The 576,716-nt window shown below is 39.9% G+C and overlaps 2 protein-coding genes across 3 annotated transcripts; both read left to right on the top strand.

Annotated features, from left to right (window-relative positions):
• The first annotated feature begins 92,325 nt into the window (after positions 1-92,325).
• On the top strand, positions 92,326-253,164 carry LOC126299610 (myotubularin-related protein 2). 2 transcript variants are annotated; one of them, XM_049991643.1, is made up of 13 exons: positions 92,326-92,565; positions 94,911-95,126; positions 95,235-95,336; positions 133,829-134,038; positions 143,861-143,968; positions 153,292-153,444; positions 157,870-158,186; positions 162,154-162,284; positions 188,496-188,671; positions 199,130-199,237; positions 222,421-222,605; positions 231,505-231,709; positions 252,312-253,164. In XM_049991643.1, the coding sequence occupies exons 2-13, from the start codon at positions 94,983-94,985 to the stop codon at positions 252,456-252,458; spliced, it is 1,986 nt and encodes a 661-aa protein (XP_049847600.1). In that variant the 5' UTR covers positions 92,326-92,565; positions 94,911-94,982; the 3' UTR covers positions 252,459-253,164. The 2 variants fall into 2 exon arrangements, with proteins under 2 accessions (XP_049847600.1, XP_049847601.1); XM_049991644.1 differs by lacking the exon at positions 95,235-95,336 and having other exon boundaries at positions 92,384-92,565.
• A 34,033-nt stretch (positions 253,165-287,197) lies between these two features.
• LOC126299609 (sarcosine dehydrogenase, mitochondrial) lies at positions 287,198-562,119 on the top strand. Its single transcript, XM_049991642.1, has 17 exons — positions 287,198-287,304; positions 291,278-291,338; positions 352,930-353,065; positions 382,325-382,578; positions 394,456-394,668; positions 394,755-394,878; positions 399,634-399,839; positions 405,247-405,409; positions 434,795-434,939; positions 436,112-436,253; positions 437,548-437,745; positions 476,254-476,502; positions 479,633-479,781; positions 507,044-507,300; positions 525,841-526,003; positions 543,399-543,506; positions 559,797-562,119. Exons 2-17 carry the CDS (start codon positions 291,315-291,317, stop codon positions 559,972-559,974), a joined length of 2,709 nt encoding a protein of 902 aa, XP_049847599.1. The 5' UTR covers positions 287,198-287,304; positions 291,278-291,314; the 3' UTR covers positions 559,975-562,119.
• Positions 562,120-576,716: the final 14,597 nt, after the last annotated feature.

Genomic DNA, 576,716 nt, shown 5'->3' with positions numbered 1-576,716 from the left:
TTGTCCCAGGAAGGGGAAACTTTATTGACACAGTCCTGGGGTCAGATACATCACATGATCACACTGACAGAACCACAGGCACATAGACACAGGCAACAGAGCACGCATAATGTCGGCACTAGTACAGTGTATATCCACCTTTCGCAGCAATGCAGACTGCTATTCTCCCATGGAGACGATCGTAGAGATGCTGGATGTAGTCCTGTGGAACGGCTTGCCATGCCATTTCCACCTGGCGCCTCAGTTGGACCAGAGTTCGTGCTGGACGTGCAGACCGCGTGAGACGACGCTTCATCCATTCCCAAACATGCTCAATGGGAGACAGATCCGGAGATCTTGCTGGCCAGGGTTGTTGACTTACACCTTCTAGAGCACGTTGGGTGGCACGGGATACATGCGGACGTGCATTGTCCTGTCGGAACAGCAAGTTCCCTTGCCGGTCTAGGAATGGTAGAACGATGGGTTCGATGACGGTTTGGATGTATCGTGCACTATTCAGTGTACCCTCGACGATCACCAGAGGTGTACGGCCAGTGTAGGAGATCGCTCCCCACACCATGATGCCGGGTGTTGGCCCTGTGTGCCTCGGTCATATGCAGTCCTGATTGTGGCGCTTACCTGCACGGAGCCAAAAACGCATACGACCATCATTGGCACCAAGGCAGACGACACGTCTCCATTCGTCCCTCCATTCATGCCTGTCGCGACACCATTGGAGGCCGGCTGCACGATGTTGGGGCATGAGCGGAAGACGGCCTAACGGTGTGCGGGACCGTAGCCCAGCTTCATGGAGACGGTTTCGAATGGTCCTCGCCGATACCCCAGGAGCAACAGTGTCCCTAATTTGCTGGGAAGTGGCGGTGCGGTCCCCTACGGCACTGCGTAGGATCCTACGGTCTTGGCGTGCATCCGTGCGTCGCTGCGGTCCGGCCCCAGGTCGACGGCCACGTGCACCTTCCGCCGACCACTGGCGACAACATCGATGTACTGTGGAGACCTCACGCCCCACGTGTTGAGCAATTCGGCGGTACGTCCACCCGGCCTCCCGCATGCCCACTATACGCCCTCGCTCAAAGTCCGTCAACTGCACATACGGTTCACGTCCACGCTGTCGCGGCATGCTACCAGTGTTAAAGACTGCGATGGAGCTCCGTATGCCACGGCAAACTGGCTGACACTGGAGGCGGCGGTGCACAAATGCTGCGCAGCTAGGGCCATTCGACGGCCAACACCGCGGTTCCTGGTGTGTCCGCTGTGCCGTGCGTGTGATCATTGCTTGTACAGCCCTCTCGCAGTGTCCGGAGCAAGTATGGTGGGTCTGACACACCGGTGTCAATGTGTTCTTTTTTCCATTTCCAGGAGTGTATTTATTTTTCCGTGGGACCAAATTAAGGAGAATTCTCCATGGTCATGGAACAAGTCAATACATGAAATTATAACACGATATTAGAAACAGATGAAATGAAATATAAAAAACATATTTAGGTGACAAGTAAGTTTAAATAAAGAAAATCAACAATGTAACACAGGAATTTGCTTACTTTTCTTAGATCTTTCAGGAGCTCCTCGACAGAATAGAAGGAGTGAGCCATGAGGAAACTCTTCAGTTTAGACTTAAAAGAGTTTGGGCTACTGCTAAGATTTTTGAGTTCTTGTGGTAGCTTATTGAAAATGGATGCAGCAGAATACTGCACTCCTTTCTGCACAAGAGTCAAGGAAGTGCACTCCATATGCAGATTGCATTTCTGCCTAGTATTAACTGAGTGAAAGCTGCAAACTCTTGGGAATAGGCTAATATTGCAAACAAGAAACGACATTAAAGAAAATATATACTGTGAAGGCAATGTCAGAATTCCCAGACTATTGAATAGGGGTCGACAAGAGGATCTTGAACTTATACCACATATAGCTCGAACAGCCCGTTTTTGAGCCAAAAATACCCTTTTTGCATCAGAAGAATTACCCCAAAAAATAATACCATACGACATAAGCGTATGAAAATATGCGAAGTAGACTACTTTTCGTGTTGAAGTGTCACTTATTTCAGATACTGTTCTAATGGTAAATAAAGCAGCATTTAGTTTCTGAACAAGATCCTGGACATGGGCTTTCCAAAACAGCTTACTATCTATCCGAACGCCTAGGAACTTGAACTGTTCCGTCTCGCTTATAATATGCCCATTCTGTCTGATCAAAGTAACGGTTCTTGTTGAATTGTGAGGTAGAAACTGTAAAAACTGAGTCTTACTGTGATTTAACATCAAATTATTTTCCACAAGCCACGAACTTATTTCATGAACTACATTATTTGATACTGTTTCAATATTACACACAAGATCCTTCACTACCAAGCTGGTGCCATCAGCAAACAGAAATGTTTTTGACTCACCTCTAATACTAGAAGGCATATCATTTATATAAATAATAAACAGCAGTGGCCCCAGCACCGACCCTTGGGGAACACCCCACTTAACAGTGCCCCATTGGGACTGAACATCACTACCACTGTCAATATTGCGGAGAATTACCTTCTGCTTTCTGTTCTTAAAAGTAAGAGGCGAACCAATTGTACGCTACTGCCCTTACTCCATAATGGTCCAACTTCTGCAGTAATATTTTGTGGTCAACACAGTCAAAAGCCTTCGTTAAATCAAAGAAAACTCCTAGCGTTCGCAACCTTTTATTTAATCCATCCAAAACCTCGCAGAGAAAAGAGAATATAGCATTTTCAGTTGTTAAACCATTTCTAAAACCAAACTGAACATCTGACAGCAAATTATGTGAATTTAAATGCTCCAGTAACCTTGTATATACAACCTTCTCGATAACTTTAGCAAACACCGATGGCATAGAAATAGGTCTATAATTGTCAATATTATCCCTGTCTCCCTTTTTATAAAGTGGCTTCATTACCGAGTACTTTAATCGGTCAGGAAATCGACCACTCCTACAGGAAAAGTTACAGATATGGCTAAGTACTGGGCTAACATACATAGAACAATGCTTCAGTATTCTGCTAGATACCCCGTCATATCCATGAGAGTTCTTGGTCTTTAGTGATTTAATTATTAACTCAATCTCCCTATTATCAGTATCATGGGGGGGGGGGGGCATTCCAGGTAACAGTCTCGGAACACTCTTTTCTAAGAGCGCTAAATGATTCCCTGTTGGGACTAGGTTTCTATTTAGTTCACCTGCTATATTCAGAAAGTGATTATTAAATATTGTACATATATGCAACTTATCAGTAACACGGACATTCCCACTACGCACTGATTCTATATCCTCGACCTGTCTCTGCAGACCAGCCACTTCCTTTACGACTGACCATATGGTTTTAATTTTATCCTGAGACTTAGTTATTCTATCTGCATACCACATACTTTTTGCCTTCCTAATAACATTTTTAAGCACCTTACAATACCGTTTGAAATGGGCTGCTGCATTTAGATTCTGACTGTTTCTAACGTATTGATATAATTGCCACTTTGTTCTACAATATACTCTTATCCCTCTAGTCAGCCACCCAGGCTGCTTGTTTGTGCTAGTACCCTGTTTTGAACGTTCTAACGGAAAGCAACTTTCAAAGAGCACGAGAAATGTCTTGAGATAAGCATTATTTTTATCGTCTACTGTATCAGCGCTATAAACATCTTGCCACTCTTGTTCCTTTATAAGGTTTACAAAGGTCTCTACAGCAACTGGATCAGCTTTCCTAAACAGCTGATGACTATATTTAACACGTGTTGCAGCACAAAAATCTTTTAGAGTTAAAATTTGTGCATCATGATCTGAAAGGCCATTCACCTTTTTGCTAACAGAATACCCTTCTAGTAATGAAGAAGGAACAAAAATGTTGTCTATGGTTGTTCTACTGTTCCCTTGCACTCTCGTTGGAAAGAATACGGTTTGCATAAGATTATATGAATTAAGGAGGTCTACCAGCATCCTCTTCCTTGCACAATCACTTATACAATTAATACTGAAGTCACCACATATAACTAACTTTTTGTATTTCCTATAAAGTGAACCAAGAACCTCATCTAGCCACCCAGGCTGCCTGTTTGTGCTAGTACCCTGTTTTGAACGTTCTAACGGAAAGCAACTTTCAAAGAGCACGAGAAATGTCTTGAGATAAGCATTATTTTTATCGTCTACTGTATCAGCGCTATAAACATCTTGCCACTCTTGTTCCTTTATAAGGTTTACAAAGGTCTCTACAGCAACTGGATCAGCTTTCCTAAACAGCTGATGACTATATTTAACACGTGTTGCAGCACAAAAATCTTTTAGAGTTAAAATTTGTGCATCATGATCTGAAAGGCCATTCACCTTTTTGCTAACAGAATACCCTTCTAGTAATGAAGAAGGAACAAAAATGTTGTCTATGGTTGTTCTACTGTTCCCTTGCACTCTCGTTGGAAAGAATACGGTTTGCATAAGATTATATGAATTAAGGAGGTCTACCAGCATCCTCTTCCTTGCACAATCACTTATACAATTAATACTGAAGTCACCACATATAACTAACTTTTTGTATTTCCTATAAAGTGAACCAAGAACCTCATCTAGCTTTAGAAAAATGTTGTGAAATCAGAGTCTGGGAATCTATAAATAACAACAGTTAGAAGATTAGCTCCATTAAATTTAACCACTCCTGCACAACATTCAAACACCTTTTAGTGCAGTACTTTGAAACATAAATTGACTCAAATGGGATTCCGTTTTTCACATACATGGCTACTCCCCCACACTGCAAAGAGCTCCTCGAAAAGCTGCCAGCCAAACTGTATCCTGGTAAAGGAAGCCTCTGATTTATCTCCTTATTTAAGAAGTGTTCAGATACACCAATAATTTCAGAGTCAACATCTATAAGCAATTCACTAAGTTTATCTCTAATACCTTGTATATTTTGATGAAATATACTAATTCCCTCATTACTCGGATACCTAAGCTTTGTCAAAAGTGGTTCCTTTGTTAGAGAGACTTCCCTTAAGCAGGAATACCTATCAGTTGACTTCAATCTAAAAAAGGTGCAACTCTAACACCCACTACTGCAGGAATTTTCCCATGAGTGATCCCACCAACCCCACGTATGCTGTCACCTATAAGCTTTGCTAACATTCCCTTCCCATACCTGTTGAGATGCAGGCCATGTTTACTACGTTTCATTGTTAAGAGTCTCAATTTTCCATATGCGTTCAAACCTGCCAGTGCGTTAGCACTTTGGCCGAGTGATATGACGAGAAGCACATAGATTTTTTTAATTTATTTACTAGCTTTCGATACCTGCCCATTCAGCCGTCTCAACAGTGGAATGTCAATTATGACGGTAAGAACGTATGGACAACACAACAGTCAGCCCCCCGAGCGGAGAATATCCCCAACCCGGTCGGGAGCTGAACCCAGGCTCCTTCGGTTAGCAATCCGCCGCGCTGACTGCGGGCCTACAGAGGCGGACTCACATGGAATTAGAAGCTTATTACCATACATTTCCTTATTAATGGCTGGTTCATTCTGCGGACTTTAAATACAGAGTGAAACGAAATTACTGTCTACAGTTGCTCACAAATAATAACAACCAGGAAACAACAAAGGCTAATAGGAACGAAATAAAATGCCTTCGTTCGTACTTCCGTCGAATACATGTTAAAGAAGAGAGGACCGAAACTGCTCTTGCTCCTTTATGAATCGCTTTCGTTCATAGTTTCCTTTCGACGAAAGCAAATAAAAACACTGAAATTGTGGTTATAATTGAAAGACGCGATTCCGTTGTTGTATGAGTGCTGCAGAACCATGTGTTTGCCGTCGATAGTCCCCCAAACAGTACTGGAAATTCCACCTCACTTCAAAATCTCGCGCGACATCTAGAGAATGGAGGCTGAAGGTAAGCTGAAAATTCTAATCAAACGCTTTTGGTAAAATTTGACACTGACGCGCGAGCGCACACACACACACACACACACACACACGCACGCACACGCATCAACGCCTATTGATTTGACTGACTTATACGTGGTTTCACATTTATCTTGACCACCCCAAAAGGCTTTTTGTCCAGAAGGACGTTAAAAATGTATCAAGCAAATATTGTTTAGCTATCAGGGTACCTAAGCTAGCATGAGTGGCTTTCTTATAACTTTGTTCGTAACGAAGATATGAACAGCAGTACCATCTTTTTAAATAGCACCCTACATATTTTATTCGGTAATCGCCTTCCTCTCCCCAAGACCTGTTCAAAGACATATCACAGAGTTCCATTCACGTAAAATGGCTCTATTAAAAGTAAAACTAACTTTGAATCTTCTGTACTAGAAAACAGGACAGGTAACTGGGGTAAAGTAACTCGCCCAGTTGCTGGCGTTGACAGTAAACAGATGGAAACATAAGGAAAATATACACCATTCATTCAGGCAACCGTATTCAGTTGAAGGCTTTTGTGAGTATAATATACACCGTCGAAGAGACAGTAAAGATGTTACTCATCAATCGAGTATTTAAGTATAAAGGTAAGTGCAATAACATTTTTTTATTTACAATATTGGTACATGCAGTACAGTACGACAGTACTTTTAAACTATATCTTGTGTACAGTAATGGGAGTGGTTGATTAAAAACTGCGTTATTATTATTTTTCTTTTATTGTGGCTGAAGGCAGGCGTGATGCTACTGAGGCGGAGGAACTGTACAGAGTGCGATACCCTGACAAGAACTCACGTTCCCGACCGATATTTCCTCGTCTTGTTGCGACGCTTCAGAAGCGGGAAATTTCAAGCCAAGGTAACGCAGTCGTCGTAGAACTCGCACAGATATAGCAGCCGAAATCACCGTTACCGCTTGTGTTGCAATGAATCCAAATAGCTCTGAGCACTATGCGACTTAACTTCTGAGGTCATCAGTCGCCTAGAACTTAGAACTAATTAAACCTAAGGGCATCACACACATACAAGCCCGAGGCAGAATTCGAACCTGCGACCGTAGCAGTCACGCGGTGACAGACTGAAGCGCCTAGAACCGCACGGCCACAACGGCCGGCGCAGTGAATCCACTAGTGAGCAGATGAACAGGAGACTGACATTCTTAACACCAGTGTACATTGCATTCTAATACGTCACCAGTTCCTCCCTGTCCCCTACACTCACACGAAAAATTTCACGTGAATGACTTCCAAGATAGTGTACAGTACTATCGTTAGGCACAGCAGCAAATCCTCGCCAACCAGAACTTCTTCTCCGATGTTCTTTTTACCGATGGATATTCCTTTCTATTCCTTTCCAAAACCCACGTTGGTTTCGACAAGTGGAACACCAGCGTCAATGGAGAGTTAATATCTGGTGTGGGATGCTTGCTGCTAAAAAAAAAAAAAAAAAAAAATCAAATAAAATAAAATAAAAGAAAGTTCAAATGGCTCTGAGCACTATGGGACTTAACATCTATGGTCATCAGTCCCCTAGAACTACTTAAACCTAACTAACCTAAGGACATCGCACAACACCCAGCAATCACGAGCGCAGAGAAAATCCCTGAACCCGTCGGGAATCGAACCCGGGTACCCGGGCGTGTGAAGCGAGAACGCTACAGCACGACCACAATTGAAAGATTATCATGCTAAAGTGGCTAAGCGTCAGTCTTGCATAAATTGTGATTTCTGCTATGTTAAGTTGTATGTAAACAGGGTTTTATGTACTAAATGGGCTGTCTCCAATGATGGCTGAATTAGGTGCTCAGAAGGCCAGTAGGTGGCATGACAGGTAACTCCTACGACTTGTTACTGCTAAATGGGGTAAATGCAGAATGTTTTACAGGAGCTGGTTGCACTGCATATGATATTATACACTTACGCTTGCCGCTTTGTAGCAACTCTCTTGCGTGTCTTCATTGGCGGTGCAATGGACAGTGAAGACAGGATGAATAATTCAACAAGAGGAAGTAACAGAAAAGCTGATAACTCTCAAAAGAAGCAAAGGTGAGGAAGCATTTTGTTACAGATGATCTAATGAACACCATAGCAACAGCTCGCAATAAGTAACTATTTAAAGTTTCTCAGATGAAATACAGTTATTTTATGGACTTCCAGCTGTCAGTTGATATGACCATTAACACAACTAAGGTTAACTTGAGTTCTGCCTTATGGATTAATATCACCATACCTGGAGTTATTCAGATAAAAAACATTTGGTGATGGGATGGGAAATGACAAGAGAGTTGAAAAAAGAGTGGCGACGTGTATATTTCAAAACGATCACTTTCAGTGAGTCAATGGTACAAAAGAATTATCTTCAGAGAAGAAAAGCGGCCTGAAAAGTATGATGGAATATCTACCTGTGCTGCACAAATAGTTTTACAGCGAACTATGCCAAGATTAAACAATAAAATGATTACTAGTGGTAGAAATGTTAGTGAACTTGTTTGGTGAACTTAACCCATTTACCATTTCAATGCAAATTTATTTAGAAAAGTCAGTGTTTTGATATTTTTGGATTATGCCAAGTGATAACTTACTTTCCTAAAGCCAGCGAGCAAGTGTTAATGTAGAGTTAATGAATATTTACGTTCACATTATTTGAATAAAATTACTTCTGAATATCCTAGAAAGTACATTTTGTTACTTAGCCCCTTTAGCATGACAACCCTTCAATTATAGTACATGAAATGTATTCGCAGTTGCAAATACAACCACGACAATGAAAATTTGTGCCCGATCGGGACTTGAGCCCGAATTTCCCGCTTATCGCGAGCAGTCGCCTTTCCATTGGCTGTCCGAGCACTACTCACGGCCAGACCCAAACTTCCATACGTCATCAACGATGCGCGCATGCATGTCCGAAGGAACATTGCATCGTAATTCGGAAAAACACCGGCACTGCAATATCCATAATTCATCAATGGCAACTTAAACGTCAGTGCATATGGCAGCTTTCTCATGCGAATTATTGCTAGGGTTCTGCATGACGCGGTGCTAGAAACGAGAATTGTTATATGGTACCAGCATGATAGATATCCAGCACACAAAACGTTGCGTGCACGACGTGTTCCGAACCGAAGGTACCCTGCCATAAAGACTGGTCATGAAGGACAGCCAGTTGACCTACTCCGTCTCCTGACTTAACTCTTCTGGACCCTTTTCTCTGGGTGCACATTAAAGACGTTGTCCATCGCGAAATTCCAACAACTGCTCAGAACGTAGCCGAAGATATTGCTCTTACTTGTAGCTCTTTTAGCAGGTAACACTAGAGGCAGCGATAAATTATTTCATTCAGCGAATGGACCAGTATCAGCGCTTTGAACACCTTTGGATGCTCTACACCTTTTTGTGCCGACAATGGATTGTGTTGTAGTACTACAGGATGACGTTAAAGATCCCTGTTTCTGTTCCTTATTAACCTGAATGTTGTATTTATGTAAATGAGTGATACGTTATTGAACAGGTCTTGTGGAAAGGAAATGGGCTACCGAATAAAAAAGAGGGGTGCGATTAAAACAAACACTCTCTTGTTCTTTTCTTCTTAATGAACAAACGTATACTTAAATAAATTGACTAGTAGCGGTACGGGGTACGCTCCGCTACGCGCGTAAATTCGATTGCAGAATGTCGATGTAAATGTAGAAGGTAGTCAAGCTGGTTAATGACCCCTGGTAGCTAAACAACATTTTCTTGATACTTTTTTTATTTGGGACTTTTTTTGTATTCAAGATAAATGGGACGGAAATGTGTCACCTTTTCAGCGCTTTCTTTCCATAAATCTCTACACAGTTACATGCTGAGAAATAAACACATATTCACTCATTCTTGGACTACTGACAGTAAATGTTAAGCATGAAATAAGTTGTTATCTGAAATTTTCAACAAATTATGACTGTGTGTAATGTCTGGTAGTCGATACACACAGTATCAAGTAATAGTTAAGTTAGTTAGTTGATTTGGGGGAGGGGACCAAACAGTGAGGTCATCGATCCCCTTGGATGAGGGAAGGATCGGGAAGGAATTCGGCCGTTCCCTTTCAAAGGAACCATCCCGGAATTTGCCTGAAGCTATTTTGGAAAATCAGGCAAAACCTAAATCAGGATGGCCGGACGCGGGTTTGAACTTTCGTCCTCCCGATTGCGAGTACAGTGTGCTAACCACTGCACTACCTCGGTCGGTGAATCAAGTAATACGTTTTATTGAGCTGAAGATGGTTCGCCAATGAGGTGACACTAGTTATCAACAAAGGATTTTTTTGCGATCTTCGCTTAGGATTTTTGACAACACATTTCGTGAAAAAAGTGTTTCGTTTTCCGGAGAAAGCAACGTTAAGTGATCATCAGCTTTGTTCTATGTTGTTTTCCAGTGATTTCACCGGAGGCTTAAAGTTTTCTGGGACGATGTTAAATTTTGTTGCAGTTGATACCTTGGACTGAAATTTCAAACTCAGGTAGCTGTCCCTAACAGAAAGAATTCGAAACTGCAACAAAATTAGCGATCTATTTTCTTCAGATGAATTTTTATGCAGAGAACCGTTCTGAGCGACGAGTTTTGGGGAAACTCTGAAAAGTTCCTTCCTCTTTGTCCACGGAGCTCTGGAGCATCGGGCGAAGTCCAACTGGCAGCCGTGACCGGAGTCCAAGCACTCACGCTGCCACACACGAGCGCTCCACTTGGCTCGAGTAAAATTGGCCTGAGTCCATTTATCCTAGGTCCATTCACAAACAGCCGCACCGCCCTTTCACAGTTTCCTGTGACCGTAAAATGTAAAGCTATTTCAATTAACGGCCCTGGCTGTGAACGAAGAGGAATTACTTAATGTAGTTGCCGCTGCTGTTTGCATTTATGTAGTGAAATGAAAATCGATAAGACATGGCAGAAAAGAAAATTTCAGCCGGAAGACAACTGACAAGAAGGGGCACGGACTCAGGAATATGGATAGGAAAATGCACTACTTGGTGATGTGAACTGACAAATATGTCGTCCAAAAGACAGATTCTCTGATGGGGCTTCGTTAGTCCTCAGAGTGTGGACGAGATGAGTTTATTATATCGCACCGCGGCAAGGACAATGACACAACTTGAAGATGCGCTACTTACCGGGCTGCAATATGTTAAAATGGCTTCAGATTTCGATAGAACTGAATGGCCAAGCACAATGGGCCTCAAGCTGTTACGCTGTGGGGGGTAGAATTTTTGTTTATATAAAGTTCAGTCCAAAAATTTGGACAAGTCACTTTCACCCATAACAATCTTGAACATATCATTCATAGCATTAACATAAATATCACATGTTAATACATGTGATACACAGACTTGCTTTAGGATAACATACACTAATATGCCTAAAGTCCGCAGCTCGTGGTCTCGCGGCAGCGTTGTCGCTTTTTTACGAGCACGGGGTCCCGAGTTCGATTCCCGGCGGGGTCAGTGATTTTCACCTGCCCCCAGATGACTGGATGTTGTTGTGTCGTCTTCATCATAATCATTCATCCCCATTACGGTCGGAAGAAGGCAACGGCAAACCACCTCCATTCCTTGCCTAGTACGGCGATACGGAGAACATACCTTCACCGAAGAGTCAAGCAGTATATTGCTCCCTCCTACGTATATCTCGCGAAGAGACCATGAGGATAAAAATCAGAGAGATTAGAGCCCACACAGAAGCATACCGACAATCCTTCTTTCCACGTACAATACGAGACTGGAATAGAAGGGAGAACCGATAGAGGTACTCAGGGTACCCTCCGCCACACACCGTCAGGTGGCTTGCGGAGTACGGATGTAGATGTAGATGTAGATACGGAGTCTCCCGCATCGTTCCCCGCCTCTGGGTGGCTCCATCTATTGTACAACATGCATACTTTTTGAATCTTAGACCCACAAATTCCACAATCAACAATCTATCCGCCTCCTCTTTCATTAAGCTCATAACCATCTTGTTGTGAGGAACAATATCTAAGGATTATCGGCCGCATATCCCGATGTGTCGAATTCATTACTGTGACATCTAATTACTTCATATGGATTGCATTTCTTCATCCAATAGATGGAGCTATCTGTATCCATATAAAGTAACTTTGGTTCCATAAAATGAGTTTTAGCAAACTCATAGTGGAAGTAGTACATGTGGAGTTTGGCTAAGTCCAATATACACATACCCAAACAGACTGGTTTCGTAAACTTTACTGAAAACCTTCGACATCTCCACAGCAACAAAGTAATCATTGCAAATAATGAACGGCTTAAAATTTCCGCTGGCAATGCACTTTCTTATACCGCAACGCTCCCCCTCCCTCCCCCCAGTCGACTATTGCGTTCATTTCTTACATTGCTCATGGTTTTACCGAAAACGAAATTATTCATCAACAGGAGAACGATTGAAGGACATAGCCCGAGTGATTTTGCCTAGCTCCCTCCCTAAGCTGAGATGCTGCTGGAGATTACGATAATGAATTACGTACCTCTGCTCGTGTCCAGCAGTGGTCATCGGCTAAGGGATGGTGCTTCCTCATGAAACTTATTGCAATGGAATTGTTTGATGCAAACTAACAGAGTGTATGAGGTCTGCCTCCACCACACACCCTACACCAGAATCAGCCGCCGGACCCACTATTTTTCCACCTAATGCTTCTAATTCGTTTTCAGGCACCCATTGAAACCTACTAACTGGCAGTGGCTGCATCATGGCGTGCCCATATAAGTTATTCACATCTAAATATAGAATATAACTTGGTGTCTGTGGACACACTGGCAAAGTCCTCCACGGATCCCACTCTCGAAAAAAAGACGCGTATCAGCATCAGTAAAAAGTTCGATGCTGCACCTCATTTTCTTGAGCATTGTGTCCCAGGACAGCCCAAGTGCCGTGTAATAAAATGTGGGATCCAGAGAGTATGTGGCCATGCATACACCCCGGAACGTTTCGAAAACATCCACAAGCAAGTGCATGCCAGTGTCCATGTAAAGTCTTGCATATTCACCCAAATTAGGAATTTTGAATTCCCGCCAGACATTCACAGCATGCTCATAATCTGCACTAGTTATGGCATCGCCTGTGAGGGTGCTGGTAAATGCAGACATGTCAGGCAGCCTGGTTTCCTAGAGTTCAGCCTTACTATCCAGATACTCATAAGGGAAAACTTCTTTCCTAATCACAAGATGAAATCTTTCCTCATCAGGGTATGCAGATCGAGTGATGCGCATATCCTCCTGAGGTAGAGTTTCAAGGAGTTTCTGGAGTGGCGCCTGCATAAAACGTAGCATATCAAGGAAGTGGAGCGTGGAGAACCGAAATTAACCAATTGCTCAACAAGAATTTGAGAGTCAAACCCACTGTAATTATGGAAGAACACAAGGATGTGTCATGGTAAGTGATACTTCAAATAGCAAGCATTGTGAGCTGCACTGCGTTACATCCCTGTAACATGAGAATGATCTCTACAGGGAATTTCAGCTTTTCTATGTAACGTCAGACTTCAAATATTAGAGTTAACTGCATCATTGTATAATTTTTTATCCTCCTACCATTCAGTCAAGGAGATGTTTGTGCTGTAAAATCTGTGAACATCCCATGAGAGTATTTCAAGCTCAGTGAGCAGCCAAACTACGGGATTATCACCAACATAAGATTCATAGCCGTTAAGAGTTGAATCATATGAACATGCAGTTTGGTAAACCTTCGCATATGGTACGTGTTTTTGTGTGAAGGTGGTATGTGAGGTTAAGGGGTTCCCTTCACAGCAGGTGATAGGGCAAGGAGACATTCAAAGTCTGCATATACAGCAGACATCGTTACTAGTGGAGAGCATTCCTGAATTTGATGAACTTTTTTCTTCTGTAGGCATAACATGTGCTGGTTCCTTGGATTCACAGTCCGTGATGTGTCTTTTTGAATATATTTCTTCCAAAAAGGTATTTAGACGCCAAAAGCAAATGTGTTTCTTAATGTTTCGACAGTTGGCTGTAAAGGAGGCGGGACGTGTCTTTGATCCAAATGTAGTGCTGATTATCACCTTCAGAGAAGAGCAGCATGTTTACATGAAAGTCTTTCTCACCTTCATATTTCAAAAAAATGGAGTGGTCCAACTACAGTATGCTTGTTCTAATAACCTGGCTTGCTTTTCTGCTTCTTCTTCAGGTCATAAACGTGAACCGATATTCCAGGATTTTGTGTCCCTGGTTTTGGTATGTCCTGAATCTTTTAGGGGAACTCGATACTGTCAAAGTTATAACATCCATGAATGTTATGGCCTATTCTGTATCGAGATATGAGCTCTAGATTCTGTATATTTGTTCTTTTACAAGCCAGGATTTCCATGCAAAACAAGCATTATCCTACTTTCTGGCAGATTAAAACTGTGTGCCCAACCGAGACTCGAACTCTGGACCTTTGCCTTTCGAGGGCAAGTGCTCTACCATCTGAGCTACCGAAGCACGACTCACGGCCGGTACTCACAGCTTTACTTCTGTCAGTATCTCGTCTCCTACCTTCCAAACTTTAAAGAAGCTCTCCTGCGAACGTTGCAGAACTAGCACTCCTGACAGAAAGGATATTGCGGAGACATGGCTTAGCCACAGCCTCGGGGAGGTTTCCAGAATGAGATTTTCACTCTGCAGCGGAGTGTGCGCTGATATAAAACTTCCTAAGTTTCATAGGCTAAGCCATGTCTCCGCAATATCCTTTCTTTCAGGAGTGCTAGTTCTGCAAGGTTCGCAGGAGAGCTTCTGTAAAGTTTGGAAGGTAGGAGACGAGATACTGGCAGAAGTAAAGCTGTGACTACCGGCCGTGAGTCGTGCTTCGGTAGTTCAGTTGGAGCAGTCTGCGTTCGGCAGGGCAGCAGTGCGCACCTCGCTCGGCCGTCCACGCCGTTGCGCGCGCGGAGTGTATTGTTTACTTCCTCGTCACAGCGCTTCTCAGTCGAACACGCTATAATGGCCAATTCTTACAGGAAGAACACTCTTAAGTGCACGTTGTCAAATTAATACGCACGACCCAAAGCACTGGCCGTCGAACGCTTCCTACGCGAAGACGTGAAGATCCCCCGTGACGAACTCATCGGCATACACCTATCGATCATTACCAGCGTCGTTTATGTTAAGATGACTTCCGACGCTGCCTGCAACGAGATTATTCAAAGGACGCGACATGGACTAAAATTTCGGCACTCCGACCGAAAAGTCGGGCCTATGGATGTCGACCATGCAGGACTTGGCGTTCGGACGTTCCGTGTATTCGAACTGCCTTTCGAGGTGAATGAAGATGAAGTCAAAAAAAAAAAGAGTTTCAAATGGTTCTGAGCACTATGGAACTTAACATCTGTGGTCATCAGTCCCCTAGAACTTAGAACTACTTAAGCCTAACTAACCTAAGGACATCACACACATCCATACCCGAGGCAGGATTCGAACCTGCGACCGTAGCAGTCGCGGGGTTCCGGACTGCGCGCCTAGAACCGCTAGACCACCGCGGCCGGCGAAGATGAAGTCATCGCGGCGCTAAGCCCGTTCGGAAAAGTCCAGAGCCACGTAGCCGAGACATGGGCACAGTTTACGACGTATCCGGTGCTTAATGGTGTGAGACAAGTCCGAATCGATTTCAAACGGCACGTTCCATCGTACATTTCTATCGACGGCTGCCGTGCGGTGGTCATTTACGACGGACAACCTCGAACATGTTCCGGTTGTGGCAAAGAAGGCCACGTCCGTAATGAATGCCTGCAACGCCGCATCACACAACTAAGGCCCGACGATAGGAACACCGACAGAACCACCCGGAGGCGTCCCAGCACCTTGACACCGGCGATGCCGCCCGTGAACATGTCCAACAACCGGACACACCCACGCTAGAAGATCACAAGGATACCAATGAGAGTGTTCTGGAGAATGACGACCGCATCATAGCACTCGCGGCTTTTGTACCGGAACGACGTGAATCTCTTCCTTCCTCAGACACAGAAACTAATTGCTGAAAGCAGAAGTCGCCCAAACGACGAAAAAAAAAACGCCGCAAGACATCAGAATCGACCATTGAGCCCCCTCCGCAGGACGAAGAGATGGCACATCACTCTGACGGAGAACACGATAACACTTTCTCCTCTGCCACGGAGACGCGTCATCCATAAGACGGTGAACCGTCCAACAGAGATCGTGCGCAAGCCCCCCACCAGACGCCATGGAACATAGCACGCCTGTTGTCACCGACGCAATTGAGCCGACTCGGCCGGCGCTGCCACCTCTCGCCGATGTGAAACCTGTCGGACATTTTTCATGGGCGGATGACACGGATTTCCCACCTCCATCTGATGCGGAAATGAGATCTGTTCCTCCGTTAGACCAACACTAAAATGGGGGAAGTTTCTACGGCGACTCATGCGACTTTTATGGACTTCCAGCATCCACCACAACAATCTTCACCAGCTACGAACCTCTCGGCAGCACGGATTTCCCATCAGGCGTACCGAATAGCTACTATCAATGCTAATAATATCGGCTCCCACGCTAAACTTCAACTGCTCCGTGACACGCTAAGAGCAACGAACATCGACATCGCCCTGTTAGGACAGCAACTTGGACTGGGTGTTATGGATATGAGACGTACGCCGCCCCTGCAGCTATGGAACACACAGGCGCGGCCATCCTCCTCCGATAAGGGATTGCAGTTTCCGATGTCGCGAGAGGTGGCCATAACAGTTGAAGGACTCAAAATCATAAATCTCTACGCCCCATCGGGCACTGATAAACGGAGAGATCGCTCCCAGTTCTACGCAGAAGATATCACGCCTTTATTCCTCGGCCAATACGATCATCTCATCGTAGGTGGAGATTTCAACTGTGTTCTCGAGCGCACAGAACAATACCCCCATTTCACCACATGTCCGGAACTTCGCTCCCTCCTCCGCCGCCTTCGTCTGCTCGACACTTGGCGAGTGGTACACGGCGACCGCCCAGGGTATACACACATCACGAACCACTCCGCCAGCCGACTTGATAGAATATACATCTCTAACGCTCTAATATCAGTTCTCCTCGACGCGGAACGTTGGCCGTCTGCCTTTTCGGATCATGACATCTACATCTGCACCATGAACCTACGTCGACAATCTATACGGCGCAGTGCAGGACCTTGGAAACACAATTTCGCGCTCCTGCGCAGGAGAGCTTCTGTAAAGTTTGGAAGGTAGGAGACGGATACTGGCAGAAGTAAAGCTGTGAGTAGCGGGCCTGAGTCGTGCTTCGGTAGCTCAGATGGTAGAGCACTTGCCAGCGAAAGGCAAAGGTCCCGAGTTCGAGTCTCGGTCGGGCACACAGTTTTAATCTGCCAGGAAGTTTCATATCAGCGCACACTCCGCTGCAGAGTGAAAATCTCATTCTGGAAGCATTATCCTGTTCATTTTGAACGTTAGTACATGCCTTCTTACCAGCTATGTCCTTAGGGAGTGTTATATAACTGTATCCTTCATTTAATGGGCCGTAGACATGAATATGGCTGTCAAGGTATAGTATTTGTCTGAGTGCTTTAGCTGACCCTCGTACTTCCGTCTCAGAAAACTGGACCAGAATAGCATCCAAGGTGGATTCACAATTCCACTCAGCGATTCATGTACTCTAAGATATAACGCCATTATCACCCCAGATGTAGTGCAGGCTTTTCTCCTCAGCAGCACCCTGCTATTTGTGGGGTTCAGTCAACTCGTAGCAGAGTACTGCATTACATTTAATTGCATTATATCTCGGATCACTTACGGCTTTGAGGAGCTCTGCTTTCAGCACCGGGAGGCACACTTCTAGAAACCTGACTGGGTCACGATACTCCACAGCCGGATTCTCAGTTCTAGTAAACGAGATACGCCTTCAAAGTCCGTAACAGCTGCTGAGTATTCAAGAGGGGTCATGACATCGCTAATCTGACGTCTTTCACTATCAGGACCGGATAGAGCAGTACCGCTAGCCACTGGTTTATTATCATTAAGACTACAACTAGGAGATGACTGCATCGAACTCGTGGATGAAATCGCTGTGAAGGAGGTATTCATTGAGGCACACATACCTTTCATTACCGGTGAGGGAGAACAGCCAGAGCCGGAGTAGGAGGAAGTGGTGACAGTGAGCTCATGTGGAAGCGCCCAGGCTGTGGAGAGAACGCTTGTTGATGCTGCTGCACATTGGAGCCTTCACCATCGCCAGCCTCAGGGGTGAGACATCGTTGCACTGACTGAACCATCCATGGACTCTAGAGTGTATGTGGTGTTACAAGCGCCGGCACTGCAGCAGCTGCAGCCACCTCTCATGCAGCAACAAGTGGCACTTTGCATAGCGGTGCACATTGCTCAGAGGAGTGTTTCATACCTACCTCTACAACCACCGCTCTAGGTGTACATCCCACAGAAAGCTGTTGTCGTGGTGGTGTTGGTGGCACCTCTGCAACATACGAATAACAGAAAAGATAAATTAAGTACAACGCTCAAGATTTTTTAAACATATGCTATAAACAAATGACATCAGTTAAGTGCATCAACATACAGAATAATAATTATATGCTGTAATGATGACGGTCACATTATAATCACCTTTTACACTCTGGGTCCCAGGATTGAGCAGTTCAGTCGATCTTTCTGGCAGTTCTTCCACCCAGTCAAATATCTTCAGCTCCTGTTCAAGAAGGGAGGGATCACAGTGCCTTTCAGCAGCCACCATCGCACACTCCCACTCCAGTATTCCACCCTCACCAAAATTGTTGTTGTGGAGCCACTGATCCATCTCACACAAGTCATCTACAACAAGTTATTGATTATAGGAAACAACACCAACAACAAAAATTTATGCTGAATTCGCCTACAGCGAGATATTGATTATATGTAACTATGAAAAAAATAAATAAATGAAAAGCTCATACCAGATGGAAGTGATGACTCCTGGTCATGGTTCTCGACATGTACTCCTACTAGAATCTCATCCTCCTCCTGATCTATAGCAACATCTACAACAATGAATAATATATGCCTCACACATCTATACAATGGAAAAGAGCCTAACGGCAATATATTACAAATGTACTTACGTCCTTGCTGCATTTCGGCCTCCAGCAGCAGTTCAATGTCCATCATCTGCTGCTCTAATGCTGCAACAGCGAGATCAAAAATTTTATAAACAGTTCCTACGTTCTGAATGCATCAAGAGCTGTTTTCTGAACATGTAAACTATCACACAGAATTTGGAGATGTACTGACGTGATGGTAGCACAAGCTCTTCCGCTCGATAGCGACTTTCAGTTTCCAACTACTGCTGCTCTAATACTTGAACAACAGCACAAATGTTATAAACACTTGTTACGATTTGAGTACTTTAAGAGATGTTTTCGGAACATGTAATCTAGCACACACAGAATTTTCTGGTGTATTTACCTGATGGTACCGCTATGTTTTTTCCATTTCCAGGTGTGTATTTTGCAGAGGACCAATAGGAACTTAGAATGCTATGCCAACAAGTTATAACTTGCTTTCTTTTTTCTTCAGGCAGGCTTAGTGCAGGTGTTTGAGGTCCAGATCGCATCTGTTGGGGAGAAAAACAAATTCTGAAACAAACATCCTTTACTCGCTGGTAAGTGGCTGGAAAAGTGGACACAGCTGCTAGCTTTAGAAAAACACTCTTTGTTCATTTTCAGACAAAATGATGGCTTGATACTTCTGGTGTCACCTGCATCAATCGTAATACATCAGGGTACTGCATAGGATGAGGACGCTAACCTCGCCTCTTCCTCTTCTTCATGCAGGCTTGGTGAGGGTGGCTGTGTGGGGGACGAAAAAATTCTGTGAAACAGACAGAGGCCTCTACTGAAAACGTCCTTTGATTGCTGGCAAGTGGATGGAAAATTGGATGCATTTGCTATCTGTAGAAAAACACCCTTTGTTCATTCTGAGACAGATAGATAGTCTGGCATGCCCAATTGCTGCTGCATCCCTCAAAAACATATGTTTTTGTTTTCGTTAGGACAGAGCTATGAGGGAAGACACTAACCTTTGAAGACAAATCTATTGTTTGTGGTAGACACCCCCCAAAAAAATGGTTTAAATGGCACTGGGCACTATGCGACTTAACTTATGAGGTCATTAGTCGCCTAGAACTTAGACCTAATTAAACCTAACTAACCTACGGACATCATACACATCCATGCCCGAGGCAGGATTCGAACTTGCGACCGTAGCGGTCGCTCGGTTCCAGACTGTAGCGCCTAGAACCGCACGGCCACTCCGGTCGGCAGACACCCAACAAAGCATGCCTTCAGAGCGGCATTGCACATGACAATCATCTGCCAATTTCCAACTGCTTGCTGCCGCCCCCTGCGGCGTGGTCACTGTGTAGATCGCTAGACACAGCCAAGCGCTGCACGTGATGTAGGTCGTGTAATCTAAGGCCTGCAGAGAGTTACAAACGCATGTGGCATGATGCCGTTTCATGTCAAAACCCCAGAGCAGAGTAGGGGGTGGTAGGCGGGTCTGGTCGGGTCCTGCGAGGCGAGGCAGCTACGTGCCCGTCATAATCCAGACTGAGCCCCCCACCCCAAAAGTCATGTGAGGGGGCTGATACCTGATGTGGGGAGGGGAGGGGGGTGGGCGGAGTGGAGCCAAGCACACTAACAGTGCACTCAAGCCCGGCAGAGCACCGCAGAGCGTCTCATGACTATGCAATCCCTGTATTCACCGACCAAGTGCAACAGGCATGGAACTCCATCCAGCAAACTGACGTCTGATACCTTTACAACACAATATATTCACGTTTGCGGGCTTGCGTGCTTACACCAGTTCTTAATGTACTAGCATTTCATATCTGCTATGGCTTATCTCTCACTTACATGAACCTTTGATCTTGCAGCTTTAATCACTTAAAGGGGGAAACCACCTTAGGAGGCTATTTGACACTGAAGTGATGAAGTGATCAGAAGTTAAACAAGGGTATCCCTGTCCTACAAAATGCAAATTATGTCCTTCCCTGAGCATAATTGACTGGTTTCCCATCCTCTGAATTTTTTTCGATTTCTACCACCGATTTCCGTTTTATAAACAATTTCCATCAACAACTTCCGTTAATATTATTTCCTCTGAATTTGGAATTGCCGCCATAATTCGAATTTTCCACCAATAGAGTAGGTGGGGAGAGGGAGGGGGAGGGGTGGGGAGGAAGGAGGAAGGGGGATTTTCTCAGATACAAAGATCTGGCAATTTAAGTTGCACTAATTTTTGATGACCAATAAACGCTGTAATTGTAAAAGTATGATCGCGATTTCTTCGTTTTTCGTTTTTCCTTGGTTGCCTCAGAATTCATGGTATGTTCTGTCTTTGTAACTAAATGAAAGGCAGTTTGTTTTTTGCTATAAATATCAAGGATCCGGTATATACCAGTTAGAATATCAAGAATGTGATTCATTGTATCTGGAAATGACAGGCACGAATTTCAAACCTAGGTTTAAAGAACATAGAAGAAGCTGGAAGTATGAAAATAGCCAGAGTATCTTTGCTGAACATTTGATAAAACATGGCCATGAACCATCCAACATGGAAAAGAACGTGAAAATTATTTTCAAATGGTTCAAATGGCTCTGAGCACTATGGGACTTAACATCTATGGTTATCAGTCCCCTAGAACTTAGAACTACTTAAACCTAACTAACCTAAGGACAGCACACAACACCCAGCCATCAAGAGGCAGAGAAAATACCTGACCCCGCCGGGAATCGAACCCGGGAAAACAATTAAAACAAAAAACTCCTGAAATTAGAGAAAAACTTCATACACAAAGAGTCCTTGTAATTAAAAACGAAGTAATGAACAAGTAAATAAATACAAGCAAGATTTCACTGATTATGTTAACCACTAAAACAAACAGAAATATATAACATAAACGCCGGCCGCTGTGACCGAACGGTTCTAGGCGCTTCAGTCTAGAACCGCGCTACTGCTACTGTCGCAGGTTTGAATCCTGCCTCGGGCACGGATGTGTGTGATGTCCTTATGTTAGTCAGGTTTAAGTACTTCTAAGTTGTAGGGGACTGATGACTTCAGATGTTAAGTCCTATAGTGCTTGGAGCCATTTGAATTTGTAAATCATAACCAGACCAATTAATTAATGCCTCTCTCTCTCTCTCTCTCTCTCTCTCTCTCTCTCTCTCTCTTTTACACACACACACACACACACACACACACACAGGCAGACACCCAACAAATGACGAAATATCAAAACACATACACAACACGAACAAGAGATGAAAGATAAACACACAGCGACAGTTGGCCGGAGTGGCCGAGTGGTTCTAGGCGCTACAGTCTGGAACCGCGCGAACGCTGCGATCGCAGGTTCGAATCCTCCCTCGGGCATAGATATGTGTGATGTCCTTAGGTTAGTTAGGTTTAAGTAGTTCTAAGTTCTAGGGGACTGATGACCTCAGAAGTTGAATCCCATAGTGCTCAGAGCCATTTTTGAACATTCAATACACAGTGAAAAGCGCAAGTGAAGAGTTGAAATAAATATGGTTGAAAAAACGACTAAGATCGGCCGTCTGGAGTATGGAGATACACATGGGCACACACATGGATGACCAACATCGGAAATCGCAAGAAACCACCATTTAACCTCAGGAAACTTGTGCCACAAAAGTTGTTTCTCACAAGAGAAAAAGTTATTATATACACACTTGGAAAACGAAAAACGAACACATTGACGCAAGTGAATAAGACCACCATACTTGCCCTGGACACTATGAGAGGGTGATGAATGAGAAATTCAGCCGACGCGGTAGCTCGGCGTGTTAGGTCAGAGGCCCGATTGTCCTCTGTAATAAAAAGAAACTGAGTGAAAGAATCAACGATCAACTTGAATGGATGTCATGTAACGTCCGACCAGACCAAACGAACCTAACAACAGCGAACAAAAAATGCCGGCACGGTAGCTAAGCGTGCTCGGTCGGAGAGTTAGCTACTACCCTCTGTAATAAAAACACTAAGTGAACGGATCAACGAAGAACCTGAACGGGTGTCATCGGACGTCCACCCCGAACAAATTCAACGAATAATGAGTAGCGTTATCGATTTCCATCATAATGTCTGACATTCCGAAATTTCGCGTCTCGCCACGTCTAAATTTTTTTCCTAACATTCGCGTAATAGATTATGATGCGTTATTATTAGTTTAATATAAGTATATACAATAGTATTTGATGTTTTGTAAATATGAGTTCACTTTTTTTTTTTTTTTTTGAGAAGTGAGTTTGTTCGATTGCCTTAATATACAGGACAGCTTGCGCTACTTCTATAACGATATTTTGCTCCTTTTTCTTTTACGTTTGGTAATTCCCATGTTGCAAAAATTGTGCTACTGGGAAGGAACAGTGATCAAGTAAGAATGACCTTAGGGTTTTAATAAAATGTGTGAATCGTGAAATAATGTTTATCTTATGTGGAGAACTACTGCAAATTTGTATTGCACTGTTTGTAATAGAACTTTCATTAGCCTGTGTCCTTACTTATTGGACATGGTACTTTCCTTTTCGTCTTAAAACATGTACATGGATATTGAAGCTTTTATTTTTGTATATTACATAAGGCACAATGGGCCAACCCCTGGCAACATGGTGTAGGGAGCAATATCGTACACTGACCGTGCTCCTCTGCTGATCGTCGACGGAACATTGAGCAGTGCATGGTACATTCAAACCATCGTCCAACACATCATGCCACCGTTCATGGACCGGCAAGGTGATGTGCTTTTCCAACAGGACAGTGCACGACCACATGTATCCTCTGCCACCCAACGTGCTTTTGAAGGTGTATGTCAACTACGCTGCCAGCATGATCCCCAGATCTAACCCCCATTGAGCACTATTGGGAGTGGATGAAACGTCATCTTACACGGTCTGCACGTGCTGCACTAGGTGGAAATTGCATGCAGGCCATTCCGCAAACTACATTTAGCACCTCTACTATCGTCTCTGTGGGAGATCTGCAGCCTGCTTCGCTGCAAAAAGAGGGTATACACGGTACTAGCGCTGACATTGTGCACGCTCTGTTGACTGTACTCACGTGCATATGGCTCTGTTGGTGTGATTGTGTGTTGTATACGTCCTCAAGAATGTGTCAATGAAATTTCCCCCTGCTGGGGCGACGAATTCATGATATTCGTTTTTTATTTTCCCGGAGTGTATATAAAACAAACATGTATTACAGACCTAGACCTCGGTGAGAACACACTGTTTGCCGCCATCATGGATAACTGTACCTGCGCCATCACTTGGTGTCACGGTGGCGTCCTCTGGCGGCGACGAGATGTACTAAGGCAGTTGGGTCTGGAGCTCGTCGTGAACGCACTAGGTGGCGCCATCTTATATTACGATACTTGCGTCATCACCTGATGCCACTACAGCGTCCTCTAGTGGCATCGATATGAACTAAGTCAGTTGTGCTATGGACTCAGTGGTAAATACACTTGGTGGTGGTACTGCCTCTAATTGTTTAAATAGAGACTGGTGAATGATTTCTACAGTTGACGATTAGCAAGCAGAGTCTTTTAGATGGATTATTATTATGACAATTTAGGAGTTGTTTGGATATCTGCACTTAAATGTATTGCATTATTTATGAGAGGTCCACATGTCTGTAGGTTGTGCAAAGTGTTATTTTTGACGGTTTACAATTAGCAAGAGTGTGTGTAGAGCCTTATACATGAGTTATGTAGGAGTAGTTTGCAGGTCTGTATGCTGTGGAGCATGTCAGTGAGTGTGTTCTGTGATACATATACTCCATCCCTAAATAAATTGATCACAAATAAATAAAGTACACTCCGTCCTCTCTCCATTAGCCTAGTGCGAGCTGACTGCTTTTACTATCAACCCCTAGGAAGAGGTTGCGCCCTGGAGGCTTAGGTTAGTGGCGGTGAGCTTTGTTTGCAATTTTCTTAGGTTGGTAGTGAAGGCCCAAGTGACCTTTATTTACTGCCAGAATTGAAACTCTGCGCCGGTTCCTGGGAAGAGATATTGGTGTGGACCTTGAAAAATAGTTGAAACTAGATAGTTGAAACTATAGTGAACACCTTTTCCTACCTGTATGAAGTTGAATCATGTGACTAATGCAGCAGCCAATAGGAGTGCAGCATTCTAGGGGTGGGGAGTGCTAGGTCATGAATGAACACCACGCTGATAGTGGGAAAATGTGGAACTTCTCATTTAATCATTGAATATTGAAATTGTAAATTGAATTATTGAATATGATTAAAATTAAAATGGAATTAAGTACTTAAGTAATTGATAGGTTAGATGCAAAAGTGGGCGTTACTTTAGTTCGCATATTTACAGAAGACTATGTCCGGTGCGTGTATGGAGGTGGCAGCCAAGGGTGTGTGACGTAAGCGTCGGACGCCCGCGGGCCGGTGGCGCGGTGTGTGTCCAGTTGTAATGCGCGAGCGTGCGCGCGCGCGCGAGAGAGAGAGAGAGAGAGAGAGAGCAGACGAACTTGTGCCATCACGCGACTTCACGGTAGCGCCCTCTGGTAGGCACGATATGAACTAAGTCAGTTGGGCTATGGAGCTCGCGGTGAACACAATGGGTGCCGTCATCTTGAATACCGGTACTTGCATCATGATCTGACATCAGGAGAGCACCCTCTGGTGGCACCGATATGAACCAAGCTAGTTGGGCTCTGGAGTGCGTGGTGAACACACTGGTTGCAGCCATCTTGAATTACGAGTACTTGCGTCATCAGATGACGTCAGGAGAGCGCCCTCTGGCGGCACCGATATGAACTAAGCCAGTTGGAGTCCAGACCCAGTGGCGAATACACATGTTTGAAACTGGTTAAATAAGTCCATTTTTCCCGCCTTTTTCCTAGGTGTGATGCATTATGATGTTGGAATTTGAAGTTGCCGCCATTTTCTGGATGGGGGGGGGGGTGTGGCAATTTCCCGCCAAAATTCAAACTTGCCGCCAAAATCCTCCATCTTGATTCACGTCATCGCCGCCATCTTGGATAACGGTACCTAGCGCTCGTGTCTACCTTGTCCCAATACTGACAACGGCTGCAAAAGTCATTGTGGAACTGAATGGGACACTCGTGAACTCTGTCAGCGCTACAACAACATGGAAGGAGCTCTATAAGTAAGAAACTGCAGGGTGAGCTGGAATTCCAAAACCACACGTCAACGATGCAGTTGCTGGTACAGGAAAATCTAATGTCGAAGACACAAAACCTCAACTACAGAACAACAGAAGAATGTCATTTCTTCGGATGAGCCTTATTTCACACCGTTTCCAACTTCTGGCTGTGTTTACGTGCCAAGAGGTAAACATGGTGAACGTTCAATGATTACATGCGCCGCTATGTCATGGTATTCCATGGGCCCCATGGAAGGTCGCAATATTGCCAAGGATTATGTGACCGTTTTAGCTGATCAGGTTCATCTCATTGCATAAATTTTGTTCCTCTACGGTGATGCTGCGTTTCAAGGCGACAGGGGCCCAGTTCACACAGCTCGCATCGTCCAGGAATTGTTTTGTGAGCTCGGGGATGAATTGTCGCATCTCCTCTGGCCACCACAGTCGCGTTTCGGTTGCCGCTGCTGGCTTAATTTCACGACAATTTCAATACATTGTGTTCTCTTTGCGAGGCCCTGCTTCTTATATGTTGATGGACTCTGAATCACGTTCCAAAAGAAGCTTTCCACGACTGTTTGGAAACGAGAAAACACCTCTGGGTCAAGTGTGAGTAGAGGAGGTAAGATAACAATTCCTTATCTACCTCCATCGTCGTCACCTGAACTGGCCACTATTTTGCAGGAAGTGTACTATAAGATTACCTTCAGAATCATACAGGACCTGTATTTATTCATTCCAAGATGCCTGGAAGCTTTCCAGAGGCCGGGCGTGCTGTGTTCACAATTGTTTGCTCTTCAGGTGAATACACTGACTGGACGGACGCTAATTCTTTTATCCCAGATCGTGTAAAATGATAGATTACCTCCATGAATTTGATAGGCTACTCGAAAAATCAACTGCTGCGCACGTTGGAAACGTTATTTCCTAAGATCTTGAACTCGTCAGGGGGCCACCCTTATCGCTTGTGGTTGGAGGATCTGGCCATTTTCAGTTGAATGATTTACTTTAATGGTTTCTGAATGAGAGAGTTTGATCTGGTAAACATAAGATTTATTGAAACAATAGGCAATCTATTCAAAACATATAATGTCGACGTTACAACAATCTGATAACGAATTTTACATTAATAAAATAAATCAGTGATCAGAAAAATGAATTCTTATTAGGGTCGCCACCAGCATGGTGCTCGACAATTACGGTTGAGGTGGTACCCACATACATAAAGAACAAATAATACGTTTTTAACCGTCATTGTAAAGTATTGCAATAATTAAAAACAGAGTATGAATCCGAACTGAGCTCACAACGGATCAGTAAATAAAGTAAGGAACAGAAAGTGTCATCGCCAGACGGGTGAACGCCAATGAATTAACTCAGTACCGAAACGAAAAATGAGTCTTTACGGAAAATATCCCTTTTGAACCAAACTTAGATTGCAGAGAACACGCGTACTAGTGCGTGAAGCGTAGGTCAAATTACGAGCCGCGCGGAGTGGTAGTGCGGTTAGAGGCGTCATGCCACGGATTGCGTGGCCCCTCCCGCCTGAGGATCCAGTCCTTCCTCGGGCATGGGTGCATGTGTTGTTCTTAGGGTAAGTTAGAGTTTAAGTAGCGTGAAAGTCTAGGGACCGATGACCTCAGTAGTTTGGTCCCTTAGGAATTCACACACATTTGAACATTTTCAAATTATGAACATTGAAAGTGGGAGAAACGGAAATGAACTCCTCTGCTATCATTATATGACGATCACCGAAGTTAGGAGTACGCATTGCCAATGCTGTTTTATCATGACTGCGGTTGAGATGACTACAGACGAGTCACCGTGCGTTGTGCCGCAGTGGCAGCTAACTGTTGTTGCCCTGGGGCGATGTGGCGTTCGCGAGTGGTGGATCTCATCACATTCCTGATTACCGATCGTGGAGACCAGTAAGTACAAGCGCGGAATCCGAAACCGAGTCAGAGACCAGAATCCGCATAAGAATCAGAAAACGAAATAGAATCAGACTCCGAATGAGACTGTCTCTCTAAATTTTCTAGCTTTCCTTCAGACCTCGGACGGGCACTCCCTTGACGTAGCTCACGCTCGTCGCCTCATTAATTCCCACTCAACCACTGTGCAAAATTTTCTACCCAACCTAGATTATGCATAATTGTCTTCTCCTACTGTTGTCATCGCGAACAACCTAATCTTTCAATAACATACTTTCATGTTCTCGTCTGCATTTGGAACAATACTTAAACAGGCGCAAATGTGTATCTGCATAATATCTACGACAGTAACAAAACTGAAGTGGTGCACTTATGACACCTATAAATAACTAAAGAAAAAGTGATTAGCGCGATCACTAGTACGACAAAAATTTGCATTCAGACAGTGAAAAGACAGGCAAGATTTGAAAAAAGTGACACTTTCGTATCGTTGATACACATCTCCGTCGTCACGTTGTTGCTCATTATTTCCTAATTTTCTTGCGATTGGTTCATCCTCGGATACCTCTAGGACTGATGACATGGCTTTGCTGCTGGCTTTCTTTCTACCGCCTATCATTATCTCCAGCAGCGTGGGGCTGCCTGCCCTCCTACAGCGAACTTCTAAAACAGAACTTCAAGCAAACATTTAACATAAGCGCTTCGTTGTGCTGTTAGCTATGTTATCACCCAACCATTATTATACCTTACGGCTAGGTGTTGTGGCTAATGTCTGATGCGATTCGTAGTAATGGACTCTCATCGTTTCTCCCATGCTGTAAGATTAGTCAGCCGCATAATTAACACCAAATTCCGCAATGGGTACTTAAATTTCTTAAAACTACTGGCTGTCCCAACGCACTGTGACGTGGACGGCACATACACATCAATCCTCACAAACATTAGAATGCATCAGGTGTACCTTGATGCGGAGAAAAAGTATCACTACCAATAACTCGAGTTGGTAGGTGGCTCCTTCTACACAGAATGGCACACACCCACAAAAAACGCTTCACACATCAACTACGACCTCCTTCCTCTGCGAAACGCTCTAGTTAACTTCATCCACTCCTCCTAATTCAGCTTGACGAAACCAACTTCTATTTTCATTCTATTACCACTTAACTGCGCAGGGCACACACGTCCTGCTACACTATTTGTAATGTGGGCGTATGTCATGAGCATACTGGCCGTAGAAATACTTCCATTCTCACTCTCCAGTTTACGAAAACAAAATGGTTCAAATGGCTCTGAGCACTATGGGACTTAACTTCTGAGGTCATCAGTCCCCTAGAACTTAGAACTACTTAAACCTAACTAACCTAAGGACATCACACACATCCATGCCCGAGGCAGGATTCGAACCTGCGACCATAGCGGTCTCGCGATTCCAGACTGTAGCGTCTAGAACCACTCGGTCACTCCGGCCGGCATTTACGAAAACTCGTGCATCTGTGCGTCGTCTCTAATGTTTCCTAACTCTTAAATTAAAACATTTCACCAGATTCATTTGCTCAACAGTGTGGCATGCAGGGCATGCATTCGCCTTTTTCAGATTGTTTCACAGACAAACTGCAAGACATCACAAAAAAAACACAAGTTATTACTCACACATTACAAAACCCAGAAAACATGTCATAAAACATATTACGTACGAATCACCCAAAATATTTCCCACCGAAAACTTGCTTATCTTCATATCTTCAGTGTTAGAAGCCGCCTATTCTAAACTATCTCATCCTCTTCTTGAGGGTTTTCTCTGCTGCCGTCTACCATGGGATTGTCTGTCAGATCCGTACCCATGGTAAGTTCCCGTTCTTGGCTGTTTGCACCGTTATGTGACTGATTGTGCCACGAGTAGTTGGGTGTTCTCACTTCCACAATCTATGCACCTTGACAGGGGAAACTGGTGGTATGGTCTCAAGAATGATAATAATTACAACTGGGGAGATGAAAGAGTACAGGGTAAATCCGTGAGAAGCAAGGTGCATAGATTGTGGTAGTGAGAACACCCAACTACTCGTGGCACAATCAGTCACATAACGGTGCAAACAGCCAAGAACGGGAACTTACCATGGGTACGGATCTGACAGACAATCCCATGGTAGACGGCAGCAGAGAAAACCCTCAAGAAGAGGATGAGATAGTTTAGAATAGGCGACTTCTAACACTGAAGATATGAAGATAAGCAAGTTTTCGGTGGGAAATATTTTGGGTGATTCGTACGTAATATGTTTTATGACATGTTTTCTGTTTTCAGGGTTTTGTAATGTGTATCTGGTCCATGAGAATGAGTAATAACTTGTGTTTTTTGTGACGTCTTGCAGTTTGTCTGTGAAACAATCTGAAAAAGGCGAATGCTGGGTGGAATATATGATGATGTTTTTTGGCATGTCCTGCATGCCACACTGTTGAGCAAATGAATCTAGTGAAATGTTTTAATTTAAGAGTTAGGAAACATTAGAGACGACGCACAGATGCACGAGTTTTCGTAAACTGCCAGCCGGAGTGACCGAGCGGTTCTAGACGCTACAGTCTGGAACCGCGAGACCGCTATGGTCGCAGGTTCGAATCCTGCCTCGGGCATGGATGTCTGTGATGTCCTTAGTTAGGTTTAAGTAGTTCTAAGTTCTAGGGCACTGATGACCTCAGAAGTTAAGTCCCATAGTGCTCAGAGCCATTTGAACCATTTTGGAACCTGTTATCTGTACGTTCGTTGTAGTTGCGGTGTGGTCTTGCAACATGTTCTTCATTGCTGTGACATGGATTGTCATTCCTGTTCTGACTATTAATGTATTCAAGCACTGGAAACAGAGTCTTGCATGTATTTTCATCTCCACAATGTCATACTACTGTCTGTTGATAAGAGTGTTACGACTTGCAGTAACAGAACCAGATTACATCGGCCGTTGAAAAAGGACTGTCAAGAAACCGACTCTTTTGACACATTGTCTCGAAAAATATAATCGGTCTTTGTATGCCTGAGTTTTCAAAATTTCTTCACGGCATGATCTCATCTTCAACACAAGCTTGAGCCTCCTGCAACCAATACAACCTGAGGACCTTCTCCCAAATCTCGCAGTAACATTAACACAGTTTGCATCTCTGTCGCAGTTACACCTTCTAGAAAATTGCACACATAGTTGAAAGCGAACATGCCATGATGGTTGGACTGAGTAATCAAACTGTTCTCCCCAAACTTTGGGATGGAGGTTGTGATATATCTGGCTATAGCAGCCACCATATCTAGTTCCGAGAGTCTTCCCTCAGAACGGCATAGGTTGCAGCATTAAACTTATGACATAATCAGTGGTGTGAGGTATCAGCAGCAGATAGTACCTTACTCATGGGAACGGCCACCAGAATTGCAGTCCGTCAATGTGATCGACTGATACCTTCGAAGGCTGCATGCCAAAATGCCAACTTTCTTTCATTAATATTTTAAAAATGGTGCATTAAAATTACTTTACATTCTGGAATAAGCATCTTTAAATAGCAATCTATGTCCTACTTATTTTAGAAGTTAGAATTACATGCAAAAGGAAAAAGCAAAAGCTGAACGAAAAGGCAGATGAAGCTCTTAGGGTGTCTTTGGATCTCTGCCTGCACTAGGCTCCGAAGCGAAGTAGCTCATCTGCCTAATCAGATCGGACGGGGCAGTGACAGGTTACAGACACGTTTTCTGGTGAAACAGTTATGTTACAATTTTTAGGTAAATTGAGTGAAGTGTTGACAAAAACAGAAGGGGCATTCATGGTGGACAGACATGTTGTTGTATGTGGACAACTGTATTTCAATTTTATGCAAACTCAGTAAAGCGTTTATCACATCAGAAGGGGCAATCATGATGAACAGAGGTATTGTCTGGTACGGTTGGTCAAATCTTATTTTATTATGGGAATAATGAACTAGAACATTTTAAGAATCCGCACCATGCAATGAATCACTGGTGTCGCAAGGTAAAGTTTGTAAATATATGAATAATGCATGACTTGTTCAAAAAACAGTGGATAAAGTTTGTAACTTGCAGTTTCTCATGTTCTGCTAAAACAAATACGAGTGGCGTCCCTAAATAAGGAACGAACCAGTTATTTATGTAACATCAATTCATCACTCACAGTTCATTACAGCCTCGACAAAATGGAACTATGACCTACGTGCTGCTGTCTGTGCAGGGGACATTTTTAGAAGACCGACAGTTGATGAAAATTAACAGAAGTCTATGTATTTCAGCATGGTGGTGGAAGCAACTAGGAACCTCGCGTGTAATCCATTCCCAGCACAAAGGGGATTATTAACACGTAGACTATGATAACACAGAGGAGGTTGGTGACATGATTCAGTAATTCCACTATTCATATTATTATTTTACGCCGTAAGGTCTGAATTATTTTCCCAAAACACTTGATATTTGCGAAGTTTCGCGGAGGAATTAAACTCGAAAGCTTTCCCTTCTGCCAGTCTCGCGGCCTCGTTGAACGTCAGGTGCGGCTCATAGCGTGCGCCACTCAGTGTTCGCGATGGCACTCTCCCGTTACCGGTGAGTGATCTATTTTGTTCACTACCTATCATAAAATCCAGTCTGATGGGGTGCTGTACTCGGTTGCGCTCGTGCCATCTTCTGCGCCTAACGTTTGCGATACTTTCAGTCGTAAATGTCCGAGTTCCTAGGTAATTATTTCCTCTCGCTACTTGAAGATCCTGTTGATGTTTTTCTCGAGTTTCCTTAAAGTTCAACAGTTCTCGTACTTCTGCTGTGTCGGAAATCAGTGCAGGGGAAGTTCTGTCGGGTTATATTTGTGCATTCTTCCCCACTTCCTTGACCTTGCGTTCTACTTCATTAATATTCTGTTCTGTTCTACTTACTGGAGTTCCATCATCTGCTCCGCAACAGCTGGCTGAGACAGTAGATATATATATATATATATATATATATAGTATAAACGGTATAAACATTTGTAAACGGTATAAGGCGCCAAAATTATACAGATGGCACATCTCGCAATGTTTGACAAAAAAGTCTAGTAACATGTTTGCGTATTTCCTACGGTTGTCCCAGAAAAAACAGTTCGTCTCAGGATAATGGTTTTGGAAAAGTAGATACGTGGCCGTGCACGTACGTAAGCAATCGGTTCCTGTTATTGCCGGCTTCGAGTATTGACATCGCGAGCGTAAATCGTAAACACATAGGCAACAGCGGCCTGAGTGGCTGCGTCATTGTAATACACGGAGCGACGACAGTAGGCGAGTAACCTGTGCAGATGTTATTGCAACTCTGTTAACTGTTAGGATGGAAAGGAGATTTACTATAGCTGAACTATGCGATATGCATTTAATTTATGGCGAGACAAAAGGTGTTGCGAGGGGGGCTGTACGAATTTATCGAGAACGCTTCTCACAACGACGACTTCCTTCACGAAAGACATTTGGTGCTGTGCACCAAAGGTTTCTGTCATTGTAATTCTCTACTTGTATGCGATTATTTTGCATTTACATCTTAATAAAGTACAATAGTTATCTACACCTTTGTAAATTTTCGTCGGTATGCAAAGCGTATCTTCTGTTCTGATATGTTTTCCGTTTTTGTTACATCATGACAGAATACAACTGACGAGTACGTATTTAATTTCCTTAGACCGAGAGATACTGGCTCTTTACTACCCCGCGCAGAAGACAGAGGCCCACAACTCGCCATTCGTACATTGGAAGCTCAGGAAAGAATTCTGGACCGCGACCAGGAGGATCCTTCTCAGAGTACTAGAAGCATCACTCGCCACGTGGGTATATCGCACACTGTCGTTCATCGCACTTTGCAAAAGGAGCGTCTGCGGCCTTACCACATTCAACGCGTACAAGCATTGGAGCCGGCCGCGGTGGTCGTGCGGTTCTAGGCGCTCCAGTCCGGAGCCGCGCTGCTGCTACGGTCGCAGGTTCGAATCCTGCCTCGGGCATGGATGTGTGTGATGTCTTTAGGTTAGTTAGGTTTAATTAGTTCTAAGTTCTAGGGGACTGATAACCACAGCAGTTGAGTCCCATAGTGCTCAGAGCCATTTGAACCATTTGAACAAGCATTGGAAGAACAAGATTTCCCTCCACGACGTGAATTCTCAGCGTGGTTTTTGTTACACAGTGCGCAGCATGATTTTGTCAACAAAATACTCGTCACAGATGAAGCGTGTTTCACTCGCGACGGAATAACTAATTTCCATAACATGCACAAGTGGAGTGTACACAATCCTCGCCACGTAGTGGCAACACATTTTCAGCGACGATTTTCCGTAAATGTGTGGGCGGGTATGTTCGATAATTACATTATTGGGCCCTATGTTTTACCTGCACGTTTGACTGGTAACTATTACCGAACATTTCTAGAGGAAACATTGTTAGTACGTTGTTGGAAGACATTCCGTTAGGCATACGTCATAATATGTGGTTCGTCCACGATGGTGCTCCACCCCAAATTGGTCACAGAGTACGCAGATTTTTGGATAGTCGATTTCCAGGACGATGGATCGGGCGTTCGGGTCCACGTCGATGGCCAGCACGCAGCCCTGATTTAAATCCACTGGATTTTTACTTTTGGGGCCATTTGAAGGAACTTGTTTATGCTGAGCCAGTAAATAATGTGGACTAATTGACGCAGAAGATTTTAGATGCTGCCAATACCATGAAGGCCAACGTGCATACGTGTGAACGAGTACGACGAAACTGGGTTCGCCGTAATGAAGCATGTGTAGAAGCGAATGATGGTCATTTCAAACATTTATTGTAGTATTGGTGTAAGAGGAAACGAAGTAATGGGTTTTCTTTTCGGCCGGCCGAAGTGGCCGTGCGGTTCTAGGCGCTGCAAACTGGAACCGCGAGACCGCTACGGTCCCAGGTTCGAATCCTGCCTTGGGCATGGATGTGTGTGATGTCCTTAGATTAGTTAGGTTTAACTAGTTATAAGTTCTAGGAGACTAATGACCTCAGAAGTTGAGTCCCATAGGGCAGTGCTCACAGCCATTTGAACCATTTTTTTTCCGTTACGATGTTGTTGTACAGAAGGAAAATAATGTGAATTTAGTATTCGTTATGGCATTGCCGTATAAAGGTGAAACAGTTGACTGTAATTAATGCACAACTATCTACTTGGTGATTGATTGAATTTCTTCTAATGGAAATCCGTTGTGTTCGATATTAGCTTGTCATTACTACTACTACGACCTTCGTTATTGACTTGTTGAGAAACAAACTGGTTGTATTCAATTCACGTAAAGTGAATTACACATTCTTGACAACCCAAAAACCGTTTACATTCCTTTTTTCGGTACCACCTGATTATCACATCACGTCGTTGTACACGTCTAATGATTTCAATCCCCTGGTCGTCTCGTTGCCTTTCTCTGGCCGCCCGTCATTGTAGGCAATAAGCTCGGCACCTCGTGTACTGTCGGTTGACTACGTAAACAGAAATGCGTATACTATCTATCCTACCCCCCCCCCCCCCCCCCCCCCCCCCATGAACCATGGACCTTGCCGTTGGTGGGGAGGCTTGCGTGCCTCAACGATACAGATAGCCGTACCGTAGGTGCAACCACAACGGAGGGGTATCTGTTGAGAGGCCAGACAAACGTGTGGTTCCTGAAGAGGGGCAGCAGCCTTTTCAGTAGTTGCAGGGGCAACAGTCTGGATGATTGACTGATCTGGCCTTGTAACACTAACCAAAACGGCCTTGCTGTGCTGGTACTGCGAACGGCTGAAAGCATGGGGAAACTACGGCCGTAATCTTTCCCGAGGGCATGCAGCTTTACTGTATGATTAAATGATGATGGCGTCCTCTTGGGTAAAATATTCCGGTGGTAAAATAGTCCCCCATTCGGATCTCCGGGCGGGGACTACTCAAGAGGATGCCGTTATCAGCAGAAAGAAAACTGGCGTTCTACTCATCGTAGCGTGGAATGTCAGATCCCTTAATCGGGCAGGTAGGTTAGAAAATTTAAAAAGGGAAATGGATAGGTTAAAGTTAGATATAGTGGGAATTAGTGAAGTTCGGTGGCAGGAGGAACAAGACTTCTGGTCAGGTGACTACAGGGTTATAAACACAAAATCAAATAGGGGTAATGCAGGAGTAGCTTTAATAATGAATAGGAAAATAGGAATGCGGGTAAGCTACTACAAACAGCATAGTGACCGCATTATTGTGGCAAAGATAGATACGAAGCCCACACCTACTACAGTAGTACAAGTTTATATGCCAACTAGCTCTGCAGATGACGAAGAAATTGAAGAAATGTACGATGAAATAAAAGAAATTATTCAGATAGTGAAGGGAGGCGAAAATTTAATGGTAATGGGTGACTGGAATTCGAGTGGAGGAAAAGGGAGAGAAGGAAACATAGTAGGTGAATATGGATTGGGGCTAAGAAATGAAAGAGGAGGCCGCCCAGTAGAATTTTGCACAGAGCACAACTTAATCATAGCTAACACTTGGTTCAAGAATCATAAAAGAAGGTTGTATACGTGGAAGAATCCCGGAGATACTAAAAGGTATCACATAGATTATATAATGGTAAGACAGAGATTTAGGAATCAGGTTTTAAATTGTAGGATATTTCCAGGGGCAGATGTGGACTCTGACCACAATCTATTGGTTATGAACTGTAGATTAAAACTGAAGAAACTGAAAAAAGGTGGGAATTTAAGGAGATGGGACCTGGATAAACTGACTAAACCAGAGGTTGTACAGAGTTTCAGGGAGAGCATAAGGGAACAATTGACAGGAATGGGGGAAAGAAATACAGTAGAAGAAGAATGGGTAGCTCTGTGGGATGAAGTTGTGAAGGTAGCAGAGGATCAAGTAGGTAAAAAGACGAGGGATGGTAGAAATCCTTGGGTAACAGAAGAAATATTGAATTTAATTGATGAAAGGAGAAAATATAAAAATGTAGTAAAAGAAGCAGGCAAAAAGGAATACAAACGTCTCAATATGAGATCGACAGGAAGTGCAAAATGGCTAAGCAGGCATGGCTAGAGGACAAATGTAAGGCTGTAGAGGCTTATCTCACTAGGGGTAAGATAGATACAGCCTACAGGAAAATTAAAGAGACATCTGGAGCTCAGATGGAAACCCAGTTCTAAGCAGAGAGGGGAAAGCAGAAAGGTGGAAGGAGTATATAGAGGGTCTATACGAGGGCGATGTACTTGAGGACAATATTATGGAAATGGAAGAGGATGTAGATGAAGATGAAATGGGAGATACGATACTGCGTGAAGTGTTTGACAGAGCACTGAAGGACCTGAGTCGAAACAAGGCCCCAGGAGTAGACAACATCCCATTAGAACTACTGACGGCCTTGGGAGAGCCACTCCTGACAAAACTCTACCGTCTGGTGAGCAAGATGTACGAGACAGGCGAAATACCTTCAGACTTCAAGAAGAATATAATACTTCCTGGCAGATTAAAACTCTGTGCCCGACCGAGACTCGAAGTCGGGACCTTTGACTTTCGCGGGCAAGTGCTTGGTAGAGCACTTGCCCGCGAAAGGCGAAGGTCCCGAGTTCGAGTCTCGGTCGGGCACACAGTTTTAATCTGCCAGGAAGTTTCATATCAGCGCACACTCCGCTGCAGAGTGAAAATCTCATTCTGGAAGAATATAATAATTCCAATCCCAAAGAAAGCAGGTGTTGACAGATGTGAAAATTACCGAACTATCAGTTTAATAAGCCACAGCTGCAAAATACTAAAGCGAATTATTTACAGACGAATAGAAAAACTGGTAGAAGCCGATCTTGGGGAAGATCAGTTTGGATTCCGTAGAAACACTGGAACACGTGAGGTAATACTGACCCTACGACTTATCTTAGAAGAAAGCTTAAGGAAAGGCAAACCTACGTTTCTAGCATTTGTTGACTTAGAGTAAGCTTTTGACAATGTTGACTGGAATACTTTTGACAATGTAGACTGGAATACTCTCTTTCAAATTTTAAAGGCGGCAGGGGTAAAATACAGGGAGCGAAAGGCTATTTACAATTTGTACAGAAACCAGATGGCAGTTATAAGAGTCGAGGGGCATGAAAGGGAAGCAGTGGTTGGGAAGGGAGTGAGACAGGGTTGTAGCCTCTCCCCGATGTTATTCAATCTGTATATTGAGCAAGCAGTAAAGGAAACAAAAGTAAAATTTGGAGTAGGTATTAAAATCGAGGGAGAAGAAATAAAAACTTTGAGGTTCGCCGATGACATTGTAATTCTGTCAGAGACGGCAAAGGACTTGGAAGAGCAGTTGAACGGAATGGACAGTGTCTTGAAAGGAGGTTATAAGATGAACATCAACAAAAGCAAAACGAGGATAATGGAATGTAGTCGAATTAAGTCGGGTGATGCTGACGGAATTAGATTAGGAAATGAGACCCTTAAAGTAGTAAAAGAGTTTTGCTATTTGGAGAGCAAAATAACTGATGATGGTCGTTGTAGAGAGGATATAAAATGTAGACTGGCAATGGCAAGGAAAGCGTTTCTGAAGAAGAAAAATTTGTTAACATCGAGTATAGATTTAAATGTCAGGAAGCCGTTTCTGAAAGTATTTGTATGGAGTGTAGCCATGTATGGAAGTGAAATATGGACAATAAATAGTTTGGACAAGAAGAGAATACAAGCTTTTGAAATGTGGTGCTACAGAAGAATGTTGAACATTAGGTGGGTAGATCTCGTAACTAATGAGGAGGTATTGAATAGGATTGGGGAGAAGAGAAGTTTGTGGCACAACTTGACTAGAAGAAGGGATCGGTTGGTAGGACATGTGCTGAGGCTTCAAGGGATCACAAATTTAGCATTGGAGGGCAGTGTGAAGGGTAAAAATCGTAGAGGGAGACCAAGAGATGAATACACTAAGAAGATTCAGAAGGATGTAGGACGCAGTAGGTACTGGGAGATGAAGGAGCTTGCACAGGATAGATTAGCATGGGGAGCTGCATCAAACCAGTCTCAGGACTGAAGACCACAACAACAACATCTATCCTACGAACATTAGGTTTTAATAATACAAAAATAAAGTACATGATACGAGAAAATGTCATTAGACTTTTTTGTCAAGCTCACCAAGATGTGCCAGCTGTATAATTTTGGCGCCTTATTCCTCCAAAGAGTCATCAGGCGCTTTTTTTCTGATGGTTCAGCATATATTAGCAATTTCGTTTTCGCAATTTGTTGCTGGAGACAGCCCAAGAAAATACTGCTCATCACGTCTTTCATGCTACTCTCATTATCGGTGGAAAGCGTCGGTTTGTTTCCCATTATAAACGAAATTATTTTTAACGCGAAATTTTACGTGCCCATTCAATAAGGCGCATCCAGATTAATCTAGTGTGCTATTAGTTTCATCGATATGTACTAACAGGCACAGTAAAACACGGACAATAACCAGTACTGCTGCTCTATCGCTGCTACAGTACTTGTTATTATTTCTTGTTTTACTGTCCCTGTTGACATACATCGACAAACTCCTACCCATTAATTCTGGGAACGTAAAATCCCGCATTAAAAATAATTATCTTTGAAACGGGAAAGTTACCGACGCTTGCCGTTGATTCTAGACGGAGTATGTAAGACGTAATAAGCAGTATTTGTGCGGACTGAGTACAGCTACATATTTCAGAAACAAAATTGCAAACATCTACCGAAACACCAGAGAAAAATTGCACGTGACGTCTCTCAGAAGGACATCCCGTACACACAGGGGTCCCACCTGACTCCGCTACCTCATACATTTCCGAAAGGAAACAAAGTGGCCAGGGAAGCACCCATGTCAATGGACAGGAGTGCATAATTCATAGAGGTCAACGAGCATCTGTTTCTACGCAAAGTTGCTTTTTATTTTAAAATGCCACACATGTTTTTTCTACAGAAATGAAAACTAGAGGTGCAGTTAGTGATGGCAGACTTGGTTTCACAGTTCTAAGCCTAATATATTCTGAAACATAAGACTTTAAAGGATGGCAACGTCGCAGCGATTTCTAGTGTAAGCGCGGAGTACGGGCTGCCTGCACTGTAAACAGATCGCTACCAGTCCGCACGTTCTACCCGCACTGTTCAGCCTACTGGTGCCTACTGCTCGGGTCTAATGTATTGCAGTCGGTGTTAAATAGGAAAATACGATGTAACGCGTTTCACGTACACCGACCAGCCAGAACATTATGATCACCTTCCTAATAGCCGGTATGTACACCTTTGGCACGGATAACAGCGGCGACGAGTCGTGAGATGGAAGCAATTAGGATTTGGTAGGTCGCTGGAGGGAGGTGGTACCATGTCCCACACACAGAAGTAAGCTAATTCCCATAAATTCCGAGGAGGAGGGCGATGAGCAATGACACCACGTTCAATCACATCCCAGATGCGTTCGATTGGGTTCAGATCTGGCGAACTGGGGGGCCAACACATCAATTGGAACTCGCCACTGTGTTCCTCGAACCACTGTGTCACATTCCCGGCCTTGTGAGATGGCGCATTATCTTGTTGAAAAATGCCACTGCCGTCAGGAAAAATGATCGTCATGAAGGGGTGTACGAGGTCTGCAACCAGTGTACGTGGTCTGCAACCAGTGAACGATATTCCTTGGCCTTCGTGGTGCTTTGCACGAGCATTACTGGACCCATGGGTTCCCACGTGACTGTTTCCTAGATGATAATGGAGCCTCCGTAAGCTTGTCTCTGTCCATCGGTACAGGTGTCAACTAGCTATTCCCCTGGAGGACCACGGATTCGCGTCCTCCCATCGGCCTGATGAAGAAGATATCGGGATTCATCAGACCATGAAACGTTCTGCCACTGCGCCAACGGCCTGTGCCGATGGTCATGTCCCCATTTCAGTCGTAGTTGCCGAAGTCGTGGTGTTAACATTGGCACATGCTTGGGTCGTCGGCTGCGGAAGCCCGTCGTTAGGGGTGTTCAGAGCACTGTGTGTTCAGACACACTTGTACTCTTCCCAGCATTAAATTTTGATGTTATTTCAGCCACAGTTCGCCGCCTGCCCTGTTTTACCAGTCTGCCCAGCCTACGACGTCCGACATCTGTAATGAGTGGTGGCGAGCCAACCAGGACAATTTCTGGACGTGGTTTCACCTTGGCTTCGCCACCTGTTGAAGACATTCACCACAGCAGTCCTCGAACACCCGACCAGACGTGCAGTTTCCAAAATGCTCGTGCCGGGCCTCCAGGCATTCGCAATTTGCCGTCGGTCAGACTCAGATAGATCGCGCGCCTTCTCCACTCTACACACGGACAGCACACTCACTGATACTACATACACCGTGCGTGTCCCTGACTAGCATTCATTCCTGACCAAGTGACGTTGCTATGGCCTGGGTGGATTTATACTGATAGTAGGTCGGTAGTAATATTATTCTGGATGATCAATGTATATTTCCGACAGTGCTTTCCCTGTTTTGGTGTGGCTTGTGACATATGCGATTATCTCGTCCATATGCCGGTCTTTAGTAATGATGTTAATTTATGATGACTGTCACACAAATGCAACCACAGCTGTAGCAGTGTACGCTAGAAGCAACCCAGAGTGACGGCATCATTCACGTCTTACCATTTCCATCTGCACAAGTCTCATGAAAACAGACAGCTGCACACCCAGAAACAGTCAACGTACAAACACAGGAACCGACAATACGAAATTTCTGTTCTCGCTGACGCAGTGCATCATCCTGAGGTGAGTGTACGAAAGACTGCAAGCGTTTCTGGGCGAAGCCACAGTAGTGTGTGGAGATTTTTGCTAAGATATACGTTTCATCTGTATCATATCTCACTACACTAAGAACTGTACGGAAATCATTTTGAATTCCGTACTGAATTCTGTCGTTTTATACTTCAACGGTTGCTAGTCATCCTATCTTCCTACGTGACACGTTGTTTACGAATGAAGAGCTTCATTCACAAAAATGGCTCTGAGCCCTATGGGACTTAACATCTGAGGTCATCAGTCCCCTAGAACTTAGAACTACTTAAAACTAACTAACCTAAGGACAGCACACACATCCATGCCCGAGGCAGGATTCGAACCTGCGACCGTAGTGGTCGCGCGTTTTCAGACTGAAGCGCCTAGAACCGCTCGGCCACACCTGCCGACATTCGTTCACAAATCATGGTCATGTGACTCTGCGGAACATGCACTACTAGTAGGTACAAAATCGTCACTGCCTTCGCACGATTACTCATCAACGACAGCGAGGTGTGAATGTTCGGTGCGGCAGGACTGGTAACCATATTGAAAAGTCCTACTTTTATCAGGGAACATTAACGGCGACATGCATCATTTCTGCAAGACACTCTACACCTTCTCATCGAGGATGTGGGATTGGGAACATGTCTGTCAGTGTGGTTCCAGCGTGATGGATGCCCCGCACACTACGCATGTGTTTCCAGGGAATTTGTGGATACAATGTCACCAAATAGGTGAAAATGATGGGAAAGGCCTGTGAGTTGGCCAACCTAGCCGCCGACGTCACTTCTTTCACTGGGGCACAGTCAAGGAGTGAGTGTACCACGAATCCCCAACAGCACCACAGGATATGTACAATACACACTTTTTCGCCGCCTCCACATGTATATTGAAGCAACCGGTGGGCACTTCGAACACCTGTTGAGGTGACGCAGGTTCATTGGCTGGCTGGCTCTGAGCACTATGGGACTTAACTGCTGTGGTCATCAGTCCCCTAGAACTTAGAAGTACTTAAACCTAACTAACCTAAGGACATCACACACATCCATGCCCGAGGCAGGATTCGAACCTGCGACCGTAGCAGTCGCGCGGTTACGGACTGAGCGCCTTAACCGCTAGACTACCGCGGCCGGCCAGGTTCATTGAACGTACGTTATGGGTTATTTGTGAGTGCATTTTCCGTGTTGTATATTATGCAAAAACTTGTAGTTTCTGTGGATTATTTGCCACTAATAATTGTGTTTACAACACTAGAACCACATCATGTCTCTAAACTGTACCTCTAGTTTTAAATTTTGTAGAAGAAACGTACATGCGTCATTTAAATAAACGTAAATTTTTGTTGAAAGTGCTGTTTTTTTTTTCATTTTTATGGATTGTGCATTACTGACCGTCGTGTATGCCCCTTTCTTTTCGGAAATATATAAGGTTGAACACCCTGTATAATACACTATGTGATCAAAAGTATCCGGACACCTGGCTGAAAATTACTTACAAGTTCGTGGCACCCTCCATCGGTAATGCTGGAATTCAGTATGGTGTTCACCCAACCTTAGCCTTGATGACAGCTTCCACTCTCGCAGGCATACGTTCAATCAGATGCTCGAAGGTTTCTTGGGGAATGACAGCCCATTCTTCACGGAGTGCTGCGCTAAGGAGAGGTCTCGATGTCGTTCTGTGAGGCCTGACACGAAGTAAGCGTTCCAAAACATCCCAAAGGTGTTCTATAGGCTTCAGGTCCGGACTCTGTTCAGGACAGTCCATTCCAGGGATGTTATTGTCGTGTAACCACTCTGCCTCAGGCCGTGCATCATGAACAGGTGCCAGGTGCTGGATAGTGCTGAAAGATACAATCGACATCCCCGAATTGCTCTTCAACAGTGTGAAGCAAGAAGGTGCTTAAAACATCAATGTAGGCCTGTGCTGTGATAGTGCCATGAGAAACACGACCACATCATAATACCACCGCCTCCGAATTTTACTGTCGGCACTACACACACTGACATTTGCCTTACCCATACCCTGCATCGGATCGCCACATTGTGTACCGTTATTCGTTGCACCACACAACGTTTTTCCACTGTTCAATCGTCCAATTTTTACGCTCCTTACACCAAGCGAGGCGTCGTTTGGCATTTACCGGCGTGATGAGTGACTTATGAGCACCCGCTCGACCATGAAATCCAAATTTTCTCACCTCCCGCCTAACTGTCATAGTACTTGCAGTGGATTCTTATGCAGTTTGGAATTCCTATGTGATAGTCTGGATAGATGTCCGCCTATTATACATTACGACCCTCTTCAGCTCTCAGCGGTCTCTGTCAGTCAACAGACGAGGTCGGCATGTACGCTTTTGTGCTGTACGTGTCCCTTCACGATTCCACATAACTATCACATCGGAAACGGTGGACCTAGGGATGTTTAGGAGGGTGGAAATCTCGCGTACAAACGTATGACACAAGTGACAGCCAGTTACCTGACCACGTTCGAAGTACGCGAGTCCCGCGGAGCGCACCATTCTGCTCTCTCTCGATGTCTAATGACTATTGAGGTCGCTGATATGGAGTACCTGGCAGTGAGTGGCAACACAGTGCACCTAATATGAAAAATCGTATGTTTTGGGGGGTGTCCTGATAGTTTTGATGACAAAGTGTACATATGGGAATGTGGGGTAAAGTAGTCACTCTAAGAGAAATTGGATTTTCACTAATGCATCGTTTCTGAAAGAAGTTGCCGCTTACTTGTTTTGAATCTAAATATTATAATTTATCATAATAAATATTTAACAGTAAAAAGGTAAATATCGAATAGGACCTATATACATTTTTCTGAAGCCGTACATAGTAGTTACTTTTCCCAACCCAACAGGGTAAAGTGGCCAGTACAGATATTGATATTCTAAAAGTGGACAACAACACTCTTTCGACTGAAGTAAGGCCACCAGCTTGGTGTCTTCCTTTAAGTGCAAAATTCCTTCTGTTCTTGGATTGAACCGTCAGTCTAAGACTTTTATTACCATAAATGAATGTAATCTAATTTATTTGTAGTATATGCATATTGTGTTACCAGTAACATCATTTCTGTTCTATTCAAGTAATGTATCCTTGATGCCAAACGAAATAATAAAAAAACCGTCAATGGTTTCATCTACATTAACAATTTGAAGAACAGGATGAAATTTTTTCTTACAATTTTTAAAGGTATCGAAGAACTTGTCTATATTTAACTTGTTAAAACCTGGCCCAATAGCTAGGGATAGAAGGAGATTCTCTTTGGTTTCGGGCGGCTAGCGGAAATGGTAAGGACTGCCAGTCTTGCTTGCGAGATTAAGGCGGAGCTCACCATCTGCAGCATCGTCGACAGAACCGACTGTGGTCCTTTGGTGCAGAGCCGAGTGGAGGGTCTGAATCAGAGGCTCAGGTGGTTCTGTGACCGTGTAGGCTGCAGATTCCTTGACTTGCGCCATCGGGTAGTGGGTTTCCGGGTTTCACTTAATAGGTCATGAGTCCATAACACACAAGAAGCGGCTACACGGGTAGCGGGGCTGTGTGGAAGAGACTGGGAGGTATTTTAGGTTAGAGAGTCTCAGGAAACCACAGAAAGGGCGTCTGTGTAAAATGGAGCAGGTAAAACACAGCTAAGGCAGTTGTAGAAACGATCGGTATTGTAGTTGTAAATTGTCGTAGCTGTGTTGGGAAGGGACCAGAGCTCCAAGTCCTAATAGAAAGCACAGAAGCTCAAATAGTTGTAGCTACAGAGAACTGGCTAAGGCCGGAAATAAGTTCAACCTAAATTATTTCAAACGATCTAACTGTGTTAAGAAAGGATAGATTAAATATAGTTCGTGGTGGAGTATTTATTGCTGTCAGAGGTAGTTTACCTTGTAGTGAAACTGTTCCTGCGAAATGGTATGGATAGAGGTTATACTTGACAATCGGACTAAACTATTACTTGGATCATTTTACCGACCCCTCGACTCCGAAGAAATAATTGCTGAGCAGTTCAAAGAAAGCTTGAGTCTCATTTCAAGTAGGTGCCTCACTCATACAATATAATCGGTGGTGACTGTGCTGGAAAAATTATACGTTTAAAGCCGGCGGCAGGCATAAAGCGTCATCCTAAATTGTACTGAATGCTTTCTCAGAAATTTTTTTTGAAAAATTAGTTCATGAGCCCACTCGAAGCGTAAATGGTTGTGAAAGCATACTTGACCTCTTATCAACAAATAATCCTAGACAAATAGGGAGTATCATGACGAATACAGGGATTAGCGACCTCACGGCAGTTGCTGCTAGGCTGGATACCGTAACACTCACAAACATCGAAAAGAAACGCAAAGTACATCTATTTAAAAAGGCTGATAAAAATGCTCTTAACGCCTTTTTAAGAGATAGTCTCCACTCCTTCCGATCTGATCACGTAAGCGTAGAAAAGACGTGGAATGATTTCAAAGAGATAGTATCGACGGTAATTGAGAGATATATACCATATAAATTATATAAGTGATAGTACTGATCTCCCATGGTATACAAAACGGGTCAGATCGCTGTTGCAGAAGCAACGAAAAAAGCATGCCAAATTTAAAAAAACGCAAAATCTCCTAGATTGGCAAAGTTTTGCAGAGGTCCGAAACAGCGTGTGCTTCAATGCCAGATGCTTTCAACAATTTCCGTAACGAAACTCTGTCTCGGAATCTGGCAGAAAACCCAAAGAGATTCTGGTCATACACAAAGCACACCAGTGGCAAGCCGCAATCAATACCTTCACTGCGCGATAACAACGGTTGAGTCACTGAAGCAGCGATATTAAACACGTTTTCCGAAACTCCTTCACCAAAGAAGACGAAGTAAATATTCCTGAATTCCAATCAAGAACAATTGCCAAGATGAGAAACATAGAAGTAGATATCCTCGGTGTAGCAAAGCAGCTTAAATCACTTAATAAAGTCAAGGCCTCCTGTCCAGATTGTATACCAGTCAGATTTCTTTCAGAGTGTGCTGATGCAATAGCTCCATATTTGGTAATTGTATACGACCTCTCGCTCGCAGAAAGATCCGTACCTAAAGACTGGAAAATTGCTCAAGTCACACCTATACCCAAAAAGGTATATAGGAGTAATTCGCTGAATTACAGGCCCATATCACTAACGTCGATTTGCAGTAGGATTTTGGAACATATACTGTGTTCGAACACTATGAATTACCACGAAGAAAATAATTTATTGAGACATTGTTAGCACGGACTCAGGAAACATCGTTATTGTGAAACACAACTAGCTCTTTATACCCATGAAGTAATGAATGCTATCGACAGGGGATGTCAAATTGATTCCATATTTTTAGATTTGCTGAAGGCTTTCGACACCGTTCCTCGCAAGCGTTTCCTAAGAAAATTGCGCGCCTATGGAATATCGCCTCAGTTGTGCGACTGGATTCGTGATTTCCTGTCAGACAGGTTGCAGTTCGTAGTAATAGACGGAAAGTCATCGAGTAAAACAGAAGTAATATCCGGTGTTCCCCAAAGAAGTGTTATAGGCCCTCTATTGTTCCTGATCTATCTTAACGACATGGGAGACAATCTGAGTAGCCCTCTTACATTATTTGCAGATCATGGTGTCATTTACCGTCTTGTAAAGTCATCAGATGACCAAAACGAATTGCAAAATGATTTAGATAGAATATCTGTGTGGTGCGAAAAGTGGTAACTGACCCTGAATAAAGAAATGTCTTAAGTTATTCACATGAATATTAAAAGAAATACGCTACATTTCGATTACGTAATAAGTCACACAAATCTGAAGGCTGCAAATTCAACTAAGTACTTAGGGATTACAATTGCAAATAACCTAAATTGGAACGATCACATAGATAATGTTGTGGGTCCAGTAAATCAAAGACTGCGATTCATTGGCAAAACACTTAGAAGGTGCAACAGATCTACTGAAGAGACTGCTTACACTACACTTGTCCGCCCTACTCTGGAGTATCGCTGTGCGGTGTGGGATCCGCATCAGGTGGGACTGATGTATGACATCGAAAAAGTTCAAAGAAGGACGGCTCGTTTTGTATAATGGTGAAATAGGGGAGTAGTGTCACAGACATGATATGTGAATTGCAGTGGCAATCATTAAAACAAAGGCGTTTTTCGTTGCGACGGGATTTTCTCATGAAATTTCAATCACCAGTTTTCTCCTCCCATTGCGAAAACATTCTGTTGGCATCCACCTGCATAGGGAGAAATGATCATCACGATAAAGTAAGAGAAATCAGGGCTCGCACAGAACAATTTAAGTGCTCATTTTCCCCCCGCGCCGTTCGAGAGTGGAACGGTAACGATACAGCTTGAGCGTGGTTCATTGATTCCTCTGCCAGACACTTAATTGTGAAAAGCAGAGTAATCACGTAGATGTAGATGTGGGGGTAGACTTCCTAAGACTGATATTAGAGTGGTGTCTTTAGCTACTACTATCTCGCATTGGTTTTTTTATTTTGTATTTTATTTTATTTTATTAACGATGCAGTATTTTGCTCCAGTCTGCCAACTGGAATGCTACTCTCCATTGATTGCTTTCTGTAATTCCATGAAATCGCTTAGTCATTTCAATAACTTAGTCAAGGATTTCTTGTTATTTATTGAGCGCACTCCATAAGCTTCCCACAATATTTTTACCAACTACTATATTTCTTTTTCCTTAGAAATCTTCTTTTCAGCATATTACGAAGACTATGAAATTGCTTTGCTGTTTAGAAGACGACATCTTATTATTCTTTACCTTCTCAGTCGCCATCGCGGCAGCACCCCATGTTCGTTGCTCTGATTTCTGCACATCTTTTATACGTATGTTCAAATGTATTGTGAATTGCTATGGGACCAAACTGCTTTGGTCATCGGTCCCTAGACTTACATACTGCTTAAACTAACTTATGCTAAGAACAACACACACAGCCATGCCCGACGGAGGGCTCGAACCTCAGGCGGGAGGGGCAGCGCAATCCGTGACAGGACGCTTAGGCGGCTGCAGACATTTTCTTTCGGATTTTTGTTATTAGGCAAAGTATAACAGAACTTAGATGGTTACAGAATATAGCGCTGTATGTAGAAGAATACAGAAATGAGCCTGTAGTATTATGTGTATATCTAAAAGTAAATAACAATTATCTGGTAAACAGATAAAAATGAACTGTTGGGAAAAGAGGCCACCTGGACCACGTTAACCGAGGAGTACAATCGCCGCTTTCCCCGATCGGACACATTCTCAGCATTAATGGTTCGCAGATGAAACCATCAAATCGAAAGAAGCTAAAACTATGATTTTGTAAAAAAGTGTTAATTTACTTTTAAGTGTGGTAACGATAATAATGTATATGGCATATTACATCAGATGACTGAAAATCACATAAGATTTTTTAAAAAAATGAAGAAGAAAACCTCCTTCTGTCAAACTCACTGACTTCCATGATGGTGTGTATTAGAACCAGTTTGACCACTTCTTGGGAGGCAGCAAGACTGTTCTGGGCAAGACATACGCGCTGGCCACTTTTCCCGCCCTGACCATTTCACTCCACTTTCCCCTATACAGGGTGAGTCAAAAAGGACTTTACAGCTTTGAAATAACCTACAGAAACGGTACATGTGTCATTTTGTTGCAAACAACATCAAGTTTCACATAAAAGTGTTGAGTGCTATTTTGCTTCGATGTGACTACCGATTGTGACGCGGCAAACATCCTGTCGGTAATACCGCACTCGTTGCAGAAAATTGGACGTAGCTTGTCCAACGACAGTGTAGTTTCTATTTTTCAGGTCGGCTAAATTGTTTACCAGGGGAGGAACATATCGACAGTTTTTAATGAAACCGCAGAGAAAGCAATCCAGTGGTGTCAAGTTTGGGGACCGAGACAGCCATGCGACTGGCCCCTCACGACCAACGTACCGATATGGAAGCGATTATTGAGGAAACCTCGAACTTCCATGAGGATATGAGATGGTGCACCGTCTTGCAGGCAATAAACCATCCCATCTCCATCATCTTAATTGATCTATGGAATTAAAAAGTTTTCGCCGGCCGCTGTGGCGGAGCTGTTATAGGGCTTCAGTCTGGAACTGCGCTATCGCTACGGTCGCAGGTTCGAATCCTGCCTTGGGCATGGACGTGTGTGATGTCCTTAGGTTAGTTAGGTTTAAGTCGTTCTAAGTTCTAGAGAACTGAAGACCTCAGATGTTAAGTCACATAGTGCTCAGAGCCATTTGAACCATTTGAAAAAGTTATCAAACGTAGAGATACACAATACCAGCGAAAGTAGACATTTTAACTGTGCACTACGCTGGCGATCCTGGTGACGGAACGGGGTATTGAAACGCTATGTGAATCAAACTTGAGAGGTTTGCTAGGAAATGACACATTTAGTATCTTGACATTATTAATTTGCAAGTCGGACGTTGTAGGCAGGGCGGACTTGTAAAAGGACAGGAGGCGAACTGTGGGTGAATTAACATCAGATTCAATTCTGTGCAGAGTATAAGTGTGTCTGAACACAAGGTGCACTGAACACTCCTAAGAATGGGCCTCTGCAGCCGACGACCCAAGCATATTCCAATATTAACACGGCGACATGGGCATCTACGACTGAAATGGGCACTTGAACATCGGTACTGGACGTTGGCACAGTGGCAGAGAGCTGCATAGTCTGATGACTCACGATATCTTCTTCATCATGCCGATGGGAGAGAGCGAATCCCTCGTCTTCCAGGGGAGCAGCTCGTTGACACCTGTACCGCCAGACGGAGACAATCTGATGGCGGCTCCATTACATACTGAGGACCATTCGCTTGAGCATCCATGGTTCCAGTAGAACTCGTGCAAGGTACCATGATGGCCAAGTAGTATCGTACACTAGTTGCAGGCCAAGTACACCCCTTCATGATGATCACGTTTCCTGATGCCAGTGTCATTTTTCAACAAGATAATGCACCTGTCTCAAGGCCAGGAGTGTGATGGAGGAACACAGTGGCGAACTCCAAGTGATGTGCTGTTCCCCAGCTCGCCAGATCTGAACCAGATCAAACGCATCTGACAAGGGGAGGCCGCCAATTGTGAAATTCAGATTCGACGCATACTGCGCATGATAAAAGCTCATGGCCAGAGGTGTAATGTGTCAAAGCACCAAGATGCACTTCTCAGCCGTTGTTGAGAAAATCGACAGTTAAAAGAAACCGTTGCGGTGAAATACTCTCTACGATTAACAATTTTTCTATGGCGTCGTGGCGCAGCGGTAAGCGCTGGGGTTCGTAATCCGAAGGTTGCCGGATCGAAACTCGCGCCATGCAACTTTTTTTTTATTATTTGTTTTTTGTAATTCAGATGTGTATACACACACACACACACACACACACACACACTCACTCTCTCTCTCTCTCTCTCTCTCTCTCTCTATATATATATATATATATATATATATATATATATATATATATATATATACTCCTGGAAATGGAAAAAAGAACACATTGACACCGGTGTGTCAGACCCACCATACTTGCTCCGGACACTGCGAGAGGGCTGTACAAGCAATGATCACACGCACGGCACAGCGGACACACCAGGAACCGCGGTGTTGGCCGTCGAATGGCGCTAGCTGCGCAGCATTTGTGCACCGCCGCCATCAGTGTCAGCCAGTTTGCCGTGGCATACGGAGCTCCATCCCAGTCTTTAACACTGGTAGCATGCCGCGACAGCGTGGACGTGAACCGTATGTGCAGTTGACGGACTTTGAGCGAGGGCGTATAGTGGGCATGAGGGAGGCAGGGTGGACGTACCGCCGAATTGCTCAACACGTGGGGCGTAAGGACTCCACAGTACATCGATGTTGTCGCCAGTGGTCGGCGGAAGGTGCACGTGTCCGTCGACCTGGGACCGGACAGCAGCGACGCACGGATGCACACCAAGACCGTAGGATCCTACGCAGTGCCGTAGGGGACCGCACCGCCACTTCCCAGCAAATTAGGGACACTGTTGCTCCTGGGGTATCGGCGAGGACCATTCGCAACCGTCTCCATGAAGCTGGGCTACGGTCCCGCACACCGTTAGGCCGTCTTCCGCTCACGCCCCAACATCGTGCAGCCCGCCTCCAGTGGTGTCGCGACAGGCGTGAATGGAGGGACGAATGAAGACGTGTCGTCTTCAGCGATGAGAGTCGCTTTTGCCTTGGTGCCAGTGATGGTCGTATGCGTGTTTGGCGCCGTGCAGGTGAGCGCCACAATCAGGACTGCATACGACCGAGGCACACAGGGCCAACACCCGGCATCATGGTGTGGGGAGCGATCTCCTACACTGGCCGTACACCTCTGGTGATCGTCGAGGGGACAGTGAATAGTGCACGGTACATCCAAACCGTCATCGAACCCATCGTTCTACCATTCCTAGACCGGCAAGGGAACTTGCTGTTCCAACAGGACAATGCACGTCCGCATGTATCCCGTGCCACCCAACGTGCTCTAGAAGGTGTAAGTCAACTACCCTGCCAGCAAGATCACCGGATCTGTCCCCCATTGAGCATGTTTGGGACTGGATGAAGCGTCGTCTCACGCGGTCTGCACATCCAGCACGAACGCTGGTCCAACTGAGGTGCCAGGTGGAAATGGCATGGCAAGCCGTTCCACAGGACTACATCCAGCATCTCTACGATCGTCTCCATGGGAGAATAGCAGCCTGCATTGCTGCGAAAGGTGGATATACACTGTACTAGTGCCGACATTGTGCATGCTCTGTTGCCTGTGTCTGTGCCTGTGGTTCTGTCAGTGTGATCATGTGATGTATCTGACCCCAGGAATGTGTCAGTAAAGTTTCCCCTTCCTGGGACAATGAATTCACGGTGTTCTTATTTCAATTTCCAGGAGTGTATTTCATACCTGCCACAGCAAATTTGTGTTCGTGGGGTCTCTATTCTAACTCGAACGTTTGACTTACACTATACGTATTCGTTTCGGAATATAGTTTCTACGTCTTCCGTTAACTATACGTGGTAAACGTTATGAAAACAATTAATAACATTTGTGAAATACAACTGTGTTTGCGGTAAACATAATGATGTACGAAGTCGCCAGTTTTTTCAATACAAACTACTTTGAACAACTTATTATATGCATAATTGTTTGCAACTGATTGCCGGGAATTTTATCTTAGCGCTGCGCCACGACGCTGTAGAAAATTATTAATCGTAGAGAGTATTTCACCGCAACGGTTTCTTTTAACTGTCGATTTTCTCGACAACGGCTGAGAAGTGCATCTTGGTCCTTTGCCACATTACACCTGTGGCCATGAGCTTTTATTATGCGCAGTATGCATCGAATCTGAATTTCACAATTGGCGGCCTCCCCTTGTGAGATGAGATTGAAGGTAGTGTCAGAGCTCATCACTCCCCCCTCCCCCATTCCCCAAAATTTACGAGAAGTAGGTGACTTATGTGTGTAGATGCGGTGCCAGCTCCCTTCAGCGATCTACCAAGCATCATTGCTTCCATGCCCCGGTGCGTCGCCACTGTTATCCATGCCAAAGGTGGACATACCGGCTATTAGGTAGGTGGTCATAATGTTCTGGCTGATCAGTGTATCTCATTACTCTAACAAATGGCGGAGACGCTAGTGCCTCATTGAAATAATAGTTTGGGAAAAGATGTGATTTAGTCAATAGCATCTTACAGGGTGTCCAGAAAAGGACTCCCTGATTTCAAAATTAAATATCTCGAAAACAAAGATCGATAGAGGAATGCAGGAAACGGTATGTTTATTGTGAAAGCTGCCAGAAGTTTATACAGCAGTTTGAAATAATAGTTACAAAAGCTGGTAACAGATGGCGCTGTACGCTGTACAGCTCATATCAGCATACATAAGTGAAATAATCGTATGAAAACAATCTTTGCAAACAATCACATCACAATGCTTTCAACATGTTCACCATTGGCACTACAGAGGTGGCGCAAACGAAGAATGAAATTCGCCATCACATTTCGTAATGTCTCATTACTGAAATGGATTCATATGTCACAGAGATCGCCGATTCAAGCTCGTCCAGCGTGGCGGGATGCTTCGGGAAGACCATGTCTTTCACTGTGCCCCACAAAAAAAAAAAATCACAGGGAGTCAAACCCGACGAATATGGTGGCCAATCTATGCCTGCACCAGTAAATTTGGGATATTCCAAAGCAATGACTCGATGCCCGAAGTATTCCTCAAGAAAGCGAAACACTTGTTCGGTCCGATGTGGTCCGGCTCCATCTTGCATAAATCATTCACTACCTGGTCGATCCTCTAACGCTTGCTGTGTGGCGACAAATTGTTCCAAAATTGCAACGTAACGTGCACCAGTGGCCGTTTCTCGAATGAAAAAAGGGCCAATAATGCGTCTGCAGTGTACTGCAGCCCACACAGTAACTTTAGGAGAATACAGGGGTTTCGCTTTACACCAATATGGCTTTTCGGAACCCCAAAATCGCCAGTTCTGCTTATTCACGTATCCATTCAGGTGGAAGTGTGCTTCATCAGTAAACCAGATGCAGCCAACATCAAATCCTTCACTATCAATCATTGTGAGCATCTGATTAGCAAAGGCAACCCTTTGTTGCACAGCTCATACGGGTATCGCCTGGTGCGTTTGAATTTTGAATGGAAACATATGTAGGCTCTTTCTCAGTATTTTCTGCGTGCTGGAACGCTTCAAACCAGTCTCAGATGCAATTCTACGGACGGATGACATTGGATTTCGCTGAATAATTCCAGAAACTGTGGCGATATTTCAGGCGTAACTTTGCGGTTTGCTTGCGGCCAACATGCCCCACTAGATCATCAGTTACGCTGCCTGTTCGTTGAAATTTTGCGAAGAGCGTACGAATGGTTTTCGCATCGGATCCTTTTGGAACATTAAATCGTGCTTGAAAACTTGGCCTTGTTGCCATAGGACACTCTTCTAACCTGTGGTGCTCTAGCACCAGAAAAACGCGTTGTTCAATGGAGTACATGGTTTTAATCTTTTCCTTAAGTTCGCTAACCTCCTTTCACGTTTCAGTAGTGGAACTGATCGCTCTGGGCTTCGGATCACTATTTATACTAGGCACTACGTATGGCGATCACAGCGGCATCTGTTAGCAGCTTTTGTAACTAGTATTTCAAACTGCTACATAAACTTCTTACAGCTTTCACAATAAACATGCCGTTTACTGCATTTCTCTATCGATCTTTGTTTTCAAGATTTTGAAATCAGGGAGTCCTTTTCTGGACGCCCTGTATGTACCTGCTAGAACACCATGTCTACACATGTTATTATTTTTTTAGTAGAAAAATGTCATTTATCTTTCTCCTTTTTACAACCAACGCAGTGGAGTTTAATGGGAGGAGGCCCATCAATCTGGCATCAAGCGTTCACTTCATAATGTTTTTTGCAGGGCTCATACATAGAAAGAAACACATTACGTTTAAGTACTTGAGGCTGTAAGTTAAATCTGTGCGAAATATATCATAACACAAGTGTAAGCTGTAAAGGAAACAAGTAATAGTCTACTGCATTAAAACAGCTGTATAATTTAGTATCATTTAGTAAGTTTCCTGTAAATGTCCAAAACACATAAATATTTCGTGATATCATCCAATTGAACACGGAACGCTGGATCACCATAACATGTTCTGGAGTATCCAGAAAGTCTGGATTAAGTCGTTTCTTGAATATACTGAAGTTGCGCAATCGCTATTCTTCCTAAACAGCGAGATAATGCTGGGCGCATCTCCAGACCTGACTTGTTGTATATTCTAACCACGCTCACTTATGTTTACGGTGAGCACAGTCGCTCCATTATTGATCACAGTCTTGTTCATTCTGACGACGAACTGGCAGTAGAAGCCAGCATATTCGGTTTTTAGACTATGATTTTTTAAAAGTTCCATCCACTGCTACAAATAGTGTATATAAACAGCGATTGATGAATAGTTCACTCAGTCATGAGAGAACCACCAAAGCAATAACATGGCGAGGTGCACAGCAGCAGATGAGGTGAAGAAGTAGCAGCCACATGACGTAATACTTATATTAGACACAGTATAAATAACACAGGGTGTAAACAAGTTAGTATTGGTATGGTATCGGCCTGGGAGTTCCATCTGGTGATTGTATTTGAAAATCCACGATCTTATGATGCTAAAGTTACATTAACCGCATGTGATACCTCAATGCGTATTTCTGTTTAGTTCCATGACAATGTTCACTTACTGTCAGTAGTTCCAGGAGACCGTACAGTCACAGCACGAGACTTACCTGAAACAGTTAAAATGTTAAACAGCACAGACTACAGATATTTAAGAATCTATGCTGTAGTCCGTCGACTAAGATGGTAGTCGAATGTCCATCAATTCTAAGAGACATTGTGGAGTAAACTATTGGAATCTGCTCGCCAAATTCTGTGCGGACATCAGAAGAAACCCTCACTCAACTGTATGATAGATGTTTGCCGGAATTAGAATAGAAATGTATGAGCCAAATGTGCTACACATAGGCATAGAACTGTAATCGTATTGAAGTCTGAAACTTCCTGGAAGATTAAAACTGCGTGCCGAACCGACACTCGAACTCGGTACACAGTCTCGGCTCGGCACACAGTTCTAATCTGCCAGAGTGAAAATCTGCAGAGTGAACATTTCATTCTGGTATTGAAGTCTGTTCACATAAACTGCAACGCGTTAGTGTTTATGAATAAAAAAGTTTTGGAGCCATTTGTGTATGTGTACGCCCCTGGTAGCTGAGTGGTTAGCGTGATAGTGTGTCATGCCTAACGGCCCTGGTTCGATTCCCGGCTGGGTCGGAGATTTTCTCCGCTAAGGGATTGAGTGTTGTGTTGTCCTTATCATCATCATTTCATCCCCATCGACAAGCAAGTCGCAGAAGTGGCGTCAACTCGAAAGACTTGCACCAGGCGAACAGTCTACCTGAGCGGAGGCCCTAGGCTCATGGCATTTCATTTACATGTGTATGTATTCTCTGTGAAATACCCAGTATGCCAATGTGAGCACATAGTCATCATCATGGCAGTGCGTATAAAACATCCCTGTCATATGAGATATGTAGTAACTGACTGGTCCTGCAATGATAATACTGGAAACCAGAAGAAGAAGAATGGACCATTATCTCCCAATAACATATTTGCTTTAATTATTGGATCTTTAGACTGCAGGAAGAGTAATCTTGTTGTAACATTGTCAGTGCATCGTGCTTCGAGCATGTATATATTTTTTGAAAAACACTCTTTTATTGAAAATATCAGTTATTGCAATAGATTTTGCATGGACCTGAGGGAGTAACACAAGACATTCAATGAAAGCAGCAGCATTCCACCATCTGAAAAATTAAAGCCTAATATCATATTCATATTTCATGGTGTCACAATAGAAAACCAGGCTGAAATCCTGAAATATTTTTGCTTTGGCCGCCATATGCAACTCGATGAATATCCAAGTCGGATATACTCAAGGATCCTGAAGCAGTTGGTCCAGGATAATGTGAACCTTATTATAGCTTTCAAACAGAAAAATTTGAATTTAAAGCATATTTACCAATACATAAAGGAAGTGATATGTTATTCAATGAATTTATCACCATGAAAGGGGATTAACGGAATAACTATCAGTATGGCTTTCTGATTATCGATAAAACTAGGAAATAGAATGAGGTCCGATATAGACGAAAATTCAACGAGAAGCCAGTGTACCAAAAGGTAAATGTGTTAGTAGATAGTAGGCTATGGATAAATTTGCACCTACACAATGTGCTCATCTCGATGGGATGAAGCACAAGCTAAAAATATGTTTACATGTCGATAGAAAAATCGAAACAATCAACGCAAGATTGACAGAACTGGATAGTGGTGTCAAGGCAGCAGCGGCCAAAGGTGAATACCAGCTGAATGACCAGCAAAGTCAGTAACCATTCAACGCATGGTTAACAGAACTGAATAGCATTATCAAGGCAGCAGTAACGAAAATCAGAGAAGTGAATGACAGAATCCAGTGATGTGAGGCACATGTAGAGGGAAAAATTGAAGCAGTCAATGGAAGTGTCAATACACGAACGGAACTGGGTGGGTTTATCAAGGGAATAACTATGGAAGTCAAGTTGTATGACCACTTGATGGAGGAGACGAATAAGTGAGTCCATCGGCATGAACCTGAGGTAGAAGAGTTAAGAAAGACAATGACCCATCACCACAACTAGCCCCAAGAGTATATAAAATGTGTAGTACCTTAAGGTGTGGTATGTATGCGACAGAGTGTCGACAAAATGCATATTCATAGCGATGTGGGAAGCCATTAGTCGTAAACTGCCACTCTTAAGACTGGAAGAGTAGGATCAATGACGGTCACCCTCTAAAATGCTTAGACCTGTAAATGAATTTATTGAAAAGCTCTCTCACACACTGACTGTAGGTGGCAGGAGAAGAGAAGAAGAAGAAGGGGAAGGAGAGGGCGAGAAAGGATGTACTATCAACGACTTCAGCAACCGACTCAGCGCTAATGAATTAGATATACTGGGTCAGTCGAGATCAGCTGTATATGCCGGGGAAGCTACCTATACACTTAAGGAAGGTCACCATACAGGTAGCTTGAGCAGACACCTGGTTTAGTGGAGCTAATATTCCTACAAACTTAGATTCCCCAAAAGTACTTGATGAAAGATAAGAGACCATATGCTGAAATATTTCGTAGACTAATGTACTGTACATAGATGAGACAACACTCCAATAGGACAATTAAAAAGCGCAAACAGAAGGAAATATATTAACATTACTAGACCACTGTTAAGCACTCAACATAGCGAAAGCCAAGGCATTGACCTTCATCATAAAAAGCTTAGAAAAACGAAACCATACAGTGATTATGACTATTGACAGCATCAGCCACCACAGGGTATACAGACATTCTAGAGCTTTCAGTGATGTGCATTATTGAATAATAACAATGGAGACATGGAACATGAACTTCACAGGAGTACTCACAAAACATTTCTGTGCAAACAAGTCATATTGCATTGTTTGGAAGTTTTGTGGCAGGCTGATCATGTGGATACGAGAGAATACTCTCCACTGAATAGGGAATTGAAATATGTATCTTACTGATCATAGGTACGTTTTCCAAATTTGCCTGTGAAGACAAATGTGGGAGGGACATTGTGCAGGTGTCTGAACAACAGCTGCAGACTGGGACGAATTTGAGTTCTGTCAACCTACAAACCAATGATAGAGATGAATTTCACAATAAGTATTTCAAATCAGCAGAGGAGTGATGTGAAACAAACAACTACTCAATATTCTCCCATACGAATAGAAGAAGCAGTACTGAAACGCCTAGAGTTCTGAAAATGCCTAAGACAACTGGTGGAATTATTCAGGTTTTACACTGAAACGCCAAAGAAACTGGTATAGGCATGCATATTCAAATACAGAGATACATAAACCGACAGAACATGATGGTGCGGTCGGCAACGCCTATATAAGACAACAAGTGTCCGGCGCAGTCGTTAGATCAGTTACAGCTGCTACAATGGCAGGTTATTAAGATTTAAGTGAGTTTGAAAGTGGTGTTATAGTTGCCGAACGAGCAATGGGACACAGTATTTCCGAGGTAGGGATGAAGTGGGGATTTTCACGAGTGTACGGTGAATATCAGGAATCCAGCAAAAGATCTAATCTCCGACATCACTGCGGCCAGAAGAACATCCTGCAAGAACAGGACGAACGACGACTGAAGAGAATAGTTCAACATGATAGAAGTGCAACCCTTCCGCAAAGTACTGCAGATTCCAATGCTGTTCCATCAACAAGTGTCAGCGTACGAACCATTCAACGAAACATCATCGATATGGCCTTTCGGAGAGGCCTTGATGACTGCACGACACAAAGTTTTACGACTCGCCTAGGCCCGTCAACACCGACATTGGACTGTTGATGACTAGAAAGATGTTGCCTGGTCGGACGAGTCTCGTTTGAAGTTGTATCGAGCAGGTGCACGTGTATGGGTATGGAGACAACCTCATGAATCTATGGACCCTGCATGTAAGCAGGGGACTGTTCAAGCTGCTGGAGGTTCTGTAATGGTGTGGGGGGGCCTGCAGATGGAGTGATATGGGACCCCTGATACGTCTAGATACGACTCTGACAGGTAACAGGAACGTAAGCATCCTGTATGGTCACCTGCATAAATTGATGTCCATTGTGCGTTCCGACGGACTTGGGCAACTCCAGTATGACAGTGCGGCACCCCATACGTCCATGATTGCTACAGAGTGGCTCCGGGAACACTCTTCCGAGATTAAACACTTCCACTGGCCACCAAACTCCCTAGATATGAACATTATTGAACATATTTGGGATGCCTTTCTAGATGCTGCTCAGAATAGATCTCCACCCCCTCATACTCTTACCGATTTATGGATAACCCTGCAGGTGTCATGGCATTAGTTTCCTCCAGCACTACTTCAGACATTAGTCGAGTCCATGCCACGTCGTGTTGGGGCACTTCTGTGCGCTCGCGGGGTCCCTACACGATATTAGGCAGGTGTACTAGTTTCTTTGGTTCTTCAGTGTAATTCCAGCGTTAGAGGGGCTATTGTCAGTTGGGTCATTGGTGGGTGGAGCTGCTGCGTGAGCCCTTACAGTGAAGGATGTACAAAATGTACAGGAGCAACTACAGGTACCTAAAAGGCATAATAACAAAACAGAGGCCATCACTGTCAGTAAAGGACTGCATTTAAAACCATAGAAGGAAAAATCTGGACCATTTATTTTTAAGAAAAGTCCCCTAACTATACTACCAGACTGATCACTCACCAATACTGGTCTGCTTCATTTCAAAATCCCAAGATTTTGTAGGGAGCTGATGTGAAATGCCTTGCCAAAGACGATTTTACAAGGCAAGAAACGTGTGATTGTAAATTTAGACTTCGCAGGAGCATCTGCTGCCCACTGGGATGGGTATGTTATAAGAAAACAGACTAACGATGGCTACTTAGGCTTGTATGGCGATTTACGCTCAGTAGAAGAATTGCTACAATTTTCGGAGTTACCAAGATATTGATTCATACCTCTGTAGTCTTTTCTGTCTAATGTTTCTCGTGACGAGTCCATAAAAAGAAAACACACATTACCACGTCTGTTGAGACATACTGTACAGGTCACATCTTACATTCTACCTGTACAAGAGCACTCATCACCACGAAGTGAAAATTACTTGTCCAAACAGACTGAAGCAAGGGTAAGTGGAGTATTGCATTGATCGATCTGGAAACTTATAGCAGCATCCCAAAAATCAAACATCACTGAAGCAAAAAATAAACTTCATCTAGGAAATGGCAATGTCATAGAGATACCTCTTGGCTTGTATGACACTGATGATCTAAATGCAGTTATAAAACGATCTGTAAAAAGATTTGACGTGTGTGCAAACGTTAACACATTTAAGAAACAGACAAAAACAACAAAACTTACAACACACTATAGTCAGGAAAACTCGACAGGGTCAACGTTCGCGGTTTCGAGGATTCAACTTTGGCTAGTAATACTGAGAAAATTTACGAGTCGCATCAACCAATGGATATCATACCCATTAGCGTGACCTACTTGATGTGTAATATCGCAACGAATTCATACATCAATGACCAATTACTACACGCCATCTACAGCTTTTAACTACAGTAGAACCAGGATACAAATTAGCTGAGCTGCCCAACAGTCTAATATAAGTGTCGCCTAGTAACTGTTCATACATTAGACAATCTCGAGTTGATCATCATCCAACAGATGGGAAAACTAGTTGATTTCCAAGAAGAGGAAATCGTGGTATGTCTTCATTTGAAGCAGCAGTAGCATCACTATGGGCACAAACCACAAAACCAGTGCACACACCAGACAGTACTTCAATCGGTAGCAGAAGCACAAAATGATAGCACAACAGAATTATGAGTTCCACAAGTCGATAAGATTGAAACCTCACAATGACATCATTCGAAATAACAGCTCCAATATGATGAACGAATCAGTCGTCAGGAATATGCCTCCCACAAACCTGATGAGATAAGAACACGGATTCAGATCAAAAATGGTTCAAATGGCTCTGAGCACTATGGGACTTAACATCTGAGGTCAGCAGTCCCCTAGAACTTAGAACTACTTAAACCTAACTAACCTAAGGACATCACACACACCCATGCCCGAGGCAGGATTCGAACCTGCGACCGTTGTGGTCGCGCGGTTCCAGACTGTAGCGCCTAGAATCGCTGGGCCACACCAGCCAGCCACTGGTTCAGTATTAGGAAGAGTTAACAATTCTAGGCAGCAATTTCCTTTACTTGGAAGGCACAATGTGCAGAATGATGGAAGTGCTCCAGCAGAAACGTCGCAACTTACACATAATGTGTTCACCTCTCTGTTTTAAGAAATAGAATCTGAACTTAACGGTGTCAAAATCGAAGACACAAGAAACACTGGAATCACATCAGTTTTCAAAACTTATGTATTAGAATCACAATTGGGCCTGAATGTTGTACAAAATGTAGGATGGTTCACTTACACATTGACAAGTAATCATTTTAGCATGTGTATGCTTATGGAATTCTTTAAAGATAATAAGCGAGTCATTATGAATACTAATCAGGAATTAATTATCATTTGAAGTGTTGTAGATACGAATACATACATTCAAGTAGTGGCAGCAGTGGAAAATAAAATAATTTTGTATAAATTAGTGTGGAAAGTACTGCATATAGCCGTATCAGATGAGGTCTGTCTGAAACGTTTACATGTGCTAAATTCTAGAGTTCAGCTGCCATTAAGTTTCACAGAAACGTACAAGTATCCAGTTCTACCAACAATTTAACACATTGTACCATGGAAACTAATTACCACACGAGTATCAGATTTGGTAGCTTTAATGTCCAAAGTATGGGCTGCATGATTTCCATGCATGAGAGTGCCACCATGTCGTTACAACTTAGGCCACCAAGTGCCGTGATTGGTCATTGTGATTAATAGTCTCACACAGCAGACCAGTCACAGTGCACTTGTTGACATATCAACGTGAGCTTGAACAAAAGGAGCTGGGATTATTGGTGAAGCTCTATCCAAAACAACAGTAATACTGCAGCTGCACTTCTAGATTATCATGGAAGTGTCCTCTTTCTTCACCTGCTGTGCTGAGCATGATGAAGAACTTTGAATCAACTGGAGAACTGGTCGTCAGTCCAGGAAGAGGCCCTTGACTGGTTGCACCACAGGTGGTTGATGAAAACGCTGTTGCTATAACAGACAATACTGCGTGCAGTTCCTGATCGCCAGCAATGGACGAGTTGTATCACGACAGTCGAACATCCCATGGTCCACTCTATGGAATGCACTTTGAACCATTCTCAAATGGTATTTGTACAAGATCCATATTCTATTGCAGCTTGCACCATAGGATGCATAACGACGTGTTGACTTCTCTCTCCACTTTCTCACAAGGACTGAAGTTGACAAGGTCTGCCCCTGGACCATCCTATGGAAAGAAGAAGCTCACTTTTCTCTGATGGGTGAGGTGAACATGCAGAATTGCCAAGTGGGTGGACCTTCATATCCAGTCACTCTGCATGAAGTTCCTCTATATGGTAAATATATCACTGTATGGCGTTGTTTCATGGCCATGTTCAACATCCTTTTTTTGAAAAGGCTGACACTCAAGGACCAAAGACATGCAGTGTGACAGGCCAGCATGTCAAACCTGCCCTACAGGAGATAGGAGCATTGAACTCAACACTTCTCATGAAAGATGGGACCCCACTGGACATAATTTGTAACATTCATCTGCTTCTCTGAAACACATTTGGAAATGATCGAATAATCAGCCAGTTGTTTCCAAATGCTTCGACAGTATAATCACCTGAGTAGTACATGGATGAGATTTCTGGAAAAAAGCATATTTTTCTAAAATTCACGAATTTAAAACCAAGATTTTTGTTTTCCTGTTTCCCCCATTTAAAAATTTATCTTTATCCATGAACGAAATTTTCATTTGACTAAAAACAAAATTTATTCAATTAAAATTTAATATTCAAATATTAAATTCAAAAAAAAAAATAAAAATTGTAAAATTTATTCAAATTCAGTCACATGAACCAAACGGTCTGTATTTTGTTTCTTACCTCAATAAATAAAATTTACTCCACATTTTTCTCTAATTTAACATCGACCTCTGAAAAGATCTTATTATAACGACCTGGAAGAGTAATTTTATATTTATCATCTAAAACTAATAAAACCATTTACCATATATAGTCGGAAAATTTCAGCTTATGAAATATTGTAAGATTCAGTTTTTTCAGTTCTCATAAATTAGCGAACACTTCCACACAACCATTACTATAATTGTTAAGTTCACTTATTGGATTTTAACACTATAATTCATGTTCATTTTATTGGTTTTTATTTATATAGAAAAAATTTAAATTTTCCAAGATTAAAGTGTTTTTCACTTTTATCTTCTCTGTCTTTATCAAAAAATTTCAAAAGGAAATATAAAATGAAGGAACTACTTCTATTGTTTATTCATTTACGTAATTAAAATTTAGAGTTAAAATTCTGTATTATGAATGATCAGATAAATTCCCAAAGGAAGCAGGTGTTGTCAGATGTGAAAATTACCGAACTACCAGTTTAATAAGTCACAGCTGCGAAATACTAACGTGAATTCTTAACAGACAAATGGAAAAACTGATAGAAGCCAACCTCAGGGAAGATCAGTTTGGATTCTGTATAAGTGTTGCAACACGTGAGGCAATACTGACCCTACGACTTATCTTAGAAGAAAGATTAAGGAAAGGCAAAGCTACGTTTCTAGCATTTGTAGACTTAGAGAAAGCTTTTGACAATGTTGACTGGAATACTCTCTTTCAAATTCTGAAGGTGGCAGGGGTAAACTACAGGAAGAAAAAGGCTATTTACAATTTATACAGAAACCAGATGGCTGTTAAAGAGTCGTGGGGTATGAAAGGGAAGCAGTGGTTGGGAAGGGAGTGAGACAGTGTTGTAGCCTATCCCCGATGTTATTCAATCTATATATTGAGCAAGCAATAAAGGAAACAAAAGAAAATTTGGAGTAGGTATTAAAATCCATAGAGAAGAAATAAAAACTTTGAGGTTCGCCGATGATATCGTAATTCTGTCAGAGACAGCAAAGGACTTGGAAGAGCAGTTGAACGGAATGGATAGTGTCTTGAAAGGAGGATATAAGATGAACATCAACAAAAGCAAAACAAGGATAATGGAATGTAGTCGAATTACATCAGGTGATGCTGAGGGAATTAGATTAGGAAATGAGACATTTAAAGTAGTAAAGGAGTTTTGCTATTTGGGGAGCAAAATAACTGACGATGGTCGAAGTAGAGAGGATATAAAATGAAGACTGGCAATGGCAAGAAAAACGTTTCTGAACAAGAGAAATTTATTAACATCAAGTGTAGATTTAAGTGTCAGGAAGTCATTTCTGAAAGTATTTGTATGGAGTGTAGCCATGTATGGAAGTGAAACATGGACGATAAATAGTTTAGACAAGAAGAGAATAGAAGCTTTCGAAATGTGGTGCTACAGAAGAATGCTGAAGATTAGATGGGTAGATCACATAATTAATGAGGAAGTATTGAATAGGATTGGGGAGAAGAGAAGTTTGTTGCACAACTTGGCCAGAAGAAGGGATCGGTTGGTAGGACATGTTCTGAGGCATCAAGGGATCACCAATTTAGTATTGGAGGGCAGCGTGGAGGCTAAAAATCGTAGAGGGAGACCGAGAGATGAATACACCAAGCAGATTCAGAAGGATGTAGGCTGCAGTAGGTACTGGGAGATGAAGAAGCTTGCACAGGATAGCGTAGCATGGAGAGCTGCATTAAACCAGTCTCAGGACTGAAGACCACAACAAGACAAATTCTTATAACCATACATAATTAAATATGCAACTGTGTCATTATATATGTTTTCATTAAAAAATGAACATAATTTTGAAAAAAATTGAATGGATTTACATTTACATAATTATTAAGTGTGTTATTCTTTCAAAGAATAGAAACTTCTTGATATTTTCTTGAACACATCTCCTTCCAAAATTATGTCTTTAAAACCCTTAAGAATCCACCAAATAATTGTAATGGCTAAAGTACTCAATTTTGTTTGGTTTTAATTTTACCATTGTTAAGAATATTTCACCAAGTGAGGTGCCTCATTGGTCAGTACACGGACTCACATTCGGGAGGACAACGCTTCAGTTCCACATCCAGCCATCCTGATTTAAGTCTGCCATGATTTCCCTAAATACCTTCAGGCAAGTGCCAGGGTAGTGCCTCTGAGAAAGGCACGACTGACTTCCATATCCTTTCCTAAATTGATGAGACTGATGACCTCACTGTTTTGTCTCCCAACCCAAGAATACGTCCTTCTAGAAATAATTCATTTGATAAAGATGAAGTTAATCTAATAAGAGTTGATGAGGAAATAAATGTATGTTCTACTAACTGTAATAACATTAAACAACTTTAACATGTAATTATCAATTAGTATAATATACAATTTAATGTCATATACCCAAAAATACATCCCATCTGAGTCAATAACATGAAATATCATATAAAGTTGTGAATAATTATAATGAATCTAATCATTGCTAATATTAAAGTTAATTTCTGTTTCTTTGTTTGGAAGATTTAAATTATTTTATGTTTTCTCATTTACTGTAAATGAGTAAAATTGATAAATAACGATTTTATTCATGATTTATTATGGAAATGTTCATTAATTTATTTTTAAAATTATTATCACACAAGCACCATTGAAATTATCATTTTCACCAGCAATAGTAATAATAAAATTTTGAATAGTATCAAAACTTGGAATAATTATAGGAAATTTGGTTCATAAGTTATTGGTGCTCCAAATTCATCATTTGATTTACATTTAGAAATAATATTAGTTTCCCTATGAAAATGATCATTTTGTTTAACAAAGATTCCATCAGCTAGATTAACACTAGAACTGCTTGATAATTCTTTTGTTTGTCACTCTTTTGTATTATTGCCTAGAGTGTTACATTTCTATGACTTTTATGAAATTAGGTAATTAGTGATTACACTTCATTTCACATTTTATGTTGAAAACATAAAAGAGAAATATGAAGATTCACCTAGAACTGCAGAAGGGTCAGTTCTGACCCGCCCGGTGGAGTCGCTATAACAATCGCATTTTTCATGTAGCTTCATGCCTATGGTTAGTGTGTGTTTGGTCAACAATAGCAAAACTCGTTTGTACTTCACTTCTGACTGACGTTCCAGTTTTCAGCAGCAGACGAGAGGGAGAGAGGTTCAAACAAGTCTGACCTTGTATGCAGATATTGCACACCCAGAGTTTTGTACCACGAAAATGGGTTCAGTAGTGCATTCTGTCTGTGTAGATAGTGCTTGTAACTTAGAAATATATTATGGCAACTTTCTATGCACAGAAGAGGACATTACAAATGCTCTAAATGAGATTCTAGATAATGAATCTGAGGGCGAACCGCTGGAGTCTTCATCTAAGGAAAAATTTCCATCGCCAATAGTTCCAGATTCTTTATCAGAAGACGATGTTACTCCTGAGAAGGTTCTACTGAATGCTGATAAGAGAGGAATGCTTGTTTATGTGATGGTTTTATAATAATTTTTGTTTATGTATATGTTGATAGACACTAATTTCAGTTGCAACACTTATGTTTATACTTTGTTTTCTGTTGAATTTTTACAAGTTATATATTAGATTTATGAAGGTGTTTTTTTGTTCTAATATTACGCAACACATTCAATATTAAATCGCGTTCTAATACATATAACTACTATTACAGGAACAGCTGCCACAAAGACTAAGTCAACTCGAGGAAGTGGACATCCTCAAGGTCGGCGTGGATTATCACTCAATTGAAACAATCTATTCGATTATATTAATAAAAAATTATGTAAATAAATGACAGACTGGGTACCAAAAATAAGAATTACTTAAATAAATTAAAAATAAACATGGTAAACTAGTACAAAATTCTATTCTGTGCTCAGTAATAGAACCAAGTGGTTATGGCAAAATGACAATAATGATTGATAATTATATTCTAGCACCAGGATCGTTCAATAGGAAAAATTAATCATTTGTACATTTATTCCTAATGTTTGGAGCAACCAAAATATCAAGAGTCTATAAAAGGAAATGAAAAAGTAGAAGATAAAATTAATAAAAATTACGACTTTTATTGAAAATAATGATGAAATTATCCCATTAGATACATTTGAAAATAATTCAGTCGGAGTTCTTGATGATTACATTCTTTAAAATCAAGATATGTTTAGAGAATATTTTAATAGAGGTAGATATAAAGGAACAGACAGTTTTTAATTAGTTGAAACTTATCCAAAAATACCACAACAATTAGTTACAGATAATCTTAATTATTCAAATATTTTAAGGCAAGATAATACTAATGTCAATCACATTTATTATGAACTTCTTTGTGGTGATTTAAAATTTGACGATTTTAAATAATTGTGTAATAAATGGTGGAATAAAGATGAATTTGGTTTTATAACAATAGATATTACAAAAACAACTAATAATGGTAAAAATAGTCAAATCTTAAGGATTTTTTAACTATTAAACATAAACAAAAACTTAAAAACGTTGAGCAAAATATTTCAAACGTTAAACATAAAAATGTTAAATGAAAACGTTACCCATAAAAACGTTAAATATAAAAACGTTGAATGTAAACATTTAAAATAAAAACGTTGAACAGAAATACATTCAACACAAAATAAAAAAAATAGTACTGTATCTTTACCCTAAATAATTTGTCAAAATATGGTTTGGAGGTTGTTAAAAAACGAAATAGAAGAGGAAAAGAACAATTTAAAGAAAAGTTTCGAAAATATAACAACAACTATGCACAGAATATAAAAAACTTAAGAAACAAGATCAACTAGTTATTGATGGAATTGAATAATGTAAACAAGGAATTGTAGGTTTAGTTGACAATCTATTAAAAGCAAGATTATATGATTTATGAATCAGAAACACACATTTTGTTGAATAAACATGAAGAAGCCTTAAAAACAGGAAAAATCAAAAGGCAAAGATGTTTAAAAATAAATATAAGTGAAAGAATGTTAAAATTAATCAATCATAGCGAAGATAGTGTTTTTGGATTAAGACCTGTTGGTACTTTTAAATATATTGCAAATTTCCATTTGAATTCAATGGAGATAAACGAAAAACTGGTGAAAACGAATATCAATATCTGACAGGTTAATGAATCTTTCAAATAAAAAACGAATTTCTATAGATGATTTAGGTAAAGAATTTGATTCTCATTATTTACAAAATTATGATAGAATTTTAAGCGATTCGAAGGCTGTATACTCTGATCATAATACAAATAAATTAAGTCAAGTAAAGGTAATAAATATAATTATTTGATAAAAGCGACTATTGAAGATAGTTTTCATACTTTTTCACCAAGAAATGTTAATTATATTTTTTTTCCAACTGTTTGTGAAGGTAAAGTAAGAAATATTAAGAAAACTAGGTCAGTATATATGGATGAGTGATGTTAGTCAGCTAACTGATAGATGAGCAGCAATCCATAGTGAAGAATTATTTGGAATTAAATATGTTATAATGAAAAAATTGGAATATCGAAAATGTTTATTAATAAATTTATTTATTTCATAATTAAGAATGCACAAGGAATTCCATATTTTATAAGAAGTTTCAATAACTTACCAGACACATTTTGGAAAAGTGAATATGGAACAGCTTAGTTAATGGCACAATTAAAAATTTACCATCAGAAATGCATTTACTTGGTTGTAAATGTTGTGGCTTTGGGACCAAAGTAAATGAAAGATAAATATGTGTTGATGTAGGAATAAATAAATTAGATGAATCATCCAAATAACATTACATTGTTTATCGTGATCATACGGATTTAGAAACTAAGCATTGAACTAATACAGATCTTCAGTTAACTGCAAAAGAAAGAGTGCATATTTCACTTCCTTCAACTGATGAAATATTAGATACACCTACAGTGACAGGGATAATGTATGAAAAACGAAAATTCGGACTTGGATTAAATTATGATGAATATGGGTAGGGACAATTCTTTATTAATCTCTAATATATATAAATCAAAAGTTTAATATTGATTATACCAAACTTCCAAATTGCAAAATATGATCAAAACCAGTTAAAGTTAAATCAAATAATTAATAATTAAATGGTATTGATCAACTTTTAATTCATGCACAAGAAAGATACGAGATAAAAAATTGATGGAAATTTAATTATTACCTGAGGTTCGAGGAACAGCAAAAGGTGATAAAGTATTTATTTGTTAATTTCTTTCACATACTACTACAATAGTTTTATTAATTATTTCACCTGATTTTCATAAAATTATGCTTAATTTAATTTAGACCTTTTAAATGATTTTATTGGGCTTCATAGACCTGTTTAACATTTACCTGAATTTTACATTCACCATGTCTACGAAATGATGATAACACATCTGCAAAATTTTCTGCAAATGTCATTTGTGAATTCATAATCTATGAACATAAACCAGGCTCATTAATAAATTTTTGTGAGGACGATTATTTTTACACAGCAACACTTCATCACTGTCGACATTTTCCTGTGAATACAAAAATTTTTCTTAACATGATGTTTCACAGCATCTTGAGAACATTTATAGACCTGAGTTGAATAAAACCATGGATAATTTTTAAAAAATGTCTCTGAGCACTATGGTTCTTAACTTCTGAAGTCATCAGTCCCATAGAACTTAGAGCTACTTAAACCTAACCAACCTAAGGACATCACATAAATCCATGCTCGAGGCAGGATTCGAACTTGCGACTGTAGCAGCAGTGCGGTTCTGAACTGAAGCGCCTAGAAATACTCGGCCACCCCAGAGGGCAAATTTCATCAGTGATTATTAAAACTTGTTTGTTATATACAAATTAGTATTTTAGATCTAAAAACGACTCGATTTATATGTAATAAAATTTATTAAATTTTAATTTCCAAACTCTAATAATTTGATTCTTTATAAACATAAAGTGAAAATAAAATGATGTTACGTTTGTGTAATCAAAAAAATAAACATAAAGAAATAAATATCTCAAACATGAATACAACTGTATACGATTTGTGTTTAAATGATATAATGAAATGCGTTTTTTATAATGTCATACTTTCTGTGTAAAGAATTTTTATAATTATCAAAACCAGTTTGGATCTTTTATAACAGGAATTTAACTCCTTTAGATTTCTTTATCACCAACCTTACAAGCATCCATTTTTTATCTTAAACTAATGAGCTCTAAGAAAATTTTCATCTTTGATTATTCCTAAAACTTTCTTATTAACGGGTGGAATTCCACAAATATCATCTCTTGAATAACCACTTGGGTCAAATTCGTTTTTCATAGGTTCATATCTTCATAAAAGTCTTCATTTCTTATTTCATAAATAAAAGAATCTGTAACCATTTAATATAAATCAATATTTTCACTATATTTTGGTTTCATAACATAATAATGAAATTAATACAGTTTTATTTTCGAAATATCTAGAATGCTCATTCCAATATAAATTGGTTTATTAAATTTTAATATTGTTCTTTTCATATGAAATGCAACGAGGTTTTCTGAAAATACTGTAGTATGTACACAGTTTGGTATTGAAATGCCTTTTATATAATTTCCTGGATCTATTATTTTTTAATATTTATTCTTTTTCATATATTTTCCATCATTTTTCCAAATACTGAGTTATTCATCATTTTAGAGAAATCTTTTTAGAGTCATTTTGGGTTTTACTGCTCATTTCTATATAAAATCAATCTGATTGTCCAACTGAGAAGATTCTATGAATTTTCATAATTGTAATCCAAGTTTTAAACATTGTTGAAGATTTCTTTCATGTAAAACATATTTCTCTACATTATTTAATGTTTTTAATAACTTATTTCCTCCTTCTGGTCGTAATGGTACGTCTTTGTGTAATTCATATAATTTTCTTGGTGATTCTAAATCGACTTAAAAAATATAACAACATTTTTAATATCTGGTATTTTAAGTATTTTTTCCGAAATTAAAACATTTCGATTTATCCACTGATGTTCAAAAGGGTAAAAACTGAGACATTGCCCAATTATATAAGTTGCTTGCTTCTTAGTATGCAATATAATATGCTTGTTTCTGGCTCAAAATTTTTCATATATTTATTATCTGATTTAGATTATCTTTTAATATTTTGAGAAATTCAACCTCATTTTTTAAGAAATAAAATTGTATGCTAATCGTTTAATAAATCTAATTCATCTTTCGACATTTTAAAAATAGAATCATATTTAATGTAGAAGCAAGAGCTGAAAATCCCTGTACCTCTAAAATTTTGGAAAAAAATTTGTTGAAAGTAAAACGACAGATTTATTATATTATCTTCTACATTCCTACAAATTTCGAATATTATTATTTTCGAAGCTCCTTTTAAACATAGATAATCTTTATCAGAACTATTTTCTTGATTAAGTTTCAAATAAAAAGTTTTTTTTGATAGTTTTGTTTCCTGTAATTTTTCTTTAGAATTCAGGTGTTCATATCAAGAAACCCCTTTTTTAATTTTATTGTTGACCTTTAAGATAATTTTCTGTTTCTCTAAATTGATATTTTGTAAGATTATAAACCAAAGTGCCAGTACTTGAAGCCATAACTGAAATGTATCCAAAATTATTCATGCTAATCCATCTTCAACCTCTTTACTAAAAGAAATATATTTTCGTTCTTTATTTGGAATAGTGTCAGTATCTCAGTTAGCAATTTCTAATTCTTTCCTAAGCAAATCAACATTGTAATGTTTTAAATTATAAATAAAAACTATCATAGAAGAAAGAATATTATTATTAACACCACAACCTTCATTTACAGATTTTCGAAATTTTCCTGTTAAATGAGAATGATCTCTTACTTCTTCTTTAGTAAATCTCCTTTCACGAGTAAAACATGTTTCTGAATTTTTAGAAGTATTTTATTTTCATTGGTGATTATCTTTAAAATGTTTCAATCCATTATTTCCTTAATTTCTCTAGTTTATTTTTTTGTAACATTTCTACTAATCTTGTTTGCTGTATCTTTACCAGTATAAATAACAGGTGCCTTAGAAGCACCATTAGAATATTTAACATAATAACTAAATGAAATCGTTGAAAGTTTTTGTTATTTAGTAATATAGGTCTTTTCAGGATTTGAATGAAAAGTGTTAACAGCTTTCAAAAGACATTCGAAATCTGCATAAATTACAAAATGAACTCGAAATGAGTTATTATAATTTTTAAATTTCATTTCTACACATTCTACAGGCATATCTATTTTTCATCTTTATGTTTTTTACAATTGTTTGGAGAGTGGTAAATTTTTCCTCTGAATGAAAATATGTCAAACATCTATAATAAGGATAAATATTTCCATTGTGTTTGATTGTCTGTGAACTAATTAATCAAGATAAGTTTTTTACGCAACAATAGTAAGAATTATTTTTATCTCAAAATAAAAGGAACTTAAAAGTTTTTATTTACTTTTCCTTTGTTAAAGAGGATATGCAATAAATTTTTCATCATAAACATAAACATCAACTGAAATATTTGTCTTCTTTTCAAATTTTAGTATATCTGTTAACCAAACAGGAAAATTGATTTTCTGTTTTTCAAAAATTTCATCTAGTACTAATCCAATAATTTTATAATTATTTGTACATGATCACGTGCTTGATATAAATCTGATTTTGTTGAATAAAGACATCATTTTATCTGTATTTTTATATTAATTACAGTTTTTATATTTTCAATTTCTTTTAGTAAAAAGATATATGAAGACCAAAAATTGGATTGTGTCTATCATTAGACACTATTATCTAAACTATTTATATAACATAAAAATAAACCAGACTTTTTTCTCTACATTTCTTCCATTTCTGCTAATAGTTTATTTGTTGATTTTTGATAATAATCTTCTAAATTCTTAATAAAATTTCATTATTTGTTTGAAAATTAAATTCTTATGTTTCGTTTTATTTTTAAAATTGCAATAGAATTTCATATTAGTTTTAATCACCCTTTTTTGTGTAAAAATAGTCTTAAATCTAGTGAATATTTCTATTTTCATTTTATTATAAAATTCTTGTGTTATAACAGTATTACAAACGTTATTAATTTCTTAAGTTATTATTCTCGATTTAGAACAAACATTCTTCTTAATTGGTTTATGTTAATTAAACATCGTTAACACCTAGAAAATTGTAAGCAGGTAAATTTTTCTAATAATTTCTCGATATTTATGTAATAGAAGCTTTTCAAAATATTTCTCATTCTTGATATTGTTAATATTATCCTCTGATCTATTGGTAAGATCGATGAATTGTTGGTTATTAAATCTATAATATTTCTTAAAGTTTTTTGGTTTACAGATTTCATGATGTTCCGTTTATGACATATTAGTTGAAATCGTATTGTCATCATTAATATTTGAAACAGGTTTTAGAATAAGAGTAGTTAGTATTTCGTTATTCAGTTTAGATTAATTTTTTGTTATTTTGAAGACTCATTAAGGTCTGAATATAACTGAATGTGTCATTGCAGAAAGGTACCCAAGTCACTTGAAGCAAATTTTGAGGAACAACATAAAATTGTCCACCTCCATAACTAAGGAATATACTGTCACAGAAAAAATACTAGTTAATTTTTGATAAAATGAAATAAATATTGGGTAGGCAAATGCCGGATAATCAAAGAATGTACTGTACACAAATGTACAAACTCGGGTGACTTGGGTACCTTTCTGCATTAAAAGTATTAGATGCCATTCCAAAATGAAATAACTTTTTGCAGATCAACTTTACTGCCTGAAGAACATTGTTATTACCTACATACACTCCTGGAAATTGAAATAAGAACACCGTGAATTCATTGTCCCAGGAAGGGGAAACTTTATTGACACATTCCTTGGGTCAGATACATCACATGATCACACTGACAGAACCACAGGCACATAGACACAGGCGACAGAGCATGCACAATGTCGGCACTAGTACAGTGTATATCCACCTTTCGCAGCAATGCAGGCTGCTATTCTCCCATGGAGACGATCGTAGAGATGCTGGATGTAGTCGTGTGGAACGGCTTGCCATGCCATTTCCATCTGGCGCCTCAGTTGGACCAGCGTTCGTGCTGGACGTGCAGACCGCGTGAGACGACGCTTCATCCAGTCCCAAACATGCTCAATGGGGGACAGATCCAGAGATCTTGCTGGCCAGGGTAGTTGACTTACACCTTCTAGAGCACGTTGGGTGGCACGGGATACATGCGGACGTGCATTGTCCTGTTGGAACAGCAAGTTCCCTTGCCGGTCTAGGAATGGTAGAACGATGGGTTCGATGACGGTTTGGATGTACCGTGCACTATTCAGTGTACCCCCGACGATCACCAGAGGTGTACGGCCAGTGTAGGAGATCGCTCCCCACACCATGATGCCGGGTGTTGGCCCTGTGTGCCTCGGTCGTATGCAGTGCTGATTGTGGCGCTCACCTGCACGGCGCCAAACACGCATACGACCATCATTGGCACCAAGGCAAAAGCGACTCTCATCGCTGAAGACGACACGTCTCCATTCGTCCCTCCATTCACGCCTGTCGCGACACCACTGGAGGCGGGCTGCACGATGTTGGGGCGTGAACGGAAGACGGCCTAACGGTGTGCAGGACCGTAGCCCAGCTTCATGGAGACGGTTGCGAATGGTCCTCGCCGATACCCCAGGAGCAACAGTGTCCCTAATTTGCTGGGAAGAGGCGGTGCGGTCCCCTACAGCACTGCGTAGGATCCTACGGTCTTGGCGTGCATCCGTGCGTCTCTGCGGTCCGGTCCCAGGTCGACGGGCACGTGCACCTTCCGCCGACCACTGGCGACAACATCGATGTACTGTGGAGACCCTACGCCCCACGTGTTGAGCAATTCGGCGGTACGTCCACCCGGCCTCCCGCATGCCCACTATACGCCCTCGCTCAAAGTCCGTCAACTGCACATACGGTTCACGTCCACGCTGTCGCGGCATGTTACCAGTGTTAAAGACTGCGATGGAGCTCCGTATGCCACGGCAAACTGGCTGACACTGACGGCGGCGGTGCACAAATGCTGCGCAGCTAGCGCCATTCGACGGCCAACACCGCGGTTCCTGGTGTGTCCGCTGTGCCGTGCGTGTGATCATTGCTTGTACAGCCCTCTCGCAGTGTCCGGAGCAAGTATGGTGGGTCTGACACACCGGTGTCAATGTGTTCTTTTTTCCATTTCCAGGAGTGTACATTAATAGGATGACATCACAGTTATTAACACATAATTTCAAAAAAAGTTGTTTCAGTTTGCTATACAAGCTAAATTGAAATATTAGTTAAGTCGATAATATTTTGTTTATACGGAGCTTAATAGCTGTGATTTGTCGTTTGCAAAATGTTGAAGTGTCAACATGTGCCCAGGATAAAACCAGTTCATAAGAGTTCAAATATTCTTCAGGGATACATTGTAGAACTTTCCGGACATTTTGTATGTTACTCAGTTTTATAGGAAATTAATCATTTTGATGTAATGCCTCCGTGGGAGATGTTTGTGGAACTGCTCATCCTGACTCAGACAAATGAAAGGTGTGTTCAATCAATTCACAAATCTAGGTACTCGTTACATCATACCCTTTCTTTTTTGATGAATATTTGGAATAACTAAACTGTGTTACTTGAAGTGTTGTTTTCTCTTTCTAGAAGCACATGATGTTTCTATGGATAGCGTCATCTTCTTATAAAATTCTGGCCACCATTTAATAAAGTCCTTAATATCATTTGTTTCAACCATTTTCAAGGTAAAAGCGCCGGTTTTTGAAGATACAACAATAAGCTTGCAATATTCATAGGATGTGTAAACACTGACTCTCTTATTAACAATACATTTTATCATCACAAATTCTGTTCACAGGGCAAGAATGATTGTCCCCTTAGCGGATAGAAGTGAATAATAGGATCAAACCAATTCATGTCAGTTAAAGCTTAAGAAAACCTTATGTCAGTTAAAGCCAAAGAAAACCTTTCAAGGGTGTTGTTTTTACTTTTACCACAGTCGTCTCTAAATAAGTGTAAATGTGTTATGTTCTGTGGGACAAATTCATTAATATAATAATTAAGAAATGACACCACTTCATCTGCACATTTCCTTCCCTCTTTTCTCTGTCTTAAAATGGTGAATGGAAAACACATTGGTGGGTGACTGCCCCAAATAGAAGATATCTTGAACTTGTGTTGCTTGCAGAAATCGGTTTTGAATGAAGTTGAACAGTAAGACCACAGTGTTTGCCTTATTCCTCGATTTTTCCTTACTTTCCTGGAAAGCATTGTAAAAGTTGTTACTTCTCCTTTTGTGAATCAGTTCAGCTTCTACTGCTCATTTGGCTGCTTGTTTCAGATCGGGGTTTTTAATTCTATTGTTTAATTCCTTACTAAGACAGAACACATCTACGTTTGGGCATCCACATGACAGTGTAAAGTTTTAATTGAAGTATTCGTTATAAAACTTTTAGTTTATCATAGTATTTGGATGTGTTCCTTTAAAGAGTGAATACATCTTGCCCACAGACAAGGACACATACAAATAATACATTATTTTGCTAGATTAATGATTTTGCTTCCCTGGAAATACAGTATTTCAATATTTTTCCAGATAAACCTGTGTTGCCCTACTTTTATAGCATTTCCATTGCCCAGAAGTATGCATTTATCAGACAGACTGTAAAAGGATAAGGTTTCCCTACAAACATGCACTTCTTTCCTGCCGGCTAAGGTGGCCGAGTGGTTCTAGGTGCTTCAGTCCAGAACCTCGCAACTGCTATGGTTGCAGGTTCGAATCCTGCCTTGGGCATGGATGTGTGTGATGTCCTTAGGTTAGTTAGGTTTGAGTAGTTCTAAGTTCTAGGGGACTGATGACCTCAGATGTTAAGTCCCATAGTGCTCAGAGCCATTTGAACCATTTTGAATTTCTTTCCCCACACACCGATACACTGTATTTGATTGCTTTGTCTCTCAGACTTGGGTCTTCTTTGCATGGTCTATGTTGTGCTGGATCTGTCTCTTCAGTCTCTCATGGCAAATGAAGATCCTGTTCATCTTTTGTGTTCATCCCATAGACAGTTAGGAGTATTTCTCCCTGTTGCTCTTCAGTCAACATCTCGAAATTATTTCTCAAAGCACCTTACATTAAGAAAGTAAACACACTCCTATAAAATGAGGTGTCATATGTAGAGTTTCATACTAAAACTGAAAAGCTGTAACATAACGATATTACGTGGGGAAAAATGGCAAATGTAGTTTGATTCTAAATTTAATTTGTTTATTCTCATTTTGCTTTTAAGTGTTGAATACTGCCACCACTACCAGTATTAATATTGCCAGTTAAACATTTTTGTACAAATGAAGGCATACAAATAGGTCTACTCTCACAACAATCTGAAAAGTCAGGCTGTGATCAATGTCTCGTTATTATTTACTAACGAATTTTAAATTATTTAGTTTGAGAGATAACAAACAACATATGTTGTTCCTGATGTTAAGAATTTTTGCATCTACAGTTTAAAGCGATAGATCAGTACTCAAACTTCTTCATATTTATTGGCATTTCCAGCCTTTTTTCGTGATGTGCTGTCTTTCATCTATAGGAAATGTATGCTTCATCACTTACATGTGCTTTCTTAATAGCATTTCTTTTATATTCTTTACTTCACACAACAAACCTCCTTTTCATAGAAGAAACGTCAAGCACAGTCTCCTTTTCCGTCATTTTACAGCTTTGTGAATGTTTTGGCTATACTAAGCGGCATCGCCAGGCTGCAATATCTTGGCGTTCCATTAATAACTTTCTGCCAGAGATGGATTTATAGCGGAATACTAACACTGTCGGCTGCCACTGCGTTGCCACTTCGCTCTGCTGAGCTGACTAAGGCATATAACCAGCCAGTCCTCAGCGAGCCATTGCAGACGTGTGGGTGAGAGATTTGAGTGACTTGTAGCTTTGCGTGTTTACGATGTCTGATGAAAGCAGTCGCAAGAGAGGGATGCCGAGGCTGCACACTCCTCGGAAACCTCCAAAAAGTGGAGGACATGGCGTCGTTATACGCAGTCACGCATGTGAATACGTGTGTTCCTTAAGGGAGTATTTTGAGAGAGAGATAGGGATGCAGGAGGGCCTCTCGTTCCTTTGGATAAGGCGGTGGAGCGAACTGCAACTGCTCTACAAGTTAGCGAACGTTCAGTAATAAGAATCTGCAAGGAGAAATTCACAAAAGAAGGTTCAAGTGAATCATCTAAATTGGAGACACCTGGGAAAAAGAGGCGACTAGAGAAGAGGGTCATAAAACTTGACTCTTTTCAGGAAGATGCCATTCGTCGTCAAAAATACGGATTTTATTCGAGGAAGGAGTATCCATCACTCAAAAAACTACATGCTACCGTCTCAGCGGCTGACCTGTTTCAGGGTAGTAAATCGTCTTTGTTACGAGTCATGAAAATGTTAGGATTCCATTATAAATCCATCTCTGGCAGAAAGATACTAATGGAACTCCAAGATATTGCAGCCTGGCGATGTCGCTTTCTTAGAGAATTAGTGGGAACAAATTTTGATGACATCGTTTGGCTTGATGAAACGTGGGTGAATGCAGAACACAGTTTTAAAAAAAGGCTGTACAGACTGTACCATCAGCGGTAGTATGGCAGCTCCTATCGGCAGAGGAGAAAGGATAATTGTAGCACATACCGGAAATTCAAAAGGTTCCATTCCAAATTGTCCACTGCTATTTCTAAGGCGCTGCAGTCATGGACTGTGCTGCTGGTCCCGGCTGAGGTTCGAGTCCTCCCTCGGGCATGGGTGTGTGTGTTTGACCTAGAATAATTTAGGTTAAGTATTGTGTAAGCTTAGGGACTGATGACCTTAGCAGTTAAGTCGCATAAGATTTCACACACATTCTTTTGTCTGCTGCTACTCAGTTCAAATAAGACCTCCGACTACCATGAGGAGATGAACCACAATACTCTTGTGAAATGGTTTGAAGACTGTGTGCTCCAGAACTTAACAAAAACTCTATCATTGTTATGGATAACGCTCCTTATCACTCGGTAGTACTAGATAAAGCACCCACAAAGGCAACGAGGAAAACCGACATTGTTAGCTGGTTACAGAAACATAAGGTACAGTTCGACAGTAATTTGACAAGGGCAGAATTATTAGAACTTATATCGCAACACAAGCCAAAGAACCCGATTTACATCGTGGATGAAGTAGCAAAAAAATATGGGCATAAAGTGCTCATATTGCCTCCTTACCATTGCCATTTAAGCGCAATATAGTTGATTTGGGCTCAGGTTAAACAGCATATTGCTGCAGAAAATAAGAAATTCACATTAACCGAAGTGGAACGCCTTTTGAAAGAGTCAGTTGAAATTGTGACATCAGAAGACTGGCAGAAGGTAGGGCATCACGTGAAAGGAGCGATACAGGACTCATGGAACAATGAAAGTATCTTACAACAAAGTGTGTCAATACGAGCAGCGACACAGATAGTTCCACTGACTCTGACTCTGAATTAAGCGGTGTTTTCACATTGTCTGATTAGTGTGTAGTGTACTTACTGCCATTAAATATTGTGTTTGTGAATTTATTTCGATTAATTCTTATTCTCGTTGTGAGACTAAGAAATACTGTTTGGCCAGCTCTCATCATCTCCTTACGGTAAGTTAGACTGAATTTTAATTCTATTTCATTTTGTATATACACCAAGATGTTATTCAATATGTTTAATAATTTTCGAGATTTGCAATCTAAAAGAGAAAACTTTTCCAGACGCGAAAATTTCTCAAACTTCAATAGTTAATGTAATAATGTTCCTTATTGAAATTAAGAAAAGATATTTGATATGCTTATAGATACCACTGAGACCAATACTGCACGTAAATTAACTTTTCCAGACACGAAAATTTCTCAAACTTCAATAGTTAATGTTCCTAACTGAAATTAAGAAAAGATATTTGATATGTTTATAGATACCACTGAGACCAATACTACACGTAAATTTCAAAATATTTACATAATATTTATAGGAGATAGAAATTTTAAATGTCATACTTCTTCCGAGTTCATTACCGATAGGGTTGCTTAAAAACGCTGTTTTCAGAAATATATGTACAGGAAACATAATGCACAACGAAAACTTTTAAGGATTCTTTGCTGAGTGCATTATTTTGGTAATGAATGGAAAAAAAATATTTTGCTGTGACACCAATAGTTTTTCAGTAATGATGTGATAAGTTAGAAGCTGCTTGCGAAATCGAGAATTTAAATGGTTTCAAACAAATTAACGTAACTCTTGTTCTAATTAAAATTAAGAATAGATATTGGACAGATTGAGAGACATTGTAGAGATATACATCATATGTGGGTTTGAAATTTTTTACTTACTTTTTGTAGAAGATACAGGCTTTAAAAGGATTTTCTATCGCTGAGGGGTAGCAATGTGCTGAGGTGGCTGCCTCCAGTCAGTGCTTGACGTGACAATGCCGCAACTTCGCAGCGCAAACGTCGAGTGACAACTACTTTAGATCAGAATTTAGAGCTCATATATGGGAAAGAAGAAAAGTACCCAAGTCAGTGACTTAGGAACCTTTCTGAAGTGCAGCTAATTTTCATACAGAATTTGTCACCCTTATGATATCAGTGACATATTCACCTTTCTATTTAGAATGTGTGTCTATGTCCATGGATACTGAGAATGGCTATGTCCCAGTTCCTCCCTAAAAGTGACTTAAGCACTTTTCTGCAAGGACACGTTCACTACAGTTTCATCTGACAAGTAGTATCTCCCACATGCAAATCTTATTTTGAGTTAATAATACAACTTCTAGTGGAGGTTTACTATATAATGAACAGATATCTTTAAAATAATGTAATAGAGAGGTTGGTTCTTACATATTGTTTGCATTGAACTCAGATTTAATTCTGTCTTTGATTTATTTCTGAGTCTTCAGCTTAACTAGCTTTACAACTGTTACGAAATCTTTAAGAATGAAATGCCTAAAATCATATTTGAAAATGAAAACATTGTAAATACAGCAAACTTATCAGAATACTTTAATGATTTTTTTCATATTTTTAGTGAAATCAGATGTCTGTCCAGCATATTAATAATTTAGAGAGTTGCTGCTATCTATGCACAACATTTTATTGTAGAAAATGAGATTTTTAGTATCCAGTTTGGTTTCAAGCAAGGAAACAGCGCTGTAGGTGCTGTAAAAACCTTTGTTAATATGATTAGCCAATCATTAGACAAGAACAATACAATGAGAGGAATCTTCTATGATGTCATCAATACTTTTGAGTTGCTAAGACAAACTATTTTAATATACAGACCAGCTAAGTATCGTGTGCAGTCCTAATCCAAACAGTGTAGCGTCGAAAAATGGCATCAAGAAGGCAGTGACTGGTGCGTCAGTGGAAAGAGTGAGTAGCGTCACACCTTTAGGAAGACAGAGTTTGGCACCTCCTGTCAATGCTGACTTAACCAGCCGCCCATTGCTGGTCAGCCCCAGTCCAGTCGTAGACTTCAAGAGCACCAGTGCTGATTAATATGAAGAAGGTACTTTGACTGCGTTCTGTGAATAGTTGTTGTTGTTGTTGTTGTCTTCAGTCCTGGGACTGGTTTGATGCAGCTCTCCATGCTACTCTATCCTGTGCAAGCTGCTTCATCTCCCAGTACCTACTGCAACCTACATCCTTTTGAATCTGCTTAGTGTACTCATCCCTCGGTCTCCCTCTACGATTTTTACCCTCCACGCTGCCCTCCAACGCTAAATTTGTGATCCCTTGATGCCTCAAAACATGTCCTACCAACCGATCCCTTCTTCTAGTCAAGTTGTGCCACAAACTTCTCTTCTCCCCAATCCTATTCAATACCTCCTCATTAGTTACGTGATCTATCCACCTTATCTTCAGTATTCTTCTGTAGCACCACATTTCGAAAGCTTCTATTCTCTTCTTGTCCAAACTAGTAATCGTCCATGTTTCACTTCCATACATGGCTACACTCCAAACAAATACTTTCAGAAACGACTTCCTGATACATAAATCTATATTCGATGTTAACAAATTTCTCTTCTTCAGAAACGCTTTCCTTGCCATTGCCAGTCTACATTTTATATCCTCTCTACTTCGACCGTCATCAGTTATTTTACTTCCTAAATAGCAAAACTCCTTTACTACTTTAAGTGTCTCATTTCCTAATCTAATTCCCTCAGCATCACCCGATTTAATTTGACTACATTCCATTATCCTCGTTTTGCTTTTGTTGATGTTCATCTTATATCCTCCTTTCAAGACACTGTCCATTCCGTTCAACTGCTCTTCCAAGTCCTTTGCTGTCTCTGACAGAATTACAATGTCATCGGCGAACCTCAAAGTTTTTACTTCGTCTCCATGAATTTTAATACCTACTCCAAAGTTTTCTTTTGTTTCCTTTACTGCTTGCTCAATATACAGATTGAATAACATCGGGGAGAGGCTACAACCCTGTCTCACTCCTTTCCCAACCACTGCTTCCCTTTCATGCCCCTCGACTTTTATGACTGCCATCTGGTTTCTGTACAAATTGTAAATAGCCTTTCGCTCCCTGTATTTTACCCCTGCCACCTTTAGAATTTGAAAAAGAGTATTCCAGTCAACTTTGTCAAAAGCTTTCTCTAAGTCTACAAATGCTAGAAACGTAGGTTTGCCTTTTCTTAATCTTTCTTCTAAGATAAGTCGTAAGGTCAGTATTGCCTCACGTGTTCCAACATTTCGACGGAATCCAAACTGATCCTCACCGAGGTCGGCTTCTACCAGTTTTTCCATTCGTCTGTAAAGAATTCGCGTTAGTATTTTGCAGCTGTGACTTATTAAACTGATAGTTCGGTAATTTTCACATCTGTCAGCACCTGCTTTCTTTGGGATTGGAATTATTATATTCTTCTTGAAGTCTGAGGGTATTTCGCCTGTCTCATACATCTTGCTCACCAGCTGGAAGAGTTTTGTCATGACTGGCTCTCCCAAGGCCGTCAGTAGTTCTAATGGAATGTTGTCTACTCCGGGGGCCTTGTTTCGACTCAGGTCTTTCAGTGCTCTGTCAAACTCTTCACGCAGTATCGTATCTCCCATTTCGTCTTCATCTACATCCTCTTCCATTTCCATAATATTGTCCTCAAGTACATCACCCTTGTATAAACCTTCTATATACTCCTTCCACCTTTCTGCCTTCCCTTCTTTGCTTAGAACTGGGTTGCCATCTGAGCTCTTGATATTCATACACGTGGTTCTCTTCTCTCCAAAGGTCTCTTTAATTTTCCTGTAGGCAGTATCTATCTTACCCCTAGTGAGATAAGCTTCTACATCCTTACATTTGTCCTCTAGCCATCCCTGTTTAGCCATTTTGCACTTCCTGTCGATCTCATTTTTGAGACGTCTGTATTCCTTTTTGCCTGCTTCATTTACTGCATTTTTATATTTTCTCCTTTCATCAATTAAATTCAATATTTCTTCTGTTACCCAAGGATTTCTAGCAGTCCTGTGAATAGTAATAGTGTGAAAAAGTAATTGCACGTAGGAGACACAGGAAGCCACTTCATAATGAGAAGTTCTGTTTCTTTCCTTTTTTAGACATAAAGTGTTCTATTAATTTAACTCAGTTATGTACAGATAATTTAGGATCCTTGCCATTGACCAACACAAATTCACTCCTCCCTTGTTTGTGTCCATGCTAACTCCCACACTAGTCGACATAACACCTCATGCCACAGATTCCAGAACCAATGCTGCCTTTCCTCTTCGGCACTCTGTCATAGAGCATCACTGATATTTCTCTCTTTTCTTTCAGAGGAGCGTTGTTACTAATTGTGTTCTTTCTTGGAGACTAATCGCAAATCTTCGAATATTTGTGTATTTGCATTGCTTATAAATTTGTTGCAGCACTCCTCTCATTAAAATGGCCTCTAAACCGCCTCCTACACCACGTGCGCCTACGGCTCCAGTTGCTACTGGCTTTGAACTAATGCAGTTTATTCAGTTTCAGAACCATCAAATGTCGCAGTTGACGATGGCAGTCCAGCATCTCATTAATGCACAACCTGCTGCTGTATCAACTCCGCCACAACAGCCTGCCACATCCATGGCACCACCTCTGTGCATTCCACCACTCTGAGCTTTCAATGAACAACAAGAGGAATGTAAAAAGTAATTCGCTCAGTTCGACGCTTATTGGGCTACACATCATGTTCAAGGTACCGTGAAACTTCCTTGTTTCTTGTTAATGGCCGCCTCAGGAATTTACCTCCTTACTCAGAAGTTATTCCCGACTAGTAAGACGGAGTTGCTAGTTTTTGAGGAATTAGTTTCCGCCCTCACTGAGTATTACAATGATCAAGTACAGGCTGCTGCCCCTTGTTACAAGTGTTTTTGATTGTGGGAAAAGCCAGAACAGACATACCACCAGTGGCTCACTGAACTTCAGGGTTTGACACAACAGTGTCGTTTTCAACGTATCTGTGGATATTACTATAGTGATGAAATGATTTGTGATGTAATTACATACAGTGTGCCAGATAGTAGGATTCATGAACAAATTCTCAAACATTCTGATCCTAGTTTGAAACAAGTATTACAAATTATTCAAAGCCAGGATGAGGTAGGTCTAACAAGTATCACCTTGCAACTGACCACTGCGTGCAAACAGGCCACCATGCTGCGACCAGAGTAAACATGTGCCAATGCATGTGCTCGCTGTGAAATCATATCCTCGTTGCTTTTCTATGAATAAAAGACAACATTGACCTTCACAGAAGGCGACTTGCTTTGCTTGTGGGAAGCCAGGTCATATGCAGTCTGTATGCTTGCAACAGAAAAAGAACTCCACCCACATTTGCTCTCGTAAGTGCAGAGCACGTTCTCAGTCAGCGAATGTAGTTTTTCTAAACCAGCTACCAGTACTAGTAATGACTAAATTAGGGATGTACCTCCACCCCGTCCACATGCTGTGCAGCGACAGTCAAACAAACTATCTGTGAACTTAGGTCGTTGCCTTATACTGTGTGCGACTTCAGGTAGACACTGGCACTTCCATTTCATTGCTTAATCATGCCACTTATGAACAGTTGGGCCCACCACAGTTGACAAAATCTTGCAAGCAACTTACTTTGTATAACAGTCAGGACATTACAGTGCTTGCCAGTCACATTTACAATTTTGCGCTCGTGATATAAAAATATTTTTGGGATAGAATAATTTGGTTTGTTTGATCTTCATATTCAGGAAAATGTACTTTCTGTTTCTGATTTCAACCCAAAAGACAATGTTACATATTTGATTTAGTAGTTTCCTGATTTATTTTCTGACGCTCTTGGCAGAGCAGGTAATTTTGTGGTGTACGTTACAATGAAGGATATTGCGCAACCTTAGGTTTCGGGCGCGTCCCATCCCTTATGCACTTAGAGACAAAATTGCAAGTGAACTTAAAGAATGGCAAGAGAGTGGTGTTATTACTCCTATCCAGGCTAGTCAATGGGCTTCACCCTTAGTAATCTTACCAAAGTCTTCTGGAAGACTTCATCTTTGTGTTGACTTTAATTCCACTGTGAATTGATAAACAATAATTGATGCTTATCTGTTGTCTCGCCATGAGGAGTTAATGGACAGGCTTGGTGAAGGCTGCTATAGTTGCATATTTGCAAGTTCCACTCGATGAGGAGTCTCAGGAAGTGTTTGTAGTCAACACATATTTAGGGTTGTTTAAATTTTTGTGCTTACCCCATGGCAAAATTTCCGCATCTGCCATACTCCAACGCTTCTTAAAACAGTTTACAGTCTGTTCAAATTACTTGGACGATATTGTAGTACCAGCACGTACACAGGAGGGACATATTTTGGACAATCGTACGCTTTTTCAAATGCTTTCAGCTGGAGGTTTGAGATGTCGCCAGGAAAAATTGTCTTTTTTTCTCAGGGTGAAATTCACTACCTTTTAGGCCATGTTCTGAATAGCCAAGGTGTTTATCCCCTTCACTCGCATTTGCTACCTTTCCACGACTTTCCTGTCCCGCTGAACGTGACGGAATTGCCGTCAGTTCTCGAGAAGTCGCCGTAATATACTCAACGCAGCCCAGAACCCGGCTGCGCCGCATCGTTTGCGCCACAAGAATGTGCCTTTTTTGGACCAATGAGTGTCACGATGCACTCTGAAAACTTAAAAATGTCTTGGTGTGGGACAGATGCCATGTTCATCTCAATCCTGCTAAGCCTATGGTTTTGGAAGTGGACGCTTTTTTGTAGTGAATTGGGTTGGGGTTGGGTTGTTTTGGGGAAGGAGACCAGACAGCGAGCTCATCGGTCTCATCGGATTAGCGAAGGATGAGGAAGGAAGTCGGCCGTGCCCTTTCACAGGAACCATCCCAGCATTTGCCTGGAGCAATTTAGGGAAATCATGGGAAACCTAAATCAGGATGGCCGGACGCGGGATTGAACCGTAGTGAATTGGAGCAGTGCTCTTTCATAGGTTTGGTTCGCAGGACAGGCTGATTGCTTTTGCTTGTTATTGACCAGGACTCAGTGTAACTATTCCCAAAGGAAGCTCTCGCTGTTGCCAATGGAGTGACGAAGTCTCACCATTATCTGTTTGGTCGGAAGTTTTACTCAGTGAGCTACCAAAAGCCACCTCAGTCTTTGTTTTATCTATCCAAACCTGTTCTGCTGTTCATGGCTCAGAAGCTAGAATGCTGTGCTTTGTTAATGTCACAGTACCAGTATGAATAATTGTAAGAGCCCACATAGAAGCATGCAAATGATGTAGTAGTAGTAGTAGTAGTAGTAGTAGTAGTAGTAGTAGCTTTATTCGCCAGTAGATCTCTTTTTACAAGGATACAGGACATATCAAAGTATTTATAAGTTAAGACCAATTTAAAATAAGCTAATTCGTATACACATATATTTACAGACTTCTAGTTAGACATAATCATTAGATTTACTCCTGGTATACAATACTTTTTTTTTACAAATAACTTATTAAATAATGTAATGCCACACTGTTCACTGATATCTCACTATAAGTCACTGCACACACTATACACACATTGTTTTATAACAATTCACACACACACACACACACACACACACACACACACACTGGTGATCTCTGGGCCATCTTATATACCACAACCTCCCATTTGCTATCCTGAAAACCTGAGTCAGCATTCCTTCATAATGAGTCAGATGTTGAGCTCAGAAAGAGGAAGAGGTGTTAGTATTGTGCTATGCATAGCTTGGGGGTAAGTATTTCTGGAAAGGAAAAAAGAAGGAAACAACATAAGGTGAAGGTGTTATGTGGAATGTTGGATGTTATATAATCATTATTATTATTATTTGTTTGTACAACATTTTTTTATCAAACCCCTGCTCTGTTTTGTCTAAGTAATCCTTCAATGTTTAAAATGTATTGCATAACAGGTACTTTTTAGGTGCTTTTTTAAATAAGTGTATTTTTTCAATTTCTTTAATCTCTTTTGGTAATTTATTGTACAGTTTTATTCCTTGGTAGAAATTGCTGTTTTGAATTTTATGTATATTTTTTGTGGGTAAATGTAAGTTTAGTCTATCTCTTGTTGCATGGTCATGGACAAAGCAGTTTGTGCAGTAATTACCAATGTTATTTTTTATGTGTAACTGACTGGTAAATGTATTCATATGTAGCAGTTAAAATCCCCAGTGTTTTTAACAGATCTTTATAATGAGCTTGACTAGTATTTTTAGTTATTATTCTTATGGCTCTTTTCTGGAGTTTGAAAATTATGTTCATATTTTGTGCACTTGTTACCCAAAAAGGAATGGCATAGCTGAGAATTGAGTGTACTTATGAATAATATGTAACTAAAAGACACTGCATGTTACACACTGATGATAGGATTCTAAGGGCATAACATGCTGATGACATTCTGTTTGCTAGTACCTTTGCATGCTCACACCACTTTAACTGAGAACCAATATTCATTCTTAGAAATGTTGCATTTCTTACACAGTCTGTAGAGATGCCATCTACATTTAATTTAAATTTGTCATTTTTCCTCTTCAAATTGAAATTCATTCCATTAGTTGTGTTTATGTTCAATGTCACTTTATTGCTTATCCACCAGTCATAAACTTCTTTCAGAGCTTCATTTGCTTTCTTGGCAAGGAGTTCTCTTGTTTTCTCAGTGAGTATAGTATTGCTGTCATCAGCAAAGAGAATTTCTTCACTGTGAATAACACTATTGACGCGTTTTCTCACCTTCACGTTGGTCCTGATTCTGAATTCGATGCTACTACCACATCTTGTTGACAAATCGACGCACAGGACACTGAATTTTTGCAGACTTTTTCATTGCACTATAGGAAAATTGCTTAGGCCACCAAAGCAGATCCTAATTTCAACTTTTTGTTTCACTACATCCTTACTGCTTCACCCCGTTCAGTGGAAAAATTCAGAATACTTTTGTGTGACGATATTTTGCTCATCAATATAGCCTCTCTATCCAGCAAAGTGTGATTTTATTGCAAAATGACTGTGTACAATCGCGTGTGCTTATTCCTAAAGTGTTGCAAAAAAGATATGTTGCAATTGTATACCAAGGACATTGGGGAATTGTACGCACAAAACAGTTAGCTCTTCAGCACTGTACTTGGCTGAGCATGGATGCCCACATTGAAGAGATGATGTCACAGTGTTGCACTTGTGCTGAAAATCTATAGGCCCGCCGCTAACGTTTTCACCTTGGCCAAAGTCTCAATCGCCGTGACAACGAGTGCATTTTGAGTATGCTGGTCCTTTTTGGAATAGTCGTTAGCTTATTGTTGTGGACTCTTTTAGTAAATATCCGTTTGCAGTGATCATGAACTGTGCTACATCACATAGTACCATTCTGTCTTTGTCATCTATGTTTTGCTTGGAAGATTTTCCTGAAGTGTTGGTTACAGACAATGGACCACAGTTTACAGCTGAGGACTTCAGATTTCTACAGCCAATGATATCACTCATCTTACTAGTGCTCCATTCCATCCTCAGTTGAATGGAGAAGAGTACATTCAAGTAACATATGAGCAAAGTACATGCCTCCTACACACAGGAGCAAGCGCTGCTCCTCTACTGTCCGTCACCAATGGCGTTTCTACATGGTCAGTACCACCACATGCTGCTCCAGTTGCTGCACCCACTGCAGTGCACAGCGCCTCCCACACGCAGCAAACTTCACTTTGCGCCTAATCGTTCCGATCTTTTCAGAGTTTTTGTTTGCACCAGGTGCTGGGAGAGAACGATTCTTCGAAATTTGGATGTTTGGATGTATTTGATTAAAGGTCCTGCTGTGTTGCTGCGCCACCATCACAACCAGATTTGTGCTTGTCGATTGCGAGTTTCTTCCACAGATTTTCTGTCACCAGATTCACATTCTACAGGGATGTTACGGCCGACGTGGCCGACCGCGGGTGCCTCTTTTCACTGCCTACAGAACCGATGGAGCTGGATCCATTGCCTACACCTCCGTGACAGCTCAAGTTCCAAGCACTCGCCCAGCACCCACCGTGGATCCGGTGCCGCCATCGTCGTTGCGGGCGGCGTCATCATCGCCGTTCTGTCTGTTCCTCATCGGGCTGGCTCAGGAAAAGTGTGAGCGCCTTTTCGGGTATTTTCAGACCGACGTTGCCCTCAGAGAGCAGGACGGATGTCGAGGCACCGCCGGGGACTCATCGTTGGTCCCAGTTGCGGCTCACAGCTCCTCATCCCACCCAGCTTCTTGCCTCTCCCCCTGTTGTCGTAAGATGGCTCTCTACATGACAACAGTGTGGCATTTTGGGCTGAGGGACATGCAGTCCTAAGGCATCGACAGCATACCGACCAGCGCCGCGCCATGAAATGGCGTCTAGAAGGTGCTGACCCTTGCGGCAATGGAAATATGGGCAGCACCACACCTCTAGGAAGAAAGAGTTCAGCATCCCATGACAATGCTGACTTAACCAGTCGCCCATCGCTGGTCGGCCCTATTTTGGTCACCGACTTCGAGAGCATCAGTACAGGATAATAGAAAGAATATACTTAGCCCGTTCTGCGAATAGTAATGGTGTAAAAAGTAATTGCATGTAGACGGAACAGGATGCATAGGAAGCTACTTCTCAGTGAGAAGTGAAGTTATGTTTCTTTCCTTTTCACAGATGAAATGTTCTGTTAACCTACAACTGTTATGTACAGATCATTTTGGGTTCCTGCCCCAGGCCATTGCAACTTCTCTCCTTCCTTGTTTGTTCCCACGACCTGGTTCCCGGGTTCGATTCCCGGCGGGGTCAGGGATTTGCTCTACCTCTTGATGGCTGGGTGTTGTGTGATGTCCTTAGGTTAGTTAGGTTTAAGTAGTTCTAAGTCCTAGGGGGCTGATGACCACAGATGTTAAGTCCCATAGTGCTCAGAGCCATTTTAACCATTTTTGAACCTTCCTTCTTTGAGTCCATGCTGACTCCCACAGTAGCCGACACAGAAAACAAGATTAGAGGAAACGGATTGCAATGGCTTACAGAATGCCTTTACCGAAGACAGAATAATTTTCTCATTAAATGCAGCAATTTTTTCTCGAAAGTTGGAAAGCAGTAACACAAGATGTCCCTCAAGGCACTTGTCACAATTCAGTTCTCTTTTTGTTCTGCGATAATAATTTGTCCTTCTATGGCAGCTCTCCTTCAGTTCTGTTTTTAAGTGATATATTAGTTTTAATACAAAAAGGGGACGCAAAAACTTGCTAGTGTATCATTCATTAATGTAATAGTTTGGAAACATGCTTCCAGCAGGTTGATTCTGAACCTGCCAGAAACGCAACAGTCAAAAGTCATGAAATTAAAATAAGCTTTAAAAATAAGGACATAGCATTAGTGTATTCTGGCGAATTTTTGAGATGACAGGTAATAAGAATATAAACTGCAATATGTATTTTGAGTACCCCTCAAATTAATTTCCTATTTTAATATATAGTACAAATATCATCAAGACATACAGAGAATTGTATACCACAGTTTTTTGAATTGGTATTCACCTGTGAAAGCTCTACTAATTAATCACGTATACTGAAGCTCTAGAAAACCTTTACTACTGTGTAAGTGTCCGCTTCTATTATTTCAATTGGTGAGCTGTTGGAAACTAACCATCTAGAATTGTGACAGCAGTGTGTGGAGACGGTAGCTCATGCTACCACTGCAATTCGAATTGTACTGCAATATGAACCTTAATGCCGCTAACTGTGGCAACAATTTAGTTGTATATGGAAGCCCTGCATGCATTGCGAGCATATCGACTGTATCAGGGTTTGTATCGATTACAGACAGATCTTGTGTATTATATCTGCGGTTTGTTGATTTACAAAACTATGTGTGGGATGTGATTGCAGTATGGAATACACGGTAGGAAAGGGTTGGGGTGTGTATTTGTATGTTGGAAAATGTAGGACGTAGGTAGATGCAGTATGAAGAATGTTAACGTTTCGGTGTCCGGTGTTGTGTAGTTTTGTGGTAAGCTACTTTTTAGATTATTGTATATCATGAATACGTTTTTCTTCTTGTAGGTGCAACTTTTGAAGCTGTGTTTACAAATGTTTGCCGGAATACCACGCCTTTGTTTATTTTTATAGTATCATACAGTGGTTGTGATAGTTACTTTTGATGTGCTATGGTCATGTGGCTGTGTCCAACACAGTAGGAGTTAGCTCATCTGTCAAAAGAAGCTCATAACCTTTATGTCATGTAATTTTGAAAACCTTTTTTTCCCTTTTCTTACTTCTTAGTATTGACTTCCATACTAATTAGATATTACCGCGGTGTGCTTAGGATTTGCCCAGGAAATCATAGTTTATTGTTTCCCCCTTATTTTTCTTTGTGCAAAGTGTTACAACTACATCGATACTCGGAAACAGCTGTGAAGTGCGAGGCAGGTTGTCATTCCAGTTGTGCCACTTCTCATGGCTTTTCCTCCCGTTCTATTCGCGTATGAACCACGGAATAAAGTGTTGTTTGAATACCTCTACACGCGCTGTCATTATCTAATCACATCCAGGTCCACACTAGAACAGAACATAGAGGTTGCAGTATTTATATAGAATCTTCAGTTTATGCTTGTTTTTGAACCTTTGCAAGTAGACTTTGTGCAGAATAGTTTGCGTCAATCGTCGAACTGTTTGCTAGTTCTGGTTTTCAGCAACTCTTTGATGCTCTCTCAAGGATCAAACAAACCTGTGATTATTCATGGTGCATTTTTGTTAAGCCTAAGCTTAATACTTATTTATGACTAGATGTGTGTATAATTGTAGTTTTGTAGTACTAAATGTAATGCAAATGGTGCAAACACTGATAAGACTTGTGGTTCTTATTCAGTAAAAAAAATGAACGAGTGATGAGTATAGGCTAGAATGTGATAGTAGACCGCCACCCCCTGACTTCTAGGTTGTGGGGTAAAAGTTGCTAATAGGACCTCTGTTGCATTATACGTAATTTATGTATGATATAGCTAGGCATCAATATACTTGGGAGACTTGTTCATTATTTAATACAGATTTTCAGAATTAATCATATCATTGTAGCATTCAGCATTAACTTTGGGTAAATGAATTAAATATGGCACGAACATAAACATCACATTACACTACAGATCAATCTGTTACCACATTGTTTATTTGGTAGCCCCTATTCACATTCATTGGTACTGCCAACTTGTATCCAAATTATCAACTTCCGAGCTAATGTAAACATTGGACTACACTGGCCCTCAGTTCATCACCACACTCACTCAATTTTGTTAGTAGATATCTCATGTTTGATGTTCGCATGGAAATGAGAGTGCTACTAAATATCTCTGGAAGAGTGTACTTGTGTTTAAAATGTTGTGCAACAGTCTGCATATGAGGGTGTCATGCATGTCGGATGGAAATGTCTAATAGTAGTCTTAGCAGGACATAAGTATACCCAGTTCTATGAAACTCAATAAATAGTACCCGCATGATATATATATGTGGTTTGACACTCGAAGCACTTTATGAAACTTTTCTATTAATTCTGGATTTCTTGTTTGAATTATGTGAAAATACATTCAATAATTCAAGATCATCATGACTCAATATACATGCATAGACCTAGTATTTGAAATGTAGATAACATAACTTGCATATAAACCACTACACTAGGAAAGCTCTATGCTATAAAATGGTACTTTTCCATTTCCACATTCTGTGAGTCTTTTAACTCAAGTTATCCACATATTGCATATAATAATTGAGACTCCTAATAAGTACTAAAAATTGTGGCAACTCGACTACAGTTGAGTACTGCCGAATTATTGATGGCCATTTGTGATGTTTGCTTTTGATTTGGTTAACAGTACCAGATTTGGTGCACTGAGATCTAGTAAGATCACAGCTTAGGTAGTTAGTGTTGAAAATTTGTTTGAGAAGCATTTGGTTGGATGTATAATGTAGCTGTAAACCAGAATTCTGTATGCAGTTTTCTTTTGTGTTTTTGTCTACATAACCTCGCGCAATTCCCATTAAGAGATGGCTGTGATGAACACACTGTTTTTCATAGTCTAATTGAGGTGAATGGAAGGAAACTTGCAACATGAAGCACTCTTCTCAGAGAATTTTCATACTTTTTGCAACATGAGTTTCTATTTGTTTATTTTGACTTAGGCTATTAAATTTACCTAAGTTGCCAATATATTTACCATGTATGTTTAAGCAAGAATGGTTCATATTTAAACTGTGCAAATTCTACACAATTAATGTGCTGCTCACAGATATAATGAACATCTGTTGTATATGAAAAATTGTTATGCACAATTATTACTATTTTTTAATATGGTTTTGCAGGTGTTTGGTGCAGTCTATGGTGAAAGCACTTGCAGTAAATAACCTTACATTGTGATCACATAAGCTTTAACTATGGATAAAAAGGATAGTTCAGAACTGTTATCTGTAATTAGTTCAAACTCTGATGAAGCTGTGAATTCGAAGAATGCTAGTTCTGATTCTTTGGGCTCAGATTCAAAGTCTAGTTCCTTGAATTCAAAACTGGGACAAGATTCGGTAAGTTTCACTTCAAATTTTTCAAAGCATGTTTATTAGGTAAGAGAATGACTGTAGCAGCAGCAATCCTTTTGCAAATATCTAGTAAAACCTGTCTGTTATCTGTAGGCAAGTTCAGACAAAGGCTCTCCTTCTAAGAGCTACTGCTCATCCAGTTCTACTTCAACTGAAAATGTAGTCTCAACCCTTGAAAGCAAATTTAAGACCAAAGTAAGTAGTCATGTTAGTAAAAAGTTTGAAAGGTTGGAATGATATTTGTGGCAGTGTTATTCAAATTAGTGTTTTGTGTATTTAATGGCATGCAGATGTAATGGGCCTATGTCAGTGGTATTTCGTCATATAAGATTTTTAAAGCTTCACACACAATTCTATCTAACCAGCATAGCTTCAACAGATTTCTATGAATGAATGTTTTCGTTTGCATGTTTTCCAATTCTTTCGTCTGCGGAAAATGTATTTTTGCTGTTGAGATTGTAGTAAACAAAACTCATGAACCACTAACCTAATGCAAATTGTAAACAGGGATTGCTTTGTAGCTTCATAAATGATGATAGATCAGAGAAAAGACCTGTGAACACTAGCAACTTGGAGATTATAGCTGACAGCGATCAGTGGGCTTATGTCAATAGCTTATCAGGGTATAAGCTACAACATTTAGCAGCCAGGCATTAGAACTGAGAATTCAATACTGCTAAATAAGAGAAAGCTAAAAAAAAATTATATTTCACATAGTGTGGAGCTTTTGAATGGGTAGAAGAGTGTGGGAAAGTTAAAAGTATTATAGGTAGGTGTATGTTCCGTTGGTCTGCAGCTCGTGGTCTTGCGGTAGCGTTCTCGCTTCCCGCACACAGGGTCCCGGGTTCGATTCATGGCGGGGTCAGGGATTTTCCCTGCTCCTGGATTACTGGGTGTTGTTGTCTCGTCTTCACCATCATCATTCATCCTCATTATGGTCAGAGGAAGGCAATGGCAAACCACCTCCGCTAAGACCTTACCTTGCAGGCAGTGTGGGTCACCTGCATTGTTCCCTACGCTCCTCGGAGTATAAGACATCATCATAATCATCATCATCATGTTCCTGGGAAGGAATAATTGAAGCTCATAATTTGGAGCATTGGCAAAAGATTAAAGGAAATACTAGAAAGATAAGACATACAGTTTTTAACAAATAATTAGATTAGTGTTTAACAAGCCATCCATGGCAAGGTCATTAAAGGTGGAGCACAAGATTCGGATACGGAGTTGGTTAATTTTCATAGTAACTCTCATGGAATTTGCCTTAAGTGCTCAATGAAGAAGTTGTATCTGGGTTTTTGCCCAAGTGTTTGAAACATTGCCTTCCCAACTGGAAGTCCAGTGCGTTACAACTGCGCCACCTCACTCAGTACATATACACTCCTGGAAATTGAAATAAGAACACCGTGAATTCATTGTCCCAGGAAGGGGAAACTTTATTGACACATTCCTGGGGTCAGATACATCACATGGTCACACTGACATAACCACAGGCACATAGACACAGGCAACAGAGCATGCACAATGTCGGCACTAGTACAGTGTATATCCACCTTTCGCAGCAATGCAGGCTGCTATTCTCCCATGGAGACGATCGTAGAGATGCTGGATGTAGTCCTGTGGAACGGCTTGCCATGCCATTTCCACCTGGCGCCTCAGTTGGACCAGCGTTCATGCTGGACGGGCAGACCACGTGAGACGACGCTTCATCCAGTCCCAAACATGCTCAATGGGGGACAGATCCGGAGATCTTGCTGGCCAGGGTAGTTGACTTACACCTTCTAGAGCACGGTTGCGAATGGTCCTCGCCGATACCCCAGGAGCAACAGTGTCCCTAATTTGCTGGGAAGAGGCGGTGCGGTCCCCTACGGCACTGCGTAGGATCCTACGGTCTTGGCGTGCATCCGTGCGTCTCTGCGGTCCGGTCCCAGGTCGACGGGCACGTGCACCTTCCGCCGACCACTGGCGACAACATCGATGTACTGTGGAGACCTCACGCCCCACGTGTTGAGCAATTTGGCGGTACGTCCACCCGGCCTCCCACATGCCCACTATACGCCCTCGCTCAAAGTCCGTCAACTGCACATACGGTTCACGTCCACGCTGTCGCGGCATGCTACCAGTGTTAAAGACTGCGATGGAGCTCCGTATGCCACGGCAAACTGGCTGACACTGACGGCGGCGGTGCACAAGTGCTGCGCAGCTAGCGCCATTCGACGGCCAACACCGCGGTTCCTGGTGTGTCCACTGTGCCGTGCGTGTGATCATTGCTTGTACAGCCCTCTCGCAGTGTCCGAAGCAAGTATGGTGGGTCTGACACACCGGTGTCAATGTGTTCTTTTTTCAGTTTCCAGGAGTGTAGATCGAGGGGTGATGACAGTTAACAAGGGTGTAAAACTCTCCATCCACATGCACACTTGAGAATGAAGAAGCTGTAGTGTGAAATTTTGAAAAGTAGTGTGTTTCATCAAATTAACAGCAGATCCATAATTAAGTCTGACTGAGTGTACAAAATGCCGTCAGCAATTGGAGATGTTACCCTAAATAAGTTGGTATAAGGAGAAAAAGTAGTGCAGACTATACAAAACAGAACGTGATGGATAGGGGATGTAGGATGAGACAGATTTTTGGAAAGTGCAATTAAATCGCATGACAAGGTGATTTCTGGGTGTGGTCATTGTTGTCATGATGTGCACCAAATAATAAAATCAGTGTGAAAGTGATATTGATGTCATATTACTGTCTCTTACCTTGAACTGCTAGAAGATGTTGTAGATACAGAACAAACTTTAAATGTCACTACCACAAAGGTATCTATAAATTGCAGACTACCTTGTCTCCCCAATCTGCATTGGCATACAGATTTTATTGGAATGTTTTTATCCGTGAAATCGAAACTGAAGATAACTATTTGGTCTATAATCACCTCATTGTCTATGTACAATGGTTAAACTGTAACTTTACATCTTTCACCTGTATTTTAATTGTTGATAAGGCAAGTTGTGGAAGTGTTTTTAATACTTGTATGAGTTCCACAGTCAGAGAGAGGAATGAGGGGAAGAGGCAGACTGACTCATGTGTTTATCAGTAGTAAGCTCTTGCTGTTTTAGCATGCACATTAAAGACACTGAGATTTAGTTCCCAAAACCCTGTTAACATCACTACCAATATTATTAAATGAACGTATAATTCCAGATATGGAGCACTCATGATCTTGTCTTTTGTCGTAAGACACATACTTCACATCTGCCAGGATTTGTAGCTGGTATGTAAAGACTTTTCATAGATTACATTCATATAGTGAATGTCTGCTGAGCACTGTTTGAAGCGAAGAGGTTGTTTTAGCTCCATTTATCACAATTGTAGATTGAGATAGTAAGATTAGCAGTGGCATCTGACAAAGTGTAGTGCTTAGTATTTACAGTCAGTGACGTGTGGTGAGGTGCATGAAGTAATAAAAGATAATGAGAATACTTCAGGGGTAAAATAAGAAAGTAAATGATGCTCCTGGAAATAACTTGCCGACTGCAGCAAATAAATTCCATTCCCCCACCCCCCTTTCTTTACGAAGTTGGAGTAGAAATTATTTAACTTAACTGTGTATTGAATTGGAGGACACCTGCGTAAAACATGGGGACTCACAGACCAAGAAATGGTCAGATTTCTTGAGTCATGTGTGAACATCACCCATGGGAAATTTTGTTTAATTGTTACTTAAACTTCTTGCATGTCTGTACTGGATCTTACAGACAGAAATACATACCAGATTGAGAAATGAACTGTGCTGAATACATACATAGTGTCAGTCCGTATTTTGACGTCCTGTATATGTGTTGTGTTCAGAAAGTATAAGGAATTTTCGTTTTTTGGTAGTAATTTTATTTATTCATGTACATTAATGTTTTATCCTTCAAAATAGTCTGCTAGATATTATACATTTATGCCAGCACTTCTTACAATCCCCAAAACACTTCTATAACTCGGTCTTCGGGATAAAACTTAGCTCTTCCAGCAGTTGACTTTTAATCTGTCATGCAGGGTAGCCATGCGGTCTGAGACATCCTGCCACAGCTTGCATAGCTCTCCTCCCCCCCCCCCCCCCCCCTCTCAGATGTTGGAGTCCTCCCTCTGGTGTGTGTGTGTGTGTGTGTGTGTGTGTGTGTGTGTGTGTGTGTGTGTGTGTGTGTCATTTGTCCTTGGGAAACAATGGCTCTTTAAGGTTCTTGTTATTTTTGGAAACAGAATAAAGTTACATGGGGCCATATCTGGTGAATATGCAGGCTGGTCCATCATTACACAGGGTGTATACGACCCAGGAGATCTGGGAGAAACCCAGGATTTTTTTTCATCCAGGAGAAAGCTGGGAAAAACCTGGAATATTTTTAGAATTCCGGGAATTTTTTGTTGTTTTTACTTTTCAGTTAAATTTTTGTAATTTTGACTGGTAAGAACCGATACTCTAACAAAGGATATTACTGTATCCCACTACTGCAGAATAATATTTCAACAATACAATATAAACGAGAGAGGAAAAACGAAAATAACTTAAATTGCAAAGGAAATGCGCCTTATTCGTCGATGACACCAGTGCTCGTGCAAGTGTCTGCCAATTGAAAATGTGTCAAAGGCTGTAGGACGAGCAGTGCTTCATAACAACAAATTGCCTCCCATCTAAGGGGAAAAGGGGGTGCCAGATTAATATTCTTGAGGAAAAATAACTTGGTTCACGAAGCACCTAGCATCCAGCGCACGTGTGTCTATCGATTATTCATATGATTTTTTGAAACGCTTCCCTGTTAGCTTTTGAGTATTTTTGAACACATTTTAAGTTGATTTCTGAATGAATCATAAGTTGACTTATGAGTGCATGCATAGCGTATGTGATGTCTCTGTCAGGAGAATACTCGTCGCATCTAGAAATAAACTTTCCAAAAACAAAAGGGGATGGGGCTATAATGAGCTGAGGGAGCAAAGCCGAACGGATGAATGCCAATCGCTGTCTATGTGGTTGATTGGGTTTGTGAATGATCAGCATAATTATTAGGGAACTCCATAGATTCAGACTACCAGAATGGAAATAAACGACTGACAAGAATAAAAGGTGAGAAAGATTATGTACTATCTTCTCGGTGTATACAAGAAAATGAAATTATGACAGAAAATTTTTGGCCAGATCGCGACAGTAGTGAGGACTAGTAGTTCAGTTCCCGGCTATCAGCCGCATAAGTTGTATACTGGAAGTAACGCGGAAAATGTGTTGTTCGAACACTTAATAACGCCTAACTGGAAAATAATTGTGGGATAACTAAACCTGTGATTCTGGCAGGGTTACTGAAGTTAATCGGCGAACAAATTTTGACAGTGGCAGTAATAGCTACAGAATAGGTGATTACAAGATTGTTAGAACGAGGAAGGAGAAGAAACAGGGACATCACACAAATTATGGAAGAATAAGATGATTCCAAATTTATATAACAATTTCGTAATACTAATTTTCGAGCTCATGCTTGAGAAGCTGGTGCGTTTGAATGAAATGCGAAACTATTTCCTAACATAAAGCTTTTTGCTCGTAGTAGGCCTAATAAGCATTTGATATTGGTACTTCATGGGTTATATTCTGTTGTGTTATAAAAGTGGCCATTTGTGCCAAAACAGTCTTGTTCATTTGGTGTGTTACAAAATTGCTGCTATATTAGAAAGGCCTATTTTGTTTTATCTGGCAGACAAAATAGACGTAATCAGAGCGAGAAACCACATCAGTCTTGGGTATTATTTGTATCGACAGCTTTTTCAGTATTAGATAACGACATTTCAATTTTTCATGTAGCAAAACATTTGACGAACTTTGATGTGGTAATAGATCCTTTTGCAGAAAGGAAAGCACACCATGTAAAGCTGTAGCAAGATTAGAGAGGGAAAAAAAAGCTAGGAGCTTAAGGTTTGAAGAAATGTGTAATTTCTTGCTTAACTCTTGTCAGTATTGGTTTTATATAACCTATATTTAATTTTATGTCACACAAAACAGCAAGTTATTAACTAATAGGCAATAAAGAGTTCAGATTTTCTGAAGAGTTCTTGTTCTCTCGATTACAAATAATCCCATCTGCTATTAAGTGTGAGATTTTTTTTTTTGAAAGAGGGGCAGGCTATCAAACCATCCTACTGGGAGAAGGAGAGCCACCGCAGGACTTATCAATTCCCACTCTCCTGAATATAGTTTGGCTGTGCGGTAGAAAAATGCTTTATGAAGAGTCGTGGCACTGCACTTTGGCATACTTAAGACCAAATAATATGTCTGACATTTCCTCGAATACATGTTTTATGTTTCAGACTTTTCAGAAAGGTGTGCGCTGCAAGATGAACATATTTTGAAAACTCGATTTTTTAGTATTGACCCGGTTCGCAAATGTCATAGATCCGGGGCTGATGTGCAGAGCAGTCTGAGTTATAGTGGGTAGTCTCCACATGACCGGTGTTTACATTTAACGATTTTGCTGTTTCCCCTTCATTTACGCCCACATCAAGTGAAAACAAAATGGATATCTGTGGCCAGGAGCTCTCAAGTGAATTAAAACACATTCACATGATTACGGAATGCTGAAATATGTCATTAGCTTCAGATTTTATTTTATTTCACCTTTCTGACAGTCAAGCATTAATTGCCTCGCAGAAAAATGAAGTTGTTTCTGTCTGTTTGCTAAAGAAATTTGACTTTTGTTAAGGCAGTCAATGTATTTGAAATGAAATGTTTAATTCCACAGTACTGGCTAGATTTAATTGTTCACTGCATTTCAAGTGCACGTTTTCATTTTCTAGCATGTATGGCATTATGCCATAATAAAGAATCAAACATGATATAATACAGTACTGGTGCTCCAAGAAAATTTACATCCCGAAAACCACACTGAAAAGCTCAATATCAGGTTGAGGTCTACTTCATTGGGAATCTGGACATACGAATCTGCCTTTTAAGTACGTACTTTAAATGTGCACATTTTAATATGGTTCACGAAATTCCGATGCTCTTGCAGTATCCTCTGATGTCTTGTTTCTTTTATGACATAATGTATGATCTTTTAATGTTTTATGCGTATGCACATACGGGCTTCCTCCGTCATGATAACCACCCAAATGGGTGTTGCCTGTTATCTGCGCTCTCTGGCAACTGCTGAAACGAACCTATTTCTAACAGGTCACGGGAAAATATTGCGAATGGTGGTTTGAAAAGTGTTACTTTCAAAGTAAATATCCTGTTACGTAAGTTGAAGTATGTGCAACAATGTACCATGAATTTATTAAATCACAGAGCATTTGACTCTCATTTAAAAATCAACTCTTTGATGACAAGCCATTTAGAAGAATTTCGATCCCCTGAATATCAGACATTTGTCATTATTAAAAATTTTACTGGCACATTTGTGTGATATATCTTAAAGTGTAACACTCGCGAAAAAAGTCAACAGTATATGCGAAAGTTTAGCTTCTCTTGCAGCTTGAGACCAATATTATATGTGAAAGCTTTTCTTTTCTTGTAGCAACACTATGTATATTAATTTAAAGTATTAACTTTCCCTCTTTATGTGTTCATGCTACTTAACAGTGATGTTGCTGTTCGCTGACTACATCGCGTGTCCTATGCTCTGAATATCCGCTGTCATTGGCTGGCGAGATCACTTGACATGAGCTATGAACAGCTTACAAAAGCGCATCGAAATCTCTATTTCAATGATTCGGAAAGTAACATGCGGTGTTTGGTGGAATTCCAATGTGTACTTTTGTAATACGAAAATACACAGCGTACATGTTGCTGCACATCAAAGATATTTCCAAAATTATATCTTTTCCCCTGAGTTTCATTTTATGAAGTGCCGGGAAATTGTACATCTGTGTATAAAACTATAACCATTCAAAGGATTGAAAAGGGAAAACGTACTGTCACCTGGGAGAAAGTGTATTTTTAACCGGGAAAAATCTGGGATTTTATTTTTTTTTTTCCTTGTCCACATATACACCCTGTTACAGTGTTCTTTTTTCTCAAAATTTCATGAACAAGCAATGAAGTGTGAGCAGGTTCATTTGGCACAAATCTTACTGTCGCAAGTTTCATACCCAAAACATATGAAAAGATTCCGTGGCATGAACCAATTGATGTGCCAACATCATCACCAAGTTCTCTGATTGTGATTCTGCAATTGTTCAGAATCATTTCTTCTGCTTTTTTCAGTTTTCAACGATTGTGCTGGAGTATCCAGAACACTCATCATCTTAGTCTTGAAGGCCACCTTGGAAACACTTACACCACTGGTAAACCCTTGTTCTGCACATAGCAGACTCGCCAAAAGCAACATTCAACATTTCTAAAACATTGTTAAATTTTATACAATTTTTATGGCAAAATTCTGTTATCCATTTTTATAATAAGTAAATAATCACCACTTGTAAATGAACACCTGTTTTCTTGACAACTGGCTACCAGACTAAACATGCAGTATGGCTACCAGTGTACAGATACATTTCAGGCATGTTTATCAACACAAAGAAAAATTGTGCAAGTTGGACTAATAATACATTTGTAGTTTCTAAATGCCCTAAATTTTTGAACCTCACAGATGGAACATTAGAATAAAAGCAGTAGGAATGAACATGGGACTAGAGTGAATTAAATTAATGGAAATAGTAAGTTCTTGGTAGATCAAAACTATGTGCTGGATCGAGACTCGAACTCCAGGAGAGCTTCTTTGAGGTTTGGAAGATGAGGCGAGGTACTGGTGGATTTAAAGCTGTGGAGAACGGGTTGTGAGTCGAGCTTTGGTTACTCAATTGGTAGAGCACTTGCCCACAAAAGGTTAATGTTCAGAGGTAGAGTCTTGGTCCAGCACACAGTTTTAATCTGCCAAGAAGTTCCGTATTGGTGTGCACTCCATTGCAGATTGTAAATTTCATTCTTGTTAATGGAAATAGTTGCCCAGAATAAATTTTTCACTGTGCAGTGAAGATTGCACTGTTATGAAACTTCCTGACAGATTAAAACTGTGTGCCAGACTGGGAAAACCTTGTCTTTCACACACAATGGTCTTGCCAACAGAGCTTTTGACACATGATTCACAACCTGTCTTCACAGACTTATTTCTGCTAATACATTTCTCTCATTATGTCACACGATTTTAATCTTTAGAAAAGTTTCAAATCAAAGCACACTCCACTGCATAGTGAAAGATTCATTCTGGGAACAGTCTCCTGGAACCAACACTGTGGCTAAGCCATTTCCCCACGTCATTTTTGCTAGAAGTGCTGGTGCTACTATCCATGCAAGAAAACTTTCATGAAGCTCGGAAAGTAAGCTATAAGTATTGGTAGAAGTAGAGCTGCATGGGCAGACTGAGTTGTGCCTGGATAGCTCAGTTTAAGGGCATTGACCTCAAAAAGTTTCAGGTTCAAGTTCTGGTTTGGCACAGTTTTAATGTACCAGGAATATTTGGTATTTTGATACCAGCAGATTTATAAACACACAGCACAAACACAGCTAAGCGATACGGGAAAGAGTGAAGGGTAGGGATGGAAGATGATGGAATGGTATAGGAATGAAATTGTGCACTCTGACAAAAGTATCGGGACACCCCTATGTAAAGAGGAACTGAGTGCTGTATATCATAAGAGGCAGCCCCACCAGTATAAAAGAAAGTAGATAGTATTGTGCTTCAGTACAGAAGCAGTAAGAGCTGAATGGGTCAGCCAGGAGAGCTCAGTGACTTTGAAACTGCACTAATTTTTGAATTTCAACCAATCAATCGGGGAAATTTTAACACTTCTAAAGCTGCCCAAGTCAACTGTTGGTGTAGTGACTGTGAAGTGGAAATGCGGAGGACCAACCACAGCTAAACTAAGACTACAGGCAGACCCTATCTGCTGGTGGACAGGGAATGTCGAGATTTGCAGAGGATGATAGAAGAAGAAGAAGAAGAAGAAGAAGAAGAAGAAAAAAAAAAAAAGGGGCATAAAACCAGCAGAAGGAATCACTTTTGAGTCCAAAGTGCTATCAGCAGTCCAGCTAGCACAACTCCTGTGTGTAGGGCATTAAAAAGACTGGGGTACAATGGTTGAGCAGGTCCTCATAATCCACACATTTTGGTATTCAGTGCTAAGCAACACTTGAGGTGATGTAAACAGTGATGCATTTGGGCAGTGGATGACAGGAAATGAGTGATTTGGAACAATGAATCGTGATATATCTTACAGCATTCTGATGGAAGTGTTTGTTGAATGCTTCAAGAACATCGCCTACCATTATGGGTCGTTTCGTCATTGAAGTGTGGAGGAAGGAAGTGGTTTTACAGTATAGATGTGTTTTTCATGGTTAGAGTATGATCTGCTTATTGCACTTAAAATACTAAAAGTGGGAGGGTATGAACACATTGTACAGCATTGTGTACGGCATATATTACTTGAACAACTCGGAGGCGATGATGGTTTGTATCATTATCAGCATGACAGTGCACCCTGTCCAAGCAGGTCTGTGAGGCAATGGTGTGTGGATTATAACATTCTTGAAATGTACTAGCCTTTCCGAAGTCCCAACCCGAACTCGGTGGAACACTATTGGGATGTTAGAATGTTGACTATGTTCTAGATCCCAGTGTCCACCAACATCAGTTGCTACCTTCTATGGCCTTGTCCCATGAGTAAGATTGGGCTGGCATTCCTACACAGACATTCAGACAACTTATTGAAAATGTCACCATCAGAGTTCAGGCAGTTGTAAATGTGAGGAGTAGACACATCCCATATTAATGCCAACTAGTAGTTGTCCGGACACCTGTTATCAGGTAGTGTATAATGGCAAGAAGAAATTTACATCTAAAGGGTGAACCAGAACTCCACTGACTAACTTTCAGAACTGTTAGTATGGAGCAAAATGAGAAAAATATCTAGTAAACATTAGTTCTAAAATGCATACCTTAAGAGTTTGAGCACTTGTTCCACTTTGCTACAGTGAGCCTCATATCTTCTACAGAAATTTCTCTGCTTTCCATAGTTTGAGAGGTGCTAGTATGAATAGTACAAATAATGTCCTGTAAACAAAAGAAGAGATGTGTTTCACAGTAGCAAAGATGGACAAGTTCTCGTGGCTCTTAAGGTATTCATTTTAGATCTGATATTAGTCGGCATTTTTGTCTTGTTTTGGTCCATACTAGCACCTCTGAAAGTTTTTCAGTGTAGTTCTCATTCATCCTATATGTGCACCAACCCTTAGAAATTGTAATTGGAAATGTGTCATTGAGATTGGTGGTTATGGAGTGTTTGGAGTTATCCTTAGCATCAGACATATGCTACATTATTTGGCAGCCTTGAAAAGTTGTAAATGTTTTACTGACATTTCTCACCGAGTTTTTGTAGAAAGCAGCACATGAGCAAACAAAGGAAAGTTTAGTCTACCATTTTCTGAGCTGCATGTTGTTTTAAAACTTCTATTACAGGCTTTTAGGTATTGCAGAGGGGAATTAATAGATAAAGGTTTGATAAAGAACCCATGTCTGGAAATGTACTGATTGGGTATAAAGAAGTTAGAAGATGGATCACTTACAAATCTCCCACTTGAAGGTATAGCAAGTTATGGTAGAGTTACACAATGCACATATTGAGAATGTTTTCCGGACCGCCTCAGTACATGCCATCCAATTTTCATTAAGCTACCACATTTTCTGTGAGAAACAGGTACATTCACAACTAAAGGCATTGTTGTGGTGCTCCACAGGTGTGGACCAGCATTTGAGGACTCTGTGTATGAAAGTATACATATAGATACACCTCGTTAACGAACTGTAGGACCACCTCTTGGGGCTTTTGCCATAGATCACATAGGTCAGAGCTAATTGTCCCTGCTGTGTGCGTACCCTGAAGCTGGTGGTGTGAAAGTGATCTGATCTTAGAACATCATTTACATACTAACTGTAAATTTCTGAACATGGGTTTTTTAATTAGAACTTCATCTGCTAAGTCCGCTCTACAAACCTTAGGAGCCTTTAGTAGACATTGTGAAATGCTGTGTATACCAGTGGCTGGAAACTAATAAATAAAGAAATTGTCAATTTTTGAAGCTGTATTGAGATTTACTGTATCTCTATTTTGCATGTCCAGATGCTCAAAACCCAGGAGGAGGAATGGAGGACCTTGGTATAAACATGTCCAGTTTAAAAAGATGTTCCCGTCAAATTGTAATCAAACATTGTAGATTTGTTAAAAACCTTCCAGATCACATTTAATATTCTACAGGTATCATTGTTAGGTGGGGTGCTGTGTTTCAAGGAAACCTTTGCATCTGGAACAAGATTAATGTGCTGAATGGCAGTGTTATGAAAATGATAGACTGCTGCTCACCATGAAGTGGAGATGTTGAGTCGTAGACAGGCACAGCAAAAAGACTTCTTGACAAGTAAGCTTTCAGCCAAAAGGCTTTCTTCTGATTTAGGCAACATCAGGTACATATTCACACAAATGCAACTTGCACACACGACAGATATCTAGTCGCTGCCAAGGCAGCTGCTACTCAACAGCTCCACTATATGGTGAGTAGCAATCTATCCATTTCATAATATTGTCATTATTCCATCCTGGATTCCTCAATTTTTTTATATATATTTTTTTCTATTGTGAACTACCCATTGTTGAAATATTTACTGAAACTGCCATTAGTGAGAACATGCCTGATTCTGTAAAACAATAATATATTATTTTTTATACTGTCCAGTGTAAAAATTGAGATTCTATGTGTTGCGTGCACATTGTAGCTCAAATACATGTAGTGACATGTTGTAGGTGCTTAAAACTCTTTAATGTGGTAGTGATTGTGCAAATATATACATTAATTTTTTTATAAAGTGTGTCCTTAAAAAGCTGATTCATGAAGTTTGACAAATAAATAATGCTGTTAAAATGTTGTTGACTCACTAATGAAAATTTAAGTTCTGTTTTGATTTAGTTGTATGTAGTTTATGCTTGGAAATTATTAGAATGACTGCTTAGTAGTAAGTGCAGACGCTTACTTTGCTTAGTAGTATGTGCAGATGCTTATGTTGGTAGTACTTTAGTAAAGCATTAACCTTGTAATCAGGTATGAATCAGAAATGCTGGTATGGTTTTCTTGAGTTCTCTAGAAGGAACGCGCGAGTGCTGTGTGTGTGCGTGTGTGTGCGTGTGTGTGCGTGTGTGTGCGTGTGTGTGCGTGTGTGTGCGTGTGTGTGCGTGTGTGTGCGTGTGTGTGCGTGTGTGTGCGTGTGTGTGCGTGTGTGTGCGTGTGTGTGCGTGTGTGTGCGTGTGTGTGCGTGTGTGTGCGTGTGTGTGCGTGTGTGTGCGTGTGTGTGCGTGTGTGTGCGTGTGTGTGCGTGTGTGTGCGTGTGTGTGCGTGTGTGTGCGTGTGTGTGCGTGTGTGTGCGTGTGTGTGCGTGCGTGTGCGTGCGTGTGCGTGCGTGTGCGTGCGTGTGCGTGCGTGTGCGTGTGTGTGCGTGTGTGTGCGTGTGCGTGCGTGTGCGTGCGTGTGCGTGCGTGTGCGTGCGCGTGCGTGCGCGTGCGTGCGCGTGCGTGGGCGTGCGTGGGCGTGCGTGCGTGTGCGTGCGTGTGCGTGCGTGTGCGTGCGTGGGCGTGCGTGGGCGTGCGTGGGCGTGCGTGGGCGTGCGTGGGCGTGCGTGCGCGTGCGTGCGTGCGTGCGTGCGTGTTAGTTGATTTTGCTCCCATTAAATTTTTCCTGATATATTAAATTCCTTTTGGATCAAGACATGAAGATAGGATTTTTTGGGCATTACTGTCATTGATTGGGCTGGGACAGACATGACTTGAAGTTGAGTAATAAGCTGAAGCTTTGAACGGTTCAACAAGACACACAGTCGACTGGAATTCTCCTCACAAAAGACTGACATGTAAGCTCAGGTTACATCATTTTAACTTATTGTGGAATTTTGATGGATTTAGGGGGTGGGGGAGTTAGTAATAAGAGAGAAGGTGGATGTGTTATGAAAATTAAAAAAATAAATAAATGAATAAAAATAAAACACAGGTAAAAAATAGTACTGGAAATAATTTGTCAACTGTAAAAAAAAAATATTATCTAGAGTAGAATTCAAGTATCTTCCATGCTGCTTGCAAGCAGAGCCCCACATTTGTCACATGATTCAAAAGTGATGGTCAAACAGCCAAAAACTGCCTTATCAATAATTTTTATTTTAAACTAGATTGAATCTTCAGATTGGCACATGTTATGGAAGGACAGTTAATTGATGTCAGACATATAAGTAAGACACAAGAACCATCTGTATTAAGCGTTGTTGTTGTTGTTGTTGTCTTAAGTCCTGAGACTTGTTTGATGCAACTCTCCATGCTACTCTATCCTGTGCAAGCTTCTTCATCTCCCAGTACCTACTGCAACCTACATCCTTCTGAATCTTCTTAGTGTATTCATCTCTTGGTCTCCCTCTACGATTTTTACCCTCCATGCTGCCATCTAATACTAAATTGGTGATCCCTTGATGCCTCGGAACATGTCCTAACAACCGATTCCTTCTTCTGGTCAAGTTGTGCCACAAACTTCTCTTCTCCCCAATCCTATTCAATACTTCCTCATTAGTAATGTGATCTACCCATCTAATCTTCAGCATTCTTCTGTAGCACCACATTTCGAAAGCTTCCATTCTTTTCTTGTCCAAACTATTTATCATCCATGTTTCACTTCCATACATGGCTACACTCCATACAAATACTTCCTGAAATGACGTCCTGACACTTAAATTTATACTCGATGTTAACAAATTTCTCTCCTTCAGAAACGGTTTCCTTGCCATTGCCAGTCTACATTTTATATCCTCTCTACTTCGACCATCATCAGTTATTTTGCTCCCCAAATAGCAAAACTCCTTTACTACTTTAATTGTCTCATTTCCTAATCTAATTCCTCAGCATCACCCGACTTAATTTGACTACATTCCATTATCCTCGTTTTGCTTTTGTTGATGTTCATCTTATATCCTCCTTTCAAGATACTGTCCTTTCCATTCAACTGCTCTTCCAAGTCCTTTGCTGTCTCTGACAGAATTGCAATGTCATCGGTGAACCTCAAATTTTTTATTTCTTCTCCATGGATTTTAATACCTACTCTGAATTTTTCTTTTGTTTCCTTTACTGCTTGCTCAATATACAGATTGAATAACATTGGGGAGAGGCAACAACCCTGTCTCACTCCCTTCCCAACCACTGCTTCCCTTTCATGCCCCTCGACTATTATGACTGCCATCTGGTCTCTGTACAAATTGTAAATAGCCTTTCGCTCCCTGTATTTTACCCCTGCCACCTTTAGAATTTGAAAGAGAGTATTCCACTCAACATTGTCAAAAGCTTTCTCTAAGTCTACAAATGCTAGAAACGTAGGTTTGCCTTTCCTTAATCTTTCTTCTAATATAAGTCGTAAGGTCAGTATTGCCTCACGTGTTCCAGTATTTCTACGGAACCCAAACTGATCTTCCCCGAGGTCGGCTTCTACAAGTTTTTCCATTCGTCTGTAAATAATTCGCTTTAGTATTTTGCAGCTGTGGCTTGTTAAACTGATAGTTCGGTAATTTTCACATCTGTCAACACCTGCTTTCTTTGGGATTGGAATTATTATATTCTTCTTGAAGTCTGAAGGTATTTCGCCTGTCTCGTACATCTTGCTCACCAGATGGAAGAGTTTTGTCAGGACTGGCTCTCCCAAGACCGTCAGTAGTTCCAATGGAATGTTGTCTACGCCGGCGGCCTTGTTTCGATTCAGGTCTTTCAGTGCTCTGTCAAACTCTTCACGCAGTATTGTATCTTCCATTTCATCTTCATCTACATCCTTTTCCATTTCCATAATATTGTCCTGAAGTACATCGCCCTTGTATAGACCCTGTATATACTCCTTCCACCTTTCTGCTTTCCCTTCTTTGCTTAGAACTGGGTTTCCATCTGAGATCTTGATGTTCATACAGGTGGCTCTCTTTTCTTCAAAGGTCTCTTTAATTTTCCTGTAGGCAGTGTCTATCATACCCCTAGTGAAATAAGCCTCTACATCCGTACATTTGTCCTCTAGCCATTCCTGCTTAGCCATTTTGCACTTTCTGTCGATCTCATTTTTGAGACATCTGTATTCCTTTTTGCCTGCTTCATTTACTGCATTTTTATATTTTCTCCTTTCATCAATTAAATTCAATATTTCTTCTGTTACCCAAGGATTTCTACTAGCCCTCGTCTTTTTACCAACTTGATCCTCTGCTGCCTTCACTACTTCATCCCTCAAAGCTACCCATTCTTCTCCTACTGTATTTCTTTCCCCCATTTCTGTTAATTCTTCCCTTATGCTCTCCCTGAAACTCTGTACAACCTCTGTTCTTTCAGTTTATCCAGGTCCCATCTCCATAAATTACCACCTTTTTGCAGTTTCTTCAGTTTTAATCTACAGTTCATAACCAATAGATTGTGGTCAGAGTCCACATCTGCCCCTGGAAATGTCTTACAATTTAAAACCTGGTTCCTAAATCTCTATCTTACCATTATAGAATCTATCTGATACTTATTAGTATCTCCAGGGTTCTTCCGTGTATACAACCTCCTTTCATGATTCTGAAACCAAGTGTTAGCTATGATTAAGTTATGCTCTATGCAAAATTCTACCAGGCGGCTTCCTCTTTCATTTCTTAGCCCCAATCCATATTCACCTACTACGTTTCCTTCTCTCCCTTTTCCTACACTTGAATTCCAGTCACCCATGACTATTAAATTTTCGTCTCCCTTCACTATCTGAATAATTTCTTTTATTTCATCATACATTTCTTCAATTTCTTCGTCATCTGCAGAGCTAGTTGGCATATAAACTTGTACTACTGTAGTAGGTGTGGGCTTCATATCTATCTTGGCCACAATAATGCGTTTACTATGCTGTTTGTAGTAGCTTACCCGCATTCCTATTTTCCTATTCATTATTAAACCTACTCCTGCATTACCCCTATTTGATTTTGTGTTTATAACCCTGTAGTCACCTAACCAGAAGTCTTGTTCCTCCTGCCACTGAGCTTCACTAATTCCCACTATATCGAACTTTAACCTATCCATTTCCCTTTTTAAATTTTCTAACCTACCTGCCCGATTAAGTGATCTGACATTCCACGCTCCGATCCGTAGAACGCCAGTTTTCTTTCTCCTGATAACGGCATCCTCTTCAGTAGTCCCCGCCCGGAGATCTGAATGGGGGACTATTTTACCTCCGGAATATTTTACCCAAGAGGATGCCATCATCATTTAATCATATAGTAAAGCTGCATGCCCTCGGGAAAAATTACGGCCTTAGTTTCCCCTTGCTTTCAGCCGTTCGCAATACCAGCACAGCAAGGCCATTTTGGTTATTGTTACAAGGCCAGATCAGTCAATCATCCAGACTGTTGCCCTTGCAACTACTGAAAAGGCTGCTACCCCTCTTCAGGAACCATACGTTTGTCTGGCCTCTCAACAGATACCCCTCCGTTGTGGTTGTACAGCTATCTGTATTGCTGAGACACGCAAGCCTCTCCACCAATGTCAAGGTCCATGTTTCATGGGGGGGGGGGGGGGGGGGGGGGAGGGGTATTAAGCAAGCATTATGGGTGTACAAATACTTGAAATGAGATCAGATATATGAAGATGTTTTATCACAAACTGGAGTGTCCGTCAATCCCCAATTATCTCTATAGTGTGTTCTTGTCTTGCTTGTATACTTTGATGTCAATACCCTGCCCTCTTGTACAAAATTTTTGATCATCGAAACTAATTGTAAATAAAAATGACTGATTTAGCAGTTTTGGCAATTAAAAGTTGAAATTTCTGTATCTTTGATTTACTTATTTTGAGGACACTGGTCTAAAGAGTGGGATACTCAGTGCGACCAATAAACCATCAGAATCTGTAGTCAGATTACAAAAATCACCTATCAGAAATCACTGTGCTGGATAAGAACTTTAATTTAGACTCTTGCCTTTTGTAGACAGCAATTGCACAAAAGTTTTCAGTCTTGTTAATGTCCATTGGGAGGATAACCAAACCACAATCCTTACACAGTTAATTTCATAAGTCCATTTTTTTTTCTAATACAAACCAATATCTACATCTGTAAACATACTGCACAAGCCACAGTGTGGTGCATGGTGGGAAGTACCTTTTACTTTTATTCAGATCTCTTGAACCAATCGTTGTTCTGTGTAAAATCAAAAATTCTGCTACCAAGATAAATTCTCTCTGGTTTAGCTGCTGCTGTGTGCTGGTGATTGTTGCTTCTACTGTTTCATCACATAGTTCATAGTGTGTACCTCATTAATTAGTAAATGCATCTTTTGACACTCTATACCCATTCAGTCACACAGCAAAAAAATCTATAATTTTATTTATATTTTAGCGTATTGATTCATAGCTTACTCCCATTGAATTACAATATATACTGGAGGAAAAAAATTATGTTTAGTAATCTCAGTCTGTTCCCTGATGTTTTATTCTATCTTTGTCTTTTCTAGTAATTCTTGCTGTGCATTTCTCCATTCCTCATCAGGCAACTCTCAGTTTTTGATTGGTTTTCTTAAAGTGCTGATCTCACTACTGTTAGTCAAAACTGATAATACACACTGACTGCAAATTTCCCATTTCAGGCACACAAAAGCTTAGTTTTGAAAACTGTTTATCTTTACAAACCATTTTAGGCCACTGCTTTCAGTTTAATTCTGTACTTCTGCGTCCATTAGTCTTCTTCAACCATATTAAATGCAGAAACGCATGAGCTTGTTCTAAGATGTCATTTGTAATTTTGTACCGTATTTTTTATGTTTCGATTATACAATATTTTAGCCATATTATAACTGATTTTTCGGCCCTTCTTTCAAACTTGCCGTATTACACTCTTCAGTCTGTCAAAGTTTATCTGGGCTATATGTGAAAAGTACAATGTCCTCTGGAAAATACAGGTAGTTCAGTTAACATGTATTTCTTTTTTCCCCATCTGAAAACTTTCCACAAAGCTGATGAAAATTGTGTTGTTGATGCAAAATCTTCTTGTCTGCCTCCACTTTAAATTCGGAAATTCCCACTATGCTGACGAAGTGTGATGTAAGTTCTAGCCTTGATGTTTGTATTCTTTACTGTACTGACATTGGTTCAATCAATTCCTTGTTTCTCAAGATCTATCAGTACACATTTTGTTGAAACTATGTCAAGACATTCTCAAAATTTGTGAATCCTGGCTAAAGTGGTAATTCACACTACACAAAAATTACATTTGTGGCGTACAATAATGGCTGTGAGGCGAAATGGCAGCTTGTCTAACAGTTGAACAAAGCAGACTAATTTTTAAACCCAATATCCAAGGCTAGTTAATCCACAAAACTTTTGCTAATCTGGCCATAGCTTGCACATATGGGTGCCAGATTATTGAGAATATCAGAAATTTATTTTTAAGAGCATAGGGGCCATACTTTATTAAATCCAAAGATACATTTTTAAAAACGTAGGGTATATATTTTATTAAATCCAAAGATATATTCATTTTCAAAGAAAACTTTGTCTGGAGTGTGTACATAATTATAGAGTAGTATCACTCACTATGAAACATGTCATGAATTTTTAATTGTCTCGATGATGATATACATGTGCCTTACAAGCATTATATTAGTACTGCATGTATCTGGTTGTTGCATAATGTACTCCAAGATGATGTCTGCACCTTCAGCACCAGCAGTGTGAGAAGTCTTCATGCTCTCTCCTCCTGTGTCCTCTTCATTATCACTTTTATTAGTACTCTACTGCAAACTTTTGATTATATCCTCATTCAGGCACTTAACGTCTTCATAATCAATTTCTCCTGTACCTGGAAGCTTTTGGAATGTGTCGAGAACCCTGCACCAATGGATGGGCACCCTTTTCTTCCTCTCTTCATTGTTTTAGTGCTCTCCACTTCATACCATGCTTTGTCTTTTTGGAAAACATTGTCACATAAGTTGATTCCTTTCCACACTTTCAGCATAGTCTCAGTAGAGTTCTCTTCACATTATTTCAGCAAGAAGACCAGAATTGCATGTTGATAATGATGTTTAATTGATTCCCAAAATCCCTAGTCCATGTGATGAACCATGGCTCTCACATTGGGTGGAAGAAAGAGAACTTTAATACTGTTGGACTTACATTGGAAGGAGGACTGAGAGCATTGTCAGTAATAAGGATAGCTTTCAGTGGAAGCTTTTTCTTCTTTAGCTCTTTTCTCACTTCTGGTACAAATGGTTCTTGGAACCACCGAGGGAAAATTTCTGTCAATCCACTCTTTCTTCTGAGTGCAATATTGCATTATTAGTGTATTTATATCACTGAGTTAAAAATGAGATGGATATTGGGCTTTCCCAGTCACCATGAGTGGTAGTTTATGTCTCCAATTTGCGTTACAACATGCCATTAATGTCATGCACTGTTTCTGTTGCTTGTACCCATGAGCTTCCTTCTTGTTCGTGGCAGCTAATGTTTCTGAAGGAAGCATCTTGTAACAGAGTCTAGTTTCATCAGCATTGTACAAGACATCAGCAATTAAATCTCCTTTCTCTACTATCTATTGTATCTTGTGTGCAAACTCATCTGCATCTTTCTCGTTAGCTGAGCTACTGTTAGCTGCCGCATATCGTGTCGTTTCTTCCAGTTTGATAGAGAACCCTTGCTTGTTGCAAACAAGTTACTACCACTAAGCTGTTTGTTCCTTTATTTTTTGGCAAATGACTGGAATTACTTTACTGCCTTGTTGCACATGAACCATCTATATACAGCTACATACAGTTCTTCATTCTTACTCATTCGCACGATGTTTTGTTTTCCCAGCTCACTATCTATTTGGTTTGCATACTGTTGAATAACAGTTTCTTTCTTTTTGATGTCATAACTAGTTGCTCGTCAAACATTATACTCAGCAGCAGTGGCTTTCTGTGAAGCACCTCAGTTCAACTTGGCTAAAATTTTGAGTTTCTGTTTGAGATCTAGTGTAAAGTGTTTCCTTTTAGAAGATATGTTATTGAACTATGAAGAATGCCACAGTTTCAAAAGTGTGTCACATTTTTTAACATTTTAATTCAGTAACAGCGTTGTTGTGCACACCATAATGTTCTCTTAAGAGTAAGTCATTCAGTTTTATTTGTTCAACATTTCTGCACCAAATGTGAATGCTGAAAGTAAACTGTGAATTGAATTGCCTTGAGATGTATCAGCTGTTGTCTAGGATTTATAATGCTCAGTACTAAAGTAAGATTAAAAACAGAAAAAGCACTACATCAACTCACATAATTTATGTAAGTACTTAATAAAATTTGTTAAAAGGCTGCATCATCATTGGGCATGTGTTAGATACGTCTGCATTCAGTACTAAATTCTTCTATTTCAAGTGCTGGTGACGCACAGCTGTAAACCAAGGTTTAAGCTAGCCTTAAAAGGGAAGACAAGCATTAACATTCCTTCATGCAGTTCTGGTAGATGTTGCATCCATCACTGATGGTGCAGAGAGGCAAGAAACAGTGCATATAGCATACACATACAGTAGATGGTGTAGCATTGTTGTGCTTTTACAGATTATTTCGGTGATGGATGGAAATTTATCTAAGTTGCCATCAACTGCAAGTTTTTAGAACCCTCATTTCGTAGTGGTATCCCCTCTGCCTTATGTCAGTAGATGTTAGTCTCTTTCTGTGTGTAAAAAAAAAAAAAAATCTAATACAAAACCAGGCATTCTGTGTATTTTACATTACACTAATTATTGTAAGCATATTATGCAAGGTGGCTTCCATAAGTAATTCGACCCATTTTTTCCTGACAATACACCACAGCGTGTTCTAACCTGCTGGTCTAGATACAGGGAGGCGGGGGGAACTAGCTTCAAAAGATGCCCAGTTTGTCAGCTTATAGCTGCCAGAGTGTCAGGATGTGCATTCCTGGAACCCTGTTCTGAGGTTAAGTAAAGTGACATGATGTTTCACTATCAAATTTTGTGTTAAATTTAGAAAGTCCAGCAACAAACAGTTTCCAGTAATTTTGCAGGCCTTTGTGTGTGATTGGTTGTCCAAATCAAAAGTTCTCTCATGGTAATGTCATTTAAGGAAGCCTGAGAGGAGGTTGCTGATTAACCCCACAGTGGATGTCCATTCCCCTCAACAGTTGACAAAAATGTGACACGTGTGTGTGAGCATTTGAATTCTGACTGAAAGGCGAGCCTTCAGTTGATACGGAAACTCCAAACGTGGTGGAAGCAACCTTTTATCGTATTGCAACTGAAGATTTGAACATGAGAAAGGAGTGTGACAAACTGGTCCCAAAAGTATTGACCAACAATAAGAACATTTTAGTGCCCCGATGTGGAGAACTCGGTGAATTATGTGGGAATGATCGTATTTTTTAAACTTGGTTATCACTGGTGATAGGTGAGTCATAGAGTTTCAAGTATGACCTGGAGATGAAAAGGCATGAATTCAAAGTGGCACTTCTATGTGCTGCTCCACTGCAAGAAGGCATGCATGAGCAAGCCCAGGATCAAAACCATGTTTTTAGTCTTCTTTGATGTTAGAGGCATTATCCATGAATTTGTACTTACCAGGACAACTGCGGATGCAGCTTTCTATGTGGATGTGCTTAAGAGAGTGAGGAGGAGTAATGTGCTGCTGAAGCTTTCCAGGCTTGGGAACACTGCCTCCAGTAGTGTATCAACAGAGGGGGTGTTACTTCGAAAATGTTTGACCAATTGTATGAATATGTTCAATAACTGATTTTTTTATGAACTTGGTTGCATTACTTTAGAAGCATATACTGTAAGTTGCATTTAATATAGCAACCAACATTTAGGAATTACTGTGATATAAATAGTGTGGAAGAACCAAAGTTTGTAATCATTTATAACAAAGACCATTATGGGCAGGTACATATCAACTATGAGCACTAGCAGCAATGGGCACAATGTAAGGGGCAGAGATTGAAGGAAAGAGTAGCATAATAAAACATACATAATGAAGGTAGAGGAAAAGAAAGTAACATTATTGATTGAAAAATAAAAAGAGAAGTGTAACTGGGAGAAAGTGTCATAGCATTTGCTTTGCTGTTTGAAGAAAAGACATTTTTGGAAAAATTTAAGGTTGGAAGTTAAATGCACCAGCAAATTGAACTGTGTGCAGAGTAGCTTGTTCCAGAGGAAGAACGAAGCAACAGAGGTAGAGTATGCAAATTGTTATGGGCATAGGTAGGTTACTATATATAAGTGACACCATCTGTTGTGTTTTTAATGAGATGCAGGGTACTGGGGTGCATATGCACAAAGAAGGTGATGCAGTGGACATAGTGTATTGTAGTAGTATAACTTGTCCACCTGAAACCATCTTAATTGGGCATATGAAGCACTGAAATGACCGAGTAGATATTACGCATGCAGACATTCGTGGTTAGTTCCTAACCGTCTAGAGTTTTCACTACTCGTGCCATTTGGATTTCATCATGAGAGTCAAAGTTTGGCACATGTGGTTGCATAAGTTTACATCTTACATCCTGTGGATATATTTACTTCTGGAGGACATGGAGGCAAGTGGAAGTATTCATGGATGTTGCAACGATATTTTTTGCCCAGTGGAGGTGCTCATGTAAAGTTACTCAACTTCTTCATCCTATTCTGATACAGTAATGTGATAACATCGAAATGTACAGGAGACAGCTGTTTGTGAAATTTAGAAGTAATTAATTTCTGGTGGGATACTGAAATTACTTGGACTTCCATGCATTACAAGTATGTTGTGGATTTTGTGCACAGCTAATTACAAATGGACATTCGTATAGAAATACTTTGTGGTCTGGTACTTGGGCAAAGTTGGAGGTCATTGGCATAGGTCAGGCCTGGCAAAGTGTGATTTGTGAGATATTCCACTCCTGGGTGTGCTTCCCTCACCAACTCTATTGGTGTGGTGCTGTCACGGCCCACCAGATCCATGCCTTCCAATTACAGGGGAGAATTTGTCATTGTGGATCATAGGCCTTACCATAATACTCCATACATGCAAAAATTGTAAGACATAACTTGCTAAAACCTTGGTTTTTAGTTGGCTGTTTGTCTCAAACTCTTGTGTTTATAATAATGAGATATTTAAGTGTTTAAGTTAGGTTTATTGTACTTGGTCTTGACAAGTTCTGGAATATTGATTTTAATTGGCATTGTAGTGATTGATGTTCCAGTGATTCATCGGTCACTGCATTATGCTGAGCAAGTTTAATGTACTACATTGAAGATGATGATCTTCCACAAATGTGAGTTGTTCTGATCAAAAGTTTTTATTTTAAGAGTGAAGTCTACAAGTTCCCATCAGTACAAATTACAGGTTTTTTTTTTATAACTACCAGTTTTGTCAACACACTTTTCTACATTAAAAATATCCAAACGTGTTGTTCTGAGCAGTGGAACTAAAGCTTGAAACCCTTCATTTCGGAAAAGTCGTCCATTATTACATGAATAAAAATTAGTGGTCAACTAAGATTTGTTCATGAGTACTCTTCTCCACACTCAATGCACAGTACCAACAGTTGGCAATTAAATGATTTATGCTTTATCTTATATTAACAATTCGACTTTTTACCATGTCACTTGACAAAGCAGCAGTTTTAAAATGTTCAGTGACATCGTTGTAATGAAATGTATTTGCCATTTCTATTGAACATTCTTTCACGAATACACCATCGCTGAACCATTTGTGAAATTTTGCTAATTTTAAGCATACTACATACGCTGCAGTTAAATTCTTTTCTTTAATATTTGATGGTTCAGGCAACTCTTGTACCTCTTTTTAACTTAACCACTGAAGTATGTCAGTCGTCATGCGAGTAATGTCCCTGTGTTGCTTTGTGAAGTTAAGAGAAATGCTGAGCATGATCGCTGACTTTGTTTTGGCTTCAGCATCTTTTTTCATACTAAATATCGGGAGTTTTCAAGGGAATCATGTCCAAAAAAGTACTTAAATCTCAGCCTCCTTGAAAACATGCTTTTTGGAAGTCTTTCTTTTCAAAATTCTGTGGAATTGTAATAGAAAACACAGTAATAACCAGAATTAGAACCAGAAATAGCCACAGTTATAACCAAAATGACAATGTGAGCAATAGCGCAGTTTTACGGAGTGTAAATCTGAATGAAACACTGAGAGCAAGCGGACTAACAAAACAGTGATGCCTCTTCGAGGCTTGACAATGAATGAGGGGCAAGAGCCTGTGTGGTAAGGAAATAGTCGAAGAGACACAGCTCCACCTGATTGTTAATAGATGAGCGAACTATAGGCCATTGCAAGGCAGTGATGACTCTGTGAGGTTTGTTGGTAGAATACTGGGGAAGTCCATTTAATATACAAAGGAGATTGCTTACAAATCACTCATGCAACCGGTTCTAGAATATTGCTCGTGTGTGGGTCATGTACCAGATAGGATTAACGGGATATTGAACGTATACAACGAAGGGCAACATAAATGGTAACAGGTTTGTTTAATCTGTGGGCGAACGTCACAGAGACAGTGAAGGTACTGCACTGGAAGAATATTAGAATCATTATTGCATGCACGGACACAATCAATCAATAATTCTTCCTGCACTCCATACGTGAACAGAACTGGAAGAAACCCTAATAACTGGTACAGTGGGACGCACCCTCTACCCTGTACCACAAGCTGGTTTGCAGAGTGTCGATGTAAATGTGGATGTAGATGTAGAGTTGGAGGGACAAATGTTCAATTGAGGGGAACCGCTCACAAGCCACACTTTGCTAGGCCTGACAGGATGGAACCAACGAACTACAATTGACAACAACGGTCCCAAGACTGACCCATGTGATCCTCCTGAGAGTGCTTCCAAAACAGTCTTTCAAATCTCTTCAGTGCACTGTGTGAAAAATTTTAGTCGTGATATTTTCTGAGATGTGTGGCAAAGTTAACGCCATCAATTACTTTGCTGAAGGCTAATAGTCTCAATATTGTGGCCTCACAGTTGTACGTGGTATATTTCAGGTCATCAGTAGCCTTGACCAATGCAGTGGTTGTGCTCTGATGTTTAAAAAAACAGGATTGATATTTGTCATACAAGTTGATTTTGTTAAGTATTCTGTTAGTTGATTATGAACAAGATATTCCAGGGCTTTGGCTGCAATAGATAAGATGATGTTTGGTTTGCAATTGCAAAGTGATTGAGGTTTTCTGTCTTAAGGACAGTTTGTACTTAGCTTCTTTTCAGTTATCCCACTATATGATCATAATGAAAATTATGGACTTTTTAAACTTTTAAGTTGGCCATCTTTGCTGCCATTGTTCCTTCTAGTTCTATAGTATTATTGCATAATGTTCCTCATGTTGGGAACACATGTCTTTGATTGAGGGGCCAGCATTTTGTGCATTATTTACTTCCATAACTTGTAGAACTTCTTCAGCAAAACCTCCTCTCACAAGGATCTTGCCAGTTGCAGTATCTCATTTTGCACAACAAGCTACACATTGGATGTAGCAGTCAGCTTTGACAATGAAAAAGCCTTATAGTATATGGACCAAATTTTTTCCTCATCTTGCATTTAGCATAATGTTGCTCTCATCCCATTCAGTTCTCATATTTCTTGCTGCAGATATGGTGCTGTAGGTATTTCATCTGGTAGGAATGGTGCTGGGAGTCATATCTGTTTTCTCGTTATCAGCAATCGATAAAATAAAACTAAGTATGTTCAATTGTAAAAATCATTCCTCAGTAACAAGACTGGATTAGAGATTTGGATGTATGTGGAAATGTGGAAGAAGCTTAACCTTTGTCATTTTTTTATAAATACTGAAAGTTTGCATGGTGATTTGGAGCACCATCCATGAAAAGAAGAGGTTTTATTGTGCATTTCATGGATTTCAGACACTACACTACTGGATAAAATCAGTTTTTTAACTTGGCTCTTAGAAGTGTGGCTGGCTTTCAATGAGTGGGCAGAACTAAGCAGATGATTGTATTCAGGCTTCCTTCAAGAAAATGTCAGCCCTGATTACATACTGTGACATCACTGGGAAGAAACAGTGGCAGACATAGTCACTAGCCACAGTTCCCAAGTAGTATTGCACTCATGTGGGAACTGATGTTAGTACTGAATTGTGAATTGCCTTTGAAATGGATATGAGCTGTATTAGGTCTCCCTCTGTGGCACACAAACTGAACACTGTGCATAGAAAATACGCAAGATAATACTCTGAATCCTGTAACATATTGTAGCAGTGCAAGAAATAAAAGAGCAAATTAAGTTTTTAATTGTGTTAAAGATGTAATAAATGTTTTCCTAAGTGCCATTCTGACATTTTGGTGTGTGTGGTTAGTAACATTAACAGTGCTGCCAAGAGGTCACTTGTCATCTGTAGTCACATTTTTTAGTCCCTTTTCTGTCTTCTAAATTGATCTGGATAGCTTGCTAGCAAAGTGAGAAAGGAGGAAAAGTGATTTGCAGGAAAAGTGTTAGTGCAAATTTGGTTTTGGTAATCTTTCCAAATTAAAATATTCGCACATTCCAACGTCTTGTAAGAGTGACTTAAGGCTTTCCAGTTTCATATTTTCTTCTGCAACAACCTATTGCATTGGTGCATTATGCCAAATGAATGGGAGTTATACTCTAGATGTTAATAAGAAAGTAATGAGCCTGCTTAATTAAAAAGTTTGTCTTGTAATAAAAAAAAAAGAAACTTACTGATGCAGGCTTCTGTAATATCCACCTCCTACATAATGCTGTCTTCAAAGGAGTCACCAGCTAGGAGAGGATTCTTCTGATCTGATTGTATTTATACATATAGTTTTTTTCAGTGGTTGGCCATCAAGAATGGAAGTCTTCTCAGACATACGGTATTCATTGGAATTTTGAAGGCTTCATTTCATAAAGCACAGCCTGTCCCAATGAGTAACCCTGGAAACAACTGCAAAGAGAATGCTTCAGCAGTGGGATGATGTCGAGAAACATTTCTTAAATTTTATTATTGCAAATGAGTATGTTCTAGCTTCCAACAGTGGGTAGACACACATTGTTCAGCATCTGGAAAAACCCATAATGAAAACTGAACTGATATTTTGTTTTTTTCAATACACACATTTTTATCCAGTTCACCGGAACAGACCAGAAAAAGCAGCCATTGATACATTTGCTTCACAGTGAAATAGACTTGTTCAAATGTTGCTAGGGAGAATTTGTAAACCATTAGTATTGAAGACTTGTGAACTATCGGAAGATATTTCACAGGAATCCAATTTACTACCTGTACATGACATATTTTGTGGTGGTGATGTTACAACAGCTCTCCAGCAGATACCTAAAGCATCATCTTCAGCTCTGGATTCATGTTAAGAAGCATTTGACTGAGGCCTATAAGTACATTCTTCTTAAATCCAACGTGGCAGAGTCAAGGAATCTGCAGCATTTCTGGTGCCTTTATCCATGTAACAGAACATCAGCAGAAAGTGTCAGTGATATTATAAGCATCACAGAAGCCTTGTTACTGGATACTGATAATGATCAGGTAGTGGTTGAGTGCAGGCTTCTCCAGTCAGAAACTGGCATTAGGTCAAGTACAACACAAACTGCAGTGGGTAGTTAGTAGTTACTGGAACCAGTTAATCAGTGTGAAATGTATGACAGGAGACCCAAAATATCCCAAGACAAGTGAAGTGGTGAAAGCAGCTGTATCTCTGTATCAGGGGAACACAGAGGTTGAAAGGGATTTTTCTGCATCAAGAAAATTTCTTACAGAGGACTGGGAATCACACAGAAAAATGTTTGGAGTTAGGACAATAAAAGATACCATGAAATTGTATTGCAGTAAACCAGAAAAAGTACCAAATACAAAAGAACTGTTTTCTTTGGTGCAGTGTGCATACAAGAAATACTGCTTAGAAGAAGAAAGAAGGACCAAAAAGAAAAACAAAAATATCAAGATGAAAAAAGCAGCTCAGGAAAAAGAAAGTCAACAAAAACGTGCACCAGAGAAAAATGAGATGTCGTTTGAAGAAAGACAGCAGGAACAGAAAAAAACTTGTGGCAGCTTATAAGATGACAACTGAAAGTAATGAAAGACTTGCAAGAAACAACACTTGTCGGGCCATGTTGATAGGTTCTCTCGAGGTCCAGAAAGTATTTCAGATATGGAAACATGTTGCAGATTATCTCTGGTGTGAAGCTGATAAAAGAAAAAGGTGCTTCAATGACATCATTTTTAACAAAAAATCAAACAAGTAAAAGTGTTAATGACTGCAGTGTAATTTTCTATGCTACTCATGCTGCTTATTTTATCTTCCTACTTTCGAAACATGGCTTATGTTGTGATATAAAATGTGTTTTAATAATGGCAGAAGGTTTGTAAACTGTACACACCTTATGTAATTGCAAGTAATTAGTGGGCAAACCACATCCAAAGTCATGCATTTATCATCAATATCTGTGCAGTGCATTGAAATTTGATATTCCCCATATGCAGTGAGAAAAGGTAAAATAAGTATGAAGCATGTTACTTTTGATAGCTATTATAATGAAGGTCAAAGACATGATTTCTTTTTGTTTTTAAACAGTTAATTATCATCTTATTTGGCATTTTAGGTAAGCAATATTATTCTGTTTAAATCAAAAATGTTGTTTTTGAAATACATGTTGTTACAGCCTAAATAAAGTTAGCCACTTTTTTCCTAAGTTTTGTCCCATTTATCACATTTCCCACATCTACAAACTGTTGACAGCCCTGCATTAAAGTGTGATTTTGAAATATGAAATAGAATTGAGAGATCACTCTTCTGCTGCTGCTGCTGCTGCTGCTGCTGCTGCTGATGATGATGATGATGCTCCAGTAAATATTGTATTAACTTCTTGGGTAATGGCATTTTGTAAAATAAATTCTTTGTTTAATAGGTGATGTTTCAGCAATGTGCACGCAGGATTTGAGAAATAAATTTTGTTTGTGGATAGCCCAAGCACTTACAGGTTCACATTTTGGCTCCCATGACACAAGCAACAGCTACCATGCATATTAAAGTTCTTTCCAATTCTTTTATTATTCTTTCTAAGTGCCCATTAGTCACTGTGACTTCAAAGTTGTAGTATAGTGTCTACTGCAATGTAACAAATAAGCTGCAGGTCATCATCATCATCATCATCATCTGCAGTTTCACATCACTGGATTAACTTATTTGATTATCAGTGTTCATTTTATCAAAGGTAAGGACAGAGATCTCTTCAAAGGTTTGAAGCAGCTCTGCTCCAGCTCTGACTAATTTGCTACTTCTTATAAAATAACTGGACTATTTTCATGTTACTTTATCTGTGTTCAGAATGTTGAACAGCACAGCAAAGGATACTTTTGTCTCCTCAAGTAATTGTATGGTTTGAGAAAAAGTGCCCTTAGTGGATCTTAGCAGGAGGAGGAGGAGGAGGAGGAGGAGGAGGAGGAGGAGGAGGAGGAGATTAGTGTTTAACATCCTGTCGACGACGACATCATTAAAGACGGAGCACAAGATTGGATTAGGGATGGATTGGAAAGGAAATTGGCTGTGCCCTTTCAAAGGAACCATCTCGGCATTTGACTGAAACAATTTAGACAAATCACAGAAAACCTAAATCAGGATGCAAAGAGAACATGCTTCTCCTTCAGCAATTCGTGTGTTACTGAAGATACGGCACCCAGTGCATTGAAGTACCCAGCAGGTTACATTGCCTCCAAATGCATGGAGGTCAAAGAGGAAATTGTTGACTTGCCACAAAAGATATAGAGGATAATTAAGGGATTAGGCCTACTGTGGTTCAAATGCAGGTCTCTCATCTTCAACACTTGAATTGCTGACTCCATTAGTAGCCTCTAAGCATATTTTCACAACTTTGCATGGAAAAACAATGTTGATGTTCAAAAAAAGGTGATAGAAATACTGACTCCGTTATCAGTTTGACAAAAATAACAAAACTCTCATTTTCCAAAATGGAGGGTTAGATATCTAAATGGAAAGGCTGAATAGGAGGTTATTAACCCTAGAACACTTAAAGGTGCAATGTTACATTGTCACTAAAACATCACAAATTTTACTACTCCATATTTCATTTGTAGGAAGTCATAATTTATAGTTTATGCACTAGTTAACTGTAATTATAATCTCTCAAATGGTATGTCACATACAAAATAAGTGCAAAATGCCCTGTTTGACATGCTATATTGACAATACCAGGTTGATGGGTCATACATTTTATGAGAGTTTAGTAATATAGGGTTAAAAAGAATTAATCAGAAGTAAACAGCACTGGATTGTATCTCTTTTAGCACCCATGGATTAAAAATCCTGCTGTACTATCATTTAATGTAATATTAACATTATTAATTTACGGAACATGTGATGCAGAAGATTGCCATAGTGAAAATAGTATTTCTGGAGATTTGACAATGATTTTAAATGGCAAACGCACACAACTGCGAAGGACCATAAAGCTGACTGTGTATCTTTCTCTTGCTTTGATCAGTGTTGTTCTATTTTTAACTCTGTGACTATATAGCACTGTCGACTTGTCTAACTGTAAGTTTAAAATGCTATTGGTTTTAAAAAGTTCCAGACCAAAAATGTATAATGTTTACGATTGGTATAGAAATATACACACAAACATTGTGGTCACCCTGCATCGCAATGAATGAACGGAGTCTGAGCCACTACTGTCTCCCCAGCGATGTCAGGGGGTGCTGACCACGGGTGTGGATTTCATAAAGCGACACTCACAGTGTGCTGTTGGAACCATCTGCACTTACTTCTGGATTGACTTAGGAAAATCATGGAAGACTCATATCAGGATAGCTGGACCAAATGATGATGATGATGATGATGATGATTTCTCATTATGAAGGTGACATACCTTAAAGTGCAATTATTTTTGTAACACCCACAATCAAGTAAATCTTTGTAATTCCCTCAAAGGATATGAGGAGTTTTTAAACAGAAAAATCTTGATTGGGAGTTTGAAAATATGTGGTTTGTCACAACATAGATCACTGGCTTGTTAAACACATTGTAAGTGTATGATGCATTGCCATGCATTTGTTTCTGTTCAATAATAGATGAACTTCCAACATACATAATTTCTGTTTTGTGTTCAGTAAATGGATGCATCTGTTCATTTCAACCAGGTGCAATTCATCATCAACTGCACTGCAACAACAGTGTAAGAATCACTAGTTAATTAAATAATGGTGTATATGAGGTTCATGAATTAATGCAATAACTGGCTTGAATTGCACTCTTCTAAATAATTTATTTTTGAGCGGAATAACTTCAAAATATTTTTTGCCATATATGACATCAATGAGGAATGAAAGTATGCAAAGTAAACCAAATTAAGATTACCCCAAGTGCTATTAGTGGTCTCTTATTTTGATTGTAAAGATAGGTGCATTCAGATTCTACGGTTCATGAGTATTTGTCTCCCATGAGAGCTTTTCCTCTACTTTTATATGACAAATTCTGAAGTTTTCCACTTCATTTCTCATATCAACTTTGTAAGGAAATAAGTCATACCCAACAAAGCTATGCGCGTAGAGTGTGAATGTACAGTTTCATTGCAGTCTAGAGTTAGTCTCTAGCTGTGTGCCAGAAAATGACTCCCTTGAGTGCACACTTTGCTTTCTTACTCAGGTCCAGAATGTAATCGATTACCACAAGACACTAGCGATGTGGAGAGATTGATAAAATCTCAGGAAAAAGGATTATTATTATTATTATTATTATTATTATTATTATTATTATTATTATTATTATTATTATTATTATAAGGGTGGGAACGGCAGGAGCCCTGGGTCGGATTAAGTGATTGGCCACCTGTCCAATCCCTCAGACAACAGACAAGGCCAATGTGCCCTACCTCACAGAGACTAGAAGCAGTCAATTTCACAGGTGAAACTTAAAATCAGATTAGCAGTAAAATGGCCTTGGCAAAAACCACTCTAGGACAGAGTCAGAATACCCTGAGACACACAGTACAAACACAGCCACCGGCTCACCATACGTTAGAGCAGCTTGCAGAGAACATTAATGTGACTAATTGGGCAAAACCTGTCCATCTCAAGGGTTTGTGTACTATGTTTCAGTACTGAGATGATCATGATTTCTCGCCAGAGAGACGGAAACTCACCCTTGCTACAGATACGGTTGAAAATTGCAAGGAAGTGATGTTGGCACTCTGTCAATAGGAAACATCCACTAGGCTGTGGCTATGCCATGTCTCCGCAATATCCTTTCTTCCAGAGTGCTAGTTCTGCAAGGTTTGCAGGAGAGCTTCTGTGAAGTTTGAAAGATAGGAGACGAGGTATGGGCAGAATTGAAGTTGTGAGGATGAGTTGCGAGTCATGCTAGGGTAGTTCAGATGGTAGAGCAGTTGTCTGTTAAAGGCAAAGGTCCCAAATTCGAGTCTTGGTCCAGCACACAGTTTTAATCTGCCAGGAAGTTCCATCAATAGCTGTATGTTTGGCTGTGGATCCAGTCAGGCCCGGGAGCCGTTTTAGGCCAAAGGGCAAGGGCACAGGAATTCCCACTCACTGAATGGAATATTATATGGCTCCAGGTGACGCATAGTGAAGGGTAAGTGAATTGCTCCACTCACAGTTAGATGACATGAGATCAAGACTGGTGATTCTCAAAGAGGCTCAAGCCTAATGCAGAGCACAATGTTCAGTGACAGCATCTGGGTCAGTGTAAACAACACCATTCAGGGTGATACCAGGTTGCACAGTCCAATGGTAGTAACATACTGTTCTCAGCATTCTTGTTTCTGTCTGTCACTAGTTGGCGGACCTGGGCACAGAACTGCTCAAAGACAATGATGTCCTTCATCAGTGGATGTCACTCGTGGCACTGAAGATCCCACCTGTGATCTCTTAATTACCACAGTGATTTCGAAGTCCATCAAGATAGTGTCTTCTGATGGAGGGAGTTGGGTTGGGGGGGGGGGGTTGAGGAGTAGTGGATCACAAAGACTGCTGCCAACAGAATGGCTGCAGATGTGTTGTGGACAGCTGCATTGATACCTCCATGAGAAAGGGCTGCTAAGGGTGACAGCATGGGCAAAGACATCCCAGTCAGTATTTTCAGGATTTTTGAGAGCCTATGGTGGGTGGATGCACAGGTGAGTGATGGCAAGGGAGGGACAGGGCAATCAGAAAATGATTACTGTCACACAGGTCCTCAGGGACTCTCCATTATATGGTGATGAGAAGACCAAGACAACAGATGGACAGATCAATGGCCAAATAAGATCCATACGCCACAGTGAGGTGTGTGGGGGCACCAATATTCAAGTGACAGAGATTGTGTAGTGCAAGCAAAGTTTCGATAATTTTACTGCAGCCAGTGTTCATAGTTCCACCCCACAACGGATTATAGGCATTGAAGTCGCCTGAAATGAGAAATGGTGGGAGGAGCTGAGAAATCAGGACAGACAACATGGTCAGAGGCACTTAATCATTGGGAGGGAGATAAAAATTACAGGTGGTAAAATCGAGGGACATCCACACACATGCGCCACAGCCTCCAAAGTCATATCAAGTTGGCATTTGTTTGCTGTAATCAGTCCAGAACACACATGCAAACTCCGCCTTATGCTCATTCACAATCAGTTCATTCTTAAAAGATCGAGATCAGCAGACTCCTGGGAGGGTAGTGTCCCGAGGGATTGTTTTCCGGTGAGAGACACAGGAGGATGGTGTTGCTTCTCTGATTAGGAATGGTTATCTATATTCATGGTGGGAGGCGAGTCAGTTTTCCCAAAGGGGGTGTGGGGAAACGAGGAGGAGGAGTGTCCCCAACCACCAGAGAAGCATGTGTAGTTGAGCGGTCCAAAGGACCCAACGTGGAAGGCATGGAGAGCGAGGGCACTTTTGCTAGAAACAATGATGTCACTATAACCATAGCAAACGTAGTCGTCATACATACAGGATTTGGACTGTCATATTTGTTCTTGGCCTTCTGATACCTGAGTTCGTTAAACGTCTTGTATTTTTGGATGTTCTTTTCTCTTTCGAAGATGGTGCAGTTCAGTGAACACAGGGTGGTGGTGCTCCCCACAGTTGACACAGACGGGTGGGGGTACAAGGAGCTGTTGTGTCCAACTGACATCCACAATCCTTGCAGATGGGGCTGGCGATACAATGTGAAGGCGTGTGCCCAAATCTTGTGCATTTGAATCATCACATGGGAGGGAGAAAACGCCATTTCAAATTGCATTGATACATCGCCACCTTGCCATTTTCAGGCCAAGATGAGGGCCAAGTGTCAACCCTTTTGTCCTCACAGAATGCAGCAGACAACATGCACATCCCATCACTACAAATTGGCATGTAATTTGTGACCAATCTGTAAAAGGAAGTCACGGTAGATGATGGTACCCTGTGCCATACTGAGACTGTTATGGGAATGTCACCCAGCTTGCCACAGGTGAGTAGCACCCACAACTGAACAGGGGATGCCCTTTTAATTGGAACTGCCTCTACCTGAATTTGCCTAAATCCTGGGGATCAATACAAAAACTTGTAAATAGCGCCGAATGCGATTTGATACAGTTTCTTGTGAAGATACTGTTCCAGTTCCTTGACAGAAGCCAGTAGAGACTAGTACATCCTTTATATTACTTACAGGCTGCCATGGTCAGTGATGATTAAATTCAATTCCTGAAATCCCCTTTATATTCCTGAAACCAAGCTTTGACGTTTCCAACTTTTGATTGGAGACATCATCGTGGAAGGCAGAATTTCCTGTAAGCCATTGAATGAAAATCGTCACCTAAATTGGTTTATAGATCTTATCAGTTACTTGTTGTTTCAGTGTAGCCATAGAACAGATTGGAAACCACAATATGAATCCCCAAGCTATTAACAGAATGTCCACTGTGGTTTCCAGCTGAAAGAACACAGTCTGGGTTACACACTTTCATTGGATTTCTTGATATGCAGGCACAATGTACAAGAGGGAAATGTATAAAAGTAGGCTCTTTGGGTCACATAACATGTTTCAGTTGCTCAGTAGTCCAGAAAAAGTACATGTGCCTCTAGCCTTTTATTTGACTTATTTGTGCTTACAAGAGCTTTGTCAATAGAATCGTTAGTGTGGATGTTTTGTTTGCTTAGTTCTCATTGCACAATTGTTACTGACACTGTGTTCTTTATGTGAGTGTTAACCCTGTGTGGTCCTGTTGTTTTACTTCCAGCAGTATCCATTAGCAGCTCCCTGGAACAACAGCAGTTTTTTGTGATAGAAACTAGCAGGTTATCTAAAGGTACTTTATTATTTATACTTTCAAAAATAATGATACATTTTGAAACAGTAGGATCAAGTCCTTACTTCCCTGTGACTGTCTGGTACTAAAATATAAACTTAAAACTTTTTTTCCTTCTGATATTCCTTCTTTGAGTGTTGCTTCAATCTTTAGGGATGAACTCGTGTATAAGTTTGTAAATGTACAGGACATGTGAACTTTTTTGTTGGCTACCTTGTTTCCGCAAAACTGCTAGCATAATATAAAACTGTTTACTACAAACGTTTTGAGCAACTGTATCCTTTATTAGTGTGCTGCCTTTGTTGATAACAAAGTTACCTCTGGGTGAAAATTTTCCAAGAATTTTCACTTCTGATAAAATCCACTACAGTGGAACCTCACATAGTAAGCATAATTCGTTCCAGAATCTTACTTATAATACGAAACTCATTAAACAAAAAAAATTATTCCATATAAATTAATGTAAAATACGATAATGATTATCCATGCAGAAAAAGTACTAAAAGTTTTATCTTAAATTTATACATACAGTGTTGTATATGACACACACACACACACACACACACACACACACACACACACACACACACACACACTAGGAAGCTATTTGTAGCGCACATAGCCACTGCTTTGTTGGGGTGGTAATTTTCAATGTACGATGAAACTGATTTCTGTGCTTTAAGCATTTCTATTATTGTGTGAGAAGATGGTTGTTTTGCTGTTACCTCATCCTCATCCTCTGAACTCCTTCCCATAATTTCCTGCTGTGAAACACACTGTGATTCCATAAGATCTTCAGTGGTCATTTCGTGGTTGTGCTCTTCCAAAATCTCATCAATATTGTTGTTATTCAGTTCTAGTCCCATGCTCTTGAGCCAAGACACAATCTTGTCAAGTATAGGCTCCACAGGTACTGAGTCAAATGCCTCAGAATCACATTCAGTAATGCACTCCGGCCAAAGCTGCTTCCAAGCAGAAGTGAAAGTTATCTTGGTAACCCTCCTTCCCACACCTTGGGTAACTCAGCTGGTAGAGCACTTGCCTGCGAAAGGCAGTGATCCTGAGTTCGAGTCTTGGTCGTGCACACAGTTTTAATCTTCCAGGAAGTTTTATGGATATTGCTAATATCGGTAGTTGAGGTACATATATCCTCCTTGACAGCATCCCTGATACTTCAGTATATGATGTGTGGGGTGAGGTGAGTACCCTCACCTCTGTGCAATGTGTACAGGGTGTTTCAAAAAGGTTCCTCAAATATCACAAAACAGTCTTCAACATGAGTGACAATACAAACTTGGATGAATTTAACTTCTTCGTATGGCTACAAAGTTTTCATTTTCACAAGAACTATTTGATTCCATGGTGGTGCACTGGTACAACAAAGTTATTATTGGCTGACTGTAAAACCAGTCCTACAGTGAAGATTTGTAATTGATTTATAAATGAGTTAGCTGCAGCAGGGAGACTCCCACTAGAAACCACATGAACAAACAACTCACAACTGATGCCAACATGAACTTTTAATTTTAGTGCATAAGTTAAAATCCACACCAAATTATTGTCTTCACTCATGTCGAATATATAGTGTTGTGAAACTGGATGAATCGTTTTGAAATACCATGTGTATAAAATCCTTACACCACAATTCAGGACCAATAGGTTGGCTCATTTTCTTGCCTGATTTACATATCACTGTACCCTTTGTCCATGAAGCATGCAGCCAGATGTTAGAAGTGTCTTACTCTATGATCTGTGAACGTTCACTAAGAGAGAGAGTAACTCACTGGCTTAAAATAAACACTAACTACAAGGAGGACCTGTTGCCTCACATCCTTTTCAACCCACTTGTATTAAGCCATAAGTAGAAATCAGTGTTCACTATGTCTCATCGTCCAGGTGATGTACTACATACTTTGAGCGTAAGATGGTTTTGTGTGTGTGTGTGTATGGGGGGGGGGGGGGGGGGCTGGACAGAGAAAAACATTTTTTTTCACATGCTCACTGCTAAAATGTCATGTAAAAATGCCTTCTAGCTGGTGGTGGTGGTGGCAGCAGCAGCAGCAGCAGTTTAACAGTTGAAACATATAGTGGATAAAATAAATTCCTTGTGGTGACTGGAATGATACAAATACTCCACAAAATGTTTGGGTACTTCATGCAGACCCTTCACTCTAATATTTTACTGGTCCACAGTCTCAAAACCACAATATTTCAGCTTCACTACTTGCCAGATTGAAGCTGTTTGGAACATTTAAAGAAAGTAGCAATGGTCTGTGGCCAGTTGGGGACATACAGTGTAATATATATTGTTGTTATGTATGTTAAAGATGGAGTAATTGTTACTTTTTATTGTAGGTGAATGTAGCTGAAACAGGACCACCTTCTCGTCCTGATGATCCTCCACTGTTGCCTGGAGAGAAAGTCCAGGGTGTGGCAAGGGAAGTGACATATTTATGTCCATACAGTGGACCTGCGAGAGGGGTTCTTTCTGTAACAAATTACAAGCTGTATTTCCGCAGCATGGACCGAGAGACGCCATACGTGGTTGATGTGCCACTGGGAGTGGTTAGTAAAGATACAATAACTATTGGGTTACTTATTAACATTTCGTGATTGGGATTTATCATGTAAAATTTTGTAAGTGACCTAGTTTTCTTTGACTTTAAAAGTTATTTATTTGTACTATTGCAGTTTTGGCCATGTGACCATTATCAAATGGCATACTGCAAAAACATAAAAAATTAAATAAAAACATGGAGTGTGTGTGTATATGTAGAAAGGGATTAACATCATGCCATAGATGGGGCTGTTATATTATGAAAAATGTCTAAAATAACATATTATTCACTCTGTGCTTAAGCACATATCAAAATCTAAAAGTTTTCCGATACTGTAAACGGTGTATGAGAGTAGTGATTTGGTGCAGTTTATGTTGAAAATGTTACCAACAGTAACAGTATATTTAATTTATGCCCTTTTCATGGTGTACATAGCCTTGCTCGTACTTAATGTATACACGTTCTTCAGTTAAAAAACCCAATGAACAGGTACAATGACTACGTATTTGTGTCAGAAGATTTTTTAGATTGTTGATGTTGGCTAAAACCCAGTGTAAGTAATACGTCATTTTTGACATTTTTTCCTAATTTAGCTGCCATATGTACAGCATGATGTTAAGGCGGTTCTGTACATACACCCTATAGTTTGTTTATTATTATTGTTATGCAATATGCCAATTGATAATGGCCATGTGCTCAAAACTTCTATGGTGCAAATAAATAACTGTTATAGTCATGTTACAAAACTTGAATTTCTTGTCACCAGAATTAGTTTGTAAAGATTTATTTGTGCTTGAAATGTGATGCAAAGGAGAAGTATTATTCACTGCTCAATTTTATTTTATCTGCTGCATATGAGGAAAATGTGTATGCTTCTATTTTCTACCACAGCTATTGTGGGTGCATAATTAAATCTGAAATGTTCATGGAAAAATGAATACTGACATGTTTATCCTATTAATTAATAAACCAGCATTATTCTGGTGAAAAGTCCTGTTTGAGAAATAGACAGAGATTATGAGGAAAAGGCAAAGTGTTGAGTTGTGGAAAAGAAAGTAGAATTTGTAAACAGTCATCACTGCTCCTTAAATTGCTGTCCCTCTCTCAGCACATCAGCTAAAGATTGTGGGCAATAGTTGTCCTTGTAATCATTGTTTTTTGTGGAGCGATATGACAGTCGGCATTGAGTGGTTTATTAGAAACAGCATTGCATTCTTTATTTTATCAGTGCAGAAGTGATTGTAAATTAAAACTTCTGTGGTATGTACAGTTTCCAGATCATTTATGACATTGGATGGGTACATTCATAGCATAGCTATTTAAAGTGAATATTGTCTGAAATGCTTCAGTCAATAAGGGCAGCCTTTTCTTTCAAGTGAGGTGAGATTAGAAATGATTGAAATTAAGAGTTTATACTCTGTGGGGCCTATACTGTGTTGTTGGAAGTATTGCCCAAAACTTCTTATGGCATTTTAGTCCATGTTTTTTGATACCTTTGTTGTTGTTGGATATAAAATGTTTCTTCAGTGTTGTGACTGGAGATAAAAGGTCTTCTATGAAAATGCTTTTGCAAGAAGGAAAATGTAACTTCTCTTGATAATGTGTGTTCTTGCCATAAATTTGTTCTCTGTTTTGTGTAAGATACTATTGAATGTAATAGAGATGAATTGAACATCACCATACCTATTTGGAAATACTATGGCGCCAGGATGATCCGCGATACTCATTGACATCATAAAGTGCTGGGTGGCAGGTGTGAAGAACCAGTATCTCTGTGGTCAAGAAATAAGAAATGCAGTTGTATCAGCATCATATTTTATTTACCGGGGACTCATACGGCTGTCAAAATCAGTGTCTCAGTGGCCCATGTTGACCTGGGGGGGGGGGGGGGGGGTGGAGCTCATCTCATTGAAATGCGGGGGGCAATGCATGGTGGCAACCAGCTTGAAGGCGGCAGACATGATGGTGGGTGCAGTAGAGGTTTAACAGAATCCACCTGGTGAGTGCATGGCTACGTCAGGCATCTCAACCACAGCAGAGACTTGTGTGTAACAGTCAGCCCACAGTTTTCAATAGGTCAGGTGTGAGGTAGATCCAGGCACCAACTGCACATCTCAGACGCCTTGGAGACACCCAGGAATCAGTTGATGGCAACATGGAGGCCCAAGTTGGAAGGCACGAGTTGAAGCCCTAGCAATACAAGGTCTAAGTGCAGGCCATAGACCAGTGGCTAGTTATAGATAAGGCTGGATGATCCATATTGGGTCAGCAGCTGATGTGAAGCAGTTCTATTTTAGTCTAGAGCAGGCAGTGTTTGTACATGCTCATCCTGGTTTTATTATGACTATGAAACACTTCTAGCAATTACAGGTGCCAAAACAATTGCAGCATGAGGTGAACCGATGCTCCACTACACCAGACTGATGGCTTAATTGTGTCACTTCAGCTCATTTCTGGTCTGTGCATCAGAATTATGCAGGCAGCTGGCTAGCCGTAGTGCCCACGGGTTATGAAATCCACTCGGAAGATGTTGGTGCAACAGTAGCTCCTGAATGGAAAATGCCACATTTTCTGAAACATGATACCATCTGGACCATGACCTAAATATTCTATGATGTGAGTGCTGTAAAAGGGATGAAGAAAGTCTTTGCTTAGAGTTTCACATTTCCTTCTTGTGATGTTGTCCAGGGTTGCAGCATCTTACTCCTTTTTTCTTTTAAAGGTGGAAATGAAGTGCAGTCGGGTAGTTGCTGTACATGAGAAGAGTGGGAAAAATCAACACACCCTATATATTTTTTTTTTATGCTTTCAGAGTTTTGTGTGCATTCGGACAGTAGTCACTTCCAGAAGTAGAACTTAAATGGAAAATAATTTTGCAGATGGTTCAGTATGTTAAAAAGAAATTGTAGACTTTATGTCCATTCTCAGACCAAGTTTTGCCTAGAAGACAGTATATATATATAGAATCATTTTGATGCAACATCAAAGATATTAAATAATGTATATGATGCATGATATGCTCAGCGTATTTCTGTCCAGCCTAGTGTTTACTGACTTTGTTCAAGTTTTTTGTATAAATCCGAGTGCAGTATCTTTATGTGAACTGACTGTTTAACGTAGCATAGACTAGAGGTAGCATATCAGCAAAACTTAAGATTTCACACAGCCACTTCTTGGATTAGTGTTACATTACTTGAGATATAGACAAAGACTGATGAAATGTGGATAGGGAGTGCGCCTGTTGTTCACTGATACAAGAGTGTATTGGCCACTGTTTGTAGACGCTTCGAAATTCTGTTGGACATGGTCAACAGGCTTCAGGCTGCAGCAGTATTGGGGCATCCGAGATAATGCTTCAGCACATTTGGAATGCATAGTGTCGCATGGGATCTCCAATGCCACTGCGCAGTCAGATATGCACATCCTAACCAGTTGACACTTACCTTATGGTGACTGGGGAAGAGAGGTGGTGTTGTGAATCTCTGGGCAGAATGCAAAAGTGCATATCAGTCTTACGGCTGTCCCCTGTGGCATGACTGTCACCTGCTGCTGGGTTCAGAGGCCATTCTCGGTTCCTAACTGTGGCTGGCTGATTTGGTGAAGATGACTGGCCTTGTTTGTGAGATGGAAGCTGAGCCATTGCTTTGTAGCATTGTTCCCAGCACTGATCGCAGTCCTCTGGTTTGAAGCCAATTGGAAGGCTTAAACCATCAACTTAGACAATTCTGTGACTGTCTTGGATGTCGATTACGTCACCTCCATTATCAGATAGAATAATATGACACTGCCTCTCTCCAATGGGTCAGGCACACACTATATGCAAGTAGTGGCTACTAAGGTAGCAGAGTATATGTGGCAAGCACAAGTGGGTTTTGTAGGGTAGAGAAAGTCCTCCACAGGTCCGATAAGGTGCATTCTTTGTCCAACAAGGTCATGGAAGATCAGAGAAAGGGAATGTTAATGTAGTATTAGTTAACAACAGAAGTGTGTATGAAAATGTCCCAGAATTAGTCTCACTTATAAATGATAACAGTGGCCTCGTAATACTAGGGACAGATTTGTGACTGAAACCAAATTCTAAATTCCAATTGCAATGTATTTTGTAAAGATAGGCTAAACGTTGATTATTTAGGCATGTTTATAGGAATAAAAAACGATAGTTTAGTGAGATTAATAAAGATTTAGAATGTGAAATAACTTGGGTGAAGATAAGAGTGGATCAGATATGGGCATCAGATGCTTCTATAGAACCCCTGCCTCTGCAGCAGTTGTGGCGGAACATCTGAGGGGAAACTTGGAGAATATTTCAATTAAATTTCCTGGTCATGTTGTAGTTTTAGACAGAGATTTCAACTTACCAGCTGTAGACTGGCAGACTTGGGTGATTAGGACAATCATTTACCTTACCTGAAAAGTATCTTGAGAAGTTTATCAGAGAGGAAACTCATTAAGGTAACATCTTACACCTGCTGATGACAAATAGATCTGTACTTTTCGACAGAGCATACAACAAGGAATCTGGGATCTCAAGGCCATAATAGTATCACTGAATGCAGCTCTAAAACTTTCCTTTTCATAATATCGTTACATTCCACCCTGGATTTTCCATTGTTTGATATACACTCCTGGAAATGGAAAAAAGAACACATTGACACCGGTGTGTCAGACCCACCATAATTGCTCTGGACACTGCGAGAGGGCTGTACAAGCAATGATCACACGCACGGCACAGCGGACACACCAGGAACCGCAGTGTTGGCCGTCGAATGGCGCTAGCTGCACAGCATTTGTGCACCGCCGCCGTCAGTGTCAGCCAGTTTGCCGTGGCATACGGAGCTCCATCGCAGTCTTTAACACTGGTAGCATGCCGTGACAGCGTGGACGTGAACCGTATGTGCAGTTGACGGACTTTGAGCGAGGGCATATAGGGGGCATGCGGGAGGCCGGGTGGACGTACCGCCGAATTGCTCAACACATGGTGCGTGAGGTCTCCACAGTACATCGATGTTGTCGCCAGTGGTCGGCGGAAGGTGCACGTGCCCGTCGACCTGGGACCGGACCGCAGCGACGCACGGATGCACGCCAAGACCGTAGGATCCTACGCAGTGCCGTAGGGGACCGCACCGCCACTTCCCAGCAAATTAGGGTCACTGTTGCTCCTGGGGTATCGGCGAGGACCATTCCAAACCGTCTCCATGAAGCGGGGCTACGGTCCCGCACACCGTTAGGCCGTCTTCCGCTCACGCTCCAACATCGTGCAGCCCACCTCCAGTGGTGTCGCGACAGGCGTGAATGGAGGGACGAATGGAGACGTGTCGTCTTCCGCGATGAGAGTCGCTTCTGCCTTGGTGCCAATGATGGTCGTATGCGTGTTTGGCGCCGTGCAGGTGAGCGCCACAATCAGAACTGCATACGACCGAGGCACACAGGGCCAACACCCGGCATCATGGTGTGGGGAGCGATCTCCTACACTGGCCGTACACCTCTGGTGATCGTCGAGGGGACACTGAATAGTGCACGGTACATCCAAACCGTCATCGAACCCATCGTTCTACCATTCCTAGACCGGCAAGGGAACTTGCTGTTCCAACAGGACAATGCACGTCCGCATGTATCCCGTGCCACCCAACGTGCTCTAGAAGGTGTAAGTCAACTACCCTGGCCAGCAAGATCTCCGGATCTGTCCCCCATTGAGCACGTTTGGGACTGGATGAAGCGTCGTCTCACGCGGTCTGCACGTCCAGCACGAACTCTGGTCCAACTGAGGCGCCAGGTGGAAATGGCATGGCAAGCCGTTCCACAGGACTACATCCAGCATCTCTACGATTGTCTCCATGGGAGAATAGCAGCCTGCATTGCTGCGAAAGGTGGATATACACTGTACTAGTGCCGACATTGTGCATGCTCTGTTGCCTGTGTCTATGTGCCTGTGGTTCTGTCAGTGTGATCATGTGATGTATCTGACCCCAGGAATGTGTCAATAAAGTTTCCCCTTCCTGGGACAATGAATTCACGGTGTTCTTATTTCAATTTCCAGGAGTGTAGTAACTAATAAGTGTACCAAATTTGGTGAACATCGATCGAGGGGTTTAGGAAGAACTCTTTACCCATGGCTTTGCCGACATATGCTTGTCACATATATTCAATATATTCAACATATTTCACATAAATTTGCTCATGTAGTTCACTTGTATCTCTAGCTAATTTCTCCCTGCATTTTTTTTTCCCCTCCTCCTTCGTGGAGCTTAGTGTTTGACATCATATCTGCTGAACTATGTGTTGCACAGCGATATATTTTTGCAGATACATCAATGGTATATGTGAATACTGTCCGCAAAATGCATTGCAAACAGAGATATTAATAAAGAAGTAATAAATTATAAAGTAATTCCTGTTGCAACAGTTTGCTGTATGAACAGGGGAAAATGTCGTAAGCGATAAACTTTTTTCATCACATCATTTTGTGGTGGGTGTCAGCGACAAAGTGTCTCATAAAGGTTTGAAAATATGTATACATTTGTTTGCAATTCACTAAGTGCTGTCATCATCAAATACTGGATGAATTTGAGTGTCATGAACTATGCTGCTTTTTCACATGTATCCTTGCCCCTTTGAGAGGTAGGTTGTTTCCTCCCTCCCCCCCCCTCCCCCCCTGCTCACAGTGGCTCTTTCCATACAGTAAGTGATCTGTGATATGTGTACTAAATGTGATTTAAATCACTAAAGTTGTTTTGTAAGATATGTTGAACATAAATGTGTGCAGTTTTATAATATGAGTTAGGTTCCACAAGTTTCCAGCCTGACCTTAAATACCAACGAGAATTTTAAAATGCCTTGGAGGGGAGCTGGCAACATCTGTCAGTAGATGGACACATGAATTGCAGCCACGTACTAGTTTCCATCGAATGGTGACACTCATTCGAGTAAGAAGTTGTGTGCTTCAATGGATCCAATCGAGTAACGTGCAGTGATAAAAGATCCTGACACAAGAATTGCTTGCACCAGCCGAAATAAAAGTCCATTTGGATGGTGTTATGGTGATGTTTTCCCGTCATTTTCCACAGTAAAGGAATGGTCTAAACAGTTTAGTCTAGGCGGAGAGAGCATTGATGATGATCTACATGTTGCTTGACCTGTTGAATTGGTGACTGAGGAAACCATCGCTATTGTTGAAAGTGAAGTTGTGAGTGACAGGCAGTTGAAACTCATGGAAATTGTAGCAAGGTTAGGGATATCTAAAACAACCTTTCCCAGATCAGGGGTGATCCTTTGCACATGAAAAAGGTCAGTGCACAGTGGGTGCTCAGACTTCTCTCTGCAGTGCAGAAGGAGCAGTGCGTCACTTGTTAAACTAAGTTTTTGGAGCTTTGAAGTGGCAATCAGAAAGAAGACTGGAATCCATTGTTACAGTGGATGAAACTACAGTTCTTTATTATGATCCTATGTTGAAAAAAGACACTCTCGAATGGCGTAAACCAGGTGAAGCTCCACCAAGAAAGGCAAAGGTCACTCAGTCCACAAAGGAGTTCATGGCAACAATCTTCTGGGATTCCAGAGGAATTCTCGTAGTTGATTTCAAAGAAAGGAATGCCACTGTGAATGCATAATACTAAGCTTCACTTCTGCACAAATTACCTGACTCCATCATACTAAAAAAGGCAAGGAAGGTTGTGTCACATGGTGTTCATACATGACAATGTGCTGGTGCACGTGGTGGCAATTGCTAAGGCTGCAATAAAGGAATGTGGCTTCCAGGAGATTGACCACACACCCTGTAGTCCAGATCAAGCCTCAAGTGACTAATATCTCTTCTCTAAAAAGAAGAAAGCTCTTAGAAGAAAGAAATACGATGAAGTGAAAGCTGCTGTAATGGGACAGTTTGCCAATAAAGAATCAGATTACATTTTTAAAAGTCATAGAGTTGTTAATTTCATTAATTCACGTGTGTGAAGTGTATTGAAGTAAAGTGTGATTAAATTGAAAAATAGCATCATTATTTTATTTTTACAACTTTAAAAATGTAGTCAGGCCATAAACTCTTGGAACCTACCTCATGTGTGTGGATGTTGTAGGCTCAGAACAAAGTTGCACATATGTGGCACCATCTATAGATCGTTTGTGAAGACACACAAGTTGTCGTCTTGATTGTTAATAAAAATAAGTTATTTGTGTATCAGTGAAAGCAAACACCAATGGTAATTTGAAAGTTATTGGTTCTGCCAGTTGTGAAGTATGTGCTGTAATTTGATTATATTTTTAAAAAGTTTTTTGTATAGAGATCCACCAGAAGTCATGCTGAGTTTATGAACATACAGCAGTGAGTGATGGAAAGGTTAGAAATGATGTTGATTTTAAAAGTGTTGGATAGCTGAGTGGCAGGCCCGTTATTCAGACCAATGAAATTTTGCAGTAAGTGGACCAACAACTATGATATGATCAGTGATTAATGGAGGTGCTCAGGCTGATGTCATTCCTCATGTTAGATGTACCAAAACTAATACAGTTGTCATGGAAAAATTCGGGTACCACAAATTATGTGTAATGTAGATACTAGAAGTACTATAGATTGTTTGCAAAAAAAAAAAAAAAAAAAAAAAAAAAGGAAATTTGTGGTAAGGTCTTATGGGACCAAACTGCTTAGTTCATTGGTCGCTAAGCTTACACACTACTTAGTCTAACTTACACGAAGGACAATACACACACCTATGCCCAAGGGAGGACTCGAACCTCCGATGGGAGAAGCCGCGTGGACCGTGACAAGGCGTGTAAAGCAAAGAATGTCTAATAGAGGAGTGGATCTTGACTGCTGTTGGCAAAATGCAAAATATTTTCTTTACTGCATTGTTATGGATGAAAAGATGTGGATGTCCTACACCAAAGCAGAATCAAAACAACCAATGTAGCAATGCAATTCAGTTCAACTTTGCCAAAGTGGTTAAATTCCCAAGCAGACACACTCATGCAGTGGGGTTGAAGAAGGTAGTGCATGATTACGAAAAGCGCTTAGAAGTGAACAGCAATCATGTGGAACACTGAAGTAGGTTTTTAGGAAACTAAAACCACAAATAAAAAATTTTCAGTAACAAGTATATATTTTGTATGACTCTCACTTTTTGAAAATACCTCATAAGATTTCAAATATTAACTGCATGGCAAAAACTTCTGCATTATATAACACAGGTTTGCATTCTGGTGGTTGAATTTGGATTAATTTGTGTACTCATATCCCTGAGGCTGCCACTACCCCTCACAAAGGACAGAAACTACTTAAAATTTATGAAACGTGAAGGAAAAAATTGTAAGAATTGAGTACACTAAAGAATAGTGGGCTGAAATTGTGCGGGTGCACTTAAACTATTTACAAAAACTGTTTCTCTGATGACAAAAAAAAATTGATAAGAGTCTCTAAATACTAATTGAACTTTGTGCATAAGTTTATTCTCAAGGTTCTTATCTACACAAGGACTAATGAATTTTAGTCTCCCGCCCATTTCCTCCCCTCACCTCATTTGGAGAAACTTTATCATTGGAGCTAGTGGTACTCCAGGTGACAGGAGTAATTTATTGATCTTATCAGTGCAATTTAAGTTTTGTACAAGAGAGTGTAACACAGTGTTAAAGGTTGATGGGATGCTGTGTTAATGGTAAATCAGTTTGACCCTTGTCTGGTCAGGCATACAGAGAACATTCAGAAATTACTGTGTATTTCCTGGATATTATTTTCTTGATAGCATACATGGTCAGAGATTACTAGGTACAGTACCACAGTTATGATCTACTTAAATGTCATTGGTACAATTCTGTTCAATCTGTGTATGTAAAATTACAGGTCAGCCGCATTGAAAAGGTTGGAGGAGCTTCCAGTAGGGGAGAAAATTCCTATGGAATAGAAGTTTTCTGCAAAGATATGAGGAATTTGAGGTTTGCCCACAAACAGGTAAGTTCCAAACAATATTGCACTGGATGACTAAATCATTAATTTTAATGTCTTTTACTTGCCATGATGCTGTTTTCCTCACAATGCTGCTTGTAATAATTTTTGCTTAAACAAAATGTATGCACATAAATTCATAACAAAACTCACACATGTTGTGCCTGGTAGATGGCAAATGTGCATGATGCCTCAGGATTTAGTGGAAGCTTAAGTCTCTCTTTGGCCCACTAAATGTAGGTTTTCCATTGTTTTCCTAAATCAGTTGAGGAAAATGCTAGGATAATCCTTTGTAAACGACATGACCCAATTCCTCACCATGTTTGATACATTTGGGCTTGTGTGCACAGTCTCAATAACTTAATCATTGACTTATACAGTAAGGTTGCTTCCTTTCTTTCTGCCAAAGGATTTAAATTGCTATATTAAATATATTATTTTCAGATATGAGAACATCCAATTTTGAATCCCTTATGTAATCACATTATCATTGGTTTCTGTTAACAGGTTATTTACATTCAAAAAATTTGATTTTTTTCCATTTTAGTAACCCTATAGAAGATAGATTGTTCTGTGGAATAAAGATGGGGACAGTAGCTCGAGTATGCCATTTAATTGATATAAAGATTGTTTACTTATTGAGAAAATTTTCTGTTTCTCAGTTGGTATTGGGAGTTCTTCTCACTTTCATTCATTTATAGAAGTTATAATTGTCTACTTACAGTGTTCATAAATAGAAAATGAGGTAACATCTTTATTTAATGAAATTTTTAAACATATGTTCCAGCAGAGCTGCAATTTATTTATTGTCATGTTATTTTTCCACTTCTAGAAATGTGCATAGCTCATTTTCAAGCAGTACCTGCATGAAATATAAAATCTAACAATTATAAATATACCTTTGTTTATTATGTGGACACTATTCATTTAGGTTTACAAGCTGTTTTGAACATTATATTGCTTTATATAATTTATGCAGTAACTGTCCGATGTAATATTGTTAATCTAGTTTTATGTCAAAGATATAGTTAGGTATAACATTTTATCATCAGTTATGAACAGGCTATTTTTACTGAATGTAAATCATACTACCTCTCTACCATTCCACTCTCGAACAGCGCGCGGGAAAAACGAACACCTAAACCTTTCTGTTTGAGCTCTGATTTCTCTTATTTTATTTTGATGATCATTCCTACCTATGTAGGTTGGCTCAACAAAATATTTTCGCATTCGGGAGAGAAAGTTGGTGATTGAAATTCAGAATTTCTTCGGATTTTCTACCAAATTTCGAGACAATGTTTCGTTGTGGGACCTATTAAAGGCATCTCGCATTGAAATCTGTGCCAAATTTCGTGTTCTTCTGAACTTCGCATGCTTTTTCCGTTGCCTTTGCAACAGTGTTCAGACCTGTTTTGTGTACCACAGGGGATCACTTCCATCTCTTACCAATTTATGAGGTATGAATCTCTCAATTGCTGTTGCTACTATATCTTTGAATTTGACGACTAACTTCAAATGTTCAGAAATATAAAATGGTTTACTCCCCAAAACATATAAACATAGTATCTTTTGGCTAAAATATCAGTGAGTCACAATTGAAATTGGCCAACTTGTACAAATAGGAGAGTGAGCAATTTGTAGGGATATGAAGTGAAACTGACTCACAGTCTGTCATAGGTGAAGCAAATTGCAGTCTGTGGTTCACTGGTACATTGGTAGGATCCTGGGAAAATTCAATCAGTCTAGAAAGGAAATTGCATATAAAACACTTGTTATCCATGTTAGAATATTGCCAAAGTGAGAGAGACCCCATACCAAATAGAACTAAGATGGGAGTGAATGCATTTAAAAAAAAGGGCAGCACAAATGGTCACAGGTTTGTTTGAGCCATATGTGTGTTGAGAAGGTGCTGTCAAACCTGAACTGCCAGACACAGTAAGATAAAATTATTTAAAAACAATCTTGATCTCAGACGATGTAAACTTCTGACCAGTTTCGGCTTTTAATTATGGGCCATCGTTAGAGTTTGCACCATCTGAATGACGGTGATGGTGTCTGACCCCATCATATAGGTGGTCCAAACTCTGATAATGATCCATAATTAAAAGGCTGAAACTGGTCAGAATTTAACATTGGATGTGATGAAGACTGTTTTAAAATAATTTTATGACAATAAAGAGCTCTGTTCTCCAACAATGTTATATAAAAATATGAACAACATTAAGATAGATGACAAGTTCCTGCCAAAGCCCGGTTACAAAATTTCAAGAACTAGTGTTAAGTGAAAAATCCAGAAATACACAGCTCCCTAAATATCAGTCCAATACGTACCCTGAGGACAAGATTATGATACTACAGTATGTGCAAAGATATCAAAGCAGTCATTCATTCTGCGTTCCATGCATGAATGGAACAGAGTGAACCCCTAAGTAGTAGTACAATGGTATGTACCCTCTGCCACACCCACCACAGTTATTTGCGCAGTACAGTGCTACGTACCATCTGGCATGCACTTCAGTGATTTGCAGTAGATGAAGTGGAGGCTAATAAAAATAATGAAGAGAGTACCAACTTGATTGACCCCCCAAACCTATGATAAAAGAACTGAATATATTGCCAAGTGGAGAAATGTGGAATTACAACATGTGAAACTGGGTATATGTTCATTTGCTCAGCCAAAGATTGAACAGAAATCATGGGTGGGGGAGGGGGGGAGAATCATGAAAAATTAACAAACTGTGTGTATCCTTCAAAAACAAAATAGTATCTTTAGGAATAATGTAAAGAAATGCTATTGAAACACACTTTTATTTTGTTTACGAGTATCTGAAGACAGAATTCCTTTTCCTATATGACACATTCTCTCGACACAAAATTTAATTCCTGGAAAAAAAAGTATACTTGGAATACCAGGTACTCTATGGTTAACTGTGCATATAATTTATTTTTATATTTGTGCCTTGTTCTAAGCATAAATACTCTAGTTGTCCTACATGTTGTACATCTGTATAGTATAAAATTAAAGGATCAAGTAAATAAGAAGGTATATGAACTGAAGTATAGTTCTTGCCACATACTCAGTCCCTACACATACACATTCAATTTGCACACATGTAATTCTCATGTGAGAATACATTTTAACATGCAAACTAAGTTAGCAGCAGACTTGGCTTGTGCGGTTTTAGCTAATGCCAGTGCATTTACCATGGATTAATCAGTAGACATTGAAAACCGGGCTTTGTTCACTATTGTTATTGACTTTTAATTTTAATACATGCATGTAAATACTTGGTGATTTTTTTCCAGACTTCTCCACTTTCCTTGTCACTTGTATTTCATTTTTAATTGAACATTCTCTCTCTCTCTCTCTCTCTCTCTCTCTCTCTCTCTCTCTCTCTCTCTCTCTCTGTGTGCGTGTGTGTGTTTGGAGGGGGGAGGGGGTGCATGCATGCGCATTTGTTTTCGTTTGTCTGGTGAGAGAAGTGTGATGCGTGTGACTCCAGTGATATTGGGTAATACTCTTCATATGACTGTCTCTAGATCATAAATTTCATAGTTATTTATGTTCTATTTTTTGTTTCAGTGTCTTCTTTCTCCTGTATGTTTTTTAACATTTAATTTGGTTGAGTCTTGTGGTTTTTGTTTTATTTTAGTTTCCTCCTACTAAACAAACCCTTCCATATCCATTTCCAATTCACATCAGTAAGAAAGTGAGTCCTCTAAAGCTTCGCACCTGGCTGAACCTGCCAATGATTCAAGGAGGTGACTGTGTGGCAAAGAATAGCAAACCACAAGATAGTCCTCCAGCACAGGGGCCTCAGGAAGACAGTGATGGAACAGAATCTTTGGTACTGCTTTGCATTGTTCATAATACTTCATTCTACTAACTGTGCATGATAATTTTTATTTATGTCTTATCAGTGTGATGCATGGTGTGTGTTTGCATGGTGTGTACTTGCATGCTGAGTAAGTGCCACATTAATGCTGTAGTGGTTCCCACCTCACAACTGAGAGAAGTTAGGGCCCTGCATGCTCGTTTGCCTTAGTTCCAAGATTATACAGACTACTTTTACAATTCTTTCCTCATAATGTTCCTTAAATTAGAGAATCATTGTGATTAAGAAGATGTGGCATGTTACATTAGCTCTGAGCTTGCTAATATGTTTTCACTGCTTTGTACATAGATAAGATTGCAGCTGCTGCTATTTGCTGCATTGTGTAGCATTTGATGTGTGGTATTTATAATATGTACAGAGCCAATATAATTGCTGCAATATATGCTATTTTAGGATTCTACAACATATGATGACATTTATCTCTGAAGATAATACATGATTTGTTAAAGTGTTGAAACTATTCTATGTGCTAATGTACATATTTGATTTCTCAAAATTGTTTGCATGGAGTGAATATTATGCTATTTTCTTCACAAATTTCAGAGATCTTCAGTATTACAGGACCAGTACCATTGGTATTCCCTTCTGCTCTGTTTCATGTAATAACCATATTTTGTATGTACTCAGTAGGATTTTATGGAACCTTCACAAAGGTGTTAATAGTTTTAATTTTAATAAATGCTATCCATGTAGGTGGAGATGGTTAAATCAGTAATTATATTTTAGCATACAACACAGGATGAACCAATGATACCACATAGCCCTATGTTGTAATAATCACACTTTTATCATCAGGTTGTCTGTGGTTAAATTAGCAATCAGAAGCAATTGAATTTTTCAAAGTAGCAGTCTTAAATTACATTTATTGGATAAAAGTCATTATTTTACTTCAAAATTTAGAACTGTTCCACTTTTCCATCATATCACAAAACATCTCCTTGGAGTGCCTCCTTTTTATCAGCATTATTTTGTATCAAGTTCACTTGTTGTCACACCAGCTGATTTCTAGTACTATCTAGTGAAGACTAAGTACATGGCATCACATGAATGCAGTGAGTCATCAACTATTATGATGTGATCGAACGTGGAAACACAAAATGGAGATTTTAAAGTAGTACAAGAACTTTTTATCCAGATAACTGACAAGGTGTAAAACTTTACTTCCGCCGTTTTTTCCCCAACATTTGAGGCTTTAATGAAACAAATTGGTTACACATGTATCATTCAAAGTATTGCTGGCCACTACTTTCTCCCATCTTTCGGGCATTGTAAGAATCCTGTGTCAAAAAAATTGTTCATCTTTTGAAGCGATTCACAAATCGCTCCAGTATGTGACTTCTTCTTGAGATCGGAAGTGTTTGTCAGCCAGGCCATGTGCCATTGATCTAAACAGGTGATAGAGGGAGCAATGTCTGGAGAATATGGTAGGTGCGGTATGACTTCCCATTTTAATGTTTCCAAGTATGTTTTGACCTCTTTTTGCAACGTGGGGTCGAGCGTTGTCATGCTGCAAAATCACTTTATTGTGGCTCTTGCTGTAGTGTGGCTGTTTGTCTTTTAATGCTCTGCTTAAATGCATTAATTGCATTCAATAATGAGCATCTGTGACTGTTTCACTTAGTTTTAACACCTCATAGTACATGACGCCAAGCTGGTCTCACCAAATGCAGAGCATGACCTTGGAGCTGTGAATATTCCGTTCGGTTGTCGACATGGAAACATGACGGGGATGTTCCCATGATTTTTAGTGTTTAGGGTTATCATAATGAACCCATTTTTCGTCCCCGGTCACAGTGCAATTCAGAAATCCCGTCAGTTTTTGCCTCTTTAACGACTGTTCACAAACACACAAATGCCATTCAACGTCTCGGTTTCAGCTTGCACGGGAACCAAGTTCCTTCTTTCTGAATCCTGCCCATAGCCTTGAGACATTTTGAAATGGCTAGCTGTCACACTCCCACTAATTGTGCCAATTCTTCTTGAGTTTGCCACAAGCAGTTTCTCCAATTCTGCATCTTATAAAACATTCTCTCTTTCACCACTATGCCGGTCTGCGACGTTAAAATCACCAGTCTTTAAGTGTTGAAACCACTCACGACACGTTCTTTCACTAATAGCATCCTTACCATATGTACTTGAGAGCATTCGATGAGACTCGGCCACTGTTTCCTTCATATTGAAACAAAACAGTAACACCTCCTGCAAATGACGAGAATTAGGCTCGTAAACTGACATTTTCGATCAAGAACAACTTTATGATGCAGACACAAATCGACTAATGTGTGATTGAGGTTATGTTGAACAAGGTCCAATGTAACTGCCCGACGTCTGTGATCAGTTTCTTTCGACCACTACTTACTGTTGTCGCCACCTATTGGCAAACGGCGGAAGCAAAGTAGTACACTTTGTATTTTATGTCTACTGCTGTGACAAATTCAAATACATTTGAGTGGTGGTGCAACCACAGACATCCAGATGATGCGAATGTGGACATTACTTTACTGTTTGTTTATTGCTAAATAAATATAACAACATAAAGAATAATAGATAATGTAAGCAGTAAAGGTAACAATGCTTTCTTTTGGAAGAGATATTGTTTAGAATGAAGTGGAGTGGGAGGAAGGATGTAGGGTGCAGAAGGAAGGGTGACGAGGAGTGACTGATGGCGGTGATGAAGGGACAGCTGGCACATTGGCACTCATGAGCTCATATTGGCCATGGGCAGGGGGAGGTATGTGCAACGTACAGTGATGCTAAGAGGTAGATTGAGAAGGATGATGGATCAGAGGAGAAGACGACTATGGATAGGAGGGTGAGAGTGCAAGATGAGTGGAGCTAGGGTAATGGGGGTATATCATCAGTTTAAGAGGTGACACTACTTTGATAGAATGGGATATACCTGTGATAGGACTCGAGTAGGATGCATTGGATCAGTATATAGTACAAGTCTTTCACCTACGTCTTCCACAGAGGTCTGACTCATCGAGTAAGGGGTTGGGGGAGTAGGTGTGGTTTAGGAATGGGCTTGGATATTGTGTAGATTATGTTGATGGTGAAATACCACATTCTGAGAAGTGTGAAGGATTTTAGGTACGGCTTTTCTCATTTTCATGCCCAATACTAGGTAGTCAAAGTCCTGACGAAGAATATTGTTAAGTTGTTCCAGTCTGGGGTGATATTGGGTGACTAGGACATTGCTCTCTTGCAACTGATTCATGGGGAGAATTAGTAGCATGAGTGGATATGGCATGGGAAATCTGTCTGTGGATTAAGTTCAGTGTGTAATATCTGTCTATGAAGGTTGTAGTAAGACTTTCAGCATACTGGCCAAAGGATTGCTCGTGGACTGCAGTTGCACCATCCACGAGTAGCAAGACTATACGGGAGATACTTTTTAGTGTGGAAGGCATGCGGGTACTGTTAATGATTGAGTCTGAGAGTGACAGATGTTTATACGGAGCCATTGAACAGATAGTGGTCAATGTCCAGGGAGGTTGCCCAAACTGTTCAGTGAGTTATTTATTACCTTTACTGCTTCCATTACTTGTATTCCACCAAGGTCTTTAAATTACCTTAAAAAATAAATAGGTATTCCACTTATGTGTGTGTCGTCATACCGATAAGGTGTCGTCATCCTCCTTGGAAGTTAAGAAAAAATTTGCAGCAAATTTGAAATTGCATCCAATCCACTTTTTTTTTTTACTGTTACCATGTTAATTAAATTATGCTGATTTCCATCCAAAGAGAATAGACGACATTGTGACAAACCCACAATAGCACATATTTTGCAGTATTTGCTAAATATTAACAAAAATATTTTGATCTCTCTCTCTCTCTCTCTCTCTCTCTCTCTCTCTCTCCTCTCTCCTCTCTCCTCTCTCTCTCTTCTTTTTTCTAAACAGTTAATTGTTAGCTCTCAGCCTCTGCCAGTTTCCAGACACATTGTATCATTTAAATATTATCATGTAAATCACGTACTCTCAGTTTGAGTGGTAAAATCAAACTAAACATTATTTTTTTGTGAGGTTGTGTGACTTGCTACAAAATTGCTATTTTGTGAGACTTACTGTAAAATCACTTGGAAAATGTCAGAATTGACAGTTAGCTGTTGCAAATGCCTCTTTACATCCTACAGATTAACACTGGGTCAAAGACAGAATGAGAGCTTATCCTTCCCATAAGAATTCCTCAACATAAGACAAATTTTCCATGGATAAATACTGTGTTGGTGTCATCAGCACTTACTAGCGTGCTGTAAAAGTGACCGCAAGTCCAACCATCTGATTCCTCAGATCACGTACTGTGTCAATGTGGCAAGTGTGGCATCCTCAACATTATGAGGTTTCACCCATTCCATTTGGTTCATCAATACACACATGTGGTACTTTTGTGAAGTTGGGTTGAGATTCACTGCTGACAGTAATGTGATGCCTCTTTTCTAAGCAATAGCAGTCAGTGCATGGAATAGCTTACCCAAAGACAGGGCGTTGCCATTTGCGAGTAAGTGATGTAACGTGACACACATTATATGGAACATGAAAGTTGTGTTCAAGTGGCAGGTGAAGAATTAATGGGGTTTTGTTCATAGATTGTGGGAACCCTTTGTGGGTGGTGACCATCTTTGTCATGTGGCTGGAGAAGAGGATTGACTTGCAGGTGTATGTTGAGGCATCTTCAGATACTGGTACTGTGTCTAAGTGCAATTAATTTAATGTTTGAGGAAATACTGGGAATCTCCCATAGAGGCACTAATCTTTCGTAATCCTCAACGCCATCATGTTTGTTGTGACAGTTCCAGTACTCTTGACTGAATGCATCTTTGTGAAATTGCTATTCTTTCTGGGTTCATAATTTTTTTGTCAGTTACTTAATTTGGGATCCCCTACTATCTGCAGAGTTTTCAATCTGAAGTGTTTGAGGTATCTTGCACATTGAAACTGAGTTTTATTTTACCTAAATACATAAAACTGTTATCCGTGATATGAAGTTTATGCTTGTGGCATTTTAGAAATTTTGCTTGCCACTGACTTCAAAAGACATTGAAACACTTCCCATTTTATTTAAGTTTTAATTTTCCCTTTAAACCGTATTTTAGTATCTGTGTCTACATTGACAAAAATGACTGTGCTCAAAGGGCTCGTAACAAACCACATTTTTACCTCAGGTTTTGCATTTTGTAATTGTCTTTTTGAGTGTGCTGTGTGCTATGAAAATGAGAAGTGTTCAGACTGCTGAATATCTTTCATAATTTTTGCAGGAAAAATTGTGAATTACATGGTGAATTCTGTTTTGTTTTTTTTTTTTTTTCTTTCAGTGGACATCATTTCTGAAATGCTGGTTGTTCTTCATTTGTGGAATTAATATCATAACTTTTCACATTTTTGATCACATAAATACTAAGTTGTTGTTCTCACTGATGTACTGTTTTGACAGGAAAACCATTCAAGAAGAAATGTTTTTGAAAAATTGCAACATTATGCATTTCCATTATCACACAAGTTGCCACTTTTTGCATTTGAGTATTCAGAAACTTTTACAGAGAATGGATGGGCTGTACATGAACCAATAGCCGAGCTGAAACGCCTGGTAAGAAATGAGAAATATTCTTCACCATTCTATTGACTACTTTAGTTAGTAAGAGTTGTAAAAAATAACTGACTGAAATGACTGGGTATGAGTGCATAGTTTCGTAATAGCATTCTCACAATTTGAGAGTCCACTCTTGCAATTTATTTAGTTTTGAAAATTCTGTTCTTTAATTTGTCTCATAATGTGTTGGCCATGAAAGGTTGATAGTTCTTCGTAGCACGTTGGTTAAGGCTCAGGTCCCTTTTGTGGAGGAAAAGGGTTCAAAACTCCACATAGTGATCAATCAGATTTTGGTTTTCAGTGATTTCTGTAAATCAATTACAAAAAAAAAAAAAGGATGGTGTCTTTTAAAAGAACTCTGCTGATTTTGTATACATTACAATTATTATCTCTGTGTTAAATTTTAAATAAGTTGAAACCCTTAAACTGTAATGTTTGCAAAATTATTCTCAATATAAATCAGTTGACAAGGTTATAGTGGTGGCCATGTTTTGGTGCAGCTTGCTAAATAAAATTTATTAATAAATTGTCCTTAGTCTTTAGGCTCTGTGTCTTTCCATATGTAAAACATGATGGTGTCCATGTTCTAGAAAAATCACAACTGTGTTTGCCTTCACCCAAATGTGGTTCACCACAGTCATGACATCCTCTGTGGGCATTTGTACTTTCAGAGGAAATGAACACTGCTGGAAAATTTTGTGAATTTGGAATCTGAGAACTACGTTATTGCTACTGTTCACATTATGTTTGGTCCATCTTTAATGATCTAGATGTCAACAGGACATTAAACTCTATTCTTCCTTCAATATGTTTGCATGTTGTGCCCTGCAAGGGGACCTTATGTATTCTCCGACTTAGATTTTCTTCCTAATCTTAGTATTTGAAGGCCAATGTCCAGAGATCCGTTTCCTAAAGCAGTTTGATGCACTTTGAAACACACCCAAAAAATTGACTGAAGATTTCTGAGTGCTGTTAAGTATACAAAATTTATGGCTTTAAACAGTGTTGCCCCTAGCTGAGTGTGTGGAGTTCTAACTTCATAATCAAGAAATTGCTGCTTTTATTCTTACTTGAAGCAACTTCTTTTTAAACTTACTTTAATTTCTTATTTTAATCAAATTGAAAAGTAAATTAACAACTTTTGAATAATGATTTTGTAATAAAAATAAAATTATTTAGTTATAATACTATTCTCATGAAAATATATTTGTAATAAATTAAAATTTGATACAAATTGTAAAATGCCCTTGATTTTAATGAAAAGATGTAGTATATTAGTAATAGTGATAAATCATGTTATCACTTATGTTTTAATTTATATTCGTATCCCATTCATTCCAATTTATGAGTTAGGTTTATTGAACATCAATTCTTTTACTGCAATCTATTTTTTAGCAAAAGATTGCCAAAGGAAGCAGGGCGGAAATCTCGGTTCCAAGAGAACAGATGATAGTCAAAATCCTCATTTATTCCGTTAACTTTTGGAATGGTGTAACTTAGGTGCAGTAAAGTTATTACTGCTTATAAATGCATTAAATAAGAGTAATTATCATGTCAGTCACACAAGCTATTGGTGAACATGATCCCTCAAGAACAGGCAGTACAAATATATTCAGAAATTGTGTTTAAAAATACCATTACTCATTAGAAGCAGTTTCTTGCACAAGACAGCCTGATCACAGAAGAATCTTCTCTGACAATTACTGAGGAGTCAATGCTAAAATCAGATGATTTTCATCAGCATAATTTACAAAATTTGCTAGAAAAAATTGTAATTGATAAAGAATTGATTGTTAGTGATGAAGTTGAAAACCCTTTCAGAGAAGCTCAACAAGAGATTTCTGATTGTGAACCAGAGCAAAAAATATTTAAAAGAAAGTATAACATTTCAATTGATTGTAAAATAAGAATTTTTTAATAAAAGCTAGGAATGTTTTCTTCCTTTGTGTGTGTGTGTGTGTGTGTGTGTGTGTGTGTGTGTGTGTGTGTCGACAACTCAGTGCTTCTGTTTTTCGGTGAGTAGTCTCCTTTGATCCAAAAGTATTTACATTCTACAAGAACTTCACTACAGAACTTTTAATATTGCAAGATCTCAACTGAAATGGAGTTTGAAATAAAATAGAAAGTTTTGTGCTGCTTAAGAATGCATGTAGTGTTTCAAACAGTGCTACATTACCTAGTGTTGTTTTTGTCATCGAGGGGACATTTTCCCTGTGGAATTTTCTTGTTGTCAGCAACTTGTCCCGATAATTACTGACACATAATTTGGAGAACCATATGTATTGCCATTAGTGTGGTGATTGTGTGCTATAACAGGAGTTTGTATGTTCACTTTCTAGTCCTCTTGGAAATTCTGAATACCTTATTTTAAAGATCGTATAGTGAATGCTTCTATGACAATATGTCTTAGCTGCTTGCGAGTCATGCAGGTGGTATGGTTGTGATACATAATACTTTACCATTTCTAATGTTTTGTCCAGATCTCTGTTGGATATTCTCAGAGGTACTCTTTGTTCTGCTGACTGACAGGTCAGGCGTCACAAAGTGACAAAATACTTTGGAAAAGAGCATAGTCGAAGTTTACATGTGTTTGGCAGAGAGAATCCTTCTCGGAGATAAACCTTAACTACTGATTGTTATCTGCCAAAGATAAAACTTATATATCGATTCTGTGGAGCAACTGCCCATATATCACCAAGTTTCATGGCTTCTTATTAAAATTAACCCCATATTTATAAATTTTGATGGCTGCTCTACATAACTGAATAGTAGTTTGTCATTGTAGATAAATTTTTGCTTTCAGAAAACTTCACGTTTTCCCAGTTGGGAGTATGCTACACTACAGATGTTGTTGTCTGCCCCCCCCCCCCCCCCCCCCCCCCTCTATTTGCCAAAGACTTTTATGTTCCTCCAGCTGGGTGTTCTCTTTACATTGTGGCTCCGCTGTAGATTTTTATCACATGTACATAGAGTTTCTGTACCTCACATGCCAACAGAGGAGGGTTTTTATCCTTTCCTGATCAGAGTATTTGAAACTTTTTTTTTGTTGGCCCAAATTTCAGTCTGGTATAAGGTTCCTCTAAAATCTTTCTGATGTGATTAGTTACTTCTATAATAAAAGGGAGAGAAACTATGTTCTAGATTAACTGATGTACAGGTGTACTTGCTTTTCTCATTTTATCTTTCTGCACTGGCTGTTCTTTATTTTGTATGTTTTATTTGTTCTGTTGATTATTTGTATTGCCTTACTCATACACTGAAGTGACAAAGGTCATATGATACTTCCAAATACTGTGTTGGACCTCCTTTTGCCCAGCATAGTGTAGCAATTGGACGTGGAGTGGACTCAACAAGTCGCCATGAGTACCCTGCAGAAATATTGAGCCATGCTACCTCTATAGCTGTCCATGGTTGTGAAGGTGTTGCCAGTGCAGGATTTTGTGCACAAGCTGACCTCTTGATTACTGTATGTCTGATAATTGTGGCCCAGTGACATGGCCCATTGTCATCCATAAAAATTCCATCATTGTTTGGGAACATGAAGTCCATGAATTGCTGCAAATAGTCTCCAAGCAGCAGAACATAACTATTTCCTGTCAGTGATTGGTGCAGTTGGTCCAGAGGACCCAGTCCATTCTGTGTAAACACAGCCCACATCATTATGGAGCCACCAAGAGCATGCACAGTGCCTTGTTGATGACTTGGGTCCGTGACTACATTGAATCTGTGTCAGACTCAAACCCTACTATCAGCTCTTACAAACTGAAATCACTACTCATTTGACCAAGCCACAGTTTTCCACTTGTCAAGGGTCCAACTGATGTGGTCACAAGACCAGAAGGGGCACTGTAGGCGATGTTGTGTTGTCTGTCCCACATTGATTTCTGTAGTTATTTCACACAGTGTTGCTTGCCTGTTAGCAGTGGCAACTGTATGCAAACACCTCTGCTCTGTCATTAAGTGGAGGCCGTGGGCCAATGTGTTGTCTGTGGTGAGAGGTAATGCCTGAAATTTGGTAATCTTGGCACACCCTTGGCACTGTGGCTCTCAGAATATTCTATTCCATATTTTTTCCCGAAATGGAATGTCAAAGTATCTAGCTCTAACTACCATTCTGGGTTCAAAGTCTGTTAATTCCTGTTGTGTGACCATCGTCATGTCAGACACCTGCGCCAGAGCGCTGCCCCCTTTATACCTTGTGTTCACAACACTATCACCATCTATACACTTGCATTGCAATCCCATGACTTCTGCCATCTCAGTGTATTTCCCATTCCCAAAGAATACACAAGAATTTGAGACCTGTAACAGAAGGAAAACAAGACACAAGGTAGCATTTAACAATAAAATAACCTATTGCATGGAGTTTGTGATAAGTACTAGCTTTATTTTGTGGTTTTTCTTTTGCCTTCTATTTTTCAGTCAGTCCCTAATGACACTTGGAAAATCTGCAAGCTTAATGAGAACTACGAGATATGTGATAGTTACCCAGCAGTGTGGGCCGTTCCTGCACAAGCTACAGACGATGACTTGAGAGCTGTGGCCGCATTTCGAAGCAGAGGGCGTGTGCCAGTACTGTCGTGGATACATCCAGAGAGCCAAGCCACCATAACACGATGCTCTCAGCCATTGGTGGGTGTCGGTGGTAAACGTTCACGTGAAGATGAGCGTTACATTCAGCTTATTATGGATGCAAATGCTCAATCACACAAACTGTTCATTATGGATGCAAGACCAAGGTTTGTATGCAATTATTAATTATTATTTTCTGTATTTGTCTAACAGATGTTCTGCTAAAATGTTTTGTTCTTGTCACACATAAGTGCTGCACTATTGTAAAAACTGTAAATCTTTTCTATGTTTATTCAGTTCTTAAAAGAAATATTTTTAACGTATGGTTGGTACTAGACTGGTAAAAGTGTTTCATTCCAGGAAAGACGAGAAGGGGAATTTTGACTCCTGCATAAAAATTGCACTGATGTTGTTAAATTTTATTTGTTTTGATTTGGCTAGCAATATTACATAAAACTATGGATATTTTTGTTTGTTGATACATAAACTTTTATTAACCATTCAGCACTACCCAGTCCAGTGTTAATCTCTTCTAAGACACCCTGTAACATTCCTGTTATTGTAACACCCTGTAAGATCTAGAAGATAGTGCAACATTTTGTTTTTCACCAGGACTTGCAGATGGATGAGGAACTAAGCAAAAGCTTGGAGAAGTGAAGAGTCCATTTCGTATATCATATAAAATGTGTGATTAAAAACTTACTGGAATTTTTTAAAAAATCTTTATTTATTCATCATCAACAACAACAATTACTTTGTCCCACTCAACTTGCTCCAGTGGGCTGATAATTTTGACAGGGTCTTCTGCAGCATATTCTAGAAGTTCTCTTTTTCAGGCCACTTTGACATTTTTTCACGACAAAGGTCATGGAACCCTTAGTTGCTCTTTTTGTGACTCATGCTGGATACAGTTTTGCTTCAAAGTAATCACTCTTAGATACACCACAATACACTTGTGCCAGCGGTTTTTCCAATCTTGGAAGCACTTCAAAAACTCGCTTTTCATTATATTGTTAAGCTCCTTCAGTGATTCTGTTTTTATCATATCAGTGGTGGCACAAAGATGTCTTTTTGTTGTTCTTTTCAGCTTCGGAAATAGAAAGAAGCCAAAGGGCCAAGGTCCAGCAAATATGTTGGCTGAGGCAACATAAAGATTTATTTATTTATTATTATTATTTTTATCCCCCCCCCCCCTCCCCCCCCTGAGAGAGAGGAAAAGAAAAACATCATTGAGATCTGAGCAGCTGTGATGTGATGAAATTTCCACTAATGGTTCACCACACTTCTGGTAGTTTTCTTTAGATTGCTTCAGCCATTTGGTGCATAACTTCCAGTTAGTATTCCTTATTGACTGTCCAGCTGTCAGATAGAAACTCATCGTGCACCATTCCATTATGGAGAAGAAAATGGTGAGAAGAACCTTCACATGCGATCGAACTTGTCTCCTTTCTCTTTTTTTTTTTTTTTTTTTTTTTTTTTTTTTTTTTTTTTTTTTTTTTTTTTGGGGGGGGGGGGGGAATTGGCTCTTCAAGCAGTTTCCTTTAGAATGAGTAGGCCTTGTTTAGGTGTAGTACCTGTATACATGTTTCACCACCTGTTATAACCTTCTTTACAAGTTCTGGATAATTGTTGAGTTAATTCAGAAATTCATGAGTAACGTCTAAGCAACAATGTTTTTGGTTGAAATTCAAAAATTTCAGAAAAAAATTTGCTGTTAAATTTCATGCCTAAAAGTCCAAAAAAATTGCTGAGTGCGAACCAAAGGATATGCCGACACCATCAGCAAATTCTTTAATGGTGATACCGCAATTTTTCAGAACCATTTTCTTTACTTCTTTTACATTATTGTCAATAAGTGATGTGCTAGGACATCCAGGGTTGTTGTCACCTTCAATGCCTTCTTGACCCTATTTGAAATGTTTATACCACTCATAAACTATACCACCCATAAACTCTTGTCTTGTCTTGTCTTGTCTTGTAGTAGTTTCAACAGAACCCAGAATCAACATTTTGAATGAGGTGCAGCACTTCAATCCATTTCTCAAGTAAAATTTAATTGAATTTCTTTGATCCTTTTTTTTTAAAACTAAAAATCTGCCGAGCACTCAAAAAACAGCCTTTTTGGCTGTCAACAGTAAACTACATATTCACTACACTGAAAATGCAAACCTACACCAGGAACATGTGTATCAACAAGATAAAAAAATATTTAAAATTGGATTTATGAAGCCCACAAAGTTGAAAAATTCCTGTTACTTTTTGATCACACCTCCAATGCAGTGCTTTAAATGCCAACACTATAGACATGTCTATCACATTGTACAGGTATGAACAACCCAACTTGTGAAGACTGTGGTTGGCCACATCATGGAAACCACCCCCAGTCCCACCCCGATCTCCAAAGTGTGCTACCTGTGTTAAAAGTCTAGAACCACCTAGAAAAAGTACATCCCATCCCAGTGGTATCAAAGTTTGCTCCTACTGTGGTGAGGTTGTCAGCAGTACCTTAAGCACTTATTCCCTCAACATTGAACTCATGATTGTCAAACAAGTACATTAGCCTGTGTGGGGAATAGTCCATCCCCTCTTGTGGTTCCTATGGCATCATCTTCAGGGGCCTCAACTCCCCTTACCCAAGCAGAAAAGCTGCATACTTCTCTGAGGAACACATCAAGTCTTGGTCTTCAATTGTATTGAGCTGTAAAGTGTTTTTATTCACAATGTAGGAATATTGTCATCATCCTGATTCTTATAAACCAGACAAAAACACATTGTGTGTAGACAGCTAGTAACTGATAAGCCTTACCAATGTGTTCTGCAAACTGCTTTAAACTGTGATATCCTGACTATTATGTTGAGTTTATTGGAAACAATTATCCGACAGTCTTTTTCTAAACACCAATATCTCATGGCAGTCTTTTTTTTTTACCTACACATTGCATTCGACATAGTTTGTTGAAATCACATTTCTTTACCCTCCATGACTGGGGCTTTCAAGGCTCCTCACTGATTTTTACTTGACGGTTTTCAACCCCCCAGCCATTTCAGGTTAGAGTTTGTATATCGCTCAGCTCCACACAGGTCCAAGAGAACTCTGTCCATCAGGGCTCCATGCTAAGTTTTCCACACTTCCTTATCCACATCAACAGGCTAGTGGCCTCCATCAGACCATTGCCTCTTGGATAATGATAGTTCTATTTTTTGTGAAGTCAGGTGATGTGATACTGTCTTCATAACATCTCGATACCACAGTTAACAATTTACTTTTGATGTTGTCACTGTTGTCTTCGTAAGAGCTTTGTAGGATGTCATCTATACCTATTACTTTGATTTGGGGGGGGGGGGGGGGGGAGATTTGGCTTGGTATTGGTATTGGTGTCCTGCCATACACTTTAAGAGATTTAAGAATATCATGAAAAACTGAAATCTGGATGGGGACTGACCTGATGTCCTGGCAAGTATGAGTCCAATGTCATACTACTGCACCACTTTACATGGTGATGATTTAAAACGCTATGTAAAAGACTGTTCTACAGGATCAAATTAACGTGTTACTGAAATTATTCCAAAAATGTATTTTAATAACAAAAACAAAATCTTGTTAATGGAAATACCGTCTATGTGCTAAAATGAAAACTTTTCACCTTAAACATGTATGCTTATAAGAGCAAATCCAAAAGGTATAAAAATAGGCTAGTGTATCCTGGGCTATTTCTCTGTGAGAAAGTGAACTTTTTAGCTATTGGTACACAATTTGCTTTATCCATCATCCTTACAAGTTATAAACTACAGAAGTTGCAAGCACTGTGATTGCTCTTCACTTTTGAGTCATGTACATGCTACTGTCTTGCGTCTTATGCTAGTGACTTTTTTTTTAATAAGCATTATTGATTTTATTATGGTTGTTGTATTAAGTCTTAAAACAATACAAATAAAATTAATTATTTTTAGTGTGTATTTGGAAACTAAATATTGTATGTCTGCAAGACATAGGCCATGGCCAATTTTTCATCGCTTGTGATCCAACATCCAGTACGGCAGTAATTGTATATTGCTTATAGGTTTTGTAATATATCTGATAGTACGTTAGTTTTTGTTTCCCTCATGTTTGATGTTCTGTCTGTCCTTTTATAGTGCTAATGCAATTGCCAACAAGGCTAAAGGTGGTGGCTACGAATCTGAAGATGCATATCAAAATGCGGAATTAGTATTTCTGGATATTCACAATATCCACGTTATGAGAGAATCTCTTCGTAAACTTAAAGGTAAGGCGTCTTCTCAGATTTCATATTTACCAGAATACTATTTAATATGGCAGGCCGTTGTAGCACTAGTACTTCATAGTAGTTTCACTTTACAGGTGAGCTAGAAAAATTCTTAACATGGATGTTTCAGAAAGAGAATTCAGTGTATACCTGATCAAGTAGTGAATTTTGAAGTATTAACTGTGGACTTCATTTTGGTAAGCTGATCGGTTGGTCAAACCTTTGTCAGAAAAAGTTTCAGAATTCAACAGATCTTCCACTTTGTCTCTGTTCAATGGCTGAATTAAAACAGCAATGTAAATTACTCCACATTGCTTGATTAATTTAGGAACCTGACACCATATTTCTTGTTAATATATACAGTTGTTCAGTGGCCAGTAGCAGTGTACTATTTGTTCTGATTATTCTTCATGTGATGGTCCTCTGTACGGTTTGACTTCCATTTTTCAAAATTTTCCCGAGGAGTGAGCCAATTGGAGAAGGGTGCCTTACATGGTGCGTCATGTCCATCATGCATTGAGATCTTTAGCCCACTTTCTCGTCATCGCATTGCAGTCCCACCCATTCTCCATCTCTTGGGTGAGGACACCTTCCTGGATGCGTTTTCCACCATGCCTATGCAGTGTCACTTTCTGTGCCAACGATAACCATGTACTTCTTTGCACCTCATATTCAGCATGGTAGCCAGTCCGTTGTGGTGGGGCAGCCATGTACCCTGTTGGTTGTAGCCTCCTGACAACACAGGGATCGCTCTGCTGATGCCTGCACCGTTAACTCCCCAAGAATGCCAAGGAGTAGGTGCCCATCACCCTGGCGTATCGGGACTCCCGGCAGTGGCCATCCTCCCAGGTGGCCTTTGCTGCAGCTGGGTGGCACCTGTGAGAAGGGCCCCTGGTCAGAGTGGGTGACATCAGGGCAGATGACACGCCATGAAGCATAGTACATCATCTCTTGCTGGTGGTCCACCGCCAGCAGTCTCTAAGCTGGCAAAGTCTAACTTCAATGCCAAGAAATATGACCACAAGTCATTCCCCTCCCTGGCCACACCATGGGAGGAACACTAGGCTAAGGATGGCACTGAAGCTTATTTGCCCCAGTACCTCGTGTGTACAAGAGTTGATGGGAATCTTTCATGTCCATGAAGCCTCATTTTTTTGTGGAGTATTTGGAGGACAAATATGAAGTCTTCACGGGTTGTCAGAAGAGTAGCATCATCGTCTCGTAGCAACGTTCTGATGGAATGCGTCTACATCATCTTCAGGTGAAGATCACTAAGACACATCCATTGAAACGTTGCTGTGAGACGACGATGCTACTCGGCTGACAAACTGTAAATACTTCATATATGAAATTTTCCAAGAAAACCTGCACTCACATTTGGAGGTCAAGTATGGGGAGGTGGAGGGCTTGTCCAAAATGCGCTCTGGGTCAATTTAGATGAAAACAGCATCCTCTGCCCAGTCACGGGCATTACTCGCTTGTGAAAGTTGGGGGATGTTTCTGTTACCATCACACCTTCTAAGCGATAAATATGGTCCAGGGTATTATACTCCACAGGGAGCTTCTTTCGCAGTCTCACGATGAGCCACATGCCAGTTTAGAGCGACGCCGCATACCGTCAGGTGGCTTGCAGAGTATGGATGTAGATGTAGATGTAGATGTAGATGTAGAGGTGTTCATTTTGTCACTTTCAAGTGACACCTTACTCGAAAAGGTCAAGATGATGGTCTACCACTGTGACGTCAAGCCATATATCCCTCCCCCGATGTGGTGCTGTAAGTGCTGGAATTTCAGCCATATGTCTTACTGTTGTACGGTCACATGTCGAGATTGTGGACGTCCATCACATCCCAGTACTCAGTGTGCCCTGCCTCCCATCTGTGTCAACTGCGGAGAGCATCATTCACCTTGCTCCCCAGACTGCAGCATTTTACAGAAAGAGAGGAAAATCGTGGAATATGAGACCCTGGACAGACCTACCTACACTGAGGCTAAGAGGAACTTTGAGCGCCTACATTCTGTGCCTATGACCTCCTGAAATGCCGCCACTATGATAACAGTTGTTGCCCCCATCAGTTCCTCGAATTTCTTTCACGTCTCAGAACTGGGAGACAACGCCTCCTTGATGGGGGGGCACTTCTTCCCCTGTTGCTCCCGCACCACCCCCACCCCCACTTTCGGGGATTTCAGTCCCCAATTCTGAGCCAGAGAATCGTAAGGCTTATACATCTACATCTACATGACTACTCTGCAATTCACATTTCAGTGATTGGCAGAGGGTTCATCGAACCACAATCATACTATCTCTCTACCATTCCACTCCCTAACAGCGCGCGGGAAAAATGAACACCTGAACCTTTCTGTTCGAGCTCTGATTTCCCATATTTTATTTTGATGATCTTTCCTACCTATGTTGGTTGGGCTCAACAAAATATTTTCGCACTCGGAAGAGAAATTTGGTGTCTGAAATTTCGTAAAAAGATCTCGCCGCGACGAAAAGCGTCTTTGCTGTAATGACTTCCATCCCAATTTGCGTCTCATATCTGCCACACTCTCTCCCCTATTACGTGATAATACAAAACGAGCTGCCATTTTTTGCACCCTTTCGATGTCCTCCGTCAATCCCACCTGGTAAGGATCCCACACCGCGCAGCAATTTGAACAGAGGATGAACGAGTGTAGTGTAAGCTGTCTCTTTAGTGGACTTGTTGCATCTTCTAAGTATCCTGCCAATGAAACGCAACCTTTGGCTCGCCTTCCCCACAATATTATCTATGTGGTCTTTCCAACTGAAGTTGATCATAATTTTAACGCCCAGGTACTTAGTTGAATTGACAGCCTTGAGAAGTGTACTATTTATCGAGTAATCGAATTCCAACAGATTTCTTTTGGAACTCGTGTGGATCACCTCACACTTTTCGTTATTTAGCGTCAACTGCCAACTGCCACCTGCCACACCATACAGCAATCTTTTCTAAATCGCTTTGCAACTGATACTGGTCTTCGGATGACCTTACTAGACGGTAAATTACAGCATCATCTGCGAACAACCTAAGAGAACTGCTCAGATTGTCACCCAGGTCATCTATATAGATCAGTAACAGCAGAGGTCTCAAGACACTTCAGTTTTACTCGATGATTTGCCGTCTATTACTACGAACTGCGCCCTTCCCGACAGGAAATCGTGAATCCAGTCGCACAACTGAGACGATACCGCATAGGCCCGCAGCTTGGTTAGAAGTCGCTTGTGAGGAACGGTGTCAAAAGCTTCCGGAAATCTAGAAATACGGAATCAACTTGAGATCCCCTGTCGATGGCGGCCATTACTTCATGCGAATAAAGAGCTAGCTGCGTTGCACAAGAGCAATGTTTTCTGAAACCATGCTGATTTCGTGTCAATAGATTATTTCCTTCAAGGTGATTCATAATGTTAGAATACAGTATATGCTCCAAAACCCTGCTGCAAACCAACGTCAATGATATAGGTCTGTAGTTAGATGGATTACTCCTACTACCCTTCTTAAACACTGGTGCGACCTGCGCAATTTTCCAATCTGTAGGTGCAGCTCTATCGGTGAGTGAGCGGTTGTATACGAGTGCTAAGTAGGGAGCTATTGTATCAGCGTAACCTGAAAAGAACCTAATCGGTGTACAATGTGGACCTGAAAACTTGCCTGTATCAAGCGATTTGAGTTGTTTCGCAACCCCTAAGGTATCTACTTCTAAGAAACTCGTGCTAGCAGCTGTTCGTGTTCCAAATTCTGGAATATTCCATTCGTCTTCCCTGGTGAAAGAATTTCGGAAAACTGCGTTCAATAACTCCGCTTTAGTGGCACAGTCGTCGGTAACAGTACTATCGGCACTGCGCAGCGAAGGTATTGACTGCATCTTGCCGCTTGTGTACTTTACATACGGCCAGAATTTCTTCGGATTTTCTACCAAATTTCGAGACAATGTTTCGTTGTGGAACCTATTAAAGGCATCTCGCATAGAAGTCGTGTCAAATTTCGCGCGTCTGTAAATTTTATCCAATCTTCGGGATTTCACGTTCTTCTGAACTTCGCATGCTTTTTCCGTTGCCTCTGCAACAGCGTTCGGACTGTTTTGTGTACCACAGGGGATCCGTTCCATCTCTTACCAATTTATGAGGTATGAATCTCTCAATTGCTGTTGCTACTATATCTTTGAATTTGAGCCACATCTCGTCTACATTTGCATATTCAGTTCGGAAGGAATGGAGATTGTCTCTTAGGAAGGCTTCTAGTGACACTTTATCTGCTTTTTTAAATAAAATTATGTTGCGTTTGTTTCTGGTGGATTTGGAAGAAACGGTATTGAGCCTAGCTACAACGACCTTGTGATCACTAATCCCTGTATCAGTCACGATGCTCTCTATCAGCTCTGGATTGTTTGTGGCTAAGAGGTCAAGTATGTTTTCGCAACCATTTACAATTTGCGTGGGTTCGTGGACTAACTGCTCGAAATAATTTTCGGAGAAAGCATTTAGGACAATCTCGGAAGATGTTTTCTGCCTACCACGGTTATGAACAAGTATTTTTGCCAACATATCGAGGGAAGGTTGAAGTCCCCACCAGCTATCTGTATGAGTGGGGTATTTATTTGTTACGAGACTCAAATTTTCTCTGAACTGTTCCGCAACTATATCATCGGAGTCTGGGGGTCGGTAGAAGGAGCCAATTATTAACTTAGTTCGACTGTTAAGTATAACCTCCACTCATACCAATTCGCACGGAGTATCTACTTCTACTTCACTACAAGATAAACCACTACTGACAGACACATACACTCCACCACCAATTCTGCCTAATCTGTCTTTCCTGAACACCATCTGAGACTTCGTAAAAATTTCTGCAGAACTTATTTCAGGCTTTAGCCAGCTTTATGTACCTATAACGATTTCAGCTTCTGCGCTTTCTATTAGCGCTTGAAACTCGGAGACTTTCCCAGCACAACTACAACAATTTACAATTACAATTCCGACTGTTCCTTCAGCCAAGCACGTTCTGTATTTACCATGCACCCTTTGAGATTGCAGCCCACCCCGTACTTTCCCAAGGCCTTCTAACCTAAAAAACCGCCACACAGCCACACAGCCTCCGCTACCCGTGTAGCCGCCAGCTGAGTGTAGTGAACTCCTGATGTATTCAGCGGAACCCGAAACCCCACCACCCTATGGCGCAAGTCAAAGAATCTGCAGCCAACACGGTCGCAAGACCGTCTGAGCCTCTGATTCAGACCCTCCACCCGGCTCTGCACCAAAGGTCCGCAGTAGGTTCTGTCGACGATGCTGCAGATGGTGAGCTCTGCCTTCATCTCGTAAGCAAGACCGGCAGCCTTCACCAAATCAGATAGCCACTGGAATCCAGAGAGAATTTCCTCAGATCCAAAGCGACACAAGTCATTAGTGCCGACATGTGCCACCACCTGCAGCTGGCTGCACCCTGTGCTCTTCATGGCATCCGGAAGGACCCTTTCCACATCAGGAATGACTCCTCCCGGAATGCACACGGAGTGCACACTGGATTTCTTCCCCTCCTTAGCCGCCGTATCCCTAAGGGGCCCCATTACGCGCCTAACATTGGAGCTCCCAACTACCAATAAGCCCACCCTCTGCGATTGCCCGGACCTTGAAGGCTGAGAATGATCCTCTGAAACAAGGCAGGCAGCTGCATCTGGCTCAGCCAGAGACAGTGCCCGAAACCTGCTCGTCAGACGCACTGGGGAGGCTTTCTGATCAGCCTTCTTCTTTTCGTCTTTCACTGCCTGCCACGCCTTGGAACGACCTCCCAATCAACCACAGGGCAGCAACCGGGGCAACCACAGCGGCAGACCGGTCTGGGGTCAGACGGGACAAGGTTGACATCCCCGTGATACCAAAGTCCGGCTCCCCACAGTGGTGCCCATTGGCAACAGCCTCCAGCTGCGCGACCGAAGTCAGCGCCGCTTGCAGCTGTGAGCGAAGGGATGCCAACTCAGCCCTCATGCGAACACAGCAATCACAGTCCCTGTCCATTCTAATCGATGTTGAACAACAGTTACTGAAACAAGAGTCTGTGCCTAGATAACGCAAGCAAAACACGCAAAGAATGTATTAACTAGCCTGTACAAATGCCTAACTACTGTGCTACAGTCTGCCTGAATTTACTATTACAGTAACTAAAACTCGAAATTGCACCTCCTGTACGAAACTCACACGCAATTTAAGTAAGAATCTACAAAGTAAACACTAAAGCACGATGCTACAACTCTCAAATACTAAAATACGCCCGAAATTTATGAATTAAATAATGCAAGTGCCAAAAACATGCAAAGAAATTAAGAATTAAACTATGTAACAAATAAGTAAGCTAGGGGTATACGACTTGCTGCTGCAGCTGCTTATCCAACGGCGGCAGGGAGCACACTCCTTCAGATACAGCTTCTTCAGATACTCTCATTACAAAGGCGTCCCTTGGGTCACTCTCTTCCCAGGTTTGTGCTATTGGGAAAGATGATACCCACCAGTGGCTGAAGAGCCCAAAGGCAACTGGTCATAGGGCTTCATGCTCATCCTCAGTCCCGGAGACTGATTCAGTGAAGTTCTCCCAGCCAGGGAAACCCAAGAAACAGCACGAGAAATTGTAAAAGAAGACCCCCATGAACAAGGAACTTGTGGTGGCACCCACATCACTGCTACCTGCAAGCTTTGCATCTGAGGACGGGGTGGAGATTCTGGCATCCACGGAGGACCTAGATCTTGCCAGGCCCTCAGGCACAATGGATATAGACTGCTCAGGCAAAAAGTCTGTGGGAGCAGGTGACCCTGAGGCATAAACTGCCTCATTGAATGTTCCATGCCTTCCCAGTCTCACGATAACATTATCCTCCAGTGGAATTGCGGCGTTTTTTTTTCCACCGCCTGGCTGAGCTACAGCAACTGTTAAGCTTTACACCTGCTATCTGCATTGCCCTCCAGGAAACCTGATTCCCGGCAATGCGAACTCGTGCCTTCCACGGCTATAAGGGATATTAAAGGAACCGTAGGGACTATAATTCAGTGTCAGGTGGAGTTCGCATTTATGTCCTAAACTCAGTCTGTAGTGAATCTGTGCCCCTTCAAACTCCCTTGATGCTGTGGCTGTCAGAATACAGATGACGCAGGAAATAACTGTCTGCAATGTATATCTTCCTCCAGATGGTGCAGTACCCCTGAATGTATTAGCGGCACTGACTAATCAACTCCCTAAACCTTTCCTACTTTTGGAAGGTTATAATGCCCATAACCCCTTGTGGGGTGGTTCCGTGCTTACTGGCCGAGGCAGAGATGTCGAAAATTTACTGTCACAACTTGACCTCTGCATAATACTGAGGCTGCCACACATTTCCGTGTGGCTCAAGGTAGTTACTCGGCTATTGATTTATCAGTATGCAGCCCAGGACTTCTCCCATCTATCCACTGGAGAGCACATGATGACCTGTGTGGTAGTGACCACTTCCTCATCTTCCTGTCACTGTCCCAGCGTTATGCCCACAGACGCCTGCCCAGATGGGCTTCAAACATGGTGGACTGGGAGACTTTTACCTCTGTCTCCATTGACTCTTCCCCCACATGGTAACATTGATGTGATGGTTGAGCAGGTGACTACCACAATCGTTTCTGTGCCAGAAAACGCGATCCCTCATTCTTTAGGGTACCCCTGGTGAAAGACAGTCCGTTGGTGGTATCCAGAATTAGCTGAGGCAATTAAGGAGTGTCGCCGAGCTCTACAGCGGCATAAGCGGCACCCTTCCCTAGAACACCTCATAGCCTTTAAACGGCTCCGTATCCGCATTAGTCAGCTTATCTAAAAGCAGAAACAGGAGTGCTGGGAGAGGTGCGTGTCGACCATTGGGTGCCATATGTCACCTTCCCAAGTCTGGGCAAAGATCAAAGGAGTTTTTAGGTACCATACCCCAACGGGTGTTCCTGGTGTTAACATAAATGGCATGTTATCTATCGATGCAAACACAATTGCCGAGCACTATGCTCGCACCTTTGCGTCGGATAATTACCCCCCAGCCTTTTGCCCTCTCATACGGCGGATGGAAGAGAAAGTTCTCTCGTTCACTACATGCCACAGTGATCCCTATAATGCCCCATTTACTGAGCAGGAGCTCCTCAGTGCCCTTGCACATTGCCCCGACACAGCTCTTGGGTCTGATCGCATTCACAGGCAGTTGATTAAACATCTCTCATCTGACCACAAGCGCCATTTCCTTGTCATCTTCAACCAGATCGGGTGCAACGGCATCTTTCCATCGCAGTGGTGGGAGAGCACCATCATTCTGGTGCTCAATCCCGGTAAAAACCTCTTGATGTGGATAGCTATCGGCCCATCAGCCTCACCAACATTGTTTACAAGCTGCAGGAACATGTGGTGTGTCTCCGGTTGGGTTGGGTCCTGGAGTCAGGTGGCCTACTGGCTCCATGTCAGGGCAGCTTCTGCCAGGACCGCTCTACCACTCATAATCTTGTGTCCCACAAGTCTGCCATCCGAACAGCCTTTTCCTGACACCTACACCTCGTTGCCGCCTGTTTTGATCTACACAAAGCGTATGACACCACCTGGCGACAGCATATCCTTGCCAAATTATACGGGTGCAGTCTCCAAGGCCCACTCCTGATTTTTATCCAAAACTTCCTGTCGCTCTGTACTTTCCGTGTGCAAGTTGGTGGCTCCCATAGTCGTCCCCCCCCCCCTCCCCTTCCCTTCCCCTCCCTTCCCATATCCGGGAGAATGGGGTCCTGCAGGGCTCTGTATTGAGTGTATCACTATTTTTACTGGTCACTAACGGTCTAGCAGCAGCTGTAGGGCTGTCAGTCTCACCCTCTCTGTATGCAGACAACTTCTGCATTTCGTACTGCTCCACCAGTACTGGTGTTGCTGAGCGGTGCATACAGGGAGCCATCCACAAGGCGCAGTCATGGGCTGCTAAGTCATGTGTCGTGCACTTCTGACGGCATCGTACCATTCGTCCGGAACCAGAACTTTACCTTCATGACGATCCACTCACTGTAGTGGAGACATATCGATTCTTATGACTGGTTTTTGATGCCCGATTGACTTGGCTACCTCACCTTTGTCAGCTTAAGTGGAAGGGCTGACAGCATCTCAGTGCCCTCCGCCGCCTGAGCAACACCAACTGTGGTGTAGATCACTCTACTCTGCTGCAGCTCTACAAATCCCTTGTTCAATCCCGCCTTGACTATGGGAGTGTGGTTTATGGTTTGGCGGCACCCTCAGCATTGCGTGTACTCGACCCAGTGCACCACTGTGGCGTTCGCATAGCGATGGGAGCTTTTAGAACAAGTCCGGTGACCAGTGTCATGGTGGGGGCCAGAGTCCCTCCATTGCGGATCCGACATGCACAACTACTCGCCAGTTATGCAGCACACATTTTTAGTTCTCCTGAACATCCGAATTACCGTCTCCTTTTAGTCACTCACATCAGTTCATCTTCCGCATCAACAGCCCAGGTCAGGGCTAACGGTTGCGTTTTGCATGCGATCCCTTCTGTCTGAACTGGATTACTTCCCTTTACCACCTCCCATCCCAGTCAGTCCGCATACACCTCCATGGTGTACATCTAGGCTGCAGATTTCGCATGACCTAAGGACTAAGTTACTTGTACCGCTCTCTGCTGTCACTTCCTCTCGATTCTTGGTGTGTTCCAGGGCTCTGGAGTGGCTGATGGCCACCTAGGTTTCTCCTAAATCCACAGAGGCCATTTTGAACAGTATTCCTTGCCCGATGGCTGCAGTGTATTCACTGCAGAGCTGGTGGCCATCTCTCATGCACTTCAGTATATCTGTTCTTGCCCCAGGGAATCATTTCTTCTGTGTACTGACTCCTTGAGCAGCCTACAAGCTATCAACCAGTGCTACCCTCGCCATCTTTTGGTAGCGTCGATCCAGGAGTCCATCTGTGCCCTGGACCGGTCCCGTCATTCTGTGGTGTTTGTGTGGGCCCGAGGACACGTCGGCATCCCAGGCAATGAACATGCCGACAGGCTGGCCAAACAGTCTATGCAGAAACCACTTTTGCAGATGAGCATCTCTGAACCTGACCTGTGTTATGACTTATGCTGTAGTGTTTTTCAGCTTTGGGAGATGGAATGGTATAACAGTACACACAGCAAACTGCGGGTCATTAAGGAGACTACAAATGTGTGGAAGACTTTCATGCAGCCCTCTCACAGGGAATGAATTGGCCTCTGCTGGCTCTGCACTGGCCACACTTGGGCGACCCATGGTTATCTCCTGTGCCACGCAAACCTGCCTGAGTGTCTGTGTGTCGCCCGGTTGACAGTGGCCCATATTCTGGTGCACTGTTCCACTTTGACTGCCCAGCGACGAAATCTTGGGTTACTGGAGTCGTTGCTGCTAGTTTTATCGGACAATGCCCTATTGGCTGATTTAGTTTTATGTTTTGTTTGTGAGGGTGGGTGTTATTATGTGATCTAAGTTTTAGGGCATGTCCTTTGTGCCTTTGCGTCCCCCACCCTAGTGCTTGTAGGGTGGAGATTTTAATGTGTTCCAGAGTGGCTGGCTTTTCCTTTTTTATTCTCATGATCAGCCAGCTATGGTAATCTGCTTTGTTGTATTAATCTCTTCATCCTGTTTCTTGCGTGTCTGTGGTTTTCTTGTCCCCTTTTGTCCATTTACGTGTTTGTAGCCCTTCATCGTTGTTGTGATTTTTCCTTGCATTCCGTTTTGAGTTGTCAGTCTTGTTTGTTTTATCCTCACACTTCTGGGATTGTTTTATTTGTAACAAGGGACTGATGACCTTGTAGTTTGGTCCCTTTCCCCTCTTTTAATCCAACCAACCAAACTGCTATCATTATTCGGCGCAACAGATCTGTGCAAAAAATTGTTCTCTTTAATGAAGGTAAACAAATCTCCATGAAGAACCACTCTGACATCTCACTGCAGTTGTACGAATTGCAAGTGCAAGATTGATTGCACCAAATAGAACTCATCTGCTTCAGTGTAGAGAGATTCACACTTCCGCATAATTTACTGACTGACATTCCAGATACATAAGAAAACATAGGCTTGCATTTTGTTTATGGTGAATTATATTCATTGATTCATTTATTTCTGTGCTTAACCTAGAGCTAGTCTGTTGTTAATTGGTTATGCTGTATTCTGAATAAGCTTTTATGTTGGCCTACTGTATTTTCATAACCATAGGTAGTAGTCAGAGGAGTATCTAGTTATCAGATGTAAATTTTCTATGCATAATATAATGAAAGAAATATAATTAAAAGTATTTATGTAGCACCATAATCTAATGCACTGAATAAAACGAGACATTCGACACCACAACAATGTCGCAAGTTTACATCTGGTTTGATACACGTCCTTTCTTCTCCAGTTGTTACGGCAAGCTGTGCAAGCAGCTACGAGGTTAACTTCCACCAGAATGCAAACTCTGCTCTTTTTCCTATCTTAGTTGGAGAACTGCTTATTGTGCCAATCTGCACCTGCCTCTGATCTAGATAAACAGAACATTTTACTCCTTGCAGATCTGCCAGTACTGGGTTCATTAGCTACAAAGCATTCTGGGAGTTCTTTCAGTTCTATTGTCATTCTCTTATACTCGTAATGACGATAATTCTTACTGAACATAATTTGCATCCACTTGCCAGATAAAGTGTCAAGAATTATTTTGCCTGCCCCAGTTGGTCCAAGATATTAGAGATATTTGGTAGTGGAAATGCATTTCCGGCAGTGACATTATTTAATTGCCTATTGTCCACTACAAACACCCCCCACCCCTTTCTGTTTACAGGAAGTTGCCTTTTTCAGAACCAACAGTAATGGTGCATTCTAGGCAATCTTGCTTTCAACAATTATATCTGCTTTCAGCATTTGCTCACTTAGCTCTTTTAAGACTTCCTTTTGTGCTTCTTGAATCTGGTATGGTCTAGCATTAACTATATTCCTGGGATGTTCTGGTGCTATCAGTACTCTATGCTTTAATACTGCAGATGTAGGTGATAATTTGTCACGTGATAGATGGAATGTATTTTTATACTCCATCCAAACTTCCACCCCCCTGTGGGTCCGGAGGTTAGAATAGACCCGAGGTATTCCTGCCTGTTGTGCGAGGCAACTAAAAGGAGTTTCACACATTTCGGCCTTTATGTGATGGTCCCCTGTAGGGATTGACCTCCATTCTTCAAAATTTTCCTGGAGAGCGAGCCAGTTGGGGAAGGGCGCCTTACAAGGTGCATCGTGTCCATCGTGCATTGAGATCTTTAGCTCACTTTCTTGTCGTCGCATTGCAGTCCTGTTCATTCTCCATCTCTTCCTGGAGAATCATGCAGTCAGGCGAGTGAGGCGCATGGTGCTCTCGGTAGTTGACACAGATGGGAAGCGGGGCATGTGAAGTATTGGGATGTGATGAGCATCCACAGTCTCGGCATGTGACCCTTGAAGTACAGCGGGAAGACATACGGCCAAACTTTCAGCATTTAAAGCATCGGGAATGGATATAGGGCTTTACATCACACCGGTAGAGCATCGCCTTTACCTTCTCGGGCAATGTATCTCCCTGAAAGCCAAGATGAAGTCACTGGTGGCAACCTGATTATCCTTCGGAACCTGGTGGACACGCGAGATGAAATTTATACCTCGCAACTCTAAATTGGTGTGCAGCTCATAGTCGGATTGCAAAAGGAGGTCTCTGTGAAATATGATACTATTGACCATATTGAAGCTCTTACGGGGCGTGATGGTTACAGAAACATCCCCCAGACTGGACAGAGGATGCTGTTTTGATCAAGACTGACCCAGATCTCATTTTGGACAAGCCCTCGACCTCCCCAAACATGTCCTCTAAATGCTCAACAAAAAACTGAGGTTTCATCATCATGAAAGATTCCCCATCAGCTCTAGAACATACAAAGTACCAGGGCGAATAAGATCTGCCGCCATCCTTAGCCTGACGTTCCTCCCATGTTGTGGCCAGGGAGGGGAATGATTTGGGGTTGTACTTCTGTCCATTGAATTGAGCTCGTGATCACTTAGAGACTGCTGGTGTTTCATCACCAGCAAGAGATGATGGACTCATGGTCATCATCGATGCAGAAATCGATAGTGCATGGTGGAAAACGCACCCAGGAAGGTTTGTCCTCCACCCAAGTGCTTTTAGGGTAGAGGTTTTAATGTGTTGCAGAGTGGCTGGCTTCCCCTTTTTATTCTTGTGGTTGGCCAGCACTGTAATCTGCTTTCATGTTTCACTCTCTTCTGTTTCTAGCATCTCTCTGTTGTTTTCTTGTCCTCTTTTGTTCCTTTTGGTGTTCATTGCCTTCCCTTCATTCTTGTGGCTTTTTCTTTCTTTCCGTTTTGTGTTATATGTTCCGTCCGTTTTATTCTCACACTTGTGGCATTGTTTTATTGAGAACAAGGGACCCATGACCCCATAGTTTGGTCCCTTCTCCCGCCTCTAAACCAACCAACCAAACTTCCATTATTGCTCTCTTCTCTCCTGCATTTAAACGATCTCTCTGTAGTTTCCATAAAGCACTAATGCAATTTTCTGGCTCCCATGCTGTCCTTTACTTCATGTACTTTTGCCAGTCACCGTATTTTTTCCATAATTAATCTGACATTGTTAAACTGAAGTAAGTTCTTCACCACTCTTACTTCTCCAGTATATACCATACCATTGCTTGTCCAGCTATAGAACACGTCTTTACCAATTGTCCATGGGCAGTGAGACAGTCTGGTATTCATGTGAAGTGTATGCTAGTGTCCCATGGTGCACAGCATATACATGCCCAAATCTGGAGTTTAAACCAACTATCACCCTAGTTAGTGCAGTACAGGAGAGATTGCACACATACTTATGTTTTTAATATGATATTTTCTAACATTTTAAATGAGCATCAGAAATATGTAGATGTATTCATGGATGGGTCTAAAAAGGGGGATTCCATTCGCTTCTGAGGCCTATGGGTGAGAGGACAGACAGACAGAGACACACAGAGAGAGAGAGAGAGAGAGAGAGAGAGAGAGAGAGAGAGAGAGAGAGAGGGAGGGGGGGGGGGTGATTGACCCTGGCAGTATATGAATGGAATAGTTAAGAATGTCATGTGACTAGGATATTGTTAGAGTTTTTACTGGCAGTTCCGGTGTTACAGTAGTTAAAAGTAAGGGTGGGCAGTCAGTGCAATATCAGCATCACTGATTGTGGCTAGAAGATGGTACCCAATGCAAGGGACACCATCTTCAGGTTCAAGCTGGCAATGGGCTTTTCACATACATACTATTGTATCAAGGATGTCCCATGAGGGGAAAACTAGCACTTCTATTCAGCTGCTGTGTCCACCAATGTGTTGATGACAAGTTATCTTCAACTTTTTCAAATTATAACCATGGATAGATGGACTACATTGTATCAGAACACTCATAATTTTTATGTGGAACAACTTGAGAGCAGCCATATCACCCTTGACCACCACCTTGCTGTGGGGTGCATAAACACTCGCCCTCATGTATGTACTATTGCTCACAGGGTTCAGCGTGGGCATAGGAACACTGCCGTTAAATGCATGGCAAAGGGACAGGCAGGCAGGCAGGCTGGCTAAGCGGTTGTAGTTTATATTTAAACAATGCACACCACGAGATTGAATACCGCCTTGTGGTTTTGTGAACATGTGACATAATGAGGAAAGTATGTAAGTGGCACAGAGATTAATGGGGAGTCATTATAGCTAGTAGAAAAATCCACTGAGATAAGGGACTTCGAGAAAGGGTAGATTGTTACGGCTGGATACGTGGAGACAACCATTGTGAAAACAGCAAAGGATGGCTGTTCACTTATTACTGTCATGAGCATCTATGGTTACATGGCACACTTCATTACAGAATGAGAAGATCGGAAGCTTGCCTGCTCCATAAAGCAGGACAGACAGTAATCTGTGGCATTTCTAATGACAGAGAACAGTACTGATTCAGCCACAAGTGTTCTGGAGCACAGCATTCAGCAAATATTGTTAAACGAGGGGCTCCACCCAGGTGACTCCTGTGTGCTCCCATATTGATCCTCGACAGTCAGATAAGATTGCAGTGTTTACGATATCATAGAGATGAAACTGTGGATCAATGGAAATGTGACACTTGGTCAGATGAATCACCTTTCTTGTTACACTAGGTTGATCATTGTGTCTAGGTATGGCATCATCCACACAAACAGGTGCTTGTAGCATGCACTGTGCCACAGATCCAGGCTGGTGGTGGCATTGTTATGTCATGAGGAATTCACCTGGACTTCATTGGAATCTGTGGTAGAAATGTAAGGCACCCTCACCACTGTGGACTATGTGAACATTATTACGGAACATGTGCATCACTTCATTGTAATATCTTCCCTAACGCAATGGCATACTCCAACAGGAAAATTATCCATTTCACAAGACCATAATTATGCGACAGTCTTTTGAGGATCACGATCATGTCTTTGCTACCAATCGCCTGGTCTAGACCCAATGGAACACATCTGGAACACTATCTGGCACCAGCTCTGCATGCACAAACCACTGCATGTAATTTAAATGAGTTGTGTGACGTGTATAGACACATTTGGGATAACATACTTCCAGAAAACTAACAAGGACTTGTTTAACCATACAACATAGAACTGCTGCTGTTTAACTTCCCAAAAGTGGACAAACCTGCTATTAAGCGGGTGGTCATAATGGTTTGGCCCATCAGTGAATGTTATGACAATGCTACTACAGTATTTAAAAAAGGGGGGGGGGGGGGGATAAAAACAGATTTTGTGGGTTTTGCTTCTCACTGGCTTTCCAGGTGTGTTACAAAAGGCTATAACTATTTGTAGTGAAATACTACTTGTCAAAGATCTTCTCCACTGTTATAGGACAGGATGTCTACATGTCATGAAAGTCATGTAAAGATAATGAAAATGAGCAGGTGATCATGAAGCCAGTGAAAAGATAATGCAATTCAGTGGATGGTCATGAATTTTGTTTTGTGTCAGTCAGGTGTCATTCTAAAAGGGAGTAGCAAGGTAGTGCTACCCCAAAAATGTTGTATCCAGCAGTCCATTTCATAAAAAATTATGTAGAGTAGACACACACAATCGGAGCTCTTAAAAGCCTTTACCTGTAGGGAACTTGGGTGTCCATATATGTAAGCCATGTTAACAAAGCCTCTGTTAGTGCAGTTATCAACCTTGCGTGCCAGTTGTGGACGGTTTCATTGAGCTAAATGTGGTGTGTACATCTACTAGAAATGACATAAATTACCGCTCCACCTGTGACAGTGCTGTGGTGCTGGAGGAATATCAGTTAGAACAGCTGTTTCATTAATTCTGTCCAGTCCCACTTCTGTTTGAATCTCTTTTATCTGCATCTTTTTTGGAAAGACATTTTTTAAAGGTTGTTAATAATTAATATAAAACTATTGTATTTTTTATTTCATTTTAAGTGTTAATGACAGAGTAAAATTTATTTCTCACTAACCAAAACTTTCCACACCATATTAGTACTACTCACAGACTATAACTTGACATCTGTTGAGTAGGGGAAGTGGAGAGAGTGCACAGTGTTTGCTGTGGGAAGAAGTGGGAACACCCTCCACCTCCATGTACTAGAAGAATGCACTGCAGCAACATCAGTTGAAGACTTGGCGATGTCAAAATTGAGACCACTGTTTGTATTGACATATTAAATAATAAAAAAAATTGAAATAGTGCAACAAAACATAGATAGCGACAGCACAGTTCAGTGACAAAGCAGACAACAATGTAATCAACACCAGTTAATAGTAATCTGCATAGTTGGCAACAATCATTGGCAAATCAGTACAGTTCGAAGCCTTCCAACAGCTGTCAACTGTTGTTTTTTTTTTTAATTTTATCTCTTCATGCTACATAAGATTTCATTGTGTAACACCCTCAGGGGGCTCAGCATATAAGTGCTGGGTACGGGCTTGGCGACCCTGGGGTCCCTGAGCTGGGGACTGGGAAGCGCCACCAGTCCTCAATACTGTAAGCTCTGAGCATGCTTAAACGACCACCGTAAGGCGCGACGGTGGGACGTTGTACGGTACAGAGCCCGGGGATCTTGGCTTAACTGCCTGGGTCGCGAGAATGGTATAAACATCTATAAAAAAGAAACCTCAATCTCAAGGTGTGCTACATGCCGAGGAGACGCATGGCTGTTCAGGTAGAACAGTTGCTAGCAGGCGACCTCTGGGGAACCTGCCGCCCCCCCCCCCCCCCCCCCCCCCAGTTGTATTAGGCTTACCCAGGCAAGCGAGGCTCTGTCTGGGTGGACATTCCTTTTCCTAGCTGCTCGTGGGACTACCATGAAAAGAAATATCAATAGTGCGCAAGCACGAGTCTCTAAGAAAGGAAAGTTCAGTGCTTTAAAGTGTGACCCCCCCCCCCCCCAATCGTTCCCTTCCCTGTCCACACCAGGAGAGGAACGACAGTCTAAATTACCTGGTGAGACGTATTCTCCTTGATTCCTGGTTTGCAGCCGAACAGATGGGGACTCATTTCCGACCACAAAGCCTCAGTTTTTTTGTGGAAAATTTAGAGGATAAGTTAGGGGAAGTTGACGGGCAATTCTAAAATGAGGTCTGGAGCAGTCCCCATACAGACAGCATCCCCAGCACAGTCACGAGCATTGCTTGCTTGTGACAAGCTCGGTGATGTTGGAGTCTCTGTTATTCCTCATAAGAGCCTTAGTATGGTTCAGGGACTTATTTTTCATTGTGACCTGTTGTTGCAGTCTGACAACGAACTCTGTGAAAATCTGAACATGGGATGTCGGGGTGGAAGGCACGTCCACAATCCCGACAGGTAGGGTTGGCGTCACATCTCGATGACATATGCCCAAACCTCCAGCACTTAAAGCAGCGCATGGGAGGAGGGACGCAAGGCTTATCATCACATCAATATATCACCATCTTGACCTTCTCAGGCAGGGTGTCACTCTTGAAAGCCAAGATGAAGGTGCCAGTGGCGACCCTACTATCTTTAGGTCCCCTGAAGACATGTTGTACAAAGTGGGCACCACTGAGCCGGAGAAGTGCTCGCCTCCTCCGGCTCCCCTCGCATGGAAGGGATCGCTTGGTGCCCTCCCTTCCATGGTTACTGCCCCTCCAGATGTCAGGCAGTGGCTGAAAAAGCCACCACCTGAGGGCCAGAGGGCTTCCAGGTCTTCCTCGGTCCATGAGACTGGGTTGGAAAAGCCCACCCAGCCTGATAAACCGAAGGACAAATGGGACCCTACCAAAAAGAAGAAAAAGCAAAAGGAGAAGGACATAGAGACAGAATAGGCGTTCACCACTGCACCTGAAGATGATGTGGAGCATCTAGTGTCCACTCAGCTAGATGATGCTTGACCCGCAGCCCCTATGGAAGTGGATCAGGCTACTTCACAGCGCTTCTAAGGAGTGACCTATAACCCCCCCCCCCCCCCCCCCCCAAGGTTCTTTCATGTCTTCAGTCGGATACCCTTCTCCTTCAATGGAATTGCTATGGTTTTTTCCACCACCTTGCACAGCTTCCCTGCCACTTGTCTGGCCCTCTGTGGCTACCGGGGTTACTATATGAACCGCGTAGAATACGGCAGGGTTTCTGGCGGTGTCTGTGTTTATGTTCTTGCCACTGTTCCTAGTGCCCCAGTGCCACTTCACATGGCTCTTGAGGCTGTGGCTGTTAGAATCCGAGCAGGAATGGAGCTTACCATCTGTTCACTCTACGTTCCCCTGGATGAGGTTGTCCCTCTTGCTGACCTAGCTGCCTTGTTCACCCAGCTATCCACCCCCACCCCCAACCCCCCCCCCCCCCCACCCCTCGCCATTCCTCCTTTTGGGGGACTTTAATGCCCACCACCTTTTATGGTGTGGGGCCCAGATCTCAGGCCAGGGTAGGAACATTGAGGCTCTCTTGGCACAGCAGGACATTTGCCTCCTTAACACTGGTGCTCCCACATATTTTAGCTTGACTTGTGGCGCATACTCAGCCATTGACCTCTCTCTTAGTAGCCCAGGTCTTCTTCCATACCTCAGTTGGAGGGTCCACTACCTCTGTGATAGCAACCAATTTCCTATCCTGGTTTCTCTTCTTCAATTCCAACCCCCTGACAAGCTTTCACAATGGTCTCTTGGTGACATTGATTTGGCAATGGACAAGGTCACTATGGCCATTGTTTCTGCTATCTAGGAAACTGTCCCCTGTTCATCAAGTACCCTACGGTGTAAGTCAGTCCCTTCGTGGACACCAGAGATTGCAGAAGCTATCTGGGACCGCCCGTGAGCCCTGCAATGACAACTGTGTCATCCTTCCCTAGAGAATCTGGTTGCCTTTAAACGGCTGCGGGCCTGGGCTCGGCGGTTAATCCAGCGGAGCAAACATGACTGCTGGGAACGATATGTTGCCACCATAGGTTCTCGCACCTCCCCATCTCAGGTGTGGTTGCAGGTTTGGCGCATTTTTGGCTTTCGCCCTCGTACATCTGTCCCTCGCCTTTCTCTTCGGGGTACACTTTGTACTGACCCAATCACCATCGCTAAACGTCTGGCAGAGTACTTTGCTTGTAGTTCCACGACAGCAGGCTACAGCGCAGAATTCCACCCCATTAAAGAGCAGGCTGAGCGTACGCAGTTGTTGGGAACAATACAATGCCCCGTTTGGTGAATGGGAGTTCCAAAGTACCCTTACAGCTTGCCCAAATACCTCTCCAGGTCCAGACCGAATTCACAAGTAGTTTCTTTGCCATCTCTTGGCGCACTGTCAGGGTGAATTACTCATCCTGTTTAACCACAGCTGGACGGAGGGCGTTTTTCCCAACTCGTTGGCAGGATAGTATTACCATCCTGGTGCTGAAACCTCGAATCTCAGGGCCTCCTGGCCCAGCAACAGGGGGGCTTCTGTCAGGGCCACTCAGCGATCAACAATTTAGTCTCGCTAGAGTCGGCTATTCATACAGCTTTTACTCGGAGCGAACATCTAGTTGCTGTTTTCTTTGATCTTAAGAAGGCGTACGATACCACCTGGCGCCATCATATCCTTGCTACGCTGCACGAATGGGGCTTACGGGGTCCACTTCAGATTTTTCTACAGAATTTTCTTTCCAATTGCTCCTTTCGGGTTAGAGTTGGCACTTATTTTAGCTCTGCTCATATTCAGGAGAGCGGTGTCCCACATGGCTCGGTTCTCAGTGTTCTTCTCTTTTTGGTGGCGATTAATGGTCTTGCGACTGCGGTGGGCTCATCAGTCTGTTCCTCTCTTTATGCCAATGACTTTTGTCTTTATTACAGTTCCCCAAGTATCAGTTTCGCTGAAAGGCAGCTGCAGGGAGCTATCCGTAAGGCACATTTTTGGGCATCCAACCATGGTTTCCAGTTCTCAGCCTCTAAGACTCGAGTGGTGCATTTGTCATCGTCGAACGGTCCACCTCCATCCAGAGCTCTATCTTGCCAATGAACTCCTTCGTATTGAGGAGACGCATCACTTTCTTGGCATGCTGTTTGATGCTCAGCTTACTTGGACACCTCATCTTTGCGAGCTTAAACAACGGTGCTGGCGCCACCTCAACATCCTTCGCTGCCTCAGCCACACCGTTTGGGGGGGCGACACGAAGAAGCCCCCTACAGCAATATAAGGCCTTAGTCCAGTCCCGCCTCGACTACGATAGCATGGTGTATGACTCAGCAGCACCTACAACTTTGCAGATCCTCGTCCCACTTCTACATTGTGGCGTCAGACTGGCAACAGGTGCCTTCTGCACTAGTCTGGTGACTAGCCTTCTTGTAGAAGCTGGAATCCCTCCCCTACAATTCTGCCGACAACAGTTGCTTGCATCATACATCGCCTGCGTCCATTCCTCGCCCTAGCACCCAAACCGTAGGCTCCTTTTTCCATCTTCTGCACTCCCCTCCCCCGTGACGGCAGCCTACCCTCCCCACGACGGCGGCCTAGGTTGGGTTGCTCTTTATCGTGCACTCACTCACCTCGCCTTTCCTCCTGCCCTGGGGAGTCATTTGTCATATGCAGTGACTGCCTGAGTGGATTGCAAGCACTCGACCTGTGTTTTTCTCAGGACTCTTTGGTGTGCGGTATTCAAGATGCTGTTTTTGCTCTCGTTGAGTGTGGTCATTCAGCGACATTTGTGTGGACCCTGGGCCACATCTGCATTCCAGGAAATGAACGTGTCGATCACCACCCCTGGAGCTTGGTCTCGTGGAAAGAGACCTCCGGTCAGCTCTACATCGCAAGGTCTGCGATGCCTGGAGCTCTAAATGGTCTGTCATGAACACGCCAAATAAGCTGCGCATGGTAAAGTCGTCCATGGCCGTATGAAACTCATCCTTGAGGAGCACGCGTAGGGACTCAGTTGTTCTCTGCCGTCTCCAAATTGGACATACACAGTTGACCCACAGCTATCTCCTTCGTCGTGAGAACCCGCCCAAGTATCGCTCTGATGCAGGGCTGACAGTGGTCCATCTTCTGATGGACTGCCCCCCTTTAGCCTCCTTGCGGCAGTCCTTTAATTTACCAGCTGCACTTCCTTTAATTCTAGGTGACGATGCCTCTATAGCTGACTCAGTTTTCGTTTTATCCGTGCAGCTGGGTTTTATCACTCACTGTAGTGTGGGTGCTCTCGCATGATTTCTCAGGGTACATCCACTCCAGCGACTTATAATTGTGATGTGGATACCAGAATAGCGTCTTTTATGGCAACAAGTTGTGTTGGTACGTCTATCAATGCTTTCCAGCTGGAGGTTCTTTCTTTGTAGTTGAGTGGTTGACCTTTTCCCTGATCCATCAACCACTGTAGGCTGTTTTACTCTAGTCCACTATTTGCTCTGCTCCTTTTAAGTGTCCTATTTTGTGTTATTGTGGTGTTCATTTTAGCTCTGTACCGCCTTGGTGTTCCCTCCCTCTGGGTACAGAGGTTACGCTTTTACTGTATAGGCCTTTTACAAGTATGTCTGTTTGGAACAGGGGACTGATGACCTCTATGTTTAGCCCCCATCAAACCCCAAAACCAACCAACCAACTAACCAACTAGTGTGTAAAATGAATGGTGTAAGTGGGTTGATTCATAAGCATTTTCCAGTTGGATGTTAAATGAACAAATGGAAATTCAAATGCTTTGAAGACCAAAACACCTGCCATCAAACAAACAATTTCACTGAAAGATAGGACCTTCAGTGGAATTTTCAGTCCAAGACTGATTGCACAGCTGTGGTGTAAAAATGCTCTGTTTTAGTTTCCATCTGTTCTATGTTGAAAATTTATAGAGCTGTTTTAGTATCCACATAACTGAGCAAAGTCTGTCTCTAAACATTGTTGAGCTCCGTTTTCAGAAGTTCTCAAGTGACAATTGCATTGGAAGAATTTTTCTCAAAGAGCCTGCATCAATAGCTGATACTTTAAATTGTGGGAATATTCTGAAAAACATCTGAAACAATTCAATACTTAGAAGGAAAAACTTGATCACTTTCTAATGAATTTAGTGCAAAGTGGGAACCATGACTTCATCAAGTTTGTGCAGAAGTCGTTATGCATGGTTCATGGAAAAGCTATAGTTGAAAGAGACTTTTCTGTTAACAAATAATTTTTAATTGAAAACTTAGAAGATACAGTTTTGGCAGAAAGAGGTGTTTACTGTGTAATACAATCAAGTGTTTTCTGTGTAATACAATCATCAGATGGTTTACTCATTAGTGAGAAACAGCTGAATGTACTCTTTACAAGATCGGTTACACTAACTGTGAAGTATGCTTCATCAAAAAGAGTAGAAGCTTTAGAAAAGAAGAAATCTGATAAAAATGAAGTGGCCAGTCATAAAAGAAGAACAGTTCAAGAAATAAAATAGCTTAAAAAGAAAAAGGAATGATTATAAAAAAGGCAATAGAGGAAGCTGAAGTTTTAGATGTTGAAATTTCAGATTTAGCTAAGAAGCTTAATCACTTAATCACTTAATCTTTTACAGTGAAGTTTAACATTTGACATAAATTTTGTATCTTCAAAATTTTTATATTATCATAACAAAAATTGTAAGTTTTCAGTAGATTCCTGTGTTAAAACAAATTGTATTTTAACTAATTTGATGATAAATATATCTGAAAATAGTTGTACCCCATCCTATGTTTAAATGTTTTTATAGCATTTGATGAGTGGTAAGCAGCAGAATGGTCCGTTATTCATGTAGGGAAGAAGCCAAGATGGTGTTTGTGCGTGGCCAAGCAGATGGAAATGGTCGAGAGGCAGCACGACTATTCCAAAATGAGTACCCTCACAAAAGCCAACCACATCACACACAATTTCAAGTCCTTTTTGGGTATTTGTGTGATCATGGGTCCTTTCAGATAGACAAACATGCAGGAAGGTGGCAGTAGATTTGGAGGCCTGGGTTCTGCCTCTCGACTGTTTCCATCAGCTTGGCCACACAGTATGCTGCATCAGTCACACAGCCTGTGACACAAGGAATATGGCAAATGGTCAGAGGAACTTTCATCCATCAGTGCCACCTACTGTGACAACAGTGTACACATGTTCATAGGACCTTTTTTCCTCAATTTCCAGTCATGGATCCATCCTCATGGTTTGTCGGTTTTATTAATGTTGACACAGTTTAAATAATATGAGAATTATCACATTCAGCCTTTATTTCAACCAGCTTTCAGGTTTATAAAAAAGTGTTTTGTCATTGTACCACACATATTTTCGAGTGGTCATGAATATAACTGAAGAGATAATGAAATAGTCATGAATTTGATCCTCTGAGTACCTGTAGACACTGTAGGAGTGATTGTTGTTGATCTTGCTTCACTGCATTGCAGTGTTGTAAATGAATTCATAATGGGTAGTGCAGCGACAAAATAGATAGCACTCTAATTGCTGAAGTGTTGCCTTCCTGGCTTTAAAGTTCATTTTCAGTATATTTATCAAGTATAATGAAATAGAATGTTTGCAGTACGGCAGCATCATGTTAAAGTTGATCTAACTCCAAATGCTTTGCACAAAGAATAACAACCGACTGCTTCCCTGTGATCACTGCTAAGGTGCTTAAAAATACAACAGTTACATGTACTGTAACTCATTACTGTGAATATTACATTAATTAAATTACAACTGAAAACTAGTAACATGTTTCTTACCTTGCATAATAATATAAATCAACACAACCCAGACATTTCCGGTTGTGGAAAGTTTTCATATGATAATCAGTTAAATGTTGACTTCTGAAAAATGCTTTTTTGTCATATTTTAATTGCTTTATAAATCCTATCTCTAACATGTGTTCAGAGTCTATTCCTATTGTTGATTCTGTTGCATACAAAGCTGTTGATGTGCATAAATGTTAAGATCCAATCCCAGCTGTTGTTCATAATGTACAACAAAAGTACATGACTAAAGGATTGAATACATTAGTAGTCCTGGCATCAGTAGTTTTCATGTGTGGTATTCCAGTCTGCCATATTACAAGGTGCCAGTGTCAGGGTGTATGTATATAAAATAAAAACAGATGGACAATACATTCTGCTTTCCAACAGTGAACTGTTGAAGGTTGTAGAGGTATTATCACAGGCGACTGATATATCTGCAGTCATTTCTCACATGGTACAGGAACATATTGGCCATCAGGTTCATACATCCATGTATTTATTTTACATTAACATCACCACTATAGAGTCCTTCATCTGTTTTTACTCTACATTAGTTCGCGTACCCCAGCCCCTTCACATTCTATTTCGTAGGCTTTTGTTATCTTTCTTCCCTTGTGTGTGCAGATAACATTCCCTGTCCATCAGTATCAAACTCCTTTTCTGATATTTTTCCCCATTATTTTTGTTAACTTAATTTAGTGAACATCAGCCTTCGCAACAGAATAAAACTGTGTGCTGCTCTGAAACCAGAAGCCAATTCCTGTCTTTCACTCAGTGTTTCGACTGTGTGACACTAAAAGTAGTACATGGGGGAGTAAAATAACTGATGGTGGTCTAAAGTGTAGACTGCCAACAGCAAGAAATGGACTTCTGTAGAAAATAAATTTGCTGACATTGAATATAAGTTAAGTGTTTGGAACTTGTTTCTCAAAGCATTTGTCTGGAGTTTAGCCTTGTAAGGAAGTGAAATGTGGACAGTAAACAGCACAGACAAGTAGAGAGTAGAAGCTTTTTAAAATTTAGTGCTACAGAAAAATGCTGAAGATTAAGTAGGTAATTAACATAACTAATAAGGAGTTGCAGAATAGAATTGAGGAGTATTGAAGTTGGTGGCATAACTCTACTAAAAACTGGAGATCAGTTGGTACGACACATTCTGAGACCTCACGGAATTGTTAGTTTAGTATTGGTTTAAAGTGTGGCTGTTAAAAATCGCAGAGAGAGACCGAGAGATGAATATGTGATTTGTAATCAATTTCTTGCTCAATTTTTATGCATCCATAAACCTATCAATGAATTGTAGTACTTTCTATCAATCTCAGTAACTTGAAACATGGAACAAAATTAATTTTCTGAAGTGAGGTGAAATAATAAGCTATATATCAGATGAAAATTGTTTCCATGAGAGGAAATCGGCATTAATAGTTAAAAGTTGTATGTGTAATCTTAAATTGAAATAAATATGTGAAATGTTAGGTGGTGGTTCAGTCCAGAAATAATAGGTATTTTTAATGCAAAAGTCATAGCTTTTAATGCACAAAAATAGTGACTGAGAAAGAAGCATGAGTAGTAGTAGTTTTGTGCGAAAAGTGTTTAGTTATTTGCGGTTCAGCATAGATACTCTGGACAGCTTTAATGTAAGTTTTTGTGGATAAAGATGTAACTGAGTACTTTAAGTAAACTTAACTTTGCTGCCTATTTAATTTAAAATTTATGCAAGCATCCATAGGATCAGGATATGTGTAGGTTGTATTGTTATTTTTTACCACCCAGGATACCAGCTTACAAACACAGGGTACTAGGACATGTATTTTTATTGCAAATATTTGTACAGGTGATTTAAGTGTTACACAACTTCATCTACTAAAGTAACATTATGCGAAATCAGCAGAATTTATATCTATTGATTTCATTCTTGGTAAGCAGTTGTTTATAGAAGAAAATGAAGCAATATAAAATAAGTTGCTGTGGGCAAAATAAGTTAATTTTGTATTCGACATGTGTTTCAGAGCTTTGTTTCCCAACCATAGAAGAATCAAGATGGCTTTCAGGTGTGGAATCAACATACTGGCTGAAGCACATAAAATGCATTTTAGCTGGTGCTGTGAGAATTGTTGATAAAGTAGAAAACCACAAAACCTCTGTTCTAGTCCACTGTTCAGATGGCTGGGATCGCACAGCACAGGTCAGTTTCTCATTTATTTACATGGCATCAGTATTTAAAATATTATCTCACCCTCATGGAAGAACTTATTTCTTTTGTCTTTTCTGATGACTAGTGCTGTAACCGCTTCAGTCTGCCTTAAAATATCTTCTGGAAGTTTTTTTATTAACATGTCACACTCTTAACCCTCAAGTGGGATTGCCAGTTTTTGTGACATGAGCAGGTGCGTGATGCACTTTGTACACATTTAAAGAATAGCTCTCTTAATGTTGCCAAGGTAAACATGAATAAGCAAAATCACAGCTTAACATTACTTTAATTAAACAGCAATAAAATAAACTTACATCATATGAGCTAAATCACTGTTTATTTAAAAAATAATAAAATAAAATTTCATTATCACTCAGATGCCATGTTTCTCGAGCAGTAATGACAAGCTCGAAGCATGAAACAGCACATTTGCATCAGATCGCAGCCGACCACTTATTAGATTGCTAATTTTCTCATATAAAACTTCCTCATTGGGGGATTGTGCCACAAGATTGGAATCTGGTTCATTTTATTGCACATACCATTTTTTTTTCTCCCCTGGCGTGCAGTTTATTTTATATTACTGTTACTCACTTAGACGTATGACATCACAACTTGGCACTGGCTTATCTGAAGCAAAAACAAAGGAATGGTTATGGGCTCACAGCTTCACAATATTTGTTCTGCAAGAAAAGTATTTCATTTGTGAATGTGGAGAACCATCAGCTGTCTGATAGATTGATGACAATGAAAATCTGTTCTTGACCAGAACTAAGTCGGATTTCCCACTTATCATGAGCAGTCGCCTTACTGTTAGGCTATCCAAGTATGACTCACGGCCAGACACAAACTTCCATATGTCATCAGCCATGTGTCTACAATATCATATAATACTATTTGCAGTTGGCACACTTTATACAAAGGTGCACCCACTCGAGAGTTAAATAAACAAATAAATAAGATCATGACCTCGTGTATCAAATACCATTCCTTAAAGCTGGTGTTTTGTTTGTACTGGATACTTTATGCATATATTGTAGTGCCCATTTTTTATGTTGTTATGAGATGTATTATGGTACTGCATAGTGAATGAGTGTCGTCATTCCTACTACGTTATTTGTACCCAATGACTGTGCTGGTCTTAACCTTTCTGTCTTTCGGTGTTTGTTTTGTTTCGATGGATGGGTCATGAAGTGTTATATACTGTACATAGTACTGGTCTCTCTTATATAGTCAGCCACCTACACACATTTTGTGAATAAACATCATTTTTAAATTTTTTTTCCATATTGTTGCAGTGTGTATTACATTTTGAGTTAAGACTGATCACTTCCTATTTCTATACCAGTTATAATGTTGTCATTTCATTTTGAGTGAATATTTTTATGACAGAATTTTTTTTTAATTCACCTCAAATATGTGAAAATGCTCAGCAGCTGGACAAAATAATAAGATACTGTGCTACAAATATTTTATTTCTATGTGCTGAAGCTGCCTGTCACTTTTTCCTCATACTATAACATCTCTGAAAATGTTCTTAGCTACTAGCTTGTCTCTAGTTGCTTGGGTGCCCTGTTCATCTACTACCATATCAGATGTTAAACAAGGTTTTGTACTTAAACATAGTAGTGTAAGGAAAACTAGATGTATTAATATATGCCAGACAGTGTTAAAAAGGATTTTTGCCACTGATAGGAAGATATCTGATTCCATTACACATCTGCAAAATTGACAACGAAAACAGTGCACCAGGAACTGTTCAAACAAAATATTCGTGCTACAGCTAGTATTGACAGACCTCTAGGACTGCAGTGATAAACATAATATGTGGATCACTGACCAATTACAACATGTTACGTGCTCCATCAAATCTTCTAAACAGTTCTGTACGAAAGATAAACTTGGGTGAGGAGAACAGGGAAACATACTATTCAGACCATGCTCTTCAAATTGTGGAGCATGGTAAATACAATTTGTTACATTTAGTGTGTTTGTATCATTGTTTTTTGTAAGTTAAATGTTCACATTAAAAAGAAAGATAACTGGTGAGGTCAGTGAAAACATTTTCATTCAGTGATACTAAACAAAAAAGTCTGGAAATTTCCAAAGGTTTATTTGAAGAGTATGGGGAAAAGGGGGGGGGGGGGGGGGGGATTAGGGACCCATTACCATCTTCTCTAGTGATTGGTGGCTGAACCAGAAAATAGAAAATGTATTTGATGTAGTTACAGTGCCCAGTATTCTGAGATTAAAATGCAACTGTCATCACTTGTAAAAATCACTTTTGTCAGTTTCAGTAAACAACACTGTTAGCAATGTTGCAAAGTTGTGTACAACTTCGTACACAACAGTAAGGAGAGGTGGCCTACAGAGTGGTGTGGCAGCTGTTGTAGGAAAGCTGGGCAGGAATTGAAGCGGTTAGCAAACAGGTTAACTCACTAAACAGAAGATGTACTTAACTTGTATTTCTCCAAGCATACAAAGACCCATTACAAATAATGCAGCAAGTCCAGTTATCACAATGTAACTAGAATGAGGCTCACTGCACGAAGCACGAGTGGAGGTGCCATAGCTAATGCGAGTGGGTTGAGAGGCTGCCACAAGCCGTCCTATATAGTGGTGGCAGAGGACGCACATAGTCCAGAGCCACTGGAGACATGGTTCAGTGGGTGCACACTATTGGGTCTACCAGATTCTGCACGATAACTGTTGATGTCAGACCGAAACTTGCAATTCCATTACCAACTGTGGGGTATCAGTGGAGTGATATCAATGCGTGATACCACATCCCCCCCCCCCCCCCCCCCCCCCCCAAAAAAAAAAAAAAAAACTTCCATTCCCCAAAAACTTCCACATTGTTGCCCTGTAGTGTAGATGAGCAAACAATAATTGGAGGGGGTGGGTGCTGGAGGCCAGTGGCAGTGAGGAGACAGAAGTCGAAACTGATGCCGGTAGCGAGCTCTCGCTCATGCCCCATGTATTCTGAGTGCACCCACTTACAGATGCGGAGCAACAAACAGACAGAGGCACCTTGCTGATTGAAAGGCATCTGAGGCAGCACATGAAGTAGCTGCCGGGAAGAGGGGCCTATCCCCAGGCGACAGTGGTTTTCGAGCCAGCAATGACCACAAAAGGGCCCCAGCTTTGATCAACTCCTGGACCAGTGCTGTTGGCGCAGTCCCAGTGGGAGCCGGGTGCCACAAGGGTCATTGTGTCCTGGTGGACATGGAATCTGAAAGAATATAGCCTGCAGCAGGATCCCACAGTTCACATGGACAAATTTGATTCTGGTGACTTGACAGCAATCCTCTCTGGTCCTGCAGGAGAAACATAAAATGTCCATGCAAACCTACAACATACAAGCAGATGCACAGCATCACTCCCAGCACCTTTGTCTGCTACACAATCTGTAAAAGACCAAATCGTTAGTTGTACTTTGTCTGCCTGGGCAGCGTAGGTGCCACCTGCCATGGCGGGTGCAGCAATTGGAGTGAGGTATAGTGACCCCGTCCATAACAGCTCCATCGGTAATGGTCTGTCACATGGCTGGGAACAGTAGGAAGTCGAGCAATAGAGCTTGATCCCATGTGTGGGAGGCTCGAGGTTTGTCCATCAGTTGCTTAAATGTTTGTACAAGGCATTCAGCTTTGCCATTGGATTACGGGTGGTATGGTGCACTTGTGAAGTGCTTAATGCTAGAGGCAGTGCAAAACTGTTCAAACTCTGCAGCAACAAATTGAGGACCATTGTCAGTCACAATCACTTAGGGCAATCCCTCAAGGCATAAGATAGATGACAAGACTTGGATTGTGGTATGAGCTATAGTAGAGTGATTAGTAACCATGAAGAAAAATATACTGAAATTATCGACAAAAGTATCCATGAAATCTAAGTGCAGCCGTCGCCAGGGTGTTTAAGGCTTGGACCTTGCAAAGAATTGCTGAGGCGGAGCTGACTGATGGTAAGCACAGGCTTGGCACAGAAAAGTCTGTTGTTCAGTTTGTGAATCCAGACCGTGCCAAGTGCAAGGACATGGCACCAACTGTTTGCTGCAGATGATGCTCCAGTGACCGTGGTGTAACAAATGAAGCACGTCAGCCTAGAGAACCTTGGGAATCTTAACACATGACTGGTCATCATCGGTGCAGAGCAAAATGACACCTTGGTGAACCGTAAAGGCATGATGATGGGCATAATATCTGTAAACCGCAGAATGTGGCCAACCAGTGTGGATGTAGTGCAACAGATCTACAAATCAGGATCTGCTGCTATGGCGAAAAATGGCATCTGCATTGGCATGCTTAGAAGTGGGCTGATACCTATATTGATAATCTGACACAAGAAGAGCCCACCATTGCAGTGTCTGTACTGTGTGAGTGGGGACGGACTGATAAGGGCTAAACAAAAATTGCAGAGATTTAAGATCAGTCACCAAGTAGAATTTTCTTCCAGAAAGATAATTGTGAAACTTAGTGACACTGCAGACAATGGCAAGAGCCTCCTTTCCAATTTGCAAATAATTACAATGAGCTTTGTTCAACAACTTTGAAACAAAGGCAATTGGCCTGTCAACAGCACCACATTTATGCAACAAAACGGCGCCAATGCTGTAAGAGGAAGGAGCGACAGATTTGGATGGGTCAAAACAAACCAGGTGTTGATCATGAAGCAAAATATTTTTCAACTTCTGCAAAGCAAATTGACACTCCTGTGACCAAACAAAATGAACATTCTTCCTGCGCAAGCAATGCAAGGAAGCTGTGATCTGAGTGGCGTTAGGAATAGATTGGACGTAATGTGTGACCTTCCCTAACACACTGTAATTCCTGCACATTGTATGGGAGTGGAAGGTCACAGATAGTGAACAGATGTGTTTGCAATAGGTGAACAACCTGGCTGTTAATGACATGAGCTAAGCACTAAAGTTCAATATGAAAAAAATGAAAAAAACCCACGTTTGTCTTTGTTACACTGATCAACTGTTTACAACATTTGAAACAGAATGTGAAGACCGCTAATGTGTTCCTCAGGAGTTTGACCTGACAAGACAATATTATCTAAATAATTTGAGCAAAAAGGAACTTCTGCAGTCAGATCTTCCAGAAAGCACTGAAATATGATGGATGCAGAAACACTGCCAAATGGCAGTCTCAAAAATTTGACAAGACCTAGATGACAAGGATTTGTTGCAACTGCTTATTCAGAGGGATTTGCAAGTAATCGTCATGCAAATCAGTTTTGGTCAAGTAACAACCAGCATCCTAGTTATCCATCAGTTCTTCCAGATGCAGCAAAGGATAACTGTGAGCGACTGTTTGAGGATTCGGTTTTCTTAAAAAGTTCCTGAGTCACCTGTTCTCAAAGAGTATGAGAAACAGGACAAGCTCTTAAGAAAACATGGCTGTGCATTGTCGTTCATCATGACATGGGAAAATTATTGACTTTGCCTAAACCCTCACAAAACAAATCTTTAAATTCTGCGCATAACTGAGGACTGTCCCGAGGATCAAAGGAAGAAACAGAAAGTATGTTGTCCTGAATGTTTATCCAAAGCAAATCAAAAGAGCTAAGACAAAAAATATTAGCACTCTCTCGGGAGGAAAGCACTGTAAATGTCACTGTCTTCATCAAATTTCAGAAAGTTGCAGGAAGGTTACAAGCGTCTGAGACAGAAATGACTTGGCGGCTGTACCACATCAGTGTATGGCACAATTTGCACAACTTTGATTTGCCAAGCAATTTGTAAGTGCCGTGGTTGAGCAAAGTCACTGAAGCCTCAGGTTCAGGTTGCAAGCAGACTGACTGCCCAGCAATAGTAAAACACACAAAAAGTTTGTTGTACTGCAGGTGAGTTGGGAGCCTTCACTGAATCACTGTTGCACACTCGTTTTGCTCTAACTACACTGTGAGCCTTTGTAAATACAGTACACATTGTTTGTGACTTAGACTTGTGTGAAGGAGTAGTAAAAGCAGGCACCTTGCAATTCTGTGACTTAACTGGCAGTTACAGTATTTATACTTTAAGCCTACAGAAAGTGGAGGTCGTGTTCACCACATTAAAGAACTCTGTAAACATCATTTTTACTATAACTTTCCTGTAAAACTGACATCAGCAAATGTACCCAGTGCCAGCAACTTATCTTGCTGTTTTAGATTTTGTAAAGAAAAGTGTGTGAAATATTGCAGAGTGCATTAAATATGGCACTACACTACAGATCAGCATGTCACTGCAGCCTTTATTTCACACTCACTCACTCACTCACTCACTCACTTGCTTCGTCAGCTCACAACCAAATTGTCATCTTCAAATCACTCTAGACATTGAGACTGTGATATAGGTCGGCTTGTATCCACAGCCAAGATGATAGGAAACAGTACCATATTCCACTTTAGCATTTTAAGCCTACATTTTAAAAAACGTTAATAGACCATTTTTATTTGTTATACTGACATTTAATTTGGATGGTCTCACATAAATTCAGTGTGAACAAATGGGAATAAGAGTTACTACATTTTAGCAACAAAATCCAAAATTGTGGGTTGTTTTACCTTTTTTGATGAATTATTTTCTGTGTGGTTTTCCAGTTCATAAACACAGTTAAAAAATGTCGTCAACACCTACAGCAGAAATATATTTTTTAATTGTTCTCACTGCTCCATTTACAACTGAATTGGAGGGAACCTCACTATCATCATCACGATCAACGTTACCTACTGCAATGTCAGATATTCTTTCCAAGGTGACATCATCATCATTATTGTGTACGAAATCCTGAAGTGGATGCTGCAGCTGCAGCTTTTCCAAGGATGAAGCAAGTAGTTTCTCAGCGTCGTCATTAATACTTGGGTCTGGTGTGTCTGATTCATTTCCTTCGTTAGCGTCAATAAAACCCGATTGGTGTTTCTCCTGGCGTCACGATGTGGGGAGCCATCTGGTATGACTTCAGGTGCTGGCAGGTAGCGATTGAGGGAAGTCCAATGGCACACCATGGACATCGTGCATTCTCATGTGTTACCTCTCAAGTGACAGTATTGTAGTGTCATTTTTCAACAGGACAATGCTCTATAACACAAGGCGCATGCATGTCTCTGTGACCTGTCTGCGTGTTTTTCAGGCCAACAAGATCCTCAGATCTGGCCCTGATAGAACGTGTTGGACCAGCTTGTCAACTTTGTCCCAGTGTCAGTATCCAGGATATCAAGACAAGTTACAACACTTGTGGGCCAGCTTGCCTCAGGAGAAAATACACTCTTCACAGAAGAATCTGTGTGTGTGGGTGTGTGTGTGTGTGTGTGTGTGTGTGTGTGTGTGTGTGTGTGTGTGTGTGTGTGTCTAGGTCAGGTGGGGGGGGGGGGGGGGCGGGGTATAATGTTATACTGATAAGTGAGCTGCCAAATTTTTTTGTAAAATTGAGTCAGTTTTGTAATTACAGAAATAACATTACATACCCTCTCAACCCGCAAAGGTTTGTTCCCCCCCCCCCCCCCCCCCCCCCCCCCCCCCCCCGGCTGTTTCATGTTTTTTTGTTAGGCAGTGTATATTTGTGCCACACACTTTTCATCACTCAATATTTGAATGTGAAATCACCAGTGGAAGTTTTAAGGCTGCATTCAGAATGAAGAACAAATTGTTTGTATTCAGTTTTATGTGATTACTAGCATAGATAAATATGATGAAACAAAAAGGAATGATCCTTAAATATTGTTAATATCTGTGAAAAAAGAAACTGAGAAGTGTAGTTCGCTTTGTCCTGCCGTTATAATGTACTGACAAGGGTTTTCACTCTAACTGCTTGATATTTTGCAGAACCGACTCATCTACACTTAATGGGAAAAATAATTCATAACAGCTACAACAAAACTTAGTCAAGCCGCCTTCTCCTCGTCACCACCACCCCACCCCACTTTCATCCAGCTCTGCTTGGGTTTTTACGTGGTCACTTACATCTACCTGTACAAAGTCTGGATCTTATCATCACAAAGAGGTCTGTGAATGTCACAATTGATGGAACATCTGCGACAGCTTTGAGGGAAATTGTCATTGTATTCTGCAGCAACTGATACTGAGCGACAGCTAGCATTTGTAAATGGCTTCAACACATGTTGAGTTACAGAACTGAAGGCAGTTAGAAATATGTCCATCGTCTGTAAAATATTCATTCTCATTATATCCTTTCTTTTGAGCAATGAAATTTACCTATGGCCCGCAGCTATTCTCCATTTAGCTCTCACAGGATGAACTATACACAGGTCTAGAGGTTGTAAATGACTTGTACTGTTTGCAGGAACACACATAGGCACTCCTGAGAAATATCATCACATTGTGGTGTGCAGGGCATCTGTCAATAATAATAAGGATGTTCATTCTTCCTGCTGCACAAATCTTGGCATTAAAGCTCCTAAGAATCTTCGTACATATTTCAGTAGTTATCCAGGTGCTGCTAATAAAATCGTAGCTGCACCGTAGACATTTTTTACTCACCTGGTAGTTTAAAATTTTTTATGTTTATTAATAATGACAACTTTTCACTATAAGCACACAGCAAGGCCATGGTGCCATCTTTCAGTACATCCCGCGTCTGCTGCTTCACTTTCCTCACTTATGTTTCTGTAAAAGAGTTCATTGCAATCTCCCACTCCCCCTTCTCTAGTGGTATTTCCAATCATTCAGTGCACTGGAATCTTAAATTCTGAGTATCAGGCCAGTTTCTTGGCCCTAAATTTCCACCAATGGAAACTTTTCAACTGACCATTTCATGGAGTAATTTCATTTGTAACTGGATGGTTTCTAGATCTTCAGGGGTGTAAACACATTTGGGTTGGCTGCACAATTAATCGTACATGATGCCATGTTTGTCTTAAACTGATTACCTAAGATAACTGCACACTTCAAGGGGCAGGCTGTCCGTGTGTGCGAAAGGCTTTTGTTATGGATGTTATACTGTGCAGTCCCCTTTGATATGTTTTCAGTCATACTGTTGTGTCACCGAAATCTCTAGCTGTTGCCATCATTATCTCCATGGGAAAAAAAATGGATTTTGCATTTTACTGGAGGCTTCAGGAATCCTGAATATTATGTGCATAGAAAAACGGAAACATTCTTGTGCGTGACTTGACTTGAGACATTGTAGTGAAGAAAATAAACATCATTTTATCTGCTTTTAGAAACAGTTAAAGAAGCAAAACAGCTGCAACCACACAGTACACAGAAAGTTTCCTTTTTATGTCATTGTATCATCATGAGCACTTCACAAAATGCCAGAATTGAAGGAAAAACTGAATGCAATCTACACACCTTCAGTTTAGATAACTGTTAAGATTTTTACTTGAATGAGTAACTCTGGAGTTAAACTGAACGTGTGTAGGCCCCTATAAACAATGAAGGATAAATGTTCTCCCATGTTAGTGCAGAAGAGGGAATTTCAGCATTCAGGATTTTTAAGTATACTGTGCAAAGATAGTAATGTCAAATCATATTTCTTTGCCTTGTCAATTTGATGTGCAGAATGTTGTTGACAATGTAAATAAGTATCATCTTCTGTTAAATCTTCTGCTTTCATATTTCGCTAGCCATAACTACAAACATCTTGAGCAGTGCAGAATTCAACACTTCGATAAACAACACAATGTGCTTAATTTGTTCACTTTGCAATGTTTTTTGTAACACCAGCTTATGTGACCTGCATGCAGAAAGAGGCTATTTGAAATTATTCACCAAAAACTATGACCTACCTTCCAACAATCAGAGTTGATTGTGGATTATTGACATTTTCTCTATCAACAATTTAATGCAACTCATTCAGAAAAGAAAGGACTGGCTGCAAACTCTCAAATATGTTAGGAATTTTGTCATAGTTACGTTTCAGTTTGCATACTATCTATGTTTATGCCTTAAAAGTGGGCAGTTTCTTAGTTTGAATGGTAGCAACAGAAAAATTTATTAAAACTGGGAATTCTGTAAAAGTGGGTTTGTTAATACTTCATTTTATTATATTTGAGATAAACTATTTGAAAGAAAAAGGAATGTGACTACATGAAAAATTTTCAGGAAAAAATCAATTAATTTAGTCTGCCATATATAAACTTCCTCGTCCATATAACATAACTATGTTGACAATGTTTTTGTTCAGAACCGCAGTTAACTTATTTGCACAGCATTGTTAACAGTTATTGTTGCTACATGGTCTTTTTGCGCAACTATTAGGGATACAGGAAATGCAAGATGGAATGTGAATAATGTAAAACTAAATATAAATGGCTGTGGCAAGTCTAAAGATATCTTGAAAGTTCCAATTTCAGTCAGCCATATTCTTTTGAATAACTTTGTATTGGCAATTTGGTATGTTGCTCTGTACACATAAAATTATATTGTTATTGCTATTATGGTTGTTGTTTTTGTTGTTTATTATTATTATTATTATTATTATTATTATTATTATTATTTTACAGCTTACAGCATTAGCTATGCTAATGCTGGATCCATATTACCGTACAATCAAAGGCTTTGAGGTTCTCATTGAAAAGGAATGGCTTAGCTTTGGACATAAATTTCAGCAGGTTAGTATCAAACTGTCATCTTTTCTTACAGATCTCACAAGATCATTGAACTCAGTACACATTAACAAGGCAAAATTAATGTAGCACCAGTGAACCAAAGTAAAATTCTGTTATGGCAGATTTACATCTCATGAAAATGATTCACTGTTAAAGTATTGAAGAGGATTGCCCCATTTTGAAACCAATAAGTCTCTTAGACATTAAATTTTTGAAAAGTGTGAATTTTTTGTGACTACATACTGCTGTGAACAACACAATATTAGTGTTAGTTTTGGATAAACTATACCAAATGAAGTGTTTACCTCATAAATTTCTACACCAACTTTTAGGAGAAGTCAGGATACAAATGTGAAGAGTGAGGACAACCAGTCTGTAATGCATGCAGAGATGCATACAATGTAATACAGTAATAAAACTGTTCATTCAAAATCATTGAGCCCCACTCTTACACCAATTGTTTTTGATAGGATGTAATTGCTGCTCTACCAGTGCTCTACACATTGTATTCTTTAAAGTGTGCTTTTGTTGATAAGATAATGGATGCTACACCCTGTATAATTTTTTAATCTATAGGGTAGGGGCACCATGTACAATTGCCGTATATTTTCTTGTATATTTGTAGGATGATATAATAATTTCATACACTATTAAATAAGAAAACCCTCTGAATTATTGATATCGATCCAGTGTTACATCTGATGGGAGTTTTAAGAGAGATTTTGCAGCCAGCTGTTACTTAAGAAATATCGTAAACAATTTCAAGCACTAGTGTGGATGGGGTCAGTAATTAATGTTCTATTGTTCAGTACATTGACCTAGGACATTTCTTAATTTTGTGATACAGGGCATTTAATTGCTATAGCTAAATTCAGACACCCAGAGTCTAAAGTTCATGCATTGCTTGTTTAGTTTCTTAGGTAAGCACAACCTGGCCTTGGAACTATTTTCTCTACCTCAGTTTTATCTTCGCACACACTGAATTTCTGTGTGAACATGGCTAGGGATTGTGCATGTTGCATGATCTTGCTTTTGTAGCTGCTTTTCACAAACAGCAAGATGAGGTGTTGACCAGTCTCTACTGGCTTTGCATCAATGCTGCGAATTGTGGTCTATCTGTGCGAAGGTGCCACATAGCTGGCGAATTGCAGTTGTTGGTGACGTGATCTGCAGAGAAAGCTATTCTGCTACCAAGCAGTAGCAGTGGTGGTAGCTGGCAAGGTGTGCTCCAGTTCTGGAGCTTTTCGGTGAAAAAGGTTGTATGTGGATGATGACCACAATGTTAGTCCAGCACCTCTTAATGAACTGGTTTCAGGTACTACCTCACGTGGATAATGAAAGAGAGCCAGTGATCACCACTCTGTTTAGGATGAGGCAATCCACACAGGGGAAAGAAGGGGCTGTTTAATTGTAGACAATTCCAATGTTGAGCACATGATGGTCCCTCATAAGGAAATAGTGTCATGGTAGGGAAAATAATCAAATGGTGCACTCAGTATGTATCCTGGGAGGAATTGGTATGTATTCTGGGAGGAATTGGTGGCAGTGTCAGAGGCCATCCTGAGAGCAATTGAGTCCACAAGTTGTAGACAGCTACAGATTGCTACTCACATTGTCACCCAGTTCTTTCAGGAGACTGGTGGACATGAGCTCTCTCCTCAGCTGTGAATTAGCAGAACCATTCTGAGAATTGAATGAAGCCTCTTATCTTAAGCTGAGTAGAATGTCTAAACCAGAGTCTTCTTCAGTTCTATGATGCAATTTCACTGTGCAGCGGACCCTTGCAAAGTCACATTGGATAGATAAAGCTGTTAACTGTAATAGTATTCACAGCAGAGTCACAATGCTTGTGTCTCTTACAGAAAAGTCACCACCACGTCATATTACCAGCTGAGATTTTGTTGAAACCTGAAGTTTAGAGTGGGGAAAATTTCAACACCACGTGGAACATACATCAGAGAAGTTGATTAAACTTTCCAGGAGGATGAATGTAGTGATAAGCAAAAACATTAGGTCCAGCTAATTCCAAAATAATTAAGACTGCAAATCAATATGGACAAGACTAATTTGGCTCAGTGGACTTTGATTAAGATTCAGATGTTTACAGCGACCTTTGGATTCATACACAACAGCTGTAGAGCCATTCAAAGATAACCTAAACTCAATAGCATGAAAATACCCCAAATGTAAGGTGATAGTAATAGGTGAAGACTTCTATCTGCTCAATATTGATTGTGAAAACTTTGCATATGCATACCTTATCAGTGGATATGGACAGTCTTGTGTAGTAACAGAAATCATTGCCGGACAGCTGCCTCCAACTACTACAGTTGAGTTAGTGAAAGAAGATCCTTCACATCTGACAGTACTGTTGCCAGCTTTCAACTGCAAAACACAAATGGCTACGTATGAAACAATACTCTTCTATAAAGATTTGATACAACTCAGGAATGTTGCCATAGATATGTTTACAAAATCACTTTATGCGATTAAGGTAGACACAAGAAACAACAGCACCAAGACTGAAACAGTCAGCAATTGTATTTTGCCGATATCACTGTAGTCTGAGAATCCACAAGTGAAAAAATGATATATTTTAGATCTCCTGGCTACAAATAGACCTTACAATTACAAGATTGTCACTGATATGAGAGAGATTAGTGACCATGATGCTATTACAGGGACAATAGCCACCAAAGGCAAATAGGTCAAGATATCTAGGACTTCATAAGCATTCATTGTCAGCTTAATGAATGAACTGACAACATTTAGGTTAGTCTGGCAAACAAAGAACAATTCTGCTTGAAAGCTGAAATAGGTTGTAAACTGTTGTCTGGGTATTTTTGTTGCATGTACAGTAATAAAAGATGGCAAAAACCTTGGTTTAAGGTGCGATTCAGAGAATGTCGCAAAAACAGACTACTACACCCCGTACAAAAGAGCCTTCGGGGACTACAATCCGTACAAAAGAGCCTGCAGGGAAATAATGGACAAAACATAATAGTAACTTGTGCACCCTAAGGAGTCTGTATTTGAAGTCTACAATAATTTTCAGTCAGATCCTGGTGGCGTATCTTCGGAAAATCTTGGGAAGTTTTGGTCATATATAAAGTCAATGAATGGATCTGGACCTTAATTCAGTATCTTATGGATGCATTTGCTGCTGAAACTGACGACTGCAGACAGAAAGCAGAAATATCAAGTTCCACATTTAAAAATTTATTTGCATACACCGTTCCAATGTTTGACCACCACAAGCTCACAATTGAGAGAGACTGATATTCTCAACCTGATATTGTTACACAACACTGCTCAAAGTGAATGAGGCAGCGCAATCTTTTTTCCAGTCATATTTCGCATTGAAAGCACTGTGGAATTTGGCGTTTTCCTACCTAATATTTACCGCAGTGTAGATTACTCCTGTTTGCAATAGGTGTAAAAGGTCAGAATTATAGGCAAACCAGTTTCTGTCAAAGAAGCAGCATGTATTCAGATAAAACACTCATGTGAAACAGAAATTGCTTTATTCATGCTCAACATCTTGCAAACAGTAGATGCAGATGAACACACAGATTCAGTGTTCCTAGATTTCCAAAAAGTATTAAACTATTACATCTTCGACTACTAAACGAGACATGATTAAACTGTGTATCTTTGCACTCTTGTGACTGACATTATGAATATTTGAGTTGTAGAACTTAATGTGTTATACTGGACGTTAAATTTTCTGGATAAATGAAAATAACAATTGTGCCCCAGTTAAGCATAATAGAACCTCTCCAAGTCAGTGTACATAAGATTTATCAGATAGGACCCGGAATACCAGTACTATAAGATTGTTTGTTGACATACTGTTGATTACAGGAAAGTACTGTCATCGGATAATTATTTAAAAAAAAATCCAGTAAGACTTGACTTGGACAAAATTTCCACTTTATGTAATGAATGGCACCTCTCTGTAAATGTAAAGAAATGTAAGATAATGCCTTTAATAAAGAGAAAGATCTATATTGCATCAGATTACAAGGTCAGTGGTGAACATCTTGTGCATGTTAACGGGTATTCAGAGTGCTGCGATGAAACAGAAACTGCCTCATGTGACCAATCCCCACCTGTTCCAGTGAAAGCTGAGGTGTCAAAAACCTTTCGTGCACACTGTGGAGTTGGCTGTGTAGCTGACGTTACAGCGAATTGTGTGCCACTGATGAGGAACCCTGTCCAATGAACTAGTGCTACAATATAATGAAAGAAAACATAAAGAGCAGTCAGGCAGAAGAGCAGATTCAAACATAAGCAATTTTAGTAATAATACCAGATACAGTAATGTTAAAGGAATGGTTAAACTCGAGTTCATTTTATCGAATTTGAACTATTTTCATTCAGGTTTGTAACAAAACGCTCTTCTCTCTCTCCTTTATAATGCACTTTAATCACAACGTTTGAGTTTCAACTTTTTTCACCACATGGAGGACACATTTGTTCCCCAGTCACTGTTCTTACTACGTGTTCTAGCAGTTCTTTCACTTAACACATTTTGTGTGTTCTTGTCTTTGCTGCAACATAGCTTTCGATTCTGTCTCAAACTAACTAGGTTTTGTTTGAATCTCTGTGGTATAGAGGAATTGTTGTGCACTACCCTGTTTTGTTTAATGATTTCTATACTTCGTTTATCATGAGAATAAACCTAATGTAAACAAACACAAACACAATGAATGGTCATCAGCTGTAACTCTCGCTCACTGGTGGTATTCCACTCTTGAAAGTAAGCCCAACTTATGTATTAGATATCTTATTACTGTGTCACTGTAAATGAAACTTTAATATGTTTGGATGTATTAACAGCCATCAACGTTTTTCTTAATCTTACTTTAGTTATGTAACTTTTATTTAAAAAATCGTGTACCGTCACAGCCTCTGTAAGCGCAACTTGTGCTCTGATTGTCTCGCTGTTCATACATACAATAAAAATTGATGACACCGCTTCGCAGTGAAACATGCACATGGAACACTGTTAATGGCCAGAAACAAGTTGTTCTTAATGTTTTTGACAAGATTACTGAGAAAAAAATCTGCTGACATTTTTTGAGAAACACTATGTAATTAGTATAAGGTAGGGTATTTTTAAGTATATCTGTGGTGTAATCAGTTGTGTCCTAAATTGATAATCAAGTGGGCTGGCAGGTACCAGTTCAAAACTCGTTGTGGTCTACAATTCCTTTTGTTTGGGTTGAATATCTAAATCATTTAAATATGAAATTCTTCAAATATATAGTAATTAACTCGTACCTAATATCTCTTCCCCCCCCCCCCCCCCCCTCCCCAAGAAAAATGCACATCTTCTAGTTTCTAATTACATATAACACACAACGTTCTGGTTTTCATTGCAAATACATGTTCTTAATTATTGATATTTTATAAAAGATTGTTAAAGTTAAGAAAATTTAAAACACAATTAAATTTTTTGGCGAAAAATCAAATAATCATTGATTGAATGTGCCTACTGTGTAGTAGGACAGATGTGGTCTCAAGTGAGCCAGAGTGATAAGCATTGTAGAAATGTGGAAAACAATAATTTTCACAGTGTAGAGCACACTGTACAAATGCTGCATTTTCAGTTGTCACCTTAACTCTGCAATCTGAACCCAATACAATTGATCTGGAGTAAAGTTAAGGGATTTGTTGCAAGAAATAACGAGACATGTAAGCTGCCAAATGTACTGGAACTAATGTGCAAAGCTTTGTGACACATCACTGCCGAATGATGGCAAAAACAGCATGTCATAAAAGAGGAGGAGGAAATGTGAACTTTCTGGTGGCTTGAGATTCTGTTGCTGATCACCTCGTTATCAACATAGCAATGTTTTCCACAGTGTCTGATATGGAGAGAGTTCAGAGATTACCATACGACTGACTGTAATAGCTTCAATGGCTTCAAATATTTAACTTCAATATTTAACTACATGGTGAAATCCCAGCAGTGCTCTTTTATGCTGCACGTAGCTCAAGCAGAAAAAATACCCCTGTTAAAGTCAGGAATTTTCATCACTCTTGTTCTTAATGACAGTACTATGTTAGCTAACATCGAGAGCATGTTATGCTTTTTAGGAGATCTGATGGAAAACAAATCACCTGACTTTTACCATTAGTTCCTTATGTTCAAAAATTAAATGACATTCAAGGCTATATTGTTCTCTGGTAATCTCTTTTTACATCTTTACTGCAACTGTCCACATTACTGCAGGTTAGTTGGGCCAGGTGGCCGGCCATTGCTGTCCAAGTTAGATGCACCACTGAGTCGGTGTACTCTATAAAACGTATCCTCATTATCATACTTGACTGTACTCGAGACAGCTTAGCTTCTGCTCCATGTGAAACAGAGTCCAATGAGGTTTCAGCAAACACAGAAAAATACATAGTGTAATGTTTACATAAGGTTTTTTCTTATGATAAAGGGGATATAGTAGCTCTTTAATCAGCATACCATCTTCAAAAGTTATGTTATTATATCTTAGCCATTCTGATATACCTCGCTTACTGGAATTTGCATTAGGAACTTTCCTTTTTTGACAAGAATGGTATGGCACATTATCTAGAATAATGGCTCTATTTTCCCGAAGCTGAGGAAGAGTATCTTGAAACCATTTCTCGAATGTGTTGATGCTAGTCTCCTCATGGTAATGTCCACTTTCCTTGGATTCAAAAATCCATAGCTTTTGACGAAACCTGCTTTGCTCGCAGTGTATGCGGTAACCAGGCGTTTTCCCTTACCCGGTGATCCCTGGTTTCCAGTGGGTAATCCACACAAAAACACTTGTTTAGAGGATTTTATGTCATTATGTACCCAGTTGTTACTTCGAGTTTGTCCTGTGTTGTGCCACGTCTGATCCAAATAGCAAATGGGTCCTCCTTCATCTCTCAACAATTTAATGGTTCCTAAATATTTCATCGATGTCGAGCATCTTAAAAGCCGTGTACTTTACTTCATATCTCTTTCCTTTTGGTCATCAACATTTTCTGAAAGCTTGTGTGCATGGTTTTTCTTTCTTGGGAGACTTCAAAGAGAGTGTGGCCTTGTACTCACTTATCACATGGCACACTAAAGTACAACAAACACTTGTAGCTGCAGCTGTTTTGAAAACAATATCAGTCATTGATGGCTCTGGACACAACACCTCGATTTTATACACGTTGAGAAACATGCCTGTCTCTGCAGAAATTAATAACTTGCTTTGATCGCTTCTTGGGTGGACTTAAAATGGACATGTCGACCTCACTCACTGTATCTGTAGGGGATGACATAATAAGTTAACTCATAGGTGATGCTAATGGGGGGGGGGGGGGGGGGGGGGAATATAGCTATTGGGAGGGCACAAACAATGAATGCTGAATGTGATCATATACACTGATGCTTATGCTAATAGTCAAAAACTGCTCTTTCAGATTTTTTTTTATTCGTGTCAGAAGCACCATGGGTACAGAGATATAAAAAAATGAATAGCACACAGAAAAAAATTAATTACAGGCATATGAAAATATATATAAATATATATACAAATATGTGTGCATGGAAACAAAATGTTATAGGCATTTGGCCCATAAGCGGGCTACGTCGACAGCATTTGGGGTTGCCAACATCAGATCCTCTAAAGTGCAGTGTGAACGACGTTCAGGGCAGCTATACATGTGCTGGGTCGTCTGCACCTCTCCACAGTCGCAGAGATTAGATGTAGTAGAATATCCCCACTTAAGAAGGTTATCTCTTGACCGTGCAGTGTTGGTGCGTCTCCTGTTTAGTGGTCTCCAGACCACCCAGTCCTCATCGTAACCTGGTGCCAATTCTTCCTTTGGTTCCATCCAGTGCCCTTCTCCCGACTGCTTCCATCTCTCCACCCTAGATCCAGGTTGGTCGCTAAAATCTTCGGTTGCTCTGAGAAAACTGCGTCTAGATTTCAAGCGTTTGGTGCTGGCTGAGTTTTGTGGAGGAGGTGGCTCTCTGCCATCTCAGCCCTCGCTCTTTCACTATAGGCTGCGGCTTCTCTTCGTACTGCAGGAGGTGCAATCCCAGCAAGATGGTAGAGCTTGTCTGTTGGCGTTGGTTTCAGACATCCAGTGACGAGCCTGCAGGTCTCGTTCAGAGCAATGTTGACCTGTTTAGCGTGGGTAGAGTTGTACCAGACACTGCTTGCATATTCGCCTGCTGGGAAGCAAACTGCCAGTGCTGTGCTCCTCACTACCTCTGGCTTTGCACCTCAGGAGGAGTTCGTTATTTTCCAAAGAATATTATTTCTGCCGCTCACCTTCATTTTGGTGTTAATGCAGTGCTGTTTATACGTCAGAGCCCTGTCTAGGGTTACTCCTAGGTATTTGGGGTTAACGCAGTGTTCGAAGAGTTTGTCCTTCCAGAAGACACGCAGCTTATGGGATGTCTGCTTGTTACGGAGATGGAAGGCGCAAACTTGTGTTTTGCTAGGGTTCGGCTTGAGTTGATTGTCGGCGTAGTACTAACAGAGCATGTCTAGCGCATCCGTGAGCTTTGTCTCAACATCCTCAAAGGAGTCACCCTGTACGGCCATAGCACGGTCATTGGCGTAGATATAGTTTTCCGTACCAGCTGGCAGTGGTTGATCATTCGTGTATATGTTAAAAAGTAAGGGTGCCAGTACGCTGCCCTGAGGGAGACCATTTTTCTGGGCCCGCCACCTGCTATGCATCCCTTGGAATTCCACAGAGAACCTACAGTTCTCTAACAGACTTCTAACTGTGGATGTGAATTTAAAGGCCCTGGTAATGGCATACAGCTTCTTCATTAGCAGACGTAAGTTGACGGTGTCATATGCGGCTGTCAAGTCTATCAAGACGACACCGGTTATTTTCCGGTTCTCATAGCCGGCTTCAATCAGCTGCGTGAGGTTAATTACCTGAGATGTAGTGCTTTTCCCTGGGCGGAAACCTGCTTCTTGGGGGATTAGGTAGGGTTCTATGGCACTGGAGAGGCGATCCTGGAGTATTCTTTCAAAGTTTTTAAAGGCAGAGAAGTGATATGGGTCGAAATTTCTGGGGTCATCAGCATTTTTGCCTGGTTTTAAAATGGCAATAACTTTAGCCTTCCTCCAGATTGTGGGAATCTGACATGTTTCCATGCAATTGTTAAACAGTTTCAGTAGCCATTGTTTAACGTTGGGACCAAAGTGTTTAATCTGTTCAACAAAAATCCCGTCCAGGCCCGGGGCCTTCCTTAGCTTGCATTTCGCTATGTCTTTGTCCAGATCTGCCATTGTGAGAGGGGTGGTCAGAGTTGAATTTTCTTGGTGTTCAATCCTGTCTATTTTGGTCTCCGACTTCCTGATTTTGGTGTCGGGTTTCCCATTCTTGAGAAGCTGGTGGCCTATTTGGTCGGCTGTGACGGGAGCATGTCCTGGAGAGAAAGTTGGGTCATTGTTGAGACGTTTGAGTGTCCAGGCTTTCTGACTGCTCCTTTTCATGTCCATTTCTCTCTCCTGGGTTTAGCTAGTGACTCAGTTAGCTGCTCGCCCGCAGTGATAGTTTCCGTAGATAGAGGGTTTGCGTCAAACAGTGTCAGGTATTGCTGAAACTGGTCCTCTGATTCTGGCGTAATGCCTTCAACATAATTGCTTCTGCATCCTCTAGGGATCGATAGCTTGGAACACCACTGCACAGCCTTCACGAAATTGTCATAGAATCTTGGTTCAGGTTGTTTACAGAATCTTCCATGAGGTTTAGGAAGGTTCACCATTCTGCTTTCTTAAAATTGTACCTACGGCGAAAAGGCACGCTATGGGGTTTAACAACAGATGTGATCTGGCACATTATTGGACGGTGCTGGGCACATGGTATTGGTGAGCAAACTCCTTTTGAGCATTGGGACGTTACTTGATGGCTAACGAAGATGAGGTCCGGGTTATAACCTCTCCCCCCATCTGCAACTGTTTTAGGAAGCAGGCAGTTTATCGTCATGTATAAGTTTTAGGTTGTTTAGCTCAGCCCAGCAGATCACAGCCGTGCCATTGTCGTCGTCTTCTTGGTAGCCCCACTGCGTACTGTGGCTGTTGAAATCACCAATTACAAAATTAATTCTGTCTTTATTAAAATTGTTTACGTTGGAGTTGGAAAAGTCCACAGTTGGTGGTTTGTACACTGATATAACAGTGCAGTCACTAAGTTCAATGGTTAGCACTTCAGTAACATTGATGTCGTTTATACTGCTTGAAAGGATCTGTATGTTTGGCCTGGTAAAGATTGCGCTGCCATACTGTCGGTGTGGCCTTTCAGCTACTAGTCGCATGCTACATTATGCCGCCCCACATCATAACACCTGTACTACCAAAATCATCTTTTATGACAATTTTCCTGGGTGCATTATGTACCCTCATATGGCGACAGGTGGGACCATGTAAGATCTTGTACTTTTACTTCCCATAAAGCAATGCAGAACAGGTTTGTGTTAGAACAATTTCTTTCATGACTGAGTGCCACCTGTGTGGTGCTTTTAGTTTCTTGTTTGCAAATGAGACCTCCAACTTATTCCTCAGGTATGTGGTAGATCGACCTCCTTGGTGAGTAACCTGGTCCAAGATGTGTCATGGCCTCTCACAAAAGTCAAAGGAGAACACCAAACCAGTGACATCACAACACTCAGATCTCAATGACTACCTCAATTCCAAAACTATTGACACTAATGGTGCCAGAATCAGTGACTGAGTGGGTTTTGTGTTCATCTATAGCAGTAGCTCTGAATGGTGATCTCTATTGAATGTATGTACTGTGTTTATAGCCCACACGAGAGTGAGAGCATCCTAAAATGTTGCAATTGAGTGAGTTGCGTACAAACTATTCACTGCTGTAATGAAATTGCGTAGAATATCCATGACCAGCTAGTAGAGCTTCATGCATGAACATCCTCACATTTATTTTGACTTAGAGCCATGTGGGCATTACAGCTAATGAACATCCTGGTAACAGGGCCAAACAAGCTACAACAAGAAAGTTATTGGACCTCCGAACCCTCAGCACTGATATATGATCACAACTCGCTTATAATCCTAAATGGATAGGAAAATGAATGCTTAACCACAACTACTCTTAACAAGATCCTCTCCTGAGAATGCAGAATCTGTAGCAGAAATGCAGAAATAAGTTGATAGAGGAGCAGGAGCATAATACATGTGCCTTTCAGGTGCAGTTACAACACGCAAAGGAGGAACTAGATAGGTTGAGGAGGATGAAGGGTGCTGGGAAATGGGAACTGGCAGTTGGTAAGAAGGCAGCTAGGATGAGGTGGTATTCAGGCAGTTATACTTTGCGTGTATGTAATAGATTTGACCAACTGTCAGAGTTGAGTGGAGAGGAGCCCCTTGTAGCTGTAGATGTAGGGAACATACAGCAGTCCTCAGCAGTTAGGACGACTAGGTCAGTTGCAAAGTCTAACAGAAAGAAGAAGGTTCTGCTGCTAGGTAGTTCGCATGGTAGAGGTGTTGGCCAGCAGTTGCAGGCACTGTTGGGGAGTGAGTACCAGGTCAACAGCATTGTGAAGCCTCATGCAGTGTTGGCTCAGCTGACTGACAGCATAGGGGAGTCGTGTAGGAATTTTACGAAGAAGGATCAGGTAGTGATATTGAGTGGAGCAGGGAACTGTCTCGATAGGGATGAGGAATATGATGTAGGTGGTGACCTGGTAAAGATAGTTAATCAAACTGGTGGCAGTAATGCGCATTTTGTGCAAATGATTCAGTGTCATGATTGGCCTCATCTTAATGCGGCTGTTAGACACACAAATGTGGGGCTGAGGAGGACACTGATGGCAGAGGGCATGGGTCACATTTCAGTGGTGCCAGTTGACTAGATCAGTAGATCGTGTTTCACTAGGCATGGCCTGCACCTCAATAGGTATGGGAAGGGAAGGTTGGCAAAGCTTAAAGGTGACAGTGTAGTGGGTGGTGGTGGGATCACTCATGGAAAAATTCCTGTAGTAGTTGGTGTTACAGCTGAAACGTTTTTAGATTGAAATCAGCTGATAGGTATACCTGCTTAAAGAAAGTCCCTCTAACTAAGAGCTCACCTTCAGAGGATGTCATGTTTCCACGTAGAGAAGGAACTAGCATATTTCATCAAAATATGAGGTATTAGAGATAAAGTTAGTGAACTGCTCATAGATGTTGACTCTGAAATTATTGGTATATTGGAGCAACAGTTCAATAATTTGACAGTTCAGAGGCTTCCTTTACCAGGATACAGATTAAATGGATGTTTTTAAAGTTCCTTGGGGCGTGGGGGAGTGGCTATGTACATAAAAAACAGTATTCCATTTGAGTCCATAGATGTAACACTGCACTGCACTGAACAGATATTTGAATGTTATGCAGGGGCAGTTGAATTTAGCGAAACTAAACATCTAATTATTGTTGTTTATAGGTTCCCTAATTCTGACTTCTGCTCAAGCTGGAGGGGGTTCTCGATTCACTTGATAGGAAGTACCAGAAAATAGTTACATGTGGTGACTTCAATATAAATTTTGTTTATATAGGTGCAAGAAAAAGGATGTTGATAGATCTCCTAAATTCGTATGATCTAATGCTGACTATGTTTTTTCCAACTATTGTGCAGGGGAATAGTAGCACAGCCATAGACAATATTTTTATTCATTCTTCATTACTAGATGGGGATTCTGTTAGTAAAAGGGTGAATGGCCTTTCAGACCATGATGCACAAATTCTAACATTCAAAGGCTTTTGCACTCAAACAAATGTCACATATAATTACAATTAATCCAACAGCAATAGAAAGTTTTTTAAACTTTGTTAAGGAACATGAGTAGCAGGATGCTCATAGTGCTGAGAACATAGATGATAAATATGATGCTTTCCTTAACATATTTCTCATGCTCTTTGATAGTTGCTTTCCATTAGAATGTTCTAAACAGGGTACTAGCAGTAAAAGGCAGCCTGGGTGGCTGACACGTGGGATAAGGATATCGTGTAAAACAAATTAGAAATTACATCAAAATGTTAGAAGTAGTCACAATCAAGCTACAGTAGTCCATTACAAACAGTACTGTAAGGTGCTTAAAGATGTTATTAGGAAGGCAAAGAGTATGTCGTATGCAAATAGAATAGCTAATTCACAGGATAAAAATAAAACCATATGGTCAGTTGTGAAGGAAGTGTGTGGTCAGCAGCACAAGGTCAACAGAATAAAGTCAGTTTGTAGTAAAAATATTTCTGTTACTGATAAATCAGATATATGTACAGTATTTAACAGCCATTTTCTGAGCAGTGCTGGTGAATTAAATAAAAATTTAGTTTCTACAACTCTCCTGGCAAATGACTTTCCAAGATTGATGTCTGAAATACTCATCTGCGATACAGACAAGGGGGAGATTGAGTCAATAATTAAATCATTGAGGACTAAGAACTCTCATGGTTATGACGGAGTGCTTAGCAGAATATTAAAGTACAGTGCTGCACATGTTAGCCCTGCATTTAGCCTTATCTGTAAGTTTTCCTTTAGGAATGCTCAGTTTCCTTAGCGATTAAAGTACTCAGTACTAAAACCACTTTATAAAAATGGAGGAAGGGATAATGTAGACAATTTTAGACCTATTTCTATGCCATCAATTTTTTGCTAAATTTATTTAAAAGGCTGTGTATGTAAGGATAAGTGGTCATTTTATATTACACAATTTGCTATCAAATGTACAGCACGGCTTTAGAAGTCGTTTAACAACTGAAAATACTACATTCTCTTTTCTCTGTGAGGTACAAGATGGGTTAAACAAAAGGTTTCAAATTCTAAGCATATTTTTTGATTTAACTAAGGCGTTCGATTGTGTTGATCACAAAATATTGCTCCAGACGTTGGCCCATTACAGAATATGGGGATTAGCTCTCAATTGGTTTACCTCTTACTTTAACAACAGACAGCTAAAGGTCATTATTCACAATGAAAATGGCTGTGATGTGGGGGTCTGAGTTGGGTACAGTCAAGTGTGGGTTGCCCCAGGGATCAGGGTTGGCCCCACTCCTGTTCCTTACTTATATAAATGATATGCCCTCGAGTATCACAGGTAACCTTAAAATATTTCTGTTTGCTGGTGACACTAGCTTTGTTGCAAAGGATGTTTTGTGCAACATTGGCTCTGTTTAAATGGTGCAGTTTGACATAGTTTATTTTCTACAAGCCGTGAACCTAACACTAAATCACAGTGAGACTCAGTTTTTACAGTTTCTTACACACTATTCAACAAAACCTGACATTTTAATTTCACTTAATGGGTGTATGATTAGTGAAACAGAACAGTTCAAATATCTAGGTGTTCAGATTGATAGTAAACTGTCGTCGAATGCCCACGTTCAGGATCTTGTTCAAAGACTTAAGGCTGCCATTTTTACTATTCGAACGGTATCTGAAGTGAGTGATTGTTTGACACAAAAATTAGTGTACATTGCTTATTTTTGTTTGCTTATGTCATATGGTATTATGTAACTCTTCCCATTCTAAAAGTATATTTTTGGCTCAGAAATTGGCGGTTCGGGCAATAAGTATTGTAATTTCATTACTGTCATTTCTTGTTAACAATAGTAGTTTATTCCCGAGATTAAGCAGCTTTCACTCAGTTAATACTCGTCAGAAATCAAACCTCCATTTGGGTAGGACTTCCTTAGCTCTTGTACAGAAAGGTGTGCAGCATACTGTTGCAGCCATTTTCAATAAGCTACCACCAGAATTCAAAAATCCACACAATTTCAAATCGAAACTGAAGAGTTTCCTCATGGGTTACTCCCTCTATTCTATCGATGAGTTCCTTGAAAAATTAAGCTGATTCTTGTTGTATCATTGATTATGTGTTGACTTTTTTTGGGTTCATAAACATTTTATTTTTATCTGTTATTATTTTTATGTTATTTCATGTACTGACATGTTCCATGATCTTGGAGATTTGCTCCTCAGTTTGGTCCTATGGAACTTGATGTGTAAATAAAATAAAATAAAAAAAGTTGAGACGTATTATAGGAATGGTATGTACATTTAATAATTGTGATATACATTACTTCATATTGCTGTTGGTTTTTCTGTATTGCTGAATATATACAAATGGTTTACTGTTCTTGATCATAACAAATAGTTTGGAATGCTGACCTGACCTACTCAGAGAAGACAGTGACATATACTAATATTTAGTAGTATTGATGGAATTTGCTCCTCATAGTCTCCCATACTACTGTTGATATGAATCTCTGTTTACTGAATCTGGAGGCAAAACCCTTGAATATGGCTGCTTAAAAAGATGTACCAGCCAATAAGAGATGCAAGCAGTGGGGTCATGTGAATTTAGCATCATCTGGTGGTGCATATGCGTGGTGACTCCCCATTAAAGACTGCAAGCAGTGCCTGGCAGCATTCTGGCTGGAGGTTTAAAAGTGCCTTCTCCCATGTAGCTGTGAACAGTGTGTACTGTTCTAGTTGTGGTTGAGAAGGATGCTGTCACTACTACACTATACATTGGCCCATCCAGGTGCATGCATGATTTTATTCCAATAGGAATGGACTCATCCCAGTGTCAGTGTGGTATCCCGTTGATGTGACCCACATACTTGTGGAATGTACCTTTCTGGCCAAAATGAGTACTAAATTTGGACTCTCCCCTACATTTCCTGCTCACGGGTGATAAATACAGCTATCAGACTAACTATGCATTTTATAAGAATATGTGGTTATTATAAGAAACTGCAAGCTCCCATGTTTATTTGTTGGTTGTTGGCTATTCCAGCTTGTGCACCTACTTTCAGAGGATGGCTTCTACCTATAAATGTTTCCAGAAAACTCATAAAGCGACAAATTTTCAGGACCAGTTTTATAAAATAAAATAAAAATCTAAGCATAAACATAAGAATGAAGGAGAGACTCAAGTGCACAAATCTCATAGATCATTCGCGCGCGTGCGCGCGCGCTCGCTCGCTCGCTCGCTCGCTCTCACACACACACACACACACACACACACACACACACACACACACACACTCTCTCTCTCTCTCTCTCTCTCTCTCTCTCTCTCTCTCTCTCTCTCTCTTCATCAGATGCTATCTGTTAGTGTACAGAATATAGCAACATAGCCAGTGGTGGCAATCCTTGGTGTGTATCAGTTGCTCTTTTATTGACAGTAGATACTGAAGTGGGCAACAACAGAATCACAAATTTTATAAAAGTGGTAATACATCTATAGCTAGAGCAATGCAACATGGGAAGTAACATTTACGAAGATCACAATCTGAAAAAACTGTATTCTTGCTTCAACCATTGTAGTAGATCATCTGCAGCAGTGAGTCATAATTGTATTCCACATAGGTTCTTAAGGCTGTTCCATTAAGTTTCGGGTCTGCAGCCACAAGAAATCTCCTTCTTCTTCTTCTTCTTCTTCTTCTTCTAATATTTCGGCCGTATAACGTTCAGCCATCTTCAGAGTGAGCCGCAAGACTGTGTCTTGCGGCTCACTCTGGAGATGGCTGAACTTTTGTCTTGCGGCTCACTCTGAAGATGGCTGAACGTTATACAGCTGAAATATTAGAAGGAAAAGAAGATTTTTTGCGGCTGCACACCTGAAACTTAATGGAACAGTTTTTGTGCCGCCAAAACCTGAAGATTCATATCAGGTTCTTAAGGCTTCTGAACGTCTTTAGGCTTCATCACTTGTGTATCTGTGTCCATGGACAACAATTTGCCAACTGCCATTCTTTTCATTACAGTCTTCATAAACATTGCTTTTTGCGCCCCATAACTGAAGTCAGATTTATCACAATTATGAATTTCATAGTTCTCTCATTGCACAAAGGGAGCCAGAGTGACATAATAATGTAAACATCTGATTTTTGTATCGGACTACTTTAATGAATACCTTGAGCACTCCTGTACAAATCACCAGTAGCCACAAACCAAAAGGTTATTGCCAGTCTGGCTGTAAACTGATACATAGTATTTACATTGGTATTTCTTACCAGTTCTCAGATCATTTGCCTGTGAAATATGTTCAAAATCCTGCTTAAACATTCTGAAAGACCAAGGTACTCAGTATCTGTTCATGAGATTAAAAATAATTCACCACAAAACACTATTTCTATTTTTCTTGTTAATTTTTTCTTTGTAAAATGTAAAAGTAGGAGAGCCACGCTCACTTCTAGTTGCTCACTTTAGTCAATTTCAGAGCAATACAGTGGCTTGTGTTAACACTTCTGGCTCAGTAGTATATTACCTCGGACAGTGTACACTGAAGCACCAAAGAAACCTTTATGGACATGGGTATTGAAATACAGAGATACGTAAACAGGTAGAATATAGTGCTGTGGTCGGCAATGCCTATATGAGATGACAAGTTTGTGCCACATTTGTTAGATCAGTTACTGTTGCTACAATGGCAGGTTATCAAGATTTAAGTGAGTTTAAACGTGGTGTTATAATTGGCACATGAGTGATGGGACACAGTATCCCCAAGGTAGCAGTGCAGTGGGGATTTTCCCATACAACCATTTCACTAGTGTGCTTTGAATATCAGGAATCTGGTAAAACGTCAAATCTCCAACATCGCTGTGTCTGGAAAAAGAACCTACAAGAACGGAACCAGTGATGACTAAAGAGAATTTTTGCAATGTGACAGAAATGTAACCCTTTCGCAAATTGCTGCAGATTTCAGTTCTGGGTCATCAACAGGTGTCAGCATGCAAACTATTCAATGAAACATCATCAATATGGGATTTCAGCGCCAAAGGTCCACTCGTGCGCCCTTGATGACTGCACGACACAAAGCTTTACACCTTGCCTAGACCTGTCAACACCAACGTTGGACTACTGATGACTGGAAACATCATGCCTGGTTGGAAAGAGTGTGGATGGATGTGTACGGGTATGGAGAAAAGTTCATGAATCCATGGACCCTGCATGTCAGCAGGGGACAGTTCAAGCTGATGGAGGCTCTGTAATTGTGTGGGGCGTGTGCAGTTGGGGACACTACATGACATTAGGCAGGTGTACCAGTTTCTTTGGCTGTTCAGTGTATAACAATAATGGAAATTACTGAATGGAGCAATGCTGGGCAACAGTGGCCAGCAATGTTGCCGAGTATGCAGCTGCGATTTCTGTGGGAAGAAATGTTCCCTGGCAACACAGTGCGCTAAATAAGTGGCAATATGCAATTTTTTATGGCTTATGTAAATATACCTTCTCTGAGCAGTACACCAGATCTACAATTCCAAACGGAAGCTAGCAGTCCATCATTAATTCTGGTATCACTCAGCTTCTTTCTTGACAGTAAACCACTAACTGTGTAGAGATATTTTACTTGGTCAAAGTTTTATGCTTCAGAATAATACAGTGGCAGTTTTCCTCCCTCTGCAGTAACTACTTACATCATGGTTATTCTCTGTGTTAAGTCTTCAGTTTTTTATAATGAGATACTTGTCTCCCCCCCCCCCCCCCCCCCCCCCCCCCCTTTGTAGCCCACTGGCTCGGCATGTCCAAAACGGTGGGCATCTCGGTGGCATTGCTGATGTGGTGTAAAGGGTCAGAGTGCTGCTGCCACATTTGGATTATGTGCCTCAGGAAGTTTGAGTTTCTTGGTAAAATCTTCTGATAGTCTCTCTGCTAGTGAAGTACTTTGTGAGGTAGAGGAGCCTCTTTATATATAAACCTGTGACACCAACTGATATTCCCACAGATTTTTTTCTGTGTGTTATATTTCAGATCTTCACAATATCCAAGGACCTTAACAGGATTATTTCTCAAGAGATAGGTTTCCCATCTTTCCTGTTATCATGTAAAAAAAAAAAAGAACTGTAACTTCAAGTTCAGATTATTTCCCAGCTTTCGGCCATCTGTAGGATTTCCTTGATGAAACAGCAATGCGATTCAATGTTACACACTTGAGTCATCAGAACCGTACTTTTTACCAGATTTTGTAAAAGATGTGCTCTTTACACTACGAATAATTGAAAGATTGAAATTTGTGTAATAACTTCGATGTTACCACTCATTGGCGAAGACTAAGTTTTACTCTTTAATTAGAGAAAAACTGTGCCTGTCCTGCATCTAAAATAATGGAACTGTGAGAACGATATTGGTCACTACCTAAATGAAAGGTTAACAATCAAAGACATTGTTACCTCATACACAATGATTAATTTCCAAACACCAGCAGTATTGGAAAAAAGCATCTTCAGTGGTCACTGTAACAATATGGTTTGTTTCTCTTACAATCTTGACTGTTCTGATCATGAACAATTCGTATGCGTTACTTACTATTATAAACAGTTTTTATTCTTTTCGTTACTCACGTTTATTTTTTATTTTTTGTTTTTTGTTTATTGCATTCTTCTTCGAAATCCGTGTGTGTGTGTGTGTGTGTGTGTGTGTGTGTGTGTGTGTGTGTGTGTGTGTGTGTGTGGGTCTATTTTTTGCACACAGCACTTTCACTGCATGTAATATATATAGTTGCATTTCTTTGTTGGGATGTATCGCTGTCCTTTCACCAGTTTGTTTTGCTGTTACAGGATGCCTTTCTTTTGTAGTGGTGGAAGCATCTGCTATCCCTTTGTGAGCGTTTATATTTTCTGACTAGGTAGGGGGAGAGGAAGTGAGAAAGTGTGTGTGTGGGGGGGGGGGGGGGGGGGGGAGAGGGGGGGGACGTTGGTACTCTATTGCTTTACTGTGGTACAGTGGTTGATGATTTAAGGTGAGGATATTTCCTGGTTCGTGGTATCATTTTGTGATTTCTATGGCTAAGCAGGGATGGCTAGAGGACAAATGTAAGGATGTAGAAGCTTATCTCACTAGGGGTAAGATAGATACTGCCTACAGGAAAATTAAAGAGACCTTTGGAGAGAAGAGAACCACGTGTATGAATATCAAGAGCTCAGATGGCAACCCAGTTCTAAGCAAAGAAGGGAAGGCAGAAAGGTGGAAGGAGTATATAGAAGGTTTATACAAGGGCGATGTACTTCAGGACAATATTATGGAAATGGAAGAGGATGTAGATGAAGACGAAATGGGAGGTAAGATACTGCGTGAAGAGTTTGACAGAGCACTTAAAGACCTGAGTCGAAACAAGGCCCCCGGAGTAGATAACATTCCATTAGAACTACTGACGGCCTTGGGAGAGCCAGTCATGACAAAACTCTACCAGCTGGTGAGCAAGATGTATGAGACAGGTGAAATACCCTCAGATTTCAAGAAGAATATAATAATTCCAATCCCGAAGAAAGCAGGTGCTGACAGATGTGAAAATTGCTGAACTATCAGTTTAATAAGTTACAGCTGCAAAATACTAACACGAATTCTTTACAGATGAATGGAAAAACTGGTAGATGCGGACCTCGGGGAGGATCAGTTTGGATTCCGTAGGAATGTTGGAACATGTGAGGCAATACTGACCTTACGATTTATCTTAGAAGAAAGATTAAGAAAAGGCAAACCTACGTTTCTAGCATTTGTAGACTTAGAGAAAGCTTTTGACAATGTTGACTGGAATACTCTCTTTCAAATTCTGAAGGTGGCAGGGGTAAAATACAGGGAGTGAAAGGCTATTTACAATTTGTACAGAAACCAGATGGCAGTAATAAGAGTCGAGGGGCATGAAAGGGAAGCAGTGGTTGGGAAAGGAGTGAGACAGGGTTGTAGCCTCTCCCCGATGTTATTCAATCTGTATATTAAGCAAGCAGTAAAGGAAACAAAAGAAAAATTTGGAGTAGGTATTAAAATTCATGGAGAAGAAATAAAAACTTTGAGGTTCGCTGATGACATTGTAATTCTGTCAGAGACAGCAAAGGACTTGGAAGAGCAGTTGAACGGAATGGACAGTGTCTTGAAAGGAGGATATAAGATGAACATTAACAAAAGCAAAACGAGGATAATGGAATGTAGTCAAATTAAATCGGGTGATGCTGAGGGAATTAGATTAGGAAATGAGACACTTAAAGTAGTAAAGGAGATTTGCTATTTAGGAAGTAAAATAACTGATGATGGTTGAAGTAGAGAGGATATAAAATGTAGACTGGCAATGGCAAGGAAAGCGTTTCTCAAGAAGAGAAGTTTGTTAACATCGAATATAGATTTGTGTATCAGGAAGTTGTTTATGAAAGTATTTGTTTGGAGTGTAGCCATGTATGGAAGTGAAACATGGACGATAACTAGTTTGGACAAGAAGAGAATAGAAGCTTTTGAAATGTGGTGCTACAGAAGAATGCTGAAGATTAGATGGGTAGATCACGTAACTAATGAGGAGGTATTGAATAGGATTGGGGAGAAGAGAAGTTTGTGGCACAACTTGACTAGAAGAAGGGATCGGTCGGTAGGACATGTTTTGAGGCATCAAGGGATCACAAATTAAGCATTGGAGGGCAGTGTGGAGGGTAAAAATCGTAGAGGGACACCAAGAGATGAATACACTAAGCAGATTCAGAAGGATGTAGGTTGCAGTAGGTACTGGGAGATGAAGAATCTTGCACAGGATAGAGTAGCATGGAGAGCTGCATCAAACCAGTCTCAGGACTGAAGATAACAACAACATGGGGGTTGTTCTTTTTCAGCTATATGTTTTGTTAGTTTAAATAGTGTGTGGTTGCTGATGTTTGTCAAGTCGTTTATTATGTGGTTCTTTTCCATTATCGCTTTTTGAATTTGGAAGTTTTCTTATAGATTTAGGGTATGTTTCTTGTTGCTCAATCTATTTTCGTGTCCTTTCTTATCGTGATAGGGATGGATTTCTTGCCAGAGGTGTTCTGCAAATGTTGAGTGGCTGGTGCCATATTTCTATTCTCTTTTGTGTTCCTTGTATTATATTTCAAAAATTCTGCCTGTCTGTCCTAAGAGCAGAGCATCACAGCTGTTACACTGGACTTGGTAAATGCCAGATTTTTGTAAGTTGCAAGTCTGATCATCCTTATTTTTAGACATCTCTGTATAGATTTGTTGCTGTGGTACACTATTTTTATTCCTTGTTTCTTGAGGATGTTCCCAATTCTATATATCAGTTTGTTTCCATATGAGTGCACCAGCTTGTCTGTTAAATTTCTGTGTTCCCTTGTTTTGTAGTGAAGGTGGTGATGGTGTGTGTGTGTGTGTGTGTGTGTGTGTGTGTGTGTGTGTGTGTGTGTTTCTGGCGAGTGATGTGGGTCTCTGGATTTGTGTGGTGTTTTATGTTTTTCTTGATTTTCATGTTCAGTTTTGTTACTAGGAATTCTTGGTATCCATTATTTTTTGCCAATCGGAGGTTGCCATCCATGCATCTCCACCAGTACACTCTATTGTATATTTTCTGGGAAATTCTTTCTTCTATGTTGTTCATGAAGATACTTGCTAACTATCCTAAAATTGGGGATTACATTAGCAGTCCTTTTTCTTGTAAGTAGAATTCTTTATTGAATTTAAAGTAATTTTGGTCAGTAATGTGGTGTACGAGTGTTTTTATCTCTGTTCTGTGTGCTTGTGGTAACTGATGGTAAGTATGTAGGTCATGCTCTATTGTGTTGATTATTTCTTTGACAGATTGTGGAGTTCATGTTTGCTACATCAGACGAGACCAACATAGCTGTATCTGGAACATATGTCTTTTATGAGTTTTTCTATGTTTTTTGCTGTTCTAAATGGAAGCCTGTAGTTTACCTCAAAATCCAGTGGCTATATCTTGTTCATTAGTTTGTGTGTTGCACGAACAGAAAAAAGTCCAAATGAGAATTGACAAGCACTGTTATTCATTTAGTCTCCCACATTGCAGCTTTTCTCAATAACTGCAATGTACAGTATGACCAAGTTCAGTTTTTAATTATATATTCAGGTTGTTGTATGCAGAAATGAATCTGCGTGTTTTTGCATTCATGCTAAGCAGTATGCCATAGAAATGATGCAATAAACAGTTTTATTAGGAATTATTTTTATGCTCAGATACATCTTTCCAAAACTTGTTTTTGTTGAAGTTGAAAGATAAGTGATTTCACAGTGTTAAGGTCTGCTAGTGCAAGGCTGATCTAAAAGAATTTTGATAAACCATGCTAAGACAGTTTAACTGCATTATTGAATGAAATAGTCATAGCATGTTTCTCTCTTCTTGCTTACTTGAATTTACAAAATTAATGTATATTTTCTTTTTATGAACTACATTATCATTGGATTTAACAAACCTCTTGTTTCAGAGAATTGGCCATGGTGATGATCATCACTCTGATGCAGATAGATCCCCTGTTTTTCTGCAATTTATTGATTGTGTGTGGCAGATAACAACACAGTTCCCAAATGCATTTGAGTTCAATGATCACTTTCTGCTAACTATACTGGATCATCTATACTCTTGCAGATTTGGCACATTTTTGTATAACAGGTTTGTTAATTTTGTGGTGTTACAGAATTTTTAATGTATACATGTACATCATAGATTTAACCAAAAATTATCCACATACAATAAAACCTCTAAACCCAGATCAGAAGTAGATATTCATTCTGAGCATTTAACAAAACATATTTTTTTATTTTTTATTTTTATAGTCTTGGTGAAATTGTATGCATAGATGCCTTTTCTTATTTCATACTTATTAGTTTGTAAATATCAACTAGAAGCAGTTCTTAATTTCCAGTTGCTTTACCAGTTGGGAAAATAAAGGGGTGGGATACTGGCAGATTGTAACTTTGAACCAGGCTGTTAAGCAGGCCTTCATAGGTTAGGCTGTTAAATCATGCAAAAGGCAAGAGTCTCTGATAGAATTGCAGTACATTATTCAGTTTTAATGGACCAGGGATTTTCAATATGCGTAAAGTAGAAATAAGAATGATGATGATGATGATGATGATGATGATGATGATGATAATGCTAGTGAGTGCCTCTGAATGAACTAAAGGATAGTGAAGCTGGAGATCCTGACAAGAAGAATCCTACAAAAAATCATGGGTACAATGCAGAATGTAGAGATGATCTTGGAAACCGTGAGGGAAAAGGAGGTGGATATTTCGTGGATACCTGTACAGAATGGAGCAAAATAGAATATGCGAACAAATATTGTTTACCTTCGGAACAAGACGATCACAACCACCTGGATTAAGGCAGCTTGGAAAGGCGCTGATAATCCTTATCCTAGAGTGGAACATGTTTCAAAACAGAATACAAATTTTGGAAAGGTTTCAAGTCTAAAGAAAAATATGGAAGGAAGAACAAAAACAGCAGCTTAGGGGTCTTGTATTGTAGTACTGTTGAACTGTGCTATGTCATGATGGAACAAATCCATCTTCAGTCCTTTGTAACTTTTTTTACGCTAATCTCAGAAACCTCAAGAAGTCATAGTATAACGTAAAACTCATTTGTTACTTCCCTGTCATAATGTACAGTTGTGTTTCCATCTACAGTGTAGATACTGCACATCATTGTACTGCCCACACTTCTTGCTTGCTTGACTTGCTTTTGTTAAATGAGCATCGTCAAGGAATATTCAGACGCATTGCTATTGCTTTCTCTATGTGTCAGATTATTAGAACTTTGTTTCATAACTAATTCAGTGTTCAGTAGCATTTTTTAAATCTGTTAATAGTTAGTATTTCAAGCAACTTTTGATTGAACTCTAAATGTTGAACCATGTTTTTATGGGTTAGTTGCCCTGGGACAGATGGCATGGTATGTGCCATCTGTGTACTTCTCCAGTCTGATGTCTGTAATGTCACATCATAAAGATAGTAACAAGTGCAGTCCCAAAAGTACATTTGCCGTTGCAGACCAATTTCATTTATCCCATTTTTCTCTGCTGTACTCATAAGTAATTTGGCTGGTTTTATATTTTTGAACATGCATTTTTATTTACATTTAAGTTCAGTTTTAACCTAGAATGTTACCGGAAATTTCAAGGTTTGGCAGAGTGTCTACTGGAACATAGTTCACTGTTATCTAATATCAAAAAGATAGCCACGTCCAGTGTCTCCATCTAATGGACAAATCACTACCACCACCACCACCACCACCATATGCACGCCATGTACAACACACGCCAGAGATGTTGGGAATTTAATCCAATACATTGGTAAAAGACCAGTGGGCTTAAGGCTCACACCTCTCCCGTGCCTAGTCAAAAACTGGAGATGAAAACTTCCGCATTATCAAATATCAAAGTGGCTCCCTCCACATCAAACTGACCTCGGCTATGAAGGTGGCTAACATAATACAAATAAATGGTGGGAAATGACGTGTGTGTGTGTGTGTGTGTGTGTGTGTGTGTGTGTGTGTGTGTGTGTGTGTGTGTGTGTGTGTGTGTCCACAAAATCATGTTCATTGCATGGGATACAAGTTTGAAGCATAATACTTTTTCTTACAGTGACTATAGGACAGAATACATAAAATACATATCTACATTACAGTCATTCAAGATTGACATATTAGACTAAATTAAAGCTACACATGACATGAATTGGTCTCCATAAATTCAGCAACAGAATAAAAACAATGCTGGAGCAATATATTGTCAACTTTCTTCCTGAAAGAGTTTTTATTATTCTTGACTGAGCAAGGTAATTTATTATAATGTATGCTGCCTATGTGCCTGACGCCATCATGGCATTTACTAAGTCTCTGATTATCTAGATGAATGTTGCTTACACTGCAGATGTCATGATCATGAATGTCATTATTTGTTTTGAAGAGAAGAAGATTCTTACTGACAAATGAAACAGTCTCTAGGATGTATATACATGGTACAGGTGATATTCTGAGTTCTTTTATGTTGGTTTGGTAGGTGTGTGCAGTGGCGATCTTAACATGAACTTGACAGTTCGCATTTGCATAACGAATATTTTCCTATTTATTGCCCCCCAGAATGGAATGCCAGATGAGAGGACTGAGTTCACTAGTGCAAAGTATACAGTTTTGATGGTGGTCACATCACAGCTTTGGCTAAGAATTCTTAAGGCATAGCACAGGCTACTCAAAGTGAGCAGAACATTAATATGATAAAAAGAAAATGTTTCAAAAGGCTCTGAACACTATGGGACTCAATATCTGAGGTCATCAGTCCTCCCGAACTTAGAATTACTTATACCTAAGTAACCTAAGGACATCGCACACATCCGTGCCTGAGGCAAGATTTGAACCTGCGACTATATTAATATGATCAAAATATTATAAATGTGAGATAAATGTCAGTCACAGTGATGACAGTGTACAGCATACACGACATGCTTGCAGAAAAATAATTTAGAGATTGTTACTTTTTTCAGGCTTTTTTTCCATTTTTAAGTACACCTGTCCTTGAAGAGACAGCATGCAGTATATAAAATGAAACTCGTGTTACCCTTTTTGTGAAATAAGGAAATTATTGAAAGTGGTTTTGAGTTACTAAAATGAGGAAAAGATATTGAATATTATTTGTTGTTGGGCATTGAGTGTTTGTCAGGAATGAAGGAGTCACTGAGTTTAATGATGTAATAGTAATATTTCTTTCAACTGCTGTGTACAGAACACCTATCAGGGTCAATTGACAGAAGTTGTATCAATTTAAATACTAATTATTTGCCTTGAAGAAAAGTCTCCGTGGGCAGTTTATCAATTTCATCCAATTGGTAACAGTCCTAAAAAGTTATAGCTAAGAAGTGACATTACTTATAACAGAGGAGAATTTTTCCACCTATGAAATTTGTGTGTTGCTTTTGGGCCTCAGTGTCCATAATCAGCTTTATTTTTAAGAGCCGTATCTAAGTTCATCAGCAGCAGCTCTCCTCATGTTTGTAGATACTGTGACTTACACTTGTGGTTGGTTGCATATTTCACATGCAGATTATCTCCACTCATTTTGTAAGAAAAGGTATGTCTGTGTGATGTGAAACTCCAGCCAAATATGAAATACAACAAATAATTAAGAAGGCATTTTGTACATAGTTGCTCGTTAGTATCAGTAACGTGCGATTACACTATTGTGGACTCAAACAGTGGAAGCATTTCAGTATTTCATTAATCACTTAAAGTTGCAGAACTGTGGTGCTTTATTTGACATACTCCTTTCACAGCTCTTGCCGCAAATATCTTTGAAATGTGTGTGTTACTATTTTAACTTCTTGCCTGCTTAGTGGGAAAATGAAGTAATAACGTTATCACATACATCAGATCAAATTTTCCCATGAGTAGCAGTTCAGTCTGTACATAATTATCGCATTTGATTTTTCAAACTGTTTACTGTAACTTGTAAATAATTTTCGTGACTAATGGTTTAGAGATGCTTTGAGAGAAGAAATCCTTGGTCTCAAGCAAAAATGACTATTTCATTATTAAAATTGCATCTAAATTTACCAAAATGCCTTCAAAAAGTATAACAGGTGAACAAAGAAATATATATTTCATAAATTCAAAAAAAATGTTAGCATTAATGAAGAGACCATGTTATATATATAGAGAGAAGTTGATCTGCATGATGTGGATATGCTTGTTGGTCCACATTATGTAGCCAGTCATCTTTAATTTTACAATACATTTGAGACTAGCAGCCTAATGGCAAATGACAAAGAACCATTTTAGGAGAGAAGGTAATTTCTTTAACCTCACAGTTTATAAAAGTAATTAACTCTAGTGCTACAGGTTACTGACCTATACGCAAACTTACTAATTGTAAGCAAAACTGTTATATTACAATTAAGTTATTTGTAATTGAATTTTTCCATGGTATTACTGTGGTGGATTTTTTTGTCCTAGGCAGATAATATTAAACCCCATAATCTGGAGAAGTTTTAAAGACCAGTGTCGTTGCTTTAACTGCCTGTACCACTACGGAGAGATAATGAACTGATTTCTTGTGTAAACTGTGACCAGCTACAGATTCTGACTTTGTATTCTGGGAAAAGTATTTCTTCTTGTTTTTCTTCTATATGTTCCATTAAATCTTACATTTATGGATTTCAGGCAATTTTCATGAAACAGCTCAGTCCCCTGTTCTGCCCCTGTTGCACCATTGTATTTCATGTTATGGTACGGATAAGGATATGTTTTAAACATTTGTTGCAGCAGTTGTTCAAATATGACCCTGTACAAAAATTATGGTTTCTTTTTAATTATCCTTTTCAATTCAGCAGCAGTTGTTATAATTTTTGAATGAATCACTGATTAGAAATAACCAGTTGTGTGTAGCCAGGTCTCTGGATATAGTTGGTGTAGTAGTAGAATTAAACAAAACATGCAAGAGTTTCTCAATCTTATGTTTGGGTGCACACAGTTCAGAGAAGATACCGGGGGCAGTTCAAGTGAACTAGAACTTAGTATTAATTGGCTTGAATATTTAAGCAGACGTTGTTTTCAAATGGGTACTATATTTTTCTCACTAGAGTGCACTCCTTGTACTACAGTTCATTGAAATATTGCACGATGTATTGTCAGTTAGGTTAGTTTGGTACCAAGTAACAAACCAAACCACTTCATGTTAGGCCAGTTTGACTCTGCCAAATGAACGTTTTTGTGTTTCATTCCTGAAGATCATCTGCAATGTTTGTGAGTGCAATGAATGGGATCAGGTGGCCTGTAGAGAAAAACACTACCATCTTAATTTACAATATTTGGCACTACAGGTGTTTGAAGGCAATTAATAGCCCAAATAGTGGATAATAGACAACCTTTTACACAAGACATGTCTGGAGTGTGCTGGCAAACATTCTATAATCTAAAACTCTTGTTGTGATGACGATCCTCCTCATCTGGTTGTGTGGTACATTTGAGGTAGCCCACTCTACCCACACCTGCCACCTGACAGTTTCTCCGTCTTCCATCCTGTCCCACCCTCCAAATTCACATCCCACATTGCCTTCAGCATGTGTCACTTTCCGTCAACCGCGACAATCGTGCCAGCCCTTATACCTGTCGCCTCTCCCTCCTTGATTCCTAGCCAGCAAACCAGCTGCCTCCCTCCGAGCTGCTAGCCACTCACCCCCAGTCCCTTTCCCAGCCTCCCACCTCCCTCTCCCTCTACCTACCTCACACAACAGTATCCCCACCACAACCAGTCCACCTGCCACAAAAAAGCATGTGTGCATTGAAGTGTGTGTGTGTGTGTGTGTGGGGGGGGGGGGGGGGTGGTTATTTTACTCTAGCTCAGCAAAGGATAAGATCTGAATGCTAGCAAGTTCTCTTCCTTTTGTGTGTGCTGACCAACAGCTCAATGCTTCTGCTTTTTGGTGAGTGGTATCGTTTAATCCTAAAGTATTTACATTCTACAAGAACTTTCCTACAACAGAAATACATGTTTAATCACACGAGTATGGCAAAAAAACTACTACCAGGAAGGAGAAGCTGATTGTAAATTACTCTTATGAATATTTGAGTGAATTATTCTGTTTGTCTTATTATTGCAATTTTTACTAAGCATTTCGCATTTAGGTTCAGTAGGAAGTGATTTGAATTCGGCAGTTTTTCAGAGCATGTACTCGTATGTTTGTGCTCTATCTGCTCTGCAGTTGATTGTAACTGTTGTAATGGTAGAGTTCACAGTAATTTCTTTAGACCAGATGTGATTTAATGAACTACACTTCCTTTGTATTTCCATAAATTTGCAAGTGATATCTGATGTCAGTCAAAAACAATGTTAATTAGTATAAAAAACTCTTTCAGTTTGAACATCTTTCTCATAAAATTTGTTTGCTATGGTGTATTGCTGATAATTTAGTGTGTGGTTTTGTAAATCTAACTTACTGATAGAAAAAACAATGTAGTTTTACAAAATCTCTATGTGCCAAAAATATGTGGGGTCCTCTTCTCTGATATGGAGGCAGTTGTTATGATAGGAGTAGGGTATGTAATGAACAACTGAATGACTGAAAGAAAAGTGTCAACACTACTTTCCTGGTTACAGACATATCCTTGTTTCTTCTTGATATATCATCATTTGTTTCTTATTTGAGAAATTCTTCTCTGGAGACATCACACCAGGACCTTCTGTGCTGTTTTCTCCACGTATTCTTTATATTTTGTCATTATTGCTTGTGGCTGGTTTGATGATGTGGTCAGGTTAAACAGTATTTTATTTGGTACAAGGTCAATCGAAACTTCAGAAAATTGACATTAGTATAGTATTAAAAGTAAGCAAAACATATTTTAACAGTAAGTGTTCGGGACTAAATATTAAGAAATATTAAATTTTGTAATGCAATAAGTATTGAAATATGAAGTTGTGATCTTAACGGTTTCAATCAAAAATTTCAATTTTATTCAGGTTAATATATGGTATTGCAAACACAATCTGCAGAATTAAATTTTTCACTGACAGGGTGTGAGAAGTAATATTACTTTTGTAGGAGCCAGTAGCATAATCATTGTGGGGAACATATGGCAATAGTGTCAAATTAAAGTATTTATACGAGGGGCATTTCACATTGAGTTACACTTCAAAATCCCATCCATCATGGAGTACCATTTGACTAATAATTACAGTTGCAACTGTGAGTGCTATTGGTCTAACTGTAGGTAACAGAACATTCACTAGAAGTGTAATCCCTGCATCTTACAGCCAATTATGTGAGCAGGCAACATGGAATGTGGTCTTGAAAGACTGTGCTGGACAACATAGTTTCTATTGGGGGGGGGGGGGGGGCGAAAACATTTTGGATATTCACAGGTGATTCGTGCCTGTGTTTGTAGAGTGTGCACCATCACAAAAATATTATATGACAATACGACAATGCTTGCCCCCATAGGAGTTGGAAAGATACGGCTGCCATCACTGAAATGGGGTTCCTGGTACTGCAATGCATATTGTCTCCTTCTAAATTGACCCCTTTAACTACTGTAGGCCCTTCATGAACAACTTTTTTATAGTCTGTCACACCCACCACAAGACAGCTGCTCACAGTTTCTGGAAGTCTGGGAAATGATGTCCAGATAGAGATTTTTTTCATAGCCTTGAACAGGTGGTAACTGGAAGGGGCCAAGTCAGGAGAACAGGAAAATACTGAGGGTGTGGCAGTACCTGAAATACCATTTCAGCAGTGGCAGCTACGGTTTTCAGGCTTGTATGGGGATAAGCAGTGTTGTTTTGCAAGAGCACTTTTCCATGATAGTGCATTCTCTTCAGATGTCAGTGATTGCTGTGTATAGCCACAATGTTTACATCCTCATTCCACAGAAACCATGTCATCCGTTGCTGTCCTTGAAGATCAGATTCTTCGTTGTCCACTCAATTAATGACAGCAGTTGGGGAAAATAGGTTTTGCTGTGCATGAATTGCACATCTAGCGATTGTCTTGCCACCTATGCTTAGACCAAAGTATAACACAGGGTGTTACAAAAAGGTATGGCCAAACTTTCAGGAAACATTCCTCACACACACAGAAAGAAAATATGTTATGTGGACATGTGTCTGGAAACGCTTACTTTCCATGTTAGAGCTCATTTTATTACTTCTCTTCAAATCACGTGAATCATGGAATGGAAACACACAGCAACAGAACGTACCAGTGTGATTTCAAACACTTTGTTACAGGAAATGTTCAAAATGTCCTCAGTTAGCGAGGATACATGCATCCACCCTCAGTCGCATGGAATCCCTGATGCGCTGATGCAGCCCTGGAGAATGGCATATTGTATCACAGCCGTCCACAATACAAGCACAAAGAGTCTCTACATTTGGTACCGGGGTTGCGTAGACAAGAGCTTTCAAACGCCCCCATATATGAAAGTCAAGAAGGTTGTCCTTCAATTTGGCCAACTGGTGGTGAATCGAGGAAGTACAGTACATACTGACGAAACTAAAATGAGCTCTAACATGGAAATTAAACATTTCCGGACACATGTCCACATAACATCTCTTCTTTATTTGTGTGTGAGGAATGTTTCCTGAAAGTTTGGCCGTACCTTTTTGTAGCTCCCTGTATACTTGTAACCATAATTATGAGTCAAATCGCGCACTATGACTGACTGGGAAAAAGTAAAATGTAAATCAATAAGGAATGACCTTCACATAATAAAAAAAATGTACGTAAACTTCTCTTTATGACAAGTTAGACATTGGAATGGGAAAACATTCATCTGATATAAGTTAAATAGAATGTAAACAAATGTAATCTTAGGTATTCTGTTATGGAAGTTTTCACTGGTTAGGTGCTGTTAACAATGAACTCTGCAATCTCCGGCATTCTAATGTGTTGACCCCACTAACCTCCCATACTTACACTTTTTTAATTTAAGGAAAACTGTTGTTATGATAATTTTCACCCATTGAATTCCAGTACTGTAATATATGACCTACCAGCATTAAGCCATATATTTTTATTGACAGTGACCGTGAGCGAGTAGCAGAAGGTGTGAAGCAGAGAACTGTGTCACTGTGGTCATACACTAACTCAAACTTGAATGATTACAAGAATCCACTGTATTGGGCAGATAATCAGCAGCAGACAGTAATTATACCTGTTGCTAGTATGCGGCACATCCAACTGTGGAAGGGTCATTATTGCCGCTGGAATCCTAGCATGCGGCCACAGGTGAGCCATAGCTATATGTGCATGTCTGAATCAGAAAGGTCAGTGCTGAATGCATAGGAAGAAGGTAACTGTTGTTATTCAGATATGATAAAAACTGCTCACTTTTGATTAATTTATGAGACATGAGAAGAATGTTTTGGGTACTGTTTAACCCCTTTGCTGCTGTGGACATGTATGCATGTCCTGCTACACTGTTCCTCAGGTTCTGTGGGTGTGTACATGTGCACTGCTTGAGTTTTCCACAGTGCTATGGACATCTGCATGTGTCCTGAGCTGCCAACGTCTCACTGTTGTGGACGAGTTACTTCCATATCTCGGTGAATGAAAAAGATGAAAGCATTTATCATATAATATATATGCCTCATTGTATGCTATCATTTGCAAAATATCTCATTCCAATATCTTGAATTGTTTGAGATACAGTGATTATTATGACCACTATTCGTGATGCAGTACGACGTGACTGGGTGTGTAGGACGCGACTGTCCATCAGATATAAATTCCAATAACTCGAGAATGAAATGAGATACCTTTGTGCTCTTAAATTTAAATGAATTTTTTTTATCTTATATACATTTCATACACTGCAATGCATGAGTGAAAATCAACCATACGCAAAGTTTATGCAGTGTGTTTTCACCTCTGCAAACTCTTTGAAATGTCATACAATGTTTTACTTAATTTGATGCACCATGGTAAGTATGACAGGTAATGAAAATAAATTCAGTTCTTTATCAAGTTAAGACACTGCACTGTAAGATGCTCAAAAAATCGGTGTTTTTCACCAAATATTTTCCAAAAAGGCAAATGATAAATATTTTGTATTGACTGGAAAGCCATCTCTTAGTACAGGAACCAGCATTTGGCGAGGAAAAAAAAAAAAAAAAAAAAAAAAAGAGGCCAGTGTGGAAACTCTTTAAAGATGAGACTGTTGATAAAGTAATTTGTAACATAGCCTGAACATTACAGAATCATTGCTGCTGTGTGCAGTATGTAAGGTAAGATGGATGCTACTGAGCCGTATGTGAAACAGAGCTTAGTGAGCATCATGATACAGGGCAGCACAGGGAACAGTAAAATTTAAAGTAACGTAATCTGCACCAATAAACATAGGAAAAACATTTTTTATTGACAAAAGTCGTTTTATAAAATGTCACAAACTCTCTCTTTACTTCTTTAAGATGACATCACAAAGGTGCGCCCTCTTCACAGTCTAATAGCTTGTTATGGAAACTCCAGAATGCTCAGAACGTGTCTCGAGGAAAAGCACTGATTTCATCTTCAATCTTCTATTTCCATTCACGAATAATTGGTGGATGTGTGTGGGATACATTGCGTTTAATATGTCCCCACAGGGGGAAACTGCATACACAAAGATCAGAATATCACCATTACATAAAATGATGCACATTCCAACCAATTCTCAAATGGCTTCCCTTGGTTGTTGAGCTGTGCTTGATGTGGCTCCGTCATCCTGAAACTACATGTTTTCGATGTTGACATCATGGAGTCTTGGTATAAAGGATGTGGATTTTAAGGTTGTTGCAATGCCATCTTTACAATCAAAAAAAAGTGAGGGCCAATGACACCATGATACGATAACGCAAATCATACTGTAATATTGGTGCTATTTAATGAATGCTCATAAACCTTTCAAGGATTTTCCAGTGCCCAGTAACATAAATTTTGTTTGTTAACATATGTGATAATGTGGAAGTTGGCTTCATAAGATATCCATATGTTGTTAAAGAAATTGGCATCCTCATTGATTTTAGCCAACACGCTTTTCCTTAACTTCCTGCATGACAAAGGGTCTCATAGATTTAATTGCTGCACAGTCTCTGACTTACAGGGGTGGAACTTTAATTCCTGCAGTATTCCTCATACACTTTGTGGCCCAATCTCAAGTGTTACTTTCGTTTATTCACACGTCAAGTTCCATAGGACCAAATTGAGGAACAAATCTCCAAGGTCATGGAACGTGTCGGTATGTGAAATAACAACATAAAAGTAATAACAGATGAAAAAGATGTTTATGAATCCAAAAAAAGTCAACACATAAGTTTAAGTAAACGCAATCAATAATACAACAACAATCAGCTTAATTTTTCAAAGAACTTCTCCATACAATAGAAGTGACCCATGAGGAAACTCTTTGGTTTCGATTTGAAAGTGTGTGTATTATTGCTAAGATTTTATAATTCGTATTGAAAATGGATGCGGCAGTATACTGCACACCTTTCTGGACAAGAGTTAAGTCCAATCAAAATGTAGATTTGATTTCTGCCGAGTATTAACTCAGTGGAAGATGCTTATTCTTGGGAATAAGCTAATATTGTTAACAAGAAATGACAGTAAGGAATGTATATATTGTGACGCCAGTGTGAAAATACCCAGACTCGTGAACATAGGTCGGCAAGAAGTTTGTGAACATACACCACTTATTACCCGAACAGCCTGTTTCTGAGCCAAAAATATCCTTTTAGAATGCGAAGAGTTGCCCCAAAATATAATACCATACAACATAAGCAAATGAAAATGAGCAAAGTACACTGATTTTTGTGTCAAACAATCACACACTTCAGATACCATTTGAATAGTAAAAATGGAAGTATTGAGTCTTTGAACAAGATACTGAATGTGGGCATTCGACGACAGTTTACGATCAATCTGAACACACAGAATTTTGAACTGTTCTGTTTCACTAATCATGTGCCCATTCTATGAAATTGAAATGTTAGGTTTTGTTGAATTGTGTGTTAGAGACTAAAAGCGGATTCTTACTGTGATTTAGCATTAGTTTATTTTCTACAAGCTATCAACTTATGTCATGAACTGCATTATTTAAACCGAGCCAGTGTTGCATGGAATATCCTTTACTACCAAGCTAATGTCAACAGCCAACAGCAATATTTAAGAGTTACTCATAATACTAGAGGGCATATCATTTGTACAAATAAGGCACAGGAGTGGCCCCAACACTGATTCCTGGGACACCACGCACTTGACTGTACCCAACTCAGACCCCCACATCACAGCCATTTTCATTGTGAATAATGACCTTTAGCTGTCTGTTGTTAAAGTAAGAGGTAAACCAATTGAGAGCTAATCCCCATATTCTGTAATGGGCCAACGTCTGGAGCAATATTTTGTGATCAACACAATCGAACGCCTTAGTTAAATCAAAAAATATGCTTAGAATTTGAAACCTTTTGTTTAACCCATCTTGTACCTCACAGAGAAAAGAGAATGTAGTATTTTCAGTTGTTAAACGACTTCTAAAGCCGTGCTGTACATTTGATAGCAAATTGTGTAATATAAAATGACCACTTATCCTTACATACACAGCCTTTTAAATAAATTTAGCAAAAAATTGATGGCATAGAAATAGGTCTAAAATTGTCTACATTATCCCTTCCTCCATTTTTATAAAGTGGTTTTAGTACTGAGTACTTTAATCGCTAAGGAAACTGAGCATTCCTAAAGGAAAACTTACAGATAAGGCTAAATGCAGGGCTAACATGTGCAGCACTGTACTTTAATATTCTGCTAAGCACTCCGTCATAACCATGAGAGTTCTTAGTCCTCAATGATTTAATTATTGACTCAATCTCCCCCTTGTCTGTATCGCAGATGAGTATTTCAGACATCAATCTTGGAAAGTCATTTGCCAGGAGAGTTGTAGAAACTAAATTTTTATTTAATTCACCAGCACTGCTCAGAAAATGGCTGTTAAATACTGTACATATATCTGATTTATCAGTAACAGAAATATTTTTACTACAAACTGACTTTATTCTGTTGACCTTGTGCTGCTGACCACACACTTCCTTCACAACTGACCATATGGTTTTATTTTTATCCTGTGAATTAGCTATTCTATTTGCATACGACATACTCTTTGCCTTCCTAATAACATCTTTAAGCACCTTACAGTACTGTTTGTAATGGACTACTGTAGCTTGATTGTGACTACTTCTAACATTTTGATGTAATTTCTAATTTGTTTTACACGATATCCTTATCCCACGTGTCAGCCACCCAGGCTGCCTTTTACTGCTAGTACCCTGTTTAGAACATTCTAATGGAAAGCAACTATCAAAGAGCATGAGAAATATGTTAAGGAAAGCATCATATTTATCATCTATGTTCTCAGCACTATGAGCATCCTGCTACTCATGTTCCTTAACAAAGTTTAAAAAACTTTCTATTGCTGTTGGATTAATTGTAATTATATGTGACATTTGTTTGAGTGCAAAAGCCTTTGAATGTTAGAATTTGTGCATCATGGTCTGAAAGGCCATTCACCCTTTTACTAACAGAATCCCCATCTAGTAATGAAGAATGAATAAAAATATTGTCTATGGCTGTGCTACTATTCCCCTGCACAATAGTTGGAAAAAACATAGTCAGCATTAGATCATACGAATTTAGGAGATCTATCAACATCCTTTTTCTTGCACCTATATAAACAAAATTTATATTGAAGTCACCACATGTAACTATTTTCTGGTACTTCCTATCAAGTGAATCGAGAACCCCCTCCAGCTTGAGCAGAAAGGCTCTGAAATCAGAATTAGGGGACCTATAAACAACAACAATTAGAAGCTTTCGCAACTCACAGTTGCTTCATCAGGCAAGAGGTAAGGAGAGGGAGAGACGAAAGGATGTGGGTTTTAAGGGAGAGGGTAAGGAGTCATTCCAATCCCAGGAGCGGAAAGACTTACTTGGGGGGGGGGGGGGGGGGGAGAGAAAGGACAGGTCTACTACACTGGCGCACCCCCATATATATATAATATCTCCGCACATATACAGACACAAGCAGACATGTAAAGGCAAAGAGTTTGGGCAGAGATGTCAGTCGAGGCGGAAGTACAGACGCAAAGATGTTGTTGAATGACAGGTGAGGTATGAGCGGCAGCAACTAGAAATTAGCAGAGGTTGAGGCCTGGTGGGTAAGGGGATGAGAGGATATATTGAAGGGCAAGTTCGCATCTCTGGAGTTCTGATAGGTTGGTGTTGCTGGGAAGTATCCAGATAACGCGGACGGTTTAACACTGTGCCAAGATGTGCTGGCCGTGCACCAATGCGTGTTTAGCCACAGGGTGATCCTCATTACCAACAAACACTGTCTGCCTGCGAATGGACAGTTTGTTGCTGGTCATTCCCATATAGAAAGCTTCACAGTGTAGGCAGGTCAGTTGGTAAATCACGTGGGTGCTTTCACACGTGGTTCTGCCTTTGATTGTGTACACCTTCCAGGTTACAGGTCTGGAGTAGGTGGTGGTGGTGGTGGTGGTGGTGGTGGTGGGAGGGTGCATGGGACAGGTTTTACACTTTGGGCGGTTACAAGGGTAGGAGCCAGAGGGTAGGGAAGGTGGTTTGGGGATTTCATAGGGATGAACCAAGAGGTTATGAAGGTTAGGTGGACAGCGGAAAGACACTCTTGGTGGAGTGGGGATAATTTCATGAAGGATGGATCTCACTTCAGGGCAGGATTTGAGGAAGTCGTATCCCTGCTGGAGAGCCACATTCAGAGTCTGATCCAGTCCCAGAAAGTATCCTGTCACAAGTGGGGCACTTTTGGGGTTCTTCTGTGGGAGGTTCTGGGTTTGAGGGGATGAGGAAGTGGCTCTGGTTATTTGGTTCTGTACCAGGTCGGGAGGGTAGTTGCGGCATGCGAAAGCTGTTTTCAGGTTGTTGGTGTAATGATTCAGGGATTCAGGACTGGAGCAGATTCGTTTGCCACGAAGACCTAGGCTGTAGGGAAGGAACCGCTTGATATGGAATGGGTGGCAGCTGTCATAATTGAGGTACTGTTGCTTGTTGGTGGGTTTGATGTGGACGGATATATGAAGGTAGCCATTGGACAGATGGAGGTAAACGTCAAGGAAAGTGGCATGGGATTTGGAGTAGGAGCAGCTGAATCGGATGGAACCAAAGGAGTTGAGGTTGGAGAGGGAATTCTGGAGTTCTTCTTCACTGTGAGTCCAGATCATGAAGATGTCATCAATATATCTGTACCAAAGTTTGGGTTGGCAGGCCTGGGTAACCAAGAAGGCTTCCTCTACGTGACCCATAAATAGGTTGGCTTACGAGGGGGCCATCCTGGTACCCATGGCTGCGCCCTTTAATTGTTGGTATGTCTGGCCTTCAAAAATGAAGAAGTTGTGAGTTAGGATGAAGCTGGCTAAGGTAATGAGGAAAGAGGTTCTAGGTAGGGTGGCAGGTGATCGGCGTGAGAGGAAGTGCTCCATCGCAGCGAGGCCCTGGAAGTGCAGGATATTTGTGTATAGGGAAGTGGCATCAATGGTTAGAAGGATGGTTTCCGGGGGTAACAGATTGGGTAAGGATTCCAGGCATTCGAGAAAGTGGTTGGTGTCTTTGATGAAGGATGGGAGACTGCATGTAATGGGTTGAAGGTGTTGATCTATGTAGGCAGAGGTACATTCTGTGGGGGCTTGGTAACCAGCTACAATGGGGCAGCCGGGATGATTGGGTTTGTAAATTTTAGGAAGTAGGTTGAAGGTAGGCGTGCCGAGTGTTGGTGGGGTCAGGAGGTTGATGGAGTCAGGTGAAAGGTTTTGTAGGAGTCCTAAGGTTCTGAGGATTCCTTGAAGCTCTGCGTGGACATCAGGAATGGGATTACCTTGGCAAACTTTGTATGTAGTGTTGTCTGAAAGCTGACGCAGTCCCTCAGCCACATACTCCCGACAATCAAGTACCACGGTCGTGGAACCCTTGTCCGCCGGAAGAATGACGATGGATCGGTCAGGCTTCAGATCACGGATAGCCTGGGCTTCAGCAGTGGTGATGTTAGGAGTAGGATTAAGGTTTTTCAAGAAGGATTGAGAGGCAAGGCTGGAAGTGAGAAATTCCTGGAAGGTTTGGAGAGGGTGATTTTGAGGAAGAGGAGGTGGGTCCCGCTGTGACGGAGGACGGAACTGTTCCAGGCAGGGTTCAATTTGGAAAGTGTCTTGGGGAGTTGGATCATTAGAAGTAGGATTAGGATTATTTTTCTTCATGGTAAAGTGATATTTCCAGCAGAGAGAACGAGTGTAGAACAGTAAATCTTTGACGAGGGCTGTTTAGTTGAATCTGGGAGTAGGGCTGAAGGTGAGGCCTTTGGATAGGACAGGTTTCGGATTGGGAGAGAGGTTTGGAGGAAAGGCTAACTACTGAATTAGGGTGTTGTAGTTCCAGATTGTGTTGATTAGAATTTTGAGGTTTGGGGGGGGGGGGGGGGGGAGTGGAGCTGGAAGTGGGAGATTGAGTAGATGGGAGGGAGGTTGAGGTTTATTGGAAAGGTTGTGGAGGGTGAGTGAGTTGATCTGTATCCTGGTAAAGGAAGCCTCTGAATTGTGAAATTATTGAAGTGTTGCTCCAATATACCAATAATTTCAGAGTCAACATCTGTGAGCAGTTCACTACCTTTATATCTAATACCTCTTATATTTTGATGAAATATGCTAGTTCCTTCTCTACGTGGAAACATAACGTCCTCTGAAGGTGAGCCCTTAGTCATAGGGACTTTCTTTAAGCAGGTATACCTATTTGAATGCCACCTGGAGGCTTCTTGTTAAAGACTGGGCCATTTTCTTTAAAATTACCCACCCGCATAGCTACTGCATGTGGAGATGGCACACATCCATGATAATGCTGTTGAAGTTTTGTTTGTGCAACAGACTCTCACACTGCTTGTAAAATGCTCTCACAGCAATAGCAAGTTCCACACCATTCCAATGCTGCAAGATTGCTAAATGGCTACACTTTGACAACTACTGCACATCAGTTCCGAACAACTGCTGGCACTACACTGTTAACAATACTGACATTCAAAATTTAGTATGGAATATTAAATGGATGGAATGTTTACATTGAAGAAGTGTGAATATCCGGATAACACTATACAATACTATTGGTATTTTAATGCAGTAATTGGATGAGAAACAAAGTTTAAAGACATTCTTGGGTGCCACTCAGCACATGAAGAGACCATCAGAAATGGAATATACCTTGTTTAATTATGTGAGAACCATAAACTTTACCTAATGTCTTCACGTTTTCGTCACCTGCCAGGGAATGCAAACAACATGGCCATCACCTAATACAGAAGTAGGAGAGTTCTAGACAGACAGTTTTGATGTACCTCTAGGCACACAGCCCATAAATAACAATTGTCAGGGTCAAAAAAGGAGAGAAGTTTAGCCTCTGACCACCATGTTTCCCCTAAGAAGTCCAAACAGTAATAACACAACAACCACTGTGTTCCAATTCAGAACCAAGAAACTGAAAAAAAAGACAATAAATTCAAAGAGCTTGCTCAACCAGCAGAGGAGGACTTCCAGAATATAAAAGCACAGTTGGCACTGGCTGCAAAAAAATTTGGCACCCTTCAAAAAGAGAAACAAACACATTTGTATAATGACTGTGAAAAGGCATTGAGGAATTGTGTAATTGCTAGGATAAAATGCCTAAGATACAAGAAAGAATATATGGTCATATATTTATGCAGTGAATGCAAACAGTAAAGCAAATACACAGTGAGAGGGAGAAGTACAACAAGGAACTATTGAATGCTATATAAGAGAATAGTGAAATGGTCCTCCGATTACTATAGAAACTTTAAAGTTATAATACAAACTTTCTTCCAGCTTCTAAATTGTGGAAAACCAATCGTCAAAGCTGTTAGTGAATCCTCAAATCCCATGCCATTATTTTTTTGTGATGTAAATTTCATACAGTTACAGCAAGGCTACTTCAATAAACAAAATGCAGAACAGACCCATACTGTCTCATTGTAAAAACGGAATGTAATATGTGTGTTCAAGATTTTTTTAATCATTTAGCATACAGAGAAGCCTGAAACAAGTATGACTGCACTTACCCTGTTCAGATGACCACAGCTACCCCTAAAAAGTTATCATATACAATAAGGCTGAATATTAAACTTCCTGGCAGATTAAAACTGTGTGCCCGACCGAGACTCGAACTCGGGACCTTTTCTGCAAGGTTCGCAGAAGAGCTTCTGTAAAGTTTGGAAGGTAGGAGACGAGATACTGGCAGAAGTAAAGCTGTGAGTACCGGGTGTGAGTTGTGGTTCGGTAACTCAGATGGTAGAGCACTTGCCCGCGAAGGCAAAGGTCCCGAGTTCGAGTCTCGGTCGGGCACACAGTTTTAATCTGCCCGGAAGTTTCATATCAGTGCACACTCCGCTGCAGAGTGAAAATCTCATTCAGGGCGAATATTAATTCTCCCTCCTCATCACTAACCTCTAGTGGTCACCTTAGTTCATCTGTCCATGTTAGAGAGGACACTTCTCTCCCTCTTCCTCCCTCTCCCACCATAAAATTGCATTTTCACTGGGACCTTAGACCACTCCACCTGTGTAATAAAGACCTGCACCCAAGTGACACAACATAGCAGAAGGGGTAATTCTACCAGCAATTACTCCTGCATCACAACCCTATGCCCTATTGACAGTCAGCAGCTGCAAGTGGCCCAGACATTGAGCCACAGTGCAGCCCCTCCTCATCTGTACCAAATTCTTATGTCTCTTGTAGGGTGCCTAAAGGATGCTGCATTCTCAGAATGCTATACAATAATTCAAGCAAAGTCACACTAATAGTTTTTATTAAAAATAAGAAGAATGACAATACTTAACTTGGAATTTACAATGGTGTCGCAAGTGGGGGGGGGGGGGGGGGGGGGGCGGGGCGACATGTAACATTAATCCAAGTCCTTTGCTATATACAATGTTCATGCAAGTTTGACACACAGTTTGTGGATCTCTAATAACTGCTATCGTAGTGTTCTCTGCTAGTCCTGTCCGAATACTGAGCAGCCAAGGCTGGCAGGAGTGGCACTTATATTCTCACCTTGTAGAGGTAGTTCCTGTCATGGTGCAGTCCTAATCTGTGCACCATTGGCTGACGTCATTTCACCGCCTTCTCTTCCCTTGCGTTCTTAATCTTTGTTCTGGCACTTGTGATTATGCCAAAACATTCCGCCTCCCCCTCCCCCCCCCAAACGATAGACTGTCGTCATGTAGTTAGTGCGACCAGGGTGGAAGAGGCAGGAGTGTGGGCAGATCGCCGGGCTGGAAACTGTGGCTGCAGGGGACATCAAGCTTCTGGCCGTATCCCACCTCCGGCCTGCGCTCTTGCGGAAACATCCCCCGGAAAACGATCAGAAGGGTACGTGTCCACCTCTTGCTGCCATGAACCGTATGAAGGTAGGACGAGAGGAGGTGGAGGCGGCGAGGGCTCAGTCTCCATGGGGTCATCTAGCGGTGTTGTGGGGACACCCTCTGGTGGCTGCTGTGGCAACTCTGTCCTCTAGATCCGTGAATCTGGGGAAAGAAAGACTGAAAGATCATCGTGTACATGACAAGACATGAAATTGATTTTGATGGCGGCGCTGCAAGCCATCTGGACCTGAAAGAAGATACATACAAGTGCCAAGTTGACAGGTGATCTCACCTCATGCCCACCCTCTGCTGCCATTAAAAACCCTTTAAAAGACAATATCATACGACTTTAAGTGATACTTGCAGCTTTCCTTTGGTGCCGGATGCTGAGGAGGGTGGAGCAGTATCCGATGGTGGTGGCCATGAAGCAATTCTGCCAGCAATGGTCCATCTCGTGGGTGCTAACAATACGAGATGAGAAACAGTTGCAATGCTTGATCTCTGGTGTGTGTGTAGAGTGAAGTTTGTTCATCTGTTGCTTGAAGGTTCTTACAAAACTTTCCGCTCTGCCATTTGACTGTGGATGGAATGGTGCAATAGTTAGATACTGTACACCATTGCATTGACAGATCTTTCAAATTCATTTGACAAGAACTGGGGTCCGTTGTCTGACACTCTCACTTCAAGTAGATCGTCAAGGCAAAAATTCGATGACAACACCTAAATTCTGTTACATGACATTGTCGAGGCCTTTGGCACAGCGAAAGGAAACTTGCTATATGAGTCAACCACAACCAACCAATGGGTGTTCCAAAAAGGTCCTGAGAAGTCTATGTGCACATGTGGCCATGGAAATTACGACTTAGGCCAAGCAGAGATTTTTTTGTGGTGGAGCAGACTGATTTTCCACATATACGTGACACTGCGACGTCATCTGTTCTGTTGAGCGTCTAAGTACATGTCGACGCACTGGCTGTTTAGCACGAACAATCCCCTTGTGTCCTTAGTGAAGTAACTGCAACACTTCTTTTTGCAAAGCTTTAGGGATCAACGCAAGTAACTGTCCACTGTTACTTGGAACAAGAATTACACCTTTCTTTACAGTGAGGCTATGCTGATGTGCAAAGTATTGGTGCACTACAGATTTCTTTATGCTAGGCAAGAAATGAGGCCAAGATGCGCATATGTACTTCAGCAAAATGTTCAAATCTGGATCAGCTTCCGTGGCCTGTGCAATCTTCGTGTAGTTCAGCAGGAAAGATTAAAGCAATTCAGAATCCTAAGCATCCATGTGACACCAAGAGTGCAGCAGAAGCATCAGAGTCTGTATCAGGGCCAATCAGAAGACGTGATAGTGTTCCCATTGCCATGTTGAGATGTTGGATGATACACAATCATGTACTGGTATTGAGACAACAACAAAGCCCATCATTGCAATTTTTGAGTGGTTCGTACAGGAACCAGTTTTGTCGGATGAAACAGAGACTGCAAAGGCTTGTGATCCGTTACTAAGTAGAATTTTCTGCCATACAAGTAGTGGTGAAATTTGGTGATACCATGCACAATAGCCAAAGCCTCTTTTTCAATTTGTAAATAGCTACACTGAGCTTTGGACAACACTTTTGATATGAAAGTAACAGGCCTGTCTTTATCACCAATTCTGTGCAAAAGCACTCCGAATTAGGAAGCAGCAACTTGCGATACGACTTGTTTTACAGGATCAAAGTGAACTAAGCATCGATCACTGAGCAATGCATCTTTAAGTTTTTGAAAAGCCACTCTCTTGTGCCTCAAGCGAAGCAGTGGAGCTGCAATTTGTGCAGCATTTCATATAAACCGAATATAATAGTTCATTTTCCCTGAAACTGACTGTAATTCTGTGATATTGCGATGAACTGGCGCGTCTCATATGGCTAACAAATGCGACTGAAGAGGCTGTACACATTGACTGTTTGACATGTCCAAGATACTGCAACTCAGGTTTAAAAAATTTACACAAGAAACAAAGCACGTAAATTTGCATTATGTTTTTCAGGTGTGTGACCTGCTATTACAATATCATCCAAATACTTTGAACAGTTTGACACATGCACAGTCAGCTGTTCCAAATACCATTGGAAAATATAGGGTGTGAAAGCACTGCCAAAAGGTAAACACAAATATTTAAACAAGCCCATATGAGTATTTACTACACATGCTTTTTGAGAGTCTTTATTGAGTGGCATTTGAAGATACGCATCACACACATCAATTTTTGAAATGTAGCGACCAGCGCCTAATCTGTCCATGACATCCTGTGGGTGTGGCAATGGATAAGTATAAATCACAGTTCCTGGGTTGACTGTAGACTTAAAGTAAACACAGAGGCAAATGCGACCTGAAGGTTTGGAGAGCAAAACCCGTGGACTTGCCCATTGGCAAGCTGATATGGGTGCAATAACACCGCTATCTTGAAATTCTTTAGAGTTCAGCAGTGACGTTATCCTTTTTAATGCAATGGGAAGAGCTGTGGCCCGGCAAAATTTCAGCTGAGCATTGTCTTTCAGAGTAATATTGGCAACAAAATTGTTAGCTTTGCCTAAACCTTCAGAAAAGAGCTCCGGGGATTCTCAGAAAAGAGCTCCGGGAATTCTTTTAGCAAGCTAGCTAGCTACACTGTCTTTTGCATTGAATGCGTATACTGACAACACATTGTCCTGAATGTTAATGCCAAATAAATCAAATGATCAAGACCAAATATGTTCTCACACTCAAGTGATTCTAGCACTCTAAAAGTCACTGTCAGTGTTTGCGAGCAATATATTGCAGGCAAAGTACATGTTCGGAGAATGGGAATGACTTGTCCATTATAAGTTGTCAGTTGGGTGCAAGTTTTAGACAGGCGTGGGGAGCCTAACAGCTCATATATGTGATTGAGCTATGTGACAGAGTCACCCATCTCCAATTGAAATTTCAGATGTTTCCCACAAATGAGAAAATGAACAAAAAGTTTGTTCGACTGGCATATCACTGAAGAAATTGCACGCTTGCTAGTGTTGCTAATGCCTGTTGCAGACTTAAGATATACTGAGTTAACAACATGGGCCTTGTGACAAGATTCTTGTGAGTGGGCTGAATTCTTGCATTTGTTCTATTGCAAACATTCGGATTGTACATGTCCTTTCCTAACAAAAGTCTAACACTGAGCTTGTTGGGAGGGGCAGTCTTGGCGTTTGTGATGTAAATAACACTGCGGGCAAGATTTAATTCTGTTTGCTTGTGTAGCCGCCTGTTTAGCGAACTGCTTATGCAGGGTGGAAGGTTGTTAACTCAGTGTGGCTAGCGCGTGCTGCCGGTGCGAAATGGGGTGATCGCAAGCAAGGGACACAAGCTGGCAAATAGCTGGCCGCTTAAATGTATGAACTGACAAGGCACCGGAATCATACTCGTTTACTGTTTGCGCTACCTGCTGAAATGGGGATCGGACTGTTTCAAAATTTGTTCTCTGAGTTTGACATCAGGTACATTGTACACAATTGCATTACGCAACATAACATCTGAATATAAAGCACCACAAGCACATTTTAATTTGCATTTCCTTGTCATACCCTGCAAATCTGTTACCCACTCGCAATCATTTTGGTCTGACTGTTTTTTGCAATTTAAGAACTGATACCAAGCTGCTATCTCATTAACTTGTTGTTCATAATAGTGAGTTAGTGATGCTACCACATCGTCATAAGCAAGTTCACTCGGAGTGGCGTTAGGGAACAGTTTTTGTAGGAACCTAAACACTGCACTTCCTACTGTCCATAGTAGATAGGGAAGTTCCGCACTACCTGGTACATTGTGGGTGATGACGTGGGCTTCAAATTGTGACAACCAGTTGAGACATTCTTCTTCTTGTTCACAAAACTGTCGAAAAGGTAGTGTAGCATCTGTTCCATCGGGCGCACAGTGTTGGCTGGTAGCTGCTGCACTGTGTCGAGTAACGTGGAGATTTGTTGAGCCTGGAACTGAAACATCTGCATTAGCTGTGTGGCATCTAATGCTTGTGGCTGTGGTGCCTGAGCGGGGGGCAGGACAGGTAAGGTGGGCATGTTGGAAGACACAAATGCAAAAATCAGACAAGACAAGACAAGCAAGAAAAATTAGGACACAAGCAAAGAAAAGTTCTGCAATGCCCACCTGAAAACAATGATTAGCAAAAATGACAAACTGTTAAAGCAAATAAGCACCCCTGCAGAGTACAGACAAGAGGAAAATTAAGGCATCAGCAACATACAAAAATCTATGGCCGTCTAGCACAGGTTCGGTGGATACTCGTCGCCATAATGTGGGGTCTTGCCCACATGTCTCATATAGGCCGCCTAAAGGATCCTGTGTTCTCAGAATGCTATACAACAATTCAAGCAGTCACATTAATAGTCTTTATTACAAATAAGGAGAATGACAATACTTAACTTGGAATTTACAGTGGTGTTGCAAGTGATGGGCGACATGTGACATAAATCCAAGTCCTTTGCTATACACGATGTTCATGCAAGTTTGAGACACAGTTTGTGAATCGCTAATAACTGGACAGGCGTAGCAGAGAATGCTACGATAGCAAATACTGAGCAGCCTAGGCTGGCAGGAGGGACGCTTATATTCTCGACTTGTAGAGGTAGTTCCTGTCGTGGTGCAGTCCTAATCAGCACATCATTGGCTGACATAGTTTCACCACCTTCTCTTCTCTTGCATTCTTCATCTTTGTTTTGGTGGTTGTGGTTACACCAGAACAGGTACTTCCTGTACTGTATCTTAATCTGAGGAGGAAGAAAAGAAGAAACCAAAGAGTGAAGTTGGACTTGCTAGCCCCTACCGCCTTAAAATGCCCCTTTCACTGCTGTAGAAATCTGTGGCTTGCATAACTGTTCACGAAATCAGATTCTCTGATAATCATGCAAAAGGGCTGAGTTTATTGCAGTCTATTATAAGAACTGAATGGGCCGTGAAAAAGTCAGTGATCTGTTGTGTGTGGGAATTGTGGGATGGAGCGCTGATCCTTTTGACCATGTCTAGTGAACAAATTCCCTGATGGCAGTGGTGCCAGTATGCATGTGAACAAATAAAGAATTCACCAGTTGGAACATCCATGTCCTCCCATAAGGGAGAGATGATGTTCCGTGAGATCAAAGATTTGACCTTCCAGCTGCCCCTGCCCTGCACACAACCCTCCTAAGGAGCCTCATAACTCTTTGTGAGAGTATTTGCTGCCAGTATAGGGGTCCTGGGCCATTGTGCCTGTTCTCCTCCTGTGTCCCAGTTCTATTCTATTTCTTTTCGTGCACCTTAAGCTTCACTCGATGCCCTATCCAATGTTGGCATGGCCGTGCCTCTTATCTATATTTTCACTTACTCAGTATTATTTTCTTTAGTTTTTTAATCCTTCACACTTTCCGGTTCATTTGTAAATGACCCTGTTACTAGATTTGACCTCAACTTAATATTCAAATTTTTTTCAGTGGTGTGAGAGGTGAGGGAGGTCGCCAGTTCACATGGGGGATTGTCAGGTACCTTTTCGGTGTTAGGCTGATGACTGTGCAGGAAATGTACTGTTGGTGCTTGCACTGTTTAAAATACTGTTGGTGCTTGCACTGTTCACTGTTTCTTCCCCATGAATGCTGAGGAGTATTTGTGTGTCTTATTTGGAACACAAGGACTCCGGGTAATAACCTCCATGTCAGTGGTCCATTGCTTAGGTGGCATGGTGCCCATAAGAAGAGCCCCAGTTGGAGTGTGTGGCACTATGGCAGACCAATTACTTCGATGGGAATTAAGTTTAGTAGCACTAGTGGTCATATGGCGCCAGCTGACTCATCAGGGCAATTGACTCACTCCAACTCGGAAGAATAAGACCCCAATATCTCCTCAATAGGTACAAATCGAAATGAAAACTGATCTGCCAGACAAGGAGAGAGAGAGAGAGATATGTTCCTCAATTTGTGGTCTGTGCCAGGACTGAAGACAAGTCTTCCTTTCTTGAAATTAATTATACAACAATAAATGATGACTAACTGAAACCCTCAGGTGCCGACAGGTGTTGTTGATATACCTCGATAGATTGCAGAGTCATATTTATTACAAGGTGAGGGTTTTGATCATCACATGATCATCTTCAGACCTTCAGAACTGTAATATGATACAGGCTGTAAATTAGAGGGATACATAAAAAGAAATTAAAATTATCTATAAAATTGTGAAATGTAGATATACCCGAACTGACGGACAGTGGCTGTGCACAGAACGGGGACTGCTGAATGATGTTAGTCAGCTACTGGAGAGAGCAGCACAGCCATTTCTTAAATGCTCGAGGCTCTGCTTACAGCTAACAGCATGATGTCAACGTTGGCAAATCAGGTATAAGTCAAAAGAATTATGCATAAAGAGATTATCTTAATAGTAAATAGAACATCAAAATTACATAGAATAATTTTATAATAAAGAAGAAGCAACTTGTTAATACAGCTGTTGTCAAATAAATGTACCAAGAACTTTATAAAGGAAACAAGTAACCATTGAATTCATTGTGAATGGGTTGGTCTGTAGGGGTGTGCTGGAAAAGAAATTGATGTTGTTGGTTACTATAGAGATGGTAGACACTAATCTCGGGCAGTTTCCATTGAAGTGGCCACAAACTTTAGTAAATGAACCTTAATGGAGAACACTCCATAGCTGCAGTCCCAGGATGTAAACAAATGGTATGTGTTAATGTACATATTGATATATACTAAATGGTTGTTGATTGTAATATGAAAGCAAATAATAACATAAGTGGTATGAGAGGCTAATAGTATTAAAGAAAAATACATACCCATATTTCTAAAATATATAATGTGAATATTATTAAGATAAATCAGAAACTAACAAAGCAATTATGATTAAGGCAAATATAGGCAGTACCCTCATCATTATTAGTAAAGATTACAGTTTCTTAATATCAAAGGAATTACCGAGGTTAACAGAGACCCAAATGCAAATTTTCAAACTAAAATTAATGACTGTTGCTTTCTCCTCACGTGAAAACTATACTCTTAGTTGTCACTCCTATATTACCTAGGCTGAGATCACAAATTAAATTACATAAACCAAATTTATTGATTCACACGGTTGTAAACAATATTAACTGCCCCACTTATAAATAATAATCTTAATTAAAGCTTAAAAACTTTTCACATTTATGAAAAAAACTTTTAGCATTAAAAACAGTTATGAATTGACCAATGTAGTGATTCCAGATAATGCCAGATTCATGTTGTTAGCGGTTGCCAATCTTTATACCGACATACCAATTCATGAGACTATCAAAGGCATTAAGACAATGTAATACATCACAAAATTATGAGCACCAAACTACTAGAAACTACTCATGCTTTCAATTATTTTCTGTTTAATAATACAATCTGTATTGAAAATGGTGGTCTTGCTATGGGGGTTCATTTGCTGGCAATATTAGCCAATATCTCATAAATTATGTCAAACTGTTATTTTTCAGAAATGACCAATAGAATTATTTAATATAAAAGATACATCAACAACTCGTTGTTATATAAAGGCTCCAAGAAAGAAATTGATGTCATCAGCTTCACCTTAAAAAATGCATATCCGAATCATTACTATTTATTACTTTCACAGTAGAGCATGAAAACCAAATAAATATTAATTTCTTAGAGCTTGCAGTTTCAAATGAAAATAGAAAACATTTTATCCCTATTTACAGAAAAGGATTTAGTAACTCATGGCACTTCATGTCATCCTACTAAATATAAAATTGCATTCCTCGAAATAATGATAGGTTATTAAAATTACCTCTTCAGTGTGATGCAGTCCATAAAGAAACTGGCACTTTAAAACAAATTTCTCCATCTCTTACAACCTGGATGTAGACGAGACATTAAACCCAATCTTCCTTAAAAACAGATTTCTTTTGCCCTAACTTGACATAAAAAATTACAACAAATAAACAACGTTGTTACAAATTTCAATAAGAAATTAATTAAAGTGACTTACACATGACTTACTTCATACAAAATAAACAAATAATTTAAAAACAAATCTGACAATGGTCTTCACAACTAACAACCAACTTAAAAGAAAAAACAGAAACATACAACTGACAAATCTAACAAATACCGAATTATAGCATCTACAAAATACAGTGCAGTAATTGTGAGAAACAATATATTGTGGAAACTGGCCATAACTTTTTAATACATTTCAGAGAGCATACTCCAGGTATTGCACATACAAAGTTATTGTTTAGTCAGTATTTTTATGAATTTAACCACTTGGAAGGTTGCATTTGTAACAACATGAAAATTGTACATAATGCACCTAAAAGGGCTATTTTTTAATATGTAGAAGAAATTTAAATTTATTCACATTACAGAATCAAACTCTTCTCTGTTATAAACAAACAGCTAGACTTCAAAGATAAACATTGCTTTGATCTTTTTGACGCTCTGCTTTAGAATGCTTAGTCAGCTGTCTTGATTTTAAAACTATACAAATCTGTTTTATATCCTTCTTCACACTCTGTTTTTGTAACATATATTATTGAGTTAAACGAATATTATTGTGCTTAATGATATTTTATTGAAATATAATGGCTTATCACTTTTTTCCTTTAATTTCATGTTATTGTTTTACATATTCATACATTGTATAAGTAATCGTACATTAGGTCAGTCATAGCACAGCATTTTTAATTTGTATTTGTTCATCAGGGAATTATCTTCATTAATTAATGTATGACATTACTTGTTTTCTCATTAGTTATCTCATTATATATATTAGAAATTTGGGCAAGTATTTTTCTTAAATATTACTAGCCTCTCAGACTGCATTTGTTATTATTTTCTAGAATATTATGATCAACAACTGTATACTGTAGATAGATATGTAAATTAATGGATACCATTTATTTATATCCTGGGAATACAGCAGTGGAGCATTTTCCACTAAACATCATTTATCAATGTTTGTGGGCGCTTCAATGGAAAGTGCCGGAGACAGTGTCTACCGTCTCCATAGTAACCAAATACTCTGTACATGTATGGAATGTCTGCTGGACACCATCTATCAATAGTCACAGACATCTCTTTGTAAATTGCCGTGCTGCTACATCTTTGGAACGGCATCCACCATCTCTGTAGAAACCAACAACATCCTAATTATTTTTCCAGTGTTCCCCTCGAGGGCAACCTATACACAATGTATGCAATGATTATTTGTTTGCTTTTTAAAGTTCTTAGTATATTGATTTGACAATAGCTGCATCAACAATTTGTTGTTTATTAATTATAAAATTATTCTATGTAATTTTGACATCCTACTTACTAGTAAGTACATTGTTTTGTACGTAATTCTTTCGACTTAAACCTGATCAGTTAGACATCATTATACTGTCAGCTATAGGCAGAGCCTGCAGTATATAAGAAATAGCTGTACTGCTCTTTCCAGCTGGCAACTATCATCATTCAGCAGTTCCTGCTCCATGTACAGCCATTGTCCATCAGTATGGTTATATCTATATTTTGTAATTTTTTAGCTGATTTTAAACTTTCTTTGTGTATTCCTCTAATTTATATCCTTGTAAATTACAGTTTTGAAGATCTTAAGATGATCATGTGATGATTGAAAGCAGGCACCTTGTAATAAATGTGTCTTTGCAATCTAGACTGCTTTATAATTAATTTCAAACATTCTATTTTGATCAAAGTTTCTCCAGCAATGTTTTCAAAAAGAATTAATTTTTCTTAAATACAAAGCCATTGAGTTTTGTGGAGGAAATCATAGACAGATACAGCAAGACCACCTCATTAAAAAAAACTGCAGAACAGATCAGTACTGATTAGAAACATCCTTGTCACAATTATCTCTCACAGGAATGTAAGTATGGTCAAAGGTACAATCTTCTTATGGCTGTCCTACACCGTTTTCTACCCCCTCATCCCCCTTTTCCTTTTGCGCTTTAAAATCCACAGACATATCCACTATGGAAGACTTGATTACCGTAGTAGCTGCGTCCCTCAATACAACACAATCCACTCATCCATCCATGTAGGAGACTTCCAGCCCATGATGCTATGAGTGTACCTATTTTGGTACAGCACGTATTAATAGAATATTGGTTATGTTTTGATAAAGGGTTAGCCATAATATAATAGAGAATACTGCTCCTTCCAGTCCCAGTCACCTATTTGGGTAATCAGTGGTCATGTGTGATTTAAATTTCATCATTTAGGATAAGCACCTCTGTATGTTGAGTAAGATGAGATTTATTCCTTCCCTGTTGGTAATTCTGTTAGATATAGGCAATTTCTAAAAATTAGGTATATGCTAATACAAACATTATCTGTGACTGATAACTGTGTAATTTCTTCTGTGTAGGATCCTGTTTGTCAGCGAACACGTGAACTGCTGGTGTTAAAGGAGCAACTGGAAAAACAAGTAGAAGAGTGTAGGCGTGAACAGCAGTTGAGAGCTGCGCGCACTGCAGCTACCCCACCACGACTCTCATCTCCTGTACACACATAGAACTTATTTATTTGACACAGAATGTCAAATGGTAGTATAACAACATTAATTTATTGACTGTTTTTCATAGTTACTGTAAATGTGCAGTACCTGCTTTATGGATTCTAAGTTGTCCGTTGATCTGTGTAAATGTTCTTTGGTGTCCAAAAATGAGATATAAATTGTGTAGTTTTGTACAGTGTTGTTGTTTAAAGATTACATGATTTTTAGAGAGTTTCCTGTGAATTGTTGTTTGTAAAGAGTTTTAATGGAGATTAAATGTTTCAATGCTTGTCCTAATAAATTATTCGGTTTAAATGCAGCTTGATGCACCAAGTTGCTGGTGGCTCATACTAGCAACATTGCACTTCAGAAATATTTTGAGAAGTCTCAAGATTGTGATGTGGTAAATGACAATGTCAGTGCAGTGTATGTAAAGTTAATGACAGATAGTTCTGTTCTCTTATATGCTATCCCTAACTGGAATGGAGAAGCATCACCAGTCCCCGATGCTTATGTGGTACTTAAAGACTTATTATCATGGGAACCATACTATCTTTAGTTACTGAGAGATTCATTGCATTGAATCATCATAACATATCATCATTTCTTACGAGCTAAGTGTGCAGGTATGTTTTGTCAGTGTATATCTGCACAACACCATAAAATTGTGATTTCATATAATATTCTAAGAAAATTGAACATAATAAATGCTTCTGAAATGATAGAGATTGTATGTTTTGCTTAATGTGTCAGACACTCTTCCATTTATGAAGAATGAAAATTAATGTACCGAAATGCCCAGAAAGATGTAAAACTGCAGTGACATTCATGTAAATCTGAAATGGTAGTCATGATAACACTGACCACATGTTGTGTGACATAGATCTGTAGTTGTCGGGGGAAAATGTCTTTGCATACTGTATTGTTTAATGTAAAGGTAGGTCTTTGAAAAAAAGGACAATAAATGTAATATTTTTTGCTCTAAAATACTATTAATAACTTAGATGTTTCTTGACTGTGATGAATGGGACTTACGTCAGAGATCAGGTGATGATTGGCGAAAGAAGTCTTTCGACTGGATCTGTTAGTAGTGGTAATAACTGTTGTAGTTCATATTGCCGGGGGAATAGTATGCTTCATGTATTTAATTCCATCACCAGACTTACAGCTCCTACGAAATTTTTCAGGAAATGGATAATAATGCTTCTGTTATGCATTTTGTGAATTTATGAGCATATTACTTTCATCGTAAGTACATACTGTTTCAGTCTGTGGAAAGTATTTGCAAGGCTACATAATGATTTTCATATTTAAGTCATTAATGGCCTAACAGATCTAAATAATAAGACAACAGTTTTGTTGTGTTTCCAGTCCCATGAAAGCATTCACTGTATCACCAAGTTTATATGAAAAGAGTATGTATAGCTTTGTATTGATGTAAAATATATATATATTTGTTGATGGAAGTGTTTACTCTTTCAGGTGTTATTGTTCCGATGAATGAGGACACGAAAAGAAAAGAAAATATCCCACCTTAATTCTTTATATTACATTGCATTAGTCATATTCCAAGGACCCTGTGAAGAGTGATCTCTTGGAGAGAAGTCAAAGATGTACATTTTATTTTATTCGAGTATTAAGCAACAAAATGATTTACCATTATGAAAGACTATTCCAATCACCAGATCAGCTAAAACATTAACTTGAGAGTTTCTGTGAACATCCTCTTCAATGAAGTAGAAGGATGTGCTGAATTGAAAATTGTTCGGTCCAAACTTAAACTCCACCATATTATTTATATGATGACTATTGTGCTGGGGTAGGTTGCTGAATTTATGCCCATGTATCTGACTACTTTCTACACTAATGTTGACATGTTGAAGTCTTTGTGGAGGGTATTTCTGCTGCTTTTCATGATTACTCTGCTTTTTCAGAAAAGAGAAATATTGGTAAAGTCATCAGAATATCAAGTTTTTTGAAGAATTCTTTAAGGATGTTCTAGAATTAACACCTGATACATTTCTTATAACACACTTGCATATTCTGAAAATACTGCTCCCGACTGTTGAGTTTTCCCAATAATTGATTCCATAACTGCTTAGTAAATGAAAATATGCCGAATAAACTAATTTCTTCATTCTTTTATCACATATAGCAGTAGTCGTGTGTACTGCAAATGTAGCTGAAATTAGATGCTTTATCAGATCTAGGTGGCGGGTTTTCCAATTAATATTGTGATCCGTCTGCAAATCAAAAAAACTAAACAGAACTCCACAACCTATGAAAATAGTCATCCAAAACAATGAAGTAGAAAGTACAAACTGTGATGTAATGAACTGTGTATACTAAGTGTTGTCAGAATTCAGTGATAATCAGCTTACCTTTAACTACCTGTTGTTTTTGAATATTTCATTAGCTAACTTTTAACACATTGACTGCCGCATGCATAGTGATGAAAGTTTCATAACCACAACAGGCCCGACAATGGCATGAGGCATGAAGTTCTGCTGCAGCCGCCAGCAGGCACACGGCATAAGGCTTTGCTGTGCCTGTCAGCAGCCTCATGGCAGTCAATGTGTTATGTAAGGGGAACGGTACTACTTAGAATGACTCTGCTGGTACTGTAATTGTATTGTATTATTTATATGTATCAGAAACTAATAGTCCAGAATGGAACCTTGTGGTACTACATGTCTGTCTACTTCAAATGCTGAGTACCTTTTGTTATGTGATCAACATAGAACTTACTCTTCTTTCTGTCATTCTGGTCAGATAAACTCAATGAACGACTGCAATGGTTGTAATTTATAGCTTATGGATTCTAGTGTATCATCTGTCAATGTAAATACAGCCTGTTCAGTTGACAGTTGTTATGAAATCCAAACTGTTAGTGATAAGTATGATTTCCTGTACTGAGTGTTGATAAAGACTGCTGTACATGACTTCAGAAAGTTTTATAAACACTAGCAGTAATGCGATGGGTGGTAATTCCTTAATAATGTTATAGCTCCTTTATTCTAAAGTAACTTGACAACACCTCTTCTGTTCTGGAAAGCACCTCTTCTGTCACATATATGTGAGAGCTCAAGAGGAAAACATGAAACATGAGTGCTAAGTTATACAGTGTCCCCTGAAAAACATAGATATGGTAACACTACAAGAAAATTCACAGAATCTAAACATTCTTAGAGTAGTTGCAAATCATAAGGTAATACTCACAATGAAAAAGTACTAATCTTCATTACTGGCAGTGATGAAACTTAAAATGAAATCTAGTCTATAAGCAAATAGGATTTGCAGTAAATTGATACAAACCTATTTAAAATGATATTACATGAAGTTTGTAATGTAGTTGACATTAGTCTGAAGATGGAAGCTTGTTCTGAAATGTCAAGAGTTTTATTGTGATGAACAATATAGTTGTGATTGAGTTGAATTATTCTCTTAAACTGGAAAATAATCTGTTGAAATGTTCATCCAGAATTGTTTCTGGAAATTGATTCATGTCTGAATTGATTTTGGCTTAAAATTGCGTAAAGAAATACATTTTGTGTGGATTGAGATAGGTTTAAAATAATTTAGATTTTCAGTGTGTCATGGAACACAATTTCAGGAAGATTGTGAAATACTTAAAGACCTTGACAACCAGAAGGAACTAATCTGAAAGATAAGAAACAGATCCACATTTATAGCACCAGCGCCAGAAAAAATGTTTCTGAAAGTGATTTGCTGGTGAGGATACCTGAAATGAGACAAAGGCAGCTAGATTTGCCTGGAGTATAATGAATGGTATGAAGCATAACATCACTTACAGAACAAATTTATGAGGAAGTGCATTTTTGATTTTACATTCAATTTACATGACTTATGATCAGGATATTTAGCCTGTTTGACATTGGTGTGGGACGTTTAATGTCGAAATACGAAAATAAAGATCATATAAATTTTGAGACAAATACTCAGAAAAGTAAAATAACAAAAAAATTTACTGTGACATATTTTTTAAATTCCTTACCTGTAAAAAAAGAACCACCTAGGCGTTGCTGAGTGTCACATTCAGGAGATGAATTTATTAAGTTTTAGTTTTGAATCACAGTGAATATGAGAGCAGTAAGAAGAGTGTGTGTGTGTGTGTGTGTGTGTGTGTGTGTGTGTGTGTGTGTGTGTGTGTGTGGGTGGGTGTGGGTGCGTGGGGGGGGGGTGCACTAGTATTAGACTAAAATAAAAAGTAATTAATAAAAATTTAAAATATTATATGAAGTATTATCCTCAAAGTCAGAATATGATTGTGAATCTAGGAAAGAAGGTTAATAGTAGGTATTGGTGGTACATGAATTGTAGTGTCAGGGGGTAGTGATGCTGTTCCTTTATAAAGATTCATTGCTCAATAAATAATCATAAACTATTTATTGAAATTGTTAAATCCAAGTACTTTTCCATTGTTTTATGTTTTGGCTTTGTTTTTATTGCTTACACTGATGAAAAGTGCAATGTGCATGTGGGATTATATGAACGGGTTGACAAAAGCTAGTGTTAATCCTCAGTTAAGTAAGGATTAGTCTCATCACACTATCTGTTGTGTTTCGGAATGCACCACATCCTGGTAACAACATTTTCCGTACATTTTGTGAGAAAGAACTGTGTACTGTATAATTTGTTTTGTCTCATTGTATTTATGTTCTTGTCTGAATTTAATCAAACACATAAGACATGTAGAAATTCAAAACATGCTCTTGTGAGTTAGGACTTTCTTCTGCTGCATGCATCATATATAGTTGTTTAGGATGCAAGTAACAACTCAAAGGTCAAGTATAACTGGAAACTGGTATAAGTAATTGAGCATGTAATGTGGGCTTAAGACAGTTATTTGTTTTCAACCTCTAATTAAAAAAGATTCACATCAATTTTTTACAGGATTTTTTTCCAAATTTAACTACTATATATGTTGCCAAACACTGTAGTGAAGTTTGTATTTCAAATTTATAGTGTGAAGGCATTTATAATGTTTCAGATAAATTTGGTTCTTGATATGCATAAATTTCTCTATGGGTTTAAGTGGTTATGTAAAAATCTTCAGAATAGAAATAGAAAGATACAGTCGTATAGGAATCTTACCAAAAATAAGGTCCATTTTAATGTGTGGCAAACTAAATTTTGAAAGAAATACACTATCTCTATACTACTCATATTGATTGCTTGATCAGACCAGTTTGAACATTTGTCTCATTACCACATATGTGGAAATTTCTTTTAAGTTGTCAGTGAATGTGTAATCTGCCATTGTTTCATATCATTAACTGGTGGTAGTTGTTTTTTTTTGGTGGTGGTTGTTGTTTTGGTAGTGGTCAGATTGAAGCACTTTTCATACATCTGTTAGAGAACACCAAGGATAGTCAAGTTTATTAAATCTATCCAGCAGAGGGAAAGACATTAGTATAGTACAGGCAATGAGTCACTTATACACTTCAGAGATGTTTGGGATGTTACTCAGGATTTTGACAAAAGGAGTTCATTAGGAAACTATGTACCTATATCTCACCTGTGAAATACGGATGGTTATTTCTGTGTGGTTCACTTTTGTTTATTGAACCTTTGGGTTTTCAGCTGTACTGAGTTAATATACTGCTGGAGTATCCATTCAGCTGTTTTATTCATTTGATGAACTATGAGATTGTATAAGTTCATCCTCGGACATCCTTGTGGCAGTCAAACTTGTCTGAAACTTTGAACTACATAAAGTGAGCCAAATATAATGTCAAAAATCAGTAGTGCTCCTGTAAGCAAAAATTATGCCACTTGTGTGTAGCTATATGCAGGCCAAATATAGGGCAACATTAGACACTAGGAACAGTACTCCTGAGTTATTATTTACATTTGGTCAAATTCTCTCCCTCTCTCTGACATACTTTTAAGATATTGCCAGTAATGTAAAGTAAGGAAAAACATTTCATTGGGTCTCCATGGTTATCTCAGTGATGAACAACATGCACATGGAGTGTGACATTATAAAGGTTGAAGACAACAAAGCCATCTTTGAAGTAAGTTTAAATGTTTTCTCAAACGACAAAAAGAAAGGTTTCCTGCTGAAAAAAATGTCACTTTCATTTGTTTACAGTCTTTAGTTGGGACACACATTTGTGTGTGCACACCACGTACCGTCCCCATCCTGTCAGCACCACCTCACCCAACTTCTTCTGCCAATTGCCATTAACATTATGATTTTCACCAACAAATGCAAAAGATTTCTTTTGTAATTTCAATGTGCAGGTCACAAAATTATCTAAGAGAGATTTAACATTTTTGATGGTGTGAGGTTGTAATTACACTATTCCTAACAGGTGTTACTGGTTAGTGTAGAGAAAATATACTATTTTCTCACTGTGATTTACTATGTCATCAATTTCTTTGGAGTTTAATAAGGAACTGTGGTATAACACTGTCATAACTGCTTTTATATAGAACAAGTTGGCATAGTGCAGATAGTATTCTTATCAGCATTCACTATTTGATATATGAGCTGGCTGCCATCTTGGACTCCACTGAAGAGAAGGCAAACACTACTGTCATTATGTGACTTTGCATCCCTTCAGATGGTTGCCATTTATTCAATTGTCTTGTTTCACTTTGGTACATTTACTGTGTGGAAGTGAAATTCACTGATGTCACATCTTTTCAGCAAATATTTAGTAAAAGTGAATGACACTTCCTTATACACAATCTATAATTTCATGAAGATCTTATAAAGAGTGTGAAGCATCTTTCTTAGAGCTACATATTGTTTGGTGATGTATATGCTGAAAGTAAATAAAGCAAGCCACATTCATGTTGGGATGGTTGTTCAAGTAGTACAGGATGATTTCCAGTAAGAAACAAAGTTACTATAACCATTTATCCAAAATCAGATGTAAGTCCTTCATGGCTATTGAGTACTTAGTTTCAATCAGTGTGTGTCTTGCCATCTGGTGTTCAGCTAGCACGCACTGCATAAGTCTTTAGGTGGATATGTACACTTTGATCTTGATAAACTTGTCGCTCTTATTTTCCACCAGAACTCTCCACTTCTGGTGACATTCCATTGTTTTATCATTTATGCATTAGTTACTGAGCAATTGGATATATTTATTAACAACAGAAAGTCCTCTGTATACCGTGACTAAGAACATAGGTAGCCCAGAAGTCTATGGAAAGTTTAGTAATGGAAGGAGGTAAAACCGATACTAAATAAATGGTCATAACACATCAGATATTGCTTGAACTTCAGTTGATGCTGTTCCTTCTTTGTGGCTGATGATTGTCTGGTGCGCTGTGTGTAGAATCTGAAGGGGGAGCAGCTCAGATTTCCACCTATACTTAAAATTAAATTAGGTTCAGACTGTTTGTAATAAGTTTATTGTATTTCCTCCATTGGTAAATAAGTGCTACTCATTGTTATAGTTATTAAGTTTGTCAGGTCATGTAAATTCATATTTTCATTCAATTAATACTGTACTTTTAGCAAATTATAACTGTGTGGTGTTGATTTCATGGCAACACCCAGTCATAATACTCTGTTACTATATATACTATTAATTGTTTTAAAGATTGAACCACTTAAGTTTATAACAACTGATGACAATTCATTGTACAGGGACCAGAATTCATTTTTTGACTAATTTTGTTGTGTATTATTCAGTTGTGAAAAATCTTGTAATTAGATGGACATATGCAGTTATTTATTTGTGTATTTTTGTGAATATAGCGTATTTTGTTGTCTACAAAGTAAAACTGAAATTTTAAATTGTGACAGACGGGTGACATTATGTGTAGGCAAAATAAAAATACCACTAAAGGACTTTACAATCAGCACATAAAACATATTTTTGTTATTTAAATGTATTCTTTGGAAGAAATGAAACATGAATTTCATGTTAAAAAATTTCTAATACCAGAAGGTTTACATGCAGCAGTTACTAGTTTATGCAGGTATGTGGATGTATGTCAAAAGGAAGATGGAGAAGTCTATAAGCAAGGTATCAGATGTATAGTAATTGCTCAGTAGTATTAATTTTTTATAACAGTGATTTATAGGGCAAGTGAAAAATGTGTATTATTAAAAAGTCATTGTTTGCTGTGGGGAAATAAATCTAGTGTTTTTCAGAGACAAAAGTGAGCATAGTGTGCAAGCTGTTGGGCATGCCACTATAGCTGTGATAAACAATCTTATTTTATGGACAGTGTGCACATGATGAACCGGATGTAATAATAGGATTAACTATTAAGTAATTTGAACTATGTCATGCATGTGTGACAGGTCGTGTGCCAAATTTCTCTTTGAATAGTGTGCTGTTACAGAGGACAAAATGTACATTGAATTTGTTAATGATGTTTCTTCTAATAAGTCATGTATCTGCAAAAACAAATGTAATTACAGCCATTGGTACAAAAACTGTATATGAGTCATGTAAAATTTGTTACTATGAGAACTGTATTTTATTGTGTTTTCATTATGTCATATATGGAAATGTGTCATTGTTTATTTGGTTGACAGAGCATCAGTCAGAATGTAACATACGAATGTTGAGTAGTTGAAGATGATGTATTTGTTCAAACAAACATAACTGGAGATCTAAAAAAACTATTTTTTTAGCATAGGTAACATAATTGTAATTGAGTGATAAGTGAAAAAATTCCAGACTTTTTCACTGAATGATGTAGATAACATAACTTTTAATGTATTTTATGAATAAATACAAGTTTATACGACACTTGATCAGGCAACCATTGGGGCCTTTTGCAGGTAGCTGTACATAATGAAGTTTGATGCTACAAAGCTGATGTATTGCACTTGAAGTGTAACATCTTACTGCTGAGGAGCAGCTTGTTCTGTACTTACGTGTGTGTGTGTGTGTGTGTGTGTGTGTGTGTGTGTGTGTGTTCACTGTATATGTTCACTGTGTATGTTTATGTATACTGGTATGTTTGCATCTGTATTTATAAATGAAACATCCTAAAGATTTATATGTGCTTAATTCAGAAATTAAAGTTTCTGGTTTACTACAAATCTTTATTATATTGTCATGTCTTTTCTTGTGCCTGTAAATAGCTTAATTGTTTGTGAATGAAATATGAAAAAGTGCATACTTTAATATTACAACCATTTGGTTTATTGAGAACTGTGACATCATGTCATGTAATATTGCCAGCATTTGTTGGCGAAACATTGAAAACTAGACAATAATTTACTTTGTGCAAATATGAATAACATGTTTTTGAACAGGTAAAGCATGAGTGCAAGAAGCATGTGTAGAGACATGTGAAAAGGCTATGCATACTTTATGAAAATGTAGCAAATACCATAATAGTATGCCATGACAGATAATGACACCTCATATTTTTGGGAAACCAGAAGTAGCATCCTGCAGTTTGAGGAGGTTAAAGGAGACTGGAAGAAGTAAGGAGAAAATGAGATAAACGACAAGTTCAGTTTAGAGATGAACTGACAGTTACCAGATATTTCATAGACACTGATTTCATGACTCTTCTCTCACCACAGTGTGTGTTCTTTTGCACGTGCATACATATCTGAAGGAACATTATGTTGTACATTTTAACAACACAGGTACTGCAATATTGGACACAGTTTTTGTGCTTAAATTTGTCAGGCAGCTTGTAATCAACTTATTATATGAAGGGCCATGTAAATGTAAGCAGATGATTGTGAAAACCCTGTTGATAGAATTTCCGAAGAATATTCTGCCTCCAGTTAGTGCCATACACCTTTACAGGATTCAAAAAAGTGACTGAAAGTTCATCTCCACATGTGAAATCCCTTTTTATAGTTATTTCCAGTAGGGTCATATTGTTACTAATGTATCAATACTGTAACCTACACTAAAGTGGTTAAGGAACTACCGGGTTTCAAGGCTACATCACTGCCATACATCTTAAAGAATTTTGACACTCCTAGTTAACATTATGGTTAGTAACAACCAGACCATCTTCAGTCCTTCCTTGACTTTAGGAGGAGGATAAAAAATGCCCCATGAATGGGAAGCTTTGTCTGGCATGTTTTATTTAAAATCTTGAGGAAGATTTCCTTTGATGTGGTTCACCGGTGTAACCACATGATATACAGGATTTGTTCAACACCATATGTGGGATTACTAGCTTCAGATAATGCAGAATCCAGTCCCTATATAGATATAGGGCAATTACGGTGGTTGGAACTGGACCCAAAGGCACCTCTTCCATGATCTCGTGATAAGATATGGAATGCTAGCTTGCCAGTGGTGATAGCCTTGAGAGCGTGCTTTGGTGTTGTCTGGGAAGTGTCTATGGGTATTATTTGGAGGCACATTTACACTGTATTGTCTCAGTCAGCTTACTATGTATCCTTAAAAAATCATCCTAATGGCTTTCCATATTAATGCTGAGCTAGTGGAAGGATTCATTAAACCCATTGGCACTTGTCTTAACTTGTTGCATTCCTTAATTATTCATTGAATCTTATACCTCACAACATAAATTGCCGTCAGTTTCTCTGTGGTAATTGACACTTGAACAGTTGCAGTGCCACACACTTGACCCATATTGCGAATATACTCTCCCTCTAACAAAGGGCAGGCTGCCTGTTTTTATGATATGAGGATCCTGAGATGAGTTAATCAGTGATTTAGTGAATCATTTTACTGTCAGACACCAGATACCTAATAAAATGGTAACATATGATAACAAATATGTAGAAAAAATTGTCTGTATCAGTATATTAACTCCACAGACCACTATGCAGTACAACAGTCAAGCATCTGATATTCATATTTGTCACTCCCTTTCATATTCCCTTCTTGAATGGAGTGTGAAATAAGGATAGTCATGATGCACACTGCTCCCTCTGCTTTTGTTCTGATGGTCCTAATGGGAAAGTGCAATCATGAAGATTGGAGTTGGAGATACCAACCTAGCAGTGTGTTTTTGCCCCAAATGATGGAGACTCACAATGCATGTTTATTGGTCAGAGCTGGGTCCAAGGCATGCACACCTCCCTCGGTGAGACCTCAGACATGCTCAGTGCGATTTAGGTCAGGTAATTAAGTAGACATACAAACACCTCATGTCCTTAGGAAGTTCTTCATTCCATTCTGACAATTCCAGAACAGATCATCAGGATGCTGCTGTAGGTAAATAAATTGGTTCACAGCATGATTTTATATTGTTTGTCAGTGACAGATGATGTATATATTATTATGGTCACTATTTCATCTCACATAAGCATCCTCCACAAAATAATGCCTCCTCCACCTGCCTGGATTGTATTCTGTGGGGAAGTGAGATGCATTACCTCACACATTCTGTAACATGCTCTTGCCCTGTGATTAGCACTTATCAACAGATCCTGGGAGTCATCAGTACAGACAACTTCCTTCCCTTTATAACTCATAGATGTGTTTCTGCACCCTTGCTAATCTGTGTGCCCTGTGGCATGATCATCAGAGATAAACATGTGAAGAGATGACATTCGCACCCATTGATGAGGTAATTCTGAATGGTATGCTTACTCACAGGCCTCTGTTTCAAAGGGTAATAGTTCAAATGTCCACTGTTACAATCTGTGGTAGTTGGCAGCACCTCCTATCATCAACACAGTTGCCCCATCAGCAGTAATGATCGTCAGATTGAGATAAAGTGATGAGTACTTTCTTGCCATTCAGCTATCCCTGTGAGGCATGGATCACGAGCTGCTAAAATTATGGCAACAACAGTAGCAGCTGCAACAGCAACTGCAGCAGCAGCTCCAAAGTCTGTGGGAACATCAGCAATGGCAATAGCAGGAGCACAAAGAAAAGTGGGACTTCCCAACAGCAACAGCAACAATTGCTTTTACAGCTGCTGCAAATCTAGCAGTCTGAAGCTGCAGTTTCTTCACTCTCCCCCCCCCCCCCTCCCCCCCCCCCTCGCCATTTGCTTGCTTTGATGAGGCAAACAAGAGTTGGTAGGTCCACATATGTCATTTGGTTTTTCAGAGTCAAGTCAAGTCACTTAACTCTCCCAGAATGTCAGTGTACACTCTTACTGTCTTCTAGAAATCCACTGTATGAAGTGGTGCAAAAACTAAGTCCACTCAAACAGCAGTAGTTTGAGGTTTACTGATGTTTGTGGTTTGCTGAGTGACACTTCTGATCACCAAACCCACGTAGTTGCAACTAGATCAAATTTAACCAGTGTTTGAAGCAATGTAAGCAGACATGTGGCATGGGCTGCTGATTGCCAAGGCTTGGCCTGCGAGTGTGATATTTCCTGTAAGCAGTGCGGCGCATCATGTGTAGAATCCGTAATTTGTGGTGGTTGTTATACATCTCTCTGCTGATAGAGAAGTTATGTGAAGGCAATAGTCGTATGATCCCACCATGAGTGATGTGCTAAAAATTGCGAAAGCTCATGAAGTAATTGTGACAGTGTATGTATTATGACTCATCTGATATTGACATTGTTAGTAGTAGTAGTAGTAGTAGTAGTAGTAGTAGTAGTAGTAGCTGTTTTGCTCTACAATAACTGATGACTTCCAGTCAACATAATCATCTGATTTACCAATTGTCCAGTAGTCTGGCAACATTTGACTGAGGAGTTAGTACAGTAGTTAGTGATCCTCCACTCTAATCATTTGTAGTTGGGCAAAAACAGAAGTGGTTTGTTTGATGGCGGTGTGTCACAGAGCAAGTGGAGACTCGTGCAACAGTTTACTTCCCATCATTGTCAGAGGATCCTAGAACAGTTCATATCATTAAATTGTGTCCAGATTTTCCACCCACTTAATCAATTGTGTAAAAAAGGCCTTAAATATACATGATAAGAGGCATGCCAGAAGTCTTTCTTGAAAAATAAAAAGTGCCTTAGGTTGTCCCCTTTGTTCAGCAATTTTCCATCCCAACACACATTTAACACTTGCCACTGATGCATCAGATTATGACATTGGTGCCAAGCTGTCCCACAAATATGCTGATGGCACAAAACAGGCCATTGCATTCGCATTTAAAACTTAAAATGTGGTGCACAGGAATTATTCCTAAACTAAGAAAGAGGTGCTGACATATAGCATCAGGGAATTTAACATGTATGGTACTAAGCTCCCCCTGATCACCAACCACAAGCCGTCATTTCACTGTTTGGTCTCCATTTGAAGCTCCTAATAAGATGGTGCAACAGCTGGAATGGTGGGCATTGTTCGTAAGTAACTTTACCTACAAGATCTGTTATCAGCCCACCCAGTGGCACTCAAATGTGGTCACTGTTTCCCTCATGCCCTGAGGCTCAGGTGCAGATTTTAACAGGCATGAAGTGCTTTGTTTTGCCTTTGACAGTGACACACCCTTGATGAATTCCCAATTATGGAGCATGAAGTAGTAGCAGAAATGGTCTGTGACCTCCTACTATGCAGCATATTCCCTGCCATACGGCAGGGTTGCTGGTGTCCCTGTGTGAGGGCACTGACCTGGGATGGCACACCTTTTATTATTTGCAACAGAGGCTTAACATTACTGCGAGTGTCATCTTGTTAGTTACAAACGATTCTGAAAACCGCATGCTAGTTCCTCCCGAGCTCCCCTCCCGATGTGCTGATGCTACCCTTCACTGCACATTGGGGAATGTAGGCAACAGTGCAGCATCATGTACTGGGCTGGTGTTGATGGTATCGTAGAACACACCATGTGGAGCTGACAAGTTTGCATTCACATTTAGTCAGCTCCAGCACAGTGTTTCAACTCTTGGCTGTGGCCTGATTGCCCATGACAAAGAGTGCATGTTGATTTCGCCAGACCATTCCGGCTCGCAACATGGTTGCTAGTTGCTGATGCCCTCTCTAGCTTACTATATGTGCCACAATTGAGTGCCACTAACACATCAGCTACTATCCATGCCCTGTCCATCATATTTTCAACAGAGGATGCACCTTCCACCCTAGTTTCTGACAGTAGCCCTCAGTTCACAGCATCTGCATTTCAGGGATTTTGTAAACACAGTGGCACTGAGCACCTGACCACAACCCCTTTCCATCCCATGACCAATGCAGTAGCTGAGCAGACACAGTCAGGACCTTAAAGACTCCGGGAAAGCACTCACCAACTTCCTCGCCACCTACTGGTCTAGCCCCATAAATAGACTTAGCCCAGCCAACATTTTGCACGGGTTCAGACCCCCACATGCTCTACCGAGCGAGGTGGCGCAGTGGTTAGACACTGGACTCGCATTCAGGAGGACAATGGTTCAATCCCGCGTCTGGCCATCCTGATTTAGGTTTTCTGTGATTTCCCTAAATCGCTCCAGGCAAATGCCGAGATGGTTCCTTTCAAAGGGCACGGCCGACTTCCTTCCCCGTCCTTCCCTAATCCGATGAGACCAATGACCTCGCTGTCTGGTCTCCTTCCCCAAAACAACCAACCAACCCACATGCTCTCCGACATGCAGTAGCCAGCTCAGCAGGCCCACCACCCATTGCACATATCCATATTCCCACACAGGTTCTCACGCTTGGTCTTGTACTTTTGGCCAGTACCCCAAGTGTACCCAAGGCATCACTGTCATCAATTGGGGGGGGGTCGCAAACTTTGGAGGCTGCAGCCGGCCAGGAGTATCTAATCAGGCATTGGATTCAGTTTCAGACACAATGAGTTGTGCCTCTCCCTTCTCAACTGCCAGCAGGATGAAATCTATGCAGGCATACACAAGACATGCCTGCCCAACAGCCTGCCTACTTACACTAACTCTTGCCCTCATGTTCGGCATTGATAGGGGTTCAACAATGACCAGCAATGGGAACCAATGGAGATTGAACCACTTCCACCCACTGGGCCATTGGCTTTCACCAGTTCCACTTACACTCTTGTGCCCATGGTAGCTGAATCATTGTCCCCATCTCCTACACACCAGGTACCCACTGCCCTGCTGGCAGGACCAAGCTGTGCCCTAGAACAAACTGACTAGTCGGCAGTCCTATTGCCTGCGCCAGCATCCAATCCCATTGACGACATTCTGCGGGAGTTTTTGGCATGGCTTCTGGCATCTCTCTCTCTCTCTCTCTCTCTCTCTCTCTCTCTGTCTGTGTGTGTGTGTGTGTGTGTGTGTGTGTGTGTGTGTGTGTGTGTGTGTGTGTTTCCTTTATGAAGTTGGCCCTGGCCAGGCCATTTCTAGTCCTATATTCCAGTTAAAGAGGGTAATGGTAAAGTATCCAACACTGATTCCGATTTGCCCCTCAGCTCGAGTATTGGTATAGAGGACAGGTCAGATACTTGGGATACATACTCCAGTCACAGCTTGCTCACACGCGAGGTGCCATCATGGCAAGCATGTCACTTGGAGCTTTCCACTGATGTGGAACTGCATGTAAATACTGATTAGTCTCTTACTAGTCTTTCAAACCTTCAGTTACATGCCACTGAACAGTAAAGTTTTGACCTTGCTTGTATCACTTAGTGATTTGGATTGCTTCCTGGGCTCTTGTACATGATTAAGATGGCTTTGCATTGCTGTTCAGTTTGTGAACTCTAGCATTATCAATCTTCATAACCGCCTCTTGCTCCACTTGTCTCTGCATTACCAACAGTTAGACCGATCATAAATAGTGTTTTACCTATACAGAGCAGGATACAAAAGTACCTACTTATGCTGCCTTCGTTGAAATATAGATGCCAGCTTGATCTCAGAATTCTGACAATAACAGAATATTCTTAAACCAGTTACACTGCTGATTCCCAGCACAAGAATGAAACTCAAATGGCTCCAGCAGCTCAAACTGTCTTATCCAAAAACATACAAGAAAATTACAATGATTTCATGTGGTATTTATTCGTAACCCTTCCTTATTGCCTAGGGAAGTGTCATACATAACAGACATTTACCAACAAGCAAATAGCAAAACCTGTCATGACCAAACCTGCCCTGATTCCTTTGGCACTTGTTAACATGAGTTAAAATCAACATGCTAAATTTTGGGTACTTGCATGAACTGGAATGAGCCACAGCTCACATGGTTTCCATGCCTGAAACTGCCCAATGTGCAGCCCTGAATTCTATTGCAACATGGTATGGCATTCTCTTCTTACCATTTGCAGTGGCTTGTGAATGCTGAATCCCAGGTTGAAATCAATGGTAATATTAAATATCCCCAAAGAAATAGAAATTCTATTTTGCTTACAATATTCCTTCCAAATTGGTACGGAGTATAAACAAATAAATACAAAGTTTCCAGTAAATCAACATTAATTGTATTTCTTGTATGTACTGCAAAAATGTGAAATATTGACGCAATTATCCAAACTTATCTCTTGCATGCATCAGAAAATACAATTAAGGACAAAATTTGACAGATGTAAGTCACAGGCAGATGTAGTCATTTTTAGACAAAACTGCACCAGAGGTAGAAGTTAATCCAGCTGAAGTGACAAAAAGCAGATTTCAGAGTACTTGATGGATCAACACAAAAGTTTTGTCTCAAGTACAGATAGTGTTGAGGATCAGTGGACAAACTTGAAAACCATCGTACAATATGTACAGATAGTGTTGGGGATCAGTGGACAAACTTGAAAACCATTGTACAATACGCATTAGATAAGTATATGCCAAGCAAGATCGAAAGAGATGGAAAAGAGCCACCGTGGTACAACAACCAAGTTAGAAAACTGCTGCGGAAGCAAAGGGAACTTCACAGCAAACACAAACATAGCCAAAGCCTTGCAGACAAACAAAAATTACGCGAAGCGAAATGTAGTGTGAGGGGGGCTATGCGAGAGGCGTTCAATGAATTCGAAAGTAAAGGTAGATGCCATGTTTCTTGACTTCCGCAAGGCGTTCAATACAGTCCCCCCACAGCTGTTTAATGAAAAAAGTAAGAGCATATGGACTATCAGACCAATTGTGTGATTGGATTGAAGAGTTCCTAGATAACCGAATGCAGCATGTCATTCTCAATGGAGAGAAGTCTTCCAAAGTGAGAGTGATTTCAGGTGTGCCGCAGGAGAGTGTCTTAAGACTGTTGCTATTCACAATATACATAAATGACCTTGTGGATAACATCGGAAGTTCACTGAGGCTTTTTGCGGATGATGCTGTAGTATATCGAGAGGTTGTAACAATGGAAAATTGTACTGAAATGCAGCAGGAGGATCTGCAACGAATTGATGCATGGTGCAGGGAATGACAATTGAATCTCAATGTAGACAAGTGTAATGTGCTGCGGGTACATAGAAAGAAAGATCTTTTATCGTTTAGCTACAATGTAGTAGGTCAGCAACTGGAAGCAGTTAAGTCCGTAAATTATCTGGGAGTAGGCATTAGGAGTGATTTAAAATGGAATTACCATATGAAGTTGATTGTCAGTAAAGCAGATGCCAGAATGAGATTCAATGGAATAATCCTAAGGAAAAGCAATCTGAAAACAAAGAAAGTAGGTTACAGTACGCTTGTTTGCCCACTGCTTGAATATTTCTCACCAATGTGGGATCCGTACCAGAGAGGGTTGATTGAAGAGATAGAGAAGATCCAACAGAGAGCAGCGCACTTCATTACAGGATCATTTAGTAATCACGAAAGCGTTACAGAGATGATAGATAAACTCCAGTGGAAGACTTTGCAGGAGAGATGCTCAGTAGCTCGGTACGGGCTTTTGTTAAAGTTTCAAGAACATACCTTCACCGAGGAGTCAAGCAGTATATTGCTCCCTCCTACGTACATCTCGTGAAGAGACCATGAGGATAAAATCAGAGAGATTAGAGCCCACACAGAGGCATACCAACAATCTTTCTTTCCACGAACAATACAAGGCTGGAATAGAAGGGATAACCGATAGAGGTACTCAAAGTACCCTCCGCCACATACCGTCAGGTGGCTTGCAGAGTATGGATGTAGATGTACAAAAAACTCACTATCTAATGGTCACTATATTTGTCATATGAGGTTGAATCTGCAGTACATAATATTAGTTTCTTCAAGATCTTTGCACTGTTTGTTTAATCAATGAAAAGGCTGCTCCAGCTACTCTGTAGAACTTTATTTAGTCCACTACTGGTTACAACTTTTTTGTTCTACCAGTAGTGGACTAAATAAAATTTTATGAAACACCTGGAGTTTCATTAATGAAGTACATATTTCTGCTTCTTGTGAGAGTGAGCTTGAAATGCTGAAATTAATGATTCAGAAATTTTTTAACCTCACCAAGACTCTACAAGGAGAAGGGATATGGTCCATAAAAAATGTAACATGTTCATTTACCAGTACCATTTTTCCAGGCACTGATGAGTCTACTGCAACATTGTCTGCATAGAACACTGATCATCTTGCACATAGTCGAGACTTTCCTGTAAGTTATTGGTGGCAAATATATTGCACAGGTAACAATTAATCAACCAGACTGGTTAGGGGTATTATTCTGTATGAATGTATGAGCACTGTGATAGACTGTGCAGTTGTTTCTGTTTTCCTCCTTTGACGGCAAGCAACCTTTTAGCTCACATTTATTTTTCAAAATTGGACTGATCTGTATTGTAAATGCAAGCTTCACTAAATCCTGCAGTCTTATGCTATGCATTTGTAATAAAATCATCAATCACTTCAATTTGAATCACTCCATCTGCCAATCTGTTTCTCAGTACAAATTTTGTTACATTCCTTGATGCAGTTTTGTATAATTTGTTGAAAGATTGTAATCCAGCTATGAGAAACCATAAATTCTTTTGTGCCTGTTCCTTAGAAACATCTAAATCCTAGTCATGCAAGGTAGTATTGCTGAAATTAAATTACTTTTGTCTGAAAGAAAGAGAGAGGTGTGCATTTAACATCACAATTACTTCCAGTCAACTCTTACATCATACTGAAACTTAGTTTTTTCACCTATAAAATTTACATGCAGGAAAATGAGATTGATATTTGTTTTGATCAGTAGTGATATTTGTTGTCAATAAATACTGTAGTCGTAACAAGATGGCTGCACATCATTAGCAACTCAAATGAAGATGCTAGGCTGGTGTTTAGGTCATGTGAAATCCCTCACTTGCTTTATGGTGTGCTATTTGCCTTGGCTGCCAAATTTACAAAAACATTGTTAAGAATTTGATCACAGCTAAATTTTTGTGACAAATGAGAATATAAATGTCATTGATGCTTGTTTCGCTCACAGCAATTTCATTTTAAGTTTTTTAATCAAACTGAAGTCACTGAAAGACCATGCTCTTATATGTAAATAACACTGGATATTGTGAAACATATTTCTGTTACCTCGATTAAAAAAGACCAGAAACCTGCTACAAATGCAAAAGAGTGATGTGTTTATGATAAATCTCCAGTCCCCAGTGCCTGAAATGGCATGCTGTCATAACACAAATATTATAATGTGGAAACAATGAACACCTGTCCTCATTTTATTGACTTGTCCCCAGTCACGTGTGCAACATTCACTGTAACAACAGCTAGCAGGATCTGTATCTTAGTTGCAAGTATCAAGCAAGGAAATACCCATTTTTGTCATTTTTTAAAGTTAACTTTCAGTTAATGTTGGCAGCTGAAGTTTAGCATCAGTATGTCAACTAAGGCTGGGTGACAAAAAAATTCTTGGCTGTTTTCAACACAAATCTGATCATTCCCTTGCAAGTATTACTGTGATGACACAGTTCATCACTTGATATGTTTTCTACAAAATAGTGAAGCAATGGATGTGGTTTCTCAAAATCTTGAGTCTACATAATTCCACCATAGACTATCATCAGAAAAGTATAATATAATTTATACAAAAGTATGTTTCCAGGAGGTAGAAAGGCATCCACTGTCTCAAAATGTAGAAAACACTTTTTTTTAAATAGTATTTATCTTTGTCTAAATGCCAGTCAGAGAGATTTCGTTGGTATGTTTTGGTTATCGTTTAATGCCAAGAAATGGACAAGCAACTAAAATGAGTATGGTACAACTGTCATTGGACTGAAATTGACCAACTTAATATGGTAACAAATGTAAACATTTGGCTACACTACATGTCAATTTGTTGCCACAACCATTATTTGGGATTCACATATGTTGTCTTCTCGAACTCTCAACCAAATTATCAACTTTTGATCTAACGTGGACCTCAGGCTATGCTACAGATAAGTTTGTCACCACAATGAAATCAAAGAATTTCAGCTGAATGCCATTTGTACTACACTCATTTTAGTGACACATAACAAACAGTAAGCACAGTCATCATTTTTATATGATAAACTCAGGGCTGCAGCTGTGGTTCATGAGTGGTGTCACCATTTCTTTCAGATTATACACACAAATATGTCAGTTCATTTTTCAATAACTGGCACCTTGAGACATCATCGTGGAGGAAATGTAAATTTTTAATATTTTCTAAACAGTTGTAGTCCCACACGGGTAGCCAAATGAGTTAAAGCACTCACTTCTAGGACACAGGAAGGTACACTGCCCCAGTTTGAAATAAAGTTGGTGGTTAATGACAGGGGCCAGTCTGCTGACCAGCCTAGATGTGGTTTTTTGGTAGTTCTCCACAACCACTGAAGTAAATACTGGGCTACTTCTCATGCCCCATTCAGAAATATAATGTGATTACACTAGATGCAGACAGCAGGATTACACATATTCCTACCCAGAGAGAGAAGGGGGTAGGATGCTGTGAGGACCCATATAATGCTTTTGGAAGTGGTGACTCCCTTGTAATGAGTATGGTTGGTTTTCTGTAAATGGGAGAAGTACCATAACAGCCCAGACTCAGCATTGGCTGGATAAAGGGCACCACACAGTTTCAGAACATATATTTGAATGATGAATGAAATGCTATATGTAATGCTTATTTTTTAAATTATTTTTCACATTAGATACTTCAAAAGTCAAAAAAAGAAACTTGTTGGATTAGGTTTGTATGTTATATTTTGTACCAGTTATAATAGTTCTTCTTTCTAGATGTGCAGTCAGATGCAGAGACTGCATGCCTTCTTGCCCAGTCAGATCTGGAGGGTATTAGTAGTGGTAGTGACACTTTAGATGAATCCTGAACATGATCACCTAAACATAACATTGCTGAGAGTAGTGGTTTATCTTATTACTTATGAATAGGGGCCCCTGTTTCAGAGTGAGCAGTTGCAACATATCAGTGAAAAGCAAGACCAGTTTCAAAATCAGTAGGAACCCCAATGCTTACAACAACAGAATGTAATGTGAAGAAGAAAAAAAATTGTGAAAAAAACAGTATTTTACTTCACGAGGCCCTCAATGTCTGACATTTCCACAATTCCCCAAAGACCCCTCTGAAGTACTTCCTGTGAAAGTTGTTCGTGAAGAATTCTTTGACACTTGCATTCACATGCAGACTTGCACAACTTATCTAAAGCAGGACACAAATTTGGAGTTAGCACACAGAAATGGGAAAAAATTTTAGGAGCACAATTATAATAGGCAGTACCAAATACTCATATATGAGAACGTAATGACAGAGTGGGTTTCACCTCCCTGTAATAGCACAAAATATTGCAAGATACATTATCTTTCCTGTGAGAAATTAATTATGTGCTGTTGATAAGAACTGTGTGCCAGAAGAGAATGTGAGTAATGCTCCCTGGAAAGCACAGCCTATTTTAGATTTCCTGAAGAATATCTGTATCCAACTTGAAAGAAGTGCACTACCTGACCCAGAAGGGGAGAAGGAAATGGATTGAACCTTTATGGGTTGAAAGGGCATGTGATACTATTTCAATAATTAAACAATCAAGTCAAATTTACAAATAACTTGGCAGTATGAGCCTTCTTATCAGTATGACACTGCACCCACTGTGGCCTAGACTCATGCACTGATTTGTTTGTGATGGATATCATAAAGCTGTTGTATCCTCTCCTCAGGCAAGCTAACCCACTAGTGTTGTAACTGGTCCTTGACATACAGACACTGGGACATAGGTGACATCTGAGCTAGACTCACTCATGTTCTATTGGGAATAGATCTGCTGACCACAGTAGTATCTCAGTATCACACAGACAGTTCATAAAGGCATGCACCATGTGTGAAAAAGCACTGTCCTGTTGAAAAATGGCACTACAATTCTTTCACTTGAGAGTTAACACACGAGGACAGAAGATATCCATGAGGAACCATTGTACAACCACAGGACCCTCAATCACTACTAGCCATGACCTGAAGTCATTGATGCTGCCTCCCCATCTGTGACACTTGGAGTGACGCCACTGTGTCTCTCCAAAACATTGGAAGAATGGTAATTCTTCCCAGGTTGCTTCCATACTCACTGACGATGATCGACTGGAGTAATATGGAACCACAATTCATTTCTGAACACAATGTGATGACAATCATCATCAGTCTATGCTTCCCACTCATGGCATCACTCCAGATACAGCCATTTGTGTTGGGGTGTTAACAACAGCCTAGGCATGGGATGATAATTCCCTAGGCCATCTGTTGCTAAGATCCAACCAATGGTACAATATAAGGCAGAATGTTGCAAGTAGTCCATTACTTGTTCTTAGATGGCAGGTGCAGATGTGACGGGATTACGATGTGCTTAGAGCACAATATGGTGATCTCTTGGGTGGTTAGATGTGGTCAACCAGGACCTTGACCGTGAGTATGCCAACCCTCACATTCCCATCCAGTTCAACACTGAGCCACTGTCACATCTGAATGCCCTTAAAATTTGGATACATTACAGTTTGACCAACTGGTCAAATAGAGACCCATAATGAGGCCCCTCTAGGAACAATACTAGTGGACTTTGGTGGCTGTCCCATCTGTGTGCTAAACAAATGTTTTAAATCAGTAAAGTAACTTGACAATCACAAGCATAAAAATGTAAATGCCTTATAGTGAAGTAACATTATCAAGACTGGCATATATTACATCATTTGCATCTATGACCAGATATATAGTAGATAAAAGGAAATCCTCAGTGATAGAAACAGGTTCAAAAACTTGCAAATTTTCCTGCAATGATGCACATACTGTTGTCTTTGTTAGATGACCAATTACCATAGCTGATAGCAATAAGTCTAACACTGCCACATCTTGCTAGGGATAGACATCAAAGAAATCAGCAACCAATTATAAAACTAACAAAACATCAACCCCAAAACACAAAAAACACAAGGGAATTATGGGTCGAAAACATGGCCTGAAATCTACTGAACAACACCGCAAGTCTGATGTCCATTCAGCATAATCTATAGAGCTTGAGATTTTCATAACCAATACGTTGCTAATCTAAAACCATAACTGACTTTGCACTACTGGACAAAGGTGCATACTTGTATATGTCTTAGACTGTTGGAACAATAAAGAGTTTTCTTGAACTTCATCCATATGGCTAAGGCCTTTAGAGGTAGTGTCAGAAACAGGATTGGCAGAGGTGTTACCACCTTTGTCAACACCATCAAGAGCAAGTAGAAGCATGTGTGTTTGTAATTACTTGTGAGTTCCTATTGTCTATTGTTCCTTGGTTAGTATCCATACCTTTCTTCCTTGCTTGCACAGAATATGTTGGGAATGAAGGCAAACCTTCTATTTCTATCTGTGATTCTATTCCCTAGTTATGTATGATAGTTAAAAGCTGTGATAATAGCCATGATGAGATTACGAGTAGATCATTGTCGTAACAGAGTCTTATGGTTCTGTCTTCTCGTCGTACAACAGTGACTTTGTCTTCTCATCATGCAACAGTGGCTCAAAACAGTGTAGTAGGGTGCTGAGATACTACATGGATGCTAGTTGGTTCATTGGCTGTGATAGCATCTTCATACTGCTTCTGGTTGCTTGAAGTTCAGTTGCCATGGTATCAGAGAATCTACCCAAGATAATTTTTGGAATCAGTCCAAGGAATACTGAAAGTCATAGTGGAAAAACATATCAAGTTTCAGGGTAATAATGTGAGGAGAAAGCTTTAGCTAAATGACAGGAGTTGAAATAAATCTACTCAGATAGCCCAGCATGTTAATGTCTTACTTGTGGAATTTGGACTGGTGCGCTGGACTCAGATCAGATCTGTCTAGTGCATAAATAATGTGGGCCAGAGTGCCAGCCAGCCTCGATTTGGTTTTTAGGTAGTTTCCCACATCTGAGTATGTGAATACTGGGATGGTCCCCAAGTTACAAGATTCGCAAACATTTAGAAAATGTTCGCACACTTTCACATGGATAACATCATACACAGATAGTTAGAGTATCCACGTTCCTCATAGAGTGAGCGGAGGGGGGGAGGGGTGGAGGGAGCAAATAAGTTGGGAACAGGAATGGGATTGACCACCCCTTCAATTAACCATGTCAATTTCGAAATATAACCATGCCGACCCTGTCTAAATGTGAGACAAAGGCAAAATGAATAGGAGTTGAAATAAGGATGCACAGGTTGATGCTGGTACAGCACCTGTGGTTAAATTAATACATTGGTGGTATCACAGAGCTTATGTAGTATGATATGCTGAACAGGTCTCTCTGGAATGAGAGATATGATGATATTTTTCCTGACATGATCAGTAATGTGTCTGTAGTGACCTTATCATGGATTCCTTTTGTAAATGGTTCCTATTTATATATTTCTTGATGAATTATTGTGCTTTTACTGTAAGTAACAGATTTAAAGACATAGGGATAAGAGATAATGGGCAAATAGGATGATGTATAATGTGTGTAATAGTAGGACTATATTGGTGAGAATGAGCGATATGTTGATGAAGGCAGATAATTCATGGAAATGAATGAGTATATGATAGTCAAGCTGGAGTACTATAGCAATTATAGGAAACCTCCTGAAATTCCATAATCCCATCCCTACAAGGTAGTGTACTACTACTGCTGAATGAGCAAGTGAATGTTGTAGACTGTGTTTTATGAACTAGCTTCATCAGGGAATTCAGTGAGACAGCTTGCATGAAGCAGTAAGTGGATTATGAAAAGTGGTCTCAAATGTGAACTGTGTGGACAAAGATAACTATTAGAATCAAAATGTATTAACATATGCCAGCTATCTTAGTGTTTGTTTACAGGACCTGCGTATTGCTTTCAGAACCAGCCAGTGACTAAAACTTTATGAATTATAGAGTGACTTTTCACTCCCAATTGTATCTGAATGTCTGTTCTAACTAGCTTATGACAGAGCACTGCCAAGTTAAATTCACAAAAGAAATTTCACAGAAGAAGAGAGAGATGTTGCAGTCTGGACACTATGACACCAAGAAAATTCAAGACACAGTGCTCCTATTACTGCCCTGAGGGCACATAGTGCCACTTGTACTCTGAGATCTGGAGTTCAGCTTCCTATGCTGCCTCACCTCCACACCACAGTCCATGCCTCCACACCACAGTCCTCACCTACACACCACTGCCTGTGTCAAGGACAGATATTATGCTCTGCAGGAATGCACTAGCCTCAGCTAGGCACCCAAACAAACGTATTGTGTGTCATCATCAGGCTGATCCACCAGATGAAGGTGGGAACACATACCTGATCTACCTGATGAACAATATAGAGCTTTCTTGAATGTCATCTGTTTTGCCTCAGCTACCTTCACCTCTGACAAATTCCTGTTGTTGCTTACCAACTCATTGAACCCACAACATCCAAGTGGGAGAGCTGAATGCCATCCTGACAAACCAGAAATGTGGCTTTTCCACTCCTCCAGAGTGGTCATTGCTCATTAGGCTGTTAGATTTTGTTTGAGTCATTATGAGCATCCTTGCATCACATTGACATAATGTGTGAGGCACTTTGGAAGTCAGCTGTGTTGTCAGGGTTTCTTTCAGAATGGTAATTGGAATACAGTGTACCAAATTCATTTGGCATTGTAGTGATCTATCATAATCGAATTTATGTACAAATTCGGGCAATAAATGTTTATATGAATTAAGAAATGCGGACAATAGAAGCATCACTCTAAATATGAAAATGGAAAAACTAAATAGACATGGATTCACTTTGCATGGCTTCCACAGAAACAGAGAAGGGAAGAAACAGTTATGTGATAGACTGGTTTTTCTCATTAGCAGGAAATAACAAGGAGGTATCAAGATGGCCGTCAGTCCAGTTGTAAACCTGCTACATCTCCAAGTTACATTATCCTGGTGATAGTGGAATATTTTGGTGAAAAGAAAAACCCATTAGTTCAAGGGAAACAACAGTTTCAGAAGAGAAGCATTTAAATGGAAAGTGATTAGTACTGTAGATACTTCTTGTAAATACAAAACAGTTCCAGATTGTTTGATGAAAATCTTTCACCAAAATGATCAGTTCCTATACAATAAAACAGAAGGCTTAAATATACTAATAACATATGAATTAGAAGATTCTTGGTAATGTGTCTTTCTGAACACTGGGTTGATGAGACATTAATAAAATCGGTCTCCCATAAGAATTTCTTTTTTGCTGACCACTATTCTGTAGACCTTTTGATTATGGGGGAGTAGTCATATTCACCATTGGTGATATAGGAATTACAGTTATAGCTAATATTACCCTACAAAGCAGTGAAAAAGATTTTGAGATAGCGACAACAAAAATGACAAAATTTAATTTGATAACAGACACTGTGTACCATTCTCCATAACAAAAATTTGGGGTAATTTTGGAGAAAATGGAATTCTTCCTTAAACAAGTGCAACAGCATGTGAGGATAAAGTTAATAATAGAACAGTGGAAAATAAACCCTGGCATACTTTTCCCTTGAATCTCATAGACCATTTTTTACATTGTTCATGAAATCTTATGACTTTTCATAATATTTTCTGCCCTTTACATTAGTGTATTAGGGTTTACAAAATATTTATATTTTATTGGATATTAAAATGATGGAAGGGCTTAGCTTGACACTACTGTAATTTCTCTTCTGAATATATATCAATAATCCAACAATGAACTGGCAACAGCTGGAAAGTATGCAGAGTTGCTGCTGCTCATTATTGCATGTTGGCATGTGCATATTCCAATTTGACAAAGTTTATATTGTGCCACTCAGGTAATATTCTTTGTCCATGGAAGATATTTTCAAACATTTCTTGTCAGCATGGATTTTATGTCTAAGAAATATTATGTCACTTAGAGAATTCTGACACTGAATAGGAAATTGACTTTGCAAATGAAGATGGTGATTTTTACCAGTGATAAGTGAGGATGAAGACATTGTGGACAAGGAGAGGTTATTGGAGGAGGATTCAGATGCTGATCCATGTCAGTGCTCACTTCATCCATCACAGCAGCCCCAATTGCATGTGTCTCCGAAGATGGTCATTAGGGATGGAAACAAATGGGGCATTTCCTGTTTATCATCTTGTAGAAGAAAGCTGGCTGGGACCATTCTAAAAGAGAGAGGAGGATCAACTACTTATGCCTACCCATCTGTCATCAGAGCTTTCTGTCTATTTTTGACAAAGCAGTGCTGTCTCATGAAGAAATACACAAAATCAAATGCTCAAAATACTAAAAAACAATTATTGGACCATTTCACTTGAGAAAGTGGAAAAATTGATAGTCATCATATATGCTCAGGATGTCTTTCATACAAAACATATGTCTGCAGATGATCATTGGTCACATTCTAGGAGGCCTATTTTCACCACATATGTTATGCCAAGGAAAAGATTTGAGGAGATTTTCTGACTTTTCCGTTTTGATGAAAAATAAGCCTGAGCTGCATAGCTACAAGGAAACAAATATACTCTTGTTTATGAAATTTGGAGAAAGTTCACGAACAACTGTATTCAGTCTAGCCACCTGCAAGAAAATATAACAACAGACAACCAAGAGAAACAAGATGCTGGTTCACTCAGTTTATATTCATCAAATCCAACATATATTGTCTCAAATTGTACACTGCAAAGACAACAGATCAAGTGACAACTGTATAAAGTGCCACAGAGCTGTATGTCAAAAAAGTTGCATGAAAAACACATATCATATGTGTGAAGGGAAAGCCGTGTGTAGAACACATGTGAGTATAAGAGAGACCATAAATACTAAATGTGCCCAGAAGATTATAAAAATTGTAAATGTATGAGAGTCTACATTTTGGGAAACTTGTTAGCATAAACAATAACAAATCAGTAACATTTTTGTTGGAATACATAAGTAATATATTAAATATCATGTGAAATAATTATCATTATAACTCACAAAAGCTAGAGATTAAGATACACTAAAATAAACTGCTTGTTTGAGTCAAATATGAAAATATTTTATGTGGGGGCAAAATGACCCCTTTCTGCCATTTTAAGAATGTCAGAAACTATGCCATTCTAGTTTTAACATTGACTTTCTCACTATACGTAAAAAGTGAGCCATTCTGATCAAACTCATCAAATCATGTAATCTTACTGCCACAAAAAATCTTGCAAATCCTGACTAATAAAGATAAATTTAAGTTGTCTGTAAGGCAAAAAACAGCATACTAAAGATCCAACACAGGCAGGAGAACATAAATCACTACAAATTATTGTTGGACAGTGAAGAGTGGTCTGCTGTCTATGAAACTGAGAGTGTGAATTCAGAATTTGAAATATATTTACAAAAGTTGTTGGAGCATTTTGATACCACAGTCCATCTGAAAATTATAAATATCATAAAGGGTATGAGAAGGAATAACAAAGGGAATTACAGCTTCCTGACAGGAAAGGACAGCACTGCACCAAATCTGCAAGGAGAGTAATGCCACACCAGATATGTGTACTCACTATAAAACATATACAAAACTTTTTGCAAAAGCCATTAAATGAACAAGAAGAACTCACAACATGGAAAAAGCAGCCAATGGAAAATATGATCAATACCTGTACAGTATCAATGATTGTCACCAATGTTAGATGGAAAAAAACAGTTAAGGCTGTCAAAGATCTAAAAACCATGTACCCATCAGCAATTTATGGCATTCCTCACAGGATCTTACAGCTGTCCATCTAAAATATGAGTAAGACATTCTCTTGCCTATGTAACTGCTTATTACAATTGGGTATCTTTTCAGAAGTGAAAGATATATCGAAAGTGATTCCTCAGTAACCTCCTGTTTTTTTAAGTATTGGAAAAATACTGTACAATAAGTTCATGAACAAAACAGAATATTAACTAATCCACAACACATTTTCCAATGCATGAAATCAACTGATATGGCTATCTATGAGTGGATAACCATGTTTTGAAAGACACTGAGGGAAAACAACAGGTATATTTTTAAACTTGACTAAAGCTTTTGACATAGTAAAGCACAGAACTCTACCTGACAAGTAATCATAAAACATGTAAAAGTAAAATCAAAAACAGTCTAAGAATATTTATCAGAAGAACACTCAGTCACTTATAGTGTACCTCAAGGGTCAGAAATAAGGCCTCTTTTTTTCTGGATTTACATCAAATATCTAAACATGCATACTGATTAACATAAAATAACACATAAAATAGTTATGTTTGCTGATGGGACAACATAATTAATAAAATCAGAAAATAATGAAAATTCTGATTATGTAATGAACTGTGTCACAAATCAATTCGGTAAATAATCAACAATAAATTAGCTCATAGTAAACAATAGGAAAATAGTAGCAACAAATTTCCACAGCTGTCAAAATAACTTTTAGCATTACACTGATATCACCACCAACAATGAACACATTGCAAATAAGTGGAAATCAAAGTTTCTTGGTATTTGGATGTAAAATTGAAAAAAAAAAAACAGTATTGAGCAAATCAATTGCAAACTGGTTACAGATTATTTTCTTTCAAGGATCATAAAAGGATGAATAAGTGAGTGCTACCTAATAAGTGCTTACAATGCATATTTTGATACACATCATAAATATGGTCTCATCAGAAATTCCCCAGCAGTTTATAGACCTGCAGAATCCAGAACTGGCAATGACAGTAGTGTGAGAAAAAAGTGGTGACATCCATGATTATACTGCAGGATTAAAACAAAACTTACACATAACCCCAACTAATACAAGTTTGCATCACAAAGTGCAATAGCTGGAAAAATACTTGGCAGATGTGTCTACCAAAAGCAGACCAATTATGCATTTGACAGAGGATATGTTTTCTGAGGACTCTGGCTCTGAAGTTGTCTCGTGATTCATATGTTCCAGAATACGATGTGTCAACAGTAGAGCACGACACACTCAGAAACGTCCAAGATTGAACTGGATCAGAATGTTACTATTACTACTATAGTTGATAAGCACAATAGAACTGAGAGTGATTCTGATGATAATGTGCCAGATACGATAAACACAGAGTGTGACCCTTCAGATTCGTAGTGTGTTCAGTATTCCTCTGTTTTTCTCAACCTACCAAAATTAATCTGTTTGTTATTTCTCTACAGCTAAAATATTGTACAAGACTTGTAAACTTTGTTTGAGAATCTTGGATTTTGTTCCGGGAAAGGAATAAAACATTAAAATTGAATTTCTGTGTGTTGAGCATTTTAAATTTTCAGATAAATCCTTCCACAAGACGGCAGATGATTTAAAATTTATATTAAATATAAATGCATTTGAAAGAACTCTTAAAAGGTATATACAGTATCACCACTAACATTCAATAAATAAATACATGAACTTCAATATATATATTTATATATAAATTATTATTTTTCTTCGTAAACACTAGAGTTAAGTCAGGTGCAATATAACCCCATACAATGTACTTTATGTGATCAGACAGACTTCATAAATAAATAAATTATTCTCTGAGGTTCCTTCCTTCACATAATTCATTGCTGGAAAATTTTAGTGCAAGCTGACCTGAAGAGGAACAACCCTTGACACAAGCACTACTAGTTTGAACTCAGCACCAATAAATTGTTAATATTGCACATAAATAGATAGAAAAAAAACATTATTATTTGATTATTCGCTTGGCCATAAGTCACTGGACTCAGTCATTAATTATCTAAGGGTATCCATTAAGCACAATTTGAAGCGAAACAGCCACATAAAACTGCAATTCCTTTTAATGCAGTCTATTTCCACACTTGTGACAATGAAGTGCATTAAATTACATAATAATAATTCAGTTATAATGTATTTCCTACACTTGATAATATATCAGGCTTTCATAAATGTATAAAACTAGTTGTGGGAAAGGCAGATGTCAGTCTGATGTTAACCAAATGATTATTCATGAAATCCAATTAATTCATTGTGGAAATCACTTACAAAATGCTGTTAAACTGATGCTTGAGTATTAGTCATCAGTCTTGTAGGCTTTACCAAATTGGATCAACAGAGGAAACAAAAGATTCAGTAAAGAGTTGTGTGATTCTTCACAGGTTAGTTTAGTCATATAGATGATCATGAAACTACAGTGGCAGATATTACAACTTTAACTACATCTACACTCTGCAGGACATCTTATGGTTTGTGGTGGAGGTTCCACTATACTTTCCCTTCTTTCCTGTTCCATTCAGAAATGATACATGGGAAGACAACTGTTAGTAAGCCTCAGTATGAGCTCTCCTCCCTCTGATATTCATGCCATAGTCACTTTGTGAGATGTATGTGGGGTCCATCTTCTTAGAGCGTGTTCCTTCAGAATTTTAACAGAAAGCCTTTCAGTTATAAACAATGCCTCTCTTGTTTCATCTGCCAGTGTAGGATGATCAGAGACTTCATACTGCTCTTACCATTTTAAAACAACCATACTTAAACACACCATGCTTTTTTATGTATTGTCTGTCTTTACTATAATCCTACAGACTAAGGGTTCAAGACTGACGAGCAACACTCATGAATCAGCCAAGTGTTTTGTAAGCCTCATTTGACTATATTTCTTTAACACTGCAAATTTCATATAACATCACCACCAGCGTTCAGAATAATGGAGCATCCAGCAACACTAGACCATTCATGTATATTGCAAACAGTAATGTCTCTTTAATATTCTGTTGAGGTACGTCTGAAGTCACTTTTACATCTGACACTTATGTACCATTTAGAATTACATTTTGAATTCTACAAGTTTCTGGTAAGAAGTTCGATTTCAAATCGAAAAGCCTGTCTGAGGTCCGCTAATCTCATATTTTATTCACTGGCAGTCTGGAACAATACTGAATGCCTTCCAGAAGTCAAAGAAAAGAATATGACACCAAGATGGGTGCTCTTGTCTATGATCCTCTGCATCTCACTGATCAACAGGAAGCTAAATGTGACAAGATCTCTCTTGCAAAATCCATGCTGATTCATGTATAGAAGATTTTTATTCTCCAAAAAGGTCATAATATAGTGGCATAAAATGTATTCCACAATTCTACAACAGATTGACATCAGTGATCTAAGACTACAATTATGTAAATTTGTCTTCTTGATGATGTGAATGACCCTAATTGCTTGGATACCTTCATTGCTCTAGGGATTTACAGTAACTGCTGCTAGAACGGAACCAAGTTCTTACATATAATATATATGGAATTATAAGAAATCTCATCTAGTACAGCTGCATTTCCTCTGTAGATGGATTTTAGTTGATTTTCTATTTCATTACCACTTAATATCTGTCATTTTGAAATTCATGCAATGACTGGATGGATGAATGCATTATAATAATATTATAATCTTTTGCAGTGAAACAATTTCTGAAGACCAAATGTGTTTTGCCCTTCTGTACACCATCTTGCATTTTGTTGCTAGTGTGATCGTGTTAGTTAGTTTCATATTTCACTGATCATTTGCATGATAAATCATAATGACGTGAAACAAGTCAAGGTGACTTGTTGAATAAATGATTCTGACACATTTAGTGAATTCATATGCAATCAAACTTAGGTAATTTCATCAAATTGGTCAGCAATATGTGACTTTCAAATTCACTTAATACTTCTTTCTTAAATATGTGATGAATCTCACTTTGCTTATGGAGCAAATTTCTAACACAGCTACTAAGCCACTGTAGGCCTCTTTCAGCATGTATATGTCTAAAGTATACAACACTTTTTAATTTTATTCATTGATACTCTCTGTATTCATGACCATAACTGAAAGTTTGATGTTTATAGCACAAATAATCTGTATGCTGTCATACTTGAAAAGCAAAAATGTGAAATTTGTTCATATTATTATTGTGTGACAGCATTTCTTATAAAAATATGAAGTATTGCATCACATTTTACATACTGAGCTCATTTCATAGTGTATGAAAGAGAGAATCAAATATGTTAAGTGTTTTGAGTCATTTGAAAATATATTACTTAAAGTCTCATCACCAATTACATCATATAACTCCTCTTCATGAACAGAGTGTGTAATAACTATCACTTTCTGAACCTTCAAGGCTTATTTCAAAGCTGATGACTCATGTAATCTAAACTTGTCTGTGTTTTCAACTCTTCTGAGGACAGACTGACATATCTGATATTTTGTTGCCACCTAAGTTAGAAAAAATAGTCCAACACACTTTTTTGGGAGGGGGGGGGGGGGGGGGGGCGGTGGAATATCTCTAGTGTGAGATTTTTGCAATTATTGTTAAATATTCTTATACTTAGTGTGTGTCATCCTAAAAGAGTCCCTGGGAATCCCAATGTATCAATGTGGTCTGATGTTATGTAGTCTACTATGCACATCTGTATTTTGTATAGTATTGTTCACCCTATATGTGTGTATGTATATACTACGTATTTTTTGACGAAGTCCATGCAATGTAAATTGTCTCTGGATGAATAAACTACTACTACTACTAGTAGTAGTAGTATGTATAAAGATAAATGGAGTGTACTTAGCCCTATACACACTATCATAATAGTTACTTCATTGTAATGTTCTTAATTTTGATGATAAATTAAATCACAGTAATAACTAGTATGACATTGAAACAAACAGGTTTCAAGTTAATTCTCAAATGGTTCACTGAGGGCATTCCATCAAATTATGTGCACAACATTAATTAAATATAACAATGTACTCTGATACAACTGAAACTTTATTGGAACAGCAAAATCTAGATTTACGAGAAAAGGACATTAGTGGTACTATTTATTTCATGTGATTCCTTTGATTTTAAATAGTGTTATATTCCAGCCAGCTGGCAGAATTTGTCAAAGAACTTATTGCTTTTTTTTCTAACAGTTTTTCACCAAACGTTTAGTGCATATCAGCATCAAAACTGTTCTCATGAAAGTATCATTTGGTAATTCAAACTAATCATCAGTTAACTACACTCCAGGCAATGTCTCTTGAACAAACTAAGTATTTAATAGAAAATATTATGCTTAAGAGAAACCTCATTATCCTGAGCAGAGCACCTCCTATATGGTAAACAAAAAATTTAAACAACTTATATCTATGTTGTACATAGAAGACAAGTTCTGTTAACACTCTTTTTACTAACAACATGAAATAGATGCCAAATAATTGGAATACATTATTAATAACCATTACATATGACCAAGTGTTAATTAATTGTATTGTATTAATACATCCCCAGAAAAGCACACAGATACAATTTGAATCAATATGGGAGAAGCATGAAGTAACATGTCACAGAATCTGATGTTTTTCCTGTAATACTTACACATAAAGATAATTGAAATTATAATGTGCAAGCGCCATTCTACACATTTCAACATTTAAGTCAGTAAACTATAGATTAATGATAAAGAAAAAAATAATATTTTCAAAATTTTCATTTCCAAAGCATAAAAATTCAAATTCCTCAGAATGTATTATGAATAAATTTTAATGGGCTTATTGCTCACTAACATGTGCCACAGTAGAAAGAATTTACTGCCCTTGAAAGAAGCGTGGAACTTGACTGTCCATATCTCATCCATTTATCATGTGGCAGAGGTCACAGAATGATGGCACAGCTGGCAACTTAATTAACTTCAGTCAAATCACATACAGTGCTCTTGAATGGAGGTGAAGCTGCCTTCTGATAATGTATGTAACATTTAAATTGTTACTTATATAAGTAATAACATTTTCTACATTAAATATTGATTGCAAATAGGGATCTATTGCTTTAATTTTACAGTAACAAAATTCATCAGTGATAATTAGGAGCTCAATAATGAAATTATAACTCTGCTAAAATTTGGAATGTGTTAGCATTTGTAATCATCATAGTTTGTCAATATGTAATTCACTTATGACACTTTCCATTATTTTCTTATAGTTATTTACTAATTTTGCTTGGAGCCCAAAAGCAGATGGCTTCTGCTAACACTGTATTTATGAGTTGTGGTATTGCAGTTATCATTCTTTAAGAAAATGACCTGATAGTAAAACAGCTGTCTTATTAGTTCAGCGCTTCCACTAAAAACTAGTTCTTAAATATTCTGTTGATAACCCATTATTTAGAACAATACTTATATAATTTGCAAAAAAGCTGTTTCCTCCCTGACTCCAATCAAGAAGTATATCATTCACATAAAGCAAAAATAGCAAAGAACCAGTTATTGAAACCTGTGGAGTACTCATAATTTTCTCCATGCAGGTGCAATGGTATCAAACCACAGATCAACTAAATAGCATAGTATAGCTTTCCTGCATATTTTTTTAAAAATAACAACTAAACCAGGCAGAGCCTAAACATTTTGTTTGGCAAAAATTGTTACATTTCAAATAGCATCTCGTGAATGATATTCAAATGTCTTTCATAAGGTGAAGTAAACTCCAACTAGTTTTATGTAATCATTTAATTTTTGTAAATGATGTACATGCATGTACAAATATCTCTCTCAGAGGGCCAACTCTTTTACAACCCTAACTCTGTTTGGCTGAGTATTCCAGTATTGTACAAGTGGGGGACTAATGTTGTATTCATTAGTGTCTCAAAATTTTGGAAACTTATGTAGGGATATTATGACCAGTATTATTGACATCTTTGGAATCACACTTTATTTGTAGATCAACTCATCAACGGTATATTTTAATCTATGTGGAAAATTATTAGTTCAAATCCTCATCTGGCCATCCTTCGGTTTCTCTAAATTAACTAAGGTGAATGCTAGGATGATTTTTTTGTAAGGGCAAAGCAATTTTTCTTCCATATCCTTGTCAAATCTAAGCTTGTGCTTAATATGTATGATGTCAACAGGACATTATATCTTAATATCTTTTTCTTCTTCCTGGGAAATTATTCTCAGTTAATTATTGTCCAACATATAGTGAAGTGTATCTACCCTGCAATTACTGTACAGCTAGACAGTGTATGCATATGACATTAATCTTTGATATTCTGTTTAACAATCAATGTCAGTAAAAGCAATTAGATACTCAGACAAGAAATCATGTAATAAAACTTTATATACCAGTCTTAATCACTCTATACAATACTGTATTGCTAGTTTCAATAAATCATTATTATGTTCAGATACATTCACTGCAGAATTAATATGGAAGTATAGCATTAAACATTTGCATATACTTGTGTGATGTCAAAATTTACCTCTGTTAGCTGCTCATGATCATGTGTAGATGCTTGTCTTTGTACAACAGTGTTAAATCTTTGCCATAATGACTGAATCTGAAGATGATTATTATTCATTGAAACCATTAATCTAGTGTTGTACACTAACTAGTCAAAAGTACCCAGACATCTCCATGTAATGTGGAAATGACCACTAGACATCATGAGAGATGGGCCCACTAGTATAGAAGGAAACAGGAAGTATTGTGTTACCAGTAGAGAAGCAGTGACAGCAGAACAGATCAGTCAGGTGAGTCAGTGGCTTCAAACATGGACTAGCTTTTGGATGTCACCTCAATAACAAATCCATCAGGACATTTCAACCTTTGTAAAGCTTCCATAGTCAACTGTTGGTGGTGTGTGAAGGAACAACCACAGTTACACCAAGACCAAGCATATCTTATGTGCTGATGAACAGGGACCATCGAGCATTGTAGAGAGTTGTTGCAAAAAATTGCATGAAATCAGTGGAAGGAATCACTCATGAGCAGTCCAAGTAACATAATGACTATGTGTAGGAAGTTAAAACTAATGAGGTACAATGGTTGAGCAGCTCCTCATAAGCCACAAAAAGAAAGCAATGCTTGAGGTAATGTAAGGAGCAAAGCCTCTGGATGGTGGATGGCTGGAAATGAGTGATTTGGAGTGATATTTGCTGTAGCAATCGGATGGACGGGTTTGGGTTTGGCAAATTGTTGGAGAACATAACCTGCCATCATGTGTAGCGCCAACAGTGAAGTATGGAGGAAGTGCTGTTATGGGATGGGGTTGTTTTTCATGATCAGGGTGTAGCACCCTTATAGTACTTCAGAAAACACTAAATGTGGAAGGACATGAACAAATTTTACAGCATTATGTACTGTGTACAGTAGATGCACAGTTTGTAGATGATGACTGCTTGTATCAACATGACAATTCACCCTGTCATAAAGCAACATCTGTGAGGATTGATTTTGGGAAGTAACAAAGTAACATTCCTGAAACAGGCTGGCCTGACCAGGATGTTGACCTCATGCTAATGGAACCTCTTTGGGATGAATTAGAACATCAACTTTGTTCCAGAGCCCAGCATCCATCACAATCTTCTCTGGTTTCAGCTCTTGAGGAAGAACAGACTGCCAATCTTCCACCATTCAGACACGTCACTGAAAGTGTTCTCAGTAGAGTTCAAGTTGTCATAAAGGTGAACGATGGATACACCCCTATTAATGTCCACTAATAGGTGTGGGACTGATGTCCTAGTACTTGGCCCCTTTAATCATCCAACCAACCAACCAATAGGTGTCCTGTATATAGCACTCAAAACTGACCAGTACAGTGATATTGTTTTATATTCCTCCAGAGATGACTTTTGTATAAGAGAGCTGAATATCTGTGCCTGTGTTTGCTTGATCAATAAATATGTTTAGAAGATGCTGCCATGAGCAATAAACAATGTCTTGCTTTTTTCTCTCTTCACCCAGTGATGTTACACCATCATCAGTGGGTTTCCCTCTATTTTACTCAACTACACATTTTGTTATTTATGTTACCATACTGCAAAATACAGATAGCAATATGGACAACAATGAACTGTTAACAGAATGTAATAATCATTATTGTGTTGGGGTAGGGTGAGTAAAGTTGGTTCAGTGCTCAGTAAAGTGACATTTATACTACATTTTGACATCTCTTAGCCATACAACCACCTTATTAATAGTTTGTAAGTCTAAGTTACACTCCCTTTTACTTCACTATTAATCATAACTATCATTTAATGTTTTCACTATACTGGACACGCACAGCAATGGCAAAATCCACAATCATTCAAACTTGTGATCTCTATTTTATGAAGCAATGACACTGAGCTAATGTTTTGAAGTGGGAACAAACACTAGTGGGGAAGTTCCTGGCAGATTGAAACTGTGCACTAGACTGAGATGAGAACTTGGGATCTTTGTCTTTTGCGGTTAGGTGCTCTACCAACAGAGCCACCCAATAATTACTCATGATGCAACATCAAAGCCTTACTTCTGCTAGTACCTCATATCCTACCTTCCAAACTTCATTCTGAAGCACTAGTAAATCTCTGAGCTCCAGGTTTCTATGTAAACAGACCCTTATCTGTCATTTGCCTGGTTAATGACTTAAGGTGAGTAAAATAATCTTTTTCGCTTCTTGTAGCAACATACAAGTATTGTTGTGTATGTTGTCACACACAGATACATCTCCCAAGGCTGCAGCAGGCTATAATGACTGATTCTGTAATTGTTTTGATTGCTGCACACATGTTAGTTCAGAGACAGAAGCAATTGATTAAAAAATACTTACATTCTACACATTAATGAGCTATTTACTATGAAGAAACTTTTTCAGTTAACATCTTTAATTAGAATATCACAACTCTAGAACAGGCTATGTAATGTGATTTTCTAATTTATGTTTGACTGCTCTCTGTTTTAGTTTTCAGATTCAGAAATTAAGCAAGAATATCCTTAAGATGTTTCTTCGTGCATCTAAGAAGGTAAGAAGAACCTAGCCACATGAAAATGGCATATGCTTTATATTATTTTTTGCAAGTACAATTTTTTTTTCTTTTTTTTTTCTTTTTTTTTTTTTTTTTCCCCCCTCTTATGTGATGTTTCGGCATTCCTGTTGGCTGATGGCAAATGTTTGCATGTCCAGTATTTTGCTTTCTTATATTTTAAGTCTGATTTTAGTTGTTCCTATGTGTGGCAATCTGCACATACTCTCAAAAAGACCTGTGTTGAAAAAGTACTTATTGGTATGGCACACAGAAGAGCGAGGTGTCAAGGTACAAATAGTTCCCTTCTAAACTTTTCAAATAAAAATGCAACAATGAAAACTTCGGTGCAACACCCAGCTTCAAATACCACAGATTAATACAAAAATGCACTAAGAAGTGCCAAATGGAATGCACACTCACTATCACAGAATGAAGAAGAATTTAGAAATGCCAAAACTAAACGCATGACTAAAACAATAGTTGGGGTACAAGGATAGAAGTGAGAATGCTGTGTGGTAAAAAAAGAGCTTGGTTTCATTTGAGTAGTGTCAGAAGTGGGACAACTCCAGAAGAAGTCATTAGTTCCTGCAAAAGACATTTCCTAAGCATAACAGCTGTACAGGTGAGAAGCTAGAAACTAAAGGGCTTAATAACAGTTTCAAAGTTAGCGTTGTCTTTGAGCTAAGAGATAAAGTAATGGATAGTACTATATGTCCCAAAAATATTAAAGGGTTTTTTATTCCAAAGAATGACCAACATCCCTGTGAAATATGCTCCTCTATGATAAACATGTACCAAGAGTGACTAAATGAAAATGGCTTACATACAACCCAGAATTTCACTCCTATAATTATAAGCAGTGCCAATGTACAGTGTCTTAGGGCTAAACTTGATGTGCTGTCATTCTTTATAGAAGAAGTGAAGCCAGACGTGCTATATCTATGTGAAAAATCAGCATCTGAAGCTGACTACTACAACTGTACTGAATACTTCAATTTGGAAACAGAACAGCTGCTTCTTTGGCAGTGTATCTGTATATGGAACAGAAAATTCAGTGTAAAAGAAATTGATTTAAAAAGCTACTCTGTGTACCCAGATTTAAAGTTGGCTGCTTTGGAGTTATTAGAGATCTTGCTATAATTGTTATCTCAATATACCTTTCTTAAAATGAAAATTAGAAAATTTTCTCAACCAAATGGAATCTTGCCTATGCTACTTAATGTGCTTGAAATCTAAAACTGCATTGTGTGGTGATTTTAACGTACACTTTGGTGAAGAAAGCATTAAGGAGATGGAATTTATATACCTGGTAGCCAATTATGGGCTATTTGTAGCAAACCATCTACCAACCAGAGGTGTTGCGTGCCTTTACACTGTGATCACAAATCTAAATACATAAGACTATAAGATGATTGCAGTTGACCCACTGATCTCTGAGCACATTAATTATGGAAATATATACAAAAAGAGATAAAATCAACCAGCTGTTACCTGACAAAGGTAATTAATATGGAAACATTAAACACTTTTCGAACAGGAGTATCTGCAGTAAGATGACAGCCTGAATTGTAGGAAATGACAGTGACTGATGAATTTTAAAGAGTTTTCTATATCATCAAAGCCAAATTTGACTGTATTTAAATGTTCTTGAAGCATTCACAATATAGCCACAGTGTGAAAGAAAAAAATGGTCTATTGATTAACAGAAAAAAATTAAAATGCATCATACTGCTATTACATGATCACTACAAAACAGCAACAGATTCCAGTGCAAAGGAAGTGTTCTACATCAGATATTTAAAAGAAAAAAGACATTAAAGAAAGGATGTAGAAGAAGCCAAAAATAAAAGCAATGATAGGTTCATTGAACCTGCAAGGCAGCCTGGGACCTGATCAATGAACTCAGGAAGAAAACCACTTCTCCCTTAAGCTTCTCTAGTCCAGATGACTTTAACAATTATATTACTGAAATTGTGGAAAACACAGTAAGTACAATCCCAGACCTCACTATAGACCCTGCAGCTACTGTAATAAATGACAATAGGTACATGATGATGAGCTGGAGGTAATTACAAAAAAAAGGTATAATAAAGATTGTTAAGTCTTATAAACCTTCTGATACTCAAGATATATATGGAAAGTCTACTAATGTCCTCAAGAAAATTACCTATGAAATTGCTGAACCATAACTGTGATAATTAATAAGTGTTTTACTGCTGGTATATTTACAGACTTTCTGAAACTTACACAGACAGTACCAGTTTATAAAAGGGAGACACAGCCATGATAGCAAGCTTCAGACCAGTCTCAATCATTCCAGTCTTTGCTGAAGTCATTAAGATTGCTATGAAAGACCAAATATCAAACTACTTTGAAATCAATGAACTCTTCACAGATGCACAGCATGGTTTCTGGAAAGGCAACTGTACAACAACAACAGCACAACTAGATCTGGTTACTACAACAAAGCACAGTTTTGGGAAAAAAAAGGAATCTGTAGCACTGACACTTTTTGACCTTAGTAAGGCATTTGACTACATTCCTCATAATGTACTCCTAAACAATCTCAGTAAATATGGAGTTGAAGGAACTGTTCTGGCAACCCTCAAATCTCATTTGGAAAATGGAAGGCAAGTTGTATCAGTCCAAGGAGTACTATCAAGTGAATGGATGTTGGAATACAGTGTACCACAGGGATTACCAATGAGCCCCCTCCTGTTCCTACTACACTCCTGGAAATGGAAAAAAGAACACATTGACACCGATGTGTCAGACCCACCATACTTGCTCCGGACACTGCGAGAGAGCTGTACAAACAATGATCATGACGGACTTTGAGCGAGGGCGTATAGTGGGCATGCGGGAGGCCAGGTGGATGTACCGCCGAATCGCTCAACACGTGGGGCGTGAGGTCTCCACAGTACATCGATGTTGTTGCCAGTGGTCGGCGGAAGGTGCACGTGCCCGTCGACCTGGGACCGGACCGCAGCGACGCACGGATGCACGCCAAGACCGAGGATCCTACGCAGTGCCATAGGGGACCGCACCGCCACTTCCCAGCAAATTAGGGACACTGTTGCTCCTGGGGTATCGGCGAGGACCATTCACAACCATCTCCATGAAGCTGGGCTACGGTCCCGCACACCGTTAGGCCGTCTTCCGCTCGCGCCCCAACATCGTGCAGCCCGCCTCCAGTGGTGTCGCGACAGGCGTGAATGGAGGGACGAATGGAGACGTGTCGTCTTCAGCGAAGAGAGTCGCTTCTGCCTTGGTGCCAATGATGGTCGTATGCGTGTTTGGCGCCGTGCAGGTGAGCGCCACAATCAGGACTGCATACGACCGAGGCACACAGGGCCAACACCCGGCATCATGGTGTGGGGAGCGATCTCCTACACTCGCCGTACACCTCTGGTGATCGTCAAGGGGACACTGAATAGTGCACAGTACATCCAAACCGTCATCGAACCCATCGTTCTACCATTCCTAGACCGGCAAGGGAACTTGCTGTTCCAACAGGACAATGCACGTCTGCATGTATCCCGTGACACCCAATGTGCTCTAGAAGGTGTAAGTCAACTCCCCTGGCCAGCAAGATCTCCGGATCTGCCCCCATTGAGCATGTTTGGGACTGGATGAAGCATCGTCTCACGCGGTCTGCACGTCCAGCACAAACGCTGGTCCAACTGAGGCGCCAGGTGGAAATGGCATGGCAAGCCGTTCCACAGGACTACATCCAGCATCTCTACGATTGTCTCCATGGGAGAATAGCAGCCTGCATTGTAAACTCACTTGACAAGAACACAATGCACATGTTTATGGCAAACTGTCATGAGTCACGTACCTACTGAGGAAACTGAAGACGTGAGAACTGATCAGTATCTGCTGACAGTATATTATTCACTGTTACACAGCCATATCGGCAATGGCTTGTTACTATGGGGTCACTCTACAGGTTGCAAGAGAATTCTACTACTGCAAAAAAGGCAATAAGGCTGATAACATCAACAATAAAAATGAACCACTGCAAACCCACCATCATATGTCTTGGAATGATGACGATTTTCAGTCAATAGGTCTTCACCTGTTCTCATGTATGTGAAAGAAAACCATGAAACAGTCACCAACAGGAGTGACTTCCACAATTATAACATGCACAGTAAAAAAGGCAAAGTCATCCCATGCTGTCGACTCTCTATGACATGGGACAGTTTTACAACAGTAGCTATTAAAATGTTCAACCATCTACATATTAAAATGCAGTCCTTGGACTTGGTGAAATTTCAAGGAAAAATGTCACAAAATATATGCCAAAAACCACTGTACAATTTAAATAGTTTATTTGACAGTGAAGCAGCTAACTGGACTCCCTAAAGAATGCACTGCCACATGAAATGGAGTGCACATGTACTTGTTAAAAATTTCTCACTCTATATGTCATTAAGTGTTATGCTATACTTCTGCTAATTTGTTCTGTTTTATTGTGCATACTTATGCAAATCTGTTTTTGTATTATAATGCTTGTGTAATACTAATCTTGTAAACCTGGTGCAGCGTATTCAGTCTTGACTGGTGAACAAAGTAGCTACATTAATAAATGGCAACATGTTTTTTCCAGTTTAAGTTTTTATCACTATGTGCATCTAAGAACTTAAAATTTTCTATCTCATTTATTATTTTTTTATTTGTTTACTACATTAATAGAACATGAGACACTTTTAAAAGTACAAAACAGGATGAGCTGTGTTTTTTCGAAGTTTTAAGTCAGGTCATATGTGCAAAAACTGTCAGTAATTTTCACAATAACATTATTCACTATTTTCTCTGTTGATGATTCTTGGTTTGGCTTTACAACAATGCCTGTCTCATCAGCAAACATAATTAATTGTGCCTCATAATTCAAATAAAATGGCAGATCAGTAACATAAAGCAAGAACAGTAGTGGCCAATGGCCAAACCTATGGCACTCCCATTGTAATTTCTACAAATGCAGATGATGTGCCTCTCTTTGTATAACTTGAGGAGCCTGGGGTACTATTTATTATTAGTTGTTTATTTAGTAATTAGTTGTTTATTCATCTATAAATTATTTACAAAATTATGTCATACATGTCATCTTAATTGAAAAAGGAGACAATTTTTTTTAATTAATTAAGTCATGCATACAGTGATATTATTGGATCAAAAATACACACACACACCTGTTAGCCTCAGAACCTTGATGATTCTACTGAATTCCTTATATTTACTGCTTGGCCTGTCTGAAAAAGCTGAGTCAATACCTCACCACAATGCATGAGATGTTGACCTCATGGGAATGGGAATTTTTTTAACACAGATCCTGGGTATAGGATTTCACAGTATGAATAATTAAACTATGACAGATTACTGCAAAATAGTCATTCTTTATTATTAAATAATGTCAATTTTGTTACCAATCCCTACCCTGTGTTAATAGTCCTTGACTTTGTAGCATGAATTTTTAATATGTATGCTTTAATTGACTTTTTAAATGTTTGGAGCTTAGTCGTTTCTTTAATCTCCTTGTAGAAAATGCTGTTTTGTGTTTCTTGTTCATTTAATCATACTAAATGTAAGTTTACTCTGGCTCTTCTTCCATTACCATGAACGCTGCCATTTGTGAGATAATTACTGATGATTGTTTTGATATGCAGAACAGATTGGTAGATGAACTGACAAGGTGCAGTTAGAAACCCCAAATGTTTAAAGAGATCTTTTCTAGGAGTTCAGTTATTATTTTTAGTTATTATTCTAACAAACTTTTTCTGTAATTTGATGACAGTGTCCATGTTTTGTGTATGGAACCCCAAAAAGTGATTCCATAACTAAAGATTGAGTGCATATAGGAACAGTATGTAACTATAAGACATTGTCTGTTACATACTAATGACACAATTCAAAGAGCATAGCATCTACATCTACATGTACTTCTACAGTCTCCAAACCACCATGAGGTAGTGTACTTGTGTATTCATTCCTCTTTAAGTGACAGTCAATATTAACTCCTAAAAATTTTGTGTTTGCTGTGCAATCTATGGCATTTTCATCCATGTTTCATCTGATAGATTTATTTTCCATCTTTAAGTAGAAATTCATGCTGTGTGTTGTCTTAATGTTCAGTGTAAGTTTATTGCATGATGACTAATTGTAAACATCCTTATGGTTTCATTTGCTTTTTCTACTACAAGTTGTGGTGTTTTATCTTTGATTTCAGTGTTTCTGACATCGGCAAATATAATTTTTCCCCATGTTTGACACTGTCTGGAAAGTCACTGATGTATATGAAAAACAATATAGATCCTAATATGACACCCTTAGGGACTCCTATTTTAATGTACTTGGAAAAAGTTTCACTAAGAATTTTTTGTTTACTTGAAGCCTGTGCTGGCTCTGCTCTTTGTGTCCCATTTTTCAAATATGAACTGTTCCAGTCACTGACAGTTCCTCTTGTTCCAAATGATTCTAGTTATTTAGTAGAATTTTATGGCCAGCTGTATCAAACGCTTTTGATAGATCTAAGAATACACCTGTGGCATATTCATCCTTGTCTATCGCATCATGTGCCAGTTTTGTAAGCTCTGCTGTTGCTGGTTCAGTATTTCTGCTACTATGGAAACCAAACTGTGCTCTACTAAGGAGTTTGTATATATATTTAAGGAATTCATTAGCCTGACTTTTGCAAGGGATTCTACTATTTTTTATGGTGACAACACTAGAAATATGGGCCTGTAGTTTTTTATACCCTGTGCATTACCTTTCTTAAGTAGAGCCACAACTCTTTTTCAGATATTCCGAAAAGTTACCTGACCTGAAAAAATCATTTATTATGCCAGTTAGTGGGGGCTTGTATACTGCGAATGCATTCCTTCATTTGTACTTGCTAACATCTTATCTTTTAATCTTTGTACTGTTTTGCTGACTCCATACTTTGTGGTGGGTAACAGTATATTTGTATTTGTGGCATATTTTTTTACTGGAACAGTGTTCAATTTTGGGAACTTTTGCAGTAGTTCCTCTGCTGTATTTGAAAAGTATTCACATAATTTGCTAGTTTCTGTGGATCATTTGCTAACCTACATTTTTCTTTCATCTGTAAGTTACTATGGTTCTGTTTCTATTTTCCTGTTTATTTTTTGACAACCTACCAGATACTTTGTTTTTACTTTCAGCTCTAAGTACTGCTTTGTCATTTGCTGAATTTTTTGCTTCAAGTAACATCTCCATGAAAATGTTTTTGGCTTTGATTGTAGTTAGGAACTCAGGGGAATTTTCTCTATTCTTTTTCTTAAGTAAGTACTAAACGAGACATGTGATGAACTATGTGTTCCATAAAAATTTAACTTCTCTAATAGAATATTCTGGCTGACACAATCAAATGTTACTAATATTCCTTATACTCTTTAGAGGAAGCACACAAGTTTTGTCCATGATGGTGATAAAGTCTTTCACTGATGATGAAGAAGCTAAGTGCACCCATTTAAAAGAGGGAATCCTGGTCTGAAAATGACTGTATCCAGAGTTATGAAGTCAAACACATTAGAGGATTACTCTGTCACTGTAATACAAAAATCTATAAATCAAATTTCACATAATGTAATAAAGTTATTTAGCATGTATATTGTTGCTCACATTGTAGGGAATTCAAACCAGACCAACATGCAGCCATATAACAAAGGTAATGTGGCAGCAAACTCCTCTAACATTCTGTATATGGAGTATGTTTACATGAACAAGGTCAATCTAGATGTTAAGGTCTGAAAAAATGCAGTCTGTGTTTATATACTGAATGGTATAGTTGATAAGCCATAGTGAATTGACATTATGGTCAGTTACAGAATTAGCTGATAGGATTTTCATGTACTGACAAGCAAATGGAAACAGTTGGGAAGCTGACAGATTGTACTGGGCCATTACCAGCATGAGAGAGAAATCTAATGCACATCATGTTCCTTTGGTTAACTGCAACAAGGCAAGTGGAACCCAAATACAATGAACAAGGAAGACAATGAGCTGTACAGACTTCCAGTCTGGAAGAAGCACACCTTGTTTGATTACATGAGGAACTTTCAATAACTCTTAATTGATTGAACACCTGTGTTGGGGTTTTCCTGAAGTAGAAAAGAAGAGCTAGTCCTATTCATGACCAGCTTATTCACCTGATTTGACCTAATTTGATTTCATGTTGCTGGATAGTGTCAAAAGTTGTATGTGCAGGACACAAGTCAAGACTGAAGAGAATCTCACGACAAGAATTCTCAGTGACTGTAATACTGTTTGAACAACTTTAAGGTTGTGTAAATGCGTGTGATATAAGTTAGTATGACAGTGTCATCAGTGTATAACAGCTAGAGATATGCCACTTTAAGCAACTGGGATAAATTGTTGTCTATTTTGATTTCTACAATCACCCACAAACCAATGATAAATTTGAAATTTTCACATTTTCACTTATATCTTTTTAATCAATCATTTCCATGGTCCATTATCTGACAATGATACATTTTTGATTCTCACTTTTCCCTGAAAGTTGATGGAAACAAACACTCTATTCTGGTGGAATTTAGGCTTTTTATCACATATTTTTTCAAGTATGTATTGAACAAGAAATGTTACTATGGCCACACGATACTATGCGTTCATGCCTGCTCTAGCAGACAATCTTGTGCTTTATCAGGTGACATGTCACTTGGTAAAAAACTGCTTGTGAAATATATGTATTCAAAGCCAAGTTTTCTCTGCCATGTGGCTCTTTGCCACAGTGCATAGGGTTTTTCCCTAAAGCATGCTACAAGAAGTGTCCCCAACTGCTTGTGAAATATATGTATTCAAAGCCAAGTTTTCTCTGCCATGTGGCTCTTTGCCACAGTGCATAGGGTTTTTCCCTAAAGCATGCTACAAGAAGTGTCCCCAACTCGTGGCACTTCCCATGCCAACACCAAGCTGGCCACTCAATGAATGAAGCCATTTAATGTTCCTTTGCTCTTAAGTTTATGTTCAAGATATTTCATTATCAGAACTTATCAACTGTCAGATAGGCCCACAGCCCATCAAGGCATCAATGGTGGGTTGGTTTTATGTGTCTATAAAGCAAACAACATGGCAGGCTCCTGTGATGTCTACAGAGAACTAATAGATGAGACTGATTCCATACTTTATCGAAACATTATTCAGCTCCCACCTCATTGTCTCACATACTGAGCATGAAGTATCTGCTTCACTGACCCCATTAAACTATGGCAAGTGTGGCAAAATCCAACCTCTTTTTGTGAACTATATACACACCACTGTAGCAGCATATTTGTGGCTGTTCAAAACTTAAATCCACAGCTTTAATAGATTAGCTTCACCTACAGTGCCTCCATGTTCATTTCTTTGTATGTGCATATTTCCTTGATCACTATGTTAGACTTTCCCCATTTACCATACTTCAATAGCATTAAAAGTGTTTTTAAAGTTCTTTTAAAAAATCTGAGTGCACCCTTCATATGTCCTCATAACATCTACAGGTGTAATGGGGTTTACTTAACTGATTCAATAAGAGTTTTTGTTCATAGACCTTTTTGTGGAAAATTACCCTTGTAATCCAATTAATTGTGGCTGTTTATTTTCCAGTAAAGGAACTGTTCTGATGCTTTACCCATCTGTTTTACCCTCCATGCCTACCAAAACATGGTATCTCCCTGTTGTGTATGGTGAGGAACACAGTTCCCACTCTATTTCATACACTGATCATCCAGAACATTATGACACCTACTAATAGCCCATATGTCCACTTTTGGCACAGATAACAGTGGTGATGCATTGTGGCATGAAAGCAATGAGGCCTTGGTAGGTCACTAGAGGGAGTTGGCACCACATTTGCACACACAAGTCACCTTATTCCTGTAAATTATGGGGAGGGGGGAGGGGGGGGCAATTAGTCCTGAAGCCACTTTCAGTCACATCCCAGATGTGTTCGATCAGATTCAGATGTGACAAGCTGGGAGGCCAACACACAAACTGGAACCTGCCACTGTGTTCCTTGAACCATTCTTAATCTTGTGACATGGTGCATTACCATGCTGAAAAATGCCACTGCCATTGGGAAACATGATTGTCATGAAGGGGTGTACATGATCTGCAGCCATTGTGCAATAATCCTTTACCATGGATGCCCACATAAATGTTGCCCAGAGCATAATGGAGTTGTCACCAGCTTATCTCCATCTCACAGTACAGATGTCAGGAGCCTGTTCCCCAGGAAGATGATGTATTCACATTCTCCCATGAGCATGATGAAGAAGGTGTCAGGATTTATCAGACCATGCAACACTCTGCCACTGCACCAACATCCTGTACTAAAGGTCATGTGGCAATTTCAGTCATAGTTGCTGATGTTTTCGTGTTAACATTGGCAAATACATGGTTTGTTGGCTGTGGGGCCATCAGTTGAAGTATTTGGTGCAATGTGTGTTCAGAAACACTTGAAGTATGCCCAGCATTAATGTCCGATATTAGTTCTGCCACAGTTCACCATTTGTCAAGTTTCATCAGTCTGCACAGCCTACAATGTCCAGTGTAGACACTCAGCGCAGCACTCCTTGAACACCTGACAGGCGTGTAGTTTCTGAAATGCTCGAGTCAAGCCTCTGAGCCATCACAATCTGCCCTCAGTCAAACTCAGACAGATTGTGTGACTTCCCCATTCTACATATGGACAGCACACACATTGATACTAGATGCACCACACGTGTGTCTGACTAGCAGTCATCCCTCAACAGATGAAGTTGGTATGGCCTGGGTGGTTTTATACTGATAGCAGGTCAATGGTAATAATGTTCTGACTGATCAGTGTAGATGGAGCTATCAGTATAGTGGATAGCTCACAGAACATTAAAACGTTTCCTCATATATAATACTTGTCCTGTCAGTCTATACATTTCCATACTTTCCTGTATGAGCAAATTGTGTCTTGTTACTTAAAGTGCAAAACAACTAATGGAAAGAATTGGTTGATGACAGTAGTTTCAGCTAATCAACATGAATCCATTAGAAGTAGAGAGAACAGAAGTAGTTATCAAGCAGAGCAATTTTTTATAAATCGTGATAAAAAGATAATATTACAAATGCATCCCTTTTCTACATTAACAAAGTTCTATAGGGATGCATAGGGACTATCAAGCAAATGAACTGCTACTAGATTAGATTAGATTAGATTAGATTAATACTTGTTCCATAGATCATGAATACGACACTTCGTAATGATGTGGAACGTGTCAGGTTAATAAAAGATGTCTGTACAAGAAATTACATTACACAAAATATTGCATGACACTAATGATTAAGGAGTTTTTTTTTTTTTTATCTAAAAATTCAGCCAATGAGTAGAAGGAGTTGTCATCTAGAAGTTCTTTTAATTTATTTTTAAATGTTAGTTGGCTATCTGTCAGGCTTTTGATGCTGTTTGGTAGGTGCCCAAAGACTTTTGTGGCAGCATAATTTACCCCTTTCTGTGCCAAAGTCAGATTTAACCCTGCATAGTGAAGATCATCCTTTCTCCTGGTGTTATAGGTATGCACACTGCTATTACTTTTGAATTGGGTTGGATTATTATCAACAAATTTCATAAGGGAATATATATACTGTGAGGTTACTGTGAGGATCCCTAGATCCTTAAATAGATGTCTGCAGGATGACCGTGGGTGGGCTCCAGCAATTATTCTGATTACACGTTTTTGTGCAATGAATACTTTTCTACTCAACGATGAATTACCCCAGAATATGATGCCATACGAAAGCAGTGAATGAAAGTAGGCATAGTAAGCTAATTTACTGAGATTCTTATCACCAAAATTTGCAATAACCCTAATAGCATACGTAGCTGAACTCAGACGTTTCAGCAGACCATCAATGTGTTGCTTCCAGTTTAACCTCTCATCAATGGACACACCTAAAAATTTTGAAAATTCTACCTTAGCTACAGACTTCTGTTCAAATTCTATATTTATTACTGGAGTTGTGCCATTTACTGTACGGAACTGTATATACTGTGTTTTATCAAAATTTAAAGAGAGTCCGTTTGCTGAGAACCACTTAATAATTTTGTGAAAAACATCATTTACAATTACATCACTTAGTTCTTGGTTTTTGGATTTATTACTATACTTGTATCATCAGCAAAAAGAACTAACTTTGCATCTTCATCAATGTGGAATGGTAAGTCATTAATGTATATCAAGAACAGTAAAGGACCTAAGACCGAACCCTGTGGGACCCCGTGCTTGATAGCACCCCAGTTTGAGGAATCAGCTGTTTTAACATTACACGAACCACTTATTTCAACTTTCTGCATTCTTCCAGTTAAGTATGAATTAAACCATTTGTGCACTGCCCCACTCAAACCATAATGATTTAGCTTATCTAAAAGAATTCCATGATTTACACAATCAAAGGCCTTTGAGAGATCACAAAAAATACCAATGGGTGATGTCCGGTTATTCAGAGCATTTAATATTTGATCAGTGAAAGCATATATAGCATTTTCTGTTGAAAAGCCTTTCTGAAAACCAAACTGACATTTTGTTAGTACTTTATTTTTACAAATATGGGAGGCTACTCTTGAATACATTACTTTCTCAAAAATTTTTGATAGAGCTGTCAGAAGAGAGATTGGGCGGTAGTTGTTGACATCCGACATATCCCCCTTTTTATGCAATGGTTTTACAATGGCATATTTCAGTCTATCAGGGAAAACACCCTGCTCCAAAGAGCTATTACATACGTGGCTGAGAATTCTACTTATCTGTGGGGAACAAGCTTTAAGTACTTTGCTGGAAATGCCATCAATTCCGTAAGAGCTTTTACTTTTCAGTGAGTTTATTATTTTACTGATTTCAGAGGGAGAGGTTGGTGGAATTACAGCTGTTTCAAACTGTGCAGGTATGGCCTCTTCTATTAATAGCCTTGCCTCTTCTAGTGAAGATCTAGATCCTATTTTCTCCACAACATTTAAAAAATGATTATTCAAAATATTTTCAATTTCTGATTGTTTGTTAGTGCACTTGTCATTCAATTTTATTGCACTAAAGCCTTCCTGTGCTCTTGGTTGCCCTGTTTCCCTTTCAATAATATTCCAAATTGCTTTAATTTTATTATCAGAGTTACTGATCTCAGACATGATACACATGCTTCTGGACTTTTTAATAACTTTTCTTAGTACCGCACAATAGTTTTTATAATATTGAACAATTTCGGGGTCAGTACTCCATCTTGCTGTTAGATACAGTTCTCTTTTGCGGTTGCAAGATATTCTTATTCCTTTAGTTAGCCAAGGTTTTTTATATGTTTTCTTGGAATTATGTTTAACTATTTTCTTGGGAAAAGAATTTTCAAATACCCTTAAAAATGTATTGTGAAATAAGTTATATTTCAAGTTTGCATCGGGTTCCTTATACACTTCATCCCAGTCTAGCTGCTGTAGGCTTTCCCTAAAGTTTGCAATATTTATATTGTTAATTGAACGCACTGCTTTGAAAGTCTGATTTATTATACTGCATGGAGCTATGTCATGTACTGTAACAAGCTGTGCACTATGATCTGAAAGACCATTCTCAACAGGATAAGCATTTATGTCCTTAAACTTATCTTGGTCTATAAAAAAGTGTGTATAATCCATTTTTACAACCAGGAAACTTGGTAACTACCCCTTGACAGTGGAATTCTAGCACAAGTTTTTGTAATGCAAGGAAATCATGATGTGTGACATAATTTATTTAGAACTTTGGCATGCTGAAATTATTAACAGCTAAGAAACATATTAACATCCTTTTCACTTATCTTTGTGTATGTACTGCTAGGCTGATATCCTGAGACAATTTTGTAACCAAAATTCATGAGATACCTTGCATTCCCATGCAGTACACTTCCTTCATACATTAAAACAAAGTTCTAAACTCAATTAGCAGTTTTATAAACCGATACAAATATCAAATGATTGTCCACATAGCAATGTTGAGTGGGAAGTTCACAAATTTCACTTGTATTAATAATAAAAGAAATAGATTCCTTACATGAGTCGATGACTATCATGAACTTCAGTGAATAATGCAATCTAAATAGCTCAATACATTCCTTGTTTTGCTTATTTCACGTAATAAAATAAATAAATTAAACACTATGGATGTTCAAGCAATTAACAAGTTTGGAGAACAGAAGAAGAAAATATCATTTATTGTGAAAGGGTGTGCAAATGGATGCCATATAGAGTTCTTTGTGGTATACTTTGCCACTGGGCTAATGAATCCAGCAGAAAGCTACCAGCAGCTTCATACAGATATGAATAATACAGATATCTGAAAGCAGACATGTTGAAGTTATATCTATCATGACAGTAAAACTGCAGCTGAATACCATAATCAGCCATAATTTCATTTATTAATATTGCAAGATGAATTTTGAGGCCTCATACCTCATTCTCAGGTAAATTTTGTGTACATAATTTTGATTATTTTCAATCTAGGTAATGTTACTTTATCGTTTTGAAAGGTCTTGCAGTTTTTCACTACTAGGCACACAATAACATCGCTGCAGATGCCCACTCTCTTAGTACCTCTGGGCAAATATTAATCAGAACCACAGTGGTCTCTTCATAATTTTCACTGTATGATAACAACATTGCCAGCAAAGGCATTACATAATAACACCATCCATTGTTTGTCACATGGAAATTTCACTGCACACCTCAGTACCATGCACAAAAAAGAAATGATTGGAAAACTTATCTATTAAAATGTTATTTGTTCTAAAAAATCAAGTCATTTACCATTCTCACTTCCCCATATTTCATTGCCACTGCTCATAAAAAAATATGGATATATTTGCATTTCCAGTGATATGTGGTAGTGTGAATTCACAATAAAGACAGATCACTGATTGAAATAAAACCAGAAAACAAATTGTCAGTGGTATAAGCTAGCCTGGGACACTCAGATGTTGGTGACTGCAATTTATGAAGCAGTACCCAAGTCATTTTTACAGTTTCAGATGGCAGCCTGTGCATCAGTCTAGTTACAAATAACACTGCAAATGTGCAAGTGAATCACTTCAATGGAAAACTTTGCACCATTATTATGTTTCAGTAATAGAAGTTAGATGTGTTACTAAAAAGAGCAATGATCATGGAAAGAATAAATGTGCTTCCTTAATCACTGTATACCAGGTACATATGTATAGAAATCAGTCAGATAGTTTTCTTGCAAAGTCAATGTACTTGATTTAACTACATTACCTGCTCAGTGGTAGGGTATATTTTGGCAATTACAGCTTGGTGAATGCAGCTTTCTGTCCTGCCATTAGGTCATTGAGGTAGGAGAAGGGGTATATTGTGGGGAAGGTAACAACAGAGTGATGTTTGACACCAACTGAGCACATTAACTGCCGTAATTTGCCTAGTCAAACACCTGTGTTAACATCTACTATCCAGGTACGGTCTACTATGGCGTGTTACATCATATTTTTCTCAAACGAGAGAAACAATCCTTTAAACATTTAATTGGATATCTCATAAGACAACAAGTGGAGGTGCTGTTCCTTCAAACCATCTGTTACTGAGATCGATACTTTAAAGCTAAAGCATGGAGATATCGACAGGCACACATCAAAAAGACAGAAAAGTTGTTAGCCTCCACTGTAGATCCCTTTTTCTCAAGCTAGATTACACACACACACACACACACACACACACACACACACACACACAAACACACACACACACACACATGCCTGTGCCATTAAATTACGCTGAGGGTGAGGTGGAGGTTGTGTCATGTGTGGTGGGTAGGATGAGAGAGAAATGAGAGGCAGAATGAGGGGGGGGGGGGGGGTTGGGGGGGCTGAAGGTAGCTAGCAGTGTGGAGATAGGCAGCCAGTTTGCTGGCTAGGAATGTGGGAGGTAGAGATGGCTGATACATGGGCTAGGTATGTGATACACAGGTGAGGGAGTCTGTGGAGAGCAGCACTCAACAAAAGTGATGTGAAGAGGTGAATTGGGAGGAGGTGATAGGGCAGAGGAAGGGGGAGGGTGTGAGAACAGTCAGTTAATGGAGATTGAGGTCAGGATGGTTCCAGGAGCAAAGGATGTGTTGTAAAGATAACTCTCATTTGTGTAGTTCAGAAAAGCCGGTGGTGGATAGAAGGATCCAGATGGCCTGGTTCATGAAGCAGCAACTGAAATTGAACATGTTGTATCCAGCTGCATGTTGTGCAACTGGGTGGCCTATTTTGTTCTTGCCCATTGTTTGGCAGTGGCCATTCATTCTGGTGGACACCTGGTTGGTTGTCATACTCAAGTAAAAAGCTGAGCAGTGGTTGTAATAGAGCTGGTATAAAACATGGCTCCCCTCACAGGTGGATCAGCCTGCAATGGGGTTGGATAAGCCTGTGACAGGGCTGGAGTAGGAGATGCTGGTTCCATCTGGATCCTTGCCTCCACCACCACATATCTAGAACTATGTAGATGGGAGCTATCTTTACAAAAGGTCCTTCCATCCCATATCCATCCTGGTCTCAATCACCATTATCTGACTGTCCCCACCACCTCCACCCAGCAGCTTCCCCTTCCTCTGTCCCATCACTTCCTCGCAATTCACCTCTCCATGTCACCTTCATCATGCACTGCTCCCCTCCAGCTCAAGCACCTGTGCATCACATGCCTAGCCCGTGCATCTGCCATCCCTCCCTCCAACATTCCTAGCCAGCAAGCCAGCAAACGTGTGTGTGTGTGTGTGTGTGTGTGTGTGTGTGTGTGTGTGTGTGTGTGTGTGTGTGTACTCTAGCTCAAAAAAGGATTTATTCTGAAGGCTAGCAAGTTTTCTGTTTTATTTGTGTGTGCCTGTCGATGACTTAATGCTTCTGTTTTTCTGTGAGTGATCTCCTTTCTTCTTTGTTGTGTTGGCTACTGTGAGAGTCAGCGCAACACAAACAAGGAAGGAGAGAAGTTGTGATGGCCTGTGATGGGAATCAAAAATGATCTGTACATAAACTTTCAAATTAATAGAACTCTTCATTTCTAAAAAGGAAAGAAACATAACGTAACTTCTGTTGTGAGGTGGCTTCCTATGATTCCTGTGTCTCCTACTTGCTCTCTACTACTACTCACAGGATGCAGGCTAAGTATCACTTCCTATTACTCAGTAATGATAATCTTGAAGTCTGTGACCAAACTAGTCCCAACCAGCAATGGGCAGCTGGTTAAGTCAGCAATAACAGGGAGGCCTTAACTCCATATTTTTGGAGGTGTGACACTGCCCATTCTTTCCGTTGGCATGCAGGTGAGTGCCTTCTCAATGCCATTTCGTAGCACTGCACTGGTCAGTTAGCAGCCAGTGTTTTAGGACTGTGCACTCTTAAAGTATTTACATTCTACCATGACTCTCCTATTATAGTGCTACTGCGATTAATGTTATGAAAATAGTAAATAGTGAACTTGAATAGCCAGAAACTTTTACTCAGACAGTTATTTTACTTACATTACCCAAGTTCATTGTATCACTTTTCAGTCACCTGAAAGTTAGGTCACCCAATGTGATGCTTAAAATGCCAAAATTTTGGGCATACCAATGTGGGGTGAACAGAGCAGGCACCATGTAGCAGATGTTAATTTGAAAGGCCATGAAGGTGTACTCAATGTATGGCTACATTCATGTGTGTCAATAGCTCGCAACAACATTCTATATGGAACAGAATGCTTAGTATTCATAGAGGAGAAAAATATACAGGAAATCAAGATCAGGAAACATATTTATGCCTACATCTACACATATAGTTTGCAATCCACTGTGAGACACAAGTCAGAGGATAGACTCTACTGTATTACTTATTTCTGTTTCTGCTCATACCTTTTACACATGGAGCACAGGAGGAATAATTTCTTAAATACTTCTGTGTGCACTGTATTGAGTCCATTCATGCTTCTTACATGAGTGATACATAAAGGGTTGTGGTATATGCCTAGATTCCTCACATGAAACTTGTCCCTGAATTTTTGTAAGTAGTGTTTTGCAGCATAGTTAGTGTCTATTTTATAATGTCTGTCATTTCAAGTTTTTCAGCGCTTCTGTGACGCTTTTCCATGGTTCAAACAATTCTGCGAGCATCTGTGTTCCTCTTCTTTGTAATTGTTGATGTTATTGTTGTGGTCTTCAGTCCAAAGACTTGTTTTGATGTGGCTCTCCACACTAGTCTATCATTTGCAAGTCTCTTCATCTCTGAATAACAACTGCAACCTATGTTCATTTGAATTTGCTTATTGCATTCATGCTTAGGTTTGCCTACACAACTTTTACCTCTCGCACGTCCCTCCATGCTGACGTAACTATTCCTTGACACCTTAGGATGTGTCCTATTAAATGATCTCTTCTTTTAGTTAATTAATGCCATAAAGTTATTATTTCTTCAATTCAATTCAGTACCCCCAATTAGTTATTTGTTTACTCATCAGATCTTCGGTATTTTTCTGTAGCATCACATTTCAAAAGCTTTTAATCTCTTCTCTTTTTGTCTGAATTGCTTACTGTTCACATCTCATTTCCATACATGGTGCCACTACAGAGAAATACATTTTGAAAAGACTTCTTGACACTGAAATAACAAATTGCTCATTTTTCAGAAACGCCTTTCTTATAATTGCTAATCTGCGTTATCTCTCTCTACTTTGTCCATCATCTGTTATGTTTTCACGTTTAAACATTCTTGGTATATATTTTTTCTACAATTTTTGTTGTGGTCACACTTCATACTTGTAAAACGCACTGTTAACCCATGGACATTTAAGACATTAACGGCTGTCGGAGTGATAGATGACAGTTTGGAAGGCCACAGGACCTGGTCAACTGCATACTAACTCCTGTAACTTCCCTGCTACAGCGATTAATGGTGTGAGCGCATTCGATTGGAAGGTCAATTCCCTCTCTCACTTCCTCCAAAGAAAGAGAAGTGGGGCTGTACAACTGTTAAAAGTAGTTGATAATCGTGTTGCGCCAATGATTCTCTAGCTCTTCCTATTCTTGCGCGTGCTATGGTGCTGAAAGTGTTCAGACATAAATCAGGATACATATTTTAGTCTGTCACAGGTTTTTGGTACACATGATTTATTCATTATTGTTTTAGCAAACAGCTATATTTTTTAAATGATTTTAAATTAGTTTCTGCCTAAGTGTGAAGTCAGGTTACTCAAACAATATGGCCTAATTATCGGGCTCCTCAAAAGATACAAACATATCAGACTGTAAAAGTGTGCTAAAGTCTGTGGAAACGTCCATTTGGGGGACTTAGTTTTGATGGGACAAGTGACGAGATCAGACAGGGATGGGCTACACTAAATCTTCCACATTTAAATACAGTAACTAAAAATGATGTCAGACATTTTCAATAATATTGGTACCCTCCTTATAAACTGTTATGTGGCTGTAACGGGACACAAAAATTGTGCTGTTGGCCATGTGTTTTCCGTTGTGTTAAGCGTAAAAAAAGACATGAGTGACATGAACAGTTTCAACAATTTAAAAAAAATGGCATAAAATTTGTAAGGGTCATATTACATCTATATGGAGTGTCATTAAATTAACCGACCTCCTGGAACGAGGTCGCTAACGCGCGTTTTTGCTGTGACTCTCGACCCGAGGGTAAGTCGGTACTAATTCTGCCAATATTTGCCCAGCAACTGGAGGACAGGTGGTAGCGTAAAGTCCCTGATCACCAGACTTTACGCTAATCTCCTCATTTAAATACCGAATCTCTCTGCATTGTCTCATGATGTGAGGGTATGTGACACAGTCGATGGCGATCCGTCCGTCGGATGGGGACGTTAACATCGGCGGTCACCCTTGTGTTATTCGTGAGGAATAGGCTATAAAATGGCACCAGGTTTCACCCTCTCCCTGCTCTCATCATCATCATACAACTATGCTGCACACTCACACACAATACATACTGGTAGCATTAAAAACGTTGTAATGGAACATGCTGCAAATAAACAAACAAATACATTAAATTTGGCAGTACAAGGATAGATTTTTGTTTGAACAAAATTCTTGATATTAAACGTTCAGAAGAATAATGAACAAGTGAAGAAAAATAGACACATTATGAGCTGTTTAACTAATACCACATGGTTCCTAGTTGCACAAGAACTACGTTTCAGAGGACACGAAGGTACAAAGGGCAGTGATAATCGGGGTGATTATGTTGAACTGTTACACTTAATGGCACAAAAACATGAACATTCGTCAACTCACTTACTGACGTCAACTGTTTTGCAAGGTATGTTAGATGACAAACAGAATGACCTCACTGAACCCATTGCTGAAGCCATTTTAACCATTCCTGCATCCAGTGCTTCTGTTAAATGATCATTTTCTTCGTTGAAGAGAATCAAAACTTATTTTCAAAATGCACAGTCACAAAGCAGTCTTTCTCACTTTGCTTTGTTGTCCATTGCAAAATGATTGCTGAAGTCCGTGAAACAACAACTCTCATTCTATGTAGCGGTGGCTGTTGTGTAAGAGCACAAGAGGACGTGAATACCCAAACCTTTGACATCTTGCGGATTTATTGGTTATTTCTATTGGACTGATGTTAGACGCAATGTACATGCGGTAATCTGAAACGCGCGCCACTAAATCTACGTTGCTATTCGTCTAGACTCCATAATACTAGGCGTAAGGGTTGCAAGGACACCTTCAGCTGTTTACGTCTTAAGGAGATTTTGTACATGCACATGCGCAACTGGCGTGACGTAATTGCGTTACGAGCCTAAAGCCGGGTTCACACAGGCAACAAAAGTATCGCCACTGCTAATGGCGAACTGCAGTTGCTTTGTAGTTGCATGTGTGAACTCCTCATTTTCGGTGGCGCCATTTAAGAAGCGCAACTTTTGTCACGCCACAAAAAGTTAAACTTGGTTCTACTTTGCTGCGCCATTTTGCCTTCTCCACAATCGAATAACGTCATTCGATTGCTACCTCGCGGCTGGATTCAAACCTTTCTAGCGCGTATTCGTTCGCAGTTAGTGCTTTTGTTTGTGCTTTTGCTATTAATATGACGAAAAAGTGATCAACAGCGACAATTATGAGATTCTTGGAGGGATATCAAGAACGAGAATGCCTTTGGAACCTCAAAAGCGAATCATACAAAGATAGAAATTTGAGAGATGCTGCATTAATTGAAATAATAAACAGTATGCGTGAATATGTACCTGAAATTAATGTAGCTACAACAAAATTAAAAATTCGAAGCATTCGAAATGCTTACATGTATGACCATAAAAAGTACTGAAATCTCTTAAGAGTGGTACGTCTACAGACGGTATTTATAAACCCAGCCATGCTTGGTTTGAAGCTGCAGACCAGTTCTTAAAGCATGTAGTCGAGACAAGAGAGACGAGAAACACTTTGGTAAGTAATATGTTACATTTATTATGTTTCCAAAACATCTTATTTAGTAATATGTACAGCCATTTAATCAGCTGAGACAGATGACGCCATTTTGCAAACTGCACAATGACGAAGAATTAGTGACGTCTTGTGTGAACGGTAGCTCACAGCGCCACTCCAGAATGACTTGACTTGTTGCGATGCTTTCGTTGCGTGTGTGAACCCGGCTTAATACATAAGATTTGATAAACAATGTGCACAATCAACGGCGTGGACTGCTAGTACTTACCACTCAACTACACACTGCAGCAGATTTTCATTCCCGTTCACTTGCGATAAATCCCGCTGTACGGTAGCACACTCCTTGGATATGCCAATTCAATCACTATATGGTGAAATTAAATCAGACATCAGTATATGTTGTTGTTATGCTGATAGAAAAACCTATTTTGAGGGACTCTGAATGATACATAGTGCCATAAAGTGGGGTGACTCTGAACATTTTAAAATAATTTTTGTAAATTAAACAGAATCTCCTGAAAATATTGACATGAATCTTTTTGGGAAGTTGGAAGAGGTGTTGTTGAATATGATGAAGCTAATTATTCATTTTTATCACCCACACCTAGTTTATTTCATTTTTTTTTTAATTTCGCGCCGTTCAGTTTCACCCCACAGGTTAGGGTCACTTTGAACATGGAAACATTTGCCTATTCTGTGGGAGTCATGTCAATTACTGTTAGATGACACCCTTATCATATGAAACAGCATGGTATTTTGTATATAAATAGAGTTTTCAGAGTAACTTATTTAGAAAAATTTTGGTATTTTTTATGAGTTTTCTTTAATTGCCTGAAACTGTTCATATGATTACAGCTTAATGTTGCTACTAATGGAAATGGCTGCTGAGCTAGTTATGAAATAAGAAAATTCTTTAAAAACAGATCTTTTCAAAACAGTCTGTATGATTTTGATAAAAGAAATGAAAAAAAATTACCACATTTTAAAGAATTACATCTGTACACATTGTACAGGAAAGGAAGTTGCTACGGAAGAGTGTCCACTCCAGCAGATCTCATCGACATTAAATTTAAACTCAAAATGAAGCCTTCCCCTTCTATCTACCTTAGAATCAGGTTGTTGTTGTTGTTGTGGTCTTCAGTCCTGAGACTGGTTTGATCCAGCTCTCCACGCTAATCTATCCTGTGCAAGCTCCTTCATCTCCCAGTACCGACTGCAACCTACATCCTTCTGAATCTGCTTATTGTATTCATCTCTTGGTCTCCCTCTACGATTTTTACCCTCCACGCTACCCTCCAATGCTAAATTTGTGATCCCTTTGTAGCCTCAAGACATGTCCTACCAACCGATCTCTTCTTCTAGTCAAGTTGCGCCACAAACATCTCTTCTCTCCATTCCTATTCAATACCTCCTCATTAGTTACGTGATCTACCCACCTAATCTTCAACATTTTTCTGTAGCACCACATCTCGAAAGCTTCTATTCTCTTCTTGTCCAAACTATTTATTGTCCATGTTTCACTTCCATACATGGCTACACTCCATAGAAATACTTTCAGAAAAGACTTCCTGACACTTAAATCTATACTCGATGTTAACAAATTTTTCTTCTTCAGAAACGGTTTCCTTGCCATTGCCAGTCTACATTTTATATCCTCTCTACTTCGACCATCATCAGTTATTTTGCTCCCCAAATAGCAAAACTCCTTTACTACTTTCAGTGTCTCATTTAATTCCCTCAGCATCACCCGACTTAATTCGACTACATTCCATTATCCTTGTTTTGCTTTTGTTGATGTTCATCTTATATCCTCCTTTCAAGACACTGTCCATTCCATTCAACTGCTCTTCCAAGCCCTTTGCTGTCCCTAACAGAATTACAATGTCATCGGCGAACCTCAAAGTTTTTATTTCTTCTCCCTGGATTTTAATACCTACTCCAAATTTTTCTTTTGTTTCCTTTACTGCTTGCTCGATATACAGATTGAATAACATTGGGGAGAGGCTACAACCCTGTCTCACTCCCTTCCCAACCACTGCTTCCCTTTCATGCCCGTCGACTCTTGTATTTGCCATCTGGTTTCTGTACAAATTGTAAATAGCCTTTCGCTCCCTGTATTTTACCCCAGCCACCTTTAGAATTTGAAAGAGAGTATTCCAATCAACATTGTCAAAAGCTTTCTCTAAGTCTACAAATGCTAGAAACGTAGGTTTGCCTTTCCTTAATCTTTCTTCTAAGATAAGTCGTAAGGTCAGTATTGCCTCACGTGATCCAGTATTTCTACGGAATCCAAACTGATCTTCCCCGAGGTTGGCTTCTACCAGTTTTTCCAATCGTCTGTAAATAATTCATGTTAGTATTTTGAAGCTGTGACTTATTAAACTGATAATTCGGTAATTTTCACATCTGTCAACACCTGCTTTCTTTGGGATTGGAATTATTATATTCTTCTTGAAGTCTGAGGGTATTTCGCCTGTCTCGTACATCTTGCTTACCATATGTTAGAGTTTTGTCAGGACTGGCTCTCCCAAGGCCGTCAGTAGTTCTAATGGAATGTTGTCTACTCCCGGGTCCTTGTTTCGACTCAGTTCTTTCAGTGCTCTGTCAAACTCTTCACGCAGTATCGTATCTCCCATTTCGTCTTCATCTACATCCTCTTCCATTTCCATAATATAGTCCACAAGTACATCACCCTTGTATAGACCCTCTATATAATCCTTCCACCTTTCTGCTTTCCCCTCTTTGCTTAGAACTGGGTTTCCATCTGAGCTCTTGATATTCATACAAGTGGTTCTCTTTTCTCCAGAGGTCTCTTTAATTTTCCTGTAGGCTGTATCTATCTTACCCCTAGTGAGATAAGCCTCCACATCCTTACGTTTGTTCTCTAGCCATGCCTGCTTAGCCATTTTGCATTTCCTGTCGATCTCATTTTTGAGACGTTTGTATTCCGTTTTGCCTGCTTCATTTACTGCATTTTTATATTTTCTCCTTTCATCAATTAAATTCAATATTTCTTCTGTTACCCAGGGATTTCTACTAGCCCTCGTCTTTTCACCTACTTGATCCTCCGCTGCCTTTACTACTTAATCCCTCAGAGCTACCCATTCGTCTTCTACTGTATTTCATTCCCCCATTCCTGTCAATTGTTCCCTTATGCTCTCCCTGAAACTCTGTAGAACCTCTGGTTTAGTCAGTTTATTCAGATCCCATCTCCTTAAATTCTCACCTTTTTGCAATTTATTCAGTTTTAATCTACAGTTCATAACCAACAGATTGTGGTCAGAGTCCACATCTGCCCCTGGAAATTTCCTACAATTTAAAACCTGGTTCCTAAATCTCTGTCTTACCATTATATAATCTATCTGATACCTTTTAGTATCTCCAAGATTCTTCCATATATACAACCTTCTTTTATGATTCTTGAACCAAGTGTTAGGTATGATTAAGTTATGCTCTGTGAAAAATTCTAACAGACGGCTTCCTCTTTCATTTCTTAGCCCCAATCCATATTCACCTACTATGTTTCCTTCTCTCCCTTTCCCTACTGTCGAATTCCAGTCACCCATGACTTAAATTTTCGTCTCCCTTCACTACCTGAATAATTTCTTTTATCCCATTATACATTTCTTCAATTTCTTCGTCATCTGCAGAGCTAGTTGGCATATAAACTTGTACTACTGTGGTAGGCATGGGCTTCGTGTCTATCTTGGCCATTGTAATACGTTCACTATGCTGTTTGTAGTAGCTTACCCGCACTCCTATTTTTTATTCATTATTAAACCTACTCCTGCATTACCCCTATTTGATTTTGTATTTATAACCCTGTATTCACCTGAACAGTAGTCTTGTTCCTCCTGCCACTGAACTTCACTAATTCCCACCATATCTAACTTTAACCTATCCATTTCCCTTTTTAAATTTTCTAACTTACCTGCCCGATTAAGGGATCTGACATTCCACATTTCGATCCGTAGAATGCCAGTTTTCTTTCTCTTGATAATGACGTCCTCTTGAGTAGTCCCCGCCCGGAGATCCGAATGGGGGACTATTTTACCTCCGGAATATTTTACCCAAGAGGACGCCATCATCATTTAACCATATAGTAAAGCTGCATGCCGTTGAGAAAAATTATGGCTGTAGTTTCCCCTTACTTTCAGCCGTTCGCAGTACCACAACAGCAAGGCCGTTTTGGTTAATGTTACAAGGCCAGATCAGTCAATCATCCAGACTGTTGCCCCTGCAAATACTGAAAATGCTGCTGCCCCTCTTCAGGAACCACACGTTTATCTGGCCTCTCAACAGATACCCCTCCGTTATGGTTGCCTATGGTACGGCTATGTGTATCGTTGAGACGTGCAAGCCTCCCCACCAACAACAAGGTACATGGTTCACGGGGGGGGGGGGGGGGGGGGGGGGGGGGGAGGGGGGGAAGTAGAATCAGGTAGAATCCTACAAATGTCATCTTTATCAGAATCTGACACATTGGGAACATTAAGCCACACCAAAAAACTTCATCTGATTTCACATTGGAATTCCATTCCCTCAGAAGTGTAATTTCATTATCAGTGATAACAAGACCAACACTATTTTACACTTTTCCTTGACAGACACTTCACTAAACATGTTTTCCATGGAACTGACGTGTCAAAGAATAGGGAAGGCGCTGTTCAGAGTCACCCTTTGAAAGACAAGCCTTCATTTTTTTTTTACATCACCAAAGAATAAATTTAACATTTTATGCTTTCTGTAAATACTCATTCAAGAGTTAACCTTGTTCATAAAAACTCGTTTCAAATTCTAAACTAAAAAAATGCTTCTAATAATAAGTAAATGTTTTTGCGGTTGTGGAGGAACTTTCATTTCCAGAAAACTATTTTTTTTCTGACGTTGGTATACAATGTTATTTCATACCGACTGTCATATCATCTGAAAGTATCGATTTTTAGCAATATTTAAAGACTCTGGCCTTAGTTCCATATTTCCACACTAGAATGCAGCATTTATTTTAAAAGGACGCTAAATTGCTGTTCAAAGTCGCCTCGCCGTTCAAAGTCACCGCGCTTTACGGTATATTAAGTTTTGAATTTTATCATATTACAGTAATCCATTTAAGAATCTGATAACCATAAAGCACGTCATCGTCGACAGATTTGATGTTGCTAAGCGACAGTCATACAGTATCTTTTAAAGAAACTCACGGCCATTTGACTGATTTATTGTTTATTTAATACAACCCAGGTTTCAGCCTCTTATGTCATATTCAAGTATTTGATTTTATGTCTGTAATGTATATTGCAGGACACTTAATACGTTGTCAAGCCAACTTTGAACTTGACAACATGTTAAGTATCCCGCAATATATATTAAAGACATTCTTCTGTAAGGAATTTGTGTTACTGTTTTGTTGCATGATAGTTCGATAACATTCACACCTGTTGGCACCTGCTTTCTTTGGAACCAGAATTACTATGTTCTTCTTGAAGTCTTCATTGCTTCCTTTTGGGTCTTCAACATTTGCAGTTGGGGAGCTTGTACTGGGTCTTGAATCGTCTAAGTTAATTGGTTTATGTGGTTCATTGACACTAAAAGAGTCTTCATCGCTGCTGGAAAAAACCAGGTCGCTGTGACAAGAAGACACTAAGCTGAAATTTTCATCATCATCATCTGTTGATGAAAGGCTTGCCGCTCTTTTACCCCTTTCTTTTTTTGTTTCCATCTAATATATTTTTTCTAGTTTCTTATTTTCCTTTTCCATTTTTTTTCTGGTTTATCAAAGCTTCTTTTTCTCGTCTGTTTTATTCTGCTGTTTTTGTTGGTACGGTCGGATTTCAATTGAAGATATACTTTTCCCTGCAGGGACTTCCAATTTTTGACGTTTTGTTGTTTGCGGCTGAACAACTTCTTGTCTCTTTTCCTTAAGGTGTTCGATAAATGTTTTTCCTATTAAATCAAGGTTAACAGAAGCATTGTATGATGGCAATGGCTTGACAATCTCTTCTTTGCTGATCGAGTGGATTCCAGCCTTTTTAAATCCAGCCAAAAGATTATCCTGTACATTCGACTCTATACTGTCTAAGGCCTTTTTTAACAATCTTGGGAAAATGTCCTTTGATAGTGTGGATACAGCTTTGCCACTGTCTGGTTGTTTCCACTCTGTAATAACTTGTCTCCATTTCATTTTGAGAGTCCTAAAGTAAGCTAAATCAAGTGGCTGTGTTAAATGCGAAGAGTTTGGAGGCAAACAGACAAACTGTATGTTGTTCTCTTCACAGAGATTAAGAACATTCACACTTATATGTGAACTGAGATTGTCACCAATGACTACTTTTTCTACTTTTTTGCGTTCTAGCTTCCTTAAAACAGAAAGTAGATGAGTTGAAAACGAAGCCTCAAAAGTTGCATCATCAATCCATCCTTGTTTTTCCCTGTTATACGTGCCCCTTCAGGGCCATTTTCAGTCCACGTACTCCATAAATGCTCTCCTTTATATATAACATAAGGAGGCAACGAGTCACCATTGGCATTACCACAGAGCATGACACTTATGTTAGATTTGATGGAATTCATTATCCATTGTGGGTCACTTTTTTCTTTCCAGGGTCACCTGACATATAAGTTTTGTCTCAGTGATAACTTTTACCTGGCGATACATCATTAACCGCCACTTTCAGATTCTCACTGTACGCTGTTATTATTTTTTCGTCAATCAGAGCTCGATTTCGTTCGATGTTATACAAAAACTTGACTGTCAACTGAGGGTGTCTCATTAAGAATGACTTAACCCAGTCACAACCTGGAACATTGTTACAAAACCATTGTACAGTCTTTCCTTGTCTAGTTAGGTAGGATTTTACAACATACCTCAAATCAAGCTCATCTAGTGGGAAACCAAATTCACACATTTTGTCGATATGACTGGCAAAAGCTAATTCTTCTAGTTGCGAAAATACTTTAGGGTGGCCTTGGGAACGTGAAAATGCATTCTTCAACTTGTTTTCCAGGGTGTGTCACTTCACCAGGAAGATGTGTGTAGTTGCAGGGCATCTTGAACAAGCTGAAACCAAACACATGCAATAGAAATATATTCACTACCGGTACTTTTTTGCAAGCTATTTGTAGAACAACCTACTTTGGTGCAAAAAAAAGGTCTGGCCATAGTATGTCGTACTTTACAGATTATCAGAACTGATTTAAAGATATATGCAAATGGGAAGACTCGTTGTGTTTTACAGAGTTCTAACTACAGCAGGACATAAACAAATAAAAAGAGTTCTAAAAAACATACTTACATTACAAGTTCCTGAAGAAATGCGTCGTCTGCAGGAAGAAGTATTTAAGGTTAAAATTCCACGTGTTGACACTAGATACACAAGCACAACGTGTTTCATTTTATTTTGATTTTGGGCCAAAAAAGGACACTAGGGCCAAAGTAGCCCGTGTTTATGGTACTTTATACCGGCTACCTTCACAATTTCAAAGAGAGTATTCCAGCCAACATTGTCAAAAGTTTTTTATAAATTTACAAATGCTATAAATCTGAGTTTACTTTTCTTCAGCCTATCTTCCAAGCCAAATTGTTGGTTGAGTATTGCCTCACATGTCCCTGCATTTCTTCATAACCCAAACTGATCTTCCCCAAGGTAAGCTTCTATCATTTTTTCCATTCATTTGTAAATAATTCGTGTCAGTATTTTAAGATCCTGCTTTGTTGAACTGATGGTTCAGTAATATTCACATATGTCAGCACCTTGTTGTTGTTGTTGTTGTTGTTGTGGTCTTCAGTCCGAAGACAGGTTTGATGCAACTCTCCATGTAACTCTGTCCTGCACAAGCTTCTCTGTCTTCAAGTAACTACTTCAACCTACATTCTTTTTGAATGTGCTTACTGTAATCTCTTCTTGGTCTCCTTCTACGACTTTTACTCCCACATTTCCCTCCAGTACTAAATTGGTGATCCTTTGATATCTCAGGATGTGTCCTACCAGCCGATCACTTCTTCTAGTCAGGTTTTACACAAATTTCTTTGCTCCACAATGCTATTCAGTACCTTCTCGTTATTTATATGATATACCCATCTAATCTACAGCATTCTGCTGTAGCAACACATTTCAAAAGCTTCTATTCTCTTTTTGCCTACACTATTTGTCGTCCATGTTTCATTTCTATACATGGCTACACTCCACGCAAATAATTTGAAAAAAGACTTTCTGACACTTGAATCTATACATGACGTTAAAGACAGTTTTTTCTTCAGAATCGCTTTTCTTGCCATTGCCAGGCTACGTTTTATTTTCCCTCTATTTCGGCCATCGTCGTTTGCTCTGCTGTCCAAACAGCAAAACTCATCTACCACTTCAAGTGTGTCGTTTCCTGTTCTCATTTTCTCAGCATCACCTGATTTAATTCGACTACATTCCATTATCCTCGTTTTGCTCTTGTTGGTTTTCATCTCATATCCACCTTTCAAGACACTGTCCGTTCAACTGCTCTTCCAAGTCCTCTGCTGTCTCTTACAGAATTACAATGTCATCTGAAAACCTCAAAGTTTTTTTTTTCCTTCTCCTTGAACTTTAATTCTTATTCCACATTTTTCTTTTGTTTCCTTTATTGCTTGCTCAGTGTACAGACTGAATAACACTGCTTCCCTTTCATGCCCCTCGACTCATAACTGCTAGCTGGTTTCTGTACAAATTGTAAATAGCCTTTCACTCCCTGTATTTTACTCACGCTATCCTCGGGGTTTCCAAGAGAGTATTCCAGACAACATTGTGAAAAGCTTTCTATAAGTCTACAAATGCTATAAACGTAGGTTTGCCTTTCCTTAACCTATCTTCTAAGAGAAGTCAAAGGATCAGTATTACCTCGCGTGTTCTGACATTTCTCGGGAATCCAAACTGGTCTTTCCCTAGATTGGCTTCTACCAGCTTTTCCATTCTTCTGTAAGGAAATTGTGTTATTGTTTTGTTGCATGATAGTTCGATAACATTCACACCTGTTGGCACCTGCTTTCTTTGGAACCAGAATTACTATGTTCTTCTTGAGGTCTGGGAGTACTTCGCGTGTCTCATACAGTCTATTCAGCAGATGGAAAAGTTTGGTCATGTCTAGCTCTTCCAAGGCCATCAGTAGTTCTAACAGAACGTTGTCTACTCCTGGGGCCTTCTTTCGACATAGGTCTTCCAGTGCTTTATCCAATTTTACACGCAGTAGTATATCTCTTATTTTCATCTACATCGTCTTCCATTTCTATAATATTGCCCTCAAGAACATCTCCCTTGTATAGACGTTCTATATAGTCCTTTCACTTTTCAGCTCTCCCTTCTTTGTTTAGCACTGGGTTTCCATCTGAGTTCTTGATGTTCGTACAGGTGCGTCTTTTTTTCTCCGAAGAACTTTAATTTTAGTGTAGTCAGTATCTATCTTTCCCCTGGTGACATATGATTCTAAATCCACAATTTGTTTTCTAGCCATTCCAGATTAGCCATTTTGCACTTCCTGTCAATCTCATTTTTTAGACGTTTGTTTTCCTTTTCGCCTGCTTAATTTACTGCATTTTTATATTTTCATGTTTCATCAATTAAATTCAACATCTCTTGTGTTACCCAAGGATTTCTGCTAGGCTTCGTCTTCTTACCTGTTTGATCCTCTGCTGCCATCACTAATTCATATCTGAAAGCTATCCATTCTTCTACTGTATTCCTTTCTCCTGTTCTAGCGAACTGTTGTATACTGCTCCCTCTGGAACTCTCAACAACCTCTGGTTCTATCACTTTATGGAGGTCCCATCTCTTTAACTTCCTACATTTTTTGCAATTTCTTCAGTCTTAATCTACAGTTCATAACAAATAAATTGTGGTCAGTGTCCACATCTGCCTCTGGAAATATCTTACAATTTAAAATCTGGTTCCGTAATCTCTGTCCTGCTTGGAGAGCGTTGTGAACCAGTCTGTGATGGTCAACTACACTAAGATATGAACGCTACACTGTGCAACAGGCAAGAACGCACCCACACCAAACAGCGGGTGCAATTTCGAGCACATTTAACAGAACTGGAAGGTACGCAATTTCACCCTCCACAGTAGGACAGTGACTGCATAGTGGTGGTGTCTTTGTCCAGTGACCAGTAGGTTGTGTTCTGTTGACACTCATACATTGGTGGCACTGTTCGCGGTGGTGCTAAGAGCATAGGGACTGGACCACCAACAATGGGAGGGGTCGTATGCTCTTCTTGTATGAGAACAGATTCAGACTGAGTAGCGATACCGAATGTACACTCATATGGTGAGAAGTGGGAACATGTATGCAGCTGGGAACATTGTCGAATATTGTCGTTTTGCTTATCCAGGTGTTAGTGTGTGGGGAGCATAATGTTGCATGTGTGTAATGACATCCAAATCTTTGAACATGGTACACTCACCAGTCAACGTCGTTGTGCAACTGTACTCCTCCCTCATATTAATTTTCTCAGAGGTTGATTCGGTCCTGAGTTCCTTTTTATGGTTGACAATGCATGACTGCATTGAAAGTGGAGGTGGAGGAGCTCTTGGAATGAGAGGATATTCATCGAATCGCCTGGCCTGTCTATTCCTACAACTTAAACCCAATTGAGTACATGTGGAATGCGTTGAGCAGATGCGTTGCAGTACGTGCACCAACTACCATCCAGCAGTTGTCATCCATTTTGTTGAAGGAATGGAACGTTCTGCCACAAGAATTCCTTACCAACGTTGCAGCCATTTTCCCACACAAGTGACTTATCAGTTGACACTCTCCTCTTTCCTCCATTTCCCCTCACACAATTTAACCTGTGTCAGTTTTCGCTATTAGTTGTGAAACACGCTGTACACAAATCTTGCACTTGGGTGCCCCTAGAGCCTCTCTCAGCTTGGTGCCACAAGCAGCTGCTACTAATTTTGATACGTCCTTTGTACAAATCTTACGGCCCTATCTGATGCCCACACACAGCTGGACGTGTCGTGGCTGTGCTTGGCAGGTCGGTCGGCCAAATGCACAGGCTGTGAAGGGTGCCTTGTGTACTTGTGCCTTAAACTGGCGTCGCTTGTGGCCAGCAGGAGCTGTATGTGGTGATCACATACCCTATTAAGAACCATGTGCCACTTTCTTTAACGTCCAGGGGACATAATCAATCACTGTAACTCCACTGTAATTAGTAATTAGTATGAATAAAAGTATCATTTCTTTTCATGTCATTGTATATTTCTCTCAGTTACCTTCTTTACTATACTGTAGCAGTTCTTTATATGTATGCTCCAAGTTTCATCAAACTTTGTTATTTGGCAACGACACATCATGTGTAAGTTACCCTCGTCCTTCAATTTTGCACACCAGTCTAGATCTAAACAACCACTCTACATGCCACCATGTGTCATATAGCAGAGCGTACTTCATTCTTTGCATAAGCTCAAATGCCCCTAATTTTGATGTTGTGGTCCTTAAGTCTTGTAGGTACTAGAAAGTGGCGTCATTCGGACGCTCCGCAATGTAAAACACCCATATTGTAATACAATGCACGGGTGCTGGAGCTTACTAAACAGTCTTCTAGCGAATCATTTAGATAATCAGTTTCTCTGTGTCGTCCTTTAATCCGACATGGTAATGGTCCCATGTGAGCGAACAGTACTCAAAAATCTGTCGCATTCGGGAGGATAACGGTTCAAATACGCGTCCGGGCATCCTGGTTTACGTTTTCTGTGATTTCCCAAAATCGCTCGAGGCAAATGTTGGTATGGTCCTTTGAAAAGGCAACGCTGATTTCCTTCCCCATCCTTGTAACATTCCGAGCTTGTCCTCCTTCTCTAACGACCCCTATGTCAACGGAATGTTACACCCTAATCTTACGTCCTTTTTTTTTTTTAAAAAAAAAAAAAGTGGCCAAACAACCTCCTTCGTATTTGAATTAGATTTACATGATATTAGGCCTCCTCCGATGAATCTCTGTTCGGAGACTGATTTTTCCTCGACTAGATTTCTGTGGGCATTTTGAAACTCTCAAGAATGTATCTGTGTCGTGTGCCTATATATAGTGTATGATTGTGTTAGTGTAGTCACAGATGAAGGCAAGAGAGCGGCTGGAACCGCCACCACCCTCTATCTGGTGATGATGGAACTCGGTGCCACCACATTACCTACACTCCTGGAAATGGAAAAAAGAACACATTGACACCGGTGTGTAAGACCCACCATACTTGTTCCGGACACTGCGAGAGGGCTGTACAAGCAATGATCACACGCACGGCACAGCGGACACACCAGGAACAGCGGTGTTGGCCGTCGAATGGCGCTAGCTGCGCAGCATTTGTGCACCGCCGCCGTCAGTGTCAGCCAGTTTGCCGTGGCATACGGAGCTCCATCGCAGTCTTTAACACTGGTAGCATGCCGCGACAGCGTGGACGTGAACCGTATGTGCAGTTGACGGACTTTGAGCGAGGGCGTATAGTGGGCATGCGGGAGGCCGGGTGGACGTACCGCCGAATTGCTCAACACGTGGGGCGTGAGGTCTCCACAGTACATCGATGTTGTCGCCAGTGGTCGGCGGAAGGTGCACGTGCATGTTGACCTGGGACCGGACCGCAGCGACGCACGGATGCACGCCAAGACCGTAGGATCCTACGCAGTGCCGTAGGGGACCGCACAGCCACTTCCCAGCAAATTAGGGACACTGTTGCTCCTGGGATATCGGCGAGGACCATTCGCAACCGTCTCCATGAAGCTGGGCTACGGTCCCACACACCGTTAGGCCGTCTTCCGCTCACGCCCCAACATCGTGCAGCCCGCCTCCAGTGGTGTCGCGATAGGCGTGAATGGTGGGACGAATGGAGACGTGTCGTCTTCAGCGATGAGAGTCGCTTCTGCCTTGGTGCCAATGATGGTCGTATGCGTGTCTGGCGCCGTGCAGGTGAGCGCCACAATCAGGACTGCATACGACCGAGGCACACAGGGCCAACACCCGGCATCATGGTGTGGGGAGCGATCTCCTACACTGGCCGTACACCTCTGGTGATCGTCGAGGGGACACTGAATAGTGCACGGTACATCCAAACCGTCATCGAACCCATCGTTCTACCATTCCTAGACCGGCATGGGAACTTGCTGTTCCAACAGGACAATGCACGTCCGCATGTATCCCGTGCCACCCAACGTGCTCTAGAAGGTGTAAGTCAACTACCCTGGCCAGCAAGATCTCTGGATCTGTCCCCCATTGAGCATGTTTGGGACTGTATGAAGCGTCGTCTCACGCGGTCTGCACGTCCAGCACGAACGCTGGTCCAACTGAGGCGCCAGGTGGAAATGGCATGGCAAGCCGTTCCACAGGACTACATCCAGCATCTCTACGATCGTCTCCATGGGAGAATAGCAGCCTGCATTGCTGCGAAAGGTGGATATACACTGTACTAGTGCCGACATTGTGCATGCTCTGTTGCCTGTGTCTATGTGCCTGTGGTTCTGTCAGTGTGATCATGTGATGTATCTGACCCCAGGAATGTGTCAATAAAGTTTCCCCTTCCTGGGACAATGAATTCACGGTGTTCTTATTTCAATTTCCAGGAGTGTATTTCTGTTGAATAGCACTTAACGTCCTCATATAGTGGGTGGTTCACCATAAACATCACTTCATGCCTTCACTTTATGAGATACTGCAGGTATACTGGGATTTAGCGCAACACATTCGTGCAAAGTTTGGTGATCAGAAAATGTATACCATAATTTTTCGTCCAGTTTCCGTCCAAATATTAGTGAAGAAAATATCTTCTTCCGACAGGATTGTAACTGGCTACTTCCGAATCGAGCGCCACTCTATAGGCGTGCGTTAGCAATCTCGAGTACTGTTTCCCTTCACCATTTTCTTTCTGACAGCTTTTTTATTTTCCTTTTTTTAAATTTTCTCCTTCCTCTTCCCTAAAGGGATCTGATTGTATCTCGTTTTTCGCAATTCAAATTTTTCACGCTAAGGAAGGTAAAAAAGAATGTCTATTCTTTGGAACTGGAATATTCTTTCCTGTCTAGTAAAGAGCATTACGACTCCAAGAGCATAGCCGCTCTTCAGTAAATTCCAGCTTGCTTTCTTCGTTCATCGTTATCTTTGAGCTATACTGGAAGTTACTTTAGTTTCTGGCGTCAAGGCTCCCCATTAAAAGCGATTTTCTATTGCAAGGAAGTCCACAATCCAGTTGCATACCCAGTTAAGTATACCGCGTTTTGTTCGCTGTATAACTGTGGCTTACTACAAATCTAGAAACATGGCTAGATCTCGATTGCACTGTCTATAGCCATCTGGATCACGTTCAGAGCTAGCTGTATTTGTCAATGATGGGAGTCCGTGTTGCTTTCTGTAGACAAATTAAGCTCACCGGACAAAAAACTAGTTCCCCTAGAGAAATCATTACAAACATCATTTAATACCGTGTAATTCCATCCCTGGACTTGTTAACTGCCTGGATTCGGTTAGGAAGTGAACCCACAAAGTTGTGTAGGTACGTCGCATCCAGGTTAAGCCACTCATTGAGGATCTAATCGCGCAGTTTCATCAAATTTTGGGGATGCTGATGTCGGCGTTTCAACCGCTGTTCTATGGGGTTCAAGTCAGGTGATTTTGCAGGCCATTCGAGATATAATAGGTTGGGAGACTGTTCAGAAAAACAGTCACATATTCTTTCGGTCCGATAAACTTTGCTATTGTCGTCTTCGTGTGTCTGTGTGAGTAATGGCCTCTTGCGAGGTGACCGACTCAAAATGTTCATTGCATGCAGTTCCCATTGCAATGCAATGTTGGGATGGACCTCCTTTCGCTGCCTGCAGCAATTCCTGTCGGCTTTGGAAGAAATTTTGATTCAGAAGTTGTCTGATACCTCTTAGTTAGGATTTCTTTCCGAGCACTATTCCGACGTCCTGTTTCTACAGCTTGTAGACAATGCGAACAGTCCGCTGCGAAACAACAACAAAACCAGCAACTTCATACGCGTATGGCCGTGGGAACGATCAAACACCATTGCCCCTTCTTGCCACTCTGTCACATTCTTAAATTTACCCACGTCTACATGCAATGTCTGCTTGAAACAAAATGTCTCACGGATCGCTACTGCCTTATGCTCACGCAGAGGCAGTACGCGCATCGTTAAGCAGGTGACTCGATCACTGCACCATCTGTATAGGCTTAACGATTCATTTGTGCGTGCGCTGTGAGGTGATCAACTTTTTGTCCTGTGAACTTATTTACTCTTCAAGAAACGTATTATTCGACAGGACACAACTTGTTTCATGTCTCTGCAACAAATTGCTGTCAGTGAGACAGTCCTCTAGTTTTGTGCAATTGTCATTTGGTTATTTGAAGGGTTCCTTACCTCAGTCGGTAAAAACGAAAGTCTTATAGGATCAGTCTGCCTGTGTCCATGTGTCCGTATGTGTCTCTGTCCGTGCGATTGTTAAGACCCCTTTATCTCAGGAACGTTATGTTACAAACCTAGGTCTACGATCCCTTGGCGGTGTAAAAAGTTTGATCTTCTAAGTCAGTGCAGTCAAATGATACAGCCAGTTTTTGATGCTCACAAACTCGTCAAAATCTATAGAGTATTTCCCGTTGACTTACAATCATGAAATTTGTCAAGAAGCAAGGTATCACAGTATAAGTAAAGGAAAAAAATCCGAAAATTGCTAATTTCTAATTATACCACATAAAAGTGCTTGTTTTTATTTCACAGAGTCTGTTCTTTCAGATATGCATGTCGGAAGGAACAGACATTGTTGACGATCACAGATGTATTATATATTAACAATTCTTTGACACAGCTATAGATGTATTACCTATTCGCAACCCATGAAAATTTTTCCGTGATGCGACTCGAACACGGATCTCCCTACTATCGCGAGCAGTCGCCCCAGTCACTTCGGTTATCTGTGCACACTCCCCGGACCCATCCAAAACTTTATATGCCACATTGTCTGCATCCCATTATGCTCGCACATTACGCGATTCCCGAGACAGGGAGAATGACATTGCAAGGAATTAAGACCAATTTTATTAAAACATTCTCGGAAGTCTTGGAATTCTCAGAGGCGCTATATTGCCAGTATTGATATCAAGTACAGGCAAAGTCGAGATTCTCAATTCACCGGATGGATGAACTACCTATAAACATAATTCCATTTGTACGGAACCCTTGGAGCGTGAGTCCTGCTAGCACAGGAGCGGTCTATCGTGACACACTCCACTGCTCCGCCAACCAACAATGCTGTAGAACAGGGCACCGGCAGCTTTTCATGTCAGTAAGATCAAGACGTTATCCTCATACATATCATTTAGAAATTCTGAGGACATTGTTATTTGCTCAATATTACCTCCTATCGGTTTCTACAGAGTACTTTTAGTACCCGGTTAGCCAGCCGGAGTGGCCGTGCGGTTCTGGGCACTACAGTCTGGAACCGAGCGACCGCTACGGTCGCAGGTTCTAATCCTGTCTCGGGCATGGATGTGTGCAATGTCCTTAGGTTAGTTAGGTTTAATTAGTTCTAAGTTCTAGGCGACTGATGACCTCAGAAGTTAACTCGCATAGTGCTCAGAGCCATTTGAACCAAGTACCCGGTTAATGTTATAAACATAGATAAGCAAACAATATAATCACACTAAAATCAGTTTTTACATACCCAGATTTTAAGTTTTCCCACCATTTACGTTAATTTATACTGGTCTTGTTGTTCGAGGGATCTACGATAGCTTATAGTTGAAAGAGAGACTAACTCAGCCACAAATTCAATATAGACTCTGTTAGGGATTCCATAAAGCCCTGAAATTTTGTTCAGTTTCATCTATTTCAGCTGTTTCCCAACACCACTGACACGAACACTTATTTCACTCGTCTTTCCAGTTGAATGATGATTAAGTTGGTGCAGTTGTCCTTGTTTTCGTTTGTAAAGGAACATTTGAAAACGAAATTAAGCGTTTCTCCTTTTGCAGTGCTACACTCAATTTCAGTTTCTGTCTAATCCATGAGTGACTGGACCTAATATTGGTGGCTTTACATATGACCAGAATTTCTTTGGGTTTTGTGAAAGATCATTTGACGAAATTCTGCTACGGTAGTCATTGAAGGCTTCATGCTCTCTTGACAGACAAACGTGTTTCATTCAGTATTTGTTTTACACATATTATACGGTAGTCTCAGTTTCTGTTGAAGTTTGTTCACACGGACTATATACCATGTATGGTCCCTCCCAGCATGAACTGTTCTACTGGTTACACACCTGTCCAGTGCATGGCCAGCTATTCTTTTAAATATGAGCCATAGTTCCTCTACATGCTCCTGTACTGAGCTATAATCTTCAATTTTGTCTTCCTCGGTGAGATGAGACATTACCGTTCCTTCTCTTTTTTACTGAACGTATAAATCTTTCTATTTGTTTTAGTTGCTTTTTGTACTTTGGTATTTATTGCTACTATAACTGCCTCATGGTTGCTGATACCAAGTTCTATATGGACATCCTCGAAGAAGACAGGTGCATTTGTTTCCATTAGATCTAATACATGTCCATCATGAGTGGGGTTCCGAACTATCTATTGTAGGTAGTTTCCAGAGAAGCCATTTAGTAATGTTTCACCTGATGTCTCGTCGCGCCCATCACTAACACAACTGTAATTTTCCCACTTGATTCTTGGGTGATTAAAGTCTCCACCGATGATTACATAATGACTGGGAAACTTATATACAAGTGAACTGAGGTTTTCTCTGGAGTTTTCAGTTACATCAGGAGGTGAGTCTGTATGTCATTACAAGGATCCAATTACAATTTTATGCCCACCGCTGATACAGAGTCTTGCCCAAGCAATCTTACATGCAGCTTCAATGTCTATCTAGGTGGATTTGAATGTCTAGTTTACAGCGACCAGTATTCCACCTCCATGTCCGATTAGCCTATCCTTTCGATATACGCTTAAATTTTTCCCAAAAATTGCACAGCTATGAACTATAGGTTTTAACCAGCTTTCTTTTGTATCTAGTATTATGTGAACTTCACTGCTTTTCAGGAGGTCTTCAAACTCTTGCACTTGCTTCGACTCTTTCGATAGTTAACTACTACGATTTTAATAGTGTTGCCTGTGGGGGACATTGGTTTGGACATTACATTAATACTTCTGGGCCTGCTACAGCTCTAGTTATCTGAACTCAATTGAGAGTCCCCAAACCTAAACAAAATTTAAAAAAAAATGCGTGCGCACCACACACAGTAAGCTAATTGGATAGCAGCCTTTGATTTGTGGTGTACACCTGGCCCATTTGGGGGACCCTACAGTTCTTAACCCTGTGGCGCAAGTCCAGGAAGTCTCAGCCTAGTTTAGTACAGAACCCTCGAAGTCTCTGGTTCAGTCCTTCCACTAGATTCAGAATCAGGGGGCCACGATCAGTTCTGGGAACAATACTACAAATTGCGAGCTTCGTTGAAACTCTGTGCGGAATGCTAGTCTTCTCAAGATTGTATGCTTGTCGCTGGTATGCTCCAACTATGTCTTCGGAGCCTAGCCAACAGGAATTGTTTGTGCCAAGGAGCGGCACAACTTGCATTTAGTTGCACCCTGTTTCCTCAATGGCTGCCGGAGTAACACCTTCAACATGTTGCATGAGGGCCCCAGGCACACAAACTGAGTGCAACTGGTGTTTCTTCCTGTCCCTTGCTGTTATTTCCCTAAGGGGTACCATTATTCGCCCTACGTTTGAACTGCTGGCGATTGATAAATCCCTATCCCTTGGCCTTTGCCCCCTCTTGACACAGGACAAAGCAGGTTTCCCAACAGGTGAAGTGCATCCCATTGGCTCAGTTTCAATTTCAGTGAAAGGCAGCACCTCAAACCTGCTCCCTATCTACCCTTTAAAGAATGCCTAGCCTTCCATTTACGCACCAATCGTAGTCAAGATGGTGAGTAATAACAGACACCATGCTTCCCACAGAGGAGACAGGATGCAGGGGAGAGGATAGAGCTTTGGTCCTCTGGTACACGACTCTGGGAAGCTCTCCTCCATGGCTGAGGTCAGAGATACAGACTCACTTAGTGTCGCAACTTGCAATGGTTATAGCTGCTATAGTATGGCTGACGTATCGCTGAATAGATCCAGATGCAGCAGCGGTGACCAATCAAGGTCTATGCAGCGTCGAATGGCAAGAGGAGGCCTGGTGAGCGCCACCTTTCCTCCTTACCCAGCTTCCAGTGAACGGTTCCTGATGATATTAGGCTCTTAGCACACACATTAGCTGCAGTATTGATCCTAATTGCCGCTGCATTTGCGATATGATAAGCCACGGCAGCTGTCTGATGCCGCAATCAAGGACTGAGTGTGTTAACTGCAAGGCCAGTTTAAAGTCGCACGAGATCCATAGTACTGATGCAACTGCAGAGCCCTGTTCAGCAATACCTTTCTGTACAGACCTGACAATCGCCCCTCAGTTTCAAGCCCTAACTAGTATAGGCTGTCTCAAAATTGGTTACGGCACACGTTAAAAAGTAAATGCGTAGAGTGCTGGAAGCTGTAAAACTAACACTGTGGCATCCAGCAGAAGAGAATCACTGACGTGTTTGAGAGGATTGAGCATTGGAGTACGCAAGCAAACGTTACAGAATTGCTTTGAAATACGATAGACAATGTACTGCAAAGACACATTGGCAGTACTGGAAAGGACCATAAAACAAGATCACAAAAACAGCCCTAAGTCGAACTTCACTACTAATCCTAAGTCAAATGAACTCTAGTTGTCAGTCGGTTTCGATAATGGCTTACGCTGTTTGATTTTTGAGCCATATTTTTTAGCAATGTAAAGCTACCAGTCTCTACCGATAATATTGGGGAACAAGTTCGTAATGTGTAAATAAAACTATTCTGCCACATGTAATACGTAAAATGATGTTTAATAACGTAGAATTATGTATAATTTGCTCTGCAAACGTCAGAAAATACAATATTTTTTGGTAATGATCTATTATTTCCAGTGTTTCACTATCCATTGCACATACTCGTAAACTAAATTGTTATTCAATTCAGAACTGCTAACGAATGATTTTACCACACAAAACTAGGTATATGGATAAATCGCCTCTGGTTTGTTGCTGTCACTCGAAATCAGAATGATGAGCATATGCACTCTCCTTGCACTATCTACATTAACGTTAATACCAAACAGACACTTCCAACCTAGCGCAGAGGTGAATTCAGGTGGAGAGGGAGGGAGGGAGGGAGGAGGTTACGTGGCTGCAGTTCCTCCCCTCCCCCCCCCCCCCCCCACCCGAACTACACATGATGTTTAAGGAATTTGCAACACAGCTTTCAAACTTAACAGTCTCGAAAGTATTCTCGCAATTGTATAACGGGCGATCAAAAAATTTCCTTTCGAAGGCCACACTAAACCTTTGCCCCATCCTGATTTAGGTTTTCCGTGATTTCCCTAACTCGCTTCGGGCGAATGCCGGGATGGTTTCTTTGAAGAGGGCATGGCCGACTTCCGATGGGACTGATGCCCTCGCAATTTGGTCCCCTCCCCCAAACCAACCTACGAACCATATGCCAGTGCTTATGCACCCTCCCATGAACCATGGACCTTGCCGTTGGTGGGGAGGCTTGTGTGTCTCTGTGATACAGATAGCCATACCGTAGGTGCAACCACAACGGAGGGGTATCTGTTGAGAGGCCAGACAAACGTGTGGTTCCTGAAGAGGGGCAGCAGACTTTTCAGTAGTTGCAAGGGCAACAGTCTGGATGATTGACTGATCTGGCCTTGTAACAATAACCAAAACGGCCTTGCTGTCCTGGTACTGCGAACGGTTCAAACCAAGGGGAAACTACCACCATAATTTTTCCCGAGGGCATGCAGCTTTACTGTATGATTAAATGATGATGGCGTCCTCTTGGGTAAAATATTCCGGAGGTAAAATAGTCCCCCATTCTGATCTCCGGGCGGGGACTACTCAAGAGGATGTCGTTATCAGGAGAAAGAAATCTGGTGTTCTACGGATCGGAGTGTGGAATATCAGATCCCTTAATCGGGCAGGTAGGTTAGAAAATTTAAAAAGGGAAATGGATAGGTTACAGTTAGATATAGTGGGAATTAGTGAAGTTCGGTGGCAGGAGGAACAAGGCTTTTGGTCAGGTGACTACTGGGTTATAAACACAAAATCAAATAGGGGTAATGCAGGAGTAGGTTTAGTAATGAATAGGAAAATAGGAATGCGGGTAAGCTACTACAAACAGCATAGTGAACGCATTATTGTGGCCAAGATAGATACGAAACCCACACTTACTACAGTAGTACAAGTTTATATGCCAACTAGCTCTGCAGATGACGAAGAAATTGAAGAAATGTATGATGAAATAAAAGAAATTATTCAGATAGTGAAGGGAGATGAAAATTTAATAGTCATGGGTGACTGGAATTCGAGTGTAGGAAAAGGGAGAGAAGGAAAAGTAGTAGGTGGATATGGATTGGGGCTAAGAAATGAAAGAGGAAGCCGCTTGGTAGAATTTTGCACAGAGCACAACTTCAGGAAGTGCAAAATGGCTAAGCAGGAATGGCTAGAGGACAAATGTAAGGATGTAGAGGCTTATCTCACTAGGGGTAAAATAGATACTGCCTACAGGAAAATTAAAGAGACCTTTGGAGATAAGAGAACCACTTGTATGAATATCAAGAGCTCAGATGGAAACCCAGTTCTAAGCAAAGAGGGGAAAGCAGAAAGGTGGAAGGATTATATAGAGAGTCTATACAAGGGCGATGTATTTGTGGACAATATTATGGAAATGGAAGAGGATGTAGATGAAGATGAAATGGGAGATACGATACTGCGTGAAGAGTTTGACAGAGCACTGAAAGAACTGAGTCGAAACAAGGACCCAGGAGTAGACAACATTCCATTAGAATTACTGACGGCCTTGGGAGAGTCAGTCCTGACAAAACTCTAACATCTGGTAAGCAAGATGTACGAGACAGGCGAAATACCCTCAGACTTCAAGAAGAATATAATAATTCCAATCCCAAAGAAAGCAGGTGTTGACAGATGTGAAAATTACCGAACTATCAGTTTAATAAGTCACAACTGCAAAATACTAACATGAATTATTTACAGACGATTGGAAAAACTGGTAGAAGACAACCTCGGGGAAGATCAGTTTGGATTCTGTAGAAATACTGGAACACGTGAGGCAATACTGACCTTACGACTTATCTTAGAAGAAACGTTAAGGAAAGGCAAACCTTTGTTTCTAGCATTTGTAGACTTAGAGAAAGCTTTTGACAATGTTGATTTAAATACCCTCTTTCAAATTCTAAAGGTGGCAGGGGTAAAATACAGGGAGCGAACGGCTATTTACAATTTGTACAGAAACCAGATGGCAGTTATAAGAGTCGAGGGGCATGAAAGGGAAGCAGTGGTTGGGAAGGGAGTGAGACAGGGTTGTAGGCTCTCCCCGATGTTATTCATTCTGTATATTGAGCAAGCAATAAAGGAAACTAAAGAAAAATTCGGAGTAGGTATTAAAATCCATGGAGAAGAAATAAAAACTTTGAGGTTCGCCGATGACATTGTAATTCTGTCAGAGACAGCAAAGGACTTGGAAGAGCAGTTGAATGGAATGGACAGTGTCTTGAGAGGAGTATATAAGATGAACATCAACAAAAGCAAAAAGAGAATAATGGAATGTAGTCGGATTAAGTCAGGGGATGCTGAGGGAATTAGATTAGGAAATAAGCCGCTTAAAGTAGTAAAGGAGTTTTGCTATTTTGGGAGCAAAATAACCGATGATGGTCAAAGTAGAGAGGATATAAAATGTAGACTGGCAATGGCAAGGAAACCGTTTCTGAAGAAGAGAAGTTTGTTAACATCGAGTATAGATTTAAGTGTCAGGAAGTCTTTTCTGAAAGTATTTGTATGGAGTGTAGCCATGTATGGAAGTGAAACATGGACAATAAATAGTTTGGACAAGAAGAGAATAGAAGCTTTCGAAATGTGGTGCTACAGAAGAATGCTGAAGATTAGATGGGTAGAGCGCATAACTAATGAGGAAGTATTGAATAGGGTTGGGGAGAAGAGAAGTTTGTGGCACAACTTGACCAGAAGAAGGGATCGGTTGGTAGGACATGTTCTGAGGCATCAAGGGATCACCAGTTTAGTATTGGAGGGCAGCGTGGAGGGTAAAAACCGTAGGGTGAGACCAAGAGATGACTACACTAAGCAGATTCAGAAGGATGTAGGTTGCAGTAAGTACTGGGAGATGAAGAAGCTTGCACAGGATAGAGTAGCATGGAGAGCTGCATCAAACCAGTCTCAGGACTGAAGACCACAACAACAACAATGCAGTTGCATTGGAGTCGAACTAGGTTGCATATCCTCTGCAGCAAAGCCCCATATAGTTGTTATTACAACACATGCAAAAAACACCTTCCTTTGGTGTAGACAATTTGGAGACGGTAATGTGATACAAAACTTCTATGAACCCGATCCCTGTCCGTCCCTCCAGACCAAAATCCTTGATTCGACCCTGACCCAGTGAGGCTTAGTGCCGTATAACGATCCTGCCTTGGAGAAGGTCAAGTGAGAGATGTGTCTCAGAACTGGATAGTGACAGATGGTGACGCGAGACTGGACGCGCACGTAGTTTATGTATCTGCCGATAGAGGACAATATTGGATAGGGGACTGATTTAGTTTCGATTGTGCCCACTAGAGTGCTACAGTAATAGAATGTTTTTTATAAACTGTTCTAGTATTTTCATTAAGTGTTATTATGTCTTTTTGTGTATGTAAAATGTTATAAATGTGTTTTAGCAGTATGAATAATGCGTAAGTGTGGTTCTAAGGTTAACATGAAGATAATTGTTTAACGAGTTATGTAGTGGGATTTAGTGTGGGAACATTTCGAAGAAGTATGGATGTGGACAAAGGGGATTTTTGTAGAATAGGTTTGTGAAGTAAGTTTATGGTAAAGGGAAAGTTAATTCAGGTATAAATAACAACAGCAAATAACTTTATGCATAAACAAAACTTCAGCATATTAGATAATTACGTCGGTAAAATGTGCAGTCGTTAGGTTTACTATTTCGCGATGGGTTATTGATGAAAAGCGCGGACTCACGCGGGAGAATGTTGTTTTGCTATTGGCTGTTGAGTAAACTGACCAATGGTAAAGCAATATTCTTCGCGCGCCTTTCTCTGCTGGTAGAGAAGACTTAGAGTATTCTATAGAAGAGTGGGAGCCTAGCCATGAAACAATTCGGACGTGTGTAGTAGTAGTTCCGATGGAAACTATAAGTTGCCGGATCTAGCAGTGTTTCATACATCAAAAGTGTGGTAAAGTGACGGCATAATTATTCCGATGGGCGTGCAGAAATTTCGGAATTTTTAAGTGAATTATGTGACGAGAAAAGACATATTCCGCGTGGCGTATTGAGCAGGTCGGTGGCTAAAAACTGTGACTGCATTTGGTGCTCACAGACTTAATATTTGGCGAACATTCTCAATCAGAAACAATCTATTTTTGTAGCTATTACGTTTTCTGGAAATGCAACACCATAAACTTATTAACGTGAGTGAAAGGGACTGTGAGTGACTGTGTTAAGACTAGCACGGGCTTCGCAGTGATACTTGTTCATCAAAGTTTCAGAATATATTGAGGACAAAATTTTCAACCTTTTATTTCGTGTGAAAACTTTCTCCCGAAACGTAGATTAGTGACTTAAATTGCAGCCTGGTTCACGTCGAAGTACAGTAGGTTTCGCTCGGCTTCCCTACTGATGGTATGCTGAGGCAATGTTTACAGGTAGGTGCAGGTTAGTCGTGAAGGGACGGAAAGAACCGCGCCGCCGCACCAGCACGTTGGCCAATTCTTAGAAGAGGCCTTCCAACCTCCCCCGTGTTCGCAACACGAAACAAATTGCGTTTGTAGACGCCATTCTGAGATATTACAACACAGTGCTCTCGAAAATAGACCGCTTTTTCAGTAACCGAAACTAATTTAATGGGCTCAGTTGGTGGTTCATACACTGTGCACAGCACGGCACATCAACTAATTGTTTTAGCTGCATGTTAGTTCTCCACATAAATGTAATGTTTCTAAGTCAAACCTTTAGAGTATTTGTGTACCCTGGTTAAACGCTCGCTTCAGCTTGTCTTCTACAAAAATAAGTTGTTACACTTTCAGTTCATAGCGTTTTCCATCTAAGAATTCGGGTTCCGATAAAACGCCTCTCTGTCCATATCAACTGTAGTTTAGACTCAACAAATCAGAAATATTTCTATTAGAAACAAAAAGATCGAATCTTGTTAAGGTTTTGAGCCTGATGAAAGGAAGGGTTCTATCGTATTATACCGTCAGAAGGCTTCTTTCGACGTCAGACTGATAAGGTAACTCTTTTGTAACTGTTTATCTCGTGTCAAAGTTCATGCGAGTATCGCAAACACGATTTGAATATCGCCCCAAAACAGGCTTCAGGACAGACGCTTAACAATCGACGCTAAATATATCACAAATGAGGTCAAAATACCCACTTCTTCTTGAACACTTCTGTCGTCCAAATAAGTGGCCAAGCATAGTCCTTGAATCGTAGACACAGTAAGACTTCTAGATGATCTATTACTTGCGGAAGTGGTAGCTGGGAAAGAGGATTGTTTATATTTTTCATTTCGCATCTCTTCGTGTTATGATCTATGCAACGAATTTGTAGAGAATTTTTTCTTTCAGAGACACCTCTCGAAATTCTAAGCATATTATCTCACATAATATGACAGCATTTGTGGATACAAGTGGAATCTGAATTATGAGCAGGGTATCTCCTACCAGTTTGCTTCGATAAAATTCGCAATTTAATGTGCTCGTTTCCTGAGGAGTCAAGTGAAAGTACGCCAGTTCTTTTGTTGCCAATTAGTGTGGCAAATGGAGGGATGTCAACTAACTAACTCAACTATCATTCCCAAAGGACAATTGAATGCCCACTGGCAACTGCATCGTTCATTACCCAAAAGCGCCATTGGATGGGGAGGGCCAAGTGTTTAGCAGGCGAATCTCCTGCAATTACAAAACAAAAGCCGTTACTTCCCCTTCAGTAACTCCTGAATTGTTCCCTCGAGGTTGAGTTAGCCCTGTCCCAGTCTCCTACAAATGAAAAATACGCTGTGTACCTTGGATGGAACCCATGTACTTCGTGTGTACTGACAGATCTGCAATGAAACTGTGAAGATTTGAGCAGTCTAGGAATTCTGTCGCTGCTTGTTGTTTTGATGGGATATAGAATCGATAGTGTATCAAAGCATTTGTTTTCACTACCTACAACATCTGTTAGATACTAATTGCTGTTACAGGTGCTCTTAACTCGTAGCAGTCACGATCATAAGCGATTACCCCTGGCACCCTGTAGCATCACGTCTTCGGAACTTCTAATTTAAGTCACTGGGCACGAACTGGCAGGGATGATGTTCAGATTTTCAACTGGCTGGTCAGGTTACGGTTAGCTCTGGTTTACGTAAATAGCTTCAACGAAGCAACAGCTGATTTCCTCCCCTACTCCTATCCAGCTTTAGTTACTTCAGTATCGATAAGAAATGAAACTCTAACGTTCTTTTATTCCTTACTGTACATAACCACAGGTACATCCAGGGACCAAAACACATGTAACTAGTTACATCTTATCAAATTTTGGATATACTTAATGATCATGTGCTGATTGAAGTCTGCTATGAATTCACAAATACTATGGGTTGCTGTTATAGAATATTAGTAGGTATGATTTTGGTGCGATAATCGAACTGGACTTTTATAACTAGGCAAAGTTCTATATCGCAATTGCTACTTTTGGGAATTTGTAGATGGCCCATATTCCAATAACATAAAGCCTCATCTCTTGTTGCGTGGGTTATGGAGATCACTTTTGCAGTAATATAGGAATTAGATTTGTTGCAGCCACCGTATGGACCTGACGTAAAGGGAAGGAAAAATGATTAAGATTTTAGGTCCTGTCGACAATGAGGTCCTTGAAGATGGAGCTCAGACTATACAGATGGGGCAGAGGATAGGCTGTTGTTTTTTTAAAGGGACCGGCCCAGCTTCTATACGAAGTGTTTTTACAGTAACCATGGAAAATCTAATTCCGAATGAGCGGCCGGAGATTAGAATGCCGGTTCTCTCAAATGAGACTACGAGGCCTGATATGTTCTGGGTAATATCGGTAGACCATCTTTCTGAAGAAGTTAGCATCACTGGATCGCTGCCTAAGAAACACATTAATTGTCTCTCCGATTTTCACACGAGGAAGATATCACGGAATCAATGGGTTTGCAACTTAATTATGCTATCGTGAGCTAACAAAATTTTTAACCAGGTATTTACGCATGTACTTATACCTAGTGCCATTATCCTTGGAGACACTATTTGTTTAATTGTCCTATTCTGTGAAACTGATGTTTAAATCTTTGCACTTGATTTCTTAATAGTAACGAGCGTATTATTTATATGAGATGACAGTGTTGGTGAGAACAACATGTGGAGCCAGTATCTACTCTCTAATTACCAAACTAATTTTCTGGAAAAACCTTGCGTGAAGGGGAACCTCTGGCCAAAAAGAGGAAACATCGCAATCTGTTGTAACAGGAGAGAGGCCACGTTCTAATTACATGAAACTCTACACTTGACTTCTTATAAGGCACATTCGTAGGTGAAACGATGTTACATGAAAAGAACGAATCATGCAGTTCAAACAATGAAGTGCTTGACATTTGTACCAAAACAAAGCTTAGTTGTTTAAGGAGAAATATTTCGCAGTAAGAAATTAAAAATGAAATTATGCATCTGTCAGCAGAAACCTGTAACAGAAATCTTTAGACATTTGTATGTGCATTTTGACATTTATGTTCTCCTACTATGGACCGCGTTTCGGTGGTTCAGAGTGATATGAGAACGTACTTATCCACCAAAAAGAGCACTGATAACATTGGCTGAGACATTGAAACTGCATTTGAAAGGAGTGGAGTTCAAATCCTGTTGTTTCGATCATCTAGTTTTGGGAGCTGTAGTTTCCTCAATCATTTAGTGCCAGAGTGATTCTTTTGAAAATACCACGGACAGATTCCTTCCCTATCTATCCAGTCTGAGCCTGTTCCTCGTTTCTAATCTTCTCACCACAGACATACCGTTAAATCAGGGCATAACTATAAGGGGCAGTCAAATGAAACCGAGGCAGATGGGAAAAAAGGTGAGCAAACTGTTTATTATTTTAAAAGTAAGCACCATAACTTTTAATAGATTTATCCCACTGTGAGACAAGACGGACAGTGCCTTTATGGAAAATTTTGCGGTCGCCTACGAAACCATGATTGTACCCAAAGCACGCCCCCCTTCGTCCGAAGCAAATCGGCGGTCACGAATGCCTTTCTTCATGGATCCAAAGATGTGGAAATCTTGGGACTGTATGGAGGATGTGTAAGGGCATCCTAGTGAAACTAAAGCTGCGTAGCCGAAATAACCTTTGCAACACGCGATCTGGTATTATCTTGCACCCGAATCATGACGTCGGTCAATACTCCTGGGCGTTGGACTTTGCGAGCTGCAGTTTTTGCAGTGTTCGTGTACCGTTGTACGATAATTATGGCGCCGCGTACCAGAAAGTCAATGAGCAGCGGGCCCTTGCAGTTGAAGAAAAAGGTCGTAAGTTTTCCGGTGCTGATGTGCACGGCTTTGGATTTTTTCGGAGAGAGTGAGTCCATGTTCTTTCGTTGTCGGCTCTGAGGTCTGCTCTCCGGCTCTAAATGATGATACCGTGTTTTATCGCCCGCGACGGTATGGGACAGGAAACGAAATTCTTCATCGTGATACCATTCCAGGTACTGCAGTGATGTCGGCATTCTGTTCAACTGCTACTCCCCCGTCAGGCTGTGTGGAATCCACTGCGCACGAGTTTCCCAGAACTTCGGGTGCTCTGTCATGATGGCGCCAACTGTACCTTGACTGATGCCCAATATCAGCTCCGTCCCCCTTCTTCGCGTCTGTCCTCTTCCCGTTTTCAACTTAACAACCTTTCCTCCACCCACAAGCAAGTTCTACGTCATCACACCGGCTCCCTACCTGCATCAAAAAGCAAAATAAGTAAGAACTTCAAAAAAGTGTACTTTATTTTTAATATTTATGGAAAGCGAAATATAATCTTAACCATATTTTCTCTGGTACGTCAATACCTGAAACAGCTATCCGTCCTGTGGGTCATGAGACCCTCTCCCTCACTAAAAATATTTTACTGCAATCGTTCCCATATTTTTATGTGTTAATTCCAAAATTTTCCCGGTAACTTTCGGAGAATAAAGTTGCGCAAAAAGTAAAGAATCTCGAAAGGACTTTTCGAGTGATATATTTCTTAGAATTTCCATTCCATACAAGTCTACACACTGACATAGAATTAAAACAAATTGTTACTATAATTATGAGTTTTATATATTTTATTGTAATATTATTATTGAAGCCCTAGGCATCTGAGGCACATTAAAATGGGAGTGAAGGAAGGCAGCAAGTTACGTTTATGCTGGGGAGTGGCGGTGTAAATAGGGCAACAGTAACAAACTGTAATCCCTCTGCCTCCCCTCCCCCCCCCCCCCCCCCACACACACACACACACAGGAGTACCGGTAGACGACGGCACGACTGCTCAAACCCGCACCCGGCCAACCTGATTTAGGTTTTCCGTGATTTCTCTAAATAACTTCAGGCAAAATTCCGGGATGGTTCCTTTGAAGGGGCATGACAGATTTCCTTCCTTACTCCAATGTACCGGTGACCTCGTTGTTTGGTCCCCTCCCCTCACCCCCCCCCCCCCCCCCCCCCCCCCCCAGAACTGAACCATGGATCTGTGACTGATTTTGTACAAGATAAGTTCTAACTATTGGCTGACGTCGTCTCACAGCCTTCTCTGCTGTATCGTTTCAGGCCGACGTGCCGGCCCTTGAATTTCATCTGTTGGAGTTCCTTGAGCCACCTCCCAGTGCAGTCAGAGAACCTGCGGTTATGCCTGGACGATTTTAATTTCGTCTGCTCGTAAAAGATTTACGTAACTTTATACAACCCATTGCCACAGGAGTGTTTCAAATATTTGCATCTGTCTTCGAATAGTAAAGCATCACTTGATGCACACAATTATAAACTCTCCTCTTGAAGTACACATTCAACATTTACAAATGGAAAGTTCCATCAGACTTGCATAGCACTGGTGTCCTTAAGAGATGATGTTAACTGCTTAATCGGAGGTCACAAACTGGGGCAGAGCAAGACTATGCTCGGCATTATATCAACCTCCCTACGAAGGCACGGCGGTGCTGAGACAGGGGGCGTCTCTTCAGGAGCGCCTCTCATTCGTCATCGTGGATTGCAGTGAAACAACGCTAATGTCTGTGATATCGATTTGTGTTGCCACTCTGGTGTGGCACCGTTATCTTTCGCTGATACCACACATATGTCCAAAAATCCTTCATTTTCGAGTTATTGATGAAAGTTGACATTCAATGGCTTTCCACTCACTATGAGTCAGATGCTGTCTGTAGGCTGTAACTAGTGATATTTTTGACTGTGCTCAAAACTATCCAAATTCTCTGGATTTTTTTGTGCCTTGTACAGAAGTATTTATTAAAAAAAGAACGCAATGCGTGTAACTTACAGTATTTTTTTTTTTTTTTTTGAGCTCAAAATTATCCAAACGTTATGATTTTATTCGACGTATTCAGAATCATTTATCCAAAAAATTACATTAATGGTGTACCTTACAACATATAAAAGTATTTTAAAGAGTGTTCAAAGGTATCCTAAATTTCTGAATTTTTGCGTTATATTCAACCAAAAAATTACATAAATGGTGTAAATTGTTTACTTCGATAACTACAGTCGAAAAGTGCACTTTGAGGTGTAAATCAGATCAGCAGTACTACCCATGTCTGTTTTTCAGTGCGACATACATATCATACTACACTGAGCTAAGAGAGTCAAATGCAATGGATGTGAGCAAGACAAGACTTGTCAAAATAAGGAAAAAACTCAGTGGGTTTAGTCTTTCTGTTGCCTGTCTGTCTTGTGACGCTTGATAATCATCACACAACAATTTTATGTGGAAAATAATTAACTTGAGGCTTCACTGTATCTTACACCACCTATAGTAAATATATCGAACTTTCACATGTACACATGTGCTGCCTTACATAATTTTTTGGATAAATATTTAAAGCATGAACCAAATGTTGTACAAACAAATTCAGAACATTCGGATGCTTTTGAGCATTCTATAAAGTACTTTGAAATACTGCAATTTATAGCCTTTACATAATTTTCTGGTTGAATATGGCAAAAAAAAAAAAAATTCAGAGTGTTCAGGTACTCTTGAGCAATCTGTAAAGTAATTTTAAATTTGCAATTTACACCCTTCATGTAATTTTTCGGTTAATGATATGTAAAAGAAATTGGGAATATTCAGATACTTTTGAGGACCTTTAACTACTTTGAAATAATGCAAGTTGCATCTTTCATGAAATTTTTGAGATAAATGCTTTTGAATACGCAGAAAGAAGATCAAAACATTCGGTTACTTTTTAGCATAGCAATTCACACCATTCTTGTAATTTTCATGGTGAATTCTTTTTAACAAAACACAAAAAATGGCGTGTTCGGATGTTTTGTTTAGACTTTAAAATAATGCACATTATACGCTTTATGTAATTTTTTGGGTAAATACTTTTGGATATGATGTAAAAAAATAATGAGTTCACATACTTTTGGGTACCCTGTAAAGCACTTTTAGTATTGCAAGTTATATCCTGTACATTATTTTTTGGATAAGTATTTTTGAATATGGCATTACAACTATGGTATAAAAAACACAATTTCTGGGTATAATTATTGATTACCAGCTGAAGTGTGATGAGCGCACTGGCATAATAGCAAAAAGAATTTCTTCCGCCTGTAACGCTCTTACATTTGTGCCCACAGTATCCAGTAGTACCTGCTTCGGAAAATCCTATTTCTCACATTTCCATTCATTCATAAGCTATGGTATTCTTGTTTCAGAAACAAATCCTTAAAATATTTTTACCATTCAAGCTTCACAAATAAACAGTAGCTCTTAGTAATACAATATTTCACGTCCTCACAGTTCCTTGTATCTACATTTTCCATAGAATCAAGTGTATTAGTTAAAGCTTATACTAAAACCAGGTTTGCCCGTAACCATAACACTAGGAATAGGAAAAACATATAACAGGTATTACCCTATGTCACAGTAAGGCATTTGATACATTTATCATGAAATACTTCTAAGTAAACTTGATGCGCTGGGAATATTGATGGTTGTAAATAAAGGTTTAGGTCTTACCTAGCAAACAGCATGCAATTGCTAAAGGTCTTCCAAGTTTCATGTGGCTCCAAAGATGTAGTGATACAAGTTTCAGATCCATAATATGTGAACATTGCAGTTCCTCAAGAGAGTGTATTAGGTCCAGTACGGTACAGTTTCTTATTTACTTTCTCATCGTGGGTTACACAAATGAAAAAGTGCTATTTGCTGATGACAGCAATATAATAATTTTAGACAGGACACCAGAAACGTTAGGAGTGAAAGCTCAATAGGCACTAATGGCAGTCTGCAACCGCTCAAAGAATAACAGGACAACTCGTAATATAAAAAAAAGAGTAACAGCATTAACCTCAGCACAAGGTGAAGAAACAATGCCGCACTTGGGGGCCAGCATGCAATTCCTCATCACAATTCAAGACAAAGTGTATCTAGCAAAACCTAGTCCTGTCAATAGATTTGAAACACGAGGCTTTGGAAATGCTATAACCGTATACATCATATAAAATCGTCTGTATCCAACGTGGTTGACTTAATGTGTAAAAATATGGATGAAGTTCTTTATTCAACAAACAATCTTTGAGATACATGGAACTGGTTGGAATATCATGGGTACATTGGCGAGGTAATTGGTGAAGGGTTTCAAGAATCACTTTCTCTGTATGTGGAGTACTTCCTGGTCTTGGATCACCTCCGTTCATTGCCTGCGCACAAAGATTATCGGTTTCCCGTAGGTGTTGCTCCAGGTGACGGAAAACATTCTTATCGGGATGGCGCCTTTGTGGCTGCCGTGCAGCATACACACGAGCAGCAGCAGCAGTTTGGTTATCGGATGCACCAGCACCAGAAGCATGTCGACGTATTCGTTGTTTGTGTACTTCATCGGGAAGGTGCCCTCCATGAACTTGAAAGGACCTGTTATGGTAGTGCAGTGCATGTTTGCTAGACACATTACATGCAGTTTGAAACTTCCTGGGAGATTAAAACTATGTGCCGGACCGAGACTCGAACTCGGGACCTTTGCCTTTCGCGGGCAAGTGCTCTACCAACTGAGCTACCCAAGCACGACTCACGCCCCTTCCTCACAGCTTGACTTCCGCCAGTACCTCGTCTCCTACCTTCCAAACTTTGCAGAAGCTCTCCTACGAACATTCTTATCGGGCATCCTGTTCTGATGATAGTGCGAATGGATCGATTTACTGCCTGTCGAATCTCTGGAACAGTACTGATGCGAATGTCACTAAGTGGTTCCTTCATCTTCGGAATCAAATCAAAGTCTCCGGGGAGTATGGTGGATGGTACAGTACTTACCAGTCCCATCGACCGAACAGAGCAGCCACAGCTTGCGCTGTATACGGCCGCTCACTGTCGTGCAAAATTATGGGTGGTTTGGGCAGAAAGTGCGCCCTTCTTTCGCAAAGCTGGTGGCAGGAGATGCCCCAAAAACGAACAGCAATATTGCACATTGACGGTCTGCCGTGGAGGAACGTAATGCGTTAGGATAACACGATCACCATCACCGCTCGCCCACAAGTGACTGTGTTTCCCGCGATTGTGCGCACGCCGGTGACGTGGGATGGGCGAGTCCATTTGCTCGGAGATAAGGTAGGTATGTCAACAACGTGTGCTATCAGCGACAATAGTAGATTCCACTGCATAGTGTCTCCACAGCAGTGTTGCCACTATTTAAGTTCCAACCTACGCATATACATGGGGCAGTCAAATGAAAACGAGACACCTGTAAACTGTTTATTATTTCAAAAGTAGTCGCCAGAACTGGTAATAAATTAATCCCACTGTGAGACAAGTCATTTCCTTATGGAAAAATGTTGACGGTTGCCCACACAGACGTGATTGTACCAAGGCGTGCACCTCTTCGATGGAAGTAAATCGACAGCCAAGGAATTTTTTGTTCATGGTTCCAAAAAGACAGATATCGCATATGGATGGATCACGACTGTATTGAGGAAGCGTAACGGCTTCCTAGCGGAACTTCTGCTGTGTACTCAAAACAACGTTGGTAACAAGTGAGCCTCGAAGATTTCCCTTGTAAACCTGTTCTTGTTCATCCTGTGCATATGTCCATAAAATTTCAGCCTTCCTTTTCCAAAGGTCTCCATTATTCTTGTTGACTGTTTGTAAATCTCTCTCGATGGCCTCAGTATCAAACTTTCTTCAAAATGGTTCAAATGGCTCTAAGCACTATGGTACTTAACATCTGAGGTCATCAGTCCCCTAGACTTAGAACTATTTAAACCTAACTATCACATCCATGCCCGAGGCAGGATTCGAACCTGCGGCTGTAGCAGCAGCGCGGTTCCAGACTGAAGCGCCTAGAACCACATGGCCACAGCGGCCGGCAAACTTTCATCACGATAAACTACTTCGAATATTATTCTAAGGATTTTCCTTTTTTGATTTTTAATCTATCTTATTTCTGTTTGGTCATGAAACACAACAGTGTCTGCAGCCCAAAGTAAGCTTCTTCTGGTATAACTGCTATTCAATAATGCTTTAGTTTTGGATGGACAGAGATACATTTGTTTATTGTAATGACTCCACGTGAGCTTAAACGCCTTTTGTAATTCTGAGATTTTTTCTTCATTGGTTATTGTGTCCAATTACGATGATTGGATGATCTCTCCAAGACATTTAAAGTGTTTAACGTGTGACACTTCCCTGCATCGAGTTATAATGTGTAAATTATTTGCCCCTCTATTTCACATATTGAGTTTTCTCGTAAGAGATTTGTAGATCAGTGTTCAGTGAGATTTCTTAAGGCTTCTGTAGGGCACAATAGGCTTCTCCTCTATTGTTCGTCAGAACAGCGAGATCGTATGTAACAGCTCTTTTTAAACCCCGCATTGGATTCCTTTTATTTTGTTTTCCCATGTCTTCACAGTTTTATGCAAAGTTATGTTAAGTGTGAGGGAGAAAGTCCGTCTCCTTGGCGAACAGCTATGTGAATATGAAGTGCTTCTGAAGTTTCTTCCACGAATTTAACTTTGGAAGTTGTACCTGTTAAGGTCTGTGGAATAATTACTCTTGTTTTGCCGTTGATTTTGAATTTCTCTTAAGTATGGAGTGATGTCTATCTTTCTATCGGATCATAAGCTTTTTTAAAGCCGACAAAAATTACCAATACATCTTCTTATTTGCAAAACTGTCCTTAGGTTCTATATGTGTCGTGTGCAAGTGTAACCATGTGCTGCTAGAAGGTGTGGACAAGCGTATCTCTGTTGGGGGTCCGTGGATGAAGGTTGCCAGTCAGCTGAAACAACACTTTATTGACAACCTCGATCAGATATAGTTCAGTGTATCTGAAACAAACAGACTGAATATAGCGAGAGGTTAATTCTCAGACGCGCCGAGGCAGACGTTCTTTGTGGGCGGTAGCGACTAGCCTCCTTCCACTGCATGGCGGCGAACGGCAGCGTGGAGCTGTATGAGGCGCGGGAATATGACGGAGCTAGGGTCAGGCACTCAGGCAGAGGTCGTTGGTTTGTGACCCGTTGGAGACAGCGCCATAGATGGGATGAGCGTGGTTGCACGCTGATGAAGTCACGCGTGACGTCATAATGATGTATACACGCTGTATCGAAGACGACGGAGGCCGAGTATCGACTTTTGTTGTCGTTCGAGACACCGACATGCGTTAGCCATTTTTGCAGGCGGATTAAAGGAGCGGCTCATTATATCTTCAGTTGGTGTATTTACTGCATTTCCGGAAACTATTTATGTCTATTTTCTTTGGAAGTGTGAACCTCCCAACCTCTGGAGAAAAGACACGATTTGTAAACAGTAAAATTGAGTGTTTTTGAAGCTGCGTCACTGTGGCTCAGTCAGTTATATGCGGCTGTACGGTAATAGAGATCCCGCAATCGAAGCTAATGGAGGGCACGTATTTTTTTTAGTGCGAAAATTGATGCTGATGAGCAGCGTGACATGGAGTCCACGTTAAACTTGACGTAAATAGGGAATTACCTTAAAATGATCCAGTAGTTAAAATTAAAAACTGGAACATCTAGGCGCTTCAGTCTGGAACCGCGCGACCGCTATGGCCACAGGTTCGAATCCTGCCTCGGGCATGGATGTGTGTGATGTCCTTAGGTTAGTTAGGTTTAAGTAGCTCTAAGTTCTAGGGGACTGATGACCTCAGATGTTAAGTCCCATAGTGCTCAGAGCCATTTGATCCTTTTTTTTTTTTTTTTTTTTTTTTGAACGTCTAACGCCAAAATAATAGTTTGACAGATACCTACGACATTATCAAGCAATTAGACGTACTGGGATCATTGAAGAACTGCATCAGTGTGTCTGATATTGTCCTAGTAATTTATTGCTACCAATAGGGATAATTGAATCTGATCTTCAAACAGACTTTTGAGATTTTCAGTCTCACCAGGAAGGGAAATCCAATAGTGCTCAGAGCCATTTTTGAACATCAGGGAAATTATTAGTCATATCTAAAGCCAAGTTTAACTTCACATTTCGTTTCTGTGTACATGATAGGTACAGTATTTTTGCTGAAAATAGGTCACCGAAGAGCTTTTTCTCAAATACCAATTACTCATCACAATCATAAAAACTTAGAGCATGTCTAATTACAATGTATGTAAGCAAAGTAGCCTAGTCTTCACTGACACACACAACATTACGCGCTCCTGATAGACGTAGAAGGGCACAGCATGCTACAGATTACTTTTCCACTTAACTTAATACCTTCGTCCCATTTTACTCGAAACTCAGTATGTAGAGAATTCAATTCAGTATTCACCATCATTTGGAAACTGCAATTGAAGTACTTTTGCTAACTTCAAAATGTGTTGAAAGTGAGTGTGAGATGAGTAACGTTAACGAACCTGTGCAGTTTAATAATATAAAATACAATTTGCAATTATTATCAGCACAGTACAGCCACTTGAAACTGGTATTTGAGGAACAGCTCTTTGGTGCCCTATTTTCAGCAAAAATACTGTAGCCTAGGCCTACTCTAAAGTACAACAAGGTTTTCGCCTTATTCCGTAAATGAAACCAACAGATATAACAAAACAGTTGTAAGGGAGAAAATAGGATCTAACCTTCGTCATATCTCTGTTGCTAACAGCTGAATAACAGTAAACAAAACAAATACAGTCTCTCCAAAGCAAACCTTCAGCTGCCAACAAAAATTGTACAAACGTACATTTTGACTGGTGAACAAGATGAGCAAGGGGCAGTGAAATGTTTCCAGTTCATCATAACTATGTATTATGTGTGCAGTCAGAATAAACAAGAATCGAAAGAGATACCAACAGGCAACAAAGTATTAAATCAGCATTTGGTTCAAAGCGACCTGTTCTGACATTCTGTGATCATGGTGACGCTGAAAAAGAAGGTGAGACAGAAAAGGCCGAAATACTTATCATCTTTTTCCAAAATCGTTTCGCAGAGGAAGATTGCACTGTTCCCTCTCCTTTAAATCATCGTATGAACGTCGAAATGACGTTCGACAGTGACTAAGTGAAGAAAAGACCATTGACCTGACTGGATATCAGTTTGATGTTACACAGAGTATGCGAGAAAACTTAACCGTCTTTCAGCGATAGGTCTCTGGAAGAGAGAAGCATTCCAAATGATTGAAAAAAAAGCACAACTTTTCCCGTTTCAAGAAGGATTGTTGAACAGATGCGCAACACTACAGACCTATAGCTCTGATGTTGGTCTTTCATAGAATTCTAGAACATGTTTTATGACATTTGTGGAAACCGAAAATCTCCTCCGTAGGAATCAGCATGTGTTCCGAAAATAGTGACCCTATGAAACGTAGCTCACTCTTTTCGTCCATGAGCCCCAGAAAGCAGTAGACACAAGTGCCATGCTCCTTGACTTTCTGAAGGCATTTGTTAGGCCAACAGTTTCGTACTGAGATCTAATGTACAAAATATGAGCGTACAGACTATCAGACCAACTATGTAGATTGAATAGTGTCTAGCAAACAGAACACAACATGACATTTTCAACAGAGAGAAGTCTTCAGATGTGAAAGTAACTTTGGACGTGCCTCAAGGGAGTGTTACAGAACCATTACTTTTCGGTGATATATGAATAACCTAACAGCTAACGTCAGAAGTTCAGTAGGGCTGCACGTGGGTGATGCTGTCGTATACAGAGAAGCCACAACACTAGGAAACTGTAGCCAAATCCAGGAAGACTTGCAGAGGATCGACACTTGCTGCAAGGAGGAGCAGATGACCCTTAACATAAACAAATGTAACTCATCGTGAATACACAGACAGAAAAACCCTTTACTCTTTGATTACACGATTATAGCACAGTCACAGGAAGCAATAACTTCCATAAAATGTTTAGGTGTATGCATACAGAATTGTTTGTAATGGATCGACCACATAAAATTAATCACAGGTAAGGCTGTTGCCAGACTGAGATTAATGGGAAGCGTCCTCAGGAGATGTAGTCCACCAGCAAAAGAAGTAGCTTACAAAACATGTGTTCGACCAATGCGAATACTGTTCATCAGTATGCGATTCATACCAGACAGGATTGATAGAGAAAATAGAGAAGATTCAAAGAAGAACAGTGTGTTTTGTTACAGGTTCATTTGTTAAGCTCAGACAACTCCAATGCCAAACGCTGCAAGAGAGGTGTTCTGCATCACTATTTGGCCTACTGGTAAAATTATGAGAGCATACATTCCTAGAAGTGTCGATATTGTATCCTCCTACAAATATTTCGCGAAAAGACCATGAAGATAAAATTAGAGAGATTTGATCACACACACAAAGGCTTACCTGTAATCGTTCTTCCCACAAACTATTCACCACTGATATAAGAAAAGAGGGAAGTGGCAGTGGTATAAAAAGTGTTCTCTGGCAGACACTGTAATGTAAATGAGGCAAGGGATATCTAGTGGACGCCATGTCATTCTCTGCCTTTTGGTGTCATTCAGACATATGATGGAAGGGCATGTTCTGTGCACACTGGTCTCCTGGCTGTTTTGCAGAATTTTCAGACCATGGAGCCCCTACTACTCAGCCAGGTAGGTCCTCAGTTGGCATCACTAGGCTGAGCACACCCCCTACTAGTCCTGCCACCAAGGAATTATTTTTGGCAGTACCAGTAATCGAATCTAGTCCTCCACATGGTAGCCATCTACCTGGAACACTCAACTATGGAGGCAGACTTTTGTGTACAGCTTTACTATACATCTTAATATTCTTGTTGAGAAGGAATTGTATGTGCTCTGTAAAATGCATTGACGTTTACTTATAATTATTTATGCAGTAAGCAGATGGAATCCATAGAATGTGAATTGTCAAAGAATAAACTTATCACTCACTCAACTGATCAATGTAACACAAATAATTTGAATATACTTCTAAAATATGATACCAATAATTAAAGTTTACAAGTAGCAGAAAGACTTCACGTGTGCTCATCTCTTCGTGCATTTATAAATAGTTAATAGGGAAAATTTTGAGATAACAGTATAATCTTAAGTTGCAAATCAATTTATGTTTCTCAATATCAGCAAAAGTCTTTACTAAATACATAAAGTATTTTTAAAATGGTTCCTGTTTTCTTTTTTAACTTACAGTACAAAGTGATCTCTTATAAACTCCTGAAAAAATTCTTTACCTTGTAGCAGCTCATTAAATTTTGACTTGCTAATAAACAAATTATTTAGAAAATATGGTACCTCATTTTTACATCAAACTAGAATGAAATATTCCTTAGTGGTGGTGGGTTACTCTGCTGTGTTATAAAACTCATTTTATTATGTTTCTATAGGCATTCTTCATTCCACAAGGAAGCAATGACTTCAGTAAGCTGGTGAGATGCATGCAAAATGGTCCACCAAAACAAAAGGAAAACCAGAAACCAGAAGAACCAAATATTCCCTCAGCTGCTGATGTTGTCATAATAGGTGAAGCCTTATGGTTTTCTTTTTAATTTGAGAATTAATTTATAAATTACACCTTGTGTTTTGTATCATAATCTCATTTATAACAAGTTATGGACATTTTCCTTCTAGGGCTGGATACTTGTGCCATCATTACTTCTGTTATTTTACTGACAAATTGTGTACTAGTATAGCTAGCAGTATGCTAGATTTTGGTGTGGAAGGTGTATTTGTGTGAGGGTACATTTTGTCATGTTACTTCTTTACAAATCATCACCATTTGTTCTCGAATCATTGTGTTTGGAAATAACTGGAAGCTGGTATAGCTGTTGTATATTACAAAAAGGACTAAGATCATAATCCTTAGTAATACATCCAGACAAGAATGGACTGTATCAGAATTAAGTGACTTAAATTTAATTAATCTTGTATATACAGTTATCTATATCTTATTATTATGGTATTTATGTGTATGGTAATTTTAGCTGTAATTAGAAGTATTCATTATGTTAATCTTCTCTTAAGTGTGTCATTGCCTTTAACTGTTATATTTTCTGCCTTATTTGATTTCTTATCAGATCCAGTTCTAATGCTCAAGTCTTAATCAGTATAACATATAATCTACATCATATTCATCTACTACTAATATCATCAGATTTTTGGCAAACTTTAGGCTAAGGATATTTGGAGAAGGATTTACTGCCAGACATGCATGCAAGGTACACATCACCTTAATTCCTGAGGTATAATTCATTCTGCCCAGCATACAAGAGGAAGAACTCCAAAAAGGCATTTATAAAGCACACAGTTTAGACAAAAACATGATCTGTTCTGTAATCATATTTCTATTTCAGACGGAGTTCTGATTTCACCTAAAATGCACGAGGATAAAATTACCCTGCAATAGTCACATGCAGATTGACAGTCTGCATAGATGTATCTTTCCTTTCTTTTTCATCTCTTCAGATGAAGTAATCACATGACCTGAGTACCTTCCTGTTATCAACAGTGGTATGTCATTCCTTTGTTTCATTCTGACTAGAGCAGTTGTGCTGAAAGGTCAAGAATTGTGGACTGACAGTCCCACGTGAGACAAACCTTCAGTTTGAGAAAGAAACCAAAAAACATAATTCTAGTTTATTACATCAGCATAAACAGCTATGGGTTAAGAATTTTCAACTGTCAGCAGATATTTTAACTCTACCCAATTTTAACTCAGTCAATGTGAAATGTCAGTTATCTTTGTTGCATCAAAATATTTCAGGACTGAGAAATAAAATTAATGAATTAATTATCTGCATAGATGAATTAGAGTCTTCAAACCTAGCTGAAATTATCTGCCTCTCTGAACATCATGTGACCACTGGTATAGAACTTTTAAGTGTTACTGGTTTTAGGTTAGTATCTCACTTTTGTAGATCAGAAATGGAGAAAGGAGGAGTTGCCACATTCATCAGGAACTGTCACAAATTTAAGAACATAGACATTCATAAATTTTGCCTAGAATAGCATATGGAAGCATGTGCAACAGAAGTAGAATTACACAAAAAGTCCTTCACAATATTAGGTGTATATCGAGCACCTGCAGGTAACTTTAATCTGTTCGTAAACCACCTTGAAGCTGTACTGGCCCATTTAACAACCAAAAACAAAGAAATAGTGGTTACTGGTGGTTTCAATGTAGATTTCCTTAAGGATTCTCCCAATAAAAACTTATCTGAGTTAGTAACACTATCATTCAACTTAATTCCCACTGTTAAGTTTCCCACTAGGGTAGAAAATTGCTCACAAACAGCCATTGATAATATCATTATAGAAAAGTCCAATGAACAAAATTATATTACAAAACCAACAGTCAATGGCCTCTCAGACCATGACATGCAGTTCCTTCTGTTAAATGTTAACACTGAACTGAATATAAAATCTGTTAAATCTGAGCTCAAGAGGGTAATCAATAAGCCAAAAATTGATCATTTTAGGACACTCCTCAGAGACATTAACTGGACTGATGTTTACAGTGCTCACGGCATGAATGAAAAATATAACACTTTTGCTAAAAAAGTGCTTACCTTATTCGAACACTGTTTTCCCCCAAAACTTACCAAAGTTAGAGCAAAGTCTACAAAGAAAACATGGATTACTCAAGGAATAGGGGTATGTTGTAAAAAAAAGAAATGTGTATCTGTCAATCCAAGACAGTTCCAATGTTGATGCTATAGCACATTACAAGAAATTCTGCAAAATATTAAAGACTGTAATATGGGCATCAAAGCAAATATATTACAAGGAAAAGACAGTCATATCAGATAACAAAATAAAGACAATATGGGATATAGTGAAGGAGGAGACCGGTAGAACAAGATATGAAGAGGGACAAATAGCATTAAGAGTAAATGACACATTGGTGACAGATGTGCATAGTGTTACAGAACATTTTAACAAACATTTCATAACTGTTACTGAAAAGATGGAGTTGTCAGGTTTGGTAGATGCTGCTGTGGAATACCTCAGACCTGATATTTCAAGTAATTTCCATAATATGAATTTGACCCTCACTACCCCAGCAGAAATAATGTCCATCATAAAATCTTTAAAATCAAAAACATCTAGTGGGTAAGATGAAATATCAACAAAGTTAATTGAAGAATGTAATTCTGAGTTAAGTAACGTATAAGCTATCTTTGTAACCAGTCGCTTATCAGTGGAATATTTCATGAACGGTTAAAATATGCTGAAGTTAAGGCACTGTTTCAGAAGGGAGATAAGGAAATTGCATCAAATTTCTGTCCTATTTCACTTTTGCCACCATTCCCAAAAATCTTAGAAAATGTAAGGTACAATTGGCTTCATAACCATCTTATCTCGATTAACATACTGTCAAAGACACAGTTTGGATTTCTAAAGGGTTCTGATATTGAGAACACTATCTATACTTACAGTGAAAATGTGCTTAATTCGTTAGGTAAAAAATTGCAGGCAGCTGGTATATTTTGTGATGTGTCAAAGGCATTTGACGGTGTAAATCGCAATAGCATTTTAAGTAAATTGGAATATTATAGTGTAACAGGAAATGCTGCAAAATGTTTCAAATCTTATATCTATGGCAGGAAACAAAGGGGGTTATTAGGAAAGAGACACGTATCAAGCTATCAGGCATCATCCAACTGGGAATTAACTACATGTTGGGTTCCACAAGGTTCTATTTTAGTTTTAGAACTGTCAGTCTGCATGGAGATAAATCTACATTTGCAAGTAAAAATCAACAAAGTAATTGTGAATATATAATTTACTATGTTTAAATTTATATAGCAGCTTGGACTCCTACATGTTCTGAAACAAGCTGGTAAGACAACAGGTGCAGGAAATGACTTATTCTAGTGCAGCTGTCTGGGTTACTGGTAGTATGAATGACTACAGAACTGATGCCTCCAACTTTCATTAGGGTGTAAAATATGACCATAGGCAATTAGCAAGCATGTCTTGTGCAGCTGTAGACAGCATACAATTGTCACACATGTCTACACCGCTTTTCGTCTTGTTGTACATAACTATCATTTCTGCTTTGTCTATCTCTTCATCAACACTGTCATCATAGTGGAGACTGGATACAACATTTTTGCCTTTCTTAGGAATGAGTGGTACATGTGCACAAGATTTTCTTAAGGCAAATTAAAACCTTCTGGATGCTTACCTGGCTTTGTGAATTCAAGTGACAATTCCATTCTACAAAAATATATAAATAGAACAGTTAACTGATGTGCCCTAATAAAATAATGCAACTGACAGAAAGTAACATCACAATAAAAAGAAACCCCTTGAGAATAAAGTATAATATGTCTATAATGGCTTCCCTTTTACTGTTTCTCCTAAAGGTAACAATGCAAATTATATCAAATGTTACTAGATTAGATTAGATTAGATTTACTTTCATTCCAATTGATCCATAGTGAGGAGGTCCTCCAGGATGTAGAACATGTCAGTAAAACAACAGTACATGACAAATATTTACAACTCAAACAAATAAGCTAATGTACCATTCCACAGGTCCCAAGTGGAATGATCATCACTTTTTAATGAACGCTGTATGAAAGAATCAGTTTACAAATACTAATGCACTAAATTTAAAATAAAAAAGTTTATTTATTTATTTCTAAGGTAATAAACGTGTAATACAACTACAACAAAGAACACATGCACAAAGAAAGAAAATATGTTATGTGGACATGTGTCCAGAAATGCTAACTTTCCATGTTAGAGCTCATTTTATTACTTCTCTTCAAATCACATTAATCATGGAATGGAAACACACAGCAACAGAAGGTACCAGCGTGACTTAAAACACTTTGTTACAGGAAATGTTCAAAATGTCCTCCATTAGCGAGGATACATGCATCCACCCTCCTACGCATGGAATCCCTGATGCGCTGATGCAGCCCTGGAGAATGGCGTATCGTATCACAGCCATCCACAATACGAGCACAAAGAGTCTCTACATTTGGTACCGGGGATGCGTAGACAAGAGCTTTCAAATGCCCCCATAAATGAAAGTCAAGAGGGTTGAGGTCAGGAGAGCGTGGAGGCCATGGAATTGGTCCGCCTCTACCAATCCATCGGTCACTGAATCTGTTGTTGAGAAGAGTATGAACACTTCGACTGAAATGTGCAGGAGCTCCATCATGCATGAACCACATGTTGTGTTGTACTTGTAAAGGCACATGTTCTATCGGCACAGGTAGAGTATCCCGTATGAAATCATGATAACGTGCTCCATTGAGCGTAGGTGGAAGAACATGGGGCCCAATCAAGACATCACCAACAATGCCTGCCCAAACGTTCACAGAAAATCTGTGTTGATGACGTGATTGCACAATTGCGTGCGGATTCTCATCAGCCCACATATGTTGATTGTGAAAATTTACGATTTGATCATGCTGGAATATTCCGTAAAGAGAACATTTGCACTGAAATGAGGATTGACCCATTGTTGGATGAACCATTCGCAGAAGTGTACCTGTGGAGGCAGATCAGCTACTGATAGTGCCTGCACATGCTGTACATGGTACGGAAACAACTGGTTCTCCCGCAGCACTCTCCATACAGTGATGAGGTCAATGTTAACTTGTACAGCAGCAACTTCTCTGATGCTGACATTAGGGTTATCGTCAACTGCACGAAGAATTGCCTCGTCCATTGCAGGTGTCCTCGTCGTTCTAGGTCTTCCCCAGTTGCAAGTCATAGGCTGGAATGTTCCGTGCTTCCTAAGACGCCGATCAATTGCTTCAAACGTCTTCTTATCAGGACACCTCAGTTCTGGAAATCTGTCTCGATACAAACGTACCACGCCATAGCTATTGCCCTGCGATAATCCATACATCAAATGGGCATCTGTCAACTCTGCATTTGTAAACATTCCACTGACTGCAAAACCACGTTCGTGATGAACACTAACCTGTTGATGCTACGTACTGATGTGCTTGATGCTAGTACTGTAGAGCAATGAGTCGCATGTCAACAAAAGCACTAAAGTCAACATTACCTTCCTTCAATTGGGCCAACTGGCAGTGAATCAAGGAAGTACAGTACATACTGACAAAACTAAAATGAGCTCTAACATGGAAATTAAGCATTTCCGGACACATGTCCACATAACATCTTTTCCTTATTTGTGTGTGAGTAATGCTTCCTGAAAGTTTGGCTGTACCTTTTTGTAACACCCTGTATGTATGTATATACTCACAAATCAGTAGGTTTTACTGAGAAATTCATCAATGGAATAGAAGGAGTTGGTCACCAATAAATCCTTTAGGCTTCTCTTAAACTGAATTTCATTAGTTGTTAAGCTTTTCATGGCTGCTGGCAAGTTATTGAAAATGTGTGTTCCTGAATAATGCACACCTTTTTGAACAAGACTAAGTGACTTTAAATCCTTGTGAAGATTATTATTATTTGTAGTATTGATTCCATGAATTGAGCTGTTGGTTTGAAAAAGTGATAAAATTTTTTATGACAAATTTCATTAAGGAATAAATATATTGAGAAGCAGTAGTTAGTATCCCTAGTACCCTAAACAGGCTTCTGCAGCATGTTCTTGAGTTCACACCACATATAACCCTTACTGCATGTTTTTGTGCCCAGAAAACTTTAGCTTAGCTTGATGAATCACCCCAAAAAATAAACCCATATGGAATGAAAGTATGCATAGTATGCCAGCTTTTTCATTTTTATATCCCCTATGTCTGACACAATTCGCATTGCAAATGGAGATTTGTTAAGACGCTTCAGAGGTTCTGTGGTGTGCTTTCCCCAGTTGAATTTATTATCAAGCTGTAATCCCAAGAATTTAACACTGTCCTCTTCTTCTATCTTCTTGTCATTGTATGTTAGACATATACATGTGGGACACCCCTTACAAGTTCTGAACTGCATGTAGTGTGTTTTTTCAAAGTTTAGTGACAAGGAATTGGCTAGGAACCAGTGATTAATGTCCACAAATATTTTATTTGCTGATCTTTCTAAGACTACACTTGATTTGCTATTTATTGCTATGTTTTATCATCAACAAACAAAACGAACTTGGCAACTGGTAATGTTACCGATGAAAGGTCATTGATATACACAAGAAAAAGTAAGGGCCCCAAAATGTAATTAGTTCCCAGTTGGATGATGCAGGATAGCTTGATACATGTCTCTTTCCTAATAACACCCTTTGTTTCCTGCCAGAGATATAAGATCTGAACCATTTTGCAGCATTTCCTGTTACACTATAATATTCTAATTTACTCAAAAGGATATTGTGATTTACACAGTCAAATGCCTTAGACAGATCACAAAATATACCAGTTGCCTGCAATTTTTTGTCTAATGAATTAAGCACATTTTCACTGTAAGTGTAGATAGCCTTCTCTGTATCAGAACCCTTTAGAAATCCATAGTATGTTGTTTGAGATAAGGTGGTTACATTTTCTAAAATTTTTGAGAATGTTGGCAACAGTGAAATTCGATGGAAAAAGTTTATGCTATTTCTTTATCTCCCTTCTTAAATAGTGGCTTAACTTCTGCATATTTCAACCATTCAGGAAATATTCCACTGATAAACGACTGGTTACACAGATAGCTTAATATGTTACTTAGCTCAGAATCACCTTCTTTAATTAACTTTGTTGATATTTCATCTTACCTACTAGATGTTTTTGATTTTAAAGATTTTATGATGGACATTATCATCTGTCACCAATGTATCATTTACTCTTAATGCTATTTGTCCCTCTTCATGTCTTGTTTTACCAGTCTCCTCCTTCACTATGTCCCATATTGTCTTTATTTTGTTTTCTGATATGACTAGCTTTTTCTTGTAGTATATTTGCTTTGACGTCCATATTACAGTCTTTAATATTTTGTAGTATTTCTTGTAATGTGCTATAGCATCAACATTGGAACTGTTTTGGATTGACAGATACTCATTTCTTTTTGTTTTACATGATACCCCTATTCCTTCAGTAATCCATGGCTTCTTTGTAGACTTTGCTCTAACCTTGGTAAGTTTTGGGGGGAAACAGTGTTTGAATAAGGTAAGCACTTTATTAGCAAAATTGTTATATTTTTCATTCATGCCATGAGCACTGTAAACATCAGTCCAGTGAATGTCCTAAAATAATCAATTTTTGGCTTACTGATTACCCTCTTGAGCTCATATTTAACAGATTTTATATTCTGTTCAGTATTAACATTTAACAGAAGGAACTGCATGTCATGGTCTGAGAGGCCATTGACCATTGGTTTTGTAATATAATTTTGTTCATTGGACTTTTCTATAATGATATTATCAATGGCTGTTTGTGAGCAATTTTCTACCCTAGTGGGAAACTTAACAGTGGGAATTAAGTTGAATGATAGTGTTACTAACTCAGATAAGTTTTTATTGAGAGAGTCTTTAAGGAAATCTACATTGAAACCACCAGCAACCACTATTTCTTTGTTTTTGGTTGTTAAATGGGCCAGTACAGCTTCAAGGTGGTTTACGAACAGATTAAAGTTACCTGCAGGTGCTTGATATACACCTAATACTACGAAGGATTTTTTGTGAAATTCTACTTCTGCTGCACATGCTTCCATTATGCTGTTCTAGCAAAATTAATGAATATCTATGTTCTTAAGTTTATGACAGTTCCTGATGAATGTGGCAACTCCTCCTTTCTCCATTTCTGATCTACAAAAGTGAGATACTAACCTAAACCCTGTAACACTTAAAAGCTCTATACCAGTAGTCACATGATATTCAGAGAGGCAGATAATTTCAGCTAGGTTTGAAGACTCTAATTCATCTATGCAGATAATTAATTCATTAATTTTATTTCTCAGTCCACGAATATTTTGATGCAATAAAGATAGCTGACATTTCACATTGACTGAGTTAAAATTGGGTAGGGTTAAAATATGTGCTGACAGTTGAAAATTCTTAACCTATAGCTGTTTATGCTGATGTAATAAACTAGAATTATGTTTTTTGGTTTCTTTCTCAAACTGAAGGTTTATCTCAGTTCTAACCTCTCATAAAATTTTCTTTCTTTCTGTCCTCCCTACCCTAAAAAAATGGTCTTTTGTGAACCCTATTAGCACTGGTATTTTACCACTCATGACAGTGCCTCCCCCCTGTAACTTTCCTGCTATTTTCCTAGCCAATTTCCCCTTCCCCTTTCTGTTGAGGTGAAGGCCATGCGTAGTATAATCCCACTTATTGAGACAATCAACAGGAACCACACCAATGTGTGACCCTGCTCCTGACATAAGCAGCCGTTCCAGCTCCAAATTAACTCTGTTGACAGAAGAGTTCAAATGAGGTCAGTCATGGCACCCAAGAACAGATACAAACTCATCACTAGTATGCTTCGATGTTGATGAAATCTTTGCCAGGTCACACTCTATACTGTACCCAGGGTATCTGTCAATACTGTTACCTGCCCCACCCACTATAACCACAGTGTCTTCCTTAGTGAAATCTTTGCATAGTGATCCTAAATTCTCTGTCATCTGCTCAAGGCCAGCACTAGGTTTAAAAAAATTGGTGACCTTGTATTCTGATCCTAGTTCATCCTGCAAAAGTTGGCCAACACCTCTTCCATGGGAACTACCTAACAACAACACTTTCTTTCTCTTTACTGATTTCCCTAGAGTCTTACTTTTCAATTTTCTGCTGAAAGTTTGTTGTGCCCTGTCTACACCTGCAACTGCTTGGGGCTCACCAGCTTCTAACTGAAGCAACAGGTCAAATCTATTTTCCACATTCACCACAAAGCTGCCAGACAAAGTTCTAGGCCTGTTCCTCCTGTTGCCTCTTGCCACTTCCAACCTCTCTTTACCCTCCTCCCTCCCTAACCTGTCAAGATCTCTCCTGGCCTTGTATCACTCAGCCTGAAGGGCAGCAATTTTCACCTCCTGTTCTAGTATCTTCCTGTCTCTACTACAAATCCTACAAAACCACTGATGAGTCTCATTTACTTCCCTTATCCCCACGCCACTACAGTCACCCATATGGAAAAAACTACAACACCCATCACACCAAAGCCCCGACCTAACAACTCTACGGCAAGTCCAGCACTTTTCACTCATAATAAACATAATAGTTTATTAAGAATAAGTCAGTTAAATTACAGATCAACACAAAAATATGGTTCCGCAAATTTGGCCTATACACAACTGTGTGTAACCAAAAGCAACAGTGCAAAGTTTCTGAAACAACAACTTAAACTTTATGCTACTTTCCGGAAATGCTAGTTAAATAATGAAGAGGTACACTAAGTTAAATTGCTGGAGAGAGCAAGGAACAACTAAACGAAATTATATAGATTTGCTGCAGCAAAACGTAAAAAGAAAATACGATTGTACGATCTTTTCGCGTTTTCTGCTATATTACATAAAGAAAACTGAAACCTTTAATGGTACACTTAAAAGGCACACTAATACACTTATTTACCATGTAATCAGTACTAAACAATATGTGCACATCATGTTCTGAACCAAAGGTATCCTGCCAGATGGATTGGTCGAGGAGGAACAGTTACTTGGTGTGCTAGGTCTCCTGATTTAAATCCTCTGGACTTTTTGCTTTGAGGATGCATTAAATACATTGTCTATTGCAGTATTCCAACAACTCCAGAGGACATGCAGGAACGTACTGTGCTTGCTTGTAATTCTCTTCAGTAGGCAACAATGGAAGCAGTAAATAATTCTTTCATTCAATGAGTGCACCAGTGTATCGGTGTACAGGGTCACCAATTTGAGCACCTTTGAATGTTCTACTCCTGGGCAATGGTACAGGAAAGTCAAAGTCAATTTTGTGTTATGTTTTTACTTGGTTTTCATTTGTTTTCTGACAACTCCAGCAAGTGGATGAGTTTGTGATTACGGGCTCAAAGCCAATGTTGTGTTATGTAATTAATAACAGCATCTCTCAGTGAATGGTACACTGTAATACATTTTTGAATAGGTCTTTAGGAGAGGAAATGAATTACCAAATAAAAGACCAATTATGTATTTTATAATGACTAAAGGTATTTTCCTTGTAAACATGTAATAACATTTTGGTGTCATAGGTGTCATCGACAATAGATTTTTTGTTTAGCACCAACAATATTACTTATATCATCTATATATGCTAGAGAAAGAGAACAGGGCTAGTGTCAACCCCTGTTACATACCACATTCGCTTATAGCTTTTCCTGATGAGTGTTTTTTCTTTTTAAGATGTCCTTTTGTTACTGATTAGTAAGATACAATCTGATTCATTCATTTTAATACTTCTAATTTTCTTTCATGCTAACTTATTTAATAGAGTAACATGATTTGTAATGCCAAACACTTTGGACACTCACAAAAATATTCCAGTAGCCATTTCCATTTCGTATATAGCTTTGAGGGTAGTGTGCAGGTATTTATAGATAGCTGTGATTGTGTATGCAGATTGCCTGAAGCCATGCTGATGATTTGGCAGCAGTAATTTTTTGTTTGTAAACTCTAGCACTCTATTATACAAGAGCTTTTCATAGATCTTTGAGAAGCTGCTAAGCTGAGATACAGCCATTTAATTGTTAACATTAGTCTCTGGTTCCCTTTTAGTACAAGGGGGTGACCTTCTCAACCTCCAGAAGATTGCTAAATGCGCCTGTGAAATAGAAGTGATTAATAAGACGCTTCAGAGGTTTATCAATACAATATCCTGTACAACTTAAAATCCAGTTTAGGATGTCACAAAAACCACTTGAAAACTTCTTTAATGAAGTCATTGCCATTATGAGCTCATCACGTGTGACCCGTTTGAGGAACATAGACTCTCTGGGAGGATTTCAGCTTTCAGTGTGCTGTATATTAAGAGTTTGAAAGTCATTTAGCATCAAATAATTTGCTTTTTTCTAATGAACCCTTTAATAATGTTAGCTACTGATTTGGTATCACATACTTATATTCTGAAGTTTTAGGGTAATGCTTTTTGACACTAGCTTTATGCCAGTTTCAGATATGATGATATTCCAAGTGTCCTGTGCCCTTTTTTTTTATTATTATTTGCAGATATATTCATCATTACCTCTTTCTTGCATCTCTAATAACTTTGTGGTAGATCTTTCTGTAGAGGCCTACTCTTTGATATAATTTTGCACTTCTAATAATTACAGGATTGCATTTTTTTACATGAATGCAGAACTCTTATCTTTGCACAGGGGGGTTTTATGACAGCTGTAATTCAACTTTTGTTTACAACTGCTTTCAATCTAGATTACTTAAGTGAGAAGGCTATATCAAAATTATAATTACATGATCCATGAAATTTATTGAAAATTCTGTTTTGCATCACTTTCATTGAACATCTCATTCCATGTTTCCTGTTCTAGTAGGTAGCACAAGTTTATGTAAGGGCACACTAAGAAGTAATGTCTCAAAATTTTTATTGTGAAAACACCTAAAGCTTTTTAAATAAAACAGATATTATTAAAATTCTACACCTTTATTCTTCATGTCTGCATATTTGCAACCCTGTGCTGCTAGAGGGCTCCAGATCGTAGCAAGTGACATGGAGGTGTGTACCATAACTATTTTGGCATGTGAGAAACAGCATGCTGTAATGAAATTTCAAATTCAAAGAATTTGCCCACATATTGAGCACCTTCTCCTTCAGCATGACATTGCCAGACCACATGTGAGTGCTGTAGCATCTACACAACAATCCAACACCTTGGGTTAACTGTCACCAGTCAACTTCCATGCTGTTTCAAACTGGTCCCATCCAATTTTCATCTCCCCTGAAAATATAGACAATACCTTTGAGGACTTCACTTTTGATAATGATGAAGTGGTGCAAGCAGAGGTGAGGTTGTGGCTCTGTCAACAAAATCCAACATTATACAGTGACGGCAATAACATTTCTTTTATGTAAAAGCCTGTAAGAAGTTTCACATAAGAAATTGGAGACTTTACTTTTCAGCATGCTTTCTTAATTTACCATCACTGAGGTCCCTGTGCTCACTGGTTTTGAAGAGTAGCCTTTTATCTGAAGATAATTCCATTGCTAACAACAGAGACTCATGAACACTGTAGCCCATATTTACTACTTTGATATTGTATGGAGAGTATGAAGTCATTGCCATTATGAGCTCATCACGTGTGACCCGTTTGAGGAACATAGACTCTCTGGGAGGATTTCAGCTTTCAGTGTGCTGTATATTAAGAGTTTGAAAGTCATTTAGCATCAAATAATTTGCTTTTTTCTAATGAACCCTTTAATAATGTTAGCTACTGATTTGGTATCACATACTTATATTCTGAAGTTTTAGGGTAATGCTTTTTGACACTAGCTTTATGTCAGTTTCAGATATGATGATATTCCAAGTGTCCTGTGTCCTTTTTTTATTATTATTTGCAGATATATTCATCATTATCTCTTTCTTGCATCTCTAATAACTTTGTGGTAGATCTTTCTGTAGAGGCCTACTCTTTGATATAATTTTGCATTTCTAATAATTACAGGATTGCATTTTTTTACATGAATGCAGAACTCTTATCTTTGCACAGGGGGGTTTTATGACAGCTGTAATTCAACTTTTGTTTACAACTGCTTTCAATCTAGATTACTTAAGTAAGAAGGCTATATCAAAATTATAATTACATGATCCATGAAATTTATTGAAAATTCTGTTTTGCATCACTTTCATTGAACATCTCATTCCATGTTTCCTGTTCTAGTAGGTAGCACAAGTTTATGTAAGGGCACACTAAGAAGTAATGTCTCAAAATTTTTATTGTGAAAACACCTAAAGCTTTTTAAATAAAACAGATATTATTAAAATTCTACACCTTTATTCTTCATGTCTGCATATTTGCAACCCTGTGCTGCTAGAGGGCTCCAGATCGTAGCAAGTGACATGGAGGTGTGTACCATAACTATTTTGGCATGTGAGAAACAGCATGCTGTAATGAAATTTCAAATTCAAAGAATTTGCCCACATATTGAGCACCTTCTCCTTCAGCATGACATTGCCAGACCACATGTGAGTGCTGTAGCATCTACACAACAATCCAACACCTTGGGTTAACTGTCACCAGTCAACTTCCATGCTGTTTCAAACTGGTCCCATCCAATTTTCATCTCCCCTGAAAATATAGACAATACCTTTGAGGACTTCACTTTTGATAATGATGAAGTGGTGCAAGCAGAGGTGAGGTTGTGGCTCTGTCAACAAAATCCAACATTATACAGTGACGGCAATAACATTTCTTTTATGTAAAAGCCTGTAAGAGGTTTCACATAAGAAATTGGAGACTTTACTTTTCAGCATGCTTTCTTAATTTACCATCACTGAGGTCCCTGTGCTCACTGGTTTTGAAGAGTAGCCTTTTATCTGAAGATAATTCCATTGCTAACAACAGAGACTCATGAACACTGTAGCCCATATTTACTACTTTGATATTGTATGGAGAGTATGAAGTCATTGCCATTATGAGCTCATCACGTGTGACCCGTTTGAGGAACATAGACTCTCTGGGAGGATTTCAGCTTTCAGTGTGCTGTATATTAAGAGTTTGAAAGTCATTTAGCATCAAATAATTTGCTTTTTTCTAATGAACCCTTTAATAATGTTAGCTACTGATTTGGTATCACATACTTATATTCTGAAGTTTTAGGGTAATGCTTTTTGACACTAGCTTTATGTCAGTTTCAGATATGATGATATTCCAAGTGTCCTGTGTCCTTTTTTTATTATTATTTGCAGATATATTCATCATTATCTCTTTCTTGCATCTCTAATAACTTTGTGGTAGATCTTTCTGTAGAGGCCTACTCTTTGATATAATTTTGCATTTCTAATAATTACAGGATTGCATTTTTTTACATGAATGCAGAACTCTTATCTTTGCACAGGGGGGTTTTATGACAGCTGTAATTCAACTTTTGTTTACAACTGCTTTCAATCTAGATTACTTAAGTAAGAAGGCTATATCAAAATTATAATTACATGATCCATGAAATTTATTGAAAATTCTGTTTTGCATCACTTTCATTGAACATCTCATTCCATGTTTCCTGTTCTAGTAGGTAGCACAAGTTTATGTAAGGGCACACTAAGAAGTAATGTCTCAAAATTTTTATTGTGAAAACACCTAAAGCTTTTTAAATAAAACAGATATTATTAAAATTCTACACCTTTATTCTTCATGTCTGCATATTTGCAACCCTGTGCTGCTAGAGGGCTCCAGATCGTAGCAAGTGACATGGAGGTGTGTACCATAACTATTTTGGCATGTGAGAAACAGCATGCTGTAATGAAATTTCAAATTCAAAGAATTTGCCCACATATTGAGCACCTTCTCCTTCAGCATGACATTGCCAGACCACATGTGAGTGCTGTAGCATCTACACAACAATCCAACACCTTGGGTTAACTGTCACCAGTCAACTTCCATGCTGTTTCAAACTGGTCCCATCCAATTTTCATCTCCCCTGAAAATATAGACAATACCTTTGAGGACTTCACTTTTGATAATGATGAAGTGGTGCAAGCAGAGGTGAGGTTGTGGCTCTGTCAACAAAATCCAACATTCTACAGTGACGGCAATAACATTTCTTTTATGTAAAAGCCTGTAAGAGGTTTCACATAAGAAATTGGAGACTTTACTTTTCAGCATGCTTTCTTAATTTACCATCACTGAGGTCCCTGTGCTCACTGGTTTTGAAGAGTAGCCTTTTATCTGAAGATAATTCCACTGCTAACAACAGAGACTCATGAACACTGTAGCCCATATTTACTACTTTGATATTGTATGGAGAGTATGAAGTCATTGCCATTATGAGCTCATCACGTGTGACCCATTTGAGGAACATAGACTCTCTGGGAGGATTTCAGCTTTCAGTGTGCTGTATATTAAGAGTTTGAAAGTCATTTAGCATCAAATAATTTGCTTTTTTCTAATGAACCCTTTAATAATGTTAGCTACTGATTTGGTATCACATACTTATATTCTGAAGTTTTAGGGTAATGCTTTTTGACACTAGCTTTATGCCAGTTTCAGATATGATGATATTCCAAGTGTCCTGTGTCCTTTTTTTATTATTATTTGCAGATATATTCATCATTATCTCTTTCTTGCATCTCTAATAACTTTGTGGTAGATCTTTCTGTAGAGGCCTACTCTTTGATATAATTTTGCATTTCTAATAATTACAGGATTGCATTTTTTTACATGAATGCAGAACTCTTATCTTTGCACAGGGGGGTTTTATGACAGCTGTAATTCAACTTTTGTTTACAACTGCTTTCAATCTAGATTACTTAAGTAAGAAGGCTATATCAAAATTATAATTACATGATCCATGAAATTTATTGAAAATTCTGTTTTGCATCACTTTCATTGAACATCTCATTCCATGTTTCCTGTTTTAGTAGGTAGCACAAGTTTATGTAAGGGCACACTAAGAAGTAATGTCTCAAAATTTTTATTGTGAAAACACCTAAAGCTTTTTAAATAAAACAGATATTATTAAAATTCTACACCTTTATTCTTCATGTCTGCATATTTGCAACCCTGTGCTGCTAGAGGGCTCCAGATAGTAGCAAGTGACATGGAGGTGTGTACCATAACTATTTTGGCATGTGAGAAACAGCATGCTGTAATGAAATTTCAAATTCAAAGAATTTGCCCACATATTGAGCACCTTCTCCTTCAGCATGACATTGCCAGACCACATGTGAGTGCTGTAGCATCTACACAACAATCCAACACCTTGGGTTAACTGTCACCAGTCAACTTCCATGCTGTTTCAAACTGGTCCCATCCAATTTTCATCTCCCCTGAAAATATAAACAATACCTTTGAGGACTTCACCTTTGATAATGATGAAGTGGTGCAAGCAGAGGTGAGGTTGTGGCTCTGTCAACAAAATCCAACATTCTACAGTGACGGCAATAACATTTCTTTTATGTAAAAGCCTGTAAGAGGTTTCACATAAGAAATTGGAGACTTTACTTTTCAGCATGCTTTCTTAATTTACCATCACTGAGGTCCCTGTGCTCACTGGTTTTGAAGAGTAGCCTTTTATCTGAAGATAATTCCATTGCTAACAACAGAGACTCATGAACACTGTAGCCCATATTTACTACTTTGATATTGTATGGAGAGTATGAAGTCATTGCCATTATGAGCTCATCACGTGTGACCCGTTTGAGGAACATAGACTCTCTGGGAGGATTTCAGCTTTCAGTGTGCTGTATATTAAGAGTTTGAAAGTCATTTAGCATCAAATAATTTGCTTTTTTCTAATGAACCCTTTAATAATGTTAGCTACTGATTTGGTATCACATACTTATATTCTGAAGTTTTAGGGTAATGCTTTTTGACACTAGCTTTATGCCAGTTTCAGATATGATGATATTCCAAGTGTCCTGTGTCCTTTTTTTTATTATTATTTGCAGATATATTCATCATTATCTCTTTCTTGCATCTCTAATAACTTTGTGGTAGATCTTTCTGTAGAGGCCTACTCTTTGATATAATTTTGCATTTCTAATAATTACAGGATTGCATTTTTTTACATGAATGCAGAACTCTTATCTTTGCACAGGGGGGTTTTATGACAGCTGTAATTCAACTTTTGTTTACAACTGCTTTCAATCTAGATTACTTAAGTAAGAAGGCTATATCAAAATTATAATTACATGATCCATGAAATTTATTGAAAATTCTGTTATGCATCACTTTCATTGAACATCTCATTCCATGTTTCCTGTTCTAGTAGGTAGCACAAGTTTATGTAAGGGCACACTAAGAAGTAATGTCTCAAAATTTTTATTGTGAAAACACCTAAAGCTTTTTAAATAAAACAGATATTATTAAAATTCTACACCTTTATTCTTCATGTCTGCATATTTGCAACCCTGTGCTGCTAGAGGGCTCCAGATCGTAGCAAGTGACATGGAGGTGTGTACCATAACTATTTTGGCATGTGAGAAACAGCATGCTGTAATGAAATTTCAAATTCAAAGAATTTGCCCACATATTGAGCACCTTCTCCTTCAGCATGACATTGCCAGACCACATGTGAGTGCTGTAGCATCTACACAACAATCCAACACCTTGGGTTAACTGTCACCAGTCAACTTCCATGCTGTTTCAAACTGGTCCCATCCAATTTTCATCTCCCCTGAAAATATAAACAATACCTTTGAGGACTTCACCTTTGATAATGATGAAGTGGTGCAAGCAGAGGTGAGGTTGTGGCTCTGTCAACAAAATCCAACATTCTACAGTGACGGCAATAACATTTCTTTTATGTAAAAGCCTGTAAGAGGTTTCACCTAAGAAATTGGAGACTTTACTTTTCAGCATGCTTTCTTAATTTACCATCACTGAGGTCCCTGTGCTCACTGGTTTTGAAGAGTAGCCTTTTATCTGAAGATAATTCCATTGCTAACAACAGAGACTCATGAACACTGTAGCCCATATTTACTACTTTGATATTGTATGGAGAGTATGAAGTCATTGCCATTATGAGCTCATCACGTGTGACCCGTTTGAGGAACATAGACTCTCTGGGAGGATTTCAGCTTTCAGTGTGCTGTATATTAAGAGTTTGAAAGTCATTTAGCATCAAATAATTTGCTTTTTTCTAATGAACCCTTTAATAATGTTAGCTACTGATTTGGTATCACATACTTATATTCTGAAGTTTTAGGGTAATGCTTTTTGACACTAGCTTTATGCCAGTTTCAGATATGATGATATTCCAAGTGTCCTGTGTCCTTTTTTTTATTATTATTTGCAGATATATTCATCATTACCTCTTTCTTGCATCTCTAATAACTTTGTGGTAGATCTTTCTGTAGAGGCCTACTCTTTGATATAATTTTGCACTTCTAATAATTACAGGATTGCATTTTTTTACATGAATGCAGAACTCTTATCTTTGCACAGGGGGGTTTTATGACAGCTGTAATTCAACTTTTGTTTACAACTGCTTTCAATCTAGATTACTTAAGTAAGAAGGCTATATCAAAATTATAATTACATGATCCATGAAATTTATTGAAAATTCTGTTTTGCATCACTTTCATTGAACATCTCATTCCATGTTTCCTGTTTTAGTAGGTAGCACAAGTTTATGTAAGGGCACACTAAGAAGTAATGTCTCAAAATTTTTATTGTGAAAACACCTAAAGCTTTTTAAATAAAACAGATATTATTAAAATTCTACACCTTTATTCTTCATGTCTGCATATTTGCAACCCTGTGCTGCTAGAGGGCTCCAGATCGTAGCAAGTGACATGGAGGTGTGTACCATAACTATTTTGGCATGTGAGAAACAGCATGCTGTAATGAAATTTCAAATTCAAAGAATTTGCCCACATATTGAGCACCTTCTCCTTCAGCATGACATTGCCAGACCACATGTGAGTGCTGTAGCATCTACACAACAATCCAACACCTTGGGTTAACTGTCACCATTCAACTTCCATGCTGTTTCAAACTGGTCCCATCCAATTTTCATCTTCCCTGAAAATATAAACAATACCTTTGAGGACTTCACTTTTGATAATGATGAAGTGGTGCAAGCAGAGGTGAGGTTGTGGCTCTGTCAACAAAATCCAACGTTCTACAGTGACGGCAATAACATTTCTTTTATGTAAAAGCCTGTAAGAGGTTTCACATAAGAAATTGGAGACTTTACTTTTCAGCATGCTTTCTTAATTTACCATCACTGAGGTCCCTGTGCTCACTGGTTTTGAAGAGTAGCCTTTTATCTGAAGATAATTCCATTGCTAACAACAGAGACTCATGAACACCGTAGCCAGTATTTACTACTTTGATATTGTATGGAGAGTATGCGTCTTGAATAAAAAAATTGGTGTAATGTAGTTTTACAGTCCATAGTGAATCTTGGTGGTATCTTTTAGTGTGGGAATTAAACTGAAACTCTTTGTCACATAGAGTAAATCAACTACACTATTGTGTATTTCAAAAAATGATGTATAACTAACCAGAAATAATTTTGATATTGTCAGTTCTAAAAGATTTAAGACCAGCCTTTCCCCAGAGTTTCACCTGTGTACACATTTGACACATATATTCAACACATCTCCCTCTCCACCTCTCTGTGTCCACCTCTTCCTCCCATCTCTATCTGTTCATCTCTTTCTCCCATGCTCTTTGTCTCTTCATTTCCTCCTTCCTCCACTCTTTGGCCATCACCTCAGCCCCTTCTCTCCTGCCCCTTCCTCCATCAGTATCCTTCTCCCCTTCTCTCTGTCCATCTCCTATTCCCTTTCTTCCTTCTCCACCTGCCCACTACCTCTGTTGATCGTCCACTTGCTTCCTGCATCTCTGCCTCATTCCCTCTGTCTGTTCACCTCTTCCACGCCCTTTCTCTGACTATTACCTCCTCCACACAATCTCCGTCCACTTCCTTATCATCCCTCTCTCCCGGTCCAGCTCCTCAACTCCCATCTCCCTGTCCATCTTCTCCTCTCCACCTCTCTCTATACATTTCCTCCTGCACCATTTCCTTTACATTTACATCTACATACATACTCTGCAAGCAACCATACAGTGAACCGCAGAGAGTACTCTGTGCTGCTGATAGTCACTTACTTTCCTGTACCATTCACAAATAGAGTAATGGAAAAATGACTGTCTGTATTCCTCTGCATGAGCCCTAATTTCTTGTAACATACACTCCTGGAAATGGAAAAAAGAACACATTGACACCGGTGTGTCAGACCCACCATACTTGCTCCGGACACTGCGAGAGGGCTGTACAAGCAATGATCACACGCACGGCACAGCGGACACACCAGGAACTGCGGTGTTGGCCGTCGAATGGCGCTAGCTGCGCAGCATTTGTGCACCGCCGCCGTCAGTGTCAGCCAGTTTGCCATGGCATACGGAGCTCCATCGCAGTCTTTAACACTGGTAGCATGCCGCGACAGCGTAGACGTGCAGTTGACGGACTTTGAACGAGGGCGTATAGTGGGCATGCGGGAGGCCAGGTGGACGTACCGCCGAATTGCTCAACACGTGGGGAGTGAGGTTTCCACAGTACATCGATGTTGTCGCCAGTGGTCGGCGGAAGGTGCACGTGCCCGTCGACCTGGGACCGGACCGCAGCGACGCACGGATGCACACCAAGACCGTAGGATCCTACGCAGTGCCGTAGGGGACTGCACCGCCACTTCCCAGCAAATTAGGGACACTGTTGCTCCTGGGGTATCGGCGAGGACCATTCGCAACCGTCTCCATGATGCTGGGCTACGGTCCCGCACACCGTTAGGCCGTCTTCCGCTCACGCCCCAACATCGTGCAGCCTGCCTCCAGTGGTGTCGCGACAGGCATGAATGGAGGGACGAATGGAGACGTGTCGTCGCTTCTGCCTTGATGCCAATGATGGTCGTATGCGTGTTTGGCGCCGTGCAGGTGAGCGCCACAATCAGGACTGCATACGACCGAGGCACACAGGGCCAACACCCGGCATCATGGAGTGGCGAGCGATCTCCTACACTGGCCGTACACCTCTGGTGATCGTCGAGGGGACACTGAATAGTGCACGGTACATCCAAACCGTCATCGAACCCATCGTTCTACCATTCCTAGACCGGCAAGGGAACTTGCTGTTCCAACAGGACAATGCACGTCCGCATGTATCTCGTGCCACCCAACGTGCTGTAGAAGGTGTAAGTCAACTACCCTGGCCAGCAAGATCTCCGGATCTGTCCCCCATTGAGCATGTTTGGGATTGGATGAAGCGTCACCTCACGCGGTCTGCACGTCCAGCATGAACGCTGGTCCAACTGAGGCGCCAGGTGGAAATGGCATGGCAAGCCGTTCCACAGGACTACATCCAGCATCTCTACGATCGTCTCCATGGGAGAATAGCAGCCTGCATTGCTGCGAAAGGTGGATATACACTGTACTAGTGCCGACATTGTGCATGCTCTGTTGCCTGTGTCTATGTGCCTGTGGTTCTGTCAGTGTGATCATGTGATGTATCTGACCCCAGGAATGTGTCAATTAAGTTTCCCCATTCCTGGGACAATGAATTCACGGTGTTCTTATTTCAATTTCCTGGAGTGTATCTGTGTGGTCCTTACGTGAAATGTAAGTTGAGTGGAGCAGAATCATCCTGCAGATCCCATACACTCAAGTACTACTCAAGAATAGCTCACACTAGCATCCTATATGCTGTCATCTTTACAGATGAACCACATTTTCCTATAATGCTCCCTATAAACTGAAGTTGACCATTCCCCTTTCCTACTACAATCCTCACATGATCATTCCATTTTCTGTCAGTTTGTAATGTGACACTCAAATATTTAAATGATGTGACTGCATCAAGCAGAAAACTGGTACGTCTGTATCCAAACATTATGGGTTTGTTTATCCTACTCATCTCCATTAAATTACATTTTTTCTAGATTTAGAGCTACAATATATGATCAAAAGTATCCGGACACATGGATGAAAATGACTTACAAGTTTTTGTCTCCCTACATTGGTAATGCTGGAATTCAATATGCTGTTGGCCCACTGTTAGCTTTGATGATGGCTTCCACTCTCACAGGCATACATTCAATCAGGTGCTGGAAGGTTTCTTGGGGAATAGCAGCCCATTCTTCATTGAGTGCTACACTGCAGAGAGGCATCAATGTTGGCTGCTGAGGCCTGGCATGAAGTAGGTGATCCAAAACATCCCAAAGGTGTTCTATAGGATTCAGGTCAGGACTCCAGGACTCTGTGCAGGCCAGTCTATTACCAGGATGTTATTGTCATCTAACCACTCTGCCATAGGCCGCGCATTATGAACAGGTGCTCGATCATGTTGAAAGATGCAGTCACCATCCTCAAATTGCTCTTCAACAGTGGGAAACAAGAAGGTGCTTAAAATATCAATGTAGGCTTGTTCTGTGGTAGTGCCATGCAAAACAACAAGGGGTGTAAGGTCCTTCATGAAAAACACCACCACACCATAACACCACCGCCTCCAAATTTTGCTGTTGGCACTACACATGCTGGCCATTAGCCACATCCACTCACTGCCATTGGATCGCCACATTGTGTACCATGATTTGTCACTCCACACAACGTTTTTCCACTGTTCAATCATCCAATGTTTATGCTCCTAACACCAAGTGAGCATCATTTGGCATTTACCGGTGTGATGTGTGGCTTATGAGCAGCCGCTTGACCAAGAAATCCAAGTTTCCTCACCTCCTGCGTAACTGTCATAGCACTTGCAGTGGATCCTGATGCAGTTTGGAATTCCTGTGTGATGGTCTGGATAGTTGCCTGCCTATTACACATTACAACCCTCTTCATCTGTCGGCAGTCTCTGTCAGTCAACAGACAAAGTCGACCTATACATATTTCTGCTGTGTGTCCCTTCACTATCACATTGCAAACAGTGGACCTATGGATGTTTAGGAGTGTGGAAATCTTGCATACAGACGTGTGACATCCAGTCACCTGACCACATCTGTGAGTTCTGCGGAGTACCCCATCCTGCTCTCTCATGATGTCTAATGACTACTGCGGTCGCTGATATGGAGTACCTGGCAGTAGGTGGCAGCACAATGATCTAATATGAAAAGCATATGTATTTGGGGTGTCTGGATACATTTGATTGCATAGTGTAACTACCATTCATCATACTATCTAGAAATTTTGTCTAAGTCATCTTGTCTCCTACAGTCGCTCAACTTTGATGCCTTTCCATAGACCACAGCATCAACAGCAAACAACTGCAGATTGCTGCCAACTCTATCCAACAGACCATTTGTGTGTATAGGAAATAATGGTTCTATCACACTTCTCTGGGGCACTCTTGATGGTACTCTTGTCTCTGATGAGCACTCGCCATCAGTGGCGACGTACTGGGCTCTGTTACTTAAGACATCACTGAGCCACTCACATATCTGGGAACCTAATCCATATGTTTGTACCCTTGTTAATAGTCAGCAATGGGGCACCATGTGAAATGCTTTTCAGAAATCTAGAAATTTGAAATCTGCCTGTTGTGCTTCATCAGTAGTTATCAATGCATCATATGAAAAAAGGGTACTCTGAGTTTCGCATGCATGATGATGCTGATTCATGGACATAAGCTTTTTGGTCTGAAGGAAATTAATTGTATTCAAACTGAGAATATGTTGAAGAATTCTACAGCAAATTGATGTTAAGAATGTTGGTCTGTAATTTTTCGGGTTCATTCTTTTACCCTTCTTATAGACAGGAGTCACTTCAACTTATTCTCATGGTTTGGGACCACATCTTCCCCCGCTCATCCTACCATTTTTTTCTGTCCCTCCTCTCCATCCCCCCATTCCTTCCTGTCGATAACTTCTTGTCCCTCTTCCTCTTTCCATTCTCTTCTCTATCTACCTCATCCTTTCCCCAGCTGTGCCCATCCACTTACATGGCCCATGCAAAAAAAGTTGATAAAGCAGGCCAAAACTACTCACACAACATGCCCATGCTGCAGGTAGCCTACACACTGGTCGCTGGAAAATGTTACTTTTCTCTGACGTGAAGGCTTCTCTGCAAATGAGGTTGTTTAGACAGACTGACACTACTCCCACACAATGTGCCTGTCTTGCAGGACAGCCTACATGTTAGGAGCTGAAAAACTGTTCTTTCCCATTACCTCTGCCCCTGTAGGAGCTAGGAGATTGTAAACTGGCGCTCATGAAGTTTGCTGTTTGTCTGACAAATTTCTTTGTAATTGATCAATGGGTTTAGGAGTATATCCTGAACACACACACACGAGGTTGTTTAGACAGACTGACACTACTCCCACACAATGTGCCTGTCTTGCAGGACAGCCTACATGTTAGGAGCTGAAAAACTGTTCTTTCCCATTACCTCTGCCCTGTAGGAGCTAGGAGATTGTAAACTGGCGCTCATGAAGTTTGTTGTTTGTCTGACAAATTTCTTTGTAATTGATCAATGGGTTTGGGAGTATATCCTGAACACACACACACAGATGGCAACACTAGTTGTGGAGGGTACATAAAGTGTGTCACAGGGATGCAGAAAACAGTGAAGCCATTGTCATAATGCATAAACAGAGCGATTTATGTAGCATCCAAGATCCTTTCTTTCAGGTGAAGGGTGGAAACATTTCCAAAATGGTAAAGTTTGTAACCTGTTTGCCTGCTGCAGTAATTAAAGTATACCATGCATGGCAAAATGGCACTATCTAAAACTGGCACCAGGGCACCACAGGCCATAGATGCAGGATGAATGACAACTGTGGAGATGTGGGTAGGTGAATAAGTGTGCAACTGTTGAGCAACTGATCACTGAGATGAACCAAGGGACTGCCAACAATGTTTCCTCAATGACCGTTCAGTGAACATTAGTGTGTATGGGCCTCAACAGCAGGTGCCCAGTTCATGCAATCATGCTGACTGCTGTTCGTCAGTGATGAAGGCTCGAATTTGCACACAAATACCACAGCTGGTTGTTCACTGAGTGGTGACAGGTGGCCTATCCAGATGAACCATGTTTTATGCTCCATCAGCATTTGTAGCATTCCCTGGGTGATCTTATCATCCTGGAAGGCACAGAGAATCAAAACATGTATGCATCTATCCTTTGGGATCATGGCCACCCTACATGTGGTTTATTTTTTCTTGGCATGATGGCATCTATCAGCATGGCAATGAAATGTGGTACACAGCTTACAGTGTACATGTATGGTTCAAAGAGCACCAGGATGTGTTTAGCGTAATCCTGTGGCCATGAAACTCCCCAGATTTAAACCCTATCGAGAACCTGCAGGACAACCTTTATCAGGCTGTTCAAGCAGTGGATCCTCAGCTGAGAAACCTAGTGCTATTGGCCTCTTCACTGGAGTCAGCATGGTTCCACAACCTCACTGACTGTCTTCTTGTACACCTAGTTCTCTAAAAGCTGGTTATTCTGGCTTTTGACTGCTTGTCACATTCATTAGACTGGACAGTGTACATACTAAGATCACAAAAGTCATGGGATAACAATATGCACTTATACAGATAGTGGTAGTATCATGTACACAATGTGATTTAGAAGAGCTGTCATTTTTACTCAGGTGATTCACGTGAAAGGGTTTCTGTTGTGAGTATGGCTGTATTTCAGGAATTAACAGTCTCTGCATGGGTAACGGTAGTTGGAGATAGATGCATGGGACATTCCATTTCAAAAGTCATTAGATAATTCAATATTCTGAGATCCACAGTGTCAAGAATCCCAAATTTCTGGCATTACCATTCACTATAAACAATGCAGTGGCCAACAGGCTTAATTTAATGATCTAGAGCAGCCACATTTGAGTAGAGTTCTCAGTATTAACAGACAAGCAACACTGCCTGAAATAATTGCAGAAATCAGTGTGGGAAAGACAAATGTATTTACTTGGACAGTGTAGTGAAATTTGGTGTAGATGGGCTATGGCAGCAGAAAACCAATGTGAGTGACTTTGCTAGCAGCATGACATCACCAGCACTCCTCCTGGGCTCATGAACCTATCTGTTGGACCTGAAATCACAGGAAAACTGTGGCCTGATCAGATGAGTTCCGATTTCAGTTGGTAAGAGCTGATGGTAGAGTTCAAGTGTGGCACAGACCCAAAGAAGCCATGAACCCAAGTTGTCAACAATGCACTGTGCAAGCTGGTGGTGGCTAAATAATGGTATGGGCAGGGCTTACGTGGAATGGACTGGGTCCTCTGGTCCAACTGAACCAATCATTAACTGGAAATGGTTATGTTTGGCCAGTTGGAGACCATTTACAACCATTCATGGACTTTATGTTCTCAAACAATGATGTGCCATGTCACCAGACCACAATTGTTCATGACTGGTTGGAAGAGCATTCTGGACAGGTTGAATGAATGATTTTGCCACCAAGATGCCTGAAATGAATCCCATAGAACATTTATGGGACATAATTGAGAGGTCAGTTCATGCACAAAATCCTGCTCCAGCTTGTCACTGGAGATGAGACATGGGTCCATTATTTAACTTCTGAAACAAAACTTAGGTTATGGTGTGGAAGAAATTTGGAAAAAATGCCAGCTAACAGGGACTTACCACTGTAGAGTTTGACCACTTGTGAGCTGCACTCTGTTATTGCTTTTATCTGCAAGCAGCTTGATTTTACTCAGGATTCTAATACACCATATTATTCCCTACTCTTTAGGCTACAAAACTCTGTTTTTCAACATAATCTCTGTTTGATGTGATGGCTTTGCGCCACTTTAGTGAGATGATCTGTATGCTTATATGGTACCACTCTATTGGTGAATATAAGTAAGCTTCCCATCATCCATGTACTGCTTCCTGTGCGGGGAAATCTTCATTGGGCCAGACATATGGAAGTCAGAAAGTGCAATATCCGGGCTGTGGGGTGAATGAGGGAGAATAGTCCAATGAAGTTTTGTGACCTCCTCTCAGTGCCCAGACCTGTGTGAGGCCTTGTGTTGCCATGCAGAAGGAGAAGTTCATTTGCATTTTTGTGGTGACAAACATGTTGATGTCATTTCATCAGTCTTCTGAGGGTAGAACAACACAGTTTTGATTTGATCATTGCAACATGAGGGTAGACATCAAACAGAATAACCCCTTCAGAGTCTCAGAAGACCACTGCCATGACTTTACCAGCTGAGGGTGTGGCTTTGAACTTATTCTTTGGAGGAAAAGTAATGAGGTGCCACCCCGTGGACTACCATTTTGTTTCTGGTTTAAAGTGATGAACCCATGTTTCATTGCCTGTGATGATGTTTGACAAAAAATTGTCACAATCAGCCTCATAAAACATCCATGATTCTGCATAGATGGTCCTTTGTTGTTCCTTATGGTCTCCTGTTAGGTGGCAAGGAAAACAGTGGGCCACACCTTTGAGTACCCCAACTGGTGGATGAGTGTGTCAACACAATCTACAGAGACATCCAGTTCTGCCCTGAGATGTTTGATTGTGAGCCAATGATCACCTCAAATGGAGTGTCCACTCATTCCAACACTGCAGCAGTCACAGTTGTTTGCAGCCTGTGGGAGAGTGCACAGGTTTGTGCTGATGACGGGTTCCTTTTCCATGTTTTTATTCACTGCCAGGTCTCTGTAGATATTCTACAAGAGCCTATCAATATCTGTGATGGTCTGGTTTCCTGCCAAAAGAAACTCAGTGACAGCTCTCTTCTTGGAATGCACCCTTTTTACAGGTGCCATTTTGAATGCTATGTATAATGCTGCCACCTATTGGAACTTCATGAAACTGTAGAGCCTGAAGTGGGAATATTCGACAATATCCTTCAACAAATTCCTCATTTTGTCAATGATAATTGGCTGAAAAAAATGTGTTGTCCTACTTGTTGAATACCCCTCAAATACTTGCCATTTCAAAGATTTTTTCCTTTATCAATTTGGAATTTGTTTGGACTGAATTGCCCTATACCTTAATTCTCTTCTGAAAAGTAGTTATCCCTCTAAGTTTCTTGCGAGATCAACATTACAAACTGTCTAGGATGAAACCAGATGTATTAACTTTTTTTTTTTTTTTTTCTTTTTTCTTTTTTTTTTTTTTTTTTTTTTTTCCTGCCCCATTGATGTGTTATAGAGGTAACATCAGCATTTATGTCAAAAGCCAGTATTATTTCTAACTGTTGTAATGCTTTTGCTTGTGATTAAACATTATAGTGCAGTTTCTGAAATCAGATGGAGCTGGCTTACAAACTGCCTAGGATAAAATCAGAGATACATACTGTTTCTGTTTGCTGTTTTCCTGTGTTATAGAAATAACATCAACATTTAAGTCACAATGTAGGATTATATCTAAGTCTTATAATTTTTAGTTAGTATTTAAATATTATAATGTAGCCTCTGAAATGCGATGAGCTGACTTTGTTTTGCTTACTATTACTTCTACTCTTAGTTATCTCTAATGTAGCACTTGCTCCAAATAATGTCTCGCATTGGTTTATTTGTGGGTTTCCTACTTTTTTTGCTTTCAACTAAAAATTATTCAAATGGGGAAGTGGGCTGACAATGTTTTACATTTGCTCATCTTACTAGAAATCGCTACTGGTGCTGTCTCTCCTGTGTTCAATAGAATCAGCATTTGAAGCAGACTGCAGACTATTTCTACTGCCACCAACGTAGACATAAGGACCATGAAGACAAGATAAGAGAAATTAGGGTTCCTGTGGAGGAATACAAACTGTTATTTCTCCCCCACTTTTGTGAGAGTTATAGGAAAGAAAATGATTACTAGTGCTACAAGGTTCCCTCTGCCATGCACCATATGGTGGCTTGCACAGTGTTTTTGTAGATGTATATGTAAATGTAGAATAACACAAATATATGCTCATTTTAGGCTGCAATCTGTACTTTACTAATATTTTTCCAAAAAGAAGTGAATAGAACTTAAAATCTATACTATATGCTAGGAATACCAATAAATTAATGTCAATATAGCAAAATGAACTATTAAGTTTCCAGAGGCAATTGCATATTCAAAATTTAAAAGACTGTGTTAAATGTAAATATAAAGATACACAACAGTAGCTGAGGAATAGTAGGTTACTCATAAGCGAACGTGCTAGTGGTAGCCAGGTTGCGGACATGAGTGTTATGTAAGGAATTGAGTGTTATGTTTTATGTTTCAGCTTTTTACAAAATAATCTTTTCAGGTTGTAAAAAACCTATTACTTTCTTACTCTATACTTTTTAATTAAAACTGTATTACCTTTAAGTTATAAGTCACATTAATTACCAGGTGGAGGCTCTGCTGGATGCAACCTACTTTATCAGCTAGCAAAACGGGGAGTTGACACAGTGCTATTAGAACGCTCCAAAGTCACCTCTGGAACAACATGGCATTCAGCTGGTCTTGTTTGGAGCTTGCGTCCTAATGATGTTGAAATTCAGCTCTTGGCAGCAACTCGAAATTTGCTTGCAAAACTGGAAATAGAGACTGGATTTAATCCTGGCTGGATAAATAATGGTGGACTTTACATAGCTCACAACAAGGTAAATATCTTTCAAACTGTTATTTTTTTCATCCTTAAAAATTTCAAGTCACTATAATATCTTTTCAGAATTAACTAAGAAATGTCTGTAACCATATGGCACATGCAGATAAAGTACTCACACATATTTGTAAACAAACATATAAATGTTCCTAGTCTATCCAATATTATAACTGTATTAAAAACAAAGATTCCATGACTTATACTAGCAGGAAAGTGCTGGTAGATAGGCACAATAAAAAAAACACACAAACACACACACAAAATTTCAAGCTTTCGCAACCCACGGTTGCTTCGTCAGGAAAGACGGAAGGAGAAGAAAAGATGAAAGGATGTGGGTTTTAAGGGAGAGGGTAAGGAGTCATTCCAATCCTGGGAGTGGAAAGACTTACCTTAGGGGGAAAAAAGGACAGGTATGCACTCACACACACACACACATATCCATCCACACATATACAGACACAAGCAGACATATGTGTCTGCCTGTGTCTGTATATGTGTGTATGGATATGTGTGTGTGTGCATGTGTCTGTATATGTGTGGATGGATATGTGTGTGTGTGCGAGTGCATACTTGTCCTTTTTTTTCCCTAAGGTAAGTCTTTCTGCTCCCAGGATTGGAATGACTCCTTACCCTCTCCCTTAAAACCCACATCCTTTCATCTTTCCCTCTCCTTTCCTCTTTCCTGATGAAGCAAACATGGGTTGCAAAAGCTCAAAATTTTGTGTGTGTGTTTGTGTGTTTTTTTTTTTTTATTGCGCCTATCTACCAGTACTTTCCCGCTGGGTAAGTCATGGAATCTTTGTTTTTAATATACTTTTCCCATGTGGAATATTTCTTTCTATTTTATTTATATCATCAATAGTATAACTGTATGAACAAGATATACCAGTTGAGCTACAAGGTATGGCATAAAGAAAGACAAACATACAATAATTCATCTACAGATCTCAGTGCACCCTGAAATGGAACTACGAAAGAGTGGCCTTGAAGGAAACAGTAATAAGCTTCTAATTATTCTTTTCTATGGCCCAGTATTGGATGATATAAGCTGGCTATTTAAAAGATCTAACATAAAGTTTGATCTGCATAAAAACAATAGGCAACATTTAAGGTCAGTGACACAGGGCAGATTAACCAGAAAACTCATTGTATAAAAATGGAGTTTTCTTGCTGTCCTTAAGAAAAATATGATAGTGATACATTATATCATATTTAACTAATAAAAATATAATTATTTTCATTGAGTGATAGAAAATTTCCATTAGATTTCTCTCTTAGAGAATTTTCTACAGACTGAATGAAGACCATTCTGATGACTTCAATATAAAAATCTTTGGCTTTAGAGAGTTGCCAGCCATCATTCTGAATTGTGAATATGGCAGTTGTATTGTGCAGAGAATAGAGATTTTGTTTTGATTGCTTGTGTAATGAGGAGGTTACTGACCCTCAGTATAACAGACTTACTGACTTAATTCCTTTGACCCCTATGGGGGCATAGTGCATCCAGGAGAACTTGCCATGCATCTCTGTCTTTGACCATTTCCCCCAGTTCCACCCAGGTCTTGCTAACTTTCCTTGCTTCCTCTTCCACCATACTTTTCCATGTACCTCTAGGCCTGCCTCTCCTCCTTGTTCCTTTGAGATTTCATTCCGCTGCCTTCTTTATGTATGCTCCATCTGGCTTTCTCTATGTGTACCCCAGCCATCTCTGCTCTGATGTCTGCTTCTCTCTTATTTCTGACATTTAGTAGAAAGGGTTGTAACTTGCAGCTTACAGGTATCTGATATATCTGATTTTCAGTAAAATGATTTGATGAGACCCATGTTATCTTATGGTAGTTTGCTATGTGGAAACAGTGCAACTCCAGTGACTAGGTCACGGTCAGTGCACATATCTACCAGCAGTTCATCATTTGCATTTCTGTTGCCAATGCTGTGTACACCCATGATGTGTTCAAGCCCTTTGTTTCCTGAACCAACTTGTATGTTGAAATTTCCCATTACAATTTTTGTGTCTCTACAATGAGTTTGCCTAAGGACTCCATTTAGCTCTGTATAAAACAAATAATTTAATTCTTCTTTAGCCAGGTAGCGCTTAATTGCAGTGATATTTTGCACATTTGTTCTAAAGCATGCAGTTATCTTTTCTGACACTGGTTTTGTCTCTAGTAAACCCCTTTTACAGTTTTTAGATAGTAAGAGTCCTACACTGTTCCTATACATAACATCTTCAACTGTCAACATAAGTAGCTGTCCACCATTTTGTATTTGAACTTCCCCAGATTCTGGCCACCATATTCCACTCACTCCCAATATACCCGGTCTATAGTTCTCCATCCCTTTTTCAGCCTGTCTTACCCTTCCCACGTCTCTCAATGTTCTTACATCCCAAACCCAATATGGGTTTTCTTTTTCAGCCAAGATCACATTCTTAAGCTCTAGCTTGCTATTTCTCCTTTAGTTTCTGTGATTTGAATTTTTTTGTTTGTGCGGGCATTTGGCCCTCCTCCCAAAAGAGTGGCCTGCCACCTCATGGCCTGGCCACCTGCTGAAGTTTTACTTCAGGGCCTTATGCCTAAGGTAGCTTGTTTTCACCTCAACTACAGAATGCTATCCTTTTCTCTGCAGTGAGACCTACATGCATCACTGTTGTCCTGGTAACCAAAGAGCTTCCACTGCCAACATTAGGGGACTGGGCCTGATACTGCACAGTTGCAGAGAGGAAAAGGAAAAGATAGGATTCTAGACAGGACATTGTGAGAAACACTTTGTCTGGATCCTCTGTGGAGACCTGACTGGCTTGGGAGACACTGCCTGCAGTTACATTACCACCAGTGTAGCCTTCCACTTCATTGGAACACTCAAATCCCATTGCCCACACAGACAGTGTTTCATTAAGGGGGTCCATATACAATGGGTGATCAAATATTTGCAGTTCAAAGGCCACATAATACCCCTTGCCTATATGTTGGTGCTTATATACTCACGTCAGAGTCATTCTGGGTTGCATATATGCTGCAGCACTGCTCTCAAATGAAAACTTTTCGATCACTTCTTATAATATCTGGCTAAATTATGAAACAAAGAAATTGTAAGGTTAATCACATGATCCCAACAGCTACAGACCAGTTTCACTGATATCAGGTTTCTCATAAATCCTAGAAATGCTTATGTGTACCAGATTAGTTAACTATTTGGACAAACATAACATTCTCATGCCCTCACAACATGGTTTCAGAAATGGTAAATCTACAGAATCAGCAATTGTCAGTCTAACAGAATACATTTTACAGTCCTTGGATGAGGAAAAGGTTGTCTCTGCAATGTTTCTGGATCTTTCAAAGGCATTTGACACCATTGACCATGAAATGCTGATACAAAAATTAAGCAACTATGGCATTCGGGGGCAACCAGGTGAATGGATAAAATCATACTTGTGCAACCGCAAGCAGTATGTATCATTAGGAAACTCGTACCAATCAGAAACCAAATCCATCAAATATGGAGAGCCTCAGGGTTCGGTAATGGGGCCATTGTTATTTAATGTATTTGTTAATGATATAGGTGTTGAGGAGGAAGAAAAGAAAATATTGTATGCTGATGACATGAAAATACTAAATAGTGACCAAAATATGTAACAGCTTGAGAGAAGAGCATACATATATGCAAATGTCACAGCTCAATGGCTGTTGGAAAATGAACTGGTTATAAATCTAAAAAAGAATATGTATGCAGTGTTTAAAAACAAGGAAAAGGCTGTAGACATGGATTTAGAGGTTGATGGAACAAGGCTGGAAGAAGTAGAATCTGCTAGATTCTTAGGTACTCTTGTGGATAATGAACTGAAATGGAAGAAAACATATTAATAATGTCTGTAAGAAACTGAGCTCTGTCATATTCTTAATGATACAGCTATCACAGTATTCAGACAAGAACCTTCTGTGTACAGTGTATCATGGACTTTTCGAACCATACTTACAGTATGGAGTGACTGTGTGGGGAAACTCAAACAAACAAGAGACAAAACGATGTGTTCACATTACAAAAAAAGCAATTAGGACCATTTTAAGAAGAAAGACCTCTGAAACATGCAGAAACTGTTTCAAGAATTTAAATATCTTAACTTTTTCATCGTTGTATATATACACTTCTGGAAATTGAGATAAGAACACCGTGAATTCATTGTCCCAGGAAGGGCAAACTTTATTGACACATTCCTGGGGTCAGATACATCACATGATCACACTGACAGAACCACAGGCACATAGACACAGGCAACAGAGCAGGCACAATGTCGGCACTAGTACAGTGTATATCCACCTTGCGCAGCAATGCAGGCTGCTATTCTCCCATGGAAACGATTGTAGAGATGCTGGATGTAGTCCTGTGGAACGGCTTGCCATGCCATTTCCACCTGGCGCCTCAGTTGGACCAGCATTCGTGCTGGAGGTGCAGACCGCGTGAGACGACGCTCCATCCAGTCCCAAACATGCTCAATGGGGGACAGATCCGGAGATCTTGCTGGCCAGGGTAGTTGACTTACACCTTCTAGAGCACGTTGGGTGGCACGGGATACATGCGGACGTGCATTGTCCTGTTGGAACAGAAAGTTCCCTTGCCGGTCTAGGAATGGTAGAACGACGGGTTCGATGAAGGTTTGGATGTACCGTGCACTATTCAGTGTCCCCTCGACGATCACCAGAGATGTACGGTCAGTGTAGGAGATCGCTCCCCACACCATGATGCCGGGTGTTGGCCCTGTGTGCCTCGGTCGTATGCAGTCCTGATTGTGGCGCTCACCTGCACGGCGCCAAACACGCATACGACCATCATTGGCACCAAGGCAGAAGCGACTCTCATCGCTGAAGACGACACGTCTCCATTCGTCCCTCCATTCACGCCTGTCGCGACACCACTGGAGGCGGGCTGCACGATGTTGGGGCGTGAGCGGAAGACGGCCTAACGGTGTGCGGGACCGTAGCCCAGCTTCATGGAGACGGTTGCGAATGGTCCTCGCCGATACCCCAGGAGCAACAGTGTCCCTAATTTGCTGGGAAGTGGCGGTGCGGTCCCCTATGGCACTGCGTAGGATCCTACGGTCTTGGCGTGCATCCGTGCGTCGCTGCGGTCCGGTCCCAGGTCGACGGGCACGTGCACCTTCCGCCGACCACTGGCGACAACATCGATGTACTGTGGAGACCTCATGCCCCACGTGTTGAGCAATTCGGCGGTACGTCCACCCGGCCTCCCGCATGCCCACTATACGCCCTCGCTCAAAGTCCGTCAACTGCACATACGGTTCACGTCCACGCTGTCGCGGCATGCTACCAGTGTTAAAGACTGCGATGGAGCTCCGTATGCCACGGCAAACTGGCTGACACTGACGGCGGCGGTGCACAAATGCTGCGCAGCTAGCGCCATTCGACGGCCAACACCGCGGTTCTTGGTGTGTCCGCTGTGCCGTGCGTGTGATCACAGCTTGTACAGCCCTCTCGCAGTGTCCGGAGCAAGTATGGTGGGTCTGACACACCGGTGTCAATGTGTTCTTTTTTCCATTTCCAGGAGTGTACAAAACAATAATGTACATGACAAAAGGTAGTGAGGACTGGATTACAAATGCTAGTGTACACACTCACAATACAAGAAAGAAGAATGAAGTACAGAGCATACCCCACCGACTGGCAATGCTAGAAAAAGGACCCCAGTACTTTGGTATCAGACTACTAAGAAGTCTGCCCAAAACCCTGCAAGATAGTGTACTTCACAATGACTTTCCAAAGAAACTTAAAGACTGTCTCATTGAAAAATAGTTTTACAGTATTGCAGAATACTTATTCCATTAAATTTGTATATATTGTTACTTATTATCAGTAATGTAAAAATGTAAGCTAAAGGTGTAGAAAAATAAGTGATAAGGAATTTAACACTTTGGCATGTCCTATATTACATGTACATTTACTGTACACAATGTAATCTTACAGGATCAAATAAAATAAAATTCAATTCAATAAGAAACCTGTCACACCTTCTACATCTACATTTACATTTGCATCCATACTCTGAAAATCACTGTGAAGTGTATGACAGAGGGTACTTGGAATGGTACTATATGTTAGAATTTCCTCCCACTGCAAATATGTGTGGAGTGTGAGACGAATGTCTGCTTCAATATCTCTGAACATTTTGTAATTGGCCTAATTTTGTCTTCAGGGTCACTACAGGAGTGATGTGCTCTTGCCAAAAGAATATCTGTAGATTCTTCTGTTAGTACTGGTTCTTGAAATTTGGGAGTAGATGTTTGTGGGATAATTTGCATCCATCTTGAAGAACCAACCAACTCTACTTCTGCAACATTTCCTTGCTGACATCCAATTAATCAAACAAACTTACGACCATTCATGCCACGCTTCATTGTATATACTCAGTACTTCTGTTAGTCCTCTTTGTTATGGGTTCCACATGTTTGAACAACGTTCTAAGATGGGGCGCACAAAAGATTTGTAAGCAGTCTTCTTGTAGAATGAGTGCAAATGAAATGAAGTCTGCTATGTTTCTTACATATGTCTGAGCCTCTGTGATCATTCCATTTCATATAATTACAGGCTGTTATGCCAAGCTGTATAAGTTGATTAACTGCAAGTTTGACTCATTGATATTGCAATCATAGGATAATACATTTTTTAATTTAGGTGAGAGCATAATTTTACATTCCTGAACATTCATGCCACTCAGAAATCTTATGAATATATAACTAAATATTCATTCAGCTTTTGTCAGAAATTACTTCATTATACATAACCACATCATCTGTGAAAAGTCTTTGTGTTACTATTAATATTGTCTGCAAGGTCATTAATACACTACATAAACAATAAGGACCCCAATGCACTTACCTGGGACACACCTTATGTTACTGCTACACTACTGGCCATTAAAATTGCCACACCAAGAAGAAATGCAGATGATAAACGGGTATTCATTGAACAAATATATTATAATAGAGCTGACGTGTGATTACATTTTCACGCAATTTGGGAGCATATATCCTGAGAAATCAGTACCCAGAACAACCATCTCTGCCCATAATAACGGCCTTGATATGCCTGGGCATTGAGTCAAACAGAGCTTGAATGGTGCGTACAGGTACAGCTGCCCATACAGCTTCAACATGATACCACAGTTCATCAAGAGTAGTGACTGGCATATTATGACAAGCCAGTTGCTCGGCCACTATTGACCAGACGTTTTCTGTTGGTGATAGATCTGGAGAATGTGCTGGCCAGAACAGCAGTTGAACATTTTCTGTGTCCAGAAAGCCCCATACAGGACCTGCAACGTGCAGTCATGCATTATCCTGCTGAAATGTAGGGTTTCGCAGGGATCAAATGAAGGGTAGAGCCACGGGTCGTAACACATTTGAAATATAACGTCCACTGTTCAAAGTGACATCAATGCGAAAAAGAGGTGACTGAGATGTGTAACTAATGGCACCCCATACCATCATGCCAGATGATACGCCAGTATGGTGATAATGAGTACATGCTTCCAATGTGTGTTCACCACGATGTCGCCAAACACAGATGCAACCATCGTGATGCTGTAAACAGAACATAGATTCATCCAAAGAAATGGCGTTTTGCCATTTGTGCACCCAGGTTCATTGTTGAGTACACCATCACAGGTGCTCCTGTCTGTGATGCAGTGTCAAGGGTAACTGCAGCCATGGTCTCCGAGCTGCTAGTCCATGCTGCTGCAAATGTTGTCAAACTGTTCGTGCAGATCGTTGTTGTCTTGCAAATGTCCCCATCTGTTGATTCAGGGATCGAGACGTGGCTGCACGATCCATTACAGCCATGCAGATAAGATGCCTGTCATCTCAACTGCTAGTGATACGAGGCCTTTGGGATCCAGCATGGTGTTCCGTATAACCCTCCTAAATCCACCAATTCTATATTCTGCTGACTGTCATTGGATCTTGACCAACACGAGCAGCAATGTCACAATACGATAAACCACAATCATGATAGGCTACAATCCGACCTTTATCAAAGTCGAAAACATGATGGTAAGCATTTCTCGTCCTTACACGAGGCATCACAACAACGTTTCACCAGGCACTGCTTATCAACTGCTGTTTGTGTATGAGAAATAGGTTGGAAACTTTCCTCACGTCAGCAAATTGCAGGTGTCGCCACCAGTACCAACCTTGTGTGAATGCTCTGAAAAGCTAATCATTTGTATATCACAGCATCTTATTCCTGTTTGTCTTCTTCATAGTGTAGCAATTTTAATGGCCAGTAGTGTATATCTACTGATGACTCTCCATGAGCTATCTGGTGGATGTAGGTGGAGGTGCAGGCGATGTAGGCAGCTGATCTATTGTTAAAGTTCTTTAACTCTAAACAAAAATAAACATGGAGCAGAGTGTTTGCAGCAGGCAGGCGACAGGCAGCAGGCAATGACCCTCAGACCTGAGTACAATGGTGCAAATGTGCCAAAGCAAGTGTTTTCTATGGAGGCGAATGATAGCATAGAGTTTTTCTACGTTTATATTGCGTTAGACAGCTGGTGCTTTGTCAGGATGGTGGGGCAACGTTGCAATGGTCAGGGCTAGGCAGGTCTACCCAACACAGTATTACCCAGGGTGATGAACATGGTGCTGCAACTTGGAGAGCAATGGTGGGCGGTGGCAGTTGCCCATAACATGGAACTGGTTGGATCTCACTTCATGCCTTGGATTATGGCAAAAACTGGCACAGACTAAGTGTCATAGCATGGCCCAGCCATCCTGATTATGACTTCATCAGTAAATCTTGTACCAGCAACTCTCGCACCGCTGGTTAGAAATGTAGCCCTGCCATGCGAGTGACCTAATTGGCTGGTCCAGGGCTTAAATACAGCTATCTGTAGCTTACCACATGGAAGACATGCCTCTACCACATTCCTCAATTTTGCTAAATCATTTGGCTAGCACGGAAGCTTCCCAATAGTTGGTCAGTGACCCATATGAGGGTGTAGCTTTGCGGAAGGGAACAGTGCAGTAGCATCTGCTTCTGTTGGGGTTGTTGTGACATCGGGTCATTGAATGTGACTGGAGGCAGCAGCTGTGCACTAATTATGGCTCTGGGCACTGTATGTGGTCTGTGCCATTACAGTATCAAGTGTATGTATGGTACTGAGTCAAATTCCTTTCAGAAGTCAAGAAACATTGCATATATCTGATTGTCTTGATCTGTGGCTTCCAGGATGTCATGAGGGAAAGGCAGAAGTTGGATTTCATGTGACTGATATTTTCAAAAACCATACTGTTTTACATGCAGGAGGTTACTCTGCTTGAGATACCTCATTACATTTGAGCTCAGTATGTGTTCTAAGATTCTACAACAAATGGATGTCAAGTATATTGGATATTAGTTTCGTGGCTCACTCCAGTTGCCCTTCTTATAGATGGGTGCTTTTTTCCAGTCTCTGAGCACACCTTTTTGTCCATAGATCTTTGTTATCTTGTGCTTAAAGGAGGGATTAGTTTAGCCACAAATTCAATATAGAGTCTGATTAGTATTTTGTCTGGCTCTCAGACTCTGTTCAGTTTTGATGATTTCAGCTGTTTCTAAATAACACTGACACTAATATTTATTTCACTCATCTTTTCAGTAGTATGAAAATCAAATTGGGGCGTTACTGATAGATTTTCTTTTGTAAAGGAACATTTGATAACAGAGCTCAGCATTTCTGGTTTTATTTTTCTGACGTCAATTTCAGTACACATCTCATCCTTTAGTCTATAATTTTAAATGCTATAGGATCTGCAGCTGCCATTCTCTTTATTTCATGTATGATTGTACATTTTTGGTCTTAGGCCACTTTCAAGTATCTAAAACTGACACATTAGTGACACTTGTGATTTTGCCATAGGAACAAGTCATATCTGTTAATGTACTTGGTACATTGTAACTTATATTATGTCATTATAACTTTTATTATGCCATGTATGTCTTTGCTGTAATGACTGTGTGTAGTTTCTGGTAAAATAAATTAGAAAGGTTTTTTGCTGTTTTAGGAGCATCTTACTTTGAGCAGTTGTTGCAAAGCTCTTACATGTAAGGTTCATGTTTTAACTTACTTAACAATAAGAACATTATAATTATTTTACAGAAATTTGTTAATTAACCTACAAATATAATTACATGTAGTTGGAAAGAAAGGAATATGTAGGTTAATTAACAAATTTTTGTAAAATGTGATCTTCCTAGTGCTATGTACATTAAAAGATGGCCCTTATATCTAAGAGCTTTGCAACAACTGGTCAAAAGTAACATGCTCCTACAACATCAATAAACCTCTCTAATTTATTTACATTCAGTCATAGTAGTAAGCACATACATGGCATAATATATTGCTAAAGAAGCATCCATAAAGTAAGTTATCATGTGCTAGCACGTCTACAGATATGACTTGTTCCTATGTCAAAATCACAAGTGACACTAATTATCCAATGTATAATGCTTCCATTTTAGATATCTAAAAATGGCCTAAGACCAAAATTGTACAATTTTGCATGAAATAAAGAGAATGGCAACTGAAGGCATCATGAAGTCATTCAAAAAATCACCCATGAGTGTCTGGACACTAACTTTGCTGCCACTAACAGCTCTTACAGATGGCCAGAATTTCTTTGGTATTGTGTAACATCTTCCCAATGGTTTGCAAAATATGGGTGTAGATGTAGCAGATGTAGAAAAGTATAGGCAATGTTTCCAGAATTTAGGATGTAGACAATTTACCCTGTAAATTCTTTGGCTCACACTTCAATGAAAACTGTTAATGGGAAACTTGTGTCAATTTTGTGTGCGCAAAAATAAGTAGTGCATTACACTTGCATAGGCAACTGACCAAAATTGTATGAAATAAAACACCAAGATTTATATACTATGGCATGATTTTCCCATTTATAAATTACTGAACAGAGCTGAGGGGCTGTATTGCTGATGTGCAATTCAACAGAATATTGGTGGTACAGAAGAGAGCTAATAGTTGATGCCTAGTTTGGGGTACAGGGAGACATGTTGTGATGCTCTTATCCAAAACAAATATCTCACTGCACACCGCATGCATGCGCTCTCTCTCTCTCTCTCTCTCTCTCTCTCTCTCTCTCTCTCTCTCTCACACACACACACACACACACACACACACACACACACAATCACAGTCCATACATCAGTGGCTTGAGGTTACACAAGGATTTCCCAGAATACACAAGAAGCCCTACTGGGTACTTATTTAAAACAAAATTAAAAACATTTCTTATCATTAAGTGTCTGTATTCAGGGAAAGGATTCTGAGCTCCTTAAAGCCCCATAGCCATACTATGAAACCAAATTCTAGACCTACTTTTCAGCAGACATTACAAGCTATTATAGGATAAAAGAAGTGAAAGAAGATACAAAATTGCTGTAGAGTATGAAATAACTTTTACTGAAAATAGAAACTGTAAGTCAGAAACAGATATAAACCTTTGTAAGTAATCATTCAAAAAATTACTTTATTATATAGTCTGTAATTTATCAAAGTTGATGTAATATAAATTATTTATTAGCCATTGTATATAAATATAATGTTATGTATTATTAAATACGTCATTGCAAATCTCATCATTTGATGACTACACGTAAAAAAAAAAAAAAAGAAAAATACAATTGCCAGGGTCTATAGGTATGCACAGCAAAAGTACACTAGAGATTCTTGGAAAAGAAGAAACTATGAGAAGGAGGATAGGGAACACAGAAACTTTGTAGAATACTAAACAATAAGTTGTGTTGAGAGAGAGAGAGAGGAGCTCATTGCACAAAATTGAATCCTTTTTTATTTGTTACAGGAAAGACTGGAGGAATATAGACGTTTAGCTACAGTAGGCCACAGCTTTGGTATTGAATCCAGTATACTGTCTGCAGAAGAAACAAAAAAGATTTTTCCTCTGATAAATGAGAAGGTAGTACATGGAAGTCTATACTCTCCTGGTGATGGGACTGTTGACCCGTCTATGCTTTGTACAGCCCTTACACGAACTGCTGTACAAGCAGGTGCTAAGGTAACGTTTTCTTTGGCTACTTTATAGTTACATAAGATATGCACAATGAGAGCAGATTTTAATACTTTTCTTCTATGATTCAACAGCTTATAGAAAATTGTCCTGTAACTAAAATATTGAGAGGGAAAAATAACTTTGGATCTAAAAAAGTTTCTGGAGTCATCACACCATATGGGACAATCAGAACTGACTGCGTGGTGAATTGCAGTGGTAAGTTTGTCATCTAGTGCTATTCAGTTTCAGTTTCCATTTCAAATAATTATACACTTACATTATTTCTCTGCCAAGTGTCTGCAGCTAGTGGAACACTGCAACTGCATACTGTGTTATCACTGTTTGTCTGTTATGATTTTCAAGAAGGGAACTGACACTATAATAATGAAAAAAATGTTGAAGCTTTAAAATTGATCAACTAAGTTTTCAGTTCATTTCTTAGACTCTTGAGTGATTCAAGAAAGACACTTATATCAAAATTGTGGCATAAAGTAGTCATTTGTGGAAATGACGTTTCAGAGGTCTCATAATATTTGCAATGCTTTTAAAAGTGTGAAGTGTAATTGCCCACTTATGTCAACCAGGTAATGAGAATAAGCTCTGCAGTGAGCTAACAATTTTGTCAACATCTTTCAGGACCTATAAAGATCAAGCTACATGGCTGAATATCACAGATATCACAGATGGAGTTGTATGGTGTAAAACAGCACATGATCTGACAATATGTGTGCAATAAATGTTAAATATGAATATGTTCAACATCTCCTCCTAAGCCTCTGGATTGATTTCGACCAAACTTGGTACACATATTACTTACTATCTGGAAAGAAATACTGTAGTGGTGAAAAAACATCAACTTTCCATTGGGTTGGGGGTGGGTGTAATAATCTAGTGATGTATAGAGAAGGGGCAGAGAAGAAAGTGGACAGAGAAAGGATGAATGAGGAGATGGACAGACAGATATTGCAGGAGGCAAAGTGAGAAAGGAGGTAGAGGAAATGGAGAGAGAGTGAAAAGGGGGGGGGGGGGGTAGGAGGAGATAGATGAGAGAGGGGGTAGGAGGGGATGGACCAAGACATGGGGAATGGATAAAGAAAGGGTGAGGATGAAATAGATAGAGAGAGGGGAAGGGGGAGATGGAAGAGAGTGGACAAGGGGGAGAAGGACTAATAAAAGAATGGAGTAAATAAATATCTAGGCAGTGCTAGGTTTCTCAGATAGTTTTATATAATTTGAAATCACACTTTTATATAACTATTTTATGTTACACAGCAAATAGCCTTGCCACAGTGATAACACTGATTCCTGTCAGATCGCTGAAGTGCTGCCAGACTCTGCAAGCACTTGGATGGATGACTGTCTTGGTCTGCCAAGCACTGTTGCCATGTGGGGTCACTCGGACCTTGTGAGGCCAATTGAGGAGCTACTTGATTGAAAAGTAGTGGCTCTGGTCATAAATACTGACAATGGCTAGGAGAGCAATGTGCTGACCACATGCCCATCCATATCTGCATCCAGTGATGTCTATCAGCTGAGAGCGACATGGTGGTCAGTTGGTAACATTGGGCCTTCGGAGGCCTGTTTGGAAAAAGAATTTTCACTACAAATTGGAGCTGCAGTAGGCAATACATGAACAGGAAATTCCAGATAATGCACCACAGTTAACCTTTGTGGTAACACATATGGCCCTATTAATCTATCGTCAAGTGTGCGAACTCATGTGTTGACTGAGAATCGTTGTTGATGCCCTCTTTCCTGAATTGCTTGGGGATTTATGTCTGCCAATACAGGCTGATTATGGAAATTCACAACACCATCTCATGTGAACCTTGCCTCATTAGTAAATAAAATCCTGTATGTGAACAGTGGATCTGCAGCACACTTTTGCTACAGCTGTTGACAGAACTGCCATCTGCCATGATCATCTTGCCACCTAAGGGCCTGAGCACACTGTAGGTGATAGGGGAACAGCAATTTTGTCATGAAGTACCTTCCCAGATAAAAGTGTGAGACATACCTTCTGCTGGTGCTAATCATCCCACACTGGTCCCAGGGGTTTCTTACACTGAACGTAACACATGCTCCTCCATGCCAGGCATTTGGACTGTGTGGGGCATTCCACTGTCAGTCTTATGAGGTGCAAGGGTACCTGTGGCTTTAAGATGCTGGAAAAGTCTGCTGAACAGTTTATCAGAGGACACTCTGCATTGTGGATATTTTTCAGCATGGAGAGCACGGGCTCACAGACTATGTCCATTTGCTAAACCATAGCAGAATATCACACCTGTGATTTCATTTGTGAAGTAGTAGGCTTCCATTCTTAACAACTGGTGGAAGAGAGAAAATGTAAATGTACCACACAATTTGTATGTACAAACAGCACAATAACAGTAAACACATAAGCGAATCTGTATTTGGAAGAAAATAAAACACCATGATATGTACTCAGGGTTGACAGCGCTGTACAGTAAGGCACACAGATATGACAAATACTGATGTAGGCTACAACATGACTCACACTACACAACTGCCGGCAGACTACCTAATGGTAGGTAGAGTACTATGAGCAAGACATCATAATACTGTGCCAACACATTTGATGGAGCACCAATGCAATGGCTGTGCTGATATCCTCAACCGAGCATAACACAGCCTTCCCATAAACACTTGTTTATCTTGGCAAGTATGCATTTCTGGACTCACATTCATTGGAATTATTTTTCTGTGTTTCAATGAGTACTACCACCTCTCCAATTATTGAACACTATTTTTTGAACATCTCATATAAGATGATCTTCACTGCCATCGAGTATGTTAATTGTGATGCAATTCTTGACAGATTTAACAATAATGTCTTCTCTCACTCTAGACCAAGACTATTTTATGCACTGACACCCTTATTTGATTGTATGTCATTTTAAGTCTCCCTTTGGCATGAATTCATCTTGAGTTTCATCCATCATCCATTTGTTCCATTTCTTTCTCATTTACACTTTAAACTGTTTATTTATCAAGACATCAAGAGTTGGCAACGGTGAAGTAAGCCATCCTGGAATAACAGCAAGCTCTGTATTTCCCTGTCTCAATTTTTCTTTCACAGAATTTGCAAATGACTACTAAACTGATCTAGCACAAGAAGAGAACTCATCTTTAACAAAGTACCTTACCTTCTCTCCCACATTCTGTTAATCCATAATTTCATACTATCCTTGTCTATGAGATCCCTGTCATGTACGTAACAACAACACCTGATGGCATTTCAGAAGATTTTGGCATTGTTTTGCACTTGAAAGTGATCATTGGATTAAGTTAAGTACTGTGTGCATAACATGAAAGAACAACAGTGTAGTGCTTTTTTTCATGTCCACTTGTTTTTATAGTTGCAGTTTCAGCACCTTTCATGACAACTGTTCTGTTACTCAGCACATCTTATCTGAGAGGAGTTTCATCTGTATTCGCTATTTGGCTTAGTTCCGCTCTGGTTATCTTTTGCTTTTGAATAATAAAGCTATGGAAGGATAATAGTTTCTCTTCATACTCTTGTGGTATTTTCTGAGATATTTTAGTTTTGGTTTACATACTATGTCCGTGATGGTTCATTATCGTGTAGCACCAACCAACTCAAACCTTAAAGTCTGTTGAGTTCCAATGTAGTGCCAGCTTACAAGTGTGCATTTGAATCATTTTTGTATTAATTACACTGCCGTTTTGATGGTGTCCTTGAATCAATTTCAGTATGTCATCCTCTAGTTTTGACCATTCTGCATTCAGTCCTCTATTTGCACATTTAGTCTTCCTCATTTTTTCAATTCTTCTTTACTAGCTTCCCAACCACAAATGCTTTTTCTGTTGGTGGAGGGCTGAAGTGCCATTCAGCTGCTCTGTTTCCATGTTCTTCTGCATATGCTATTACTTTCAATTTATAGCCTGCATCACATGAATACATTTTATTTTTTCTACTATGAAACTAGGAACTACCAAAAGTATTGTACTGTTAGCAATAACACAAATCACTTTCAATTCATATTCACTGGCATCATAGACTGCAATGATGCGCCATAGGCTGGACAGTGTTCTGGTTTTGTGATGGCAGGGCCAAAAGGAGAGAATGTTAGCAAGCCTGTGAATCCCCGCAACTCATGTTCATTGCATTGGTGCACCACTGCTGCCAGCTGAATCTAGTTTACCAGACTGAGATAGGTTTCATGTGGCATCAGATTTATGGCCATTTTTAAGACTGGTTGAAATTTTAAATCAAATGTTGGACATTTTTATATTAATTTTGAGTATGAGATGCACCTGAATTTTGGAAGCAATTTTTTGAAGAAAAAAGTGCATCTTATAGTCCATGAACTATGGCACCTTGAATATGGAATTGAAGTATGGCAGTGTGCTATAGCCAAGCAAATAAATAGAGTATTGAATATTTGAAAGAATTATTAGGATTTTGTGCAACCTCATATATAATGCATCATGTAAAGGGATGTTCAAGATTAAGAAATTATTTACAATCCGATCAGTATATATTTCTGAAACTTCACTACCAATTTTAAGATATAGACAATAAAAAAAGATTAAACAGCTATGTAGATATCTACAACTCTAGGAGAGATTGTGATTGTCATCTGGCAAGTCATAACATAAAATATGCAGACCCTGTCACATGGGGATTAAATTGTTTAACAAACTTCAAAGTACTTTATATAAAAAGTGAAAGGCTATCACTTACTAATAAGTGCATTTTCAATATTAAAGAACATCTCTCAGAGGGATAAATTATCTTTGTTTCAACAATATAATTTATAAGTAATTGAGGCAGATTGTATTTTATAAATAGATGCCAAAAAGCTGTGACTCAAATTCTAACATGCATCTGCATAAAAAATAATCTTGTATTTGTCTATGAATAACAAATAAATAACTGCTCATTTTTAGTCACTTTGTGATTTAGTATGTGTATTTTTCAAACAGGTGTTTGGTCACGAGAAATTGCATCTCTTGTTAATCTACCAATTCCACTGCTGCCAATGAAACATGCTTATGTAGTGTCAGAGGGAATAGATGGTGTGAAGGGACTACCAAATGTTCGAGATCATGATGGTTCTATATACTTTCGCATACAAGGAAGTTCTCTCTGTATGGGTGGTTATGAATCAAACCCTGTCATGTTGGACAAGGTAATAGAATAAAATATATTGTGAAAGAACATTATTTAACTTAAATTTAAACATGTTACATGCAACTGGATAAGGTCTGTGACTATGTTATTGATTTTATGAATGATATGCTTTTCTGTTTTAGTGACATTTTGACATCAATATTTGGTATGACATAAGACATATGACTATCACCATATTATAATTATTATTTTGCCTGAATACATTTGCCATAAGTTCAGTTTTGTTGTTGTTGTTGTTATTGTTCGATGTGTTGGTGAAGTTATATGGTATTGTCCAACAAAGTCAAATGGGGACCTCACCAGAGCAACATCACCTTTACATTTTCATCTGAGAAAGAAGTAAGGTGTCTGCACTCCAGCATTTTTACAAGAGATACACTGTCACATTCCTCCTGTCTATACAACAATGCCCTACATAATGTTGACCTGACTATTTCCAGAAGTGCAGAAATCAATTATTAGTAATTGATCAATTTGTTGTCAATGAGTCCAGTCACAGACAACACTGATGACCCTTCACTCAGATCCAATCAAACTGATATTCTCAGTTTCTCTCTTCTAGTAGTGATCATACATTGTTTTAATGTGACATTCAGCTTGTCTCCAGTCATCTAATGTCACAGCAGCCATAAGTTTTCTTTCTTTTTATTTTTTAGTTCAGAGTGCTGCTTGACACATTATAGCTATGTATATTATTCCTTATAAGTATCCAGATCCGATCTATGGGATTTAAGTATGCAGTGTGTGGTGCCACTTGGATGGGAACAATTCCAGTTTCCTGGAGGAATTTGTTATTGGACAGGAGAAGAGTTGTTCTCTTCAACCAATACCAAAAGTTTCGATTTCCTTAGATATACAATGTTAACTATGGTAGACTTGTAGTGAGCCACTTGGTGGCAACTGTTTTCTTGTACAAGTATCATAGACATAATAAAGTGTTTTGTCTGTTATTATCTGTGTGTCCATGTAGTCAGAACACATTGGTGGTGAGTAGGGTCTTTTTTCATGTGTTTTGTTGTGTGGTTGCTTTTCACATCTTGTTGGACATGAAGTGTCTGCTTCAAATGTTGGTGCAACAAGAGTTGGAACTTCTTATGGTCATGTGGCAGGCTGTGCCAGTGTTACTGTATCCACATTTGTCTCTCGCTATGTTACCTCCTCTGTTTCCACCATTTGACACTACAAACATTGCTTAAAACAATATTTTCACACCTCCCATGTTATGGATCTGGAGGTATGTCATGCACTGTTTTTTTCATGGATTTTTCCCACCTTGTATCAGCTGTTGCAACAGTTGATCTCATTGCAAGAACCTTCCTCATTGTCTTTGACAATTTATGCTCATTGTTGTCTTCCTATTATTGCTGCTGCATGCACATTGTGGCTACTAGGGTTTAATTCTATCAGTGCAAGATGCAGCCCCATCTGTCTTATTGTGCCTGGGCCCTGACCCTCCATGGCTTTAGCTGCAAGTGTCACTGTGTCACAGTCAAGTCAAAAGAGTTGTACACAGATGTCATGGTTCGTGATGTTCTCATCTGCTCCACCCTGGGTAAGGAAGTCCGGCAAAGGGCCATCCAATTAGAAAACCCCTCCACTCAATAGGGTTTGCCCATTGCTCAGTTGTATGAGGTCTCACACGGTGCTGTTCAGCAGCTGGATGCATTGTGTGATGTCACAGTAGTACAGGGTGGTCCAGCTGCATGCACTGCATCCTGGAGAATGACGTCATGCGTCATGGCAATACAAGCTGGCAGATCCTGCAGCTTCAACACAACACGTAAACAATGTTCCATCCTCCACTCACTGTTGTGGTCATGTGTGTCTTGTTACACCTAACATGATAGATCACGAGTGTCCCCAGCACTGTGCTGTCTATCATAAGTGTCTGAGAATAGGTCACACTGTGGTGGTCTGGCACTCAATTGCACAGAACACAGCATCAGAGGATGTGGATATGGATATCCAAGAAGTGTCATCATTAGGGCTGGTTCCCAATCAGGATTTCATGAAACTTTTTATCAAAGTTTGTCTTCTCATGACAGCTGCATCTGCAGCTGGACACCAGCATATCAGTTTCCCTGCTTAATGCCCAAACATATTCAGACCTCAGCTCTCCACCACTGTCACTGGTAAACAGGCATCTACAGGGATATGGTAAACAACAATTTCCTGTGTTTGGCCAGTTCATGGTTGGTATTATCCATAGACCAGTAATACAGTCTATTGTCTTTATTGTCATCCACGATGCTAATTCAGCAAACCTTTTCTAGTTTTTTGCCTTTCTGGCCTTTGGATTTTCCCTAATGGACTCCATGCAGTTGGTATCTGCTGAAGGCCCCTATCAATCACTGGAATCTCTGTGCTCAGAATTCAGGATATCTTTGTGGAAGGCCTAGGGTGTACCACAGACTTTCAAGCCTACATAACCTTGAAGCAATTGGCTTGTCATAGATTTTTTCATCTTTGGCAGATTCCTGTAGCCTTGTGCTCCCAAGTCAAGGTGGAGCTGGACCAGCTTGTATCTCATGGGATTGTGGTTCTGATTTTCTCTAGTGAATGAGCCACACCCCTTATTATTGTGAGGAAACCTTTTGGTCAATTGTGACTTTGCAGTGATTTTAAGGTCACCATGAATTCACAATGCATGTTTGACACATATCCATTCCCACATCCAGATGAGCTGTTCACAGTCGTAGCAGGAGGTCAACTCTTCTCCAAACTTGATCTTTCCAAAGTTTATCAACGGTTACATTGGATGAGGAGTCCAAGTGCATCATAGTTCTTAATGTGCATTTTGGACGGTATCAATAATAACTTTTGATGTGTGTGGTGGCAAGTGCCCCCACAGTTTTTCAGCACTATCTGGATCAGGTCATGTCCACTATTCTCTACTGTCTCAACTATGTGGTTGACATTGTCATCACTGGATGTTCTATGAGCGACCACCTGTAGATGACAGTTCAAACCTGATTCTGGCCATCCTGATTTAGGCTTTCTATAATTTCCCTAAATCACTTCAGACAAATGCTAAGACAGTTCCTCTGAAAGGGGATGGTTATCTCCTTCTCCACCCTTCCATAATCCAAGATAGAGCTCTGTCTCTAACAACCATTTTGTTAACAGGACACTAAACATTAATCTCCTCCTCCACCAATCACCTGTACAATCTCTGGGATGTTTTTCATAAACTATGCCCTGTGGATCTGTGTTGCAGTCTGCAGAAGTCCAGATTTTTCCAACTGTCTCTTGAGTATCTGGACCACATCATATTATGGCAGGGCATCCAATCCATATTGAGTACTGTCAGGGCCATTACAGTCCTGCCGCATTCCTTATCACTGCAAGAACTCCAGCCCTCCCTGGGTAAAATTGCCTTTTACCACTAGTTCATTCTTGGGTAGGTCACAATTGCACACCTTCTCTATCTCCTTCTTTGGAAGGGTGCTTAGTTCGTCTGGTTTCCAGTGTGTGACCAGGCTTTCAACACACTGAAGGACCACCTCAAGTTGGCACTGTGTCTACCTACTTTTGATCCTGACAAACCATTGGTTTTGACTACAGGTGCCTTGCAGTATGGTGTGGGGCAGTCTTCACCCATCAGAATTCAGATGACTCAGAGAAGCTACTGGGTTTTTTATCCAGAACTCCCATTCCAGCACAAGTCCACTACTCTCATGTCAAGAGGGAGGCTCTGGCAATTATGTATGCAGTCACCAAATTTCAGGTTTTCTTGTATGACACCAAATTCCAATTCATTATGGACCACAAGCTATTAGTTTTGTTATTTAGTCAATACATCCAGGTCCTTGATAAGGCATCCCACAGGTTACAGTGTTGGGCCTTGTTCATCTCCAAATACCATTGTGACATCCATTTTCACTCCACTGGGTGCTATGCCAATGCAGATGCCTTGTCCCAAGTTTGATCAATAGGAACTCATGTGTTTCCATTTGGTTATCACCTCCCACCAAGCAGCAGATGAGTTTCTGATCACTAGTACCCGGGTCACAAAGGCCACACCATTTGCTCCTTCCTCAAGCAGCTTATCTCTCTCTCATACTCCTGGCTACGATTCTGTGGCCTGGCATTGACCAGGAGATGAAGTATTTGGTTCGTGTGTGTCCCCAGTGCACTAGTGAACAGGCAACTCCAAGGGCTTCAGTCTTGCTATGGCCTCCAGCAACCATGGCCTGGAAACACATCCATATGGATTTTCTGGATATGTTTCTGTATGTGTTTGGCTGATTGTCATTGACTCATTTTTGCATATTTCATACATGGTCCAGTGCTTCTTGGCCACTACCAATGTAACTGTTCAGGCTCTCTTGAGAATTTTTTTTCTGTGGAAGGTCTTCTGGTCACTTTTTGGTGACAAAGAACCTCAGTTCCTGTCCCATCTGGACACGTGATTTTGATCAGTGCCCCCACTTGTTACTGGCTTTTATCATGTGTCAGAACAGCTGCCATATCTACACTGTCCAGACTGGAGACCTGGAGGTGCAGAACCATTAAAATCAGCTCCAAGTACAGGTGGGCACACATTCCTCCATCCAAGCTGAACCACTGCCTTTGCCAATGCCCAAATCATTGGGTGCCACCTATCCATCAGTATTTCACCCTCTTCTTCCTCCAGTGTCAGCTCCTCTGTCAGATGAGCCTGTGGCTTCACATCCTCCAGCAGCAATGACAGTGCCCCTCCAGCCAGTGGACATGCTACCTGTTGGTTTGATCTCTCCCACGTGGCCTTGGCATGTGGCAGCATCACCTACACTTCCCACAACACTGCCAGATATTGCCAGGGATCACTCTTTGGTCTGCCCCTCACTGGTGCTGCTGTCTCTTGCTTTGACAGGGGGTGTTGGGGTGCACCTTGCAGTGGCCACTTTTGCCTGTATTACGATGTCTCCAGTGACAAGGAGTTGCTGTCCCCCCTCACCTCTGGGGCCTCCATGGATGTGAATGCCATCTCCACATCACAGCTGTCTGCACCATGCCCAGGGAATAAGTGACACTATGACCCACAATCTGGGCACATAGTTATACAGCATGCCAATGAAGTCAGAAGAAGCTGGCACATGCAGAGATCAACATTTTTGGATGTGCACACAGCTTCTTTGTATTGCACTATACCAACTGGCTGACAGATTATAGAGTCAGGTCCAGCCAGCCTTGCTCTCAGTCATATGTTGACTTTCAGCCTATGTTTTTCAGACTATCAATGCAGCCACTGCATGGCAACTGTCTTCTTGTACAAGTATTCTAGACTTAATAAAGTTTTGTGCATGTTATTATCTTTGTGGCTTTGTGGTTAGAACAATGCCATGCAAATTAAGTATGATACTAACAACTCAATCTACTAGAGTAATATACTCATCATTTCACTAAATATGAACACTTTCCAGGTAAAAGAAGATTTTGAATTTTCTTTATATGAGTTGGACTGGACAGTATTCAGCTCTCATGTAAGGGAAGCTGTTAACCTTGTACCTGTGTTTGAAACTGCTGGTATTAAGAGTACCGTATGTGGCCCAGAAAGCTTTACTCCTGATCATAAGCCATTACTAGGTAAGTTAGCTACCTGTGGCATGCTATCATAAGGCGATGGTTGTATTTATTCATTATTTTGTATGTTCAGATGATGTACAGTATCTTAAAAAGTATGGAATAGTGGTCCGAAATCATTACTTCACATAACTGAAAATGGCTGGAAATAAAAGTACTTGTACCAGAACATATCCTGAGGATTTTTAAACAAATGCAGTGGTTTACTTATCCTGATAGGGGACACATGTGAAGCCCCCAAACAAAAGTAGAATGAGTATAAAACACGCATGCACACACACACACACACACACACACACACACACACACACACACACACACACACACACAGCCGAAGAGAATCTGCCAACATCACCTGACAAGTCAGTACCTTGGTTAGAAACTTCATTATGAAGCAACTTTACATAGTTCATGCATCGCACTGAGCTAACAAATAATAGATTGTGGCTCAGAATTTTATGGGATTCCACTGCATGATACAAAAGAGGAAAGACATTATAATGAATAATGAAGCATGAGAAGCAATGTGGCATTGTGATGGAAGTTGATACAGAATGTCAACTGCTGTTCTATGTGGCTGCACTGCTAGGAGGGCTGAACTAAACTGAAATGGAAAGTTATTAATTGTTTCTGAAATACCAACGTCACAACATGCAATAATTACTAATATTTCTTCAAATGTGTTGGAACTAAAGGCTGCACACCATGTGACATTTTCCAGTGAGCACATGTGTGTGTGTGTGTGTGTGTGTGTGTGTGTGTGTGTGTGTGTGTGTGTGTGTGACCACACTGTCTTAACATGTGCCAAATGAGTGTAGCATGTAGGTAGCAATAGTTAGCCTACAGACAGATAGTTCTCATTGGAAAATGAAACAATGTGTACAGCCTTAGTTCCAACACATTTGGGGGAAAAAAATGAGTAAGTGTGGTACATGAGTTAAGGTTCAATCAGTAGCTGGATTTACTGATTCCACACACAGGTTCAAAAATTATAGTTAAATGTCCCATCAACAGGATGGTCATTAGAGATGGATCAAAAGCTTGGGTTACAAACATACACAGAAGGAAATTGGCTGTGCCCTTTTCAAAGGAACCATCTCAATATTTCCCTTCTGTGAGTTAGAGTTCTCACACGAAATTTAAATCCGGTGGCTGTTGTCCTCCCAACTGCGAGTCAAGTGTGCAAAAATATTGACCAATACCTTAATGACACAGATTTAAAGATTATATTGATATATTTAATCTGGGTGTGTCTATGATTTGCAGAAGAGATAAGATACAAGATCACTTCAACCAGATATAGGAACGGAAATCAACAAAATTATCTGAAAAAAAAAATGTATTGCAGTAATAGCAGATGATTTGGTGTTTAAACATGAGCTGTTGCTATATCTACGGATTTAAAAAAAAATAAAGCTATAATCAATTTTGTTCTCTTCTCAGTGATAATTTGTTATACAAGACATTGACATAGTTGTTAGATTCAGTGTAGTGTCTGCTGAACTCCATCTGTCAGATCCATGTTTCTTGAAAAGCTAACATGTGCACATAAGTAACTGCACATAAAACAAATGAATACCATAGATGATCCCTTTTGTCACTTTTCTCATTTCACTTTTTTGTCTCCAGACCAAGTCCTGTGATCAACTGGCTCAATGTCTACATGGTGCAGACCTTTTTCTCTTGAGGCCACAGATTCCCTAAAGATACAGTGGTAGGGCAATATGTCACTGTTTTATCCCACATTACACTGAACCTTCACCTATAACTTTGTATACAGTTTTCCTTAAAATGACCAGCTAATCTGAATATGACACACAGCGTTCGTATTGTTGCTTTCAAGGTTTGAGCATCAGTCATTTTGTAAGTCCTATTTTCAAGTATATAGAACAGATTTTCTTTCATCTGTCTTAATTTTCCCTTGGGATTTGCTAGCGCAGATACTGCTACAATACATCACTGGTTTTCATCTGATTCTCCAATACAGACCAAAACAACCACCACATTGAAACAAAAGTTCCATGAGGTTTCTGTTATCTGATAATAGGAACAGAGGGCTGCTCTATCACTAGATTAGTGTGAGGAGCAGTCAAATAAAACACAAACTCCACTGCAACCAGTCCATGGAATAGTTCCAATCACAAGTAATCACCACACATATTAAGACATTCATCCCACTGCGAGATGAGATAATCAGCTCCTGTTTCATAGAATGTGGTCAGCCACTGATTGATCCACAACTGCACCCAAAATAAGGTCATGCCACACATTGTCATCACATTTTGCATACTTTTATATGTTACTCATTTAATTTGTTGCTCCATAAAATTTCAGGTGAACTGCCAGATGCGTGTAGCTTGCTACCATGATAGTTTGACACAGAGTCTTCATGCCATCTTCAGGTGAATACAGATGAAAATGGATTGAGCTCCCACATTTAAGTACCTGCTATCACACACATGGTATATTCATTTTGCATTGCACATTTGGTGCTTTAGCACATACACTTTTGCTGCAAGTCTTTGTGCTATGATGTGCACACTCCATGATGAAAAGGTCACCTCATCAGTATCAAACAGATTGCTTTACTGCAGTAAAACCACAGAATGTGGCAGCCCTGCAGATCACATAGTCTTTTTAGGACAGGGTCCCATGCACAATTCAATTGCAGGCTGCCATCTTGATTGATAAGGGTCTCATTTATTATTTATTTACACGTCAAGTTCCATAGGACCAAATTGAGGAGCAAATCTCCAAGATCATGTACATGTCGGTACATGAAATTACGACATAAAAGTAATAACAGATAAAAATAAAATGTTTATGAATCTGACAAAAGTCAATCCATACGTTATGTGGACGAAATCAACACTACAACAAGAATCAGCTTAATTTTTCAAGGAACTCCTCAACAGAATAGAAGGACAGACCCATGAGGAAATTCTTCAGTTTAGACTGGAAAATGCATGGATTACTGCAAAGATTTTTGAATTTGACTGGTAGCTTATTGAAAATGGATGCAGCAGTATACTGCACACCTTTCTGCACAAGACTTAAGGAAGTCTGATCTAAAGGCCGGTTTGATTTCTACTGATTATTAACTGATTGAAACCTGCTTACTCTTGGGAATAAGCTAATATTGTTAACAATAAATGACAGTAAGAAATATATATAGTTAGAGGCCACTGTCAAAATACCCAGACTCGTGAAGAGTGGTTGACAAGAGGTTTGTGAACATACACCACTTCTTACCTGAACTGCCCATTTCTGAGCCAAAAATATCCTTTTAGAATGGGAAGAGTTACCCCAAAATATAATACCATATGACATAATCAAATGAAAATAAGCAAAGTACACTAATTCTTGTGTCAAACAATCACTCACTTCAGATACCGTTCGAATAGTAAAAGTGGCAGTATTAAGTCTTTGAACGAGATCCTGAATGTGGGCATTCCATGACAGTTTGCTATCTATCTGAGCAACTAGAAATTTGAACTGATCAGTTTCACTAATCATATGCCCATTCTGTGAAATTAAAATGTCAGGTTTTGTTGAATTGTGTGTTAGAAACTGTAAAAACTGAGTCCAACTGTGATTTAGTGTTAGTTTCATTTCTACAAGCCAGGAGCGTAGGTCGTGAACTGTGTTATTTCAAACCAAGCCAATGTTGCACACAACACCCTTTACTACCAAGCTAGTGTTATCTGCGAACAGAAATATTTTAGAGTTTCCTGTAATATTAGAGGGCCTGTCACATATATAACTAAGGAACAGGAGTGGCTCCAACACTGATCCCTGGGGCACCACCCACTTCACCATACTCCACACAGCCATTCTCAATATTGTGAATAATGACCTTTTGTTGCCTGTTGCTAAAGTAAGAGGTGAACCAATTGTGAGCTACTCCCGATATTCCGTAATGGTCCAACTTCTGGAGCAATATTTTGTGATCAACACAATCAAATGCCTTAGTTAAACCAAAATATTTGCCTAGCATTCGAAACCTTTTGTTTAACTCATCCAGTACCTCACAGATGAAAGAGAATATAGCATTTTCAGTTGTTGACCGACTTCTAAAGCCGAACTGTACATTTGACAACAAATAGTGTGATATAAAATGATGAATTATCCTTACATACACAGCCTTTTCAATAACTTTAGCAAAAACTGATGGTATAGAAATAGCTCTAAAATTGTCTACATTATCTCATTCTCCATTTTATAAAGTGGCTTTACGACTGAGTACTTTAATCATTCAGGAAACTGACCATTCCTAAAGCAAAACTTACAAATATGGCTAAATACAGGGCTAACATGTGCAGCACAGTACTTTAATATTCTACTAGGCACTCCATCATAACCATGAGAGTCCTTAGTCTTCAGTGATTTAATTATTGACTCAACCTCCCCCTTGTCTGTATTATAAAGGAGTATTTAAGGCATCAATCTCGGAAAGGCATTTTCCAGGAAAGTTATATTATTCCCTGTAGAAACTAAATTTTTATTTAATTCACCAGAAATGCTCAGAAAATGATTGTTAAATACTGTACATATATCTGATTTATCAGTAACAGTAATATTTTTACTGCAAACTGACTTTATATTGTCGACCTTGTTCTGCTGACCAGACACTTCAAAACTGACCATATTGTTTTAATTTTATCCTGTGAATTAGCTATTCTATTTGTATACCACATACTCTTTGTGTTATTAACAAGATTTTTAAGCATCTTACAGTACTGTTTGTAATGGTGCACTGTAGCTTGATTGTGACTACTTCTAACATTTTGATATAATTTCCACTTTGTTCTACATGATATGCTAATGCACTAATGGAAAGCAACTCTCAAAGAGCATGAGAAATGTATTAAGGAAAGCATAAGTCTTTCCTACATAGTTCGTAATTATATCTGACATTTGTTTGAGTGCAAAAGCCTTCTAGTGTTAAATTTTGTGGATCATGGTCTGAAAGGCCATTCACCCTTTTACTAACAGAATGCCCATGTAGTAATGAAGAATGAATAAAACTATTGTCTATGGCTGTGCTGCTGTTCCTCTGCACCCTAGTAGGAATAAATACAATCTGCATCACATCATATGAATTTAGGAGATATACCAGCATCCTTTTTCCTGCACCATCATATACAAAATTTATATTGATGTCACCACATATAACAAATTTCTGGTACTTCCTATAAAGTGAATCAAGAACACTCTAGCTTGAGCAGAAATGCTCTGAAGTCGGAGTTAGGGGACTTATAAACAACAACAATTAAAAGTTTAATTTCACTAAATTCAACTGCCCCTCCATGACATCCAAATATCTGTTAAGTTCAGTGCTGTGATAGATCTATGGACTCAAATGGAATACTGTTTTTAATGTACATGGCCACTCCCCCACCCCACAAGGAACTCCTTGAAAAACAGCCAGCCAATTTGTATCCTGGTAAAGGAAGCCTCTGAACTGTCAAATTATTTAAGTGGTACTCTGACATACCAATAATTTCAGAGTCAACATCTATAAACAGTTCATTAACTTTATCTCTAATACCTCTTATACTTTGATGAAATATGCTAATTCCTTCTCTGTGTGGAAACATGATGCCCTCTAAAGGTGAGCCCTTAGAGGGACTTCCCTTAAGCAGGAATACCTATCAGCTGACTTCAATCTAAAAAAAGTTAGTTACATTGCCACAGATTTATTGATTATGGAGTTCCAGAAGTTTGACTATGGGCCACAATTTTTGTTTCATTTTACTGTGTTTGGCAGCAGTGAACTTACTGGCTTGGAGGAGAAAAGTATGCCATTGATGTACTACAATGCAATCCTGTGCAGTATCTTGTAAACACCTGTCTTGTACAACTCTGCAACCTTTAACAGAGCCTAAAAATGTTGAGACTTTGGGAGAACAATGAAAGATAACTTTAATTTTATGTCATTTTAATATCCTACTTGTTTTTGCTGAAATACTTCCTATATATTGTAGGTAATCAGTTGCTTTGAAGGCCTTATCCACTTCCTTGTTCTGTTGTTTCTATGTCTGTGGCCCTACTTATACGTCTTGAGACAAATATCCACTGTTCAGAAGCACACTTCTGTGGGTTTTCCAGTTCCATTTGCTGACTATCAGCATCTGAAATGGTATGGGATTGGTGGATTAAGGTCTTTAAAATGTCAATCATTTATGCCAGATAGTGGCAACTAGAAATGTGTAAAAACAGGTCTATATTAGTGGGCTTTTGAAACACTGAATTCCCAAGTGTGCCATTGCTCTTATGTCACACTAGGATGTCTAAAAACATCAAGTGACGATCTTTCTCCAGCTCCATGTAAATTTTATGTTTCCATGTATCGAGTTCAGATGTTGAATGAACTCTCAGAGACTGTCCAAACCATGAGACCAAACTACAAAAGTGTCATCAATGTATCACCAAAATACTGTTGGTTTTAAAATAACTTAGGTAAGTGCTCACTACAGATTACTAGGAGTTGTGCAAGGAAAATGTTTACAGGATTCTTTGTGAATGTGGCAAATTTTATAGAGGGAAAATGACACACAATATGTAGGACCAAATTGTGGAACATCAGTGGCATACTCACCTCCTCCAAGCCAATAAGTTCAGTATCACTCAATCCTACATTTCCACTGGTCATTTGGTGAAATAAATGAAAAAAATTGAGACCCCTATGTGAACCTTTAGGAGCTCCATCATCAGTGATTGAGTGGAAATACAATCATCTGTGACCTTTATCAGTCAAAATGCCAGCTTCCAGTTAAATTCTGCATGGAAGCCTGTCGTAGGAAACTATGTGCTCTGTATAGCTGGCCTCATTCTGTGATTTTACTATCAGACGACAATCAGTTTGACATGAATGAGGTGAGCATTTACCACAGATGATGTGTGGTGCAGTACAAACACTTGCAGCAGAAGCATGCAGCAAGTGTACATCACAAACTGGATACATGAAGCAGGTGCCGATGGGGTCTTCAGTAAGTGAGATCAGTGCATTTTCATCAGTATTCACCTGAAGATGTCCAGAAAACTTGGTGCTGGAATATCATAGCAGCAAGTTGCAGACATCTAGCAATAAGCCCAAAATTTTATGGAACAATCTGTACATTGGACAAGTTTTAAATTTCATACATAAATTATCAAATGCACATAAATTCACCATGATATTTAATCATGCTAATGAGCAATATTCCTTAATGTAATAAGTGTTGCATTTTGTACTTGTAAATACATTTAAGAGAAGCATTGAACAATTCTCTGATCTTATACCAAACATTACGTCTTATGTAATACATAAACAGGACTTAGACTACTTAGACTACTTTGTAGCTTCCATTGTGCTGGAGGATGGTGGATATGTCAGCTACAGGGGTAAACAAAACAATAGGAACAGTGGTAGTAATGGGATGGTTGTGTTTGAAGGTCAACAGTGCACGTAAGGCATGTGTCACGCTGGACTGTATGTGTTCAGTGTGGACTAGGCATCAGTGCAGGATGTTTATGAGTAGGGCACACTTGATACTTGCATTGAGAGGCCAAGGTCAACGTGCAATGAAAGACCTAACAGAGTTCCAAAGCGAGCAGATTGTGGGGCCTAATTGGATGGAGCATCAGTAAGCAAGACAGCGAACTTATTGAATGTTTCAAGAGCAACTGTTTCAATAGCTTAAAGAAAACTTGGAAAGACGTCATCATGTAAATGTAATAGTGGGTGCAAATCAAAATTAAATGATGGAGATCATCATATGCTGACACAGATTGTGTGAAAACAACAGAAAACTATGGCATCTTAAGTGACTGCAGAGCTCAATAGCCATCTTTGAGACCCTGTATCTATCGATACTGTCTGCCAAGAACTCCATAAAGTGAATATTCGTGGGTTAGCTCCTATATCGAAACCATTAGTGATGACAACCAATGCAAACAAGCATAAAACATGGTGTCAGGATCATAAGTCCTGGATGGCTGATCAGTGGAAACATGTATTATGGTCTGGTGAGTCAATGTTTTTGTTATTTCCAACACAACACTGGGTTAGGTTTACATCTGGAGAATGCCAAAAGAAGCCTAAAATCCTGACTGCTTGATTTCAGTGGTTAAGTATAGAGGTGGAAGTGTGATTGTGTGGACAGCCATATAACGGTATTCTGCTGGTCCCATCATTACTCTCAAAGGCTGTGTTACACCCAACGATTATGAAAACATTTTAGGTGATCAGGTGGACCCATGATTCAAATGTTGTTCTCCAAAAAATAGTGCCATATTTCAGGACTACAGTGCACCCATTCCTACAGTCAGGACAGTACAATGATGGTATGAGGAGCATGCAACTAAACTGCATCTTCCCTGGCCAGCTCAGACCCCAGACTTGAACATTATCAAACCCCTGTGGGTGTTATTAGAATGCAGACTCCGGAGCAGATTTCTGCCTTCCTCATCACTACAGGAGTTAGAAGAGGTTCTCATTGAAGAGTGGCATAACATTCCACAGGAGACTACACAATCATTATATGCCCGTTTTCAAAGAAGAATACAGCTGTATTACGGGCAAATGGGGGTCCAATCCCTTATTAATAAACCATTCACAAGTAAGTGCAGGTGTTCACATTATTTTGCTTATCCCCTATACATCTACATCCACATCTATACTCTGCAAGTCACCTAATGGTAGGTGGTGAAGGGTACTTCTGGTACTACTACCTCCCTTCCCTCCCTCTCCCCCACACCCTCTCCCCCACACACAAAAACACACCACACACTCCCTCCACCCTTTGATGTTCCATTTATAAATGTTGCATGGAAAGAACAACTGTTGATAAACCTCTGTATGAATCCTAATTTGTCTGATTTTTCTCATCATTGTCATTTTGTAAGACATATATGAAGGAAGTAACATGTTGCCCAACTATTCTTGGAACACATGCTCCTTGAATTCCAACACTGAATCTCTCTGCAGTACATATTGACTCTGTTATGGGCTGATAGCACCTTAGCAGCAGGATGGTCAACTCAAGATGGTGAACAGGGTGATGGGTGTGTACTATCAGTTCCTTGGCAGTCACAGAATCAGAAATACATCTGGAGCAGCATCATACTTTTTTTTTAACAAGACACTCTTACAATAGCTGAAGATGCATCTTGATGGTGTGTGTTGACTCCAAGCAGCAGAGCATGTCTCAGCAAATCACCAGGTGGCATACTGGTGGTGCACGGAGACTAGTGAGACAACTTTGCAGTGAAGTAGCAGCATAAGAGGCCCTATGGGCACGTGACTGCATCAGCATTCCTCCTGCAATGAGACATGGAAGTGGTGGTCACTAGCAATGATGGCGATGAGTCAGGTACAAGGTGCACCAAGACGCAAACTCAAACTGAAGACACCTTGGAGGCATCCAGGAGCTGGTTCATGACAGCCTGGAGGAAACTGCAGCCAGATGGTGTGTACGATATGATATGATATTTCAGTGCTTGTGTTATTCTAAATTGTGATGCAAAGTTCCTTTTGACACGCTTGTCCAGAGGAACAGGTACTGTGGCAGTTAAAGCCATTATGAAATATGTGAAATGATTCTTCAGTTGCAAATATGGACAACTATCAGCTACAGAATGGAATGATGACAATGAAAATTTGAGCCAGACTGGGACTCGAACCCAGATTTCCCACTTACCTTGAGTGGTTGCTTTACCATTTGGCTATCCGTGAATGTCTCACTGCCAGACCCAAACTTCCATATGTCATCAGCCATGCATCCACAACCTGTACTCATACATCCATTATTTATATTCCCTGTACGGAATTCTTACACCCCTTACAGAAAAATTTTCCCTGGCCCACTTGTTCCTGATGTCTGGAGGCCTTTGTATAGGATCCCTTTACCTACTTCCACATCTGTTGTAAAGTCCTCACACAATTTTGCACTGGCCCTCCAATCTTTGCCACTCTAGGTTTGGTTACCTCAAATGATGATGGCATTTTCCAGCCATATGCGAGACGTGTTATTTAAGTAAGTACTATTTTGAAATTAAAAAAAGACGTGCTAAGATATCTCAATAATTTTATTTTTACATGAAAGCCTGTATCTTAATCTATGCACTGACACCATTATAGTGTGATTCTTCCTTGTTTACATTGAGTACTGAGCATTTAAGATGTCTCCAATAATTGTGAGTCTCGCTGACTGTGAAGTACAGGCTGTTACAAGATTTATTAGTGCTAAATGCCTAAAAGTGGTCAATATTCATCGTAAGATTTGTGCAGTTTACAGAGAAAACATTATGAGTGAAGGAATGGTAAGAAAGTGGGTGAAAGCATTTAAAGACGGCCGCACAAATGTGCATGATGAACAACGGAGTGGGCATCCTTCGGTCGTTAATGAAAGTTTGGTGCAGGAAGTTTATGATAAGGTGAGAGAAAACAGACACTTTATGATTTCCTCCTTGCAGGATGACTTTCCTAATGTTTCTCATAGTGTTTTGTATGGCATTGTGACCGAGCACTTGAATTACCGAAAATTGTGCCCTCATTGGGTACCAAAAATTTTGACGGATATGCACAAAACCAAACATTTAGACAGTCCATTGATTTTCCTTGAGTGGTACCACAATGATGGCAATGATTTCTTAAGCCAAATTGTTATGGGCGTTGAAACATGGGTGGCCTATGTCACACCAGAATCAAAGCAACAGTCCATGGAAGTTGAGCCAGGGCATCGTTCTGCTGCAAGACAATGCCTGTCCACATATGGCGAATCAGGCCAAACATCTTTTCGATGGCAAACTCTATATCATTCTCTGTACAGCCCTGTTCTTGTGCCCAGTGACTACCATCTGTTCCTGCATGTGAAGAAACACTTAGGCGGTCAGCGTCTTCAAGACGATGATGAAGTCAAAACAGTGGTGATGCAGTGATTAACAAGTCAGGGGGCAGACTTGTATGAATAGGGTTCTCAAAGACTGGTACAACGTTATGACAAGTGCCTCAATATTGACGGAAATTATGTAGAAAAGTAGATTAAGGTACAGGCTTTCATGTAAAAATAAAATTCTTGAGATATCTTAGCACATCTTTTTTTAAATTTCAAAACAGTACTTACTCAAAAAACACACCTCATACTCCTTTGTATGGTGATAGACAAGTATTTTCACAGATCCCAGAGTTATAAGCCATGACAAGCAATTACAACAGAATTTCCCTGTCTCTGTCATTGATGTTCGCATGGTGGCTCAGAATTTTTCATCATGTTCAATACACTCTCTCTGTTCACCAAAATTGATTGCCTGATCAGTAATTAACGTCCTGAAACCCAGAAATTCAACAACCAATTATTTATCATTGCTAGATGCACTGTGTCAGCTTGCTGGTTCAGGATATTATCATTCCATTGTAACATTAAAAACGGTCTGTCACCACAAAGTGATTCCAGCCAATTTTTGTGAAAAAGAACTGGACGTAACATATTCATACCAATAATTTCAAAAGGCTTACTAGCTTCCAGTAACCTTTGCAGTCATATATGTTGATGGCTCATTTCTGCCTGTTGTGCGTATGGTACACAGTTACCCACATATAGTTCCACATTCTGATTACATGTACACCAACAATAATGCTTGGCCACATGCCTTTCTGTGGCCCTGTGAGCCCAATGGCTGGGTAACACATGATCATATGCCTGATTTAATACTTCCTCATGTAATCTGACTGGAACTGCAATTCACAGTCTTGTTGTCTTGCAAAATACACTGTCATCCACAATGAACTGTGACTATATTTAGATTTGTTTGCAGTCCTCATGATCAGCTCTTACTTTCTGTCACACTTCAATGGAGCAGACTACTATCTGTAATACAATACCTTTCCTACTGAGCCCATTAGCATTCCCATGATTCCAACCAGGTTTATGGATTACACATACCTCAAAACCAGGTTGACTTAGCTTCAGTGCGCCACATGTGAATCTCTTAAATAGATCCTTCAATCTTGATGATACCACCAGTAACCGTAATGATCCACGTGATCCATCAGTACTTTAATTTCTTGTGATATAAATGACATCAGAAGTATGTTATGCCATATATGAGGCTCAGCATTTCCTTCATTGTGATAGAATAATTGCTCTCCACTTTACTTAATGGATGCAATGCATTGGTGACCAGATGATCCACTGTATCTACTTCCTGACTTGATACACAGCAACTGTATGACTACTTGCATTACAAGACAATATGAACTCCTTTCATAATTTGGAAAGACCAATATCACACTAGTTGTCAATGACTCTTTCAGATTTCCAAATGTCCCTTCACACTCTGATGTCCAATGGATCTTTACACCTTTCTTCAATAAATGAATGAGTGGTCATGCTATTTCTGTAAACACTGGGATGAATTTTCCATAGCAATTCCCTAACCCAAAAAAGATAGTAATTGCTTCCCTTCCTGAGACACTAGAAAATTTTCTATGGCCTCCAATAGTCTATAAATGCTCCATACGTCAGCATGACTAATTGTATGTCCCAAATAATGCACAAAGTGACAATTTTCTGTACTGAATCACGTGTGCTGCATTTAACCTCTTATAAACCTCCCTTTATCATCTCATATGCTCCTCTGTATCTTTCACAAAGAAAGTTATCTTCAGCAAATACAGCATACATTGTCTTGACTTCACTCCTCTCAAAACTTGGTCCAATGAGGGCTGAAATGTGGCTGACACATTCTTCAGTCTAAATGACGAATGATGATACTAGCAGTGTCCCCAAACAACCTTACATGCCATTTTGGGTGGCCCTTGTGATACTTCTACCTGCTGAAAGCCATGCCACAGGTCTATGGTTGGAAAACAACTTTCACCAACCTAAAGTGCAAAGGTTTCTGTTATATTCAGGAATGAATATGCATCTGAAATTATACAACTATTGTGATACCAATAGCCACAGCAAAACTGACATTCGTGGTTTTCTTCAGTATGATCATCACTGGTGCACCTCAAAGGCTCATAATTTCTTGAGTAACATCCTACTGTAACTCTTGGTCAATGAACTCCTCTGTTACTGGCTGTAGGTGATGCACACAATATAGGTTATGGTATACTAATGACTCATTCCCAGTTGGGATTTTGTGTTGCATCACCAAGATTGCTGGCAGTGATCCATGAAGTTTAAACAGATCCTCAAGTTGTAATAATATTTCCTTCATTGGTAACCTCTCTTTCCTTCTAAATGTTTCACTTTCTTCCATAATGCAGTTACACTGGTGACTTGCTTATCACTAGGGTTTGGACTCATCGTATCAAGGTCATGTTGATCTAAATTACCCAAACTCGTGTGCAACAATCCTTTAGACAAATTCATGTGTTCAATTCCAAAATTATTTGTACCAATGGACATTAAATGCTCATCTTGTATCTCTGTATGTGTACAGTCCTCCTACACACAAAACACAGTGCTTTATCTAAGCTGATAATTTTCACCCAGTGGCTCAACCACACATAATATGTTTACCAGGAAAATTAACTTCCATGCTCACCCAAAACAGTTTCCCTGAATGTCGTGTTACTTTGTCTCTTTTGTGGTCTTGCACGCAGTTCAGTAGGTGCATCCTTCCAGAAAGATGGTCTTCACTGCAGAGTGGCACTGGCAACAGTTGCCCCCACATGAAACAATGTTCCACCAGGTTCTACTATGCATTGCCCAAGTCAATCTTTGTGTGATGCAAATCTAAGCCTAAGGTCATGCAGAGACATTTGCCATTATGAGACAAAAATCTATACATTCCTGGAAATGTTTTCCCCTCACCTGAAAACTTAATTTTGCTGAAGCCAGAAAATGCATACCATTAACTCTACTCCACATAACTTATGCTGTGGAGGTGTTAATCACCTCTTTCCCTTGATGTCCACTCCCACCACAGACACATGTACATCTGTGTCCAACACCGAAACCTCATGTTCTCTTCCAACCACCAAGCCTATTAAGCAAAATTCCTCCTCTGTGAATGTTTTAATGTGCTAAAATTCACTGGGAGCAGTGCTCAGCAGCCCTGAAGCTCCCATTGCCATTTAATAGTTGTCTATTGCCACTTTGAATATTCCTATCTTACCACCTATTCTGCCTACAGTTCCAGTTCCATTCCCAATACCCACCTTTCCCACTTTTCCTGCATTGTGGCTGATGGCAATCTTTCTGTGTGTGGCCCAAATGACCACAATGGTTACACTTGATGAGAGTGTAAGAAATATCTGTTTATCCCAACTTGGACTACCATGTCTATCTTCATACATCTTCAGCTAAGTTATCAGGAATTTCTGGAAGTACTTTTCTCAGCACATCAGGTGGTAATCCCTGTATGAACACATCTGATGCTCTTTGCTCTGCTTCTTGCAGAAGGATCTTGTTTGTGTCACTACCTTCCAAAAACTCATAGGTATTGAAATTGAGGTTTTTTTTTATTCTAGACATGAAACTTTTGATGGATTCATCCAAACTTTATGACACAACATTTAACTAGTCCCAATAATAACTACAATTATTTTACCTTCTATGTTGCTGCACTAAGCCTTTCCTCAACACTCCTAATGTTTGAGCATTTCTTAGTTCCTCATCATACATCACATATCTTTTCATGTCTCCTACGAAACATAATGAGGCTGTATGTAACAATTCTTACTTCAACCAACAACCCAATTTTGTGACTGCCAACACATTGTCCAAAATACTAATACATTTTTTCTTGTTTTGCCCCAAAATTAATCAAATAGGTAGTGTTACTAGTATCCATGAAGGATGCTGGTAAATTGGACAAAGATCTGACCTCTTTTTAAAGGTTCTAACTACATTTGCAAGTGTACTTTATCTGCCCTCATTTGAGACACTTCTGGAACCACTTATGGAGTGATCACCAGCTGTTCCCCTGATTTACACACCGTAAAGCCTTTTTTTGGTAAAAAACAGGTTAAATACACTAACAAAATTACCACAAGACAGGGACTAATTATTACTAACCCTGATACCAAAAGTGCCTACCATTCCCTACATTCCATGGCATAGTTTCTACATTTGTTGCACTTAAAAAAAGTCACTGGCAAGAACTGAGCACAGGGCGCACTCTTACCCACAAACTGTACTGTGTACAGATAACTGGGTGGATAACAGCATATGTTTCCATAATGTTACCTCTAAGTTCACTTAAATCAACATCTGTATCCACTTTACTGAATCACACTTTAAACCTCACCTGCCCTTCCACCTGGACAGATATCTTGACCAACTTCAATAACAAACACTCAAAACAGCTTGTCATAACTCATCATGCTATGATGACATAGCTGCAAGCTGGCCCATGTCATCACTCTGCATCACTGGTTCTTTTGACACCAGTTGTTAGTAGTTGATAGCACTGGTAGTGCCAACATGGCCAACTTAGGTTGATGACAGAACAATGGGTGCAGAGTACAAGTTCCTTGTTGGTCATGGAATCAGAAATCCACCATTACCAGTATCATATTTTAACAAGATACTCATACAATAGCTGAAGGTGGCATTTCAATGGTGTGAATTGACTTGGGTCATGGAGCCCAGCTTTGCATATCACCAGATGATGCGTTAGAAGCACACGGATCGAGCCAGCCAAGCGTCCATGCTGTGATGTAATAGCATTGGTAGCCCCACTACTGCCCAGCTGAATGGTCAGTGAGACCATGTAAGTTCCAGATGCCATTAGTGATGGCAGTGGGACAGCTACAAGGCATGCCAGGACATTGACTGCAAACTCAAGGCCTGTTGGAGGTGTCCAGGAGCTGCCTGACACCAGCCATTGGTTAGGAAGGATGTTGGCAAACACCTTTTTTGTAGCACCTGCCTATATAGTTTGAAGGTCATCTCTTACTGAATGATCCTATAGTGATGAATAATACTCAAGAACCATCTTATAAATATTTGTTACATTTTTTATGAATGAACTAAACTTCCTATTCAAATCGATATCAGCCTGACACCTACTTTTACTCCAGCTAGTTTTACATCATCATTCCATTATTATTACAGACACTTACTCCAAAATAGCCTATGGTTGTTATTGTATCCACTGTTTTGTTGTCAATAACATAACCAGCAGTTAAAGATCTCTTCTTTTAATTATGCACAATGTGTTGCATTTTTTCTTGTTTATGGTCAACTCTAGGCCTGCATTAATTGTCAATCCTCTGCAGCTCTGCCTGAAATTTGCTACTGTTGTCTGGTGTTACAACCTTCCTGTAGTCTACAGTATCATCTGAAAAAGGCCTCCTGTAGGTTCCAACAGTATGTACTAGATTTTTAACTGTATGAAACATTCCATAGATCAATGGTTAGTGCTCTTCATACACCTCTGTAAACATCTCTCACCTCTCTCAGAACAGTTAACACATTTTATTCAGAAGATTGGTGATTTCTCATAAATATCTTAAAATGGTGGCATTCATAGCACCATACTTGGTTCCGATATCAATAAGGAACTGTGATGATTCGACAAAACTAAATCTACATGCAATATTGAAAGATAAAATGTCTTCACAGAGAAGATTAAACTTTTTTTTGGCCTTGGTTACCCTCAGATTTTGTGGGATGAAAGAAATTTTGACATCTCTCTTACTGTTAAAAAATTAATTCTACTATTTTTTCCAGCATCAAATTTCTGATTTAAGAAATTTGGCATTCTAGTTGTGTGTATGGTGTGAAAATACACTCTTTTACTCATAAAACAAACCACATTAGCTTTGCTTTTATTCTTCTTGCCATAAAATGTGTAACTGCAGAAATATCTGCAAAATTCTCAATTTCAGTTTGGCTTCTCATACTAGAGTATAGTCACCCCAGTTTTCCCTTCCATATGTATTATAAATTTTATTAACATACTCTCAGTAGTTTTAACTTTGATGCACTCTTTAACTGGACACTAAGCATTAAAAAGCATTGACTGAGGTTAGCAGAAACTTCACTACTCATGCACTACAGGGATGTCTTCTGTTATACAGGGTGAAAAGCACGTGACTGCGTGTGAGGTCGCTCTCCAAGTTTTTATATATTTTTAGGTTGCCCTTGTCAAGGATTTACTGTCCTACACTCGTAGTCTCTGCTGGAAATATCACTTTGCCACGAAGAAAACCAATCCTGATCCCACTCCTAATGATCCAACTCCCCAAGACACTATCCAAATTGAACCCTGCCTGCAACAGTTCCGTCCTCCATCACAGCGGGACCCACCTCCTCTTCCTCAAAATCACCCTCTCCAAACCTTCCAGGAATTTCTCACTTCCAGCCTTGCCTCTCAATCTTTCTTGAAAAACCTTAATCCTACTCCCAACATCACCACAGCCGAATCCCAGGCTACCCGTGATCTGAAAGCTGACCGATCCATCATCATTCTTCCGGCTGACAAGGGTTCCACGACTGTGGTACTTGATCGTCGGGAGTATGTGGCTGAGGGACTGCGTCAGCTTTCAGACAACTCTACATACAAAGTTTGCCGAAGTAATCCCATTCCTGATGTCCAGGCGGAGCTTCAAGGAATCCTCAGAACCTTAGGCCCCCTACAAAACCTTTCACCTGACTCCATCAAACTCCTCACCCCACCGTCACCTCGCACTCCTACCTTCTACCTACTTCCTAAAATTCACAAACCCAAACATCCTGGCCGCCCCATTGTAGCTGGTTACCAAGCCCCCACAGAACGTATCTCTGCCTACGTAGATCAACACCTTCAACCCATTACATGCAGTCTCCCATCCTTCATCAAAGACACCAGCCACTTTCTCAAACGCCTGGAATCCGTACCCAGTCTGTTACCCCCAGAAACCATCCTGGTAACCATTGATGCCACTTCCCTATACACAAATATCCCGCACGTCCAGGGCCTCGCTGCAATGGAGCACTTCCTTTCACGCCGATCACCTGCCACCCTACCTAAAACCTCTTTCCTCGTCACCTTAGCCAGCTTCATCCTGACCCACAACTTCTTCACTTTTGAAGGCCAGACATACCAACAATTAAAGGGAACAGCCATGGGTACCAGGATGGCCCCCTCGTATGCCAACCTATTTATGGGTCGCTTAGAGGAAGCCTTCTTGGTTACCCAAGCCTGCCAACCCAAAGTTTGGTACAGATTTATTGATGACATCTTCATGATCTGGACTCACAGTGAAGAACAACTCCAGAATTTCCTCTCCAACCTCAACTCCTTTGGTTCCATCAGATTCACCTGGTCCTACTCCAAATCCCATGCCACTTTCCTAGATGTTGACCTCCATCTGTCCAATGGCCAGCTGCACACATCCGTCCACATCAAACCCACCAACAAGCAACAGTACCTCCATTATGACAGCTGCCACCCATTCCATATCAAACGGTCCCTTCCCTACAGCCTAGGCCTTCGTGGCAAACGAATCTGCTCCAGTCCTGAATCCCTCGACCATTACACCAACAACCTGAAAACAGCTTTCGCATCCCGCAACTACCCTCCCAACCTGGTACAGAAGCAGATAACCAGAGCCACTTCCTCATCCCCTCAAACCCAGAACCTCTCACAGAAGAACCCCAAAAGTGCCCCACTTGTAACAGAATACTTCCCGGGACTGGATCAGACCTTGAATGTGGCTCTCCAGCAGGGATACGACTTCCTAAAATCCTGCCCCGAAATGAGATCCATCCTTCATGAAATCCTCCCCACTCCACCAAGAGTGTCTTTCCGCCGTCCACCTAACCTTCGTAACCTCTTGGTTCATCCCTATGAAATCCCCAAACCACCTCCCCTACCCTCTGGCTCCTACCCTTGCAACCGCCCCCGGTGTAAAACCTGTCCTATGCACCCTCCCACCACCACCTACTCCAGTCCTGTAACCCGGAAGGTGTACACAATCAAAGGGAGAGCCACATGTGAAAGCACCCACGTGATTTACCAACTGACCTGCCTGCACTGTGATGCTTTCTATGTGGGAATGACCAGCAACAAACTGTCCATTCGCATGAATGGACACAGGCAGACAGTGTTTGTTGGTAATGAGGATCACCCTGTGGCTAAACATGCCTTGATGCACGGCCAGCACATCTTGGCACAGTGTTACACCGTCCGAGTTATCTGGATACTTCCCACCAACACCAACCTATCCGAACTCCGGAGATGGGAACTCGCCCTTCAGTATATCCTCTCTTCTCGATATCCGCCAGGCCTCAACCTCCGCTAATTTCAAGTTGCCGCCGCTCATACCTCACCTGTCTTTCAACAACTTCTTTGCCTCTGTACTTCCGCCTCGACTGACATCTCTGCCCTTAACTCTTTGCCTTTAAATATGTCTGCTTGTGTCTGTGTATGTGCGGATGGATATGTGTGTGTGTGTGCGAGTGTACACCTGTCCTTTTTGTCCTTTTTTTCCCCTAAGGGAAGTCTTTCCGCTCCCGGGATTGGAATGACTCCTTACCCTCTCCCTTAAAACCCACACCCTTTCATTTTTCCCTCTCCTTCCTTCCTTCCTGACGAAGCAACTGCCAGTTGCGAAAGCTCGTAATTCTGTGTGTGTGTTTGTGTGTTTTGTTCATGTGCCTGTCTGCCGGCGCTTTCCCGCTTGGTAAGTCTTGGAATCTTTGTTTTTAATATATTTTTCCCATGTGGAAGTTTCTTTCTGTTTTATATATATATATATATATATATATATATATATATATATATATATATATATATATATATATATATATATACACACACTCCTGGAAATGGAAAAAAAACACTGACACCGGTGTGTCAGACCCACCACACTTGCTCCGGACACTGCGAGAGGGCTGTACAAACAATGATCACACGCACGGCACAGCGGACACACCAGGAACCGCGGTGTTGGCCGTCGAATGGCGCTAGCTGCGCAGCATTTGTGCACCGCCGCCGTCAGTGTCAGCCAGTTTGCCGTGGCATACGGAGCTCCATCGCAGTCTTTAACACTGGTAGCATGCCGCGACAGCGTGGATGTGAAACGTATCTGCAGTTGACGGACTTTGAGCGAGGGCATATAGTGGGCATGCGGGAGGCCGGGTGGACGTACTGCCGAATTGCTCAACAGGTGGGGCGTGAGGTCTCCACAGTACATCGATGTTGTCGCCAGTGGTCGGCGGAAGGTGCACGTGCCCGTTGACCTGGGACTGGACCGCAGTGACGCACGGATGCACGCCAAGACCGTAGGATCCTACGCAGTGCCGTAGGGGACCGCACCGCCACTTCCCAGCAAATTAGGGACACTGTTGCTCCTGGGGAATTGGCGAAGACCATTCGCAACCGTCTCCATGAAGCTGGGCTACGGTCCCGCACACCGTTAGGCCGTCTTCCGCTCACGCCCCAACATCGTGCAGCCCGCCTCCAGTGGTGTCGCGACAGGCGTGAATGGAGGGACGAATGGAGACGTGTCGTATTCAGCGATGAGAGTCGCTTCTGCCTTGGTGCCAATGATGGTCGTATGCGTGTTTGGCGCCGTGCAGGTGAGCGCCACAATCAGGACTGCATACGACCGAGGCACACAGGGCCAACACCCGGCATCATGGTGTGGGGAGCGATCTCCTACACTGGCCGTACACCTCTGGTGATCGTCGAGGGGACACTGAATAGTGCACGGTACATCCAAACCGTCATCGAACCCATCGATCTACCATTCCTAGACCGTCAAGGGAACTTGCTGTTCCAACAGGACAATGCACGTCCGCATATATCCCGTGCCACCCAACGTGCTCTATAAGGTGTAAGTCAACTACCCTGGCCAGCAAGATCTCCGGATCTGTCACCCTTTGAGCATGTTTGGGACTGGATGAAGCGTCGTCTCACGCGGTCTGCACGTCCAGCACGAACGCTGGTCCAACTGAGGCGCCAGGTGGAAATGGCATGGCAAGCCGTTCCACAGGACTACATCCAGCACCTCTACGATCGTCTCCATGGGAGAATAGCAGCCTGCATTGCTGCGAAAGGTGGATATACACTGTACTAGTGCCGACATTGTGCATGCTCTGTTACCTGTGTCTATGTGCCTGTGGTTCTGTCAGTGTGATCATGTGATGTATCTGACCCCAGGAATGTGTCAATAAAGTTTCCCCTTCCTGGGACAATGAATTCACGGTGTTCTTATTTCAATTTCCAGGAGTGTATATATTAACGGTTTTTGTGATAATATTTACTATATAAATGACTTATTAGTGGTTTCTTCATTCACCTTTGCCTTTCTTGTGTTGTGACCTGATATTTGTGAAAGTTTCGTATCGAGCAACTTAACCTCTTACCCGTGTTTACATTCTGCACTGACCAGTTGCACCTGTAGCGGCACATCGAAAGTTAAGTACTAATTAATTGTTTGTGTATAATAGTTTATTTAGGAACTTTAGTAGTCTTCAACTGGTGTTCTTAGTGTTTTCCGGTGAAATAACTTCAGAAGAAATTTTTGCAAACTGCTTTCAGTTTCATTGCTGTGTCATTAGACATTTGATTTTCTTTCTGTGTTAGTATTTTGTTATATTCTCATTTGTTGTTGATTAATACTGTCAATAATAGTAGTTACTTCCCTTGTAGAGCAAGTTTGTGATTATTGTAGTCAGTTTTTAACATCTTCTTATTGTAGTAGCGGAACTTAGATAAAGCTGTTTTCTTGTTTCAATAACTATAATTTTACCATGAGTGAGAAGTGTGGGCTTTGCCGTAGGTTCGTGAGTAGTGGATTGCGGTGTGAGACTTGTTCAAAGTATTTTCACTGGGGGGAATGCAGTGGGGAAGCCAGTGGGCATTCTGGTGAGATCCTCTCCTGGAACCGCAGGTTATGTAGCAAGAGTAAGTTGATAGAGGAGCAGGAGCGTAAGATCTGTGCCCTTCAGGTGCAGTTGAAAAATGTACAGGACGAGCCAGATAGGATGAGGAGGGAGAAGGGGGTTGGGGAATGGGAGCTGGCTGTTGGCAAGAGATCTGCTAGGAGAAGGAGATTTTCAGATAGTTTTACTATTGGTGTTTGTAATAGATATGACCAACTGTCAGTCTAGTGGAGAGGAATCAATAGTAGCTGTAGATGTAGGAAGTATGCAGCAGACCTCAGCAGTTAGGTGGCTAGGACAGTTGCAAAGTCCAAGAGAAAGAAGAAGGTTCTGCTGTTAGGTAGTTCTCATGGTAGAGGTGTAGGCCAGCAGTTGCAGGAAGTTTTGGGGAGTGAGTACCAGGTCACCAGCATTGTGAAGCCTAATGCAGGATTGGCTCAAGTGACTGTTAACATAGGGGGGTTATGTAGTGATTTTACTAAAGAGGACCGGGTAGTGATTGTGGGTGGGGCTGGTAATAGTATTGAGAGGGATGGGGAGTATGACATAGATGGTGACCTGGAAGAGATAGCCACTCAGACTGGCAACACGAATGTGCATTTCGTGGAACTGTTTCAGCATCACGATCGGCCTCATCTTAATACAGCCGTCAGGCATAATAACATGAGACTTGGGGGTGCGCTGATGACAGAAGGCATGAGTCACTTTTCAGTGGTGTCGGTGGAGTCTATCAGCAGGATGGGTTTCACTAGACATGGCCTGCACCTCAACAGGTATGGAAAGGGGAGGTTGGCAAAGCTTATAGGTGACAACATAGGTGGGGGTGGTGGGATCTCTCATGGGAAAATTCCGGTAGTTGTGGGTGTTAGAGCTGTACCTTTTTTAGATTGAAGTCAGCTGATAGGTATTCCTGCTTAAGGGAAGTCTCTCTAACAAAGAAACCACTTTCGACAAAGCTTAGGTATCCAATTAATGAGGGAATTAATATATTTCATCAAAATATACAGGGTATTAGAGATAAAGTCAGTGAACTGCTTATAGATGTTGACTCTGAAATTATTGGTATATCTGAACACTTTTTAAATAAGGAGATAATTCAGAGGCTTCCTTTACCAGGATACAGGTTGGCTGGCAGCTTTTCTAGGTGCTCTTTGTGGTGTGGGGGAATAGCCATGTATGTGAAAAATGGTGTCCCATTTGAGTCAATGATGTTTCAAAGTATTGCACTGAAAAGGTGTTTGAATGTTGTGCAGATGTGGTTAAATTTAGTGGAGCTAAACTTCTTACTGTTGTTATTTATAGATCCCCAGACTTCCGAGTTCACAACATTTTTGCTAAAGCTAGAGGAGGTTCTTGGTTCACTTTATAGGAAATACAAAAAGTTAGTTATATGTGGTGACTTCAATATTAATTGTATAAGTGATTGTGCAAGGAAAAGGATGCTGGTAGAACTCCTTAATTCATATAATCTTATGCAAACCGTATTCTTTCCAACGAGAGTGCAAGGGAACAGTAGAACAACCATAGACAATATTTTTGTTCATTCCTCATTACTAGAAGGGCATCCTGTTAGCAAAAAGGTGAATGGCCTTTCAGATCATGATGCACAAATTTTAACTCTAAAAGATATTTGTGCTGCATCACGTGTTAAATATAGTCATCAGCTGTTTGGGAAAGCAGATTCAGTTGCTGTAAAGACATTTGTAAACCTCATCAAGGAACAAGAGTGGCAAGATGTTTAAAGCGCTGATACAGTAGACAATAAATATAATGCTTTTCTCAAGACTTCTCTCATGCTCTTTGAAAGTTGCTTTCCGTTAGAGTGTTCAAAACAGGGTACTAGCACAAACAGGCAGCCTGGGTGGCTGACTAGAGGGATAAGAATATCTTGTAGAACAAAGTGGCAGTTATATCAAAACGTTAGAAACAGTCACAATCTAAAAGCAGTAGCCCATTACAAACAGTATTGTCAGGTGCTTAAAAACGTTATTAGGAAGGCAAAAAGTATGTGGTATGCGGATAGAATAGCTAAGTCTCAGGATAAAATTAAAACCATATGGTCAGTCGTAAAGGAAGTGGCTGGTCTGCAGAGACAGGTCGAGGATATACACTCCTGGAAATGGAAAAAAGAACACATTGACACCGGTGTGTCAGACCCACCATACTTGCTCCGGACACTGCGAAAGGGCTGTACAAGCAATGATCACACGCACGGCACAGCGGACACACCAGGAACAGCGGTGTTGGCCGTCGAATGGCGCTAGCTGTGCAGCATTTGTGCACCGCCGCCGCCAGTGTCAGCCAGTTTGCCGTGGCATACGGAGCTCCATCGCAGTCTTTAACACTGGTAGCATGCCGCGACAGCATGGACGTGAACAGTATGTGCAGTTGACGGACTTTGAGCGAGGGCGTATAGTGGGCATGCGGGAGGCCGGGTGGACGTACCGCCGAATTGCTCAACACGTGGGGCATGAGGTCTCCACAGTACATCGATGTTGTCGCCAGTGGTCGGCGGAAGGTGCACGTGCCCGTCGACCTGGGACCAGACCGCAGCGACGCACGGATGCGTGCCAAGACCGTAGGATCCTACGCAGTGCCGTAGGGTACCGCACCGCCACTTCCCAGCAAATTAGGGACACTGTTGCTCCTGGGGTATCGGCGAGGACCTTTCGCAACCGTCTCCATGAAGCTGGGCTACAGTCCCGCACACCGTTAGGCCGTCTTCCGCTCACGCTCCAACATCGTGCAGCCCACCTCCAGTGGTGTCGCGACAGGCATGAATGGAGGGACGAATGGAGACGTGTCGTCTTCAGCGATGAGAGTCGCTTCTGCCTTGGTGGCAATGATGGTCGTATGCGTGTTTGGTGCCGTGCAGGTGAGCGCCACAATCAGGACTGCATACGACCGAGGCACACAGGGCCAACACCCGGCATCATGGTGTGGGGAGCGATCTCCTACACTGGCCGTACACCTCTGGCGATCGTCGAGGGGACACTGAATAGTGCACGGTACATCCAAACCGTCATTGAACCCATCGTTCTACCATTCCTAGACCGGCAGGGGATCTTGCTGTTCCAACAGGACAATGCACGTCCGCATGTATCCCGTGCCACCCAACGTGCTCCGGATCTGTCCCCCATTGAGCATGTTTGGGACTGGATGAAGCGTCGTCTCACGCGGTCTGCATGTCCAGCACGAACGCTGGTCCAACTGAGGCGCCAGGTGGAAATGGCATGGCAAGCTGTTCCACAGGACTACATCCAGCATCTCTACGATCGTCTCCATGGGAGAATAGCAGCCTGCATTGCTGCGAAAGGTGGATATACACTGTACTAGTGCCGACATTGTGCATGCTCTGTTGCCTGTGTCTATGTGCCTGTGGTTCTGTCAGTGTGATCATGTGATGTATCTGACCCCATGAATGTGTCAATAAAGTTTCCCCTTCCTGGGACAATGAATGCACGGTGTTCTTATTTCAGTTTCCAGGAGTGTAGAATCAGTGCATAGTGAGAATGCCTGTCTTACTGATAAGTCGCATATATGTACAGTATTTAATAATCACTTTCTGAATATAGCAGGTGAACTAAATAGAAACCTAGTCCCAACAGGGAATCATATAGCGCTTGTATAGCTTGTATAAAAAAGTGTTCCGAGACTGTTACCTGAAATGCTCCTCCATGATACTGACAAGAGGGAGATTGAGTTAATAATTAAATCACTAAAGACCAAGAACCCTCATGGATATGACGGGGTATCTAGCACACTACTGAAGTATTGTTCCATGTATGTTAGCCCAGTACTTAGCCATATCTGTAACTTTTCCTTTAGGAGTGCTCGGTTTCCTGACCGATTAAAGTACTCGGTAATGAAGCCACTTTATAAAAAGGGAGACAGGGATAATATTGACAATTATAGACCTATTTCTATGCCATCAGTGTTTGCTAAAGTTATCGAGAAGGTTGTATATACAAGGTTACTGGACCATTTAAATTCACATAATTTGCTGTCAAATGTACAGTTTGGTTTTATTAACGGCTTAACAACTGAAAATGCTATATTCTCTTGTCTCTGTGAGGTTTTGGATGGATTAAATAAAAGGTTGTGAACGTTAGGTGTTTTCTTTGATTTAACGAAGGCTTTTGACTGTGTTGACCACAAAATATTACTGCAGAAGTTGGACCATTATGGAGTAAGGGGAGTAGCTTACAATTGGTTCACCTCTTACTTTAAGAACAGAAAGCAGAAGGTAATTCTCCGCAATACTGAGAGTGGTAGTGATGTTCAGACCCAATGGGGCACTGTTAAGTGGAGCATTCCCCAAGGGTCGGTACTGGGGCCACTGCTGTTTCTTATTTATATAAATGATATGCCTTTCAGTATTACAGGTGATCCAAAAATATTTCTGTTTGCTGATGACACCAGCTTGGTAGTGAAGGATCTTGTGTGTAATATTGAAACGTTATCAAATAATGTAGTTCATGAAATAAGTTGGTGGCTTGTGGAAAATAATTTGATGCTAAATCACTGTAAGACTCAGTTTTTACAGTTTCTAACTCACAGTTCAACAAGAACTGATATTTTAATCAGACAGAATGGGCATATTATAAGCGAGACGGAACAGTTCAAGTTCCTAGGCGTTCGGATAGATAGTAAGCTGTTGTGGAAAGCCCATGTTCAGGATCTTGTTCAGAAACTAAATGCTGCTTTATTTACCATTAGAACAGTATCTGAAATAAGTGACATTTCAACACGAAAAGTAGTCTACTTCGCATATTTTCATACGCTTATGTCATATGGTATTATTTTTTGGGGTAATTCTTCTGATTCAAAATGGGTATTTTTGGCTCAAAAATGGGCTGTTCGAGCTATGTGTGGTATAAGTTAGAAAACCTCTCTTCGACCCCTATTCAATAGTCTGGGAATTTTGACATTGCCCTCATAGTACATATTTTCTTTAATGTCGTTTGTTATTAGCAATATTAGCTTATTCCCAAGAGTTAGCAGCTTTCACTCAGTTAATACTAGGCAGAAATCAAATCTGCATGTGGAACGCACTTTCTTGACTCTTGTGCAGAAAGGAGTGCAGTATTTTACTGCATCCATTTTCAAGAAGCTACCACAAGAACTCAAAAATCTTAGCAGTAGCCCAAACACTTTTAAGTCTAAAGTAAAGAGTTTCCTCATGGCTCACTCCTTCTATTCTGTCGAGGAGCTCCTGGAAGAGCTAAAAAATTAAGCAAATTCAAGTGTTACATTCTTGATTTTCTTTATTTAAACTAACGACTTGTTGCCTGAATATGCTTCTGATATTTCATTTTATCTGTTTGTACAGTCTACAACTGAATATGTTTCTTATATTTCATTTTATCTGTTTCTACAATCGTGTTATAATTTCATGTATTGACTCGTTCCATGACCATGAAGACTTCTCCTTAATGTGGTCCCACAGGGGGGGGGGGGGGGGGGGTTGAAAGTACTTAAACCAACAAACTCTGAGAGCTTGTAGGGGACATCAAAACAAATATTTTTCCCTAATGTCATTTTCTCCTATGAGGATTATTTAAACCAATGGAGGCCGTATTACGCTTTTTAGTTACTAGAGGCCGTATTACGATCTTCAGTTGTTAGAGGGTGTATTACGCTCTTCAGTTATAGGCAACTGCTGTACACCAGTGTAGTAGTGCATTATCTCTGTTTACTAATGGAGTGATACACATGGGTTGAGGACACGGATATGGTTGGTGCGTACTACGTAGCACACCACAACGGACGAGCTGTACCGCAGGTTTATCAACAACAATATCCTGATCACCGTATCCCACATCATTCGACCTTTGCTGCTGTGTACCAATGTCTGCGTGAGACTGGGTCATTTAGCAGACAGGGACGCCGTTGCACGGTAAGAACACTGCAATTGGAGGAAGATGTCTTGCAGCATGTGGAGTGGGATCCTTCAATCAGAATTTGTGCAATTGCACGTAATGTGGGGACGAATCAGACAAATGTAAGAACAGTCCTTCAAGAGCAATTGTTACGCCCAATTCACTTACAGTGTGTCCGCAACCTGGAACCAGGTGATTATCCACCCAGAGCACAGTTTTTGCAGTGGTACCCGAAACAGAGTGAAATGCATCCTACATTTCCATCCTCTGTGGTGTTTACTGATGAAGCAAAGTTCAGGCATGATGGAGTCTTCAACATGCACAATTCGCATGTTTGGAGTGAGGATAACCCGCATGCCTCATTTACTAGCACTCATCAAGTGCGGTTCTTCGTTAATGCGTGGGTCGGTGTTCTTGGGGCCTGTTTAATTGGGCCGTATCTGCTACCTAGGCCCTTAAATGGCAGGCACTATTACAATTTTCTCGCCAGAGCATTGCCAGAATTGCTGAAAGACGTCATGCTCCCTTCCAGACAATGTATGTGGTTCCAACATGATGGGGCGGCGGCACGTTTCAGTCATCGTGTGTGTCGATTCCTGAACCGACGGTTCCCAGAAAAGTGGATTGGCAGAGGCAGTCACGTACCGTGGCCTGCTAGGTCCCCAAATTTGTCCCCTCTGGACTTTTTTTGTGTGGGGACAGATGTGCAACATTGTTTATGTAACTCCTGTTGCATCAGAAGAGGACCTGGTTGCCCGGATAGTAGCACCAGCAGGAACAATTCAGGATACTCCTGGGGTTTTTGCCCGTGTCAGACAGAACATGATCCGATGATGTAACCTTTGTTTACATGTCAGTGGAGGCATTTGTGAAAATCTACTGTAATTGAAATTGAGTTGTGTTAATGTTTTGTGTCTTGGTAAAAAAAAATGGAAAAGTTTGTGGGGTTAATTAATTTGCTGCCAGAGAAATATTCCTCTACTGGTTTAAATAGTCCTCATAGGAGAAAATGACATTAGGGAAAAATATTTGTTTTGATGTCCCCTACAACCTCCCAGAGTTTGTCAGTTTAAATACTTTTCACCCTGTATAAGTCACAGACTGCTTGAGCATTAGGATGGCAGCAATAGACAGTTAATAGTTATAAGTAAAACAGTTGCAGCTATAAGGTAAGGACAGCAATAAAACTCGCTGAACCTGGCAACCTTTGTCAGATTACAGCTACCCTTACAGCCAACATCTGTCACCACTTCATGCAGTCATAATCATTGATCCCTTCTAAACAGGTGGAAACCATAACATTGGTAACTGTCCTTTAAATTTCAAACACAAAGCAATTATAATAGTAGATATACTCATGGATATCTACATCTGCATTGGATTTTATCAAGAAAATTATTATTGCTGTGGAAATCTGATTGTATGTCTGTGGATACCTGAAACTGTGCAGAACTCTAAGTATAAATTAGTAATTAATGCAGGTTGCTTGTAATAGTTAGAAAACTTTGGAATTCATACCTCATAATAAGACCACATACAAGTTTATTTAGTCATCCATGCAGTTTTCCAGGCAGTTTTATTTGGTGTATTATTGACACATTTTCTATAATATATCATTCTTTAGGCTTGTTTTACCTTATTTACCTCACAATATCTGTTTCCAAGACAAAATGTACTATATAACATTGCAGGTGAGGATCCAAGGTTGCTGGGATTTTACCATAACTGTGGCTACAACTCAGCCGGAATGATGTTTGGAGGTGGTTGTGGAGAACAAATGGCTCAGTGGATTATTAATGGACGGCCAGAGCTGCATATGTTCAGCTACGACATAAGGTAATCATGCTGACATGGATTTAGACTTAACGAATGGGTTCTCAGACCAGAATTCCCACACTCTAAAGAACCGCAGTTATTGGAATTGTGACAATATACCAAGGAATGATCATTTATTACATGAAGATATATTAATGTACTCTTATCTATATTTCTGGTTTTCTTTCTTTTTTCCCCCAAAGCAGAAATACTTTCAGTGTGCTTCTAGTGTTTCTTGCAGCAAATGAGTATCATTAACTTATGTAGCATTAAAATTAGAAATTGTATTAAAACTATGATTGAATGCATCGTAATGATGAAGAATCTGAACAAATGGCATAAAATTACTGTTCATGACTAATTTCCCCCCCCCCCCCTCCCCTCCCCGCCCTGGAAACCATTGAAGTTTGGCTTCTTCAGGGTGACTGCAAGTCAATGGCAGATTTCATAACATAATATTTTAATCAGCACTAAACTTAAGTCTCAGTATTGGTATTTATTATTATTTATTACAGGACTTTCATTGCCATATAGAGATCATCACCCATTTATTTTCAGTGTTGGTGAAAATATAGCATAATCTAATTATCCAATAATAATAATAATCATTCATCCTGTATATTCAATTCTGAGATATTTATGGAGAAAAGAGAGAGAGAGAGAGAGAGAGAGAGAGAGAGAGAGAGAGAGAGAGAGAGAGAGAGAGTACAATAAACTGGAATAACAAGTGATGGATATTTCATAGTGAGGCATGGTTTTTCATTATTCCATCAATGTTTTGCATTTTAGCTGCAAATAACACTGCTATGATACTGTAATCTGATTTTTTTCACTGAGATTACATTCATATGATTTCTTTATTTCACAGAAACTGAAACTCAAGAAGTATTCAAGCCATCTTAATTATAGTTTTGAAGATAAACTTTGAGTTAACTTATGTGATTGTCATTGTCAGTTTGATAACTGTTTGCATCTATAAAACATCACTTGAACAAATTTGATATTTACAATAAGAGTGTCTCTATCTTTCAATTTGCTTCTGTAAGTCACCATTTAAGGGTTTAACTTTTATTTGCAGGATGAGGTCAGTTTTACAATTGTTAACTGCTGTGTAAACATAAGAATCTGTAGTTTTCTTACTATGATGTGATTAAAATTCCATGACTACAGATTTAGTTCTGATATTTTTGCAGACGCTTTCGATCTGACCAAACTAAAGATCAAGAATGGATAAGGGAAAGAAGTCATGAGAGCTATGTAATGAATTACAGTATTGTATTTCCAAATGATCAGCCTTTAGGTGGTAGGAACTTCCGAAAAGGCCCATTGCATGATGTAAGTTACTTGTTGCATGTTATCCTACAAAACCCATTTTAAGCTAATAAGTTGGTGTGAATAATAGTAAAACTGAAGTAATAACTTCTTGGTTCCATAGGCTGCAAGACTTACAGTTCTTCCTAGTACCTGAAAATTCTGCTAAAATCTGTGTACAGGTTGCCCTCCTTTTCCTTGATACTTTCTAATAGTCTTTAGTATTTTCCTATCACTAATTTTTGCACATACCTTTTTCTTTAGACTTACTCTTCCCTTTTCTGTCTCCTTTGTCAAAGGTTCTATGTTGACTATTCCTCCTTCATACTGGTACCCAGATGCCTAAATTCCACTGTTGTTTTATCGTGCAGATCTTCTTCCACTTACATCATTCTGTTGTACATATAACTTTAGGGATATAATGCATGTGACGTAAAGTTATGCTTTTCAAATGACTTTACTTTTTCAAACATAAGAAAACCTGAATATCTACTCTATGTGGAACAGTAAACTGTCTCCACATTTAAAGGGTGTTCATCACTGAACATTTTCAGCATTCAGTATAATTAATCTGTTGCCAGATGTTATAATTACATTTTTCATTGTGTAGAAATAACTTAATTGATATTAGTAGTCTGCAGAGTTTCATAGAATGTCCATATAAAGTACAGTTATAAATGGTAGCACCTTTGCCCATGTAATATAGAGTAAATCTTCTCCCCATAGACATTAAAAATGTTCTGAGAGGCACTAACCAAAGTCACATCTTCAACTTTCTCTATCTTATTAAACACTAATATAGGTTCAATTCAATGTACATATTCATATTGTAGCTCATTTATTGGTTCCTGGAACAAGGTTATGTGATATGAATATGTGTCCTTTGGTACAATTTATGTTTGTTAGTATCTCTGTATATAAATGTATAAGGGGCAGTCAAATGAAAATGAGACAAAAAGGAATTGAGTTGTTTTTATTTCAAAAGTAATTACCCACATGTTGCCAAGGTTGTTTAGACTATACTGTAGAACTTTTGCTGGGGCACCATCAATTTGTTTTGGATGAACAGGTGCACACCTGGGTACAATTATGGTTCCATAGGCAACTAAAAACATTTTTCCGTGAAGGTATTAACCATCTTGTCTTACAATGGGATAAATGTATTAACAGCTATGTTTATTACTTTTGAAATAACAAACAGTTTACTTACTTTTTTCTGTCTGTTTAATTTTCTTTTGGCTGTCCCTTATACTTCTTTCCATGTTAATGTGCTGCATATACCAGATGCTATAACTTTCAAATCATTGTTTCTTCACAGGAATTGCTTAATGCAGGTGTTGTTTATGAGGAGAAACAAGGATGGGAGAGACCGGGGTACTTTTTGCAGAGTGGTATAGCTCCTGTTCAGAAGTATGATTGGTTTGGCTCCTATGGATCATCTAGAAATCCAGAGACTCCTTATGAAAGTCTGTTGCAAGGGGATAGAACATTTGGATTCTCAAAGCACCATCATGCAGTACGTTCAAATGAGTTTTTTATTTTTGGAATAGAAGAGAAACATCGACTTACACCAGCTGAAATAAGAAGTATGGGAGCAGGGCTAATAGATGCACAGATTTAGAATACTGAGCTATCTTTCTTTATCTTTAAATTTTTTATGTGGAAAAAGATGCTGGTGCCATTTCTAATGAATAAGCTGTATGAAAACTATTAATAGCTGCTGCTTAACATTGTTGGCTGCTGACTGTTACACGAGAGTAACTGCAATTTTAATGCACAAAATGATTGTAGTTGTTTATAAGATGTTCCCTCCCTCTAGAAAAATATCACTATAATCAAATGAATACTAAACTACCAATAGCAGATAAATGCCAGATACATAATATAAGTGAGGCAGCAGCCTTTTCAAAAGTAGCAGCTTTTCTTAATTAACTTGATTAAATTTAGTTGTCATAAGCATAGATAGCATTCGATAGTATATGGATAGTTTCCTGTTATGTGATATGGTGTCAGATTAAGTTTCTGTTATTTCCTTGTCTTTTGTTAATTAATGTGTATCTTCACTCATTCCACATCCATGAATGTGTTCCTTCTTTATGGGAACTGCAGAACAAGATAAATGACCGAATCCTGGAGAAATGCCATGGGGATGAGTTTCCAGTACACCTAATGACATTCCTCTGCAGTTTCAGTAATCTACATAATATGTGTCCACCACGACAGCTGAGTGGTCAGCATCACAGAATGCCATGCGAGAGACCTGTGTTTGATTTCTGGCTTGGTCAGAGATTTTCTTTGCTCAGGGACTGGGTGTTGTGCTGTCATCATCATATTATCCTCGTTGACATGCAAGTTACTGATATGGTGTCAACTAAAAAGACTTGCACCAGGGGATTAGTCTACCTGGCAGGAGGCCCTAGCCACATGACATTTCATTCCATAATATGTGCATAGTTGCTGCACTGGCCCACACTAGTATATAGTATGAAATGTATAGATAAATAAGATCATAGCCCATTTTAGTACTGTGTTCCTGTTGACAAATTTGGACATTCTTCAGGGGAGACATATATTTGTGCTCATTTCTGAACAGATTTTATCTATGCCATGAAAACATTGTAATAACAATGTTTATCCAGAATAACATTTATTTTTTTATCACAGAACTACATATAGTCAGAGCTACTACTCCAAAGAATAATAAGATTGTATCTAATTTGTAATAAGTATATCATTCTGTGACATCCTCCTCAACCCTGTTGGCCTCTGAAGGTGCAACCAGCTGCATAGGAGGACTGATTATATGACCTTCTGGTCTGTGGGTGATTAATGTTCTTTTCCTCTCAGCTCTCCCAGGTGGTACTCACTCTGTTCTGGCCTTCCTCCACATGTGTCAATGGTGCATCTCCTCTAGTATCAGAAAGATGTTCCCAGGGTGGAATGTGTTGAGCCATCCCTGTAGATATTTAACTTCATGCAGATTCCTCAGTTCTGACAGATGTTCTTTGATCCAACATTTCCAAAAGCTGTTATAGAGTTTCTATCTTATCTGGAATTCTTTTACTAGGTTCTTGTTCAGGGTAGGCTCTGGTACTGAAAATTGTTACAAGTTTCTCACAATTCAGAAAAATGGTGAGGGTCAGTGCATCAGCATTGTCTCCATGTGCGATGGGATCTGAGTTCATAGTGGCTTCAATACTAATCAAGGTAGCATTCAACTGTTTTTCACTGAGACTTGTGAGCTCCAATACTTTCTGCAGGCAATGCTTCATAGTGCCCACCATTCTTTGCCACCAACCTGCCCACCAAGTCACTTGTGAGGTAATGAATTTCCATGTAATGCCATGGGGGAGGGGGGGGGGGCAAGGAACTGTTAAGTGATTGTGGTAGTTAGTGCCTTACAAAGTTGTGCTAGTTCCGTGTTTGTCGCATGGAATGTTTTTGTATTGTAAGTGTAAATTGGTTGGCGTAGTACATGTCTTCTTGTGAATCACTGGAGTGCTGTGAGGAACTTATCTATTGACAAGTCTGAACAGAGTTTGAGGTACACAACTTGTGTGGTAGCACATGTGAGAAGAGTGATATGTAACTTGTGCAATTCTCTTCCCACTTTGATGAATAGTGGTCCAGCAAAGTTTATCCCCATTGCAGCAAATGGCTTAGCTAGCATAACTCACTCAGATGGAACAGTGCTTCAATATGTTGCCCTCAGGGGGTCTCATGATCTTACACAGAAAAAGAGTGTAGGATTATTATGATTATCTGACAAGCTCCGAGAATCCAAAACACAGTTTGGAGTTCAGACAGTACAGAACAAATGCGAAAGTGATGGAGGCAACAAGTGTCTCTTTAATAACCAATTGTGTGAAATTGTGGGAATGGTCAAGGAGCATTGAATGTTTTTTACTCTGATGAGGCTAGTACACTGCAGCTCACCTCCTAGGTCTACCAGATTGCCTTCCATGACGGTTGTAAAATTGCAGTTTTTGATTCTCTTAGCAGTGGTAAGTTATTTTGAAGCATGTGTAGTTCTCTGGTGAAGGATTATTTCTTGCTTACTCATATGCAATATACCTGTGCCACCGATCCATCAGTGGCTGTAAGCTCTCCTGAAGATTTCTTTTTCTGATGAATATTCTGCAGAAAATGGAGAGTCGATGTTGGAGTATGAATGAGCCTCTAGTATGGGCTAAGTTTACAAGGGGCATTCAATAAATAATGCAACACATTTTTTTTCTAAAAACAGGTTGGTTTTATTTAGGATTCCAATAAATCATGTTCTTCCTCGTGCCTTTGGCTACAAAACCCTATTTTTCCACATAATTTTGATTCAATGCAATGCTCGTATGCCACCTTACTGTGAGGGCCTATATGCTCACATGGTATCATCCTGCTGGTTGACATCAGAACCAACTTCTTGCTGCCTCAGTAACCTCTCCATCATCCATGTAGTGCTTCCCATGGAGTGCATTCTCCATTGGATCAAACAAATGGAAATAAGAAGGTATGAGATCTGGACTGTGAGGTGGATGAGGAAGAATTGTTCAGTGCAGTTTTATGAGCTTGTCTCAGACATAGAGATGTGTGTGAGACCTTAGGTCATGTGGAGAAGGAGAAGTTCATTAGCATTTTTGTGGTGATGAACATGGTGAAGTCATGTCTTTAGTTACCTGAGACCAGCACAATACTCTTCAGAGTTGACTGTTGCACCATGAGAGTGGACATCAAACAGAATAGCCCCTTCAGAGTCCTAGAAGACAATTGCTGTGGCTTTACCGGTTGAGGGCATGGCTTTGAACCTTGTCATCAGAGAAGAGGAGGTGTGGCGTCATTCCATGGATTGCTGTTTTGTTTTCAGTTTGAGATGATAAACCCATGTTTCATCATCAGTGAGACTGTTGAACAAAAATTGTTATGCTCAGCCTTGAAATGTGCAAGTAATTACACACAGATAGTCCTTCATTGCTCTTTATAGTCTTCTGTTAGGCGGCAAGGCATGCAACAGGCACACACCTTTGGGTACCCCAACTGGTGGACAAGTGTGTCAGCACTACCAACACAAATGTCCAGTTGAGCAGTGAGGTGTTTGATGGTGATCCACCGATTACCATGAATGAGAACGTCCAAATTTTCCAACACTACAGCAGTCACAGCAGTGTGCAGCCAGCTAGTACACGGCAGATTGGAAAGGTTTGCGTGACCTGGTTGTGATGATGAGAGACACCTTGCCCAATGACTCACTGTACTTTTGTGTACTGCCAGTTCCCTGTAGATACTCTGCAAGTGACTGTGCATGTCTATGATGATCTGGTTTTCTGTGAAAAGAAACTCAGTGTTTATGCTCTGTTTGGAACACACCTCCATTATAGATGCCAATTTAAAGATTACACATAGTGCTGCTGCCTATTGGAACTTCAAGAACCTACAGGGGCTGAAGCAAGAATATTCTGTGATGTTGCACAAAAAATTCTGTACTTTCTGAACTGAAACTGGCCTAAAAAAAGAGTGTTCCATTACTTATTGAACGCCCTTTGTAGATAGGTTCATGAGGCAGGGTGGGTCTAGATATTAACAGAACTAGGCTATATGTTTTCTTTGTTTCTCCTCACAAGGTAGTCAATCCACTGTCAGAGTAGCAGATGGCCAACACTCAGGAGAATGTCCAAGCAAAGTGGTCTATGCCACCAATTTTCCAGGGGATGTATTTGACCTTCAAGGAGCCTTCATGGAAGATGACAAGCTGGGTTGTCTTTTCTTGAGCAGTATCTCAATTATATGGGAGACACGTTTGTGTCTCTATTACATGATTACCAGTGAAGTTTTTTCTATCTGGATCACAGCAAGTAAAAACTAATGTGACAGTAGTGTCCCTCCACAATACTGCATCAACAATTTTAAATTCTTTTGTGTGAGAGAAGTAACACAGTAGTTGGGTTCCTACTACTCCAGCTAAAAGTTCCAGTTGCGGCAATGTCATCTTCTTAGTAGGAGTAAGTATGTTCTCACTATAGAATAATGCCCTAACTCATTGAGTTACAACATTATTCTCTAATGCTGTTTGAACATGCAAAGTTCCTCCATATGTTTTTCAGATGTGTTGCAGAATACATGCTCCTGAGTGAGTCCTCCATGAGCTGTAGCAAGGCATTTTGGGACAAGTACCTGTGTTAATGATGGTAAGCTAGATATCGAAGTGTGCCATAATACTCCTAGGTCCCTTGACATGAGTTCATCCCAGCCATTCCACTGCAAAATGTGTACTGGAATAACAATTTTCCAGCAAGAGAGACTGAGGAGAACAGTCAGAGTGGATCAGAGAACCTAGTCATACATTGCAAGTGTTGTTGTTTGTCGCTGACTCTTCTAATGACTTCCTAGTGATTTCACAGGGGTTGATATGGAAGTAGTCAACCTGGCATTCCAGTTTATTCCTAAAGCTTGAGTCTTATCAGGGGGTTCTTGTCAATCTGCCTTCCAAATAGTTTTAAGTAGTTTAGTCATGATAGCCCATTTTGATAATGGAAGAATTATAAGAATTATCAATTTGATTAGGGCTGCAATTCACGGTATATGCTGATCATCAAATTATCACATTCTGCTGTGATCGCATAGTTGTCCATGCACATAATCCTTTTTATAAAAGCTACCATGGTGATAAATGATGTCACACAATTGTCTCCATGTTATCTTAGATTTGCTCAGAGTAAAAATGGGCAGCAGGTCAGGATGACCGGGAGCCTGGTTTAGCAGTATTTTATTATGTTATCCATCATTTTAAGATCTTACATTTGTTCTGATTAGATCTGAACCAAAAGAATCTGGCCAAGTCTTTGTCTTCTTCATTCAAGACCAGTTGAAAGAACACCTGCAAGAGTCTGTGGTAATAGCAGTGGAATGAAGTGTGAATCACAGTAAAATCTCTATTACTTTAGGTAGCACATTTGCTCTTGCCTCTAGTACCTCATTCAAAGAATATGAATTACTTTCGCCAGATGACACATCAAAGACTATCCTCCACTTAGTCTTCCTATGTTTCTCTTTCCGCACTGCCTAATGACACTGATGGCAGAGATAAAACAGGGCCTTCCCTGAAAGTTGAGTGGAAACAGCCTCTACTTCCCCTTCATAATGTAGTCTGTCATTAAGTCATAGTTCATTTGCTTAAAGGCTTCATTTCATTGATATCTTGTCCTCAGGTGGTTGAATTGTTTCTCTCCAGTCTGAATGTTACTCATAAGGGTTTTATCCTCTCTTTTGGGAAGTGAAACCACTGCCCGTTGAGCCTGTTTACAGAAAGATGCTCTAAGCTCCTCAAAAAGCCTCATGTCCTTGTTGCTCATGGATTAATTTTAACTGCAAGTAATCCCTATTGTCTCAAAATCCCAAAAGCATCTAAATTCATTATCCAAAAGTAGGGTAGATCAGTCAGAATGAACAAAATTCACCACAGATGCCATCACACAGGCTGCTGATTTGTTCCCACCAAATAGCCAGTCAAATAGTGGAGGAACTAGATCTACAGATTCACAGATGCATATTGGCAAATTGTCCTTCACTATTTTCCAATAAATATCACATCTTATGAGAATCTCCAAGGAAATATCTTCCACTGAGTCATTTTTTGGATCTGGTAGCATAATCTTATGTACATATGATAACCTCTGTAAATGTTGCGGAACAAGATGCTGGTTTGAAATCATACAAAAACTTTCAAAAACCTCTTCATGTTAAACTGAACAGGTGTATGCTTTGATTCAAATGGACAAACAGTTAATTGTTGTCAATTTACAGTATGCAGTTTCAGATTACTAATAAGTGATTTTTCTGTGAAGCTGGACTGACTTCCTGCATCCAACACACATCAGGTTGTCTACTCAATCCTGTAAGTGCTGAATACACACTTGCAATTCCCAAAGAAACATGAATCTGTGGGGAGCAACAGCTGTTTTTCCCATGGATGTAATTTTTGTCTGAGCCACTGGAGTCTTAGCGTGTCTTCTTTCGTCACAAATGGACTTACAATAGAGCTTTGCAGCTTTCTACACTTAGCCCACAAAGTCTTTCCTTCTTCCTGCAATATGAGACTATACACCCGGATTCGAGACAAAGAAAATATCTGTTTGCTTGTTTCAGTTTACCTATTCAGTCACTGACTATTCAGTCTTCCTTACTACTTATTATAGTCCTGCATCCAATGGCTACAAGATTCACAAAACAAGCAGAATGATTCTTGTTCTCTAGCATTGTCAGGGTTGATCATTTAGATTTCATGTGTGTGTGGAGTGCAACAGATGTGGGAGTGGCACCAGAGGTAGTATAAAGATCAGCACATGTCTTCTGCATGGTAAGTGCCCTGTTAACCTCCTCACTCAAAAGCTCATCAGCTGCAAAATATCACCCTTGGGTAGTTCTGTAAGCTTGGTGTGAATTATCCAGTGGCAGCATATGTTGCCTGGAAATGTGCCATGTCCATTCATGTCTTCCCCAAGAGCTCGAGAAGCTGAAATACATTGTTGGAATTCAATGAATTTTGAATTGAGTTCTTTCTGGAGTTGCCAACTGAATGGGTTTTTGTGGCTTCTGTGTAATCTAGGTGTGCCTGAATTATCCAATCATTGTTGTCATAATGAGACTGGAGGTCCTCTTTGTTTCTGTATACATCTCAACCATTACTGCAATACATTCTGCTAAATGCCTTCGCTCTACTTCCAGATAGCTGTGAGGAGATATGTGAGTATATGTGTATTGGTGATAATTGCCAATGGGTCCTTGTTGACCAACTGATCAAACTGCTGCCCCTGTCTGCAGATCATCTTAAAAGGATCCAACTTGAACAGTGGAAGTCTTATTGATGTTGAAGGAACACTCATTTTTACAGAGTGTACCATGGGGGCATCAGAAATATTTAAGTTTGCTGCAGATTTTTTGAGCTGTTTCTCTATTTTGTGTGACATCAAGAAACAATCTGTTTTGTGGTGTCTATATAATCTTTGTATTTCTGAACATCTGGGTTGTATTTGTTATTGTCAAACAAGTCATTGATCCCATCATCTAGTTTGATGAGCCAATTCAAAATTCCTTGTAGATCCTCTTTATAGTATTTATTATCTGTGAGTTGCACAGTGTCTGACAGTCTTTGAACTTGTGTGATGAAGTGGGTGATGTTCACTCTTTCTCTCATGCATCTCCTCTTTAGTCCAGTAATTGTGCTCCCAAACTGTTGTTCACCATGTTCAGTCTGTCATGGTATTTGAAAGTGGATCACAGTGTCATCTCATAATCAGCTGTTCCCAAATCGGGATATCTGAGGATTACTCTTCTGAGTAGTACAATGATGAACGATCCGATGGTAGCACTAGTTAGTATATTAAGTGGCCATCAGGTGGCAGCATTATTCATTTGTGCATTCACTGTAGCACATCTGTATAGAGGACATTATCATTATGAATGAGACAACAGTTTGTTTTAAACAGCAATGGAGGCACACAAATGATATGCAGCATCTCATTTATATACTGATCAACAAACTACGCTATTACTGCCATAGATATTGCACAGTACTCCAAAAGTACTACGTTTTGTAGTTTTACTTACATGCATTGTAGGAGAAATACATGCCTTTTGTTGCCTTCCACCTCATCTTTGTAGTTTTGTTACTTTCTTCTTGGCTTTCCCCTCCCAGATTTCAGCACCAAAAAATATTCCATTTTGAAAATATAGTAAAAACATTGTACAATAGATCCACACAAAAGTTTATTTCTCATCACAGAACTACACATATCAACAAGTCAGAGGTACTTCTTCAAACAACAATCAGATAGTCTCTCACTTATAACAGACATCTCATTCTGTGAAAATCTTCATAAACATCACAAATTATTTAGTTTAGAGAATGAAAATTTCACTGTGCATCAGAGTGTGAGCTGATATGAAACTTCTTAACAGATTAAAACTGAGTACTTGACCAGAACTTGAGCCCAGAACATCTGCCTTTTGTGGACAAGTTTACAGGGCTAACACTTCTGAAAGAAGGGATATTGTAAAGGCATGGTTTAGCCATATCCTGGGAGATGTTTCCAGAATGAATTTTTGGCTCTGTTGTGGAGTGTCCACTGACATGAAACTATATGGCAGATTAAAACTGCATGACAGACCAGGAAAACCTCCCCCAGCTTGTGGCCAAGACATGTCTCCACCATATGCTTTCTTCCAGGAATGCTGGTGTTTCAAGTTTTGCATGAGAACTTCTATGAAGTTTGTAAGGTGATAAATGAGTTAATATTGGAAATAAAGTTGTGACAATGGCTCCTGAGTTGTGCTTGAGTACCTCAGTTAGAAGAGCACTTGCCTCAAAAAGGCAAAGGTTGCAGCTTTGAGTCCCAAAATGGCACACAGTTTTAATCTGCCAAGAAGATTTATAAAGTTTAGTTTCACTTCCACTAGGACTTGCATCAAAACAGATAAAAAAAAGAATTTCTAAGAATAGACAGTGTTGTCATTTAATTTGGCTGTTCCAATAAGGAAATAAGTACTTGACAATATTATAATGAGTATAGACTGCTACTCACGATAAAGACGACACATTGAGCTGCCTACAGGCACAAAAAAGAGAAAGATTGTTACATACTAAGCCTTTTTCAGAAAGGAGACACACACTCGTTCACACAAGCAAACACACCTCACACTAACACGACCACTATCTGTGGCCACTATGGCCAGATTCTGACCAGAGTTGCTAGAGATAGCAGTCACATGTGCATGAAGTATGCTTGCTTGTGTGAAAATGTGTGTTTCATTATGAAGAATATTTTGGTCAAAAGCTCAATGTATAACAGTCTTTTTGTTTTGCCTGTCTGCAACTCTGTGTCATCTTTCCGGTGACTAGCAATCTATCCTTTTCATGACTTTGTTGATATTCCAACCTCTTCTTGCTACCATTGATGAAAGTAGTTGTGTATTTACCATACTATTACCAGGCATTAGTGTATTTTGAAGAAAATCTTTTCTAACAACTTGTATAACATATCAAGCCACCTTGTTCAAACCTTACTAAGATTAGAAGATACACATGTAAAAAAGGGTAATGTTTGTATAGGCTATAGTTTGTTTGCAGATCAGAGGTTTGCAACAGTTTCAGACAGATCAGCATGTAACTTCTGCATGTCATACTGTAAAGTTGAAACTATGGAATTACACAAAATTGCAGAGTTTGCAGTTAGTTTTTAGTTCAATACAAACTAAGCAAATGTATCATCCAATTTTATTTTTTATTTTTTTTTATGTGATGTTTTCGCAGGAATAAATATACAATCTGGAAACCCAGCAAATTCTAAATTCAAATCATTTTTAGAAAAGTACACAAAACATGATATTCTGGACCCAGTCACCTTAGGCAAAAATTACATTCAAATATCACATGCACAGATATCTGAAAGAATACTTATACATCAAACAACTACATTTTACAAGCCACATTACAGTGTGCAGTGGAGAGTACTTTATGTACCACTGTCACTTCCCCCTTTCCCTGTTCCCGTCACAAATGGTTCACAGAATGAATGATTACTGGTAAGTGTCTCTTTGAGCTTGTATATCTCTAACTTAACCCTCATGATCTTTAATGATAGATACATGTAAGACAAAGCAAAATATTGACTGACTCTTTGAGGAATATATGCACTTAGACTTTTAAAAGTAGACCACACCATGATGCAGAATGTCTCTCTTCCATCATCTGTCACTTGAGTTGGCTGAGCATCTCTGTGATGCTTTCACATTTACCAAATGAACCTGTAATGGGTATGTGTACTTCATGATTTAAAGTGGGATGACCACATAAAAGTAATCACAGGAAGGCAGATTCAAGAATGACATTCATTGGAAGAATCATCAGGAAATGTAGCCCACCCACAAAGTAGATTGCTTATGAAGTCCTTGTTTGACCAGTACTTGAATATTTCTCGTCTGTTTGGCTTCTGTACTGGAGAGGATTAGTAGAGAAAATAGAGAAGATATAAAGGATTTGCTAAAACTGTATGGAAAAAATTTCGGAAAGGTACCTTTAAGGGGAGGGTTGCAGATTACCCAGTCCTAACAGTGGCGTGTGAACATAATGGTATGAGTCTGACACCCAAATCTCCAAATGTCATACAGTCAGATTGATACCAAATGTTGTGCATTGATAGAGTATCAACCAAAACACCAATGTAGTTTGTGCCATGTTCTGTTGCCCAGGAGAATGTACATAAACAGTAATTAATAATTGCCACATGAGCTACAGAGTACAGTAAAAGCATAACTGTGTCCATCTGTGGTGTGGAGTTCCCATGATGAAGCTGGCAGAGCATTAACTCACCGTACCAAGGGCTCTAGGTTCAAGTTTTGGTCATGACAGTTTCTGTAGTGTAGTTTGTGTGAAACTATTATATGGGATAACATGTTCCTGACATGTAAAAGGACTGCTCAGAGTTTATAGATGTATGGCTGTGCTGCCGTCTAGCATTCAAGTATTATTCTTATTCTTATTATTAATGCTTCTGCACATATGATGCAATTCTTTCTTCATTTTTGTGTTCTTATAGTTTGTGTTTATTCTGAGAAGCAACAAATGTACTTGATAGGCTTGCTGCTTTCAAATAAATGAAGCAAAAGTGCACAAGCAATAGAACATTGCTGTAAACTTTGAATGGTCCTTCTATATGTCAGGAACATGTTGTCCCACATAACAGTTTTACATGTACTATGGTACAGAAACTGGCAAGATCATGACTCAAATGCAGGACCCATGGTATGACAAACTAACGCTCTACCAACTTCCCATTTGGGAGCTCTACATCAAAGATGCTTGCAGTTATGATTTTCCTGTGCTCCATTGGTCATGTGTTACCTATTACTTACCATTGGCACATGCTGTCCTGGACTGTTGCACATAGCACAGACGATATTGGAGTTTTGGTTGATACTCTGTCTGGTTCTGATCTGATTGTCTGACAGGTTTGCGTGTGAGCCCATAAGCTGCATTGTGTGACTGAAACTGTACGTCTAAAATATGACATTGAGAGTATACTTATATCCTCCACAAAGAAGATACATAGACACATAAAATACAAATGCTTGATCATTCTGAGAGTTCTAATTATATCATACTAAGTACACAGCATTGCCCGAGAATGTACTTATCCAAATCTTCTATTAGTTCATCTCCTCCTCCTTCCCCTCTCTATCAATCTTCTTCTGCCCCCTCTCTTTGCCCACCTGCTCTTTCCCCCCTGTCAATCTGATCCTTACTGCTTTATGCATCTCATTCTTCCTCTAAGTCAATCTCTTCCTTCCCCTCTATCTCCTCCTCATCCCCTCTAAGTCCATCTCCTCCTCCCCCAATCTCTGTCAATCTCCTCTTCTATCCTTGTTTTCTCCATCTCCTCCTCTCCCTTATCTTGGCCCATCTCCTCCTCTCCCTTTCACTATCCATTTCCTCCTCTCCTTCTCTCTGTCTTTCTCCTCCTCCCTCATTTCTTAGTCCGTCATTTCCTTCTCCCTCTCTCTCCCCACATCCTTCTTTTATCTTTTGCTGTCCATCTCCTCCTCTATGCTTCCTGTCCATTTCTCTCTCCTCTTCTCTCTGTCCATATCCTCCTCCCCCATGTCTGTGTCTGCCTCCTCCTACCCTCTTGTCTCCACACATTATCATCCCTATCCCTATAGTACGTTGCTGGTTCTTGCCACCCACAGTGATTCTTTCCAGATAGTTAAGTGCTGGTAAGGTAGTATGTGTACCCAGAGTGGTTGAAATGTGTCCAGCAGTTTAGATGGAGCTTTTTATCCATGGCTTTGCATGTGTGTGTACATATCACATTTATGAAACATATTTCACATGTATTTTACCGAGCGAGGTGGCGCAGTGGTTAGCACACTGGACTCGCATTCGGGAGGACGACGGTTCAATCCCATCTCCGGCCATCCTGATTTAGGTTTTCCGTGATTTCCCTAAATCGTTTCAGGCAAATGCGGGGATGGTTCCTCTGAAAGGGCACGGCTGATTTCCTTCCAAATCCTTCCCTCACCCGAGCTTGCGCTCCATCTCTAATGACCTCATTGTCGACGGGACGTTAAACACTTAACCGCCACATGTATTTGTACACATAATTCACCTGTAACTCTAGTGAATTTCACCTTGCATTTTCTTTTTCAGCATCTCAATGTTAATAAAGTCATATCTTCTGAACAGTTAGTTATAAGATGAGGTAATTTTCTATGTTCAGATCAAAACATCATGCCTGATATGACACTTCTACTGTATGAACAGTGAATATGTTGTAAATGATAAACTGTTTTTCCCTTTCATTATATTGTGAAGGTTGTCAGAAAGCAAAAATTATGTAGAGATTTGAAACTGTGTGCAAAATTCATTGCAAGTCACTATGTGTTCTTATTCTCAAATACTGGAGAATAAAATTTGGATATTTTCACATTGTTGCTACATTTCTTTTTCACTACGACCCCCTTGACATGCGGTTCTTACATCCACAGTGATTCTTTTCAGACAATACTTGATATGTATAGCAAGTTGAGTTGGAATCAGTCCAGTGGTTTAGAAGGAGATGTGGAACATTCATACATACACACATTTTTTTAAATATGTATGGATGATGGATTTTTTTTCCTATTCAAGTTTCTTTGGAAGCACCTGCCTATGTTACTGCATTTAGAGATACATTGCCAGATTTATCTCTACTACCACAATCTATTTTAACCAGATGAGGTACATGGAAAAATGCTGTCATCTTTTAATGTGACAATGTTGATGGAGTTAAGTTACTAAAGAGACTGTAAATTCCAGCAAGTTTATTGGATTTAACATCTGTTTGCTTCATTCTATTGGAAAGCTTTAAGTTACTGCACCCTAACTGATTTTTTTAAAGTTATAGACACTTGTGAAGGTACTGATGTGTAGTGTGCATCAAGAATGCATGGAACATTTGTCAAAAGGATAGATTAAACCAACTCACATGCAAAGGAAATATATTAGAACTGGTAGCTACAAACGGGTCTGACCTTATCAACAGAGTCAGTATAGAGACAGGCATTAAGGATCATTATACCATCATAGCAATGATGGTTACTAAAGTTAATGAATCAATCAAGAAGGCCAGGAGAGTAATATGCTAGAAAGAGCAGATCAGCAGTTGTTAATACCCCACTTAGACAAAGAATGGACTTCATTTAGTTCCACTATGATGGACATAGAGGGATTATGGACAAAGCTTAAATTGATTGTAAATTGTGTCACAGACAAATATGTGCCAAGTGAATGAAATAAAAACAGAAAAGAGCCACTATGGTTTAATAACAAAAATTCAGAAATGTCGAGGCAGCAGAACATGCAAATCTTGACAGTTGAAAGGTAATAGAAATTTGTGCATGTGTAAGAGGATTGTGTGCAAAACATACAACTTACACCTTCATGCCTTAGTGGAAGATCCTACTGAGAATCCAAGAAAATTCTGGTCCCAAGTGAATTCACTAAATAGGTCAAATGCTTCTATTAATTCACTCTTCAACAAGTCTGGTGTAACAATTGAATGGCTTCAATATCAGTTTGCTGCAGAGTTCTTGAACATATACTGAGTTCAAATATCATAGCTCTTCTTGAGACAGAAAAGCTTCTACCCACAAATCAGCATGGATTTAGAAAGCATCACTCATGGAGATATCAGCTCTCCCTTTTCTTGCATGACATCCTGTGAACCATGGATGAAGGGAACAGGCAGATGCCATATTTCTATATTGACAGAAAGTGTTTGACTCAGTGCCTCACTACAGTCTGTTAATGAAGGTATGAGCGTACAGAATAGCCAATGGCCTCACCACAGTGGTAGCACTGGTTCCTGTCAGATCACTAAAGTTAAGCACTGTCGTTGGGTGACTAAGCAGTCTGCCGACCGCTGTTGGCAAGTGGGGTGCACCCAGCCCTTGTGAGGCAAACTGAGGAGCTACTTTATTGAGAAGTAGTGGCTCCAGTCCCGTAAACTGACAAAATAGCTGAGAGAACTGTGTGCTGACCACATGCCCATCCATATCTGCATCCAGTGATGCCTGTGGCCTGAGGATGACAGGGTGGCCAGTTGGTACCATTGGGCTTTCATGTTAGTGGATCTAAGACTTCTTAAGTAACAGAACCCAATATGTTGTCTGTGATGGTGAGCATTCATCAGACACAAGGATATCATCAAGAGTGCCCCATAGAAGTGCGATAGGACTGCTTTTACTCTCTCTCTCTCTATATAAATGATCCGATGGACAGTGTGAGCAGCAGTCTGCAATTTATTGCTGATGATGTCTTGGTGTATGGGAAGGTATTACTCTTGAGTGACTGTAGTAGGGTTCAAGATGACTTAGACAAAATTTCTAGTTGGTGTGATGAGTGGCAGCTTGCTCTAAATACAGAAAAATGTAAATTACTGCAAACGAGTAGTAAAATCCATTCCATAATGTTTGAATACAGAGTGCTGCTTGCTACAGTCAGGTTGATAAAATACCTAATGTTTCAGAGTGATGTGAAAAGAAATGAGCAGACAAGGATGATAGTAATGAAGGGGAGTAGTTGAATTCAATCTATTTGGGAAGTGTTAGGAAAATGTAGCTCATCTATGAAGGAAACAGTGTATAGAACACTAGAGTGGCCGAATCAAGAGTATTGCTTGATTTTCTGGGATCCCCACTGGATCAGGTTAAAAGAAGACATTGGAGCAATTCAAGGGTGTGCTGCTATTTTTTTTTACCAGTAAGTTTGATCAACATGCAAGTATTACAGAAATGTTTTGTGAACTCAAATGGGAAGACTTGTAGAGGAGACAATCTCATAGGATCATTTAATTGGTGCAAGAGCACTACCAAGATGCTCAACAAACTCCATTGGCAGACATTACAAGATAAGTGGTGTGCATCATGGAAAGGTTTACTGTCAAAATTTCAAGAGAGCAGATGCTGGGAAGAGTCAAACAACATGTTACTTCCTCGGACATATATCTTGTGTAATGACCAAGATGAGAACATTTGAGAAATTAGAGCCAACACAGAGGCTTACTGACGACCATTCTTTCCACACCCCATTTGTAAGTGGAACAGGTTAGAGAGGATCAGTTAGTGGAACCAGAAATACACACTGCCACAAACCATGTGGTAGCTTGCAGAGTATGATGTAGGTGTAGGCGAAGATGTTTTTTTATGAGGCACTATAAAAAAATTTAGAGAAATGCCATTTGTGTCTGACTGCAGTATGTTTCTACAGGTACCAATGTACATTTTGTCTAAGTACCACAAAGATAAGATAAATTAGGCCTAGTATGGAGACGTATGTATGGTTGTATTTTCCTCACTACATTTGCAAGCAGAACAGAAAAGGAAGTGGCTGGTAGTGGTACAGGGTACCTTCCACCATGTACCACATGGTGAATTGCAAAGAATGTGAGTAGATGTAGATAAATACAGATTTGAAGCAAGAAGAAAAATGAAATTCTGAACATTTGCCTGTGACAGAAATGAAAGTTGGAAGCCACAGATCTACAACTGGTGGAATCTCTGATTGCTGAAAAATATTTGCCTTAAAACTATGGGGAAGTGGGGTGTTACAGCTAAAGATAAGCTAAACAAAGCTATCAGATCAAATCCTGATTCTGAGTTTATCAAGTTGACAAAAACAATATTTTGTGGGGAAAATGCAAAAGATTTCAATTTGTTCTGACTTTGTCTGGAATTTCTTCACTTAAATATGGAACTGTCACTTCTTATGAAGTAGAAAGGTCATTTTCTCTGCACAAAAATGGTCTACCAACACATGATCCTAAGTGAAGAAAATGTTAAAAATGGGTGGTTGTGTACTGTTTGAGAAGAAATTAGATATAAATACAGAAACCAATTTTTATACCACATATGTTTATTGTTTTGTTGCCTCATTGTGCATATTTGGTGAGATGATAGTACATGACTGCATTCATGTTTTATGATTGATAGTGTATGAAAATCCAAGCTCATAAGATTACATCACATTATCATTTACAGCTTATGGCATGTAGTATACACATATGGAACCGTAATGTACTCCATATTGCACCTCTTTGATGGTTGAATGCACATTTTTCTATTTTCTGCCAAATTTGTACTTGACCTTTACATGTTTCTGTCTATTGTCAACAAATCATTTTATAATGTTTACTGCATTACCTAACTGAAATCTGTGATATATACTATCAAAAGCCATTGATAGATGAAGAGATAAACTACATACTTGTTCCTATTCATTTTTTACTTTAATTAAATAGTTTGGAGTAAAGGAGATGACTCACTGAAAAGTGCTGAGTCATCAACAGGCACACCCGAAATAGAAAGGAAACTTAACAACTTTTGGAGTATTCCTTTTTCAACTTCACACACACACACACACACAGGCTGGACACACGATGCCTGTGCTCCATTTTGGCAGGTGGACTATGCTGTGGTGGGGATTTTGTTGTGTGGGGTGTGTAGAGACAGAGAGAGGCAGGGAGAGGTGCTGGGGTTAGGTTGCTAGCAGCTTGGAGTGAAATAGTCAGTTTGCCAGCTGGGAGTGTGGCAGGAAGTGTTGGCAGGTGTACGGGCTAGGTGGATGATACATGGTTGTCAGAGGCAGCAAGGAGTGGCACACATTGAAAGTGAGGTTGGGACATGAATTGGGATAGGTTGACAGGATTGAGGAAGGGGAAACTGTGTGAACAGCTTGTTACTGGAGATTCAGGGCAGGGCAATTATGGGATTGAAGGATTTGTTGCAAAGATAACTCCCAGTTAGTTCAGAGAAGCTGGTGGATAAGGGAAGCATCCAGATGGCCTAGGTTGTGAAGCAGCCATTGAAATTGAGCATGATATGCTCAGCTGCTAGCTTGGCCATTAGGAGGTAAATTTTGTTCTTGGAAACACTTTGGTAGTGGCCATTCATCCTGGTGGGCAGCTGGTTTGTAGTCATATTGACATACAAGGCTTTACAGCATTTGCAGCAGAGTTAGTATATTATATGACTTCTTTCACAGTTGACTCAGCTCCAGATGGGTAAGATAAGCCTATGATAGAATGAGTAGAAAGTGCTGGGAAGGTGAATTGGGCAACTCTTGCACCTTGGTCTTCCACAGGGATATGTTCTCTGTGGCAAGGGGTTCAGAGTGGGAGTGACATAGGGATGATGATATGTAAGTTGGGTGAGCAGCAGAACATCACTTTAGGAAGGCTGGGAAGGAATGTGGGTAGGATGTCCCTCATTTTAGGGTAGGATGTGAGATAATCAAAGCACTGGCAAAGAATATGGTTCATCTGGTCCAATCTAGGGTGATACTGGGTAACGCCTTTGTATCTGATTCTTTGGGGTGTTGGGAGGATGGGCAGTGTGGGAGGATATGGCATGGGAAATTGGTTTTGGATTATGTTTGGAGGAGGAGGGGGTATTTCCTGTCTGTGAGGCCTTTGTGAGGTCTTCAGTATCCTGTGTGAGGGAGTTCTCATCACTGTAGATACTTTGTCCATATGGATGGCCAGGCTGTATGGGAGGGATTTTTTGGCACATAAGGGATGGCAGCTGTTCAAATGCAAGCACTGTTGGTGATTAGTGACATTAATGTGGACATAAGTGTGGATGGAGACGTTAGAGAGGTGGATATCAATATCCAGGAAGATGGCATGATGGACTGAGGAGAAACAGGTGAAGCAGATGGAAGGATAAATGTTGAAATTGTGAAGGAATGAGAACAAATGTGTCTTGGTTTCATAAACTGTGAAGTGTGCAACAGCTGTCTCTGTGGATTGGTCCTGTTGGAAAACATGTTTCGAATCATTTATTATATTCTGTCTCTCTATCAAATTTACTAATAAGTCTTATATTTTAGGTAGAACAGATGTGACAGTAGTAGGTAGGTCTGAAATACACAAGACTCACTTTGTCTTCACTCTTGCATATAAGAATTATTTTGCTCCTTTCTTAGCAATGTCCGCAGCTCATGGTCGTGCGGTAGCGTTCTCGCTTCCCGTGCCCAGGTTCCCAGGTTCGATTCCCAGCGGGGTCAGGGATTTTCTCTGCCTCGTGATGACTGGGTGTTGTGTGATGTCTTTAGGTTAGTTAGGTTTAATTAGTTCTAAGTTCTAGGGGACTGATGATCACAGATGTTAAGTCCCATAGTGCTCAGAGCCATTTGAACCGTTCTTAGCAATTTGGTAATCCCCCTCCCTTCTGCATTATATTTATCAGACGAATGAGGGCTTCTGTTAGGTATTTACAATAACTCTTATAATTTTAGGAAACGTAACATCCAATCCTTCAAATTTTTTATTTTCTTGATGATCTACTTTATTTGTTTATACGCTATTTTTTATTTTTTTGATGATCTACGTATATTTGTTCATACGCTATAGGAAATCACATACTTCTTCTGGATCATTCAATTCTGTTCCCTTTTGTGAGTACTATGTTACAAAGTAATGATACCCTTGACTTTTTCCTGCTTCTATTAGTGTGTGTTGTCAGTTTGTTAGAGACATCTAAAGTAGTTACAATTTGATGTTTGTAATACCAGGCTTTTTCTTTCCTTATCTGCCTGGTATAAGTTTTCTTCACTTTACTATAGACCTCATCTTTTGTTTGACATGTATTCACCTGATAATCTTTTATAATCTTTTCTGTTCCTTTGCAGTATGAATAATTTTTACACTTATATAGTCTTTACTGATATTCTACACATATTCTTACCTTCTTCTAGACAATTTAAATTTATACTGGGTGATTCAACAATCCTATTACAGGCTTCTAGGGTTTGTAGAGGGGATATAGTAGATGAAGTTTTGATGATGGACCAATTTCTGGAAACTTTTAAATCTCCCACTTGATGGTACACACACAAGTTGAGAACAGGGTGCCATCCTCAGTCCCTTTTGTAACTATGACATCACATAATACTTTTCTCTAACTACACCAATGGCTGTGAGAAATTAGTAAGTTCAAAAGTAGGAGGGTTGTTTGTGGTGCTCCATGGACATGCTACACTCTCAACTTTGAAGAGGGTGTTCTATGTCATGTAGAAGAGAGCTTGAGAAGTATTAAAACCATAGAGATGCTGTGTGCTCCTATAGCACAAAGGTCAGAGCTCATTGTCTCTACTGTGTGTGTGCTGTGAAGTGGGAGATTTGAAAGTGATCTGATCTTCAAATTCATTTTACATCGAAAGAGTACATTCTCAGACATTAGTTCCCTATTAAAACTCCATCTGATAAGTCCCCTCTATAACCCATAGATAATTAAAATAGTAATTTTGAATCATCCTATACAATATTTTAAAAGTTTCACAGGCAGTTTTGCAGCTCTTTTGTAAATTTTTATGCCTCAATGCGTTTTTAGTTTCCTGTTTTCAATAATATTTTCAAGATGTTGAGGTTTCCTGTTTTGGTCTGTCTTACTATTATCACTGTATCTCCATTATAAGTGATGATATATAAATTAATTGTTTGGCTGTAGTGATAAAAAATTACCTTATTTATAATTTTCACACTCTCTGTTCTTGGATATGTCAGTAATTATGAATTTATAGATATAGTTTTTTCTCATTGTATTTATACTATGGTTAGAATAGATAACACAACCTAGTAATACTTCAAATTCTAAAAGAAAGCTAATGACACTTGTGTACTGGGAGAAGCATATGCCCAGCACAATAAATTTTATTTGGCAGAGCTGTATTTGTATTGCTGTTGTCTTAAAATCCATCTCTGAACAGTTTGGTATGTGATATGCAGTACAGACCCTTACTTTACAATCAACATACACTGCTTACAAATAAAACTACATCACTGAGAAATATAGAAAATAACAAAACTTTACTTATTGTGCATATGCAGTATACTAGGAAGAATACATATTTAAATATGGGTGTATATTGAGTGCAAAATTTATTACACAGAACAGTCACATCTGGCAACAACAATGACTCTAACCCTGTGGCAACTTAGTTGAACTGAGCTTGAATGACATATATGGTTACATCATTCATCTGAATTACATGACTACTTTCCATTTCACATTCAAGTGCTTGGCAGAGGGTTTATCAAGCAACTTTCAGACTATTTCTCCAGTGTTTCAATATTAACTAGCACACAGGAAATGTGTACGTTTCAATATTTCAATACAAGCTCAAGTTTTTCTTTTTTATTATACTAAGCATTTTTCCCTATCTAGGTGGGAGTAAACGAAATAGTTTGGCATACGGAGGAAAAAAATGGTGACACACCTTTGTTTTAATGACTGCCACCACAACTGGCGTATTATGTGTATAACATGTTCTCCCCTTTTTTGTGATAATGCAAAATAGCCTGCTCTTGTTTGAAATTTTTCAACATCCTCCATCAATTCTATCAGGTAAGAATTTCATACCATGCAGCAATTTTCCAGAAGAGGACAGACTCTTTAGCAGATTAGCTGCAGTTTTTAAGTGTTCTGCCAATAAAACACAGTCTTTTATGCCTTCACCACAACATTTTCTTTGTAGTGGTTCCAGTATACGTTGTTCTTAATTGTAATCTCTTAGTATTTAGTTGAATTGACTGTCTTTAAATTTGTGTGATTTGTTGTGTAATTGAAATTTAACAGATTCCTTTTAGTACTAGTACTCACGTGGATGACCTCACACTCTTTATTTTTTAGAGTCAGTTGCCACTTTTTGCACCATACAAAGAGATTGTGTAAACAATTTTTCAACTGGTTTTGATTTGTTTGGTGACTTTGATAGATGGGAAACAAGACCAACATCTACATAAAATCTAAGAAGGCTGCTCATATTGTCTCCTAAATCATGCAAATAAAACTAGGAACTGCAGAGGGCTTATAACACTTCCCTGGGGAACACCAGATATTACTTCTATTTTACTCAATGACGCCCCGTCATTTTATATGCTTGCAATTTGATAGGAAGTCATTTGTATGGAATGATGTCAAAAGCCTTCTGGAAATAAAAAAGTGTGGGATCAACAAGAGATCACCAGTTGATTGCATTCACTCCTTTACCAAGTCAATAGATCATTTTCTTCTATGTAATTCATAATGTTCAAACACAGTATATATACCAAAGTGCTACTGCAAATCAGAGTTAGTGATATTGGCCCTTAATTCACGGAATTACTTCTGTATCCTTTCTTGTTTTTTGGTGTTACCTGTGCAATGTTCCAGTCTTTAGGTACTTGTATGGATCTCCTGTTGAGTGAGCCATTATATATGGTTGCTAATCACAGAGCTATTACATCAGAATACTCTGAAAGGAACCTAATTGGTATACAGTATGGACCAGAAGACTTGCCTTTATTAAGTGATTTAAGCTGCTTTGCTACAGCTAGGGCATCTGGCTAAAACCCAGCCCCACATCCTGTTCCTTAACTGCTGTCTAAACCATGGAATCCCCCCTTTCCCCTCCCCCCCTCCCCAATGGCCTAACCATAAAAATCTCCTTCACTGGATTCCACCCTTCCTTTCAAAGTGACCCTCACCTTTTCAGATTCCATCAGTCCCTATCCTTCATGAATCTTGCACTGCAAAAGCACCCTTCCTTGGCACAGAAATCCCAGAACCACCTTCATTCACTCTGCAAGGTACTGTTACTATGCAGTCCTCACTACACACAAAACATCTCCAGAATAGAAACCCTTTCACTCCAACACCTGGAGAAGCATTCAAGACACCACCTGCATAAACTATCCAATGTGTTGATATCCTACTCGCACCTTGGGGCATCACTGTCCATCAACATACATCCTTTTTACAGTGAAATGTTAATACAACAGCTGATTCTTCAAACTGGGGGGCTATCAAGTACGGGGTCCCACAGGGTTCGGTCTTAGGTCCTTTACTGTTCTTGATATACATTAATGACTTACCATTCCATATTGATGAAGATGCAAAGTTAGTTCTTTTTGCTGTTGATACTAGTATAGTAATAACATCCAAAAACCAAGAACTAAGTGATGTAATTGTAAATGATGTTTTTCACAAAATTATTAAGTGGTTCTCAGCAAATGGACTCTCTTTAAATTTTGATAAAACACAGTATATACAGTTCCGTACAGTAAATGGCACAACTCCAGTAATAAATATAGACTTTGAACAGAAGTCTGTAGCTAAGGTAGAATTTATAAAATTTTTAGGTGTGTCCATTGATGAGAGGTTAAACTGGAAGCAACACATTGATGGCCTGCTGAAATGTCTGAGTTCGGCTACGTATGCTATTAGGGTTATTGCAAATTTTGGTGATAAGAATCTCAGTAAATTAGCTTACTATGCCTACTGTCATTCACTGCTTTCATATGGTATCATATTCTGGGGTAATTCATCGTTGAGTAGAAAAGTATTCATTGCTCGAAAACGTATAATCAGAATAATTGCTGGAGCCCACCCACGGTCATCCTGCAGACATCTATTTAAGGATCTAGGGATCCTCACAGTAACCTCACAGTATATATATCCACTTATGAAATTTGTTGTTAATAATCCAGCCCAGTTCAAAAGTAATAGCAGTGTGCATAGCTATAACACCAGTAGAAAGGATGATCTTCACTATGCAGGGTTAAATCTGACTTTGGCACAGAAAGGGGTAAATTATGGTGCCACAAAAGTCTTTGGTCACCTACCAAACAGCATCAAAAGCCTGACAGATAGTCAACCAACATTTAAAAATAAATTAAAAGAATTTCTAGATGACAACTCCTTCTACTCATTGGCTGAATTTTTAGATATAAATTAAGGGAGGGAAGAAAAAACTAACTTAAGCATTAGTGTCATGCAATATTTCGTGTAATGTAATATCTTGTACAGACATCTTTCATTAACCTGACACGTTCCACATCATCTACATCTACATCCGTACTCCGCAAGCCACCTGACGGTGTGTGGCGGAGGGTACCCTGAGTACCTCTATCGGTTCTCCCTTCTATTCCAGTCTCGTATTGTACGTGGAAAGAAGGATTGTCGGTATGCTTCTGTGTGGGCTCTAATCTCTCTGATTTTATCCTCATGGTCTCTTCGCGAGATATACGTAGGAGGGAGCAATATACTGCTTGACTCTTCGGTGAAGGTATGTTCTCGAAACTTTAACAAAAGCCCGTACCGAGCTACTGAGCGTCTCTCCTGCAGAGTCTTCCACTGGAGTTTATCTATCATCTCCGTAACGCTTTCGCAATTACTAAATGATCCTGTAACGAAGCGCGCTGCTCTCTGTTGGATCTTCTCTATCTCTTCTATCAACCCTACCTGGTGCGGATCCCACACTGCTGAGCAGTATTCAAGCATTGGGCGAACAAGCGTACTGTAACCTACTTCCTTTGTTGTCGGATTGCATTTCCTTAGGATTCTTGCAATGAATCTCAGTCTGGCATCTGCTTTACCGACGATCAACTTCATATGATCATTCCATTTTAAATCACTCCTAATGCGTACTCCCAGATAATTTATGGAATTAACTGCTTCCAGTTGCTGACCTGCTATTTTGTAGCTAAATGATAAGGTACCTATCTTTCTATGTATTCGCATCACATTACACTTGTCTACATTGAGATTCAATTGCCATTCCGTGCACCATGCATCAATTCGCTGCAGATCCTCCTGCATTTCAGTACAATTTTCCATTGTTGCAACCTTTCGATACACCACAGCATCATCTGCAAAAAGCCTCAGTGAACTTCCGATGTCATCCACCAGGTCATTTATGTATATTGTGAATAACAACGGTCCTATGACACTCCCCTGCGGCACACCTGAAATCACTCTTACTTCGGAAGACTTCTCTCCATTGAGAATGACGTGCTGCGTTCTGTTATCTAGGAACTCCTCAATCCAATCACACAATTGATCTGATAGTCCGTATGCTCTTACTTTGTTCATTAAACGACTGTGGGGAACTGTGTCAAACGCCTTGCGGAAGTCAAGAAACACGGCATCTACCTGTGAACCCGTGTCTAAGGCCCTCTGAGTCTCGTGGACGAATAGCGCGAGCTGGGTTTCACACGATCGTCTTTTTCGAAACCCATGCTGATTCCTACAGAGTAGATTTCTAGTCTCCAGAAAAGACATTATACTCGAACATAATACGTGTTCCAAAATTCTACAACTGATCGACGTTAGAGATATAGGTCTATAGTTCTGCACATCTGTTCGACGTCCCTTCTTGAGAACGGGGATGACCTGTGCCCTTTTCCAATCCTTTGGAACGCTTCGCTCTTCTAGAGACCTACGGTACACCGCTGCAAGAAGGGAGGCAAGTTCCTTCGCGTACTCTGTGTAAAATCGAACTGGTATCCCATCAGGACCAGCGGCCTTTCCTCTTTTGAGCGATTTTAATTGTTTCTCTATCCCTCTGTCGTCTACTTCGATATCTACCATTTTGTCAACTGTGCGACAATCTAGAGAAGGAAGCACAGTGCAGTCTTCCTCTGTGAAACAGCTTTGGAAGAAGACATTTAGTAATTCGGCCTTTAGTCTGTCATCCTCTGTTTCAGTACCATTTTGGTCACAGAGTGTCTGGACATTTTGTTTTGATCCACCTACCGCTTTGACATAGGACCAAAATTTCTTAGGATTTTCTGCCAAGTCAGTACATAGAACTTTACTTTCGAATTCATTGAAAGCCTCTCGCATAGCCCTCCTCACACTACATTTCGCTTCGCGTAATTTTTGTTTGTCTGCAAGGCTTTGGCTATGTTTATGTTTGCTGTGAAGTTCCCTTTGCTTCCGCAGCAGTTTTCTAACTCGGTTGTTGTACCACGGTGGCTCTTTTCCATCTCTTACGATCTTGCTTGGCACATACTCATCTAACGCATATTGTACCATGGTTTTGAACTTCGTCCACTGATGCTCAACACTATCTGTACTTGAGACAAAACTTGTGTGTTGAGCCATCAAGTACTCTGAAATCTGCTTTTTGTCACTTTTGCTAAACAGAAAAATCTTCCTACCTTTTTTAATATTTCTATTTACGGCTGAAATCATCGATGCAATAACCGCTTTATGATCGCTGATTCCCTGTTCTGCATTAACTGATTCAAATAGTTCGGGTCTGTTTGTCACCAGAAGGTCTAATATGTTATCGCCACGAGTCGGTTCTCTGTTTAATTGCTCAAGGTAGTTTTCAGATAAAGCACTTAAAAATATTTCACTGGATTCTTTGTCCCTGCCACCCGTTATGAACGTTTGAGTCTCCCAGTCTATATGCGGCAAATTAAAATCTCCACCCAGAACTATAACATGGTGGGGAAATCTACTCGAAATATTTTCCAAATTATTCTTCAGGTGCTGAGCCACAACAGCTGCTGAGCCCGGGGGCCTATAGAGACATCCAATTACCATGTCTGAGCCTGCTTTAACCGTGACCTTCACCCAAATCATTTCACAATTCGAATCTCCGTCAATTTCCTTCGATACTATTGCACTTCTTATCGCTATAAACACGCCTCCCCCTTCACTGTCCAGCCTATCTCTGCGGTATACATTCCAATCAGAGTTTAGGATTTCATTACTGTTTACGTCTGGTTTCAGCCAACTTTCTGTTCCTAGTACTATATGGGCGTTGTGACCGTTTACAAAGTGTTGTATTCATGATCCATGGAACAAGTATTAATCTAATCTAATCTAATCTAATCGAAACCCCTTATCAACCCCTCATAGCACCCATACCCTGCCTAGCTGACCTCTTCAGTTTACCACATCCTCCAAAACTCCTTCCCGACACCCAACAAAACCCAGATCCCAAGCAGATGCGAAACATTGTTGTTAACCTCCATACCAAAAACCTCAGTTGCTCAGAAGTTTCAGTCCTATCCAAAGACATAAACTCAGCCCTTTCACCAAATTTAACCATGTTAGACTTGTCAAAGATGTACTCTCCTTCTCCCAATGTGTACAGTGGAAATACTTCTTTGCCACTAATCCCCCCATTCAAAGCCAACCTAATGCCAACATTGAGCCTTGTCCACCAGTTTATTCCATCATCCAACTGTGACATTGCCTCCCCTCCCCCCTCACACATAAACAACCTCTAAGCTTTCATAAATTCCTTACCTACAACTGACTGACCTCATCATTCTTCCCCTCATCTCTTCCTAAGAACACTAACCGTTCAGCAGAAGGAAAGACAGCCACACACAACCTGAATACAGATCCAGACAGAATCATCCTCCCTGCAGACAAAGGCTCTACCACTGTTGTGATAGGTTGCCGTGACTACCTGATAGAAGGCCTCCACCAACTGTCTGACTCCTCCATCTACAAGCTCTGCCAGAGTGATCCCATCCTGGAAGTCCAACATAGCCTCCACTTCCTACTGAAATCATTAGGCCCTTCCCAGAACCTCTCACCTGAGTCTATCTCCCCCCTCACTCTTACAACAATCTGCACATCAACATCCTTTATGTTCCCCAAAATCCAGGTTCAGGTTCATTGATGAAAGGGCCAAAGCACCTCATCCATATTCCTCCATAGCATCAACACCTTTTCTCCCACTGAAAGAATTTCCACTCTCGTTGACCATCACCTCCAACCAACTGCCCAAAACCTAGGTTCCCACATGAAAGACCATTCCCACCCCTTTACCTCATGAATCCCTCCTTGTCACTGTTGATGCTACTGAAAAAACCTCTCCCAATGCACTTCAAACTCCATACTGACCACTTCATTCCTTACACACCTTATCAGCCATATCGTGACCCACAAATACTTTTTGTGTGAAAGAAAGATTTAGAAATAAATCCCTGGCACAGCCATGGGAACCCACATGGCACACTCTTATGCCAACCTGTTTATGGATCATCTAGAGGAAACCTTCCAAGTCCCCCAAAAATCCCAGCCCCTAGTCTGGTTCAGGTTCATTGTTGAAAGGGCCAAGACACTTCATCCATATTCCTTCATAGCATCAACACCTTTTCTCCCATATGCTTTGCCTCATCATCACCTACACAGTGCACCACCTTCCTGGACATTGACTTCCACATTGCTGATGACTCCAACTACACCTTTGTCCACATTAAACCCACTAATCACAAACAGTACCTGCATTTCAACAGCTGCCATCCCTTTCTCCCCAAAATGTCCCTCGTGTAACCACCCATGATTGACATATCTGCTGTGACAAGAGCTCTTTTGACTCATTTACCCAGTATACTGAAGGCCACACAAAGATCTACACAGATTTCCCATGCCGTATCCTCACAAACCCCCAATCCCCCCCCCCCCCCCCCCAAGAATCAGTTACAATGGGCTGCCCCCTCATCACTCAATATCACCCTGGACTGGAACAACTGAACCACATCCTTTGCAAGGCTTCAATTACCTTTCATACTTCCCTGAAATGCGGGACATGCCAGCGAAGATCCTTCCCACCCCTCCTAAGGAAGTGTTTGACTGCCCACCAAACCTATACAATATCTCAGCATCGCTACACCACTCTCAGTCCCAGCTGCTTACACCGAGGTGCAAGACCTACCCTGTTCACCCACCCAGCACCTCCTACACCAGTCCTGTCACAGGTTTATACTACACCATCAGAGGCAGGGCCATCTGTGAAAGCAGTAACGTCATAGACCAACTCCACTACAACCACTGCACAGCCTTTTATGTTGGTATGACCAACAACCAGCTATCCAACAGGATGAATGGCCACTAACAAACTAATTTCAAGAACAGGGTTAACCAACTAATGTCACAACATGCAGCTGAGTATACCATCCTCAGTTTCAATGTCTGCTCCATAACCAGAGTCATCTGGATCCTTTCCTCAACCACCCGCTTCTTTGAAATACATGGGTGGGAATTATCCTTACACACACACACACACACACACACACACACACACACACACACACACACACACATGTCTTTCACTCCTGTAATGTTCCTGACCTCTGTCTCAGCATTCCTAGCTGGCAAACTGGCCTCCCGCAGAACTGCTAGCCACTTACCCCTAGTCCCTCTCCCTGCCTCCTGCCTCCCTCCCCCTCAAACCATCCCACCCTACACTACTTCCATCACAACTAGTCCACCTGCCACAAAACAGCACTGGCATTGTTGGTCAAACCAGCACTATGTAGGGATATAAGTGTGTGTGTGTGTGTGTGTGTATTTTATATTTTACTCTAGCTTAGCTTGTCAAAGGATAATTCTGAAAGCTAGCAAGTTTTCCTTCTTTTTGTGTGTGCCTATAGACAACTCAATGCATCTACTTTTCAGTACATGATCTCCTTTAATACTAAAGTACTTATATATTGTATATATTTCTAAGTTCTTCGTGTTGCCAGACTTCTTGGTTTGAACTCTGGAATATTTCCTGTTACGCCTTTTGTGAAGGAATTTTGCAAAACCATATTTAGTTGCACTGCTTCAGTGGCACTATCATTAGTAATATTATCATTACTATCACATGATGAAGTTATCAATTGTGTGTTATCACTGGTGTGCTTCATATACAACCAGAATTGTTTTAGATTTTCTGTGATTTTAAGATGGAGTTTAGTTCATGGATATTATCAAAAGCATCTTGCATTGAAATCTGTACTAAATTATGAGTGTCTGTAAAATGTTTCTAATCTTAGATTTTTGCAGTCTTTTAAATCTGGCATACTTTCTCAGTTGCTTCTGAAACAGTAAACAGATCTTTTTTATGTGCTATGCGGGATCTGTTCCATCTCTGAATTTATTTGGCATGAATCTCTCATTTTCTGTCAATACTATTTCCTTGAATTTAAGCCACTTCTGATCTATGTTTATATAGTTACTTGGGAAGGAACAGAGTCTGTCTCATAGGAAGGTGTCAACCAAGTTTTTAACTGCTTTTGTAAGATAAATAGATAAATACGTGTTGTGTTTACTTTTTGTGAATTTGGATGTTACAGTATTCAGTCTTGCTGCAATAATCTTGTGGTCACTAATCCCTGTATCTGTCATGATACTCCCTGTTTGCTCAGGATAATTTATTGTTCAAGTACATTATCACAATGATTTGCTCCTGAACTAACTGTTACAAATAACTTTTGGAGAATGCATTTAGTAGAATTTCAGCTATTTCAGCTATAATTGTATGATTAGTATACCACTACAAAATGAGACTCAAAGTTTCTTTGAATCTTCCAGCATCTCAATCATCTGAGTCATGGAGGATTGGTAAAAGGAGCCAATTATAAATTTCATCCAGTTGTCTAGTATAATCTCTACCCATACTCTGGTTGTGGGTGTGTATAAAAATGATGAGTGCAGTCTGATAATTAAATGAAACTATGTGGTCCCAGAGACCTTATCAAGTTTCAAATATCTATGAAGTATACATGCAGACTGAAGTGATGAACTAAATTTGTACCAAGACTGGGATTCAAGCAAGAAACCTAGGTTTGAATCCTGGCCTTGATACAAATTTTCATCTGTTGCTGAAGTGTGCATATATACACCTGTTTGGTAATGTCCCATGGAAAATAAAGTCTGTGACCACTTCTGCTGGCCTTCTTTGTATATGTTCAGTATCTACTGTTAGTTCCATCTGGTACAAGTCACATACATGGGCAAGTTTTTAGAATGGTTCACACAAGTGTCATACCTGTGACTGAGTCAATGTGACTGTTCCATCTCACACCCCTACAAGTTGTTACACACAAGGTACTGGTAATTATATGTGTTGAATGTTTTTTTTTTTCATTTGCAAAGTACACAATTTCACATTTCTAATCATTGACAGCAGAGGATACCATTTTTCCTGCAACAAGTTGATGTCCTGATTCTAGCTACATGACACACCAGGTTGATCCTTTACAGCTGAATGAATAATATGTCCGTCATCTCAGGTGCTAGTCATGAGAAGCCATTCAGATTTTGCATGACACTGTGTGTAACTCCCTTGGACTCTTCAGTTCTATATTCACAAAAGTCATATGATCCCAATGAATGATAGGAGTAGTATTGTAGAATGATATACAATAGTTTCAATAGCACATTAAAATTCCAAAATGGGCTTTTAGAGATTTCTCCTTCTAACATGAGCCATAACATGATCTTTTCCCAAGCAAATAACTTTCAAATGTGATTTATGAATGAAAAACCAAGTGTGGAATCTTTCATTACATACAGACTGTTGATACTCCTACCTGCTTTGTGCAGTTCAAGTGAAATGCTAATCATAACAATAGCAGAAATTCCTGAATGGAGTAATACATAAAATTAAGGAAAGGCAATCACTCAGTTGTAGTGGATTGATGTGTGAAGCACAGCAACACATAACAGAGAACAGCATTCACACAACTTTGAAGCTTTAGTTCTTTTTCTAGCAATAGTACACACACTCGCACATACAACCACACAGACACAAAAACAAATACTTCTGTTGCTATGGCAAGACTTAATAGTTTACACAGACATGCAGCCATTTTTACCTCAAATTCTGAAATAACATGTCATTATTTTGAATTTGGTTGATTTTTAACCTGTTGTTGTTGTTGTTGTGGTCTTCAGTCCTGAGACTGGTTTGATGCAGCTCTCCATGCTACTCTATCCTGTGCAAGCTTCTTCATCTCCCAGTACCTACTGCAACCTACATCCTTCCGAATCTGCTTAGTGTATTCATCTCTTGGTCTCCCTCTACGATTTTTACCCTCCATGCTGCCCTCCAATACTAAACTGGTGATCCCTTGATGCCTCAGAACATGTCCTACCAACTGATCCCTTCTTCTGGTCAAGTTGTGCCACAAACTTCTCTTCTCCCCAATCCTATTCAGTACTTCCTCATTGGTTATGTGATCTACCCATCTGATCTTCAGCATTCTTCTGTAACACCACATTTCAAAAGCTTCTATTCTCTTCTTGCCCAAACTATTTATCGTCCATGTTTCACTTCCATACATGGCTACACTCCATACAAATACTTTCAGAAATGACATCCTCACACTTAAATCAATACTCGATGTTAACAAATTTCTCTTCTTCAGAAACACTTTCCTTGCCATTGCCAGTCTACATTTTATATCCTCTCTACTTCGACCATCATCAGTTATTTTACTCCCCAAATAGCAAAACTCCTTCACTACTTTAAGTGTCTCATTTCCTAATCTAATTCCCTCAGCATCACCCGACTTAATTCGACTACATTCCATTATCCTCATTTTGCTTTTGTTGATGTTCATCTTGTATCCTCCTTTCAAGACACTATCCATTCCATTCAACTGCTCTTCCAAGTCCTTTGCTGTCTCTGACAGAATTACAATGTCATCGGCGAACCTCGAAGTTTTTATTTCTTCTCCATGGACTTTAATACCTACTCTGAATTTTTCTTTTGTTTCCTTTACTGCTTGCTCAATATACAGATTGAATAACATCGGGGATAGGCTACAACCCTGTCTCGCTCCCTTCCCAACCACTGCCTCCCTTTCATGTCCCTCAACTCTTAGAACTGCCATCTGGTTTCTGTACAAATTGTAAATAGCCTTTCGCTCCCTGTATTTTACCCCTGCCACCTTCAGAATTTGACAGAGAGTATTCCACTCAACATTGTCAAAAGCTTTCTCCAAGTCTACAAATGCTAGAAACGTAGGTTTGCCTTTCCTTAATCTTTCTTCTAAGGTAAGTCATAGGGTCAGTATTGCCTCACGTGTTCAAACATTTCTATGGAATCCAAAGTGATCTTCCCCGAGGTCGGCTTCTACCAGTTTTTCCATTCGTCTGCAAAGAATTCACATTAGTATTTTGCAGCTGTGACTTATTAAGCTGATAGTTCGGTAATTTTCACATCTGTCAACACCTGCTTTCTTTGGGATTGGAATTATTATATTCTTCTTGAAGTCTGAGGGAATTTCGCCTGTCTCATACATCTTGCTACCAGATGTTAGAGTTTTGTCAGGACTGGCTCTCCCAAGGCTGTCAATAGTTCTAATGGAATGTTGTCTACTCTTGGGGCCTTGTTTTGACTCAGGTCTTTCAGAGCTCTGTCAAACTCTTCACAGAGTATCATATCTCCCATTTCATCTTCACCTACATCCTCTTCCATTTCCATGATATTGTCCTCGAGAACATTGCCCCTATATAGACCCTCAATATACTCCTTCCACCTTTCTGCTTTCCCTTCTTTACTTAGAACTGGGTTTCCATCTGAGCTCTTGATATTCATACAAGTGGTTCTCTTTTTTCCAAAGGTCTCTTTAATTTTCCTGTAGGCAGTATCTATCTTACCCCTAGTGAGATAAGCCTCTACATCCTTACATTTGTCCTCTAGCCATCCCTGCTTATCCATTTTGCATTTCCTGTTGATCTCATTTTTGAGACATTTGTATTCCTTTTTGCCTGCTTCATTTACTGCATTTTTAAATTTTCTCCTTTCATCAATTAAATTCAATATTTCTTGTGTTACCCAAGGATTTCTACTAGCCCTTGTCTTTTTACCTACTTGATCCTCTGCTGCCTTCACTACTTCATCCCTCAAAGCTATCCATTCTTCTTCTACTGTATTTCTCTCCCCCATTCCTGTCAATTTTTCCCTTATGCTCTCCCTGAACCTCTGTACAACCTCAGGTTCTTTCAGTTTATTCAGGTCCCATTTCCTTACATTTCCACCTTTTTGCAGTTTCTTCAGTTTTAATCTACAGGTCATAACCAATAGGTTGTGGTCAGAGTCCACATCTGCCCCTGGAAATGTCTTTCAATTTAAAACCTGATTCCTAAATCTCTGTCTTACCATTATACAATCTATCTGATACCTTTTAGTATCTCCAGGGTTCTTCCATGTATACAACCTTCTTTCATGATTCTTAAACCAAGTGTTAGCTATGATTAAGTTGTGCTCTGAGCAAAATTCTACCAGGCGGCTTCCTCTTTCATTTCTTAGCCCCAATCCATATTCACCTACTATGTTTCCTTCTCTCCCGTTTCCTACTCTTGAATTCCAGTCACCCATGACTATTAAATTTTCATCTCCCTTCACTATCTGAATAATTTCTTTTATTTCATCATACATTTCTTCAATTTCTTCGTCATCTGAAGAGCTAGTTGGCATGTAAACTTGTACTACTGTAGTAGGTGTGGGCTTCGTATCTCTCTTGGCCACAATAATGCGTTCCCGTTTTTTCAATTTCCTTTAGCAGAGCTCCCATCATAAGTAAGAGAAAGAGATTGGTGCCTTGGTAGCTCAAGTACAATTTCATTTCATTTTTTGAATCAGTACTCTAAATTTTGGGTCTTTATCGGCTATTTCCTTCCTGACAACATTATTTGTTTCATTACCTTTGGTTTGCCTTTGTAGTCTTCTGTTACAAGGAAATGGTATTCTGGCATTTGTGGCTGAATTATTGACAACATCATGGGACCAAAATAAGGATATGCTACTTACTATTTATGGTGTGTCCTTTTTCTGGGACAAAAACATAAAAAATCCTTTCTTGAACATGGCAGATATTCTTGGCATCAGATTTCTTTCTGAACTGGTGGCTATTGTTTCATGGTTGGTTGTTGTCCACCTTGTGTGTTGATGTTTCTCAACAGTTATTTTTCTTTCTTGGTTAGTTGCTGTTGTTGGTGGCAATTTTCTTAATATGTGTCTTAGCAAAAGTCTTTGTGTGTTTGCTTTTGCACAAGTCAATCTGTCAGCATTTATTTTTAGCACTGTTTCCATGTATAAAAGTACTTCTGGAAAAGTTTCAAAGTCCAGTTTATTGCTCTGCGAATGATCGCTTGGGGGTAGTAGTATACAGGGTGAACTTGAAGATATGGTACACATACTAGTCATCAGCTCCATCAACATGTGATTTATCAAACAATGGAAAATCCAGGATGGAATAATGTCATATTATGAAAAGGATAGATTGCTACTCACCATATAGTGGAGATGTTGTGTTACGATCAATGGCTCCGCCCTTCATTCGATCCCTGAGAAACCCTACAGTTCAGCAGGATAATGCACGACCGCATGTTGCAGGTCCTGTGTGGGCCTTTCTGGATACAGAAAATGTTCGACTGCTGCCCTGGCCAGCACATTCTCCAGACCTCTCACCAACTGAAAACGTCTGGTCAATGGTGGCCGAGCAACTGGCTTGTCACAATACGGCAGTCACTACTCTTGATGAACTGTGGTACTGTGTTGAAGCTGCATGGGCAGCTCTACCTATACACACCATCCAAGCTCTGTTTGACTCAATTCCCAGGCATATCAAGGTCGCTATTATGGCCACAGGGTACAGGGTACTGATTTATCAGGATCTATGCACCCAAATTGGATGAAAATGTAGTCACATGTCAGGTCTAGTATAATATATTTGTCCAGTGAATACCCATTTATCAACTGCATTTATTCTTGGTGTAGCAATTTTAATGGCCAGTAGTGTAGAATCTTTATTGTCATATTACATGTCATATACAGTAATTTGATGTTTTACATAACAGTCTCTTTAATCAAGAAAGAAACAAGCATTTGTTATAAATGATAATTTCAACTTTTACATGATTGATTCAAATTAGTATCATTTGTTTAAATCTGTCCTCTGTGTCACCAAATCACCACTGCATACAAACTTTCAAAAGTTTGTGATGCCTTGAGTATCCGCAGCAGTCCAGACAATTAGGTCATTTTAGCCTACAGGTGTGCTGCAGTAAATAACCATTTTCATGCTACCCCCTCCCCCTTCCACACTGCCCTACCCCCCTTCCCACACATACATACATAAAAATAAATATCCATTTGACTTAAATATGAGTATGGTGGGCTTGTTGGCCAGAAAACTATGTAGGTAGAATGTGGATTTATTTTTGTTGTGGATCATGTTATGTAAATATTTGAGTTAAAATTATTTGTTTATCAAAATTTGTCTCATTGCTATAACATCATTAATGAAGGTAAATTAGGCTGATTTTGGAATTTTTAAGTCACTGTTCATAGACAAAATTTTTGTTGCATGGTTGCCAATATTCAGTTCGTGCACTTTCATTTCATCATATGGGTAAAGGCCATTTTGGTTCCTCTTTCACCATACTGATATTAATGAAGTGCTTGGTTGACCTCCAGTATTAGCAATGAGTAGGACCTACAGGTCTCACAATCACTTTTATATGTGTACTAACATCTCATTCTCTAATGGGTTGTTTCATTTTTTGGAGGTGATCAATATGTTTACAGAATGGCACATAAAATATTTAATTGATACAAATAATACCCAGTCTATGGTGTTGTAACAAGCACTTTAGAACAAGTTTGTTTATCTGTTTGCATACCATCTGACTTGCAAATTCATCAGTTAATAAAGTGAAACAAAACATGACTTATGTTAGTAAGACTTTCTGGGACATGTAAACGGATAAAGCTGTACTGTGTTAAGTTAATTGTAATCAGTGGCAATGTAATGCAAGCACATGTCCATAATTAGTGGCAATGTAGTGCAATTACATATCCATCAAAAAGGCTGCTATTTCACTCTGAGAATACTGTCTCCCAATTCATTGTATCGCCAACAAAATGATGCAGCTAGTTTAAAAAGGGCAAGCCACTTAAAAATGACCACACTGCTACTACTTCATAGTGATGAAAGGCCTACAAAAGAAACACACCATTTGCTATCTGCTGCAGACATTAGTAATTAGTTTAATAAGGGAAAGTCACCTCAAAATGACTACACTGCTACTACCTGATACTGATGAAAGGCCTACAAAAGAAACACTGACCAATTGCTATCTGCCGCAAACATTAGTAAATTTTGTTTGAGTTTCTGCACTAACCATTTTCTATCAAGTGCTGTTACTGGTACAGTTTTCTAAAGACGTTGGTGAAACCATGATTAAAAATGTTAGCCTCTAGTAGAAATTGAATGAATTTCAGTGTACATAATAAAAAACTGTTTTATGCTGTACTGCACAAAGCAAAAGTATACAACATTGCACTATACTACTGCTATTGATTCTTCTTCTTCTTCTTCTTCTTCTGCTACTACTACTACTAGTACTACTACTACTGCTAATTATAATAATTATAATTATAATAATAACAATTATAATAATAGTCTAACTTCATGGAAAATGTGAAATTCTCTAACTCACTTACCTTTCTTCCATATTTTTAACATACTGTTTGTTCTTTGTACAGGGTGATTCAAAAAGAGTACCACAACTTTAAAAATGTGTATTTAATGAAAGAAACATAATATAACCTTCTGTTATACATCATGACAAAGAGTATTCAAAAAAGTTTTTTTCTCACTCAAAAACAAGTTCAGAGATGTTCAATATGGCCCCCTCCAGACACTCGAGCAATATCAACCCGATACTCCAACTCGTTCCACACTCTCTGTAGAATATCAGGCGTAACAGTTTGGATAGCTGCTGTTATTTCTCGTTTCAAATCATCAATGGTGGCTGGGAGAGGTGGCCGAAACACCATATCCTTAACATACCCCCATAAGAAAAAATCACAGGGGGTAAGATCAGGGCTTCTTGGAGGCCAGTGATGAAGTGCTGTGTCACGGGCTGCCTGGCGGCTGATCCATCCCCTTGAGTAGTTGACGTTCAGGTAGTTATGGACAGATAAGTGCCAATGTGGTGGCGCTCCATCCTGTTAAAATATGAATTGTTGTGCTTCTTGTTCGAGCTGAGGGAACAGCCAATTCTCTAACATCTCCAGATACTGTAGTCCAGTTACAGTAGCACCTTCGAAGAAAAAGGGACCAAAAACTTTATTGGCTGAAATGGCACAGAAAACGTTCACCTTAGGCGAGTCACATTCATACTGAGTTGTTTTCCGCGGATTCTCAGTGCCCCATACACAGACATTGTGACAGTTGACTTTCCCGTTAGTGTGGAAAGTTGCTTCATCACTAAACACAATCTTTGAAACGAAAGATTCATCTGTTTCCATTTGAGCAAGGATAAAATCACAGAAATCGATTCTTTTAATCTTATCAGCTGCAGACAGTGCTTGACCCAATTTCAGACGATAAGGTTTCATAACTAACCTTTTTCGTAGAACTCTCCATACAGTTGATTGTGGAATTTGCAGCTCTCTGTTAGCTCTGCAAGTCAATTTTCCTGGGCTGTGAACAAATGCTTGCTGGATGCGTGCTACATTTTCATCACTCGTTCTTGGCCGTCCAGAACTTTTCCCTTTGCACAAACACCCATTATCTGTAAACTGTTTATACCGACATTTAATACATTTATCTGAGTGGTCCTGATGCCCAGGAGGTTTAACACCATACTTCGTTCGAAATTCACGCTGAACAACTGTCGTTGATTCACTTCTGCCGTACTCAGTAACACAAAAAGCTTTCTTTTGAGTGGTCGCCATCTTAGCATCAACTGATGCTGACGCCTAGTCAACAGCGCCTCAAGCAAACAAATGTACAACTAAATGAAACTTTATAGCTCTCTTAATTCGCCGACAGATAGTGCTTAGCTCTGCCTTTTGTCGTTGCAGAGTTTTAAATTTCTAAAGTTGTGGTATTCTTTTTGAATCACCCTGTATAACCGTGTCATAAAAGCACACAAAACTATTAACTGGTGGCAAGAGATGTATAATAAAATAAAGAAAAATGACATTTTAAGATGATTGTCCTGTGTTTTAGCCTGAAATTACTTGAAACAAAATACAAGGTGAAAATATAGAAGTACTCAGATACTGAGTGTTATCCTCTTGATAATATACTGAACCATATCAGTATCAGTTGAAATTATATTTCACAATATTTTATTTACAGAAACGTTTCTAAATATATGGGTTCAACATGTTCCATACAATATTTTTCTTCTGTTCCTCCTCTCACCCCAACTCTCTCCCCTCCCCTCCCCTCCCCTCCCCCCCCCCCCTCTCTCTCTCTCTCTCTCTCTCTCTCTCTCTCTCTCTCTCTCTCTCTCACACACACACACACACACACACACACACACACACACACACAAGCACACACGCACATCTTATTTATTCCCTCTTGCCTCTTGAATTCAATGAAAAGGTTAAAAAAATAAAATTTTCTGTAATTTTCAGATTGGAGAGGAGTGCCTTGCATGTAGGGAAGATGTAGCTCTATTTGACATGTCATACCTGGGTAAGCTTTATCTGAGTGGTCCTGATGCCCAGCTGGCTGCTGATTGGTTATTTTCTGCTGATACCAGAAAGGAAGTAGGCCAGTCAGTGTTCACCTGTCTCCTTAATCCTCATGGTGGAGTGGAGGCTGATGTCACTGTTAGTGCCATTGAAACTGGAACTGGAGGTCAAGCAGACCCTATTTTGAAGGTGAGCCCTATAGATGTGGCCGAGGGAACAAACACTCTTCATTTTCCCTTATTTTGAGCTTTACCCTTACATGTTTCTTGTGTGCAGTTGTGGTAGATATTCTTTTATAATATATTCAATTATTTTAATTAGGAGGAGATGTACTGCAGATTATTTCAATTAAGGAAAATTAATTGCACACTACATTGTCTTAATATGTTGATGTAGTAATATGACTTCTGTGTGGGACTGATCCTTAAAATCTCAATTCAAAGGAATTTAGATAGAGTTATGTAAACTGTATAAGGAATTTACTCTTAAAGGGGATTGAGCATAAACCTTCATACTTATCTCATGCAACTATGAGGGTGTGCTGAAAAGTAATGCCCTCAATTTTTTAAAGTGAAATCTCCTATTTAAAACAAAAGAAACATTATTAACATTCTACATCTTTATTCTTCATGTGTACATATTTGCAGCTCTCTGCCAGTAGAGGGCTCAGAAATGCAGCAAACAACAAGGCATTGTGTAAAATAAGTATGTAAGTGCATGAAAAATACCATGCTGTAATTGAGTTTAAAATTAGAACATTTTATCCACATGTAGAGCATCCTCTTCTTCAGCATGACAATGCCAGGCCACACACGAGAAGTATAATATCCATAACAATCTGTTGGCTTGGGCTCCCCATCAGCAATCATCCTCCATACTGCCCTGACTTGGCCCCATCTGATTTTCATCTGTTTCCAAAACATCTCTGAGGACTTCACTCTCTAGTCTCTCATTGGGAGAAATCTGTTCATCATCATGGTGGCTACAATGAGAAATAAATATGTAGACATGAATAATAAACAGGTAGAATGTTTATAATGTTTGTTTTGTTAAAAAGCTTCAAGAGTTTTCACATAAAAAATTCAGAGGCATTACTTTTCAGCACACTCTCGTAACATTTGCATAAAGCTTTGTGAAGTACTGTCAGTAGCTGTGCATTTGTTTTGAAGCGTTTGAGAAGCAGATGTTTCACACATAATGACAATGACAGTTTCTTTGCTGCTGATTTTGAGTACTGACAAAATCTACATGTGCAATAACAATCCTGTCTATAGGAAACAAAAGTAAGGAAACAAAATAAACATAAAGCATGTAAAAAGTTATCAAATATAGAATATTACATAATGAGAAGAAATATTGTACCTCACAAAAACATTGTGGTGATTCAGATAATAGTGTTATAGAAATGTTATCCTAATTTTGGGGTTGTTGGAACAAAATGAGGAACAGTATTACTATCTTATATTGATAGACAGACAGACAGTGCTGCATTTATTTATTTGGTCCATGTGATCTGACAGTAGACAGTGTGCTACAGATCTCAGACAAAATATATTAATATATACACTGGGTAGATTATGGTTTACAATAAATAACAGCAGGTTTAAATAAGATTTTCTGCACTGAATGGTTCATGTGCTGCACTTAAACATTAACCAGTCAGTCACTGTTGTAGGAATTCATTTAGAAGGGACGATCAGAAAGTAATACACAGTAAATTTACTACCTTTCTACATAGTCACCAATGTTCTCAACACATATCTCCCATTGTGATACAAATTTCAATATGACCTGTTTGTAGTAGTCCATTTGGTTGGAGTAGAGACATCTGTTGACTGCTGATTTCATTTCTGCACCGATCACAAAGCATTGGGTGGCCAGGAATTTCTTCATGGGCCCAAACAGGTGAAAGCACAATGTTGTAAAGTACAGATTGTGTGGTGCATGCTGGAGCACCTCCCACCCCAATTTCTCATGAACAGGAGCAGCAATATGGGGATAAGCATTGTCATGAAGAAGTTTGACACTGTCAAGCATGAATGTTGTGGTGTTTGTCATGAAGGGCAGGATGAAACGTAACCAAAATTTAAATGCAGGCTGTGACAGTCATAGTGGTCTTGTGTTCAGCACAGTCTACCAGTAGCATACTGTGCATATCCCAGAACACTGTCACAAGCACTATTGTAGAAGACTGAGTCAATTTGAAGTTTTTTTGTACTAGGGAACCAGCATGTTTCCACTACATAGAGGCCTGCTTGATTTTGAGCATGCAGTTGTATGCCCACAACTCATAACCAGAGATGATACACTATCAGAAAGTCATGCCCTTCTATGGTGTAACATGTTAAACGATCCAAGCTTGTCATCATTCAGTGGCTCTTGTAGTTTCTGTCAGGTTCTTAGGCTCTCAGCGAGCATAACTTTTCAGAATTTTACCATGTCATGAACAGTATCATACACCACACCATAGGAAATGTTGTACTGCTGCAATAAGGTTTGCAGTTGCACATGCTGGTCATTCAAAATTGCTGCCTCAATGGCTCTGTAATTCACTAAGTTTGCAGATGTTACCAGCCACCTGAAGCATGGCAAAGCACTAACGTTCACATGGCCTTCTTAGAAGAATGCACACCATTTGGAGACATTGCTACAGTCTGTACAGTTATTACCATACATGTCACACCTCACAAATATCAAACCACACTCTGCTGCTCTTCACAAGTTGGTATCACTAACATTCATGTTTGTTTCATATGTCATGCTTCTCTTGCTAGAGCTGCACATGAAAACAAAATACCATATTTAGTGGAAACTATATAATCATGAAATTTCGATATTATAATTGCAGTACCAGAGGAGAAAAAAATTATTGTTCAATTACTTTCTGATCTTCCCTAATATATAGAAAATATTGAGGCAGAAAGGTCATTGCCATACACTGGCACCCATACTGTACCTCTTTTCACTGTTATTCTCCATTCCACATGATAATTTTGCTCGAATTAATTCTGGAATAGTAAATAAGACGCAAAATATACTCCAGAAAATGTTCATGATGATGTAACATTTTTATGCTAAGTTCTGCCTGCACATTCATATCAGAACAAAACAGTTTTTAACAAACTTTCTGAAGCCACAAGAGACTTACTAACTGCAATTATTACAAGTGTTTAATATATTTTATTAACATTCTGTGTCAGCAGTACATCTGTGGTGCTTACGAGCTAATGCTTGCAGCTGACAAATCTAAGACATTTATAGTTTCATATATTGAAAGAAAAGTACTGTACAAAGCTGAGCAAAATTTTTGATTTTTCAGGGTAGAGGGTTCTACATTATTAGTGGAGGAGTCTCAGCATACCATACATGGGCTCACATGAATTCAATTATCAGCCTGAAGAATTTCAAGGTAGCTCTCACTGATCATACAGACAAAATGGGAGTACTTTCTGTACAAGGACCAAACAGGTATTGTAATAAACAACCTGATGAAACATAACTTGCTGATTTTGAAAGCAGTAGTGATACAGATCAGCTCATACCTTTCCCTGTGCTTGTACAGATAAGCTAGTCCTCTAACTCCAATGCCAACATGACATTCAACACTAACCTTTCTTCTCTCTTTTTCCACGTCTCACAAGGCTTTCACTGATCCAAAATAACAGATACATAGTTTCTGAGTTCTATCATATGTGGTTAATATCTCAGCTACCCATTTCCATATCATGCATGTTCTGTAATGAAACTCATTGCTCCACATATGCCACTACCTTTGAGCACTATATTAATTACTAGAGACATGAAAATTTTGCATTTGTGATAAATGTGAATATAGATGTGATTGAAACCTCAAAATGTGAACATGCAAAATTTCTATTTCATAACTGTTATTGGTATTACACAACATCTGGCTGAGCCTAATTTGGAAAGAGAATGTGTATAAGAATGCATCTGCAAGATACATAGTGTGTCAATGCATGAATGCAATGACATATCAGTGTGCATGTTAGTTAGGCTCTGGTGCTACATCAACCATGGATAACTGAATGGTCTCTCTCAGGTACAGGCCATGTACTGCAATGTAAGACTCAGCTGTGGGGCCTAGGATCATAGAACAAAGAAATGCATATGTTTGTCTGCTAACTAAAGTTGTTATCATGTAGACATTATAACATGACAGATTTAGGCCATGGTGTCTCTCAGTTACAGGCCATGTACTGCAACATAGGACTCAGCTGTGGGACCTAGGATCATAGAACAAAGGAATGCATATGTTTGTCTGCTTACTACAGTTGTTATCATGTAGACATTATAACATGACAGGTTTAAACCGAGGGCTGTTTTGAACTATGGTTGCATACGATACTAGAAGAGGTGGAACCTGAGCTACCTCATTTACGATAGTGCCAACATAAACAAGTAATTGTGCAGTAACTGTTGCAAAATGCTTTGTGCTCTTCTCTTTGCTTTGTGTTGTAATTGCTCATTGCAGTCTTTTCTTATTTTGAAATGAGTGAAGAGATTAATCCTGATCCACACATGGTTAGAGTATGACTATCACAACACCAGAAGCAGATGCACAAATGATAGCTGTAGATTACCAGCTCTGTGAAAAGGAAGCAGGGCTTTTATCCCTGCCCTACTCCTCATATCACAGTGTTCAAAATTCTCATACATTCAACCTTGCAGTGATCTATCACATTACAGTGTCGGCACTATACTGACTGGAAAACAAAACCAGTCAACATAGTTTGACCAAAACAAAGAGAAAATGCTGCTGCTTCTCATTAGAAATGACCATCTGTTGAATGTTTAAACAGAAGCAAAAGAAAAAAAAAAACAAGAATTAAAAAAAAAAAACTGCTTCATCCATTCATAAAGCTCCTATTGTGTAGAATAGAAATATTTCCACTCACCAATTTTTACTTCATTATTTATTTATTTCTGTATTCATTTTTTCTGATCAGTTTCATGTTCAGGTATATTTATGCAGCACCCTTTTAAATTTATACACCTAATCATTTTTTTTAATATATGCCAATTTCACCAGTAATAGAAGCTATTTTCACCCAAAATAGAGTTTAGCCATTATTAAGGTTATTAGTTTCCACAAAGTGGCTGTTGAAGTACTCACTACCAGTTTGAGCTAGAGAGTGAATGAAAATTTAAGTTATCAAATGTTGTGTTCATTCTGTAACAGTTTGCTTTTCAGGGTTATACTGATCATCCAGAACATTATGACCACTGACCTGCTATCAATATAAACCCATCCAGGGATAGTAGCATCACCTGGGGAGGAATAACTGCTAGTCAGATACAATAACAGTGTATGTAGTATCAGTGAGTGTGCTGTCTATGTGTAGAATGGGGAAGATGTGCAGTCTATCTGAACTAGACTGAGGGTACATTGTGATGGCCCAGAGGCATGCATGAGCATTTCAAAAACTGCATGACTCCTTGGGTGTTCAAGGAGTGTTGTGGTGAGTGTCTTCAAAATGTGGTAAAACCAAGGTGATAACATGTCCAGACGTTCTGGGGTTGGGCAGCCACCCCTCATTACAGAGGTCAGATGTTGTATGCTGAGCAGACTGGTGAAAACATGACAAGCAGTGAACTGTGGCAGAACTGACATCAGACTTTAATGCTGGACACACACACTGCACTGAACACTCCTGACAATGGGCCTCCACAGCCAACATCCCATGCATGTGTCAATGTTAATATCAAGACATTGGCAACTACAACTGAAATGGGCACATGAACATCAACCTGAATATTGGTGCAGTGGCAGGGCATTGCATGGTTTGATGACTCATGATACCTTATTCATCATGCCGATGGGATGGCATGAATCCATTGTCTTCCAGGGAACAGCTCCTTGACATCTGTACTGCGGGATGGAGACAAGCTGGTGGTGGCCCCATTATGGTCTGGAAAACTTTCATTTGGGCATCCATGGGCCAGTGGAGATGGTGAAAGGCTCCATGATGGCCAATGAGTATTGTACACTGGTTTCAGACCATGTGCACCCCTTCATAATGACCATGTTTCCCAACAGCAGTGGCATTTTTCAACAAGGTAATGCACCATTTCACAAGGCTAGAAATATGATGGAGTGGTTTGAGGAACACAGTGGTGAGTTCCCATTAATGTGGCTGCCCCCCTACCTGCCAGATGTGAATCCAACAAACAGATGTATGATGTGATTGAATGTGGTGTCTTAGCTCATCGCTGCCCTCCTCAAAACTTATGGGTATTAGGTGATGTGAATGTGCAGATGTGGTGCCAACTCCCTCCAGCTACCTAACAAGGCCTCACTGCATCCAAGCCACAGTGCATTGTGGCTGTTGTCTGTGCCAGAGGTGGACATACAACCTATTAGGTAGGGGGTTATAATGTTCTGCCTGATCAGGGAAAAAAGAGGAAAATGGTGATGGTAGATTCCAGAATTGGATATATGGGTTCATTGAGGTTTATTTCTCAAGAATCATAATTATATGAATTTATAATTTCAAACTGCAAATATGAGACAGTTCAAGCATTCTGTGATTAATTTTTTTCCTTAATTTGTCTGTGATTTTATGTGTGTTTATAATTTCCTGTCCAAAATTTATATACAACTTTTAAGCATGTTTGCACTGTGACACAGATATTCTTTACATATAACAGTGAAATACTGAATCACACAAATTTATATCTATGTTTACATTCTTGAGCAACTGAAGTAGAAACACAAGCCTAATTGTATGACTACCTCCTTCAGCCCTGATGGTGGTGGCAACATGTCATAGCGTGGACTCCAGACATTGGAAACATTGGAAACCTTCTTGATCCATGACTGCACAACAACCTCTCACAACTTATGGATGTTGTTTGGAACAGAGTTTATTGCATTTTCATATCACTCACTGGTACCCTACATGTGCTTAATAAGACTGGGGCCTGTACAATTTCATGAAGAGGTGTTCGAGTGGTCAACATAATCCCTGCTCACACCATTAGCAATCCTCCTCTATATCGGTCACTTCCCACAATGTTTGGGTCTCAAAATCATATTCCCCCTTCCCTTCAGATGAGGATCCATTGGGCCACTATCCGACTGTCCAGGTGGCACATTGACGACACCACTGTAGACATTCCCTTCTGTGAAGATGTGTCAAAGGCACACATACAGCAGGTCTCTGACAATAAAGGCCACTCTGATGAAGCCTTCTCTACACCATTTGCCTCAATACAGTACGTCCAGTGGATGCTGCGAGGTCAGATGCCAGCTGCTGCACAGTACTAAGGTGGTACTGCCATGGCCTTATAGTCAAATAATGGTCCTTACTTTCTGATGTCACATGTGATCAGCTGTGCCCTGGTCTTTGGGATAAAGTTTCAGTGTCTATAAGCTATCACCACATCCAAGGAACAACAGGGCTATTCACATTAAGCTATTGGGCCACATGAGTTTGCGGCTGTCCTGCTTCCATTCTTCCTATGGCCCTCCTCTGCAGAGAGACTGGTAGGCATCTTCTCTGTGCCATACTGCACCGTCTGTGACTGTGTACACAGTGATTGTAGATGTGGGACTACCCGGCAAACACTACTCCATTTGGTAGGTGCCCTGATGTCATTGTTGGCATAGTTTTCCATTGACTGAAATGCCATATTCTGCACAGAACATGATTGTACATACATATGTTGACAATTTGTATGATTATGTTTTGAATTAAGCACAGGACAGGGAAATAACGATTTTTTGCTTCAATGGTGGAGTCCTTGCACACATACTTGCATGAGCTCCATCCTTCTCTCTCTCTCTCTCTCTCTCTCTCTCTCTCTCTCTCTCACACACACACACACACACACACACACACACACACATACACACATACACACACATTCAGACTGTTTCAGGTCCAGATTCTTTATTTGCCATTATTTGACAATGACCACACGCACTAGAATAAGCTTTCTCAGTGAAACCAAGTTACAGTTGCAATCAAAGTATTGAAATTAATGTTCCCATTACATCTACAAATTAGGTATCTTATATACACCTATAATCTCAAATATTAATACTGATATTTTGGATATTATAGAAATCTTTTATATTGAAACATGGATTTTTGTCAGGCCGTCATATAATTTTACTGAAATTTTTTAAATGGCAAGGATCGAGCAGTGAGAGAAAACTTGTTAAATATTTTGAGACTGTTCACTTTAAGGGAGTTTCCTTTTATTGACAGCCTTTGCCTCCATGTGACAATGATTGCCTTATTTCTGTTGTCATGTTTGTGAATTTTTTCCCTTATAACACATTATTTACACAAATGTTAGTATCCTAAACCTAGTAAAAAGAGGGTGATAGTGCTATATAATACCAGTCTTGCATGTTATATGAACTTTTTTTTACTTTTAAAATGTTACTGATATGAGTAGGATGTCCTCATATGAGTAGGCCATATGAGATATGTGTCTGAAACAGCATGATATACCGTATGTCAGATGGAGGTAATTATTATTCACTCTATCTCTCAGTTTCCAGTTGAGTTCGGTATCAATATAGATTGCTAAAAGTTTGACACTTTTATTTTCTATATTCTTAGACAGTCCCAACATAACCTTTTGGGTTTTCTCTGATTCACAGATGAGTTTATTGGCTGCAAACCAATTGAATGCAGAGTCTACAGTTTTTTGTATACTGTTATCAAGAGTTGAGATGTCATGATGTGAAGTAACTAAGTCATATCATCAGTTTAGCAGATTACAGACTGTGAGATACAATGGGGTAGGCCATTGATAGCCACAGAAACAAAGAAGAAGCCAAAAACAAAGCCATTAGGAGAACCCATACCAATTACTACTAAGAGGGACTGTCCTTTTCTGAGACAAACTGTCTTCTGTAGTTAGGATAGGAAGAAATTACTGCTAATGTTGATTAGGGTACACCATAATACTCCAATTGCATTAGTAATATGTTAAAAGGTATGGAGTCAAATGCTTGTTTAGGTCACATAATAATTCATGTGACACTATCTTATTTTAGAAAACTGTTCAAGTCTGATCAAGTGTAGTGGTATTTTTACCTGAACAAAATTTATAACAAGTGTTGCAAAGGAGGCAATGCCTTTAAAAATAATTGCTTAGCTGACTATATCTGAGTGATTCAAATATTTTTTTAGAGTATTGTCACAACAGAACTTGTCAGGAGATCTGGGGGAGTTGTTTATCACCTTTTTCTGAATAATGGGACAACTTTTGAGATTTTGTGTGAACCAGAAATGAATAATGGGACACCTTTGAGATTTTGTGTGAACCAGAAAAACACCATACTTTAAACATTTATTAAAAATAAAACCTAGTGCTTTACTTACCAAGTGAACTGTTCTTTTAACGAAATACTTAGATATCCAGTAGCAGTCAATACTTTTGGAATTAAATAATTTGGAAACAGTTTTACAGATATCATTGAGCATGATTTTATCCCAATGAAGTAAAGGCCCTTCAGACAGCCGAGGACCAAGCAGACCCCATACAGATGTGTCTGTGGATATAATACTGTCTCCAAGTTCTCTGATTGATGTGAAAAGTGGTCATTCACTTCTTCTGGATCAAGCTGAGTTTGATATACCTGGCTGAAAGAACTATCTTGTCTAACAACTTCCCATGCTGCCTACTCAGTCCCATACTGAGGTGATCCTGCACCCCTGGTAGGACTCCCAAGGCTGCACAGCCCTCCCCCTCCCCTTCCTCCAGAAAAAGCTAGCTTCCTGCAGTTTTTTCTACAGGACTATAGGAAATTTTGTAATTTGTAAGATAGGTTTAATAAAAATGAAGCATTCTTGAAAAATATTACTTAAATGAGCTATGTGGATGAAATGATAAAGATAGCTGTAACCTAGGTGCAAACCCAATGGAGGTACATCTGTGAAGAGTGTTGTGACTCGTCGATCTTTCAAAGTGCCACTGCATGGCTACGCACATCCTGTACATGCGGCACTGTCTGCCAGCCATGCTGCAGCAGCCCCACCTAAGCGGACAACAAGCCAGTGGCCGCTAGACTTGGACTCAGTTATGATTTGACTGTTAAAGTGTACACACGTCTTACTCTGTTTACTTGATCTGTGACTTTCACGTATTGTGTCTTCCTTGAAATATATTTGCAACTATCGCAAGGTCTCATACAACAGCAAACGCTTCTCACAAATGCAATTCATGATTTTGTTGTGGCATCAAATGCGGGGTGTCTCTCATCGTTGTCTCTACCTCCTTTTCCTCCTTATGACGAGATGGCAGAAGACTGCTCTGATTACGAAAAATGTCTTCGACAGCACTTCTTCGCATTTCATATTGCGGATGAACAAACATGTAAGTCTCTGTTCCTTTCATGGATTTCACCTCAAATGTATCAGTTGTTGTCTCAATTGGCTCCTTTGAAAGATCCTACATCTTTGTTCTTTGCTGAAATGTGCTCACTTCTGTCCGTCTATTTCCAAAAGCAAATGCATGTGGTAGCCTCTCGTGTTGCCTTTGATCGTTGTCAAAAACAACTGAATCAATCCTATCGTGTTCGGGCTGCTGAACTTCACAGCTCCAGTAGAAAGTGTCAATTTGTTACAGAAGTTCACAAAGAATCCTATGCTGATTCCATTGTACAGGATGATATTATCCGATCAGTGCCCGACAAAGAAGTTAGGCAAATCTGACTGTACATGAAGTCCTATCCATCGCTCAGTCTTTTGAAATTTCTTGCGCTGCTGGAGGGCAAATAGAGGCATGGGGCAATATTGGGGAAATACAACCTCTGTGTGATGTTGACGAAGCGTGTGGTGTGTCTCCGCTGGCCGACGTGGCCGCAGTACGTTCCCAAGGGCAGTCTCGGCCTAACCGTAAACAAACCTCAAAGAAACTGCAGCAAAACCCACGACAACTTCCTTCATGTCCACAGTGTTTTATGAAACAGTCATGGGAAGATTGTCCACAGCATTGGGCCATGTGTAACAAATGCAAAAAAAAGGGTCATGTGTCATCCGTTTGCAGATCCGACTGCATATATGATCTTCATGCACATGACATTCATTCCAATTCTATGTTGTCTGTCAATTGTACTTCTTCCCTTTCAGGAAGATGGTCAAGATGTTCGCATGCAGGTGGATACTGGTTCTGCTGCCACTATCATTAATTTTCAGACGTATCTTCAGTTGGGTTCTCCAATCCTGTCACCTGTCACTAGGCAATTACGGACTTACAATAAACAGCAGATTTCTCTCTTGGGACAATTTGATGCTGAGGTATCTTACAAATCTGTTGTTCACACTGTTCTCATATTTGTGGTCGGCCATAGTAACGCAGAGGATCTTTTTGGTTTTGATGCCTTTCACATTTTTGGGTTCTCCTTAGATGACTCTGTCAATATCGCCTCTGATGCTATTCCTTATGCTCAATTGGATTCCTTGTCAATGACATTTTCGTCCCTTTTTTCTTCTGGGTTAGGCCGTGCAAACGACTTTGAAGCTCATATCACACTCAGACTCACTGCTCAGCCTAAGTTTTTTCTGGCCCAGCCCATTCCTGTGGCCCTTCGTGATCAGGCCAAATGGGAGATGGATCATCTCACTGCTTCAGGTGTCTTGCTTCCTGTCACTTCCAGTGAGTGGTCATCTCCTGTCATTGTCATTGCTAAGCCAAATTGTGATATTTGCCTCTGCCGATTTCAAAGCCACTGTAAATGCTCAATGCCTTATTGACATTTACCCTATGCCTTGACCTGAAGAATTGTTCACTAAACCTTCTGGAGGCCAGTATTTTTCTGAACTTGACCTGTCAGAAGCTTATCATCAACTTCCTCTCAATCTTGCTTCCTGGCAGTTTCTGGTCTTTAACACGCCTTTTGGCCTCTATCAATACCAACGATTGCCATCTGGGGTTGCCAGCAGCCCTGCTCTCTTTCAGTGGTTCTTGGAACAATTATTGCTCACTGTCCCTAGATGTATAAATTACCAGGACGTCATTGTTGTCACTGGCTCCACCACTGACAAACATCTTCAAAATCTCTGCACACTTTTTCTTGTCTTACAGACTGTTGGTCTTAAGTATAATCTTCAGAAGTCAAAATTTTTTCAGGCATCTTTCATGTACTTGGGGTTTCAACTCATTTGGGATGGTATTCGTCTGCTTCAGCAAACTGTCGCTGCAATCGATGCCCTTCCTTGCCCTACATCTGTTAAGGAACTGCAGACCTTCTTGGGGAAAATAGCACACTATCACATGTTTTTACCGTATGCTGCTTCGGTGGCTCAGCCGTTGCATCGCCTGTTGCATAAAAACGTGCCTTTTCACTGGTCCGCATCATGTGATGCAGCTTTCCAGAAATAGAAAACTATGCTGAAACAGGCCCCATGCCTGGCTACTTATCGACCTGGCGATCAACTTGTTCTTGCCACAGATGCCTCTCAATATGGGGTTGGTTCAGTCCTTGTGCCCCGTTTTTCTGACGGTTCTGAACAACCCATTGCTTATGCCTCCAAAACGCTCACGGATGCCCAACAAAAGTATTCTCAAATTGAAAAAGAAGCTTTGGCCATTATTTATGTTCTTCATAAGTTTGGTGTCTCAATGGATCCAAATTTCATCTTGTTACAGATCACAAACGACTTGTTTCCTCGTTTCGTCCATCAACATCACTTCCCGACAAGGCTGCACACCACTTCCAGCGTTGGGCTCTTTACTTGTCTCGTTTCAATTATGAGATTCATTTCCGACCAATGGCTTCATATGAGAATGCTGATGCACTGTCTCGCCTTCCCATGGGTCCTGATCTGGCATTCGATAGGGATGAACTTTTGTGTTTCCACCTGGATGTTGCCGAGCAGCAGGTTGTGGATGGGTTCCCCATCACCGGGGACCGGCTGGCAGCTGCTACAAGTTCTGACCCTACCCTCTCCTGGGTTTCACGCTGTATTCAGAAGGGTTAGCCAGATCATCCGTCCACTAAGACTTCTGATCTGTTGCAGAACTACTATGCTTTGCGTTACTGCCTCACAGCTAGGGATGATGTTATCCTCCTTTCCACTGAAAATCCTTCGCCACGTGTTGTGGTACCTGTCTCTCGCACAAAATCTCTGGTGGGCCGTCATGTGTACTGGCCTGGCATTGCCTCTGAAATCGCACGCATGGTCGCTGCCTGCGGCCCTTGTGCATCACAGGCCGCCACCCCGAAGTCATCTTTGTCATCGTGGCCTTCACCTGAGAAGCCCTGGGAGCGTATTCATGCTGACTTCGCGGGACCTTTTTTAGGTACTTATTGGCTTCTCGTTATTGACGCCTACTCTAACTTTCCTTTCATTGTCCGTTGCACGTCGCCTACCACCGCGGCAACCACCAATGCTCTCGCTCGCATTTTCTCTTTGGTAGGCCTTCCCTCTACTCTTGTTACTGATAATGGTCTGCAATTTGCCTCTTCCAATTTTGCGGATTTTTGTGCCTGTCACAGTGTCACGCATGTCACGGCCCCTCCGTTCCATCCACAGTCAAACGGTGAGGCTGAACGACTGGTCTGCACATTTAAGGCTCAGATAAGGAAACTCCTGATTTCTTCTGCTGCTGATGATGTGCTTCTCCAATTTCTGGCTTATTGCCGTTTCACCCCCGTGGGTGACCACAGCCCAGCAGAGCTCTTACATGGCCGACAGCCCCGCGCGCTACTTCATCTTCTGTGGACTCCCACCTCACGGCCGCAGGTGCCTTCGCTTGGCTGGTTCACCGCTGATGACCTTGTATGGGTATGGGGATATGGCAGGTGGCCAAAATGGAGTCCTGGCCACATCTTATGACACAGTGGCCAACGCCTGTATGAAATCCAGATGGACATGGATGTTGCAGTTCATCATTCAGACCAGCTTTGGCCTCGTGTGCCAGCAATGCCTGTTCCGGATGCTGCTACACCACCGTTGGTTCTACCTGACGCTTGGGATACTGGAATCTCTCATTACTCACAACACAGTCCTCTCATCAGCATATCGGTGCCAGCACAAGAACTGACGCCACCAGGAGACGTGTCCATGCAGGAACCAGATGACCATCATCGGTCAGAGCAACTCTACTCGCCCCCTTCTCCTACGGGCGCGGACACGTCACCCATGTCTCCTGTTATAACAACTGGACTTACCGCAATGGGCAGATTGGTGCATGGGGCCCCAGCAGATTTGACCCCCACATCTTCTGTCATATCGACCTGTTATCATCGGGGACAGGAAGCCTCCTCCTCGAGACTTTACAGACAGTCAAACAACACCTATGGACATTACAAATCTACAGGCCACCTCCATCAAGACCTGTGCAAAAAATTCAAAGGGGAGAAAAGTGTTGTGACTTGCCGATCTTTCAAAGTTCCGCCACGCAGTTACGTGCATCCTCTACATGCGGCGCTGTCTGCCAGCCATGCAGCAGCAGCACCACCTCAGCATTCAGCCAGCCAGTGGCCACTAGACTTGGACTCAGTTATGATTTGACTGTTTCACTTTTAAAGTGTACACACATCTTACTCTGTTTACTTGATCTGTGACTTTCATGTATTGCGTCTTCCTTCAAATATATTTGTTCAACTTGAAGTTATAACAAAGAGGGCAGACTAACCCGTGGTTCCTGAAGAAGGGCAGCACCCTTTGCAATATTGGCAGGTGCAACAGTCTGCATAATTGACTGATCTGGTCTTGTAACATCTGCCAATATGACCTTGCTGGGCTGGTACTACATATTGCTGAAAGCTGTGAGTTTTTTCTGCCAAGGGCATACTGGTGCACTTTACCCTCTCAGGTAAAGTATTATAGAGGTAAAGTAGTCCCTCATTTGGATCTCTGGATGAGATCTACTTGGGAGGAAGTCAGGTGGGTAGGTTAGAGAATTTAAAAAGTGAAGTCAACAGATTGAAGTCAGATATGGTGGGAGTTAGTTAAATTCAATAGTGGGAAAAATATGACCTTTGGTCAGGTCAGCACAAGTTTATCAACACAAAATCAGATAGGAGTAATAAAGGAGTGGGACTGGTAATGAATAAGAAAACAGAAATGTGAGTAAGCTACTATGAACAACATAATGAATGGATTTTCTTAGCCAAGACAGACACAAAGGCAACAACCACCACAGGAGTACAAGTTACATGCCCACCAGCTCTGTAGATGATGAATAAATTAGCAGATTGTATGATGAGATAAAGGAAATTATTCACAAAAGTTGAAGGAGATGAAAATTTAGTTGTGGTGGGTAAATGGAATTTGTAATAGGAATAGGAAGAGATGAAAAAAATAGTGGGGGAATATGGCATGGAGCAAAGGGAGAACAAAGAAGCCATCTGGTAGAATTTTTCACAGGGCCTAATTGAGTTGTAATGAATACTTGGTTTCATATTCAGAAGAAGTTTGTATGTGTGGAAGAGATCTAGGGAGACCTGAAGGTTTCAGACTGATTATATAATGGTAATACAGATGTTTCAAAATGATATATTAAACTGTCATACATTGCAGAGGAAAATTTGCTCTCTGACCACAATCTATTGGCTTTGAGCTGCAGACTAAAACTGAATAAATTTCAAAAAGGTAGAAAATTAAGGCAATTAGATCTGGGCAAAAACTATAGCAGCCAGGGATTTCAGAGAGTTTCCGAGGGAGCATTAGACAACATTTGATTGAAACAGGAGAAATAAATACAATAGTAAATGAATGGGTAGCTTTGACATATGAAATAGTGGAGGGAGCAGAGTATCACATATGTAAAAAGACAATACTTAGTAATAGTGCTTGGTTAACTAAGGGGATATTGAATTGAACTGAAGTGGTCATCAGAAGAAAGTGCTAACCCAAAAGAGCATAATTTGTATTAGTGCTTGCTGTATGTTTGGCTAAATTTAAAGATGAAATCATAAATACAATAACAAACAATAATTGGTACAGCAGACAACATTTTCTGGCAGTACATATGGATCCGCTTCCTATCAGAATGTGTTGAATTTAACAACACAACAGATAACATGGTCGGATTAACTCTTACTAAACAGCAGGTTAGCATTTTCTTCTGCCAGCTCCTTCAATTTAGAAAAGGAGAAAATATAAAAATGTATCTAATAAAATAGGTAGGAACTGACCTTCAGGAAGCACAGTTTGAGTTCTGGAGAAATGTAGAAACATGCAAGGCAATACTGACCATACCAAATTACTGAGATTCCTAGAAGATAGGTTGAAGATAGTCCAACCTATTGTAGATTTAGATGTGGACTGCACTGCAGTCTTTGAAATTTTAAAGGTAGCAGGAATAAAATACAGGAACCAAAAGATAATTTGCAACTTATACAAAAAGCAGACTGCATGTGTTACATTCAAAGGAAGCAATGGTTGAGGAGGGAGTGAGAGAGCATGGTAGGCTATCCCAATTTGTACATTGAGCAAGCTGCTTAGGAAACCAAAGAGGTATTCTGAATTACAGTTAAAGTTCAGGAAGAAGACATAAGAATTTTGCTGTTTGTTGATGATGTATTTCTGTAAGGACCTGAAAGAGCAGTTGAACAGATTTGATATTGTCTTGAAAAGAGATTATGAGATGAACATCAATAAAATTTAAACAAAAGTTAATGGAAGGTAGTCGAAGTAAATCAGGTGGTGCTAAGAGCATTTGATTATGAAATAAGACACTAAAAGTAGTATATGAGTTTTGTTATTGGGGCTGCAAAATAACCAAGATTACCAAAGTATGGAAGAAATAAAATACAAACTGGTAACAGCATGAAAACATTTTCTGAAAAAGAGGAATTCTTTAACATGGAATATTAACCTAAGGGCTAGGAAGTCTTTTCGGAAGGTATTAGTCTGGAGTGTAACCTCATATGGAAATGAAATGTGCACAAAAGACAGTTCAAACAAGAAGACAGCAAAAGCTGTAAAGGAACTGTAGAGGAAGACCAACAAGAGAATACACCAAAATTTACAGAAACAGCTCTACTTGAACCTGAGGAATCAAATCAACAATTTTTAAACTCAGTTAAAGAAATAAGTAACCGTATTAAAGCAACAAATCCATCTGCAATGGACCTTGTTGGAACACCATCGGCTGTTAACCTGGTTTTTCAGTGGAGGGCTGTCACTCCTGCTGATGTTATAAAAGCTGTGTACAATTTTCAGGTTCTAAAAGTATGGACTGTTATTGGTCATCAAATAACATAATTAGAAAGACAATACACTCAATTGCCAAACCATTAGCTTTTATTTTTGATAATGTGTTGAACTTGGAGCTTTTCCAGATGCACTTAAGGTATCAAAAGTTGTCCCAGTTTTTAAAAAGGCGACAAAAATCTTCCCCAAAGTTACAGACCAGTCTCCATTGTCTCAATATTCTCAAAGATATTTGAGGCACTGATACACACACAAATAAGCAGCTTCTTTGAAAAACACAATATCCTATGTAGCAATCAGTTTGGTTTTCACAAAGGGAAAAACACAACAGGGGCCATCTTGGAAATCATTGACCAAACCTTAACAGCTTTTGAAAACAATATCATGGTATCACTGGTATTATGTGACCTAAGCAAAGCTTTTGATCACATTCCTGTTGATGTACTACTGGGGAAACTAGAGTTTTATGGGGTGAGAGGGAGAACTTTAGCTCTGATAAATTCTCATTTAAGTAACACTACTTACCACACATCAGAACATTTCAGATCTGAATAAACCAACAAAAGAAACACTTGATAAGGCCCTGGACTGGTTTGCAGCGAATAAGCTCCTGTGCAATCGTGATAAAGCCCAACAACTTTTAATGGGAGCATCAAATGAGGTAGGCAATAAGTCAGTAAAACTCTTAGGTATTCACATTGACTCTAAACTTTATTGGGAGGAACATGTCAATCACGTATGTGAAGAAATATCTTGGGTGGCATACCTTATCTTGAAACTAACGTAAGTTGTGAGCTTAGAGTACCTTAGGGTGACATATTTTGGGCTATTCCAGTCACATATTTCATATAGTCTGATTATATGGAGGCGCTCCCCACACACCAAGAACATTTTGAAATTACAAAAAATGTCTTATGCATAATATTGAAAAGAGGTCATAGGGAGCACTGTCGTCCTCTTTTTTCTAGACTCAGAATACTCACAATTATAAATTTATCCACCTATGTGTCTTTACTCTATATTAAAAATAATATTTCAGAATTTATTTCCAGAGGGCAAGTACATGAACACAACACCAGGGCTAAGGGTAATTTAGACATACAGCGCCACAGATTAGCAAGAACGGGAAATTCCCACGAAGTTAACCCACTCAAAATGTTCAATAAACTGCCAATTCATGTTCAGTCTATGGATATTTTTTTTTTAATTAAGTGTACAGCTGGCTGTCAGATCATCCATTCTATGACATTAAAGAGTTCTTTGAGATGCCTGAGGAGGATATTAGCATTTAAAAGTTGTCTGTAGTTAAACATGTTATTGTGTGCTGTGGTTAATCGTGTGTAATTACATAGTGTAGACAATAAACAATACAATAGTATATTATTTTAGATTATAGTATAACTTATTGCATTAACTTTTAGAAGCTATCCTGGTGTAATTTGGTACACTGCCATGCTTGAAATGTATTCTATAATGTACTGACACTTCTTTATTTTATTATTCTGTATGTACTAGTACATCCTGCATGACAAAGCCAATATCATTGTAAAATGATCTATTGTGAATAAAATTCTTGATTCTTGATCCTTGATGCTACAGTAGGCAGGTTCAAATGGGGGTAGGTTTCAGTAGCTATGAATGGATGAAGAAGCTTGGACAGGATGGACTAGCATGGAGACCTGCATCAAATTAGTCTTTGAACTAAAGGCTACAACAACAATAACATATGGCTTGTTGAGTGCCAGACAGAAAAAGGATGAGCCAGCCTCTCTGCAGCTACAAAAACCTCCAACCTGATCCAAAAGCTTTGTAACATTTGCCTCATCACATACACTTCAGCACTAAAAACTGTAAAAATGATCAGAATGTTGATACCTGAAGACATGGTCAGGGAATACTACTGAGCAGCTAAGGGTATCCACATGTTCTGGCCAGCTGTGGTGGCCGAGTGGTTCTAGGTGCTTCAGTCCGGAACTGCGTGACTGCTACGGTCGCAGGTTCAAATCCTGCCTCGGGCATGTATGTGTGTGATTTCCTTAGGTTAGTTAGGTTTAAGTAGTTCTAAGTTCTAGGGGACAGATGACCTCATATGTTAAGTCCCATAGTGCTCAGGGCCATTTGAACCATTTTGAACCACATGTTCTGAGCCATCTGTATACATACCAGTAAAAATCTGGAGCTTATCTGAAAAGCACAATCATTCTGGCCCTGTCAAGAAATGAAGTGAATTTTTACTCCAATCTTGGGTGTAAAACATCAATATCTGGCACACCCTTTTCATAAATGAAAATCTTTTGTATGAATCCCAAAAGACCTTGCTTCTCACCAATAGATGTTGAAAGTCAACAAAAGATGGGCAAACAATGGAGTGGTATACAAATGAGAGGGTATAAGAATACATCTTATACAGTTGTTACACCGTGAGGAGTTGCTGCCTGATGTGAAGTGGCAGCTTACCAGCCCCAGCACAGAGACAAGGAACTGGTCTGGTCCTAAATGCCCCAGTGCCCAGCCTAATTCCCTTGTGGTGCATGGCACATAATATTTTCAAATCTGAGTTCCTGGCTGTTTTATACACCACATATCTAGTCAAGATGGACTTGAACAAAAGTTTGATAAAATTTGAAGAAACAAGTTGTCTGCTCTTGAAGTTCAGTGACAAATAAATTTTAAAATTTACAGGGTTCTGAGTCACCTTGTCTTCAGATCTTTCAGGGGAGGCAGAAAAGTAAGGTTTGAATCAAAAGTGAAGCTCAGAAATTTCACTGATTCTTAAAAATTTAAAATTTCTTCCCTCATATAAATTCAGGCAAATTAAAATCAGAAAATAGGCTGTTAACAAGGACATATACAGATTTCACCAGGAAAAACCAGTTTTTTCCGTCCATTCATCCAGCCTACTATGGTATCTCATAGAAGAGGAGCATTGGATCTTTTCACCAGGAACATATTGTTTAGAATGGATGCTTCAGTAACATGGTGGATCATTTTTGTTATATGATCCACACATTCCTGGACACTGACATGGCATTCAAACAGGAGTTAGCTGTATAGCATTAGTTCATCCAACTGAACACTCATCACTGAAGGTTACTTTCAGGCATTGCCATGCCTGCCAATTGAACCATGGTTGCTAGAATGCTAGTCATTGAGCATTACCAAATGTTCAGTGTATGCAAGGCACAATGTGTGTATTAAAATCACCATGTAGGAAAAGTGGGTGGGGGAGATGTGTAATAAGTAGTTGAGAGCTCTCCGATTGACCATTTGATATGGGACAAGAGGGGGGGGGGGGGGGGGGGGGGGGGAGTGAACGTATAGAGTTACAGTGTTGCTCATATACAGTGGTGGCAACTATTAGTTGTTGGTGGTAAGGGGAAGAGTGGAGGAGTGGTATGTATCACCTTTAAATATGGCCACTCCACCTTCAGCTCTCTCTGCATTGTGGAGGCTACATCCACTTAGCACAGATCTGCTGCTGGAAACCTTAAAACCTGTACCTTGTACACACAATCACAATCGTCTTCAAATTGTACTAAATGTTCTGGTTGCCTTACATTAGTCCTGAACACAATGATTTTCCATTGTGATAAAGAAACTTTCTTATCAGTGGGGTTTTTCTTTCCCCTGTCTCTCTGCCAGTGTGAGGATCCTGTGGTGGTTTGGGGTTTAGTTGAAGAACTAGATGGTTGTTTTAGGCAGACGTCATAGACCATTTTCTCAAAAGTGGAATTATTATAGCTACAAGATAGAATTAGATCTTCATGGCTTGGCACTGTAGGTAATGCTCTCTTCTGTATTTCATATTTCAGTCTTAGCTTTTCTGATGATGGATACTGTGAAAGAAGTTTCATGTCCCTGACAATACTTACCTGTTCACTTGAGTCTACCTGTTGAGATGCTGAAAGCTTGCAGGTGTATGTACTGGTGTTATTTGCCTATGTTTGTGTAGATGCATTGGACTTCTTCATTGGTTTTTTGAGAGCTGAGGTAAACAGAGTAACAAAAGTAAGTGGTTTGCGTAGCTACGTGGATCTGTCATTCTTCCCCATACATGAACCACTTTGTTGTTTTTAGCCCCTGTATCTTCCTTTCTTCAAGGTATACAGTGTAATCTCTACTCCACATGTGGTGGTCCCCAGAGCAATTAATACACCTTAGAGAAGACAAAAAAATGACTCCATTGTGGGCAGCCTTACCAGATCTTGCACAAATGGCTTCTCCTTTGCATACTAGACTTTACACTCCTGGAAATTGAAATAAGAACACCGTGAATTCATTGTCCCAGGAAGGGGAAACTTTATTGACACATTCCTGGGGTCAGATACATCACATGATCACACTGACAGAACCACAGGCACGTAGACACAGGCAACAGAGCATGCACAATGTCGGCACTAGTACAGTGTATATCCACCTTTCGCAGCAATGCAGGCTGCTATTCTCCCATGGAGACGATCATAGAGATGCTGGATGTAGTCCTGTGGAACGGCTTGCCATGCCATTTCTACCTGGCGCCTCAGTTGGACCAGCGTTCGTGCTGGACGTGCAGACCACGTGAGACGACGCTTCATCCAGTCCCAAACATGCTCAATGGGTGACAGATCCGGCGATCTTGCTGGCCAGGGTAGTTGACTTACACCTTCTAGAGCACGTTGGGTGGCACAGGATACATGCAGACATGCATTGTCCTGTTGGAACAGCAAGTTCCCTTGCCGGTCTAGGAATGGTAGAATGATGGGTTTGATGACGGTTTGGATGTACCGTGCACTATTCAGTGTCCCCTCGACGATCACCAGAGGTGTACGGCCAGTGTAGGAGATCGCTCCCCACACCATGATGCCGGGTGTTGGCCCTGTGTGCCTCGGTCGTATGCAGTCCTGATTGTGACGCTCACCTGCACGACGCCAAACACGCATACGACTATCATTGGCACCAAGGCAGAAGCGACTCTCATCGCTGAAGACGGCACGTCTCCATTCGTCCCTCCATTCACGCCTGTCGCGACACCACTGGAGGCGGGCTGCACAATGTTGGGGCGTGAGCGGAAGACGGCCTAACGGTGTGCGGGACCGTAGCCCAGCTTCATGGAGACGGTTGCGAATGGTCCTCGCCGATACCCCAGGAGCAACAGTGTCCCTAATTTGCTGGGAAGTGGCGGAGCGGTCCCCTATGGCACTGCGTAGGATCCTACGGTCTTGGCGTGCATCCGTGCGTTGCTGCGGTCCGGTCCCAGGTCGACGCGCACATGCACCTTCCGCCGACCACTGGCGACAACATCGATGTACTGTGTAGACCTCACGCCCCACGTGTTTAGCAATTCGGCGGTACGTCCACCCAGCCTCCCGCATGCCCACTGTACGCCCTCGCTCAAAGTCCGTCAACTGCACATATGGTTCACGTCCACGCTGTCGTGGCATGCTACCAGTGTTAAAGACTGCGATGGAGCTCCGTATGCCACGGCAAACTGGCTGACACTGACGGCGGCGGTGCACAAATGCTGCGCAGCTAGCGCCATTCGACGGCCAAGACCGCGGTTCCTGGTGTGTCCGCTGTGCCGTGCGTGTGATCATTGCTTGTACAGCCCTCTCGCAGTGTCCGGAGCAAGTATGGTGGGTCTGACACACCGGTGTCAATGTGTTCTTTTTTCCATTTCCAGGAGTGTATGTCCAAAATGATGTAATTTAAAACAGTGCATTGATTTGGGTATATAATGTCCCACTGTTAAACAAATGTATCATGTTGTGATGTGCTCTGGGATTTTGTAATAAATTTCAGGAAAAAGGCATCAGTTTTTATTATTTTGCCCTCTACTAGTTTCATCATACTTTGTTGTGTCACACTTCTCAGTTGAAACTTGCTGGCAGATGAAAATTGTGTGTCATACTGGTAACCAAACCTGGGGCTTCTGCCTCTTGTGGGCTAGTAGTTGACCAGCTGGGCCATCCAAGCATGACACATGACCCTCCCTCACAGCTTTACTTCCACTAGTACCTCATTTCAAATCTCCAAAACCTCATTCTGGACAGCTTTAAGTTCTTCTTTCAGAACATTAATAATATCTCTGCATCATATAATGTCTTTGCTATGTTATCCAGCTGTGTTTCTATGGTATATTCTGCTAGACATTTGGATGCCTGGGGCCTTACTGCTTGTTTTGGACAGGCTGCTTCAACCAACAATATCAAACACGTTGCAGATTTTATGACCTCTAGACCCTTATGGGTGACGAGAGGTGAAACTTTCTCAAAATTTCCCTCCTTTCTTTTATTGATTAAAAACACATTCTTACTAGTAGAAGGTGTTCTGTTACTAATAAATGAAGTTTACTTAACTACATTCCCACTAGGAGTTGATAGAGAATAGTTCAATAGTTCTATCTTGGGTTCATGAGTAGCTAAGGAACTAAAAGTCCTTGCAGAAAGAGCCTCACTTGGCTGGGTAAGCCTTATAATACTAGGGTGAACAAGATGCAGCAGAAGTACTTGCATACTACAGCCATTCCCCCCATCAGCACACAGCATGCCTTGAAGTTGAGTTCTTTTCATAGATGTTTGTATCATCTTCACTGCCAGGGCAGTTAAGCCTAGATTCTCATTCCCTGTGACACACAGCATTCCATCACCACACTGCACAACTATCACTGAAGCATGCACAGACCTTACAGTTATGGTGCACTAGTGGTGCTTACAGTATCTGCATCTGGACTCTGAGTGGACAGGAACCACATGCAAATGCATGTTTCATGGGTGACCTACCTTCAGGTATTGTCCTCTACCAGCACTGGCATGTGCAATCCTGATATGACCTCAACAATTCTTGGTAGCGAGCCAGAACAACAATAACAATAACAATAACATGGCTGCTTGTTATCAGCAGGAACTCAGGAAGCCATCACTGCAGGTACTACTCTCAGCGACAGCCAGCATCCCTATCGACAACAGGAGGCACAGCCGACATGGGACTATTTACCTCATTAATTCATGTTCCAAAAATAGTGGAGCTCAGCAGTACTTGGGCTGGTACAGGCCTGTGAGAAGCAAGTCATTTCCAGGAGTTGCTCCTGGCAATTGCACCAACCACTCTGTGGTCCCTGATTTGGAATGTACTCCTGACCAGCATTAACCATTGCAGATCCTAGGCTCTCTTTCAGCCATCATCCAACTTGCAGACCACCATTTTGTGTTATGCCCCACTATGTTAAGACTTCATTACACACCTATCTAGTGGAATTATTCTATAGTGTTATTTCTTCCTGTAACTCACATCACATCTGAACAGTACCCAGTAATCTTCAGTTAGAACTTACAAGCTGAAAGGCTATAGTTGATATATAAAAATGCTTCTTAACATTTCGTCTTCAACAGCAGGAGACATTTTCTGTGGTAAAATGACTACTGCCACTAAGGCTTAAGAGGCTGTCACATTTATAGAGTATGTGCAGGGCCCCATTATATTTTCCATGATGCCATCTCTGGAACGTGGCATCATTCTCGATTAAAAATTATTTATTGTCATTCCAAACAGTTTTTTATGCTGCTGAGCAACAGTCACACATTAATTTTTAAATGAACACACTGCCATTTGACTGTATTGTTATTTATTCAATTACAGCTAGCTTTTTCAACTGAATGAGTTTATGTCATTAATATACACACATCAAAAAAATTTTGCATCACTTCGGTTCTGAGAATTCTGGAACCTGTACAGAAAATTGGAATAGAGATCAATATTAATATCATTTACACCCTTATTGTTGCTCATGAAAAGCTTACATTGCCTGTTGTACCACCATACAGTGAGACCTTCAGAGGTGGTGGCCCTGATTGCTGTTCACACTGGTACCTCTAATACCCAGTAGCACTTCCTCTTGCATTGATGCATGCCTATATTCATCATGGCATGGTATCCACAAGTTCAGCATGTCACTGTTGGTCCAGATTGTCCCACTCCTCAACAGCGATTCGGCATAAATCCCTCAGACGGGTTGGTGGGTCACGTTGTCCATTAAAAGGCCTTCTCAGTCTATCCCAAGCATGTTCAATAGGGATCATGTCTGGAGAACATGCTGGCCATTCTAGTCAAGTGATGTTGTTATCCTGAAGGAAGCCATTCACAAGATGTGCATGTTGGGGGTGCAAATTGTCGTCTCGGAAGACAAATGCCTCACAAATATACTGCTGATATGGTTGTACTATTGGTCAGAGGGTGGCATTCACTCATCATACAGCCATTACGGCGCCTTCCATGACCACCAGTGGTGTACATCAGCCCCACATAATGCCACCCCAAAACGTCAGTGAACCTCCACCATGCTGCACTCACAGGACAGTGTGTCTAAGGCATTCAGCCTGACCAGGTTGCCTCCAAACACGTCTCCGATGATTGTCTGGTTGAAGAAATATACGACACTCATGGGTGAAGAGAACATGATGCCAATCCTGAGCAGTTCATCCGGCATGTTGTTGGGAATTTCTGTACCACACTGTATGGTGTCATGGTTGCAAAGTTGGATCTCACCAGGGACGTTGGGAGTGAAGTTGTGCATCATGCAGCCTATTGCATACAGTCTGAGTTGTAACACTATGTCCTGTGGCTGCGTGAAAAGTGTTATTCAACATGGTGATGCAGCTGTCAGAGTCCCTTAAAGCCGCAATCTATAGGTAGTGGTCAGCCACTGCAGTAGTAGCTCTTGGGCAGCCAGAGCGAGGCATGTCATTGACAGTTCCTCTCTCTCTGTACCTCCTCCATATCTGAACAACATCGCTTTTGTTGACTCCTAGACGGCTGGACACTTTCCTTGTTGAGATCTCTTTCTGGCACAAAGTAACAATGCACACATGATAAAACCCCAGTATTGACCGTCTAGGCATGGTTGAACTACAGACAACATGAGCTGTGTACCTCCTTCGTGGTGGAATGACTGGAACTGATCGGCTGTCGGACCTCCTCCATCTAATAGGCGCTGCTCATGCATGGTTTCTTACATCTTTGGGTGGTTTTAGTGACATCTCTGAAGAGTCAAAGGGACTGTGTCTGTGATACAATATCCACAGTCAATGTCTGTCTGCAGGAGTTCTGGGAAACAGGGTGGTGCAAAACTTTTTTTTGATGTGTGTATATTGCAGGACATAAAGCTCAAAATTAGCCATAAATTAAGAAAATGACTCAAGTAAATCTGCTTTTACTAAATATGATGTGCTCCCACTATTATTTACTGATTTTTTAACAAGATGGTGATTTTACATCTGGCATTTCATGGAGATCCAATATTTTTCTTAATTTATGGCCAATTTTGAGTTTGATGTTCTGAAATATATGTTAATGACAAAAACTCAGTCACTTTAAAATGGAATAAAAGGTCAAACTTGGCTCATAATTAAATAAACAATGATGCAGTCAATTGGTGGTGGGTTCGTTTAAAAAAAGTTCATGAATTGCTACTGCTTCTCTATACATGCATGCATGATAATGCAATGTTCTTGCTAAAGCGCTCATCTCTCTGAATCTTATTTCATCATTTCCAACTCAAAAAGCATGTTCTGCCACAGCCATTTTTTCAATATATCCCAGGCAACTGTTCCTTTTCTGGCCAGCTAAGTGGGTGTTGACACTTCTTTTCATAGATTAATACAGACTGGTCTGCAACTGCATGGAATTTTATATACCCCAGTAGTTGCTAGGGTGTGCCATGCATCTTTTGTCATTCTTAAATATTCATTAATTTTGTTGGTGGTTCTGAAGATCATTTCAACCCTGTACTTTGCCAAAATTTTCTCCGTCTGATCCATAATTTTATTAATGAATGGGAGAAAAACTTTTCCACTTGGTAGCTGTTGGTGCTCAGTATTTACAGCTTGTTCTCTGTGAACCACTTTACTTGGAGAATGAATTACATAATGTAGGTCAGGTTTCAAGAAAAATGGATATGCTGGTAAGGAGATTGATCGAGCACCTCATCAAAGAAGAAAAGCATCTGGAAGAGCAACAACAGCCACCATCTGGAAAAGCTTTTCTCCTGTTCATTAATAAAATTACAGATGACATTAGGAAAGTTTTGAACAAGCATGAGATTGAAATGACCTTCATTCTCACCAAAAAAGTTAATGATCATTTAGTAATGGCAAAAGATGTACGGCACACCCTAGCAACACCTGGGGCATATAAAATTCCATATGGTTGTGGACAAGTATATATTTAAAGTATGAAAAGAAGTGTCAATGCTGAAACAGCTGAACAAAAAAGATACTGTTGCCTAAGACATACCAAAAAAATAGGCCCTAGCAGAACATGTTATTCAAGTTAGGAACCATGAAATAAAATTCAGTGAGACAAGTGTTTTAGCAAGGACATCACATTATCATGCATGCATGTACATAGAAGCAATAGAGATTCACAAACACAATAATAATTTTATTTGAAAAGAAGAAGGTTTGCAGTTGTTCCAACAGAATGACAACTGATTATTTTTATTTTTAATCAAGAATGATGACACCATCCAGAAGTAATCATAATCATAGAGTTGGCATCATGGGATGTTTGGTGGGACCCTATATGTGCTCTATAATAAATGTGAACCCCACCTCAAGCCTTTGTGGCAGTAGCTATTTTACCTCAGAAGATTTCTCTCACAGTTGGAGGCAAAACATTAGGAAGCAATTTTGTATACTGACCAAGGCCTCTCAGCTTGGAAGTTTTCACTGAAGAAAACATCTGTCATGAAAGTCTACATTGTATGATTAAACACCCCTGTGGGGGGATATGTCAGTATTGGTTCAGCAACTGGAGGGACTACTCAACAATCATGTATGCTCACTTTCCTGTTACCCTGGTGGGATACTGTAACATTTCCCAAACTTCTGAAGGTGAGGAGAATTTTCTACTCAGCGCAAGCTAACTGTATTTAATACAACATAACCTAGTGATGCTATGGGAGCAGATTCACCAGACATGGTGAGAACTGGTGGCAATTATCAGTAAGCTGTTATATCTCCATTTATGTCAGTAATGTAATGTACTGTTGTGACTGGAATAAGGTGGATGGGCTAATATTCAGGACTATGGAACTAAATGCAGAAATGTCGCAAAGTAGGCAGAAGAGGAAGTTTGATGGCTTACACAGGGGCAGGCCTGAAACATCAGTTGTGCCAATTCTTGAATGGTTATTAACCTGTCTGGGAGAGAATTAACCAAAGAAGTAGTTCAGTTCTATTGAAAGGATGTAATTTTGCAGTGACACCACCAACAGTTCACACAAAGGACATTATAGCAAATACTGAGGTAAGAATCTGGCTGTTATCACCACAATCCACTGATGAAATTAGGACAGAAATGCACAGAATATTATGCAAAGTGAAGCCACCTAACAGTAATTCGTTTCCAATGGAAAGATAGGCATTGAGGGAGATCAGTGTGGATAAGGGCATCATTGTACTTACATCTGATAAAGGTAAGGTCACAGTTTTGATGAAGAGTGAAGATTATCACAAGAAGATTTGTGACCTTTTGGATTCAACTACTTATAAAGAGCTTCAGAAATATCCTACAATGAAAATTATAAGAACCACCAATCAACTGGCAAAACAGTCTCCTTTCTCTTCAGACAATAACACACAGCTCAGCAGAACAGAAGCTTATCCATCCAGACTATATTGCCACCCAAAGGAACCTAAGCCAAATGTTCCTCTGAGACTGACTGTGATTGCCATAAGATCTCCCATCCATGAGGTGGCCTGAAATCTCACCTCCTTCTGCAGTCATATTTTGGTAGAACTAACAGTTACATTAAAAATTTTGTGCATTTTCTTGAAAAACTAGAGGAGATTAACATCAGTACAAATGATAATCATGTCAGCTTTGATGTAGTGTCCCTGTTTACTATTGTTCCTGTAAACGAAACTATTTAAAACATAACAGATTTTTTTCTGACTAATGTAGTGACTTTACTTAGGCAATGCCTTACCACAATTTATTTCCAGCACAACAATGAATTTTATGAATGAATCGATGGGGCCGCTGTGGTCAGCACTGTTAGTCTAACTGTTGCTAATTTATTTATGAAGTTCATTGAACAGCAGGCACCGCAGATGGCCAGCAAAAAACCAGCTTAGTCTTACCATTATGTGGACAGTACCTTTGTAGTGTGCAGTCATGGCAAAGAGGAGATGAATGTCTTCTTGGTGTATCTATGTGGTATTAACCCAAAGATACAGTTTAAAATGGAGAAAGAGACAATGGTCACTTAATTTTCTGGATTCTTCTGTAATTAAATGGCTCAACAGGACTCTGGACCATAAGACACACAGTGAGGAGACACACACTGATTGATACCTCCACAAGGAATCAAACCTTCACCCTAGACAAAATAGGGGTGTCATAAAAACCTTGGTGGCAGAACCAACAACATCTGTGAGCCAGTTTTTTTGCAGGATGAATTAAATCATTTACAGTTGTCCTTCAAGAAAAATGGATATGCTCTTAAGGAAATTGATTGAGCATGCCATCAAAGAAGAAAAGAAACTGAAAGTACTGAGCAACAATGGAAAAGTTTTTCTCCCTCTCATTAATAAAATTAAGGACAATATGCTGTTAGCAGTTGGGATGCATCATCTCATCTAGTTTTCAGTGTGCTTATACCTTGCAATCAGCATGTGCAAAAATGTTCAACAAATTTGTAGTCCTAGTGCCCTTTTCCCATGCTTCAGTATCCTTTGGTGATGTCTTCACATCCAAGTTTATCTTGGTACCTAGCTGCTTGTGTTGAGCAGAGTTACATGTGAGAGACCCATAATGAGAAAGTAGTTTTAGATCATATGGCTGGTCACCAATTGCTGTCCATTATTGAACAGGAAGGTGATCTGCTCGTCAGTGCCCCTGTTCTCTGCTAATTCAGTTCACTTTAGTTGGTAGTGAATTCCATCAGCAACACATTTTGGCCCAGGCATTTGACTCTCCTGGTTATGGTTTTCCAAAAATTGAGGCAGTCATAGTATAATTTTGAGACAGAGGCACATGAAAATCCCAGAGCCCGCACAGTGTCAGAGATGGACTGTTCCATGTGTTGGTCACCAATGATCAAATGCAGTGGCACCACATATCATTCACAATCTGCACTTAGTTTCCATGTCAGTGGTCTGTAGGAACTCTGATAACGTCCAAATCACGTGACGTGCCAAACTATCAAATGGTGACAGAAATGTTCTTTCTCCAAAACAGTAGCTGTCTCTAATTCAGTTGCTCATGATTATATATTATAGAACTATCTTATAAATGCTTAATTTATCTCTGAACAGTATTTTAAATGGAAAAATATTTGCCCATATAAAGTGAAACTCAGATGAACAAAGCAAAACAAAATAAAACATATGAAATCTTAATGAAAGGTAATATTATATATTAATGTGCATTGCACTATAACAATTTCAAAGTACATACACTTTTTTGTCAATAATGTTAGATTCTTACTTCCAAGTTGTTTGTAATGCTTCTTGTTAGCAGAAGAATATTATTTTTAAAATAATTTCTTCCATATGTGAATTGTATTTTGTACAGTGGAATATCTTTGTAATGCATATCATTTTCAGTCGAGAACTGTTGCAGTGTATTACCAACACTGACCTATCAGACTCTGCATTTCCTTACTCAACAACACAGCTGATTCGGCTGGCAGGACATCTTTGTCGTGCATTCCGGATTAGCTATGTAGGTGAACTAGGCTGGGAAATTCACATACCATGGGAATCTTGTTTACCAATTTATAAAGCTATTACAGAACAAGGAAAGAAGTATGGTCTGCGACTGGCTGGATTTAGAGCACTGAACTCCCTTGGCTGTGAAACTGGTAAGTGAAGAACAATACAGTAGCAAAAATTCTTCTTGTGTGATTCTTTTTTGCTGGCAGGTCAATGGAAGGATCATTCTAGTATAAATGCACAATTTTTAGACAAGAGAAAGAGTTATCATCAGGTATGCTGATGAAAAGATAAGTTGCTGACAATCTTTGAAGTTAATATGTACTGGATCCATTGGCAATGTGGGCTGTTATACATTTCACAAATTGTTAAATTGGTAAAAGTATCCTGCTCTCAGAACAAATGTCACAATGAACAATACACCTTGAGAAAATTGTAATCAGATGGGAAGCTGATATGCATGACAAACTTCTGCAACTTAATCATAAATGAATACTCAGAAATTAAAATTACTGATATCTTCATTACTCACAACTCAGGTTGGTAGCCCTGCGCCTGCTACACGGACGTCTGAGTCACAGCTCTTGTACAAGATAAGTAATTTAAGTAGTAATAAACTGTTTTTTAACACTTTAAACTAATTTATTACGTTAATTATAGTGCTCTGCAAGCATACCATTAAAGGTTTTTGTCTTACTCGCGTATTTTCACAGTAATCACGTAAAGTTCATTTTGTTTACATATCGCGGCCAGGCCGAACTTTTGAGTTTTCAGATTAAACTTCATACCGCAATCTTAAGTGCATTTACTGATAGTTTAGTGTGCTAAATACGTTTGCTGCCCCTTTATATCTGTAGAGTATCGTCATCTCTTAAGTAATTTCCAGTAAAAAACTTCTGAACCACTGTTTACATAGTCGCGAGTAGGCCTAATTTTTCGTACACGTATTTTCATTGTTTTCCGGTAACTTAATTGTCTTTCTGTCACTAAAATAGATTTGAACCATGAGTGTAAAGTGCCTGACGTGCCGTAGGATCGTTAGCTCCGGGGTCTGGTGTGATGGATGTAGTAACTTTTTTCATTGGGGCGACTGTAGTGGCGTGGGAATTGGGAAAATGAGCGAGACTCATCAGTGGTTCTGTAGGCTATGCAGTAGAGATAGGAAGATTGTGGAACAGGAGGGGAAAATTGCTGCCCTTCAGGCTGAGTTAGATGAGGCTAGGCGAGAACTGGGCAGGTTAAGGGGGGAGAAGGGTAAACAGGGGTGGGAAGTGGCAACAGGCATGAGGAACAGGCCAAGAAATTCTTCTGACCGCTTTGTTATTAATGTACAAAATAGGTTTGACCTGTTGCCTCAGTCAGAAACTGATGAGCCTCTCACAGAAGTAGATGTACACAGGGCTCAACAAGCTTTCAGCAGCAAATTGATTAAGAATGTAGGGAAGTCTGCAAAGAGAAAGAAAGTCTTGTTGCTAGGTAGTTCGCATGCTAGGGGTGTGGGCCAACTTCTGCAGGATGAATTAGGGTTGGATTACCAGGTCACAAGTTTTTTCAAACCTAGTGCTGAACTTGGGCAGGTTACAGAGGATTTAGGTTCACTATGTAAAGGTTTTACTAAGGAAGACACCGTGGTTATTGTGGGTGGGCCGGGCAACAGTATTGACAGAGATCCGGGGTACAGCATAGAGTGTGACCTGGCAAAGATTGCATCGGCATCGAATCATACCAGTGTTGGGTTTGTGTCGGTTCTGGAGCGCCACGACCGACCTCATTTGACCTCTTCTGTCAGGAGAGTTAATTTGGAGTTGGAACGGCTACTTGGATCTGGTGCGGGGTCACACATTGGTGTGGTTCGTGTTGATTCACTCTGTAGGTGGGACTATACTAGACATGGCCTACACCTCAACAGGAAAGGGAAGGGTAAACTGGCTGGGCTGATAGCAGGAAATTTAAAGGGTGGAGGAACTACATCTCATGGTGGAAACTCTTTTTTAGTGTAAGATCAGTGTCCAGTGGGAAACTCAGCCATGCAAGTACTAAAGATGTCAAAAAAGTTCAAGATAGTTGCAAAAGTAAAATGAAAAATGTTAGTATATTTCATCAAAATATTGGGGGATTGAACAATAAAATTGATGAGCTTCTGCTTTGTTTAGAAGATATAGAAACTGAGAATGTAATAGATGTACTATGCCTGTCTGAGCATCACATTGTCACTGATATGCAAAAGGTTAGCATCAATGGGTACAAATTAGCTGCACATGTAAGTAGAGATAATATGATGAGAGGAGGAGTTGCCATATATGTCAAAAGCTTCCACAGTGCAAAAAATTTAGAAACTAAAAATTTTTGTGTAGAGCAACATATGGAAGCATGTGCCACTGAACTTAAACTAAAGGATGGCACTTTCATAATTGTAACAGTGTATAGGTCCCCCTCAGGGAATTTCCAGCTATTTCTGGAAAACTTGGATGCTTTGTTGTGCTATCTGTCAGACAGGGGGAAGCAAATTATCATTTGTGGGGATTTCAATGTTGATTCCCTGAAAGAGTGTAATAGGAAGAATGACCTTTTAGTATTACTCAGTTCTTTCAATTTGAGCTCCGTCATTGATTTTCCTACTCGGATAACAAAGAACAGCAGTACATTGATAGATAACTTTTTTATAGACCAAGATAAGTTTAAGGACATAAATGCTTATCCTGTTGAGAATGGTCTTTCAGATCATAGTGCACAGCTTGTTACAGTACATGACATAGCTCCATGCAGTATAATAAATCAGACTTTCAAAGCAGTGCGTTCAATTAACAATATAAATATTGCAAACTTTAGGGAAAGCCTACAGCAGCTAGACTGGGATGAAGTGTATAAGGAACCCGATGCAAACTTGAAATATAACTTATTTCACAATACATTTTTAAGGGTATTTGAAAATTGTTTTCCCAAGAAAATAGTTAAACATAATTCCAAGAAAACATATAAAAAACCTTGGCTAACTAAAGGAATAAGAATATCTTGCAACCGCAAAAGAGAACTGTATCTAACAGCAAGATGGAGTACTGACCCCGAAATTGTTCAATATTATAAAAACTATTGTGCGGTACTAAGAAAAGTTATTAAAAAGTCCAGAAGCATGTGTATCATGTCTGAGATCAGTAACTCTGATAATAAAATTAAAGCAATTTGGAATATTATTGAAAGGGAAACAGGGCAACCAAGAGCACAGGAAGACTTTAGTGCAATAAAATTGAATGACAAGTGCACTAACAAACAATCAGAAATTGAAAATATTTTGAATAATCATTTTTTAAATGTTGTGGAGAAAATAGGATCTAGATCTTCACTAGAAGAGGCAAGGCTATTAGTAGAAGAGGCCATACCTGCACAGTTTGAAACAGCTGTAATTCCACCAACCTCTCCCTCTGAAATCAGTAAAATAATAAACTCACTGAAAAGTAAAAGCTCTTACGGAATTGATGGCATTTCCAGCAAAGTACTTAAAGCTTGTTCCCCACAGATAAGTAGAATTCTCAGCCACGTATGTAATAGCTCTTTGGAGCAGGGTGTTTTCCCTGATAGACTGAAATATGCCATTGTAAAACCATTGCATAAAAAGGGGGATATGTCGGATGTCAACAACTACCGCCCAATCTCTCTTCTGACAGCTCTATCAAAAATTTTTGAGAAAGTAATGTATTCAAGAGTAGCCTCCCATATTTGTAAAAATAAAGTACTAACAAAATGTCAGTTTGGTTTTCAGAAAGGCTTTTCAACAGAAAATGCTATATATGCTTTCACTGATCAAATATTAAATGCTCTGAATAACCGGACATCACCCATTGGTATTTTTTGTGATCTCTCAAAGGCCTTTGATTGTGTAAATCATGGAATTCTTTTAGATAAGCTAAATCATTATGGTTTGAGTGGGGCAGTGCACAAATGGTTTAATTCATACTTAACTGGAAGAATGCAGAAAGTTGAAATAAGTGGTTCGTGTAATGTTAAAACAGCTGATTCCTCAAACTGGGGTGCTATCAAGCACGGGGTCCCACAGGGTTCGGTCTTAGGTCCTTTACTGTTCTTGATATACATTAATGACTTACCATTCCACATTGATGAAGATGCAAAGTTAGTTCTTTTTGCTGATGATACAAGTATAGTAATAACATCCAAAAACCAAGAACTAAGTGATGTAATTGTAAATGATGTTTTTCACAAAATTATTAAGTGGTTCTCAGCAAACGGACTCTCTTTAAATTTTGATAAAACACAGTATATACAGTTCCGTACAGTAAATGGCAAAACTCCAGTAATAAATATAGAATTTGAACAGAAGTCTGTAGCTAAGGTAGAATTTTCAAAATTTTTAGGCGTGTCCATTGATGAGAGGTTAAACTGGAAGCAACACATTGATGGTCTGCTGAAACGTCTGAGTTCAGCTACGTATGCTATTAGGGTTATTGCAAATTTTGGTGATAAGAATCTCAGTAAATTAGCTTACTATGCCTACTTTCATTCACTGCTTTCGTATGGCATCATATTCTGGGGTAATTCATCGTTGAGTAGAAAAGTATTCATTGCACAAAAACGTGTAATCAGAATAATTGCTGGAGCCCACCCACGGTCATCCTGCAGACATCTATTTAAGGATCTAGGGATCCTCACAGTAACCTCACAGTATATATATTCCCTTATGAAATTTGTTGATAATAATCCCACCCAATTCAAAAGTAATAGCAGTGTGCATACCTATAACACCAGGAGAAAGGATGATCTTCACTATGCAGGGTTAAATCTGACTTTGGCACAGAAAGGGGTAAATTATGCTGCCACAAAAGTCTTTGGGCACCTACCAAACAGCATCAAAAGCCTGACAGATAGCCAACTAACATTTAAAAATAAATTAAAAGAATTTCTAGATGACAACTCCTTCTACTCATTGGCTGAATTTTTAGATATAAAGTAAGTAAAAAAAAAAAAAAAAAAAACAAAACAAAAAAAACTTAATCATTAGTGTCATGCAATATTTTGTGTAATGTAATTTCTTGTACAGACATCTTTTATTAACCTGACACGTTCCACATCATTACGAAGTGTCGTATTCATGATCTATGGAACAAGTATTAATCTAATCTAATCTAATCTAATCTACCACCTCAGTAAGACCTTGTACTTGATTTCAACTGCATAAGTAAGGGGAGGTTAACATCTACACCTACATCTGAACTTCGCATGTCATCATACAAGAGTGGTTTGATAAGACCAGTAAAAAAAAGTAAGAAAAAATGTTTGTTTCATAAACAGTTCACTTTACTTTTCAACATAGTCAAATTGAAGGATATACACTTGGTACAGTGATCTTCCAGCTTTATCATCCCATCAGGAAAATAGGTTCTGTCTGACTCATTGACTGCAACTATCACTTTCTCATTTGATGAAAAGTTCTTCCCAGCAAGCCAAAGTTTCAAGTTAGATGACAAAAGGATGTCATTTTGGGCTAAGTCTGGTGAATAGGTTGGGTGAGGAACCAGTTTAAAGCCCAGTCCATGAACTTTTTCCACTGCTATTGCTGACGTGTGAGATGGTCCATTATCCTGATGAAATTACATGTCAACCTTGGCCTTTTTTCAGCCAACGTAAGTTTCATATGATCCAACAACAAAGCATAATAGGGTCCAGTTATGGTTCTGCATTTTTCCAAGTGATCTGTGAGGATTTTTCACTGTTTATCCCAATAAACAGTGTCCATCACCTTACCAACTGACGAAATGGTCTTTGCCTTCTTCAGTCCATTTTCACCAGCCCTTGTCCATTGTTTTGACTACCATTTTGACTCTGGTGTGTAATGATGGATCCAGACTTCATCAAAGGTCACAAATCAACACAAATATTCTTGTCAACTGCAACTAAACATCACCAGACATTGTGTTGAAGTGTTGTAATAAATGCCCTTTTGGTCAACTGTCAGTGATCACAGCTTCCAACTCACATACAGCTCCTTCATAGCCAATTTTCCATGTAGGATATTATGAATTCACTCATTTGAGATGCCTATAATATCAGCAGTCTCATGAATTTTTACTAAATGATCTTTCACTGCCATATCAGGACGTGCTTGGATCAAGGAACAGTCGGAATTATAGTTGTAAATTGTTGTAGTTGCGCTGGAAAAGTCCCTGAGCTTCAAGCGCTAATTGAAAGCACAGAAGCTGATATCGTTATAGGTACAGAAAGCTGGCTAAAGCCTGAAATAAGTTCTGCAGAAATTTTTACGAAGTCTCAGACGGTGTTCAGGAAAGATAGATTAGGCAGAATTGGTGGTGGAGTGTTTGTGTCTGTCAGTAGTGGTTTATCTTGTAGTGAAGTCGAAGTAGATACTCCGTGCGAATTGGTATGGGTGGAGGTTATACTTAACAGCCGAATTAAGTTAATAATTGGCTCCTCCTACCGACCCCCAGACTCCGATGATACAGTTGCAGAACAGTTCAGAGAAAGTCTGAGTCTCGTAACAAATAAATACCCCACTCATACGGTTATAGTTGGTGGGGACTTCAACCTACCCTCGGTATGTTGGCAAAAATACTTGTTCAAAACCGGTGGTAGGCAGAAAACGTCTTCCGAGATTGTCCTAAATGCATTCTCCGAAAATTATTTCGAGCAGTTAGTCCACGAACCCACGCGAATTGTAAATGGTTGCGAAAACACACTTGACCTCTTGGCCACAAACAATCCAGAGCTGATAGAGAGCATCATGACTGTACAGGGATTAGTGATCACAAGATCATTGTAGCTAGGCTCAATACCATTTCTTCCAAATCCATCAGAAACAAACGCAAAATAATTTTATTTAAAAAAGCGGATAAAGTGCCACTAGAAGCCTTCCTAAAAGACAATTTCCATTCCTTCCGAACTGACTATGCGAATGTAGACGAGATGTGGCTCAAATTCAAAGATATAGTAGCAACAGCAATTGAGATATTCATACCTCATAAATTGGTAAGAGATGGAACGGATCCCCCGTGGTACACAAAAAAGGTCGAACGCTGTTGCAGAGGCAACGGAAAAAGCATGCGAAGTTCAGAAGAACGCGAAATCCCGAAGATGGGCTAAAATTTACAGACGCGCGAAATTTGGCACGTACTTCAATGCGAGATGCCTTTAATAGGTTCCACAACGAAACATTGTCTCGAAATTTGGTAGAAAATCCGAAGAAATTCTGGTCGTATGTAAAGTACACAAGCGGCAAGATGCAGTCAATACCTTCGCTGCGCAGTGCCGATGGTACTGTTATCGACGACTGTGCCGCTAAAGCGGAGTTATTGAACGCAGTTTTCCGAAATTCCTTCACCAGGGAAGACGAATGGAATATTCCAGAATTTGAAACACGAACATCTGCCAGCATGAGTTTCTTAGAAGTAGATACCTTAGGGGTTGCGAAGCAACTCAAATCGCTTGATACGGGCAAGTCTTCAGGTCCAGATTGTATACTGATTAGGTTCCTTTCAGATTACGCTGATACTATAGCTCCCTACTTAGCACTCATATACAACCGCTCGCTCACCGATAGATCTGTACCTACAGATTGGAAAATTGCGCAGGTCGCACCAGTGTTCAAGAAGGGTAGTAGGAGTAATCCATTTAACTACAGACCTATATCATTGACGTCAGTTTGCAGTAGGGTTTTGGAGCATATACTGTATTCAAACATTATGAATCACCTCGAAGGGAACGATCTATTGACACGTAATCAGCATGGCTTCAGAAAACATCGCTCTTGTGCAACGCAGCTAGCTCTTTATTCGCACGAAGTAATGGCCGCTATTGACAGGGGATCTCAAGTTGATTCCGTATTTCTAGATTTCCGGAAAGCTTTTGACACCGTTCCTCACAAGCGACTTCTAATCAAGCTGCGGAGCTATGGGGTATCGTCTCAGTTGTGCGACTGGATTCATGATTTCCTGTCAGGAAGGTCGCAGTTCGTAGTAATAGACGGCAAATCATCGAGTAAAACTGAAGTGATATCAGGTGTTCCCCAGGGAAGCGTCCTGGGACCTCTACTGTTCCTGATCTATATAAATGACCTGGGTGACAATCTGAGCAGTTCTCTTAGACTGTTCGCAGATGATGCAGTAATTTACCGTCTAGTAAGGTCATCCGAAGACCAGTATCAGCTGCAAAGCGATTTAGAAAAGATTGCTGTATGGTGTGTCAGGTGGCAGTTGACGCTAAATAACGAAAAGTGTGAGATGATCCACATGAGTTCCAAAAGAAATCCGTTGGAATTCGATTACTCGATAAATAGTACAATTCTCAAGGCTGTCAATTCAACTAAGTACCTGGGTGTTAAAATTACGAACAACTTCAGTTGGAAGGACCACATAGATAATATTGTCGGGAAGGCGAGCCAAAGGTTGCGTTTCATTGGCAGGACACTTAGAAGATGCAACAAGTCCACTAAAGAGACAGCTTACACTACACTCGTTCGTCCTCTGTTAGAATATTGCTGCACGGTGTGGGATCCTTACCAGGTGGGATTGACGGAGGACATCGAGAGGGTGCAAAGAAGGGCAGCTCGTTTTGTATTATCGCGTTATAGGGGAGAGAGTGTGGCAGAAATGATACATGAGTTGGGATGGAAGTCATTACAGCATAGACGTTTCTCGTCGCGGCGAGACCTTTTTACGAAATTTCAGTCACCAACTTTCTCTTCCGAATGTGAAAATATTTTTTTGAGCCCAACCTACATAGGTAGGAATGATCATCAAAATAAAATAAGAGAAATCAGAGCTCGAACAGAAAGGTTTAGGTGTTCGTTTTTCCCGCTCGCTGTTCGGGAGTGGAATTGTCGAGAGATAGTATGATTGTGGTTCGATGAACCCTCTGCCAAGCACTTAAATGTGAATTGCAGAGTAGTCATGTAGATGTAGATGTAGATCATTGATTCTGGTTTCCATAGTGGTGACCTCAGTTGGACAGCTGGAGCATTCTTCATCTTTGGTGTTTGTCCAACCATGTTTAAATTCATTAATCCAAAATTAAATGGTTTTCAATGATAGTGCAGAGTCTTTGTGAGCTCCACCCAATTCTGTTTTGATTTGTGCACCAGTCCAACCACTCAAATGTAAATCTTTACTAACAGCATGAAAGTCAGTTTTTTCCATTTTCAATCACAGTTACACACGACCAATTCAGACAGCTGTCAACAGTGAACTGCATGCTAACATTACTGAAATTCTTTATACAATCCTTGGAATAATCAAGCCTACCTAACATTAATGTGCAACAAGAACATTCTATGGTTTCATGGAAATTTATCAGACTTATCAAACAACTCTTTTATGGTGTGTGATGTATTGGAATTGTTAACCTCCTTTTCTATATTATTTGGAGATAAGTGCAGAAAGTAAGACTGTTGGTAACATCCTGTGTTTGCCAAAAATCTCTAATTTTGTTCTCATTGTCATAAAATGAGACATAAATTGGAACAAGTAACATATTTCTTGACTTGTGTTGGAATGTGACTTCTGGAATTTTAGAGTAAGGCTCTGCAGGATGTATAGCTTGTTTCTTGTAGCATCTCCTGGTGGAGTTTGTCAAGCATTTCTGGGATAATCTCACATTAACTAAACAAATTCATAATGAGACATATAGCTCAGATTTAATTTTTCTAGTTCTTCCATTAATACTACTTTGTAAGGGTCTAAGAGTAACAAACAATACTCAAGAACTGGCCAAATGTGGATATGTGAGAGGCATCCTCCATGGATAAATTAAACTTTCTTAAGTCTCTCTCAAGCTCACAGAAAAATTTCTCCTAAGGAAGGCATGAAAGAGTATGATTTCATTGTAAACATATCTCTTCAAAGTAGAGTGCTGTGGTGTAATACTGTGTTCTGCATGTACTATAACTGTCAAATCATGTTCAAGTTAGCTTCCCCCATCAACCACAGTGTATACTGTCTGCCTTATGTTGAAATTTCTGCTATTTTAGAATTTGTTACACAAGTCTGTTAGCATGCATAACCTTGTTAAAACAAAATATCAAGTAGAATTCTGAGGAGTTACAGGGATTAGCATTTTTCCCTCAAAATTTTCACTTATTACACCACAAATTATTTTCTTGGGTATTTCATCTTCAGTTCTTAAATTGACCTTGTAATCATTCTAATGTAATATTTTCATAAATTGAAAGAGAATGAGAAAGGTGATACTACATTTACATCTAAATCTATACCTACATTTATGCTCATAGTCCACAAGTGACCTTATAATATGTGGTAGATGGGGAATTGTGTACCACTGTCATGTACCACTGTCACTTTCTACCTTTCCTGTTACAGTTAAAAATCATGCAAAAGAAGAATGGTTGTTGCTAAGGTTCTGTGTCAGCTCAAATCTTTCTAACTATATCTTCATAGCCACTTCACGAAGTATAAGTAGGAGGAAGAAACATATTTGTTGACTTCTAAGAATGTACACACTCTGAATTTTAACAGTAAACTACACAATACCTACACAGTACCTCTTTTGCAGCATCTGTCATTGGAGCTAGATAAACCTCTCCGTGGTGCCTTTGCATTTTCTAAATGAATCTGTGACAAACCTTTTGCTCTTCATTTCGTTAATGTATTCGAGGCCAGGATAATATTGGGCGACAAGGGGGATGCTTCTGTGTTGTCTGGGGGTAGGAACATTGTTGTTGGATGGGGAGAAATGTATTGCTTGGGACATCTGTTTGTGGGCAAGGTCTCCAGGATAGTTGCGGGAGAGGAAAGCCCCAACAAAACGTCTCTCAGCTCTGGTAGACCAACACCTCTAACCCCCAGACTAACATCCCACATCAAAGACACAAACCATTTCCTAGAACACCTCAAATCCAATCACACTCCCCTCCCACCTGAAACCTTTCTTGTCACCATAGATGCTACATCCCTTTACACAAACATCCCACATACTGATGGTCTCTCTGCCCTTGAACACTACCTCTCCCGAAGCCCACCTGAAGATATTCCAAAAACCTCACTCCTTATCACACTTACCAACTTCATCCTCACCCATAATTACTTCACTTTTGAAGGCCAGACCTACAAACAAATCAGGGTAACGGCAATGGGAACTAGGATGGCTCCGTCTTATGCCAACCTCTTCATGGGCCGTATGGAAATGGCTTTCCTGAAGACCCAAGATCTGTTTTCGCTGGCCTGGTATTGGTTTATAGATGACATCTTTGTGGCCTGGACTCCTTTTCGAATCTGAATTTCATCTGGTCCTCCTCCAAAACCCAAGCCACCTTCCTGGATGTTGACCTTCATCTTGTTGAACCTCACATCCACACCTCTGTCCACATCAAACCCACAAACAAACAACAGTACCTTCACTTTGATAGCTGCCATCTGTTCCACATCAAACGCTCCCTTCCCTACAGCCTAGGTGTTTGTGGCAAACGTATCTGCTCCGGTGATGAATTCCTCAACAATTACACCAATAACCTGACCAGTGCTTTCCTCTCCTGCAACAACACATGTCACTTATCAGCTGACATGCCTGCACTGCACTGCCTTTTACATTGGTATGACGACAACTAAAGTGGCTGAGCGCATGAACAGGCACAGATGAACTGTCGACCTAGGAGATGTCCAATACCCAGTAGCAGAGCATGCCCTCCAGCATAATTCTAGGGACCTAGTTACTTGCTGCACTGTATGTGCCATTTGGCTTCTCCCACCCAACACCTGTCCCTCAGAACTGCGGAGATGGGAACTTGCACTCCAACACATCCTTTCATCCCACCATCCCCCTGGACTGAACATACATTAACCAACCTCACTCCCATTTACTCTTCAGTCTTCTCCTATTTCCCTTTCCTCTTTAGCCATTCACGCATCTTATCATCCTACATAGTTGTGTTTATCTTTATACTATATGCCTCTTTACTTCTGTATGCATCCTCTTTGGTTTGAACCTGACACAGTACTTACAATAGAATATCTTTGGCTTCACTCTGACACCCATGCCTCCATCTTTGCTACCCTCCCTGTTTACCTTTCCCCTGGTGCTTCATAACCTGGGTTGTGAGCAACTGAATCCACTTTCCCTTCTTCTCCTTTTTTCCCCTCTCTCCTGCCTGATGAAGGAACAAAGTTCCAAAAGCTAGGATACATAAATTTTCTGTTCTGTTTCGTGTTTCTATTGGCTGTACTGAGCTGAGGTAAGTACTGGCCAGCCCCTCTATCTCTTTGTTAGTATTTCTCTAAGAGACTCCAACACCTACCTAAGAATGGAGGAAACCAAACCTGTGCACTTGTCCTGGACAGCCAGCCCTAGTTCCTACAGATGACATGTCACCTGCTGGTTTAGATGTACTTTTGGCAAAGACCAACACATCAAACCAGATTTTAAGTAGTAAGAAGATAGCCACACTGGTAGTTTTCAATTTCCAATTCTACCCAGAGACTTGTGATCCATCTGTTGTTCATCATTCGAACATAGGTGAATGTGGATAATTCAAATCCAACATGTCTGAAGGCGCTGCAACATCAGGGATACCATACAGTGGTATAGGCACCAGACGTGTCACAGCTTTCACCCCTGGAGCCTCAACACCACTGCAGCTCAGGGCAATTGTGCCAGTGCAATTACCAACTCTTTCTGGACAGTGTTCAATTCTGACTTCATTCACATTCAACATATGCAGTTCCTATCCATTTATAAACAATTTTCCTGTATAAACTAACAATTATAACACTAACCCAAGCAATCATTAGTTGCAATCTAAATACTGCTGATGTACTAAACTAAGCTAAAAAGTCAGATCATGTAACACTCATGGTGGAAAAACACACAGCCACATAGAAAAAGTTAATAAATATTACTCAAAATAGGTAAATGAAATAACATTAATAACTTCTTCACAGAATAAAAAGAACTAAATTTAGTTCAGTGTACAAACAGTTACTATTGCTGCTTGAGCTGCTGCTGCAGGTGCTCTTGACTGTGGCTGGAGGTCTACTTTTTAAAAGTACTTTTCAGCAGAATTTTGCACCAGCCGCAGTGGAGCCCTGCTGTGAGTGCTACTGTTGGGCACAAGATCAATGAGTTTCTTTTTATTAACAGTTGGAAATTGCTCTGACTGTCAAGTACTGAATCTGCTGTGATTGGGTGTTTTGGGTTATCTGCTGCACTCAATGTTTACCTGGGGGCTTGAAGCAGAGACTTTTAATTTTCTGTGACAACCAATACTATGACTCCCTAAACTTGTGTTACAGAGTTGAGAACTGCAGGGACAGCATTTGTGGCTCAGGGATACATTATACATCTGAAGGAGATATCAAGGTGGTAAGGTAATGACCATGGTTCTCTTTTGTAATCATCAATACTTTTACGACAAACACACAGGTCGAAGACTAGGCGGGAACTGAGGTCCTGGAAGTATACAAAACAAAATATCAACTTGAAGACATAACACACATATGATGTTCTGGCCTATTGATCCGTGGTTCGACACCACATAGCCCCTCCCCCCCCCCCCCCCTCCCTGCAAGTTTTAACTGGTCAATGTGAACGAGCTGGAAGCGACTGGGAGGAGTGGTGAGGCTGCCTAGTGGGGGCGATGTGTGCTGCGAAACTTTATTTCGTTGGCACGGAATGCAGGCACGGGCCCAAGCTTAGCAGTCGCGACACATGTCGGGCCAGATGAAGTGCTCTGAAATAAGTCTGGTGGAGGCTCTCACACCTGGATGAGTTAGGTTGTGTAATTCGTCGAACACTTGTCTCTGCAGAGGTTAGGGTATGAAGGGACGCAGCATACCAGTTGATTCGTCACACCAAACCTCGCCTATGACACCAGGAAAGGTGGATCACACAGGTTTGAGTGACGAGCTGTGATCAGAAATAAGGTCCATAGTGTCCGTGTCGGCAGACTGGAGCTGAGGCAAGTTAGAGAGGTCTATCAGAGTTGTGAGAGCACTGACACGAGACAAAAAATCTGAGACCACATTATCTGCACCCTTGATGTATCGTATGTCAGAGGTAAATTGCAGTATAAAGTCCAAATGACGGAAGCGTCTAGGTGGAGGGTCAGTTGGGGGATTCCTTACAGCAGCAACCAAAGGTTTATGATCGGTTAAAATGTAGAAGTCCCTACCCTCAACCTCGGCACAAAAGTGTTTCACAGCCTCGTCAACTGCCAAGAGCTCCCTATCAAAGGCTGAGTACTTTTTTGAGCGCTGTTGAGCTTCTTAGAAAAGAACTGCAAAGGAGAGGTAGTGTCTCCAGCGGTTTGGCTGAAGACAGCACCTACTGCAGTTAAACTGGCATCCACGGTAATAAAAAATGTAGTGTCCAGATGCGGATGGGCAACAGTCACTGTGTTTGCTAGAAGGTGCTTCAGTTTGTCAAAAGCTTGTTCCATGGCAGGGGTCCAGGGGCCCAGGGATATACTGGTCGTATTTTTGCCAGCAAGGGCGTCTGTTAGGGGAGCCTGAACCTTGGCTGGGGCAGGCAAGTGCTTCCTATAATAGTTAACTGTTCTGATGAACCTGCACAACTCCTTAAACGAGTGAGGGCGTGGCAAATCCAAAACAGGTTTGATTTTATCCTCGGGTGCAGTGAGGCCCTTAGCTGACATGATGTAGCGTAAGAATTTTACCAAAGTCTGGTGCAACTGGAGCTTCTTATTATTCAGTTCAATACCGGCAGCAGTAAGAGTGTCTTTAACAATCTGCAAAGGCACCTTGTTCTTTAGCAGAATAGGACTGAACATAAGAATGTCGTCCAAGTTAATGAAACAAAAATCCAGTTGAAACAACACCTTGTTTATGAATGTCTGCCAAGTTTGTGCAGTGTTGCGGAGGCCAAAGGGCATGAACCGGTACTGGAAAAGGCCGAAAGGTGTTGTAACAGCTGTCTTTTCAATATCCTCTGGTGCCATTAGAATTTGATGATAGGCCCTCCTACAGCCCATTACCGAGAAATATTTGGAGCCTGCAAGAGCATGGCTAAAGTCTGCAACGTTAGGAACCGGGTACTTGTCTATGATAGTACGTGAGTTCAACTTTGTATAGTCGCCAACCATATGCCAGGTGCTGTCGCTTTTTGTGATGAAGTGGATAGGTGAGGCCCAGCATCCAGCAGATGGTTCGATGACACCGGCTGCAAGGAGATCGTCTATTTGTTCGCGAGCCATTTTCATGAGTTCTGTATTGAGACGATGTGGTCAGCAAGAGATAGGCAGTCCGTCTTGCAAGCAAAGTTTGTAGGTGGTGCCGTCTGTAACCATGGAAACGCGCGACGCGGTACACGAGGTGACTGTCTGTGGTATAGTGTGTGCGGCGGCTTCTAGGCTGGGTTGTGGCGCGGACGGCGAAAGTTTGCGTAAGTGCCAACTGTTGGGTGGCTGGGAGTGACAAACAAGTGAGCTACGCGAAACAAGGTTGGTACACTGTTTATTAGTAACTGAAGGCGCCGCTGTCGAACTTGGTGGCGGTAGCGGGCGCGAATGAACAGCTGATGGCAGTAAATCAAAAACATTAACCTGCGACTGGAAAGTTAGCTGCCCAAGCAAGGAGGGGTATGAATGTGCGCTCGAATTAACACAGTTAGAGCTGGTGGGAGCGCAGACACTGTACAGTTTATGTGCACAAGGTCACAAATGCACTTGGGCGTGAGAACACTGTAGTGGCACCGACTAACCTTGTGTGTTGCCGAGGGGTCAGGCTGCTGCCGTGCCGAAGATAACTCGTTTCTTAAGTTGCTGAGGTGACGGCGTAGCTCAAGTTGCGCCAAGTACAGGCGTGTAGACTCGACACGCTCCCTGAGCCACGTATTGGTCCATGAAAATAGCTCGGAGGAGGGATTATTACACTTCCTAGCCAGGTGGACCTGTTTAGCAGTACTATTGACACTCAACGAAGCACACGGGATGTGTTCCTGCGTAGGGTGGTAGAACAAAGTATTCTTTATGATGTCAGGCCCCAGTTTGTGGTGTCGTCGAAATTCGATGCCCAAAGTGGGATTGTCGATGTCAGCCACCAGGAAGGACCACTTCAGCTTGCACTCAGGCGAGAGGGACACTGCATATGAAGTAGAACCTAAGCACGACAAACTAGATGAGTTTACAGCACGTAGGACAGTTTTGTGTAGCCGGATCTTTTCGGTAGCAAGACGAGATGGAAGTAGGAAACATCTGCGCCCGTGTCAATGACAAAGTTTGTGCCAGAGTTCAAGTCGCGAACGTAGACTCGTCCATTCGAAGCATTAGTGTTGGACACAGAATGGAGCATGGGACGGCGCCTGTTGTTTACGTCGCAGGAGGGGGCGCCACTGCCTACCTGCAGTTGAAGTTTGGGTAAGAGCCCGGCAGTTTACAATTGCGTGCTTGTCCCCGAATTTTGCATGGAAGAAACAGTATTTATGGGCTGACGTCTGCTCCTGCGAGTGGTCAGATGGCGGCGGCCCAGAATCTTCCGCAGAGTCAGGTGTGCTGTTGTTGTGTGGACGTGAAGGTGCTGGTAGTTCGGCGAGCTTGACAGACTTAAGTTTAGTGGGGGGCCCTCGTTGGGGCCCTGGTTGTGGTTGAAAACTGGTGTAGCTGCCGGACTGCTGGGCACAGCATTCATGTAGTAGAGCGGAGTAATCTCAGTTGGTGGCGCGCAAACGTTCACCATTTAGTCTATCTTCATAGGCGGAGATGGCCGTTTAGGCAGACAGAGGTAGCTTTTCTGTCCAAATCTCAGTGAGCATGGCATCTGGCATGTCGCATTCACCGACAAGAAGTCGAAGGCATCGCCACAGCTGGGACGGAGATCTCTCACTGAGGCGTTCTTCATAGACGAGCTGTCGAACATTTTCTCGTCTCATCTTGGAGACACGTTCCAGTATTGCTTGTTTAGCTGTAGCGTACTTCTCGTTCGGAGGAGGTGACTTAACCAGGTCATAAATTAAGTCGACACAGTCGTGGAGGTGGTTTATGAGACATGTGAAATGGGCGTTGCCATCAAGTGTACAGACACTGAAAGTTTGCTCGACCAGGTTGAACCAGAATTCTGGGTGGGTAGGTCTGAATGCCAGAAGTTTCGGTAGATTCGATGAACTGGCACTTGAAGAACGCGGGCAGCCACTCCTGGACGCAGGAGTAGTCAAGTCAAAGTTAACTCTGTGTCATGAGGACGGTAGAGAGGAAGCAGACCTGCCGGCTGTGTTCATAGTAGCTGGAGGGGAAGTGAAATCCATTAGCAGGAAGCCCGGCATGGAGCGAAGTGGGACCAGTTGTTGCGGCGGAAAGTCAAAGTGGTTGTGGCGGTTGCTCGACAGATTATTATGCAATTAGCCCTCCACATCTGCAGCGAAATTGTCCATCACAGAGTCACTGATGAGCATGGTGGAACCTGACACGCTCAAATTACTGCACTGATGAACACTTGGAGTAACAGGCTGGCGAATGTCATTCACACAGTGTGCAACTGGCATGGAGTGATACACACATGGAGCTTGCACATTCAAAAAGGCGTCCTGTTGTGGCACATTATGAAAACTATGCTATTTACTGTACTTGCATTAAAGTTCAGTACCAGTGTGTAGTGGTTTCTTGTACTGCTGTGTGGCGAAAACTGAAGTACTTCGGGGCTAACAAAGCCAGAGTCAGAGATCGCTGGCGTCATGTTCAAAACCACTGCACCTGACGAGGTCTCTGTGTTCTCGAGGCTATAGGACTGTGGAAATTCACGTCGGGCACAAACTATAGCTGGCGTGCTTGAATTTAGTTGCTGTTGCTGGTGAAAACTGGGCGGCAGCGGCGTGCTGCAGAGGGCTATTGTGTAGTGGACAAAGGTCCACGTGGAACGCAGAAGCTGGCAAGGTAGTCACTTTGTACTTGGTCTGATGGATTATTTGAACTTCGGGGTCACCACTGAAGGAGATATCAAGGTGGAAAGGTAATGACCAGGGTTCTCTCTTCTAATCATCAATACTTTTATTACATGACAAACGCACAAGTACAGGACTAGGCAGGAACTTAGGTCCCGGAAGTATACAAAACAAAAGATCAACTCAAAGACATAACACACATATGATGTTCTGGCCTATCGATCAGTGGATTGATGCCACACATCATAGACTATTTACCTAGCTAGCTGACTATGTATAGATTGCACATGTGAATCAGGTAATTCCACATCCAGTTCAGATAATGACAGCTGCATGAAAGCCCAAATAATTAGTGTAAGACTCAAACAAATGTCCCCCCCCCCTTTCTCTTCATCCAACAAATGAGACATTTAAAGTTCTACTAAGCAACTGCTGAAGGATACACAACAATGTACAAGAATATGAAGCACTCCTAAATATCTGGGGATTTCACATACTAATAATAGATATTAAAGAAAGTAACAGACTTTAAATACAATATCATTGTTGAATGTAGTACAACATAATTTCATAGCAATGTTGTGAATTTATTAATCTTTATTCTAGCTGCATTCCGTTATAAAATAATGAATGGTGAAGATGTAAAACAAAATTTTGTATTGTTTGGTGGTTTTTAAATCTAGCTGTTGGTTCCAATTGTTTTTATGTAATGTCTGTGTTTTCACTAATGTCTACTTTGATAAGCTACCACTTGTTTATTTTTCTTTTTCTGTTCTCTTTTGCAAAATGTTTATTTCTACATGATTTTTATAGATATATTTTGCATCTAGGTTACCATTTATGGAATTATGACTTAAGGTCTGATGACCTGCCTATTGAATGTGGATTAGATGAGACATGCAGAGATGAAGGAGAATATGTTGGTAAGGCTGCCCTTGAAGTGGAGAAGCGAAAAGGTTTAAGAAGACGATTAACATTTTTTCAACTGCAAGAGTAAGTATGTATGGGTGACATTTTTTTTCAGTTTCATATTTTAGACAAGACACTAGACTTTGAAATATAATATCAAAGGGGAGGAGAAGGGGAAGGAGGAGGTGGAAGAGGAGGAGGAGGAGGAGGAGGAGGAGGAAGAGGAGGAGGAAGAGAAGGAGATGAAAAGAAATACAAATCTAGTGATATAAATGGTACTATTTCTGTCAGCAAAAGAGTAAATCATAATAATTTTCCAAGCACATAAACACAAAACAAGGAGAAATACATTGTGTTAAACATTCTTGAAATCACTTTGGTCAATGAACCAGCTTATCCTCACTATAAAGGCAACAATGAGACCACTTCAAAATGTAGATATAACATCTAATGCATTACAAATGTCCCTGAGCAGATCACTGGTAGTGAAACAGAAAGCAATAACGTACAGTGTACAATTGCATTGGAGAGTACAAACAGTAATTGCACTAAGCAAGATAATAACTTAATAAAACAAATGCTAACATACAGCAATAGTGTATTCCTTTCCCCATCATTCCCCCAACTGAGCTAGTGCTCTGTTCTTAATGAACTTGCCAATAATGGCACATTACAATGTACATTCCATTGCATTACATGAATCATATTCCAGAAATGTCAGAGAGATCAGTATATATATATATATATATATATATATATATATATATATATATATATATATATATATATATATAACTACGGCATTGTGACAATAATTTACAATCATTTTAAAAGCTGCTGCGATCATATCATTCAATGGGAAGAATGAAATGCCCAAAAGAACATTCTTTAATTAATTCTTAGTCTTCAAACTTTTTTTCAGTAACCATATGATGCCTGCAAATCTTGTTTTTATTTTATTTTCATACTTTATTTTATAATATCAGCCTTAGTCCATTTTCAGGTTCTTGGATACATTTGTTAGTACCTTGATTGTAAAATATCTTTAATGCCAATTACTGTCATTTTGCAGAAAGGGTTGAAAATGTCATAAGGCCAAAATTGCACAATAAAGGATGAAAAGAAAATAAAAATTAACAGTTGCAGAGATCATGGAGTCATTTGAAATGTATTATTAAACATTTGTATGCCACTAGACGACCACATGAAGTGTCTACTTGAGGTGAGATTTCCTCAGGCTGCACACTTCTTTCATCTTCTCACTAAGCATTTTCCATCTTTCATCCAACCAATTTGTCCCTGTCTTGAATTTCTTGATCTGTTGGTTCACTTTCTACTTGAGTACTTTGTGCTTGAATGTTTGCTTCTCATGTATATCTGTCTCTGTTATGCCAGCATCCATCAGGTCTTTTCTGACTTTGATAATCCACCTAAAGTTCTTAACACTTTCTCTGTTCTCAAAGATCTATTTATTTTGTCAGATCTGACATTCTATTGATATTCCCATAAAATCTGAGTTGACATTTCTTCATGCCATGTACTATGTTAGCTATCCGTTCAGTCTCTCATCTACCCTACGATCTGTAGCCTTTTTCTGCATTACTGGGCCCTAGCATTTTCCTAATAATTCTTCATACAAGTTTCTTGATATTTTTTAGTGCACCTTTCTGATTTATGATCAATGTTTCTGATGTGTATGAGGGTTCTAGCTTGATGACAGTGTTCTCATGTCTCACTTTTACATTATGTGACAGGCATGATTTATTGTAGACGTTTCTATTCCTCCAGAATGCTCTACTTTGCTTTTTATTTATCTGTTTATAGGTTTCTTTTTCTATCCCCTTTGCCGACATTTTCTTCCCAAGATACTTGAACTTGTGAACTCCTTTGATCACACCATTTTTTTGTGATCTCTTTTGTTGCATCTTTTTCATTTGACACATGTTTTGTTTTCTCAAAGGCGATCTGTAGTCCAACCTTTCAGCCTTCTTTTTCAAGACCTCTATTTGCTTTACTGCAGTTTCTGTATTAACTGTGAGTATTGCCAGGTCATTATCGAATGCAAGACTGCCAATATCTGGTCCTTGGGTTCTCCTCCTTCCTACCCTGATTTGTTTATAAAGTTTCTGCACCTTCAATTCTTTCTCTGATTCACTGACAGCTATGTATAATGTTATATTGAAGAATAGTGGTGAAATACCATTGCCACATCTCATGTCTATTCTATTCTTGAAAGACTGTAATAAGTCTCCCATGAATTGAATTTTAGATTTGGTGTTCATTAGTCTCTGTTTGATAAAGTTTTCAATGTGTCTCTCTTCCAGTTCTTTGATCCGTACTACTCTGTCTATAGAATCATATGCCTTTTTTAAATGTACAAAGTTGCACATGGTCTCTCTACTTCTCATCACTTGACATATCAGGACTATTTTTAATTGAGTATCTGTTCACTCCAGGATCTTCCTGGTCTGAAGCCTGCTTGGTATTCTCCAAGCACTTTGATAGAATTTTGTGTGACAAGTAGTAAAGACATCCCTCAGTAATTTTCAACATCATCTCTATTCCCTTTCTTATGCAGAGGGTGAGTAACAGCTCACTTCCAGTCTTCTGTTATTACTTCAGTCACCCATATGTTTTGTATAATATTTGTTATTTCTGTGATAATATTCAGCCCATTCCCATTTAGCAGTTCTGCTATGATGCCATCATGTCTTGCTCTTCTAACATTTTTCAGTTTCATAATTTGTCTCTTGATCTCTAGTTCATCTGATGCTTTTGACTTAGCATTTTTCATGATCCCTTGGCTCCTTGGGAATCTCTCAGCTGGCTGAAGACAATTCAGTAGTTCACTGAATTTTTTTGCATCTGTCTCTCAATTCTCTTTGTTGTTCAGTGCCAGTTCTTCAACCTTTTTCTGAACCACAGATTTATTGGTTGGTATCTAGTGATTCTGGTTTTAAATGTTTTACAGCAGTGCCTTGGGTTATTGTTTTGGAAATCCTGTTTTATACCTTTTAACTGATCCTTTTCGTACTCTCTCTTGCCTCTCCTGATCTCTCTCATCATTTGCTTTCTTGCCTCTACATATGTTACCAGATAACTTCTGATCTGTCACTGACCCCTTTATTGTATGATATTTTCCTGTTATCAATTGCTTTATCACATGTTTTATTCCATCATGGATGTCTCTTCTTTTATGCTTAGTGAAATTGTTTCTTACACTTTAGTGATTATCTTATCTTTGAATTCTTCCAATGTCATTGCTTTCTCTTCCTCCCATTCATCCCTGATCCTTGATTATTTTAATTGTGTCATATTAAACTTTGGCATCAAAATAGTCGTATTGTTCATTCTATTTGGTGTCAGCTTGATTCTGATCTGGTGAGATATTCATCAGAGTATGTCTGTCCCTATTCTGACTTCATGATTTCTCTGTGGTTCTTGTGTATAAATTGTTACATGACTGATTTGGTATTCTCCTAAGGATTTGACCAATGACCTCAAAGTATTGCACTAATAAAATAAGAGAAGACAGGGCTTGCAGAGAAAGATTTAGATATTCATTTTTCCTAGGTTCTATTCCAGAGTGGAATGCTTGAGAAGTAGTGTAGAAGTGGTTCTGTAAATCATGTAATCCAGTACTTGCATCTTTATACATCTTGGTACCTAAAAAAAGTTGTGTACCTAGATGTGTAAAGAGTCAAGTTTTGGATTACATATACATGATTACTCTTTAAGTACTTGGTAGAAGGTTCATAGAACCACTTTCAGGTTATTTCTCAACCATTCCACTCTCAAATACACAATGGGAAAAATGAACACCTAAATCTTTCCTGCAAGCTCAGTGTTCTCTTATTTTATTACCATGGTCATTTCTTCTCCTTATGTAGGTGAGAGTTAACAAAACATTTTCACCTAAATCTTTCCTGCAAGCTCAGTGTTCTCTTATTTTATTACTATGGTCATTTCTTCTCCGTATGTAGGTGAGAGTTAACAAAACATTTTCACATTTGGAGGAGGAACTTGGTTATTGAAATATCATGAAATGATCTTGCCACAATATAAAACAACTTGTTTTAAAGATTGCAACCCCAACTCATGTATCATATCTATGGCATTCTCTACCTTTTACTGTGAAATCAGGAAACAGGCTTCCCATCTTCGAAATTTTTTGGTGTCCTCCACCAATGCTTTCTGACAAGGATCCCATATATTGCAGTAATATTCCAGAAGAGGACAGATAAGTGTAGTGTAGGAAGTCTCCTTAGTAGATTTGCTGCATCTTCTATATGTTCTGCTAATAAAACTCAGTATTTAATTCACCTATCCTACAATATTTTCTATATTATAAGTCCAGTTTAAATTTTTTGTGATTGTAATCCCTAGGTGATTAGCTGAACTGATCACTTTCAAATTTTTGTGATCTAACATGTTATCAAAATGTAATGGATGTTTTTTAGCACTTATGTGGATGATCACTCACTTTTCATTGCATCACTTTTTATTGCATCAACTACCACTTTTTGCACATACAGATATCTCATCTAAATTAGTTTGCTAGTAATTTTGATCTTCTGATAACTTTACTAAATGTTGAATGACTGCATCATCTGCAAACAATCTGAGGGCTGCTCAGATCACCTCCTATATAATTCATATACATTAAAATCAGCAGAGTGCATATAACACTTCCTTGGGGAACCCCAGATACTGTGATATCACTTTGGTTTCATCGAAGACTTCCCATCAATTACTATGAACTGTGAGCTTTCTGACAGGAAATGATGAACCTAGGTGCACAACTGAGGTGATACTCCATAGATTTGCCATTTGATTACAAGCTGCTTGTGAGATATGGTGTCAAAAAGCTTCTGGAAATCTAAAAATATGTAATCAATTTCCTCTCTGAATATCACTTATTTGTGTGAATAAATAGCCAGTTGTGTTTCACAAGTCTAATATTTTCTGATTATGTGCTTTTTAAGTTTCAATACATCACATTCTTTCAGGCATTTCATAATGTTTGAACACAGTTTATATTCCAAAATTCTATTGCAAATCAATGTCAATGATATGGGTCTATAGTTCAGCAGATTTCCTTCCTTATGTGTAAGTGCAACCTAAGCAGCTTTCCAGGCTTTAGCTGTGGTTCTTTTGTCAGTGAGTGGTTGCATGTTATTGCTAAAAAATGTTCTATTTTATTGGCATACTGCAAACGAACCTAAATGGTATGCAGTCTAAACTGGAAGACTTGCTTTATTATGCGAGTTAAGTTGATTCAACATACCAAGGGTATCTACTTCTAAATTACTCACATTGGCAGCTTTTCTTGACTTGAATTCTGGAACAGTTACTGCATCTTCTTTGGTAAAGGAACCTGAAAAATCATGTTTAGTAATTCCACTTTAGGGATGCTATCATGAGCCACATTATCATCACTATCATGCTGTGAAGGAACTGATCATGTGTTGCTGCTGAAATACTTTACATATGATCAGAATCTTTTTCAGTTTTCTGCCAGATTTTGAGACTGAATTTCATTGCAAAAACTATTAAAAGCATCCGACATTGAGGTCCACTCCAAGTTTCTTCTTCTGTAAATGATCACCAATCTCGGGGATTTCGTGTTCTAAATTTGACATGCTTTTGTTGTTGCTTCCATTACAGTACTCTGACCTAGTTTGTGTATCATGAGTATATGTTCTGTCTCTTATTAGTTTACATGGTGTACAACTCTCAATTTCTGTCAAGCTTATTTCTTGGAGTTTAAGCCATATCTGGTTGACACTTCCTTAGTTTGGGTTGAATGGAGACTTTCTTTTTATCAGATTTTTAAATTGAAATTTTTGGATTTATATTTATGTTATTAAGTCTCACAACACCAACATTGTAGTCACTAAAATCTGTATCCCTCGTGATATTCTTTGCTTTCACATGATTGTTTCTCTCTAAGAAGTGTAGGATGTTAACAGAACCATTTAAACTTTCTGAGGGCTCTTAATGTAGTTTCCCAAAATAAATTCCAAAGAAAATATTTAGTACAATTTTGCACAATGTTTTATGTATAGCATCGATCTCCCCTCAGAGATGGTGGCTGTCACATGTATTCTTCTGCCCAGAAATGAGTAGTATTTACATGGGTTCGGTCTTTTCTTATTTTGCCAAGGCATTGATTCCTGTAACATAAGCAACAACAAAGCTACAGCACAGCAATGAAGCAGTCAGGCCACCCACATATTTGTCATTCTGCTGAGTTGATGATATTACAATTTTGGTCCCTCTGCTAGGTTGGGCTATGTGGTAACTTCTCAGTGCCATGCGGACAGCAATTGTTGACTCAGCAGGTTGCTGCTGATGTAAGTGCCTGACCAGCCTCAGTCTAACCTGCTTCCATAAGGTTCTTTTATTAACTGTGATGACATTTTTATTTTATACAGCCATGTCAAGTAAATTAGTTGTGGCAGAACATGCCTCCTTTCTTCAGAAGATCCAGTGCATCGAATTCAGCTCATGACAGTTCTGCAAAGTCTCAACACATATCTTACAAGTTGACAGTTATTTACAATACATTCAGTTTTACCTTCAAATTTGTTCAGCGTAAATCATAGGATTCACTGGCTGTTTCTTAATCCAAATGGTATTTTCTATAATTAGTCTACTGGACTTTCTTTACCTCTTGATATGAACACAATCTAATTCAATAACGTTACTAATTTCTCTCTTCTTGACAAATTCCTCAGCAGTCATTTAACAGTAAATAGTCTCACTCAGTGGTTTCACATACTTGGCACTTTTCCTTGTTTATTAAGTGGCTTCTTATCTAATTCTTACTTAACTAATCATAATTTGCTTCTGCTAACCCAGAGCTCTAGTAGTTGATATGCTGGGAGTTCACAGGTATGGGCGGTGTTCACTTGAGGTAGACACGGGTCATACAAATCAGAATCACAATGGTATAATTAACAGACACTGAAGGTCATAATGTTATTCCACTGCATGTCATGATACAGGTGTACATGCTGGGATATTTGCTCAGTGCTAATACAACCCTTTTGTGAGACTATAAGCTTATCCAATGAAAGTAACAGGTCTGGTTTTAAGGCATCCTTTAATAAGGTCAAGTTCTGGGATGGCAATGTGTCTAATGATTTTTCTTACCAATACAATGAGGCCTGTGACAGGTTCATTATGATTATTAAGTAGTACCACTATCTCCAGAGTGAACAGGGAATAAATCCAGTTCATATCAAACCTTTGGAAGTATAGGAATGGTTTCAGAACATCACTTTTGCACCTCACTCCATTCAATTTCCCAAGAATAACTATATCTCACATGCACACATGTCACTCTGGACCATCCTGGTTGGACATATTGTAATCCACTCTCTTTGGCATAATTGGAACTCATTCATTGATACCAACATGTGGTTACTCTTCTTCTAGGATATTAGCAACACCTATTGCATTTTCACATTAAGATTTAGCCATGGTTTCCCATTTTACTGGGTAGCATGAATCATAAAACACTGATAATCTGCATCAACATTTGTTATGGAGAACTGTACAAATATATAAAGCCTGGTTCTTTCGGTGTTTATTTAAACAGTTGCCATATGATAAAAAAGTAACAATTTTTTTTTCAGTTTTGCTATATGCCGTAGCTCTGTTGTTAACTTTTGTAGCACTTTCCATAGGCCAGCTGAGAACTGCCGGGGAGGCACTCCTGCTTTGAATTGTTGGTTCCACAATGTGTCCAATACTTGTCCCCTGAAGAGCTGCAGTATCATCAGAATTATTATGTTCATCCTGAATGTTCTTGGTGCTAATGCCACCTGGAGGAAAGAAAATTACATAATTCTCCCTCTCCCTCTCGCAAGGCTAGATGTACATGGTTCATATCATACCAGCCACCATTCTACAATGGCATACTCCATTCATTTATAAACTAAGTCTCTGCCATCCCATTAATACAACAATGCAAAAATAAACTCCCTATAGAACAAATCTATTACAGTAAGACAGTGACATAAGCAATACAAACTTTACCATGACACTGTTCATGTATCCCACATAGTTGTGTATTTACTGATGTGATCTGAACATGTAAGGTGTTCCTTGTACATTCTACTCTGTAACTTCTGTTTCCTTTCTTTCCTTAACAGCTTTTGCTTTCTTCACAGGCAACAACACTGCCACTAGTGGTAAGGTATCCAAAGTACTTTTAAAAGGCTTAAAATCTCCTAAATGAATAACGGAAGTTCCCATTGGTAAATGTAACTTCTTGTACATTGCTGATGTCATTTGTATGGATTGGTACTGTCCTTGTTAGTGCACAAAAAGTTTTTATGTTTTGTTCTTTGGTGTGCATGGCCTTGCTACTTTAATCCACTGACTGACTGTATATTCAGCATATATATGTGGTGTCTGTTCTTTCAAACATCTCCAAAAGGAAAGATACCATTTTGATCCAGCAGCTACTATGAATTAAGAAAAAAAGGAATTACAGTCAATGTCCACAAGTGGACATTGATTTGAATCAATGGGGAAAGTTGAAAATTTGTTCTGGACTGGCATTTGAACCCACATCTCTCACTTACTAGGCAGATGCTCTAACCATTGCACCATCCAGACACAGTGGTCATACACAACTGCACGGACTGCCCTAGCACACCTCCCGTCAGACCCAGATTCTCAACTTATCCACACATTGCTGATGAAGTGCCCCTTGTCCATTATCCCATTTCAAGTGACTTGGATATCTCAGGTAATATTTGCAGAGGTACTTATTGATGGCTGAAGCTGGTAGGTCATGCAATACACAATGCCTTACATACTGGTCAATGTCCTGTCTTGTGATTCTCTGCTATTCTGCAATCAATCATTTTTGCCCTTTGCAACCAGCTAACACATGGTCATGCACTTCCATCAATACTTCATCCTTCAGAGATGCAGATACCACAATACATGGCCTGAACACAGTAGCCCATAATGCATAATGAACTATGATTGCATCCTGACTAAATGGTAGTCTGCATCAGTGATCTGTGGCTTTTGCCAGTCTGCAAGGCTTCTGCCATATCCTTGTATGACCTATTTCTTTCTCCTTAACTCACTGGAATTGCTATGTTTCCTGCTAGGTTTGTGTACTAGCTTGTAATCAAATTTGCTTAATTTTAATGACCAACAAGTTAATCTGCATGAAGGATCATTCAGCTCTAATAACCAGTTTAATGCCACATAGTTCATTATATCTTGCTGTTTCCTACCATAGAGGTAACACCAAAAATACCATATATTACACTCAACATCTCCCTCTCCTTGGTTGAGTAATTTTGTTCAGCTTTGTCTGACTGCTTTGATGCTAATGCTACTTGGTGTTCCTTGTCATTGAGCACCTGATTGAAAATGCTTTCTAACACTTGGTTGATTGCATCATAGGATGGGATAAGCTGTTTCTCATAATTGGAAATATTAAAATCAGGCTAGATGTTAGGGCATCTTTCAATTTCTCGAATGCAGTTTGACAGTCGGTCTAATGATTTCAGCAGTCCCTCTGACAAATGTTCTGTAATAATTACATAGACCTAAAAATGATCAGAGTTATTTCACAGTCTGCAGTGATAAAAAAACCATGGACAGCACATATCAATCTTGGGTCAATTTTCATGCCATCTTGGTTAATCACAGGGCCTAAATAGTTCATTTCCATTGATGTGAAGTGATATTTTTCAATACTCAACATTAAGTGAGCCGAATACAACTTGTTAAACTACTCTTCTAGGAGCACCACACTAATACAGTTTTAATCCTCATAGTACTCCATCTAATAACTTCTGAAATGTGTCTGATGCATTCTCAGGCTTAAATGGCATCCATCAATACTGGCAGTGTCCCAAGGAATGGTGAATGTGGTCTTTGGCCCATCTTCTGGAACCAATTCCAGCTCACCCTTTAAATCCATTGTGGAGAAGTATTTACAGTGACCCAGGATGTCCTCCAACATGACCATTATATCTGGAATAGGATTTGCACCTGTCACTGTTTTTCCATTCAGTTATTGATAATCAAAACAGAACTTGTATTTCGTTATCACATCTGATGATTTTTTCAGCATGATGACAGCAGCTACTCCAATGGATTATCACTCTCCTCTGTAATGACATCGGCTGATGTTTTTTGTAGACTGGAGGATTAATGCCAATCAGGATTTTACGCTCCATCATGGGTGTTGCTGGAAGGTCCACTAGGATTAAACAAATCCATGAGTTGTATCAACAGTCTCTCCATAGCTGTCCCATCTTTCACTTTTAAATACTGTACTTTTTCATTTAATGCAGAGCCATTGACAGTTTGCTTGTGGCAAAGGTCTCCTCTGAACCTTTCCAAATCAATCCTGTCTAGAATGTCCAAATTAACAATCAATAATTCTTTTGGCAGATCCACTTTATCTGTGACAAAATTATTAACACTTAGTAGAATCATGTAATCTCCATTTACTTCCTGTACATGTGCCATACTCTTACATACAAAACAATGTGAAAATCCAAATCATCATTGTGCTGTAACAGCTCTGAAATACACAAAATGTCATTCAGTAGTTCAGTATCCCACAGTTAACGGGAGTATTTTTCCTGTACCTTCCAGAACTTCATCTTGCAAGTTAAGATTTAATTGTCACAAACACTATTTATTCAGCTCTAACTTCATGATCAGTGAACCTTGTGAGAATTTATCATTTTCAGTGGTCATCCCCAGCTGGAACAATATGCCACTGAGTTTGACAGTGTGCTGAAAAGATCAGTTTTTGCATGTTGCTTATTCAGGAAGTCCTCTTCAAAATGAGGAAAAATTTCCATACCTTCCTGAAAATTCATTCTCCATTCCAGAAATTGAGCAACACTGATTCCACTGATGCCACATCATTGTCCTCTATTCCACATAATGTGTATTGTGGACAATTCGGTCTCTTTCTGCCTGAGAGTTAAAGACTAGTTACTGACACGTGAGCCCTTCTGTCCAAACTAACTATTTATGTTCCGTTCTGTTTACCATGCCCACCAAACAACACTTCATCTTTCCATACACCTTTGTAGCATTCTGGTTTACAGGGAATGCCATTCAGTGGTTGAAGAATTCTCATTTATGTTTAACAAACTCATACCATGATATCACCCACTTTCCTTTTTACCCTGCATTCCTGTATTCAGTGTCCTACCTCCCTATACTTGTGGCATTGCTATTGGCAGCATTGTTTGTAAATGTGGATCACATGTCTGCACCTAGTTCTGAGCAAGAAACGTTCCAGTTATCCTGTACCAAAATTGCAATATCTACTTCCTCCGGTCATATAGCAACCTTAATGGCAGTAGCCAAATCCTTCAGATTCTCTATCTGTACTCTCCTCAACATATTGGGTGGAAGTCCTCCAGAAAAACTTCTAATACTCTATGCTCTGCTTCCTGGAGGATAATTTTGCCCACCACATCTTTCTGCATGGTCTCATAATCTTACACATTTATCTTCTTAATCCTGCCTGAGAACATTTACACCAATGTTTTCCATTTCTGAGAAATTCCATTGAGCCATTCCTTAAAACATCTTGCACTGTGCAGCTTGCAGTAACACTGAATGAGCTCAATTTTGAGTTGGTAAAATGTATTGGCCTTATTCAACCCTCCATAGCAAATAATAAATCTTTGCTCACAATTTCACAATGCATTAACATACTTTGACCATCCACTTTCCTGGCCTTGTGGCAGTTTCCAGATTGTTGACAAATGCCAACAAATTCTGTCATTTTACCTGAAAAACTAGACTACCCGCAGTCAAATCCACAGATGGAGCAGGTACACAGAATGGAGCTTTTGCCGCTACTGTCACAACTAGTTCATCATGTTACTGTGTGTTGCCCTCTGTTAATGTACCAACTTACCTTTTCAAAGCAGCATTTCTGACCTTCAGGTTAGCTAACTATTTCACCAAAGGTTCAGTCACTTCCTAAGTCATCACCACTTGCGTTTGTGACCTTGGTATTTTCGCAAACTCTATCTACCAGAAATACAACCTTATATCACAAATTAACAAAACGAGGACCAATAGACTCAGGTATAAGAACCAAAAATGGTATTCATCCTTACAATGGATCATTGCCCATCTAGATTCCAAACACTGATGTGCCTTATGCCCATAATGTTGACAAGTACTACGCATAATTGCCACTGAATGCATAAAAGCAGAGATGTTGAACATATATAGAGATGGTTTGTTTCACCCTTGGGAGTGTGTCACTGAAATATTGTAAAGACTGAACTAACAAGCTCTTAAAGATAAGTGGAAATTTTTCCAAGAAAGTCTATTGACAAAATCTTGAGAAGCAGCTTTAAATGATGACTCTAGGAATATACTACAACTCCATAGATATTGCTTCCATAAGGAATGTGAGGATATTATTAGATTACTTACAGCATGCATAGAGGAATTTAAACAAAAATGTTTGCCGCATTTCATGTGAGAATGGAACGAGGAAAACCCTAATGACTGGTACAGTGGGATATACCCTCTGCCAAGTACTTCACAGTGGTTTGCAGAGCATAGATGTGGACAGAGATAAAAGATAGTTTGTGCCCCTACAAATTACAATGTTGGCATCTCACTGGCTCTTTGGTTTCCCTTAAACTGCAGCAAATCTGCAGGTCACTCAGCTTTCACAGATTGTACCTTCATGTTTCTGTGCCATGGCCACGTGAAAAACAAAACAAAACAAAAGGCGAAAAAACTAAATAGCTCACTCGCCAATTTGTGCTACTGAAACACACATTGTGGCTGGAGACATGGGACTGGATCCAGCTGCAGATGCCAGTCACCATTTCTGACACCAAATATAAAGGCTTCTGACCTCTATGGTGAGTGGTAGAACTTGTTTGTCAGAGGCCAGGAAGCCAGTAACTCACCACCCTAGGAAGTGTAATGGTGGAGTGGCAAGTGGATGCTTGATTGTCCATTGATGTTTGGTCACAAAAAAACCAGTATTGTTAAAAGATTCATTTATTGCTCAGCAAAAACACCCTGAAGTTGTAAACTGTAAATGGTTGGAGGGAAGGTGCCACAGTGAGCAAGCGACTTATTGCTACTGACCATCTGCAGCATCACTCAGCTGGTAAAATGATGATGGCAGTGACTTGGCAAAGATGTTGACTCCACCAGTGGTCAAAGTCCAAGATAGCAGCTACACAGAGAAGAGGAAGCACTGCAGCTCATGCCTGAAACCTGTTTGGCAGACATAGTAGGGATGCTTTCTGGTCAGTCTCCTGGAAAGTCTTTCATTGGCTGTCACATCTAGAAACATCCACCCATGCAACCACAGGTCAGGGGTCAACCTCACCACAGAAGAGCACAAATCAATTAACAAATGAGATGTTCTGAATGTTGTTTGGATCCCCATATCTGACTCTTCAGAGTGAGGATCATGCCTCAAACCATGTGATCAAATCCAGCACCCTCTGGAGTTGTGAGTGAAGGGGCTCCAACTCAGTCCCTATCCATAGTAATGGCAGTGGAAACTACACTTCACAAACACAAAAGAAATTTAATAAACTGTAAAATGACATACGCAAAGCTAAACAAAGTATTCACTTCCACTTATAAGCTTGTAATATAATGCACAAACTAAATGTCTTCAAGCCTAGTGCTGCTGGAATGTACAAGGCTCAGTTAAAAAGTAATGCCGCCTATTTTTTCTCCTTAAATAAAGTTTGTTAAATGAAAAATTTGAATTTGGCAATATTCCAAAACGCTTGTTCCCCAATCCACTGCATCAACAGATGTCAGTTCTGCAGTCACTTGAAAAATTATCAATATCAATATCAATGTTTATATTACACAGCATTCTGTGCTATAATAACTTGAATGCAAAAGGTGAAACATAGATTCACTTTTGTGACAGAATGAAAAATATATACATGATGTAACAGTGGATATCAACACTGTTAGATGATGGGTCATCACTTTAGAGAAGCTGAAGAACAAATACCATTGGCTGACAAAATATGGAGTGGCTGATGACTGCAGTGACTCCACACAACATTTAGTGAGTCTATGACATTATTTGTGGTGACTGCCAGCTGACTGCAAATGATTCGTGATGCATTATCTCCCTCAGTAAAGGCAGTGTAATGACAATTAATCAACATTTGGGATACTCAAATGTTTATGCAATTTTGCCACCAAGACATGAAAAACAATTGCCTTTCAACTCTTGCACCACTTCTGTTTGGAGCGAAAAGACTTTCTGGAAAAAATTGTGACCAGAGATGAAACATGCGTCATTTTTTTCAACCATAATTAAAGAGACTGTCAGTGGAATGGCATCACATAAATTCACTGTAGAAGAAAAGGTTCAAAATTGTGTAATTGGCAGGGAAAGTTATGGTTACAGTATTTTGAAATGCAGTGGATGTATTTATGATTGAAATTTGGGCATAGGCAAGCACAATAAAGTCTGTCCAATGTGTCAGATCCCTCAAACAGCTTAAAGCATGTCTTCAGTGAGTTCACCCAGCAAAAGCTATGGTGGACAATCTTTTGCATGACAATGCAAGATAACACACCATCCATTGCACTACTTAACAGACTGTGAAAACTGGATGAGAAGTCTTGCCTCATCCCTCATACAGCCCTGACCTGGGCACCATCAGACATCCATCTGTTCAGGTCACTAAAAGAAGTTCACTGTGGGGTTCACTTTGAACATGATAAGCAAGTGAAAATATCCACACATCAATGACTTCAGAAGCAGGATCAAGTATTTTATGACACTGGAATACATCCCTTGTTAAAATATGGACCAAAACTGTGAAACTGGGTGGAGATTATGTTGAAAAGTCATAAATCAATCATCAGTTATGGTTTTCTGCCTATGTATGAGAGACACATTTTTTTTTTTTTAAGCAGGTTAGTTTTATTCAGGATTCCTATACACCACATTATTCCCCACTATTTTGCCTATAAAGTTCTATTTTTCAACACAACTTACTGGGAGGGCCTGTATGCCCACATGGTACCACTCTACTGGTAGATGTTGGAGACAATGTCTTGCTGCATCAATAACCTCCCTATCACTCATGTACTGTTTTCCAAAGAGTGCATCCTGCATTGGACCATATAAACAGAAGTCAGGAAGTGTGGGATCTGGGCTGTTGGGTGGATGAGAAAGTACAGTCCGCTGAAGTTTTGTGCGCTCCTTTTGGATGGATAGACATGTGTGAGGCTTTGTGTTGCCATATAGGAGGAGAAGTTCATTAGTAATTTTGTGGTGAGGCACACACTGAAGTTGTTTCATCAATTTCCTTAAGGCAGCACAACACACTTCAGAATCAATTGCAGCACCATGAACGAGACATCAGACAGAATAATGCCTTCAGAGTTCCATAAGAATATCATCACAACTTAACCAGATGAGGGTGCAGCTGTGAACGTTTTGTTCAGAGGAGAGGTGGTATGACACCACTCTATGGATTGCCATTTTGTTTCTGGCTTGAAGTTATGAACCCATGTTTCATCACCTGTGGCAACAAACTACCTCAACTGATTAAAAATAATGGTAATGCCTTAATGAGGAAAACAGAGGAAATGATAATTCACATACTTTTCATTCTGTTGATGAGTACCTGAATACAAACTTATGTTACCTATACGATCTTATTGAACATAATTTAAATCTTGAGAAAATCACAGGGAGTGGACAAAAATAAGGAAATACCAAAAACACAACACAGTACCATGCCTAATACAGTGCAGGAAACTTGTGGGCATTCAAACCAGTTTTCAGTCCTCTCAGAACAAATAAACATGAGTCATGTATGATTTTCAAGGGAAACTTATACCCTTATTCTACAAAATAGTGACAAGTTCAGGTAATGATGATTGAGGTGGATAGCAATTATGCACCCTTCTCTCCAAAGCAGACCATTAAGGCTCAATAATATTTATATCTGGTGACTATTGGTGGCCAGGGGAGATGCAACAATTTATCCTCATGCTCACAAAGCCTGTTCTGGACAATGCAAACTGTGTTAACAGGGACATTGTTGTCTTGAAACACAGTATCATGATTGAGGAACAAATGTTGTACCATGGGATGTACCTGTTCAGCCAAAATGGTCACATAATCCTTGTAGAGTAACCACAGGGCCCATGGAATAGTGTGATATGGTTGCCCAAATTGTCACTGAACCCCTGCAATGTTTCACTTTTGGACCATAAACTTTGCCAGAAGCTGGAAACAGTGTGAAACAAAATTCATCCAACCAAATGATTTCCTTTCATTGATCTTTTGTCCAGGTTTTATGGATTTGGCACTATGTTTTCTGATTATGGGAATTAGCATCACTGATGAGTGGTTTTTGAACTCAAGTTCACCCTGCAATTCTCTTCATATGGAGCTCCCTTCAAGTTATTTTGGTGCTGAGAGGCTTCATGAGTGCAACACTCAGCTCTCACCCAACACACACTCTCATCAGTGGTGTGACTTAACATATGATGTTTTTCTGTTTTCCATGTATGTGGTATAAATTTTGATATGATGCCTCTTGAAACCCCAAATACTTCAGCCATGTTGCACTCACAACTACACAAAACACTATTCTGATCACAACTGACACTTGAGGACATTGTACAGGAGCCATTCATGGTCAAATGCAATGGTGCAACCTGCTCACTTGGCAGCATCTGCATTAATGTTCAAGCATGCATTTCTTTTAGCATCTCCATATTTTTGTCCAACTCCTGCATGTCCTGATATATCACAGACACAGCAGTCAACTGTGCGTATAATTTCTTTTAATTTGTGAATCTTGCTGTAATCATAATATTCTAGTTACCCTATATCTTCAGTTGCTGTTTTACTACAATATTTGTAGGCCAAATAGAGAAATGTCATAATCTGTGAATATATTAGTATATAATGCTTATATTTTTATATATTAACATATTCACTGTATTTTCTCATTTCCTTATGTCATACCTGTTATCAGTATGTGTGCAGAATTTTTATGTTTATTTTCATTTACTAGCTTCATATGATAAGTGGCACTTTATTGGTGCAAATACTAAACACTTTTGTTGCTGTAAGTCCTGTATCATTATGAAAAAAAAAATTACTCTGTGTGGAAACATAATATGGCACTTCTGGGCTCCAGTAAGTAAAATCAAGTAAATCAGATGTAAGTCAGGCAGTCATACTTTCACCTGATGAAAATGAATCATTCGTGTTGCATAAAACAAAACAAAAAATTGTAAAATGAAAAGCAACTTGCAAAAACAAAGGAGCAATATTTACACAGTTGGATGATATACATAGTAATGAAATTTTCTCATGATTTTTGTCCTCTGTAAACATAAATCTTGCTTTCTTGTTGAACAACTACTTATTGTGTCTAACATCAGAAAAATATGTTTACTATTAATTATTGTTGTATTATAGGCAAATTCCTGTGTGGGGACTTGAAACAGTATGGAGAGATGGCCAAGTAGTAGGTTACCTTAGGAGAGGAGACTATGGATATGCTCTAGGAGCAAGTATTGGACAAGGGTATGTGATTTATTCCATATTGCAAACCTGTAAGAGCAGTGCTAATTTTACTCCTGTTTGTTTGTTTGTTTGTTTGTTTGTTTGTGTGTGTGTGTGTGTGTGTGTGTGTGTGTGTGTGTGTGTGTGTGTGTGTACACACAAACACACACACACACACACACACACACGCACACACACACACACACACACACACACCTCTACCTCTACATATATGAACAGTTGTGTTAATTTTGTGTTGAAAGCAGTAAACCCACAACTGTGTACATAATTTATGTTAAACACTATTCATATGACAAACAATATGGGACAGTGATAAGACACTGGACTCACATTTAGCAGGATGGTGTTGCAGTTCCCCAGCTGCCCACTGAGATTTAGGTCTTCTGTGGTTTCTCTAAATTGGGTAATTCAAGTGTTGGGTTGGTTCCTACAAAACTTACATTGCCAGTTTCCTTCACTATGCTTCTTTAACATGAGCCTGTCCTCTCACTCTGATGACCTCATTATTGATGAGATATTAAACTCTGATCTTCCTCCCTTCAGTTTTACTACAGCACACATATGAAGTTCTCAAAAAATGTAGTAAAACTGAGAGAGAATAATATTAAGATTTTTCATCTAGAAATTAATATTCAGAAGAAGACTGATGTGAAGTGCAATGAATATGGAAACATCTATAATTAATATGGCTAAGAGAAAAGGCGTGATTTGTAAATCACATACACAAACAACAGTGCATTTTCCATGACTCAGGACAGCAGTATATATAACTAAAAGTCAAACTTCATATCATTATTATCCTTTTAGTACATTAGCCTGCCAATTACTTCCACAAACTCTGTCAAAGTCTTCACCTGGATCTATGCTGGCCATGTTTTGAGTTCTCATCATGCCTTACTGATTTAAGTTTCCAAAGGTTTATTTAAATCATTTCAGTCAATGCATCAATAATTCCTTTGAAATGACTGTAGATATTTTTATCCTTCATTCTTGTTGACTCTGTCAGTCTTATACATTCTGGTGTTGATGCTGATAAGACGTTAAATTCTAATTGTCCATTCCAAGGTATCAATGAACAGCAGCATGTAGTCAGGCCTCTAATCTGCTCACCAATGACACTGGCTTTTGAAACTGGAGTAACTAACTGATTGCCCCCTTAAGACTAAGTCCACACCCTAGTGAAAAACTCATGATCACACCAAGAATCAAACATGTGGCAGCCATGCTTACCTCTAACCCATGAGCCGCATGAGGTAGCCATGCGGTCTGAGATGTCTTGTCATGGTTCACACAGCTCCCCCCTTCGGAGGTTCAAGTCCTCCCTTGGGCATGTGTGTGTGTGTGTGTGTGTGTGTGTGTGTGTGTGTGTGTGTGTGTGTGTGTGTGTGTTGTCTTAGCTCTTAGCATAAGTTAGTTTAAGTTATCTTAATTAGTGCATAAGCCTAGGGACTGATGACCTCAGCAGTTTAATCTCATATTCCTTACCACAAATTTACAATTTTCTAACCTATGCAGTCAGAGCAAAGATAAATATAAATAGTTTTTTATGAAAGATTTGATTCCTTGTGCAATGCCTCTATATGTAAGGCAACTCACATCATGAGCACTAAATTGTTGTTACAGAGAAAAAGAGTTAGATGCAGATAATACTTTAAACAGAAACATTCTTGTTCTATAGCTGAATCAGAGGATTAGATGAGAGCACTAAAAGAGATCATAGTTAGACAGCTATGAACCACTGCCCAAGTTTCATTATACAGGTATTACCATTAGGTCATATGCTCTCATTAAACCTTTCCTTGATATCGTATACTCTGGAGCTATTTATCATTCAGAAAGTATTTAAAATGAAAGTCCTGTAATGACAAATGATGCATATATTCTGTTTTGTTATATACTAAATCTATGCATATTTCAGAGGAAAAACAAATTTTAAGAGTTCTCAGCTTTTAACTTCCACTCTCCATCTGCAGAGTCTGAAGATAGAGCTTTTGCTCTGAAACATTTATAGCGTAAATAAAAAGCAAAGCACTGAAATATGACCCTCTTTTATTTCTAACATATACAGGGTTATAATTATTGAACTATATGAAAGAAAGTAAATTAGTTACAAACTACAGCGTAACTTTATTCAACATGAAAACATCACTACAGATGTTCAGATTTAGGTTATGACATGTTTGATATGCCTGCCATCATTGGCAGTTTTCAGCTCAGCAATGGTGTTGGTGTTATTACTGTACACCTTGTCTTTAATAAGGCCCCACAAAAGGAGTCGCATATTTTCAGATCTGGAGAATATGGCGGCCAACTGTGGCCCATGTCAGTGGCCTCTGGGCACCCCAGAGACAGAATATGGTCTCCAAAGTGCTCCTCCTGGACATCAAACACTCTCCTGCCTGAATGGGGTCAAGCTCCATCTTGCATTAACCACATCTTGTCCAAATAATCTTCTGAAAACTTTCTCGCATCTTTCAGTAATCACCATGACATCAAGGAATATCACACCAATTATTCTGTGACTGGACATTGCACACCACACAGTCACTTGCTAAGGGTGAAGAGACTTCTCAACCATGAAATGCTGATTCTCAGTCCCCCATGTGCACCAGTTTTGCAGAACCCATCCAAATGAAAGTGGGCTTTGTTGCTAAACCAAACCATACAGTTCACTCTAATTCCCATCATGCCCCATGGGCAACTATGCAGTTTGAATGTCTTAATGCAAACTATTCAGAAGTTATGATGATTTTATTTCATATAGTTCTCACCCTGTATGAATTCCACTATCTCTCTTAGGCAAGAAATGACAGAATGGTTTTGTTAATAATGAAAAAGCAGAATAATTAATTGGTTTTCAGTCCCATATGGTATAGGGGACAATGTAATAGAGACACAGCATAGTGTAGCGCTACAACAACAGTTTATTTGCACAAGTATACACTGTAGCAAAACACATCCATGTTACAAGGAAGCATGGACCACACTCTCCTCATACAGCGGGACAAAGATTACACAGAGCTCCCTCCTCCCATACTGTGAAGCACTGGTATTAAGGAGGTGAGGTTCTCAGTGCTCTGCATAGATTTCAAAATATTGCAGGTATGTGGATGGGCATAGCATGTGGCTGAAGCGGGATTGTTGGAGAGTGATTGGTGTTCTGCACAATGTGTTGAGGTCAGGCTGTGATGAATTATCCTCAAAAGAAGTTGTTGCTGTTAGAGCGAGTATTGAAATTAGAGGGATGGTAACCTTGAGGAAATGATTGGAGGATGCATATGATGAGATTGTTGCTGAATCAACATCAGTAAATAAGTACACAGTACATAAGAACAAGTGAAATGGCGATTGCAGATCCATTCTTGGTGTGGCATTTGGGGTGCTTACCTCCCATGATGTGGAGGTTGTCTGTTAATTTAACACACAAACCAATGGTGTCAAGTGACTGTGACTGTGACTGACTGTGAGTGTAAAGTCAGTGTCAGGCACAGTGTGCATTGTCACATTGTCAGAGTGTTGGTATGGGTCGATGTGTCAACAGTGAATGGATTGTCCACAAGCATCTACATTGGTTAACTTATACCGTGGTGGGTTTGCCATTGAGCAGAATTTTATAGGTTTATGCACTGTGTTTTAACATATTGTGTGGTCCCGTGTAAAGGGTATACAGAGCAGAGCAAATTGTATTGTCACAGAGCATGATGTGGGTACAAACCGCAAGTATTTTGTGGGTGAAAATCTTGGGGATACTGTGATATTGTGGGGCCAAGATTTTGAGGTGAACAAAGTGTTATTTTATTCTTGTAATGAGAGTCACAGTTTCAGTGGTATCCATTGTTGTTACCTGAAAATGAAATCAGTAGGGATGGCAAGTGGTTTGCCATATAAGAATTCAGTGAGGGGTGCCTTTCATTGTTTCTTGTGAGGCACCCATGGCAGTACTTCAATCCAGTAACCTCCATGGCTGATTAAATCAGCCTTTAGTGTGTGGTGCCACCATTCCACTATACCATTGCTTTGCTGGTAGTACATAGCAGTTTGTTCGTGGTGGATGGCACAGAGGGAGCACAGTGCAGAAAACAAAGTGGACTCAAGCTGTCGACCCTCATCAGTGGTAATTGGTGGAAATTCTGCTGACATGTTTGCGTAGTGGAATAGCTTCGATACAATGTGTGACTCAGTCATTGATGGATAGTAGGGTAGCATACAATAGTTACCTTTGGATTCATGAAAGGATTCTACTATGTCAGTGTGCCCTTTTGCTATTATCAAAGAAGCATTGTGCATGTTGTCTTACTTTGCTTCCTCTGGTAAAGTGTACATGTTCATTTCCATCCTCTGCAGTCTTTTTTGACATGTGGACACATGAAATGATCAGTTACTAGTTTTGTCATAGGTCAGATACCAGGGTGTGCTCAGTTGCACATATGATCAAAAATAAGTTTCCAAAATTTCTATGGTACTAGAGGATGAACTTAGTTCTATGAGATATTGCATAATATCTGCCTTGTCATGCCTGGAATGAAATGGCTTTCAATCTTGAGGTTCATTGCAGTGTCATTGAGTAGTTCTTCGATTTGTGTATCTTGTAGTTGTATTTTTGAAAATTCTTCATAATCAATTGTGTGTAGATGGCATTGATGCATGATAAACAATTGGCAATGATATTGTCTGCACACTTAAGGTGATGTTTGTGCATCAAAAATTGAGCAATGTTATTGAGGTGTCAAAATCATCTTGAAGATAAATCTTTTGATAGGTTATGAATGGAGAAGATCAGCCATCAGCATTGTTTTCAAAGTGGCAGATTGCCTCATAGACAGTGAAAAGTTCATATTCATAAGACAACCATTTGTGTTATGAGGCAGTGAGCTTCTGAGAACAGCATGTCGGGGGTTGTTGCATTTCTGCCACCTCCTGTTGAAGGACAGTGCTAATTGCAAAGTCACTTGCATCCATGTATATTGATAATTGTGCATGAGGGAGTGAGTGTGTCAGAGTTGTTTTATTTAACTAAGGCATTTGATTGTGTTGATCACAAAATACTGCTCCAGAAGATGGACAATTACGGAATGAGGGGAGTAGCTCACTTAAGCAACAGACAGCAAAAGGTCATTCTTCACAATGTTGAGAATGGCTGTGATGTGGGGTCTGAGTGGGGTATGGTGAAGTGGGAGGGGAGGGGGGGGGGGGGCAGAGATCAGTGTTGGCGCCACTCCTGTTCCTTATTTATATGAATGATATTCCCTCTAGTATTATGGGTAACTCTAAAATATTTCTGTTTACTGATCACACTAGCTTGGTAGTAAAGGATATTGTGTGCAACATTGGCTCAGTTTCAAATACTGCAGTTCATGACCTAAGTTCGTGGCTTGTAGAAAATAGATTACTGCTAAATCACAGTAAGATTCAGTTTTTACATTTTCTAACACACAAATCAATAAAACCTGACGTTTTAATTTCACAGAATGGGCATATGATTAGTGACACTGTCGTGGAAAACCCACATTCAGGATCTTGTTCAAAGACTTAATGCTGCCATTTGTACTATTCGAACAGTATCTAAAGTGAGTGATCAGTCAACATGAAAATTAGTCTACTTTGCTTATTTTCATTAGCTTATGTCATATGGTATTATATGAGGGTTGGGACTTTAATAGTGGCAGCTATTTATTTACATATCGTACAAAATAGATATGTGTTTCGAAGTTTTACTGTCCTTCTAAGTAGTCATCAGCATTGCGTATAACCCATTGCCAGTGATGTGGAAGTTGTAGGATACTCTAAGCAGTGCCAATTGTGTTGACAGTTCGAGCAGCATGGTCTATTGCCTGACGAATTTGTAGCAGTTCTGAAGTGAATGCCATGAAGTGTTTCCTTCATTTTAGAAATAGAGTTGAACTCATGAGAGCTTAATTCAGGGGAGTGCAGTAGGTGGTACAGCACTTAGCAGCAGCATCAGTCAACTAAATCAGTAACAGCTTGCACTGTATGTGCTTGAGCATTGTCTGGCAAAAAGATGGTCCGGTCCTGCAGGAAGTGTCATCAGTTCTGTATCTATGCTGTTCAGTTTTGGAACACAACCTACAGCCAGTAATGTCATTTCTTGTTAACAGTATTAGCTTATTCTCAACAATAAGCAGCTTTTACTCAGTTAATACTCAGCAGACATCAAACCTACATTTGGATCAGACTTCCTTAACTCTTGTGCCGAAAGGTGTGCAGTATACTGTTGCATTCATTTGCAATAAGCTACCACTGGAATTCAAAAATCTTAGCATTAATCCACGTGCTTTCTAATTGAAACTGAAGAGTTTCCTCATGAGTCACTCCTTCTATTCTGTCGAGGAGTTCCTAGAAAAATTAAGTTGATTCTTGTTCTGTTGTTGGTTGAGTTTACCTAAATTTATGGACTGACTTTTTTGGGTTCATAAACATCTACTTTTATCTGTTATTACTTTACATGTTGTAATTTCATGTACTGACACGTTCCATGACCTTGGAGATGTGCTCCTCAATTTGGTCCTACTGAACTTGACGTGTAAGTAAAATGAGTTTTGTTGATTACAGTAGTGGCTGGATGCCTAAAATAGAAACCACATGAGCCAGAAAAGTAAATTCATTTTCTTGTAGTTGACATTTTTTGTCCATGATAATGACACCATCTGTGGAAAGAATATCAAGAACTTCTTTAAAATATTTCATGGGTGTTGTTATCTCCTGAGAAAATGAGATTGTCATCTGAGTATGCGTAGCGGAAGGACAGCTTGAAGAAGATGCTCTCTAAGTATTGTTGTCATGTTTGGCCTGCATTTTTGAGGTCATATGGCATATAAAAAAATATTCAAACAGTCTGAATGGTGTAATGATTGCCATCTTCTAAACATCATCTTTCAACACACTCAACACAGATACATCCATGAGATAGTGGGTAAAGCTTTGTATGTTGGGTATCGGGTAACTGTCAATGATAGTGCTTGTATTAAAGATTCTGAAATCGCCACATAAACACAGAGTAATATCTTTGTTTAGTGCTAGTTTGATGTGTGAAGCCCATGGGCTGTATGAGGGTTGAACTATTCTAGCTTTTAAAAGTTCATCGACCAGTATCTTCATCATACACCGTTTGTTAGGTGTGAGCTGGCACAGTCTGTGCTGAACGGGAGCTCTGGTGTGGTACGGATATGGTGCACTTTACGACTGATGTTCATAACCAGCACCATAGTTGAAGTGGCGTATTGTTCGTTAAATGTTTAATGTTCATTTTATATTATATGTTGCTGTGGTAAGCTCAATGGATGTCATTTGTATTGCTTGTTGAAGCATGTAGCCATCCATCTGGAGGCAGAGAGATTCTAAGTATTCTTCAATGAGACAAAACTGGTTTCATTGAATTTTTTCGAGTGGGGTGACTCAATCAAGGAGATGGTGCTAATACTCATCCATATCTGTAGCCTGTCGTTTTTTATTACAGATAGTTGTAGACACATTTTGTCACTTTAGATGGAGGGCGTAAGTGATGACACCAGAGACTATGCAGTCAGTGTGACACTGAATAAGCATGCCTTTAGCTGAATCAGGGAGTAGACTTGTAATCCCCCCCCCCCTCCCCTCCTTCCTAATTCCCATCTATTATCCACAATAAGCAAAGCCTTTTCTGGAGATTTGGTAAGAGTAAGATTAGAATAAACTTTTTAGTTTTCTTAGCTTTTCTTGCAGAGTTGGCCCCAGTTCTTCTTGTCTAGGTGTCTGGTTCTTGAAGCTGAAATTTTCACATTTTAGGTCCTCATGAATTGATCTAAATAATTTTGAAGATGGTTGTTGCAAAATTTTTGTTTTTACATTAGTACATTTTGTCACGTATCATACAGTCTTTTCAATTTTCACATTCATAAAGCCAAAATTACATTGTCTGCCCAAAATACAAAAATATGTCTCCTGATCACATCAGAGGCATGCTTACTACTATCTCACTTGGAGGAAATAATGTTCCAAAGGATTTACAAGTTCTCTTCAGACATGAATTTCTATTAGTTTTGATTATTATTTCATAAATGAATCCAGAAATAAACATACTAAACAGTACTACATTGCATAATTAATAATAGAAATTTTAAGGGCGCCAAATAATTCGTAATTTCAAATGTTTCTAAAAAAAAATAATTTTAACTGTACATTCAGAGTTAGTACTAATCGATTGTAACATCTAAAATAAAGTAATTCCTTTCCATAAATTTCAGCTTGAAATATAACATATTATGTATAAAATTATGTGAAAGTTTATGTGAAAGACAGAATATACATGTGTAGAAGTATCTGATACCTAACATATCACAGAAAACGTAAGAAAAATATTTACTCTACAAGTCATAATCTATAGATATATGAGGACACAGAATCCAGATTTCCAGATCTGTCAAACATTCTGTCTCAAGACAAATGCTTCAAAGTCAAAACTACAACATTACAACACTAAACTACAGAAATAAGTGCAGAGGCAATGTAAATTACTAGAATTACAAATTGCAAGTTTACATCTATAAAGTCACCCCTTAAAAGAGAAGAAAAAAAATTCAGTGCCTAAATGTATGATGAGTGAGCCGACTCGAGAAACTCACAACGATAGGTACAGACCAGAAGAATATACTCAATCACAAGTAGGAGTATAGCACAAAATCAATCAGCCACATACATAAATACATTAATGCATTTACTAGGCATTCTTGTATTTTAATAACCATTTAAATTTTGTGTCGATTTGTTTGTGTTCTCTGTAGTTTAGTTCAGACCTTCTTTGCACAACAGTTTTTAGCATGGATAGGGACTGCAACTGCTGTGTTCGGTTGCAGGCTGAGTTGGCATCCCTTCGCTCCCAGGTTCAGGCAGTGTTGGCTTTGGTCACACAGCCTGAGGCTGTTGCCAATGGGTATCACTGTGGGGGTCCAGATGGGGGTTTGTCGGGGACAGCCAGCTCGTCCCACGCGTCCTCCGATCGGACTATGACTGTGGCTGCCCGGGATACTGCCCACATTGAGGCTGATCCCTCACCTGTGGTAGAGTGGGAGGTCGTCTCGAGGTGTGGCAGGGGGCGAAAGACATTCCAGAAGGCTGAACAGAAGGCCTCTCCAGTTTGTCTGACGAAACGGTTTCAGGCTCTGTCTCCGGCTGATACTGATCTTTGGCCGGACATAGCTGCTTGTCCTGTTCCAGAGGTTGCCCCTCAGTCTGCAAGATTCAGGCGGTCACAGAGGGTGGGCTTACTGGTAGTTGGGAGCTCCAACGTCAGGCGAGTAATGGAGCCCCTTAGGAATATGGCAGCAAGAGAGGGGAAGAAAACCAATGTGCACTCCGCGTGCATACCGGGGGGAGTCATTCCAGATGTGGAAAGGGTCCTTCCGGATGCCATGAAGGGTACAGGGTGCACCCATATGCAGGTGGTCGCTCATGTTGGCACCAATGATGTGTGTCGCTATGGATCGGAGGAAATCCTCTCTGGCTTCCGGCGGCTATCTGATTTGGTGAAGAGTGCCAGTCTCGCTAGTTGGATGAAAGCAGAGCTCACCATCTGCAGCATCGTCGACAGGACTGACTGCGGACCTTTGGTACAGAGCCGAGTGGAGGGTCTGAATCAGAGGCTGAGACGGTTCTGCGACCATGTGGGCTGCAGATTCCTCGACTTGCGCCATAGGGTGCTGGGGTTTTGGGTTCCGCTGGATAGGTCAGGAGTCCACTAAATGCAGCAAGAGGCTACACGGGTAGCAGGGGTTGTGTGGCGTGGACTGGGTTTTTTTTTTAGGTTAGATGGCCTCGGGCAAGTACAGAAAGGACAACAGCTTCAAAGGGTGCAGGGCATGCAGAAACCAAGCAGCAATCGGTATTGTAATTGTAAACTGTCGAAGCTGCATTGGTAAAGTACCGGAACTTCAAGCGGTGATAGAAAGCACCGATGCTGAAATCGTTATAGGTACAGAAAGCTGGCTGAAGCCAGAGATAAATTCTACTGAAATTCTTACAAAGGCACAGACGGTGTTTAGAAAGGATAGATTGCATGCAACCGGTGGTGGCGTGTTTGTCGCTGTTAGTAGTAGTTTATCCTGTAGTAAGTAGAAGTGGATAGTTCCTGTGAAATATTATGGGTGGAGGTTACACTCAACAACCGAGCTAGGTTAATAATTGGCTCCTTTTACCGACCTCCCGACTCAGCAGCATTAGTGGCAGAACAAAACGAAAATTTCTGTTCCGACACTGACAATGTTGAGTGTTTATGGAAAAAGTTTAAGGCAATCGTAATATGCGTTTTAGACAGGTACGTGCCGAGTAGAACTGTGAGGGATGGGAAAAACCCACCGTGGTTCAACAACAAAGTTAGGAAACTACTGCGAAAGCAAAGAGAGCTTCACTCCAAGTTTAAACGCAGCCAAAACCTCTCAGACAAACAAAACCTAAACGATGTCAAAGTTAGCGTAAGGAGGGCTATGCGTGAAGCGTTCAGTGAATTTGAAAGTAAAATTCTATGTACTGACTTGACAGAAAATCCTAGGAAGTTCTGGTCTTACGTTAAATCAGTAACTGGCTCGAAACAGCATATCCAGACACTCCGGGATGATGATGGCATTGAAGCAGAGGATAGCATGTGTAAACCTGAAATACTAAACACCTTTTTCCAAAGCTGTTTCACACAGGAAGACCGCACTGCAGTTCCTTCTCTAAATCCTCGCACAAACAAAAAAATGGCTGACATCAAAATAAGTGTCCAAGGAATAGAAAAGCTACTGGAATCACTCAACAGAGGAAAATCCACTGGATCTGACGGGATACCAATTCGATTCTACACAGAGTACACGAAAGAACTTGCCCCCCTTCTAACAGCCATGTACCCCAAGTCTCTAGAGGAACGGAAGGTTCCAAATGATTGGAAAAGAGCACATGGTAGTCCCAGTCTTCAAGAAGGGTCGTCGAGCAGATGCGCAAAACTATAGACCTATATCTCTGACGTCGATCTGTTGTAGAATTTTAGAACATGTTTTTTGCTCGATTATCATGTCGTTTTTGGAAACCCAGAATCTACTCTGTAGGAATCAACATGGATACCGGAAACAGCGATCGTGTGAGACCCAACTCGCTTTATTTGTTCATGAGACCCAAAAAATATTAGATACAGGCTCCCAGGTAGATGCTGTTTTCCTTGACTTCCGGAAGGCATTCGATACAGTTCCACACTGTTGCCTGATAAACAAAGTAAGAGCCTATGGAATATCAGACCAGCTGTGTGGCTGGATTGAAGAGTTTTTAGCAAACAGAACACAGCATGTTGTTATCAATGGAGAGACGTCTACAGACGTTAAAGTAACCTCTGGCGTGCCACAGGGGGGTGTTATGGGACCATTGCTTTTCACAATATGTATAAATGACCTAGTAGATAGTGTCAGAAGTCCCATGCAGTTTTTCACGGATGATGCTGTAGTATACAGAAAAGTTGCAGCATTAGAAAATTGTAGCGAAATGCAGGAAGACCTGCAGCGGATAGGCACTTGGTGCAGGGAGTGGCAACTGACCCTTAACATAGAAAAATGTAATGTATTGCAAATACATAGAAAGAAGGATCCGTTATTGCATGATTATATGATAGCGGAACAAACACTGGTAGCAGTTACTTCTGTAAAATATCTGGGAGTATGCGTGCGGAACGATTTGAAGTGGGATGATCATATAAAATTATTTGTTGGTAAGGTGGGTACCAGGTTGACATTCATTGGGAGAGTCCTTAGAAAATGTAGTCCATCAACAAAGGAGGTGGCTTACATAAGACTCGTTCGACCTATACTTGAATATTGCTCATCAGTGTGGGATCTGTACCAGATCGGGTTGACAGAGGAGATAGAGAAGATCCAAAGAAGAGTGGCGCGTTTCGTCACATGGTTATTTGATAAGCATGATAGCGTTACAGAGATGTTTAGCAAACTCAAGTGGCCGACTCTTCAAGAGAGGCGCTCTGCATCGTGGTGTAGCTTGCTCGCCATTTTTCGAGAGGGTGCATTTCTGGATGAGGTATCGAATATATTGCTTTTCCCTACTTATACCTCCCGAGGAGATCACAAATGTAAAATTAGAGAGTGCACGGAGGCTTTCAGACAGTCGTTCTTCTCGTGAACCATACACGACTGGAACAGAAAAGGGAGATAATGACAGTGGCACGTAATGTGCCCTCTGCCACACACCGATGGGTGGCTTGCGGAGTATAAATGTAGATGTAGGTGTAGATCTCTTGTAAGTTGACTGGATCAACAAGGGTGCAGTCATATAGGAGTGTGGGAGTGGATTCACCCACATCCGTCAGTTTCCTCTCTAGATTTTTCATCACACGCTCCAACAGATAGATAATTCATGTCTAGCTTTCATGCTGAATCCTGAAACATTATTTTGTGTACTAAGTATGCTGTTCAATACCTCCCTTTGCCTATCTATGTTGAAAAAATGAGTATACCGGGTTTATGTCAGAATGGATTAAAAAGTGTTCACATACCCAGTACATTAATAAACAGAGCTAAATGCAAAGAAAAAAATGAACTAGTAAGGTAATACACACAGATATACTAAAGGTATCTCAAAGTAAAATTTATTTAGTGATTAGCAGGTTAGAAGAAATTATGTACACAAGCCAGACAAGTTCGACTGCACTGATACAACATCCAACAAATGGCTACAAAATGAGGTATGGACTATAGTCCCCAATGTACTGACATAAGCATATTGTGTTTAACATATGTATGTGTTTGGATTGCACATATGAAGCTTTAAGATACTATTCCTAATATTTACAGTACACATGTGTAAAACAAGTCTTCACTCAATTTACCACAACACCCATGGCTTTACCAAAAAAAGTTCATGACAATTAAATTTAATTATTTTCTGGAGAGTGCACAGGACTATTAATAATATTTAACACTAATAGCATTGTAAAAAAAGAAATTTATTATTAGATATTTAGTGACATTGTCCCATTTCAAAATTGTAAAAGTATCTACTCGTTTAGTAGCATACCATATATGTATCAAATTCTGTAGCACAACTGTATTACAAAACAGAATTATATAGTTGTATGAACCTACAAATAGAGTGTATATTTTCTTCCAGACTAGGGGTCACTAAGCATCCATGTTCAGAGGTCTTGTCTTCTATATGAAAAATTAAAAGTACCTGAGATTTTCCATTTTGCTTTGCTTAACTGTAGCTCCTCTTATCTTTACATCTGCAATGGACATTCCCACAAAAATTTTACTGTACTTGATCTTGTCTCTACCACAAATCAGGCTACCTGAATCAAATATTTGCCTTCCCACTGACCAATTTTAATTTAATGTAAGGATGCCCAAAATCTGAATCATTCTCTCTGTTGCCAGACATTTCATGCAAAAGATCACTTTCAATTTCATCAAATGGTACATCCACACTGTCTTCACAAAGTTTTATCAACTTTACAGGTATCATAACATTATTTTGATTACTCATGTTATCAGGTAAAGATTGAACACAATAAATAGATTCTGTGGCACAACTAACATCACTTATTACAGAAGGAACACAAAACACATTACTGTCAGAATTAAACTGCCTGCTTAGATCCTCTTTCTCTTCATTCCACAAATTGGGATACAAATTCTGACTAACCACAGCTAACTTATTCCAGAATGCACCTTTATCTAAGTTATCATCGATCTGGCCCCAAACAAAACTTCAACAAGTTTTCACCTTTATTCTCCAGACTCACAGATACTTCACCTTTACTGTTTGGATCTTTATTCTGCATGACATTAATGAAAACTGTTTTGACTGGACTGGTATTCCATGACCCTCACTTACAACATCACATACATTACTTACCTTACCTGTATTGTCATCATCATTTACAAATAATTCTGAAATATCATTATTCTTTAACTCCGCAAATATCTGATACTCATCATCATCATGATATTCCCCAAAATTACTTCATCAACAACATAACTGACAGTACAAGTCTCATCTCCATCAAAGTCAGTTACCTCAGCTACATTTGTCTGCAATAAGCCACCAGTCTCAGACTTACAAACTTCAGTGGCTTCACAGCTCTAATTCACATCTACATCAAAAATACCATGTAGTTCAGATCCACTAGAGTCATCACTTGATTTACATACATCAGCAATACTGTTTTCTGCCCAAGAAAAGAAACCATTAGTACATACTACATCAAAAGTCTCACTACTCTCACATTCTGGTTTGTGATTAGCACTTACATCACCATAATTAGACATAGTATCCCAAAAGTTTTGATCAAAACATAAATGAGAAACCTGATATTCCTTCTGTTCAGTTTCAGATACATGTGTCATATCATTAACACTGTTACTATTTTCTATTTGCAAGTGTGACTTGGGGGTCCTGTGTTTGTTTTGTTTCCTTGCTCCGTAGCTGTGAACCTTCATTGAGGCAAGCTGCTACTTCCCAAGTAGTTACTTCTATGATTGTTTCTTCTAATAAAATGCCCATGGTTGTCTGCATCATTCCTATCCTGCTGATGTTCAAAATTTTTCTCTCTCTTGACACTTTGATCTTCACAGAAGTTACCATTATCTCTGTTTCTGTGGTCACTCCCATTGTGATTTCTATCATTTTCATTATTATGGCACATAATTCTTTCTACTGCTCTATCCAGCCAGTCAACAAATCATAAAAATTGTTCTAGACCATTGTCAGGTCCATGTACTAAATCCCACTGCAATCTTTCTGGTAATATTCTTTTGAGTGCATCAGTCAAGGCCATTTTGTCAAATGGTTGTCAAGATGTGCTAATTTTCTAAGTTGGTTCTTACAAAGCTCTTTCAAAGTGTCATTCTTATTTCTATAATTAGGACCACTCAAAAATTCACTTTTGTTTCTCCTCTGTTCTGCTTCTGACCAAAATTTATTTAAAAAACTTTTCTCGAAACCCTGATATGTTACCCACTGACTTATATTTAAATTTATCCATGACAGAGCTTTGCCTCCAAGAAATATTTTAACAAATGTAGTGTTTTGATTGTCATCTGTACCTGACACAAAACTATCTGTGAAGTGGTGCAGAAAATACACTGGATGTAAATCCAGAGCTTTGCCTCCAAGAAATATTTTAACAAATGTAGTGTTTTGATTGTCATGTGTACCTGACACAAAACTATCTGTGAAGTGGTGCAGAAAATACACTGGATGTAAATTATCTAAAGGAAAACTTTTGATAGGAGTGTTGAACTATGCAATACCATGTCAACAATACCATGTGTGGTGATAATGAAGCTGAATGTCTCATTCCTGTATACAGTGCAAAGGTTAGCACAAGTAAACCCTTTGAATTTATGCATGACTTTGGTGTCATAAATTTGAAATTTGGTTCAAGTAGCATGGTAAAACTGTTGATCATGGTAGGTTGTCAAATAGATGAGAGATCCTGTGGTAAATATTTAGTGTGTACCACTTGTGGACAGGTGGTAATGTCAAGGTTACACAACACACAATAATTCCTCACTAGGACTCCATTTTTCACCATTTCTATTGTTTTTGGTTCACCAATGAGTATCACTGTCACTTTTTTCTAAAACACTTCTTGGGGAGACTGATTGTGGAGCACAGCATGATATAGTGTTGCACTCATGGGTGAACATTGTGAATTGCAGTGTACAATTGGTGCAGATTGGCTGCATTGCTGCTGTAGAACATCCAGCTGAGGGTGTATTTGTCATAATCTGCAGCTGCCACAGGTCAACAATATAGTCCCGTACAGTGTAGAGGATAAAATAATAGAAGCATGACATGGTTTAGTGGAACAATAATACTTTTTTTGCGCAATTGATACACAGTAGCAAACTACATCAATACTAGAAGGAAGATTGCACTGTCTCCCCATGCATTGGGGAGTGAAGTATCTTGTCACCAGTGTAATTTTTTATGTAGTTCCCACAAGTTCACAGATATAAAATGGAAAACAGTCTCAATTAGGATAGGACATAATTAAAAAAAAAAAAGAACCTGCGACCGTAGTGGTCTCGCGGTTCCACACTGTATCACCTAGAACCACTCGGCCACCTCATCCAGCGTAATTCAACACATATTGATTGAATACCATTTTGTTTTCAAGCAAAAGAGGAATGTGGTACTACTTTTGAATTAATCCTTTAACATGAAATAGTAATTGTGATGGTAGTAAAATATTAATTGATCAAAAACTTGTATCCAGACATGTTATTTTATTTTATTTTTTCCTTCTTGTTGCAGCTATGTGAGGCATCCAGATGGTCGCAAAATTACTACAGATTTCCTTCTAAATGGTTTATATCAGATTGAAATAATGGGGAATCGATACGATGCTGTTCCATACATAAAAAGCCCATTTGACGCAGAAGGGAAAAGACTTCAAGGAATTTATGATGAGCCATTACCAATAAGGCAATAGCATTAAGAATATTTATGTACAAATAAACTGAGAGGAAGGCAAAACACAGTCTCAAAATGTATTATGTAAAGTAAAATGTATGGTTGCCTTGGTTAGTTAAGATTAGAAGCACTTTGTGGCAAAATGGACTGTACATTAAAATTATATGTTTTTGAAACTTTCCAGTTGTCAACATAGTATGTGAAGTAAAAGAAAAAGAATGTTCTTGGTGCCAGAACAGGAACTAACATATTTTTCATCAAGTTTTTGGTAACTGTACAGGAAAAGTTCAGTGTCTGCCAATGGTTTATTGTGCATTTCCCTTTACCATTCTTTCAGTTAATAGCAATATTGAGCTTCATGTCATTTTATGTTAGTAACACAGTGGATATAAATGTCAATAATATAGTTCAAATCCACATAAATTGAAATGAAATGGACTACAGATAATATTTATGTAAATACAGTACCAAAAATATTATAACCAATTATAAATAGCAATTAGTGAAACTTTTGAAGGCTGTGGAAATAATGACTCAGGACACTGCATTATGGATGGTATTGGAAAATGAAAATGAGGGTGGTTAAAAGCATTTCACTACTCAGAGACTACATTGCCAGAGAAGAAAATCAAAACAGATAGTCAATGCGGCATCTTGTTAAATAAATGTAAGTCAAACAATAATATATATGAAGAAAAAAACAAGCAATGATCAATTAAACAGTGGACCAGCATTTAAGCTTATATGTAGTACCAGTGCATATATATATATATATATATATATATATATATATATATATATATATATATATAGCGTGGGGTGAGTCCTGTTGTACAAGAAAGCAGGTAGTGGCATAAAGAACAACGTACATTAAAGGAAATATACATAAATGGACTTCCTTAAATTCCAGTATTGTGATAGTACAGAATCGAGCAATCAAATGATCTGTCAACCAGTAATTTTATTGTTATAGTATTCCATAATGTCAACCTCAAACAGGGATTATTGTTAATCAAATGCTTGCTTTGAAACACTTTTATGAGATTCCATGTAGCACTGCACACACTCATCAGATATGTGGTATATATCCATACGTCAGGTCCCTAGAAGCCATGTCATATGTCACTTTAACTATCAGCCATTTCCTCCACATTGTTTAGATCCAAGTAGGCCCTACTGTTTAGCTGATGATTAGCATGTGCATTTTGACAACAATGAATAACTAAATCAAGGCACATTGATTTAGGGCACAGTATTCTGATGCAACAATCCTAAGCTATACACAGTGGAGATCCATGCATAACATCATTTGATAACATGAGGACATTTCTGCTGATGATGCTCATCTAATTTCTATGATATTCCAGCTCATGTTTTCTTATGATAAGTACTTGCATATTGGTTCTGTGGCATACTTCTTACACTGTATTAATGATGCTCTTTAGTTTTAATTCTATTCTCATGCAATGCACCATTCATATATATTTCTTACCATACTTCACATACTTCTGTTTTGACGCAGAATGCCTTAAGACTTTTCTAGTTTTAAAATTCTTCTCAATACTGGTTTCCTGATTCCTACACACTTTCTTAAAATGACATTTAAGTTATCAGATAACTATATTCCATACTACAGTTGACATATAATTCTTAACTGGGACATCATACTTTCATTTGGTAGGTGTAGTGCTTTATTTATTTTTGACAAATAGAGCAACATTAATTCTGTACATAGAAGGGCTGCTGTAGACCTGGAAACCAGGAAATAGAATAACATGTGTTTGGTGTAAGAGTTTATTTTGGGCAGAGCAATTCATACCCTTTTGAATACAATGATTTCAATGTCAGTATAATGCTTTAAAATTGACAACAGCAGTATTAGTTTTATATTTGTATAATACTAGTGTCACATGACATACTTCACAGTGGGAAGATTGAAATGTTAAGTTTTCTATTTTTAATTTTTAGTATTTTAAATCCTGCCATTACTTATTCCATATATCTGTGAGGCTCTCAAAACCATCAAAATGCAGTAATACCATTTGGTAAGACACCATGTTCTATCCTCAGGTGTAATTTATTTCTCTGGCAGCAAGAACTTCTGTGGTTAAATGGGATATGAAATACAGTATTTCTGTGATTAATAAAGTTATATTTTTATAAACAGTGTATCATTCACCCTTTCAGCCCAAATAGATTTCTGTACTGGATGGTTTATTGATAGCCAGAATATAACATAATTTTGCATATATGGAGCTTGCAACATAAATATGTTTAAACTATATCAAGCAACTAGTAGTGAAATATGTTGTCTATGTTAAACAAATAATCAGTGCCACACAGAATAACAGATGTTACAAAATATACAAATGACAGAAACACCAGAGGTTATCATAATATACGAAATTCATACAATGAAATAAGCAAGTACATAAACATCTATAAATATGTGCCTATTATGGAATAGGCAGTCCTATTTATATTGTTGTGCCATAGACTAGAATCAAAGGCTAAAAGTTATCCTCACAACTCTGATTATCTACACCCTACACAAGGATGGCAGCTGTATTCTTATGGCAGGAACACCAATAACAACATATCTTGCACATTTACTGACCCGCCGATTGCGTTCCTTGGTAGCCATAGTCTTCTTAAAGTTAATTCATCAGTTAGAATGATCTTTAACACTAGAAGGACCAGGGATTCCAATCCACCTGGAAGAACCTAACCGTCATTTTGACAGATACAGTTTCAATTGCCATTTTTAAAAAAGTATACACACTTTAACGTATATTACTTTATTTCAGACAAGTTACACAGTTTAAGAGGATACAGTTTTACATTTTCTGTAGAATTATATGGTACAATGAACATTTTATACTTAAAAATTAATCAAAACATTATGTAACAAAACGTGGAATGGATAACTTTCTGTAGAAAAGAAAACCATGTGTTTTAACACAAATAACAGAAAAGCACACTGTATTCTAGAGAAAACATTTATAACCCTGCTTTTACTCATTCCAAACCACCTGCTGTGTTGTGACACCTCACACAGGTGTAATTCAGCATTGCCTAAACATGGTTCACAAACATACGTGCCATACTTTATACATAAATGCTTGCTTCTGTTCTTGCCTCTATGCCCTCCAATTTGGCAGATCTTCTGAATGTTATAATGTTGTGATACTGTATTAGGAAGAGTATTTTGTAGCCTTGTGGCCTTATATGCTGAAGCCAGCTCCTCTGCCAGTTTGTATATAGACTGACGTCTGCTTAATTTTTCTCCTGTTACTTCCCTATAGACTACCCAAGCATTATAGCTGCTAAACCCAAGACATTGAAAAAAGCATGCTTGGGGCATCTGTGGCATCCATATTTCACAGCGTGAAGCTGAGCCATTTGATTGATTACATGAATGTCATACTTGATATCATTGTAGTAGGCCACTGGCTCTAGTAGCTTTTTAGGGTGTCATTCATTGATACTTACTGTTTCATGCATTGAACTCAAATAAGCACATTTCTGTTCTTTTTCCACTGATAGCATGTTAGCCATGTCACCTGACTTATAAAGAATAGTTGTGTGCAAAGGTGCTACAACATATTTTGCTGATCTACGTATTTCCCTTCTAGATTTCTTCACTGTGCCTAAAATGCTTGTACTCCTACATTTCAAATGTTGTGCAAGGCATTTCATCGTGAAAAAATTGTTGCACGTTATCTTTCTTCCTGAAAAAACAAAGGGCTGCATAAGACACAATACAATATGCTCTGCAAGGGGAACACTTGTGGGATGCAGCTCATCTTTGCCTAGGTAAGGAAACCCTTTCACTACATACTTAGAATTCGTATCAATTGGAAGCCAAAATTTTATTCCAAATTTGTCTGGTTTATTGATCGTGTATTGAATGATAGAGCATCTAGCCTTGCATGGAAGCAGTTGCTCATCCACAGTGATATTTTCACCTGTAATATAAGACAGCAAGGAATTTGCAATGAAAGTATTCCACACATGGGTGGCAGGTGCAAAACAATCTGTCTTTAGTCTATGTGAACACATGCTCTTTTCGTCAAATCACATAAACCACAAAATTTTTGTGAACTAACTTCTGCTCATTGTGTTTCAAAAAAATGCTGGTCCCCATGTATTCAAGCATAAGAACTTCAAAGGAAACGTTTTTGCTCCATATATGTCTCATAAATACATGAATGATATTGTGGCTTCTGTTGCATCAACACTAATGGTCCAATCATCATCATGTAGGTCATGGCATGCTCTATTTTCTGTACACATCTTTATATTTTGAAGCATGCTGTCATCAATTAGTAATCTCCATGCACTAGAATACATATCTTTCCTGGTGTAATTATCAGGTTCTGAGTGTAACATTTCTTTGAACAAGTTTTTTTGTGTCTACTTCTCATTCATTTTAAACCATAACCTGGGCCAGTATTTCTTCTTCTTCTTTTTCTTCTTTTTTAAACAGAGTGCCAGAGTCAGTGTTACAAATGCTTTATTGACATTTGCAGCCATTCCCGGTAGTGTTAAATACAGCATACAACAACTATATGTGCTTCAAAAGTGAGGTTAAATTGGCAAACGTTGTTGGGACATGTATGGGCTTCTTTGACAAATCCATGGATAGCCAAGATTGAATTTTACATCATTTAGCAGGACCTTTAGCATATTTCCCCCAACAAACTCTCACCAACTCATCGGGTGGTAACTGACCGAGAGCTTCTTGCAGTGTAGAAAGCAGTAAAATCCTTCTGCAGCAAACTTGAGACAGAGACTTTCACCATCTTCACTAATCATTGCTCAATTGTCTCTACCTTCCAAAACATTAATCAGCAAAGCCCACCTCACAACATAAGACACCTAGAATATGTAGGACACTTTAGCATGGACAACTGCCATATAAATGGCTTTAAAAATATTGTCACAGGTTGTCTCTCATGAGCATGCAATGCAGTTAGTGGAGTGTCAAGGCCATTGTGAATGCCCAGTGTACTGATCTAGAGTTATAAATGTTATTATGCACTGGTGGCTCCAGTTACAAAATAAAGGAGATCATTGTCCCAGCACTGCAGTTCACCTTACAGTACAACACTACAAGAGGTCAATAATGCCCATATATCATCATTGCACACCACAAAACTTTATCCCAAGCTATTCATGGTCTGTCCCAACATGACATTCATGGTTCCACACATAGTGTGCCTTGATGCTTTGCAAGGCAAGGAGCTGACAAACAGTGCTGTTAGCTCGAAAGAACTTGTTTATGTTGTCAACAAAAGAAAGTGGGTCATTACACATCCACACCTGTTGGTGATATAGTTACCCCTACAACAAGGTTTACACATTTCCACCTTGTCACTGTAGGATAACAGGTACAAATATTTGTCAACAAAAATAAATTGTCCTACCCACTGGCCTGCACCTATGCTGATCACCCATATATTAACAGAAACAATGACAAAATAATTGATTTGCTCATGGATCACCAGATTCAGAGTTCTGGCCACAGTGACCATAGATCACAGTTAACAATCTGCCTGTTTGCTATTTACCAATCTCAGAGATCTATGTGGCATCTTCCACCTCAAAATTAAAAGCTAACATCCCACAAGTAGCAGACCAGTAGTAAATCTGCACAGAACACTCAGGTGCCATGAAAGTACTTGAACTGTTGCATTTCCTGTAGTATTACTGGGTTTAAGGATGTCTGCAAAAACAGATACTGATCTGGGCAGAATCAGTTAGTCTACGGACAACAAATTTGCATTCCTGCCGACCTAACAGAGAGCCAAGAAATAATGAAACTCTCCAGCAACGTCCTATAAGAGTTCACACAAACACTGAAGCTTAAAATGCGGTGACTAATTCCAGCAGCATCGGCCCCTCATGGCCTCAATCAAATATTTTTTCTAAAGAATCTGCAGCGCTGTTTACACATTGAGTGCATACATTCTAGATGAAGAGCCTCCCCAGAAGCCACACACAGCTCCCTCAATTTCCACCTCACTGGGTGAACAACTCTTGCACAACAATGTCCATACAACTTCATCAAATCAAGACACATATTATCCAATTACATCAGCAGCACCTGTGGGTTGCAACTTACTGATACCAGTGTCGCACAGTTGGTCACAAGCCAGTCCACAGTCAGACTGTGAAACTGAGAAACGTAAGTGAGGATAAATAAATTCATCAATTGTTTCTAAAATGTTAAATTTTTAATTGTGTAGCAAGATTTTCTGTATCAAAATTTGATAAAATGTTTATTACATCTTTAATTTCATTTTGAAAACTGTTTTATTCCTGATTTTTTTACTCCAGCACTTTTTCCTCAAATTCTAACCTATGTTGTTTTTGTCCTTCTATTTCTTTATGACCTTTCTTCTTATTTGTAACTTCATTTGCTATAGTAAATAATCAATCAGCAAGTGAATCATTAGCAGATAAATACGGTCATGCATCCAATTATAAAGGAAAAATTCCTCCTTCATGTTTTTCCTAAATGTTCCACAATTTCTTTCAAACAGGCGTAAGTAGTGTTATAAGTAACTTGCCTTTAGTTTTTTATCTCTCTTTATTTTCGACCATCTGTTAAAATTATCAAAATTATTTATTTCTTTCACTAAAATAGTTTAATTTTAATTGCATTAGTTTAATATTACCATTTGGCAGCAAAGAATATTCTATACTAATATTATTTGTTTTTATAGATTAAAGTTTAATAAGGATACAATAATATTAGTTTTGATTAAAAATTTGATGTAATTTAAAATTATCTTAGTTGAAAATGTTTGAAATTATCTTATTTAAAAATATTCATACTCCCCAATCATTTTCATCGAGATCTGTATCTTATTTTCTTTTATATAACATCATTCCTCTTATTGTTCTTGCTGCTAATTTTTCACCAAATGGTGAACCTTCAGAATACATTTTCTAATTTCTTTATCTGCTTCATGTTTTTTCTGAGTACCTTTACAAAAATACAATTTTTATAGAAGCTTCATATTATTTATTTATTCCTTGATAACATCTAGCTATTTTTTTCTAATTTTGTTCCTGTATCACAATAATTACTACTAGGAAGACGCATTTCAAACAATAATTTATTAATTAAAGATTTTACTAAACCGTTACTACACTTTTCTGGTTTCCAAAAAGTATGAGGTAACTTATTCAAAAATCTAATTAAATAAGCTACAACTTTTGGAATATTAATAATAAGACCTTAAATTTATTTGTTAGCATTTTTGCCCTTCCAACTTTTCATTTGTGTTTCCAACTAACTCTTCTCCATGGATGACAGGTAATTCATTGATTAAATCTCCAACATCAGTCATCCCAATGTATTCAATTTTTTGTATGTCTTTCTTTAAACCTTCACCATTTTTTTAATCTGCACTTAACTGCAAATCTGCTGATTATTTTGGTACATAGACATCAAAAGTTTCTTTTATCAACATATTATATCTAATACCTCTATTTGATTTCATTTTATTTGTATTCTTTTCAGAATACAATGCTCCCGAACAAAATAATGTACCAGCTTAATTTGATAAATCAACACTATTAAATTTTGTATCCATAGCATCCATAATAACCTTTTTTGTAGTTATAAGACTCATTAAACCATCTGTACCCTCATATGTTGTTTCACCAAGTGTTCATTTATCTCATCAAATTTTACTGGTAGTTTACTAATAAATGTAAATGTACTGACGGGCCTTAATCCATAAACTTGATCTTCAGTATGGTTAATAGTTTCCAGCGTTCTTTCACTCATATTTAGTTTTTTAGTGTTTTATTGTTTTCTCTTTTTTACCTCTTCTTCATATTTATTCGATGCAGCTTTAATACAGCATCACCTACGCCTAGATTCATTCTTTACTTTTTCTTTTGCATCAATAACCTGCTGATACTTCTTATATTTTTCATACTCTCTTCTCTGGTGTTTCCTCCAGTTTTTTTTAAAAAATTCTTTCAATTCTTCCTTTATCTTTCTATTTATTCTAGATTTTTTGATAACTTCTGGATCTTATTTCAAAAATATTTAATAAAATTAAAAAATGTTAACAATTTATTTTTAACATTTTACTTTTAATTTTTTTATTACTACATTTTTATATTTTTTATGTATTTGAGTATTATATTGTTAACAAAATATTAATTTTACTTCTATATTCACCTTCGTAAATTTTTCTTGTTGTTTCGATTCTAATAAATCCAATTTTATCATTATTCCAACAATTACTACACATTCCTTTAAAATCACCAAATTTTAAAGCACCACCCCCAAAGTCATTGTATGCATAATTTAAAAGTGTATCATTTTGTATAAAACATTTAAATATTTAGATTATCTATAAGTAATTGTTTGAATATTTTTGAAAATCTATTCCTTTATGTCTACCCCTAGTAAAATAGTCTTTAACTATATCTTGATATTCAAGAATAAAATCATCAAATAAAACAACTGAGTTATTTTCAAATTCATTTAATGGTATAATTTATTTATTATTTTCAATAAAAGTAATAAATTCGAAGACTTCATCTTTGTTTTTAACTGTTTTTTACACATTTTCGTAAATTCTTGATATTTTGTATGATATATACTATTGAGATAAATATATACAATGAAGCGCCAAAGAAACTAGTATAGGCATGCATATTCAAATACAGAGAAATGTAATCAGGCATAAGAGGGCACAGCAGTCAGCAATGCCTATATAAGATGACAAATGTCTGGTGTAGTTGTTAGATTGGTTACTGCTGCTACAATGGCAGGTTATCAAGGTTTAAGTCAGTTTGAACCTGGTGCTGTAGTCGGTGCACGAGCGATAGAACACAGCATCTCTGAGGTAGTGATGAACTGGGTATATTCCCTTACAACCATTTCACAAGTGTACAATGAATATAAGGAATCTGGTAAAACATCAAATCTCCAACTTCGCTGCAGCTGGAAAAAGATCGTGCATGATCGGGATGAGTGACAACTGAAGAGAATTGTTCAACATGGCAGAAGTGTAACCCTTCCACACTTGTTGCAGATTTCAGTACTGGGTCATCTCAGCATGTGAACCATTCAAGGGAACATCATTCATATGTGCTTTTCAATTTAAGGCCGACTTGTGCATCCGTGATGACTGTATGACATGAAGCTTTACACCTTGCCTGTACCCGTCAACACCGACATTGGACGGATTATGATTGGAAACGAGTTGTCTAGTCAGACGAGTCTCGTTTCAAGTTGTATCGACTGGATGGACTTGAATGGGTATGGAGACAACCTCATGAATCCATGGACCTTGCATGGAACTATTCAACCTGGTGTGGGGCATGTGCAGTTGGAGCGATATGGGACCCCTGATATGTCTAGATATGAATCTTGACAGGTGACATATACATAAGCATCCTGCCTGATCACCTGCATCAATTCATGTCCACTGTGCATTCCCCTGGACTTGGACAACTCCAGCAGGACGATGTGACACTCCACACATCCAGAGTTGCTACAGAATGGTTCCAGAAAAAGTTTTCTGTATTTAAACACTTCTCATGGCCACCAAACTCCGCAGACGTGAACATTATTTAGCATATCTGTGATTCCTTGAAAAATACTGCTCAGAAGAGATCTCCACCCCCTCATACTCTTATGGATTTATAGACAGCCCTGCAGGATTCATGGTGTCCGTTTCCTCCAGCACTACTTCAGAAATTAGCCAAGTCCATGCCACGTCGTGTAGCAGTAGCTACTTCTGCATTCTCGTGGGGCCCTACATGATACTAGGCAGATGTACCAGTTTCTTTGACTCTTCACTTTTACCTCAATTTAACCATCCTGGAACTAAAATATAATTATCAATCACTAATGTCGTTTTACCACATCCACTTGGTCCTATTATAAACATCAAATAGAACTAGGATAGAACTCGCCATGCTTATTTTTTTTTAATTTATCTTCTGGAGCTCTTATTTTTGGTTCCCAATTATTTTTCAATTAATTAAATAGCTTTTAGTAATATTATATACCTTTTTATTGTTATTAAATGAGTTATCACCTACTTCAATTAAAAAATAATTTGTAAGTTCTCAAAAAAGATCATCTACAGGGTACGTTCCGAAAGTAATGCAATTGAATTTCCCGCGCCGCCCCTAGTAGTCGGAGTGGGAGCGGGCCACATGGAGTAGGTGGGGGGGGGGGGGGGGGGGGGGACGCTAAGCTTTGCCGCGAAACCGGTTTCAGTGCTCTCCGAGCTGTGGAAGCGGCAGGACGTCTGTTATTGTAAACCTCTGCGCGCCGACCGTGTCACGGATAAAATGGGATCGAGCAACGTTACGCGATTAAGTTTTGTGCTAAACTGAACAAATCTTTTGAGGAGACTAACAAAATGATTCGTGAGGCTTACGGGGACTCTGCTCTGTCCTACTCACAAGTTTCGAGGTGGTTAAAGGCCTTTAAGCCCAAAAAGGCAAGAATGAGCAAATCAAAAGTGAAAACAATGCTCATTGTCTTTTTCGACAGCAAAGGAGTGGTCCATAAGGAGTTTGTTCCTCAAGGACAGACAGTTAACGCTGCCTACTACGTGGATGTGCTGGAAAGACTCTGCAGAAGGGTCGTCAGGACGAGAAAGGACATCTCCGCTACCTGGCAACTCCATCACGACAACGCGCCTTGCCACAACGCGCTACGAGTCCGCGAGTTCCTGGCCAAACACCAGGTGCCAACGCTGCCCCACCCCCCCTATAGTCCTGACCTCGCCCCAGCTGACTTCTTTTTGTTTCCTAGGATTAAGTCAGCCCTGAAAGGAACCCGTTTTTCGTCCATAGACGAGATCCAATCCGCCGTGACGAAGACCTTGCGAGAGGTCCCAGAAGATGCCTTCCAGGGCGCGTACCGGTCATGGCAGAGTCGCTGGAAAAAATGTGTAGAGGCCCAAGGACAGTACTTTGAAGAATTTTAAGTGTTTGTGCAAATCTGTTCAATAAATTACTTTAAAAAAATAATTGCATTACTTTCGGAACGCACCCTGTATTCCTATATGAGACAGTTTTAAAAATGTTGAAGTAGTTGGTTTTATACAATTTTTTAACAACAAACATAACTTCAAAAACTATTAAATTATGTTGTGAAGGAGAAACTATAATAATTCCTTCTGGGTGATATGCTTTAAAAAGTATTAAAAAATCATTGAGTCTAAAAAAACTAATTTATATATTAAAGAAGATAATGGCTGGCTGGTTGGGTGGGTGGGTGGGGAAGGGACCAAACGGCGAGGTCATTGGTCCCACCGGATTTGGGAAGGAAGTTGGCCTTGCCTTTTCAGAGGAACTGTCCTGCCATTTGCCTGAAGCGATTTAGGGAAATTGTGGAAAAACTAAATGAGGATGGCCAGATGCTATTTTGACCCTTGTCCTCCCGAATGTGAGTCCAGTGTGCTAACCACTGTGACATCTCACTTTATGATAAAAACTTTAAACAAAGTTATTATTGTGAGTGATGGTAAATTATATAAGACTACAAAAAATAGCCCTGGGGTAGTTTTAGGCTTTAATAATCAAATTATTGGAGCTAAGAAGAAAGCTTTTGCTATTAATTTGCCAAAATTTATTCCACTCAGATTAATATATAAAAATTTTAATTTAGCCAACTGAGAAACTAAATTCAGGTGTTGCTAATAAATTTTAGTAAAAACAATTTAAATTAAGTAAATTAAATGAAAGAAATTAATTTATTTTTGTTTCTAAGTGAAGAAGACTTAGACCTACCGATTTTGATAATTTCCAGTGAATGAAAAAAGTAAAAATAATTAAATATTCCTAACAAAGAAGCTGAAATTAATATATGGACTGGTGATAAATGGGTTCATCCACGTCATGCTCAAGTAAGTGGAGCTTTAAAATTATCCTAGCTGATGGTTTAGACAACCCTACATATGATGGAAAATCTAATAAATAATTAATTGATAACTGTATTGCGAAAGTATTTGATTTTGTAACTATAAAAAAGACAAATAGCACAGGTTTCCCTACATACCAGAGGAAATGACGTAATTAATGACCCTGGCTCCATGACATCGCCGAGAACGTCAGTGCCAGGAAATTGAAAAGAAGTGCTAGATGGCACTGGTGGGAAATCTTTTAGTATTCACTTACAAAGTCAAACACTCCATCACAGCCCTTAAAAGTTCAGTATGTCAGTGGGAGGAAACTATAAGAATTTTTTAGCATCCATTAAAAATTAAACAGGCAATGACAGTGCAGTTTTTTTTTACGGAAATAGAAACACTCAGTCACTAAATGTGGCCTGCAGTGTTTAAAAGTATAGGATTTTTTTGCACCGTACTCATAAAAAGGTATTATCAGTACCCCATTACTTCAATAAATTGACATAGTGCACACACACACAGATACAAACATACAAATATGTTTATGTCAAGTACTGTGGCCTCATCAGTAATTTCCAGTGCTTTGATGCTTTACTCTTTCTAGCGTGCTTAGTATCATTTCAGACAGGTTGGTTCAAGTGTTTCAGAATGTTCAATATTATAGTGTGTCAGATCAGTAGTCACCGTCCTATTACTGAAGGAACTTTCATATAAAATAAATAAGATTGATGTATAGTACAATTTCTTTCTTTTTTTTAGACAGTAATTCAGTTACAAATCATCTTTACATTTTCCGTCACATACAAAATATTTTAATCTTCTCTTGGAGCATGAATCACATTTTATATTTTCATATATACACAATAAAATCAATTATCATCATCATCACTTTTAAAGTGATAGTGAACACCAGCTGTCCTTCTCCATAGTGGTACGGTACAGTACAGCTGACTGCCTTGTGGGGGACCTGGGTTCAATTCTCGATAATGCCAGGGATTTCTCCTTCTTAGGGTGGTTATTATCGTGCGCACTCAGCCTCGTGAGGTCATCTGAGGAGTTATGTGACCACTTAGAAGTGGTTCAGGGATCAAGAAACCCGAGAACGACTTGAAGAGTGGTGTACTGTCCACATGCCCATCTGAACTGCACCTGATGACGCTATTGGCAGAGAATGATGTGGCAGATGGTCAGGCCCTAGTGACCCATCTAGGACCAAAAAGTGGAAGCTTACCTTTTTCAGGCCCCAAGCTAACAGATTCACTTTACCTGGAAGTTTGAAATTTGCTGATAAATCTAGCTTGTGCTTTTTAACTGTAGAAGCTTATGGCACTTCTACTGAATAACATATGTGCACACAGAGCATAACAGAAAGTTTTTAGTGAAACAAGAAAGACATTTTATAGAACAAATGTTTTTATAGAGAGTAAATGGGTATTGTATAATGTACACCTGTTTTTGTTTTGCAATAGGCTACTGCTAAATTAACTGTTGTGTGCACACCTATGACCACACACGAGAGCATGCAATTCATCATCTAGTATGAAATGGTTATCATCTTTAGCGGCAACAAAGAATTTTTTTTATACTTATGAATAATAGTGTGTTTGGTAAAGCTATGCAAAGTGCATGAAACATAAGAGACATGAAATAATGACATTTTGGGAAGGTAGATATGAATGAGATGCATTGATTGCAAAACCTAATTTTCAAAGGAGCTTTATTTTTAACGAAACTTTAGTTGGTATTGAATTAAACAGACTTAATGTAGTGCCTGATAAGCCAATAGCAGTAGGAACTGCTATTTTAGATCTTTGTGAAACCCATCTTATAGACTTTCACTATGGATATATTGTAAAAAAATGTTTCCAGCAAAGTTTGTAAAATACATATTATGATGTCAGGCGGTTTAATGCTTCAAGTTTCCCTGAAATAACAGACATAACATTCCACTTGTAAATAAAGAGGTGGTTGGATTTCTGCAAAATGAGTTGAATGATGAACCTATTAATGAATTTGTCAGTCTGTCAGCTAAAATGCATGCACTCGAAGCTAAATCAGGATATGAAAGTGCAGAACAAATTATGTTAAACAGTCTTCCATTAAATAGTTAACGACTAATGCTTATTGATCATGCATGTTCAGATGTCATGCTGAAATAATTGCACATTATGTTGTTTAAACCAATCAAGCTTGGTTATTACGACAGCACATATTCAACTTTTAAAAACTGAATCCACACAAAACCATTCAAAACTACTACCACGCTGCGCGAAAGTAGGTACGATTCGATATTAGAAGGTATCCTATTACTTTTATCACCTCTGTGTATCAGCTCTAATTTCTCTTCTCTTGTCTTCGTGGTCCTTACGTTAACTGTAGGTGGCGCCAGAAGAATCGATTCGCGAAAAGTTATAGACGGCTATACGAGCAGCATGGCACTTGGTTGATTGCTCACCCATTATATATAACTACACTCCTGGAAATTGAAATAAGAACACCGTGAATTCATTGTCCCAGGAAGGGGAAACTTTATTGACACATTCCTGGGGTCAGATACATCACATGATCACACTGACAGAACCACAGGCACATAGACACAGGCAACAGAGCATGCACAATGTCGGCACTAGTACAGTGTATATCCACCTTTCGCAGCAATGCAGGCTGCTATTCTCCCATGGAGACGATCGTAGAGATGCTGGATGTAGTCCTGTGGAACGGCTTGCTATGCCATTTCCACCTGGCGCCTCAGTTGGACCAGCGTTCGTGCTGGACGTGCAGACCGCGTTAGACGACGATTTATCCAGTCCCAAACATGCTCAATGGGGGACAGATCCGGAGATATTGCTGGCCAGGGTAGTTGACTTACACCTTCTAGAGCACGTTGGGTGACACGGGATACATGCGGACGTGCATTGTCCTGTTGGAACAGAAAGTTCCCTTGCCGGTCTAGGAATGGTAGAACGATGGGTTCGATGACGGTTTGGATGTACCGTGCACTATTCAGTGTCCCCTCGACGATCACCAGAGGTGTACGGCCAGTGTAGGAGATCGCTCCCCACACCATGACGCCGGGTGTTGGCCCTGTGTGCCTCGGTCGTATGCAGTCCTGATTGTGGCGCTCACCTGCACGGCGCCAAACACGCATACGACCATCATTGGCACCAAGGCAGAAGCGACTCTCATCGCTGAAAACGACACGTCTCCATTCGTCCCTCCATTCACGCCTGTCGCGACACCACTGGAGGCGGGCTGCACGATGTTGGAGCGTGAGCGGAAGACGGCCTACGGTGTGCGGGACCGTAGCCCAGCTTCATGGAGACGGTTGCGAATGGTCCTCGCCGATACCCCAGGAGCAACAGTGTCCCTAATTTGCTGGGAAGTGGCGGTGCGGTCCCCTACGGCACTGCGTAGGATCCTACGGTCTTGGCGTGCATCCGTGCGTCGCTGCGGTCCGGTCCCAGGTCGACGGGCACGTGCACCTGCCGCCGACCACTGGCGACAACATCGATGTACTGTGGAGACCTCTCGCCCCACGTGTTGAGCAATTCGGCGGTACGTCCACCCGGCCTCCCGCATGCCCACTATACGCCCTCGCTCAAAGTCCGTCAACTGCACATACGGTTCACGTCCACGCTGTCGCGGCATGCTACCAGTGTTAAAGACTGCGATGGAGCTCCGTATGCCACGGCAAACTGGCTGACACTGACGGCGGCGGTGCACAAATGCTGCGCAGCTAGCGCCATTCGACGGCCAAGACCGCGGTTCCTGGTGTGTCCGCTGTGCCGTGCGTGTGATCATTGCTTGTACAGCCCTCTCGCAGTGTCCGGAGCAAGTATGGTGGGTCTGACACACCGGTGTCAATGTGTTCTTTTTTCCATTTCCAGGAGTGTATATGGCGCTAGCTAGATTACTGGCTGTCTGTAGCAGTACACTCCAGCGCCAAAAGACTGCAAAATGAAGATGTTGCACTATTCCGGCTGCTTTCCTTCTCCATTAACAAATTGCAAAATTGAGATGTCACGGTATTCCAATGCACAAAATCTCTCGATAACACACACACACAGAGGACAGAAGCCTTTAATGACTCACTTCTGCTAGTGCCTGCCTCAGTTTATTATTTACCTACATTTACATAGCTCTGCAAGCCCCTGTACGGTGTATGGCAGAGTGTGTGTACCATGTACCAGTACTAGTCATTTCCTTTCCTACTGCAGTCGCAATTAGAGCGAGGGAAAACGACTATCTACACTGAGGCGTCAAAAAATCACGAGATACACTTACAAACGGCGGTAGTGTCGCGTAAACAAGGTATGAAAGGACAGCGCATTGGCGGAAGTGTCATTTGTGCTCAGGTGATTCATGTGAAAAGGTTGCCGACGTGGTCATGGCCGCACTACGGGAATTAACAGACTCTAAACGCTGAGTGGTAGTTAGAGCTAGACGTGTGGTACATACCTTTTCTGAAATCGTTAGGGAATTGAATTTTCCGAGATCCACAGTATCAAGAGTGTGCAGAGAATACAAAATTTCAGGCATTACCCCTCACTATGGACAACGCAGTGACCAACGGCCTTCACTTAACTACCGAGAACGGCGTCATTTGCGCAGTGTTGTCAGTGATTACAGACAAGCAACATTGCGTGAAATAACCGCAGAAATCATTGTGGGACTTGCGACGAACGTGTCCGTTAACACAGTGCGGCAAAATTTTGCATTAATCGGCTATGTCAGCAAACAACTGACTCGAGTGCCTTTTCTAACAGCACGACATCGCCTGCAGCGCCCCTCCTGGCCTTGTGACCATATCGATTGGACCCTAGATAACTGGAAAACCGGGGTCGGGTAAGATGAG

This window comes from Schistocerca gregaria, chromosome X (assembly GCF_023897955.1).
Source record: "Schistocerca gregaria isolate iqSchGreg1 chromosome X, iqSchGreg1.2, whole genome shotgun sequence".
Classification (NCBI taxonomy): Eukaryota; Metazoa; Arthropoda; class Insecta; order Orthoptera; family Acrididae; genus Schistocerca; species Schistocerca gregaria.
Note: the sequence above shows the minus strand (reverse complement) of the source record. Positions and strands in the feature narration are given on the sequence as shown.

What these genes read in the sequence shown, in the direction of transcription:
- LOC126299610 (XM_049991643.1), top strand. Translation starts at nt 94,983, where the DNA reads ATGGATAAAAAGGATAGTTCAGAACTGTTATCTGTAATTAGTTCAAAC. An exon ending in CAAAACTGGGACAAGATTCG is followed by an intron (nt 95,127 to 95,234) that starts GTAAGTTTCACT and finishes TGTTATCTGTAG; the next exon opens with GCAAGTTCAGACAAAGGCTC. An exon ending in TTGATGTGCCACTGGGAGTG is followed by an intron (nt 134,039 to 143,860) that starts GTTAGTAAAGAT and finishes GTAAAATTACAG; the next exon opens with GTCAGCCGCATTGAAAAGGT.
- LOC126299609 (XM_049991642.1), top strand. Translation starts at nt 291,315, where the DNA reads ATGTTTCTTCGTGCATCTAAGAAG. An exon ending in TTTACATAGCTCACAACAAG is followed by an intron (nt 382,579 to 394,455) that starts GTAAATATCTTT and finishes TATTTGTTACAG; the next exon opens with GAAAGACTGGAGGAATATAG. An exon ending in ACCCTGTCATGTTGGACAAG is followed by an intron (nt 399,840 to 405,246) that starts GTAATAGAATAA and finishes AACACTTTCCAG; the next exon opens with GTAAAAGAAGATTTTGAATT.